The sequence below is a fragment of the Gambusia affinis genome, linkage group LG11 (assembly GCF_019740435.1).
Source record: "Gambusia affinis linkage group LG11, SWU_Gaff_1.0, whole genome shotgun sequence".
Taxonomy (NCBI): Eukaryota; Metazoa; Chordata; class Actinopteri; order Cyprinodontiformes; family Poeciliidae; genus Gambusia; species Gambusia affinis.
The window spans coordinates 234,771-811,486 of record NC_057878.1 but is presented as its reverse complement, the minus strand read 5'-3'; the positions used below and the strand labels follow the sequence as shown (position 1 = coordinate 811,486).

Below are 576,716 nucleotides of genomic sequence, written 5' to 3'. Positions count from 1 at the left end.
TCATTTGCTTGGGTTGACAGACCTAAAAACAAAGCATACAAATGTTGATGAGTGCAGTGTCCTCAAAGCTACACATTCAGTCTTCTGGGATCCAGGGCAGCCCTTCACGTGCCTGTAAGTGGATTTTCTGCAAGCTTCATTTTTGTGAGGGTTGTTTATTGGCAGCACTCACCGTCTCAGCAGTTCCAGCTGTGATAGATGAGCCAGGTGGCACACTCCATCCTCCAGTTGAGGAGGAAGAGAGGGAGAGAATTGCTGCTCCATCATTTCTCATGACCTTCCATGCCTGATTATGCTCCTGCGGATCCTGACCTGTTATTACTCTAATGAAGCAGCTTCGTCTGCATAACTGCACTTAATGATCACATTTCCTCATCAGTGTACAATGAAACACTGTATATTTTTCTATTTTTTGCATCAGCCAATCTCTTTGTTGTGTGACTATATGTGTGTGTTAACTAGCTGAGAGTGTGCGTAGAATCCCTGATGTGCTATCAGAAACGCTGGCAGCAGCTACAAGATGTGATTAAGATGAAGAGCTAGAGAGAGGCGTGTTGGATGTCAGAGTGGTTGGGTTTTTTGCAGAGTCCCCCTGTGCTGCTGGTTTGAAACTGGTATGTAGGATCAGATAACTGGCAGGAAAAGAGAATCTGTCAATCATCCACAGCCACAGATGACACTCCAGTCTGCAGGACTGCTATACTTTGGAGGCGAAGACAATTTAGAGAACAGGAATAATTCCCTGGTGTACTTTCTTTACACATTTCTTGAGGTATTGTAAATGTATTGATGGTACTATCATGATATTATCTATTTATACATTAGGCTTTACACCTGAACAAATCATGAATTACCATACTGTTAAAGCAAAAACATAAAATTGATCAAGTGGCAGCAGTTGAACAATAACAACAGAGGACTTTTTTTTTCTTCTAGTTTCCTGTAGTTTGTATTTTCACACACTTTTAAAAAAACAAAACCTTTTCTCTCTTTACTAAATTAAATCAGACTGAAAAAATCTTACATATCCCATATTTCATATTTTAGGACAATGGTCATGTCATATTTTATCCAACATTTATGTTATTGATGTGAGACGTGCCATAATTCTGCACCAGAAAAAGCCACATGCAATCAATCTGGATGTGACCCGTGGTTGAAAAATTATGATTATGAACTTATGAAAGATGTCTGTGTCAGTGAAGTTCATCCCAATCCCTCCACTCCTGGCTCTGACTACACATACAGACAGACTTCACTCCAGAATTTCCAGTCAGTGCTCCACAAAAGTTGGTCACTATTAATTGTGCTATCTTTTTACTAGCTTCATTTGTCTTATGATTTTGTGATGATACCATTGATAAACTTTACTCTTAATCCCTTATTCCTTCCATAAATAGTGTCCCACTGTGTGACATTATTAGTATGAACAATCACATACAAAAAAATTATTTCAGCCAAAGATTGGAATTGAGCATCAAAACCTGCTGTGTGAACATAGACTGAGTTAGGTTTAAACCATCTTGATTTCACACAGCGTTGAAGCTCTCAATTTATGTCTGAGCTTTAAGATGGTCCTTGAAAACGACCTTATAATTGTCCATTCTTCATCCAACCATCTATGTTGCTAAGCATAATCAACCAATCAGTCACGCAAATTTATCTGTTTTGCACATTTCAGCAGCAGGGCAGGTCAAAGTGTTTTAAATAATAAAAGCAGAAAATTACAGAATTATAAAGAAAACAGCATACAACTGATCTAACATTATATTTTCAAGAGTTTCATTAACAAAATTGTACACATCACATATATTGGTCAATATTCCATTTATTATGGTTCAAAAGCAATTCTAAAAAGGTACATTTTTAGTCTTGATTTAAAGGCACTCAGTTTTTCAGCTGTTTTGCAATTTTCTGGAAGTTTGTTACAGATTTGTTATTCATAGAAGCTGAGTGCTGCTTCTCCATGTTTGGTTCTAGTCTGAATGCAGAGCAGACCAGAACCAGAAGACCTAAATGGTTTGGAAGATTTATACAACACTAGCAGATCTTTAATGTATTGTGCTGTAGCTGTTCAGTGATTTATAAACCAACAACAGTATTTTAAAATCTATTCTCTGATCTCCAGGGAGCCAGTGGAAGGACACAAACACGGTGTTCTTTTTAATTTATTTTATTAAAGCATTTGGCCCCTCACAATGCCCATTCTTGTTATCACCAGTAACTTTAATCGAAACCGTGATCATGAACTGGCTTCTTTATCCAGAGAACAAATTGAGACTGGACTAATGATTAATGACAGGGTTTCATTTTCACATAACAGGCCTTGTCAATGCAAAGCAGTGAGCTGTCACCTGATTTTGTGAGAGAGTCACTATGAATCAAAAAATAATAATAAAAAGAACTAAAGTTAAAATGAAAATGGAGAATGTTTCTCAAGTTATAGACATGAACATTTTTAGACATACAATGGCTTGCAAAAGTATTCATACCCCTTTAATTTTTCCATAGTCTGTCACATTCACTCTTTAGTTGCTTTAGATCGACTACTGAAGTTTAGTTGTATTCTTTCATAAAACAACATTATTTATATGAAATTGCATTCATATTTTTTTTGTGTAAAAACATTGACAGAAGCTCTAAATTAACTAAAGAATGGGAAGTGTTCTGGCTTGATCTAGAAACTAAAGACTAGAAAAATGGGTGCATATTTGTATGTTTTTAACTAACATGTTGAACATGTCGAGAGGAAAAGAAAATGTTATTGAGCAACGATTCAGTACTAACAGAGTTTGCATAGCAGCCAACAAAACCCAGCTTCTATTTTAATATTCCGCTTCTCCGTGTCACTAATTTAATTTGCATATTAGGTAAATATCTAGCTTCCAACCTAAATATTTAGTTTGGAGCTAAACATATGTTAGAAAATTAAATATTTCTATGGGAACTCAATATTTATTTTGCAAACTAAATATTTACCTTCCTAAGTAAACATTTAATTTGGAAGTTACCGTAAGTATTTAGTCCATAAACTAAATATTTAGTTTGGATCTCAGACTTGTACATGAAGCTTTAATACAAAAGGCCATTTTTATTTTTTACACATTCTACTGTGCACTCATTTCAAGAGCCCTGTTAATATGACAGAAATATTTAGGTATACATTAATAAAACTGTTGAAAGTTTGATTTGACCACACTGAGTTTAGTGTAACTCAAGGGGGAATATTTGCGTGAAACATAAATACCTATATTATCTGTATTTCTTTAATATACGAGAAACTTTATCTGACAAATAAAAGGTTCTAAATCAGGGGTGCCCAAAGTGGCTCCTGGAGGGCCGGCATCCTGCATATTTTAGTTCTCTCCCTGGTTTAACACACTTGGATCAAATGACGGCTCATTAGAAGGCCTAAGAAGAACACTGACTTGCTGAAAAGGTTGTTGGTACCACCAGGGAGAGAACTAAAACGTTTAGGATGCCGGCCCTTGAGGACCGACTTTGGGCATCCCTTGTCTAAATTGTATGCTGCTGGATATCGCATTGGAATGAATGTTTTACTCCAGATATTCAAAGCATAACTGTTGTCTTTATCCAAGTTGTCTACAAAAAAGACAAGTTGTCTGTTGTCTTTATCCAAGTTTGATTTTCTTTCTACAGTGTAATCTCATTTCAAAATTAGTGTTTTCTGATGTGTTTTGGCTATTTATTTAACTCTCAGTCCAAACTTCAGAACCCTTTGACTTCTAGTGTAGCCTTTTGTCATTGCACATGTAATGGAATATTTCTGTGCCATTCTCCACTCAAATTCACCACTCTTTTTCCAGGTGGTAGATTGGGGGGAATGGTGGAAGCAAAGACTAGCTTTTAATGACCCATCAGGAGCCCCATTTCTTTCAGGGGCTCCTGAAAGAAATGTCAACCTAAAATCCTACTGGTGTCTCAGTTGTGATCTACATGTTTAAAGAAAAGCATTACATTCTGCAGTCTGGGAAATGTTCCAGTCCATATCAGGTAAATAAATCCTAAGAAAACATGGACATTTTCTTTGTCTTCAATGATAAGCATGACATGTTTGTGTAATAAATCAGTAACAGGCGGCCAGAGCTATCTGATTCAGCTTTGTTGATAGGCCGGATTTGGACACTGTGTTTGAAAAGGCCAATGATATAGCTGGTTTGTGCATGTGTCAGATGACAAAGATAATTGCAGTCACATCCTCTCAGAGGACATTGTCCTTGTGCTCACAGATAACAAAGGGATGCTTTCTTTGGCCTATTTGCCCCATTATAGCAATATGAGTTTCTGCAGTTCAGGAAGCTAGAAAGGTCTTACTTCTGCCATCCATGGGAGTAGATAAGAAAATAATCCACAATGAGTTATGGAAATGCTCCATTAGACAGATAAATAACAGTTAAACACCCTCAAGCAGTTTAAAGTCTTCAGTGGCTGGACATCTGTTCCTGATAAGAGACAGATACAGGATGTTAACATCCTGTCCTGTCATTTAAATGATATTAATTTAAATTAATGTCATTTAAATTCCTAATGAGATGTTATAGTTTGGAAAATCTAGCAAAAACAGACTTCTTATTCTTATTTTATTACTGAAAACCAGTAGATCTCATCACACATCCCAACTATGTGCGTAAAATATGCTGCTTCACATTTTCGTGCCGTGGCATACAGAGGATGCCATCGCTATTGCTCTGCACACCACACTGACACAGCAAAGGAGTTACGCGAGGCTGCTCATCCTGGACTGCCGCATGGCTTTTAACACCATCATTCTGAGCAGACAGTGAGGAAACTGGAGAACCTGGATCTTCCCCACAACATCTACTGCTGGAACATGGACTTGCTGATCCAACAGACACTAGGATCCCACCTATCCTCAGTTCTGAGCACAAGCACTGTCTCCTGCCCACAGTGTTCACCACACTATGCTCAGAGCTAGCTCGACAAAACCATTTCTTTACTCACTCAACTGACCACCTCCACTGAGTTTCAAGATGCTCCAGAGTGCCTTGGTGCATACGCAGCTTTGCATTCCAAATGGTAAATGAAGTCTGAATATGGCTGCTGGCTCATGGAAACCCATTCCATAAATATCTCTACACTCTCTATGATCTGTTATTGGCCACATGACATTTGGAAGTTTATATGAATTGTATCTGTAGAAAATTATAATGCTACTAATAATCAAATATGTAGTAGTAAATTTTCTCAACTAGACATATTGTATTAAAGCGTTGTAGATTAACCCAAAAGAAAAGGTTCTTTGTGGAGACACTTTCTATCAACATAACTTGAGTTAAACAGGCCACTTTTCAGGCTTCAAATTTTCTTGTGGTGCTTCAGCAGAACACTATATGCAGTACACTTTCAACCCTACTGCTGCATCACTGGCCCTCCATTGCTTTTTTTATCAACTCATGATAATAGCAGCAGTAAATTATCATTTTATTAGTAATTGCTACCCACAGCTGTTTCAAATATCAAATGAGAAAATAAGTGCTAAATTGAATTACAAATATAGTTAAGCATTTCATTAAATTAGCCCCTGTTTACTTTTCATGTTTCCTGGAATTCATTGTGAAATGTCATTCTATGTACTACATACTTCCAGTTCTACTTAGGTGATCCTCACAACTTAACTGCATGAATATCCTTCAGTGTTACTCTCTAATCTACATTTAGAAACTGATAGTGGAAGCAAATGAAGAAAAAATAAACATCTCTCTCAGCTGACCAAAGAGTAGTGTGACTGGTGGTGGACGAAGATTCACTGTGTAATGCTCATGGATGAGTAAGCTGAACAGAGGAAGCTGTCAGCTTCCGTTTTGTCGGCCATATTTACCATTTAATCCAGTGAAGGTACTCTGAGAGGTTATTAAGAACTCAGTGCAGTCATGTTCTTTCCTTGCTACTGTGAAACTTGCAATTACTAATCCAATTTAGCAGCAGAGGAGTCATGTTCTGTTTCTGTGTTAATCTGGTTACAGCAGCTGTTTGGTCTCCTGCTGACTATGGTGGGCTTACTTAACACAACTACCAGCAGAGTTCCCACTGGCGCAAGGGCATGGAGCGTCTCCTGATAAAGATTTTGTACTGAAAACATTCCCACTCACCACGTCTCAAAATTTCTGTGAATTAATTTAAGAGCTTTTGTCTGCTTTATCCAGAAAGGTATTAGAGCAAGAAGTAAAGTATAAAGCGTTGATTTTATACTTTACTTGAATTTAAAGAAAATGGGCCTGGAAGAGAAACAAAATCTTAAAACAGTACTTTGACAGAGCTTTCCTGTGTTTTGGATGTTTTAATGCCCTATCCTATTTTTTTTGTTTTTTACACTTTTTTCACATTGTAACCATAAAATAAGATGTACTTCCATGCATTGTTGTACAGAGGAATGAAAACACACGGTTTTGAGTATAACTGAATATAACTGACCACCTCCACTGAGATTCAAGATGCTCCAGAGTGCCTTGGTGCATATGCAGCTTTGCATTCCAAATCCCATGTATTCAATTAAAACAGTATTCTCTCACTAATCTTTAGAGATTTTGAAAGATTTTTCTGTTGACGCATCTATTTGTGATTACTACCTAATCTTTAGGTAATAGGTTAGTATCATATTGTTCTCCTAATAATTGCAATATTATTGGAAGGTGAACTGTTCATTCTAAACTGCATTGCCATGTGATCAGTCGCACAATTTATTTAAAAGATACATACTGTATACAATAGAGTATAAGTCAAAGAATCTGGGCATTTCTCATTGGAAAGAACTGAACAATTGTCACAAAAATGGAGTTAATGTATTAACTTAAGTTCGGGAGCAGGGCCACGCCCAAACCACACCTCTAATTATCCAGACGATCTATTTATATTCTGCTCACCCATTCATCCCAGTCTGTTACGTTTGGTCAACTGTCAGACACGTGACTCTTTATGTGATTACAAATCTTTAAATTCAACTCATCACGGAATGCAACGTGGCTATTCAGCTCTACCCTTCTGATTCAGACAATGACCTTCAATAGTCCATCTGCTGCCGAACATTCTCCTCTTCCAGTAATTACACAAGCTCCAAGAAAGAGCACAAATGCCTGTGCTCTTTCATCTTTGATACTCGAGCTCCATCTCGCACCTCATTAGCATCATTTCAACATCCGTCCAAGGTTCATTCTTCACCTCCAACAACATTCCAGTCCCATGGCCGTAGACTGCTAAGAGGCGTCAGAGATCAGGCTCGTTCTTCTTCCACCGCCTTCCGGAGGCACTCAGTCAAACAACACACATCCACTGCAGGCATCTCAAGTCATTGAAGCCTCAGGTTCCGGGTTGTCACTCACCTTCAAACACTCTCTACATGAGAGAGAAAAATCCCTTTCAGTCGCTCAGATAACGTCTGTTTCCTCCTCCAATATCTCCGGTGACGTCATTGCGATGCCGGCTCATAGACCTCCATCAGAGCGTCAGTCTCCTCCCGGGTCACCACGGACTTTGGGAGTCTCTCAGCCAAGCAACACCAACATATGCACATCTCAAGTTTCCTCCTCAGAAACTCAACACTCGACAGTCGCTTCTTCCTCCAGTGTCGTAATTTCCGCTCTTCTCTGTACCATCATTTAATTCCTATCCTCCCAGGCTTCACAAAGTATGAACATTTAAACTTGTTTTACTGTATTGTACCTTAGAAGGACAGTAGTACATCTTCAATTGTCTGAACAGTAGTGATTTACATCAGGTTTCACTTTATTTTAGAAAACCTGCTAGCCATCTCGCTTTCATTCTCTTCTCTTCACATACAGTATCTTTCAATATAAATAATCAAAGCTCACCCTTCTACGGTGGCCCTGAGTGCAAACTTCAAAAAATTCAAAAACACAATATTAACATGGCACAATTACAAATTGCAAAACCACAACAACATTAAGGAAGCACGATTACAAATTACAAAACTGCTACAACATTAACAAAACGCAAGCGGTATGTCCCAGTGAGAGACCAGAGAAATCGCTGATTGGACAATAGCCATGAATACCTATACACTGAGGCTTACTATGTCACTGCCATCTTGAAAGTGGCAGTAGAGAGAACGTGCTGCATGGACTAGTTTCAACCGTTTTACAGAAAAAGTGGTCACACTGCCTTTACCTTTCACAGGTAAGAATTAAAGATAATGATAATGTAAATTTACCAGCAGAATTTCTTGACTTTGTGGCCAGTACTGTGCAATTCCGTGGTGAACGAAATATCTCGACAACAGAGAAATATTTACTTTGTAACTAAATTGCCGCAGTTATACGGAAGAGTATGGAAGAGGATTAGGGCCACCAAAAAAAAAAAAAAAAGAATTTTGAGATTAAAGTCAGAAAATCAGAATTCTGACTTTAATCTGAGAATAAAGTCAGAAAGTCAGAAAGTCAGAATTCTGACTTTAATCTGAGAATAAAGTCAGAATTCTGACTTTAATCTGAGAATAAAATCAGAAAGTCAGAATTCTGAAAGTCAGAATGGTTTGTTTGATCTAGATGTCTCAGAAGGCCCAGTCACCGAAATGCTCCCAGCTTGACCAGCAGACTGAACACCTGCCTGTGCTCTGTGTTGCCAGTATAAATAAATTTGTATTGTAGTGTACACTTTTTTTCTTTCACTTTTTGTGTATATTGAAGTAGTGCTATTCTCAACAATGTACAAGTTACGGGTACCCTACAGACCTCTGCTTGACACATATAAATGTGTTTGTATCTTCCTCTCATAGGAAAAAGTCTTGGTCACCTGTCCACTTAAACTCAGAATATGTAGACCAAGTTAAAAAAAAAAAAGCACAATCTCCTTCATGCGATGTACTGCTTGCATTGCCATCAAAAGTCATGTCATTAATTACTTGATAGGTGTTTTAAGTAACAGTTGCTTACAATTATTGGCTATATGAACTATGCGATTTATATTGTTCCTCAGAGAAATCTTACATTTCTAATATTCCACCAAAAAGCAGCCAGCATCCCTTCTGATCAAGGCCAACTCATCACGCTCCTGCAAGGGCATGTTTTTCTTCTACAATTACTTTCTCATTCATCCCGAGCACTTTCAACTCTACATAAATGCACGTTCCTCTATAGGCTTGGTGGTTATTACAGAGGTAAATAGTGAAGCCAAAATGGCTGCATTTCTCTTGCACGTTTCAAACTTACCCCATCATTATTGCAGAAAAAACTTTGGGGACATAAATGGCGTAAGACGTCTACTCTTGTTTATTCAGACTCACTCTGGTCTCAGTCTAACTTCAGTTCCTGCTTTGAGCAGCTCATATTCCAGTAACTCAGAGCATCATTGACGTTCTGTCACTTTCTTCAAAAAATTTTGACTCTGCTCCAGATTCAGAAACTCATCCAAGTTCGCCTTCGCCTTCTTCTTCAGTAATATCCAACCTACTCCCCTTTATGCTTTTCAGATATCATCATTTAGTCATAACATTCAGATATTTTCTTCAGGGAAGTCAACTGATCAGTTTCCCTTCTCTCATCTATTTCATCTCAACATTTAAAATGTAAATGTTTAGTTTAAGAATTTATTCATTTTTTCAGTAGTTTGTTTGATCAAAGTTAATATCGTAAATGTTTTTGATGAGTACAAAAGTAATTCATTCAGAAGCATGTTTGTTTGCATATTCAATGGATAACCCAGACATATTTTTTTTTCCCTTTTTCTTTAGAAAATGATCTAATTGTAAGAACTAAATGAGAACCAACCTATTATTATTGAAAATTATATCAGTTACAAAATATTACTTAAACATGGTAAATCATTTAGATATTGAAAATGATTTAACATTATTTTTTGAGTATTGAGAAATGACCTTGTTCAAACCCCATACAGTCGTAGGCTTCAGCCCTTTCCCACACTGAATGTTGACTAGTAATGAAGAGGATCACAAGGGGGCATTCACTCTGACATTGGAGCTGGCAGCTTGCAGCAGAATTTAAATGTCCAGGGTATCTACACTATATTTATAGTACAAGAATGCCCATTTGTGAAGGTCATTAGTAGTGCAATGTCATGATTATGTTATAGCTGAGAATCATGGTTTTGCCCAAGGCACAAGCAACAATTAGTGACCTTGATAGAGAGGGTAACTGTGAAACCACGTTTAAATTGTTCTGCGGTTGGATTGGGTTATGCACTAAAACTTTCTATCTTCATTCTTCAGGTGGAGATGCAGTGAGGGTAACATATTCCAAAGAGTGGTCTGCATCATAGTACCATTTGCAGTAAACAAAGAGCTACAGGTGCTAATTAGACAGAAAAAAGGTTATTCAAGTATTCTCCTTGCCCTGCAATATATAGACTTTACAGACGAACCCCAACTTTTGTTAGAAGTATTGTAGTTTTTATGATAAGCTGTATAGCACACACACATTTCCACAAGGTGTTTGCTAATTGATGGGACAGCACGGCTTGAATCATTCCGTCCACGCAAAAGTGTCCAGTACAGACCAAAAGTTTGGGCACACCTTCTAACTGAATTCAATTAGAAGGTGTGTCCTAACTTTTGGTCTGTACTGTAACTCAGTTAAATTTGTGTGTGTTTTGATAATTTCTTTATTTAAATGATTAGATTTGAGAGTTCAATTTTCAATTTGTTTACCAATTGCTGACCAAAAAATTATCATGGTATATTTCTGAAATACCCTGACAATGATATCAGACATTTATTTATATATATATATATATATATATATATATATATATATATATATATATATATATATATATATATATATATATATATATATATACATTTCTTTTTACTTTCCTTTATGAAGTCACTACATTAAAAAAATTGCTTTTCCAGCAGTGAACAAAGTTTGTTTCATATTTTTCCTAAATGATTTTTTTTACTTGGGATGTGGAGTAATAAGCACCTTCAACTCTCACTTCCAGTGATTTCTTTAGACTAGGGTTTACAGTTCATGTTTAGGTTTTTCCCTCTTATCTATGGCAGAGGTCTTCAGCTCCACTCCTCTAGGGCTAGGTTCCTACAACTTTTAGATGTGCTCTGCTTCAACACATGTGAGTCAAATAATTAGGTCATTAGCTTTACATACTGAAGAGGTAAGTCATTTAAATCAAGTGACTATCTTGAGTGTTCTTTATTTATAAACACTTAGTAAAACGTGGCAAAAAAGATAATCACGGGGTGCTGTGGTGACGCAGGAGCAAAGCATGACCCACGTATTGAGGCCTTAGTCCTCTTGGCGGTAGTCACAGTTTCGATTGCTGGCCTGGCAGCATTTGCCACATGTCTTCCCCCTCTCTCATTACCCTGTTTTCCATCGAACTACGTTCAAAAAAAGGCCACTAAACCCAACAAAACCTTTAAAAAGACAAATAATCACATCAGGCTTTTATTGGTTTCTATCCAGTACATACTTTCTGGCAACTGTTGAGGAAAAATAATTATTTCTAGTGCTTTAAACAGTTAATTTTATGTCATGTGTAAAAGGTATCTTGAACAGTTTGATTTTAAACAAATTTCTTGGGATTTGAAACTAAAACTACTCTATCGGTAAGTATTCGGAGACGGGAGCCAGGTGCAGATCAAAGGAGATCCTTTAGGAGGTTCCTGCTGTGTTATCAGGGCTCGAGAAGCCATAAAATTAGCATCTACGGCAGGGCAGAAGCCTGTATGGTTCACAGAACATCAAAGGTCTTCCAGAACCACATCTGGCATGGTTTAAACTAAATACAACATAGAATGTTGAGATCATTAACATTTAATTTCTAAGACATTTTTCAAAGTATTAATAGCAAGTTTTTAACCAAAGTGTATTATCTAAGTTTAGAACGATCTAGTAAATGATGAATGTATTTGAAAATTGTATTATCTGTGACAATATCTCAATCAAATGAAAATTGTTTGAATGTTATGTTTTATAGGTTAGAAAAGGAATTGTACCTCATTTTGTACTGTTGATTTTATGTGACAAGGCAAGGATTTAAATCTTTGGAGAATGCTGAATGCAGCAGACCAGAACTAGGTTTGTGAAGGTAATCTTTCCTTAAACTAAATTACTTGATTTGGCTTTGTCCTGAGAATGCCTGTAAGGACAAGATAACGGGAGGCACTCCGAATTTCACAGGTATCTGTGAAGTCTTATTTTATGGTTTTATTTGTCCAGGTGCCCCCAGAGCCCAGGAAAATCAGGAGGCAGCTGCTTGCTCCTTTGTCTTACAGGAGACCAAAAGGGCCTTTGATCTTAGCTTGAAATTAGGGGAAGTTCTAAGTTTTATTGGCGTCCAAGGTAGCGTCTGATTGGTCATACAGAGCTACGCCTTAATGAATACATTAACAAGGAGAGAAACGCCTTCACTATAAGAGATCGAACACGATAATAATAATTTAGATAGCTGTACTATTCTGCCTTTTTGGCATCGGCTTTCTCCAAAGACATGTCTTTGCCTTTTCTTTCTCTGTCTTTGTCCCTTTGTCTTTTAATTCTTTTGTCTCAGGTAACGAATGTATGTCTCTGTAACTGCAGTTTTCTTGTTAATCCATGCGTTGCTTGCTATGAGATTAAACTTTGTAATTCTGTGACGTCATCACGCATCGTTGTTCCTTGCGGCCACACGCCGCCCGCCGGAAGAGCCCGGTATCCTGGACCATAAGGAAGAGAGCCAAGTTTTTTCCAAAATTAAGCTAACTTAGAAATTCTTCCTTTAATACAATATTTTTACAGTCATTTTTATGTAGTTCCATGCATGTGGGCTCATAACTTCAACAGTGACTGTATCAGGATGGATGGTCACAGCAGAGCCTTATTATCTGGGATGTATTTTTACTTTTCTGTTGTCTGCAAACTACGTCAGTCATCACATCTCTTGGAAGTAGGATGACATCAGATGTTTAACAGTGTGGAAAAATTTTGATTGCTGATCAAAAACTCCCTACCACACACTGTAATAAGTTAAGCTGAATGTTATCTCCCACGGAGGAAACTCCATTGCAAGAAGCTCAAGTCTTCGTCTGACTGTCAGAGCTGCGCTAATGGGAACACAAGCTTTCTTCCAGTAACAGAACTGCCCGGGAGTGTTGTGTATTTGCAGAAAATTGTATCTAAAGCCTTATCTGACATGCTTGATACTACAGTGCCATACTGTCAAAAACATTGACAGAACAGCACTCCCTTTTTAGATCTCTCATTTAAGCAGATGCCTGCACATTTTGACTTGCAGCAACATAACATACAATCAAGATCTCAAACATTTTGGCTTGAACTGAAATTCAGCAATGAAAATTGGATCAAAGTAGCAACAGCGGACAACATTAAAATATTCTTGAATGCAATACATTAATTGCTTTATAAGAAAAAATAATTTATTTTAAAAAATAGTTCTTTAGTAAAAAAAAAGGTTGAAATACTTTGTTGTACACTTTGTCTGTGTTCTAATTCCTACTAGTGTGTGTCCATTAACATTAACTTAATGTTGAACCTGTCCAGTAATGTTTCTGGGACACGTTTGATTTGAGCTAACCAGCGGTCCCCAAAGTCGGTCCTGGAGGGCCGGCATCCTGCATGTTTTAGTTCTCTCCCTGGTTTAACGCACCTGGATTCAGTGATGGCTCATCAGAGGCCTAAGAAGAACATTGACTTGCTGAAAAGGTTGTTACTGCAACCAGGGAGAGAACTAAAACATGCAGGATGCTGGCCCTCGAAGACTGACTTTGGGCACCCCTGAGCTAAACTGTTCAAATTTGCTGACATAGAGAAATTACAAACCATTATTATCTTGTTTAAAGCCAAAAGTAATTCAATTTCAATACTGGGAAGTATCAAAAGCTCTTTTTAAGAAATTAAGGACCTTTATAATTTAAGGGAAAAATATGAATTTGTTGTGGTTTTAGAAAGGCTTCTGGCCCACATACAGAACACTCTCAGGAGGCAGAATGAAAAATGAATAAGTTTTATTGAAGAAATAAACAGTTGTGAATGAGTGAATCTTCTGTGATTTTGACTGGAGGCCGGGGGGAACCAGGAACACTGGAAGCAGAGTAATGGAGAGGTCAGTGGGCTTCAGAGCAGGGACAATAATACTGGTGAAAATTCTAAGTCTTTCTGGTGATGAAGATGATGGTCGGCCAGGGGGAAAAATGAAGAGATCTGGGGCTTGGGCTTGAGTGGGGCTTAGTCCAGATGAGCAGGATGAATTCTTGAGAACTTGTGGAAGCTGCTGGATGGATGGTAGTGATGTTGAAGGGTGGACAGGTAGCGGCATGGGCTTGAGGAAGAGGAGCTTAATGGACATCAGTCATGAAGTAGGAATCAGGAAAAGGCAGCAGATCTAAGACTCAGGAGAATAAACCAGAATGTCGCTGGAAAAGGAACTCGGGTATCGCTGTGAGAACCAAGGTGGTAGATATAGCGTGGACCCTTTGCTGTTCGCCAAAAGATAGGGAGGCGGAAATGAGCTGGTTTGGAGGCGGTCAGTCCAAACCAGAGTTCACCTTGGATCTGAGGGGAGCGTTAGTGGACTGGGGCCCCAAGGGACAAGTCCAGCAAGAAGCACGTTTTAGAGCTGAAGATCCATCAGGGCACGGAGCTACTGATCTGGTCTGTGAAGGGGGCGTGTCAGGAGAAGCCCTGCCTCAATGCTTGTGTTATCTTGCTGAAAACCAGATGACTGGCAACAAACTATGCCTTGCATTGCATGGGTCATCTGACTGCTTCATTTTGTGTGTAGGCTTTTAAAATAAAAGTGTGATGAGACATGCTACTTCATCGGTTATTGTATTTGATCGAGCATCAGAGGAGTATTTGTCTTCAGCTGTGGCTAAAATAAATGGAAGAATGTTCATAATTCATGTGTATTAATGATGGCACTCATCAAAATGTAATGTGGGTTACCGGTTTTCTTAATTGTTGACTATGGTATATTTCATGACTTTATATTTGTGTGTTTTTATTATGTAAACCACTTTGAAACTGCATTGTTGCTGAAATGTGCTACACAAATTAACTTGATTGAAAAAAACCCAAGAAGAAAAAATCTGACCCCTGGAAATACTTTGAGATGATCGCTCACAATAAAATTCTTGAATAAAAATAAGTAACCCCTTCACCTCCAAAATTATCACCTTCTTGAAATTTCCACTATTTCTTTGTTCTGCAGAGATATATCAGTCTTGAACTGTAGAAACAGACTAAAGCTGTTGGAATAGTAACATTCTGGCCTGATGAGTAAAAATATAAGGGGTTAGATCAGAGAGCCACCTAGAAATCCAAGAAAAATAGAATTTTTGAAGAATTTTAGTTTTTCAGGAGGCAAATCAAAAATCAAAGAATACTCTCTGCCCCAACAAGCACTGCACTACACTTTTAGTGTATTCACTAAATCAGTCGATGACAAAAGAAAACAGCCACCGACGGTCAACATATACCACAATTGGCTACAAATTATTCTAATAACTAAAACAGATTAGTTAAATAGGAATTAATTGACTCTCCTGTTAGTAAACATGAGTTTGACAAAAACATTGACAATATTGCATTTACAAATTTTTTTAAGTATGTCTATGTGAGTGACAAGGCTGCCACAGTTTCAACAGCAGATGTCACTAACGAGAAATTAATGAATTACACAGTAATAAACCTCTGGGCAAAGCAATGGACTGGTAAACTTCATTGCTTCACAAGGCTTCATTTGGCCATCCCTACTAGATGGAGATCAGAGAGGTAAGCAATAATTCTACAAGAAACTGGAAACGCAGTGAAACCACTGTGTGGCTTGAAGTACAATTACAGGAGAACACTCAAGTGTCAAAGGACTGATGTCCAAATCCTCTTAAAGCCTGGAAGATGACAGAGATTGTCTGCAGGTGTGAGTAATAATTAGCAGGACCGCCATGTGGTAGAGAACATAAAAAGGTAGAAGGAGATGGAAACAGGGCTGCACAGTGGTGCAGTTGGTAGAGCTGTTGTCTTGCAGCAAGAAGGTCCTGGGTTCGATTCCTGGCCGGGGGTCTTTCTGCATGGAGTTTGCATGTTCTCCCTGTGCATGGTGGGTTCTCTCCGGGTTCTCCGGCTTCCTCCCACAGTCCAAAAACATGACTGTCAGGTTAATTGGGCTCTCTAAATTCTCCCTAGGTGTGAGAGTGTGTGTGTGTGAATGGTTGTGTGTCCTGAGACAGACTGGCGACCTGTCCAGGGTGTATCCCGCCTCTCGCCCGGAACGTTAGCTGGGGATAGGCACCAGCAACCCTCCTGACCCCATTAGGGAAAAAGGGTGTATAGACAATGGATGGATGGATGGAGATGGAAACTCCACACAAAAACCATGGCTCCCAACAGAATAGAAAAATTAAAATTTCAGAACCACAAGAAAAAGCTTTTGTATTTCAGCACGTGGGGTGAAGCTGTGAATGAGTTAAGGATGGAAATCAAACAATGTCCAAATGTCAAATACGACAAATAATGTATTTTGTTACTGCTATTATCAATGTTATTGTTCCTATTTAATGAAGTTGTCAAATATTTCTGTATTATAGTACATTCATTTAAAAAAAATTTTTTAACATGTTAAAAATTATGCTCGCTTATACAGGCATGCAATTATGAATGCACTTTAATAGTTACGGATATAAAACAATAAGACAAATTGTTAAAACCAAGTTAACATGAGTAATAATTTATCAGATGATGCCACAAGAGAAAGAGGGGAGAGTGTAAAATTATGTTCATACTTTTACATTTTGTTTTGTTTGCTTTTGTATTAAAAGTATTTTGTTTGTATGTAACTTTGTTTATTCTTTTTTATTACACTTCACTGAATAAAGTCAAAATTGTAAAAACTATAGATAAAAATTATTCCTGTACTGAAATTCTCAGGTGATATTGTTGTTTTAATAAGTGTCAACCTGTTCAAAAATCCAATCTCCCACTTTACTGCTACATAATGCTAATTATTCTCAGCACATAGTTCTCCATCAACCATAAAACATCCCCTCCTAGCTTCAGACTACTATAAGACCTTCATTGGGGATCCAAATTTTTTTTTTAAATATTCATTGCTTTTTTTTTTCTTAAGTGATTGCTTCCTTTCTCCAAGAATTTGAGTACATTATATGTGCAATATACTGACTTGTGGGAATGAAAAGGCTGACTGTAGGGGTTTCATCCGTTTCAATCATGGTAAATGGATTTTCTAAATGCCAAAGTAGCTGCTTTATAGATTTGGCTTCTCAGAGAGAAGAGCAAACTCATTTAGCTGGAATATAGCTGAGTGCCTCTATATAACTAAGTACTCACAAAGCAAACCAATGGGAAAGGTTGATTTCATCAAGTCATGTTGGGATGCTTCCATGATCAACCTCCAACAGATCACTTTTTTTTGCTAATATGGTTAGCAGGTGGGTCAAACAAGTCAGGGGGTGTAGCAATATTAAAAGATAACTTCAAAGGTAACGTCTTAAATGTTTTATCTGATAATAAGGGTAATTGAATCTTCATAGTGGTTGAATTTCATTCTTACATCTTTTTGCTGAGCAACACTTATAGGTATAATTCTGATTCTTTAAATATTTTCTTAAAGCAGCTGGAGAACACCATGTTTTTTCTTGATACTAAGTTTCTATCAGCAAGGCTTATTTTAAGGAGGAGATTTTAATATGTTTTTTTTCCACTCAACTGGATAGATATCCAGGCTGCACAGTGGCGCAGTTGGTAGAGCTGCTGCCTTGCAGCACGAAGGTCCTGGGTTCGATTCCCAGCCAGGGATCTTTCTGCAAGGAGTTTGCATGTTCTCCCTGTGCATGCGTGGTTCTCCGGCTTCCTCCCACAGTCCAAAAACATGACTGTCAGGTTAATTGGTCTCTCTAAATTCTCCCTAGGTGTGAGTGTGTGTGTGCATGGTTGTTTGTCTTGTATGTCTTTGTGTTGCCCTGCGACAGACTGGCGACGCCCGGGACGCAGCTGGAGATAGACACCAGCAACCCTCCTGACCCCATTTAGGGAAGAAGGGTGTAAAGAAAATGGATGGATGGATAGATATCCATCTAAACTTAGAAATGGACAGAACTATCTTATGGACTGATCTAAATGACTAAATTTGTTAGACATTTGGAGACATTGTCATCCTACTGACCTACAATACACCTGCAGTACCAAAAGCTTTTTAGCTTAATCTAGAATTGAGCTTATTTCAGAGGACATGAAGACTCAAGTAACAGAAGTAAAAAAAATGGCCTTGCAGTTTTAACTGATTACAAAATCATTCATTTAAAATCAAATCTTTCTACAAATGATAGTAGAAGAGTGTATAACGACTGGAAACTTAACAACTCATTATTAAATAATATAGAACTTACATCATTCGTTCAAAAACTAATCAAACAGTACTGGACAATCCCTCAAAATAATAACCTTGGAAAATATTGGGAATTACTGAAGTATGAAATTAGAAGACACGTAATCCAATTTAGCAAAAGAATAAACTGTGTAGAAAAATAAAAGCTAGAGCTATTAATCAGATCTATCTCAGACATTACTACTAACATGTTAGATTATGAAGTTGTAAAAACTACAGAAACATCAAGAAGACTTAGGATATATAATAAAAAGCATGTGGTGCTTTTATTCGGTCTAGATTAAAATGGATTGAGGAGGCTGAAAAAAATAGCAAATACTTTTTTTAACATGGGAAAAATAAACTTTGAAGTTTTTATCCACTAAACATAAAAAGGTATGTAATAGAAGATTTTTCAGTAGGTTCAAAATATGTGTCATTATTTTATAAAAATGATAACTGCATAGATAGCACAGATATACTCAGGGACGCTGCCAGGAATTTTGGGCCCTATGACAAAAAATCCAAATGCCCCCCCGACCTTCTGGTGCAGTTGCTGTAACCACATCTCTGGAATCTGACCCTTTAAAAAGCTACAAATAACTAACTTAAAGGCTTGCAACGGTATCATTTCCATTGGTCTAACATTGGTTCTAGCATAATTATGACTGCAAAAACTACAAAATAGTTCTAGTGATTAATATATGCAACAGTCTGCAGACTGCAGACATGACATGCACTGTATGTCATGTCATACAGTACATGACATGAGTCACTATTTGAAGCAAGTTTAAAAGCAAACAAAAAACCTGCCAAAGGTCAAATTTTACTTTTTTTATTGCGAAAATTCAAAACAAAAAGTTCTCTACATTTTCTTGAATGATAATACTTAAAGGTAGTAAATCACTGTTGCAGCAGTGTCCTGAGCTATCTCCTCTTGAGCTGGGTCAACGTCGAATCTTTTCCTTTTTGTTTCCTACTGCGTTCTTTGTTAAACTGAGGTACAGCATCTGTGTTCCAGTAAGTTCTGCCTCAGACAGGAGTAACTCCCATCCATCTCTCAGTGCCAGTGTCTCTTTTCTTAAGGCAATGATATTGACCACTTCTGTATCAAGAGAGATTTTTCCTGACTGTATAACCACATTCCTGCTGTCAATGCATTGCAGAACTTTCAGCCAGACAGTGAGTAGGACTATGGCATTTAATGTCATAAAGTAGTTTTTGAGACCACTAGCCTCTGCTCTGGCCTTGTTGGACTCTTGAACTCCAATGAGTGTAAAGAGCCACCTGTTTTGTCTTTGAAGATAGTCCAGCATTCTGGGCTGGCACTAAAAAATGAATACAGATGATTAATGCAGCCAAAAAATGTTGCAACTTCAGACCTTGTCTGTGACGCATTTACACCTACCAAATTTAAGGTGTGGGAGGCACAGGGTAAAAATGTAGCAAGATGATTTTTCTTTGATATCTGGGCTTGTACTCCCTTAACCCGACCTGACATGTTTGCCCCATTGTCATAGCCTTGTCCTCTGCAGTCTCCAATGTCTCCTCTGTCCCAAAGCAAATTTTCAATCATGTCTGCGTTCTCACTCCCTGTTTTTTTGTAAAAGGCCTTAAATTCTAAGAACCGTTCCATGATCTCTCAATCATCTGTTTCTTTGTTATACTGACATATCTGATGAGCACCACATTTTGCTCAGTGTGGGAAATGTCTGGTATGGCATCACAGATTACTTAAAAATAAATAGCAAATTCCCTTTCCTTCAAAATTGTTCTCAAAACTCTTCTGTTATATATATATCAATAAATTCATTCTGAATATTAGAGCTCTGGTAATGTGTCAACCTGGTTCCTTGCTTTTTACCCCTAATTTTTTGCAAATGCTCATGAAGAAGTGGATCGTAATGAGACAAAAGCTCAATTGTGCCTTAGAAATTTCCATTTTGAACATCATCTAGATCTTGGGTTTTACCCCTGAAAGGTAAATTCCTTGATGCCAAGTGAAGTGTTACATCCAGGATTCTCTTTAAGAGAGCTTTGTTTTTTTCTGTTTCTGCTTTAGCAACTGAGAGTCAATGACACTAATAGCCATTACAGATTGCTGCAAGTTCTTCCACTTAAAGTAGCTGTCTTTGTGTGCCCTATTTTTTTCATGTACAGGGAATTTATTGTACATTTGACACCACTTTACATCAGACATTTTATATCCATTTTGGCTGTTCAGTGCACAAAGAGAACATCTTTTTTGCAAATGAGAAAAAGCACACATGGGATGCAGTACAGAGCATTAATAGTTTTGCTATAAGTTACCCAATCTCTCTTCACCTTTTCCTTCCCGTTGGCTGCCTTACTGTACAACAAATACTCTGGAAATAGTTTCCCCTCAGAATCCTGTGGCAGTACACCATCTTCATCTGTGGTGGCCAGTGACCTCACAATAGCCTCTCTGTCCTTATCTGTCAAATCTGCTGGCCACAAACCTGGGTCAACATCCTTTACATGACTTTTTCTCTCTTCTTCCACCTTGCACTTCTCATCCCCAACATCACTGCTCATTTCTTTCCCTTCCTCCACTTCCACACTTGTACATCCTCCTACCTGAGTGGGCCCAGGCTCTGTAAGATGTATACAATTCATATGATTTACCAATAAATTACACCAATACTGTCGAACAGCAAATTGACCCAAATTACCTACAATTCTGTATCAGAACAAATTAATTCCATGCATGTTTGTATTGTTTGTGTGTGTCCGAATAATACATTGAAGTTATTGATAGGAATAACAAAATCTGTATGTCATTTTATAGCCATAATTGAATGTAAAAGAAAGCATCGTACTAGATTCTTTTAATATTGTTTGTAACTTACAGGCAATCTAAGAGAGTGTACTCACTGTTTCAACTGCCCAGTCTCAAGTCCAGACAGGAGGCTTTTGAGATAGATTTTTTTCTAATGACTGTTTTAATTTCTATCAGTAATACATATTTCAGTTTTGTTGTGTAATGGTAAAAAGAGCAAGAGAGAAAGAAACATCTCTCTGGAGATCTTAATCTTTTAGACTTTGGGGCTCAATTTTTCTAGTCCAAAGTGAACTGGGATGGGACCCATATTAACCATCTATTTGCTTATCAAAGTGACCTAATTTTTGTTCAAAATCACATCTAACGTGATATAGTTTACCAAGCAAAAGCATCAAATCAAGGTGGTATCGTGCTGGAAGCCCAACTGTAGGTTGCTGCACAATGATCAAAAATGACTGCACTGATTCTGTCATAAGAGATAAAAAGTAAACTAATAAAAAATGGAACGTGAATGAACAATTGCTCACCGTCTCACAGGGGCAGGGACGAGTTAGGATAGGATGAGGGGTTGCTGCTGACTCCGACTCACCTGTTTTTAGGTGTGATAAAAGGAACAGACAATGCAAATGTATTTTCATTTGCTGATTAAATGCTACTGAAATGCTGACTAATACTAGTGTGCTCAGGTAATATCAACCTTTTAGCTGAGCTAATAGTTTGATCATTATCTCTCTTGGAGAAAAAGTGGGTAACAGGTTGACATCCTTTCTTTTGTCTTTCTTCTCTTTCTTTTCTCTCTTTCCTTTTGTGAAAGCCTGACTTTACATTTTTTTCTAGGGAGCATGGTTGTTTCTGCCGTTGTTGCTGCTACTCACTGACCGCTATTAAACATCGTCATTTTATGTTAAAGCAGGAACAAACCATTTTGTGTCTGGGGGGGTTTGCTTATTAGATATGGACGTTTGCTTTTCATACAGGGAATGGTAAAAATTTACTGCAGCTCTGACTCAATTTAAGAAAAAAACGAACAAAAAAAAAAAACTGCGGATGTGAGAGGGCCGCTGTCATGAATTGGCCTTTAGAATTGTCATAACTTTTCCCTCAGGGGTGCTCCTGGATATATTAAATTCATTAGTGGAAGTGAACACAGTTAAAGAGGAATGTGGTGAAATATTTTTATTGAGGAGATAAAATGGGTCATCAGTAACCTTAAATCTAAAATGTCACCAGGCAATGATGGCTTGACATGAGAATTTTATCACAAATTCTCAGCTAAAATTTCAGAATTTCTTCTTACACTTTATAATGAATCCATTAACGATGAAGAACTACCCCATCAATGAAGCATGTCCTTATCACTCTGATCCCTAAACCAAATAAGGATAAATTAAAAATAGATAATTGGCATGGCATCACTGTATTAAAAAATTTCTATTTTAGCTAAAATAGGCATTCATTTTAGCTCCACCACCGCAACTCTGTTGTCTCCGGAATAAGCACCACCTCCAGCAGGAGCTCCGGCCACGTCTCCTGCACCTGCCACACCTCCAGTCACTGCTGCAGACATTACTCCTCTGGCCGCCGCTGCAGCCTATACCTGTGGCTCTCCGTTGCCCTCTCCCTGTGACTCCTAGTGGCTCCCTCTGGTCCCTCGTCAAACCCCAGTGATTCCTCGCCACCTCCTAGTGCCCCCAGTGACTCCTCGTCGCCCCTTAATGCCCCCAGTGACTCCTTGTTGCCCCCTAGTGCCCTCAGTGACTCGTCGCCCCCTCCTCTCAGAGCCCGCTCTAAGTCCTCTGCCGGCCCCCTGCTCCTCCTTCGATGCTCCCTGCACCAACGTCGCCCGCCAGACCTCCCATGAGTGGTCCGTCTCTTGCGCCGGCGAACAATGCCTATTTTCTTGTTTGGACCAACGTTAGTCTGTTTTTTCAACGGACTCTGGCCCTCTGTCCAGCAGCCCTCCGCCCACCCTGGTTGGGTTGTTTTTTGTTGTTTTGGACTTTGGATGGGAGGGGGGTACTATCGGGATTCTGGTTTCTGTGTGTTTATTTAAATCTGTGTTCTGTGGAGTCTTTGTGTTGTCCTGTCTATCCTTTGATTAATTACATCTGTTTATTCTTTCCCCTGATTGTCTTATCTGTGTTCTTTGTTCCTTGTCAGATCCTTGTCGAATCTGTCTGTCTAATCTGCCTTGCCGTCCAGATGTCTCATGTTTCTCCTATTGCTACCAGTATAGAGACTTAGCCTTCCGCTCTCCCTGTGCTGCCTGGATTTTGGACCTTTTGAAAGAGTGCTGGTTTATGGCTGATTCAATGCCTAAAATGTTTTTCAGTACCTAGACATCATATAATGATGGTTAAAAGCAAAAAATTATCTGAAGATCGAATCAAGTCTTTTTAACTTACTGAAAATATACTAATGGCACTTATTACATGTTTATTTCTAAACTTGCGAGGAGCACAGGGGGCATTATCTGAAAAAAGAAAGAACGGAATTTTACTTTGCAAAGCAGCCACAACCAGGAGGTGCTCATAACTGTCAGTCAGTAACTGTCCGGTACTGACTGAAGAGTCACCAGAAATTGAGGGCGGACAAATAAGACCAACAGAAGAAAAAAATCAAAGGTGTTTTGGATTGGCCCCAAGTCACAAAAACAATTACAAAGATTCCTTGGATTTGCTAACTTCTACCACCGTTTCATAAGCAACTACAGTAGAAAAGCATTACCTTAACCGCCCTAACCTCAACCAAGACAACTTTCCTTTGGACCCCTGAAGCCAGCACAGCTTTCAAACAGCTTAAGTCTCTTTTTGCCAATGCACCTGTACTCATCCAACCAGATCCTAGTAAACAGTTCATTGTAGAAGTATATGTATCAGATGCCGGAGTAGGAGCTGTGCTTTCACAAATCTCTGACCTAGATAATAAAACCCATCCCTGTGCCTTTTTCTCTCCGCCAGAATGCAACTATGACATTGGTGATCGAGAACTGCTTGCTACAAAGCTTGCCTTTGAGGAGTGGCGACATTGGTTGGAGGGTGCTGAACATCCCCTGCTGGTTTGGACAGATCACAAGAACATGTCCTATCTCTGAGCCATCAAAAGATTAAACCCCTGTCAGTCTTGTTTTTCTCCAGATTTATACTTTCCATTTCATATTGCCCCGAATCCAGAAACATTAAGACTGATGCCTTGTCTCGACTCCACTCACCTGATGATTCAGAGAAAACTCCAGCCACTATTCTACCCCCCAGCTGTACCGTCATTGCTGTGACCTTGGAAATTGAGGACCTCATCCATCAAGATCAACAATCCGAACCCGCTCCAGACTTATGTCCCATTAACAGGATCTACGTTCCCACCTATGTCCGAGCTCATCTTATCCATTGGATCCATTCATCTAAGTTCTCCGCTCACCCAGGTATCAGTTGCACCATTGCTCTTGTTAACTGCAGGTTTTGGTGGTCGTCAGTTCATAAAGATGTGAAAGAGTACATCCTAGCCTGTCCAATATGCACTAGAAACAAGTCTTCGCATCAACCTCCATCCGGCCTTCTACAGCCATTACCCATACCTACATGCTCTTAGTCCCATATCTCTATCGACTTTGTCACCGCCTTGCCCCCTTCTAAAGGTATGACCACCATTTTCACCATCTCTGACAGTTTTTCCAAATCCTGTCACTTAATCCCCCTCAGAAAACTTTGTACAGCTTTCTAAACTGCCCAACTACTCATCAAACACATCTACTGACTGCATGGAATCCCTTAGGAGATCTATTCTGCCCACAGACCACAACTCACCTCTCAGGTTTGGAGAAACTTCTGTCTAGCACTCAACACAAAAGTCAACTTAATTTCCGGATACCACCCACAGCAAATGGCCAAACTGAATGCAGGAATCAAGAACTAGAATCTACACTCTGATATTTAACTTCCACAAATCCCTCCAACTGGAATCAGTTCCTTCTGTGGGTTGAGTATGCTCACAACAGTCACATTTCTGCTGCAACTGGTTTCTCTCCGTCCAAAACCTCCTTAGGTTATCAGCCACCCCTGCTCTTCTCCAATGAAAGACACATCTCAGTCACCTCAGTCCAGCATCACATACACCACTGCAAGAACATTTGATTTGGAGAAGTACCATCACAGCTCTCAACAACACTGCTGTACCAAACGAGTGCCTCGCTGACTGTAAAAGAATCCCTGCTCCCACATACAGCCCTGGCCAAAAGGTTTGGTTATCCACCTGTGACATCCTACTAAAATCCATGTCAAATAAACTGTCTCCTAGATTTATTTATCACATGAGACTGAGTCTGTCATCAGTCCAACTGCAATCCAGCTACATTTTCCATCGTTTCTCCGGATCCATCCCACGTTTCATGTGTCGCAGATCAAACCAGTCCTGACCAGCAAGTTGTGCCCTCTTTCAGAGCCCCCTCCTTCCACCGGAGTCATTGATGGGCATCAAGCCTTTACTGTTCTCCAGGTCGTGGACTCCAGAAAGCGGGGTCGGGGTTGGCAGTACTTTGTTGACTGGGAGGGCTACGGCCCGGAGGCGCGCTCTTGGGTTCCCAGATTGTTTATTTAGGACTCTTCCCTCATTTTTGACTATTGTTCTTCTCTCCCTTCATGTTCTTCTAAGCCACCAGGTGGCAACCTTTCAGGGTATGAACTTTGTCCACACAAAGGATTTTAAGAGCATTATTGTTCTTGGTCCCTGTGTAGACTCTCCTTTAACAGACACCAGAAGCAGTTGGATGTAAACGTGTGAGTTCAAAGTAGATAAAGTTGGCTGGACTAGCCAGTGACATTGCTGATAGCAAAGTTGAATGAGATCAACTGTTTGGATGTCACTACACACACCATGTTTAGAGAAAAACATGGTGAGAACATCACACCCACAGTTCTGTCACAACAAAGTTGAACATGAGAACATCATGACGCTGGGCTGTTTTTTTTTCTGTAATTAACAGAATAAATGTAAGATTAATGTAAAAATATGTCTCGAAATTTTTCATAAAAAATCTGAAGATGAAAGAGAATCTTCTGCTAAGGCTCACAAAGGCTTTTCTGCCAAGTGTAAAACACATTTTAGTAAGAGGGTAGAATATTAATTTCCTGTGCCATTCTACCCAGTTACACAGAAATTGTTTTATGAACTAATTTGTTTTGATTATTTTCTTTGTGTTGTACAAGTGTTATAACCAACATCTGGTGTGAATGTCATATAAATAGTAAAAACTTTACTCAAAAAACTTTGATGTGATCAGTACTTATATTCTCTGTTGTAATTAGCAGATATAATGATGGCTTTAATAGTTCACATCTTCTCCAAGAATAACTGACAAAGTGTTTGTTTATATTTTCCCATTCCAGCATCCAAAGATACATTTACAGCACATTGTCAGTCTCAGCATTTTAATGAAGTCACAGGAAGATTTCCAATAACAATAGCACTTCCTATGTTTTTACTGTTTACTGTGGCTCCAGCCACTATTTGTGATTGAATGATACTTCCCCAAGCTGTATGCAAATAAATCTGTTGCCTACATCACAGTCAGCAACGGGCAACAAACAAGTCTACTGGGCCATTGATGTTCCTGTCTGTCTGGGTCACATTAACACCTGCAATCTGACAAACATGTCAACGGGCACCATGACAGGTGTGCGCAACCCACATTTGGAGGTCTTGAGTCCTCGACGCGGCCGTCGTGGGTTCGATTCCAGGACCCGGCGACATTTGCCGCATGTTTTCCCCCCCTCTCCTTTCCTGTCAGCCTACTGTCATATAAGGGACACTAGAGCCCACAAAAGACCCCCTGCAGGGGAGGGAAAAAAACAGGATAGGGATAACCATGAACGTACAGAATTATAATAATTTTATATTAAAGGTCGTTACAACTATTACAGCAATCAAATTCTTGGTTTTTTTTGTTTGTTTTTTTTGGGGGGGGTTTGGGAGGGGGAGGGTAAATATAGTGAAAAAGTTGCTGAGTTGGCAAACAGTGGGGCGACTGAGGTTTACTGTGCATGTGCAGATGTGACAAGGCGCAGGTCTGTCAGCACCCCTGAACTCCCAAAACTATGCCCCCAGGGGAAACACTGTCCTCATCTGACACATACAAAAAACCTCTAGAACTCAACATGTTAACAGAATAGAAATTAAGCTTACAGCGTTGTCTTTTACCGACATGAAAATACAGAAGGCAGTTGGGATACAGTATACTGGCTGATGTATTGGAACTATAACTATCACTTTAGAGAACAGTCCATCCAACTAAGTGAATATGAGCAGCACATTTTCAGGTGTTGTGTCAGGTACAGTAGAATGTTGTCTGACCTGTGGCCCAGCAGCGCTGAATGAAGTGGTTTGAGGGAATAGCTGCTGTCCAGGTGTTAAAGCAGTCATCAACATGCACATGGTGCTGAAAACAGCTCTCAGTAACAGGGATTTTGTATTAAAGTCCATCGAAACACAACACTGGTGTAAAGGCCGTTTCTTTTCATGCCATTTGCCTTTGCTTTTTTCTGTTTCTAAAAGCAACAATGATTTTCCATTTCTACATTTGTGTAGCAGAGAATAATAAATATAAGATTTTTTTTTTTCATTTTAGGATGAGTGGACAGACTGCTCCTCTATATAAAGACCTTTCAGAGAAAAAATATTTGTGTAAGCTATGGTTGAATGCTTTATGGACATGAATGGTGAGACGTTTCCATTTAGACCAAATGGGCCGATGAATCAAAGGGGGCGTTTAAGCTCACTATTTTCATCTCTCTGCTGTCGTATTGAGCAATGCTTCACTAGTGTTTTTTCTCTCTTTTGATTGGGAACACGCTCCCCTCATCTATCCCTCAGCATGAAACTACTCAATTCTGGATGAACATGTCGGGGTCTCAATTACACTTCTTAGTTTCATAAAGATAAATTTAGATTCTAAAGTTTGGGATACACTTTAACTAAATGTGTAGATAGGCTCTGCGGCACTAGAATAATTGCTTTGTGAAGAGGTCTCACTTGAAAAGAGCACACTGTAAAAAAAAAAAAAACTTTCTAATTCACCGTAAAATAATGGCAGCTGTGGTTGCTAGAACTTTACCGTCTTTATATGGTAAGATTCTGGCAACCAAAACTGCCAGTTTTTTACAATGTTTTCTAAAATATGGTGAATGTCTGGCAACCACAGCTGCTGTTATTTTACCATATTTCCCAGTATATAGTGATATACCATATTTCCTAAAATACAGTAAATACCTGCAACCGTGGTTTAACTGTAGTAAATACAGACATACTGCCTGAGACATTATGGTATAGTTTGGCAACCGTGACTAGCCATTCAGAACTGTACACTTCTTATGCAACATAATATAAAAACAAAACATATACCATAAACATTAGTCTAAAACATGGCAGGAATGTGTGATATATTGACATCTTCTTGTAACAAAAATCAACTTCACGGTAAATCACTGGCAGCTGTTACCAGAATTTTACCCAAAAAATGACTGTAAAACACATAAGGACATGTAATTTGTCAGCATTTCAATATGGAAAGGTATAAAGTAAATAAGTCCAAATTAAACAAAGTACAGACTATGAGTAATCCACTTAAAGAAACAATGTCTATTTAAAATTCAATTTAAAAAATTGTTTTCTGTCCAGTTTTCGGGACGGATAAAAAAGTTGATAAAAAAGATTCTTACTCTGGGTTGTGAGTAGGTATCCTCGAGTGATTTGAATACCTTGATTATTAAAATTCCTAAAGGAACATTTATCTGCCCCGAAGCTTTGTTGAGTTATATTTTATTATTTAATGCACAGTGTTCCAACCGGATTATTGCTTGCGCTACGCTCTCACTTCTGCCTGAGTTGTTGACAAAAGCTAAGTGTTAGCAGCATAACGTCCAGTTTTCAAGTTCAACCTGGGGGGATTTTATTGATTGATGATAATGTCCAGGTGTTTGTCGTTTTTCGTTAAACTAATAAGCATCTTTAAAATAATACGTGCAACGCTTGGAGTATGGCAGCTTTTCCCTCCCAGAGCTGGTGGCTGGTGTTCAGATCAGCGAGGAGCAATGAAGGTGTATTTATACAGGTAAGCGGATAGACTAAATACTGCAGGCGGCTACGCACTACTTGATTAGCTTTACAGACGAACCGGAAAATGTATTTCATATCATCCTGGTCTCAACAAATGGGGTTTTGGAGCGCATCGTGGCGACACATAGCTGGTAGATGTGTTTCTCTGTGTGATGAATGAAGGTGTCTAACATGGACACAAAAGGTATAAATGTCTGGGCAAAGTGAGAGTTAATCTATTAAATTTACTGTAGATGAATACATAAACAAAAAGCTGGAATATAGACATTTTTTATAAGCATATTTGTGAGCCTGCCTCTTTATTATTAAATTGAATATAATTTCAGATTTTTCTTCAGGTTAACTTAGAAAGTGAGCTATTATTGTTACAATTTAATTTTCTAAACTACAGAAAAGTTATTGTTAGGGAAGCTCAAATGTGAAAAATTGTACTGGTGTTAATACGCGATAGTACTACTGCTATGTTAGATTTAACAATGTTTTATTTTATCTTATTTTCTCCGATTACTCGATTAATCATAAGAATAATTGACAGATTACTCGATTACTAAAATATTTGTTTACAACAGTCCTAGTTGAGAGTAACAAGGTCTTCCCAGTCACAGGTTGAGCCTGAGACTCGTATGTTTTCAATCAGGTGTTAACCGCAACATTCTCTCTGCAGTTGGAAAACAGAAACAAAGCAAAAGTTAGAATGATGCACTCACTGTATGAATCATATAATCTCAGCATTTGTTTAAATGTTTGTTTCACCTTTGTTGACTTGCACACATGCATTGTAATCATTTCTGACTTAAAATTCAGAAGCTCTTAAACCTTTGCTGTCATCAGGTGTGATGGCTTCTGCAACCAGACAAAAAACACAAACAAAAAACATCAGATGAACACTTTTATTTCAGGAAATTTTATATCTTCATCTTTCCATTCTCCCTTTCAGGAAAAACATGTTTATCTTTACAAATTTTTACTTTTTTCAGGATAGATGACACAAGGCAAACTCAATGCAGAAAGATTCTGGTCTAATACCACTGTATTAGTTTTGGACAGTTAAAACTGTGAAAGGAGTTCACCTGTGACGCAGAAATGTGTTGTCCAAAACCAACAGAAAAAAATCCCAGAAAATTCAAGAACGAAGGGCTGATTATTTAAAAAATGAACAGCCCTTATTTGGTGTGTATATCGCCATCAATTGTTTAGATTTGAGATTTATATCTTGTTAAATGTCCATGTTCATGATGAGTCATTTATTCATTAAAACATGTTTACAACATCCTCAGATCTCCATGGGAGCCAAGTGGCACAATAATTTGAAGATTGCACAAGCAGTTCAATATGTTCTGATAAATGCACCCAAACTGAGAAAACTGTAAAATATTTAATATTTAAATCTCCTTTTCTTAAAACACTTTAACTGTCATGGACCCAGTGACTTTATTGACATTTTTTGGGGGTGACAGTCAAGAGTGTAAAGGAAAATATTAAATATTAGCTTTGATACCAAGCTGTATAATTCCAAGTATTACCAAAGTATTGAATCAAAAGCTAAAGTGTTCTTCACAGTTCTAATTTGCATGCATGAACATTTTACACTCAAAATAATTCAAATGAATTATTGAACCAAACTTGAAAAAGTTGCTTCTTCTATTAACAATATCTTTGAGCATACACAATCTAAAGTAGACCTGAAATTATATTTGAAGCATTTAAATACATCTATACAGTTGTTCCTACAAAAGCATTAGTGGAAGTGCTGTGTCTGGGAAAATTAGCATTAAATGTTCCATATAGCAAGAATGTCTAGCTGCAATGCATGTACATAAACAGCGTGGCTGAGAAATTACAGGGAAACATTTCTTTATCAGTTAGTTAAAGTCAGCTAACTTCAGTTAAAACTGTGAAAGGAGCTCACCTGTGATGCAGAAATGTGTTGTCTTTCTCCTCCTGAACACACAGAAACAGCAGAAACTTGATTTCAAAGACTGTCTCAATTCAGTAGCCGCATCTTGATAAGGACCAGGCCTACATGGCTCAACGCACCATGAGCTAACACCTGTTACTTAGCAGCCTAGTGCACAAGTACTGTGATGAGTTCAGGACACCACAGTATTCTGAGCCATGCTCAACTGCAGGATCAGAGTTAAAAAGAATCTTACTGCTGATGCTGTAGGATCAAGCAGAAATACAAACTTGATAATTCTTTGTTTACATGACAAATAACAGTAACTCTATTAACTGTAAACCATGTTGTTTTAAACATATAAACAAACTAAAAATGTCTCTAGATTATTCTCAACTATTAGCATAATATTTAAAACCAATTGTGTGATTTGTGAAACTTCGATAAATGTTGGTTTCACCATTTTTATGCTTTCAATAGCACTAGAACTGCTCTTTATTGAAGTGTCACAAATAAGATAAAGGTTTCACAAATCACACACTAGGCTTTAAATATTCTACTATTAGTCACAAATAATCTTGTCCAGGTTTGAAAAGTCTGGGTGTTTTAGATTTTTAGCTAGAGTAAATTAAAGATGCTTGCAGAAATGAAAAATTAGGTGGAATCCTGCCAATTCCCGAATTGGGGGCTGCATTTGGAAACCAACTTCATTTATATTCTTCCAAGCAGCAGGCATTATTAAAAAACAAAAGAAACCAAAATATCACACCAGCATTCTATTCCTTGTAAAAATTAATTTTGCTGTCTGGTTTACGGTTTTACATCGTAGATATAAACATCAGCAAAATATGTACTGTTAATTTTAGGTTAATTACCTGCTGGCAATATTACAATTTTTTTAATGATGTTTACAATTACTTAGATGTTTACAATATATTTCTGTGTTTTCTACATTTCATGACTGTCAAAATCTCTTGAAATATATATTTATTGAGTTATGGTAATTCCATGTAATTTCTATGGTAATATAATGTTTCGGATATTACGATCAGTAACTGTTGGTATTTTATAATCTTTTACCGCAAATTTACTGAGCTTTGTTAAAGTGCAGGAATAAGAAAAGCATGAATATAGAGCTGGCAAATGCCAGGAATCACTTTTAGTAGCTTCCTGAGCAGGAGCTCAATTGTTTCTAATCAAGGGTGGCCAATTAAATCTGAAGAAAGCAGCTGAACGGACGAATTCGAACAATAACTAAAGCTTTTGTTTAAATCAACCAGATTGGCTGTGATACTTTCCTGGATTGGCCATCTGCCAACATCTAAACGCTCTCCCTGTTCTATTAACTTTTGAATTTTCTTTAACAGAGAAAGTTCTCCTAAATCCACTCAGATGGTGAAGTGGTGTGTAGTTCATGCCTTAATGGTCCCAAGACCTTAGAATTTATTGACTGGTTCTCTTCTTACAAAAAAAAGAGTTGTATCTACACTGAAATGTACGTAGATGAGCTACATAGCCAGAAATACAGTCAGTGTTGACCAAGCTTTATTTTTTTATGAATTTCTTTATATTATTATTTCTAATTATCTAATAGTCATATTTTGGGTTGTTTATTTGGGTTTTGTTTGTTTCTGTGTTTGTTTTATTATTTATTATTGTATTTAGTTTATTTAGATGTACTATATTTTATTTTACCTTGGGTCCTTAGTTGTCTTAGTTTTATTACTATTCTTTATTATTTCTTATTTTGATTAGGTTAGTCTTGTTTCAGCTTTACTTCAGTTCAGTCCTTCTTGGTGTTTAGTTATCTTTATTTCCTACATCGGCACTTGTAGCTCACTTTTTGGGAACAAATCATTGTCCAGTCTGAAGCTGACATTTATCCAGCCAATGTAGGGAATGGGCTTGTCATTTTCAGCAAACACTGTGAATGTCTCATTGTCTAACAGTTCTGAAACAGATCCAACAACTGTGTGGGGAATGTGCTTTTGCCACCAGTTTTCATTTACAATACTGGACTGTGCCCCTGAATCCCACAAAACTTTGACTAGTTGATTGTTCATAAAACAGTTCATAGTACAGCAGTTTCCCACCAGGCTTACTAACCTTGACTTACATTGAGTTGGTAGATAACGAACTTCAATTAAAGCTGATAAGGCAGTAACTGGCATTTCACTGGAGAATGATGGTGGGCTGCACATCATGGAACAGTTGGCTGTGGACTACTGCTGGTCCCACCTCACTAGTCCTTCACCGTTTCCTGTCGACAGTCTCTGTGCTTGACATCCACACTAGTAGTGGCCCTCCCGCCCACATTTGAAACAATGCATGCAGTTTTCTCCTTTCCTTTCTTCCCTGCACTTCTTACAGCCTTGTTCTGGTGCCATGGTGCGGAGACTTGTTTCCATAGCAGCCAGAAACATTTCTTTGTGAAGTTCTTCTATAATCCACTGCATGTCTGATTTAGTTTCTTTATTTTTAACTGTTTTCACGGCCTCTGTAGTGGGGGATTCTTTGGGCTTTGGGTGGCTCTGAACTGGTGTCAGGGTTGTCTGGCATTCTGTTTGGAGCTCTTCTATCTTGGGAATCGTGACTGCAGTGGCCCTTTTTCGTTTCTCAAATCTTTCATTTTCTAGCTTTGAAGCGTTAACTTTTTCGATCAGTTCTTCATCTGATGGTCCTGTGGTTATGGTCCCGTTAATGAGGAGAGGCAGTAAGTGATACTTAATGGAGTCACTAAGCAGCCCAGTTTCAGTGGAGTGTAGGAACTTGCGCTGAATTGTGGCTCTGCTGTACAGTTAATCAGTCTCCTTATTTACTGTTTTTCATAACAGTTCCTCTTTGAGTTCAGTGGCATGAAATACTAAATTTAGGGCAGTTTAATAATGAAAGAAATGCAACCTACTTTCTGGGAGGAGTCACAGGCGTCTACAAAAGCTTGGACTGTAAACCTGCCAATACAAGGTTTTCAGATCGTTTTCGAAATTGACTCAGGGGCTGATACCAGTGTTATGCCATCAGAGACATTTGAAAAGCTTGCCTTTAAGCCAAAACTAAAAAACCCAACAAACAAACTAGAAAGCCCTGGAGGCAAACTGAATTGTATGAGTTATTTTATAGTCACCACAATGAGGAAAGGCAAAAGATTCAGATTTAAAGTCAATGTGATTAAAGGACCCCGATGCAGCCACCTCGTAAGTTGCAATGTTGTGGAGGAAATAAGAGCTTCAGCACAAATCAGTGACCTGCCCTGATAATATAGGAAGTAGGGCTGGGTGATATAGAAAGTTTTTTCCATTTACGATGGTTAAAATGACCAGAGTTTCCCCCAGTGTATTATAAGCCTCAGTAGCCTAGTATTATAGCCTATTAAAAGTCACCAGTCAGTGCGCACAGAGGAGAGAACCATTGCTTACTACCACACTGCCTAGTCAACCATGGGAGAGAATAGCCTCAGGCAGGCAGAACTATTTAGTTGTAGTTGACTACTTCTCTTGTTATATTGAGTTAACCCACTTCAAAAACATGTCACGTGAGACCACATTTGCTAACCTGCAAAACATTTGTGCAAGATGGGGCTGTCCAAATCATCTGGTTACCGATAATGGTCCACAATCCTCAGGAAGAATCTTTGAACAGTTTGTGAAGGACTATGACATTAAGTACATTACTACAAGTCTCCACTACCCACAGGCAAATGGTGAAACCGAGAGGGCTCTCCAGACAGCTAAAAGGATTTCTGGCCCTGAAGACTTACAGAGCCACTTCCATTCAAGCAGCTGCCGTAAGCCCAGCCTAACTTATGCTAGGGAGACAGATCAGAAACACGATACCGGTGTTGGAAATAAAGTTGCAGCTCTCATGGCCGGAGCCACAGCTCATCAGATCAACTGATGTGAAGACAAAAGAAAACTATGTGACTATAACAACAGATATGGTGCGGTGCCAAACCACTACCAAAACTCCAACCAGGATGGAGTGTTTCAGTGAAACTGAACAGTAAAAAGGGATGGACAGAAATAGCTACTGTCCTACAAAAGTGTGACCCTCATCGATCATACCTTGTTCAGACTGAGTTAGGAGTCTTGAGGAGGAACCGCCCACACCTGAGACCCATCCTTAGTAACCTACCTACTTTTGCAACAGATGGACTGCCGCAGGTTCAAAGTTAAAATGAGCCACACCCATCTCCTTCACCTGCAGAACCAGAGTGCGATCCTCCTGACCCGGTTAATCTTAGCTGACCTGTGACTCCAATTCGTCCAACTTTTAGTGGCATTGTTGTTAAATTATCTAAAAGATATGCTGATTACCTGCAACAGACTGGCGATCTGTACAGCGTGACCCCGCCTCTCGCCTGGATTGTTAGCTGGAGATAGGAACCAGCACCTCTCCCGACCCCACTAGGGACAAGGGTGTCCCTAGTGGGACACCAACTGAAGAGGATGTTCAGGTATTTTGACCTGTGCATTTATGGGCATGATTGTGAAGGTTGTTCTGAGAAGGACCTGTTGGGTTTGAGCTAAATATTTTATTTCAGCTAAGGCTAAGTAATAATAAAAAAACAAGGTGTTTTAAAGAAGAAAGACATTGTATGCTTTTGGAATCTCAAAAAAGAAAGGCCCACTGTTAATCTCTTACTTTGTCTTAAAAGACTCAAAGAAAGGGTGAAGTAATGTAATGGAAGTATTTTATGAGTAAGGTTATGTTGGAGTAGAACCGGAAAGTGACATACAAAATCCAGAGAGATTTTTAGTGCCAACAACACACACTGCACCTCAAATGTGTTGTTGTTATGTTTATGGCAAAGCGTTTTAGCATAATTTTGGTTTACATTCTGACTAGTTGAAATGATGTCAGCTTTACAATTGACTTGTATGAAGACTTCAATTCATGATATCTACAGTGAATTACTGACTATCTGAAATACACATTTCAGATCCCTACAATTAAATTATGTCTAAATTCAAGATATCTTGATTTTAGTTTTGACTAATTAAAGATATCTCTAATTACCCTATAAATCAAGATATCTTAAATGTATTTTTGGATAGGAGATATGTAGTATTGACTAGTGATAACTAAATTATAGTTATCTTAAAAGCAAATAATGACTAGACAACATTAAATTAAAGATATCTTGAATTGTAATTTTGACTAGTCAAAATTCCTTTTAAGAGATCTCTAAATAAATTAGATATTAGATATCTTGAATTACTCAGCTTTTCCATTTAAGATATCTTAAATTGACATTCTAACTAGTCAGAATGACATTACCAATATCGTGAAGTAGTATTCTGCCTAGTCAAAATGTCAGATTTATATAGCATTTTGAGAGACTTACATTGAGAGAAACTGGAACCACTTTGAGGTCTTGTTTAGGTCACTTAATTAGCTCTACATCCTTAAGAAAATAAAAAATAAATAATAAAGACTTTGTGCTATTCTGATTTAGTAAGGTAATTATATTAGTTGGGTTACCACCCCCACGGCACTAGAGGTGGTAGCAAGCCTGAAACGATGCAACTAAGAAGCAGATTTAGAAGTACACAAAAAGCTATAGAATTTGTTAAAAATTGTGAAGTAAATAAGAGATCAAAGAGAGTACAATTCCTTCTTAAAGGTGAAGATATATCACAGATATCAAAAGAAAATAAAACCGGGAGATCACAGATAACATAGGAAATAGTGTCACCTTCACTTCTGGAGTGCAATGGTCTCATTTCCAAATAAGGTATAAGACTGCCAGTGGTCCATCCCCGCCCCTTTTTGTTTGCTGCAGCGAGGTCCTTCTCAACATGGAAGGACCTGCAAAGAGCCCATAGCAGCTGCTCGTTATGTCTTCTCGCTTCCTCAGCAATGGTCAACTTCTTCTGCGGCCAGAGTGTCAACCACTGGTGCATATGACACTGAGCCCCCTCTGCTGGCAAAACTCATCATACAATATAATATAGTATGTTTAGTTAGGCTGGCGATCATTTGTAAATAAGTTAAGAGCTCAGTGAGAGATCTTTATAATTATGCTCCTTAGAAATTGGAATGTAATCAAGAGCAATGTTAATTAAGTTTAGTAAAGGTGAAGGAGCCAAAGGCTGTTGTTGTTTCAACTGGTGTGAAGTGGTGTGTCTCGGCAGTGATTAATCATGTGAGTCCTGGGGTTCCTCTGTAAACAGGGAGAAGGACACCTTGGGTTTGCGCTGATACAGGTACAGTGGAGGAAAAAGCTGCTCTGAGCAGGTGGGGAAAAAATAGCTTTGGGCCTGTTCCGCCCCATGGGGTTCTTTTTCAAAAGTGAGAGCCTGATTGGGTTCCAACTTCCTCACAGAAATGTCAAGCAGAGGGCATTTGAAGAATTAATTTAAACACAAGTGCAGGGTGTATCCTTAGGGACAAAGGTGATGTAATTACATGTTTTCCCATTTTTCATATGCAGACATCAGGTATCCCTCTTAGTAAGCTTTGAGAATGGCAAACTCTTAAATCTTCCTTCAACTTACAGTAACAACAAAATCTCTCCCCAGGGGAAAACGGAAGCAGGTAATTGTGTTGGGTTTTTTGTTATTTTTGTGTAAGTCTATGCTTAAGTATATCTCCAGCCAGGTGTGAACAGTGCTGTTTGTTTGTCCTATCTGTTAGGACAAATACCAGATACCCACTGCAAGGTGGAACTCTGCTATACAAACAAATCTGTTTTTTCTAAAACAGCAGAAATCTGATACCAGCGGGAGAGTACACAAGATAATATACTTGCAGAGCAGAAATATGGGAATATTGTTAGAAACAATGTTTTCCTGTATTTCTTAAATAAGCCTAGATACCCTTTTTCCTCTCCAAGAAACCATTCATATAAATACAACATATTTAGGTTTGAAATGTTTGTTGAAGAAAAGGTGTCAGAGGAAAAAGCTGATTTTTTTTATGCAAAGAGAAACACTTCTGAAAGACAACTGGCATTCATATTTTATCCTCCTGGATCAGAACCAGGATGCATACAGAGATTCAAATGTAAAAAGAAACCAGAGCTATAAAACAAGAGTTCCTGAAATATAATTTTAATAGTTCACACTACACAATTTTTTGTCCCAGGTTTTTCCTAACAACAATCTTAGAACGTTGGCTGTTCTAAGATTGTCGCTTGTGATTTTGTAACCGATCATCCTGTAATGTGTGGTGTGCTACGGTAGATCGTCTTGGCCGCTCCGATCTAAATGGGATTTAGATCGGAGTTTAGACCTGTCGCACGGGGTTTAGACCTGTCTCACCCTTTTGAATGTGACAGGTAGCCAATCAGAAAGCGTGGATTCTCCTCCATGATTGAATCCCAAACAGCTGACACGGCGCAACTCGAAGTCCAGCAGACATTGGAGATGATATGTAGAAACAACATGAATGTTTATTCAACATTTTGTGCAAAGAATATAGAAATGACAAGAGGAGGAGTTGGAGCGAAATTGCTACCACAGTTGATAAACCCGGTGACCTTTCAGCTCTTCTTTGTTAATGTGACATAAATAGGTTATAATGATATTCATTCAGTCAGGACTGACACTAGCCACATGCGTTGCAGGTAGATTGTTGTAAAGCATTGATTAATGCCTGGTTTTAAAATTAGTTAGCTGAACTTGTAGCCATTATTTTGCAGCCATCGTTGGACACCACATGGCATGATCAAACCTGATCGAACTGTTATACCTAGGATTCTGTCGACTAATGTGTGGTCTCTCACGTTTTGAAAATGGGCCGACAATCAGCCGACAACTCTTAAGATTGTGTATTGTACGCTGGGCATTACACTAAGGAGATGAGGAAGGGAGAGGTCAGTGAAGAGCACCGGACTTGAACCTTTTTTCATTCAGTGTCATCTACAGAAAGAGAAAAAGGCCGGAAGAAATGATAAAGCCGATAATTAAAATGAGGTTGATAGTTTTAATTTATCGTGCGATTAATTGATTTATCGTTTATCGCGACAGGCCTATTTCAGAGAGCTGGGTTGATTAGTTTGTCATTAAAGGAAATCTACTTAAGAAAGATGTTCCACATCATTAAGCAGGGCACACGTTTCAAGCAATATGGGAAAGAGAAAGGGTCTCTGCTGATGAAAATCATCAGATAGTGTAGTTACATATGACATGGTATGAAAACAATATATATTTAATGAAAACTGAAGCGTTAACCTACTGTGAAGAGATTTGTGGCTGATTCAGAAAAAAGATGGGTTTGTGCAGATAAAGGCATAATGAGTAAGGATTCTGTTAGACAAATTCATCGGATTAAGAGAGCAGCTGTTAAAATGCCTTTACAAAGCAGCAAACAGTTATTTGAAGCTGCTGGTGCCTCTGGAACCTGAAGGTGGAGGATCCTCCAGAGGCTTGCAGTGCATGAACCTACTATTGGGCCCCCAACTAGAGCTCACAAGCAGAAACGGTCGCAGTGGGCCCAGCTGTACATGAAGGATTAATTTTCAAACAGACTTGTTCACTGATGACTGCTGTGCAACCCTGGACGGTCCAGATGGACGCAGTAGTGGATTGGTGGTGGATGGCCACCACATCCCAACATGGCTGTGACATCAACAAGGAGGTGGTGGAGTCAATTTTTGGGCTGAAATCATGTGGAGAGAGAGAGTTGGTCGGGCCCTTCAGAGTCCCTGAAGGTGTGAAAATGACCTCACCAAAGTATATGGACTTTCTGACTGATCACTTTTTTCATGGTTCAGAAAGAAGAGCCGTACCTTCTGTAGCAAAATCATCTTCATGCATGACAATGAACCATCTCATACACCAAGGAATACCACTGTGTCATTGGCTGCTATGGGCATAAAAGGAGAGAAACTCATGGTGTGGTCACCATCCTCCTCTGACCTCAACCTTATTGAGAACCTTATTGAGAACCTTCTTCTGCTGGAGTTTCCTCAAGCAGAAGATCTGAGGGTGGAATGCAGTTCATATCAAAGCAGCAGCTCTGGGAAGGTATTCTGACATCCTGAAACAAAATTCAAGCAGAAACTATCCACAAACTCTGCCTCACCTGCCTCCCCTGAATGCACGTCACTGGTGTACATACACTTTTATTATGAATCCTACACAGTCTTTTGTAAATGAGAATTCAGGGCTGCTCAGATCAAAGCTGTATTTGTTATATGATGTTTGGTATTTCCTTGCAAGGTCCAAACTGAGACAAAATGAAGAAATTTTTTGTGAGAGCTGCAGTTTGCCTGTCCAAGTCCACCTGACTTTTCACTTTGACACCAGTGAAAATGCTCCCAAGCTATTTGGTCCTGTAGCCCTCAGGATGTTTTACCAATGCTGGTTGTCTTATTGCATGTAACCTCTGCAGTAACAGATTATTGCTAGAGGCCTTGCTTATACAGGTTAACAGTTCTGCCAGGTTCAAAAACAGAAAGACTTTTTGCTTTTACCATCAGGGGGTTGTGGCAGGCTTAGTGGCTGACAGAAAATGACATAAAAGACATACTTATGTATAGATTTGTACTTTTGGGGATATTGTATTGAAGATTTGATCATCTGATGCACAATATTTTAAAGTTAAAATTAAGTGTGCAATTACTTGCCTGTTTTATTTGTTTGATCCCTGGCTACTCTCTTTTTTGTGTTTTGAATCTCTAATACAACCTGGTTATGATCCACCAACATGTGAGTACTTCTGATTTTTTTGTCACTTTATCTCAAGTTATGCAGAGCTCACTGCTGTGATGAGCTAAGAACACTTGGGAACCTCCTAAAACATGTGGCCAGAGCTGTAAAAATCAATCCAGTGTGAAGTCTTCATCACCTGTCTGCAGGAGGCCACAGTGACCAAACTGCATCAGAACAGAGCTCCAGATGTAGACAAGAAAGAGGTGGGTGAAGGTCTGCCTGCCTCTCTCCAGCTTTGCAAGTGCAAATCTACTGGGAGTGTGACACATCGAAGCCATCAGCTCAACCAGGTGTAGCTGCTGCTCATCAGGATCAATAATTTGTTGACCTATGCAAATTATTTTAGTTGCATCGTGAACTACTGCTTCATTTGGGAGGAAAAACACAAGCCCTGGACTGGAAAAGTATATTACAACATCAGAAACTCTGAGAGAGTTTTTTCTTTTTTTCTCCTTAGTCATGAATTTTAGTAGGTTCTGCATACATTATCAATAGAGGCTGTGTTAATTACCTGTGTTGACTGAATTTGTGCTAAATCATACATGCTCTTACGTACATAGAAAGAGCAACATAGCACACCATACAGGGGTGGGGTTTCGGGGAGGGGGCAGGACAGCCCTGCCCGGGCCTAGATGGGAGGCGGGATTAAATGTGCATCACTTAATCCTGCAAGCGATCCAAGCCTCTATCACATCTCAGGAGAGCTACAGCAGGCGACACTCTCCTGAGTATATCTGGATGACGGAAATATAGGTTCCCCAGTCAGACCTGAGTAATGGTTGCTAAAACCTTTACAAGACCAATTGATTTAAGTTTTGTAGTTGGTGTAAAATGTACTACACAGCGGACTTTATTTTCACTCTTAAGTTTAACTTTATGACACAGACATTTATAAGTGGATCATTGTCACCAAGTGCATTTTGAGTAAAACTCATCATCAATATCATCATCAGACACTTAACAGATTGCAAACTAGGTTGAACATTTTTACAGATTAAGTTAATATGTGTGGTGCTTTATATAAGCATATAAGTGAAGTAGCAAAGTGAAAAGGAAAGAAAAACAGAGCTAAGAAGTAGTTTAAATATTCATTCAAGTACTATTATTATCTTAACATTGCGATGGTAGAAAATACCATTTCGACATGGATCAATTTTAAAATGATCCGTGTGGACTATGTTACTGTTTGATTGTGATACTGAAGACCGCTGTTCTAGTTTGACAGAAAGGCCTTAATGGACTACTTCATAGGTATTGTAATCAAGTCAAGCCATATTAGTTGTAACATACTTTGATGAATTGTAATTCAACTTAAAATAGTTAACAATGTAAATTGTCTTTGTTTTTGGCATATAATTAAACAAATTCAGTTTAAATCACACAGCACTTAAAACAAGTATATTTACATTAGAAACTTCAACTTTGTCTCTATCCTTCCTGTATTTAGATCAACCAGAGTGTTAGTGAGTTGCATATGGTATGCTAATGCAACTTATTACCATATGTCTGCTAGCTTGATGTTGATGTAAAATGCTATTCCTTGTAAGGTGCTGTACCTGCTGCGATGAACCTGGGAGTCCTGACTGATACATATTCTGTTCCCTTCAGATAAACAGTGTTTCGTCTCTTCCTGTCTCCTGGCCCTTTTTCACACACTGCAGATATGAATTATATGAGCAAAAAAAATTGAAAACAATTAACTAAACAGAACTGAATTATCATTTCGACTGACCATATTTGCAACCTGTTTCTGGTTCTTAGTCGCTCCTTGCTGGTTCCTCCCATCCCATTAGTTCCCTGTTTCATGCTGCTGGCTTTTTGTTCCTGGTTCTTGTATTTTTTGTTTCTGCTCTGCCTCCCTATATTCTCTGTGATTCTTTTTTCTCCTCCTATTTTTATTAAAACTCCAAAATCAACTCACCTTTTCCTGTTGCCTTTGGGTCCATCAACATAACGACAACACGACATCTTGAAACTGGTAAGTAGTCTCTGTCTAATGCTGATGCAGTAAAAATGCTTCCCCTCACCTCTAATTAATCTTTGTTTATATACATTTAAGCATTGTTTTGCAGTTTGAATGCACAGGCAGAGCTTCTTCATTCATCATTCACTTCTTACAAACACGTGTCTTTGTTTACTTTCAAAGCATGATTGATGCTGTCCCCTGATAATTTCTCCCATCTCCATGTAATTCCACCCTCTGCAGATGCACAAATAACTTTAACAGAACCCAGTACTGTGTATTATAGAACAAGCCTGCAAACTAAATGGTGTGTGCAGACTGTGGGAGCTTGGGACCATCAGAGGCCCTACAGCGCAATCTCATAAACATCCCTCTGTTTATTCCCTAAGTTGAGGGAGCTATTATCAAGCATGTGGCACACTGTCATCCTTATCCACACCAGAGATGAGCTTGTTTCTTTCCAGGTTGAAGCCATCCCCAAAGTCATATACTAAGAACCCGTGTGGCAGACCATCACTCTTCATCTGTAGCGACCCAGAGCCAGACAGGAGTTTGGAATGGGTGTCGCTGTTACCAGTTTTGTCAATCATGACAGCCTCTGCAGCTAATGCAGCACAGATGGTGTGCTGGTCCCTGTCCCCGTTTGTCACTGCAAAAGAAGAGTGACGGGGTTCTCTGCCCTGTGAGGCGACACTTTCAGCTTGTTAAAAACCCTGCTACGTTTCAACCTACTTTAAGTGGACTTTACTCTGGCAGTGCAAAACAACACTCAAAACTATAAGTACAAAGATAAAGAAGCTGCAACAAAGCATAACAGAAAAAGACAGATATTTGAAGTTGTTTTCTGATCCAGAATCCAACATTTACGTTTCCAGACTTTTTTTTTTTTCCGAGGTTGAAATAATGTCAGTCTTTAACAACTAAACTGCAAATTTGTGCCTTTTTTCTCGACATTTATCATTAAGCTTATCCAGTAGGCCTATATGTAGTTATTAAGCTACTTTATTTTTGCTGGGTTCTAGGTCAGTTTTTTTGTTGTTCAAGATTCAACAGTGGTGCAGAGAAGACTGGAGTATTTTTCCATAAATACATGGCTCTGAACTACATGGTTCTGGAAAAGTGAACCAGAACCACTTCTCTGGATCAAAAGAAAAAGAATCCACTGAACTGCTGCATTGTGATCTGACCGATCACTATAAATGACACATTGAATAAATATTTGACAGACATATTAAAAAGAACTTAGACTACAACACTGCTTTGTTAATTATTTTATAAAAGAAAGCACACAGATATTGTAATATTATGTAAACATAAATCTATAATATTCAAATCAGTAAATTCAACCACTTTTCTTTAAATTTTGTACATTCTTCTGTTGTTACACCTAGGCTCCCACAAATGCAAAGTCTTTTGATCAGGTCCAACTAGTGATGAGTATTGCTGTTACTATTATGGGTTCTGTTCAGTAGCTAGAATTGTTTTGTTCACTTGTTTTTTTGCAAAATAAAATTGGAAAGTTTGATGAAAATATTACACAAAATTAAGAAAAGGCATTTTGGAGTTGAAAGAACTGACTCTTCCTTGGAAGCCAAGCCAAAAGAGCCAGCTCTTTTAAAAGAGCCAGTTGGAAGGCAGCTGGAGATAGACACCAGCAAATGGATGGATGGATGGATGGATGGATGGATGGATGGATAAGTTCTCACTTCCAGCACAGTCTGGGCTTGATCTCCTAGGCTCATATTGTCTTCAGTCGATTTTTGACCTGGTCAATCTGAAAACAGATAGCCTATGCAGCCTGCCCATCACACATTTTGTCACAACCTTTTGTTCATTATAAACAGTTGAGAATGCAGTGTTTCAGCTGCAGCACAGAAACTAAAAGTGACATACAAATAGTTTTGCTTTGATGGTAATTTATTTTGAATTTAATACAGTGTTAAGATTCCACCTCAAACGTAAAACTCACAGCATGTCTATACAGTGATTTATACAATAATGTGTTTTACCTTGGAATTCAGTCAATTCACATTTTATAGATAAGTTTCTGTACTAATGTGGATACATACATTAGGGGGAGGGGTGGGTTGCACCAGATTGTTTGCAGTATAATATTGCTTTCCAAACCAAGCAGAGACTAGACAAAAAAATTATAATAAAGGCACCTACAGCGAGTTTGTCCTCCAAAAGTGCCACCCAACTATGATTTATCTGTGTCCTCATTTTGTGTGGATCACACACAGGGGAAGACACACAACGCTGTAAGGATTTCTTTTACCTGATCCAATTATCAGCCGTTGATATGAGGAATAGGACAGTAAGTGCATTGAGTAGCAAAGGTTCTTAAAAAATATATCCTATTTGATAACCCTTACAAAAAAATCCCTTGAAAATCACATGTCATCACATGTGATTTTCATGTGATAACATGTGATCACATAATCCACCAAAAACTCACATTTTCACATGTGATTTTTATGTGATCACATGTGGAAATGTGTGAATCACATGTGGAAATGTATGATTCACATGTGAATCACATGTGATTTTACCACGAAATGTTCCAAAATCACACGTATTCATGTGCTTTCACATGTGATTCACATCATTCAAATGTAAAAATTTGTGTGAACGACATGTGATCACATGTGAAAGTCACGTGATTTTCATGGGATTTTTTTGTAAGGGAAATAACAGTAGACGTGGTTATAATTTGTTATTCACTTGCTGTTCAACAAAGTGACCGTTTAAATTGTAATGCTAAGAGGTGGTGATGATGTTTTCTGTTGTTTGTTCCATTATGCTGAAGGTATAACCTGAAAATAAGAACAAATCCAGCTATTTCTTTTTCACTTGCAAGTATTGCTTTAAATTCTCAGGGACCCTAACATTTATCCCTAAGCTTTTAAAATAAAATATGGCTCAATCAAAACAAAGCTGACCAGCTGTGTTATAGAAGGCATTCTGTTGGATGAATTAAGACCTACATTAGTGTTTGATGCAGCGTCTTATGAGACTGAAACATCAGTGAAGCTGAACAATCATCACATAAAACATTCACAGCTGATGTAGGTTCTGCAGCTTAAGGATGAAACAAAACTATGCCTGCAGGTTTATTAGCAGAAATGTTCACACTTGAGAGACGCTTATTATAATAACGAGCCAAGCAGTGATGTGATTTACATCAGGAAGCAAGACACAGCAAAGCCTCTCACAACAGCACAGCAGCTGTTTAAGACACAGAGCAGAGCTAGGCTGCACTCTGCTTTAAGATGAAAGAGAACAAAGTGCCCAACAGGCAGCAGTGTTTTTGATTAATGAAAGAATTAAACTTCAGCAATCTGTGAAATAACTTATTCAGTTCATAAAATTACACATGTGAATTAGTGAAACGAAATTAAAGTGCTCCAGAAAATGAACAATTCTGCTGTGAAACCAACAAAGCACAAATGGACAGCGTTTTACGTTTTTAATGTTACAGCTCCATGGAAGAAACACATTCACATGTCTGGTGAAAATTAGTGCTTCAACAGACACAGTGAGAAAAACAAAGCACCTGATATAAACTCACTGTCAGAGCACTTCAGCACCCACAGAGAATAGACTGATTTGACTATAATTTGGAACAAAAGTACTGGTAGTCCAATGATGGGCTTGTCAGTAATTTGATTTGGAAGAAGCTAGTAAGTCTAGAATTAGCACCAGAGGGTACAAGCAGCATCACCAGTGGACATATGCCATTACTAGAACATTCAACAGTCAGCAGTGAAAGGGGATGAATTTGTACATTCATTGGACATTATGACCAACACTTTGTAACTTATTTAAAATAAATTTTATCTGTCTGCTTATGGTGATAAAATCATCCACATATTTGTTACTTTAAAGTGTCACTGCCATAATAAAACCACTTACATGTCTTAAAAAGATGGAAGACTGTGCTTTCATTCTGTGTACACAAATTTGTTTGAAATAATAAATAATTCCCATAGACTATTATAAATTCCAAGGTATTGCAGAGTGTTGCAGTACGTCTGTAGGGATTAGGTCAAATGCCAGTGCCATCTTGTGGCGTAATGATGGCAAGTCAAAATATAAACAGCTCAGGCAGAGAATGGGATGTTGTGATTCCAATGAAGAAAATAAAGTGGGTTTTTTTGTTTGCTTTTTTTCTTCAAAAATTTGTTCAGTGCTTTTTTGTGTTTTAAAAGAGGTACAGAGATAAGTAACTCACAAAAGTATAAAACACCAAGGAAAATCAACAACAATAACAAAAAAACAAACAATGAAACTTCAAGGTGACAAACAGAAGTAAATTGCAGTGAGACAATAAAATTTAAGTTTGTTTTCTCAGGGCTGAACCTCAGACTGTCCAATAATAGTCCAGTAGGGGTCAGGTGAAATGGTTGGATCGTACCAGAACTGAATCACTTACGTATATACATAAGTGATTCAGTTTTGAGTATTTTTCATACAATTGAGTACACTTGGAGTTGACATGAATTTAACAGACATATAGCCACTATAAAAATTACAAATATTTATACTTTTCAAAAATTGTAACGCTCAGAGCTGAGGACCCGAAATTTCAGTCAGACACAAAGTAAAAGAAACAAGCCTTTAATGAGGAATCAGGATATGGGACCGGCAACCCCCAGCAACAGGACATGAGCTTCTTCTTGAGGTGTAGTGGGAGGCAGAAACACAGTCTTGGTAGCTTGTGACAACAAGCAGTCCCTTGGGGTTGATTTTGGAGAGGGGTCAGGATAAAAGAGGCAGTAAAAGGCAACTTATCTGAGGAACAGGCAAAGATCAGTGGTCAGGGTACAGCAAAGGGTCCAGCAAGTGCAGGCAATTTCAGGTGGACAAATCCAGGGGCGAGGCAGAGGCTGAAGTCAAAAAGCAGAAACAGGGTCACATCCGGAAACCAGAATCCAGTAGAAAATCCGACAAGGGCTAGACAGGGCAGTAAACTCCGAGAGGCAAAAACGTGGTCAAGATCGTGGTCGGGTATAGAGGAAACGCTGGATATCTACTCACACGAGGGCTTTCAAAAATCTGGCACCGTCTGCCTGCTTGAGAGCCGAATATGACTGCTGGTGAACAGGAGGATGACATGAGCCTGATTGTGCAGCAGCATGCAGGTGAGCCAGATGAGCTGATTGGAGAGGTGAGGGCTCAGAAGAAAAACAAAGCAGGCAGATGGGCCAGAACACCCTGGACAGGTCGCCAGTCTGTCACAGGGCAACACAGAGACACACAAGACACACAACCATTCACACACATGGTGAATGTGTGTGAATGGTTGTGTGACATACAAGACACACAACCATTCACACACATGGGAGAATTTAGAGAGACCAATTAACCCAACAGTCATGTTTTTTGGACTGTGGGAGGAAGCCGGAGACCTCGGAGAGAACCCACGCATGCACAGGGAGAACATGCAAACTCCATGCAGAAAGACCCCTGGCCGGGAATCGAAACCGGGACCTTCTTGCTGCAAGACAACAGCTCTACCAACTGTGCCACTGTACAGCCTGTAACTGTACCAAACAATAAATTATGGATTCATGGTCCACTTTGCTTTTCAACTTCCAGTGGAAAAATTACTAAGATACATACTTTAGGATAAGGTTTCAGTTTAGTACCTATGATGTGTGAAATTTTATCTAAAACTTCTAAGAAATTTGAATCTCAATACCCTCCCAGAGGCATTGAATCAAAGTGCCTTTATCCCCACATTTAGAACATGTATCTGGAATATTAGAATAAAATGTATTTCGTAATGTTGGAGTAACATATGTTATCCAACATATGTTCTCATTAGATTAATTTAAATTAAATGTTAATAGACTGTGACTGGGCTTTCAGACAGGCCCTCCGCCATTCCTCTATTGATATATTGCAATTCAAATCTTGCCATTCTTTTGTTTTCTGAGAATGTTTGGGAACTGACTTTGATGATATTGTAAAAGCGGGATAATAGGCCTCTCTTCAAATGATAATTTATTGCCCAGTCTTCCAAAAAGGGAAAGTAAGTAGTGTTAGAGACTTTTGACCTAAAACATAACTTCCTATTTGAAGAGACTTTAAAAATATATTTAGTTGGAATGTCATTTTCATTTCAAATCATCATAGCTCATCAAAATGTTTTTATCAAATAAATCTGAGACTTTGCATAGACCTTTAGCATGCCATGTTGTAAAACCCATGTCTGTCCTACTTGGTTAAAATGTCATATTACCCCAAATGGGGGACAATTGGGATAATGTCGGTACTTCATTTTTGAATTTATGTACATCAAACCTTACTCAAATAGTATTTTTAACAAACAGGTTTAAAGTGTTTTTCAATAAATTTTTGTATTTCCTTTAATATAGGTATCTATGTGGGGATAAGGGCGTGGTATTCATATTTCCATCTGGCGTTTTGGAGGAAGAAGCTAGATGGAGTGATGAAGAAGTATTCCCTCACTCAGCTCCTGTAGGCCTAGCCAGCAGCAATTAGCAAACACCCGGTGGACTGTGTGTCTGCTGAGCTCAATATACTTCTTAGTGTAACTTTCAAGTCATTTCTTATAGGGTTTATTGTTAGGAAATGTTGTGATGGCTTCCTAAAGGCGGAGTTTCATAAAGAGCAGGAGTTTTTAGAGACAGAGGCCCAATTTCAAGGCATTAAATTCTGATGTCACATTTCTTTGAAGTTGTATTTGATATGTAGTATTTCTATAACAACTGAAGGTAAAATAATTTCTTGATTGCTATATAAAATGTCATCAGGTGCATGGAAAATAGATAATACATTTTTAAAGTTCATGAATTATTGTTAGCAGGGAGACATTCTGTGATAACCAGACATTAGACAGGCAAAAGTATCCCCTTCAACCTGAACAGTGGTGAGCTCCTGGATGATCCTCTCCCATGAGACCTGACTTGGTTATAGATTCGTTTGCACAGTAAAATGGTTGCTGATGGAGAGGCAAGATGTAAAGCATTAGGTCAATTTGAACCATAATTGTGAAGAAATTATGCTTCAAGACAAAGTAAGACACAAGGTAGTTTCCATTAAATGATTTTGTCACACAGCCTAAGGTGCATTACGGAGAACTAGAGTCACAAAAAAAAGTCAACATGACCTTTAGACAGAAATTTTGTATTTGATTTTGCCTTGTGTGAAGATCTTGAAAATGCTTGTGTATTTGCATTTTGTGAGGTGAAAACACAAAAGACCTTCCACCTAAACACAATTAGTTTTATCCACAAGGGTACAGGGGAATGTAAATGCAACACTCTCACACTGACACACACAATTCAAATCAATACTCATCCCCATGCAAACCTTTTCTGGACAAGATAGAGGACAGAGGCTGAGTTTTCTTTGTCATCTTGCACATTATGGACACAATTCTGAAGTATGTTGGATCTGTGCTTAAATCAGTCAATCCAGTAAAATAAGTCATGTTCTCAGTGTAAAACAGGATCATATTTATTTCCACTGAGATGTAATGAAACTGAGATAACATTGCAAGCGTTTCAGTGGGATGACTGACTGAAATGTAGAACACTGTAATTAATTTATCGCTGTTAATCATTCATGGGTTTACTGACACAAACAGACACAGCAAGGCAAAAGAAATAGAACTGAATAAATTAAGAAAAAAAAAAAGAAAAAAAAACACTTTGTCCTTCGGGGGAAGAAAACAGTGCATGCAGAATTTGTCCCATTATCTTCTGTATTTTACCCATAGGGGATTTGTAGACTGTTAGGTGCTTTGGTTTCCTGTCCCAACAACACCTGTGAATGAATTCAAACTATGCTTGTCCTGTTCTAAACAGGATTCAAAGAAGCAAATTTCTGTTCATCATGTTTGTTGAGTGAGGACATTTTTAAAATAATGTATAATGTCACCTACATGAAGTAATAAAAAAAGATAGAGCCATTAAATTTTCCAGAAATATCAACACTGTCCTACACAAGCTGCTTATTGCATAGATTTGTATAAAAATAAATAAATAAATAATAAGTACAGCATGACTACCTACAAATATATAAGCATTTAAGTCAAGTTTTAGATTAGATCATTTACACTGAAATAACTTAAACGTATATGGTGACATTTGTCATAGTCAAATGTCACCAAGGTTTTCAAATAGAATAGAATAGAATAGAAGTACTTCATTCATCCCAGCAGGGAAATTACTTTGCAGTTGCAGCATAGAGACAAGACACGGCAACAACTACCACAGAGTAGTAGTTGTAGATAAAATTTTTACCAAAATATCTAAAACAGTATTAATGGCCATTTTCAAATAATTTTGCTTTTGAATATTAGTTTTGTCAAATGATTAAATTTGACCAAAAATCTAATTATTTTATTTTTAAAATACTGCAATACAGTAAATTTAAGCCGTTCTCCAAAAAGGTCAACACAATCGTGATTTCCTTTAGGGTTATAGAGGTTATAGAGGTTTAAGTTATAGAGGAATGAAAAAGAACTGCTAGAATCCACAGTTTTTGTGCTGTAGGACAGTGTTATTAGCTTATAGGAGCCTTGTTGTCAAAGGTGTTATATTCATTCATAAAGATGATCCTTCAATCCATTTCTTAGACTCAGACCCTACTGCTTTACCCAACAAAATACAAAAAAAAAAAATTATTAAGAGAAAAGGATAGGCTATGTCTGCTCAGACTTCTCACCCTGACCTGTACTCGGCTCACTTTACGAGCGTTTCCACCGGCTTTTTTTCAAGGCTGGCCCTGCTTTTTAGGTCCCTGCGTCGGAGTAGTGCCAACCCCCTGCTTTCTTGAGTGATGCAAGCTCCGCTCCTGTTCACTGATTGGCTGTGGGTGTGTCAGACGGAGCAGTAAAGAGAGAGAATAAACGAAGGTGCAACATTTCAAACCTGCTGCAACATGGAAGTTATGGAAGATACTTTGTTCACAAGCTATGAACCAAGATGCCGGGCTTTCTTTGCATCGGATTTCAATATTCAGTGGCAGTTCGATGGAGCAGTGAGGAGGGAGTTGTTTTTGTCAATGTAGTGGAGAGAATGGAAAGCCTTGTTAGCCATTTAGGAACCTGATGCAGCCACATGGTGAACACCAACTCAGATGCACATAACGCTGCTGCTCTCCAGCCAGGTGAGCAGTTTGTAGATATATGTGTCTGTTTTTTATTGTATCTAAGGTTGCATTTTATTGCTCAAATACAACATGCGCATTTTCAGTTGCACATTTTTCATTTATAAATAATTGTCAATATTGTGCAGCATGTTGTCCTTCATTAGTTTTTTTTTGTTTTATCTTTGTATGAATCTACATGCTTTGATGTTTCTCATTTTGCTGTTGCAGCAGTTTCCCTTGTGAGATAATAAAACATGTTATATATGCTATTATTGTAAAATAGCTAGATATCAGTTCTCTAATTAAACAGTTATAAACTATTACTTGTAGAGAACATTAAAATGAACAATAAACCTGAAAAAAATGAGAGTGGTATTTTATCTATGGCTGTAAGTTTGCATTGGTCTAAAACAAAGTAATTTGTCTTTAATTTACTCAACCAGGGTTTCCCCGGCCCACCATGCTTTACAAGCCCCACCGAAAGGCTAAGCCTTTCTTATTTATGTTTTTAGGAAAATAATAATAAATAAAAAATAAATCGCTATTTCTTTTTTTTTTTTTTTTGTTCGACTGCAAGCGTCTCTGTTGCTGTGAGCGTTTCACTAGCTTATGTGCTCCCACTAGCTCAGGTTATAACAGGAAATAAGATTAGCTACCATAACTACGCGGAAAGTTGTACCATGCAGCATCATGATAGACAAGTAGAGAAATATGAACATCAAACAAACATTGCTGAAATGTGTAGACATCTATAAAGAGAGCTGTAAACCCTGTTACTATAACATTGTAGTCTGAACAAATCCCAAACACATTTATCAGCAGATAAATATTGTGAAATATTTCTGTCTGGTCTAAATTGTTATCTAAAACAAAATCTAACCACTTTTCATGAGTATCATGAATAACCTTTATATTACCCAACCAGAAATCTGTCATGAAGAGATTGAAGAGATTGAAAAGGAACAAAACACAATTGTTGTTTTATAAACTCATGTAGCTCTATGTTTTTCACCTCATCTCTTTTCTGGACAAAGCCACTTGAGGAAGTCATTCCTGCACAGTTTTCTATTCCATAGATGATGCTTGTTGGAGAGTCAGAGGTAGCAAGGAAACTTGATTCAAGAAAAATACCAAAATATCCTTAATATGTTTCTGAAAGAAATGCTACTTTTGTTGATGAATTGAGCATGCTGCTCAGCAACTACACAATTAAAATCAAACAAATAAAACATAGACATGGAAGGCACTTCAAAGAATCAAAAAACACATGCTTGACTGCAGATTAATTCATAATACTCTTTGTTTCTTATGTTCCACATACATTGATATCTGTACTGAACGAACATGTCAAGATTAAAAATAGGAACTAGGCCTGTCACGATAGCAAATCCAAACAGCTGACACAGTCCATGATATGTGAAAACAACATTAATGTTTCGAAAACATTTCACGCAAAGAATACAGAAATGACGAGGGGAGAAGTTGGAGCAAAATTGCAAGTTGATGAACCCAGTAACTTTTCAGCTGTTCTTCTTAACGTGACATAAATAGGTTATAATGATTTTCATTCAGTCAGGACGTTACATTGACACTAGAGCCACATGCATTCCAGGTATGGTTTTAAAATGAGATAACTGGACTTGTAGCCATTATTTTGTGCCCATTGTTGGACACCACACGGCACAATCGAACCCGATCGAACCGTTATACCTAGGATTTCTGTCGGCTAATGTGTGGTCTCTCAGGTTTTGAAAATGGGCCGACAATGGGCTGACAATTCTAAAATCGTGTAGTGTCTCTGGACATTACACTAAGGAAATGAGGAAGGGAGGGTCAGTGGAGAGCAGCGGAGTTGAGCCTTTTTTCATTTAGCATCATCAACAGAAAGAGAAAAAGGCTGGAAGAGACGATAATGCAGATAATTAAAATGACGTCGATAGTTTTAATTTATCGTACAATAAATTGATTTATCGTTCATCATTACAGGCCTAATAGGAACATTTTAGAGTATCTCAAAAGAACATAAAATGACTTATGCTTATAACTTAGAATGTCCCTGCCTATATCACCCTTAACTTTAACTCATTTTTAGGTTGATGTACAGAACCATTCTTCATCCTGTGTGTATTGACATCAAGTGAACTCTGTTTTTGTCTCCTCTGACGAGACTATTTCTCAGTATTTCCTTGGCTTGTACCAACATTCTGGAGAAAGACTTTAAGCTTCTACGTGCTTTTTCTTTAAACGGGGAGTTTTGTGCAATGAGTGTTCATAGAGGAAACCATAATTGCTATTTTCAGAACCCTTAGGAGATCTCAGAGTATTTTTGGTTTTTTAAACTCTTGATTATTCTTTTGTTTTCTGTCAGAATTATTTCCAAGGGCACCCGAATGTGGCTGGCTTATTGCAAAATGCTTTTTTCCACAACTATAACTCTAATGGTGCTCACTGGAAAACTCAGAAGTTTAGAAATGCAACTGTAGACATTGCTGATTGTATGTTGTGAAACTATGAGTTTTTTTACACACTATTTTCTTAAATGTTTTATACTTTCAGGAAATTAGTTCCCAAATAAAAAATATGGGGAAATAAATGTTTGAATGACAAAGGAAGTAGATTCCTTTATTTGTATGGATAATCTGTGTTGCCTGTCCTTCAAGTTTTGAAGAGGTGGAGTCAGAGAGGCAATAGAGCATCCCCTATGATTTTGAAAGGCAGCTCACGACAGGGATCTGACTGGCTGACCTGCCTGGCAGCTATGATAGATACACTGGGACTGCCTTGACCTCACTGGCTGACATTCACAAGCTCATTGTTGGCCTCTGGGTTACTGAGACTGCCGCAGGATTTGGTGTCCCACATGCATCAAATTTCTGAATTCAACTACTCTGTGTTTTAGAAACCTAAGAAAAAAGGTAAAGAGACTAAACATCCCTGTCCCAAATAGATAAACAAAGACAGTATTATCTGTTTCTAAAATGTAAAATAATAAATAAATATTTTGTAATTCATAATCAATTACAAATTTAATGATGGAACCTGACTTAATGTTGTGTTTTGAATGTTGATTCTATGTTGTGTTGTGTTTCTGTGTTTGATTTGATGTAAAGCACTTTGAAATGCCTTGCTGCTGAAATTTATCAAATTTGATTTGATTTAGTCATGTGTCAAATCATTTGACACATGAGTATCTGTCAAAAACCAATCTCTGATGTCTGGCTGAGACATCCATAATAATGTTCTTGTCAGGAGAAGGAATATTGGAGGTGAGCTTATTTACCAACTTGTGCTTCCAGAGGAATGGCGGCCTGACGTCCTCAACCAGCTGCATGACCAGATGGGCCATTTGGGTACAGAAAGGACTCTGGACCTCGTCAGATCATGGTTCCTCTGGCCACAAATGGCAAGTGATGTTTGTAGCAAACTCAAGAACTGTGAGAGATGCATTCGAAGAAAAGCACAATCTGAGAAAGCTGCACCACTTGTTAATATTAAAACGTCAAGACCTCTCGAACTTGTCTGCATGGACTTTCTCTCAATAGAACCAGACTGGAGCAACACCAAAAATGTACTAGTGGTAACAGATCATTTCACAAAATATGCTGTTGCAGTGCCAACCCCAAACCAAAGAGCCAAAACCGTAGCAAAAGTGCTATGGGAGAATTTCCTTGTCAATTATGGAATGCCAGAGCGACCAAGGGACTGATTTTGAATCTCATACAGTCAAAGAGCTCTGTCAGATCACAGGAATCCAAACTATTAGGACCACACCTTACCATCCCCATGGAACTCCTGTGGAGCGATTCAACCGAACACTCTTAAACATGTTGGGTACTGTTGGGATGCTTATCCAGGTTTGCACTTGCACTCACACACGCACAAGTAGGCCTGTCGCGATAAACAATTAATCGTACGATAAATTAAAACTATCGACGTCATTTTAATTATCAGCGTTATCGTCTCTTCCAGCCTTTTTCTCTTTCTGTTGATGACACTAAATGAAAAAAGGCTCAACTCCGGTGCTCTCCACACTACACGATCTTAGAGCTGTTGGCTGATTGTCGGCCCATTTTCAAAACCTGAGAGACCATACATTAGCCGACAGTAATCCTAGGTATAACGTTTCGATCAGGTTCGATCGTGCCGTGTGGTGTCCAACAGTGGGCACCAAATAATGGCTAAAAGTCCAGTTATCTCATTTTAAAACCAGGCATTAATCAATGCTTTACTACAATCTACCTGCAACGCATGTGGCTATAGTGTCAGCATAATGTCCTGACTAAATGAAAATCATTGTAACCTATTTATGTCACGTTAACAAAGAACAGCTGAAAGGTTACCGGGTTCATCAACTTGCAATTTTTCTCCAACTCCTCCCCTCATCATTTGTATATTCTTTGTACGAAATGTTTTATAACCATTAATGTTGTTTCCACATATCATCACCAATGTCCCCTGGACTTTGGGTTGCGCTCTGTCAGCTGTTTGGGATTCCCCTCGTAATTTCCCCTCAGAAAGCGCGGAGGAGAATCTGCACTTTCTGATTGGCTACCTGTCACATTCAACAGGCTGCATTAAAAGCTCCCAGTGGGGAAAATCCCTGATTTAGATCAGAGCGGCCACAACAATCTACCGTAACACACCACACACTACAGGATGAATGGTTACAAAATCACAAGCAACAATCTAAGATTGCGCTAAGGGGAAAATGTAGGTGTGAACTAGTGTGAACTATTGCATCAGGTAGTCGGATGTGCCCATCTTCTCTATTTAAATCTAATGATTACTGAAGGGCAATATGGTAAACGGACTTTATAATCTGCACTCTTTTGGTTGAATGCAGTATTTATTTACACTTTGGCTTCATGTTATTTCGTTTTTATTCAAGTACATTTTTGTTAATGGAGGCTGAGAATCAATTTTATTTTTATTTTTGGTTGTTTTGTTTATTTTGTTTATCAGTTCCAGTGTTAAGTGTTCTTTTTAAAATAAAGTGTATCAATCTTTGGCAGAAAATTGCATGCATTATTATGTCATTTCCATTAAATCAGTGTAAAAAGGTCTTCAAACAATACTATCGTCTATCGCAATAGTTTTTTGAGACAATTAATCGTTCAGCAAAATTTGCTATCGTGACAGGCCTACGCACAAGTTTTGACACACATAGCATGTTTCATTTTTAAACAAAGAGCTTTCTGTAAAAGTGAAACTTAAGCTGAGTTAAATTTAATTATTTTTTCTTTGTATTATGTTGTACATAATTGTTATTTTGATCAAATACTTAATGGATTTTCTGACCTTTTAGGTCAGGTTTTTTTTTTCCTGTTGGATCAGGTCCTCATCAGGATCTGAAGAATGGCGAGCTAAGGAAAAGAACTATGAACTTCATGATTTTGCAATCAATTTATTCAGAGTCAGATGTCTTGTCATGTTGCTGTAACTGTTGTTTTTATACAAATCACTTAATATATATGTTCACCAAAACTAAAAACACTTGCCTCCTGTTTTTTCCACACCTCACGCTCCTAAAAGCACACTCTTCTGATGCTGCTTTTGGAGCCGCAGTTACTACTGATGTTTTGTTTGGACTGTGCTTATTTCATGTTTGATAGTACACCAACCATTAAACTTTGTAAGGTTGGTGAAAAGTGTTTATTTTTGACTGTCCTGATGATTGTCTGCTGCCTCCTTTCCACCTCTGAACACATCAGAGTTGCATGCTTTCTTGAATGGTTTGTCCATTTGCCTAAACTAATGCTTAATCTAACTTAGAGCCAATTGACAAAACTTTTATTTGTTGGTTTTTAAGTGTACATGTTTATAATGGACAGTGATATTACTATAGATCAGGGGTTTTCAAAGTATGAAAGGGTGAGCCCCCCTCCAAGGAGCCCAATGCCTGCTGCGCCCCCCCCCCCCCCCCCGCGGAGGGGGGTGGAGTTGTAAAAACTCCGCCTTCAGCCCCCGCTCTGGCCAAAACCAGTGATGGCATAGTTACTTTGAAAAAGTAACTTTAATCGGACTACTGATTACTCCTTGAAAAAGTAACTTAGTTAGATTAGTGATTACTTGACTTGAGTAACTAAGTTACACTAAAGTAACTTTTAGTTACTTTCAGCAGCTGCTAACAACAACGCTCTGCCTCCTGTGAAAATCACATTGATCTTTGCTAATACTTAATTGGAAGTTATTTTATAATGATAACATTAACAATGTGTCTCCACTGATAAGGTTGAACTGAAGAGGAGATTGTACAAAAACCAGTACAAAAATAAAAGACATGAGTAATTTGTGTGGTCCACTGTTGTCTGGAAAACTCAAAGAAGGATTTTAAAGCCCCCCTGCCCCCAGCCTCCAGGTTCTGCGTTACGCCCCTGAGTTTGATGTCGCGCAGCGCAGAGCTCCTGCAGCTCCACAGCTCAGATGGCTGCGACACTTACCGTAATAATAATAATTATAACGGTGCTAACTTGCCATTATAACTATTGCCAACTACGGACACGTTTTTATTCGTGGCTGTTTTCACGTTATTAAGCTGTTCATATTGGTTTCGACATTTTAGTTTTCTGGGAGCGCAGCAGCTCGATGTCATTGAGAGGTAATAAATTAAGTTGACATTAACAAAGACACAGCGGGACGGATCATCCGGGAAATGATGGACAGGGAGAGACTGACTAAAACTAGCTTAATGACGGACAAATTCTGGGATTTATTGAGTCTCTGCTTATTTCCAAGCCCAAATGAGCAACTTCGTTCAAAACGAGGCCCAAAAAGGCGCAACCCGCTCATTAAAACTGTGACTTTTAAAGATGAAGCCCAAAAGCTTATAATAATCGGACTTGGCGACAGAAACTGAAAATAGTTCCAGTTTTCCACAACAAAATCGCATCTCCCTCCATTGTTTACATTTCTGTTGCATAGAGCGTCGGTCACTTTCGACAAGACGAGTAGAGAAATCTGATTAAAAACAAAAAGAAGATAGTAAGCAGTAACGCAAAATGATTTGATAAACTGTAGTCTGACTACTGGATTTGAAATAGCAGCGTTAGATTACTCGTTACGGAAAAAGTGGTCCGGCGTCAGTAACGCGTTACTGACATCACTGGCCAAAATATCCTCTAAGGTGGGAAACATTTCCACTGATCCCGCTCCCACGCACCCCACAGTACCAACTTTTCCTAAATCCACAGAGTTGATGGGTAATGCGTAAAGACGTTTCTCTCACATCAGTAGACAGCAAGCAGATAGCTTTTCCGGTTTACTTTTTCCCTCGCACCGCGCCTCCCCTAAAGTGCTCTGGCGCCCCCCAGGGGAGGCGCGCCTCACACTTTGAAAACCGCCGCTATAGATCATTCTATATGAATTTCATGCATTTTTCATTCCATATGTGAAGAATACAAAGCAGATTTTGATGTAAGAAAATCTAAATTAGGTAAAACTAATTAAAAGATGCAAAATTCCTCTTGAAGTAAACTTTCGTTCTCATTTTCCACAATTCATATGGAACTGTGAAATCATTTACATTTTTTTACCTTTAATAGTTTTAGTTTTATAATTTTATCTTTTTCACCATTTTAGTTGTATGTTACGAGCACAGTGAATTTGTTGAATGTGAGGTGGAATCTTATTAATAAAACTTGTACAGATGAGGGAAATTGTCTGTTCATTCTTGCTGTGCAGATAACATTAGTGCTAGAGTTATGCCTTTATCCAATATTCTAAAACCAAGTGGTGCCCAGACTTGCGAATTTTGATGGAAATGTCTTCTTTCACAAATAATTGCCTATTGCATCCCAAGACAGTCTATAGCTACAGATGAGGGTGGAACAAAAAATGGGATTAGGAGACAGAAAAGCTAACAAAAAAAAGAAAAACAGATGATTAATGGTTCATTTAAAAAAAATAAGAAGAAGAATTTTGGGGATGAAAAGGGGGTGGGGGTGAACCTGAAGGGAAAAAAGTGAGTGTAAATAAACATCCAGAGTTTCTAGTAAAAGAGCTGCCAGCACCATACAACCTGACACTGGACCTCCTGTCTTCAAATACAAGACCCCACCCAGCTACAGCTGGACCACAAAGGAGGAACAGTCAGCTGGTTCTCAACAACACCTATCAACAAAAATGTGGAGAGCAAATCCTACGTGTGCACATCTTCCCTGGGAAAGGGCGCTGTACTAGTGATGGTCTATCTGAAGCCAGGCTTCGAGGATTGTACCGAGTAATAAGGGGGTGTGTCCAATGAAGCCCCGCTTCGAGGCTTGTGTCGTCTTCCTGAAAACCACATGACCGGCAACAAACGAAGCCTCGCATTGCATGGGTCACGTGACTGCTTTGCTTTGCGTATCGGTTTTCAAAATAAAAGCGTGATGAGCCGCTGCTTGATCGCATCAGAGGAGTATTTGTCTTCAGCAGTGTCCGTAATAAAAGGAACCTTTTATAGTTCATGTGTTTCAATGATTTTGATGATGGCATTCATCAAAATGTAATGTTTGTTACCAGTTTTCTCAATGGTTGATTATGGCATATTTTGTGACTTTATATTTATGTGTTTTTATTATGTAAAGCGGCGGTTTTCAAAGTGTGAGGCGCGCCTCCCGTGGGGGGCGCCAGAGCACTTTAGGGGAGGCGCGGTGCGAGGGAAAAAATAAACCGGAAAAGATATCTGCTTGCTGTCTACTGATGTGAGAGAAACGTCTTTTACGCACACGATCAACTCTGTGGATTTAGGAGAAAGTTGGTACTGTGGGGTGCGCGTGTGGAGCGGGGATCAGTGGAAATGTTTCCCCCCTTAGAGGATGTTTTGGCCAGTGATGTCAGTAACGTTACTGACGTCGGACCACTTTTTTCAGTAACAAGTAATCTAACGCGTTGCTATTTCAAATCCAGTAGTCAGACTACAGTTACTTATCAAAATCATTTTTGTGTTACTGCGTTACTGTCTTCTTTTGTTATTTAATCGTATTTCCTCTACTCGTCTTGTCGAGTGACCGACGTCTCTATGCAACAGAAATGTAAACAATGGAGGGAGATGAGCATTTTGTCGGTGGAAAAACTGGAACTATTTTGAGTTTCTGTCGCCAAGTCCGATTATTATAAGCGGCTTTGGGCTTCATTTTTTTAAAGTCGCTTGAAAATTTAATGAGTTGCTGGTTGCGCCTTTTTGGGCTCGTTTTTGAACGTGAAGTTGCTCATTTGGGCTTAGAAATAAGCAGAGACTCATAATAAATCCCAGAATTTGTCCGTCATTAAGGGAGTCTTACTCAGTCTCTCCTTGTTCATCATTTCCAGGATGATCCGTCCCGCTGTGTCTTTGTTAATGTCAAGTTAATGTATTACCTCTGAATGACGTCGAGAGCGTTCGCTACAGCTCCAGAAAACTGCAAACATCGAGACCAATATGAACAAGAATAGCGTGAAAACAGCCACGAATGAACGTGTCCGTAGTTGCCAATAATTATAATGGCAAGTTAGCACCGTTATAATAATTAATATTACGGTAAGTGTCACAAATCTGTGCAACCATCTGAGCTGTGGAGCTTCAGGAGGAGCTCTGTACGCAGCGCTGACACCAAACGCAGGGCCGTAACAGAATCTGGAGGCTGGGGGGGGGCTTTAAAATCCTACTTAGAGTTTTCCGACAACAGTGGATCACACAAATTACTCACTTTTTTTGTACAATCTCCTCTTCAGTTCAACCTTATAAGTGGAGACACATTGTTGATGTTACCATTATAAAATAGCTGATAATTAAGTATTGGCAGGAGGCGGAGCGTTGTTGTTAGCAGCTGCTGAAAGTAACTAAAAGGTTACTTTTAATGTAACTTAGTTACTTGCAAGTCAAGTAGTCAGTAATCTAACTAAGTTACTTTTTCAAGGAGTAATCAGTAGTCCGATTATAGTTACTTTTTCAAAGGGGGGGGGGGGGGGCGGCAGGCATTGTGCTCCTTGGAGGGGGGCTCACCCTTTCATACTTTGAAAACCCCTGATGTAAAGCATTTTGACACTGCATTGGTGCTGAAATGTGCTACATAAATAAGCTTGATTGAAAAGGAGAAGAAAAAAGAAGAAAAAAATCTGACATCAGGGAATACTTAAGATGATAACTCACAAGATTCTTAAATAACAATAATTAAACCCTTCACCTCAAAAAATTCTCACCTTCTTGAAATTTCCACTATTTCTTTGTTCTGCAAAAATACATCAGTCTTGCATAGCAGAAACAGACTTAAAGCTGTTGGAAAAGTAAAATTCTGGCTTATGAGTAAAAATATAATGGATCAGATCAGAGAGCCAACAGAAATCCAAGAAAGAAACTTTTGAAGAATTTTACATTTTCAGGAGGCAAATCAAAACTCAAAGAAAACTGCCTGCCCCAACAAGCACTGCACTCCGAGAACACTAAACCAAATGTATATTGTCAAATCACTCAATGACAAAAGAAAACATCCACTGACCGTCAACATATACCAGGATTGGCTACAAATAATTTTAATAACTAAAAATGATTAGTTAAATAGGATTTAATTGACTCTCCTGTTACTAAACGTGAGTTTGACAAAATATTGATTTACTAATTGTTTTTAAATATGTCTGTCTGAGAAACTAGGCTGCCACAGCTTCAACAGCAGATGTCACTAGTGAGAAATGAATGAAGCATCGAGTAATGAACTTTTGGGCAAAGCAATGGGCCGGTAAGCTTCATTGCTTCATGAGGCTTCATTTGGCCATCACAACACTGTACACATCAAGCACCCATTTCCTGCATCACACAAAATGTCATCAAACCACCAAAACTCTGCAGCACCCAAGCTACCCTAGACCAGAGATCAGCTCTAAGCCCCCAGCTTTATACTCTGCTCATTAAGAGGCATAGTGGAACCAGCTGTGCCCGCTTAAGCTGCAGTAGCTAAGCAGCAACCTGAAATGGGGAAACATTCATGCAGTCACCACTGCATGTAACTCTGCCTTAAGCAGTTATTATAATAGTTCAAAGCCAAAACTTCAGCCTTACTAAAGCACCACAGAGGAGACGTATCACTTCATCTTTACTGCTAAGCACTTACTTTCTTCTTGAACCAGCTTTTATTTATTTGAATGCTTTGTGTTTTTAACTGTGTACCTGCTTTTCTACCAGTAATGTTCACTTGGACTTTTTTGGTCTTTGAGGTCAAAATATTTGTTATTTTTCACCTTCATTTAGTCATATGACTGCCTGTGGAACCGTACCAATCAATAAAATTTAGGCAGGAAGCAGCCCATACAAGCCCAGGAGTATGTGTCTGAGAACGTGTGAAGGTCTTATCCACATCTGTAGCCAGATTAATTCCCAGCCTGAGATAATATCAACTACCCTGTCATTCTGTTGCCTTCTCTAATTCTCACATTTTGGAAGTTACCCAATGCTTTATAATTTTGTGCTGCACATGTGGAAGAAATCTGAGCTAATTTCATAGGAATCAATTTAATACAGAATTTCATTGTTAATTAATGACTTATCTGGTACAATTACCATAACTTCACAGAAAGCCAACCTTTGAAGTATTTAAATACACAGAATATCCTTTAGTGTGTGTGTCAGTGGGTTAAATTTATTTTGATTCAAGATCTGATGTAAAAAAAAAAAAATGTGTGTCCCAGAGATTTGATTTGCTGATCCCAGAACATCTATAAAGTTGGTCCATCAGATCTACAGGGAGGGCTTCTGTTAGCATGGATGGACACCTTCCTAATGAAGTGTGAAAAGATCAGATTAGTTCACTGACATACTTCACTCACTCTCTTACATTCAATTATTCTATCCCTTGAATTAAATTATTACCTGCTTGTCCAGATAGATGTCTTTCTTAGAAGGAAAGGCGTGACTAGATGCTGATGCAGTCATCTCTTCCATTGTCTGCCAGGGATTCATCTTATGCCACAGGGGAAAAAGGACACCTTTGAATTCCTAAAAATTCAAGGAAAAAGCCATGCCATATGCTGGATCTTCAAAAACTCATTTTTATTCTATAGATTTGTATGTTGAACACTATCCTGCTCAGAAGAACTGAATTCCTTGTGAATGGGTAAATCTGTCTGATACATAATATTTTTAAAATTATTCTTGAATTATTTGGTTTTGCAAGACTGCTGCTTTATTTTCAACATACTCTCAGAAAGAGAAAAAACTCAAGCAGATAAAATCCAAGGTTTTTCTGAGTACTCCAGTTTCCTCCCACAGTTCAAAAAGCTGGTTGAGTGATCTCTCTAAATTCTCCTTAGGTATTTGTGTGTGTATGGTTGTTTGTCCTGTCTGTCTCTGTCTTGCCCTGCAAAGCACTAACGAGGGTGACCCTGCCTCTCGCCCGTTGACCGCTGTGATAGGCACCCACTAAGGATAAGCATGTAAAGGTAATGGATGGATGGAGGCGTGGCTTAGTTACAAATCACATTGTAATTTGTATGAAGGTGATAGAGTATTTCTCACCAAAGGCAATATAGCTTCAGATATGCATGAAGGTGACAGAGTATTTTTCACCAATGCATGTGATTCTTTGTAGAGGTGTAAATGTCTAATGAGAGATTCATTTCATCTAAGTGGTTTCCACCTGTAAAGAAAAATATATGTAAAATGTGAACAATATTGAATCTATGTTGAAGCCTGACATTGAAATGATATTGAAAGATGTCAGTGACCACTACTGAATCAATACTAGGGTTTCTACCATAACTAACACTATATCATTGTTGATTCAACCATCATCTGAATGTGGATATACATGCACGTCTCTGTTGATTTTATACTGAATCAAAGTTAAGGAATTCGTGTTGATTTATGTACATATTTTTGCTCTGACAGGTCTACATCATAACATACCATTAATAGTTTCTTCACTAGTGTGAGGAAACTATTACAGTGGTAGACGATGTGTATTAAAGTCATTCAAAATTATCTTACATTATCATACTTCCGAAAATGTGTGTACGCAAACTTAATGACAACATGGCATTAATATCAAATTTTATTTTGGAAAACAAGCATAGATCTGTAAACATATTCTCTTTGACTGTCAGAACAACAGTCTGTTGTCCATGGAAGAACAGCATCCATGAGATTAAGCCTTGTACTGTATGAACCAGGGAAACTGTATGTGTTGGGGTAACCCAAGTTTGACTCTGGTTGGTGTCACTTTGGTTCCTTGATGCCTTCCTCCCACTCTGGTGCATAACAAAGCAACTTCTTGACAATTTTGCTGCAGTCCTGGTCAGTCAGATTTAGGTCAAACTGACAGCAGCAGCTGAAAGATACAACAAAAAGAGTGAGGAAGGTGCTGGTTTGGGCAGGTTAGAAAGATAACATTTGAAAAGTTTTGAAACACATTGAAATATTAAATAATGTACTGTTATAGGTCTGAGAAAAAACACAGAAACAGTACGGTTCCAGTCCTACACTCAGTTAAATTAATAAGGACATGCTAATCAATATTTGTAAATATTTAGAATGTTAGTTGACATATATAATCACACATTTATTCATCAAGCTGCAGCATAGGAACAAAACAATGCAGTTATTTTTCAATAAACACAGGTAAGATAAAAGTAATATCGCCAAACTAACTGCCAAAGTGCTCAGAGTAGAATTAAATTCAGAAGTCAGTGGCAAGCAAGCCAGCAGCAAACAGGCTGTGTGGTTAGAACATACCACCAGTGTAAATGGGGGGAGCATTCTTCTGCTTCTAGATGTTTCTATGTCAACATTTTATGCACATTATGCACAAACATCTATCCATCCATTTTCTTCGGCTTATCCGGTGTCGATGTCGCGGGGTTTGCAGCTTAAAAGAGGAGCCCAAGACTTCCCTCTCCCCAGCCCCTTGTCCCCAGGCGTTCCCAGGCCAGCTGAGAAACATAGTCTCTCCAGCATGTCTTGGGTCTTCCCCAGGGCCTCCTCCAGATGGGACTTGTCCAGAACACCTCACCAGAGAGGCGTCAAGGAGGCATCCTGACCAGATGCTCCTCTCGATGTGAGAGAGCAGTGGCTCTACTCTGAGTCCCTCCAAGATGACTGAGTTTCTCACCCTATCTCTAAGGGACATCATATGGAGAAGACCCATTTCAGCCACTTGTATCCGGGATCTCGTTCTTTTGGTCATGACCCAAAGCTCATGACCATAGATGAGGGTAGGAACGTAGATCGATCAGTAAATCTTGCCACAAGAGAAAAAAAATGGGGGTTAATTTTAAGTCATATTTTCACCATGTTATTCATTCATGTATACATTGTAGAACAGTTTATGCGGCATCAATTTTAGATACTGGAGTCTTTAGAAACCTCAGTACCTAGCCTGGAACATGGAAGCATTCTGATAGTATTATTACTGACTTGTTACATTTTTAGTAAGTTTTTTGTAGATGCCCATATAATTTTTATACTTTCATTTTAAGTTATTTTGGTTTGAATTTTCTTTTGGATATAAGATTTAAGACATTTGATCTTCAATTTGGTTGCCAGGGATTGATTACTTTTTGATCTGCAAAATCCTCAGTAAATGTTTTTTATTCAGGAAATAATTTTTTCCTTGCATTTATTCCTTCCCATTTCTCTGCATTTCTTTCTAAGAGAAAGAAATGCAACCGGAAGTTGAAACCTTTCAACTTCCGGTTGTTAACTGAAGAGACTAGTTCCAGAGACAATAACTTGTAAGGTTGTGTAAATAATATAATATATATTGCATGAATATTTTCATCATCAAAGTTAATTTGATGCAAGACTGTGATCTAGTTGGGATCAGATGGGAAAGCTAGAGTATGTGCTGTTGTTTTGTTGGGCTCTAACACACTTGCCTCTTCCCTTTGGAAGAAAGTAATAAAAAGAGCCAAAACAACACATAAAAGAAAAATAATAAAAGAAATAAAGCATAAACATACATTTAGAATATTTTAAGTGAAGTCAATTTCTCCATCCCATCTATACATATCTAGATCCCTTTGTATGTTTTTATGACCATCTTTGTTGAAGTATTTATTTATTTAATATTAACTAAAGTGGCAGTCCATCACAATCCCTCTGTCATACATATTGCATACTGAGAGCAGTTGAAATAGTAAGAAGTTGGCATTTGGAAAAAAGATCTAAAATTGTGAAATGGAAAGTGAACAGTTAAAAGGCATGCTTTGCTTGCTCAAATTACACATACGTTTCAGAGAGTTGGATTGAATGTACTGATGAAAAATTCACAAACATGCAGCCTGTAGCTCCACTTGTGTCTGTCTGTTAATGCTGCAGCTTCTGGCTGGCTGCTGCTTCTCTTTGACTGAGAATGTCAACATGCACGGTTGAGCACAGAGGCATGCTACCAAGTGATGAATGAAACCTCTGCTCTTTGAAAGCATTAGATTTATTTTGGAATCAGACTTTTGAAAAGCTTTCAGCACAGCATTACTTTTTAAAGTTGAAAAAAATACTCTTCCCAACAAAGTACAGTACTACAAGCTTGTTTAGTTTTCCTTTTATGATTAAAGAAATCTCAGCAAATGATGGAAATGGTTGTGTATGTGTATGCCACAACATAATTGCATTTAATTATTCCAGTACACTAATGAAAAATGAGTCTATAGCTGAGTTCCTGACTGGAATCAAACAAAAATAAAAACTAAAACATATTTGACATATATTGCCAAGTATGTTCTAGTTCTGATATAGTTTTTCCTTCTGCACTGTAAGGAAAGCAGCAACATTTCTGCCATTTATCACTGCACTTCACTATCACTTTTTAAAAGGGACAAAACAATAGGGGATCTATGACTGAGCAGTAGAGGCCCTGGCACTGGACTTGAAGTGAAAAAGGAAAGATTTATCAAACTGAAGAATAACTTGGGGAGACAAAGATGTATTGAAACGTCTCCTCCGCACCAGGGCAGTGACGCAGCAATTTTTTAGTTGTGTAAGCACAAAGAATGAGTTCTACTTCTGCTGGATATGTATACTCCTCACTGTGCATGGCAGGGCGTCATCAAAAGAGATTCAAGAGGAATCTTTGAAAATAAATCTTTTGAGATTTTTGCACATATCACATGCATTTTTTTTCAGTAATTATTTGAATTATTGTTATGCATGATGTATTCACAACTAATTCTAACATTTGGCTTCAGTGCAGTACGCTGTGAACTCTTTGTTAGCAAGGCTGTAATACATGTGAAGAAAGATACAACCTGAGCCTCTCTCCCACTGCAGAGCAGAAATGGCTTGTTTTATTTCTGCAAAACAAACCTTTTTTTCTTATTTCTTTTGTATTTTAATCGACAAGGTGAACATCAAAAAAAATAAGCTAAACAGAATTATGCTGATAGTTAGTTCTGTTTTTTTGTACATCTGTAAAAATAAGTTGGTTGAGTCACAAGTAAGCTTGAAAGAAAACATTGATAGCATTGTAGACCAGTTGACTCTGTAGGCAAACTGGAGCATGTCCAGGACAGGGGCAGTGATGTGGGCTTGTGTTAAGTCAGTCATTTAACTGAGTAATATACCCAGTTTGGTCATTATGAAAGGAACCCATCATCAAATCAAATAATACAGGATATGACTATAGCTTGTACATTTATCACATTACAACCACAAACACAAATACATTTCACTGGAATTTATTGTGAAGGACCAACACAAAGTGGTATACAACTATGAAGCACATAGAAACTAATACATGATTCAAAACATTTTTTTAAAAACACTGAAATGAGCGGTGTGCAAAAGTGCTCAGCCCCCACTGTTCTGAGTGCAATCAGTTTCCTTCAGAAATTTTCTGATGTTTGCTAATGAGTAAACAAAGTTTTGCGCATTGGGGGGGGTGGTTGTGCTCCTGCAGGTCAGGTGCAGTGACAGTTTTGTGCTACCCTCTGATCTGTCTGACCTTTTTTTTTTTTTTGAAATCTGCTGGTGTGCGCGCGACCCGTCAGCTGTTCAGTTCGCGAAACCACAAAAAAAAAACTAATAAATTGGCGACCTGCCTGAACCGCGCACACTGTAAAAAGCTCAGGCGGGCTCTTAGAACTATGGGAGGTTCAAACTCCACTCATTAACTTTTAGCTTGCAGAAAAACGCCAACCCGTGAAATAGACAAAAGCAAACTGACCAATAAGATTTCGGCTTTGGCGACTCCTGGTCCCGACAACCTTTGCCGCATGTCTTCCCAGCTCTCCTCTTCCTCTTTCCTGTCTGCCTACTGTCACAAAAATACTAGCCACTAGCGCCGCAAAAACTCTTCAGAGAAAAAAATTTTAATAAATAAATAAATGAAAATTATCAACCTCATTTTAATTTATCGGATTTATTGTTTCTTCCTTTCTTTTTCTCTTTCTATTGATGACACTGGATGAAAAAAGGCTCAACTCTGGTGCTCTCCACTGACTCCTCCCTTTCTAGCGTAATGCCCATTTCACACTACACGATTTTGGATTTGTCGGCCGATTGTCGGACCACGCACTAGCCGACAGAAATCGGCAATAAAACGGGTTCAATCATGCTGTGCGATGTACAACAAAATAATGGCTACAAGTCCAGCTAACTAATTTTAAAACCAGCCATTAATCATTGTTTTAATACAGTCTACCTGCAATGCATATGGCTAGTGTCAGAATAAAGTCCTGACTGAATGAACATCATTATAATTTATTTATGTCAAGTTTACAATGAACAGCTGAAAAGTTACCAGGTTTATTCACTGCGGCAGCAATTTTGTTCCAACTCCTCTGATTGTCATTTCTGTGATATTCTTTGCACAAAATGTTGCATAAACATTAATGTTGTTTCCACATATCATCTCCAATGTCCACTGGACTTTGGGTTGTGCCGTGTCAGCTGTTTTGGATTCCCCTCTGTGCTTTCCCCTCAGAAAGCACGGATTCCTCTTAAATGTGGCTACCTATCACATTCAACAGGCTGCGTTCTCGCTCCCAGTTGAGGAAAACCCCACACACTGCAGTGATAAACTGGCCAAGACAATCCAACATGTTGAATATACTTGATTTAGATCGGAGCGGCCACGACGTTCTACCAACTGTATCCGATCAGTCAGAACACACCACTCACTACAGGGTGATCGGTTGAAATGATAGCAAGTCCAATCTTAAAACGTTGGACGTTCTAAGATTGTCGTAAGGGAAAAAAGTCGTGTAGTGTGAACTATTGTATCAGGTAGTCAGATATGTCCATCTTCTCTATCTAAATCTAGTAATTATTGGCAATATAGTATACAGACTTCATAATCTACTGATTATTCTCTTTTGGTTGAATGTAGTTTTTATTTCCACTTTGGTTTTATGTTGTTTATCAGTTCCAGTTCCTTTGAAAATAAAGTGCATTTATTTTTGGCAGGATATATCTTTCATAATTATGTCAGTGCCATTACATCAGTTTAAAATGGTCTTCAAGCAATCGCAATAATTTCTTAGACAATTAATCACTCAGGAAAATTTGTTATCGTGACAGGCCTACAAAGTTCAGCTGCTGTCTTTTTATAAATTCACATGAAGCCAACTACAGCGAATCCTGCTTCATGGTGCATAGTAATATGTCATTGCAGGCATGCTTGGAGAGACATCATTAGTGGAGCAATTTATGCCATCATAATGTTCTACTTAGTTGTTTGTATGAGTATTCACATTATCACATTTAGGGACTTTAGAAGAGCTGTTAATATAAGGCAAGCATAATTTTCTATAAAAGTACTATGTTGTGTACATTTCTAAGCATACCTACAGCTTATCAACAGTCACATGGTCTCCAAAGTAGGTTTTGATGCAGAAGACATACTGTTGCTACCAGAAGTTTGCAGCTCAAACCCAAAATTAGCTCCAAGGCTGAAAGGTGGAACATTCACAGACTTCCTTCTCATGCATAATAAACCAAAAAGCCTTACTGTATTTTAGCTTTACAGCAGTTTACCATATGAGCCCTCCTCTGTTAGCATAAATCTTAAAACATTTATAAATGTTCACAAAGTGGTTTTCACATTAGATTATGTGCACAACATAACTGTGCTGTGCAGCACGAGTAAAACTGTGAAGCCCAGTGAAACTTTTCCTCCACCATGATTATCTGCAGAGAACAAGTTCATGATCAACTAGTTGAATATTCTGTAGTGTGCTTTTACAGCATGATGCCCCATCAGTGAGGACTTACCTCTTACAGACGAGCAGCATTACAGTAATGGATCACTGTTTGATGTAAAAAGACTGACAACAGCTCTGACTTCAAATCAGTCATCTCATCTCTGCTGCAGAGTGTCAATGCAAACCACAATAAGCAGATTCTGAAGAGCCAGTGGCAAGTGTGTTCCTTCCATTGAGTTAACGATAATCAATGCCCCGCAAATCAACAAAAGAATCATTGAACAAGTGATTATCAGTCATCACTGAATGATAACATCTGGGACATCAGAGTACAGTATGTGTCCTTCACAGCAACGACTGCCATGTCAAATGACTCATTTCTAAATATCTTTAGGACAACATGTGTTAGGGGAATGTTAATGATGTTCTGTCGACTTATATTCACCGCTGTTAAATGGATGTCTGGGAACTGTTGTGTTTATCACTTTCAAATCACATACAGCAAAGTTTCAGTCAACTAGGGCTCTGTCCAGAAAAGGTTTTTTTCCTTGAAGAGTTTTTGCGGCGCTAGTGGCTCGTATTGTTTTGAGACAGTAGGCAGACAGAGTGAGGACATGCTACAAAGGTCACCAGGACCGGAAGTCGAACCAGCGACGTCCGCGTCAAGGACTAACACCTCCAAACGTGTAGTGTGCAAACCTACACACTACACGTTGTAGTGTGTAGGTTTGCACACTTGTGCCACCAAGGCACGCCCGAGAAACTAACTTAATAAGTTAGTTTAACTTAATAAGTAGTGTGAAGGTATCACTGTAACATAATATGTTACAGTGACATAATATGTAACATAATATGTTACAGTGATACCTTCACACTACTTATTAAGTTGATCCAACTCATGAAAATTAAGTTAGCTCAACAAACATGCTTCATGCTGAAACATGCTTTGTGATTTAATTACGTTAATTCAAAGACATTTTTTTACAGTTCTTAAATGCACTGTAACAGTGCAGTTCTTAAATGCCAATAGTGCCCTGCAGAGAAAAACAAATATCTATAGTTTAATGTGTAACTAAAACCACTTTGAAGTTTTCCCAGGGGCAAAACATCTGATCTTCCATAATCTCTCGTGATCCCCTGATCTCGCTAGACCCTCTTCGGAGGGAAATGAATCTGGCTAAATTGAATCACATTATCTAAACTTGAATCAACTTGAATTCAAGTTGAGACAAAAACGATTGTATCACGTTTGAAACATGAAATTTAGTTAAAAGTACATGATATTCTGATAACCCCCTAAGTTCATTTTTTACAGAGAATTGACATGATTCCGACTCCGTCCCCAAGCAGATGTGGAGCAATCTTCCGCCGATCATTCCAGGGCAATTGTCAGCAACTGACCAGTTGGCGGTCGCAATTAGTCAGAATGTCCACATCCCTTATCTAGATTTTCCTAAGATAGGTGTCTTCCTTCAGATCCAATAGACTGAACTCAGTACAGCTGGACTCCAGCATTAGCATTAGCTCAAAAGATGATCAGAAGAACCAGATAAATTTTGAGCTTCATGGCAAAAGCTATGAATAATTTCTTGGTTTACTATTTTTAATAAATTTGCAAATATAAAAAAAAATGTCCACATTTTCAAAATGGGGTATTTAAGTATTAGAAGTTTTGAGGAGAGGTTAATTTAATACTATTTAAAATCTGTCAGTGGCATACCAAAATGTGAAAAGTGAAGTGTTGTGAATATTTTCCAGACAAATGTCGATTGAACTTTCAGATTCAATCGACATTTGATCAATTTTCCTGATTTTTTTTTTTTTGTTTCATATGACTTATTACAAGAATTTTGTGTAATATTCATACAAAGTAGCAGCACATTTCATTTGGGTTTTTTCAAAAACCCCAGTAAAATTTTACTGTACTATATTCAGAGAACAATTTGGTAATTAAAAAAATTAAGAATTAAAAGCTCATCTCTTCATCTTCCTAGGAATATTCAATAGTGCAAAATGGAATGAGGCTACAATTAGCTGCGGCAAGAAGTGTGAGCTGTACCAGTTATGCTCTACAAGTGACTTTACATCTGAATGACCTCATTATGTTCTTGCCATTATCATCCTTAGAATATCCTGTAGGTTACTTTTTTAGCTTTTAACTGAAATTAAACCACACTACATAGATCACTGGTACATAATAGACTTTTTTGTATGTTGCTTTGCTAAACAAAATAGTTTACAACTGACACACATTAATGACCCTCAGTGAAGTTTGGTTCACTAGTTTGGATTATAAAATATAAATTCGATCTTGTTTTTTTTGCTCAGCATAATAACTCAAAGGTGTGTTGTCTCTGTCCCACAGCTTGTAAATTCTGTATCTACTTTATAGTTCCTCTGACACTGCTGCAAATTTGCAAGGAGATTGGACTTGTGAGAGCAGAGGGCTATCTTCCTCTGTCAGCTCTGTTTCCTATTTGTCCCACAGGAAGCCATTACTGTGAACTCACTCTAGTTATAGGGAGATTCCTGATATGAATGACGCTCCCTTTGATGGGAAGCACCATGAAATAAAGTTGGGGTGGTCTCTGAAGGTAAAGGCCTGGATTTAAAATCATTCTTTTTATCCCCTAAGGAGCCTACTGATTTACATTGTCTGCATAATTACTACATGGCTTCAAGGTACAGTAAGGTAACTCAGACATAAAGTAAGTGTTTAAACAAACAGCCAGAGAAAATCTAGGAATTCTGATGTTAGGCTGGATTGTGTAATAAATTGTACTCAGTTTGTGCAAACAACCCAGAATAACAGATCCAGCCAAGCAGTATAAACTGTCTCACACAACATCAGGCGGCCACCGGTGCCTAACAACTCCCTGTCTGTTCCCATCACTGGCATTCTCCAGTCTATTTTTCCAAGAAAAGTGGATGGAGACTCACTTTAGTTGTTCATGTGAACATAGATTGCCTTTACTGTGAAAACATTTGAGTTTGAGCTGTTACCAAATGAGAAACAGCAGGCTCAAATCGTGGCAGTGGCAGCTATTGCTGCACTTCCGGTGGCAGCTGCCATAAGCTGCCATGGCTGTCGTGACCTGCCAGTGGCCTGCCCCAACTTGGCTCAGGCTGCTGCAGGTGGCAGGTTGTGGCAACACCTACTAGCTTCTGTGACTTTTTTCTGTGACAAATGGCTTTTGTGTCAGACTGAATATGAATTATTTTATTTTGAACCCCAAAGAAATCCTGAAATATTTACATTCGTCACTGATTCGGTGACATATGCTGCAGCTTCTGTGTCAGACTGAATATGAATTACTTTATTTGGACAAAAAAAAAAAAAAAAAAAACACAGGTGACTCTGGCACAACCTGCTCTGGACCCCCCTATGGAAGATGGGGAAAACTTTTCTTTTGCGTTTCCTCACAAAAGTATTGAACTTTCCTCTTAATAAATGCTGTGTTCTGTTGTAAATGTGTGTCAAATTATGGTGGTAGAGGGCTGCACTGGGTTAAAATCGGGGAATCGCATTTGTCCAACACGTGTTTCAATCAACTCCAGGTCACATTTTTTGTTCAGTCAATTAACAGTTTATTCCATTCTAGATTGTCATGCTTCTAACTTTGTAAGAACTGAAACACAGACTGACCAGGCAAAACAATGCACAAGTGCCAATGATCAACAGCAGAACACGATCAACAGAAATTATGACCAACCCGCAAACCCACTTCCTCATACACACAAAGCCATACTTGGTAACAGTCACCATACCTGGTGACAGTCATGCCCACCTCAACACACCCACCACTGTGACATCAATAATTACCGTACTTATTTAATTCATATGGCTCTTACACTTCACATTCACAGCTTTCATTCCGTAACAATCGCCCTTTAGTCATTTCCCAATCAGAAGCTGCAATCAGAAGAAAACTTCAGCTTCATTCCAGATGGTCAGTTAAGAACTCCACCACATGTAGAGGATCATACTGACGTTTCCTTCTGTGCAGTCCCATTCTGTTTAGAATTCTGCTCAGAGTGCGCATACTATAACGTTCTGTTGTAATTCAATCATTTTTATCTCTGTGCATCACCAAGGTCTGTTTATCCGACCAGAACCTCAGTGTTATTACCTTGAGAAATAATAAGATTTGGCTAAGTATGAAAACAGGTTTTAATGCTGAAAAATGATTAAATGTTACAAGCCATGTAAGTCATACGAATGGAACAGACACCATCAAGTCCTAGGTATCACTTATCACACAACAGGGATGTGACCAAATGAGGCAAAGATTGTAGTGAGTTTAGCTTTTATTCTTTTCTTTTCCCCCGCCAGGGGGTCTTTTTGTGGGCTTTAGTGTGCCATATATGACAGTAGGCTGACAGGAAAGGGGGAAGGAGAGTGGGGAAGACATGCAGCAAATGTCAGCCAGGTCCGGGAATCGAACCCGCGACGGCCGCGTCGAGGACTCAAGGCCTCCAAATTTGGGTCGTGCTATCCCCTATGCCACCACAGCACACCCCAGTTTAGCTTTTATTCTTCTCCGCAATCTGTACCCTCCCTAAGGGGTAGTCTAATCAGTTTCAATCTGTGTATGTATGATTTGTGACAGTCGCACATAAACATGGTTATGTAAGCTGCAACGTGTGCGTGTAAGCAAATAAAAGAAATAGAAGAAACACAGAATCCATAAATGTTTGTATAATATAAATTTACTTTTATGCATTATCATGTTTGTACAATATAACTATCACTTTATAAAGTGATAGTGCTCTACTTTTTTATATAATTATGTTTATTAGGTATTTTTGAACATTTATACAAAAAGAGAAAAGGAAAGAACAATAACAGGACAAAACTGATATAGAAAATAAGACAAAATAAAAATTGGAGGCATGTACATAAATTGCAGCATCATATGAGAAACATAACCAATTTATACATAAACTTAAACATATACGTAATTCGGATTCATATTACTGGGTTTTAAATTTTGAAATTTTGACTTATTAAAAATCCATAGCTGGATCGAAGGGGCATCCCAACCTACCCATTTAAGCATTATTGAATTTCTGGCCAACATCAATAGGAATTGCACGGTCTCTTTGTGAGTATCCAGATGACTGGTTATGAACCCAAGGAGACACAGGACTGGATTAGGGAGGAGGGTTTGTCCTATAGCGGAGCTAATTTCTCGACATACTTCTCGCCAGAATGCCTCTATAATTTTACACTTCTATAAATAGTGAATTCAAGTCCCTGTGATTACTTTACATTTGGGACAATCTAAAGAACTTCCTAGTGTGTACTTGCTGGAGATATGTATGCATTATGTAAAATATTATATTGCATTTCTTTATAACAGTTACATACTGAGATTCTAGAAGGCAGAGTCAAAATATCTTCCCATGCTTCTGAATCTATTGTACTTTTCAGAGTTATGTTCCATGTTGATCTTAAATTCTCCATATTATCTTTCCTTAGGGCTTGTAATTCAGCATAGACTCTTGACACAAATCTCCCACGTTTATGACAATCAAGAATAGTTTTTTCAAGTAAATAATAATTCTTCCAACTTATCTTTAATATGAATAATGATAGGATTGATGTTTTCAGAGTACAGCTGGCTAGTTCTAGGTATAATGTGTATTCCTAGATATTTTAATCCTGTAGGAGCCCATCGAAATGGCTTGATGAAAGTTGGTTCTCCCTGGTCAATAGGGAATACGGAAGATTTCTGATTTTCCGTAATTTACCTTATACCCAGATAACTTACCAAATTTGTTGACACAGTCAGTTAGAGCCGGGATAGATTTCACAGGGTCTGTCAAAGTTAACAGTATATCATCAGCGTATAATAATATTTTATACACATTTTTTCCTATCAATATACCTTTAATATCATTGCTTTGTCTAATTGCAATTGCAAGTGGCTCTATAGCCAAGGAGAAAAGTAGCGGAGAAACAGGGCTTCCTTGCGCCGTCCCCCTACTCAGTTCAAAGGGTGCAGGTAAGAGGCCATTTGTCAAGACCGATACTGTGGGTTTTTTATAAAGAAGTTTTACCCAGTTTATAAAATTTTCTCCAAGTCCAAATCTTCTCAACGCTTCAAACATATACTTAAATTCGACACGATCGAAGGCCTTTTCAGCATCCATTGAAACAATGATGCCTGGTATTTGTGTCTGGTTAAGGTGTTGAATGATATTGATAAGTCGTCTAATATTATTTGATGACAGACGCTCCTTTATAAAGCTAGCTTGGTCTATATTGATTATGTTGGAGTCTACATTTTCCAATCTAGTGGCCAAAATCTTGGATAAAATCTTCATGTCTACACCAAGCAGGCTAATTGGTCAATATGACGAACATTATTCTGGGTCTTTATCTTTTTTTGGGATTACAATAATATTTGCCATATACGTGGTATCGAGTAGTTTTGATTTTTCAAGAGATGTATTAAAGACTCATTGTAATAATGAGTCTTTATTACAATGAAGACTCATTATGAATTTTTTAAGGTTTTAAAAAATTCAACAGGATATCCATCAGCACCTGGTCATTTACCAAATTGTAGTGAAGAAATGGCCTTTTCAATTTCTTGAGTTGTTATAGGTACTTCTAATATGTTTGCCTGTTCTGATGTCAATTGTGGTATATTTAATTTATCCAGCAGTTCATGTTCTAGTCCACCTTTTTTTTTACTTCGGAACAATGCAATTTTTCATAAAACAGTTTGAAGCATTCATTTATGTGTCTATTATCCATATGACGACGACCGTTTTTGTCCTGAATTGAGGATATAAAGTTCGTGCCAGGTGATTTGTTTACTAATCTTGTCAAATACTTATTTGGTTTATTACTGTGTTCGAAGAACTTTTGCTGCGTGAATAATATATCCTTTTCAGCTTTCTTTGTTATTATATCAGACAATGAGGCCCGGGCTGTTTTGAGTTCCCCTAGAATTTTTTCTGATTTGGATAAGATATATTCCTCTTCCAGTTTTTTAATTTTGTTTTCAATTTTATTCTGCTAATTGTTCTTTCCTCTTACGACTGGAATATGATATTATTATACCCTGCATATATGCCTTATAAGCATCCCATACCAATCTGGGGTCAGTAGTATTATTGTCATTGAATTCCAAAAAGAAGTCTGTCTGCTCTTCTAGCAATTTTGTAAAGTCTTCATTTAGCAGCAGCAATCTATCTAACCTCCATGAAGCTGTGTGATCCAGTGGTCTGGGCAGATGCATCACCAGCCTAACGGGAGCATGGTCAGAGAGGGAAATAGTTCCCATCTCTGTTTCTTCCACAAAATGAACCAAATGATTCGACATAAACAAATTATCTATGCGTGTCATCATTGAATGTGGCAACGAGTGAAAAGTGAAACTTTTTATAAAGGGGTTCAAATGCCTCCACGTCAACCCCTTCATATCCAGTTCCTCTAGAATATCTCACTGGTGCTTCCCCACCAGTGAGAAGCACCAGTGCAAGAACAGGCGTGCAGCATGTTGATGAAGAAGAAATCTTCCATCTTGTGGGGCCAACCTAACGCAAGTCATAAGGCCAGTCCTCCTGTTTAAAAAGAAGCCGAAGTATGTCGCCTAATACATACGAGGTATGTGTCTATTAACTTCACATTTTCTTTGAGAAAATAATATTGACTGTGTTCTCTTTCTTTATAATGTTGATTTTGAGCAATTCAAGCCAATGCTACCTTGCTGTAAGTTAATGTTTGCTGAAGTTATTAAACTCCATTACTGTAAGCTTAGCCCATAATCTTAATCATATTTTAAAGGCAGGCAAATAGGTGTTTTCCCTCCAACTTTAATCTAAAAAATTAAAAGCTAATATGTTAGTCAGAGTGATCCTTTATGTGCATTATTTAGCAACTTGTGACATGTGCTTGTGTTCTTTGCTTTGGCAACTTTAGCCACATGAAGACCCATTTTTGCCTAAGGACACATGGTAGGGAGTGGGGTAGACAAAGGTGGCTAATGAAGACATGCTACAGGTGTGGAGTGTGCTAATGAGGACCAGCCACGGGAGAAAGAAATCCCTGTTTGACCAGAAAGAAAGAAGCAGATAAAATATTCCCCAAGAAAATTAGGTAAGTCATTTTTGTGTTACTATTTTCTCCAGGTGAAGAGGAGTGTGAGAGGACAAGTAAGTGGAGAAGGGGGAGCAGAAATCAACATCCACCAGTTAACTTAACAAGTTACATTTTAGACAACTAATTGTTGTCAAACGTAAAACAGGTGTTTAATCTATTTATTTATTAATGAACTTCTTAAGCCATAAGCCAGAGTATCTGGTTGGAAATAATTTTCAATGCTCATTAAGTGAAAAGATACACTCATGTGCCTAAAACTATACATTAAATGGTGCATTCTGAATAACAGCAGGCTGTATGAATTTCTGCCAAACTAATAATTGATCAGAATAATTTTGTTCAGCTCCTGTCATTATGCTACTTGTAATAAGAAATAATTGCATTGCACTTATTTCTATAATACAGCTATAATTTCGGAGCATTTCCAGACACCTTTAAAGAGCTGCTTCCAGGAAATTAAAACAACAAGAAGATCTCCCTGTTTTCAAAGCATTACTGGAAGGCTATAACGAAGGAGATGGCTGACACAATCAAAGTAAAAAATGTTAGGACCGTTGAAAGAACCTGTTTTCTTAAGTTAAAGTTCTAAAATTCTGTTTTAGTTTTTCAATCAGTATTTCAGTTACAATACTGACCAGAAGTTAAACCCTCTGTTTAAAGACTTTGTTTTATTCCAATATACAAAGGGTCCGTTCCACAGTTATGATGGTAGTTATGAGTAGTCCCATGTTTTCCACTTCACGTGAGGTAAAATTTAACATTAATGACTGCTAATATAGCATTTGACACTGTAATTACAATTAATGACATTTTCATAATTGTTGCTACTTGTTTCACTTTATTTGAGGTAACAGTTACCATGGCAGCGCCCTATATGGCTGCAGCTGCTATGGCTCCTGGTAATAAAACCAATTTATTGCTTAAATCAATATTTTCTGCTACAGTAACTCAGAGAAACAGTGCCTGATCGCTGGATTTTAGTTGTAATAACTGAAGCTGTTTGCTGACTCTAGATAATGTAGAGCTGTGTGTCATCTGCATAGTTATGGTAGCTGATATTATTTCCTGTTATAACCTGAGCTAGTGGGAGCATATAAATATTGAATAAGAGGGGTCCTAGGATTGAACCTTGGGGTACCCCACATGTGACCTTTGACCTCTTTGATGAGAAGTTTCCAATTGAAACAAAGAAATCCCTGTTCTTTACGTAAGATTCAAACCAGTTAAATACTGGACCGGGAAGTCCGACCCAACTCTCCAGTCGATTCAGTAATATGTCATGGTCAACAGTGCCAAAAGCTGCACTGAGGTCCAACAGAACCAGCACTGTGGTTCTCCCACAGTCCGTATTTATATGGATGTCATTGAACACCTTTACGTGGGCAGTTTCTGTGCTGTGGTGAGCACGGAAACCAGACTGGAAGGAGTCAAAGCAGTTGGTCATTGTTAGGAAGCTATTTAATTGTTTATACACAACTTTTTCAATAACTTTGCTGATGAATGGGAGGTTGGAGATCAGCCTGTAATTCTGCAGTAGTGATTTGTCTAGATTGTTCTTTTTTATCAGTGGTTTGATTACTGCTGTTTTCAAATTCTGGGGGAAAACGCCTGATGAGAGTGATGAGTTTACTATTTGGATCAGATCAGTCGCAACTATAGGCAGGAGTTTCTTAAAGAAATGTGTGGGTAGGACATCCAGATAGCAGGAACTGGAGCTTAGTTGACTTACAAATTCCTCAAGGGTTTTATAATTACTGTATTTTCCGCACTATAAGGCGCACTGCATTATAAGGCACACCTTCAATGAATGGCCTATTTTAAAACTGTTTTTCTATATAAGGCGCACCACATTATAAGGCGTATAGAATAGACGCTACAGTAGAGGCTGGGGTTACATTATGCATCCATTAAATGGAGCTGCGCTAAAGGGAATGTCAACAAATCAGTCAGACAGGTCAGTCAAACTTTATTAATAGATTACAAACCAGCGTTCTGACAACTCCGTTCAGTCCCAAAATGAATAAACAGCTGTTTTATTATTTTCCCCGAGATAAAATCAGTGACGTGGTAACATGTAGTGCAACATTTATATCACATAGTGGAAGGGAACTTTTCCTCGATTCAATAGACATGTAAAAAACAGTCTGATACTGTTACGGTAAAATCAAACGTTAGTGCAATCACAATGTAGTAACACTCTAAATAGTGCAAAGCAATAACAATATATCAATAACTTAGCGTTGTTCAAACGTTAATGTCCATTTTCACAATATGACCAACTTTGTTCAGCTGTAAAAACACAAAATAAACATGTAAAGCTCACTTTATTAATTTATTCCTCATCCACGAATCCCTCAAATTCTTCTTCTTCAGTGTCCGAATTAAACAGTTGGGCGAATACGGCATCCAACATGTCCGGCTCCGTCTCGTTAAAGTCGTCATTAATCGAGTCAGTGTCGCTGCTGTAGTCCAGCAGTTCAGTGGCAATTCCTGCCTTCCTGAAAGCTTGGACCACAGTTGAGAATGATGTATCAGCCCAGGCATTTGCGATCCACTGGCAGATATTGGCATATGTCGTCGGCGCTGTCTCCCCATCTTGGTGAACATGTGTTTGCCTTCTGTCATCCACTGTTCCCACGCAGTTCGCAGTCTAGCTTTGAATGCCCTGTGACACTAATATCTAGCGGCTGGAGTTCTTCTTCTACAGGGTAAAATGAAGTCGGCGGCTGCTTACCGTAGTTGCAAGACCTGTTGTGGCTCAATATTGGTCCATATAAAAGGCACATCGTAAGGCGCACTGTCAGCTTTTGAGAAAATTGAAGGTTTTTAGGTGTGCCTTATAGTGCGGAAAATCCAGTTACGATGTCAAAAATGTAAAATATAACTATAAAAACTGTCACTTTAAAAATAACTCAGGCAAAGTTGTCAGTAAGGACAAGAGAGAGCAGGATAAGCTGTTCCTCCTTCTGCTGCCACAAGAACATTGATCATTTTTGCTGTCTACATCCTGCCCAGCACCAAGCAAGCAGTGCAGGATGTAGTTGCCGTCTACATCCTGCCCAGTGCCAACACCAACCAAGTACTGAGTACCCTTCACCATGCCATCAGTGACAGACAATCCATATACCCTCAGGGTGTTTTTATTGTTGCTGGAGATTTTAACCAGGCTAACATGAAGACTGTTTTTCCTAATTCCCATCAACATGTGGATTTTCCAACCAGAGAGGAAAACACGCTGGGTTTGGTCTACCAATATCAAGAAAGCTTGCAGAGCAATCCCTCAGCCCCATCTCGGCTCTCCAGATCATCTTTCGGTTATGCTCATTCCAGCATACCAACCCCTGCTCACCAGATAAAAGCCTGTGGTGAAGAATGTGAGAGTGTGGCCTGAGGGAGCTATGTCTCCACTGCAGGACTGTTTTGAGTACACAGACTGGAGCATATTCATAGAGGCCACTATGCACAACTAACACACGGACATGGAGGAGTATGCAGCATCTGTGACAAACTACAACTAATGGTGTATGGAGAAGGTTACAGCAACAAAGTCAGTAGTCACATGGGCCAACCAGAAACCTTGGATGACTAAGGATGTGTATTCTAGACTGAGGGAGCGTAATGCTGCTTTCAAATCTGGCGACATGGATGCACTTAGATCAGTAAGGGTCAATCTAAAACATACCATCAAGGCAGCAAAAAGTGCCTACAGTCAAAAGATCCAAGGTTTCTTTCATGATGCCAGTAATACCAGACAACTGTGGTAGGGCATTCAGTCTGTGACTGACTATAAAACCACATCTCCATCCTGCCAAGATGACATTAACTTCCATAACGAGCTCAACAGCTTCTTTGGAAGATTTGAAGCCTTAAATAAAAGTCCTGCAAGGAAAGCTACCCCTCATCCTGATGAACAGGTCCTCAGGCTCAAAACATCTGCTGTGCGAAAATCCCTGGGGAAGGTCAACATACAAAAGGCTGCAGGTCCTGAAAACATTCCAGCAAGGCTGATCAAAGAATGTGCAGACAAGTTAGCCCACGTGCTCACGGAAATCTTCAATACATCTCTGCACCAGACCATTGTCCCCTCATATTTTAAGTCAGCTATTATTATTCCAGTGCCCATGAAACCAACCAACTCACGTTTGAATGTCTTGCAACCCGTTGCATTAACATCTATCATCATGAAGTGCTTTGAGAGAATGGTTAAGGATCAGATCATTTCTATACTGCAGGGGTGGGCAACTCCAGGCCTCAAGGGCCAGTCTCCTGCAACCTTTAAATGCAGCTCTACTTCAACACACCTGAGTCAAATAATGAGGTAATTAGCAGGACTCTGGAGAACTTGACTGCACTTGGATTCAAATGTGTTGGACCAGGGAGAAATCTAAGAGTTGAAGGACATCGGCCCTCGAGGACCAGGATTTCCCACCCCTGCTATACTGCCTCCATCATTTGACTCATTCCAGTTTGCATACAAACCTAACCGCTTGACTGAAGATGCCATCTCCACTGTTCTTCATCTGAGCCTGGTACCTCTGGAGAAAAGAAACACCCATGTATGGAAGCTGTTTTTGGACTTCAGCTCAGCATTTAATTCAATCATTCCCCAGGATATGGTATGCAAACAGGTCTCCCCGGGCTTCAACACTCCACTGTACAACTGGCTGCTGGACATCAACCGAACTCAGTCTGTCTGTGTGGGTAATAACACCTCCAATGTCATTTCTTTGAACACTGGTTCCCCCCAGGGCTGTGTCTTGAGCCCCCAGCTGTCTACCCTGATGACTCATGACTGTCATCCCAGGTTTAACACAAACCACATTATGAAATATGCAGATGACTTCAGAAGGTCTCGACCGAACCACACTCCACTCTTCATTAATGACAGAGCAGTGGAGATAGTCAGCAGCACAAAGTTCCTGGGGGTTCACATTACAGACAACCTCAGCTGGACAACTCGCATCACTTCACTGGTACAAAGGCACAGCAGCGCCTGCACTTTCGGAGACAAATGAAAAGGGCTTACCTCCCACCTCCCACCCTCACCACCTTCCGCAGACAAACCATTGAGAGCCTGCTGACCAGCAGTATCTCCATCTGGTCTGGGAGCTGAAAGGCATCAGATTGGAAGTCTCTGCGAAGAGTGATGAAGACAGCAGAGAGGATCATCGGGACTCCACTCCCCCCAATCCATACCATTGTACACATACGCAGCTTAGCCAGAGCAATCTAGATCTGATTCCACCCATCCTCTCTATAGTCTGTTCATCCAGTTGGCATCTGGCAGGAGAGTCCGTAGCATCCGCTGCAGAACAGCCAGACTCAGAAATAGCTGTCTCCCACCGGCTATCAGACTGCTCAACAATCCCATCACTAAAAGTGTCATATGCATATTATAATATGCAGGAATACTGCATATGATAATACCAGACTTCTCATAAGCTGTTATCAAAAACAGTTTGCCAACAGTACACATTCAAGATTAAATATTTCATGCACAATAATTGCTTGTAAACATCTTCCAGACAGCAGATATATAGACTATTTACAGCTGTTGTCTTGTCCAACCATGGCATGTTTGACCAGTTCATCAATTAAACATGCACAACTTCTGTTCTCCAACTAGTGAGGACGCTGCACTCTGAACAGTGTGTTATTTATTATTCTGAAGAAGATGAAGGGAAGGGAAGTCTGAACAAATGAGGCTACACTGAAATGTAGATACATTGTTCAAAAGCTGACCTTTGGTAGTAGTCTGACTTAATGAGGCTAATAAAGCCCTCTGATATCCCCTTTGTCTCAGGCTGATCTCAGCCTGCTAATCACATCATCACTAAACATTTTCTCATTGTTTGACAATAAGGCTGATAGACGTACAGGCGATTTATCTTTGCTCTGACTGTCTAATGCTGTCAGCAGCTGGCAGCAGGTTTAATCGTCCTCTTATGGATGAAGCTACTGGTACATTATCCAACACTGCACATTTTGCAGAAAAGGAAATGTTATTAAAAAGCTGCAAAGCTGGTATATTGTGAAAATTGGAAATAGGAGCTCTCGGTTTCAATCTCTGAGGGATACATATCTCAGATTACAATGAGAAAGGTATATAATCAAAGCTAAAACTCCAATAACCTCCAAAACTCTGCAAGCCAGGAAGCTCATATATCATAGTGCAAAGAGAACCTGCACAGAGCACTGAAAGGTAAATGACCTGAGCACGCAGAACATAATTGCATTTTAACAAGAAACAATAACATCAAATCTTCCTTGAATGCAGCCAGACAATTTTGATATTTCTGTGTATGAATGGAGGTGTTTTTTCACTGGAACTGTTTTAGAGAATGTGAAAAACTTGAAATCCTTCATGGCTCAGAGAAAATGTATAAATAGCAGTTCTGTCTTACAAGAGTTAAAGGAAAAAGAGAAACTGCAAAATACACAGAGCAAACCTTGTTTTACTGTTCTTACAGAAATCAACTTTCAAACAAAATGATTAACCAGAAGACATTTGTACTCATGTTTTAGCACTGAAAAACTGGCACTGATAAATGTTTATCCATCCATCCATTTTCTAACACCCTTGTCCCCAGTGCAGTCGGAAGGGGTGCCGGTGCCTATCTCCAGCTAACGTTCCGGGTGAAAGGAACGTTAGCTGGTACACCCTGCGCAGGTCGCCAGTCTGTCACAGGGTAAATGTTTATATTTGGGTCAAATAAGATAAGGACACATAATTGTCCTTATCAGTTGCTACCCTTTGTTCAGCCTCTATGGTATTTATAGTGCTCGTGTTTCCTCTTTTGTTTCTGAAGACAACTGCTAAACATACTTTGGCCTATAATTTAAAAAAACACAGCATAATAAAAGTGCTGTCACAAATGACTTCCACCTGAGTTTTTTGTTATACCAAAATGTTTTAGAACAAACGTTTTACTATCAGTGATAACCTAGACCAGGTGTGGGCAATCCTGGCATCGAGGGCCAGTGTCCTGCAACTCTTGGATTCAAGTGTGTTGGACCAGGGAGACATCCATCCATCCATCCATTTTCTAAACACCCTTCGTCCCTAATGGGGTCGGGAGGGTTGCTGGTGCCTATCTCCAGCTGCGTCCTGGGCGAGAGGCGGGGTCACCCTGGACAGGTCGCCAGTCTGTCACAGGGCAACACAGAGACAAACAAGACAAACAACCATGCACACGCACACTCACACCTAGGGAGAATTAAGAGAGACCAAATAACCTGACAGTCATGTTTTTGGACTGTGGGAGGAAGCCGGAGAACCCGGAGAGGACCCACGCATGCACAGGGAGAACATGCAAACTCCATGCAGAAAGACCCTGGGCCGGGAATCGAACCCAGGACCTTCTTGCTGCAAGGCAACAGCTCTACCAACTGCACCACTGTGCAGCCCCAGGGAGACATCTAATAGCTGAATCACCTCCTAAGTGCAGACAATTTCTCCAGAGTCCTGCTAATGACCGTATTTGACTCAGGTGTGTTGAAGTAGAGCTGCATCTAAAAGTTGCATGAGACTGGCCCTCGAGGCCTGGAGTTGCCCACCCAAGACCTAGACAAATATAATAGGCTGTTTATAACTGAACCAAACTCATTTGTTAAAACATAATTTGATTGGAATATGCAAGTCTATTTACCACCTGATCTGTGGTCAACAAATTGACTACAGAAGAACTCATAAACAGCATGGAAGTAGGCTAGAAGATTTCAAAAAGCAACACATCATATGCTAATGTAAAAAAAACAACAGATGCAAAAGAAAATTATTGACATCCATCTGTCAGAAACAGGTTGAAAATCATTTCTGTGACTTTGGGTTTTCAGCAAACCTCCGTGGGTGCTTTACTTCACAAACGTTAAAAACAAATAAGAGACTGGGCAATACTGGAATCCATAGAAGAATTTCAAATCAACCATAAATGAACACAAACAACCATCAAACATTTCCTAGAAATCTTGTGAGAGACCAAATTTTTTAAAGAAAATATTGTTTGCTAATGAAGAAAAAACTTTTACAGCAATAATAAAGTCATAACAAAATTAGCAATTATAAGTTGAAATATTCTAGCATCAATGTGCAGTCCAGAATTTGTTTAGCGAAGCAGAGGGCGGCAGATATGCGGGTTGTCAAGTTTATTGTGCTGAGAAAGAGCAGTTTATCCATTTTGTCTGCCAGGGTGTGGACATTTGCCTGGATAAATGGGAGCAAATAGCACTGGCACTCCTCAAGCAGGTGTGCTCAAGCACACCTGACATTTACCACAGGGCTTCTTGTCCCCTCTGGTAAATTCCACACAGCTGCCACATTTCCATTCTGCAGAAAGCTGCCACATTTTCAGTGCAGTTTTATCTCAGAAAAACTCGTTGCACTGGTGAAAACCAGTGAAAGACTGCTCAGTTTACTACACGATTTCTTCCTGTGTGCTACAGGCCTGGTGGCCCACCGGCCTGGTGGCCCGCCATGTTTACTACCCCCATCGCCAGCCTAAGCCTTTCTTGTTATGCTTTGAGGAGAAAAAAAAAAAAAAAAAAAAAAATCTAAATTTTTTTCTTCCTTTCTATTTTTTTGTTTTAGCCGGATTGCAAGCGTCTCTGTTGTGTTTCACTACCGGAGCAGAGATATTCCTAAAAGATAAGTTTATAAAAGTTAGGTTTATAGTTTCTGCAATTAAAGCCGGACCAATCACACTGCTGGCACCTCTTTGCGTTGTCTCACGTGCTGCTGCTGCTTGATGAAGTTTGCCTCAGTGTGGATCCCGCGTGCCTCCTTTCACTCAAACTGGACACAGGCTGACCTGTATGGATATTTACATTAACCTAGGGTGACCAGACGTCCTCTTTATCCCGGACATGTCCTACTTTTCAGACCTAAAAAAATGTCCGGGGGGGATTTAAAAATCGTCCGGGATTTTGGTCAACTGCCTCAAAACACATTACACTGCTTACAGTGCATTGTGATTATATTGCCACTCCGTTCCACTACTCCATTCCAGGTTTCTTTGTGTGGCAAATTAGTCACCCCCTTCTCCCCAAATCCAATCACGTTGCATTATGTGTGCGAGTGTGTGTGGGAAAAGTAAAGATACCTGAGTTGACTTGTACACCGGCCACTAGACTAGTTAAACCTTAAGTGTGACAGGCGATAGCACATGTGTGTCCGCCGATTCTACGGCAAAAATGCCTAAACGAAAGTGTATGTTTACGGAGGAATTAAAGAAAAGATTCCCGTGCTTTCGCCAAGGTCGTGATCAGTGATGTCAGTAACGCGTTAATTTGTAACGCGTTACTGACGTCGGACCACTTTTTTCAGTAACGAGTAATATAACGCGTTGCTATTTCAAATCGAGTAGTCAGACTACAGTTACTTATCAAAATCACTTTGCGTTACTGCGTTACTATCTTCTTTTGTTTTTTAATCGTATTTCCTCTACTCGTCTTGTCGAGTGACCGACGTCTCTATGCGACAGAAATGTAAACAATGGAGGGAGATGCGCATTTTGTTGGTGGAAAAACTGGAACTATTTTGAGTTTCTGTCGCCAAGTCCGATTATTATAAACGGCTTTGGGCTTCCTTTTTTTTAAAAGTAGCTTGCAGATTTAACGAGTTGCTGGTTGCGCCTTTTTTGGCTCGTTTTTGAACGTGAAGTTGCTCATTTGGGTTTGGAAATAAGCAGAGACTCATAATAAATCCCAGAATTTGTCCGTCATTAAGGTAGTTTTACTCAGTCTCTCCTTGTCCATCATTTCCCGGATGATCCGTCCCGCTGTTTTTTTGTTAATGTCAAGTTAATGTATTACCTCTGTATGACGTCGAGCTTCGTGTTGCGCTCCAGAAAACTGCAAACATCGAGACTAATATGAACAGCATAATAAACGTGAAAACTGCCACGAATGAACGTGTCCGTAGTTGGCAATGATTATAATGGCAATTTAACGCTATTCTAATTATTAATATTAAGATAAGTGTCACAAATCTGTGCAGCCATCTGAGCTGTGGAGCTGCAGGAGGAGCTCTGTGCGCTATGACACCAAACGCAGGGCCGTAACACAGAATCTGAAGGTGGGGGGGTGAGGGGGGGGGCGGCGGCTTTACAATCCTTCTTAGAGTTTTCCAGACAACAGTGGACCACACAAATTACTCAGGTTTTTTATTTTTTTGTACTGTCTTTTCTACAATCTCCTCTTCAGTTCAACCTTATCAGTGGAGACACATTGTTGATGTTACCATTATAAAATAGCTGACAATTAAGAATTGGCAAAGCTCAATGTGATTTTCACAGGAGGCAGAGTGTTGTTGTTAGCAGCTGCTGAAAGTAACTAAAAAGTTACTTTTAGTGTAACTTAGTTACTTTCCAAATCAAGTAGTCAGTAATATAACTAAGTTACTTTTTCAAGGAGTAATCAGTAGTCCGATTAAAGTTACTTTTTCAAAGTAACTATGCCAACACTGGTCGTGATCCCTATGAGGTGGAGTGTTTGATGTGTAAGGTAGGCACTAATGTGTCTGTGGCAAATAAAGGTGCCAACGACCTGCAAGTGCACGTGAATTCAGCAAAGCACACGAAAGCAGCCAGGGGCGAAAGCTCTTCGGCTAAAGTCACAGATTTCTTTGTGACAAAGTCAGACAGTGCAGCCGTCATTGCAGCAGAAGGCAGCTTTGCTTTCCATACTGTTAAGCAGTACAAGGTCAGTAACGAGACACAATATTTTTATTTTTATTTTTTATTTTTTTGGGGGGGGGTGTACTTCATAACAATTCCTGGTACAAATTCCTGAACCATCATCTTGAAAAAAACAACTTTAAAAGGAATCTAGTTGATCATTGTGTGTACAGAAAACAAAATGACACCGTTATTGTGCTCATCTGGGTGGATGACTTGATCATTACTGCTAGCAGCATGGAGGTTTTGGACAGTTTCAAAGAAAGAATGAAATCAATGTTTAACATTTTTTAGGCATACATTTTGAACAAAAAGAAGATGAAATAAAAATAAGCCAAAAGAAGTACATCCTAAAAATATTGGAAAAATATGGAATGTTGGACTGCAAACCAAGATCCACCCCATGCGAACTAAGACTTGATCACAAAGAAAATCGTGTGTGCAATGAAACAAAAGAAATACTCATCTAGCCTTTAACTACCTTCATTCCAAGAGAGGGTAGTGAGCTGAAGCTGGAGCTGAAATAGAGGAATATCTCACACCAGAACATCTGAGTGCCATTGTGTCACAATGTTCTCAGGGTTGCCATGACGACTGAAAACAGATGGTTAGAATTGAATAACATCGTTTGCAGGGACAGTATATGGGAAAGCAACTTCAGGTCATTTACAATAACAATCAGTCAATGGCAAGGCAAATCTGTGAGAAAGAATAGCTCTGTCAAATGATCCTACAATGTAAAGTCCAAGTTTTTTTCAATGGCCCATCTGGCAGTGATACAGGCTGCAGAGGAGCAGGGCATGTTTGGGCAGTTTTATTATTTGACTGGCATATGACCCATGACTTTACTTGTTCCATTCTGAACTTGTGAGTCCATTTTTGGTCTCTCAAGCACCGTCTTGCGCGCACGATTACTTGATGACTTTCATGTGCAAGTGTAATCAGAGTATGTCTAACAGAAAGTGGTGCGACGAGTCTCAAACCACTCAGGATGTAGTTATCGTGAGTGGAGAGTTCATTTCTGATTTTGTAGTATGAAACAAGTGTATCACTGGCTGATTTAATGGAGGCAGGCCAGCCTTTTTCCATTTGTGCACACAGATCTGTTAGTTCAGCACAGGAGCAGCAAGCTGAATCAAAGTCAGTAACAGGAAGAGTAGACAGAGTAGCAGAAATCTGAGCCACCATTTCTGGATCCACGTCTGGTACAGGATCTGACATTGCAGGCAGAGGCATGCATGACAGGCAATCTGCTGTGTAGTTTTGAGAACCAAGTCAGTAAATGACATCATAATCAAAATACAGCAGGTGAGCTGACCATTGTGCAATGCGCAGTCCAGCTCGGTTCATTCGTTTTGTGCTCAGAAGTGTGGTCAGAGCTCGGTGGTCTGTTCGAAGGTTGAAGCATCGACCCCACAAATATGTTCTCCATTTCTCTGTAGCCCACACAAATGCAAGTGCTTCCCTCTCGACAGTAGAGTACATTTGTTTGGTTGCAGACATTGTGCAGAAAGAGGCTATCTGTTTTTGAGGACCAGTTTGTCTGAAGACTATAAATCCAAAAATATCACTTTTCTTTACAACGTAACACTGTGACTTAAATTCTTCACTGCACAACTTGCATAAAAGTACTTACTTTGATGTCAATATTCAGCAGGTGTCTTCATGTAGAAACGTATTCTCCACATCATCTTCCAGGTTCTACTATGGCTCCAACAGCCTTTTGCCTTTTAGTTCAGAGTTTTGTGTCATACGTCTGTTCATCCACCCTCCTCATAAGTCACAAATTCTGTGTTCCAGGTATACAGCAGTGGGCTTCATACACCTGCTGTCTCTTTTCAAGCATTATCTGTGGGGTTTGTTCCACGATAATAGTGATGGCTCAGTCCACGTTCAGACCATGCTGGGCCCAGTTCTTAAGGCCAGCCTGTGTAGAGCAGAGCTGCTGAAGAGCTGCAAGACAGCAGGAGGACAAATTGTTTCATCCTTTTTGTAGACTATTCGTTATCAGATTTAAAAGATGAAAGTGGTTTTCAATTAGGCCTGAAGATAAATGTGGAATTCCAGCAGTACCCAGCAGAGTTCTTCCACTATGTTTTCAAGATTTTTTTAAACATGCAGCCAAATAAATGGTGACCCTTACAAAAAAATCCCATGAAAACACATTGATTATATATCACATGTGAATCACATGTGATTTTACCACGAAACGTTCCAAAATCACACGTATTCATGTGCTTTCACATGTGATTCACATCATTCACATGTAAAATTTGTGTGAACCACATGTGATCACATGTGAAAGTCACATGTGATTTTCATGGGATTTTTTTGTAAGGGGAAAGAAAACAGCACTTATCAGATTCACTTAGGGTCAATTGTTTCTGCACTTCATTGGTATGTTTCAAAATTGACACCTTTGTTAAACATGGAAGAATTGATGCATGTAAAACAATTAAAAATAAAACAGAAAAAAGCTAAGCTTTTTTAATTTTAAATATTTTCATTATTTTTTCAAATTTTTATATTCTTCCAGATCAAAGTTATAACCTTCAACTTTAATGTCACAGCTTTTTCCAAAACAAAGCAGTCTCTTTGAACTGTATTTTCCAGGTAAATTTGTGACATGCCACTTGAAAAGTATAAATAAGTCACTTGAGCACAGAGAAAAAGAAGGGTGGTGGTGGATGGTATTTCCACCCCCATCCTTAGATGGGGGTGGAAATACGAACTAACAAACCTAATGTGTGTGGTTGTGTGGGGGAGTGGGCAGAGGGGGTGGACACGACCGATAGACCAGGGGACGAAAGTAAGAATAGGCGGAGCAATACAGGATATTTCCAGGACCTTTGTTTGTCACACTCAGAAACTCATCTACAAGCCATGTATCACCACGATGATTTCCGCCAGCCATTTGTTGAGACTGGGATGATATGAAATTTATTGTGGGGTTCGTCTGTAAAGCTACACTTACACTTTAACCATCAACTACTCAGCCGCCCGCCGTGTTCAGTCTATCCGCTCACCTGTATAAATACTCCTGCAGCGCTCTTCCTCAGGGAGAACTGACTGATGTTTAGGAGTTGCTCACCTGTAAATGTAACTGTTGTGTATTTTGGAACTATTCTACAAATTGAACAATGCGCAAAGTATGAGATAGCATAGTACTAAGGAGACACCATGCGGCAGCTGCGTAATTTATTTATTTAATGGTTCTACTGGTCTTTATGTGAAAGTGAAATGACAGGGTCTTGGGTCCTGTGTTCTACCGCCTGTGTCAGCTGGGTGTCCTGTCTGGTAGGACTCACAACTGTGTCTAAAGTTTTAACTGGCTGTTAAACAGAGGAAAAGGAGGCAACCGATTCTTTATACCACCCATTTTGCTCAAGGCAGTAATACTACAACTGTTAGGATCTTGAGTTGATTTGGAGTTTTGATTATTTCATTCTAGTTTGATTAGTCTGTTTGTTAGTCTCTTTGGTTAGATCAGTCTTGTTTCTGTTTTTCTTTAGTTCAGTCCTTCTTAGTGCTTCTAGTTATGTTTGTTTCTTATCTATAGTTATTTCCTGGGACTCTAGTTTAATTACGTTTCTTAGCTCTAGTTACTCTTTTAGTGTTAGATTAATTTTCTTGTCTCTTGTGTACTCTCCCTCACCTGCTGTGCCATTCTGTCTCTATCCTCAACCTTCAACCCTTTAGCTCATCAGCCCAGGTATTTTTTTCCGGCGTTCACCCGCACTGCTCACACTCCTTGCTGGTTCCCTCTGTTAAATCCCATTATATTTTGGTTACTTGCCAATTGATTTTCAACTTTCTTTTTGTTCTTGGTTCCTGTTTCTGTTCTGCTCTGGCTCCCTCTGCATTCCCTGTGATTTTTGTAAGTTTTTATTTATTTTTTTAAAAAAAGAACAATCAATATGGTCCATTCATATGACATCTCATGAGAAAACTACTGAAACAGATCCACACCATGATTCTACCACTGTGATGTTTGACGTTTGGTACAAAACCCTTTGGCGCCTAACATACTTCTTGTCATTGTGGTCAAATAGTTTAATCTTTTTCTGATCTGTCCATTTAACCTGAAAAAAACTAACCCCCATTTATATCTCAGTTTTCAGTGCTTCAAAAAATGATACCCTAAAAATTTCTAACGAATGAATAAAGTTCATGAATTGACTTTGAGGTCATTGCCATGAACAAACCAAATGGGTTTGTGAATGTGAAAGTGGTGATGGGACCGACATGGTGAGGCTGCCAGTCTCACTCTGTAATTGTATTTTACAAAGGGCAGGCTGTTTAGAAATGAAGGGCACAGGCCTCCTTGAAGCCCACAGAGCGGTCGACTCAAGCTGGCCTTCTCCCTCAGGGCTTCTCCTATAAACTGTGAAGGTGTCCCATATGCTGAGGGAAGCATTAGTACACCACAGTTATGACCTTACTTAAAACTGGAGCCGTCCTTGAAATCATGTGATTGTTCTACATTCTCCCTTACATTCTCTGTAAATCTGCACCTCATTTCTCGTACTGTCAATGTTGAAATATTTGTAACTGAACATTTGTTTATTCACTGTAATATCTATGCTGTAGCTGTAGAATAACATATTACTACATATGTCCTTCTTCTGTCAGACGGTAGATTTACCAGTAATAAAATAAAAAGAATGATCTGATTGACATCAAGGCAATCGACAGGTTTGAACATGAGTGACGAGAACCTTTTGACTGCAGTTTGGTTTGGAAATCTAATGGCTCAAAATTTCTGCAAATTCTGATAGTACATAAAGATATTTATATTATGAGATTATGTGAGCACGTGTTGCAGAAACAGATGGTCTCTTTCTGTAAATACTCTGTTAATAACTTGTTTTGTGGTTGTCAGATTGATTAACTTATTTCACAGAGAGCTTCCTGCAGCAAGAGGTTTATGTTAATGTAAATTATTTTTTCTGAATAATAAAATTTTTACATTTCTTGAAATTCTGGATGAAGAAGAGGAGTTTCGACTATCTTTCAGTTAAATTACTGAGTAACCTGAGGCTGTTGAAGCAAAAAGTTACAATTCAAAAGAATTGTAACAATCCCATCAAAATTGTGAGGCACTTGGGGTGTCATGTGGTACACTGGTTAGAGTGGGCACCCTGTACACAGAGGCTGCAGAGCTCAACACGGCCAACCCGAGTTCTATTCCTCAGTTCATCTGCTGCATATCTTCACCCATTTCTTTCTGCCCCCTTCCCATTAGATTATTGTGAATTAAAGGTCACTAGTGACAAAAAGAATGCTTAAAATAAATTGTAAAGTACTAAAACAACTTGTTTTAGTGCTTTGCAATTTGTAGTTCTGTGCCATCTACCAAGCCCTTACTATGACTGCAATGACTCACATGCTGGAAGATGACCAGTCATTTTATTTCAGTCATTACAGCCTTTATTCTTGATAACGGTGAAAAACAAGAAACTTTTCTTTGACCGTAAAGACAAGTCTCTTGTCAGATATCAAGCCAGATCTCCTCAAAGATGTGAGATCTGACTTGGAAAAAAATAACTTATGCACATTTCTGAGTCAGATATGAACATTCTAATTTGTTTCAATAGAATTGTTGCTATAAACTAAACTGATTTGACAGAGATTACAGAGAGGCAATGTACTCTGAGATGTTTAGAGCTAATAAAGTATTTTTAAAAGATTGTTATTCTTTTTTTAAGTCTGATATAGAGCCATGAAACACTCACTGTTATTTGCCTTTGACTGTATCAGGCAGCACAGTGCTGGGTGGATTACTGTTACCATCAGCCTATAGGACTTTTCAGCCATTTTTTTCAATTAACAGGTACATGCTGTATTGAAACCGTTCCTTCCAAGATTCTGTCATGACCCAAAGCTCATGACCATAGACGGGGGTAAGAACGTAGATCAGCTGGTAAACTGAGAGCTTTGCTTTTTGACTCAGCTCTCTCTTCATCACAACGGATCGGTACAGTGCCCGCTTCACGTAAACTCCTCCACTTGGGGCAGGACACTCCCCCGCTGCTCCCCCTGACCCGGAGAAGGCACTCTACTCTTTTCCATCTCAAGACCATGGCCTCGGATTTGGAGGCACTGATCCTCATCCCGGCCGCTTCACACTAGGCTGCGATCCTCTCCAGCGAGAGCTGCAGATCATGACCTGATGAAGCAAGATCATTCATAAAAAGCAGAGATGTGATCCTAAGACCACCAAAAACAAATCCCCTCAACACCTTGGCTGTGCCTAGAAATTCTGTCCATGAACGTAATGAACAGAACTGATGACAAAGGGCAGCCCTGGCAAAGTCCAACTCTCACTAGAAACAAGCCCGACTTACTGCCGGCGATGCAGACCAGACTCTGACACCGGTCATAAGGGGACCTGACAGCCCGTATGAAAGGGCCCAGTACCCCATACTCCCAGAGAAACCCCCACAGGGTTCCTCGAGAGACATGTTTGAACGCCTTCTCCAAGTCCACAAAACGCATGTAGACCGGTTGGGCGAACTCCCACATACCCTCAAGGACCCTGCTGAGGGTGTAGAGCTGGTCTTCCTGAATTTGAGGTTCAACTATCCGATGGACACTCCTCTCCTGGACCCCTGAATAGACCTTACCAGGGAGGATTAAGAGTGTGACCCCCCTATAAATGGAGCACACCTTCCGGTACCCCCTTTTTGAACAGGGGGACCACCATCCCAGTCTGCCATTCCAGAGGAACTGCCCCCGATGTCCTTGCAATATTGCAGTGTCATGTCAGCCAACACAACCCTACAACATCCAGAGCCTGATGGAACCCAAGATGAATCTCATCCACCCCCTTTTAATGAGCTCAGAGACCTTGTCCCCAGAGATTGGAGAGCCCGACCCAGAATCTCCAGGCTCATCTTCCTCAATGGAAGACATGTTGGTGGGATTGAGGAGGTCTTCAAAGTATTCTGCACACCGGCCCACAACGTCCCGAGTTGAGGTCAGAAACACATCATCCCCACTATAGAGTGTTAGTGCTGCACTGCCTCCCCCTCCTGAGATACCAGATGGTGGAGGAGGATCACCTCGAAGCCATGCAGACGTCTTTCTCCATGGCCTCTCCAAACTCCTCCCATGCCCGAAATTTTGCATTAGCAACCACCCGGCCCACGTGCCACTTCGCCAGCCTGTTCTTTTTGGGTTATATTTTTTCAGTTTGTTCATTTTTCTCTATTCGCTATGTTTATCTTGATTGTGACATAACTGCATTGCTGTGGAACTGCAAGGTCATGAACTTCTGACTACTGAGTTGTATGAATCCGCCATATGTTTTTTTCTCACAGCGATTTTGTAGTCCAAGTTTACTTATGCCAAAGGTAAAAGTAAATGAGGCAAAATGTTCAGTACCAGCATGTATAAAACCACAGGATTCCATACATCATCCCCCGCGATCAGAGCTTCTTCAAAGTTTCTGGTTTAATTCTATTTTTATCTGGAATGTTTCAGCAACCTCTGCCAGTATCAAAAGGGATTTTCCAAAAGACTTTGTCTGATTCAGGGTTAGTTTGTTCTTTCTCCTAATGCCAGAGACACAGCAAAGCAGTAAGCTCCAAAGCTTATTTTAAACATGAATCTTGTGTGTTAACAATGTCCTGGCCTTTGGTTTGATAGCTTTGTTTTACAATAATTGTCTTGGGGAACACATGATCCAAATCCATTCTTGACGTTCCCTTTAGCAAACTCCTTAATTATGTTGAAAGCTCTGTTTACTTCATTCATATTGTGGATTGCATTAATATTTTAATAAGTCTGAGGACTATAAGTAATAAGTGGGGGTTTACTGATTTAATCCACCACTGCAGGGTTTCCCCCCAATGTATTATTGATTCTATGTTGCATTGTGTTTCTGTGTTTGATTTGATGTAAAGCACTTTGAAATGCCTTGCTGCTGAAATGTGCCCGAGTTAAAAACAGGAGGAGTAACAGGACCTGTTAGAAAAATAGGGTTTTTTTATTTTAACCCAAAGATAATAAATGACAAGATAAACTGAGCTCATAAAAGAGGTCAAAGAAACAAAACTGAACTCTGGCAAAAAAAAAAAAAAAAATGTAAACAAACTGGCTGCACAAACAAACATAACTGACTTGACCTCCCAAAGAAATGACATAGGGGTTTAAGTACTGGCTGATCAGACCAATTAAGACAGAATAGGGGTAACTAAAAGGAAAACAATTACAAATAACACAAAATACAGTACAGTACAGCTAAGTTTGGCTAAACTAAAGACCTAAAAATTTAAATTAAAAATAGTAAACTTTAAATACTAATATTTACTTAAATTCAAAACTTATCTAAACAAAGAAACTACAAATTCCCCCTGCCATCAGAAACTAGTGGTGCAGTCCATTCAGCATTTAAGCCTGCTGAGCCCTGGGCCCCATCTTTTGTCTGGCAACTAGAAGGCAGGAAAGGACCAGCAAGAAAAACAGAGTCAATCTTAAGCAAACAAAATTTACTTTAAGTTGATATAAATACATATGCTAACTAAATGTGTTTGCTAACAAATAGAACAAAAGTATTCAAATCAACTAATAAATGTTTTTTATTGAATCTAAAGTGTTGTATTTGTATGAAAAATAAACTATGCATAAAAAGTTACCGACAGAGTGTGGCCATGGATTTGGCCATCACAGTGCTATACAAATAAAATTTTATTGACTGATTGATTATAAGCCTGGCAGCCCACCAGGCTTTACTTGCCCCCCTGCAAAGCTAAGCCTTCCTTGTTTTTGTTTCCATTGAAAAAAAATGCAAAAAAATCAAAAAGAATATTTGCTTTTTTTTTAACCCACGTTGAGCATTTCACTGGCAGAGCAGAGTCGTTCCTAAGAGATGGGTTTATGGTTGATTCATTAAACTGGCACAAAGCCGGAATGCACAAAAACCACAACATTGGTGGTGTCTGTGCTTTGGCTGCCTTGTGTACTGTTGCAGTCTGATCTCTGAAGTTTACGGCACGAATTACATTCACTTGTTTCACTAAAACGTGATTAGCCTAATATTTTATTTGTAGGTTAATTATGCTATTCTATTTCATGGATGTGATATTTGAAATTAACAATATCAACTTATTTTATATTGTTTATGGGCCAAAGCATTCTTTAATATAACTATGGTTTAATCCAGGTAGAAAGGGGTTTAGAATTTCTTGTCTAGAAACACCAATTGAAACTGAAATTCCTCCAGGATTCAAGTTTTTCTGTTCCAGTCTTCTGTTTGCTTATATTGTGGGATAAAAGGGTTCAGAGGGTATGACATTCTAGATAGTTCTACAGGAGAATAAGAAATCCCAGACCTTACATTTAGATTTGATTTTACTCATTCCCAAGGGAGAAAGTTGTTTTACATTTTTCTGTATTACACAGCACAACCCCCAGGACAAGTAGTACAAAAATAGTACAATCTTCTTTTCGATGTCATCAGTGACATGGGTAACCCTAATCAGGCCATGTGGAAGTCCTCTGTGGTTGACAATAATAAAACATTAGAGCCACATCCAGGAACAGCAGCTCTATTTCATGCCTGATATCCCACGTCTTGGAGAAAATCTACAGAGTGCCCTTCTCTGTGGAGAAGTGTTCATAATTCCTAAAGACAATGTGGGGAAAAAAATCCTCTCACATAACAAGGTTTCAGTTGTGCCTTTTAAGGTCTTACTGACCTTTTAGGATGAGATGCATTAAAAATAGCTTCCTCTCTATCCATTGCAAGCACCGGGCAGAAGCTGTTAAAATATCAGGAAGACTAATGCAACTTCTGAGTATTCAGCAAAGGATCTAAAAAGTGGTCTACATAGTAGTCTGTGTATTTCTAACTAGAGTGAAACTACCTCCTGTAGGAGCTTCTTAGCTCTGATCTTGTGTCCTTCTAACCTAAAGTACATTTATTAGATTGCACAACATAAAGTGACTGGTTACACATAGACTTCTACATTTTACCCCTCTGCAGCTGCCAGGATTTTCACGAGCATCTGGTTTTGTAACAGTTGCTACGCCAGTCTGTGTACATGCATCTTTGCACTCCACCAGAGTAAGAAGAAAACAAAAGAGTGCACAGACATCAAGAACTCAGCATGGAGAACGGATAATTCTCCACACCGCCCATTTCCAGTAAACACCATCTAAATCCAACTCACAACTCATACACACCTCCGAGTGTGTATGACGGGACGGGTGCACAAAACTGTCACACACACACACACACACAAACACGCACACATACAAACATAGTAGTCCGTGTATTTCTAACTAGAGTGAAGCCAACAAAACAATATTCTCTAGATACTCTGTCTACTGTTAGTCACCTCACTAAATGAAGAACAAACATGTTTTAACTGAATAAGAGCACAAAGACACACAGCTACAGTTTCTGTTAAAGAATTATTGTTTGAACACAAGCTTTGTCCTGATGTTATTTCTATCTACTGACATTTGAAGACCAAAAATATTGGAAATTATTAATACTGTACATACTTTATCCTGTTGTAATATCCATATACACTAGCATCTTCATTAATTTATTACATTTTATATGGAAAAATATTTGGAAAGTGGGGTTTTTTTGTCTTTAATTGTTGTTTTGCATGTTATTTGTATTTTTTACACCTTCATCTTGATACAAACGTCCATGTAACTATAGTTTTTACCTGTCTCAAATTTTTAAATATTAAAGCAGCTGTGGTCTTTACTGGAATAAAAACATGTTGAGATAGTGCTTATCTTACTTGAGTACAATTTTAGGTACTCTATTCATCTTCTTGTGGTTCATTCATACTTCATAGTATGAAGCCTTATTAGTTATTTCCTTGAGATCTATTTTCAAAGTTTATAGTGTTGTTCCTCTTCCTGAATATTTTTTCCTATCATGAGCTAGTAGCTCAGAGCTACTATGGTTTTACTTTTCTTCATGTCTTGTCATATGCTGTTCGTGTCCAGAATTAATTATTGCTCAAAGGGTCTTGCCATACTTGTATGTTCCATTATATTTAGTTTATTTCTTCTATTTTTTTTCTGTGCATTTTATTTAGTTTGTTTTTTTAGCTTTGAGGGGCCTATTAATTACAAAATTAATCATATAGTGTTTTTAAAATTGTTTTAGCAGTTAAAAAAAAACAAACAAAACATTTTAATCCTCCCAGACCAAAAAGCACACATCCATATTTGCCCTGAACACTTCCCTGGATCCACATAAAATAGTTTGTTCCTGCTTAGCGAGCTTGATGGTGATGGTGTTCAGCAGCAGTCAGAACAAGACAAGAATAACTGTGGCAGCTACTATGCTGCCAGGAAAGTAATAAAGTCAGTTTTTCAAAAAGAGAGAGAAAAAAAGACGAGTGTCAATTTATTATCATGTTTTTTTCCAAGTTTGCCTCCATTTCACTAACATTTAATGAATGAAGGAAATAATTTAACAACATATTTAACTTGTCCTACCTCTTACCACACTTAACAACAGGCGAGTCAGTCAACAGCAGCTTTAATCCTGATACTAGCATAATCTTTAACCCCTGTCCCAGTGATAAAGGTGAGCAATACTGTGTCCAATGACAAGCTAGTTAACATCATTACAAGGAGTCTATGTGGATTTTTTATATCTTTCCACTCTTTCTACAGGTACACAACAAAAACAATATATTTATTACTCACTGAAATTCAAACAATCTTTCTAAAATTTTCCATTAGCGTGCTTAGCAGTGAGTGAAGGAGGTTGTTTGACAGCGTCAAGACTGTCCTCCTGGTTTTGATTGGTTGTTTTTGGTCAGAATGATGCATTTCTTTAGAAAGCAGTAGCAGCTCAGGGAGGAAGTGGAGGAGATTGATCTTTTCATCTGTCTCATAGCAAACTGCCACAACATGGTGACAACTTTAACAAATCTGAAAAAAACATATTTTTTATTAAAGTTATATACTGCAGCTTGAACAAAATACAACAACATAGCATTTTTTGAGAAGTCTGACTTGTCTCATGTATATTTTGTGCAGGGCTGCACAGTGGTGCAGTTGGTAGAGCTGTTGCCTTGCAGCAAGAAGGTCCTGGGTTCGATTCCCGGCCGGGGATCTTTCTGCATGGAGTTTGCATGTTCTCCCTGTGCATGGTGGGTTCTCTCCGGGTTCTCCGGCTTCCTCCCACAGTCCAAAAACATGACTGTCAGGTTAATTGGTTTCTCTAAATTCTCCCTAGGTGTGAGTGTGTGTGTGAGTGTGTTGTTTGTCTAGTATGTCTTTGTGTTGCCCTGCGACAGACTGGCGACCTGTCCAGGGTGTACCCCGCCTCTCGCCCAGGACGCAGCTGGAGATAGGCACCAGCAACCCTCCCGACCCCATTTAGGGAAGAAGGGTGTAAAGAAAATGGATGGATGGATGGATATTTTGTGCATTGCCTGTGACTTCCTAGTGGGGAGAGACTTTTCAGTAAGCTAAAACTAATTTAAAAAAATGTAAGTAACCTATTTGTATGCTGTATGTGGACTGTTGCATGTAAAATTCACTGGCTGTGAATATTGTGCTAGTATCAGTATTGGACTATTGGACTATGTAGTTTGTTTTGAACATTTTAATAAAGAACTGATGTACTGCTTCAAATGTAATTCTTGTATTTTAAACATTAATTGCTTTAAACAAATGGCTACATCAACCAGGGCTGTCATCAAAAGTACCTGCATTTACAACTGTGCCAACTTTCATGATTTTCAAGGTAACAATAATTGTACATTTTTACTAAACCTGGCTAATTTAGCAGAACACTAGTGCACTATGCAGACATCTTATTAGATAGACCGGGATCACAAAGCTGGTATGCACACTGTAATATTTAGGAAAAAGTATTGGAAAAAGGTTGAGGTAATATTATAAAATTCCAAAATACTTTATCACAAAGGGAAATCAAATGATGTTGTAGATCATTAATTCAGATTTTTCAAAGAGTTATTGTAGATAATGATGGCTGTTGGCAGAAAAGATCTCTGGTGATTTGCTCAATCAGATTACAGTAAATCTGAAGAAACCTTTGACTGAAGACACTGCTTTCTGAGACAGTCTCATGAAGAGGATGCTCAGGGTTGTCTGTAACTTTCTTGATTTTATGAAGAATCCTTCTTCGCACCATGGACCTTACCACAGGGGCCGCTTTTCATTGGCTGATGCCCATTCTACGTGGTAGTGTGGCTACCAAGTGTGTGGCCGTCTCACAAACACACGCTTCCCGTTAGCTAAGTACAGCTTAATGGCAGTATTGATACAACTTCCACACCTTGAAGCCTGTCTGCTTCACAGTCTTACATTAGCTAAACAGATCAATATGCAATGTGTAAAGTATCTGACATACACTAAAGATTTTATTTTAGCAGAAAAAGGTTTGGATTACACTGTTACTTATGTTAGCCACTCTAGCATCAGTACAGTGTATCAGGCCTAGGCACACTCAAACATTTGCCAAAAAAACACAGAAATCACCCATCCATCCATCCATCCATCCATTTTCTATTCACCCTTGTCCCTAATGGGGTCGGGAGGGTTGCTGGTGCCTATCTCCAGCTGCGTTCCGGGCGAGAGGCAGGGTACATCCTGGACAGGTCACCAGTCTGTTGCAGCAGAAGTCACCCACTGATTTCAAATATAGCCTACAAAACGATGAATGCCCGACTTACCCAGCTTTGCAAGAACAATAGGCATCAGGGATCTTGTCCACCACTATATTGTTGAAGAGGTGTGTGGATCTGCCGTTTTCTTCAATGAGCGAAAGCATTTTGCTGTGACGTGCACAATGTTGGAGGCATCGCATGGCTTAAACACCTTGATCTCATCCAAAAAGATGATATGAACTTCTTAGTTCCTCTGTCCATTGTAGTAGCTGATATATTGTGAAAATCTGGTAGAAATGATGCATTAATCGAGTCAGAAATACACTGCAGAGAATCAGCTGAAGTGGAAGATGCCATGTTTACATAGAAACAACGCACCGCGAGGTTTTGATTGTGAGACTTGAGGCCATGTGGGGTTTTCTAGGTCGGTTGTGGGCAGACCTTGGTAAGGTCCATTGTCTCCAGAAGTCATCACAGTCATCTCCAGAACAGAACTAGCCTTCTTTATCAGGCCACAGCTCTATCCAAAATATACCAATATTTGGATAGAGCTGGTAATTGCATTAAGATCATCTTAATGCAATTCAAGTTTGTTGCAGCTGATGACTTCACAAAAGTAAACTACCAGCTAGATCAGTGGTCCTCAAACCCAGGTCAGGAGGGCTGGTGTCCTGCAGCTTTTAGATGTGTCTCTGCTTCAACACACCTGAGTCAAACAATGACGTTATCATGGAGAAAATGACTGCACCGAGAAAGTGATTCAGCTATTAGAGTTAGGTGTGTTTTACCAGGGACACATCTACAAGTCGCAGGATCCCAGCCCCCAAGGACTGGAGTTTAGAAACCTAGTGCTAGATGAGGAATTAAAAAAGAAAAAGCTACAGAAATAGTGCCCATATCATAAACTTAACATATTAAAAAAGCAAATCATTCTCCTGACTCAGCAGATGTCGGTAATGCCTGAGAATCAATGAGCTTCAGAAGTAATGAACTTTTAAGTGATTTTATTTCAGAAGAGAGTCTGAGTATAACTTGATGACATGTGACCTTACATAAGTCCAAACCAGAACTTCTGGAGCTGTGAGCCATCACCAAGTCCTGGTGAAAGTCTTGCAAGTTTGGTAGGGGCTGGAGAGTTTCAATTTCAACATTAAGATATGTGAATCTTGGCCACAATGTAGAAGTGCTCAACATAAGAAATTATTACAAGACTTATTTTAAGGTGTTACTTTGATGATGAGCTTTTTTTTCTTTTACAGGGATTTGTGGTCTCATCATGGGCATAATTAAAGCCTTGTATAAACAGTATATTCCATAAACAGTGAAAATACATTTCTTTTAGCAGTTTCTTTGACATCCACTTAAGCAAATCATATATTGATATATCTATTGATTGATTTGTTTGTTATCAAGGGACATGTTACACACAAAAAAGAAAAACTACAGCTTGTGAAAAGTTTAAGTGGGCTAGTAAAACATTTTCTCCACCAGCCACTTTGGCAGGTGGCAAAAATGTTTAATTTTCATCCCAGGATAGAATACATTCACTTTCAGCAAAAGAACGAAATGTATGCCTTTAAATACATACATTTACAAAAAAGAGAGCCTTATACCGGAAACATATGATAACACTCTTATTCACCCACGCATTTGTCATTATTACCTCTGATTCAGGCAAGACATAAAAACTATGTTGGAAGCTAAAAATGCTTCCAACATGAAGATAAAAAACATAGAAGTTGAGTTATTACTCTAAAAGCATTCCAAATAAAAGTGTATTAGTGTAAATCTAACGGGTAAGAAATTAGATCACCAGCACAACTAGAGGACAATGTGTGGTGAAGGCTGCATGAATACAGAGGGCTGAGCTGGCATTTAGAATTACAGAGACTCCACTTTGACAAAACACTTAACCCATTTAATCCCAAATTTTTCCCAGACATGAAAATATTAAAATCAGATGTCATTTATAGCCCTTTGAACTAATCAAGGGGATTGTGGAAAAATATATGAAAAAGCGTGTTTTATGATCAGTCACAATTATGACCGGTGGGATAATATGGTGCTCTTACTAAGATGAGTTAAAATTGCTTTTTCCAAATAGAAAAGCTCATAAAAGGTGAACATTGTTTCTTTATTTGAATATATCTTGTTACAGCATTACTTTAGTGCAACATTTGCTCTGTAAAGTACAGATTTGACTATCTGAATGTTCAAAACCAGGATAAATTTGAGTGCTTGAATGTTTATGTATAATTATATTGAACTCCAGTCAGTTGTAGTGTTATGTTATTCCATTAAAATAGATCATAAAGATAACATCGATAGTAGAGGCCTTCATTTATATTACTAAAATCTTGAACAATTGTCAGTTACACTGTCATACAGTAATGAACTTATAGTCCAGGGGTCATCAACTCCAGGGTTTGAGGACTGGGGTCATGCATCTTTCCCATCTGTCTCTACTTCAATACACCTGAATGAGGTGATATGCAGGACTCTGGAGAACTGGATTGCATACTGAGGAGGTGATCCATTTAATTCAGGTGTGTTGGACCAGGGACACACCTGAAAGCTGCAGGATACTGGCCCCCAAGGGCTGGAATCAAAGGCCAGTTGTATGGTTCCTTCTCACCATTTGGTGACTTTGGTATTCTTCAATTTTGGGTTATTTCATCCCCTCTTTACTTTCCATGATCTTTCTTGAAGCGCTCAATGTGCACTAAAGCCTTGAAATTCTCCCAAGCATCGGTGGTGCAACAGCAACATCTCTGGAAATGATCCTTGCATTGACTGACTGGTAAGTGTCTTGGTCACATCTTGAAGATAAATGTCCATTTGAGATCTATTTCCATGACCTACTGACCTTATGCCAAGCCTTTGCATAAGATAATAAGCCACAACCCATGTGAAGGTGAGTAATCTGTCATTACACATTTGTAAAATGATATCTAAGAGGTAAATGGCCTGAACCTTTACAGTATAGTTCTTTACCAAGTCCAAGTGACCTGAAAGTGCTTTTCACCACATTTACTCATTCACCCATTCACACACACACATTCACACATGGATAGCAGTAAGCTACTATATTGTAGCTACAGCATCCCTGGCACAGTTTGACAGAAGTAAGGCAGTTATACCTTGGCACCACCTGGTCCTCTGACTACCAGCGGCAGGCATGGCGGGTGAATTGTTCTCTTGATCAAGGTCACAACGACTGACAGACAAAGTGGGGGTTCCAGCAGGCAACCCACCAATTACAAGATAAACTCAAACAGTCACCCTATTTACAAGTACAATTTTGAGGTGGGCCACCACTTCTTGGACCTGATCATGACTCTGTACTTTGAGGGGTTTTGGGCATGAAGGTCTACACCTCTCATGTGCTCATCGATCTATTAGTCTATCAGTCACTGTGTAGTTCTTTCTCATCTTTGTTTCTACTAGGAAAATATTGTTGTCTTTCTAGTGGACCAGCTGTTTTTCATCTTGTGTCAGAACCTCATTTGGATCCTCTTGAGTTTGAAAGGGTACATCAAAGAGAAAGTTTTCCCTTCATCATAAACTTTGCGGGTACTAACAGAGTGCCACATGACTGGTGAAGGGAGAGATCATCCTCTTTTCCCATGAACTGATCATATGCATTCAAAATTGGGCATGGATTGTCCCTGTCTAAGCCACCACTACCAAAATCAGTAAGGATTCCAATTTTCTCATAACTACATTGTTGTATACTTTGTTTGGCCGTCACTAAGTCCAACAGATCAAGAACCACACTCAAAATTAATCTTAAAAAGGAAGAAATTTGGAATTGGAAGAATATGGAAGAATATGGTATGTATTTAAGCACACCTAGGTCAAATGTATTGTCCCACCAGTCACTATTGTGACCGTCAGCATGTTTACACATCCTGCTCACACACCAAACCAATTTTTGTAAATGCAAAGGTGAATATCATAACTAGACACTTTAAAGTTGATGTGCACCAAAAAACTTTGTTGTATGTTTATTTAAACCTCTTCTTTGGGAGATTTGTGGCAGTCTTCCTCTCGCCAAGGTGCACCCAAAATATAAACAGCTCTATTCATATGATAATTTATTCTAAACATGTAATACTGCATAAGTATTATCCAAACATTCTAAACTTTCACTATTTGCAGAACATTAACTGAAAATTTAATCAGTAAGCTTTTTGGTGTCCTTCAAAGTGAAATAAATTTCTTAGTCACTATTGTGACCGGTGGGTTCAAATGGGTTAATACAGACAAGATGGCAAAAGAGCAAAGGAAGGAAGTACCATATGACTCATGAAATTTAATATTCCTTAATTGACAACCACATTGGACTGTTTTAATAAGAGCATCACATACCCTCCAAAATAAAAACCGTCACATTTTCTCACAGCAGATACACATGGGATTAGTCTGGCCATTTAATATGAAGCTTAATGAAAATTTTCAAATAAAAGCCTCAGTGTACCTCTTAGGCTAGTGCACCACCTTAGGCATAAATAAAACAATTGTTAAAACAATTAACAATTGTTAAAATTGTAGATGTTTTGCAATTTTAACAAATATACAAAAAAAATATAAAAGTTACATTGTGCAGCTTTAAATAACTGACCTTCAAATCTATCTGTAACTTAACTATGTAACTAAACTTACAAAATGTATAAAATCAGAAGCATTTTACAAATATTGTAAAATATTTGTAAAATGCTTTCTGGGGTCTTTCTGCACAGAGTTTACATGTTCTCCCTGTGAATGCATGGGTTCTCTCCGGGTACTCCGGCTTCCACAGTCCAAAAACATGACTGTCAAGTTAATTGGTTTCTCTAAATTCTCCCTAGGTGTGAGTCTGTGTGTGTGTGTGTGTGTGCATGGTTGTTTGTCCTGTTTGTCTCTGTGTTTGTAGGGGAATATAAATATATTAATAGTTAAAAGTTATGTTATTTGGTTGGTTCGCACTAAAATATGTTTTAACCTAAAATAAATGTATTGAGTCAATTAGACTGGGTCAATCTGACCTAGAAGTCAGGAAGGAATTCAGATTTGGAGAGATGTGGAATAGCAATCACTAAAGAGAGGAAATACTTTTTATGGAGTTGCTATTTGCGTATGAAATCTGGCACCGTTAAAGGTCAATTTAACCTAAACTCTCTTTCCCTTGCTTGTGTGCGAAGCTCAAAGTTGGACGAATATGGCTTGGAAAGCAAACTGTTAGGATAAGATAAGAACAACACTTTGTGATTAATTGGCTTATTTGGCACTTTTGAAATGGAGCAGATGTGAGGTCAAGAGGTCTGAACATTTCCAAGGAATTTCCAATGCATATCCAGTGTGAGACGGAGCCAGATGAGCTATGCAAATGGAGGAGAGCAACGTCATTGGTCGAGGCTTCCCAATACACACCAGTAGACCTGGGACTCTATAAAAAACTGATGTCAGAAGTAGAAGTCAAGAGATTTTGGATTACTGTAACGATGTGTATGTGATGTTGTGTATACACAGATGTGCATTAAATTTCTTCTCATTCGACTATGAGCATTGGGAGTTCTGAATCTTCTATAAATCTTTATTTATATATTTTATGAGTGTAGACACCTGTAGATTCTCCCACATGTTGCCCTGTGACAGACTGGCAACCTTTCCAGGGTGACCCTGCCTCTCGCCCGGATCACTGGCTGGAGATAGGCACCGGCACCCCTCCTGACCCCACTAGGGACAAGGGGGTTAGAAAATGGATGGATGGATGGAAGGGGACTGGATGATGAATAATAATCAACATCATCATATTAATAACAATAACAATAAGAGGGTGAAGGTTAGAACCTCTATATAATGGCACAACTGATTTAAATGAGTGGTGACCAATAATAGATTGTGTTATGGAGACTGTTTGCCAGGACAGAAAGTGGAATGAAGGACTAAATGGAAAACTGTAGAGATTCATGTAAGAAGCAAAATGCATATGTTGTTGATGAAACATTTTTAGATGTTGTGATTTACAAAAGATGTCAGGATAGCCTTGTTAGTGACTGTTGGTAGTACACCTCTGAGTGGGCCTGTTCAGGAGAAAGTGCAGAGCTGCTTTTCTTCCCCTGGCTCTGACTGAGGTTGGGTTGGTTGTTTCCCTCACACCCAAGTTTTGCAAGCCCTGCAGACTCTCCCCAACTATTGCAAAATGGTGCAGAATTTAATGAAATTAGTTGCTTTAACACCCACAAGCTAAACAACCACTATTGAGTTCTGCTTATAATGTCAGAAGCCATTAATTTACTGCCAATTTTGTATTGAATGTGCTATCAGACACCTGGCAAGTGAAGGAGGGAAGATCAAATAAGCCATGTTAATAATGTTACATAAAAGAAGTTACTCTACAGTCCTGTTTGTTTTTGTTGTCAGACCAGAAATCTTAGAAATGAATGTGTTCTTCCACATTCTGTGGGGGCGTTTGCACCTGTGCCCGAGTATGATCTACAGAGCCTCTATTAGTGCACCATGATGCAGAACTGCTTTGAGTATTGTATAATTTTCTGCTTTCTGACAAGGAAGCTCATTGTCTGGTAACATTTGGCAACAATAAACAACAAGCATGGTATCAGCTTCACAGTCACATACACTCTTTTCATTCATTATGAGTAGAAGCAAAAGGGAGATAGTTATTCACATGAGTGATCTGCAATAATCTACATGTTGCATTTTGATACTCTTCCTTGTTTATTTATGCAAAGCATTTATGTGGTGTTTTAACTCAGCAGACTTCACAGATTAGGCGCCAATCAGAGAAGGTGGATAATTAACAGCCTTTTCATGGATGAACAACCTTTCTCTCTCAGATTTTTTTCTGGCACTTCAAAGAATTTTCAACCCAGGGGACTGGATTTCTACCAGCCAACTATTCAATCAGTTTGGAAAGCTGAGAAACAAAACTCTATAAAACCATTTTGTTCTATAATATTAGGAACATGCAAAATTCTCTGAACCTCATGAACATGGCAAAATAAATACTCACCAGAGGAGAATTCATTTTGCAAAAGCACAATGTTTAGTTCTGTGTTTATTTATAGTGTTTGATAACTGTCAATGTACAGGTTGAATTATATCCTCTGAGAAATTAGAATTAATATACAAATAAACAGGATGTTTTAAACAGTTTCAGGTACTGGTTCACACAGGAACATATAGATCACAACATTTCCTATGTGCAAACACTTATTAGTTTCAAGCATTTTTCAGTTTTTTGTCATGTTTGTGTGAAGATTTGTCTGTTTTTTGTTGGGGGTCAGAGGTATCAAAGAATTTCCATGGAACCTATATACATAAGTTGTTAGTTGGATTCAACTGCCCAACAAGTATCTTGCAATGCAGTTGACATGTTTGTTATCAGCTATGTCAGGTCATTAATTTATATGCAGTGGCACAGTTGGTGGCATGAAGGTCCTGGGATTTGATCTCTTGCGGGGATCTTTCTGTATAGAGTTTGCATGTTCTCTCCAAGTTTTACAGCTACCTCCAATAATCCTAAAACATGATGAATCTCTCTAAATTCACCTTAGGTGTAAGTGTGTGTGATTGTTTATCCTGTCTGTCTCTGTGCTGCCCTTCATTGGACTGGTGACCTACCCAGGTTGTACACGGCTTCTTGGACGATGACCCCTCGCAGCCCCACAATGCATGTTGGATAATGAATGGAATGGTTGACATTGCCAGTCAGGAGCTCAGTGTATTTGCCACTTGCATAAATTGAGTTTTAAAATTTCATTAATGATACTCCACAATTGATAACAGTATTATAGCAAGCTATTGTTTGTTAGGAACTGTTGGACCATGATAAATTCCACAACAAATACTGAAGCAACCTTCAGATTAGCTCATGAACAGAGTGCAAAAAGCTTCTCATAGTAAGGCAGCTCACATTACAAAGTACAATGTGAAGTATTGAATGCAGCAGTATTAACCACGCTTATAGTTTGGTGCAGAGTTGATCATATTTGGGGCTGTTTTTTGGAAGTTGGGCTAAGCCCATAAGTTCCAGGACGAAATTATTTTTTGCCATAAAGATATTTTTGTGTCTGCAGGAACAGCTTGGAGATAGCTCCTTTATTTTAATCCACACAGCAAGGTTTATCAAGGCATACATACAAGGATGATGCTGGAACAATGGTGGCCCCTCAATCGGAGGTGGCAAGTTCGAGCCCCGTTCTGCCCATCATTATTGCTGGATCCTCAAGCAACACTTTGACACTTCCCCCACCTTACCTACTGGTGGTTTTCAGAGGGCCCGGTGGCACTGCTGCATGGAGGACTCGCTCCTATCAAACCGCCTCAGGTGAAGTGCTATGAAGTGCAGTTATCCCGTCTGATAACTGCGCTTTGGAATGAGTTAAAGAAGAGAATGTGAGCCATGTTGTCTTTTCTAATGTCATGAATGAGAATCTGGAGAGATGATCAAAAATCCCCATTACAGTTTTTCAGTTGCTTCGGTGCATTTCTCACAATAGAATCGAAATTCGCAAAACTACTTGTTCAATCTTCAAATCATTGTGTTCCTAGAGCCTGTCAAAAAAACATTTTCTTATTTCTTTCAACAAGTTGCAAATGTATTGTTCATCATGTTAGCGGTTATGTACAAGTCTCTGCTATTTCCTATATTTTCGATTGATTCTGTCATGTTGACTAAAATGTACTATAATAGGTCTCTGTTGAATTGTCTCAATGTCCACAACATTTAAGTATGATTTCGTCATTTGAGTCGTAACATAAAAAATGCTTGAATAGATTGTCACAATATGTCCAGCATATTGCCATACTTTTACATCAGACTTTTTCTGTGCTGAATTGGTAAAGCGTTCCCAGATAAATCCTGAGTTGAGTTATCCAATATAGGTAAATAATAATAATTATTATTAAAATAATAATAATCTCAAAGGGCAAAAACAAGACAAGCAATTACAACAATTAAATAAATAAAAAAGACTGAAATAAATATCTAACAACAAAAACCAAAAATTTTGCTAAAAACAAATGTCAATGGATTGTGGTACCCTTAGAATGCCAGGGAAGGTAGTCTACTGACGTGGACCCACAGCAGAGAAGGCTCTATTCCTTATAGTCCTCAGTTTGGTTTTTGGGTATGTGGAGAAAGTTTGAGTAGAGTGAGAGAGTTGTGTTTTATAGATCTTTGAGATATTTGGGAGAATTTTCATGGATGTATTGTGTGTGAGGGAGGTTATCTTGAATTCCATTCTGGTGAAAATGGGAAGCCAGTGGAGAAAGTGGAGGACAGGTTATGGTTACATTTGCACATTCTCATCAGGATCTTGTTAGGAATCCAAAATGAAGTGTTTTGAAGTAGTCCATTCTGGAGGAGTCAAAGGCATGGACCAGTTTTTCAGCATCTAAAAGGGAGAGAACACGACAGATTTAGGAAATGTTTCATAGGTCGTACACGATAAAAAGAAATTAGTTGAACCAACTTATTTGAATTGCTTTAATTGGTAACAAGTAATTCATGTTGGGTTCTGCAGGGGAGTGGTTTCTCTACATTTACAGGGTGCCATAACTCAATTTGTTAAGTTGTTTTTTTAACTGGGGCTGCACAGTGGCACAGTTGGTAGAGCTGTTGCCTTGCAGCAAGAAAGTCCTGGGTTCGATTCCCAGCCCGGGGTCTTTCTCCATGGAGTTTGCATGTTCTCCCTGTGCATGTGTGGGTTCTCTCTGGGTTCTCCGGCTTCCTCCCACAGCCCAAAATGTGACTGTCAGGTTAATTGGTCTCTCTAAATTCTCCCTAGGTGTGAGTGTGTGTGTGAATGATTGTGTGTCCTGTATGTGTCTGTGTTGCCCTGTGACAGACTGGCGACCTGTCCAGGGTGTACTCTGCCTCTCGCCCGGAACATAGCTGGAGATAGGCACCAGCAACCCTCTAGAACCCTCTGAGGGACAAGGGTGAACAGAAAATGGATGGATGGATGGATGGATATTTTTTAACTGAATTCATTGTGTTTAATATGACAAATTTAAGTCAGTCTTACTCAAATCATTTAGTTTACATCCAATAAAGAAGTAAACTAATAAAGGATCTGTTGTTTACCAGGGTTTTTAAAGTCAGACAGTCTTTATTTGAGAGTGGTTAGAGTGTAATGAGGGTAATGACAGACATGAAAGACATCCAGCAAAGGTCAACAGTCTGTAATTGAACATGTGGCCACATCCAGGACTAAAGCAGAGGTCGTGTTATACTTTTTTGTTATCTGTCATAATTTTTTTAATCTATAATTTTAAAAAATGGGTCATGCTATTTTTACCGCTCAAATTATAATCATATTAACTTTGCCGCAATTTTATGAGGTTTAGTTAATATTCACTTAGATGCGTTCATCTGCTTTATGTGTGATGGGATCTACGTTTCAACTAACTTTTTCACTGGTGTGACAAAGCCACTGACTGTGGCCCAATAATTTATAATAAATTAAATTAAACGACTCCACTTAAATTACCAGCACTTCCCTTAGTGACTCACAAATTCCTCCTGGTCCACATTTGCAGAGAAATCTGCGCTAATTTATCAGGCAGTTGGATCTGTCTGATCCAAAAAGATCAACTGTGCGCGGTCCGGGCGTGCTCTTTCACGAGTACTCTTTTTGTTTGGTTTCGCTTCCTGTAACGGACTGACCTTAGACCTGCCGCATTCCTGAGCATTGTTTTTCTTCTGGGCGTGGGAGGGTAATGTCTTCCAGCTCCATTTGTTAAAACCGCAGGGTGAGTTAAGTTCAATTCTTCGCAACAGCGGAGACGCGTCCGCATTGGTTGTGCAGCGCTCTGTGCATATTGCGGTCTAATTAACTTCTGCACTTTTATTTATTTCTTCAAGAGAAACTGCTGACTCCTCTGTTTAGAATATAACTGGATTAACATAACATTGCATTCTCTTTAGTTTTCTCTGTTCTGTATGTACTGGAGACTAGAATTAAACGCATCATTTCGACCAAAGGCTAGGAATACGCTTCTGAACCAAATGCGCTCCAAAGTGTCCGGTCCATAATTCTTGAACACGCTGTCAGCTCCTGGCCAGAAAGACACATTTAGTTCAGAGCCCCGAGATGATATTCAGAATGGATTTTTTTATAGATTGATTTTAGTTGCCTCTGCGATGAACTCTTTGTGTAAAGTCTATAATGTCTGCCCATGAGCGCCAGTCAAGGGTATTAATTATAACCTGTGGGCTTCAAATGTTTCAGTCATCTAAAATAATAATAATAATAATAATAATAATAATAATAATAATAATAATAATAATAATAATAATAATAATAATAATAATAATAATAATAATAATAAATAAAATTGTCAAATACGGAAAATATTCCCTTAACGTGACCTCTGTACTAAGAGTTCCTTATGTGAGTTCTGCTCTGCTCTACACATGCGCCACCACAGCACTCTGGTGAGTGACAGCATTGAACTTAATTGTTTCAAAATCACTTTTGAGAGTGTACTCAAAAGTGTACTCTGAAAATACACTTTTTATAAAAGACTCTGAAAAGTGTATATGAAACCATAAAGTTCATTGTCATGTTATTTCCAAAAATCTGACGTCCTGACACGATGCTTCACAAAAGACATATTCTGTATGTACTGTGGTGTCACAGTTCACAAAATAAACATCAGCGAATATACTGTAGTAATAATTTGAACTGCAGCATGAAACCAGTTGTTCAGTGTTCCCTTTTTTAACTTTGAGCCCCTGCCCCTCCAAAGATCTCTGCTCGGCCCTGCTGTCAAAATACGTACATTTTTTATCGCTTTTATTTAGTTGATTTTACAGTAAAATTGTCACAAGGTGCTGAGAGGTGTGCTGCACAAACAGACAAGGGTCAAAACCAAGCTTCTGTCTCAAGAGGAAATTGGTTGTGAATTGACTTTATATAAATAAATTGTACTGAACTGAAGTAAAGAAATTAGTATTAATGACAGAAAAAGTTAAATTAGAGAAACAAAAACAAGCTTTAGTTTCCTTTATTATTCTACTGGTTTGATGTCATGCATACCATGACATCAAACATCATCAGGTTTAATATTTCAAGTATTACCATCAATAACCATTCTGTCTCAGGTAGGTTTCACTGACCCACAGTGAGAGTGAGGAAACGGAAGGACCCAGCAACAAGTAAAATGTTTGTGACATTTTTAATAGATGAAGAAGCAAGACAGATGCAGTAGAAATAAAGAAACATTGGATGTGAGACAGTGTTTTCCTTCTTTCTTTCTTAGTTTCTTTTTTTCTTCTTTTGATTTTTCTTTTTTTCTTTTTTAGAATTCAGAGGAAAAAATGTGTGGCTTTTGAGGCAATGACATGCATTGAAGGAAATTTTGAGCATGTGTTTCTCACAAAAGGAAGGATTGGGCCGGATGAGATTCTCTCTAACCACCACTTATTGGGTCAGTGGTGAACTGACTCCAACAGCTGAACAGTTGAACCAGAGCTCCTCCCAGTGGACAGGTTTGTGTACTGCAAGTCCTATAGACATGCTGCAACTCAGAAGACAAGGAGCTGCTTGAAAGACACATTTACCATAGAATATGCCAGTATTAGTATGTAAAACTGTTACTTTTTAAGGAATATGCATATGTGTACTCAGAGTACAATTCTGTTGTATTCAACACAAATCCCAATGTGTTGACCCAATGCAGATTTTTCTCAGACTGAGTGGATATCAGTAGGATCTGGAATCACAATGGGTTTCTTGCATGGTATCCACTTAGGCTTACAGCTGTATGAAAGATTTACAAAAATGTGTTTTTTCCATATTTGTTAAAACTGTTAACATGATGTGATAGTTTGGTATGAGGTAGATACTGTGTGAAAAAATCAAGCTCCTCCACCTCCAACACATCTAGGTTAATGGATCCAAATTTGTACACTGAATTTTCTTGCATCAGACCTGAAGAGGCATGTAGCAAGGGGCTTACATGCAATGTTCCTCTAATTTTTCATGTGTCTGGGTATACATACAAACTCCCTGAGTATACCTAGGGCCACTTTGAGCAACATCAGATGTGTGCACTGTGGCCACACACCAGTATTACACTTGCTATAAATCTGGGATCATAGCAAGTTGCATGGCTTATATCAGCAATTTCCATTAGTTTGCTTTTAATATAAGTGATTTGTCCCACTTGAAATGAAAAAACAAAAACATTGATGTTCATGAGATGCATAGTGTGTTTTATGTAAGAGTCCTGCTTTGGCAAGGAGGAGGGTCCTGGTCTGGAGGAAATGAGACATTACACTTTTCAAACACAACTTTTTGTTCACATTAAAACATTCACGTTTTGCACAATGAAACGTGCTGTAGCTTGTGATACAAAATAAATTCTTCAGTCTTCGTCTGTAAAATATTTAATTACAAATTTTTTTCATGTCTGTCCTTCTCACTACTCAGATTGATGGCGCAGTCTGCTTCTTGCGTTGACTTTTTGCGCATCAGCTGGTCCAAATGTGCCACTTCAAGACGATTTCTGGATGCTGTTTTGATACGATTCATTAAACTAAATCCTCTTCACAATCAGCAATAGATACTTGAAATGTAGCACAAATGTCCACGAGCTGTGAGATCTCCTTTAGCGCTTCACATTTAAGTGCTGCAGCTACCATATCCGAGAATGTGCTGATACTGGGTGATACAAGTCATGGCAGGCAGGAATGCTGGCAGTGAGATGTTAGAAAGCTTTTAAGCTGCATGTTGGCATCATATGCAGCACATTCCCAGTTCTACCACAAGGCAGAGGTTTGCCTCTGGAATCTGGTTTATTGACTGAACTCTGAACTAATGGAGATGTTTAAATGAGTAGTTTATTTCTACAAGTAGGAATCACGCTGTTGATTGCAAACTATGATCATAAATTGAAACTTGATGTAAAACAGTGATAAATTAGTAAAATAACTTTCAACTTTTATGCCTCTCAGCCCATTCATTTGTTGGAAGAGGACTTGCTGCTTGTTTGTGAAACAGACACCTCGCTGGTGTCAGAGAACCAGCTCTGTGTCACTGCTGTCCAATCCCTCCTTCCTCTCTGCAGCCAGCTTTCTTGCCTGCCTGATGGCCTGCACAGCAGCCACCACATTCTTTCTTTTGCTTCGCCTCTTAATTGGCACTTGAGACTCCTGTTCCATCACATTCTTGGTTTCACCCTGTCTCTCTCCACACCAGCTCCCAAAAATTACTCTGCACTGTTCTTTCCAGAACCTTCATTCTATCCAACCACCTGCACCTGTCCTTTCCCTCCCTCAGACTCCAGGATTTCCACACACTGAGTCAATACATTCTCGCTCCCAACTTGTTATATATGGACATTTGGTCGGTTCCCTTTGCTTCACGTGTTGATGTATCGAGTACCCTCTTCTCGTCAGTAATTGACGTTCAGCTTTTGCTCACTTGAATGCTATAGCTATAGAGGATGAGTCTATTCAAATTTTTGAAAGGCATAAAAAGTGCTACAATCCAAGCATAGTTGATGTATTTGTATGTTTTTAACAATATTGTTCATTTTACTTCAGCTTTAAAATATACTGAGGATTCTGAATGCATGGTGTTATTTTATCTTCATTTCTGTTCATTTTTAGTCAACAGATGCATGGCTACTTTAATATGGTAGAATTACATCAGCCTCACTGATGTCATCATAACATCCATCCATCCATCCATCCATCCATCCATCCATCCATCCATCCATCCATCCATCCATCCATCCATCCATCCATCCATCCATCCATCCATTTTCTGTTCACCCTTGTCCCTAATGGGGTCGGGAGGGTTGCTGGTGCCTATCTCCAGCTACGTTCCGGGCGAGAGGCGGTGTCACCCTGGACAGATCGCCAGTCTGTCGCAGGACAACACAGAGACAGACAGGACACACAACCATTCACACACACACTCATACCTAGGGAGAATTTAGAGAGACCAATTAACCTGACAGTCATGTTTTTGGACTGTGGGAGGAAGACGGAGAACCCGGAGAGAACCCACCATGCACAGGGAGAACATGGAAACCATCGTAACATCATGATTGTAAAAAATAAAAATAAAAAAAGTTCTACAAATTTGATGATTTACTGGGATTTTGCACCAACATAATAGACAAATAGAATTGTATGTACATTATAAAATGTAAAACATACAAATTCTATTTACACTGATACTTTTCTTCTTAACAAATGTTCAGAAATTTTTCAGGTATTTTTCACATTAACATTTATCTTCACTTTTTTACCTAAAGAATTTTTTCAGATGTAATCTTTAACTAATGTAGACACACATTTTGCTACTGTTGTTTCTGGCACTTCATATTTCTTAACATGAAGTTAAAAAAATGTAGAAGCCTAAATTCAGTTTTTTGTTCATTCAGACTTTAGGATAAGTTATGTTTATATTTCTTATTATAATTTGTTTATTTGGATAAAAATGATAACTAGTTAAATCTGTATTGCATAGTAATTTGTTGTATTTGACTACACTGAAGTCTTGTAAATTTGCATAACTAATTGGAGTTAAAGATTTGTAGGGTGTGGCTAGCCAGAAGCAGTTGGGCAGTTGGAGTGGAGCCACACAGTTTTTTGACCTCTCTCTACCTCTCTCACTCTTTCATTTTAGATTTTCTTGTTTCTTTATTTTTTGTGGAAGGAAAACCTTTGTACCGTTTTTTATTTCTGGAGTAAAAACCGTTCAACTATATTAAGAGGATCGAGTCTTTTTTTTGGTTGTTTTGTCGTCGTCATCAAGTGGACTAAAGAGAAAGACGAAGAGCGTCAAGCTTATGGCTTCATTATTTAGGAACCTACAAAAAACATGAGCGTCATGTTCATTTCTTTCAACAGGGTGTTTCTTACACAATTATCTATCCACCACAACAAATTATCTATCCCCCAATTTTCCTTCAACAAACTATAGGCTATTGTTTTATATGATAAATCATGTAACCATGGTAACAATAATCACCACACCAGTTGAGCAAAAGAACATCCCCAAAAGAAATGTCTAACCATCATCATCTCCACAGTTTGATCTACATTGAGTGCAATTTCTCTGTTACAAAGAAGCTCTTATAGGTAATCATTCATTTACTAATTGGATGCTAAGTCTTTATTAGAAAAATGCATATCATTGACATTTTTCTTGTTTTCACACAATAATAATAATAATAATAATAATAATAATAATAATAATAATAATAATAATAATAATAATAATAATAATAATAATAATAATAATAATAATAATAATAATAATAATAATGGGCTGCACAGTGGCGCAGTTGGTAGAGCTGTTGCCTTGCAGCAAGAAGGTCCTGGGTTCGATTCCCGGTCCGGGGTCTTTCTGCATGGAGTTTGCATGTTCTCCCTGTGCATGGTGGGTTCTCTCCGGGTTCTCCAGCTTCCTCCCACAGACCAAAAACATGACTGTCAGGTTAATTGGTCTCTCTAAATTCTCCCTAGGTGTGAGTGTGTGTGTGAATGGTTGTTTGTCTTGTGTGTCTCTGTGTTGCCCTGCGACAGACTGGCGACCTGTCCAGGGTGACCCCGCCTCTCGCCCAGAACGCAGCTGGAGATAGGCACCAGCAACCCTCCTGACCCCATTAGGGACAAAGGGTGTTTAGAAAATGGATGGATGGATGGATAATAATAATAATAATAATAATAATAATAATAATAATAATAATAATAATAATAATAATAATAATAATAATAATAATAATAATAATAATAATAAAATAAGGACAGATTCCAAAAAATCCACAAAGAAGATGGCGCTGATGCCTGTGGTAAATACTTTATTTATTTATTACAAATCTTACAATCATGCATACTAAATTATTCAAGTATCTTGATTAACTTGCAGTCAAAGATTATACTAAAAAATGAAAGAAAAACAAAGGGATTACAGAACGATATGGAGCCACAGGGGCGCTGCCAAGAATCTTGGGCCCCCTGACAAAAAATGTAATTGGGGCCCCCCACGCAGCTGCTGTTACAATTTTTGAGTCTATCTGACCTATCAAAAGTGTCACAATTTTAAAGGCTTGCAACTGTCTTGCTTTCTTTGGTCCTCTCCTGGCATAAATAGCACAATATTTACTGCTCATGAATTTAACATTCAACAGTCTGCATACAGTATGCAAGTAGGTTGCTTAAATGTTTTCTATTAGTTTTAGATTACTGAAATGTCTCTACCCATGAACAACAGTCATAGACAACATGCAAAATATACTTGAAGCAATCCAGACTTCTCAAAAAATGCAATGTAGTTGCATTTTATTCAAGCTGCAGTATATAACTTTAATAAAAAAATATGTTTTCTCCATATTTGTTAAAGCTGTCACCATGTCTTGACAGTTTGTTATCAGACAGATAATCTGTGAAAACAATCAATCTCTTTCACCTCCTCCCTGAGCTACTATTACTGGCTAAAGTAATGCAATGTTCTGACCAAAACAACCAATCAGAACCAGGAGGAGGGTCTTAGTGCTGTCAATCTACTTCATTCAGTCACTGCTAAATGTGCTAATGGTGGAGACAACTTCCAATTACAGAAAAATCGTTTATCTGCCTCTTTGGTAGCAATGATAACCAAACTAAGCATTTACAACAGGCTATGCTAGCTGCAGCATAGCACAGAGCGAGGGGAGAAAGGATGAGCAGCACATTAGATTGTGATTGACAGCACTAAAACTCTCCTGGCACTGATTGGTTGTTTCTAGCACGTTTAGAAAGCAGAGAAAATAGATTTTTCACAGATTATCTCTCATATCATACTGTCACAACATAATGACAGTTTTAACAAATATGTGAAAAAAGCCCAGATATTTTTTTATAAAAGTTACATACTGCAGCTTTAATTTCAGTCAGGAGAGGACAGGTTAGGAGGGATGTGGGTTAGAACTGCTGCTGACTGACTCATCTGTTGTTAAGTGGTAAACAGGTACAGGGACAAGTTAAATATATAAATATCTTGGTAATTTTTTTCCTTAATTCATTAGATGCTAGTGAAATGGAGGGAAACAGTAGTCTGTAGCTAAACTAACAATGCTAAATGGTTGATAATCTCAAACAGTCTACCCATCTCTCTTGGAGAAAAACTGGGTTATAAATTGACACTCTTGCCTTTTTATCTCTCTATTTATTTTATTTTTTATTTTTGTGAAGGTTGTGGTGAGAAAGAATATGTATAATTGTAAAACATGAGCCTGAAAGGAGACACTAAGACGAATGGTTAGAAGGACAGCACAGGAATTTAGTCTTAAAGGGATATTGAGAAATGAAGGAAGCATAGTGGATATTTACAGATTAAGGAAAGCATTATTTAGTTATCTTCAGAATACCAAATAAAAAAAATAGAATTTAATGGCTGAAAGTAGTGTTGCTTACACCCATGTACAGTAGGTGGCGGTGTGCACCTCAAAGTTGCTTGCCAACCGCCATAAAAAAGAAGAAGAAGAAGAAGAACGTCATCAGCGTAAGAGAGTTTTAAATGTAATGAGGTGTTTGGTGGGAAGTGAATGGGGTGCTGAGAGGAAGGCATTGAAATCAATATATACTGGGTTAATAAGGTCTGTATTTGATTATGGAAGTATTGTATTTGTATTTGGATCAGCATCAGAAACACTATTAAAAAATTTGATAGTATTCAGTATCAAGCCTTGAGGTTATGTACAGGAGCAGTTAGAACAACTCAACTTCAGCTTTGCTAATAGAAATGGGAGAGATGCCACTTAATCTCAGACGATTACAGTTAAAGACCAATTATTGGTGTAATTTAAAGGGCCATGATGGAAATCATCCATATCAAGAAATTTTAAAATCTAGTTGGGAAAAAGAAAAGAAGAAATTAAATTCTGTTGGATGGGAGATAGAAAATATTATAAAAGATTTTGGTTTATCTGATATAAACAGTCAAACAGTTCCTCTTTCGCCAGTTTACCCGTCTCTATTTCATAATAATGTTGTTGATTTAACTTTGTTGGAGAAAAGGAAAGGAGAAAACATTTCAGATCCATATTTGGTTCAATCATATTTAGATAATAAGTACTATGGATATGTCCAAGTTTTAACAGATGCGTCTAAAAACTCAAGTAGCAATAATGGGGTATCTTTCATTGTTCCAGAATTCAGAGTTAAAAAATGTAAAAGAATTACTGATGGAGTATCAGTTTATACCGGAGAGATGATGGGAATTATTTTAGCTTTAGGATGGATTGAGGAAGTCCGTCCATTAAGAAGCATAGTATGCTCTGATTCAAGTTCTTCATTATGTTCATTGAAAAATAATCACGCTATTAGTAGACCGGATCTTTTATTAGAAATTCAGTTAATAACTTATAGAATTCAAGCAATGGGTTTATTAGTTATATTTACATGGATACCGTCACATATAGGAATAAGAGGGAATGTGTTGGCTAATATGCAAAACAAGCTTCAAAATATAGTGATATTGATATATTAGTTCCATTTAGTAAAGAAGAAATCAAATCTATTATTAAACAAAAGGTTAAGGAAAGATGGCAGAGACAGTGGGAGGAAGATAGACCTGGTAGATGGCTGTACAGTATTCAAAGAAAAGTTGGTGCAATGAGGAGAACGGGACAAAATAGAAAAGAGGAAACAGTTATATCTAGGTTGCGTTTTGGACATACAAGGTTAAACAGTAATTTATTTAAAATAGGAAAACATCGAACTGGAAGTTGTGATTATTGTTGTCAAGAAGAGATGGTAAAACATTTTTTTTCGTTCTGTACCAAATATTCTGTTGAGAGAAGAAAATTAGTTAGTCGGTTACAAGAAAATAAATTACAGTTAAATTTACAAGATATTTTGGGAAAAAATTTCTACTTCTGAAGATATAAGTTATTTAATTAATTACCTTAAGAAAACAAAATTGATAGAAAAGATATGTTTTTTTGTTTTGTTTTGTTGTTGTTTTGAGGGGGTTGTATATAGTTACCGTCCTGATCCACACTCCAGTCCAGTAGATGGCGGTAATGCACATCTAAAAGTTGTTGCCAACCGCCATAAAAAAGAAGAAGAAGAAGAACGTCATCGACTCGCGCCGCAAGCGAAAACGTGTGAAGAGAGAGGAGTATCCACGTGAGATCGTGAGAGCATGGCAGCGGTTCAGGACCCGGAGGTCCAACTAGCCCAGAGGTTAGCCTCCAATGAGAAGGCCGTCCGGATCAAGGCGATGAAGAAACTACGGAAATACATCAGCGCCCGCTCACTGAGAACCGCAGGTAAGCTAACTAACCTGGACGCCTCCACTCCCGAGGCCCGTTCTCCATATGGACGGGCCCCGGGGGCTCTCATATGGAGGGAGCTAAAGACAGACAGGGGCCCCGTAGTCCCCACACGGTAATGATCAGATTTTAGCAACAATGATCATGACTTGGGCTCTTCCTGGTGATAAAACAAGTCTTAGCCTAGCTAATATGTGATTTTGCCCGGGTCCAGAGCACCAGAGCTACTATCCTGAAACTCTTAGCTGCTACTCCTCTCCAACCCACAGAACTAAATGAATGGCTTAGCAGGCCTCTGAAGAACTGAACTATAAAGAAATTCGACATTTTATTCAGGTGTGTTGGAACAGGGATGCATCTAAAAGTTGGAGGACAGAGTTGGGCACCTTGATTTACACTTGATAGGATTATCTCAGTAAAAGTCACAGATTTCGAAGAGCATCTGTTTATCTCAAAATTCATGTTGTGCTGTAGCTAGTATGGGTTAAGTGATGCTGTGTCTGCTTTTCAGGCGGATTCACAGGAGATGAACTCCTCAAGTTGTGGAAGGGCCTCTTCTATTGCCTGTGGATGCAGGACAAAGCTCTGTTACAGGTGTGCCTGTGTGTGTGTCGGGTTAATTTCCTAGTGACGTCCCTTCAGATTTCATCTTTAAACATATGAAGCTTATTTATTTTACAATATGCTGAAGAGTGTTTTCTTTCATTTTTATTCTGGGGTTAATCCACATAATTCTGCGACACAGCTTCATTGTCCTTCATAAACGGCAAAAGGACTGGACATTCTTACAGATGAATGTCTCCGCCTCAGGCATCTGGAAGTTCTACCCATGGATGAAGCATGGGTAGAACATGACATCATACCTGCCGTGATGTCACACAAGGCAGTGGTGTGTTTGAGGTGTTGCCTTAAAATTCATCTACAGTGGTCCCCCATTTAACACAAATGTCAATTAGGATATCAGAAGCTTACAAAACTATTACATCATAACCGAGAATTCTTTGATGGCTTAAAGGTGTAGTAATGTTGGTGTCTGCAAAGAGTGGACCTTGAAGACATTTTATTCAATGTCATTTTTCTGGCTCTTAGCACAAAGAAACAATTGATGTAAATCTAATTGATCTAAAAAAGAAACAGAAGAAGAAAAGGGTTTTCTGTATTTTCATGTTTATGTAAATATGTAGTTTAGTTTCAGCTTCATCTGACTGTCTGGTTGACAGGTTGATATCTAGATCACTTTGAGATCTGTATGAAACACTGAAATCCTGATTTTTCTCTGTTTGAATCAGTTTGTATGTAAATGATGAAGCGCTGCAAGTTATTACCAGTGATCCAATGGATTCGAACCACTATGTATCATCTGAGTCTAGTTAATACAATTGTTGTAGTGGTTTTAGTTCATTAGCTCATGGTTCTACTTGCTCCAGTCATATTTAGCTCATCTTCACTGTTGCTTCCTAAGGAGGAGTTGTCCAACCAGATCTCCACCCTCATCCACAACTTCCATGATCTGGATAAACGTGAGTTTCTGCTGCACCATTTCATAGTGATGACAGTTGAACCATATACCTGCTCTCTGGCTAACAGGTGATTTCCCTGCAGAGCTCATGTACCTGGAAGGCTTCTTGCAGACCCTGAAACGAGAGTGGACCGGGATTGACCGGCTGCGGATGGACAAGTACTACCAGGTTTGTTCTCTTTGCTATAGAACTGAGATCATTTACTGACCACTCACCCAAGTGGAAGCTTTTGGGTTTTGCTTTACCTCTGCTTTTGACACAGTTGATCATGTCATCTTGACATGAGTAGACTCAAAGACTGTGGATTTACTGGTGTTGTCTTACAATGGTTCGCATCCTACCTTTCAGACAGATCCTTCAGGGTCTACATTAATCAAATAATGTCTGACTCATCAGATCTGTCATATGATTTACCCCAGAGATTTGTTATTGGCCCAATCCTGGTTTTATTGTATATTACTTTTTCAGCCCAGACCAGGGGTCACCAACCTTTTTGAGACTGGGAACTACTTCATGGATACAGAGTAACACGAAGGGCTACTTGTTTGATAAAGACATAAATTTTCTTGGCTCAGCCTTTATAACAATAATACATATACGGTACACATATATGATTACGGTATATGCTGCCTGATCATATTAATGTTAGGGACTACTCACAATAGTTATCAGTAATGATTTACCATGGCGGATATATTTAATTGCTATTATGTGATCAGAAGTTCTAAGTTCACAGAGTTTTAAGTTTGATTACCTTTTGGAGCTCTTCTGTGTTGTTCTAAATTGCCCACAAGTGACTGAGAGTATGGATTGGTGCAGTAACTCTTGCAGCTGGACGGTTGTACGCACTTAGTACCTTGAAAATTTACTTTAAATATAAAAAGTAAAGAATAGTTATTGTATGTTTTATTTTCTAACCCTCTTTACTATTAGCAAAATTGCGGAGAAAAAAATATCTTTTGTGTCAAAAGATATTGTACACACAGCTGTATCAGTCTGGGAGGGGTAAGGTGGGGCACACCAAAGCCTAAATCTTATTTTTCAGTTTGCTTTTGTTTATTTTACATCTTGGCGTTTTTCTGTTAAAAATGAATGAGCAGAGGTTGAACCTCCTGTAGTTCTAAGATCCCGCTTGAGATTCTTACAGTGTGCGCGGTTCTGGCGGGTCGCCGGTTTATTAACTTTTTTTGTGGTTTTGCGAAGTGAAAAGCTGACGGGTAACGCGTTGGCTGTCACCAACAGATGTCAAAAGAAAAAGGTCTGACAGGTCGGGGGGTACCACAAAACTACCCCCCGCTCCTGACCTGCACCTGACCTGCAAGAGCACAACCACCTCTCCAACGTGCAAAAATCAGCACAAACCTAGATCACAGACAATGCTAAATACTAAAGACATGGAAGCGATGCCTACCCTGGTGGTTCACGGAAAGAGGAGGGTGTTGATCACATTCAGGTGGTGTCCGACGTCCAGACCCCGAGAATGTGAAGCAACAATATTTCTTAAATTCGACTAGATGAAATTGTTTAACCCACAGTCTTAGCGTGATGGTCAGGAAGAGCGGCAGATGTCAGCTGACAGGTAACCTATCAGCTCTCTAGTTTGAGAAACAAAGAAGTTCATAAACCGACGGCCAGCCAGAACCGCACATGGTAAAAAGCTCTGCCGGGATCCAAATGACCGCTTTTAGAACTACGAGAGGTTCATACTCCTGTCATTCATTTTTATCTTACAGTAAACGCGCCAAGCCGGCAAATAAATGAAAGTAAACTGAACAATAAGATATAGGCTCTGGGTGCTCACCCCCAGAGACTCACTCAGATGTGCGCTATATACAAGATGTTTTGGCACAAAAGATCTTTTTCTCTGCACAATTGTGTAGTAAAAAGGGTTAAATAATAAAAATTCCAGGAATTAAAAAAGTTTGTTTTTTTTAATTGAAGGAAAATCTCAAGCTATGGAGTGTATGTACAGCCGCAGATACTGCTGCCCTCTGATAATATCCTGCAGGCACCTGCGCATAGTTCTGAACTTTAACCGTAGGAAAGAGTTTTATACAAAAGGCATTTTATTTTAAACCTTTTTATAATTTCCTTTTCTTAAATTCTAAATATAAACAATTGCTATTTTTTCATTGTAAAAAGATTTAAATAAATAATATTTTAGGCAGTGCTCCGTGATGACAATGGCTATTTTTAGAACTTGGTCCGTGGGCAACACAGTGTTGGTAACCCCTGGCCCAGATTATAAGCCATTTTGATCATGTCTCTTGTCATTCCTGTGCTGCCAACTTAGTTATTCTGTTTTTTTTTACCCTCTGAGTTTTTTGATTTATGTCTGATACCTTGTTTGAGATTAAGAATTGGTTAAAAATAAAATGCTTATAAATGAACTGATCTCCAACAGAACAAACACTGATGGTGGCTGATCAAAAGATTCCTGAAATAAGAAAGCACACCAGTTTCCTAGGATCTTCCGTTCAGTCTGATATCTAGTTGTGATTTTTGACAGTTTCATGACTATCGATTATCGTTCCAAACTTAAAACTGTTTTGGTCATCTAAGAAATATTTCTAAACTCAGAACAATGGTGTCTAGATGTGAATTGGAAATTTTTGAAGCCTTGTATAGTCTTGGGTGGATTATTGTAACAGTGTTTTTACCTGTAGAATACAGTTTCAATGTATGATGCAAACTGTATAGATTTTTAACAGAGACACACAGGGAAGCTCATATAATTCCTGTATTAGCTGCTCTTCACTGTTTATCAGTGAATTTAACATTTCAATTTAAACTTCTTATTTGAACTTTTATGGCCCTCCAGTATGTCTCTGACGTTCTTAAACCTCAGCAGAGTGCTGAGGTCTGCTGATCAGACCCACATAAAAAATACTTGTGGGAATTGGCCCCGATCGTGGAGTTCTCTCTCATTATTTTTAAGTTGTCGATTCTATTGATTATTTTGAAATGCATCTATAAACACATTTATTGCTGCGTTTGTACAGACAGGCTTTTCATATAATTTGAGTTTTTATGTGCATTTCTTATATGTTTTAAAAGCACTTTCTGCTTTTTTTTTTATCTGTGAGAAATCCTATGCAAATAATTCTTTACTTTCTTCAGTGTGCCATAATAATCTAAGCTGTGTAGCCTTTTTCTAGCTATACTCTTGTCATAAAAATCTGAACTGAAGTGATATTTGGATCGGATTCCTTCATCACATCAAGCTTCAGTAAACTCATCTGTTGTTAATCCTTTTCTTTTTTATAATGCAGTTGAAAAGGACCTTAATTGTTTTGCCATGTTTGCCATTAGTTTGAACAATTAACTGTGACAAACTTACAGATGTTTATAACTCTCAAGTCTTTCTGTTAAAATATGGCCATAATCAGGATTCATCACTCCTCACACCACGTTTTGGGTATCTGCAACAGCTCCACTCTGTTTCATAAAACTTTTCATTTGTTCCACTTGGTGTCTATGGGCTTAAGTTTTCAAATACCTCTTGGTAAGAGACAGATGTTTAATGTTCCCTCTTTAGCTGGTTCGTTTTGTGTTCCGACAATCGTTTGACGTCCTGAGGAGGAGAAACTGGGAACGCAGGTAAGGATCTGGAAGAAAAACTTCAATTTCAGAACTCTAACAGTGTATAAAATAAATAACTGCTTTTTTCAGTGCGGTTGGGAAGTTTTTGGAGCTGCTGAAGTGTCATCTTCTGCAAAATGACAGTGAGACGCCCTCTGGATTGCTGTTACACATCTTGGATCTTTACATGACGGAACTGGCAGCTGTTGGTGCTGGAGAGGTACAGAACCACCACTGGTAACCATAGCAATTAAGGGATTTATAACCAAAAGCCAGAAGAACTTCAGATCCTCTGGTGGAGACAAGTTGCTGCTGTTTGTGTGAACAGTGTGTAGGTCATGGCGTGTTAGAAATTAACTTGGCTTTAATAAGTCAGAGGAAATGCTTTTAAGTAAACTACCACCACCAGTTACTGTACTCTCTGTTCAAAGTTGTTCTGGAGCTGATGAAATTCAACAAGTGACTTCAGGGTTTCCCCCAGAAAACTGCTAAGCCCAGGGGTTGGTCTGCTGAGGCGGCCCACCATGTTTTTGTATTAAAAGATGTTAAGTTGACAGGAAATATCAAAATATTACTGGGTAATTATATTTTATGGTAAAATGCTATTAATGCCCACAACTATAGTCTTATAAAAATACAATTGAAATTAATATCAGTTTTTACACTTCTGTTTAATCCACAGGTGTCACACTCCCGTTCTCAAGGGCTGGTGTCCTAGATGTGCCATAGGTACAAAACACTGGAATGAAATGGCTTAATTACCTCCTCCTTGTATAGAGAAGTTCTCCAGAGCCTTGCAAATGACCTAATTATTCTATTCAGGTGTGGTGCAGCAGAAATACATCTAAAAGTTGCAGGACACCAACCCTTCAGGACTGGAGTTTGACACCCCTGGTTTAATCCAAATTACGTCAGCTGCTCCAAGGGCCCCCCATAAATGCAAATATTTTAAAACCACAGATATTGGTTTTAATATCATTTAGCAAAATAAATTAAAATATTCTAAATTGTTTAACTTTTAAATCTAAGATTTTAAGGAGCTGGCAAGTTTGCTTTGTAAAAGTTCAAAGAACAATCTTCATAGTTAGATTGTTTTGTTACCATAGCTAAAGTTTCATACTGTGAGTTTATTTTTTGAGTTTGAGCTCAGTCAGTAAAGTGCAATTTTTACCGATTGCTTTTTAGGTTGGCCAATTAAACTAGGCCATTCTCCTATAATTTCCATGTTGAAATGCTGCAAATGGTGCTGATGTTCTTAGCAGGAAGAAATTCTGCTCAAAGCCTCACATGACCTTGGGCCGGCTCTGCATGATGAGTTAAATCCGCTGCACTGTGCATTTCTGCTGGATACAGAGGGACAGATGAGATTTTATTTATGTGAATTTAGTAGCTCTTCCATTTTGGGTCTATTGAGTTTTTAATAAGGGTCACTGAGACTCTTTTGGTTTCCCAAGCTTTATGGACAAGTTTTTCTGATCTCCAGGCTGACTAAGTAGACAAAGCATTTGATATGGTTTGATGCATCTTGTAACTGGAAAATAAAACAAACCAGTATGATTCCGTAACTACAAGGTGAGCGCAAAAGTTCCTCCACAGGCTGAACCACTTAACCACCAATGCACTGTCCAGCTGGGACCACATACATAAACTTTATTAGCGCAGACACAGAGCCAAGTGCTGGGAACGTGTTGAGATGTAAACACTGGACATAAATATTTGTTCACAAAGACAGATTATTCTCAACGTGCACCTCTGGAAGTGCGACAGGTTATATACGTGTGGTTCACATAAAGCTGCATAAAGCTAATGTGGTGGGTTTTAAACTTGATTCCTACCTTGATGAAAGATTCAGCAAAGAAAAATAAGTCCTCACATCACAGAGGGTTCATGTGAATATCCATACCAGTCAACCTGTGTCCAGTCTGAGTGAAAGGATGTGCGCGATCCACGCTGAGGTAAACCTCAGAGACCAAGCAGCACACAGAGGGCCTAGTGATGGAATGTGATTTATCGGTGCTTCGGCTTTGTAGCTTGTTAAATGCGTCAACTACACACCCATATTTTAGGAATGAAAAATGGGTTTATTCTGCTTTGCTATTGAAATGCTCAGCTCAACAGGGACGCTTGCAGTCCGGCTTACTAAAGGAAAAAATATTAAGTGATTTTTTAAATTATTATTATTATTATTAATTTTTTTCTGAAAATAAAAACAAGTAACTCTTAGCCTAGCCTGGGGGCAAGAAAATTATGGTGTTCCGCCAGGTTTGTAATACAATGGGGGAAACCCTGGACATTCAGTAATGTATTTAAAATTTGATCATGATCTTGAATGTAATAAAGATTTAGATTAGGATCATGAGAAATGATATTGGTCCTGGACTGGATGTGGCTTGCTAATCAGACTTTGCTTTTTTGCAGCTCACTGCTGATCAGAACCTGATTTTTATAGAACCGTTCTGCAGGAAAGCAGCCAAAACCAAGAAGTAAGTTTTCCTCTATGTTCTTAGGATGAAGAATTAAATCACAGTTGCTTGGCTTAGCATATTATTTGCACCCAGCCTGTTGCTGACAGATCCAGAAAGTAGCAACTTGCAGTTTGAATGTTGCCCAGCAAAGCTGAAAGCAGCTTCTGAGATTAGACCATATTCATAGCTGTTTTCAGTTTTCGTCCTCCTTTCCTGACAGCTTTTCTGTTTGTTGTTTCTCCAGCCATGCGCTTTTCAGTGCAATTTGCAAAAGCCTATTCAGCACCATCATTGAACAGGCTCCTTTTGCTGTGGAGGATCTTATGAAGGAGGTGAAAACAGCGCAGAAGTCTGATTCAGGGCAGGAATCTGAGGAAGATGATGAACAGAAGGAAGATAAGAGGAGAAATGCCATCGGTAAGAGCAGAGAGGGCAGGCTGATAAAAGGTACATCCTGACACAGCAGCACCCACCTCTAACCTCGACTGGTGTTTTACTAAAGTTCACTGTGGCACCTGGATTCTTTGCTTGTAGGGAGTCATTTAAAAACAGAAGAAGAAAGTGATGAGGATCTGCTTCACTTAGAGGACTCTGACTCTGAGCTGTCAGAAGAAGACTTTGGACCGGTTCTGCAGGTAAACATGGCTGTCTGTTTAAAGATCATTCCTTTTATTCTATGAATTTATGGATTGAAAGGCTGTTGAAGCAGTAATGCTAATAAATGCATTTTGAGGAACTGTTGGAATATGTGGGATAGCTGAGCTGAACTGATGTAATGGCCAGGACCATGCCAGCCGACATACAGTTCAGGGCTGACGGATCAGCTGTTGTTTTGTTCTGAAGACATGAAAGGCTTTAGGCAGATGGCTTGGATCCTGCATCACAATTATGTCACAAAGTTCTGATAACGTCTTTGCAGCAAACTGTGCAAAGCCTACTAGAACTGGGCATATTGATCTAAACATTGATACTATCTCTATCAAGGTGAGAATAGGTATTGGATCAATAGAAGTGGAATGAAATCAGTAATGTTGTTTACACTTTCTCTACTCAGTTTGTCCAGTAAACTCTATGACTAAATTCTAAGGGATACGGTGTTCAGAGAGTTCCAGCATTAAAAACGTTGAGGAAAGAGAAGGTCCCGACTCCTGACAAAGAGACAGAGGTCTTTGGCAGAGGCTTTTCAGCCTAAATCAGATGCTAGATGATCTTTATTAAAATTTTAATTTTATGTAATCCGAGATACTCTTTTAGCAATTTTCTATTCTGGCAGACTGAACGCAGCAAAAGAAAGAAAATAAATCTTACTTGAACTCAAAAATCTACACTTGTGTAAGGAAATTAATATAAAATAGGAAAAAGACTGAATACAATAACCCTTTTGTGTTAGCTGTTGAAGGTGAAATAGTAAACTCCTTAAGTGACATGCAGATTACACTAACTGGGACTGTGGGAGAGTAGAACTGGGAGATAAAACATAATATCACGATAGACACATGATCAAAATCAGTAAAATTTATAAATAGATTAATTGAAGCAATCTGCTGAATTTCCATAGCAACTTTTTAATATATTATGAATAATTAGTTAATCATACTATACTGTTCAACAACTAGGATCAATTAGAATGTATTTGATTGTAATTGATTGAATTTAAATTATTTTTTTGGAAAGTGACTTCAGATGACATTTGTTGTGAATTGCAGCCATGCAAATAAAATTAATTGAATATAAATTAAATTAATTAAATGCTGTCCATCCATTCATTCATCCACCCATCTATTCATTCATTCATTCATTCATCCATTTTCCGCTTCTCCAGAGTCGGTTTTGGGAATAGCAGCCTAATTAGGGAGGCACAGACTTCCCTTTCTCCAGCCACTTGGTCCAACTCACCAGGGAGGCATTCAGAAAGCATCCTAAGTAGATGCACGAGCCACCTCAACTGGCTCATTTCTCTCTAAAACTCATTACTGCCGTGTCTATCCATGATCTGTTTTTTTCGATCATAACCCAAAGTTCATCTCCATAGATGAGGGCTTCGAGAGCTTTGTCTTGTAACTCAGCTCTCTCATCACCATGGCAGACCAGTAAGGGCACTGCTTTTTGCAGATAAGGCCACCAAAACGGATTTCTCAATACATCATCTGCACCTAGAAATTCTGTCCATACAAGTAATGAACTGAATCAGTGACAAAGGGCAGTCTTGGCAAAGTCCAACTCTCACTGGAAATGATCATGACTGACCATTTTCCTCAACACAAGTTTTCCTCTCTTGCTCTCGGTGAAGGCAACGCTTTTTTTCCTCTGCTCCCTCTCTTCCCATGCCTGCCCTGCCTGCTCTATTTTTGCGCTGTCTTTTTCTATATTTTTGGAGCCTTTCTTTGCACATTCTCCAAATCTACTAATTATGCATCTGGTCAACCTGGTCAACAATTGATCAAATTTTCTCGACAAGAAGACTGTGCACAGGAGAGCCCTCTTGTCCTGCAGGGACACACCCGGTGGGATACACCCTGGATTTATTCATAACAGGATTTCTGCTGTTTGGAACTTGTGAATACCTGGCTTATCGACAAATTTGTGATGGTCTTCGCCGAACTAGCAGACACTCAGACTGTTGGTGCGGACAGAGAAGCAAGTTGGATGTGAGTTTAGCTGAGACTTGCAGCCCAGCCGAGCACTCCAAAACTCACTAACGGAATGCAATCGATCTTGGAGAAACTAATTTGGTCAATTGGGAACTGAGATGTATTGGAGAGACTTTAGGGAAGATTGAAATTTATAATCTACCTGACCTATACCTCTGTATCTGAATTGGCTTTCCCCGTGTTGCCTTGGAAGGGCTGCATATTTCCAATCTTCTTGTAGATATGTAAACATAACACTCCTTCCCATCTCACCCCCTCCTGTTATCCATGCAGCAACATTACTTGATAACATCTTGTCAAACTTCTGCCGAGAGACTGAGCAACATGCTTTCATGGCCCTGTGATGTCACAGCCTTCACTCATGTCTTTGTTTTGTCTGAATCTTGCCATGTGCCCTAATGTCTTTTCCTCTTTTTTTATTTCATTCTTTTAGAAACTGTGGAGTACTCACTTTTAACCCAGAAAAGGAATAAACTTAGAATCCAGAGACTCTAGTTTAGTAGTCACTTATAGCTAATCTTTTAGAAACTGTTGAGTACTTGCTATTTAGATGCAGAAAGACTCCTATTACTGCAACCCATAAAAGTAATTTGAACAAACTTAGGATCCAGATAAAATTCTAGTTTTAGATTTTATTATTACTTAGAATATGTGGAGCACTCATTACTTTTACAAATTTAGAGCCTACTTAGAAAGTCCAGAGAATATTTATACTCATCTAGCATCCCAGACGTCCTGATGATACTTACTTACTTTGGATCAACATTATTAGCTTTTTCTTCTTTTGCTCTTTCTTTTGGTTTGTTATTTTGTTTGTATTTTCTGTAAAGCACTTTGTATTGCCTTGTTGCTGAAAATGTCCTATATAAATAAAATTACCTTTGCTTTTACTGCTGGTAATGCGGATCAGACTCTGACACTGGTTGTACAGGGACCTAACAGCCTGTATCAAACGGCTCCCCGAGGGACACGGTCGAACGCCTTCTCCAAGTCCACAAAACATATGCAGACTGGTTGGGCGGACTCCCCTGTACAATACAATAGCATGCAGGATTTTGATTAATTCTCCTGTTATGTTGCAGGTGAAATTGACCTGTTTTAAAGTTAAAAGCATTTTTTTTTTATATATATAGTTGGAAGTATTTTTTTTCCATAAAACTTTCTCTTAATTTTGCCTATTTGTCTTAATAGGTGCACTCTACATATAAATTGAAAATGTATTTATTTTACAGATTTGCAACCCCTCCTGCATCTATGTTTTACATAGATACTGTTTGGTCAATTTGACCCAGTAGACAAGTTGAAGGGTAAAAAAGATTTTTTTTAAAAGTCCAATTCTATACGTTTCCTTCCAGCTGTGAACCATATTTCACCACACACATATGCACACATGTCCACACACACAAGCCCACTTTCTCACTATTCTCTTTACTTCACTACGAAACTGCGAGAAAGCAGATGTTCATTCAATTTTTGACAGTAACTTTTTCTGTTCCCATGGGCAAACGCCACCCACACTGAGTGGACACTCGGCAGAAGTGGAGGAAAACATAAATACTCCCTGCATGACTCATGTGACTTTATTTTAATCAGCGGGTCAATTTGACCCAGAACAGAATATGCATCTCAAGTTCAATTATAAACATCATCCATTAAAAAAAAAAAATCCAAATTTAATATGAAAGAATTTACAACAGATCAATTTCAAGGAAATTATTCTTTTTTTGTGTGTCTAGTTTTTTTCAGTGGACATAGAAAATGTAAATTCCATTTTTTATGTCCAAATGAGTAAGTTGACATCATTGATCGTTTGTCAGAAATAAAAAAAAAAGCATCATTGCACAAATATTAATTGAAATGGTTAGTATTGGAGTTAATAATCAGATACAATAATCTTTTGGAGGAATGCTTTGGTTCCTGACACTATTGCATGATTAAACACTCCATGGGTCAAATTGACCCATGGACATTATTGTTCTACCACAGAAATGAACACAACAGAAGGGTTAAATCAGTGCCTCACCAGCCATGAACCTCATTGCACGTCAATGATTCCCCCTGGTTCCCTCTCTAAGACACCAGATGGTGATCCAGAATTGTGTCAAAGCCATGTGGAAGTCACGTGGCCTCTCTGAACTTCTCCCACACCTATATTTTTCCCTCGGCAACCACGCAAGCTGCGGGCCATTTGGATTGCCAGTATCTGTCAGCTGCTTTTGAGGTCCCACAGGCCATAAAATTTTGATAGGACTCCTCCTTCAGCCTGACGGCATCCCTCACCAAAGGTGTCCACCAGCAGGTGTGAGGGTTGTTGCCACGACAGACACTGACAACTTTGCCCACAGCTCCAATGAACCGCCTTGACAATGGAAGTGCATAAGATGGTCCACTCAGACTCGGTGTCCCTCAGAAATGTAAACACTTATTGAATTTGTTGGGAGCAGCGATAGTTCTAGAGTCTAATGACTGCTAAAGGGATAATGTGTGATATGCTTCTTAGTGTACCTGCAGTCCTATTCCATTTTTGATACTGATAATAACTTGAAGTTCCCCTGCCTTTCTTGATTAAACTGGCCATAATCCAGGCTCAGCCCTCAGTGATGTGAACAAATGCCTTCTTTTATAGTTAATCTCGGTTTCTTAGTGGTTGCTGTGATGCATGGTTTATAATGTGTGTTTCAGTTTGACTATGCTGCTCTGGCAGACAAGTTGTTTGAGCTGGCGAGTCGCAGCAACACACCTGGACATAACCGACACAAACTCTACAGAATCGTCAAAGTGTGAGTAGAAGGGCATAATGCAACCATAGCAGGCAGTGTTCAGGTTTTGTCAGCTTGTTAAAAGCTATTTGTTCAAATAACACTGTTTGCTGATTCAAATTTGTTTTTTTCCATTCAGGCTGCGTGATCTTAGTGAAGGTAGGAGTCAGAGCATTGTTTGACACAAACATCCTGTTTGCATCAAACATCGTCTCACTCTTCACTTCCCTCTCAGGCATATTTCCACAGGATGAATATCCAGAGGAGGTTTCCACAGATGAAGATGATGATATGTTTGGGAGCAGGAAGAGGATGAAGCGACCAGCTCACAATGAGGATGCTAAGGAGAAAGGGATACCAGCAGGGAAGAAGACCAAAGCTGACGCAGGTTAGTTTCTCCTTTTATGATGACTCACATAATGATGTCTTTGTGTTTTGGTCCCTGATGTAAATCCAAATCATTGGAGATACTCATTCAAAGCCAAAATTACTTTAAATGCCATTAAATATAGCATATGCTTTAAATCTCAACCAAGTTTAATAAAACAAATAAATCTACACGTTACAGTGTAGTGTTGATGCATTCTCTTTAAGCTTACCTATTTCGAGATGTGCCGTGGTGGCGCAGGGGTTAAGCACAACCCATATAAGGAGGCCTTAGTCCATTGCAGGTTTGATTCCCTGCCTGGCGACCTTTGGCGCATGTCTTCTCCCTTCTCTCATTACCCACTTTCCTGTCAATTAACTATCAAATAAAGGCCACTAGAGCAAATAAAACCTTTTAAAAAAAAAAGCTTTCCTATTTCAGAAATTCCTGATTGCTGGGGTAGCCAGACTTTTCTATGGTAACCCATTGTAACTTTGCTCAGATTTTTGTGCCTAACATCAAGGACAATACCAGCAGCACTGAGCAGGGTACGGCACTGAAGTGATTTGATTGACAGCTGACCACATTCACTGATTGACTCATGATTTATGTCAATGAAACCACAAACATTAAAGGTCTGCTGTGGACCGCAGAGCTGCTGTCTATCAGAGAGCTGCTTGGTACAGAGGAGCAATTATGAGTTTAATCAGGAACAGCACAGGAACACTTTAAGTTATGGAGGAGAATGACCGTGATTAGCAGTGTGTAGCACTGTGACACGTTTCTTTCAGCTGGGCGGGGTGCGAGGCAGGTGGCTGGTGCAAACAAACTGACGGGTGTATGGTGGAAAATAGCCAAGGAGACATTCTACAATTCCCGGACCGAATCATTTGCATTCATTGCCATTGCGGAAGGATTACCTGAATTTGCTTTGCAGGCGAAATTGTCAAATAACAAAAATATGTACTTTCCGGGCTATAGAGCCACAGCTACAAATTTTTAGAAAAAATTAAAATAAAAAAAAAAACTGGAAACATGCATATGTAAGCCGCACCGGGCAATAAGGCGCATGGTTCAAAGCATGGGGAAAAAGTAGCGGCGTATAGGCCGAAAAATACGGTAATGTGGAAAGACATTTCCAGGGAAGGTGCTACATTAGCTGCCATGTCAAGATTAAAGTTACATCTTACATGCCCGATGTTACGAAGCTGTCCAGTGATGTCCGTAAACAGAAGACTCATTAAACACGTAAGAACACAATTCTGTCTTAGGCATATATATTTTGTAACACAGTGGTTGTTTTTATAAATTGATTAGTGATTTTTGTCAATATATATTTAGACTGTCACTTAGTGATATTATTGTGTTTAACATCCTCAGGTCTGAGTATGGCTGCATCGGTTATGTGTCAAAAGAGAAGAGTATGCTGCTATGTTTTACCCTTGCACTAACTGGCTTGACATTTGCACAGAAATCAAACTTAAACTGTATTAATTTAATTTTATATACTTTACCTTTTCAAAAGGCTGCTGTCATAAAATAACTGCAACCTGTTATTTTAGGTTGCAGTTACTTTCTGCAGTTATTATCTGGGCAACAAATGGATAAGGTTTGTTGCCCAGTCTAATATATCTTGAAAGGAAAAACAAAATGTCCGGCTTGATCGTTGTACAAATGAAGGGAAGAGGTGGCACATTAAGGACATTCCATTTTGTTCTTTTTTTCAATCACACACTTAACGTGATTATTTACAAAGCGATCGTTATGCAAATTGCATTTTGGAGCAGGTTTTCTGAGTTCCAAAAAAAAAAAATTTCTTGTTGAATCATCATAATAAAAATGACGTCACAAATCTGATTTCTATATTGCATTTATTTAATTTTATCAATGCAGCAAAACTTAGTACATTCATATTGTAACAGGAGGTAAACTTAAAGCATCGTTGTACAACAGAGTAGTCCAGGGTGCACAGCAGGGGGAAAAAAAAACCATTTAATCACGATGCTCATGAATGTATTCACTTAGTCATTTTGACAATAGGCTAAAATAGCTAATATAAATACATAAAGCCTTTGTTGCCTTCATTATAAGTTTTATATAAGGTTTTTAATTGTTTGCGGCTCCAGACAGATTTGTTTTTTGTTCTTTTTGTCCAATATGGCTCTTTCAACATTTTGGGTTGCCGACCCCTGGTATAGTGAAATAATCAGCATATTTGAGTCTTATGTTTGGACCAGCATTGAAAATCTATAAGACAAAATGAAGTATCTGGGTTTATTTGAGTCCATCAGAACCAGAACCTGGGGGTTCTCCATTGGTGAGTGTTACTGCAAAGATCAGCAGAGTTGATCTCAGCTGCTGCTGCTCACATTCCACCCACAATAGGGAGGACCACTCACACACACCCACGCCTACCTGGGGTAGAGTTGAACTGCACATTAACTGGTTAGGTTAACGTCAGATCAAGGAATCTTGAATTGGTAAATGAAAAAACAAGTAGCCCAAGTTTTAATTGCGATATTTAGATTGCAATGTTCTTCACTTCAGGACCTTCAGGCCATAAAACCATTCTGTTTCTGCTTCTTCAGGTATAAAACAGGAAACACTCGACAGGCAAAGTAGCAATATAGAACCTGTAGATGCACCTGTTAATAAAAAGAAGAAGAAAAAGAAGAAAACACAGAATCACAATTCCGACTCAAAATCTGCCGGATGTTTGGAAGATTTAGTAAAACAAAGTCCATATTCCACTTCAGAGGCTCTATTAGAAGCCCAGTCTCAGCCGCCCCCCCCCACCAATGACTCTGAACCCATGGTGACAGACAGAGAGCAGCAGCTGACCTCTGCTACAACAGACCTGTCCTCTGAAGCACCAGCTGTGCTCTCTGGGAACAAGAAGAAGAAGAAGAAAAGGAATATCCTGAAAACTGAGGCTGAGGGGTCTGCTTCAGCAGGGGAAGGTCGTGAAGCCTTGGTCAAGGTTACTGCTGCAGCTTTTGGCTGGAGCAACAAGCAGCCTGCATGGGACCTGCAGAGGAATAACATTACCATAGCAACAGAGGCCAAACAAACAGACTGTGATGAAGCACCAGGAGACGATCTAACGCCTAAACTCAAGACAACAGATGCTGCCTCTTTAGCAAAGAAGAAGAGTCAAAAGATGGAAGAGACCATCGCTGGGTCGCCACCAGCAGCAAACGGGAAGAACCGTCACAAAGGAAGGAAGGGGGCTGGCAGCCCTCAGATCACAGCTGGAAACATGCAACACATGCAGAAAAGCAGGAAGTGTGTGAAGCTGTCAGCTGACGACGGAGGTGCAGACCCAGAGCAGTCCGCAGGGGAAGCTGAGCTGATCAGATCTGCAGCTAACACCAGGAAGAGGAAGATCACTGTGGAGTTTGAGTTTGAGGCAGATGAGTTGGAAGGAACTGCTGCAGTAAACAGCATATCAGCAGCAAAGAACAAAACCAAGAAAAGCAAAGTGAACAATGTGAGTATGTAAGATCAGAAAGGATTCTTGATAAGACCAAAATCAGTTTTTGCTTACTCAAAACTTCTCTGCTAACAATAAAGAGCCAGGTCATCAGGTCAGCTATTCTGCAGTGTGTCCCTCAGAAATTTAACTCTTCCCTCCTAGGGGGTGATGATGTGGTGATTTATACACAGGGGGGAGAAGAAAAGTAGACATTTAAAGCTCACCAGAATACAAAAGCAGGTTTTCTATCCTCGTTGATCCTGACGGATCAACTATCTTATCAGATTTCTTCTCACTCTGTTTAGTTTTTTCTTATGTTGCTCAGCATCTGATAGGACAACAGTGTCCTCAGTCAGAACTGACTGATTTGGACCAGAGTAAATCTGCTAGAGCAGAAACGTCGTGAGAAGCTTCTGCTGGTGGAAAGAACTCCATGTTTTGCAGAAGATTCATCAAAGTCAGTGTCATAGAAAAAAAAAAAAACATCAGTCATTTTCTTTTCTTTTCCAGGTAGCCAGTGAGCCATCGACTCCCCAAAGCCTGAAAAAGACAAACAAAAAGAATATTTCAGGTTCTGATTTTATCATCTTTCAGAGAGAGGTTTCAGTTCCACCAGCGCTGTACTGTAAGACTAATGGCAGCCCGGGTACACCTGCTGCCAGTAAGAAGGTAAAGAAAAGCTGAGCGACTAATGAGACTGCAGCCTTGTGTTCACAGTGGAGGTTTTTTTTTTTTTCTTTTTGTCTACTTAGTGGAGTGTCTTAAGGATAGGGGTGCCACCAGGAATCTTAGCAAAAAATTTGTCAGATGACAAAAAATTAGATTGCCCCCCCTCCCCCTGCTGTTAACATTTTTTGAGGCTATTTAACCCATAAAAAGCATCACTATTTTAAAGGCTTTGCTTTCTTTGGTTCAATACTGAATTATATTCAATATTTACTGCTCATAAATTGTACATGCAAAAGTGTGCATACAGTATGCAAGTAGGTTGCTTAATTTTTTTCTATTAGTTTTTGCTTACTGAAAGGTTTCTCCCCTTAAGCAACAGTACAGGTAATGTGCAAAATATACATGAAGCAATCCAGACTTCTCCAAATACGCTATGTAGTTACATTTTATTCAAACTGCAGTATATAACTTTAATAAAAATATTTTCTCCGTATTTGTTAAAGTTGTCACCATGTCGTGACAGTTTATGAGACAGATAATCAATGATTATCAAACAATGATTCAGGATGAGCAGCCACATGAGATTGTGATTGACAGCACTAAAACCCACCTCCTAAGGACAGTCATTTAGTCACATGCATGGGATGAACAGATACTGAATGTGCTTATTCCACAGAGGCAGCTGACCCCCACATCAGAGTCAAAGAAAGTCACATTTGGTCTGAAGAATAATAAAACTGCTGGTAAGAAGCCACCTAACAACATAACCAGTGACAGTGAGTTACTGTTTGCAGGTGATGCATTAGGCAGCAAGTCAATATTTTATTCTGTTTTATTTTTTGAAGCATAAAAAAAGAGAAAAGGTAAGCGTTGGACTAGGCCAAGTATTGATGCCAGGATGACAGGTCAGGACATTTATTGCAGATGTTGTGAAAGTGTTACTTGGTTGCAGTGGTCATTATCTAAGTATTACTTGGTGGGCCAAGTAATACCAAAGCCCACCAAGTAATACTTAGATAATGACCACTAATGAGTTCCAGGGCTTATGTGGTAACACTGTCACTTGCTCAGTATGACAAATTTCTACAGTAGTCTGCACAGAAAGACAACTATAGGGTTGTCTTTCTGCAACTCTGCAGAAAGGCCTTACCAGATCAGAGTTATCTTTCTGATCTGGTAAGTGATCAGAGTGATAACCTTCCATTTGGACCAGAATGATCTGTGGTCATGAAGTATAATCTATGACTGGCTTGTATTGGTATAAATTGGATTTATTTGGGATGGGAATTTATCTGGAATATGAAAGTATTTGTCAGTTTACGTCCAGCACTTGTAAAGGTGATTAAATATTTAATATTTTACAGACTTTACAAATTAGAAAGAGATACGTGTGTTTTTACTACTTGTTTAGTAAATATGTCTGCTACATAGCAGACAGGCCTACATCGCGATAAACAATAAATCAATTAATCGAACAATAAATTAAAACTATCGACCTCATTTTAATTATCGGATTTTTTGTTTCTTCCGGCCTTTTTCTCTTTCTGTTAATCACACTGAATGAAAAAAAAGCCTCAACTCTGATGCTCTCCACTGACCCTCCCTTCCTAATTTCCTTAGTGTAATGCCCAGTGCACACTACACGATCTTAGAGCTGTCGGCCCATTTTCAAAACATGAGACCACACATTAGCCGACAGAAATCCTAGGTATAACGGCTCAATCGGGCGTGTGGTGTCCATCAATGGGCACAAAATAATGGCTAGGTCCAGTTAACTAATTTTAAAACCAGGCATTTCTCAATGCTTTGCTACAATCCACCTGCAACGCATGTGGCTAGTGTCAGTCCTGATTGAATGAATATCATTATAACCTATTTATGTCACATTAACGAAGAACAGCTGAAAAGATACAGGGTTTATCAACTGCTGTATCAATTTCGCTCCAACTCCTCCCCTCGTCATTTCTATATTCTTTGCACGAAATGTTGAATAAACATGTTTGGAATTCCCCTCTGCAATTTTCCCTCAGAAAGCACGGAAGGGAATCCGCCCTTTCTGATTGGCTACCTGACACATTCAACAGGCTGCGTTAACGCTCCCAGTCAATAAATCAGGGGTTGTCCTGACTTGTCATGCAGCCATGACAATTTCCCGTAACACACCACAAACTACAGGATGAACTGCCGGCACCAAGCATTCTTAGAGAACACTCAAAGTTCTAAGATTGTCGTAAGGAAAAAATCGGGGCAAAAAATCGAGTAGTGTGAACTATTGCATCAGGTAGTTGGATGTGCCCCTCGTCTCTATGTAAATCTAATGATTACTGAAGGGCAATATAGTATACAGACTTCATAATCTGCGCTCTTTTGGTTGAATGCAGTATTTATTTCCACTTTGGCTTTATGTTGTTTAGTTTTTATTCAAGTGCAGTTTATGTTAATGGAGACTGAGAATCCATTTTATTTTTGTTTTTGATTGTTTTGTTTATCAGTTTCAGTGTTAAGTGTTCTTTTGAACATAAAATGTATCTATCTTTGGCAGGAAATGACATGCATTATTACGTCATTTCCATTAAACCAGTGTAAAAAGGTTTTCAAACAATATTATCTTTTATTGCAATAATTTTAGAGACAATTAATCGCTCAGCAAAATTTTTATCATGACAGGCCTACTTCTATGCAATAGGCCAGTCCTAAATTCTCCATTACAAATTTTGTTTTGTACCCTGCTCAAAAAAATAAAGGGAACACCTAACTAAACAAAACACTATTATTCCAATTAGTGTGAATTAATGTCACCAGTTAGATCAGGGGTGGGCAATCCTGGTCCTGGAGGGCCGGTGTCCTGCAACTCTTAAATCTCTCCCTGGTCCAACACACCTGAATCCAACAGCTGAATCACCTCCCAAGTGCATTCAGGTTCTCCAGAGTTCTGCTAATGACCTCATTATTTGACTCAGGTGTGTTGAAGTAGAGATACATCTAAAAGTTGCAGGAGACCGGCCCTCGAGGCCTGGAGTTGCCCACCCCTGAGTTAGATAGTAACGCTTATTATGAATCAATTCACCTGTTGCTGTGCAAATGAAACATACAACAGGAGGAGATGAGGGGCAATTAGCAAGACAACCTCTATAAAAGAGTGATTCTGCAGGTGGTGACTACAGATAATTTTTCTGGTCCTTTCTTGTTAAACTTTTAGTTTACTACCACTGTAATGCACATTTGAATTATTTCAGTTTTGCATACGTGAATTTGATGTGTGTGGAGCCGCTCATATTGTTCTGTCTGCGCACACCCTCCTAAGTCCGGCCTTGGTTGGAAGTAATAGCTTTTACCTCTGTGATCGCTAGGTACTACCTTCTCTGTAACTGGAAATCTACTATAGCTCCATCCAGCACAAAGTGGATAAATCCTTTTTGAAAAGGAGAAAATTAGATATGCAAATCTGAAAGCTTGAACAAATTTTACACTAAATGGAAACTATTTGTAGAGTTTGTTCCTTCGGTGTACTGCCCCTGTATGCAACAACCCCCACTCCTTTTTTTCTGTTTAGTCGTATCTGCACACACTTGTGTGCCTCAAGCTCACAGTCTTTGCTTTCTTAATAGGACCTTCATCTGGATCTGAACTTTGTCCTGGGCCGAGTTCAGAGTTAACACTTTTTCTTTTCAAAACGTTCTCCAAAGCTGACACCGCTAGCTGTCTCATGCACCACCAATTCGCTTGTCTTGTAGTAAGAAACACAGAAACCCACTGGTATGCATGCTACCCACATTACTCTGTCCGTCTGTCTTATAGCAGACACTCAGCAATAGTAACTGACCAAGACTTATTAATTTCCAAATTTTTTAGAACTAATTAAGTGAAATTGGGTAATTTCACTTAATCTCTCATGGCACACTAGTATGCCACGGCACAGTGATTGAGAATCACTGCTATAATGTACCGGGATGCGATCCTCAGACACATTGTGCAGAGGTCCCTGGCTGGGTGCCTCTTGTGGCTGAAGTGTGTCAGCAGTTCTTGCATGATGAGGGCATTGATGACTGACCACCACTGTGGTGCCATTACATAGCACCACAGACTGTTCAGGAGCTAACTGATGCACTAATCCAGGTCTGGATAACATCCGCCATCTCATCAGGAGCATGCCCAGGCATTATCGGGAAGTTATACAGACACATGGAGGCCACACACAATACTGACCCTCATGTAGACTAGGGGTTGAACCAATTAGTCAACTAGTCGACTAGTCGACTCTAGGACGTCTCGCGAGTTTTTACATTTCATGTCGACTAGTCGCAGTCATGTGATTGCCGGTGGTGACAGCCTGTGCTGATCTGACAGCACAGTATACGTCACAAGACACAAGAAAAATAAGTTAATACATTAGTTTAAATGATATGTAGATGGATGCATATTTGTGGTTTTACAGTGTTTTTAAAAGGAGATGGAGTTGCAGCTGCAGTCAACTATTAAACACGAGCCGTCTAAATCTCGCCCCCTTCCCGCTAAGGATGTCACTTAGCCGGCTCGCAAGTGTCTTTGTCACGATCTAACTAATACATTATGATGTTATGTTGCTGATTAAATAAAGATCTGTGGTAATGCCATCTAAAAGATGTGCGTTTCCTTTTGAATGTTGGTTTCCCAGCAACTTATTATTTATCATAAACTATCCCGATGTTTTGTTGTTTCACTTGTTGCTGTTCTGTGTAAATGCCGTATTTTTCCGTGAAAACGGGTAATAAAGCCTGTAGTTACTCCAAAGCTTTGCGTCTTGCGTTGCTATGACGTCACAACGGCTAGTCAACTCGACATCGACTCGACTTTTATCATGTTGACGTTGACTAGAAAATATCTTAAATCGTTCAATCCGCTGAGTCAGCAGAGCTTCCTGTCGCGCATCGGGCGGAGGAGAAGCAGGTGGTTTCGTTGAATTCAGCTGTAACCAAACGGGATCCGTTCATAACAAGTTTGACTTGTGATGTTCCAAAAGCACCATGTAGTCAGTGTGATCATTTGACTCCTATAGTAACTATCCAGAGATCAGTGCAACAAACTTTTCCCCGCTGCTCATGAAGAATGATCTGTTTATTGCTCTTTTAATTCTACATAATAGACTTAGTAAAAGCAGGAGAAGGGGAGTGTGTGTGGGTGGGGGGGTCAATATTTGCCGTGAAAATAGCTAATAAAGCCTCCAAGTAGTTGTGAAGGGTTTTTGCGCTTACGTCACTATGACGTCACCGCGACTAGTCGACATCGACTCGACTATTATCATGATGTAGTCGACCTTAAAAAATATGTAGTCGTTCAACCCCTAATGTAGACTTGACATTGAATGAACCTGGCATGTTAATATCCTATCATATTGACTATAAATCCAACTCAGATTTCTATGGTGTAATAATTTTGATTTACATCGGTAATTATTTTTTAAAATTGATTCCGCCTTGTTAATGACGTTTTTCAATGAGAATATTTAAGAGCTAGGATGTTATTTTAGTCTTCCATTTAATTTTGTGAACCTTTTAAATTGCATGCAGTATGGCATCAAGTAAAAGTTGAGCTCATTGACATGTTCCTGCTTTGTCTGTAGATTAATTTTGCTGGGTAGTGGAAATCTTGTTTTCTAAGTTGAAATTGAACTGAAATGTGAAAGTTGCAGGAAGTTTTTCTTTTATGTTAGTTTTGTTTTTTGTCTTTTAGAGTTCAAGAAGACTGATCGCAGCTTGCTCCTCAGTCCAGAAGGTTTGTCTCGGGTGCCCTTTGACCCACAGCAAAAACCAAAGTTTGGGGTCCTAAAGTCTCCCCCTACCACAGAGTCCTCTGGCTTCAGGAAGATGTCGAAGAGCACTAAGAAGACCCCTAACTTCTCCAAGAAGATCGGTTCCAAATCTCTGCCAAACACACCTAAAAGACGACCTTCAGCAGCAGACTTTTTTTAATTTCCTGTAGAACTGTAGACACACATGGTCTTTGTGAACCCTTTGATACAATCTGTTTTGAATTTTGGGATCTATTTTTGTTTATTCTACCAAATTCTTGCATTTAACCTGGTTTGAGTGACTGTTTTAAATAAAGTTATTCATTCCTTTTTTTAATAGTTTTAGTAATTTGCCTGTGTAATAAATGTTTAAACATACAAATGAATCTCCTGGAACATTGGAATAAGACTTGGAGAGAATTAGACAGTTCAGTTGGTATTTATTCACATAAGCAACCCATTAATCTCTAAAACAGTCGAAACTAATCTTTCTTGGATCCTTACCACAAACCCTACTACAGCATAATCCTACTTTTACAAACCTTACAGAAGAAAACACAATGAAATACCCAAACAAAATCAAAAGACAGAAATCAACTGAACTGACAACAAATGAGCTAATGAAAACAACAAACAAAAGGAAACTATCTGAATATTAACCAACTTACCTAATTAAAAGTAAATAAACCCAATGACAAACACTTACCTCCCTAACTAAGAAAAGATCATATTTCACTTCTCTCTGAGATAAAGTGTTTTCGGTCACTAATATTAAAAACTTATGAAACTCAAAATTTTGACTTGGTTTCAGGTTCAAAAAACCAAATCTACTGATTCTCAACATTTCCACGTTGTACTAAACCAAATTATGCTGAAATTTGATTGTGGTGCTGAAATTTCACAAACTGTCCATTGATTGTGGTGCTGAAATTTCTGAAATTAAAAAAAGATTAAAACTCAAAATTTTGAACTGCTTCCAGCTTCAAACAACCAGATTTACTGTTTCTCAGCATTTCCAAGTTATATTAAGCAAATTATGCTGAAATTTGATTGTGGTGCTGAAATTTCACATAGGCTAATTTCCGTTTTTCACTTCTGTCGGTGAAATCTACCTAAATGTCCCATATGAAATGCGTCCAAATGTCCAATTATAAATCCTCCTAAATGTCCCACATAAAATGCGCCCTGTTACGACCCGTCTAGGCGTGGCCAGATCATAACATAAAGAATCCTACCTCTTCAGATCCCAAGCGGCCAAAAACACAAAGTTGAACATTTTGTAATTACATTTATTTAAAAGAGATTTATTTTTTCACTTGAAATGTTACAACAAGTGGAGCGTATGACTTCAGAATGAGCTAATGCCGAAAACAACAAACAAAAGGAAACTATCTGAATATTAACCAACTTACCTAATTAAAAGTAAATAAACCCAATGACAAACACTTACCTCCCTAACTAAGAAAAACATATTTTCACTTCTCTCGCTGAGATAAAGCGTTTTTGGTCACTAACAGTAAAAAAGCTTAAAACTCAAAATGTCGAAGTGGTTCCAGCTTCAAACAACCAGATTTACTGTTTCTCAGCATTTCCAAGTTATATTAAGCAAATTATGCTGAAATTTGTTTGTGGTGCTGAAATTTCACAAACTGTCCATTTTTGGCTTCTCTCGCTGAGATAAAGCGTTTTTGGCCACTAACAGTAAAAAAGCTTAAAACTCAAAATTTTGAACTGGTTCCACCTTCAAACAACCAGATCTATTGCTTCTTATTTAAGAAAATAATACTTAAGCTGCATTCATGAATTTCTGTATTTGGTCGTTATCTCTAAAATACGTTTACTTTTTATGTTGAATACCAGACCTCTTTTCCACAGTTTTTTCACTTAGTTCCACGACTGCAGTGGATTTTGTAGTCAATGTTAAAATCCAGCACAAAATCTGAAGCGATGGAGGAAATTTACGTCAATATGGAACCTTTTGAACAAACTGCATCTAATCACACGGGTAAGAATGAAGTTACAGAGAAATCTAGTATGTATGTTATTCAATTTTTTCTAATGTTAAGGTTTGGAGCAGCTCCAAAGAGAGGCTCGGCCTCGGTGTGGTCGTATGCTTGGGAATCCTGAATGTTTTAATTCTGGCTGAACTCATAGGCCTCAGTGTACACAGTGAGTCTTCTTCTAGTCATCTTACAGATGTAAAATGAGTAAATTTTATGTTTCTGTTTTTTTCTACTGATCAAATAGCGAGGGTATAAAAAAGAATAAAGCTTGGTGACTCAAAGTATTGCAGAGAGGTGAAACATTACACCATGTTACATGAGTTTGATTCATTTTCACCAATGGTTGCATCTTCAGCCGTTTAGGTTAGCATGTCTTTAATATCTCCTCTTTTTCAAACTATTTACCAAACAATTTATTTTTCAGTGTTACCTCAGTTTAAAATCTACAGGCATAACCAAAATCATGAAACTATTTTATAAGTCTTAGGTGAAAATATGATGCCACGTCTTCTTTTTGTAAACATGTTTGTCGATTTTTTTTTTCCCAGTTTATGACATGACAGCAGATTTTTCTGACATCTGCAACATGCTCACCGAACAGAACAGCAAGTTTCTCTCCATGAACTCTAACTTCACTGAAACGGCTCCACAAGCTGAAGACGCTTTATGGTTTGTCAAAACTTTAAAAAATTTGTATCTCTTTAAAAACTGAATTCTATTCTGAATTGTAGAGTATAAATAATACCTTTCCTTTTTGGTTTAAACGAGTATAATGTAAATGAACAACTTTTTTGAATTTATTAAGTGCTCTATCATTTTCGTGTGCTAAAGAACAACAATGTAAAGCAAACTAAACTTTGATTCTTTCCTCCTTACAGAACAGACAAACATCAGTTGTTCCTGTTAATCCAGGGGCTGCAGAAGAAGAGAAGAGCAGATCCAGTAGTGATGGATGATTAGGATTTGTGTTCACTGTGATATTATTCATCAATAATAATGTAGCTTATTAGTATGCTGTTACATAAAACCATAAAGATAAATTGTACACTTCCAACTGTTGTGACTTATAAAGCAACAATTTTACCGGTTGTACTCCGTGATTTTCTTTCTTGTTAAAACTCTGACACGACCAACAAACGTTGGAGGATGGTTTTGTGCGGAGGATCGGTTTAGCATGATGAGCTCTGATTGTGTCTTGATGTGACTTTTACTACGAGACTTTATGGAACTCCAGTTGTGTCCGGTAATAGCGGATTAAGCTCTAGCTTGGTAGAATTCTATTTCCAATTATTTACTATCATTTGTAATAAAGTAATGTCAACACCACAGATTCAGCTGTGAGGAGTTTGTTCTAGTCATCTTAAAGATGGCAAGAGTCAATGTCCTGTTGATTCTGAGTAACTGAATGATTAACCGAATGACATTTTATTCATTTCAGAGTTCAATCAGCGTTTGTAGTGATCCTAGTCTAAGAAAGAAAGAAACAAAGATAGAAAGCAGCAAATGTTCATGTTAGTTCCAGAGACTTCCCCTGAAAATATGGATCAAATCAGTCATTACAGGGTAAAAGTGATTTGAAGAGGGAGAAGCGTATAAACAAGTCAAGTCAATGACAAGTCAATGACATGATGCAATCTGCATTTTGAACTTTGATAACTTTTTTACTGACTTAAATAATACATTTAAATTGCTGCGTTGTTTGATAAGTAGAATAGAAGTGACTTTTTTGTAAATGGTCTTGAGATTACCTATTGTAAATTAACGTTTTATAAATCAACTGAATTGAATTAAGAAATTTGCTCGACTGACTGGACTGGAGAGAAATGATGAACAATGTTTTATGCTTTTGATGGAAAACTAAGAAATTAAAACAAAAATTTTCCAATTGCATTTTACTACATACCGTTGCCTGGTGTCTGAGCAGGTAAAAGGTCATCCCAAGCAATAAGAAGAAGCTGTTGTCAAAATCATGATCTTAAATTTTATTTACAAAGAGATAAGTCATAATATTCTGTACCACATAATTCACTGGTTAAAATGACTAAAAAGTCTTTGTTTTGGAAAAATGTTTCATGTTTTTGCAGTAGTTCAAATGTATGATTTCAACAGCAAGTGCTAAATCATATCCTGTTTTGTATTACTTAAAAAAAAAAGTTCAAGTGAACTTGTCCGGCCTTATTCTGTATTAAGGCCGGACAAACATGCACAAGCACAATTTGGCTTAGTGAGCAAAAAGTAACACAAAGTAAGTTCCTAATGGTCAAAAATTTTCTGTGAGAAAAAAAAAGGCTTTGGCTGTATCATAACTGGGTCTTTTTCACTGCCAGTAGTAGTGTGGCCCTCAGGAGATGGAATGGTCAGCAATGGGAGTATCCTCAGTGTCATGGGGTACTTGAACTCATGTTCAAGTACCCCATGATTGGCCAAGTTGTCCAAAGGCCAGCAGTAGGTTCTCCTATGGCAAACGGGCCCAAGGGAAGTGTTAAACATGGTAAGAGTTAAATATCTATTTTAAAGACCCAACAATAGAAGTCCAACATTGGCCATAGTAGGTAGATACTAACTAATATGTCATCAGGTGAAAGGTTGGAGGAATGCAGTAGAGTGGAAGCTAAAAGCAATTAATGATTAGGGTCATTAATCACTCCCGATCAAATTTTGACAGAAGGGTGTCTATTTAGTTTTTTAGCAGTAAATCTGGTTGTTTGAAACTGGAACCAAGTCAAAATTTTGAGTTTTAAGCTTTTTTACTGTTAGTGACCAAAAACGCTTTATCTCAGCGAGAGAAGCCAAAAATGGACAGTTTGTGAAATTTCAGCACCACAATCAAATTTCAGCATAATTTGCTTAATATAACTTGGAAATGCCGAGAAACAATAAATCTGGTTGTTTGAAGCTGGAACCACTTCGACATTTTGAGTTTTAAGCTTTTTTACTGTTAGTGACCAAAAACGCTTTATCTCAGCGAGAGAAGTGAAAATATGTTTTTCTTAGTTAGGGAGGTAAGTGTTTGTCCTTTGGTTTATTTACTTTTAATTAGGTAAGTTGGTTAATATTCAGATAGTTTCCTTTTGTTTGTTGTTTTCGGCATTAGCTCATTCTGAAGTCATACGCTCCACTTGTAACATTTCAAGTGAAAAAATAAATCTCTTTTAAATAAATGTAATTACAAAATGTTCAACTTTGTGTTTTTGGCCGCTTGGGATCTGAAGAGGTAGGATTCTTTATGTTATGATCTGGCCACGCCTAGACGGGTCGTAACAGGGCGCATTTTATGTGGGACATTTAGGAGGATTTATAATGGGACATTTGGACGCATTTCATATGGGACATTTGGACGCATTTCATATGGGACATTTGGACGCAATTTATATAAGACATTTGGACGCATTTTATATGGGACATTTAGGAGGATTTATGATGGGACATTTGGACGCATTTCATATGGGACATTTGGACGCATTTTATATGGGACATTTAGGAGGATTTATAATGGGACATTTGGGATAGAAGATTTGACTGAATCAAGACATTGCCCAGAAGTTCAGACTGGGAAGCTAATTGGCAAACTGCTAGTTAAGTATATGGAGCAGGAAAATAGGTTGTATTTACTTAAATTTATGTGAACCAATTGCCTCAAAAAATTCAATTACTGCAACATATAAAAGACAAGTGTAGTTACACTGTGTGATTTTGGCAAATATTCTTAAACTCATCCAAAATGTTATTCTCCGCAAAACTTCTTTTATTTTCTGCTTACAGCAGCAGCAGCAATATATTTTGCTACATAGATTAAAGACACACGGTCTCATTATTTGACATAGTTATGCTGCTCAAAACTTTTCCGTTTATTTGAGCAGAAATGGCGTAGTGTCTGGATGTGTTAAGATGTTAAACTTTTACCACCCAAAATCCTCACTACTTTCAAATAATTCACTTTTTATTTTATTTTATTTGTTGCATGGATTCAACTTAAATAGATTAACTTATAAAGCTTTTTGTTTTTTTTTTTTTTGTTTTTTTTTTTTAATATCCAAACGTTCCTGCCACTTGTTTAAGATGAGTACTAACAACAAGTTGATAATAATTAAACGATGTTCACTTGAACTTTTTTTTAAAGTGTAATGTTTTATTTTACAGTGAGGAAGGCCGGAGTCTAGCTTTAGCAGATGGCTGAAGGCGTCTGATCCACACTTCAAACTCAGTACCTGTTTGCTCTAAGGCAAAACTTTGGTAAGGTTAAATTTATTCGGCTACAGAAAGTCAGACGGTTCATTCCCAATGTGAGAAATCATTTTAGGTAGTCAAGTTTCTTGTTTGATCAGATCTTGTTAGTCATTTACATAGCATGATTACTAATTAACAGTTGATTATTTTGTGTCTATATGCAATGTAATCATTCAGTTCACAATTGAAGTTTTATTATGGGGATTCTGCAGATTAAATATTTCATAGTTTATTTCAATGATTCCTTTCATACAGTCTAAACTCCCTGAAAAGGAGAGATTACCTTTCAGAGAAATATAATTTTTATTGCTTTGTGTTTGATGATATTTTATTTAATCTGACTGATATGATCTTCATTAATGCATACTGATGCTTCACAGTGATCATTTATAAGCTTATCAATTACAAGAGGTGCACTGTCTGTTAGTGAACATTAGTGAACAGACGCATCATTAGGACCAAGGAACAAAAACTGTACATATTTTAACGGTAACAAAACAATTCACCATGTTGTGATCAACTCTTGGAGCACGGTTGTGTAGTGAGTATGTTTAATTTTTATTTTTAGGTAAAGTGTACCAATAGCAAACCTAGTAAATGTTATCATAAGTTGGACTAGCTGTCAGAAGATGTAAGCAAGTCTCCGTGAGAGGGAGTATTTAAGAAAAAACACAAATTGACTGATTGAATTATTGGTTGATAGCCTTCATATATTTAAATTTGTGCAACAAACACCAAAAGAAAAAAAACCTATATAAAACCTGAATGGCCATTCAGTTTGATAAATATTTACACATTCAATAAATCGATAGAAATCCAAGCGCACATATCAAAACATCAAATCTAAATAAATAATATGAATTGTATTAACTTTTGTAATACACACTGATGGTTTACATTGATCATTTATAAGCTTTAGTAATGGAAAATTCAACAACTACAGGTGTACTATATTTTAGTTAGCGGACGGACTCAAGTGCGTGAGATAATGGATGAAAGGAAAACATCATCCATTATCTTATACAGCATATAAGTCAGAGACAAAAGTAGTGGATCATTTTAAAGGTAAAAAAAAAAAAAAAAGAATTTTCCAAGTTGGAGCAACTCTTGGAGCGTGGTTGTGCAATGTAAAAAAAAATGTTTTCAATTTTGGGGAAAGCTTAAAGTTAAACATGAGTAGCCTCACCTCAGCCTGTGTAATTACTGTCACATATTCCTAAGAAATATATTTACAGATGGGGAACTTTTACTGACATGTATCACACTAGGAAATGTTACAGAAAAAAAATCTCTGAGTTTCAAATGTATTTAAACCAACATTTACTATTTTGGAGAACGCATGAAGCAGTGGGAAGATCAGTGTTCAGCAGCAGGAAAAAAAAGCAGAATGAAAGTAGCATCACAATGATGTGAGGACAAATTCTAGAAAGGAAGTGAAATTACAGGTTGTCTTCCACTTTAATTGCGGAAAGATAAAAGTTAAATTTGAGTAACCTCATGTTTACTATCAGTCACATATTCTTAAGAAGTACATGTACAAATGAGGAACATTTACTGAAATGTAACACACTAGCAAATGTTAAAGAAAAAAATCTATAAAAGTTTAAAATTTAAGTGATGAAGGAAATCACAAACTTATAATCAGCACTGACTAGTTGTGCTACCATTAATAATGCAGGAAAACAGTTAAACTTAAGGTTTTCTTTAGAGGTATGGGTTTACTGTTACGCAGGGACGCGAACGCACACACAGACACCCATATACACACACCCACACACGCATACACACACCACACGCACGCACAGCCATGGCCGGGGGCCGGGCTCACCCCCTGTCCGGCCTTATGCCCTCTCCTGTAGTGGATAATGTCCCACAACAGGTGAGGACTGCCCGTATTCTGTATTAAAGCAGGGCCCTCTCCCGCGCAAAATCCTGAGAGCTGAGAAATGCCAACTGTTTGAAAAATGCGTTTTTCTGAGACACAGAGTTTCCTTGTTCGCCATGTGTGTTGACCCAGAGGTCATCAGATACATGTTGATACATGCTGACGAGTGAGATTTGTCTGACAAGTGAGGACTGCCCGTATTCTGTATTAAGGCCGGACAAACATGCACAAGCACAATTTGGCTTAGTGAGCAAAACCTTAGATAATTGCAACATTCTATATAAATATACTATATTATTCTCGATTATCTAACACTTATTGTATTACTATTAAAACTCATAATGTTTATTCATTCTTTAATTGTATTATTTTTAAAACACATAGAGGTCAGATGGTGAGGGAATAACAGCTGTCGCAACAGGTGGCGTGGGGGATGGGAGGGTGTAATTTGACACCCGAAATTAAAAGCAATTAATGATTAGGGTCATTAATCACTCTCCGATCAAATTTTGACAGAAAGGTGTCTATTTGGTTTTTTACTGCTTCTCAGCATTTTTATGTTGTACCAAAGCAAATAAGTGAAAATTGAATGGATAAATATTATTGAGCTTGTTTGATACACACTATTGTTTGGCATAATTTTCTTCTCTGGGTATTTGACCACTGTTAGGTAACTTGCCAGTCCAGAGTTTAGTGATTGCCTACTTTAATTCTTCCAAAATCAGTTTTATAGTCTAGAATTTTTCTACAACAGGACATCTCAGTATGTTTAACTCATCTGACCAAAACATTGACCTCTGAAATGGAAACTAATTTTTTGGGCCTTTTATCAGTAAACAAAAAAAAAAAAAAATCAAGTCTAACTTTTAACGTTAACTGGAAAATTCTGGAACGTCCAGTTCACTGTCATATAATTATAAGGGATGCAGTAGAGTGGAAGTTTATCATTAAGAGCCTTGAATCCTGGAACTTGGTCAAACCTAGTTTAATAAAGCTCTTGGAAACCCCTTGACTGATACAGTATACTCAGGTTAGATGCTATTGGAGGCAAATGCCAGGAAAGGGCAGAGGACTGGGTGTGCCTCATCTTAATCGGGCTTTAGAGACATGGAATGTCACCTTACTGGCACAAGGTGATTAATGTGAGGCTCAACAATACTTAACTGGACATAATTAGACTAAATACTATGCATATCTTAGACATACATACATAAAGTGATGTATGTCTAAAGGCCATTTTTGAAACCAAAGACATTTGTCTTTGATTTACCAAAAATTGACTATGTAAAAATAAGTAAATAGATACAACTTAATTTTTAGGTTATATTTAGTCTATATTTAGTTCTATAGGAACAATGACTGAATGACTTGAAAAAGCTGCAAAATTAAAGTATTTAACAATAGACTATCTTAGGCTGGTGTTTAGTTTAGTGGGAGAAGGTTGTGGTTCCAGCTTCCTCCTCAGGGATGCCTACATGTGTCCCTGAGAAATTCCATTAAAACAAGCAAAGTGCTTTAATATAAGCTGTTTTAAAATAAAGTATTATTACGAAAACAATGCAAAAAATAGATGGAATTGGTGGACACTACATATTATTGTTAAAACTAGAAGTCCCCCGGCTCCTCCAACAGACTAAAAGCTTTCAACTCAGGATTATTTTGATGGTGACCAGTGGTTCCATTACGAATAAACGATTATTATTTTTTTCTTGTGCTTAATTTATTTTCAGAGCAATTCTTTCATGTTTCAGCTCTTTATTTCAGTTGCATTGGGACATTTAGTTGAGAAAGGGAAACAAATCCTCCACGTGCTGCTGAAAGTCAGGAGGGGTAATACTGTCAAGTTCCGTGTTTTTCTGTGTATTTATTTTGATACAACCAGGTGTGTCTCATTTCTTTGATTACCCTCTGTGTATTTAACCTCACCTGTGTCCTTTGTTTCTTGTTGGGTCCTAGTTGTTTGCACCAGTCATTGTTTCGTCTGCTGTCCATTTGTAAACCCTGTTGCCACCAGTGTTGAGCCCTTGCCTTCCGCTCAGCTGTGCTGCTAGGATTTTGGGCTTTGAATTGTGTTCTTTCATTATTAAAACCATCATTTCTCGCTTCAACCTGAGTCTACAGTGTTTGCCTCACCACCAACATCACAATTCATGACAAATACTCTGAGAAATTATCCATCCATCCATTCATTTTCTGACACTCATCCAATCAGAATAGAAGAGTGTCTATCTCCTGCAACACATGAGAGGCGAGGTTACCCTGGACAGTTCGCCAGTCCATCACAGGGCAATCTGAGTAGTTACATTAAACTAAGTTTATTCTTTGATTGACCTTACATTAGTTTAGTTCTAATGATTTGCATTCATATGAATATTTATTGTTTTGTGTATTACATTTGTGCAAATAATGCTTATTTCTTGTTTTCTTTTGATTGCCCCTTTACTGGGTATGAGTTGTGAAATTGCTCCAGGTAGAAAAGTCTGCCCATCTGTGTTTTGTGTTCCCTGATTACCTTCCCTGTGTATTTAGTCCCACGTGTGTCTCTTGTTCCCTTTCAGATCCTAGTCGTGTCTTTACAGTACCTCATCACCACTAACCGCAACTCATGACAGTTTATCTCATTTGGCTTATGTTTCCAATCTAATGGACAGGCAATTCTCACATTTTCAGGATTAACCAAATACAAAACACAGAAACTGATAGGATGGTTAGGCAATTTACATTGACATGTCAAAGAAAATTATAACTATTACTCATCACATTGACTTCAGTGTTGGAAACGCTCAACTTAGCATCATGTTTTTCCCCACGGTTTAAGATGCTAGAAGGCTTTATTGGGTGATGAGCTTTGTTCTCAGCTTGAGGCAATCTCATAGTGCTGTTGTGCATTGTTTGGACAACAGTGACACATACCCACACAAGCAGTCCATACACAGTGAGGGGGAAGCAGAACAATAAGAGCATGACCTATATATGACAGAGACACATAAACAAAGAGCAGCTTATCATCCCTCTGATTCACTGTAACAGCTGGAACAGCAACAGAGAGCTAATCTACCAGGGACAGAAGCTTTGAGATTAGTCTCATACACATACCAAGTCTCTGCCCAGATAGCAACCGATGGTAAATTAACATTTAATTGTGGTCGAAAAGGTTGATTTTTGGTTGAGGTCAATAATTAACGATGGATCAACCATCAAACAACCATGCTATTCTAGCTAAGTAACCAGTGTTGAAGAGATGTCATTGAATCAATGTGGTTTTGTGATTTAAATCTAATTGTCATGAGGCGTGGTGTGAGGCGGTGAGGTAAACGCAGCGGAACCCAGTTGTGTGGTGATGAGGAGTTTTAATGATAAAAAATAAACAGAAAAACAGTCCACAGACCTGGCAGCACTGCTGAGCGGAAGGCTAATGCTCAACACAGGTAGCAACAGGCAATTACGAGGACTCGACAATCACAGACGTACATTGACGTAAACGGACGTTACCTAGACGTAGGACCCGACCAAGACAGACACACACAGGCGACACTAAATACACAAGAGGAAATCAGGGAACGAGATACACCTGGGGACTAATCACGGGGAGACAGGACAACACAGAGACTCAGACACACAGGAAACTAGAAATAAACATACAGAAAAACACAGAACACGACACTAATGATTGAAATGCCAAAGTCTGATCAACAACTGATCAATGTTGAATCAACGTATGCTGTTTGTCGCAACCCTTGATTCTTTTCTGTACATTTTCTTATATATCCATAAACATTGCTGATTGTGTATAATGTGTTGACACTAAAACAAACACAAGTCACTACAAGGAGTGGAGCTGTCCAGCACCCCCATTTACACGAGTGGTATGTCCCAACCATACAGCCCCTTGCTGTTGGGTTGTTTGCAGCTTGCAAAAGAAGTTAATTCAATGTTGAATTATAATGAAAAAGGTTGAAATTATGATTAAGTTCACAATTGACGGTGGCTAAAACTTGTGTTCTTCAGTACACATGATTTCAATTGATGGCTGATTAACAGAATTTTGCTGAATTGCAATAGCTTGAATGGGGTGAGTTGAAGCAGAGGAACATCTAAACACAGACCAGGCAATGTTTTTTCAATCTTCTGCTGTCCAGTTTTGGTGAGCCTGTGTGAACTGTAGCCTCAGTTTCCTGTTCTTAGCTGGCAACTCCCTTACAAAAAAATTCCATGTGAATCACATGTGATTTTACCACGAAACGTTCCAAAATCACACATATTCACGTGCTTTCACATGTGATTCACATTATTCACATGCAAATTTGTGTGAACCACATGTGATCGCATGTGAAGGTCACATGTGATCCATATGTGATCACGTGATTTTCATGGGATTTTTTTGTAAGGGCTGGTGTGGTCTTCTGCTGCTGTAGCTCATCCACCTCAAGGTTTGATGTGTTGTGCGTTCAGAGATGCTCTTCTGCATATCTCTGTTGTAATGAGTGGTTAATGTTGCAGTTCTAACAGCTGAAACCAGTCTGGCCATTCTTATCTGACCTCTGGCATCATTTGCACCCACATTCTGGGCGCAAATGGATTTTTTCTCTTTTTGGGACCATTCTCTGTAAACCATAGAGATGGTTATTTGTGAAATTCCCAGTAGATCAGCAGTTTCTGAAATACTCAGACCAGCCCGGCTGGCACCAACCACCATGCCACGGTCAAAGTCTCTTAAATCACCTTTCTTCCTCATTCTGATGCTTAGTTTGAACTGCAGCAGATTGCCTTGGCCATGCCTACGTGCCAAAATGCATTGAGTTGCTGCCATGTGATTGACTGATCCAACATTTGTGTTCATAGGCAGTTGCACTGGTGCACCTAATAAAATGGCCAGTGCGTGTATATATGAAATCTTATTCATGTTTAATAGTAACATGAATATCATTTTATTCAAATGAGAACAAAAAGTAATTTAGACAGAAAGCTGTATCATCCAGATGGGTGCTGGCACAGTCTGAGCCCTGGCTGCCGCAATGCAGATCTATAAATTTAACCAACAGCCTGCAGTTTGCTTTGAAGCTCCTCTAAAGCTGGCTCTATTTTTTTTCTCCCACACACCAATTTATACTTAACTTTGAACAGTGTAACCTTTGATTCTCACCTGGGACAATCTGATTTATTTAAAAAAATCAGAGTCTGGTGAGAATCGTATTTATTATTTAAATAAATCATGGCCAGTTTTCCCTGTGGTAACTTTTCTGTCACCTTCTGCTTAAAACCCAAAAAGTCAGAAGGATCGTGAGGCCCCACTTTCACAGTCTGTATTCATACCAAAAATTAAGATCAAACGAGCTTTTGCCCTTCAGCTCCTTGTGAGTTTTATGACCTCCTTAAGGTGGTCCGACAGCTAACTACAGGCTCGCCTTCCAGCCTCACCGGGTAAGTGAAAAAACAATGAGTAGTGGTATTTCACCAGTAGTTCAGGTATTTCAACCTGAACTAAACTATATTTATTATTTAAATAAATCAGAGAAGTCACTAACCTGACCTCTTTGTTACCAATCACTGCCTGCCACATCACAATACATAAAGACAAACTGAATTATCCAAATTCCAGGCTTAAAATTGTTTAATATTAAAATATATTTACATTTTGGCTTCTTGGTACATAAACAACTTTGCTATATCCAAACAGTGTAGTTTCCTATTGGTTTGTTAGTAATTGAAAAGTGCAAAGTAGTAGATGTTGTCCTCAGTCCACCAATAAGAAGAAAGGGTACTTCATTGCTCCAAACAGTAAGACGAAAACAAGAACAGTTTGTGTGACACCCACAGTGTTCAACTGATACTATAGATGTCTGTGAGGAAACATAAACAGAGAAAAGTCACATGTGACACCGACTATCACCTGTGGATGGAAATAATCCAATATCTGAGTAAGTTAATGAAGTCCCAATGAGTCACAGCTTCTTCAGCGCTGAAGGGTTAGCCCAGATGTTTTATGTGAAATGCAGAAGTCATGTCTGTGTTCCAGATGCTGATAAAAATTGCTTTATAAAAAAAAATTTCCACAACAAATTGCAGTGAGCTTAAAGAAAAGTGATGAAATCCTCAAAGAGGGGGAAGTCTAACTACTAAACTGATAAAAATGTCCCTGTTATATTTTAAAGACCTTGTTTCCACAGATTTCTGTAATCCCTTAAATGAACTGAAACTGGTCATACACTCCTCATTGACAGAAGTGAGCTGTTCCATACTTTAAAGCTGCAGTATGTAACTTTTATTAAAAATAAATTGTGCATATTTCTTGAAACTGTCACTATGTTGTGACAGTATGGTATGATACAGATAATTTGTGAAATGTCATGATAACAAATTTTGCATTGTCTCAAAAATTATTGCAATAAACAATAATATGTTTTGAAGAACATTTTAAACTGATGTAATGGTAATGACATAACAATGCAAGCACATTCTGCCAAAAATAAATACACTTTATTTTCAAAGGAACACTTAACATCATGATAATTTTCTGGAAATTGAAAAAAAAAAGAAAAACATAGTTGATGCTTAAACACTATAGGCAGTCTTTTCCAAAACCCAAGAGTTACTTTAACTGTGCTAGGCCTTGATTTGGAATACTTAAAAAGAATGTTAGGTTTATGAGATCTTTGTTTTCCAACTCAGTGTTGGTTATATCTATACCCAAAAATTCTATAATCCTGTAACTACAGATGAAAACATTCTTATCTATAGTTTTTATTATTATTATTATTATTTGTTTTGTGAGGGGTGGAACCTATAAAATACTGTGTTTGCATAACATCCATTAATCACAAAAACAGGGGAGTATAATATTGTGTAAAACTAACCCAGTTTTATCATACATGCTACTAACAAAAAGATTTAGGACAAAGGTGGGAAAAATTGATACGAGGTATATTTTTTGGTTATCAACTGACTATGCTTAACCAGCTTGTGCCTAGACAACAACCTCAAACCACAACTTTACACTGTAAAAAATGAACTTAGGGAGTTATCAGATTAACAAAAGAATATCATGTACTTTTAACTAAATAATTTCATATTTCAAACAAAAACATGATACAATCATGTTGGATAAACAAAAAATTCAACAACTTCACGTTTATGAAATTTAATCATGTTGAGATAACATGATTCATTATAGTCAGACTGATATAGTGCTGAAGCCGAGTGAGATCACGGGATGTCACGCGAGACAATTGTTTTTATCTCATCTTGAATAACGTATTCAAGTTGAGATAACATGATTAAATTTAGTCAGATTCATTTCCCTCCAAAGAGGATCTATCGAGATCAGGGAATCACGAGAGATTATGAGACATAACTGTTTTGCACCTGGGAAAACTTCAGAGTGGTTTTAGTTACACATTAAACAATAGATATTTGTTTTTCTCTGCAGGGCACAATGGCATTTAAGAACTGCACTGGAACAGTTCTTAAATTTCTTTCAGCATGTAAGAACTTTTCTTAAAGACTTTTTTAAGAAAAGTCTTTGAATTACTATAATTAAATCATGGAAAGGATTTCCACACGATTAAATAGTTTTCTTTCAGCATGAAGCATGTTTGTTGAGCCAACTTAATTTTCATGAGTTAGATCAACTTAATAAGTGGTGTGAATGTATCACTGTAACATAAGTTGGTTTCTCTAAAGTGCTGTGGTGGCGCAGGGGTTTAGCACACTGCACATTAGGAGGCCTTAGTCCTCGACGCAGATGTTGCCAGTTTGACTCCCGATCCTGGCGACCTTTGCCATGTCCTCACCCTGTCTGCCTACTGTCTCAAAAAAATACGAGCCACTAGCGCCGCAAAAACTCTTCGGAGAAAAAAGGGGAAAAAAAGTTGGTTTCAACCGAATTGCCATTAATCTTAGTCAAGTAAATTATTTGGTCCAAAGCATTGCAAATTAGTTGGGCTGGCTCTTTTAAATTACATTGGGTCCAACTATAGTAAATGAGTTGAATCAACCTTAATAAATTATATTGAGCCAAAACATTTGCTCTAAATTGGAATAACCATAATATATTAAGTTCAGCCAAAACTTAATAGAATAACCGTAATGAAATAAGTTGAGCCAACTCATTTTATTTAAATTAGAAATAACCATAATATATTAAGTTCAGCCAACTCTTTGATTTAGAATCAACCATAGAATAACCATAATAACATAAGTTGAGCCAACACAATTGCTTTACATTGGAATAACCTTAATAAATTAAGTTGACCTAACACATTTGCTTTAAATAGGAGTAATAGAATTACATGGTGCTGAAGCAAAGTAGGGCTGCACAGTGGCGCAGTTGGTAGAGCTGTTGCCTTGCAGCAAGAAGGTCCTGGGTTCGATTCCCGGCCGGGAATCTTTCTGCATGGAGTTTGCATGTTCTCCCTGTGCATGGTGGGTTCTCTCCGGGTTCTCTGGCTTCCTCCCACAGTCCAAAAACATGACAGGTAATTGGTTTCTCTAAATTCTCCCTAGGTGTGAGTGTGTGTGTGCATGGTTGTTTGTCTTGTATGTCTTTGTGTTGCCCTGCGACAGACTGGGTGTACCCCGCCTCTCGCCCGGGACGCAGCTGGAGATAGGCACCAGCAACCCTCCCGACCCCATTTAGGGTGTAAAAGGGTGTAAAGAAAATGGATGGATGGATGGATGAAGCAAAGTAATCAGGTGCACTGTAAAATGTAATATTATATCTTACTCAAAAAGAAAAGTGACCTGAACTCATTCCAGCTTACTCTGTTGACTATACTAACTTAAACTTAGCAAAGACAACTTTCTACTGAGGCAAGTAATCAAACTCATCAGCAGCAAGTAACCCGAACTTGGAGTTATGAGTGAGCAAAACGCATCTGCATAACCAGCAGAAAACTCGCCATCATTCGGCAGCTCTCGTTGAACGCACATGCGCATTGGACACTGACGAGTGACGACGTGTTTGTAAGAAGCTCCAAACTGTCAACAATACGGCGGTTGCTGCAGCTAAGTTTTGTCACGGTAAGTCCCACTGTTTTTTAGCAAACTTATATTCGTTATCTCGGCCGTATAATTCATCCGTAAGTCCAGGTTTTGAGGTTAACTTTATGTGTAATGATTTAGCGATGCCTGGGACTAACGTTAGTCGAAAATATCATGTTTATTTAGTGGCAACAAGATGGAGCGGCAGAGCAAAAAAGCTGTCCGGGGCGCAAAACAAAAAAAGGAAAAGGGATAAGGATAAAGATGTTGACGGGTTAAAAAGCCGCTGTACTGTTATAGAAGGCTTATGATGAGTAGACTGCCATAGGTAGGGTTTCTGAAAAGGAGGACACTTCTTTTTTTGTTGGCAGGGGGTAGAACCGGTGTTCTGTCAGATAGGCATACATTGTCAGATCGTCATACGCTTAGCTCAGACATGTATACGTTGTCATTACCATATGATTTTATTTAATCAGCAACATAAAATCATGACGTAGATAAGGATTTTTTTCAAAAGTGAAACACTGGTTTTGCCCCAGTTTCAGTATGGGTAAAAATTGCGTTTTCATACATGCTATCCAAGTTAGCAGACATGCTATCCAACCCAAAAATATTAAGGAAGTGGGGGACGTGAATTTAAACAGGGCGTGTTTTAGGACGTGTTTTGTAGTTTACTGCAGCTGCAGCAGCATTAAATTTAATTTATTTAGTTACTTTTTATTGTGTCTCTTCTCGCGTATGACAAGCTGACGACTCCTCTCAATATGGCGGACCTCCTGCAGAATGCGCATGCGTGCGCATGCGCTCTTACCATATGTATGCTATTCTGACATGTATGGCTATCTGACAGAACACCCGGCAGACACACATGCGCTTTGTCATACAAAGAAACCTGGAATGGAGTAGTGGAACGGAGTGGCAATGTAATCACAATGCACTGTAAGCTATGTAATGTGTTTTGAGGCAGTTGACCAAAATCCCGGACGATTTTTAAATTCCCCCCGGACATTTTTTTAGGTCTGAAAAGTAGGACATGTCCGGGAAAAAGAGGACGTCTGGTCACCCTAGCCATAGGTGGGACAGCTGTAAACTGTAGGAGAAGCAGCCGTGATGAAGAAGTGTTACGGTGATATGGAATTGTGGTGTTGCTTCTACTGTTAGGACTGCGAAGACCCAGACGTGTCTCACACCCCCATTGGGATCCTGACCATCATTCCTGATGACAGGCAGGCCTCCACTGACTCACTGCACCTCCAGTCTTCAAGTACTGCCATCATTTTGGAAGGAAGTCTTGTCATGAATGATCTTGGGAATCTTCCACATGCCATGTGTTTGCTCTTTGGACTTATTTATTCTCTGAATTTGGAGTACCCTCAACAACTGAAGTACACCTTTGACTTCATCCAAAGGGTGCTTCTGTCACTTGGACATAAATCCCTAAAACCAAAAATACAATCACTCAAAAATCTTCTGATGCAATGAGTGAATGTGATGTGACATTATGGATCAACGTTGATACCTTTACCGTTATTGGAAAAGTGATTTTTATTTCTTGTTTGATTCTTTTTTTGTTGGAGAGAGCATCATTGCACTTGCAGACTACTAAATGGTTTTATGTTAATGAGGAGAAACATTACTTCACTTCACTACTTCACTATTTACTTTATCAATGTTATGATAAATGTTGGGCTCTAGTATTGAGAATTTAGTTTTTGTTTCACACCAGTCAACAAAGACATTTAAGCAGGGATTCTCAAAGTTTTAAAGACTGAGGGCCATTTGAAGGATTCAATATTACATTGAAGGCTACCCTAGAAAAAAAGTCGTGTCATTTTTTTCCCTAAAAAAGTCTGTGGAAAACTTTGTTTCCAGGTTATTGTGTATGTAACCACAATTGAGAACCTTGTATTTAAGGTAAACTTGTTTAATTATTAAACATTTTTTTCCATTCAAACTGTTGTCTGTTGGCTCTTCGTTCCAATAACTTAACACTTTTGGTTCATCTTACTTGAACATATCAAGGCAATTGGTTTCCTGATATTTTGCAAGTAATGTTAACTCTTAAACGTGTAAGCATAACTTATTTTTATGAGTACTGCTTAATTGACATAACTCACAATTTGAAGTAGTCATAATTGACACTTTATAGTCAACTTTACTAATGATTTTGAGTTAACGGCACTCAAGTTTACTGCCTTTTCTGAGTGGTCTAAACATAGTTATTTTTAGCAATAACACCTTAAAATGAATTAGCTACTTTACTTGGAGATTTTGAGGCAATCGGTTTCCTAACTTTTTTAAGTAAAGTGAACTTATTACATTTTACAGTGTGGAAAACCTTTCCATTACTTTTTTATGTTCATCCAAAGAGGTATTTTTTTCAGTGTAGCTAAAAAAAATTAACTTTCTTTGAACGTTAAAAAGCAAACTTAACAGGCCTCTCATGAGACAACGTAGTTGTTTAATCCCACAAATATAAACATTTCTAGTTTCAGTTGTTCTAAATAGTTTGGGATCTGTCTGACTAGCTGTTAGCCTTCCATCACTTACAATTTCCTCACTTTTAACCCACTCTTTGCAATATGACATCTGTCTACTAGAGGTGAGATAAAATTCAAAACAACCAAACTGTTCCTTTAAAGTTGCAGACAAGGCAGCAAATAAAACAGGCCAGCCCGTTTCTCTCACAAAGTTTCTGGATCATAGGTCTTTTTTTGGTTTAATGTTCTGTTGACAACCCTGCAACCTTCTGTGTGCAAAAGCATCACTCAGAAGGACTTAACAGGTTTAAATCGAAACACAGAATGGAAGAAAACAGAAATCAACCCGCATGGGTGCCGCAAATGGCAGGACCACGGATTTCTCACAGCAAGTCAGGCAGAAACAGTCCAGCTCCAGCCACTGTTACCGCTGCTTCTTCTTCTGCTTCAGAGACTTCCTCCTCTTCACGATCATCTCGTACAGCTTGTCCATGCCCTCGTGAAGCCCCTCTCCTATGATGGCGCACGCGGGTTGAACGTGGTACGTCGTGGAGGGCGCGAGCTCGTGCAGGGCCAGCTGCTTCTCGATGTCAGCCACTGGCAGGGACTTAGGCAGGTCCTGCTTGTTGGCGATGACCAGCAGTGGTGTGCCCTGGTTCTCCGCGAACTTGGTGACCTTATGCAGCTCGGTCTTAGCCTCTTCCAGCCGGTCCACGTCCACCGAATCCACCACGTAGATGATGCCATCTGTGCAACGGCTGTAGGACTTCCACAGGGGCCGCAGCTTCTCCTGTCCCCCCACGTCCCAAAAGTGACAGCTGATGCCCTTCGCTGTGCCGTTACTCAGCCTGATCTTCTCCGTGTTGAAACCGATTGTGGGGACGGTGTTGACGAATTCGTTGAATTTCAACCTATAAAGAACTGTGGTCTTACCGGCAGAGTCCAAACCCAGCATGACAATGTGAAGTGACTGGAAGGCAGATATGTTGGAGAAGCTGTTCCCCATTTTGATGTACCATCCACCCCCTCCCACGCCGAAGGATTGGATCCACCCTCCCCCAAAACTGGAAATGAAGGTTCCACAGCTCAGACTCGATAATTCCCGCAATGAGGCAGTAAATTCCGCAGGTCGGCAAACAGTGGGGGGATTGATGGGCTCTGCTTAGACCTTGGGAGCAGCACTGGAAAGGGAAGCGGTGTGCCTCCGCAGGACGCAACGCACCGTTTATAAGTATTCCCCTCACGCACTTGCATCCATTTGATGACGAGGACAATTCCACAGTTCAAACACTCCTTAAAAATGTCACAGCTTTGATAGACAAGCACAAAATAAATCTGTGATTCTCTAGAAGTCAAATAATATTTTCCAGAAGTGAGCCTTATTGAGCATGGGGAAAGCACGCAAATCCAGCGGTCCAATAGCAACAAAATTCCCAGCTGCCTCGTCCTTCGTCGGCTCCGTGTCAGACGACCCCTCCTCTCCTGTCAGTCGCTGCAGCCGTTCTGATGTGAGGCTGACAGAACATCAGAGACAGCCCTCTATACGCTCCACCCCTGCAGGACGGGACATGTGCCAATGAGGCAGCATGCGAGCGCCCTCACGAGCCTCTGCGGCGAGCCGTTTAAGGCACAGAACTCCCCAAACGTCTCACGTCTAAGTGTTTGCTAGAACCCGACTGCAGAAGTTAAAATTCTCCAGACAGCTTTAATTTATAGGATTTTCGCAGTTTAATTTTAAAAAATGCAAACTTAGCGGAAACATAAAAAAATGGATGGTCAAAATAAGCAGAGGTGCTACTAAGTACTAAAATACTACTTAAGTAGCATTTTAGTAAGTAGCATTTAAGTACTTAAGTAGCATTTTAGAAAAAAACATTTAGGAGTAGTTTTACTGCACCATAATTTTTACTTCTACTTGATTAATGTTATGACATATCGTTTCTGTTAGGCCTTGAGTTTCATCTTTGGCCATTCTGTCCACCATAAATATTTACAATATAATTCTCAAACACAGATATTTTTCATCCATCCATCCATCCATTATCTGTAGACACCCTTCTTCCCTAATGGGGTCGGGAGGGTTCACTGTAAAAAGTAATAAGTTCACTTTACTTAAAAAAAGTTAGGAAACCGATTGCCTCAAAATCTTCAAGTAAAGTAGCTAATTCATTTTAAGGTGTTATTGCTAAAAATAACTATGTTTAGACCACTCAGATAAAGGCAGTAAACCTGAGTGCCGTTAACTCAAAATCATTAATTGGGTTAACTGTAAAATATTCATTCAGACAACTCACGCAATGGCAGTAAACCTGAGTGCCGTTAACTCAAAATCATTAGTAAAGTTGACTATAAAATGTCAATTATGACTACTTCAAATTGTGAGTTATGTCAATTAAGCAGTACTCATAAAAATAAGTTATACTTACACGTTTAAGAGTTCACATTACTTGCAAAATATCAGGAAACCAATTGCCTTGATATGTTCAAGTAAGATGAACCAAAAGTGTTAAGTTATTGGAACGAAGAGCCAACAGACAACAGTTTGAATGGAAAAAAATGTTTAATAATTAAACAAGTTTACCTTAAATACAAGGTTCTCAATTGTGGTTACATACACAATAACCTGGAAACAAAGTTTTCCATAGACTTTTTTTAGGGAAAAAAATGACACGACTTTTTTTCTAGGGTAGCCTTCAATCTAATATTGAATCCTTCAAATGGCCCTCAGTCTTTAAAACTTTGAGAATCCCTGCTTAAATGTCTTTGTTGACTGGTGTGAAACAAAAACTCAATTCTCAATACTAGAGCCCAACATTTATCATAACATTGATAAAGTAAATAGTGAAGTAGTGAAGTGAAGTAATGTTTCTCCTCATTAACATAAAACCATTTAGTAGTCTGCAAATGCAATGATGCTCTCTCCAACAAAAAAAGAATCAAACAAGAAATAAAAATCACTTTTCCAATAAGGGTAAAGGTATCAACGTTGATCCATAATGTCACATCACATTCACTCATTGCATCAGAAGATTTTTGAGTGATTGTATTTTTGGTTTTAGGGATTTATGTCCAAGTGACAGAAGCACCCTTTGGATGAAGTCAAAGGTGTACTTCAGTTGTTGAGGGTACTCCAAATTCAGAGAATAAATAAGTCCAAAGAGCAAACACATGGCATGTGGAAGATTCCCAAGATCATTCATGACAAGACTTCCTTCCAAAATGATGGCAGTACTTGAAGACTGGAGGTGCAGTGAGTCAGTGGAGGCCTGCCTGTCCTCAGGAATGATGGTCAGGATCCCAATGGGGGTGTGAGACACGTCCACAATTCCAGTAACACTTCTTCATCACGGCTGCTTCTCCTACAGTTTACAGCTGTCCCTTTAGGGTGACCAGGCGTCCTCTTTTTCCCGGACATGTCCTACTTTTCAGACCTAAAAAATGTCCGGGGGGAATTTAAAAATCGTTAGGGATTTTGGTCAACTGCCTCAAAACACATTACATAGCTTACAGTGCATTGTGATTACATTGCCACTCCGTTCCACTACTCCATTCCAGATTTCTTTGTATGGCAAAGAAATCGGTAGCACATGTGTGTACATGTGCTACCGATTTCTTGTGCTACCGCTGATTCTACCCCCCCATCCCCCGTCTCCCCCATCTCCACCCCCCGTTGGCGCATGTGTGTCCGCCAATTCTACCCCCCCCCCCGCCAACAAAAAAAGAAGTGTCCTCCTTTTCAGAAACCCAAATCTGGTGACCCTACACTTCTTCATCATGGCTGCTTCTCCTACAGTTTACAGCTGTCCCACCTATGGCAGTCTACTCATCATAAGCCTTCTATGACAGTACAGCGGCTTTTTTAACCCGTCAACATCTTTATCCTTATCCCTTTTCCTTTTTTTGTTTTGCACCCCGGACAGCTTTTTTGCACTGCCGCTCCATCTTGTTGCCACTAAATAAACATGATATTTTCGACTAACGTTAGTCCCAGGCATCGCTAAATCATTACACATAAAGTTAACCTCAAAACCTGGACTTACGGATGAATTATACGGCCGAGATAACGAATATAAGTTTGCTAAAAAACAGTGGGACTTACCGTGACAAAACTTAGCTGCAGCAACCGTCATTGTTGACAGTTTGGCGCTTCTTTCAAACACGTCGTCACTCGTCAGTGTCCAATGCGCATGTGCGTTCAACGAGAGCTGCCGAATGATGCCGAGTTTTCTGCTGGTTATGCAGATGCGTTTTGCTCACTCATAACTCCAAGTTCGGGTTACTTGCTGCTGATGAGTTTGATTACTTGCCTCAGTAGAAAGTTGTCTTTGCTAAGTTTAAGTTAGTATAGTCAACAGAGTAAGCTGGAATGAGTTCAGGTCACTTTTCTTTTTGAGTACACTTTACTTTTACATTTTACAGTGTTGCTGGTGCCGGGCAAGAAGCGGCGGACAAACATGCGCGCCAACAGGGGGAGGTAACACTATGTAATGTGTTTTGAGGCAGTTCACCAAAATCCCGGACGATTTTGAAATTCCCCCCGGACATTTTTTTAGGTCTGAAAAGTAGGACATGTCCGGGAAAAAGAGGACGTCTGGTCACCCTACCACGAACTGATGCTGTTGTCATGGTTACCTAGAGACGGACACTACGCAGCCGCAGTGAGCTGCCATCAACCAGTGTCTTTTTAAAATGTTCACCCGATAAAACACCGTCCTCAGAAATAAAACCTCTGGCAGAAATACAGACGGTAGTGGGAAGACACGGGCTAAACATTCACAGTGAAGTTTAATAGGTGCATTAAAATAAATGTGTCGGTGACATTCAGTGGCACACAGTGGGTTTGATATCAGAAAGAATGGATCAGGAGAGGAACCGCAGAACCTAAAGACCTAATTTCCTGAGACCAAAAAATAATATAGATAGCAATTTAAAGAACAAATCATTCAAATAGATTAATAGTAAATAAATAAATATTATGAAGAGAACATTAAAAAAGTTTGTTAGGATTGTGTAGGAAAAATGTTTATCTTTTATAAATAGTGTTTAGTGGTCAATATTCTTTCACCATTTTATTAATGTGGGTTGCCAGTTTGGATCAGGCTTCCTATCAAGCTAGAAGAATGATAGAAAACATGCTAACAAAATGCCTCATACCTGCAGCTCATAGGTGGTTCTAGACACAGGCTAACAGAAGCGGCTCTTTGGCTCACTTGTACAAGTTTATGTCCAGACGGGGGCGCCGGTGAGATGTTCGTATCCACCTCAAAAATATGTAGTTTCACCCCTGCCTAGAGGAGCTAGCTTAAGTGTCTGGGGAGAGAGAAGTTTGGGCCTCTTTACTTAGGCTGCTACCCCCATGACCTGACTCCAGACAAGCTGAAGAAGATGGATGGATAGATATATTATATATCATATCAAGTAAAAGCAAAATCTAGCAAGGACTGGCTCCGAATTACAGGCTAATTTCAAAGTCATTATCTTTATCTCACTAAGATCACATGAGGTGACTTTACACTAGATGCACATGCAGAAATCGACTCACATTCCACAGCTGAAAGTAAAGAGTGGAGCAGAATTTCTTCAGACAGATGTCATAAACTGGTAGAAAAAAATGTCAAGCAAGTTATTTCAATCAAATCAAGTGTGTATGGCTTGAGTTATTTCCTTGCAATCAGAAAGTTGTGGATTTGATTCCTCTTGCCAAATGTCGATGTGCTCATCATCAGCAACATACTTAACACATATACTGACCTGACGACAAATTAACTTTTTTAAGTGTGACTGGGTGAATGTCACTCTAGTTTAAAGCTCTTTATGTGATATGTTACGCCTTCAAGGTCTAGGGGTCCAGGGGTGGTAACATAAAAATGTCCAGAGAAAAAGAGATTAAATATAAATGTGATTTATTACAAAAAAAGGAGGTTTCACAGAACCAAGACACAATAAATTCAACCCAAATAATATAGCAGAGAATAAAAAAAAAACCAAGGAGAACTAACAAACTAAGGGATATTAAGTGTAAATAAAATTACAAAGAGTCCAAACAAGTCAAGACAAAGTAAACTCAAACCAACCCAAAAGAAAGAACAAAAGGGAGCACCAAACTTCCCAAACACAAGCTTCAAGCAAAAACTAAATTGTTCAAAACTGCCCAAAGCAGTTACAAGTATCAGAGGTGGGGGAACAGCTTCACAAAACCTCTTCCTGCTAGCTGCCCCACGAGAGGAATGATTTTAGGAGCCTTTTATATGGTGCAGGTAGGCCTCATCAGTGTGTAATTGACTTTGCTGATCCATTGGAGTAGCAGCTCTCCTGCAGCCTCCAGGCAGCCAATCAGGAAGGTGTGCTCTCACAGCTGAACCTGCATAACAAAAAAGGAGCCTGCACATGACATGTCGGAAACTGGGGTTTTTGGCTCTTTGTGGGAATTTTCTGTTGTCTGCTGTTTCACTCATCATCCACTAGATGGTGGACTTACCTGGAGGGTGTGCCGGTTGTTTGATGCGGCACATTTGTGATCAATCTACCCTCGTCATCTAGGAGCAGGGCCGGCCCAAGGCACGAGCAAACTAAGCAGCCACTTAGAATCAACCTGGTACCAGCCCACATTCTCAGTGGAGAAAAACTCACCTGGTGTAAATTAAATTTTTAGCTAGTGGAGTTACCCTTAAGAGAAATTAATTCAATCATAGAATGTCATGAATATGTGTGTAGGGCTATACTGATGGCAGTTTTCTGGCCGATCCCTGGTTACCGATCTTTAAAGAGTCTGACCTGCCGATTTTGATTTTGGCCAATACCAATTTTTTTGTCTGAAATGTTGCTAAATGTTGTAAGAAAGTCACTGAGTTGGCAACAGTGGGGTGAATATTGTTAATTGTAAACGTTCAGACATGACCTGGTGGACCGGTCTGTCAGTCAAACCTCTCACTGCAGAGCAAAAGAGGACAGAGGCAGATTTTTTTTAACCTTTGCTGACGAAAATAAGATCAGTGGATAAGATGGGCTTCACATGTAAGTATCAGCTGATCACGAACCCCCAAGATTAACCCAGAATTCGACAGGCTGATAAAAGTATCATATTATTCATGCATAGGGTATAATGCAAACAGCACCATCAGAGCTGCAATAAGTTTATAGCAGGTGTGCGAATGATCTAATCGTCTAACTGTTGATTCCAGAAATCCACATTATTAGCAGAAATGGAGGGCCCCAAAACAAAATTTCGCTTTGGGTCCGAAGAAGAATGTCTAGCCCTGTGCATCTCTGCGCATCTACCATAAATGGAGCGAGAACTCCTTATATACATGATCCAGGTGAACACATGACATTAAGTGGCTCTCATATCCAGGACCTACTACTACCAAAATAATACTGGTTAATTTGTAAATAATAATGAAAATACACAGATTTTATTGTCATTCAATTGTACATTTAAAATCTATATATGGGGTGAAATTATTGGGATTCTGGGGTTTTGGTTTCTGTTGGATTTATTTCTACTTTTTTCAGTTATCCACCAGAGGGAGCCAGGAGACCGTCTCCAGTTGGAGGGCGTTGTCCCAGGTGCTGATCACTCACACCTGCGGATCATTGTCTCATCAGCCAGAGTTAAAAGGAAGCTGTTGCTAGTTCTTTGGTGTCTTACTGTTTGCCTTTCATTGTACTCCAAGCCTCTCTATGCTAGTTTCCAGTAGCTTTTTGTTTCTGCTACTCACTTTTGATTTCCTTGCAGGTTATCTCAGTGCTACCCCCAGCCAGCATGCATGAGTGGGCCCCACTTGGGTTTGTTGTGGGGTACATGGGTAATGAGTGGGCATGGGTTTTATCTGGGCAAACTGCATGAGACACATGTGGTTAACCTAACATGGGACCCATATGGGCTGGCCCATTTGGGCTAAATGTATGGGCCCTATTTAGCAGTGATGTGGGCTAACTGGGAATGGGACAGATGTGGGCTACGCTGTGTGGGGCCCATATGGTTTCTGTATCATGGGCCCCACATAGGAAGCCCATGTGGGCTGACCACATTGAACCCACATGACATAAACATGGGCTGACCGTACATGGGTTGGACCTGGGCATAGATATGTAGGCCCCAGTCCTATTTTATGTGGGCTAACTGGGAATGGGACAGAAATGGGCTACACTGTGTGGGGCCCACATAGTTTCAGTATTATGGGCCCCACATAGGAAGCCCATGTGGGCTTTCCACATCGAACCCACATGACATAAACATGGGCTGACCGTACAATGGGTTGGACCTGGGCATGGACATGTAGGCCCCAGTCCTATGTCAGTTAATGTGTACAAAACTTTGGAACATCTTAACTGGGAATGGGACAGAAATGGGCTACACTGTGTGGGGCCCACATAGTTTCAGTATTGATGGGCCCACATAGGAAGCCCATGTGGGCAGTTGATATGAAGTGTAGAAGCAATTGCATAAGCTTTTCTGTCTACAGAAGGAAAAGCTTTCCTTGGATGGTTACCTCGTCTTGGAAGTCACCAAGGTGTATTGTATTTGAACCTAAAACATGCTCACTATGTGATCTCTGTGTCTGGCTCATTTACTAACACCGACATGACACTACGCTTCCAAAAAGACCAGGATATTGCCATTAAAAAATAATGCTTCAATGCTTTATTTTTTAAAACAGTTCAGTATTGTTCTTACTACACTTTGAACACCTAACGGTTTTTCTTTTTATTATTTACACTAGAACAGTCCAGTCCAGTCTGGATGTGATTTTTGAGACATAATCTGTTTTAAATATGCACCATGTATATGTAATCTTCTGCTCACTCAAAATTAGGTTCAGATCTGGACTTTTCACCTTGCTTTTTTTAATGCAAAGGGTTTATTGCAGCTTTTTCACAACAGGATTTAATTCTTATTTGGAGAAATTGTTCAGATCAGACCATTGTGAAAAATATTGCAAAATGTTTAGAAAATAAATTTAAGCAAAACTCATTATCAAGTGAGAAAGACTAAAATTTTGAGCATCTGTTTCATATATCTGCAAACATTTTCCAAGTTGTCAGCATAAATAAAATGAAATAAAAACTTAACATTTCTATTAATGATTAATTTTATATATTTTAATCTGGTTGCAATGATCTTTTTAACCTTTTTATTGCTCTATTGCAGCGACGTCAAACTCCAGTCCTGAAGGGCAGGTGTCACTTCCACCTCTTCTTGTTTTTAACGGCGACAAAGAGTTCGTTAAACTGCTGGTGCAAAGTCAGCTTTAATGTCGATTTTTTGAACTTGTTCTTCTTACAATTTCATTTTGTCTCACTGACATAACACCACCGTCGAACTAAAATACAAAACAAATGTAAATGAGACGGTGTCAATAACGACAACAACGACACAAAAATCACACAAATACATACAAACATACCTCGCTGGCTGACCCTTTCCTTCGAGGTAGAAATGAAATAATTCAATAAATTCTTAACTTAAATGACCCTTACAGCCACTTGTGAAAGTTACGCTTTCAGACAGCGTCTTGCTTTTCTTTGGTTTCCTAGCAACATGCTGGATTCCACTAATTTAACCTTTCAAAATAAAAGTTGTAATAACAAAAAATATAAATAATACAAATAAAACATGTTAATCAAAATAATGGCAGTAAAACTCCCACCAAATCACTAACCTATGGTGATTTTACTTAAAACATATAATATTACAATTGGAATATATTTACATTTTAACATTTACTCTGCTTCCAGTAACAGCACAGTTTTATGAACTGGTCTATCAAGATACACTGGCTTGACAGTCCTTTTTCCATCCTTGTCCAAGGTCGAGTCACTTAGCAACAGCTTCACCTTCCTGATCCTTCCATCTGCACTTGGATATATCTCTGTTACTCTTGCCAGTTTCCACTTGTTCCTTGGAGAACTGTCCTCTTGAAGAATAACAATGTCGTTCAGCTTTGCATTCCTTTTGTTTCTTTGCCAGATTTGTCTCTGTTGAAGATTAAGAAGATATTCTTTCTTCCACCTTGTCCAGAATTCATTGGCTAAAAACTGAACTTGGCGCCATCTCTTTCTCAGGTACAAGTCGTGACTCACAAATTCACCAGGAGGAGGTAGAATAACACTGGACTTCATCATGAGAATATGATTTGGTGTAAGAGGCTCTGAACTTGGATCACTTAGGTTTTCTACTGTTAACGGCCTGCTATTTACAATAGCCATCACCTCATACAGAAATGTTCTGAGGGAAGAACTATCAAGTCTCTTAGAAGTTTTATCCAGAATAGCAGTTAAAATGCTTCTAATGGTTCTAATCAGTCTTTCCCAAACACCTGCCATGTGGCTTGAGGATGGGGTGTTCAGAACAAACTCGCATCCATATTGTTTCAACTGTTCTTTGTCACAGTCCTTCAGTGCATTCAAAAACTCTCCCTTAGCTCCAACAAAATTAGTCCCTTGGTCACACCTGATTTGTCTTACATGTCCACGAATAGAAATAAAACAACGCAATGCATTAATAAAGGCATCAGTAGTAAGGTCATCTAACATTTCAACATGTATTGCCCTGGAACACATACATGTAAACAAAAGACCATACTTTTTAAGTTCCTTTCTGCCTTCTTTTACATAAAAAGGTCCAAAACAGTCAACACCACAGTAAGAGAATGGGGGTGTTGTTTCCATTCTGTCCTCTGGTAGATCTGACATCTGTTGATCTTGGGTATGCCTCCTGTACTTTCTGCAGGTTGTGCACTTGTAGATGTGTGAAGCAACTGCACTGCTGCATCCTGTGATCCACAGTCCATTGGAACGCAGCTCGTTGACAGTAATTCCTCTTCCTTGATGCTGCACTTTTTCATGGAAGTGTTTAATCAGTAAAGATGACACATGACTTGATTTGGGGATAATGGCAGGATGTTTGATGTATGGGTGCAGGCTTGCTCTTGTTAAACGTCCTCCCACCCTGAGTACTCCTTGCTCATCAACAAATGGGTTTAAGCTATACAGCCTATGTGTTTTATCCTTGAGTTGGATATCCTTTCCTTGTGTTAAGTCCTTGATTTCTTTGCTGAAGGTGTTTTCTTGTGCAAGTTTTATTATGAACAGTTCTGCTTTTCGTCTGTCCTCTATACTTGTTTTTTCACCTTTGCTTTGTGTGTCTCCTTTAAAATCTCTCACAAATTTCCTTAGACGAGCAATAGCTTTAACAGCTCTTCTCCAGTCTGAAAATTTATTGAGACGATCAAGTATTGTTCTCCTTTCTTGTACTTCCGTTTTGAGCACATGTACTGTTTTTAGCTCTGGGTCATTAGAAATAACTTCAATAGCCTTGTCAGTTTCAATGGGTAGCTCACTTTGCCACAAAAACTCTGGTCCTTTAAACCAGTTAGATTTGAGTAGCTGTTGAACACTTAGTCCTCTTGACGCGTGGTCTGCAGGATTATTCTCAGATGGTACATGATGCCACTGTTGTGGGTCTGTCAGTGACTTTATCCTTTGAATCCTATTTGCCACAAACACATGAAATCTTTTGGCATCATTATTTATATATCCCAACACCACTTTGGAATCTGTCCAGAAATGTTCTTGAAGATTGCTGATCTCCAGTTCACTTTTTAGCATTACACTTGTTCTTGCTGCAACTACTGCAGCTGTTAACTCAAGTCTAGGGACAGTAGTGACTTTGGTTGGGGTAACACGTGCCTTCCCCATGACTAGTGCACAATGAACATCCCCTTTGGATGTGACTGTTCTTAAATAGCTACATTGTCCATAGCCTGTCATACTAGCGTCTGAAAAATGATGTAAATCACACTGAGTGATGTCTGTGTTTTCAGGTAGCATGCATCTTTGGATTCTCACCTTTGACAAGTTTTGAAGATCTAGGAGCCAGGATTCCCACTCTCTGTAGAGCTGATCAGAAAGAGGCTCGTCCCATCCGACTTTCTCTTGACATAACTGTTGCAGGATTTGTTTTCCTTTTAGGATGAAGGGTGCCACAAATCCCAGTGGATCATACACTGATGCTACTGTGCACAGGATCCCTCTTCTTGTCATTGGGTGCTCTTTGACTGTTATCCTGAATTGAAACTCATCGGAGGAAATGCACCACTGAACACCAAGTGCTCTTTCCATCAGTGGCTCTCCAAGTGCTAGATCCAAATCTTTAATACTGTCAGCACACTCTTCTCTGGGCAGCGACTTTAACACATTCTCACTGTTTGATACAAACTTGTGTAATCTTAGTTTACCTGTGTTACACAGCTCTCTTGCTTCTTTGACTAGTTTTATTGCTTCTGCTTCAGATGCAACACTTACAAATCCATCATCTACATAAAAGTTTCTTTGAATGAACTTCACTGTGTTTGGAGAGAATCTTCCCTGTCCTTGTGTAGCTAGATGCTTTAAACCAAAATTGGCACAACCAGGTGAAGAGGCTGCACCAAACAGGTGAACCTTCATGCGAAAGACTGAGAGGGGAGATCACCATGCTCCCACCATAGGAAGCGTAAATAATCCTGGTCTCGGGGTGTTACATGAAACTGGTGAAACATACGTTCCACGTCGCACATTACAGCCACTGAGCCCTTCCTGAACCTACAGAGTACTCCCACCAAAGTGTTTGTGAGGTCAGGCCCTGTAAGCAGGTGTTCATTTAGTGAAGTAGCTTGATATTGTGCAGAGCAGTCAAAAACTACACGGATCTTACCAGGCTTTTGAGGATGGTATACCCCATGGTGGGGAATATACCAGGCAGGGGAATTACAGAGTTCCTTCTCTGGTACTTTCTCTGCATCATCGTGTGCAATAATGTCCTCCATGAACTTTGTATAATCAGAGTAGTACTTTTGATCCCTTATGAATCTGCGTTTGAGACTGTTTAAGCGTTGCATTGCGCTTGACATGTTGTTGGGAAGATTTGGTCTGTCATTTTTGAAAGGCAGGGGCATTTCATAGTGTCCATCCTGCTTTTGTTTGATTCCTTCTTGCAGCTTTCTTATGAAGCAGACATCTTCTTGTGAAATGCTTGTTTCTTCCACTGCTCTCTCTGTAAAATCTGATTCAAGTGCTTTGATTACATCTGGACCAGTTACTTCTTTTATTTGTGTCTTGCAGATGTAATGAACTTTATTCTTTAGCTTTGTGGTTGACTCAGTCTCTGGTATTACTTGCTTTACAGTGATGCGATGACTTACTCCAATTACATCACTACCTGCATCACATGAATCACAGTAACTTATGATGCTCCAGCCCAAATCTGTTTTTTGGGCATAAGGCTGGTTTTCTTCACCACATATGACTTCTCTGGGCATTAAGGCTTGTGTGCAGTTGTATCCCAACAGAAGTCCTATATCACAGTCTAATGGTGGAGCAATATGTTCAATGAGATGCTCCAAATGTGGCCATGACCTTGCTGTATCTGGAGTAGGAATATGGCTACGATTGGCAGGTATGAAATCACGTGTAAGCAACTGGCACAGTGAGTTTCTTTTTGGAAAACAATCCTCTTATTTGCAGAGCTTCAAGTTTTGTACATGGTACAGTTGTTTTCTTGGATGACATCGTCGATAATTTGAGTTTAACTTGGGTTTTAGCTGTGTCCAGATTGTTTGCTACTTCATTGAGAATAAAGGACGAATCACTCTGTGTGTCCAGCAGAGCATAGGTAAGTATTTCTTTGCTTGGCTCATTTTGCGTGGATACATACACAGGTACTATTGCAGATGTCTGTGTGTTTCTACTTTCATGAGTCACTCTGTTAGATGTACTTTCGTTAACTGTGTCTTGTGACTGTGTTACCTGTTGCTGGGTTTCCTTCCATTCAGCTACTTCTTGTTCTTTAGGTTGCTCTTTCTTTATCTCGTGTCTTTGTCTTTCTTCATGCAGACATGTGGGATGTTGTTTTGAGCATGTGTTGCATGTCATCCGGTTGCTGCAGTTCTTGGAGAAATGACCACTATTTAAGCAGCCGAAACATAGTTTTTCACCTTGAATGAACTTGACTCTCTCAGGAACTGGTTTCTCAGTGAACTTACGACATTTGTGTAAGCTGTGTCCTGCTCTTTTACAAAACACACAAGAAATTGTGCTTCTTTCTGCAGAGTTAGTTGTGAAGATTTTTGCTGTATCTTGCTTCTTATGAATGGGTGTAAGTTGAGGTTTTGTCTTTGGTTTGTCAAAGTCACTTTGTCTTATAGCTTGATATGATGTAATGGGATTACATGCAATACTTGCCTCCATTGACAGGAATGTTACAAAGTAACTGAAACGTGGGAACTGTCTGTGCTCTAGCTGGTACTCTGTAGCCTTTCGGTTCCGTCTGTTGCTCAACCAGTCTGGCATTTTAGCAGCAAGTCTTTGATTCTCTATTCCATCATTAAGGACGTTCAGATTCTCATTGGTAATCATTGCAGATTGACAGCTTTGTAAGAAATCCACAAACTTTCTTAACTCTGCACCATCTTTACCTTGGAGCTTTGGCCATGTGTGCAACTTGTCCCTAAAGGCCTTAGCAATGACAAAAGGCTCTCCATAACGTTCATTGAGAATATTCCATGCTGCCATATAGGAATCTTCAGAGCCAATCAGAAAATAGCCATCTAAGGCTTCTTTAACACACCCACCTACATACTTCTGTAAGAAAAATATCTTTTCTGCAATGGGTATGTTCTTTCTCTCTATTAGAGTCTGAAAAGATGCCTTCCAATGTTTAAACTTAAGTGGATCCCCACTAAATACTGAGGGCTCTGGAATCGGTAGCCTATTAGCTGACATAGCTTCTGCCAAAACCCTTACAAGCTCACCTGTGCTCTCGTGAAACATTTAACTGTTGTGGTGGTTGTGTGGGTTGATTAGCAGTGTTCTTGAACTTAGTTACCTGTATGTTTGCAGGATTTGGAGTGATGCTTTCTTGCTTTACTGAAAAGTAATCTTCTTCATAAACTTGTAATTTTGCCTTTGCTGCATTGAGTCCTTTCAGATTTTCCAGTCTTTCAATTTCCCTTTTTAAGTCCTCAACTGACCTGTTCCTTGCAGCACTCTTGTTGTCTCTTTATCACAGCCGCCTTTTCCTTTTCTCTTTTTAACTTGCGTTCTGTTTCCTCTCTTTCCTCTTGATGGCGTTGTGACATCGCAGCAGCTTCCTGTTCTGCTGTTATGCGTTTGTCTTCTTCTTCTATGGTTTGCATTTTTTCTCTAAATTTCTCTTGTTCAGCCATTATCTTAAGCACAGCCTTTGTTGCTTCATACTCTGCTGCAGCTTCTTGTCTTTTGGCAGAAGAGCCATTAGAGTTAACTGTACTGGCTTTAAAATGACTATGAACTGAGACACTAGTTGAGCTAGAAGATGTAAATATAGAACTGGCATCAGGCCAAACAATCTCCTCATTTGTTCCCTCAACATGGCATTGGATGTTTTGCAAAACTACCTTAGTCACTGATATACATTTGTCTAACTTGGATCGCATATCATGAGGTGGTCCATCTATTGCTCTGTATTGATCATAAATGTCATTAAGAGCGGCTAGTTCTCTTTGCACAATGTCCATGTGTCCTTCAAGAATGTCAACTGGATCTCCTTTAATAACAGATTTTTTAGCAACTTTAATTAATGCTTTCCATCTGTCATAAGTACTTTCAAAGTGACGTTGCAGCCCCTTTAGTTTTTCTTTATGGAATTCTCTTCCTTTTCCTGTTAGCATGCGAGGTCTTTCACTTCTACGCAGCTCTTCTTGCCCAGGTAACACTAAAAAGGTTTCATCTACTTGATCTGCTTCGGCAGCTTGTTCTGCACCGGCAACTTCTATTCCTGTGTCATTTGTTTCTGACATTTTGTTTCACTTGAGACGTTACAGAATTCTTAACTGGTGAAATCTCCTTTTAACTTGACGTAAATCAACTCTGAGCTTTGTTACATTACTTCCCTTCTCGTTACCTTGTTGCGCTGTTGTTGTCAGGCTTCACACAGTTCCTTGTTGTTACTCCTTCCTTGTGTCACTTTCCAAACATGAACTTAAATGTCTGGTTTCTGGACGTCTTTATGAAGAAGCAACCGTTGAACGTGTGTCCGTTAACATTTGCAACCGTCGGATCTTCGGTGAAACGATGCGAGAATCATGTAGCTCCGAGTTCGACTGTCACTTCCACCTCTTCTTGTTTTTAACGGCGACAAAGAGTTCGTTAAACTGCTGGTGTATAGTCAGCTTTAATGTCGATTTTTTGAACTTGTTCTTCTTACAATTTCATTTTGTTCCACTGACATAACACCACCGTCGAACTAAAATACAAAACAAATGTAAATGAGACGGTGTCAATAACGACAACAACGACACAAAATCACACAAATACATACAAACATACCTCGCTGGCTGACCCTTTCCTTCGAGGTAGAAATGAAATAATTCAATAAATTCTTAACTTAAATGACCCTTACAGCCACTTGTGAAAGTTACGCTTTCAGACAGCGTCTTGCTTTTCTTTGGTTTCCTAGCAACATGCTGGATTCCACTAATTTAACCTTTCAAAATAAAAGTTGTAATAACAAAAAATATAAATAATACAAATAAAACATGTTAATCAAAATAATGGCAGTAAAAGGCAGGTGTACTGCAGCGTATAGATGTGCCTCTCCTGCGCCACACCTGAATAAAATAATTAGTTCATTAAGGCTCTGTAGAACTTATCTACACAAGGAGGAGGTCATTAAACCATTTCATTCCAGGGTTCTGTACATGTGGCACATCTATACGCTGCAGGACATGGAGGACAGGAGTTTGACACTTGTGCTCTTGGCACCTTTGCCAATAAAGATTGGTGAATTGAAGTAGGCATTTTACACATCCACTAAAGAAAATAGTTCCAAAGAACATTTGAATAAGGAGGATGACCGTATTTATTTATTTTTGTTTGAGCACGTTTTTGAGTGTTACATCGGTTTTACATTTGTTAAACCGATGTAACACTCAAAATTAATCTTGTGTTTCTTGGAAAACGTAAAATTAACTGCGGATGGATATGCGGTTTCACACTCCAACGTATTCTCCTCATCAGTCCGTTTGCGCGGAATCTGCAGGTTGACTGTCCTACGAAACAATCTGTAAGTTCTGTCTTTTTTACGTGTATTATATCAAATTTTAGGGAGATTTTAAATCGCCAGTTAAAGAAATGTGCTGGTCGTAACAGATCGGATGACCGGCGCACCCCAAAAGATTATTTATGGGTTTTTTTTTATCCTTTCTTGTGACAGTTTTTTCTGATATTGTTAAAACACAATAAATAATCTACCATCAATAAGATAAGAATATTTTGGTGCAGAGCGATTTCAAACTCCGTATTGTTTTGAGCCATAACATTTTCAAATAATGCCATGATTTGCTGAGCTACCATTGGTTCATTTGAGCGCTAACCCGGCAGAATAAATTCGGTTCACTAAAGAATCTAAGTTGCTAGCAGAATTTGTTTCAGTGTCTTGACACAATAAAAACACTTGCATGATTTAAAAAGAGTAACTATTGTGATTTCATTCTATGTACATGGGCTTTTAATAATCTTTCTCACAATCAGTTAAACCAGCATGCATGGGTGGGTCTCATGCATGCTGGCTTGGCTGGGACCCACCTATGCAAGGGTGCTTTTTTTATTTTAAATGAAACTGCATTGAACGTTTTGTTGTGGGCTAGATTAGTAGTGATTGGGCATGGATTTTGTGTGGGTGACTGCATGAGCCCCATATGTTTAACCTAAGATGGGAGCCATATTGTTGACCCATTTGGGCTAATTGTATGGGCCTTATTCAGCATTAATGTCCGGGCTAACTGGGAATGGGATAGATATGGGGCCCCTCGATGGACTGGCACGCGACCTGTCCAGGGGTGAACAGCCCGGAAAGTAGCCGGGGATAGGCACCAGCAACCCTCCTGACCCCATTAGGGACAAAGGGTGTATAGAAAATGGATGGATGGATGGATATGGGGCCCACTTGGTTTCAGTATATTGGGCCTAAAAGCTTTTTTGTAAATAAAATAAAGGCATATAAAGGCATTAATATTTTTAAATCATGTTTGTTTTATCATGTAAGTGACACTTTAAAGTGTTTTGTTTTCTCATAATTTGTTTCAGTCTGCAGCTGTTGTGTGTTGGTCTATAGACTAGTCTTCAGTGGCCAAGCCTGATTCAATGATTGAAAGATGAAGAATTTCTCTGATATTTTTGCAATATTTTGCTAGCACTTATGTGAAATATACTTATATTTAAGTGTAGCTCTTGTTCTTTTATGTGTACAATATTTTAGGATTTATTAGTAATATTTATTAGTGATTTTTCTAAACTACTCTTAAGATTAATACTACTGTCAGTCCTGTCACAGTACCAAATAAATGAGGATAATTGCATTAGTGAAACTGTTCAGTGTTTACAATATAAGGCTTCAGTGATTAATCTATACAAAGGCTGATTTGCCTTAAATATATATAGGCTTTTTGAAAAGCCCAAATGTTATTTTAACTGGACTAATAAATATTTTTCGAGACTTCAAGAGCATCAACCTGTGAAGATCGCTTTGACGATTTGAAAAAGGTAAATTAATACAAAAATTAAGCATAAGTGGGAAATAATAACAAACTGATTAATAAAAATAAAATGTATCATGTATTCTGATTTCAAAATGTTGTCTTATTATTGTCATTATACCTAAGGTTGCCATGGTTACAGAAATTGGAGGAGTGTCCAGCTGTGCGAGTCCTCATGCCCCATGAATTGGCGGTCCAGTTCAGCCTTTTTGGACGACATTGGAAACACAAGCTCCGTGACCCGCGTCTCTTTGAAGTTGTGTATGGTAAATATCAATTTTAATGGTCAGTAAATTCTTTTTCCACTTTTCTTTCTTAAACATATGTTAATTTATTTTGGTTGTTATATGCTTTTTGTTTGGTATTTTTAGTAATCTTTTAGGTTAAAAACTGAGACTTCAATTTTTGGTTTTATTTTCATAGTTTTCTTTCATTGTGTTGAGAACTTAAAAAGTTTTGTTACATGACAAAATTTGAAGGTAATATTGTTTGTTTTTCAAACAGTATTAACAAAATCTACAAAACCATAATAAAACCTTTCTTATGCCAGTAGTTGATTTATATAGATGGATATATTTAAAATTTACCATAAGAATATAGTTTTTGTACATCATAATAATGACTCAAGAGTGCTTTTGATTATGGCAGATCTCTGCAAGCATTTTTGCCCCATGAAGGGGGAGATGCAAATCTCATAAATTTTACACTGTACTAAAGTAAAATACTAATACAATTTCTACCTTTGCTTGTTATTTTAGGGACACTTAAAAGAAATGGATCCATCTACAGAATCACACAAAGATATGGAAAAGGCACTCTCAAAGTGGTTTACTGGAGCCTGTGACTGGTGGAAATAGGAAAGTTAGAACAACTAGGGAGGCTGTCCGTTCAAACTCAGGTGGGCAGATCTTTCAAGATGGACAGTTTCAATAATGTATGAGAGCTTTCTAAGTTTAAGCATGCATGTGACATGAAGGTTATTCTTAAAAATGTTTGACAAAACGGTATTGTGAAAGATCTATATAGCTCTGGGTATGTATATACGTATATATCTACAGTACAGACCAAAAGTTTGGACTCACAGTTGTGTCCAAACTTTTGGTCTGCACTGTATGTTATATAGATGGTATTTAGATTTATACATTAATATAGATCTTTACAGATATATGTAGGTGTCTTTATATGTGTGCAGCTATAGATATATGTTCATTAATCTATATTTATAGATCTGTTTATATGTTTGTTATAGTAAACTAGTTTCTGTTTTCAAAATGCCATGTGAATAATTGTTTTTTTATTTTATTTTTTTTAACAGCGCATTTTTTGTTGTGGCACCATTTGCTGAGTGTTAATGAAGTTCTAATAATTGCTGTAGTGAGGTAAAAAATAACTTCTGACAATATTTCAAATTACAAAATAAAACGCCTTGACCAAAATAAATTTTTCATCTCTTTTTTTTTCTATTGCAAGTTTTATGCTAACACATTTTAGGACCTTTGTTTTGTTGATCAAGATTGCATATCTAAGAATGTAATTCACTTCCAGGTTAGGTGAGAAAGACCCCATTGTTCCTACAAGGATAAGGCATCTGGGTCCCACTGAAAACCCAGTTAAAGCCCATTAAAATATACCTGGGCAAACCCATGTGGGGCCACCATGGAAACCTTGGACAAACCCACTTGTTACCCATATTCTAGCTCAGATCAGACCCAATTGGGACCTAGGTAAATATTCCTCAAGGCACCTTCGTGGGTCTCATGTAAGATAACCATCTGGGCCCCACTAAAGACCCAATCAGAGCCCATTAAAATCTACCTGGGCAAACCCATGTGGGGCCACCATGGAAACCGTGGACAAACCCACTTGTTACCCATATTCTAGCCCAGCTCAGACCCAATTGGGACCCACATAAATATACCTGAAAGCACCCAAGTGGGCCACAGGTGGGCCTCATGTAAGATAACCATCTGGGCCCCACTAAAGACCCAGTCGGAGCCCATTAAAATCTACCTGGGCAAACCCATGTGGGGCCACCATGGAACCCGTGGACAAACCCTTTTGGGACCCATATTGACAGCCCTCTTTTAACCCATATGGGGTCCACCTAGGTATGCTGGCTGGGACCCTCTGATACTCTTGATTCCTTCTGTTGACATCAAAGCTCAGTCAAGTATCCTAGTTCAAGTTCCACAACTCACCAGTTGTGGAAGTCACCACAACCATTTCCTGAAGGACTGTGTTGCTACCCGTCTGTCCTCCACTACAACCAGTCCTCAGCAGTCTCAGCCATGTCCTCAACTCTTCACAATTATTCACATTCACACCCAGGTTCTCAAAGTGTCTCTCTCACCAGTGTTATTTTCCCCATCTTCAGTGATCCTGTCAACCCAGATCCAATGATTACTGGACAAAAATGACCATTTTTGTACAATAAACTTAAACTGATTCTATCTCGTGAGTTTTGTTCTGCATGTAGGTCAGCAGACTAGCACTGAACATGACAGAAATTTTGCTGCAAGGCACCAATAGCAACAAAATTAAAGCTGCACACAGCCGTGTAAGGCCTGTGCCGTTCAGGACTGTTGTTGACCACAGGATCTCTGCCACCACTCCCCCACCATAATCAACGCTCTTGTGCCATTCCCGCACTTCTCCATTGAACGGTCCATTTGGCAGATCTTCCAAATAGCCTTCAATGAGAGCTCAGCAGTGTGTCTTAAAAGTCTGGCTGAAACCTGGCCTTCAAGAAAGGAGTTATCGTTACTTCCTGTTTTGTGGCGAATGACTTCCTTGTCATATGTGGTTATCAACTAATGGATAGAGTTTCAATCTTATGTCAAAAACAGGGTGAAGCAAGATGAATAATCCAATCGTCTGTAAGATAAATATTTATGAATAATTATTTGAGTGTCTATTAAATTCAGTGTACAGGTGGAAGCCTATGGTTTCGGTGCTCCCTCACCTTTATTTTTGTATTTGAGCTGCTGTTTGGCAGCTTGACCCAAAGCTTTATAAAATCAACACAAATGTGCATGTAGATGAATAGTTGAACCAATGTTGGTATAGCATTATGGTAGTTATGGTTGAAACCCTATCTGTCAGGTTCCATGTTTTTCTGTGTATTTATTTCTAGTTTCCTGTGTGTCTGAGTCTCTGTGTTGTCCTGTCTCCCCTTGAGTTAGTTGCCAGGTGTGTCTCGTTCCCTGATTACCCCTTGTGTATTTAGTGTCATCTGTTTGTCTGTGTCGTCGTCGGGTCCTACGTCTTGGTCACGTCTTGGTCACGTCTTAGTTTACCTCAACGTCCAGGTAACGTGTAGTTCCATCAAGTTCTGTGTGCCCAGTCCGTCAGTCGTCTCTTGTGTATCCGGTTGCTACCGGTGAAGAGCCCAGGTTTTCGCTCTGCCGTGCTGCCCGGAGTTTAGGACTTTGTTGGGACTGTGTTTTTTGCTTTATTTTCATCATTAAATATCATATTCTCACCACACCCTGGGTTTTCCGTTTGCTGCCTCACCACCTCACACCACGCCTTATGACACTATCGTTGATTCAACATGTGAGTCACCGACCACTGAGTATCATTTTAATATCAGTCTTCAATGTGGATTCAATGTTTCTATCTAACTATATTTCAATGTTAATTCATTGAAATATGAATTTTCCTATTTGGGGAACTACTCCAACATGCCACCCTGAGCAGCGCAATATGTAATGTATACATACTTGGATAAGTATGTATATAACATACAGTAGGCCCTACAGACCAAAAGTTTAGAAACAACTGTGTGTCCAAACGTTTGGTCTGTACTGTATATGTATATTAAAAGTGAGGGATTTAACTGAGAGAGAGCACTGCTTTGTACCAAAAATCTTAAAAGCAGCCGATGATCCAGTTTGAAACCCTCAGACGTTTTAAAATACTGTGTCCAAAGATTGTGACTAGTCTGTGTGAGAAGCTAGGACTAGATAGTAGAATAAACTCACTCTTAATTTTCTCTTTTTTTTTTCTGGTTGTTGTTTCCAGTTCACTTCCGGTGACGCTGACTGAAAACGTTCTCCAAAAATGCAAGCTTGTCAGAAAAATTACCACACCTTGTGCTTGATAACCTGGTAGGAAGGTGTGAGACGTCTGTCAGTATAAAATTGTTCTGTTTGTTCCTTTTGTTGCCCTTCAGCTCCCACATTGTTCATTAGTTGGAATAGATTTATATTATGTTTATTAAAGTTCGAGGTGTGTAAATGTGAAAAATTACCAAAATCATCCCTTTGACAAAATGGCTGACTCCCTGTAGATTTTACAGCATACCTCGAGACTTTCATGGATCTGCGTACATACCAAGTTTCCACTCTCTATGGTACACAGTTTGTCTTACCTCACAATAGGGACGCCGTAGAGCATCTTTGCCTTGTCCACTTGCAATTGCACTAAGTTATTTAATTACATGCCCGGGGACAATTTTGGGCAAGGTTTGGTGAGTTTTTGAATATGTTTTGGCCTCTAAATTTGCAATTTTGAGTGAAAAAAAAAAAAATAATAATAATAATAATAATAAGTTATTTGCTGCTTTTGCCTAAAAATACGTCAGGCCTTCAGGACTCTGGGGCTGACACCATATGGACCTGCAGCCTTGTTCTGGTTCAGTATCTCCAACTGCCTCTTCACCTGACTACTAGGTACAGAAAACAGGGAGGGTGTGTCGAAGGGAGAAACGCCATCTCCTGATTTGGTTGAAGACAAACTTGTGGAAACAGGAGTCTATGACTGAGGTGGAAGATGGGACATCTGTAATTTGATAGGAAATCTATGGATCACAGAAAGGTGGGACGTCTGTATGGTAGAGGGCAGGAGAGGATGATGATGATGAGTTTGTTCCTGAACTGAAACTGTTGAAGAATGTCTTCAGTTCATTTGCTCTGTCCAGAGTTCCATCTATCTGATCCTCCTTTTGCATGAATCTTCTTCATTGTTGACCACACATTTCTGACACATGTGGATTTATTCTCCAACTTTGTTTGCTTGTTTGCAAAATAAGGTACATCGTGTACAGCTGTGGCAGCAAGAGTTAATGACAGATGAGTTAATCTATTTTATGCAAATATGCATAAAGTAGACAAATTTTCCCTTTAGTGTGCTTCTGAAAAATGTTGTATTTTGAAATATTTATTTTAATACATTTGTTATTGAAAAAAATACACACTTTAAGAACAAAATATAAGAAATAAAGGGTCAGCAGTTGGTAACAAAGGCAACATTACCCAAAAGAAAAAAACATTCATGAAAGTATTCTGATTATAGCTAAGACATGTTTTTATGTAACATAAATTTTTTAACTTTCCAACACATGGCAACATTTTTTGGCTACCAGGTTTTTATATCACCTTCCATGTTTTTGAATGTCTAATTTTCACCAAAAACAATGTCTACTTGTAAAGGAGAGAAGAAAATGCAAACAGCTAGTTTACAAAATAATTGTTAGAGTGGATAGCAGGCTGAAGCATTGAATGTTTGCATCTATTTGTCAGGGGAACAGATGCAAAGATTCAAAGAAAGTATATCAATGGATAAAGAATGTTGCGACTGAATGTACAAGAATCTTGTACAATAATTATGAACAATACTAAACACTGTGCAGAACAGTGATTAAACTGAATCTTTGGATAAAGTCTTCTTGAGCGCCTCTGCTGAAGAAGACTTTATCTATCTTCTTGTTCATTTAAAACTGATCGTTTAACTTAGTGAAATTTGGTTTTAGTCACATCAAAGTCTCATTAAAAGCTAAAATTTAATCTGTCCTTTAAAAAAAAAATTAATTAATTTTGATTAAGGTGACTGACATAGTGACTCAGGAAACTCCACCAAAGTTTGCCCATAGCCAGCCAACCAAAAGTATGCTGAGAGCATCAAGATTACAAAAGAACAAAATCTAAAGCATTGCAGACCTTGCTTACCTCAGAGCTCCTGTGACCTTCAAGGTTTCTAAAAAAAGATGCCACAAACCTGTGCCATACATTTGCAAAAAAAAAGAACTAGCCAATAAACACTAAAAACAGTGGTGAAACCTTTTGTAATTTGTACATCCTGTATCATCTGGTCAAAATCTAACACAGAACTGCAGAAAGATAAATGTCACCCTTCCTTCATATCCTGGTCAAACTCTGGACTGAAATCTGATTGACCCATAAAATAGTTAGTTCATGCTCAAAAAACATCCTATAAAATAGTTGAATTAAATTAAACAAAAAAGCACATTATTAAAGTAAGTATTTGAATTCTCAAAATGGAGCTTCCTCAACCACCATACCAACTTCTTCAAACAAAGAGAAGTCATTAACTTACAAAGTTAATCTTAATCAAACAAAGACAGAAAACTGTAGAAGATGTTAAAAATAATTTCAGCGCACTTACAGTCACAAAAATAAACTATCTCAAAAACCTTGAGCCAAACAGGGTCAAACCAAGGTTTGACCCTGTTTAAGGGTCAAACCTTGTTGCAAATGATGGATGAATAAATCATTTATTAACCTTGATTTAATATCTTTTTGTTTTCAATGCCAACAAGACAGAGTGGTGCTGAATATCTGATGTCTGAAATAAGAAGGACCATGGCAGAAAAAGTTCATTATGGTTTCATGTACATATAAAATACAGAGTGAGAACATGGATCTAAAAAAAAGTCTTTTAGTTTGAAAAAGTGATCCTTCAGTTTAATACACAGTTCTTAATCAAAGGTTTTAAAGTGTGCAAAAAGACTGTGCTAAAAACTAGAGTAGAAAAATACTTACATGTGCAACATGTTATTCTCTGTAGTTCAAGTGAGCTCCATGTATGTCCTAGGGAGACCTTAGGAGAAGTCTGTTTGGGTTCCACCAGGCAATGAACAGAAAATACAGGCATTCAGGAACAGTCAGTTGAGTTTGAGCTGCACGCTCAAACTCAGAAAGCATTGTCATCCTGAGAAGCGGGGCTGAAGGCGGAGCTCCGCAGGATGTCCAGGCAGTTGACCAGGATTAGCGTGCCGGTAGGGTGCTTCCAGCGTTTGGTGATGGGGCTCTTCATCTTGTCCAGGCCCATGTGGAGCTCCTGGATCACGTCCCTATAGCTGTCGCCGATCTGAGCAGCCCACGTGACCAGGAAGTCATACGCTGGCTTCCACATGGCCTGTGGACATGAAATGCAAATATTGCACAATCTGTTTACTATGACTCCTGCTGGCAGTGACTAAGAAAGTTTTCATACCCATTGAACATTTCCACATTTTGTTCTGATTAAATCAAGTAAATCAATCAAGTTTGTAGAAGCATTACTGAAACTCTTTGACGTTACACATACAGTCAAATTCTGGCACATTTTCTGAATGGAGAATATTTGGAAACTTAATTAACAAGTTTTGGAAGATAATCTGGATTGAACTAGGCTGTATAAAACTTCATCCATATTTTAACAGACCTGCTTTCTTGTTCATGCCATTGTTCCCACAATATAATGCTGCCATTACCATGTTTCACCATGAGCACGAGGAAAAAAAGTTTGATTTTGGTCATATCTGACCTTTTTCCACAAGTTTGCTTTGGTCACTAAGTGGCTCGAGGAAAACTGAAAAGCGGACTTCTTTATGTTTTTCCTTTAACTGCAAAACATTAAAAACACATGAAATCTGTGCTATTATTTTATAATTATGCAATGAAATTATTAATTGCAATTATACTACATTATGTTCACTCTACCTGTCTTTCTATGTTATCATAAAAGATTACTTTCTTACATATTATATACTGTTCCTTTTCATTTTTACTGTACATTAAGCACAAATGCTTGAGTTAAGCAAACCATTATCAACAAAATCTTGGGGAATAAATCAGACTTTAAATCACTGAAATGCTAATGTCCTTTAATTGGCCAAACATTTATTAGCCAGTAAATAGACTAAATAGTGACACTAAAAAAAGACACTTGATGTGGTAATTGATGAGGTATAATACTTCAAAACTCTGTTGTGAGTGGGTTTGTCACAAACATTCAATAGAATACATCAAAATGTGTCTGTGAGCTGATTAATCCCTTTTGTTTTTAAACTGAATTGAATGTGAAAACATTAAATGGATACTTTAGCAATGACAACAGGTTCCAACAGGCCTACTTCGCTGTCCACTACGCCATGCTTGTCACGGTGCGGTGCCTCATAGGCGTCCATCTGCTGGCGGGAAACCTTGACCAGCTTCTCGGCTAGGTCCCTCCATCGTCCGGCCACCTCCACGGCGGTGGTCAGGAGGACAAAGTCCATGACGAGTCTGGCCACAAGACCCTGACAATCCATCTTCAGCAAAGCCTGCAAAGAAACAAACGATTTCAGACAAAAAAACTGAATCAAGTAGGTTTAATGGAAGTAAATTTAGTCATTTCTCATTGCTCATATCTTGTTCTTGAAAGGAGAAATATTTCACCTTTATCAAAATATAAAAACTCAAGTATTCCTTTCAAATATGCTTTTTCAGCTTCTCACAAATCCACACTTCTCAAAAGTGTCCCTCTTTCCTAAAAATACTTTCTCTGACCTCAACACAGATGGGTCTCAATGATAGAGATGCAGTCACACAATCATTATACTTCATCTCAACTCAACAGAGCAAAGGTGACTTTAATGTTCTAATTTGGGCCTTGACTGAATGTGTAGGAATGTCTGGAATGACAGAATATTAAGAGACAGGATGAGGGAGGTGGGAATGAAAAGGGGTGAGTGAGGAACGTAAACTCCATGCTCCAAAAGTTTTACTCATTGTTGAGATGAGACAAGACCAGAGAATGAGATAGTGTCAGCTGTGAGCCAGTTGGGTAATAATTTCTGCTCTGCAGGAATGCCAAGCTAAGAGAAAGCAAAAGGAAGAGCAGTTCAGACAAAAGTCTATCAGTTTTACTAGTAGAATACTGTGGAGTCAAAGATTGCTTGGTTGCCTCTGGATCTATGAACATTGATGGGGAAGAAGAACTTTGCTTTGTTACTGGATAACTGAAAAGGAAAATTCTGCCAAAAGTAAAGTGAACACTTCCTGCTCCAACATTAAGGTTTTAGCACAGACCCTCTTGACAAATCTAAAAACAAATAATCTGGAGACTGAGACAGTGCTCATTCCTGTTTGCAAAACAGCTCAAGCTCAGGCAGAATTGCATGAAGCATATGTGAACATAAATGTTCAATGTCTGCAGGTTTTCTTCCAGGATTTTCCTTCATTTTTAGCTAAATTCCCAACAACTATGACCACCTTTCCTGTCCTTTTACATATTGATTTTTCTTTCATTTCTTTTTCACTCAACAGAGTTTACGGATCTGGGACCTCCAATATTCAACACAATTGACTCTAAACAATTAACAGGGGTTTTTTTCTTCTTCTCTGAAATAAATGGTGTACACAAAAATCCTCCAGGAAAGTTAAGCTCTAATATATTGACAGATACTTGTATAACTTCTTTTGTAAACAGGGACGTCATGGCAGTCATCTTAAAAGGATTAAAAATCCACCACTACTGATAATAAGTGATAAATGAAGTGAACTACCATTAAGCTTTTGGAAAAGCCTTACCTCTAATTTATTTAAAAAGTAGGTAAGCTTCAGATCAGGAACCATAGCACTAATAATAAAAAAGAAATGCTACCACTTTTTTCAAGAATATGCAGTTAGAAGCCTGAAGCTTGAATGCAGAACAATTAAGTAAAGGATTCTAGCTTCTAGAATATGTTACGTCCACAAAGGGCTCAACATATTTGAAGACAAGAAGACAAAAATGAGGATTCAAACGTATTTTTATTTTCACAACTCTCTGGAGCTTTTCTTTTAGACGAGCTTCTTTTGAGTTCCTGTAAAGCAAGAGTGAATTAAATCCTCAGTTTCCCCGTGTCCCAAAAATAAAAGAAAACAAAAATCCCAAAGTATCAACAGAAAGTTGGACCTGATGAGCCGATCAAAAAGAACAAAACGATACAGCAGGGGGCCAACCGTATACAGGGCCGCCGAAGCCCCTGCTAGTACCGGACTACAAGAAAAAAAGAACTACTGAAAAAGGAAAAATCAAAAATAGGACAACCGGTCCCACCAGGTCAAAATCACAGCGAAAAAACATCAACCAAACAAACGGCTAACAAAAAACTACCGGGAGGCAGGCTGGAGACGTGCGCACCGCGTCAGAACGCATCGTCGGTGGTTGTTGGGAGTGGGCGTCGCCTTTTACCTGGCGCAACCCAGACTATTTATAGGCGGTCCAACAGCGTCACAAATTAACGCACCAAATTACAAGAAAGAATTATCCAAACTCCAAAGTATATTAAACAACAAAGCATCATACAACTAAAGTCAATACAAAATGATCCATGAGAAAAAATAGAAATAAATACAATGTGCCGAAAGCACATAACACATATTTCTTACTTTTGTGCACCTGATTTCTCCATCTCTCTATTGTCTTCTGCTTATCTTAAATGAAATCTGAAAGGCAAAAAGGCCAGGAGAGAACCTCAAACATTCTTGGCAGGAAGGAATGTTGGATTGGGATATCTTAGGACATTCCAATGCGTTCCAAGGCCAAAAGAGAAACAGAGAGCCTCCAAAGAATTCTGGGTTTTCCTGGGGTCTCCTCCCATTGCAACATGCCTGGAAAACCTCCAAAAGCAGGTGCCCATGGAGTAACCTGATTAGATGCCTGGACTAGCTTAACTGACTCTTTTGAAGGGTAGTATCAGCAGGACCAATTGAGGTACAGCACTGAAACTATTTGATTGACAGCTGACAGAATTCAATGATTGGCTTGTTTATTTATGTTACTGACTCAGCCCTTGATGTGGATGTCACAGGTTCTGGTCCTGGCCCGGTGACCTTTATCTCACTTCTCCCTCTTTCATTACCTACTTTCCTGTCTAATCACTCTCAAATAATAGCTGCTTGAGCTCAAAAATCTTTTTTTAAAAAAAGACAGTAACTGAGTCTGGACTCTAAAACTTAATACCCCCAAAACTTTTTTTAAAAATTTATTTATTTAAAATAAAAGCACAAAGCCATTTTATTTTGTGCTTCTAACAAAAATAAAATGGGAAAAATAAGTTGGGAAATAAATAAATGAAAAAACATAAGTTCAAGCCAATCCTTACTAGTTCAAATTTAATATGGCATTCATGGCCATGACTGATGTAAAAAAGGGGAGTTTCAGTTGAATGAATCACTACAATTTTACCGCACTGCTGATTACTTCTGCACTGAAAAAAATACCTCTTTGGATGAACATAAAAAAATCATGGAAAGGTTTTCCACCTGATTACTTTGCTTTATTTCAGCACCATGTAATTCTGTTACTCCTATTTAAAGCAAATGTGTTAGGTCAACTTAATATATTATGGTTATTTCTAATTTAAATAAAATGAGTTGCCTCAGCTTATGTTATTATGGTTATTCTATTAAGTGTCGGACCAACTTAATTTATTATGGTTATTCCAATTTAAAACAAATGTGTTGGCTCAATTTATTAAGGTTGATTCAACTCATTTACTATAGTTGGACCCAATGTAATTTACAAGAGCCAGCCCAATTAATTTGCAATGCTTTGAACCAAATAATTTACTTTAAGATTACTGCAAAGTTAGTTGAAACCAACTGTTTATTTCCAATTTTTGTCTTCAAAGAGTTTTTGCGGCGCTAGTGGCTCGTATTTTTTTGAGACAGTAGGCAGAGGGCAAAGGTCACTGGGAGTCGAACCAGCAAAGTCCGCGTCGAGGACTAAGGCGCGGACTTATTTGTGTTTACAAATGTGGGTCGTGATAACCTCCTACGCCACCACAGCACACCCGAGAAACCAACTTATGTTACAGTGATACCTTCACACTACTTAATTAATTTGATCCAACTCATGAAAATTAAGTTGGCTCAACAAACCTGCTTCATGCTGAAAAAAAGCTATTTAATTAATTGGAAATCTTTTCCATGATTTAATTACATTAATGCAAAGATTTTTTTAAGTTACATCACTTTAAGTGTTTTAAGACAGGACTGGGGGAACGGGTAGAAAGAACACTCAACAATTAGAAAAGGTACAACAGAACTGTATTTTCAAAACCCAGCCACCTTACTGTATTTTCATGTTGTAGTTTTTACAGCATTTAAGAACTGCACTGGCATTTAAGTGCAGTTCTTAAATGCCAATAGTGCCCCGCATGGGAAAACAAATATCTATAGTTTAATGTGTGACTAAAACCGCTTTGAGGTTTTCCCAGGCGCAAAACGGTGATGTCGCATGATCTTCCAAAACCTCGCATGATCCCCTGATCTCACTAGACCCTCATACACTGTAAAAAATTAACTTAGGTTGAACTCAGATTAACAAAAGAATATCGTACTTTTAACTAAATAATTTCATGTTTCAAAATAAATGTGATACAATCATGTTGGATAAACAAGAAATTTGACAACTTCACATTTATTAAATTTAATCATGTTGAGATAACACGATTCATTATAGTCAGACTGATCTTGTGCTGAAGCCGAGTGAGATCACGGGATGTCACGCGAGTCTATCGTTTTTATCTGAACTTGAATAACGTATTCAAGTTCAGATAACGTGATTCAATTTAGTCAGAATCATTTCCCTCCGAAGAGGATCTAGCGAGATCAGGGGATCACAAGAGATTATAAGTGTGTAAAAAGTGTGGCCTGGCTTAAATTAAAAAAATTGATGTCCATTTGTTGCATCTGAAATATTTGATTTCACAGAATCTAAATAAAGTGGTTTGGTACAACATGACTATTTAATTTTGACTCAAACCATATTACTTTACTTGACCCAATATTAATTCTTCACCTTTATCCAAGTTAAATTATTTGCATTTCAGTTTTGGAACCAAACTAAAATATTGAAATTGAACCAATCAAATATATATACATTGCACCAAACTAATATTCAGGCATTAACACCAGTTAATTCATTGGCACTATGAAAGTCTTTTTTTTTATATTTCATAAACTTGGTTTCAAAAACAATTTGCATCACTCACATCACACTTAACACACTCCAGCAACAGTTTTTTTCAAAGTCATTTATTCCTCAAGTAAAAAAGGACAAAAAAAGTTGCATGTTCAGACAAACAAATATAAACATGTCATTGTTGCTCTATATCAGAGCAATGAAATAAAGACAATATGGCTTATCAAGCAAAATTAAACAGATGGAAAGCATCCACTGTTGTTGTACTGTTCAAACACATCTGAACTTGAAGGAATGTTGCATCTCTAAACATCATCAAAGAACTAAAATTCCAATAAAAGCACTCCATGAAAGTGACCCCATGAGCCTGTATAACAAAGTGCTGTGAGGTGGTCTACCTCTTAAATAGAAGCCAGTGGCAACTACATGCACACATTAAGCACACACAAATATACACTACTGTGCAGTTTTGAGTTCACCACTGAGTTTGCGAATCTTGGAAATCATCTTGTTGGAACCAAGCTCCATCAGGATCTTCTGAAGGGCCTCAAAGGTGAACCTGAAACCCTGTGGATACTCCATGTTAAGAGCATAGCAAAGTCCAAAGAGCATTGCCACTCCGGATCTTTCTGGGAGACCTGAGGCAAAATATACGAAATATGCAACTGAACAACTGCAGTCTGGCACACCTCATTAATCACTATATACTGTATAATGGCATAGGTGGTCTCCTGTGATGAATAAAGTTGAATCATCATTGTGACAGAAAATATCTGGACATACCATGTATTCCTTTATAAGGTCCTCAACATGTTCTCCCAGGTAGATGATGAGAGCTTTGAGGATACACTCCCTTCTGAAATTTGCATCAGCCCCCTTTAGGGACAATCAAAATGGTTATTATGCGATGTGTAGACTAGTCTAGCAACTTAATTCCCAGTTCAACTTAATTTTACAGTGTGCGCCTGGTCAATATTGAATCCATGGCAGACTAATTGAAAGCAGTGAAAATGTAAAGCCATTCTAGTACATCTGCCAGAGGCCACTGGTAGTCCCTCTTTAAATATGAAGACAGACTGGATGGCTCCTGTTTGGGTTCCGATAGTCTCAAAGTATCTTTGGTGCAGTGACAGGTGCACAAATTATTTTCTATTTCGCTACTACACATTAATGTACTCATAGGTGGCACATGTTTTTCTGTTTTAAATGGTTGATAGTGAATATGGTGCAAAACAACTTGGCACACAATAACAGTGCCATGTACATCAATTGCACATCATCTGCACATCCTCTTCATGTAGAAGGATTGAGGGCTGTCGTTAGTGGCTAATTATATACTGCACATCATACCTGGTCAAGAAACTCAAGGATCATGGCAGTTTTTGCTTTAGTGATCCCTCCTTTCTTTCTGAAGATCTTCAGCAGCTGCGCGGAGTGCTTGTCCAGGTGCACCATAAATCTGGTCAGGAGGGGAACTGCAGTAACCCGCAGAAACTCTGCAAAAACCTGCACACAAGAAAACATTGTGAAATACACTTAAAATTACCATTAACAAACTGAGACTTTACAATCATAGTGGTATAAACACACTAGACTAAGTAACTGCTAACATGGCTTTACATGGGTTAAGCTAGTCAAGTTCACCGTGTAGCCGAGCTAACCGTGGTGGAAGCTATTGATTGGTAACGAATTATGCCTACCTTGATTAATTCCAGCTACAACTGAACAATGTATACATAGTTATATTTCTCGTGAAATACGTGCAAGTTCAGAAATTACACCACATTTAACCCGGCGAATAAAGAAAGCGTTTACTGGGATACCCACATTTAGGCGGGACCTTCAGCTTGCTAACCAGGTGACATTAACTCAGTCTTTTGCATTAATACAATTGTAGGCTTGTTAAGACACGTTTACATCAGCTTAGTTTAGTACTTACCGCAGGTTTGTTCTTTGATGACGTGCTAGGATGTTAATCATTCTTTCTTCCCCATGCCGAAACGTACGGAGCCCCCTAGGGGACATGGGGAATTTTTTTTCTTTTGCGTTACCTCGCAATACTTTTGCGTTACCTTGCAAAACTGTACTGATCAGTTATGTGGCATAATTGAATACTGTAAGTCTTTCTTACGGTGGCCGCCGTACTTTCTGATTTAATATAAGGTTATGTAAGGTTTTTCCATGAATGTTAATATCTCGTTGTGAAATATCTGAAGTTTTATATCTTTCTTTAGAATACAAAGGCACCACAAACCTATGATATAAACAGAAACCTTCCGTAAGTAGGAAAGAAATATAAATACTGTACATCCAAACTGTATTTCTGAGTTATTATAAATGGTTTAAAGAGCTGCTTTTATGTTCAGTTCCATCTCAACCCTAACAGACATAAACATGCAGTAAATAAATCGATTTTCAATCAATTTTTTGCACCAAAGACTTAATAATAATAAACACGTTTTCACTTAGGCTCTGTAAGAGCCATATGAAATGAAATGAAATGAAATTTATTCGAACATGATACAAATATAAAGATAAAATAGTGCACAGTAACAAGAAGTGCATAAGAAAGAAGAGAAAATACAGATTTTTTGTTTCAGTTAACATATCATGCTCAAAATGGGGTAGGAAGAAGTGAGAACTTATAAACTCCTACCCCTAACCACTTGAGACTTTAGAGTCCTACTGTCATTAAAAAAAATCAAAATCAAAGTAGCAGTCAGAAGTAACAGTTACTAATATTTACCTATACATTTTCCCATTTTATGCTGGTTTATCTTTCTAAACCCTGACACCAAGTTGTTATCTTCAATACACACCTTATTGCTTTCTGTCCCCATGTGTGTATCTATTGAAAATGACCTCTTTGTACTTTCTTTTGAATTGTGTTAAACTATTGCTTTGTTTTAAATCTTCATGTAACTTATTCCATAACTTTCCACCTTTAATTGAAATACAGAAGCTTTTTCTTGTTGTTCTAAAATTGCGGATCTTGAAGTTTGAGTGACCCCTTAAGTTATACCCCCCTTCTCTTTCAGAAAACGTGCTCTGTATGTGCTCAGGTAACAACTTTTTAGATACCTTGAACATAAATTGAGCCATTTTAAATTCTACAAGCTCGTCAAATTTGAGAATTCTGGATATTATGAAGAGCGGGTTTGTATGCTCATAATAACCGACATTATGGATGATTCTAATGGCTCGTTTCTGTAGGACGGTTACCGGATGTAAAGAGCTCTTGTAATTAACTCCCCACACTTCACAGCAATATGATAGATATGGTAAAATCAGAGAGTTATATAGAATATAAAGTGATTTAGCATTCAATACATGTCTAGCTCTAGCCAATATGGATATACTTCTACTGAGTTTACTCTGTAAATGTTGAATATGAGGTTTCCAACTGATTTTGTCATCTATTATTAAACCGAGGAACTTATTAGCAAAAACCCTTTCTAGAGTTCCGTCCTCTATTTGAACTTGGATTTCAGTATTTTATAACAGTTCCCAAAGACCATGAATTTCGTCTTGTCCAAATTTAGGGATAATTTGTTATGGTCAAACCATATCTTTAACTTACTAATCTCTGAAGTGACTGTTGAGAGAAGATGCTCTAAATTGTCTCCTGAGGCTAGAATATTTGTGTCATCAGCGAATAAGATAAATTTGAATACATTGGACACTTTACTGATATCATTTATATAAAGATTAAATAAAACTGGTCCCAATACTGATCCTTGTGGTACTCCACAGACAGTCTCCTGCCAATCAGATTCCACATCTCCCAATTTCACAAATTGTTTCCGGCTCTTTAAATAACTCCTCATCCAGTCAGAAACTACTCCCCTAATTCCATAGCGTTCTAATTTTTTAAGTAGGATTTCATGATTTATTGTATCAAAAGCTTTCTTTAAATCTATAAATATCCCTACTGCCAGTTTCTTACTATCTGTTGCGTTGGTTATTTCTTCTATTAAGTCAGTTACGGCCAGCGATGTTGACCGGTTTGCTCTGAATCCATATTGACTGCTGATAAGTAGCGAATGTTTTTCTATGAATTGTTCCAGTCTTTTCTTAAAGAGTTTTTCCAGGATTTTAGAAAATTGTGGGAGAAGAGAAACAGGCCTGTAGTTAGTGAAGAGGTGTTTGTTGCCAGTTTTATACATTGGTTTGACCTTCGCTATTTTCATTTTGTTGGGAAATGATCCTGTTTGAAATGATAAATTGCAAATATAAGTTAGTGGTTTAGAGATTCCTTTAATTACTATTTTAATAGTTTTCATGTCCAGATCATCACAGTCAGTGGAAGTCTTATTTTTACAGGTATTCACAATGTTTATGATTTCTTCTTCTAGTACAGGGTTGAGATATAAGGAGCTGGGATTATTCTCAATTAGATATTGCTGAGTTGCAGTTTTTGTATTTTTTCTGCTAATTGAGGTCCTATATTAACAAAAAATCTATTGAATTTATTGACGACACTTTTCAAATCAGTAATATTCTGTTCATTATCTATAAAATAGTCTGGATATTTGTTATTGTTAGCTTTTCTAATAACTCTATTTAAAATATTCCATGTTTCCTTAATGTTGTTTTTATTCCTATCCAGTAATTTATGATAATAGTCCTTTTTACATGTTTTTATAATATTAGTTAACTTATTTTTATATTTCTTATATTTGTTTTCTGATTCAGACGTTCTATGTTTTAGAAATTCTCTATAAAGTTTGTTTTTCTTTTTACATGCCTTTTGTATTCCTTTTGTGATCCACTGTTCATTTTTTTGCTTGCTTTTCCTGTTATATTGTTTGATTGGGCAGTGCTTGTTATATAATATTTTAAATATTTTTAGAAATTCTTCATATGCTGAATTCACATCATTCATTTTATATATTAATCTCCAATCATAGGCCAACAACTCAGCTTCTAGAGCTTTTAGTGTCTCTTCAGACGTAACCCGTCTGTAATGCGTCTCTATTTTTTGATCGTCTGTTTTGCACTTACAGTCGTAGACTATGAACACTGGTAAGTGATCGGTTATGTCGTTCATTAATATTCCACTAGTTAAATTATTTTCCAGCACATTTGTAAAAATATTATCAATTAAGGTAGCGCAGTGCGATGTAATGCGACTGGGCCTGGTGATTTTAGGATACAGGCTTAAACTGAACATGGTGTTAATAAATTCTTCAGTCATTCTATGTTTATTTGGATTGAGAAGGTCAATATTGAAATCCCCACAGAAAAATATTATTTTTTGATTAATTGTTATAAATTTTTCTTCTATCCAGTTGTTGAATACTTCAATGTTTGATCCAGGGGCTCTATAAATGCAACTCACTAAGACATTTTTCCTTTTTTCCACGAGTATTTCTATAGTCACACATTCAAACATGTTGTCCATCACAGTTGACATTGTTTCGATCAACTTATAATTAATCTTCTTGTCAACATATAAAGCTACTCCCCCTCCATTTTTGTTTTCTCTGTTCTTACAAACCATTTCATAACCATTGATTTCAAAGTCTATGCCTTTATCACTATTGAGCCAAGTTTCTGATAAGGCAATAACATTGAATGTCTGTGAAAGTTGTTGGAGGTATTGTTTGATGCTGTCAAAATTTGCATAAAGGCTTCTGCTATTAAAGTGAATTATTGACAGCTTTTGTTCCATTTTAATGCTGTTGTTGAACTGATCATCGCTGTAATAGTGACAACTATCATTGCTGACATTATAGAAGTTGTTATGAATGAAATAAGGAATTATTGATATGATAGGAGCACGCGACTTTGACACTTAGGTGGTGGGTGTGCCGATGTGGGAGTGACGTCATCAAGTATGAATGGTACGGAGCCCCCTAGGGGACATGGGGAATTTTTTTTTTTTGCGTTACCTCGCAAAACTTTTGCGTTCCCTCGCAAAACTGTATTGATCAGTTATGTGGCATAGTTGAATACTGTAAGACTTTCTTACGGTGGCCCCCGTACTTTCTGATTTAATATAAGGTTATGTAAGGTTTTTCCATGAATGTTAATATCTCGTTGTGAAATATCTGAAGTTTTATATCTTTCTTTAGAATACAAAGGCACCACAAACCTAAGATATAAACAGAAACCTTCCGTAAAGAAATATAAATACTGTACATCAAAACTATATTTCTGAGTTATTATCACGGCGTAATAAGTCATCTGACAGTTTTGATTGTGTCTCTGTTGTGTTGGTTGCCTGAATGGTTTAAAGAGCTGCTTTTATGTTCAGTTCCATCTCAACCTTAACAGACATAAAAATGCAGTGAATGAATCGATTTTCAATCAGTTTTTTGCACCAAAGACTTCATAATAATAAACATGTTTTCACTTATGAATGAAATAAGTAATTATTGATATGATAGGAGCACGCGACTTTGACACTTAGGTGGTGGGTGTGCCGATGTGGGAGTGACGTCATCAAGTATGAATGGGAAGGTTACTGGCCTGCTGGTTTGTGTGTATGAGGAAACGGTGAGCGGGTTGGTCAGTCCTTGCAAAGTTTGGAGCATAATAATCAAAATGAAATAAACGATAAATGTGACAGAACAAAGAAGTGGTTTGGAGCTAATTGATACACGGACAGATGAGATTCCCCGAGTTAACCCAATACGGCCCTTTACCATAATTAGTTTGTCGTGTTTTTAATAATAAAACGTGTTTATTATTATGAAGTCTTTGGTGCAAAAAACTGATTGAAAATCGATTCATTCACTGCATTTTTATGTCTGTTAAGGTTGAGATGGAACTGAACATAAAAGCAGCTCTTTAAACCATTTAGCCAACCAACACAACAGAGACACAATCAAAACTGTCAGATGACTTATTACACCGCGATAATAACTCAGAAATATAGTTTGGATGTACAGTATTTATATTTCTTTCCTACTTACGGAAGGTTTCTGTTTATATCATAGGTTTGTGGTGCATTTATATTCTAAAGAAAGATATAAAACTTCAGATATTTCACAACGAGATATTAACATTCATGGAAAAACCTTACATAACCTTATATTAAATCAGAAAGTACGGCGGCCACCGTAAGAAAGACTTACAGTATTCAACTATGCCGCATAACTGATCAGTTTAGCGAGGGAACGCAAAAGTTTTGCGAGGTAACGCAAAAGAAAAAAAATTCCCCATGTCCCCTAGGGGGCTCCGTAGAAACGGACGAAGCTCTCCAAGCACTTCTCCCCAACTTCTTCTCAGGTGACTCAGATTGAAAATTTGACATCTTTTCCTTTCAGTATGTTTTGAGAGGAACCAAAATATTTGCTTTCTTTCCGTCAGAAGTGTTATGAGACATCACTGTTTTGCACCTGGGAAAACTTCAAAGCAGTTTTAGTTACACATTAAACTATAGATATTTGTTTTTCTCTGCAGGGCACTATTGGTATTTAAGAACTGCACTGTAACAGTTCTTAAATTTCTTTCAGCATTTAAGAACTGTCAAAAAAAAGTATTTTTAAAAAAAAAGACTTTTTTTAAGAAAAGTCTTTGAATTACCATAATTAAATCATGGAAAGGATTTCCACACAATTAAATAGTTTTCTTTCAGCATGAAGCATGTTTGTTGAGCCAACTTAATTTTCATGAGTTGGATCAACTTAATAAGTGGTGTGAATGTATCACTGTAACATAAGTTGGTTTCTCTAAAGTGCTGTGGTGGCGCAGGGGTTTAGCACACTGCACATTAGGAGGCCTTAGTCCTCAACGCAGATGTTGCCAGTTTGACTCCCGATCCTGGCGACCTTTGCCATGTCCTCACCCTGTCTGCCTACTGTCTCAAAAAAATACGAGCCACTAGCGCCGCAAAAACTCTTCGGAGAAAAAAGGGGAAAAAAAGTTGGTTTCAACTTCACAACTTGACTTCACACCTTAAATGCACAATATCAGTGTAGATTTTGAGCAACTTGCTAAAACTGTTTTAATTATGTAACATTAAAACATGCTTGGCTGCAACTGTATCAATGGCAGCTCTCCTTCTCTTCAGTGTCAGCTCCGTTCTCCTGCTACTGATCACCGCATCAGTTCAACGTTACACGTTGCTGTGATTCATTTGTCTGGTGTCTTATTTTAAAGTATTTTATGTTTTATTGAGGATTTGTGTATATATGTGTTTACAGTGCTGTGATCATGTCAAAGCAGCAACTTAAATTAAAACGTGTTTTATTTTCCATCTGGATGCTGCCCGCTTCCATGAAATGACAACGGAATATCACTCTTATAAACATGTAATTACTAAAGTCACAACCCTCACTGTATATCACCCAGAAAAATGAACCCATTTAAATCATTTAAAAAAATCCTTCCATGGCTGATGCCATGATAGAGAACGTTCAATTTATAGAGTTAACATCGGTGCCGTCAGTGATCCTATAACGTTAGCAGTACTTTTGAATTTCAATCATCAGAATACCGGGATAGTTTCCGTTGTTTTAAAAGGTTTACGTCAGTCTGCTTTTCTCCATCTATACTCTTCCCGATCGCTCTGCACCGCAGGTAAAAAAAAAAAAAAAAAAAAAAAAAAAAAAAAAAAACGACGCGCACGTTGTGCAAAACTCTGAAACAAGAAAAGCGGGACATAGAAATGAGCAAGGTACGAACTGTGAATCAGGATCAGAGAATCCAGCGGTGAACAGGGAAAAATCAAGAGCTTATAGTGGCAGATCAACGAACTCATAATGATGAGGCGGCGCAGCAGGTGAATGGCATCAGGAGTAAAAATTACTGGTGGTGAGCATCAATAAAAAACGATATAATAAAACTAGCAACAGGAAAGAAACTAAAGACGACATAACAATAAACCAAGAGAGGATAATACTAATCAAAGAAAACTAAATGGAAATGAATGAAGAACAAAATGCAAGAACTAAGAAACTGAAGTAAATACAGAGGAGTAAACTTATATGGCAAGACCTTTTGAGCAATAATCAATATGCAAAGACTGTATGGCAAGAACAAACAGACATTGTTTTCAGATAAAAGTCCAAATAATATTGTTGAAGTGTCAATTGTTTGTTGAGACGCTTCAGTTGGTAGCAAAAACAAATATAGCTATCTCACAGATGACAGCAATAATAAGGAGGTTATCGTTTATTTATGTTTTTAATTAGATTTAATATATTTATTTCTTCAATATTATTTTTCATGTCAGTGGTAATGTCATGAGGCTGATGACTCCATGACACTTTCAATTTGACTCATTAGGATTTGATTAAGAACCAGTTCTGTTCTTTGTCATTTCTGTCCAAAAAAACTATTAATTTATAAATCAATAAACAGATCTATTGAAAATATCATCCATATTTCTAACCCATAATTGTATGGCATTAAAAGGATCTGGCATTTTTGTTTTTCCACTGAAAGCACTGGTTTGCACAGTAAATGCCATGTGGGTGAAATTTTATGGATGATACTCTGATGTCCCGTTTTAATGTTGCAGCACACAGTTCTTTGCAAATAGTTCAAAGTTTAAATTGGCATTGTTGTACATCTTTTATCTGGTCATTTTGTGAAAGATTTAACAACTAAAATCGCACAAAACAAGAATATTTTTTCCACCCTGATTGGCTGCTATTAGGCCTACTAATTTTAAGTTGAATGTCTATTCATTACATTTTTCATAGATACCTAAAAAATATTTTTATTCCCATGGCTTTTTTGTTCTCTCGGAAATTATTTTTGATGATAAATACAGAAACAACCATAAAAATTAAAACATCAACAATAGTGATAGTAATACTAATAATAAAATAATACTCAGTGCAAATTAGCCTAAAAATTCTTTGATGGGGCGGTGAGAGACCTGGATAATGGATAGGGGTCACTGGCCCAAAAAAAGGTTGAGAAACACTGCTCTAGTAGATATATTGTACAGAATGGTGGGTTTGCAAGGCAGTGTTTGTAGTCTAATTCCTTTTAATATCATGACAAATGACATATTTGATCAAATAGGTAGTACCGGTAGTATAGGGGAATCTTTATATGCAGATGATGGGGTTCTTTAGGTGCAGAGATATAATCTTGAGTACCTACAGAAAAAGATGTAGGAAGCAATTATGAAAGTGGAAGATTGGGTAGACAAATGGGGCTTCAGAATGTCTGTCGCATAGACCCAAGTCCTCTGTTTTTATAGAAACAGATTTGTAATAAAGACATTTCTTTGAATCTTTACAATAAAAAGCTTGAACAAGTGAGATGCCATAGTTGATGAAAAACTTGCTTGGACACGGCATATAGAATTTGCATAAAATAAATGCAAAAGAGTTAATTTGCTAAGACGTCTGTCTGGTCTGGTCAAAAATCTTTTCACAGATTTGTCCCATAACAAATATGTAAAACTATATTCTTTATAAAAGTCACATACTGCAGCATTATACATAACTATTGAAATAATTATCAACTACACTGTAAAAGGAAATTTGTTGAACCAATTTAATTGAATTGCTTCAGTTGGTAGCAAGTCATTCAATTACGTTTACTCAACTTAATTCATTAAGTTTAACAAACGCAAGCTATGTCTATTCAATTCAATTTATTATGATCATCTAAGTCAATTCATTAAGTTCATCCAACTCAATTTATTACGTTTTTTTTTTTGTTTTTTTTTTACGGAATTCATTAAGTGTGTTTAAAATGACAAATTTAAGTCAGTCTTACTCAAATAAATAAGGAAACAAATAATCTCCTTTTTACCAGGATTTTTTGGCTGAGGCAACCTTAGTTTGAGAGTATTTAGACAGGACAGTGGGTAATGACAGAGAGGAAAGACATGCAGCAAAGGTCATCAGGCTGGAATCAAACTCAGGACACCCATGTTGAGGACTAAGGTCTCCTTATGTGGGTTGTGCTCTACGCTTGGGCCACCACAGCACCCTGCACTGTAAAAAATAAACTTAGGGGGTTATCAGATTTACAAAAGAATATAATGTACTTTTAACTAAATAATTTCATGTTTCAAACAAAAAAGTGATACAATCATGCTGGATAAACAAAAAATTCGACAACTTCACGTTTATGAAATTTAATCATGTTGAGATAACATGATTCATTATAGTCAGAGTGATATAGTGCCGAAGCCGAGTGAGATCACGGGATGTCACGCGAGTCCTGGCGACCTTTGCCATGTCCTCACCCTGTCTGCCTACTGTCTCGAAAAAATATGAGCCACTAGCGCCGCAAAAACTCTTTGGAGAAAAGGAAAACAAGGTTGGTTTCAACTAAATTGCCATTAATCTTAGTCAAGTAAATTATTTGGTCCAAAGCATTGCAAGTTAGTTGGGCTGGCTCTTTTAAATTACATTGGGTCCAACTATAGTAAATGAGTTGAATCAACCTAAATAAATTGAGCCAACACATTTGGTTTAAATTGCAATAACCGTAATAAATTAAGTTGGGCCGACACTTAATAGAATAACCATAATAACATAAGCTGAGGCAACTCATTTTATTTAAATTAGAAAAAAAAACCATAATATATTAAGTTGACCTAACACATTTGCTTTAAATAGGAGTAACAGAATTACATGGTACTGAAATAAAGCAAAGTAATCAGGTGGAAAACCTTTCCATGATTTTTTTATGTTCATCCAAAGAGGTATTTTTTCAATGTGGTGAGTCATTACATCAGACGTCGGACACAAACGTGGCATTGAATTTAATTGTTTCAAATACACTTTTGAGAGTGCACTCTGACAAGAGTATTGGAAACAATTAAGTTCAATGCTGTTTCTATGACATAAGCTTGACCAGGGACAGACGCTGTACATGCTGTGGTGGCATGGTGGTAGAGCATAACTCACATACGAAGACCTTAGTCCTTGACACACTTGCTGAATTAAATTCTAAAAACTTAGTAAACTGAGTTGGATAAACTTAATGAATTGGATGATCATAATAAAATGTGTTTGTTAGACATAGGTTACTGTCATTGGACTCAATTTTTTCAAGGAAAGTCAAAGTAAAAAGTTCCTTTAAGTTAATTTAATTTAGTTAACTCAAAAAAACAAGTTGTCATCAAAAAACCAAATGAATTAAGAGAAATTAATGTAAATAACTTCACAGTCAAAAACACCTTTGACTGAACTACAGTCAAAAACACCTTCTAGAGTGTCATTTTCTAATGGATTAATTGTTGACTGGAGTATAAAATCTAAAAAAGACTGAAAGCAGTGGTGATTTCTGATATGGGCAACCGCCCAGGGTGGCATGAGCACCACCTGCTGGCTCAGATTCCCCGAGATCTGGTGCCAGTACTCAATTGAGGGTACTGGCTCCAGGGTGAATAGCCTACCACACATAGTTCATGCATACAATTGTATTAAATATGAGGCTACAGGTTACACTTTTTTTTCTTCTGTATGGCTACTAAGTTCAGTGTACTTTGGCTGGAATATCATCTCTGAATACAAAATGTGTAGAACTTTAACAACTGCTTGTGTGAAGAATGGTTCAAAATCACTCTTGTCTTTTCCTCCATACGGAAGGAATCTTGAATTGTCAATACCAACTGATAGTTTTGTAAAAAGTATTAAATAAATACCAATAAGCATGTTCAATAGTTTCTCTTGTTATTTGACATTGTCACATACATTAATTTCTAACATTGTTTTGGTTTCTTTCTTTGTATCGATTAGTTGGGTTGTTACACCTGGTGGAAATTTCATGTTAATAGTATCTTTAGAAATATTTTTACTATAAAAATGTTTTATGTATTCAATATTTATTTTACCTGCTGTAAATGTCATTAAAGTAAATTAGCATGTTTAACTTTATCAAATTTTACACCCGTTTTGACTGGGTTGTTTATCTAACTGATCAAATGTTAAGCTCTGTTTGCACACAGCACTGATGCTCCATTTTTCCCAACAGACATAGCGGTTCAGACACTGCAACACAAAAGCGGCTCCTTAGTGCAGTCATGCTGCTTTTGATCTGTTTCTCTTTTCTCTACAAATATACCATCAGTGATAAAACACTAACGGGCAAACTATGAGAGTCTATTCTCACTGTTAGAGATTCTCATTCATTTTCAGGTAGAAGATAATTCCATGCAACAGTACTTAAATCTGCACCTATTTATACTGCAGCCCACACACTGAAGCTCACTTTAATTTTCTTCTTATTGTATCTTTTCCAGAAAACAGATAAGTTTTCAGAAGAAACAAAAAGATTTTGTGATTTTAAAATGGATGGATTGCTGCATGTCAGAAAAAAGCCTTTCATAGACAGTATATTTTCTTCAACTATTTTTTATTATGTTCTCTTCCGTACCACAGCTTCTCTGTCCATAAATGGGTATAACTAGTGTTTACAACTTTGGGTAAATTACAGTGTTCCTGTTCTGTGTAACTTCAACTGTAGTACAAATCTAACTTCTGTCAGAGACTCTCTCTTATACACTGACTGTGAAACATTGTAAAATTGTGACAAACGCTCTCCTGATGGTTTTAAAGTTTTAGATTGGAATACACTAAATAAAATAAACAAAACATGCCAAGTTTTCAGCAAACAGTAGTCATATGCCATTGAAACTATTTTTCTCTTTATAAATGCATTTTATTTTCATTAAATGATTATTTAGATGATTCAAAGAAAAGGAATAAAGTAAAACAAAATATTCTGTTGGTTGAAAAGAAAAAAGGGAACAATTTTGAAACTGCATGCCATCCCTTACAAAAAATCCCATGAAAATCACATGTGATCACATGTGAATCACGTGATTTTACCACGAAACGTTCCAAAATTACACGTATTCATGTGCTTTCACATGTGATTCACATCATTCACATGTAAAAATTTGTGTGAACCACATGTGATCACATGTGACATTCACATGTGATTTTCATGGGATTTTTTTGTAAGGGATGACAGGTGAAAACTAAGAGCATTACAGAAGCATAGATGAACAGATTCAAACATGGTGGCATTACAGTGCTGATTTGTGGTTGCTTTGCTGTGCCAGGACATGAACCACTGGTCATTATTTGCACCATGAATTTTGGTGCAAATAATGGGGTGGGGTTAGGGGTTTTAGCCCAGGATCAGGAAGGAGGTTCCAAAGCACAAGGTCGACCCCTGAATGGCTAAGAAAAAAACAAAATGAACATTTTGGAGTGGTCTCGTCAAGTTCTTGACAACTGCTTGTCAACTCAAATCTGACTGAGATTTGAGTTAACTTGATTTGAGCTACCTTAAAACAGGCAATTCATATTCAAACTCTTTCTAATGTGATTTGATTAAAACTATTCTGTAGAAAAGGGTGGACCAAGATTCATCCACAGTGATGTCAAGAACTTCTTTGCACTAATCCCAGATGCTTGATGTCAGTTGTTGCTGCTTAGCAGCTAAGAGTGGGAAAAACAATTATTGGCTCTAGGGGTTTACTACTTTTCCACATATAGATGGGTTTTAAAATTTAATAAATACAATTATTGGTCTGTAATTGTAAAATTGAAATGCGTGTTTACTCAGGCTGTCTTTGATGATCAAATTTGTTGGGTTTGACAAAAAAGCAAAAACAGGAGAAAACTGCAAGTGAGGAATGCTTTTGCACTAGTCTTTGTCCTCTCGGCTATTGAGAAATAATTGCTTCCTGAAGATGTGGACTGTGTTGAAGTTTAAAATTTTTCATCAGAGATGTATGTAGAGCACCAGTGCGATGTTATGAAAGCACCGCAGACGGGAAATGGCCTGCATTGTAAAGAACTATCCTCCACTGCGAATAGAGAAGTGCAGAGCCAAACAAGGCAGCTGTTAATATTAGCTCAATATTTGGAAGCGTCGCAAACACAGGACCAACCTACAAGACGTATGAAAGCCTGCAGATACCAGCTCTTACTATCTCTTTAATATTTAAAAGTATCAGGACATAAAGCTATTTCTTTCAGCCTTATGAGAGGCTGAAAGAAATAGCCTTTCAGCCTTTCAAATCAACCTGGGACTTGTTAACCCCCGCCCCCCAGGTTGATTTACTGTATATGTCTATATAAGATCAACTGGATTTATCAGATCAGCATATTATATGCAAACTGCACACTGTGAAACTCCAGCAACAGACATTGGTAGGGAGAACAAAGCACTCTGTTGTTTTCCACAGCTCCTCGGGCCCCTATTACACCTTGGTGCCAACACACTCCCAGCAGAATTAGTAGAACTGGATCACTGTCTGAACTTGAGGCCTTGAGCAGCTGCAAAGAGATTAGAAACCTGAGGAAAGGATGTTGTTTGAGCAAAATCTCCCAAACATATGGCTGTTTAATTGGACCCACGAAGGAATAAAGGGTATCCAATTGAGACCTAATGCTTAAAACAAGAGCAAGCAATTAGTGTTCTTTATTTTTGTACTAAACAACTGCATCAGAGGAACATGCCAAAGCTGTAACTTACAGTCAGGAGTTCTTTCTGGAAGGACTTCCTCTCTTTGCTTTCTGCATTGTTGCAATCTTCCTTTAGCCTCTCCAGGACCGACGCCACCCTCTCTGGCTCACTGTCTAGCTCTGTACGGCAGAAATGCGTCAGGGGCAGGTTGATGTATCCAAGAGCATCTGCAAAAACTCGCCAGTTGCCAATGTTCTCCATCAGTATAGTTCTTACTGAGGCATAGATGTATGTGAGGAACTTGCAGGGCTTCAGAATTTGCTCCAGTAATAATGAGGTTGTAAGTTCAGGCCCGCTGATATTAGTGGGCTTTATCTTGCCAACTATCAGAACATTCTTAGCATGAACAAGCCCTATTTTGCCCTGATAATACCCAATGTACCACTCTTTTGTCCACAACTGGCCCTTCAGCTTGATCATCTCCTCACTCAGAAGGGCTACAAAGTCTCCTTTTTTGTATTCAAGCAAGTACTGGTTTTTCATTTGCCTGATTACAGTTTTGATTAATTTACCAAACTTTAGGTTAGTTATTTTCCTGTCCTGGAAAACAGGGTATTTGGCTGCAACAGCAAGAGGAGACAAAACTATTTTCCCTAACTCCTTCTTCTTCAGGAATCGCCGCTGCACTGATGTCTTTGGCCCTGCTTTAAGTGGCGGTGTTGGTGTTTGGACACAAAACTGAGCAAGGATACAATCTTGGTCATCTTTGACTTGGATTCTTAGAGTGAAATCTGAAACATCTTCAGCATTCCGAGTGGAAATCATGTAGATCAGCCTGCTGACTTTGCCTAATCTAACCTGGAAGCCCCTGACCACTCTGGCCTGCTCACTGGCTTTTACCTCATAGTTAGCCATGTTGGAGTAAACCTCAACATGGAGGTCTTGAGGTTTCGACAAGACAAATTGATGTTTGCCCCAAAGCTGCAGGGCAACTGGTGGTGCAGAGTGTGCCTGTTTACCCACCTCGCTCACCAACAGGGTCTTTGGAGCACATTCATGGCCAAACATGGCCACCACAGTTTTGAAGGATGGGTGGATATGTTTTGGACCATAAACTCCTAAGGTAATCTTTTTAACAACATACTCCCAGACTGTGGTTTCAGGTAGTACAGACAGGGCCTGGGTAACCACACATACATACATGCATGGCTCAAGGTTATCCAGGCTCACCTGAACCGTGTCCCCATAGATGTAGGCCTGAGGGATGGGGGTATATGGCCCCTCTTTACAATCACTCCTCATACATAAGACTGCTGTCGTCTGTCTGTTTTCCATTTTTACAACAACAGACACTTTCATCTCCAGGGTGATGGTGGTTTTGGTCTCCATGTTGCTGAGTTTGATCTCTACCACAGGGCTGACAGTGGTACAGCGATCACTGTTTAGTTCAAGTGGTGAGTCGAGCAGAGCTTTGATTGACATTTGTTGTGTGTCCCCTGCTGCCACATGGCCCTCAGGTACAAGGATGCTAATGCTGGTGTCTGGAAGCTGCACTGCTCCTCCTGAGCTGTCCAGGCGACAGACAATGTTGGTTTCTACTGGCTGTGTTTGACCCCAGCCTGGGCTCTGACCCAGTGAATCCAGGTCATGGCAGGACCTGGCCAACTTGCGATGGGTGAGCCATGCTGCACGGAAGTCCTCCCTGGTCTGGAACTGCTCAGGTGCAGGCGCTGTGAGACCTCTGAAGAAACTGTTGGAGGCTTGTGGTATTTCTGCCTGAGCCTGAAGGCTGGACAGTTCAGACAGGCTGTAGGAACGCTTGCTTCTAAGAAACGGGTTGTCTCTTTGAAATGTTTGCCCCACAACTACAGTGGGACTAAGAGTGTTCAAACTAAAGACGTAGCTGGAAAAACCATTGTCTCCAGTGTTTCTGGTAGAATTAGGGCCAGAAGAAGAGACTGTATCAAACAGAAGAAGGTCAACTGATTTCTCTTTTATTGTCTGATCAAAGGAACTCTGAGAACCCCTGTTTAGAAAAGGATTTGTAGAGGTATGGGTTGTTGCAAAAGGATTTCCATTTTGAAAAGTGGTCGGTTTTAGAATTTTTCCTGTCCACTCTCCTAACAGGTCCATTTCTTTAGCTCCCTCCTCGTTACAGTCTGATATTGTGTCTATCATTCCGCTGTCGCTGAAGGACGAATCTCTGAAGTTGATGGGTTCCACATAGGCTGCGGGGATGTAACCCATCTCTGTATTGTTGTGAGCATACCACCACTCTCCCCCAGATGAGTCAAGAACATAGAGGAGGTCGCCCTTAGAGAACTTGAGAGTGGTGAAGCTGGATGGGCAGTAGTCCTTTATGGCAACAACTTCCCTGGCAGTGCCAAAAGAAGCAGTAGTATCCAGTCGTAAGGCACTAGGAGAAGGCACTAAAAAAGACAGCAAAAAAAGATTGGTTTTCTCTTCCCGTGCTGTTGTGATGTATACAATCAGTGAATAAAACAGTAAGTTGTTTCACATACAAAGGGTTTAAAAAGTATTCATACCCCTTGAACTTTCAGATTTCTTTTTCACATTGCAACCACAAACTTCAGTGCATTTAGTGCAAGACCAATGTTCTTTGAGCGCAACATGCTTTTTATGTTCAGCTCCCAAGAGTAAGTACTTTGTAGACCCAACTTGTACTGCAGTTACAGCTGCAAGTTATTTGGAGTACATCTCTACCAGTTTTGAACATTGAAAGTGAAATGTTTGGGCATTCTTACTCATGCTTATCTAATTACACAGAGAGCACCCGTAAACATCTATTCTTATCAAGGATTCTCATTTGGATTTACAACCTTAATTGAAATCTATATTCAGTTAAGTTCACTACAGAGACAAGATATGTATTCGTCAAATGGATATATTTTTTGCTGTTTTTTATTTATTTATTTGTTTACTTTTTTGCTAAATATTCACTCATTTGGAATTTGATGTCTGCAACATGTCCCAAAAAAGGTGACAGGAACAACTAAGTCATTTAAATACCATGCCTACTAGAGTGGATGCTAACAGTTATATTGACAGATTCTCCAAACTGAGTTGTTGAGTTTTGAGCTGCTATTGGCCTCCTGAGTGATTAATGCCCCGTTTCCGGTCACTTAGTATAGATGCAAAAAAATGAGAATAAAAAGCTTTATTTGACGAAAATAGATCATCTTGTCTTGATAGGTTTTTAGGTACACCATGCCTTGGACTGAGTAAACAGAATAAGCTTGGATATTGTTTAATAACCTTACTCTGCTTTTACTATCTCTTCACATTTCAAACCAAAGCTGTGTTTCTTGGTCTTCATGATGCTGTTTGGTCACTCGTGTTCTCTAGCAAACCTCTGAGACTGGAAACCGAACAGTTGTATGCATACTGAGATTAGATTTCACATGGTTGGTCTAGATTTACAAATTAAGTAATTTCTGAAGGCAGTTGGTTGCACTGAATTGTGCACAGCGTAATCAAAGTAAAGAGGACTGAACATATTTGCTTACTTTTACTTTAAAAATACTTTTAGATTTTTATTTGTACAAAACATGCTCCTCTTAGTTATGTATGAGATAAAATCCCTTTGAAGTTTTTTGTTGTGAATTTACAAAATGTAAACAGTTTTATATTGGGTTTTGGGTTGGGATTTCTGCTTTTCTTAGTTCATCGGTTATGTCATTTTTGTTTCAACCTTGTTCTTTCTAATTTCATTACATGATGATACTTATTTCTGTTAGATCGGTCTCATTTTTGTGTTCCTGAAGCCCTGGTCTTTGTCCAGCTCTCAACCTCCTGGTACTTAATCCTCTCATTCTCTTCCACTACTTCTCAGATCTTCACATCTGCTCGTGTTAGCCCCTTGTGCTTTCTTGTGTTAGACTTGTGTCTCCTGGCTGGAACTGTTTTGGATTTATTTTTTGTCTTCACTCTGGTTTGTGCATTTTTGTAGTTTTCAGTATTTTTTAAAGTCTTTTTTCATTATATCATCAAACTAAGCTTCTGCCTCCACCTCTCTGTGATTGTGTCCAACACTACACCAACCTACATTTTAGTTAGTATGAATGTCTTTACTAGGCAATGTACACCTAAACTATATTTGAACAGTTGCAAGATCAATGTCCTTAGTGTTTATTATCAATGTAGAATTAATTCTTACTTAAATGGATTTTTAGAACATATTCGCATATTTAATGTTTTTAACAACATAATTTGTTCTAAAATACACAAATTGTTCCAATCTGTAGTTCAATTAAAAGAAGTTCAACAATGAAAACACAGTCTTATGATGTGGAAGGCTGACCTTTGACATCTGTCAGACTAGCCTCTGACACTCCCTCACTGAGATCAACGAGTGTCCCCTCCGATTTGCAGCGAGGAAGAGAAGTATTGCTGGCTCTGATCCGATGAGCGGCCATGATGAGGCCCTTCACCGAGCACAATGCAGTGACTTCGACAACTCTGGGGTACTTTTTATCTCCAGGTAATAATGGATGTCAGCAGCTGTCCAGGCTCTCTGAAAAACACAGAGTTCAAAATAATAGCAATTTACATTATCAGTGAGTGTTTAGTTTGAAAGTAAGTACTGATGTTTGAATTATTTTGCAGAGCATTTTAACCCACTTTGAAAATTGTCAGCTAATTCTGTGCGTCGTGTTCAGTAGGGAGCATGTGTACAGAACTGGGATATAAACAAGTAAACAGATTTAAAAATTTATGCCAGTTTTGAACATATTAGGAATTACTTAATATGTAATCCTTGAAATGGTGTTGGTATAAACATAATCATAACTCCTGTTAATTCCCGTGGATCCTGCAAGGCTCTAGAGGATCTCCAGCTCTTTCTTTCGTATATCTTGTGACACCAACTACCAAAAATCACTTTATTCCACTGAAGAAAAAGAGAACTATGTGCTCATGGAGTCACATTACTGTTGAGAGATATTTCCTCCGCTGTGAATAAAACACATGCCCCATGCAGAAGAAGTGATGAGAGTAAAGCAAACAGGAGTTCAGTATTTACTTCCCCTTTTTAACGTGTTTCAACTTACAAAATAGGAATTCATGCGTTGTAAGTTCCCTTTAATTTTTGTTGGTATTTAGCTCTCTACCCATTATCTGAAAATGAGTAACTAAGCTTTTTGTCATCCAATCTCTTTGGTAGAAAGAGAGACAGACATGACAAAAAAAACAACAACACACAAGCAATATTTTTGCCCTAATTTTCCAAGGATTAAACCGTGGGGTACACTACATGTGACTTCTGTTCACTTCGATGATAAGTTATTTATTGAAACAAAGAAATCCCTGTTCTTTATATAAGATTTGCACCAGTTGGGGATTGGACCGGAGAACCATACACAATTCTCCAGTCCATTCAGTAATATGCCATCATCAACAGTATCAAAAGCTGCATTGAGGTCCAACAGAACCAGCACTGTGGTTTTTCCACAGTCTGTATTTAGATGGATGTCACTGAAAGTCTAAAGTTTCAGTTATTAATTCCATTGCCCCAATTAAAATGAAGGTTGTGTCTGGTAAGAAGAAATTTCCATGGAGAAATGCACAAACAGTTAGATCTGCAAGACAACTCTGCCGTAGGGCAGAACGAAAATGGCGTAAAACTCAACTTCACGTTCATTATGACATCTATAAAGAAAAACTACGTTACTATCATTTAACACTCAAACATGCAAGACAGGCTTTCTTTGCAGATGTCATAAACAAAAACATTAACAATGCTCCAACTTTATTAGCAACAGTTGACAGGCTCACAAACCCTCCTATCACGTTACCACCTGAATTTCAGTCTATTGCTGCCTGCAAGCAGTTTTCCAGTTTCTTTTCAGAGAAAATTTAAAAATATCAGAGGATTAATCTGCACATCCACTATAAAGTCAGAACCAACCCTGTGCCCAAACAAAACAAACACAGGAAAAATGACCCAATTTTAACCACTTAATTATAAAATCCTAGAGGAAATTATAAGTCAACTCAGCTCCAGTTCCTGCTGTCTGGATGTTCTACCCTCACATTTCTTTAAGAAAGTTCTGCCTGTTGTTGCTACTGATCTGATCCAAATAGTAAATTCATCGCTCTCATCAGGCGTTTTCCCCCAGGCTTTGAAAACAGCAGTAATCAAACCACTGATAAAAAAGAACAATCTAGACAAATCACTACTGCAGAATTACAGGCCGATCTCTGACCTCTGACCTCCCATTCATCAGTAAAGTTATTGAAAAAGCTGTTTAAACAGTTAAATAGCTTCCTAACGATAACCAACTGCTTTGACTCCTTCCAGTCTGGTTTCCAATCTCACCACAGCACAGAGACTGGCCTAGTCAAAGTGTTCAATGACATCAATATAAATACGGACTGTGGGAGAACCACAGTGCTGGTTCTGTTGGATCTCAGTGTCGACCACAACATTTTACTGAATGGACTGGAGAGTTGAGTCGGACTCTCCGGTCCAGTGCTTAACTGGTTTGAATCTTACATAAAGAACAGGGATTTCTTTGTTTCAGTTGGAAACTTCTCATCAAAGAGGTCAAAGGTCACATGTGGGGTACCCCAAGGTTCAATCCTAGGACCCCTCTTATTCAATATTTATATGCTCCCACTGGCTCAAGTTATAACAGGAAATAATATTAGCAGATGACACACAGCTCTACATTATGATGTCACCAGGAGACTCAGAACCCATCCAATCACCTAACAGATGCTTTGAACAGATAAATGTGTCGATGTGCCAAAATGTTCTCCAGCTGAACAAAAACAAAACTGAAGTTATTATTTTTGGACCTAAAGAGGAACGATCTAGAGTCTTAGATCTAGAGTCAGTGCACAGTTTCAGTTATTACAACTAAAAACCAGCGATCAGCCCGACACTTGGGAGTAGTGATGGACTCTGACCTGAAACTCCAGAACCACATAAAGACAGTTACAAAGTCGGCCTTCTATCACCTGAAGAACATTTCCAGGATTAAAGGACTAATGTCTCAGCCAGATCTAGAGAAACTCATCCATGCCTTTATCTTCAGTCGTATTGATTATTGCAACAGCGTCTTCACAGGTCTGTCCAACAAATCAATCAAACAGCTGCAGCTGATCCAGAATGCTGCTGCTCAAGTTCTGACTAAAACCAGGAAGATAGAGCACATAACACCAGTTTTAAAGTCCCTCCACTGGCTCCCTGTAGCTCAAAGAATAGACTTTAAAATACTGTTGTTAGTTTATAAATCACTGAATGGTTTAGCACCACAATACATTAAAGATCTGCTGCTGTTGTATCAACCTTCTAGACCTCTCAAGTTCTCCGGTTCTGGTCTGCTCTGCATCTCCAGAACCAGAACCAAACAAGGAGAAGCAGCATTCAGCATCTATGCAACATAAATTTGCAACAAAATCCAGAAAACTGTAAAACAGCTGAAACACTGATTGTATTGTATTTCAAAACATAATCAATTACATATTTAATGACGGAATCTGACTTAATGTTGTGTTTTGATTGTAGATTCTATATTGCAATTATGTTTTTGTGTTTGTTATGATGTAAAGCACTTTGAAATGCTTTGCTGCTGAAAAGTGCTATAGAAATAAAATTTGATTGATTGATTTTTTTGATTTTGTGCTGCTTGAAACAGTCCAAGAGCAAAAAAAGAACACCCATCTGTTTATTGGTAAAAAGTAAGTGTTCTGCTGGTGTCTGTAAAACAACCAGTAATAAGAATCTCTCACTTTCTTCCAATCTAACAAAATTGGTGTCAAACATTTGTGCTACGATTGTGCTGGTTTGTGCAGCAAAGCTTTTCGTTTGTCTTGCTTTGGTTATTGATATTAAGGAAAGTTCCAAGGTCAACCAGCCCCCCATAAAACCCATATCTAACAAAATTGGTGTCAAATGTTTGTGCTACATTTGTGCTGATTTGTGGAGAATGTTTTTGGGGTTTTTTTTGTGCCATTAGGAAAGTTCAATATATATGGCATATGGTAGAAACGGTAGAAATTTGGCATGCTATAAAGCTAACTGCAGTAATGCTTGTTGATGACGTAACCAGCTGTAATTAATACAGAGCAAGAGCGAAGCAGCATGGCTAAGAGTTTGTTAAAAATGTAGGTTCAAAGAAAGTAAATAATTTTGACCTGGTTTGGGTATAACCTCTCTCAGTCTTAGCGCGACTATCAGAAGTATGGAAGTAAATATGTGTCATCAGGATTTGAATAAAAAATGCCTCTGAAATTTGAATTTGGAGCATGCTTTTTGGAGCATGTTGTCAGCTGCATTGCTTGGCATTGCTACTATTCAAGCACAACCTTCGTTTTAAGGGGGTAAAACAAATTGCTTGTATCTCCTCTCTTCCACACACTTTGTAGATTACAGTTTTCTGCTCTCCCGCTGTCTTAAGAGACAGGGTCATTTAAAAACCCCACAAGTTTATTTTGCTCTGTGCACTGTGTACTTTTAAGAATTTTCATTACTTAAAAAATTCACACTCTTATTTCAAAGTGATCTAATTTTAAATATACATTTTTTTTTATTTGTTTAAAAAATTAAACTTTTCGAAATTCAAATGCAATATTTTCAGTGTCCTCCATTTCAACTTGCTCTAATTCGCTGTCTCAAATTCAGTGTCTAAAAATTTGCAGTAGAAATGGCAGTTACTTCAGGTCACAGACATTAGCAATGGATGTCACCACCACCGAGGCTGGCGACCATGGAGGCGAACACAAATCCAACGGTGAATTTAATGCTTTCATATTTCTGTAGCATATTTTATTTTGCGCATAAAGTTTGATACATTATCTTAAAGCTTGATTTAAAACACAGGTTGGACACTCCTTGGGCTGCCACCTTATTGTGGTGGAGGGGTTTGAGTGCCTTAATGATCCTAGGAGCTGTGCTGTCTGTGTTGGGATCTGCAGAGGAGTGGTTTTTCTATATTTGAATGGTGGCAGGCTGACGGGATCCAGCTGGTGCTCATCAACACCAATCAGAGAAGGCCTTAAATAGGAGCGGCTTTCCTGAAGCTGACACCAGATGATTTTGCTTCAACAGTGGTACACGCCGGCTCTCTGTGCTGCAGTTACTGTGTTTACTTGTTCTGATTCCTCTGTCATCTATTCCCTCCTCAGAGAACCAGCTCTGATGACTCCCTGGTGCTCAGACTACCTGAATTACCTGATCCTCACTGCTCCACTAGGCCTTGCTCCTGGATACCTGCTGCCTGTCCACCCTCAGCCCCGTGCTGAAACTCCTCCACCTGAAAAACCCACTCTGGTAACCCATGTTCCCACCTCTGCTCATCCAAACCCTCAGACCGTAAGCCATCACCAGGTTACACAATCATTCCCCTCATTTGCTTCTTTGTTTAACCGCTCACCTTTCCTCAGTTCCTCCTCTGCTGCAGATCAACGCCTCTCCATTCTCTCCCCATTGCACTCAACTATTCAATAAATCTGTTAAACTGCTTTTGGCGTCCGTCGTTGTTGCTTGCCTGCGAGTCCTGGCAACCTCATCATGACAGTCTGGGTCTTCATGCCCTTAGTAGGAAGACAGGTCCTAGGTGGGGGACCAGACAAAGTGCAGCCCGAAGACCCCGATGATGAAAAACAACATTGGAGTTTGTGTTCCCTCGCCCGGACGCAGGTTACTGGGGCCCCACTCTGGAGCCAGGTCTGGAGGGGGGGCACGATGGCGAGCGCCTGGTGGCCGGGCTCCATAGGCCATGGGCTCAGCCCGAAGAGGAAATATGGGCCCTCTTCGGGCCCATGGGCCCACCACCCGTGAGAGGGGCCAAAGGGGTCGGGTGCATTGTGTGATGGGTGGCGGCCGAGGGAGGGGGCCCTGTCAGTCTGATCCTTGGTTGCAGAAGCTAGCTCTTGGGACGTGGAATCTCTGCTTTTTGCGGATGATGTGGTCCTTTTGGCTTCATCAGGTCGTGATCTGCAGCTCTCGCTGGAGCGGTTTGCAGCCAAGTGTGAAGCGGCAGGGATGGGGATTGATGTCTCCAAAGCCGAGGCCATGGTGTTGAGCCGGAAAAGGGTAGAGTGCCTTCTCCGGGTCAGGGGGGGTGTCCTGCCCCAAGTGGAGGAGTTAAAGTATCTTGAAATCTTGTTCACGAATGAGGGGAGATTGACAGGCGGATTGGTGCAGCGTCTGCCATCAAGCAGGCGCTGTACCGGTCCGTCGTAGTGAAGAGAGAGCCGAGCCAAAAAGTGAAGCTCTCGATTTACCGGTTGATCTACGTTTCCACCTTCACCTATGGTTGTGAGCTTTGGGTCTTGACCGAAAGAACAAGATCGCCGATACAAGCGGCCGAAATGGGTTTTCTCCGTAGGTTGTCCGGGCTCTCCCCTAGAGATAGGGTGAGAAGCTCAGTCATCCAGGAGAGACTCAGAGTAGAGACACTGCTCCTTCACAATGAGAGGAGCCAGTTGAGGTGGCTCGGGCATCTGATCAGGATGCTTCCCTGGTGAGCTGTCCTAGGCTGGCCTGGGAACACTTTGGGATTCCTCCGGAGGAGCTGGAAGAAGTGGCTGGGGAGAGGGAAGTCTGGGCCTCCCTTCTAAAGCTGCTACCCCCCAACCCGACCCCAGATAAGCAGAAGAAGATGGATGGATGGATGGAGGAAGGGCCGTTGTTAATGTTACACCATGTAGTGCTGGCATATTACTTCTTGCTACCTCCTAGCACCCCCATAATCCCCTCCCTGCTGTCCCACACCCAATTTCCCCCATTTTATTTAAAAAAGAAATGTCACTTGGGCCAAGTCTAGAATCTTTAAAGAGAACTGATGGGTGGTGACGTTCTGGGTTGTTTGTATGTTGTCTTAGGTGAGAATGAGACAGGTAGTCTTGGCAACGTCGTAATTTTCTTGAAAGAAACCCCAATGTGGTCACTGGTAACTCGGCGACCTGATGCTGTACTGCTGCTTTTTTTTTCCAAGGGCGGAAGCGTCCCTGTGTCCATAGGTAAATTTAAATAACTGGAATTATGGTGTTGCATCTGTTATTATTTTAATGAAATGCCTTTTATATAACACATTTTCTTTGTAAACTTCTGTTAAACACAACGCAATTAGTTTTTCTACTAAACTTAGGTGGTACTTCAGCGTATCACTTGGCCAGAAACAGATGACGGAAGTGATGAAGATGACGACTGCTCAAAGCAAACCAAATGCCACATTTCAGGATATCTGAAACAGTTCATTGCAAATGGTAATGTTACCAGTGTCTGATTGTAGATTTTGGGATAACTTTTCAATGAAGCATCCCTGGAGGAGAATTGTTTTCTTAGTTGCTTGCAGTGGTACCTCACAATTCAGTTTTAATCTTAGCTCAAAATTCAAACAGTTGAATTACATGCATGTTTGTGTGTTCTCTCTGTGTAGTCTACCTCTATCCCAACATGTGGCTCCAGAACTGATGTGGATTTTAATAAAAAGTAAAACTGTCTTGAATATTTCCAGTTACTTTAGTCTTACAAACATACTACGTTATCCATATGTTGCGGATGTTTGTTAAATTAGATTTGAAAATGTGATGGTGGCTTTGTTCTCTTCCAAAGCCACACCACCTGAACTGAAAGACATGATGAAATTCTGGACCGGATGGGAAAATCTGCAGGCACATCTGTCTGTGGAGATTGTTCATGGAAACTACCCAACAGCTGCCACATGCAATGAAAGGCTAAGAATTCCTTGTCTCCACAGGAATTACAAATCTTTTTGTAATAACTTTTTAGCATGCATTTCCTCTACACAAACTGACTCTAGCTTGCTTTGAATGATTGACCTGTTAAAAGCATTTAAGCTGTAGCAATTCTTTGTTTGTGAAGCAGCTTTATTAAAATTAAAATGTAGAATCCATTAAATTTTCTGATTTTGTCAGATTACAAGTTTGATATATGTAATCTTAAGTATTACTCATTAGAGTGAAAACATTGTTGTGTTACTCTAATTCCTCTATTTTTGTCAAATTCAAAACTAGAGGAACTAGAGTTCACAGTAGGTATTTCATTTCTCTGAGTCAGTACGGTCTGTACAGCAGGTGTAAATAGGAAACTGAAATAGTTTTTTATGCAAAATTTTATCGAATGTACTTAGATGAGTTCATATATGCTTGAAGTATTAGAAAATAAATTACATAAGACAAACTAAAATTTTCCTCATTCTTATAATGCAAGAAATTTAAAGTCCTACAACAATGTACAAATGTACCTATAGATTCCTTTTGAGTATAAAAAAAAATCAAATTACAAATTTAGAACATTTTAGTTCTTGTCAACATGTCTACTATAAAAACACTAAAATTCACCTTTGTGGTAACATGATCAGCATTTTGCTTTACATTTCATAAATGCTAAATTTTGAAACTAGTACGGAAGCGTATTGCTATGACGCAGGGAAAAAAAATTCGAGCGCTATCACGTGACACGTATCTTGTTTAAAAGTGATAGTCATCTTGTTAAAACTTGATACGGTTTAACAAGATATATATAAAAATATAACGTATACATATATGTATAATATATACATAAACGTGATAATTTTATGTCCAGGAAGTGGCGGTATTATGCTAGATTAGTACAGTGGCTAACAGGAATTGGTCAAGTTTCCCTTCATGTTTGGTCTAAAACACATATGTCAGAGTCAAGGCCCGCGGGCCACATCCGGCCCGCGAGAAGATTTTCTACGGCCCCTGGGATGATATTAGAACCGGCCCGCAGCAAGCCGGCCCCCCGTCTGAAAAAAATGCGCGTTGCACCCCCCCCCCCCCCCCCCCGGCAACGGCTAGCTGAATAACGGCAACGGCTGTTCATAACCAAGCAACCGAAATCAACAAAAGCCAACATAGTGGCAAAAGACAAAACTAGATCCTGTTAAGCATTCTTCAAAATAAAAGACTTCCGCTCTTCAAAATAAATCATGCTTTGAATTTAATTATTTTTCGCGTCACCTTTTTGTAATTATGTGCAATCAAGTTAAAATCGGTGAATAATAATAATCATGTAAATTGTGCTTAACATATGACTTAACATAGGGTGACCAGATTTGGGTTTGTGAAAAGTAGGACACTTCTTTTCTTGTCCGCGGTAGGGGGCGGAGGGTAGAATCGGCGGACAAACATGCGCCAACGGGGGGGCGCATGTTTGTCTGAAAAGTAGAACATGTCCGGGAAAAAGAGGACGTCTGGTCACCCTACATAACATATAATTGTATATAAGTAACTAATCATAATCGTGATGTGTATCACACTTCATGTGCAAAATAAAATATGCTACAGAAATATGAAAGCATTAAACTCACCGTTGGAATTGCGGTCGCCTCCATGGTCGCCAGCCTCGGTGATGCTGGTATTTCTTCAATATGACGGTTGTGTCACGTGATTAGCTGGGTGTTGGAATCTGACATCCATTGCTAATGTCTGTGACTTGAAGTAACCTTGCCATTTTTACAACAAATTTTAAGCAAGTTTAATTGGAGGACACTCAAAATGTTGCATTTGAATTTTGAAAAGTTGAATTTTTTTATATGCTGAATTTAACACTGAAAAAGTAAGCACTAATATACAACATTCAAATTTTAGAGGCATTTTTTATTCAAATCCTGATGGCACATATTTACTTCCATACAGAAGTGGCAGATGTCACATTTGCCACCCTCGGGACAATGGGAAAGAGCGCATTCAGGATTGGTCACCACTGCTGGGACGCGCAAAGTTTAAAGCAAGGGGTAAAATGTCACGGTCGGACAGCAGGGAAGTGCTGTGGGGAGGGGTGACGATCTGTACAAAACCACACCATAAACGTATTTTAAAAATTCTTAAAAGTACAAAGAGTAAAAAAACTTGTGGGGTTTTTAAATGACCCTGTCTCTTAAGACAGCGGGAGAGCAGAAAACTGTAATCTACAAAGTGTGTGGAAGAGAGGAGATACAAGCAATTTGTTTTACCCCCTTAAAAAAAAAGGTTGTGCTTGAATAGTAGCAATGCCAAGCAATGCAGCTGACAACATTATTATATATGCAGCTGATAACAGTTATTGTGTTTCTATGTAGAGATAAATGTTCATTTATTTATTTAAGTTTGATTTAACGAGGTAGTCACCAGCTCCCTTAAATTCAGATTTTTTTAGGAAGACCTGTCAATGATGGGCAGCAACATAAAACAAAACAGTTAAACATTACGTAGAAATAACATCCACAAAAACAAGTATTAAGCAAGATTTAAGAAAAATACAAATATATACATTCCACTCAGTATGTATGACATTTTATTTGTTAAGTTTTATACAAATTATGTCTTGCTATATATTGTTACCACCATCCATCACAATATATATTGTGATATGAATTTTGTGCCATTTTGCACATCTCTAGCCACTATTATTTTAAAGATATTAATATATGTTTCCAGAGGTTACCAAAGGTCAACCAGCACAACCCCCCGCCCCACCTTCCTCAAATCAGACAAAATTGATGACAATCAATTCAGCTACATTTGTGCTGGTTTGTGCACCAACCATTTTTCTTTGTGCAGCTATCATTTTAAAGAAGATAATAAAAATGTTTCCAGAGGTTTCCAGAGGTCTTTTGTTGAACAGAACAGGTTGTAGGTTGTAGTAGAATCCTTGGGCAGATGATTCCCAGGGAATCATCTGCCTCTGTATCATTAGTGTCTATGTCAAAATATATTTTGCTTGACAGATGAAAAATGGTAAATGGACTGAGCTTACTGGTGAAAACTATTTGATAACTAGAAACCATGAAGCCATAGCAGTATTCAGCAATAATATCCCAATTTGGCATTCTTCTGAGAACCATACAGTCCTGCAGAAATTAATTGTGCACAGCCTAAATTTTAGAAAAGAGTGGCAATAAGAAAGCAATAGCTGGAAAAAGGCCTTAAATAATCCAATTTGCTACAAACTTTCTGTTGTTATATCACGAGATCCCAGTCAAAAAAACAGATGTGTGTGACTATAACAAGAGAAAATGTGAAAAAGTTCAAAAGGTTTGTATATTTTTGCAAGGCACTATCTGGAAAGTTAACTCAGGAAGCTGCTTTATCACTGTTACACTGTTAATTCCATCCAAATGTTCGGCACACTTGTAGGAAAGTGATGGGGGATGTACAGGGTAAGGAGAGGTCAAATGTAAACTCTGGGTGGTCTCCAGGAGTAGATATCCAGACTTTAGCCTGACCACCCTGCTCAGCTTAAAGTCCCAAAACAATGCAATGCAAAACAATAGTGGGTGGGGTCCCTGTAAACTGGAGAAAGCACAACAGGAAAACTCTCTGAGGTAAATCACCATGTATTGCCTGGTAATATGTTGCTGGGAAAGGCCATAATAAAGCTCAGTGTGCTTCCCTGCTGAAGGCATTCCAGGACCTCTCCCTCCTGACTTCTCTAATAACATTCCTGCTCAGTCTAATCACTCAGCTGTCACCACAAACTTTCATAAACCACGGAATTTACAATTAGCACAGTTTAATGTCAGACCACAGGTTTGTGGCCAGAAGACTGGCACTGACATCCTTCAAAATTGCAGCACGCAAAATATGTGTTTTACATATTTTTTAAAACTGTCACTATGTTATGTCAGTATAATGATATTGTAATCTGTGAAAAAAATCGAGCTCCTTCATCTGCTTTCTGAGCTAATGTTGCCATCACATTTGTTTTGTATTATTTCATATATTGTATTCTTCTGGTTGTCCTAGTATCTCATAGGATCCATCCATTTTGAACTGCAAAGGATAAAAGATTCTTTGGGCAGATGCATCCCGTGGGTAGATATGCTTCCTTACTGACATAGTTTGGTGTGTGTCTGTTTCAAACAGTTTCTGTATCAGTCACGTGACATTCTTATCAAATCAAATCAAATCAAACTTTCTTTGTATAGCACATTTCAGCAGCAAGGCATTTCAAAGTGCTTCTTATAGCAAAACGCGAACTGACACAGGGTGAGCTCACAGATGCATCATTGTTGCCGGAGCCTTTACTACTAAGACCCTCTCCCTGGCTCTGATTGGTTGCTTCTAGTTAGCCTGGGAGCATGCAGAGGAGCTTAATCTTGTCACAGATTATTGATCTCATACTATACTGTCATGACATTGTGACGGTTTTAACAAATATGTAAAAAAATATTTTTTATCAAAGTTACATGCAGCTTTAAAAGCATGACAGACATTGGACGACTGTCGGCAAGCTTTAACAGGATTGTGATGTTCTTCATGGCACAAATCCTCGGTTTAATATGGAACCAAAATCCACTCAGGCTTCAATTGAGGCAACTTGGATAGCCATTCCAAAACTGCATATCCAAATTCAATGAAAATGATCCACTTAGAGAGCGCAGAAAGAAAAAAACCGCTCAGCTCATGGCTTCACTTTTCTAGCAGCAATGTCTCATCAACAGCAGAATGTTTAATAGAGGCATCTTTTGAGATTTCATGGATTTTAGCACAGGCAAAAAAAACAAAACTTTTCTCAGACAGAAATAGTAAAAGAAAAATGCTTTATGGCTTCAGCAGAAATATTGTTCAAAGACTTTACCAACAAGTATGCAACTCTCAAGCAAATAAAGGTTTACAATTATCTAATTAATCAATAATGAGGAGATGGAAGACATTGGAAAGGACATGAGAAACTAACTACTGACAGATATGCAAGGAGCTCCATGTTTCTCTTAGCAGTGGATGAAAGCAAAGATGTGACTGATGTCACTCAGCTGTGTGTTTGGGTGAGGTTTCCAAAAAGTGACTCTTTTTTTGAAGAATTATTGTGCTTATCACAACTCCACAGCCAAGGACATTATGACTGCACTTTTGGTATTTTTTTAAGAAAATCATCTCATTTGGTCCAAACTTAAAGGTGCTAGTACTAATGGTGCCCCAAGCATGAGAAGAAAAGAGAAGGACTTGTTAGACTTGTGAAAAAAAAGATGAAATACTAAATTTCATCCGTTTTTATTGCATCATCTATCAAGACTCCCTTATATCAAAGATCAAAAACAACACATTTCAGAATGTGATGCAAACTGCTGTGCAGGTGAAAGTTATTTTGTTTCCAGGCCACTAAACCACAGACAATTCAAACAATTGATTGAAGACTATGCCAGCAATCTAGTGATGCACAGTGAAGCAAGATGGCTGTCCCATGGAGAAACAGGGTGATTTCTCAGCATTCCTGAAATTTGCACTCTTTTTACCAAAGACCCACAATAGATCATACAACTGCACCAGGCCTTCCTCTGATGCAGATTGTATTGCCAGGTTGGCCCAAATAGCTTTCCACTTTGATCTGCATCCTTCGAGGATGTCTTCAGCTGGCACTCACTGACAGTGTCTGTAATCAGAACTGTGACTATAATAATAATAATAATAATAATAATAATAATAATAATAATAATAATAATAATAATAATAATAATAATAACCAGAGTGCGAGCGTTCTGTTTATCTGTGCCACCCTTAAAGCCGTCCTACCTTATGGTAATGCGCACATCGATGCTACGTCACATGCTGCTTACTCAGCAGATTTCTTAGAAATACGTCCTACCTGTGGAAGTTTCGTTTCATATTCATCGCAGATTACGGTAAGCTTTATTTAATTTATTCATACCTGGCATTCATTAAGCTGCTGTATTACTTCATGTTTTTAGTTTACATGACAGGCAGCTTGTAAATATGTTTATAAATGGCTATAGTTTGACTTCTGCAATGTCATTACTGTAAATAAGATATTATTTGGCAGATAATCAGGACTAAATACCTTGTTTTGTGGGTTTTGTTGTCCCGATACTTTAAAACATTTTAGTTTAACACTCTTTATTACTAAATCTTGCTAAATAGATATTGGTAGCGATACTATATGAGATTGAAGCTGTGTAATAGCCGTGTAATATAAGGGTGCATGCATCATATCCTATCATTTCAGGTGCACAGTGACCTGAGTAGTTCAGTGAACACATTGTGGCTGCGCTGCATTTTATCAAGTCTGTTATACAATGGATTAATGTGCAAAAAAGAGTTGCATGATCTGTATTTGTCTTTAATTTAATTCCAATAAAAACCTGTTTCCCCTGTTTGATACTTTTAATCTTACAAATGCCTCTGTATTTAAAATATTTTTTGACAGGTAGGATATTCTACTAAAAGGATTAGTGCATACATATACAGCTTTTCATTTGAAATGGGTAGAATATTCAGATGAAGGAAGTGATCTTCTTGTGGTTTCGTCATGGATATAAATTGTTCCAATGCTAAGCTAAGCATATCTCCTAAGCTTCCGCTTCAGTCCCGTCACTCAAATAATGTTATCCAATTTTTTAACATTAACACAACCCGCTATAGTTTTCTATTTGTAAACATGATGGTAGGAGTTTTGGACGCGTAGCACTGACAGATAGATTTAGCTATCTATAGGTGCTACGGTAGGAAAATCTCACGAGGTAGCACAGATTATCAGAACATCAGCAGCCTGTCCCAGTGATGGCTCTGGGCAGGCTATCCACAGGCAGAGCGCAGGAAGACTCGGAGACCACACAGAGGAGAGAGCTACTGGGGAGTGACAAAGAGCCATGGAGAGCACTGGTAGGTGATGACAAAGAGCGACTAGGTGACAACAAGTCAATGGGAGACAACGACGAAGAGCCACTGGGAGGGGGAGGATTGGAGGAGCCACTGGGAGGCAACGAGGAGCCACTGGAGAACCCACTTACTGGGGCGGGCCATGCTACTAGCCTGTTGGCTGGATGCAGGCTTGGCAATCCCTTTCTGATTGGCTGTCACGACAGCCAACCAGCAGGATTCCCCTCCTGCTTTCTGAAGGAAAATTACAGAGGGGAATCCCAAACAGCTGACACTGCACAACCCGAAGTTCAGCTGCCATTGAAGATGACATGTGGAAACAACATTAATGTTAATTCAACATTTTGTGAGAGGAATATCCATAGATCCAAGGTCTTATGAGGCCTTGATCATAATTTGATTTAGGGGCCCCTCTTGCTACTAAGGACATCAGCATCACTAATAGGATTTCAACATAGACCTTGTTTAATTGGCCAACCTTAAAAGCAATCAGTGATAATTGTAGTTTACTGAGATGTATTTGTGAACAAACAGAAATGAAACTCAAAGATTAATGTAATAGCATCAGACTGTAGCTGTGGTAACAAAACAATCATACTATGAAGATCGTTCTTTGAACCTTTACATGGTAAGCTTGCTAGATCCTTCAAATCTTAAATTTAAATGTTAAATAATTTAAAATCCTTTAATTTATCTATGCTGAAACCATTAAATCAAATGTAACAGTATTGCTATGCTGAATAAACAAATGTTAAATTTCTATAACTGTGGTCTGTGTTAAAATGTTAGAATTTATAGGGACCCTGAAGGCCTGGGGGTCCTTATGCAGTCGCTTAGCTCACTTGTGCCTTGGGCTGCTTCTAAATGTGATCAGCTTACATCATGTTGTTAGATCCACTAATGACGACTTAATTTGGAATTTAAAAGAAGTGCAAACAATTGATAATTATTTTACTGGTAATAGTACTTTTTTTGTTCATTTTTAAGATTCTATAGTTGTGGGTTTAAGTATTGTCAGGATTGTCTTCCAGTAACATAATTACTCAGTAATATTTTTACATTTCTTATCAACTTAAAATCTTTTAATACAAAACACTTGGGCCATAGGTGGACCCTCTAGGCACGCCAACCACAGGCTGAGCAAGGCTAACCCTGCAGATTCACATGAAGGCATAAAGCAGAAAGAGTTTTCTTTAGTGTTATGGAGCACAAAGTAGAGAGGTGTGCCCCATCCCCACCTTTTACTTCCCACTGGCAGTCAACTGGCTAATTGAAGGTTGCGACACTTTTCTGAAGTAAACTACAAAAACAAAATTCCAGCATTAAAAACCCTGACAATCATGATATGGAAATTGAAGATGCACCACCCCATCACTTTTATAAAACATAACACTGATTTGGAACTACACTTGCCAAGCTATAGGAGACAGGTCTGTTTTCTAATTAAGGTAAATGGACTAATTAACCAGCTAATATGAGTTTTTTTGTACACCCAGTTACTGCATAAAGAGCAAGATGGCAAAGAGATATAATATTCTGCACAACAATTAAATTCAGTGTTTATATTTTATGATTAAGACCGTATGTAAAAAAATATATATATTAAAACAGTCATGGTACGCTAAAGACAACCGTAGAACAATGTATTACTTTTGCAGTGACAGGAATAATTGTTTTATTCGAGTATCGCCCTCCAGATGTAGAGTATGTAATTCTGAAGAAATGAAGAGTGGAGACAAAAAAGGCCATTGATGTTTGCTTCTAACGTAGTGCTAAAAAAGTTTTCACTTCCAATGTATATTAAAGTATATTTTGGGGATTTAAAATATATTATTTACTGGTTTCAGCAATTGGCGCTTAGTTGTAGTCCTTAATCCCTGTTAAAACCAGGGGTCCACTTTAATTGTCATTTTCTTTTACTCTTCAATCCACTTCAGGTACTGCCCACACTTGCAAAGGGATGGGTTGCTTAATTTTTTGTAAAACTCACCCCAGTTAGGTGGCATAATAGAAACATTCAAAATGTCAGAACTAATTGGACAATAACTACCGGTAATCATTTGCAGTTGCTCAGAGTTGTAGACGTATGGGAAGTATTGATGCACTGTTTCCTAAAATCTTTCACTATATAACGCAATTTTTCTCCTTGTGTTTGAGTCTCATTTTTAAAATGTGACTTTCAGATAACTGATGTCCATTACATTACCTAACCCTCACAGATCACATAAGTTGCAAATGGATTACTTTAGAATTTGTGTTTAAACATTTGTCTACGTGCCACATTTTTGGACAACAGATGAGTTTCAACTGTTAAATAATATAAAAAAAGCTTGTAAACAAACTTTGTTATAGGAATCCTCGTCTATTACAATGTCCCATTGAGTGCAGCTACAAAAGGGGAAAAAAGTCTTGCCATTTTCTTTTTTTCAGTCCTGTGGAGTTCAGTGCATGTGTTCCTGCTACTGCTTTATCTTTGTTTATGCCATTATCTAGTCTTTTGACACGCACCTCCCTCCCAACCTGCACTTCTTGACTCTGATTTAGGTGAAAGTGTTTGTTTTCTTGTAAAAAGGGAGTACATATCAGGAAAGAGAAGTGAAGCAATAACTTTATGCAGTTTTCTGGTTTCTTTAATGACATTTTAAACTAATTTGCATTATCGAAACACAACTGGCTTGATGGAAATTATGTTGGGACCAATTTGGATCATTTCGATTAGATCATTAGATTAGATTATCAACTGAACATGGCAGCACCACTGAACCTGATTCTTAATTTGAATCAGTTCAAATTAAGATAATTTTATTTTTTTCTCATCAATGATCCCATTTATGCTAAGCTAGTGCTTTGTAAATTGTTTTATGTGCATGGAATCAGGCTTTATATTGAATCATAAAATGACATGTTTTACCAACTTCTGAGCATATCAATAAATTAAGACTAGTTAGTGCTGTGTGCCACTCATTACATTTTTTTTCCATGACATTTCTCCTCAAATCAGTATGGCCCCTTCCTGCCTCTACTCTATGCTCAGTTTGAACTGCTGCATACTTAAACAAAGGGAACATCTTCAGAGAAAATGGTAGTGGATAACAGGAATCAACCCTCAGAAGTAGAACAGCCCAGTGCATAGCCCACAGGAATAAAAGCCTCTCCATGACCAAATAACTGGCTCCATATTAGTGCTGAGAGCAGGCCGGGTCTCTGCTTAAAGACAAGTCTTCCTTCAGAGACTGTGGAGGAAATGCCTTTGTGATGAGAGACTGCTAGACCTCTGCTGACTCTCCCTGCCTGCTTGATTTCTTTCAAAGCACCACCCCTAACATATTGTCCTTGCCTGCTCAGTCACAGAGTTTAGATGAAGTCTACAAACGCAAAATAGGTGTTGTATATGAGCCTAAACAACACAACTAGTTAACCCTAATTATAAGTCTGAGCCCAATGTGAAGCCCACATATTATTTTAATTTTAATTTTACTGATTCCTTTTTTGAAACCATCATTTAAGTAAGCGCTGTAACTTCTCCCATTTTTAGGTTTTGCTTAAAGTCTTCCAGGTCCATCGTGTCACTTGTTGTGACAGTGTGCTTGATAGTGTTCTATGTTTGCTGCTGCTTCAGCAGAACAGGGCTACATGTGCATGCAGTGGATTATACTTGTTACAGTCTGATTAACTTCTGCACCCTACTTCATCAACAGATCATCAACAGGTTAAGTTATCAACTCCTCTATTTGCCAACAAGTAGATTAGCACAACAAAATTTTAAATTGCACAGTCTTGTTTGGTTTTCTCTATTCTGTATGTTTTGTAGGATTGTTAAACGTAACACAGAAGTCCGAAAGTACGAGGTCGCGGATAGAAGTGGCTGAAATGGGTTTTCTACGTAGGGTGTCTTGACTCTCCCTTAGAGATAGGGTGAGAAGCTCGGCCATCTGGGAGGGACTCAGAGTAGAGCTGCTACTCCTTCACGTCGAGAGGAGGGACTATGTTTCTCGGTTGGCCCGGGAACGCCTTGGGATTCCCCTGGAGGAGCTGGATAAGTGGCTGGGGAGGGGGAAGTTGGGCCTCGGATAAGCGGAAGAAAATGGATGGATGGGTGGATGGATGGATAGATGGATGGATGGATGGAAGGAAGTCAGAGTCTGACCTGGATTCGACCATCAAACAAATACTGATCAAACAGACTATTAATTTGATCTGCACACTAGTAAGAGACTATGGATCTGGTGAAAGACACAAAGCATCTGTTGCTGAGTCAACACTGATGAGGCCTCATGTGTCCAGAGACAAAGAGGAATCCAGAATTGTGTGTCCAAAAAAAGTTGCACCACAGAATGCAAACAAACGTCTCAGTGAAAACCTTTCTGTAAACCTACAGAAACTAGCAAGCAATTTGAAAAAATTAAAAGAATACGCATACGTGCACAAGATCCTGAAAGAAAAGCAGATCCAGGGTTTCCCCCAGTGTATTATAGGCCTGGCGGCCTGAAATGCTTTACTAGCCCCTCTCCCAGGCTAAGCCTTTCTCGTTTATGTTTTCAGAAAAATAATAAAGAAAAAATAAAAAAAAGGGTTTTTTTTGTTGCTTTTTTTTTAAAGCCGGATTGCAAGAGTCTCTGTTGCTATGAGCATTTTACTGGAGGAGCAGATTTATTCCTAAAAGATAAGTTTATGCACCAATCACACTGCTGGTTCCTTGCGTTGCCTCGCACTGAAGTTGGATGTCTTAAGTTTACCTCAGCGCGGATTGCGAGCGCCTCGTTTCACTCAAACTGGACACAGGCTGACTTGTATGAATATTTATATCAACACCCTGTGAGGAATTATGTTTCTTTCCAGAGTTCCTGATCAAGGTAGGAGTTTAAATCCCACCACGTTAGCTCTGGTTGCGCAGCTTGTAGTCACGCTTTCAGAGATGAGTGTTGAGGAGCAGTGAGAATGATTTATCTTTGTGAACAAAGAATTATATGCAGACTTTACAGGTCAACACGCTGCTCAGCGCCTGGCTCTGTGTGTGCTGATATAGTGTATGTGTTCCCGATCGGCCGGAGCGTTAGTGGTTAACGAACCAGCGCTGACCTTATTATGCAGGTTCAGCCCGGTGAGGACCTTCCGCACTCGCCTCACAGTGACGCATCACACTAATTTTAGATTATTTTAGCATTATTTTTCTGGTTACATGAAGCAATAAACCATATCAAATGTCCAAGTAGCCAGAGTTAATGTGCGTGGCTGAGCAGAGATTTGAGAAACTCTTCTCATTAACTCAACCACCAAAATAGTTTCTGTGTCCCCTTGTTTAAAACTCAACAGATATGAAATGGAGGAGCTACTAAAGCCACATTAGCAGCATTGAATGAAATCTCCGTTAGTTGCGCATCTCTGTGGAAGTGCAGCAGATTTAAGTCATCATGCAGCGCCGGTCCAAGGCTGTATGAGGCCCTGAGATCTCTTTTCAGACTTTTTTTCCAGCTCGTCAGAGGGTGAAATATGCCAATGAAATGATTTATCCACTCTGTTATTAATAATTAAGACTTGCATTTAATTTATGGTACATAATAAGTAAATAAGCAAGGTTTCTCACGATAAGGGCCTCCTTCCCTAACTGATGAAGAAGCTACCGTTGGCAGTGAAGCAGAGTCCACACTGAGACCCTCACCTTGGAAATTAGGAGTTCAGTTTGAGTATGTTTGTTCTTCATGTTGACTTTTTCATATGTTCGGTGTTACAAGCGTGAGTGGGGAGCCCATTAATCTGTGTGTTATAACTAAGGAATATAATTTAGATAATATAATATTTTTATATTATTTTATTATTTCATTTTATATTAATACAATATTTTTTATAAAAGTTACACACTGCAGTTTTAAGCACTGAGTACATCGCAGAGGTAACTAAATCATCAAATGTATATTGCCGTAAGAATATCATCTCTGAATTTGTCTTGATGCATCTTGCTATCCGGAAGCTGATCTAGAGAGATTTGCAGAGCAGGACAAAGATGTGAGACTGTACTTCAGGACACAGCAGGTGAATTGTTCATAATTTCAAATTATGAGCAGTGAATTAAAGTCAAATTATATTTCTATTAACATCTGCTATTTAGCTGCATTTTTATGAGGTTTCGTTAATATTCACCTAGTTGAACCATGATCCCAGATCCCATCACACATAAAGCAGATATATGCTTCTGAATTTTTCTCTGTAGTGAAAGAAACCGCAGACTGTGATCCATATAACTTATAATGAATGAAATTGAACAACTCCACTTAAATTACCAGCACTTCACCACCTGGGGTCTGAATGCACAGCTTCACAAATTCCTCCTGGTCGCATCTGCAGCGAAATCTGAGCTGGTTCATCAGTCAAATGGATCCATCTGATCCAAACTGATCATTTGAACTCTGTGAGTTTTTTACTCTGTGCGCGGTCCGGACGTGCACTTTTACAAGGATCTTTCTTTACGTGGTTTCACTTCTCCAAAACAGACAGATGTTACGTTTGTTTACCATCTGGCCTCCAGGCGACCAGCACCAGCCCACAGCCAATACCTGCATCTCACGTCTCTACATGCCACTCTTTTCTTCTAAACAGGTCCTGGTAGCAATTAAAACCAAGAATTTTGGTTTTGTGTAGAGGTTTGACTGAAAACTGGAATAAAAAAAAAGGGGGGGGGGGATTGTTCTGTAATATATACCTAGTTCCATTTTTGTAGATTCCTCAAAAATGGAATCTACAAGATTCTGCAAAAGGAGCAGCGCTCCTCAGAACGCCTTTCTCCTGGCTGCGTGAGGGTAATGTGCACCCAGAAGGCGCCATTTGTTAAAACCGCAGGATGAGTTAAGTTCAATTCTTCCACGTTAGTTGTGCAACTCACTGCACCTTTATTTATTTCCTCAAGATAAACTGCCGGCTCCTCTGTTTGGACTATGAATGGGTTAACACTACGTTGCATTCTCTTTAGTTTTCTCCGGTCTGTAATGGAGACTTGAATTGAAGACGCCTTTTCAACCAAAGGTTTGGAATGTGCTTCCTAAATTCCATTCCAAAGCATCAGAAAAACACCTTTAGTTCAGAGTCCATTAGATGATTTTCAGAAAGGATTTTTTATTAACTGATTATAGTTACCTCTGCGATTAACATTTTGCGTAAAGTCTATAATGTCTGCCCAGGTGCACCAGTCAGGGTTGTTAATTATAACTTATCAAATGACGGACGGGCTTCAAATTTTCCGGTTGTTTAAAAAAGTAACCGGTCAAATGCGGAAAATATTCTGTTAATCTGACCTTTGCTAGGGAGACTGCATGTATTCATCTGCATGATGTGTGACGGCACAATATGGATTCTCTGTTCAGCGTGTTGAATTATAATTAAACAGTAAAAAGTTAAATGAAACAAAAATAGCCTGGAATTTATTTTATCCTGTCAGTCAAAATGATGAACAAAAAATGTTTAGTTAAGTCCAATGTAAAAAAAAAATACTTACATCATTGATTGGGCTATATTTGTTGTAAAATGATGCTATATAAATAAACTCAAATTGAACTGAATAGAACACAGGACAAAAAAGAAATCTTTGGCTTCTGAAAAGAGTGTACAAAGTAAGATTTTAGTTGCATATTTTTATAATGGTCTTTCACTTTCTGACCATATTCTTAACCTACTGCACAAATGACTTTAGTTAAACACATAACTATTATCCTCTGAGTAATTTAAATTTGAAGAAGATGGCAAGTAACTATGTTAATAATTAGAGCTGTATAATTATATTGATTCAACAATATTTAGCGATTTTTATTTTTTTTCCCACCCTCGGAAAGTATCAATTTTTCATCCGCGAGTATCGATACATTCAACCATAAGGGTCCATAGGCTTATACCATCTTTTTAACATGTCTGGTTTTTGATGGCGTAGCAGCATGACTCTGCCTCCCCCAGTCTCACTTTCAATTTGTGCTTCAAGTGCACATTATAAACTACACACCAGATTTTAAATTGTGTTAATAGGCCAAGTAAAACCAGAGTTATGTGGCGGCGCTGCGCAGCTGCAAGGAGTCAATCACTATGGGGGGAAGCCGAGCCACTCCCCCAGTGGGTAGTAGTAAACAGCTTACATCCACGGCTATCTCCAGGAACCAGATTAGAAAAGTCTTTTCCCAATACTTCAAAAGGGTTTTTTACTCCAAAAAGCAGGTGCAGTATGCCCAAAAGAAAAACATAAGTGTAATCATTTGCATATTGAGAGTCTACAGAGGCTGATAATTTCCCCACTCAGCTCTTGGATCATTGTTGAAACTTTGAGTTTCATGTCAAATCTACATAAATTACATAACAGAAACTAATTTTCTCATTGCATCTTTGATTCATTTTGTCCTCATTTCCACCATCAAAATACTGTTTATTTATGTCATTTGATGTGTAAATAGGCTGCTGTAGACTGTTAGACTCAGTCCAATCACCAACTACACAATTGTAGCTGGTGCTTTTAATTAGTTTTCAGTTAATTAAATCCAAGTCTATGGAATACAAAATGTCACTGAATTCACTCGGTCCTGAAATCTTTCAGAAAATCATAAAAGTGTATCAAATCATACTGTATTGTATTGTTCGCCAAATATTGTGATACATATTGTATCATAATCAGAATATTGTATTGTATCGTGACATTATCGCATCGCTACAACCCTATTAATAATATTCTATTCTAACTTCCATTTTTGTCTGTATCAGTGGGAGTAGTTGACAAAGCAAAAAGATAGACTTTTTTCTTCAAGTCATACTCCAGCCTTTGAAAGAGAATGATACTGATGTAACAATATTACCCCATTTAAGACATGAAAGTTTGTTTTTACTTGTATTTGCTCTATCAGTTTGTTTAAATGTAAAAATGCTGCTCCAAAAGTTACCAACAGCAATGTGTCATCATGCGATGCAGGAATAAAGTGGATCCAACCAACATACAAAACCATGTTTCACTGAAAACGCAAAACCATGTTTCAAACTCTTAAATAACCAAAGACCAGATGACATAGCAACAGTAATCTTTCGTATTTGTATAGGAGTAAAAACAAGATACAATCAGCTTAATGAACAGTACGCGAAACAAAGGAAACTCACTACAGTCATACTAAGTGTCATGATGTAGGTTGTTGAAAGATGGACCCAAATGCAGAGAAGCAGAGGCATAAGTTGAGTTTGATAACTTAATGAAATGATATTAGAGGATCCAAGGTAGCAGCAAAACATGAAAAGTACTTCAAACCAGGAATCTCGGGGGGAGGAAAAGGTTCCCAGAGTAGACTGAGGGAAAGTGGACAAGAGGATCTGATGAGGAATGGAAGCAGAAGAGACGCCTAAATACTGCGAGGTAGAGAGCTAGACAAAACCAGGGCTGATGAGCTTAACTGACAGCAGGTGAGAGAGGTAAGCAAGAGCCAGACTGAGGAGCAGGGAGAAAATGGCACAGAGAAACTACAAGGATCTACAGGGGAACACAAAAGATGGATTGAGTTAACATAAGTGATCTAGGAATAATTCTAATACTAAGACATACTAAGATAGAGACAATAAGATAACTAGAAAGCGAAAAGAATATGAGGGGGAAACTATGTGGAAACCAAAAATAGAAATAAGGCTGATCTAAAGATAAGAATAAGGAACACAGAGCTAGAGTAACTAGAAAGACTAAACAAAGAAATAACCTAACTAGAATCATTAACGAAAGATGGACATAGATTCAGGCAAAAAGACTAACTGAACCTAAGGTGACAAAATGAAAATAAACAAACTAGAAACACTATGGGAGGAGCTTGAAGGACTTGAGGAATAATCTAATTAGGATTACTAAAGGAAGATGGGCATGGATGAAGACATAACAAAACTAAAGATAAAGTTGTGAGACAGGAAAACTAGACATACTATGAGGGAGCTGAAATAAAAAAAAAATGACTAGAAGGACTAAAGAAACAACTTAGCTAAAATCAATAAATAAAGTCAGGGTTTCCCCCAGAAAATTTGCTAAGCCCGATGGTTGGGGCGCCGAGGCTGTGTTCCGTGATTTTGTATTAAAAGATGTTAAGTAGACAGGAAATGTAAAAATATTACTGGGTAATATTTACATGTAAAGGGAAAACATCACTAGTGAAATGATATTTAAACCCACAACTATAGAATCTTAAAAACAACAAATCAAAAAAATACAATTAAAATGAATATCCATTATTTGCACTTCTGTTTAATCCATATTAAATCAGTGGCTCCATTAGATCCCCCAGGGATTTAGGGGCCCAATAAATGCTAATATTTTACCAAAGACCACAGATAAATAAATGCAACATTTGTTTATAGAGATTATCAAAGCTGCTAAATTTTATTTAATGGTTTACATAAACATTAAAGCATACATAAGTTTAAAAGATTATAAATTGTTTAACATTAAATGTAAGATTTTAAGCTGGCGAGTTTACTTGGTAAAAGTTCAAACAACAATATTCATAGGTAGACTGTTTTGTTACCACAGCTACAATCTGATGCTCTGAGTTTAATTTTTGAATTTGTTCACAAATACAAATTAGTAAACTGCAATTATCACTGATTGCTTTTAGGTTGGCCAATTAAACTACTCCCCCTCTCCCAGATTTCACTAAATCTAACCCAGAAGTTCTTAGAGATGCTGATGTTTTTAGCAGGAAGAGGGGCCCCTAAGTCAAATTCTGCTCAAGGCCTCATACAGCCTTCAGCCAGCCCTGCATGATGAGTTAAATCCGCTGCACTGCACAAAGAGATGTGTAACAAACGAGAGATTTAATGTAATGCTGCTAAAGTGGCTTTAGTAGCTCTTCCATTTCGTGTCTATTGAGTTTTTAATAAGAGTCACAGAAACTGTTTTGGTTGCTCGCATTTTAATGGACAAGTTTTTCAGATCTCCGTGCTGACTAAGCAGACAAAGCATTTGGTGTGGTTGATGCTTTGCGTAACCGGAAAATAATAATAGAAATAATAAAATGATATAAGACCAGCGTGATGTGTGTCTATGAGGAGAGTGCGAAAGCTCCTCACCGGGCTGAACCTGCACGATGAGTGGTTAGTACCTGTTCGTTAAACAATAATGCTCCGGCCAACTGAGACCACATAAATAAACTTTACACAGAAGACAGAGCCACACGCTGCACAGCAGCGTGTTGAGATGAACAATTGCAGCTGTACAATTGTTTCTTCATGCGGAGTTTTCCAAAGAGAAACAATTCCTCACAAGGGGTTGATGTAAATATCCATGCAGGTCAGACTGAGTCCAGTTTGAGTGAATGGAGGCGTGCGCGATCCGCACTGAGGTAAACGTCAGAAATAAGCAGCAGCAGCGCAGGAGGCAACGCAGAGAGACGCAGACCAGCTGTGTGATTGGTCCTCGCGCAGCCGGCTTTAAATGCATAAACTACAAACTTATCTTCTATAAACCTATCTTTTTGGAATAAATTTGCTCCACCAGTGAAATGTTCAGAGCAACAGAGAAGCTTGCAATTTGATTAAAAAAAATAAATGAAAAATTAAGTGATTGTTTTGGGTAACATTGTATTTTACAGGTTAACATCTGACTGTGCTATATAAACACAATGAGGTGAAAACATCTGTGAAAAAGAGAGGAATGTGGAGAATGAAAATCCCCAAATGAGTTCTTAGGAATAGAAGAATTCAGAAATCAAAATATTCTGGTGATGAAAAAGAGAATATTAGAGAACAAGTTCAACTGGCACTTTGAAATTTGTTGGGCTGCTTTTAGTTTTGTCAGTCTTGCCATGAATACAAAGACAATAGCAATGAAGTTACCCAAAAATAGGTATAATCCTGGTGCTTACTATACCTCAGCCCCACAAAGACTGAGGTATGATATAGCATATAAGAGCTGAGGAATAGTAGGCTGGGGCACAGAAAGGCTGAGGTATAGTAAAAAATACTCAGTAGTAGGAACTACTGCCCTGTCTCTGTTCCAAAACCTCTGATTCAAATAATTACATGACCTTCTCTGCATGCCATCAAGTGCTGCAGAAAGTCTGTTAATTACCTACTTATTCAAGTTAGGTGTTACACATGTGAAACACCTAAAACATGCATTCTGGATCCTGCCTAGGGTTTCTATTGTCAAAACCTGTTTCACCTTTCCTGGGTTGTGGTCTGTGTTCTAAGTGAGACTCCACACAGTCATGAAGCATCATGCATTAATCTTCTATTGTGTTACTGTGTCAGTACAATGTTCCTATTTGTGCTTAATGCAAAAAGCATTTTATTCTTTTGCCTGTTTCACCAGCTTAGACCAAAACAATCAAGATATTTCTTTAGTACTCCTTTGTTTTATCTTTTTGGTGAGGGTGTACCAAGAACTCTGCACATTCCATATAACCAATCCTGGAGCCAGAGGGTTACATGCTAAAAATACACTCAAAGGCCACTTTACTAGGTACACCTATCCAACTGCTCATTAACGCAGATGTTGAATCAGTCAATCACATGGCAGCAACTCAATGCATTTTGGCACGTAGGCATGGCCAAGACAATCTGCTGCAGTTCAAACTAAGCATCAGAATGAGGAAGAAAGGTGATTTAAGAGACTTTGACCGTGGCATGGTGGTTGGTGCCAGATGGGCAGATTTGAGTGTTTCAGAAACTGCTAATCTACTGGGATTATCACACACAACCATCTCTAGGGATTACAAGAATGGTCCGAGAAAAAGAAAATATCCAGTAAGCAGTAGTTCTGTGGGCGCAAATGCCTTGTTGATACCAGAGTTCAGAGGAGAATGGCCAGACTGGTTGGAGCTGATGGAACGGGAACAGTAACTCAAATAACCACTCGTTACAACCGAGATATGCAGAAGAGCATCTTGAATGCACAATACTTCGAACTTTGAGGTGGATGGGCTACATATGGGCTACATAAGTTACTTCCATCCTACAGCAGCAGAAGACCACACCGGGTGCCACTCCTGTCAGCTAAGAACAGGAAACCGAAGCTACAGTTCGCATCCATCTTGCCTTGTATCAACGGTTCAGGCTGGTGGTGGTGGTGCAATGATGTGGGGAATATTTTCCTGGCATACTTTGGGTCCATTAGTACCGATTTAGCATCTTGTCAATGCCATAGCCTACTTGAGTATTGATGTTGACCATGTCCACCCCTTTATGACCACAGTGTAAGATCTTCTGATGGATACTTCCAGCAGAATAACACACTATGTCATAATGTGCAAATCATCTCAGATTGGTTTCTTGAACATAACAATGAGTTCATTGTATTCGAATGGCCTCCACAGTCACCAGATCTCAATAGGGAGATTCACTTCATGGATGTGATGCCATCTTGTCAATATGAACCCGAGTCTCTGAGGAACATTCCCAGTACCTTGTTGAATCTATGCAATGAAGGATTAAGGCATTTCTAAAGGCAAAAGGGGACCAACCCGGTACAAGCAAGGTGTACCTAATAAAGTGGCCGGTGAGTGTAAATCCACACCACTAACGGTGAGATTTAAATCAAACCAATGTTTCTGACAGCAGGTAACAACACCAGCAGTTAACACTCAGCTGATGTGTAGAGCATGAAGGAGTACTAGTGGGTGGAATGGGAAAGGCCGAGCTCCATGATGACTTACTCTTCTTATGAATGAACTTGCTTCATTCCTTGACGAGTAAAGCAAAATCAGGCGATGATGGGCTGTGTGTGACAGCCACTAGCTGCCTTTCTGATGCCCTCACTGTCATGACTCACATGGTAATCAGCTGGAACCAGAAGGGCTCAACAACATCAGGACACGCACATTCACGCCATGAGGGAAGGGGGACGTTTTATCTGGAATCACATGTGCACTTCCACACAAAGACTTCTATTCAAGGCTAGCTAAAACACAAGATTGGGCTTTTCGATGAGAGAAGGGTGATAAGATGTCCTTTTTCTGGACAAACAGATTCTCACAAGCCTGCAGATGTAGCTCAGTCTTGGTAGAGACATACACTGATCAAATTGACAATGCAATCAATGGAGGGAATGTTATTGAAGACCTCAGTGAGTGGTTACTGGACTCAGACATAACAACCAAAGCAAGCAACACATGTGCAGATCACGAACACATTAAATATAATCTTCACAATAACTGAGCTTAATCACTGTAGTTGATAGTAAAAGAAGGTGATTTCTTTCATTTATTCCTTGACAGGTTTGTGCATTAGGATATTTTGCTAGAATTTAATGAGGTCATCCATATTTTAACTATTGTAGCTTTATCAACTAACTGAACTGAAACACATTTACTGCTCAAATCTTCTTATTCGAGGACAAAAGAAATATTATAATTATACAGAAAACAATTCCCAACAAACAAAGGAATTCCTCCTATTTGAGTAAAACCAAACCCCCCAAACCCCACAGTCTTACTAATAAAAATCTGCAAAGTGTGGTTTGCATTTTACTTTGACACCCCTAATCAAAATCCAGTGCAGCCTTCAGAAGTCACCCAATGAGAAAAGCTATACTTTGAAACATAGTGGTGGTGGCACCATCATGATGTGGGGATGTTTCACTTCAGCTGGGACAGGGAAGTTTGTTAAAGTTGACGGGATGATGGGTTCAGCTAAACTCAGGGCAGTCCAGAAGAAAATATATGTTAGAAGCTGCTTATGACTTGAACTGGTATTCAAGTCATAAGGTTGAACAGCTTCTAGCAGACAGTGCTACTAAGCATACACCCAGAGACACACTGGAACGGTTTAGATTATTTTCTGAGTTAGAATAGTCCTGTTAAAGACCTGATCTGCAGCCTATTCACAGTCTGGGGTTCTAATTGAGCTGCGGCTGTTTCACAGAGAAAAATAGACACATTTCCAGTCTATTATTGTGTAAAGCTGATTGAAACATACTCTTAAACACCTGCAACTGCAACGGGTTTTGGCTCTACTTCTGACTGGGAAAGTGAGGTAAGTACATATATGAGTGACACACTTATTGGATTTTCCTTTCTATACAAGAAATGTATTTAGTTTTCATCATTACTCTTTGTGTTGCTCTTTCATAATATCCCTAACCCTAACCGTAACCCTATATATGTTAAAGTTTGTATGATTAAAGTCATAGCGTTTAGAGTTATGAAACAAACAGAAGTTACCAACAGTAACTTGCTGGTTTTGCCAAGTTGTTTTTATTTTAAAATAAATGAAAAAAATACTTATTGTGCTGTAATCAATATGCTCAAATAGTAATCTCCCGGAAAAAACGTCGCAACTCTCTGCACAAACACAAGAGGCTGCTCAACATAAGGGTGTGCCATACTGTCTCGTTTACGGTATAGCAGTGGATTTTATATTATGAAATGATGATGTAATGTGCAGCGCGGGGCACTATCTAGTCCACACTCCTTACCAGGTGGGAAAATGTTTTGTATTCACAAAGGTGAGTCTCTCTGCAATTCATTTGTGCACCTCTAGTATTAATGAAGAAACAAATAACTTTTTCTTAGAGCAACTCGCATTTTAATGTAATGAAGCATTTTGTTCGCCAAGCAAAAAATAAACTGAATTGCATTATTTTTGCATAGGTGACATTATAGAATGTAAAACAAAAATAACTTCAGGAGATTTCACATGTTGAACTAAAAGGATTTAGTTCTACGTCCTTGTAGGAACAAGGACGTAGAAGATGATCAGGGGCTTTTTGAGCCAAAATGAGTGTGGGTTGTGGATGTTGTAGATGTTGCAACGAATAATGGAGATGAGGATGATGATGATGATGATGATGATGATGATGATGATGATGATGATGATGATGATGATGATGATGATGATGATGATGATGCTTACGTTGAATCACTTAAAATTGGTCTTGGGCTTCTCTGGATGCTATGGCAACCTTGTACCCCTCGACACCTCCCACTTGAGCTAAAGACAGACCATTAGTATACAGAGAGACCATCAGGTTGTGACACCCCTACTTATGTTTATTACAGCTTACCGGAGCCTAAGATGCTTTAGAAGCGCATTTGAAATTAAGGATGGATTAAAAGTATGAGATTAAGAATCGTTGCTTTCGAGCAAAACTGTAGTTTTACACGGCTACGATCTAGAGAGGCTAGAGCGGTTCCACTCAGAGACAGACGAGAAAAAGGAGCCACGTAGAGCTTTTGTGTAAAAGTATGAGTACAATGAGGATTTAAAAAGATTGGAATCCAATAGATGTCGGTTCACTCCCGTTTCCTCCCTACTCGTGCTTCCTTTACCACAGTGAAAAGTTACAGTCGCTCCCAGGTGACAGTAACATTCTGCTCTCCGTGACAAAAAAGCCTCTCCAACAAACATGGAGGAAAATGAGAAATTAAAGAAGCTGAAATCTTACCTGCCTGAGAGGAGTCCTTGGTTTTATTTCTCATAAAATAAAACCAAGACGAAAAGCGTAAACAGCCGAGCAGCCGCAATTCTCGAACTCCCTCCTGGTGGTTGTGCAGGATGCGTGTGTCTCTCTGTGTGTACTGCTTCACCCCCGGAGGCTTCAAGAGGAAAGCTGCCGAGCTTCGTCTGATGTCACCGGGGCAGGGAGTGGCTTCACTGGCACTAATTTCCATAAAGACATGATGTCACGCTGTCACTTCTTTAAGTAATTCCCTCTAGACAGTTACGCGAATAATTATATAATTATATATTAGTTCTAATATATATATATATATATATATATATATATATATATATATATATATATATATATATAGTTGTTAATATATAATTATACTTTAAAAAATACATAACCCAAACTGTTCATTTTTATCACAGTTGGCCAGGGGTTCTTAATCTTTTTGACTATTGGCCCTAACTTTTTGAGTCTAAAAAGTTGCCCGTTTTTACAATACTGCTCCGTTCCATTTGAAGTACGAATAGGGAAATTCTGAACCCTGAACCAGAAAATTCAATCGTAACATTCCCCCGAATTCAGACAATCTCACTGTGAAAGTCGGGGAATTTTTCAAACTCCGACTTTGAGATCCAATAAGGCAGCTCCGTGAATAATAGCTGTTGTGGAAACATGTTAATATTGCGAGAAACACTTAGAAGAGTGTCTGGAATCAATGTTACATGTAGCACCTGCAACTCTAATATGAACAAATTAAAAGAGATGTTGGTGTGCATGTGGAAAGTGATCGCTTTATGAACAATGGCTAATTAGGGATTTCCATTTTAGAACCTCGACTTCTCTGACTATGCTAACTGGAACTCGGACATGACGTCATTCCCAGCTTCAAGTTCCAACTTCCATTAGCAGTCTAATGGTTTACCTAATTGGTCTCTATCTGGTTTGATTTATATTCAATGTCTGAATGGATTAATGTACAATTTATATGTTTAATAAGCATTTCTTTATCATATGTAAACATGCACATACAAAATTCTGAATAGGCAAAAGATTCATGGAACAAACCTAACTTCCACAAGACTGAAATTAATTGCTCAAAACGTGAAAAAATGGGAAATTAGATGAATAAAATTATTTTCTCATAAATTCAATTAATTGAAATAAGTTTAAAATGAAATGTTTTTTTACAAAAATAAATAAATACAGGGTAGAACTGTGCTATTTTATCTAATGGGGTAGGTGACCATTTTTGTCTTCATTTTAAATACTACTTCATAACCTTCAAATCCTTGTGGCAGGCTAATTCTTCTCCTTTTTAGATATTGTTAAACAGCTCATGAACACTTTATTGTTACCAGTGGTGGAAACTGTACTGTAACCGAATGTCTCAATTATGATAGTTATACCTGTGGTTTCTATAATTGATAACCTCTGTCAGTCCACCGATACAACATTGGAGTTTCCACGGTGTGTAGAACTGCACTTAGCTTTTTATTCTTATGTACATTCGTATGTAAAACTCCACTGAACTTCATTGAGAGATTATGTGATAAACACGTGTGGTGAATTGGAATGAAAACTCTACATTGCTGAAAACCATCTGTATGGATTTTCACCCACCATTGCCTAACCCATATTGAAATGTTTTTGGAGAACAAGAAAAGAAAAATTTTAAGCAATTTTTTTAAACAATACAAAATTGAAATTTTGTATTGATGATGTAACAGAAAGTTCAACCAGATGTGTGAACAAGTTTTCAAATAAAGTAAGATGACACTGATTGTATAGCAAACATAAAAGTGACTTAGGCAGAATTTGCCTTGACTTAGGCAATTATGCTCTTACATATAAACACAACAATAACCTAATCAACTTGTTTTACTCTCCTAAACATAACCAATTTTTGTTATATCCTTCACATTATGGTGTACTTGCTGTATGTGCAATTAAAATTAGAAGTTAGCGTGGGATCTCAAGTATTTAAAGATTTCAATGATTTGTGAGCGCTTCTGGTCCTTAATGCTTCCAAATAGAGGGTAATGATATTACCCACTATCTGCTAAGTCAATACAATGCAGAAACAACTTCTGCTGTAATAACATGTTCTTCAATTTAAACCATTTTTGTAACTGGTGGTAAGTTTAAGGTCAGTGTCCTACTAAACAACTGTTCCAATCATTCTTACAGTATTTTCCTTTCTTGGCATCATTTGTCTTCCCAGCAGTTCTCATCACTATGCAGCCACCAGAATGTACTACAGTGTGGATGTCAAAGCTCCACCTGAGCTGTGGATCTTTGCAGCTTCTCAAAAATTACCTCTTGGCTGCTCCTCTGATTAATGCTCAATGAGATGCTCAAAACTTTCAATATTGTTTTATAATCTTCCATGTTCTGAACATCTCCATAGATTTTTTCTACCTGACCTGTTTGTTGTTGTTGTTGTTTGGTCTTCATGAAGCAGTTTTTGTTTTTAACCAATGGTCTAAAATCTGAGCCTACACAAAACGGTTGGATTTATACTAAAAAAGAACTAGACAGGTGATTCATGAAAGCAGTTTCATTTAATGATCTCATTTTATGAAGCTGAATACAAATGTGCATAAAAAGTAAATGCACAATTTTTGCATGGTACAGCTTGTGCAAGTGTTTATTGCTTAGTTATGTCCAAAATTATTCAAACCCTTAATCGATTGTGTTTTGAAGTCATTTTAATTCAGCTAAGATTGTTTTCGAAGGAATTGACTGGGGTCTCCCAAAAGATAGTAGGACATGTAAAAAGGATTTTTTTTTTTTTAAATATATGTTCTTCTTTAACTGAATTAATTGTCTTCCGTCTTCACTCTGTTATTGTATTGTCCCATATCCTGTTCAACAAGCCATAAAACAACTGGTAAATGATCACAGACATCACTTAATAGTCCACTTATTATGTTGTTTTCAATCAGGTTTGTAAATATGTTTATTAATGTAGCATTGTGAGTAGTAATTCTACTAGGTCTAGTAATTTTATAATACAAACTCAAGCTGTGCATTACATAAATAAACTCATTTTTTGGTTTGAGATTATTTGGATTAAGTAAATTGATATTAAAATCCCCACAAATACTACCCTTTGAGTTAAAGCTGCATTCCTCAAATCACTCCTTAAAGGTAATTGAACCCTTGTGTTCTATAAATACAACTTATAATCACGTTCTTTATCTTTTCCATATAAAGTTCTACTGTTATACTGTATGCACTGCTACCAAATATATCATTCATCACTCATCATTTTTTCCACCATCCTATACTCTAAATTCTTGTCCACATATGACTATCCCTCCACCAACCTTCCCTTCTCCATTTAAATAGTTAAACTCATATCCATCTAGAACAAAGTCAGCTTCCTTTTTGGTACATGTCCACATTTCAAAGATGGCAATAACACTAAATGTTTGATTGATCTGGCCCAGATAATACTTGATTTTGTTGAAGTTTGGGTTCGGGTTAAAATGTCATTTTGTACTAATCCTCCGAATAATAGTGGCAGTTGTTGATGATGTCATAGTAGAAATTGTTGCCCAGATCAATTTCATCCTCACTTTCCCAACATTTGTACTCTGTCTTAAGTGATTTCAATTCTATTTTATCATAATTCACCATCATAAAAGACTATCAATGCTGCTGATGAATAATTATTAGTGCTAAATGTCCTTCAGATAGTAAAGAGTTTATACTGTATTTCACCTCCAGTAGGGCTAGTAATCAATTAAATCTCTCCAGCTCCTTAATGTCTCTGACAACTAGTACCTTTGCCTTCTCCGGTGATCCATTCAGCTTGAGGAAGATCTTGCAACTGGAGGTCCATGTAACCTGGATCTTTCCTTGTTTTTTCAGGAATCAAGCTTTCCTGGCAATGTCCATTTTGTCCCGGTTCCGACCAAAAGGAACAAGGACAAAAAGGAACAAGGACAAAAAGGAACAAGGACAAAAAGGACCAGCGGTTCATGAAACATTTGAACCTCTCAACTTCTTCCCTTACATTAACAAGTCCATTTTAAGCTTATTGATGATTAACCTCATAGTGATAGCTGGTATGCTGATGCCATTCCTCTTAGGGCAGTGGATGACAGGCTTCTACGGTGTTTCTGTCAACCTCTATTCCTCTGGCTAGGAGAAAAGAAGCCACCTGTTGCTCGGTGGAATTCCATAAATTAGCATCTGTGGTCCAGTATAACTCCGCTGCAACCGCCCAAGTGTACAAGCGAGGTTTAACACACAGACCGGTGATGAGTACGTTATACTTCCGCATGAACAGCTCCCATTCCAACACCATGTTATCCAGGGGTGTTATCCGCTTGTCCTTTTGGCCTTCTGGAATTTCAAAGATCTAACCTCTTCGAACAAGTCCAAGATCGTTTTCTGCTGGGGCCGGACAGCAGAAATTTCCTCTGACAGGAAGTCCAGTAATTTTTCAATGTCATCCAAATCCTGCATGGACTGAGTCTTTTTTGGTGCCATCATGAACGTATCTAGAACAAATTCTAGATCATTTGACTAGAACGTCCGGTTTGTTTGGGGAGGTGTGAATGCTAAGCTTATTCTGGTCCACCTAAAACCTTGTTGACCTGTTCCAATGAATATGTGAACTTTTAATTTTTAGAGTGTTGCATCATTATAGAATTGAGGTTTGACATAGGATTTTTTAAAATAAAATATGCTTTATTATTCCCAGAGTAAAATTAAATGTAATTAAATGCACCGAACACACAATAATGATTCAACAGAATCTATGTGGCTCATACTGGCAAACAGGTTTCTTTCAATGACTATACCAAACAGAAAAAAAGACATAATTTTGTTTCATTTTAAATAGTAAAAATAAACCACTGAATAAAACTGGTAAGGCGCACACATTCAAAGTACAAAACCTGAATGATTCTCTTTACTCTCCACTTAAGTAGAAGGCTGAGTCAAAACTTCATCAGGTTTCTTCTTTGACTTCTTGTTGCATTTTGTTTTCTGAGTTTTTGTCCTCTTCAGCTGATGCTCTTCAATCCGCTGCTGCTTTTTCTTCAGATACACTGACACGTTGTCAAAGCTCACTTTATACAGGTGCTCAAAGTGGTTTGTGACACTTGTGAAATCTGTCATGAAAAATAGAGCATGAGTAGGTGAAATACAATTTTACAGGATAAGCTAAACCCCAGTGTCATTGCAGCTATTTCCACAAATGACTTGAAAAGTCTGATCATGATTCATGCAAGCTTGGCTTTTTAAGAGTAGTTTTTCCAACCCTGCTCCTCAAGGCAACCTGCACTGCATATTTTATCTATTTTCCTGCTTCAGAACATATAATTTAAATTGATGGCTGATTAATGAGCTTTTGCTGAATTGCAATCACCTCAAACAGGTGTGTAGAGCAGGGAAACATTGAGGCAGTGAGCCGTAAGGACCAGGCTTTGGAAACAAACTAAAGCTGCTCTAAAACTAAAGCCAGTAGCAATTCTCTGTCTAACCAGTTAATGTGTGGTTCGGTTCTATCCCAGCTAGTGAACTTTTCCATTATTCTCTGTTCCTCACTATTGTTGGTGGGATGTGAGCAGCAGCAGCAGCAGCAGCAGCAGCAGCTGAGCTCAACTCTCAGCTGATGTTTGCAGCAACACTCAGCAATGGAGAAACCTCCAGGTTCTGGTTCTGATGGACTCAAATAAACCCAGACATTTAATTTTGTCTTATAGAAACTAAATGCTGGCTGAAACATAATGATAAAGACCGCTGATTATTTTGCTATACACATAATCATAATCTGGTACTTTATTTTTTATTTTTTCAAATGTGCAACCTTTTAGATTCAGGTAGTGCAGTCAAAAGATGTAAACAAACATCCACACCTGAACTTTAAAAAAAATAAAATTAGAAGGAAAAATAAAATTCACATCACAAGCTAATACTATTTAGTTCAGGTGTTTCCCACTGTCTCCACTAAACTCCAGCTCTGACAGAAAGCTAACAACAACTGAACCGTTTTTCTTTTTATTACTGTCAGTTCTTCAGAGAGATGAGCTGCTAGCTGCACTGCTAAATCACAGTCATTCTGTGATTAAACTTAAAGTGTTCCAGGTGCTGATTGTGATTAAACTCATAATTACGCTCCTCTATACTGAACAGCTCTCTGATAGCAGACAAAATCTGAAAACAGTCAGGCAGAGCAACGCTGGATCTGCTAATGGAAAATGAATTTGGCGAGACGGACCAATTAGAGGCGCTCTAGTGGAAAAGCATCTCAATATATCACACAGGACACAGTTGGTAATGAGGAGCTACAAAGATTTTAAACCTTTTCTTTAAGCAACACCTGTAATCATACAAAAAATAAAGATTCAAATTTAGTCATTTGCAGGTTGATATGGAAAATTTTATACAGTGTCATCACTCTCTTTTATATTAACTGAATAGTCTTGTCGTAAAATTTATCATTTACTCTCAAACAGACATTACTCTACAGCTATAGAACAGCTGGTGATGGATCCTTGATGCCCGGGTCTAATCTTTAGGCCTTTTAGCACTGCAAGACCCCGGCCTGCCAAAGGCACTGAGGCAGGCCAGGAAGGCAGGCAGGCTCCTTCTGCACCCGCTTATCAGCAAAGAAAAAAAAATTATCTCAGCTTTACACTGACTAACTAAATTAACTAAGGCTGCATTCACACTGGAGGCTGTAGTGACCCAATTTCAATTCTTTTGACATAATGCGGTCTGTATCTGATCTTTTCATGACCGTCTGAACAAAACAGGTCAGATTCTTTTCAAATACAACCTAGGCCATTTCCATATCCGATACGTATCCGATTCAAATGCGATCTAACATTCAGGTCGCATTCATCCGAAATGAACATCACTGATACTCGACAAATGTCACTATTCTGCATTCTGATACGGGCAAGCAGGATGAAAAACAACAACCAGATGGATTATAATGAGGATTAAATTGTTAATATACTACTCCGGTCGGAAAACAACTTCAAATATGTAAGCTATGCTCCACCATTAGCACCATGTTTACTTCTGCAAACCCTGAGCTCTTATCCTTTTATGGTGGTTGGCAGAACACTGAGAAAGCTGACGCTATTGCACCCTCTATTGCGCATGCAGGACACTTTCAGGTTGTTTGCCCGTTCAGACTACAGAACACATACAAGTAGCATATGTGTGGCAGTGTGAATGGCCCTGGCAAAAGAGTCAGATTTGACAAAAAATTGGAATTGGGTCACTTCAGGCTGCAGTGTGAACACAGCCTAAATCATCTATGTATCACCTCTGACCTAGACTCACGCTTGGTGCACCTGAACCATCTTGCATAAATTCCCCCGCTTAGAACAAAGCAAGATAAGAAAAACCCTTCGTTCAGCCATATTCATTGGCCCCTTTTAATAATCTCTATTGGAGAATTGCTCCCTGATACCAAAACTTTGTCTGAAGTGGCGCTTATACCATAAGTCCAGTCTGCAGTGTAGCAGTCAGATCAACATTAAAACCAAGAAATCTGATTAAGCATCAACGGATGTACATTCAGATTCATGCAGACCAGAAAGTTGTAAAACTACATATGCTCAAACACAGAAACCAGGTTTGAACCCAGGTGGGCCTGGCCTGGCCCTGCAATGCAAAAGGGGCTTTTGTTTAACTTCCCCAACCAAGAACGTATTAGACTCAAAACTGTACTCTTTAACATCAAACAAACTATTCTCTTTTTTTAGCAAAGGCAAATGACATGACCATCTGTGCTGATTTCTACAATATCCTTGGTTTATAGCAATCCACAATTTCACACATACAATGACAACTTGCTGTCACAAGAGCTATAACCAGAACCAGACATCCAGAATCACTAAAGGCAGAATTGGCAGACTCTGTATGTTTATTTTAACCTCCCAGGGTGTTAATACATTTCTTTCTTCTTCTTGCCCACGCTACTATTAAAGTGTTTTTTTCATGACATCTACACTTAAGGAGAGTGGACTTACTGTCAGTTGTGGTCCATTGCGTTCTGAGGATATCAGTTACTCTTCTGAGGTCGTCGTTCTCAGTGTCGCACTAGAAGAAGAACAAATTTGTAAGCTGCCTCTTTTGAAATAGGTGGCATTACCAACATTTATAGTTTTCTAAACGGGTGAAATGGAAAATAATATTTTTTAGCTTAGTTATATATACTACAATAACTGTACTCAGGAGTGGAAATTAGCACCCACCACTGGCCAAATGCGAGTAAAAGTATGAAATGGTGTGTAAATTGGAGCAAACGGAATTTCTGTCATCCGAGAAACAATAGATGTGAATCAGTGGAGATATGTTTCCTCCAAGGAAAATCCTGTAGACGACGCATCCAGAGGCACGAGAGCCGAGGGGTTCCTCAAATGTAGGAGATGGACAAATGGACCAGAATTTCTCCACAGGATAGAAGAGGAATGGCCTAAGCTGAATATGGATCACCATGCAAATCCTACAGATGACCCAGAGGTCAAAAAGGACCCAACAGTGAGTGTTATTGTAAAAGAATTACAAAATGCTACAAGCTCTCTGATTCATTACCTTTCATCTTGGACAAAGCTTAAAACCTCTGTTGCCTGTTTTTTAAAGCTGAAAAACATCCCAGTGTTGCTGCAACAGATAAGGAAAGAGCTTGCTACTGCAAACCTGAATAAAAATGATCCAGAAATTCAAAAGAAAGAATTGGAAAAGCGGATGGAAGGATTCAAGAGCACTCTGAAGAAAGAAAATCAGACTCCTGAAGACTTGGCCAAGGCAGAACAAGCCATTATTCAGTTTGCTGTTAGACTGGGGTTGTTAAATCTGATTATGCAAATGAGTGTGCAGGTGCCTGCTTTTGATTGGTGCCTGTAGGACAACGGGGGACGACCGATTGGTGGCTTCCTGGAAAAGCTGCCGACATGGACTTCCTGGGGGATCCCTCCTCTGCTCATCTCAACCGGCCACACTGTTTGTTTTGTTTGTTAAACATCTTGGTTTGGAGTTTGTAGGAGTTAGCTGCCGTTTATGTTACCTTAGTTCTTTCCTGTTTTTTTTAGTCAGGGAGGTAAGTTTTTGTTATTTGTTTATTTATTTTCAGCTAGGTAAGATGATTATTAAGCAAGTCCTTTGTACAAACTTGACCCAGTATTGGATGCTGGGGTCCTTAGAATGGGTGGCAGGTTGAATAAAATAGCCATGCCGAAGCAAAGCATCCTGCAATTTTGATGAAGGATATGTGTCTAGACTGATTTGACACCATATTCATTAACAGTTGGGACATGAAGGAAGACCTCATATGCTGTCAAGACTAAGACAAAAGCACTGGATAAGAAATGCAAATTCAGCTGCCAGAAAAACTCATCTCTCGCTGTATTTGCAGACGTAACAGATGAAAGTTTGTTGAGCAAAAGATGGCATATCTGCTAAAAGAAAAAGTCCTGCTAGCCACTGCTCCCTTCACAAATGTTGGAGTGAGTTACTTTGGTCCTGCAAGTGTTAAAAGAAGTCAAAGTCTCCTTTTTATTTGTCCCACTAACTGTGCAGTACATCTGGAAACTGCCTATACCCTCCATACAGATTGTTGTATAAATGCAGTCCAGAGGTCCATCTGTAGCAGGGGTCACCAACATGGTGCCCGCGGGCACCCGGTTGCCGGAGGGGACCTTGTCAGTCGCCCGCAGAGCAAGTTCTAAAAATAGCACAACTCACTACTGAGCTGCGTCTAAAATTTTATTTGATTTAGTTGTTATTCTTTTTTTCTTTTGTATTTATATATATTTTAAAATGACTATCTTGAAATATGTTCATTATAATTTTTCTTTTAATTAAGCTTTGGAGAACTCTAGTTCAAAGATCTAGTTTGATCTTTGATCTAGATTAGCTCTTTGAACTAATGTGTGTGTCTTATTTGCGGGGCGACGGCGAAGCGGCACAACGTGGAGAGACACTTTACTACGTCTCATAAAAGCTACAACGCTAATTACCCACCGGGAAGCGCATTACGGACAGAAAAGGCCCATGAGCGAAAAGCAGCTTTGGGTAAGCAACAGTCTTTTTTCACAAGACCAACAAAGAAGTCACAAGAAGTAACAGAAGCCTCTTTTAGAGCTACACATTTTCTGATAAAGAAGAAGGCATTTTCAGATGGAGAAGTTCTCAAAGAAGCAATGATTATTATTGCCAACACTGTACTCGAAGATGAGAAAAATGGAACCGATCTGATCTCCACTCTCTCTGACATACAACTGGGGGCATCTACGATGGCTAGAGAAGTGTCAGTTATGTCTGGTAACTTGGCTGATCAGCTGGACCAGGATCTGGCGAGGTGCAGGTGGTTTAGCATCCAGTGCGCCGAGTCCGTGGACAGCAGCAGTACAGCGCAGCTATTGATTTTTGTCCGGATGGTCTTCAAAGATTTTTCCACCAGAGAGGAACTGCTTACGTTAATCCCCTTCAAGACAACCAGAAGGGGAGCTGACATTTATAAAACGGTGTAGGAGTTTTCTGTACAGAGAAAGGTACCGATGGAAAAGCTGGTAGCGTTGACTACAGACGGGGCATACATACAGCCGACATACAGATTTCATCGCTCACTGTCAAAGTGACTCAGACTTTCCAAAATTTCTGTATTATCACTGCATGATTCACCAGCAGGCATTATGCGCAAAAGTGATCGGCTTTGAGCATGTGATGACTCCCATTGTAAAAATCATAAATAGCATCCGATCCAAAGCAAAAGAGCACAGAACTTTCAAGGTGCTATTGGAGGAGATGTCAGCTGAATATGGTGATTTGCTGCTACACATCAAAATCAGATGGCTCAGCAGGGGGCGAGTTTTACTTAGTTTTTTGTCACTTTTGGATGAAATCCAAGAGTTCATGCAGTCCAGAGGTGAAGATGTCTCACTGCTGGAGGACACAGAGTGGATACTTGACCTGGCATTTTTGACAGACATTACTGGGAAACTGAATCACTTGAACTGTGAGCTGCAAGACAAAGACAAGACTGTTGTTGATATGATAAGTGCTTTAAATTCATTTAAAGCCAAGATGAACATTTTCACATGTCATTTATAGAGAAAAAACGTGATGCACTTTCCCTCTGTGCAGTCGGTGCTGACAGACAACACTTCTGCATCTGAGACATTTGAAATAGTTGCAGAAAAGTACTGGGAAGTCATAAACAGACTTGGGCAGGAGTTTGAGGATAGGTTTTGTGGCCTTGATCAGCTTGATATGTGTGTCATTTATTTCCAATCCTTTCATGAATGTGAACACAACATGCTTTTCTGAGCAACTTAGTGCAATGTTCAGCTTGGATGCTGGACATGTGGAGATTGAAATCATAACATTGCAAAATGACCTCCACCTCAAAGCCCACAAAGCTGCACCAAACTTTTGGTGCCTTGTTGACACAGAGAAGTACAGGGGTGTTTGCACAGCAGCTATGAAGGTTGCCAGCCTGTTTGGTTCAACCTATCTCTGTGAATCAGCATTTCCTGACATGAACTTTGTTAAGAACAAACACAGAACATGCCTCACTGACGCACATCTGAAAGACTCACTCACGGTTGCAGTGTAAAGTTACACACCAGATTACAGTACACTGGTGAACAACATGCAATGTCAGTCTTCCCACTAACAAGGACCAGATGTCAGTGGCAACATGGCAGAGCCAGAGCAAATATAAAGTAAAATATTTAAGAATTTTGTTCAACTTACCATGTGTTCATGACATGCGTGTTGATGTATGTAATTTTGTTAAAAATGCAGCAGATTCAGTAACTAGTTCAAAATGTAACAAGATTTATTTAAAGATATGTATTCATGAAATATGTCATTTGAAATATTTGATTGTCCTTTAACATTACATCATTTATAACTTTTTGAAACATAGTGCAACATGGTACATGGTTTGTTAAAAGGATTTGTTATTGGATTATGAAAATGGGAAATTTTTCTACAAAATATAGTGATGTAAGTGATCATCTGAAAATGTATTGATTACTGTGATCAATAAAGTTTTGAATATTAATATTTGTTTCCCACTTTGTCATTGCCGATGATTGTGAGAAATCATTAACGTGATGCATCTTCATATTATAGATGATTATCATGATTCATTAATAATGTATAACTAAGAGGCAAACTAAGCAAATTTGTTATTTCACAAGAGTTTATCCAACTGGCAGCCCTTTGTATGACTCCGTACCCATGAAGTAGCTCCCAGTCTCAAAACGGTTGGTGACCCCTGATCTGTAGAAAAGGCCCAGTTTCCACTATTAGATCTGATTATGCCACAAATTTTGTTGCTGCAAATCGAGAGTTGAAAGAGAATTTGGTTGAACTGAGCCATGCTAAAATTCAAAATGCTTTTGTCCAGGACAGAATCAAATGGAACTTTAACATCCCAGCAGCCTCTCACCAAGGTGGACTTTGGGAGCATCTGATTCGTTCCATAAGAAGTATTTTAGTCTCAGTTCTTAAAGAACATGTTTTGGATGATAAAGGTCTTCAAACAGTCTTTTGTGAAGTCGAAGCCATATTAAACAACAGACCCATTACCAAAGTTTCAGATGACTCAAATGATTGTGAGGTACTCACACCCAAACTTTTGTTGTTGCTGAAAAACAAACCAGTTTTGCCACCAGCATTGTTCAACCAAAAGAATCTTTATGTCAGAAAAAGGTGGAAACAAGTGCAATACATGGAAGAACTTTTCTGGAAAAGATGGCTTTCTGAGTACATACCTCTGATGCAGGAAAGACAAAAATGGGCGTAAAGGACTAACAAATGTCTCATTCCTGGAGATATTGTCTTAATTACAGACTCTACGGCTCCAAGAGGATCATGGACGTACCTTTGAACTTTTCAACCTTTTGACCCCTTTTCAGGCTTCAAACATGAATATCTAAAATTTGAATTATTTTGTGATGAATCAACAAGTGTGACACAATTGTGAGGTGGAACAAAATTTATTGGATATTGTAAACTTTTTTAACACAAAAAAAACTGCAAAGTATAGCGTGCAATATTATTCAGCTCCCTTGCATTGCTACTCTTTAGCGCCACCTTTTGCTGCGATTACAGCTGCAAGTCCCTTGCTTTTGTCTCTATCAGTTTTGCACATGGAGAGACTGAAATATTTGCCGATTCTTCCCTGCAGAACATCCAGTGAGGTTGGATGGAGAGCGCTCATGAACAACAGTTTTCAGCTCTTTCCACAGATTCTCCATTGGATTCAGGTTTGGACTTTGACATGGCCATTGTAAAACTTGGATATGTTTATTTGTAAACCACTCCATTGTAGATTTTGCTTTATGTTTGGGATCATTGTCTTGTTGGAAGATAAATCTCTGTCCCAGTCTCAGGTCTTTTGCAGACTCCAACAGATTTTCTTCCAGAATAGTTCTGTATTTGGCTCCAGCCATCTTCCCAACAATTTTAACCGTCTTTTCTGTCCCTGCTGAATAAAAGCAAGCCCAAGCCATGATGCTGCCACCACCATGTTTGACAGTGGGGATGATGTGTTGAGGGTGATGAGCTGTATTGCTTTTGCGCCAAACATATAGTTTTGCATTGTGGCCAAAAAGTTTGATTTGGTTTCATCTGACCAGAGCTCCTTCCTCCATGTTTAGTGTCTCCCAGGTGGCTTGTGGCAAACTTTAAATGAGACCTTTTATGGTTCTCTTTGAGAAATGTCTTTCTTCTTGCCACTCTTCCATAAAGGCCAGGGGACTTGATTACACACAGGTGGATTCTATTAATTATCATCAGTCATTTAGGACAACATTGGCTCATTCAGAGATCCTCACTGAACTTCTGGAGTGAGTTTGCTGCACTATTGTCTCCCACTTGTTGTTGATTCTTCACAAAATAAAACATTTTTTTAGATCTTTATCTTTGAAGCCTGAAAAGGGGCCAAAGGTTGAAAAGTTCAAGTGGGCCGAATACTTTTGCATAGTATTAATTTAGTCAAAGTGGCCCAATGAGAGTGGAACTAAAACAGGAGAATAATGAAAAATGACTAATCAGTAATGTAGTAACACCCAGAGCTAGAAAAATCTGGATCAACTGTTGTTTTCAAATAGTTTGAGCCTTTTACTCAATTGAGTCAGGAAAAATGACTGACTGTCCAGCTCCCCTTAGTCAAAGTGACCCAAAAAGAGCGGATCCAAACACCGTTATCAGTAATTAAAGCTTAAATGCAAGAATTTCCACTTGCCTTGTTTTCTTTCAAAAAAATTAACAGAACACCACTCAAGGTAAAGCATCCTTTCCCAACGATGCAACAACTCTGACTGGACAAAACAAGAAATAAATACCAATCCTTTGACTGGTTTACAACCTCACTTAATTAACTGCTATTACAACAATACAAAAAATAAAAATAAATAATCAGAAGAAGAATAGATGTTAAAAATAAGATTATTAATTTGTATCTAGATGTGTGCAAATTTGAGTCCAACCATACCTCCCAGGAGTTTTTTCTGAATATGTGGATTTGGAGTGGAACGTCGCTGGAGTCCAATAGCACCCAAAGCTGTCCTTTCATGTCAAAGCCTATGTCCATGGGACGGTGGAAAAGGTGAAGTTTACTGTGAAGCCTCAGTTTCTCATCACTGGCTTGCTCCAAGGTGAAAATGTAAACGTTCATCAGTCTGAGAACATATACCAAAAGTAAAAAGCATAAAAGACTCTTACTAAATGGGCAATATGTGCTTTTGCAAGAAACACTACATGCCTTAAACTCTGTCATAGTTGTCTGTCTTGGTCTCTACAAACATGTTCTAAAAACAAAGATTTGTAATGTGACATTTGAAGCTGCAGGTCAGTGGTAGCAACTAATCAACCCTGTGACTTCTGCTTTGAAAGCCCTGTCCACTTTCATACAACCCTAACCACAGGCTTAGAAGTTTAAAATTCCCATCAGTGGGTTGAATAAAAGGATGCAAGCAGTGTTCAGACAGTCCTAACGGTGCTTTAGGAACAGTGTGGTAGGGGTTCTTTGCTTGTGTCCCTGGTGGGACACTTTTTGCAAGATATGGAACTTCTAGTTTATATTCTGGAACTTCCAGAATTGGTTTTGTAATGTTGAAAAAAACTTTTTTCAGCTTCTGGTGTACAAGACTGTGAAGGAATGTAAAGAAATTTTGATGTGGATTTCACACAATGTAACAAAAATAATGTCATTTTGGGTACAATTGAATAGTGATGAATATGACAAATAGTAAATTTTGTATTTGAATTCAGCTAGTTTACAGCGTAAATCTGAGCCCTTTCAAGGAGTGGAGGTAACCCAGAGCTCATTAATTTACCAGGCTATGTTTTGCTATTCACACACTATTATTGATTTTGGACAATAAGCTGCAGATTTGAAAGAAACACTTGGTTACTTATCACCACCACAACAAGATCCATAACTTTGACTGTAAATGCTACAAGAAAAAAGAATTTTCCATTTTGGTTACTGTCATGTCAGCTGCAAACTTCCTCCAGAATTTCTATAAAACATGCGACAATTCTTTATGAGAAGAAAAGGGGCAGTACATAAGAATAAAGAAATCTTTAACTCACATGCATACAGGCCTTACTTTGGAGATGACTATATTTGCCATAAAAATATGGTTGAATAACAAAATACACCAGAACCGCATTTTTGTGTCTCCTAGGGTGCGTTCATGAACTTTTATTATTTGTGGAGCATGATTAGAATTCATAGTGAACAACAGTTTTGTTGTTCACTGGTTTACAAAATATAGTGGATTGAATAGGCTTGTCCATCCTATGCTTATGTCTACACCACTGCATCCTGCACCAGAACTGCCCAGAACTACTGCAGCTTGGCTGAGTAGGATATGACAGTGATAGACAGCTTTTAAACATGTTAACAGTTAGGTTTAGTGTAAGGGCATTCCTGTAGAAATGAATGAAATATGAGTTAAAGTCAATGCAAAGTCCCTATGAAGATGGAAAGACTCACTTGTGTGTGCATGTGTGAGGAGAAAACAGATTTCCAGGGACTTTGCACTCACCCGTCACACAACACAGCTACATCACGGCCACCTGGGGAACTGCAGATACGAAACACAGCTGTGTTCTGGAAAATAAAGACAGATTTAATATTATATATCCATCCATCCATCCATCCATTTTCTGAACACCCTTCGTCCCTAATGGGGTCGGGAGGGTTGCTGGTGCCTATCTCCAGCTGCATCCCGGGCGAGAGGCGGGGTCACCCTGGACAGGTCGGCAGTCTGTCGCAGGCGATTATATATGCTTAGTGGATATGGTTTTAATATTGCATCACATAGAGGGAGAAGCAGGATGAGTAACCCAACAATCTTCAGTATTTTCTCTGAGTGGGGATTGCTTAGTGATGTCATTAATGTGCTCCCTGATGATGCCCAAAAAATCTGGTGCAGCTTGATTGATGTATCATGGAGATATACTATTCCAATAACTTAGGGGGTGCACTGATCTCAAAATTCCAAAATAATCCTATTGGCATCTTTAGAGGTTAACAAAAATGACTTATATCCAGTTTGGTACAAATTGGATGATGCATGTGTGATTTAAAATCAGCGTTATACAAATGGCAAGGGATTGGAATTCGCCATTCAGCCACACCCATATGGTTTAGCCTCCAGCCAGTGTTGAGGAAGGATTTAGTTCTACGTTGTTCTGTCATTAAATACATGTCCAAATCTTTACGAATCATAGAGTAAAAGGAAGAGAACTGGCAAGAAAACAGGTGACTTCCTGTTCAAAAGAGGCAAGGCCAACGTGATGCCAACAAGTAACCATCTGAAAGTCATCAGTGGATGACTCTCAGTAATGGGTTTTATCCCGTTACTGAGATAAAAGTAATGAGACCATTACTTTTATCTCAGTAATGAGATAAAAGGTGTGATAAAACTGTGACCTTGTGTGTGGAAGTTATTGGCATTTACATGGTGAATTGGCAGATTTTGAGACTTGGCCACGCCCATATGCTTTCATATCAATCAATCAATCAATCAAACTTTATTTGTATAGCACATTTCAGCAGCAAGGCATTTCAAAGTGCTTTACATCAAATCAAATACAAAAACACAATGCAAAATAGAGTCAACAATCAAAACACAACATCAAGTCAGATTCTGTCAATAAATTTGCAATTGATTATGTTTCAAATAAAACTCTAAACAAGTGGGTTTTTAGTTGAGATTTAAAGGAAGTCAGTGTTTCAGCTGTTTTACAGTTTTCTGGAAGTTTGTTCCAGATTTGTGGTGCATAGATGCTAAATGCTGCTTCTCCTTGTTTGGTTCTGGTTCTGGGAATGCAGAGCAGAACCAGAACCAGAACCTGAGAGTTCTGGAAGGTTGATACAACAGCAGATCTTTAATGTATTGTGGTGCTAAACCATTCAGTGATTTATAAACTAACAACAGTATTTTAAAGTCTGTTCTTTGAGCTACAGGGAGCCAGAGGAGGGACTTTAAAACTGGTGTTATGTGCTCTATCTTCCTGGTTTTAGTCAGAACTCCAGCAGCAGCATTCTGGATCAGCTGCAGCTGTTTGATTGATTTGTTGGACAGACCTGTGAAGACGCCGTTACAATAATCAATACGACTGAAGATAATTGCATGGATGAGTTTCTCTAGATCTGGCTGAGACATTAGTCCTTTAATCCTGGAAATGTTCTTCAGGTGATAGAAGAATATATACAAAAAAGATTTTGATAACTATTGACCTTGAATGCCTCAAGACTGTGCTGAGTGATTCTGAAATCTACATCTTATAATTTGTAGGAGGAGTTTGCTCAGATACAACATACAAAAAATACAGAATAACTGTTTTGACAAAAAATGGCCGACTTCCTGTTGGGTTTGGGCCATGACTCCAAGAGACTTTTTTTAGGTCCTGTCAAGATACATGTGTACTGAATTTTATGATTGTTGGTCAAAGAATGGCCTGGGCCTGGGTTTTTTTTTTGTTTGTTTTTGTTGTTTTTTTAAAAAAAAAAAAAAAGAGTTTTAGGGGGCCGCTATGGATAAATTGGGCCATGCCCACCAAATATTGGATTGGATTCTTGTTGGGGTGTGGATTAGGATCAATCATATGCCCTTTTTCCACTGGTTCTACTTCGGTAGTCCCGCTCTACTCTGGCCGGCCTCACTCCACTCTACTTCAGAGTGAACAAATTTCCACTGACCCGGCTAGATCTGCAGCAGGCTGACACCTGCTGGCGGTAGGGGGTATCATTTCTTTGATAGACAGCTTTGTTTTTCTCAAATGGAGCAAATATTTCAGTCATATTTAGCTCTCTAACTCTTATGTTAATGAGAAGAGTTTGAAACAGGAAGGGCTGATTGCTACAACCAGCCAAGAGCTCAGAGTGTGGGAGCTGAGAGCAGAGAGACAGAGCAGATAGAAAGACAGAAAATTATACCTTTATTTCTTACCATCTCAAACATAGAGCCTTTAAGTTTTTGTAAAGGTGTAGCAGATATTAGATCAGTGACACTGAGCCAAACTCATATCTAAACATTTAAATTTTAGTTTGACTTCTATGGGTCTCAATAGTTTGTTTACTGAGAAAAACCACACGTTTAATGTCTACTAGTCGTTTTTGGTCTTGCAGCTTGAACACATTAAACACTTTTTAAACCTCATTTTATGTTACATTCCACTGTAACTTTATTGACACCGCCCCACCCAACATTGCTCTTTAAAATTTTTCCTGTTGGATTCAGGTTTTACAATTTTTCCTGTTGGTCCCCAAAAGTGAAATGGGATTTCCTCCCTTGGCAACTAGAAAAATAACTCAAAACTGCTCATTCTTTTTTCTCGCTCTGTCGGCTTTATGTTGCACACAGACTCGTTGCCCTAGCAATTGACAACAACCCCACTTTAAGTATCAGGCTAGAACAGAACGTAGAACAGAACATTCAGTTCATTACAGTTTTATGTTTTTAGGCTTGATATGTATTTTGCGATTATTAATAAATGGTATCTGTGGTAGTCTAGCTACCTCTGGTATTATTAGCCCAGCTAATACAGCGGTAGTTGATCAGCTAATTTAAACACCTGCTTTACTGAGATGATCTGTCAGTTTGTCTGTAGGTTGCATTTTTTATTTTTAAGCTGAACCAAAAACACACCTTATTCCACAGCACAACTATATTGCAAGTTTGTCAAAGCCAAGCAAGCCTCCCTATCAATCTTTTTTTTTCTTAATTAAAACTTTTTTCTGACTTTGTTATCTAGTCATAGTGTAGACAATTCAAGTACCGCATCCCTTTTTCTTTCATATACAGAGCTTACATTTAAGTCTAGCAGGGAAATTGGATGGGATCCTGCTGCATATCATGAAACATATCATGTATCATGATATAGCAAAAATATATCAGGATGTTAGATTTTCCTCATATCGCCCAGCCCTAGATAAAAGTAGCGGAATTTAATGTGAAAGACCAACAAAAAGTGGTACACAATTGTGAAGCAGAAAGAAAATTATAAATGATTCAAAAAAAATTTAAAAATAAACTAAAAGACAGAATGCAGAGATTTAAAATATTAGACGATTATTTAACTATTATTTAGCAAATAAAAATGTACCTATTCTTTGTATCTTAAAAAATATTAATAAATTATAATCTATTGTATTTGATTTAAAATATTTAACAAGCAAAAGTTTTTTGTTTTTTTTTGAGACAATATTTGATCATCTTACATTTCCTTTGGTAGTATCAGAGCATAGCTTGTCTTCAAGCTGTCCAAGGTTCCAGCTTTGCAGTTTGCGACCAGACTCAAACTCCCACAGCTTCACTGTTCCATCCTGACAAATATATGATTTGACAGACTCATTATTACAGCTCTGTATGGGAAAAAATCAGCATTAAATCCATAGTCTCAGATTTTTATAGGTTTAAAAAAAAAAAAAAAAAACACAATTGAAAGAATCCAAAACAAGTGAGGAATGCATTTTACACCCTAAATTTTTATAACTCCTACAACTCTCATTTGAAAGTGCGTGTCTATAAAACCAAATTTAGTATCAGTGTTGCAAATAAGAGATTACCTAAGTGCATAGCCTAACAAAGGGAAACGCACACACATGCATACCCCTGATCCGGACAGCAGCCAGTGTGGATGTCCTTTTGGGATCTCTAGCGTGCTGACAAACCTGACAGAAAGAACGGTACAACTTTATTTGATTAACACAGCACCTCCTCTCACCACCAAAGAGCAAACATGTCAAATTTAATCAGATTTACAGAGTTAAGTTTTGCTTTGCTTCCATTCATGTCCAAGCTCAAACAACATAACATTCATTGAATTATTTACAGTTCAAAAGTTGTTGTAAATCTGATGCAAAGTAGCAATTATTGTGGGCTTTTATAAAATAGATGCTAACAACACAATTAAAACAATGAAGTTCAAGCAGGGAGTGTAGCGTCCTGCCTCCAGACACCCTGTTCTGTGCTTTGTTACTATGCGACCTAAAGCTAGTTGTTTTTCTGATACAAAAGAAGAAGAGAAAGCTGACCTATTTTTTCCAGCCTGATTGGGATTTTCAAGAAAATACGCAGTGGGAGGAAAGCTGCGATTGTGTCGAGGTGTACAGCTGACTCTGCCTTGCAGCGGGAGGAAAGCAGGTGGCTCAGACAGTTCAGGTGAGCTAACGATGATTTTTGTATTAAACTACTGTAACACTATGATATGAGGTAAATCTGTGTTACCATAGTATACCAATTGAAAAGGAAAAATAAATCATCTTACACTACTATAAACTTGTAATACAGTGCCAAATATACATACGCTAATTTTAACCAGTGTTACAAATAACAGCTATTGTGGCGCTAAGTTATTTGCTTGTGACACCAGCCAGCAGAATTGCCTGACTCGTTGAACTTGCGAAGGTGAACACCAGGATGGAGGAGATGGAGGGACGTATTGAGAAGGCAGCAGAAAGGATCCTAAACCCGGAGGAGGTCATCACAGCTATGCTAAAGCTACACGCTAAGCTGGAGGACAAATTGTTGGATCTTGAGAGTCAATCCAGATGTGAGAACATAAGGATGTATGAGGTACAGAGGGATCCGAGAAGGAATCGACAATGATCTCATTTGTTGAAACCTTATTCCATCGAGGTCTTGAGTTAAATGGGGACACCCCTGAACTCCAAATTGAAAGAGCTCATTGGTCAGTGGGGCCGCAGCTGCCAGCTGACGTGCCACCATGCTCCATCATGTCCCAAATTATTATGCAAGTGATATTTTCTCAGATTTTCTTAATTGGTCAATGCAAATGATGGTCAGTATAAATTTAGTCATGAACTATTACAGTATAAATCAAATTTTACTGAACAAAGCTCCCCATTAGAGCAGTATGTTTTTCAAAAATAAAAAACTCAAAATGCAGTGTTCCAAATTATTAAGCACAGCAGATTTTCTAAACATTTTATGGATTATAAAGAGCTGCAAATGGTGATTCTATGTATGCATTAAGTGGTCACATGTATTAAAATCAAAATCTATTTCAATCAAAAACATCTTAACAGACCAACTTACATGTTAACATACAACCCCTTCTTTGATATCACAGCAAAATTATTGCATCCATTGAACTTGTGAGTTTGTGGAAAGTTTCTGCTTGAATTTCTCTGCAGGATGTCAGAAAACCTTCCCAGAGCTGTTTTGATATGAACTGCATTCCACCCTCACATCTTCTGCTTGAGGAAACTCCAAAGGTTCTCAGTAGGGTTGAGGTCAGAGGTCAGACGAGGATGGTGACCACACCATGAGTTTCTCCCCTTTATGCCCAAAGCAGCCAATGACACAGTTGTATTCCTTGTAGCATACATGGTGCATTGTCACGCATGAAGATGATTTTTCTACTGAAGGTATGGCTCTTCTTTTTGAACCATGAAAGAAAGTGATCAAAAAAAGAAAAGTCCATAAACTTTGCTGAGGTCATTTTCACACCTTCATGGACTCTGAAGGCGACTTGGTCAGTGACTTGGTCCACTGAGACTGTTTCTGCTTGTGAGGACTGGTTAGGGGTGGCCGAATAGTAGGTTCATGCACCGCAAGCATCTGGAGCAAGGGTGCTCAATACGTCTATCACGATCGACCGGTCAATCTCGGGAAGGTTTTGAGTCGATGTCGGCAGTAGGTGACAAACTGAACGCCGCCAGAACTTCCTCTTCTGAGGCGCTTATCAAAAATATTCACTAAGATCCTAAACGTTTGTAGCTTCATTAAGGAATGGTAATTTTTTTTAAAAAGTCAACAAAATGTGTTCAAAATAATATTCTCAGTAATTATTGTTTCAACAAGGTGTTGCGCAATTCAGTGCGTTTCAGTTCCATTAACAAAAAAAAGGCTACTCAAAGACCGACGAGCTAATCTAAACTCCTGCTCAGCTAGTCAATCAACCATCGCTGTGTTCAGGGAAGCGCTTATTAATAATCGAGAAATACATATCAAGCCTGGAAACTTGATATGGTAACGGACTGAATGTTATGTTTTTAATGTAATCTTTGCTCGTCTTGCGAGGTGCAGGCGGTTGCCACAGAAACAGGCGTGCTTAAACTACAAAGAAAGAGAGAGAGTAAAAAGGTCGGAGTGGTTTTGAGTTGATCACCTGTTGCTTGTTATTTTACCTTTGTTTTCCTTCGCTGTGGTTCATTACAGCCGCTGTAGTTTCTAAACGTTGGACTAATTACCTCGTTCATTTGTGAGTTTACGTCATTCAAAACAAACGTCAAATAGAACAAATATATTTCATAACATTTTAACAAACAAATGGCTTCTACTGCGATAATTATGTGAAATCCCAACTTCAGAAGATTTGCCTTTACCTTTATAGAGCTCTTTGGTTCCTCTCAACAGTCTGTAGCTTCTCATATTGAGGTCATCAAACCAAAGTTCAGATCTACCATAACTGACTTTGCAACCAGTTTGTGACTGAGAAACCAGTAACCTCCTCCCAGTGTCAGAATCTCACTGAGGAAGAAACTCCATTAGGTTTTCTATCGCTTTATTATTTCTACTATAACGGATGTATATTCGCATGTAACATAAGTCAATATAGTTTAATTTACAATTACAACTAGAGGCACTGATATTAAGTTTAGATGCAGAGACAGCATTTGATTCGGTAGGGTGGTCTTCTTTATATAAAGTGCTTTCAAAATTTGGATTTCATACAACTATAATTGACACATTTAAATCGCTATATACTAAGCCAATGACCAGAATTAAAATTAATTGAGATTTGACCGATTCATTCACTTTGGAAAGAGGAACAAGACAGGGGTGTTGTCACCACTCCTCTTTGCCTTGTTTATTGAGCCCATGGGTCAACTGATCAGGCAGAGGTCAGATATGAAAGGGGTTACAATGATTTCTGATTGGCTACCTGTCACATTCAACAGGCTGCATTAACGCTCCCAGTCAGGGAAAACCCCTGATTTAGATCGGAGCGCCACAACAATCTACCGTAACAAACCACACACTACAGGATGATCGGTTAAGAAATCACAAGCGACAATCTTAGAACGATCAAAGTTCTAAGATTGTCTTAAGGGGAAAATGTAGGAGTGAACTAACATGTAGTGTGAACTATTGCATCAGGTAGTCGATGTTCCATCTTCTCTATTTAAATCTAATAATTACTGAAGGACAATATGGTTTACAGTCTTCATAATCTGAACTCTTTTGGTTGAATCCAGTATTTATTTACACTTTGGTGATTTTATACAAGTACGTTTTTGTTAATAGAGACTGAGGATCCATTTTATTTTTGCTTTTGGTTGTTTTGTTTATCAGTTCCAGTGTTAAATGTTCTTTTGAAAATAAAGTGTATCTATCTTTGGCACGAAATTACATGCAGTATTAAGTTATTTCCATTAAATCAGTGTAAAAATGTCTTCAAACAATATTATTGTCTATTGCAATAGTTTTTTGAGACAATTAATCGCTCACAAAATTTGCTATCGTGACAGGCCTAATCCTCATGTACGACCTTAAATGAGTAAAGCTGTAATTAATGAATGTGATGAAAATCTGTCTTTCTAAATTAAAAAGAAATCCACCTACACAACTGTGAATCTTATATGAAATTACAAAGTCAAATAGTTTTGTTAGTTATCATAGTGAGTACAGCTAGTTATATTTTTTTTTTATGTATGTATACTCACTGGTGATGCCCTAAGCAGTAAGACTGGATATTATAAGGGGACCTGCGATGGCTCACTCTGATCTTCTCATCACGGTCAGCTGTAATGATGTATTTGTCATCTGCAGATATGGTCTAAAAGACAGGGAATAGAGCAGTTAGTCACAACCCCCTATGTTTAACCCATTCAAACTTAACCACCAACACTAAAGGTAAAACTGACAAGAGCAGATAAAAATCAACTGGCCGAGGCAAGTTTCAACCTTGATAGCAACCCAAAAGAAAGTTATCATCAAATTTAATTCTGTTTTTATTTAGCATACCAATTTGCTTGAGGCTGACATTTTTAAAGGCTTAATGTTTCTGGGGAGGACCAGATGCAAGTTAAACTTTGGAAACCCAAAAAAAATAATAATAATAATTCTATTTAATGGTAATGTTTATGAAACTCCACTCAAAATGTACATAATTTAATTCACTTTCATTCTGATGTAGTTATAACATTCATACAAATAGTAAAGAGAGAACCAAGTTTTGTTACTTTGTTTCACAATATTGGTTCTGTAATACTTAGCTCAAAGTAAATCAAAAATAGTCTGTTTTGTTAAAAAAAATTAATAAAACAAAACATATAAAATATACTGCTCTATCAATCTGTAATACATACTAAATTACGGTAGTATGGTTCCATACTAATTTATACAGTTTCTTTTAAAGATATGAAAATCAGTAGCTATGGTACAAAAACAAATAAATAACAATCCCATATTGTACAATTATTGTAGACGTAGAAATAAGTCAGCATTAAAATTTTTCATGATAAGCTACCTAATTGTTTTGTCACCACCAAAAAACAATTAATTAAACACAACTATTCATGCAAGATGGGAGATAGGTGGACATATTTAGAGAATGGTTGAAAGTTAAGCACTTATCTTAATCCCTCATCATCCATACTCCTTACCACAGCAAGCAACATGGAAAGGTGACCCATCTTCAGCTCACCGTCCTTCTCTGGTTCAACCACAGAAAAGGAGTAAACATCTCCAGACTTGTCAGCCACCAGCAGTTCATCTTCAGCCTGGCTAAACGCTAGTGACGTGCACCTCCTAATCACCCACCTGTGGGTGATTCAAACACATTCAAATTTAAAAATACTTTAATGATCCCAAAGGGCTGGGGACAGACAGTGCATTGCAAGAAGGGGGAGGAGGTCTGACTGTAAGCTAGCCCCCACACCCCCCCAGATATGCCATTTTATTTATAGAATTATACGTAATTTGTTGAGGGGATCCGTTTTGGTGGCCTTAGGATTGCATCTCTGCTTTTTGTGGATAATGTGGTCCTTTTGGCTTCATCAGGTCGTGATCCATCGGCTTAGATGGTGATCAGTGCCTCCAAATCCAAGGCCATGGTTTTGAGCCGGAAAGGTGTAGAGTGCCTTCTCCGGGTCAGGGGGGGTGTCCTGCCCCAAGCGGAGGAGACCAAGTATCTCGGGATCTTGTTCACGAATGAGGGAAGAAGGGAGCGGGAGATCAACAGGCGGATTGGTGCAGCGTCTGCCGTCAAGCGGGCGCTGTACGGGTCCGACGTGGTGAAGAGAGAGCTGAGCCAAAAATCAAAGCTCTCGATTTACCAGTTGATCTACATTCCCACTCTCATCTATGGTCATGAGCTTTGGGTCATGACCGAAAGAATGAGATCGCGGATACAAGCAGCCGAAATGGTTTTTCTCTGTAGGGTGTCTGGGTTAGGGTTAGGGTGAGAAGCTCAGTCATCCGGGAGGGACTCAGAGTAGAGCCGCTGCTCCTTCACGTCGAGAGGAGCCAGTTGAGGTGGCTTGGGCATCTGGTCAGGATGCCTCCTGAACGCCTCCCTGGTGAGGTGTTCCGGGCACGTCCCACTGGGAGGAGGCCCTGGGGAAGACCCAGGACACGCTGGAGGGACTATGTCTCTCAGCTGGCCTAGGAACACCTTGGGATTCCTCCGGAGGAGCTGGTGGAAGTGGCTGGGGAGAGGGAAGTCTGGACCTCCCTTCTGAAGCTGCTACCCCCGCGACCCGACCCCGGATAAGCAGAAAAGATGGATGGATAATTTCCACTATCAGTAATGTGTCTATCAGAGGATTCCGCTGGTCATTACCTTTCATTAGAGCCTCATTGATGACAGTATGTTGAAGCACTGAGGAGTTACAGTCATTTGAAATTTGAACATCATGTGTTGTCCAATTGCACCATTTGGAGATGAAGACTGCAAATGGAACACTTGGACAACACCTGTACATCCTCAAAAATAAACATGTGCAAAATGACATTTCTTTTTTCGGCTATTTTGATCAATCTTGAAATCCACAACCACAATACTTTATTCTACAGATTTATTGTATTTTCCACTCCATACATTCAACACTCAATGTGTATTTACAAGAAATAAAAATAAAAAATCTAGGTGAAGCAAAATTAAAAAAATGTTTTTGTTACACATATAATAGCTACAAATACTTAAAGTATTTTTGACTGCTTAAATAGAAAATTTATCTTGTCATCTTCATAAAGAGACCAAGCTTTTGCATGTACTCCAAATTGTTCAAGAACAGCTGCTGATTTAATTTGGATTTACCTTTTCAGCTGTTTTTAGAGATTTTGGGGGCGAGAGCTAAGGGGTCAATGTGAATTTATTAAAACAGTCCCAACAGGTTTATAGTCATTAATGACTAAAGGGAGAGTGTTCTTTGGTACCAGAACCAGGAAAGATGTCTTCCACAACAACGGAAGTGGGATTGAAGAAATATTGCAGAATCCAACAGGGCTGCTCTGCAACCACAGGGCTTCAGGACTCTGGGGCTGACACCATCTGGACTTGCAGCCGTGTTCCAGTTGATTGTCCAAAGTGAGTCTCTCCAGCTGCCTCTTCAACTGACTTCTGAGACAAAGGCAGAAGGAGCTGAGGAGGCTGAGGAAAAGGGAGCAGTAGCATCTCCTGATTTGGTTGAAGACCATCTTTTGGAAATAATCACTCAGAAGAGCTTGGATCAGAATTCTACAGGAAATCCTTTGTTAATTTAGCTCCATTCTAACCTGATGTTTTCACTGAGGGCATCTGTAAAAGGACTCCTACCTCCTGTTTTACATGAGAGGGTAATTACTTTATAACAGAAATACCTTCTCCTCTCCTCTCCTCCTAGAAGTCTCTCATCCAATCTCTTTCTTAAACAACAATTGCAAAATTTTACACTACCATTAATGAATACCAATCTGCTTTCATGAAAAACCGTCACATTTCTAATAATCTTGGGATAATTTTAGAAATTCTAGATTATTCTGAACTTTTACAAGGCAATACCTTAGTTTTGTTTTTAGACTTGAGTGTGAATGTGAAGCCAGAGCTGGACAGAAACACACACAAAAAAACACAGTTTCAAGAGGAGAATTTTGGAGCATATTTTCTGATTGGGACTTTGATTGAGCCCGGAGAAATGTATCACTTTACTGCTACCATTGGTTGTTTATTTAAGAAACAACAACATAACACTAGCAGCCAACTTGCCAAACCAGGAGGTCACCACAACACCGAGTAGGAATTTAAATGTTCTCGGTCAACAGCCTGCTGAATAAGCCTCGTCAATACGCAATGAATAACAACGCCAGGATGATTTTTGGAAAAAAAATAAATAAAAATTGAGACTCACTTTGGACAATCAAATAAAAAAAGTCCCTTGACTTCCTATTGGAAGAAGTCTCAGATCTGAAAGTACAGCAGAAACATATCTAGGGACTGATTGATGAGGTGAAGATGCTTTGCTTGCAGAATGCAGAGCAGAGAAGGAAAAGCAGTTTAGCTACCTTGAAAGTCCGGTAGTGGACCTTGAACAGTATAAAATATACCACATTGGACAGTACATGTCCAATGTGGTGACATTGTCCAATGTCACCACTGGACTTTCCATTAATCCCCGGTCGTATGCAAAAGCACTGAATGCATGAAATGAAGGGGAACAACAGGTGGCAGTATTTATTAAGACAAAAGGCATTGAGCTGGATTATAATCATGTGAAAGCACGCCATCTGATACCCAGAAGTAACAGAAAGGATAAGCCAGTTAACATATTGACATTCACCAACACAAGATTGCTCTCCTAAAACAAGATGAGACGCTCAAAAGTACAGATGTTTATATGAATGAACATCTGACAAAGACCAATGCCGACATTGCAAAGAAAGCACGTTGTCTGAGAAGAATGAAGAAAATCCAAAGCACATAGACTAGAAACTGTAGAATATTTATTAAGCTTAATGGATGACCAGAAGAGGCCAAAGTATTGACGGTGAAATGCATCATAAAATTGGAAAAGTTGGAATGACTATCCTCATACAGTGACATGGCAGGACCGGACTTTGAACTGGTTAGAGGTACTATCGCAGTATAATGTTCAGTGATGGGGCTCAGCTAAGCAACAACAAATACATAACACAATGTATTGAGGAAAATGAACAACTGGAACTGAGTGCAGCACATTACATATCGAACAGGGTATTGATCCACGCAATATATATTTATTTTTACAAAAAGTTTGTCATTGTTATTAGTAATTCTACAAAGTAACCCTAACCCTAGCTAAGGACAAAATATTGAGGATATTGACATGACTTGTCAATGTCATGTCAATATCAATAATTCACTTGACGTTTACATGTCTCTCATTCTACTTGATGGAGCTTGAGAAGTAAAGCAAAGAAGAATGGGCCAAACAAAGACAGGTATGCTAAGCTTGTGGCATCACATTCAAAAACACTTGAGGCTGCAATTGCTGCCAAAAATGAATCAACAAAGTATCAAGCAAAGGCTGTGAAAACGTATGTAAAAGTGGTTTTTTTTATTTTATTTTTTATAAATTTGCAAAAGTATAAAAAAAATTTCCACATTGTCAAATTGAGGTGTTTGTATTTAGAATTGTGAGGAAAGAGATTAATTCAATACAATTTGGAACAGGGCTATATATAGCAAAATGTGGAAACAGTGAAGTGCTGTGAATACTTTGTGCATTCACTGAATACTTATGCTTATTCTCACTGAGCAGTTTCGCTGGTGTTGTACAGCTGAAACATGAAGGGAGGGCTATGATTAAATTCAAAGTTGAGTAGCAGTTAAATGAGCAAATTTTGAAATCTTTTTTACAGAAGTCACTCTTCTGATGCTCAAAGATGGAAAAAGCTTGGCGTAGTGAATGGCTGGAAGCTGGACAGAAGAATCAAATAAGCAGCTGCAGTGAATACTGCTTACAGAGGAGTAGATCATGACTGCCTACAGACCTAACTAACACAGAAACATATAATGTTTACCTGATGCTAATGCAGTGCCATGAAGGCTCACACTGAAACAGGATCAGTCGTTTGGTGTCATCAGTTATCGCCATCAATTTGCCAGATGAAGACACTGCAAAAGCAAGGACCGTGTCACTTCCTGTGTCCTCTGATGCATCACTAAAGACAGAAAAGACAAGGCTATAAAATTAGCACCACCTTTGATATTAGTACTAAAGGTTATCCAATGCACTCTCTTTACCTGCTATTTACATCCTTTGCTATTTTTATCCTCTTTTCAGCACAGCTGCAGTCAAACACAAACGGTTCTCTGTAAAATGGCACAGAAATGTTAATGTATTACATTTGAATCATTGCTGTGATAGTGACACTTGAAATGATGATCACTTAAAAGAATTGGCAACAGAAAACAGTACAGTTTAGCACCCGCTCCATGATTTCTTCTATCCACATTGGAAAACTTCAGGCAGAAATAAATATTTTAGCCTTAGATTGTTGGTGTGATAAATTAAATCAAACCTCCCTGTTAAAAGGAAGCTATTTTTCACCACTATAACTATGTGCTTGCTGAGGTTTGATGTGAAGGTCAACACAAGCACAACAGTCAAACCCTTCCTGCTCACCTGGCAGTTCCCAAACATAACTGGACAAAGGAAGAGTACAAAGATATAATCTGTGTATATCACAACTGTGACAAACTGTGTGGTGGAGTGGAGACTCATGAATGATATACTGTAGATTGAACACTGTGAGCTGCTGTAACGTACGCTTACCAGAAAATAAGTTTCCTACCATCTCAATCGCAACAAATCTATAAAACAGTGATTAATATTTCAGCAGAAGAAGTTGGAGCTATCATCAAGGGCATCCAGAACTGGAAAGCACCAGGGCCAGACAAGCTTCAAAACATCTGGATCAAGAAATTCATAGCTGCATGCCACCAACTTGGTGTTCATATAATCTAATGCTCCTGTTAAGGAAATTTAAGACGAGGTCCTCCAGATCCCTGCCAAACTTCTGTTTTCTTAGTAGATTCATATTTCAGTACTTTAGAAAGCGGAACACAGTTTAATTTTGACTTATCCTGAAAGACAAGAATCACAACGTGCCTTAAGTTACTGTTTCACTTGCCACTTTTTCTATGAAGAATATTTTTTAGTTCATGCTGATCTCAGTTTGTGTCTAAATTTGAGATTGTAACAAAACATAAAGCTTATAGGGGAAAAAGCATGATCAGTATCTCCACAGTTTGGCAAAAGCCAGCTAGTCAACAACTCTGGGAATTGTTAGAATTGGCTTATTTGAGATCACCTATTTCAAACTTGTATTCGTCATTCACATTGATTCTGATGCTATCCATATGCCAGATGGCTTATGTGAGAAAATCTTGCAACATTTAAGGAATTTATTTTCATAATTTAACAGAGAAACAGTGCATAACACAAAATTTCAAGGGAAAAATAATAGATGATCAAATTAACTGGAGAGCTAACATTAAATACATCTGTAATAAAATATCAAGAAGTATTTCAAATATGGTCAAAGCAAGATATTATCTGAATAGTAAGTCACTACGCATCTTAGATTGTTCAATGATTCAGTCATATCTAAATTTTTGTGCAGAAGTTTAGGGCAATACATATAAATCAACATTACAACTACTAACAGTATTGCAAAAAAGAGCAGTCAGAGTAATACACAATGCTAGTTTTCTTACACACACAAAAACCTTTATTTGTTAAGTCTATTTTATAAAAATTGCAGGAAATTGTGAAATAACAATGTCTTGCCGTACAGGACATTGGTATTAGTACTATCTATAATACAGATTTTGTACTATATGTATAAAATCTGTAACAATCTGTTACCAAAACATCTTCAGGAAATGTTTTTTGAAAAGAAATGTGGGTGCAACTTAAGGGGAACACTGAATTTCAAAAATATGTAGCATCTGAACAACTATGAAAAGATTTTGCATCATTGTAACTGGGGTCAAACAATGGAACTAAAACAATGTCCATCCATAATCAAGAAGGGAATTAACATAAATATGAATTTTTTTTCTTCGTTTCTTCTGTTACCTATACCACTATTTGCAGCTTATTATTGTTATCATTCATTTATTTTTTCTCCCTGTTTTTTTTACATTTCACTTATTGTTGTGTAACACAGATTAATAATAATTTATAGGTGTACTATTATTATCTTGTTATGAGTTAGTTTGCAACCACTTTGTCTATGTCAAATAATTTATTTGTTGGCTCTTTAGCCCAGTATATTCAACAGGCACATGAATATTATAAAATAGTTTTAATTAAAAAGCTTTGGTAATTACTGAATCAGTAAGTAATATATTCCATTAAATTGAAATAAATAAATGTTCACTTATTCCTACCCCTTTTCAAACAAAAAAGTAGTGGTAAAGAAAATAGTTTTTTCTTGGTTATGTATGCACATGTTTACTCTGTCTTATTGACTGTTTTTCTTTTCTTGTTTTTAAAACCCTTCCTGAAATAAATAAATCAAATCAAATTTTGGTTTTTAATATAGTCGTCTTGCAGCTGAGAACAGATCACTGTAGTTCTTCAAGGTATTCTACTATCAGTAAGTCTGAAGCAACTTGCTACAAGCACTAAAACAACACACACACACACACACACACCCCTCATCATATTCCACCGACTTGACTTGTGAATAGGAGTCTGGTAAAGATAGAGTTCTGGGCAGATGGCTTCCTTTAAGAAGTTATGCACTAATTCCGATATAACAGTTGAGACCTTTATTTTTGAGCGCCAAAAAGATTACTAATATTTCCTATAAATCATTAAAACGGAAATCCTTATATTAACTCTATTTTCTAATTTTCAAACAACACAAATATAACAGTTGAGATTCATTGTCATGGGATATGCCAAAAGACTTCGAAAAATCTCCTCCAATGCCCATCAAAACACTGAAACCACCTAGCAAGGTAATTGTGTTCCACAATTAGGAAAGAAAAAACTCAACCGTGGAACCCATTAACAAGCTGACAAACAAGATGGATGACTTTAGTGTGCAGCTACATGACAACATGATAAAGGTGTCCAACATTTCTTGAAATGGAAATTGAATGTAGCTGATATAAAAGACTGTGAAACTAAACTATCCGGCCTGGAAAAAGATGTTTCTGCGCTCATCAAAGAAAATGCAGAGATTATTAAAATTGATAGAACTAGGACTCTATAAACATTGCTAGAATATGAAAATCCTGGGCTTGCCAATTGGTCTCTTAACAGAGATTCAGCAGCTGAGATTCATCCTGTTAGTCAGTTGATATGAACAAAAATATTCATGTGTGCTCTTAAACACATGTTCAGCACATGTGTTTAAGAGCACAAGTCTGGGTTTGGTGGTTGCCAGGAGAATAATACTTGTCTTTACAAGTATTTAGTAAAGTATTGTCTTTACACTTGTGCCAAATGTAAAGTTTGGTGGACTGAATGCTTCAGCATGCCAAGACATTTTGGACAATTCCATGCTCCCAACTTTGTGGGAACTCTTTGGAGCTGGACCCTTCCTCTTCTGACAAGACTTTGCACCAATGAACAAAACAAGGTTCATAAACACATGGATGGCAGAGTCTGGTGTGGATGAACTTGACTGACCGGCACAGTGTCCTGACCTCAACCCAACAGAACACCTTTGGGATGAATTAGAGTAGAGACTAAGAGCCAGACCTTCTTGTCCAATACCAGTATGTGATCTCACAAACGTGCTTCTGGAAGAATGGGCAAAAATCCCGATAAACACACTCTTAAACCTTGTGGACATCCTTCCTAGAAGAGCTAAAGCTATTCTAGCTGCAAAGGGTGGACCAACATTCTATTCAACATTTGATCCCTGAAATTGATGACAATTATTGTCGTGATCTGCTCCTTGACAGCTAGTTTTTTCCCTTTGTTTCTGTGTGATTTTCATTAATCACCATCAGATGTTTTCAGTTTGTCGATTATTTCCCGCCTGTATTTAAGTTATCTGTGTGGCCCTTATCGGGGTTGATTATTTGTTGGTGCTTTGTGAACCTCGGTGATGCCAAGCACATTTCGATGCACAGCTGCTTACTACCTGTTTTGGCGTATTAAAACGCCTTTATCTGCTCATGCTGGTATTTCTTCCTTGCCTGCAAACTGCTACATGACAATTAAAAGCAGATATGTGAGGTAGACATTACCAGAAGAATTGGATAAAGCATTAGGTGCTATATCCAAAGGCAAAGCACCAGGCTGCGATGGCTTGACTAGTGACTTTTATAAACATTTTTGGATTTATATACCCTTGTGTTTGGAATGTTTACACAAATATTGGCAATGACTGTCTAACACAAATTATGCCCACTCTATAAAACAAGGTATTATCACAACTCTTCATGATAATTTAAGACCTATAACACTATAAAAAAAAAAAAAAAAAAAAAAAAAAAAAAACGTTTTATATTTTTAGACTATTTTTGATATAATAGAACATACATTTATGTTCAAAGTTTTAGATTTATTTGAGCTTGGGAATAAATTTATTAATGTAATTACAACATTTTACAAAAAAATTTAAGGTATAAAACAAGGATGTGCAACCTCTCCTTTCTGTTTTAGCTCCTTTCTATTTATTGTGAATTAAAAATGCTCAGTTTGGTAAATTATCTGTGCTAGGTCAGGGGTTTTCATCAGCTGTTAAACTCATGACAGCTGATGACACAACCAACTTCCTAAACAATCTGAATGAAATTCCAAAACTTTTCTAATTAATTGAAACATTTTCAAAAGCTTAAATTAAATTTCAACAAATGTGAAATTTTGCCTCTAAAAGACTGTCCTGTATTTACCACTTCTAATATTCCTGTAAAATTCAACGTCAAATATCTGGGTGTGCATATAAATAAAGATAAGTCTTAATATTTGGGAGAAACTTTAAACATGTAAAACTCATAGAATAGATAGATGCATTTATCCATTAATTTATCTTAATTATCCGGTCAGTTTCCCAATAGTATGAAAATTGCTAAAGTTATTCCACTGTATAAATCTGGAGATAAACAACACTTAGCAAATTACCATTCTGTTTATCTTATTCCACAATTTTCAAAATCCTGGAATAGCTATTCAACAGCACTAGATAATTTTATTGAAAAAAAAACTACTTGTGAATAGTCAATCTAATTCAGGGGTGTTCAAAGTGGGTAACAAGGATGTGCAACCTCTCCTTTCTGTTTTAGCTCCTTTCTATTTATTGTGAATTAAAAATGATCAAATGATGGATCATTAGAGGCCCAAGAAGAACACTGACTTGCTGAAATGGTTGTTACTACCAACAGGGAAAAAACTAAAACATGCAGGATACCGCCCCTCAAGGACAGACTTTGGGCACCCCTGCACTACCTGAATTTGAGGATGTCATTAACTTTATTAATGAAAAGAGATCTCAAAAAAGCATTTGGTACTATAAATCATGAGATTTTAATCAGTAAATTGGAACAGTTTGGGATCAGATGGATTGCACTAAATTGAGTGAAAAGTTACTTAAAAACCAGGAAACAATTAGTGAAGATGGGAGAATGTCAGTCTGAATGTTTGGTCATTGTGTGTGGTGTTTCTCAAGGATCAGTGTTGGATCCGAAATTGTACATATTGTACATAACTCAGAATTCATTAAAATTAAAAGCTGGGTTGATACGAATTTGATATGAATACTAAATTTCACCAAGACAAAACTCATGATAATCTCTAACAATTAGGAATGTGGTTATTGATGTGACTTCAACATTAAAAAAACTGCTTATAAAAAGTTCCTTCGTTTCTTTTTTTTTATTTACCTATTTTTGATTATTAGATTACTTATTAGATTACTTTTTTGCCGCTTTTCGAATGTTTGGAAGCAGCCTGTGCTAGCCTTTTAAGGTTTGATTACATCGGTTATCAATGCCATATTTGTTGAACAGATGTTAACAATAACATAAGAAGAGGCTGCCCTGCCCACGATGTATGGTCAATTAAATGGTGCGTGCGTAAATCCAGCCTATTGTCTGAGGTTTGCGTGCCCAAGAAGATATTTGTAATGTACATTGATTACTTTACCCTTCCTGTGGTACATTGCATGAAGGAGTCCAGCGCTGCACATTTTTATATTTGGTCAAGAATAAATTAGACCGCTTGCTGTGGAAACTGATAATGATTCCAGCTCCTTTCCTTGGGCTTTCCAATAAAAAGAACTGGGAGATAGAAAAAGCTAATAGAACAAAAAGTTGAAAAATAAATTAAATCAATTCCAACCTGGGCTCTTTGGTATGGATCGCTATGAGTTTGTTGCTGCGGGTTGACAGAAACCATTCCCCACAGAAACCCAAACAAGCCATCGTTCACGGTACCGAACTGAACGCTCTTGGTTCTTGTTTTACATGTGGAGAATGTGGGGATGACCTCCACAGGAAGTACATCACAGTTATTTGCAATGTCATGTCCGCTTAGGGCTTGTCAAAAACACAACCCCCGCCTCTTCACACTACACAAAACGCCCTCTTGTGCTGCGGAGGCCAGGGGAAGAGTTTTTCAAATACGCACGGCCGTTAAAAGCATGGTTAAAAGATTTTGAGTGGAAAATAAAAGATACATAGTGGAGCAGGGAGGAATAATCTGTAGGGGGCGTAGTCTGTAGTGTTTCCTATAGACATAATACAGAGTGTTTTCTAGTTGGCTGCTGCTGCACTAGTCCCTTCTGGAGCAGAGTGAGGGCTTTAAGGGGCGTGGTGTGTTTTGTTACATAAAGGAGCGCTGACCGAGCTGCGTTGATTTAGTGGAACAAACTGTTCACATTCCTCGCCTTTCTTCACAAGGTAAAGATAAAAAGACTGCATTTTACCTCTACCGTCGTGGAAGCATTGTGGTATTTCTCTTCTTACCAGTTTAATTGTAGGTAAAGTGCAGGTTTGATAATGGCATGAAGATTAATTTGTTATTGTGTCACTATATTTTCAAATAAATGTTGATGTTTGTTTTTTAGTGCAGGTTGTTAAAAACATGTGGACCTCCCTGTTAAGGATCGGACACCTGCGATGTGTCAATAAGGTAATTCTTCCTCCTGACTTTTAAAAACTCACGTTGCATGCTATGTGGCTGCTGAAAAAACAGGGCTTTTACATAGCACCCAGGATTTACAAGTTGCTTATGTGGCTACATTCTAAAACTACAAACCAATGTCTGTGTGCCTATGCAAGCAAATCTATTGTGCTTTGCTTCAAAAACACATATAGGAAATAATGTAGTTTGTTGATGGTTATTAGGCCTGCATCGATATGAAATGGATAATTCTTTCTTTTTGACAACACTGTTTTGCACAAAAAATTTTACATTTCCATCCTACATATATACTAACAAAGGTATGTAGTAATTTCTCACATTTACACAGTACCTTTTTTATGTACCTTTAGGAGTATCCTAGTGAAACTTTGGTATATTTCAAATATACTTACATTTGTTTAAGTATATTTTAAGTATACTAAGTATTAAGTGTACTACCTATAAATATATATGAAGTATACTTAAAGTATACTTGTATCAATTTTGACATTATAACTTTAAACATACTTAAATATAATTGTACCAAAATAAACCTTTAAGAAATATATTAAACAAAAGTACACTTTAAGTGAACAAAATATGTATTTTCCCAAGTGTAAATATACCCTTGCTCAAATGTAGATTTAAAAGATATTTTAAATATCTTTAAAATATTTTTTTAAGATATTTTGTGTATATTTTAAAATATATGCTCAAAATAGAATCTTTTAAAATTCACTTAACGCTTACTTTATATTATTAATTTCACTATGTTTTAAATTACATCTCAGTGTATTCTTTAGGCCAATAAAGTATGCCTTTTCAGGTATCTTAATAATCTTTTACTATTTTTTGTTAAAATGGAAAAGAATAAAAAAATTAAAGTCCTTATAGTGGAACTTGATGTAATGTTGTTTAACAAAGTAAATAATATTTCCATACCTCAAAATATCAAACATTGACAGTTTAGTGACAGAGGTGCTACAACAAAAACAATACTTGTCCTTAACACTAAATGTAAGGTGGAAATTTTCGGTATATCTCTCCGAATATAATCTGTTGTTTTCAGTTTTTTAACTAAAACACAGAAGCTGTCTTTACCCAATCCATTTTCGGATGTGTGATGTAAGATCTGTTCATACTCCAGACCAGATGGTGGCGGTATTGCACACTTTCAGGTTTTTTGAAAAGCGCCATAAAAAGAAGAAAAGCCATGAAGCCGTATATCAGACGCTGTTCAAATTTGGCATTTTTACTCGCATAATATTGCCTTAAAAGTAGAGAGGTCCTTGATGTTTTGGTAAATTCAAGCTGGTGACGTCCTACTCCGAGTTAGACGACAACACAACTGGACAATAACCGGATGGAAGTGAAATGTGTGTCACCAAAGGACCCCGAAGGGACGAAGACTGCTAACGTGTTGCTAACTGGTGGTAAGTTTGCTTCAGAATGCTAATGATCTTTGATTAATTATAAATATATAAACAAACTTATGTTGATTTCAAATAATTATTTTATCAATTTTATTGTGACTTTTATGATTATTACTGTAAATAACCCCAACTTATTTGTTGTATGCCCCTTTTTTGCGCTTATTGCCTTTTTGTTAGTTGACTTGTTTTTTTAATTAATGCTTTTATATGATGATTTATATCATTTATATTGTAATGACGCCAACACCGCAGATGTAGTCCTGCCAACCAGGGTTTATTAGAAAACTGCATCTGCTTTTTCTGAGGCTGCAGCTCACGCCTCCAACAAAATGGCACGCTCCCCGATAGCTTCACTGCTAACACGCCTCTAAACTCTCCCCACTTCCGGTCCTGGAACTCCCGCTCCACCGATCCCCCGCCCACATGACAGACCTATCACATGTGAGTGGGAGCCAGCAGAGTCAGACAGGGGAAGCCATAACACTATAACAAAATGGGTCACAATGCAACTTTTAACAAATACAAATAACTAAATGGACCCCAGCAGAACTACAACACAGAATCGTTACAATATATATGATGAGAGAACTTCCGTTGTTTATGTTGTGCATCGGCTGCTTGGCAACAGAAAGACCAGAAGATAAGTTGCAATAGTGTTATAATTGTATCTTATTAGCGGACCCCTTGGTAGAGGCACAAGGTACGTTTCTTTTATAAATAGGATATTTCTAATATTGATCAAATGGGATTGTGTACCTCCGGGAGAAAAATTTCGCCCTCGGCATTAGGAACGATGTATGGAAAAACAAATTCACAAGGAACGGACGAAACAGTTAATGAAATGTTACTGAGATGAACGGAACGGCTTGGTGTACCCACGAAAAAAATGCTCTTATTTCAAACGGATGAACAAAATAAAAGAGAGAAGAAACGGCTAACCATTTATGAACATTGGAAAGGCCAGGGCAGATTTTACAGAGAAGAACTAAAACGTAGGCTGCACAGTGGTGTAGGTGGTAGAGCTGTTGCCTTGCAGCAAGAAGGTCCTGGGTTGGATTCCCGGCCCGGGGTCTGTCTGCATGGAGTTTGCATGTTCTCCCTGTGAATGGTGGGTTCTCTCCGGGTTCTCCGGCTTCCTCCCACAGTCCAAAAATATGACTGTTAGGTTAATTGGTTTCTCTAAATTCTCCCTAGGTGTGTGTGTGAGTGGTTGTGTGTCCTGTCTGTCTTTGTGTTGCCCTGCGACAGACTGGCGACCTGTCCAGAACGTAGCTGGAGAGGCAGCAGCAACCCTCCCGACCCCACTAAGGGACAAGGGTGAACAGAAAATGGATGGATGGATCTAAAACGTAATTTATTGGATTTACAGCTAGCAGAAAAGGCTGATAATATTGAAAAGACTGTCAACGACATGACAAAAATCTACAACAAGCTGTGAGAGCGTAAAGCACCTGCCCAATTCATAAGGCGCAAAATGGATTCATGTGAATCAGTGACAAAGGACATTATGAAAATTATTTCTGAGTGTTTAGCAGCAATAGATGAGTTTGATACAGATAGAAAAAGGCCGTGTCTCCATCAGCTCTTAACCTATGAACATGCCAAGTCCATATTTGGTACTGCATCACAGTCAAGTCACCATACTGAAACAAGCAAAGACAAAAGAATTGATGCGGCAATGAACTACCTGCAATGGATGTTCAGAATAAAATCCCTGAAGGGGAAATCAATCAAAGGAAAAAGATAAGAGAAATGGAGGAGAAACACAGGAGGGAACTGGATGAACAGAGGTCTGAACTAGAGCGCTTACGAGCAGAAAAGGAAAGGGAAGCTGCACATGCAAAGTTAGAGATTTATGACAAGGAATTAAAAGTTGACATGGAAAATCAGTTGATGATACAGAACAATAGGACTGTTATCAACCAGAGCTTTGCACAACCAGCTCCAGTGGGTTCTACAGGTCCATATCAACCACTCTGGCAACATTGTGCATCAGTTCCTGCAAGCAATCTTCTACAACAATCACACCCTCAAGTTGCTGCTCCATTGCTTCTCACAGACATATCCCAGATGGCTAAAGCTATCAAAGACAGCACAGCTGTAAGCAGAATCCCAGTGCCTATGCCCATGGTGTTGAGTAGAGATCCAATCACCTACATTGAATGGATGGCTTCATTCGTCTCACTGGTGGACTGCAAAAGTAGTATATCTCCTGATAAACTACATCTACTAAAAAGGTACATCACTGGTCCTGCTCTTAAATGTCTTGAGGACATATTTTATCGCAGTGATGAAGATGCATACAGAGATTTAATGAAGAGGCTTGACTAGCGCTACGGTCAGCCTTTCATTGTTCAGAAGGCATTTAGAGACAAACTGTCAAAATGGCCAAGAATTCATTCAAAAGATGCAGAAGGTTTACGAGCAATTTCTGATTTTCTCAAAACTTGTCTCCAAGCAACACCATAGGTAAAGAGCTTGGAGATTTTAAGTGACTGTGAAACCCCACCTCTCATCTGATGACTGCTGGAGATATTAACTGCAGAGCCGCAGCAGTACGGACCTAGAGCCGTTTGCCAGTGGCATGCTATATATCGAAATAGTGTTCTAAAAACAAGTTATTGAACTTAACCCAGTGAAGTCAAAACTATTCCTGCAGACATGAATTTCTTCGATCATGTAAGACTTACATGTCCAAAGTCCGGCCCGGGGGCCAATCACGGCCCGCGGTCATATTTCATACGGCCCGCAGCTTCGGTCTTCTAATGTATTATTTATGGCCCACGTGCACTGTCAAACAGAATGAATAAATCATAAAACTTGAAACTGTAATTCCTCCTTTCACCAAATGGTGGCAGCACCACTTTAATACTATTGTCTCTGCATCCGTGTGCCGAACCCCTCTCGCTCATTTCTGCCATGGCCACTGCAAAGAAAACGAGGAAATTTGACAGTGAGGGCCGCCGCTTTCAAGAGAGATGGGAATTACAGTACTTCTTCACTGAAAATCAAGGCAATTGTGCTTGTCTAATTTGTAATGAGACGGTTGCGTTGTTGAAGGTTTTCAACGTAAAGAGACACTACCAGACTAAACATGCTAACACATACGACAAGCTAACAGGGAGTGACTGTGCTGAAAAAGTGAAGCGGCTCAAAGCTGCACTGGCATCACAACAGCGATTCTTCACGCGGGCCTGTGAGTCAAAAGAAAATACCACCAGAGCAAGCTACGAAGTGGCCATGTTAATAGCTAAACATGGCGAACCTTTTACTGAAGGTACGTTTATCAAAGACTGTGTTATGAAAATGGTGGAGAACATTTGCCCTGAGAAGAAGCAAGAATTTGCGAATGTTTGCCTGGCACGTAACAGTGTAGCACGGAGAGTTGAGGAGATCTCGTCAGATATTCAGAGACAACGGGGGGACAGGGGAGAGGCTTTTGATTATTTCTCATTAGCCTGCGATGAAAGCACAGACGCATCTGACACTGCACAGTTACTGATTTTTTTAAGAGGAGTTGACAACGATATGAACATAACAGAGGAGCTCCTGGACCTCCAAAGCATGAAAGGCCAAACCAGAGGATCGGATTTATTCGTTTCTGTTTGTGAAGCTGTTGGTAATATGAAACTACTATGGAGTAAAGTTTCTGGGATCATTACCGATGGTGCGCCTGCCATGGCTGGTGAGCGAAGTGGGTTGTCCACACTGATCTGCAATAAAGTCAGCGAAGAAGGAGGTAACGCCATTAAACTTCGCTGTATAATTCACCAGCAGGTTCTCTGCGCCAAACATCTCAAATTTGATCATGTTATGAAATCAGTGGTAAAGGCGATCAATTCTATTCGCTCTAAAGCGCTATACCGCTGACAGTTTCAGCAGTTCTTGCTTGACATTCAGGCTGCATATGGAGACGTAATATATCACAACGATGTGAGGTGGCTAAGTCGGGGGTCCGCACTGCAGCGATTTTTCGCTCTCAAAAAGGAAATTGGACAGTTTTTGAGTGAAAAGGGGCATCCGATGGAAGAACTGTCCGATCCTGTATGGCTGGCAGATTTGGCTTTTTTGGTTGACATAACTAAGCATCTGAATGCGCTGAATGTTAATCTTCAAGGACGAGATGCAGTAGTGAGCCAGCTATATGCTCACATCAAGGCCTTTGTAACCAAGCTGCAACTTTTCCAAAGACACTTGTCCCAGACAGAGCTCTGCACCACGCACTTCCCGGCTTTGAAAGAGGTCACTGACAGTTTCCCACAGGACAACATCTGTGCGCAAATGAAGAGTTATGCAACAGCTATCGCATCTCTTTCTGTGGAATTTAACAACCGCTTTCGGGATTTTGCAGTTATTGAAAAGGACATGCTGCTTTTCTCTTCTCCGTTCTCCGTGGACCCTGATGATGCTCCTCCACAGCTGCAGCTGGAGCTCATTGAGTGTGACGATGAATGGCGCGGCAAACACCAGCAGCTTTCTCTTGTTGACTTTTACTGCAAGCTGGATAAAGACAGGTTTCCAGAAATGCCAACATTTGCTAAGAAAATGTTGAGCTTATTCGGCTCCACATATTTGTGTGAGAAGACATTCTCTGTCATGAACTTAAACAAGAACCGATTGAGGTCAAAACTAAGTGACTCCCACTTGCGTGACATTTTACGCATTTCAACCACTGCTATCAAACCAGACCTGACCTCTTTACTGGAATCCAGATCTCAGTATCATCCTTCTCATTAGTGTCAGCAAGTTACTTGTTTCTTGATCAATCTGAAATTGAGTATTTTGAATGGTAACATCTGTGATTATTAACAGTGAAAAGCCAAAAGAACATTTATGCACTTGGATTTATGGCTCTTATTTTTATTAAACTCTTGAGTAAGATTTGGTTATTACTGTTGATGTTATGAACTTGTAGATGTGACACAAACTATTACTTTCTGAAAGATATTGTAAATGACAAGAGCAAAATTCACTTGTTTTAAGGTTTAATAATAACAGACAACTTTGCATTATTTATAACTCCTGTTTAAAATGTTCATGAGGCAAAGATATTTTTAAAACATGTAAATTGAAGGTCTTTCATGCAGTTTGTTCGTTATCTGACTCTCCAGATATGAATGAAAGGCAGAATTTGTGTTTTAGAGTTGTTCTCATCTGCCTGAGTGGCTTATATTTGGTTATTTTGTCATTTGAAAAATAAAGATAAATGTGACAATGAAAGTTGTTTTATAACAGTGTGTATTTGCATGAAACTTTTGTAGTTAAAAAATGTTCGAACAAGCTATTGGCCCCCAGGCATCTTCACTTTATCAAATCTGGCCCTCTTTGCAAAAGGTTTGGACACCCCTGATGTAAGTAGTCCTGGCGTTGTTATTGCAAGACGATACACAATTGACAGTTAATAAGGGACTAATACCATGTGTGATGGCCAAATCCATACAAACACACTCTGTCGGTAACTCTTTTAATGCACAATTTAGTTTTTCATACAAACACAACAACACTTTAGTTTCAATAAAAACATTTATTAGTTGATTTGGATACATTTGTTCTATTTGTTAGCGTGCACATTTGGTTAACATAGGTATTTATATCAACTTAAAGTTAATTTTGTTTGCTTAAGATTAACTCTGTTTGTTTTCCTACCAGTACTTACCTGCCTTGGAGTTGCCAGACAAAGGATGGGGCCCAGGGCTCAGCAGGCTTAAATGCTGATTGGACTGAACCACTAGTTCCTGCCGGCAGGAGGAATCTGTAGTTTCCTTTGTTTAGATAAGTTTTGTATTTAAGGAAATATTAATATTTGAAGTTTAAGATTTTTGATTTTCATTTTTAGGTCTTTAGTTTAGTCAAACTTAGCTGTACTGTTATTTGTTTTGTGTTATTTGTAATTGTATTCTGTTTAGTTACCCCTGTTGTGTCTTAATTGGTCTGATCAGCCAATATTTAAACCGCCGTGTGTCAATTCTTTGTTAGGTCAGGTTAGTTATGAGTTTGTTTACATTTTTTGCCTGAGTTCAGTTTTGTTTCTTTGACCTCTTTTATGAGCTCAGTTTATCTTGTCCTTTATAATCTTTGTGTTAAAATAAAAAACCCTATTTTTCTAATATATTCTGTGACTCCTCCTGTTTTTAACTCAGCACATCATACCTTGGTAGTTTTTGTTTTTTGTTAAATAATTTAATTTCTGTACGCAAAGTAAACCAGCCATCTAAAATAAAAACTATGAGGTTTGGAAAAGCTGTACTGAAGAATCACAGATTTTTTTTAATTATTATTATTTTTTGACAAAAAAAAATTAATTTCATAGGTCTACTCATTTTGACCTCAACTGTAGGTTAATTAGGCTGAGGTTTTAATGTCTTTTCCCTGTTATAGGATGGTATTATGTAAAATCAACTTTTTGAGCTTTATATCATGTTATTATTCCATGATCAAAACCAAAACTAATTTTGCTTTGATTTAAACAAGTTGAAGTATGTAGAAAAACATTCCTGAAGTTTTGAAACCATTTGCAATTGCAGTCAACTCTACCATTTGTCTTGTTTTTGTGTTGTGCTCCCAGTGCTTGCAGACTCAGAGTTGGAATATACTGAGCAGACCACCTCCAGCTTTGACTTTCAGCACAAAATCATCAGGATCCAAAACTTCATCAAAAAAACCCAGCAAAGGTAAGTTTTAGAAACAAATTCTGCTGTTGGGTTAGGGTAGAATCAATTAATTTTAACCCTAACCTTTACCCTACTTTTCTTTTTTTTTTCTTTTTTAAATGAAGTTTGAACTGTGGCACAAAAATCAGTGATATAATAATTTTCATTGAGTGGTATAGAAATCCTACAATTGGACCAGATAAAAAAAAATAATTAAGAGGGGTGAACTGAAACCCAATTTCTTTGCAGTTTGATCAGGTTCAATGTTATTTTGGAAACCTTGATCCTCGTGACCCCACAGAAAATGGGGCCCATAAACTCCCTGAGCTTTTGGGCTCCCCTTGAGTTTAACAATCACAATTAGACTGTTTACCAAATGACTCCATACTTTTGTTGAATAGCTTTTGTTATACTGGTAGATACAAAGAACTTTTCACCTTCTATTATCTTTATGTTCGTGTTATTGAAAGTTACCAGGTCATTGCAAGCCCTGAAATATCCTGTTTAAATTGTTTCTCATAAAAGATAAAGATTATTCAAGTAATTGGCTCTGATGGGTTGTTTCTGGCCTGTTCCACTAGGAGGTGGCAGAAGAGCTTGATTTATTTATTTACTTTTCTTTACAGATTCTGTCTCATATTTTACTGTCAGGACATAGTGACAGTTTTAACTACGTAAAAAACATAGATTAAAAAATTACCTAGTGCAACTTTAAAGGCAATATTTTATGCATAGTTCTATTGTCTGTATTGCAAATGGCACTTTCATTTCAGTTTACTGCAACAGAAATGCAGTAAACGATCAATCGACATTTTGTGGATACTAATACTTCAGTCAATCAGCTTTTGATAAGCATGTAAATAGTAGTGAGCCTCAGAAAGTCCTTCAAGGAGTTGATCATAAAAACAGAACCAGAGACCCAGTCCATTCGACTAATGGAAAGACAAACTCTGAAGAACAGCTTCAAGCACTGAGTGATCTTTTCCTTTGTCCCATACATTCAGACGAGGAGGATGTTTTACTTCTGGAGGCTTGACATTAACTTTGTGTATCGTTGTTGAGAAGGAGGAAGCTGTTTCATCCAGTGCATTGCACATACAATAACTTTTGAAAGAAAAACTGGAAGCAGTTAAATTATGGTTAAAAAAATAAAATAAAAATCAAGTAAACTTGGAAACTACATTCACTCAATCATCACTCGCATCACACGGGGTAATGGCAAAAGCTACTGGTGCCCAGAGTTGGTACTGGAGGGCCGGCATCCTATACGTTTTAGTTCTCTCCCTGGTGATAACAACCTTTTCAGAAAATCAATGTTATTCTTAGGCCCTTAATGAGCCATTATTGGATCCAGGTGTGTTATACCAGGGAGAGAACTAAAGCATGCAGGATGCCGGCCCTCCAGGACCCACTTTGAGCACCACTGAGCTACTGGATAGTAGCAACAGCCCCATGATTACAGGATGAATTCCTATCACCATTGCCACTGACGCATGGAACATAGTGATTGAACTTCTGGAAATGGCTTGGTTTGACTATTGAATGTACTGTAATAAAAGAATAAACAAAGTTATATACAAACCAAATAGATTTAAAACAAAAGCAAACAAAAAACAGTAGTAAAGTATATTTACACCTTCAAAGGAATGGGTAGAAGTACACCCACCCCTCTTACTCTTAACTTGGTTTTAATAGTTTTTCTTATTATTTTCTATATTCATATTAGTACAGTGCATTCATAATTGCATGCCTGTATAAGCAAGCATAATTTTTAAAATGTTCAAAGAAATATTACTAAATAAGTATACTATAATACAGTAATATTTGACCATTTCATTAATTAGTAACAAAAGTTATTTCTCATATTGACCATTTTTTAAAATGTTGTTTTTAAACAGTTTGATGTTTGGACATTGCTTGATTTCGATGTTTATGTCATTCTACAGCTTCACCCCACATACTGAAATACAAATATCATAATTTCAGCTCTGTTTACTTGCCATCCTTCTAATTCCTCATTATCCTCACCTGCACTGTCCTGCTCCCTATTTAAACAGCTGCTCATCACCTACTCGGGGTGAGATCGTCTGATGCCTCTGTCACAGCTTTCAAGCCCTGTTTTATGTTTCTGGTTTTTGACCCTGCCTGTCTGCATCTGCCTCGTCCTTACTGGAATTTAAGAAGATTTTCTGACTTACCATTACTGAACCTTGCCTGCCTCTGACCCTGTCTCTAGTGTATTGGATTTTGCATTTTCCTTGCCTTAATCTAGGATACTTTGCCTGATCCTCCGTAAACACCTGAGGCCCTCTAGCTCTCCCATCCTCTGCTCACCAAACCCTCCCAAGGCTGGACTCTTGACTGCTCCAGACCTCACATTTCTATCAAATTTCTTTTTGTTTTTCTCTGGTTTTTCATCCAGTCACAACACTCATCTCTGTTTTTGTGTTCTAGACCAACCAGTGCAACCACAACTACTGAGACCTCTTCAAAACCATCACTTCGTTTCTAATAAAACATAATCGTATTGCTATGTGTTGGATTCTGGCAGATTTACTTAAGCATTACAACAAAAACTTCTTGTGGTTTTGAATCTTAAATTTTTACATTCACATTTTCCCTTAAATTATAAAGTTCTTCCTTGTTTAAAAAGAGCTTTTAAATGTTTCCCAGTAATTAAATATTTTTGACTTTAAACAAGATAACAACGGCCTGTAATTTCATTGTCAGTAAATTTTAACAGTTTAGATGTATGAATATTGCGTTTGTATGATCCAAATAACCAACCTTATTGATTACTCTTATTACTCATTTTTGTAATATTGATTGTAGTGAAGTTCTGTAGTTGTTGCCCCATTACTCTGCACAATAACTCAAATGAGGCAAGACTAGGGAACAGTAAAGAGTATGGAGTGCTGTTTCCTCCAGGACACTTTAGGCTTTATTTAAAATAAACAGAGTTGTAGACAGTTTAATTTGTGTGCATATATAATTTGAGGTTTCATGTTATTTTATCATTAACAATGACCCCAACAAATCTATATTCACTTACTCGTTCAATTTTTACACCATATGTGTTTATATTGATTTCTTTATTTGACTTAGTATTCCCAAATAGCATGATTTCAGTTCATTCAAGTACACATCTCTACCTTTCTTTTGATCTTTTGACCTTGTTTCAATAGTTCAAGCTTGTGTTTTCTACTCCCAAATTGCATCATTATGGCTGGTTTGTCCGTCTTGCTTCTTTGTGGCAGCGGTTGGCAGGCTTCAATTTGGTGTCAATCCAGTGTAATTCCTTCTGAGATCAGGAAAGCTTTTACTTTGTTGCTCAAGAGATTCACCAGCTTGCTTATTTGGTACCTCTTTATCCATTATTGTCACTGCCAGTGCATAAGAATGTGGTCTGATTTTTTAATCCAGTTACTATGATGTCATTCAGTCTGAACTGCCTCTACTCCAGTGGCCAATGTATGCACCTCCACAACAAATTGCTTTCAGGGATCTGGCTGAAGGAGGACTGGTGGCAGGGCCAACCCAAGCCTCCAGGGGGCCCTAAGCAAAATTTGCTAACAATGTGGACTGGCTAAATTAATATACTATAATACGGTATATTCAATTAGCAGTGTGATCATTAGATCAATCTGACTTGATATTGTTTTTATTGTTGATTCTATGTTGCATTGTATTTTTGTGTTTGATTTGATGTAAAGCACTTTGAAATGCCTTGCTGCTAAAATGTGCTATACAAATAAACTTTGATTTGATTTGATTTATTAATTTAATTTATTTATTAACTGGTGGCAAAGCTTAAATAGCAAGCCAGAGAGTTGGGGAGTAGGGGACTACTGTGCTGCTTTCAGGGATTAGAGAGTCCCCACCTCTAATGAGCCTTGTCTTTAGGTTGTACAGGGCAGCTAGATATTCTGTGTCCAGATTTACCACAATAGAGGCAGTCACCATCTTGAAGACATCTCTGTATCTGTGATGGTCAGGGGCCACTAGTTGCATAGGTTCATCACCAGGGTGCTCTGGAGCCTGTGACTGAGATAGCGGAATGACAGGGGTGGCTTCGGGGGCCTTCTGGAGCTGCTGACATAATTTGGATTAAACGGAAGTTAAAGTAATTGATATTCATCTTAGTTGCATTTTTTTTATTTTTTTATTTATTGGTTTTAGGACTCTATAGTTGTGGGTTTAAATACCATTTCACTGGCAATGTATTGACATTCCAGTAATATTTTACATTTCCTGTCAACTTCACATCTTTTAATACAAAAGCATTGTGGACTGGCATAGCTCCCCAATCACTGGGTTTAGCAAGTTTTCTAGAGGAAACCCTGAAATGAGACCACTAAACTAAACCTCATGGTCATTCCACCAAATATTGATTTCTGTATTCTTCTTGAGTTAAAACATTAGCATTAGTTTTTAAATCAATATGAATTTGTTTTCTTTGCATTATTTGAATTTTGAAAGCACTGCATCTTCTTTGTTACTTTGACCATCTCTCATCTGCTACAAATGAATGCAAATTTTTTTGTTTGAGGTAATTAAGACGTTTCATTCCAGTGTTTTGTACCTGTGGCAAATCTAAAAACTGCAGGACAGTGGCCCTTCAGGACTGGAGTTTGACACCTGTGCACTATAGCAAACAAAACACTATAACTTTCACATGCAAAGGTCAAATTGCACCAAACCTGGCGTGAGACATTGATGTTGAATGCCCAACAATACAATGTGGTCATCTGCTGACAACATTAAAGCCTTATCCACTCAGAATAGGAAGCTACTTTTTTCTTTTTGAAAGTTCTGACCACCTTAACCTAATCAAGATTATCTTGTATCATAAGATACAGCAGGTTGGTCTTACTTGCTTTAAACACAGAGTTTGCAATAATTAGTTCCTAATTAGCTGCTTTAAACTGTTAACTGCATAACAGTTCAATTTTTGAAAAAGTAACTATTATTACTTACTTTTTAAAACTAACTTCCCTCAACTGTTTGATACCTCCACCTCAGCAGGTTCTGGTACTAGCTTGAAGAAATGTCTTAATCCTGGTAAAGACTGACATTTTTCTTTAGTAATGGTGATAATAATAATAATTAATAATTTGTATATTAACACTTATTATGATAAGTGTTATTATTATGTTAGTGATCATTGTGTCACAGTTCATATTATTTGTTTTTCCTTGATCTGTTTGTGTGGTTTCCACTGAGCATTTTTTTATGTTGACCAGTGCACAAATTCATTCATACATCCTGTACGACTAAAAGGGCTATGTTTTCTTTAAACCTTTCAGTTTCCCATATGCTTGTATAATATTTTTTACATTCCATACTTGTGTTAGACATTTTGATGACCAATCATGCAATTTCTGCTTGAACATAAAAATAATGTATTTTGTTTGCTCAACGTCCCTCATTCTAGACAAAAACAAGCCTAAAACATACTTCGACATAGAAAAACTTGTTCAACACAAGCCATGCAACTTCCCTAAGAAAGAAGTTTCTCCAACTGCCTCTGCAGTAACTGAAGCTGCACAGGAAGCCATGGCTTCTGTAGCAACAAAGCGCACGTCCCCTGTTGCTTCAGCTGGAACTATTGCAACCACTTATGACATTACAACTCAACCAGTGACAACATCCTTTGTTAAAAAAGTACCTTCCAAAATAACAACTGCTGAATCTATTGTTGAAGTTTTCCCTGATGACTATCCAGGAGAAGATGCTCTAATTTTAGAGGCCTCCAAAGTGGCTGCTGAGCCTGCAGTTGATGTGCCACAAGTCCCTATGCATTCTGCTCCTGCCTCTGTAGAATCGGCTCCTGATCCATTTGTGAATGTTGTGCTGGTAGATGGGGCCCTGAACCTCATTCAAGAAGCTGTGCCAAATAAGGTATTCATGGAGCCTGTGGAAGAAATACCTCCCCCAGAAGGGTCACTAAAGTCTGTGGTGGAAGGGGCTCAATCGGAGGCGTTACTGGAGCCTTTGACAGAGGAGGTGTCACTGGAGCCTGTGTTGGAAGTGGCTGACGCAGATGCGTCATGTAAGTCTTTAGCAGAAGCAACCCCTGAAGAGCTGTCACTAGAGCCTGTGGTGGAAGTGGCTCCTATGGAGGTCTCACTGGAGCTTGTGGTGAAGGTGGCTCCCGAGGAGGCGTCACTTGAGCCTGTGGTGGAAGCAGCTCCCACAGAGTCATCTCCAAAACTTGCAACAGAAGTGACACTGACAACTGTGTCAGATGGGGTCCCTGAAACTCTAACTGCAGACCTGCCAGCATCCCTGGAACCTGTGGCAAAAGCAGTCCCTGAGCCTGTAGCAGAAGCAACTCCTTCAGAACTGGACCATGCAGAGTCCATGCCAGAGCCTGAAGCAGAGGTGGTGCTGGAGCCTGTGGCAGAAATTACTGAATCTACAGATGTAGTTCCTGGCTCTGAGGATCTTGTGGACCCTGCCTTGGTCCTTTCCAAGGCTGCTGAAGAAGAGCTGCAGATGGAATCCCCTGCTGAAGCAGTTGGACCATCACAGGGTACACACTACAACTTCCCCCTCCTCTACAATCCTTCTGTTTTCTTCTGTGGAACCTGTATTTCTACAGAAAAATGCTATATGACCAGGCAGCTTTTTCTTCTTAGCCTCTCAGAGAATGTGTCCTAATGGTCTTTCTAAGTGTTACTTGGTGAATTCCCGCAACAAGTAACTATTGCTTTTAGTTCTGCCCCTTCTCATATCTTATCCTGTTGTGTGCCCTATTTCACCCAAATCTTTTTCTATGCTGCTTTTCATTTATCTTCACTGGGGAATATCACTCCCAACATGTTGCAAAATGTAATTGCTGTTACCCAGATTAACAACTGACATGTGCTTATTCCATTTATACATTTAGCCAAGTGATTTCTAAATGGTTTATAGAAATCACTTCTATATAGTTTATGAAAGCGATTTAATGAGATGACTGACAGAAGTGCAAATAAATGCTTTACTGCTGGAACTATGTGTGAGGCAGTCATGATGGATTTGGATATAAGTGAAACTTTAGTCTTTTCAAGTCAAATCCCAAAATTGGATACTCTGGAAATTGATTTAACCAATCTGAAGTCAGACCCATCTGAGTTCAAATGAAATGCAGCACTTTGTTGTCACATGTTTTCAACAGTTGGGAGTTGTTGTGATGGATGGGTTTGCTCTAATGAAGTGTAAATTTTATGTTACTAATTTCTGTACCCTTAGAAAATGTGTTACTTTTGTTTGTGCTTCTAAATTTAGATTATTCCATTAGCCCTTTAACTGTCACCCCAAATACTGTCACATGGAGGTCAATGGGTCAATTGGGGAACCGGCAGTTAAAGGGTTAAAATATTATTAAAATATTTTTATATTCCTAAAAGATAAGCAAGTATTTATATTTATATAAAAACTTTGATATAAAGATTCATAGTCTTTATACACAGGATCTGCATTAACGGTTTAAACTACTTAAGACATTTGACACATTATACAGAGTTGGCATGCAAGCATCTCAAGCTGCTTGACAGGAGTTAATCTGTTTTTATGATGTGGTATAATAATTACTGGACATAATCACATGTATGATGGTGTCTTTAACTCCATCTCGATAAGTAGTCTCCCTTTAGTTTTGGCAATAGCAATGAAGGAAATGAACAAAACCATTCAGTCCGCGTTAACTGTGCTAACAAAAATTTAATTAACATCAACAGTCAGGTTACTTGGGTTGGCCAAGGTAATTTTCAGTTAAGTTTTATTTATTTTAAAAAATCTTTATTTGTGTTAGTGAACAACATTTACGATAAACTTCATTGGATGCATTAAATATATTACAGACGGACGTTAATAATTGGGTAAAGTTTCAAACTTCAACAGTCCATGCCTCCTGGATGCAATCGTTTCTTCATAGCCTGGAGTCCAGACCCTCTGTATGTAGCAATGTGTAGTACAAAGGGCTGCTTTTTACAAGGCTTGGCTGCAAAAAAATGTGCAGCACCATATTTTACGCACAAATTTGGATATATACATATTAATGTGGCATAAACTTTGCTCAAGTCTACGAAACTGCCCCTTTAATTCCTAAGTAAGAAAAGAAAGTACCCTTTCTCCATGTTCTCTACCTCTGAAAATGTGGAGATCCATTGGCAACTGCTTTTCAAAAATTCTATTCAGATTTAGCAATATTTGTCACCTATCTGTACAATTAAAATCAATGCTAATGTAAGTTGAAGTCTTCCATGATCTGCAGCCTATATCAAAGGAGCCCAAGTCCAATCCTCAAGAGATTTAATCTTGCAGCTTTTAAATTTGCCCCTTCTCCAACACCTGACTCAAATGAACTACTCATTAGCAGGTGTCTGAAGGCCTGAATGACTGCTGATGAATTAGGGGTGGGTAAAATAATTGAAGAATCGATGCATCGCAATAATTTCACGCAAAGTTCATAATCGATTAGGGGGCTCCTCAGAATCGATTCACCTTTTGACACGTTGGGGGCGCTGCGAGTTTGGTTACTGTGCTGAGCACCTGAGCGCATAACAACAGCCATGGCGAGCAGCTGTAGAAAGCTAACTCCGTCAACTTTTAAGTCAGATGTTTGGGCTCATTTTGGTTTCCCGTCTAAATCTGGAACTCAAGAAGTCGACAAAAGCAAGGTGGTATGTAAGCTGTGCCAGAGAGAATTAAAGTACTGCAGTAACACGACAAACCTGCGCAACCACTTAACCAGATACCACGCAGATGCGCTACAAAAACCCGAAGCACAACCTGTTGACTCCAAACAGACAAATCATTCATCTTTAAACTTCCACCAAGCTCTGCCCGCGCACAAAAAAATCACAAAGTCTGTAGCCGAGTTTATTTGCAAGGACCTACGACTGTACAGTGTTATTGAAAACAAGGGTTTTAAGAATATGCTAAAGATACTCGAACCACGATGATGATCAGTGTGGATCAGCTGCTTTTTTTTTTAACAAGAATCTCCACGTTCCGACTTAGTCTGTAACCAGAAATGAAGAACTGTACTATTACAGTACAGTTCTTCATTTCTGGCTACAGTACTATAGTTCAGTTCAAGATATGTTCAAAAATTAGAGGTTAATCACTACATGTTCAAAAGCTAAGAATGTTTACAAGCACTAAACATTTTCAGTGCAATTCAGTTGAATACAACCCTATGATTTGTTTTTAAATCTGCACTAATATGCACAGATGTTATTGAAATTAATTTTTATTTATATTAGACTTTGAGATAAGCTATGCCTAATTTTATTTTACATGCACTTTATTTTTTAGTGTTTATTAAGAACAGTTTTTTACTTTAAGCACATTGCAGAAAGAAGTTTGTTTCTTTGCTCAGAAATATGATGTTACAGAAGTTTGTATGAAAATAAATATTTTAAAAATGCCAACATTATCTTAAATCATTTGTGTCTTCACAACTTTAAATCAATATCAAATCGAATCGCAACAGCAATATTCGAAATCGAATCGAATCGTGAGGTTCCTAACAATACCTAGCCCTATGATGAATACATTAAGTCATTTTATTCAAGTGTTTTGGAGAAGGGATGCATCTAAAACTTACAAGAAGGTAGTTCTCTGGGACATAAGTTGGGCCTGTAGACATCTGTTTTTAAGCAGTCTTCTAAAGTCTCTCTTCTTCAGCTAGCTACCATCTAATCTTCAAATAAGCTGTATAATGCATAATGGATTCAGTAAATCAAAATGCATGATCAAGTATTAGATCCAGCAAAAACAGTTTTGTAGTCGTTTATCTAAAATCTTCTGTGAGTAACATTTAAATTGTTGTCTTTTTGTGACACTCAGCTCATATGGACCCAGTGCAGAAGCTGTTCTTGGACTCTATACGCGAATATTCAACAAATTCCCAGTACGCATCAACACATCCATGTTATGATACTCTTTTGTGCAAAAGATCTAATGAGGTGCTGACTAATTGTTGTTCACCTGTTCTACAACAGGGCAGCTGGTGGTCTGGTTGATGCTGGCTCACAGTATGAAAAGGTTTTGGAAGAGGAGATAGCAAAGCTACAGAGACTATATGGTGGTGGAGACCTAACCAGTTTTCCTAATTTCAAATTTACAGGTAACTTAACAGTTGGGTATTTGGTATTTAGTTATATGTACAGATGGAAAGTTTTTGACTATCTCAGTAAAAATATGTGAAAGTCCTTTAAATAAATTTGTCATTTATTGCAGTAGTATAATCTCACACTAAAGACTCATTTTGAAAAACACAATATATTATCAGGTACATTGGTGCAGTGGAGAAAGAAGCCCCATTTATGAAAAAACATTCCAGAATCAGCCTGTGGTGCCAGGGTTGCCACCTTTCAGGAACTAAAATATGGGACACCCACCACAGCCCGTGTCACCCTACTCTCATGGGGTGGGAAGATCACTGCAGTGATAGACAATATTTTATGGCAATTTTTGTTCTGTGAATCACTCTTTTTTTTTCTTTTAACAATCATTTATACGTACATGGGGGGTTGCGCGCGTTATAAGGATCGACATTGATGCTGTTCTTTCTTACGACAGGGGATGGGGGGTGCGCGTGTTATAAGGATCGAGACCGACGCCGTTATTTCTTACTCATTCTGCTGCATGTTGGCCCGCAAGACGTAACTGACAGCATCCGGTTCTGGATTTTCAAAATAAAAGCTCCTCCATAGAACGGACATATTTAATTATTTCTTGCGCGGCCCGGTACCAATTGGTCCGCGGCCCGGTGGTTGGGGACCACTGGGTTAGAGTACCCCAGAATTGTACTCCAATCAGAGTAACATACCTGCAACACATTTTTACTTGGGTAGATTTACTTAAGCTTTAATTGAGTAGGTGTAAAAGCATTTGGTAAAAGTTAACTCAAGTAACTGATCATAAAACCTAATTTAATATTCAAAATGTGTTCACAGACAGCCAGAAATATAAAAGTTATGTGAACATTCTGGTATTTTAAAAAGTATTAATGAAATATTTGTACTAAAAAGGAGTTTGGTTTGGAGGCTGTTTAGATTAAATTTAAAGTTTAGTTTAGTTTACATTTATCATGGAGGTCAGGGTAGTCAGTGTTTTTTCATGAAGAACACTTATAAAAGAATGAAACAGAAACAGCAATATATTTCATTATTGTGATGGTCACATTGTACTCTTCACCCTCTATCTGTTCCCCATTGGAACAATTATATTGTTCTTATGATTCTTCCACCCAAATAAATTGGCTTTTTGGAAGTGTTGACATATTCAAAAACTCACCAAACTTGGCTTACGCATCAAGTCTGCGTAAAAATTATGTTTTTTTTAAGGTCGTCGCAAAATTTGCACAAGAAACGGTTCAACAGCTCTGAACTCTTTACTCTGAACAGTCTCTGTCTGACCCCTTTGACTTAATTAACATGAAACTGTGCCCAGAGACAGAAGACGTGTTGTTGTAAGATGTTTTACACTGACTGGTTTCGGTGGAGCAGGTTGGCGTGGCGAAGTTACCTGTGCCGTCGTTGCCATACATTTGGCTTTAAATTCCAGGGATTTGAGCCGAGCTGCACCAAACTCACTGGGATTGATCCTTATCCATCCCGTTACAGAAATCCACAACAATCTTTGCCGTGCGTGGCCTAATTTCTTTACAGCACTCCTCAAATATTTTAAATGATCAGCCCCAAGCCATGCTTTAACCCATAATTGTAAACTTGGTACACATCTGTATCTTGTTAGGTCCAACAAAAATAGCTTCTTGGAGCTATGTTCCAAACCCAACAGGAAGTCGGCCATTTTGGATCAAAGCTGCCACTTCGTCCTTTTTATTGACGCCGCATCTGATTGAACTCGTCCTACCGCTTTTAAGATACAGAGTTCAGAATCACTCAGCACAGTCTTGAGTGATTGAAGGTCAAAATTTATCAAAGAATTTTTTTGTATGTCAAAGCATGTGGGCGTGGCTTAGTTTCAAAATCTGACTATTCACCATGAAACATCAAGGTGCAATAACTTCCACATACAAGGTCATAGCTGGATCAGACATTCTCTGTCTCATTACAGACCGGCCCTCATTACATTTACATGGTCTACTGATGACATCATCTTAGCCTGCTCACCTTGAACAGGAAGTCACCTGTATTTTTTGCTGGATGTCTTATTATTATTATGTCTTTCATCCTGTTCCAAGTGGAAATGACATGATGATAAATTCTGTCAACACCCGCTGCTGACTGAACCGTGTGGGCGTGGCCAAATGGCAAATTTCTATTCCTCGCCCTTAGCAAACAGTTGTCTCTAAATCAGGGGTCGGCAACCCAACATGTTGAAAGAGCCATTTTGGACAAAAAAACACAAAAACCGAATCTGTCTGGAGCCACAAAAAATTAAAAACCTTATATAAGGTTTATAATAAAGGCAAAACAAGCTTTAATTGTTTATATTAGCTTTTGTAGCCTATTATCAAAACGACTAATGAGCATTCGTGATTAAATGTTTATTTTCCGTGCTGTGCGTCCTGGAACCACGTGTCTCTGTTGTACAATGATGCTTTAAGTTTACCTTCCGTTACAATATGAATGCATTACATTTTGTTGCATTGATAAAATTATAAAAATGCAATACAGAAATCAGATTTTTGATGTAATTTTTATTATGAAGATTCAACAGGGAAAGATATTTTTCCTTTTGGAACTCATAATATCTGCTCCCAAATGCAGTTTACATAACAATGATTGTTCTTCGTAAATAATCAAGTGTGTGATCGAGAAAACAACAAAACGGAACGTGCATAACGTGTCCTTTATCTAGGCAACAAACGAAGAGCAATAAAACGCAACCTGCAGTTATAAAATAAAACAGCAACAGCCTTTTGAAAAGATAAAGTATATAAAATTGAATTAATACAGTTTAAGTTTGATTTCTGTGTAAACGCCAAGCAAGTCAGTGCAATGGTAAAACATGGCAGCTTCCTCTTCTCTTTTGACACATAACTATCCTCAGACCTGAGCAACAATAACACAATTATATCGTTAAGTGTCATTCTAAATATATACTGACAAAAATCACTAATCACTTTATAAAAACAATAACTTTGTTACTAAATATATATGCCTATGGCAGAATTGTGTTCTTACGTGTTTAATTTGACTTCTGTTTACAAACATCACTGGACAACTTCTCAACATCGAGCATTTAAGATGTAACTTTAATCTTGACGTGGCAGCTAATGTAGCGCCTTCCCTGGAAACGTCTTTCAACATGACCGTATTTTTCAGACTATAAGCCGCTACTTTGTCCCCACGGTTTGAACCATGCGGCTTGTAGCCCGGTGCGACTTATGTATTTACGTTTCCAGTTATTTAAAAAAAAAATTGTAGGTGAGGTTTCTAGTAAGGTGCGCTCTATAGTCCGGAAAGTACGGTACTCTCTTTATTTGACAACTTCTCGCTACAGAGCAAACATTCAGGTAATCCTTCTGCATTGGCAATGAATGCAAATGATTCGGTCCAAGAATTGTAGAATTTCTCCTCAGCTATTTTTCTTTTCCCCTTTGCTCTCCATAACCACCACACAGCTGTTGGTTTGTTTACAACAGTCACCTGCCTCGCACCCCGCCCAGCTGAAAGAAACGTGTCACAGGCTATGATGCAAATCTTTGTTGACGAAAATGTTGAAATTTAATATTTATTCTACACATTTTTTTTAGCATTGGAAAACGTTAAGAATGATTGTGTCACGTTTGTCCTCCTACAGAAACCATATTAAAACAAAAAATATATTTCCCACCTCTATCTTTTAAAATTTCAAACATATTTGAAAAAGCTCTAGAGAGCCAGTAGGGCTGCGCTAAAGAGCCGAATGTGGCTATCTATGTCGACCCCTGCTCTAAATCATAGATGCATCATCCGATTTGCACCAGACTTATGATTAATTTTTGTATACCCCTAAAGATTTAACAGCATTAAATTGTAATTTGAGTCCACTAGGTTAACAGCTGGGTTAATCCAGCTATATTTCCTCACTAAATCAGCTGATCTGCCCCAGATTTTCTGTGCATCATCAGGGAGCACTGCCGAATGCAGCAATGCATATTGCCTAGCAGACAGGTACAGGAACTGAGCAAGAGTGTCGACAGTGGTGAGCAGGTGGCGTTTCTGGACCCCCTGCAGTCACAATAAGGTCAGAGAGGCGCTGAGCTGAGAGGGCCGTTAGAGGCCGCTTTCAGCCTTAATTATTATTACACTTAGCGTTGATATGTATGTGATAGGCATGTCTATTGGACATTTATAGAAATACAGAACAAATCACAACCCATATTAGTTCAGTACGGGACACAACATTTAGCAGCCAAATACGGGACGATTCTGTATTTTACAAGATGGGAAACAACCCATTGTGGCACATTTATTGGGACTGCTGTTATTCATACTTTTTGCAACCCTCTTATACCAACCAGAGAACACTTAAACTTATATGACATTTCAGCAATTTGGAGCATGCAGAGAAATCTTTGATATTTTTCCCTTTGCAGAATCTCGCTAGGTCTTAGAAGTAAGTCCTTGGTGTGTTCTTCACTCTTAAACTCAGATAGCCATGAAAGAAGGTTGAGGTCCCTTTTACATTTTGGATCACTGACCTGCTGCAAAACCCAGTGATGACCCATTTTCATTTTCCCCTAGAAAACTTGATAAGCCCAGTGGTAGAGACGCTAGGGCAGTCCACCAGCAGCCCACTGTTATAATTTGACAGAAAATTTGAAAGATATTACATGGTAGTTATGTTATTGCAAGACAATATTGCTAATACGTAGACATGAATTAAAGACTTAAAAGGGATAAACACAAAAAGATACAATTAAAATAAAATCAAGTATGTGCACTCTGGTCAAATCCTAATGAAGTAACCAGTCAGGGGGTCTTAAAACAAACTATAGTCACATTTTAAAGAAATGTCACCTTAAATGGAAAATTATAAGTGTATCTATGTTTATATATTCTTAGAGTGCACAATTCTTTTTTTTTTTCCACCTTCACACATTTATGGTTGGATTTTCAGATTATACTACTGTAACTAGATGGCTGTAGTTTAAATATTTTGAAATTTATATTTCTGCATCTATTGTTGAAGATAAGTTAATTTTAAAAAATATGTTGGCATTAAATAATTTCAGTAACAGAGCTGTCTTTTTTGTTTTAGAACCCCAGTGGGATGAAGTTTCCCAGAAGTGAACCATCAGCACTTCTACTTAACATTTACAACTTTGTGCACAGGAACATGAATTTGTGTGATTGTCAAGCAAATGATCCTCTACCTGTTGCTTATATGTGAAGATAAAACATTGGATTTGTAGAAACTGTAGATTTTGTGCCTGCAGAAGATAAGGTTTTACATTATTGCCATGACATTTGACAAAGTGATATTAGAGATGCAAATTAGGTTGTCTGAATCTAAATCAATAAATAATCTGACTTCTGTTGTCTCCCCTTTTCATTCCTCTCAAGAATTTTCAACTGTATGTATCAAAGAGATGTTCATTTAAAAATAATATGGAACTCAAATAAGTTGTCTGATTTTTTTTTTTTTGTTTGTTTCTATCTTTCCCCATCCTCAAAGACCAAAACATGAGGAACTTCATATAATACAAAACAGATGTTATCTTATGGACATTAGTGCAGTTTGGCTGCTAAAAGCAAGCATAATTATTGCAATAATTATAGAATAATTACAAACATAAAACTAGGGGTTCACTCTTTCCAGAGTGAGAGAGAGACCATTTGGTACTATATCTATATCAGTTACATAAATCATGAGTGTTCATTTTTTAACACTTTGAGAATTCTCTTAGTAGTTCAATTTAAATGTCCAGCAGAGAAGGAAGAGGGCAGCCAATGATCCTCTACGTTGCCATTACTGTCCTATGGAGCCTCACCCTGTCTGTAACAGCAGAGCTGCTATATCGTACTGTGATGCTGTATGTCAGCACACTCTATGGATGAGTGGTAGAAAGTCAACAGCAGCTTGAAGAATATCATGTTGCGCTTATTCTAAATAATGTGATTGATAACTAAGACCTCAGGTAAAACCTTAAGTTCTCAAGTGACTCCTGAGAACCATAGATTGAAATTAAATGGTAATCTGACAGGTTTATTACAATAAAACCAGATAAAAACATACATCAGATAACGATTTCAATGATGAACTAAACAATTATCCAAATAAAATAGAGCTCTTTTGAAAAAATATGTTAAAAGTAAAACTAAAGAAATATGAAATAAAAAATACCAAGGGAATACATTTCTTCCAATTCCTTATTTCTTTGAGTTCTTGTTATAACAAAACTTTTTTCTTGTTCTCTTTTTTTTCCCTTATTGTTCACTGTTACTTGTGTGATTTGTTTTTTTAAAAAATAGGGCTATTGGGGAAGAAAAATATATACCTAACATTTAAATTACATAAAACCTGTATTTTCTTCTTAATTATTCTTGTGTTAGTTAGGCAGTAATCTCATGCTCACAAAAGGGTTTGGCTTCCAGCCGCTGACTTTACATTCATTAAACTGATCTAGTAGAGTAGATCTACAGAAGGCAGGACTTCTGGCAAGATGGTGATGTGGGCACAAATTATTCTGACATTCATCGGTGCCTCCCTCCACTTGTTATAAAAACCAAAAACAAAAGATCAAACTTTTAGGAAATCATAATTATAATAATTACAACATACTAAAAATAAATGTTTATAAAGCATGTTATATACGTGCTGATGGGTCCCATTTGTCAGATTAAAAATACCTTTTGAAAATAGAAGTAAATTATACTTACCTTTAAGCAGGGACAGCTAGTATAAGTGGACTAGTAGGAGTAGGCCCTCCCTGACATTTACAATAAAGTTGTTTAAAATAAACAACTTAAAAATAACAACCTAAAAGTAAACAAGTTTTAGAAATAATGTATCACATTTTGTTAAATTTACCACAAACCTGGCATCAAACCGCCTGGGGAAAATCCCGGGGTCTTTCTGAAGGGCTAACTTCTTTTTGTTGTTGTTTATTGTATATACAATGTATAGAATGGAATAGAATACAATAAAATACAATGTATACAATGGGGGAAAACTAAAAAAGAAAAAAGATGCCAGAAGTTACAAGGAATAAAAACAATAGAAAGTATAATAAAAGGAGCACTAATGGAGATAAAACAGTGTTTCAGGGAACACAGTTAAAGAATTTTAGGGCTTCAAGAGTCGTTACAGCTTTGGAATTGGTAGAGGTCTGTATAGTTACTGCATAGTGTTATAATTCAGATCAAATATTGGCTTTTTTGCCAGAAAATGTGCATGTATGAATATGAAATTTAACTAGAAAAAGTATGAGATTGAATATAATCAATGTAGCAGTTGTGAAAAGGATCAACACTGAAATCAGGATCTGCGTTGGTTTATTCCTAGAAAACAGTGTGGGACACACTCAGTCAGATCCCTGCGGCCCAACAAACACATTTTGGAGGGAAAACTTCAGACAAACTATAAGTGTAACAATTTAATTTTAACCAAACTCAAAGTTTTTTTAAAACACTTAGACATTTATCGTCAAGGTGCTCTGGTTCCCCAGCACCTGACGCAGACCTTGTTTGGCCGGGCGACGTCTGAGCCGGCATGTTTCCTTGCTTCTTTGTCTCTCATGTTATGAGGTAGGCTGTAGCTTGAAGGATCTTGCCTAAGGACCCAGACAGGATATATATATATATATATATATATATATATTCTCCCTACCTGTCTCAAACTAAATAACCACAATCCAAACTATCAAAACTCTATCCACTCTCTCAACTGACCGCAACTCGCCTACAACAACCCACATTTTGAATGAATGAATGTTGTGTCATCAGTAACTTGACTAATACAAATTTTTCTATCAGCAACTGAGATACCACTGATATTGTTTTCCAAAATAAATGTTGCAAAAGGTTGGGCTGCGATCAGGAATAAATACGGGGAAACGGGGCAGCCCTGTCTCACTCCTCTGGGTACTGGAAATCTGGGACAGGTGCCATGCTTCAGTTTAATACAGCAGTTACCTTTCTTGTTAAGAGTCTGAATAGATTTTATAAAATATTGCCCAAAGCCAAATTTTTCTAAGGCCCGATACATAAAACCATGCTCTAGAGCAGGGTGGGCAATTCTGGTCCTGCAGGGCCGGTGTCCTGCAACTCGTAGCAGTGACGTGCGGTCAGGGGAGGCAGGTGAGGCAGTGCCTCACCAGCCATCATGGAAAGAAAGAAAATATATCATCATAAAGTAATTTAAATTGTTATATTCATCCGGTGGTTTGTACTAAAAAATATTTATTTTTCATGTAGCTTCACCAATTTCGATTTTTATTTGTTCAAAATCGCTGAATTTTCTTATTTTCCCATTCAAATGCTTGGAAGCGATGCCGGTGAGGCAGCAGCGAGCTCTGCCTCACCTTGGATTGCGCAACCCCTGGCTCTGCGCTGGCTGCTAAGCGGAGAGAGCATGTTGCTGTACGGCGTCAATAAAATGGTTTAAACTAATTTAATATGTGAACTTATTTCCAATAATTTAGTTTATGTATATAATGTACAGTGCTTTTTGTCACCAACTGTGTTTGTGTAACGTGTTTCGTGTAATGAGCGATTATAAACGGCAGAGAACAGGTTCGAGGTGAGGCAGGCAGTTCTCTTGCCTCATGGCAGGGGGCGCTCAAGATCCCAGACGTTCGTCTTGTTCACTCCTCAACTGCCGAGTAAGTGACAGCGATAGACAGTAATAACATTTATTTTGTTTTGTTTTTTTAAGGAAATGTGTGTTTTGTGAGCTACAGTTTGTATGTGTAAGGATGCAGAAGTGAAACATAACCTGTAAACTGCTGTCAATCTATGCATCTATTTGCAAATCTGATTCTGATGACGTCAGTGCCTCACCAGCTATGAACCTCACCGCACGTCACTGACTCGTAGATGTCTCCCTGGTCCAACACACTTGAGTCCAACAGCTGAATCACCTCCCAAGTGCAGTCAAATTTTCCAGGGTCCTGCTAATGACCTAATTATTTGACTCAGGTGTATTGAAGTAGAGATAATCTGAAAGTTGCAGGACACCAGCCCTTGAGGCCTGGAGTTCCCACCCCTGCTCTGGAGAGTCAAAAGCCTTATAGATGTCTAAAAACAAAATAAAGCTGATATCATGTATTAATGGATCCAACACAAGCCTTAAGTTGTTTGTGATGTGTCTGTGGGACATGAAGCCTGATTGAGATTCATCAATAATAGAGCTGAGGGTTTGTTTAATTCTTCTGGGCAAAATAACAACAAAAACTTTATAGTCGTTGTTTAGTAAACAAATAGGTCTCCAGGGTGCGTCACTAAACAAGAATACCACAAAGTTTTTATTATTTACTATTAATTATTGGCAACGTAAAAGATAAATTATCTTCTAAAACACCATATTTTTTCCATTTTCTTCAAGATGTAAAGCTAATTAAGTGACATAAACAATACCTTTATACATTATAAATACTATCTATATATCTCCGTCAATTATAAGAGGAACAAAAGAAATAAGACATGAAAAACAACATGATCAACTATAATAAAACACCACTTACAATGTATACATAAGAGGTTTAATTCAGCAAAAGTCAATAACAAACAATTGTTACTGCCTTATTTCAATTAGGTTGACAGATAAATAACCAGGGTTGTTAACCTGATGCAAGCAATAATTCACATTTTTACTGTGCCATGTATATTATTCTGAGACTTTTTGTCGGTAGAATCTTATATATGGGGAAAAAAAATATGGTTAAACTATTTAGTCTTCCAAGGTGGAAATTTTTCTTAGACTCTAAAACAATAAAATAAAACTCATTCATATAATGACAATATCAACAATTTGTGCATCGAGTAAAACACTTTGCATGCTATTGGTAAATGTTATTAATTAGTTCAGCTAAGAATAATGATTGCACTGTCAATAAATCACTTCTAATAAATGTTCTATAGTTACCAGCAGAACACAATAATGACTTCATGAGCTCAAACTATTACCTACTATTTTACCTGCCATTAAAATTATTCTTAAAATATTGTTTTTTTAGTCTGTAGCTCATGTATCCAAACCAGCCGAAAAGATGAAAAGTTAAAACTCTTTAACAGGTAAAACTTGAGCTGAATTAAAACTCAAGTTAAAATGTAAAGTTTTAACATTTTAACTTGATGTTAAAACTTAACATCAAGTTAAGTTTGATGTTAACTTAACTTGATGTTAAGTTAACATCAAGTTAACATCAACAGGTGCACTACCTGTAGTTAAGTAACTCCAAGATCACTGGGTTTTCTTAAAATATAATCTCTGAAAATAGTCCTTAAAAATATAGCCAGTGTTTTCAGCAAAATTGAGCTGACTGTCCAGGAATGAAAGAATTAGCCACAGTTTCAACAGGAGTGAAACTGAAACCACTTTCAGATCTTGTTTATGTAATTTAATTAGCTCTACTTCCTAAAGGAAATGAAAGGGTATGGTGTTTTGTGAGGGACTTTATCTTTTACGGTTCCAGTAATGCCAGAATTAATAATAAATACATTGTGGTATTCTGATTTAGTAATATAATTACATTAGTTGTGCTACCACCCCCACGCCACTATGGGCAGTATCAGGCCCGAAAAGATGAAGACTAAGAAGCAGATTTAGAAGTACACAAAAAGCTACGGAATTTGTTAAAAACTGTGAGCTGCGCTGTAGTAAATAAAAGAGAGAAGTTCGAGTACAAGCTGAGAGTGAAACTCCTTCCTAAAGATGAAGCTATATCACAGACTTCAAAAGAAAATAAAAACGGGAGACTGCAGATATATAAATAAATAGCGCCCCCTTCACTTCCGGAGTGCAATGGTTCCATTTCCAAATAAGGTATGTGACTGACAGCGGTCTGTCCCCGCCCCTTTTTGTTTGCTGTAAGGAGGTCCTTCTCGGTGTACTTGCTTCGTGCAGCTGCTTCTTCGTGGAACCATTGTATTAACCACAGACGTTGAGGCCAGTCGGAACAAAACAGTTGGAACACAAAATGGCTGCCTGGTTGCTGCGTTCAAGTCGACTTGGTGCACTCAAGGTAATATTTAGTTATCTGATAGATAAGCTTTTATACTGTATTCTGTGGTGATGTTAGATAATTCACGACATCATACAAGTATTTTTAAAAAAGCGCATGCTTGGAAACTGATGTGACATGATTGGTGGTAGCGTTCCTAATGACCCTCAAAGTTGCAAAAAAAAAAAAAAAAAATGGAAAAGGAAATTGACAATATTTTTTTTTGAAAGCTAAGATAAACACGTCTTTAAACTACTTATGTGTATTTTAATTTAGAACACAGAGTTATTGAGAAGTACGTGGGTGTTATGACTCCTATAACAAAGCAGAAAAAATCGCATCTTAATACGCAGACTAGGGCAGGACGACTTAGGATTTAGCGATATTTTTTGTACTATTGTGATAGTGATTAAAGTGAAAGCTATTTATAACTACTTTTAAGTAACTTTGGGTATGGCTGTGTCCGCATGACCTCAATCACAGTTGCACAAGTTGTTATAGACATCTAGAAAATAGACTTCAGGGATTTTGTTTGTTTTCCTGGCCAAGCAACCAATAAAAATCTAATAATCTTTTTGAGTACAACAATCCCATGAAGAAATTTTAAAGGTGACGACCTCAATAATCAAATTTCCACAACATCTAGTAAGATCTTCATTGCTTTAGTTTGCAGAGCTTAGCAGACACAGACCATAAACTCTAGCAAAAGAAAAACAGTACAGAAGTTACAAAAATCACCAAATCTTATTGAATTAACTTTCTCTAAAACTGTGGCCGAGTGAACTTTTTGAATGTAATAAATTTGCAAGAAGACAGTGAGACAAAGTTTCATATCACATGGAAAGCCCTTTTGTGGGTTGATCCTTTTGTTTTTTTGTGTAGAAAACATTTCCACTCAAGATTTACACACAACAAAACTGTTGAATACTGAACTGAAATACTGTTTTACAGTACATTTTTTTAATTAAGGGGGAGACCTGTTTATTTTCAGGTATTTTCACAGCTGTCAATAAGAAAGAACTACAGATGACTACATGTCTTCTGTAACTCTGTGATGTCAGTACACCAACATTCATTAATTTAAAAGCAGATGCCACCTCTGAGCTGCAGTATGCCCCTGTGTTGTGCTCACTGAACCAGGTTTTAGTGAAGCAGAGGGCAGAAAATCCTTGATAGTCGAAGTTTTTAAAACTTGAGAAGCAACAGTTTGTCCACTTTGTTAGGGTGGACATAAAACAGGCAAAGGGCAAAGGTTATGGACTCCTTGTTTCTGAAGCTTCACAAGCACATCTTAGTGAGCAGCTGCGGTGGGGTAGGGTTTGGAGTTATTTTTTAGTGCAAGTATCCACATACTGTAATAGCATAGAGCATAATAAAAATACATGAAGTACTGAAGCTGTCATCATCTCCACCATCTTGGTATTGTTCAGATTATAAAAAAAATATAGCTTTCAATTTTAATTTATTTTTTAACTTTTACTCTATTTACAATCAGTTGTTGTTTTGTTCAGATACAAGATGGGATTATTCTCACCCCAAGCTACAGAGCATTCTACTGAATACTCAGCTTCCTATCCATATCATACACCCAACACTACAAAGTAATACTTCTGATGGCAGGAGTCTGTTTTCTACCTGGAAGTTTGAGATGCATAAAGAATAAAAAATATTGGTGGAAATTTAGTCCCATGTGGTGTGCTGCTGACTCCCTGTTAAACACATAACCCTTCGTCTCACAAATTGTGCTCTGTGTGTCATGTAGTCATTGATCAAGGCAATTATTGAGGCCTCTACCTGTGTCTCATGGAGTTTCTAACAAACCTGTCTGAATTGTATTAAATGCAATTCCTCCTAATTTGAGTCAACTGAGCTGGCTGGAACTTTGTATAATGTTTTTGGCTGAAAAACACTAATACTTAAATTTGTTTGTATAGTATTTGTTTCCAAAACTGTCCTTTCCTTCTTTTTTTTTTGTTTTTTTTTTTTTTTGTTTCTCCAGTTCGACAGCTGGGGCACTCTGAGATGTTACCCCCCTGCTTTGTTCTGCAGTGAAGCTAAAGAGCCAGTTAAACCAGTGAAAAATACAAAGGATCCAGACAAGAGTAAGGCCAATTACATGTGCTGATATTATGTTTTAGATGTATCACTCTAATCTTCTTTTTGCTTATGTGTTCACCAGGAAAAATAAGTAGGGCACACGTCAATGTTTTTCTCTGTAAAAAAAATAAAGAAAAATCTGTAATGAGACTAAGTGTTGGAAGTGACCCAAGTAATTCACACTCAGAGAAAAGCTGTCTATGGAACATAATGGTGGTTTCATATTGTTATTTTGACAAATTCCCTTCAAATTGTGTTCACTTTGACTTTCAAATTTTTGTATAGATGTTAAGTAGTTGTGAATTAGCGTTGCATAAATAAACTCAATTGAGTTTAAATTAAATTACATTAAGTTGGGGAATGAACTGGCCAATTATAGTATCATAATTTCCTTCATCTGAATGTTTCTGAGACTTTCCTTGTCTGTTTTTAGGATCATTTAATTAAATAGAACTCTTCCTAGAAGCACCTAGTCATGACTGATTTATGGTGAATAGGTTTTTTCAACTTTTCTCTCAATCAGTCTTATTTGTATAGCACATTTCAGAAACCATGGAGTTCAAAGTGCTTTCCATCACAAAAAATACAAAGTCATAATAAACAGTACAGTCTTGACGTGAAGGAGCAGCGGCTCTACTCTGAGTCCCTCCCGGATGACTGAGCTTCTCACCCTATCTCTAAGGGAGAGCCCAGCCACCCTACAGAGAAAACCCATTTCGGCCGCTTGTATCCGCGATTTCGTTCTTTCGGTCATGATCCAAAGCTCATGACCATAGATGAGGGTGGGAATGTAGATCCACCGGTAAATCGAGAGCTTCACTTTTTGGCTCAGCTCTCTCTTCACCACAACGGACCAGTATAGTGTCCGCTTGACGGCAGACGCTGCACCAATCCGCCTGTCGATCTCTCGTTCCCTTCTTCCCTCATTCGTGAACAAGATCCCGAGATACTTGAACTCCTCCACTTGGGGCAGGACACCCCCCATGACCGGGAGAAGGCACTCTACCCTTTTTTTTTTCTTTTTTTTTATTGATTTTCAGAATTTCATGTGAACAAAATTACAAAACCAAGCAAACAAAAACATCCATCCATTCATTATCACACACCCTTGTCCCTATATGGGTTGGGTGGGGTGCTGGTGCCTATCTCCAGTGGTCAACGGGCGAGAGGCGGGGTCACCCTGGACAGGTCGCCTGTCCATCGCAGACAAAACAAAAATAACCCATTTGTTTACCATAGATGGATTTATCCCATCTCCTGTATTATCACATGACCTGCTTTCATCTGAGTATAATTGCAAGACCAAAAAAATGAATAAACGTGCCCCTATGTCTTAGCATTGATGAGAGAGATCTGAAGCATCAGGGAACATTCTACCAAACTTGTACAATAAGTTCAGTAGAAGAATTTTAAAGTTCTGTTCATGTATAGAAATCGAGGTGCATTAGGGGAAAACTCCATTGCAGAGCTCTCCCCAATCTGCTGGATCGAATGTCTGCTGTAGTTCTTATATTGTTATTTTGCCAAGGGTTGTGTAGTTTTTTTATGAATTTTTTTTTTTAATTTAAGAACAACTTGACGAAAATGAGTTTCATCTGTTTACAAAGAGTAATACAATCTTTTACATTTTTCTGGATATTAATCCAGACAGCACCCCCCTTCATGTGATTATTAACTATTTGATATCCAGTATTTTCTTTTTTAATTTTTTGCTAGTTACGGTGTTACATTTTCCAGGTGGTGTTTTTTACTGTGTGCGATCCTCGATTCCAAATCACTTCAGAAAGAAATGGGATATGTTCGACCCATCTGCTCCTTTTGTCCTTTATGGTTTAGTTGTTCTCTTCTAAAAGCGTCCAGTTTCTTCTTATATCCCTCTTGTGTTTTATTCAGTGGATACTCCTTGTCTGTCCTTCCCGACTTGGCCCAAATCGCACTCTTGATCCTGTCAACCCAAGTTATATAGAGTTGAATGATGATGACTTTGAAGCCTCAACTCACCATGTCTTTTATTGCTACAGACGTGTAGTTGCAGACACGTGTGTTGTTCAATCAATCGATCAGTCAATCAATCAATCAATCAATCAATCAATCAATCAATCAATCAATCAATCACTTTATTGTGGTAAGTTGTCCACATTAAACACAAGAAACAACAAAAGAAAAAAGAAAAGAACAACAATAGACAAACCCACAGTTTACCAAAAAAGGAACAGGCCGAAGCAAAGCTTATTCTTGCCTACCCTATTTTTTTACCTTACAACCTACCAGGATTTCTTCAAATTCAGATTCAAGTACATAGTACATATATAGATCTACATAACAGCATAAGATTTTATCATTTTACATTTTAAAGCTCTTTTAAAGTTCATCAAGAAAGGACATAACTTAAATTCATCATTCAATTCATTCCACAGTTTCACACCAATAACTGAAACACATCTAGACTTTATCTGACTTTTCTCTTTTGCACATTCAAATATAAACAAACATCACAAATTATATTTATTTTCTCTTAACTTAAATAATTTCTGAATACCAGAAGGAAGACTTTTATTCAATGCTTTAAACATTATTTCCAGTATTTTTGTATAAACAATATCTTTAAATTTTAATATTTTACTTTGAATAAAGAGTTTATCAGTTGGTTCACGGTATCCCACCTTATTTAAAGCCCTTATAGCTTTTTTTTTTCAACTTAACTAGTATATCAATAGTTGTTTTACTTGCATTTCCCCAGATTTCTGAGCAATAAGACAAATAAGGCATAACCAAAGAGGAATATATAACATGCAAGCCTTTAACATTTATTAAGTCTTTTATTTTAAACAGTATTCCAATAGTTTTTGCAACTTTATTTCTAATGTATCCTATGTGAGGCTTCCAACTAAGTTTATTATCTATGATAATCCCTAAAAATTTTGCCTCATAAACTCTTTCGATTTCAACTCCATTTATGCATAACTTTACATTATTATAATTCCGATTACCAGAGAAAACGTAAAATACGAACAACTTGACTGGGAATGGGGTCTGGAATTTGATCTTTGTTTCTCTGAGGACCGGCTTCACTTCAAGGTGTACATGTCAATGTTTTAACAGCATGTCTGAGGCACAGGCATTGTCTATTACGCTTTCCCCTGCCACCTTAAAGTCTTTCTTTTGCTAGGCCCGTTTTAGTACCGTATTTTTCGGACTATAAGGCGCATATAAAATCCCTATATTTGGAAAAAAAAAATTGGCAATGCGCCTTATATTCTGGTGCGCCTTATGTATGAACAGTGTACTGTATGTTTTATTACGACTTTGGTAAGCGACAAAGCCACTCCCCTTGATTGTCGAAATTAATCGCTTCTGGTCAGAAACCTGGTGGAGTCAGCTTCCTATGCTGTCTAGACAGACTTGTTTTGGGGTGGCAAACCACTTTTCCTGATACGTAAGGTGCTTCTGATTACAAGGGGGATCTGGGCTTGCTTGATGCCGCTATCGCCCAACTGTTAAATTCCAACACCAAAGACGAGGAATTTGATGGATTTGTAGAAGATGAATGACTGAAAAAGTCTGTAATATTGACAGTTAAGGTTAATGATTTGAATAAAGTCTGACTTATCCGACCATTTTGATTGCTTTATGCGCCTTATAATCTGGTGCGTCTTATACATGAAAATAGATCCGTTCACTGATACTGCGTCTTATAATCCAGTGCGCCTTATAGTTCGAAAAATACGGTACTTCATCTTTGTCTATAAATATGGTAAACTTGACTATTACTGAATGTGGGGGAGCATCAGGTGGAGGTCTGGATCCCAGAGAGCGGTGAGCTCTTTCAATACCCAGGTCAAATAATGTCGGAATATCTAGTTTGTCTCGGAGTAGTATCTCCATGAAGGTTGATATAGAGGAAGAACTGTCCTCGGAGCCTTTTATAATGCCATGAAGCCCTATGTTTTCCAGTCTCGATCTCCCCTCGAGTTCAATTAGCGTACTTAGCATCATAGTTGTCTCTTCAATCTGCTAGATCCTTCCAAAATACGTCCTGTCTTCCGTTTGTTTTGTTTTTTTCTTCCTCTTTTGGGTCTTGGAAGCCCTCTGCATTTTCACAATCTGGTTCTCTCAGTTCTTGGAGAATAGTTTGTAAATTAGCTGTCTCGTCAGCTATGTCATTAGCCGCCAATATTGCTTCCAAGTCCGAGAGGCTAGACGTGCATTCTTCGTTCATTTCTTCTTCTCGTAAAATCGACTGTAGAGACAGTAGATCTTATTTTTATTTGGACTTAGGCATTGTGAATCACTCATTAGTGTATTTTATACCCTGCATAGAAGAAGATTTTTAGAATTTGTCAAGGAGCTACTCGGTTAAACTTTCACCATCTTGTTTGCTCATCCAGAGGTCCCGAGTTTTACAGTTTTAAACATTGTTTTAATTGATTACAGCTTATAATTAATTCCTATATCACAATATTGAGAAAACTTGTGATAATGATGTTGTGTATCATTAAGCCACATTTTCCTTAGTTTTCTGTATTTCTTTATCATTTTTCTGTTATGTTATGTCTAAGTAACTATAATCTGTCACTTTATATTTAAATAAATTTTAATTGTCTGTATGTATATAGATTAATTTTAAATAGGCTACGCATAACTTGCATCATTGTTGTTTTAAATCTGAGATCTATCATTTTAATTAGTATTTTGCATAGAAATGCATTCCTTACTTTTTAGTGAATCATAGTGCTTTTTTGCCTTTACTTTTTAGTCCATGTGTTTTGGAGAACATTATACATACCATATTTTTAGCACTGTAAGTTTTAGCAAGAAATAAGATAAATATGTATTCCGTGGTCTTTCTGTGGTGAATTTCCAGTAATGTTCGTATGCAAAGTGTGAGATCAAGTTTTGGAAATAATTTTTTAGAAAAATCTTTTTGTTTAGTAACCTTTGCTAGCATTTACCTATTTGTGTACAATTTATTATTTTCCTCAGCAGGTGAAGATGAGAGGGCAGCTATATGGACTTTCAAGACTGTTGTGGCCTTTCCAGTTAAATTATCGGATCCTGGAGTTTTGCCTCCCTTCCTTGGTGTAACTAAAGAGCCAGTCCTCTTCACTGCCACATCAGAAAAAACTGCAGCATCTGTTACTGCTTCCACTAAATCTGCTGGAGAAAAATCATCGCCTGTCACTGCTTCATCTGATCTGTATCAAAGCCAAAAAGATTATTCTCAGATACTTGCTCATGATACTTTACCGGTATTTGTACCAGCAGAAGAAGCTTCAGTTGAGGCACTTTGTAAAGGCTCAGTACCGGGAGACATTCCTTCCCTTGCTGTGACCATAGAAAATGTTGTAAAACCAACTATGGTTTCTTCTAAGCTTGGGAATTCAGCAGCTGAAGAACTGTCTTCCTCATCATCCAGTGACTCTGATACAGACTCGGACTCAGAGTGCATTCCTGAAGATGAGAATTTAGAGGTAGAAACTGAAACCAGAAGCTTTTCTTTCGAATTGCAACAACCACGTCATCAAGAACAGAGAGAAATTAAAGAGTTTATAGTTAGTGGAGTGACTAAGGGCCGTCCTAATGCAGAGGAAGCAACAGATCAATCTGTAGTACAGGCCTCCAGAGATAATTCGCAAGACTCAGTCTTTGATATCCTTACTGCTACAAAGAGCGCAGCTGAGCTTACCAGTTCAGATTTTTCAACCCATACTGCTCCGACTGATACCCTGTGTGAAGCTCCAGTTTTACATGCGGAACAACATGAAGCTCCAGAAAAAGCCCAGTCAAATTCTCTTTTAAAAGCACTAGATGTGCTTACAGAATTTGAAGATGGCTTAGGAGATGCTGGTAAAGAATCACTGGAAAAAGCTTCTACTATTGGGCCTGTAGAGTCGAAAACTGTCTCTGTTGAAGTAACGGCTGATCATCCAGCTGAAGTTGGCACCTCTGTTGAGCTGGAGGACTCTGCCCAGGTGCTAGTAGACGCTACTGGAGAGGAGCTGCCTGCCGAAACCACTGCTGAGGGTACACTACACTACACCGCCTTGCCCCTCACTCAAAACTTTTAACTCTCTAGATACGCTTTATATTTCTTCCTGTCCCTAAGAATAAGGTCTTTTAGCAGGTTCCCTCATATTTTCTTTCACTCATATTATTGTTAAACTTTGATGATTTTAACATCTAACCTTCAAACTTATTCCTGGCATCCAGCTAATTTGAGGGAACAATTTGAGGGAAACATGTGAGAATGTTTTTCCTTGACTTTATGATTCATTCCTTCTCCTGGTTTGATTTAATTATATATGTAAAGTGGATACAGAAAGTATTCAGGCTTCTTTAAATGTTTCACTTTTTGATCGCAGCCATTTGCTAAAATCAAAAAAGTTCATATTATTTCTCTTGAATGTACACTCGGCACAACATCTGAAATTTTCAGAAAACTGAAATACAGAATTTTTTGCAAATTCATTAAAAATCAAAAACTGAAATATCACATGGTCATAAGTATTCAGACTCTTTGGTGTGACAGGTCACAGCAAAGTGCCATGTAGCCTGAATACTTTTTGTACCCACTCTGCACAGAAAGTACACAATGTATACACTCTTGCTGCCAAAAGCATTTGCTCACCCATCCAAATGATCAGAATCAGGTGTTCCAATCACTTCCATGGCCACAGGTGTATAATATGAAGAACCTAGGCAAGCAGACTATTTTTACAAACATTTGTGAAAGAATGGCCCTCTATCAAGAGGTCAGTGAATTCCAGTGTGGAACTGTGACTGGATGGCACCAGTGCAACAAATCCAGTCGTGAAATTTCCTCTCTCTTAAATGTTCCACAGTCAACTGTATTATAAGAAAATGGAAGTGTTTGGGAATGACAGCAACTCAGCCACAAAGTAGTAGGACACATAAACTGACGGACATGCTGAAGAGCATAAAGCCAAGAGGTTGGCAACGTTCTGCAGAGTCAATCACTACAGACCTCCAAACTTCACGTGGCCTTTAGATTAGCTCAAGAACAGTGTGCAGAGAGCTTCATGGAATGGGTTTCCATGGTGAAGCAGCTGCATCCAGGCCGTACATCACCTAGTGCAATACAAAGCCTTGGATGCAGTCGTGTACAGCACACCACCACTGGACTCTAGAGCAGTGGAGATTTTCTGACTGATGAATCGTGCTTCTCCATCTGGCAATCTGATGGCCAAGTCTGGGTTTGGCAGTTGCCAGGAGAATGGTACTTGTCTGACTGCATTGTACCAAATGTAAAGTTTGGTGGAAGGTTGTTTTTCTGGGCCTGGCCCCTTTGTGCCAATGAAAGAAACTCTGAATGCTTCAGCATGCCAAGACATTTTGGACAATTCCATGCTCCCAACTTTGTGGGAACTCTTTGGAGCTGGACCCTTCCTCTTCTGACAAGACTTTGCACCAATGAACAAAACAAGGTTCATAAACACATGGATGGCAGAGTCTGGTGTGGATGAACTTGACTGACCGGCACAGTGTCCTGACCTCAACCCAACAGAACACCTTTGGGATGAATTAGAGTAGAGACTAAGAGCCAGACCTTCTTGTCCAATACCAGTATGTGATCTCACAAACGTGCTTCTGGAAGAATGGGCAAAAATTTCCACGAATGCACTCCTAAACCTTGTGGACAGTCTTCCCAGAAGAGCTAAAGCTATTCTAGCTGCAAAGGGTGGACCAACGTCATATTGAACCCTGTGGATTAGGAATGGGATGTCACTTTAGGTCATATGTGAGTAAAGGCATGTGAGCAAATACTTTTGGCAATATAGTGTGTGTATATTGCCAAAAGTGATCACTAGCTGCGATTCCATTGAATAAATGCACGCAATGGAAACTGTTTTGGGACTAGGGTGAGCAGTGACGTGCGGTGAGGTTCATAGCTGGTGAGGCACTGACGTCATCAGAATCAGATTTGCAAATAGATGCATAGATTGACAGCAGTTTACAGGTTATGTTTCACTTCTGCATCCTTACACATACAGACTGTAGCTCACAAAACACAAATTTCCTTAAAAAACAAAACAAAATAAATGTCGAAAGTCGGGATAAGCGAGAGGAAAAAAATCACTATCTCTATTATAATCTATCGCTGCACTTGACTTGCTTCCCGAATCGTTTAGCCTAGCTCGCTGTCACTTACTCGGCAGTTGAGGAGTGAACAAGACGAACGTCTGGAATCTTGAGCGCCCCCTGCCATGAGGCAAGAGAACTCTGTTCTCTGCCGCTTATAATCGCTCATTACACGAAACACGTTAACACAAACACAGTTGGTGACAAAAAGCACTGTACATTATATACATAAGCTAAATTATTGGAAATAAGTTCACATATTAAATTTGTTTAAACCATTTTATTGACGCCGTACAGCAACATGCTCTCTCCGCTTAGCAGCCAGCGCAGAGCCAGGGGTTGCGCAATCCAAGGTGAGGCAGAGCTCGCTGCTGCCTCACCAGTATCGCTTCCAAGCATTTGAATGGGAAAATAAGAAAATTCAGCGATTTTGAACAAATAAAAATCGAAATTGGTGAAGCTACATGAAAAATAAATATTTTTTAGTACAAACCACCGGATGAATATAACAATTTAAATTACTTTATGATTATATATTTTCTTTCTTTCCATGATGGCTGGTGAGGCACTGCCTCACCTGCCTCCCCTGACCGCACGTCACTGAGGGTGAGGTGTTTTTTTTATTTTTTTGGCTGTATCATAGTTTGTTTGTTTTTTTTTCTCAAAAGTGCAAACCTCAAGGAAGATGAGAAAATTAGTTGGAGGATGATGGCACAGCATGTTTTTAGATGACTTATTGCATAAACAAACTTATTCAAGTGTGATTTTAATTGTGTTTTGTGCACATTTGTAATGGAGACACAGCTTTTGTCCATGCTTGCTTTTGAATCATTAGAGCTTACTTTTTCAGACTGATATTCCAGGTTGGGTACTATTATTCTGATCTTCATCATGTTTCTGAATGTCAGATTTATTTATATTTTGGAGGGAAGATTTGCTTGTTTTTAGATGTAGATATTCCTCTTTTGGCTCTTTTACATTGTTTAAATGTGTCAGTAAGGGCTTATTAAATCTGAAATAATATAAACTGAAATACTATATCCACTGCTTAGTTTGAATGAACCATGTAATATTGGTAACGTTAATATTGGTGCACATGCTGGTGGTGAGATGGTTTGACTCTGTTAATTTATTTTATGAAGTAAGGTTACTGGTGTTCCTAAAATTGCTTAAGGTCTGACACTTCATCAAGCAGCCAAATTTTCTTGCTTCCTGGGTGATTATACCTGGATATTATTTCTTTCTTAACTTTTTGGTCTGTCCTTTATCTGGCAATAATGGATTGGAGTGTTTATAACTAATAATGTCAGTTGCTCTTAAATTTTGTCCCCTTAGGTTGTGAGCTTGTTTACAGTTTTCCAGTAACATTTAAATGTATACGAGTAAATATGTGCTTCTTAAAGTATTACACTGATTTTTAGTTGTTGTTTTTTCCCCTTTTCTTCAAGTCCTAATGAATTTTGTCAGTGGAAGTTCTCTGTATTGGTTAAATCTATTTTACTTTTACACGCTTCTATTTAATATGCCATGAACATGAACATTCATGTATTTCCCACAAGTGTGTCTTCACACAAGCCTTGTTATTGTGGGAAATGAGACACTATAAACTTCCTTACCAGAGTGTGTGAATATGTAACTCCAGCCTCAAAAAAATCCTCGTAGTCCATTTCTTGATAGATTCCTGCTTATTGGTGTATGCCTGCCAACAGTTTGCTTTTAGGGGAAAAGAAAAAAATGCTTCCAGGTAATTAACCTGGTTTGTGTTTCATGTGTGAAATGCAGGAAGATGCATCTCCATCATGAGGTTCTCTTTTTCTTCTGCAGAGTCAGCAGCAGTACCTCCAGAGCCTGAGAAATCTTTTGACAACAGCACTTACAAAAACTACCAGCACCACAGCTACACCAGCTACACATTTGCAGACCTGGATGTAGAGATGGCCAAGTATCGTCTCCCTCAGCCCTCATCCGGCAAACTGTCACCCAGACACTAGGGAGTAGGTGGTGTGCACAGCAGTGGTGTGCACAGTGGTGGTGGCAATGTTGTAAAATCGGTTGTTAAAATGTGATATGATTAAAGAAGTGTAAGAAATTAAGTGTTTTTGTCTGATGCAGTGGCTGCTTTGTTTAGTGCCATGTAAAAGGAGAATTAGCTCATGATACCCTGCTGGTATTTCTACCAGCTGAAGAAGCTTCACTTGAGGCATGTGGTAATTAAAATGTGATTTTATTTTTCTAATTTTTATCAAACATTTTTAGGCTACTTCTAAGGGTTCGTGAAAATAGAGCAGAATGAGCACATGGTGTATGTATTTCTATTGTAATGGTTATTGTTTAGAAACTACAGTTTCCCTGATTCTATGAGCTAACCTACGTATGTTAACTGAAATGTAAATGTTGAAACCAGAGAAACCCTTATTCAAATAAGCAAAAAATATAAGAAGATCTACCAAGGACTCCAAGTGTCAGAACGTCATTTCTCCGCCCGCCTCATACATATACATGAGCATAGCGCAACAACGTACCCTTGCGTGATGACGCAACACGACAACTGCGGGTCCCGATTGCTGCAACCGCTTGTCAGTGTGACGAAGATTGGCACTCAGGTAAGCTGTCACTCAAAATCCCTCTTTTTCCGTTCCCTATCAATCAAACAATCTAGGCCGCACGCTAAAATGCCCCGGGGCAAAGAGCGTGAACCTGGGCAAGACAGCCGAGACTATTTTTTGAATTGAAGTCGGAGCGATAAAGCTACTGTGATAACATCTATCTATCTATATGTATCTATTTCTTTATTTTTATATAAATATGTATATAAGGGAGGGGGTCAAGAAAAATCTCGGCGTTTTAGGGGCAGAGGAGGATTGTGCTGGAGGGCCAGAGTTGTAGATTAGGCCCGGTAGTGTTGGCGCAGAGGGGAGGGGAGAAAGGACAAGGAGAAGGCAGCTGTCCCTGCATGATTGATTGACTGATGGGAAGGATTTGAGCTCAAAGCAAGCTACTGCTAATGTGCTGCTAACGTTTTCCTTGTTCTAATCTATTTTGAGTAAAAAGCTAACAAGCACTTAATGTTCTTTTCGACCAAAGCCAAAATGAAATGTTTCATATCCCTTGGTCTTACTTCATTTCAATCTGCAGCGGTCTTATTTTCCGTAGCCGCTTAGTAACGTCAGTTTTATTTTGCGATGCATTTCTACACTTATTTAATGATTAGATCTACTTCAATGTGTTAATATGGTACTGTCGACGATTGTTGGATATTGCCTTTCAAGACTAGCAACTAGCTCACTATATTTAGCATTAGCTGGATCCGAATGTTTTGCATCAGACTTACATCACAAGCTAACGCTAACGTGGTGCTATCGTAACGGCACAGCTAATAAAGCGAGTTAATTCAAACTTGCAGCTTATAATTTTAAATATGTGCATCCATGTTTGAAAATAATGTGTTAAAATTGTCCCAAATAATTGTATGTGTGCAAAATGTCTGTCGCTAACATCGGGTAAAGGCTAATTCATGGTGGGTGTGTTAATACGGCTGCACGCCAACGCTAACTACATAACTATGTTATTAATTGAATTATTAAAGGTGTACTGAAATAAAGTGATGGATGCTGTGCCTCGACGCTGTCTCACTTTCTTTTTTCGTTATAACGACCCTTCCACGTTCCGTTTAGTTCTTGAAATCAGGAGATTTTATTTAACTTTTAGCTGTCGATACAGTTAATACTTTATCGCAGCAGTGTTAAAGGTTTTTGTATATGGAAAATATATTTTATTACTTGGTTTTAGTCTTTTTCCAGATATGTAACCAGCCTTTTAGGTTGAATTTCAAGAATTTTGTCTTGAATGCATCAATGGTTTAACTGGACTTGTGTATTGTGTAGGTTGGCCATCTGTCCCTGGTTTCTATAATGCCCCAGTGCTGCCAGTGAACGTGATGGCAGCCCAGGCGGTTTCTATAGACAAATACCCAAAGGGGGAACAGCAGGTGGGTGCAAGACAGACCTGAGTATGAATACATGTGTGTAAAAACTGTTTCTGACAGAATCTCTGTTAACATTGAAACCAACTTGCAATGTTCTAAACATTAATTTTATAAGGTAGCTCCACAGAATTTGGATATGTGTGGACACCAACGTAACCAGGAGCAGAGTTGCACAGTTGTGTAAGAAATTTAAACAAAGCACAGTTAATATTTTTTCCCCTGTTTTGTAAACATGTATGTTGTCAGCTCTTGGTAGCACAATAAACATCAATTTAATTCAGAAGTGGGAAAAAGTGTTTAAAAAGTGTCAAAAAAAACCAAAAAAAAAACCACAGCAACATTCAAAAAGCTGCAGTCTTCATTTGCCTCAGTTAAGGTCAGAGGTCATGCCAACACCATATGAAAGAGACTGGGCAAAAATGGCCTGCATGACAAAGTTTTAAGATGAAAACCTTTGCTGAGTAAGAAGAATATTGAGGCTCTTTTCAATTTTTCAAGAACACATGTTGGGCCGAAGAGCGCTACCCTAACCTCAACATGGCTACCTGTGTCCAAGTTCTGTCCTTGGTTCTTTTGCTGCATGTCTTCCCCCATTCTCTATGCTGTTTTCCTGTTAGATTACAGTCAAATAAAGACTACTAATGGCAAAAAAAAGGAATACATCTAATTCCTAAGGTCGGAAAGATGAGCCAAAGTTTAACTCTTTTGAATGTGTGTGCCTGCCATGACAGCTAGCATAAAAGTAACACTGCATTTCAGAAAGATAACGTTACACCAACAGAAAATGCAGTGGTGTTAGAGTGATGATCTGCTGCTGTTTGGCTGCTTCAGGACCTGGAAGATTTGCTGTGATAACTGGAACCATGAATTCTGCTGTCTACCATAAAATCATGAAGAACATTGTTTTATGACCTTATAATAAAACAAACTTGGGTTCTGCAGCAATGATCCAAAACACAACAGCAAGTCCACCTCTGAATGGCCAAAGAAAAACAAATTGAAGACTTTGCAGAGGCCCAGTCAAAGTCCTGATCTTAATCCTGAGATGCTTTGACCTTTAAAATGGCCATTCTTGTTTGAAAACTATCCAATGTTGCTAAATTACAGCAATTCTGCAAAGATGAGTGCCTTGCAAAACTATTCAATCTCTTTGCTATTTTTATAAAAAAAAACTTTAAGCTATTTCAGATTTTTTGTGATTGCCATTAAAATGTGCATAATTGTAGAGTGTTAAAAAGTTTGAAAACATTTTACAAACACAAATGTTTACTAGACAGTGTGCATTTCCTATGAAAATGCAAGTGTGAATGCTCAGTGCTGAATGCTTTTGGTGAAAATGGCAAAAGCATTTGAAGCCAACTGCTGAAGACTTGCAGGAAGGTAAAAAATAGTCGATGCAGTGTGAAAAACCCAAGTAAAAGACAAAATTAGCTAAGAAGCTAAAACTGATTTTGGCTAGGTCATTAGCATCTAGCCAAAATTAACTAGATCCTAATGGTAGCATCTAGGATACCAGTAACATGCTGGGTTATAGTAATGTATTCCATGCAATGTAAAAAAAAAAAAAAAAAATCCTCATGTAAAACCTAAAATTTGAAAATGACAGAAACATTCCCCGATTTCTTTTGATAAAAACAGTGGGTGAATGAAGTCCATACATTTTATAGTTCCTTACCTTTCATTTGTTTGGAGACATCGTTTAGCACGGTGACTATAAAAAATATGCTACATGCAGTACGAAAAAAGCAATGTCAAAAGCACCAATTATTCCCAGGTGTTAAACAGCATAAAAGCTGTTTAACTGCCTAACTTCAAAATGGCCACTGCTTTGTGTCCTTCACTACAGCTCTGGAACTGGATGATTGATTGCCATCAATAGGCAGGATTTAAAACATCCACTCTGAAACACAAGATTTTATATTGTAATTCTCAATTCTGCCACAGGATGGGGTGGTTTCCCCCATGGGGTAAAAATTTTATAACAAACTGAATATTATAAAAAGTGTGAAGGTTATGAATACCAAGAGATATAGCCGGCATTAGGAGATCAAGCTGAATAGTATAAAAGTTGAATGATGAAAATAGCACAACGTACGCAGGAGAAGAAGCGCGGGGAAATTTACGGAGCAACCAGAAGAGTGGAACTCAATAGTGTGAATGCTGTAGGCATTCACACAAAATATATAAAAAGAGCAAAGAGCAGCCCACTGACTTTGTAGAACCACTCTTAGCTACAGTCTTGACTGGTTTTCAAGTATTTTGATTTAATTTCAGTTATTTTTGTAGAAGATGAATAAGATCACCTCAGATTGGATGTAGAGCATCTGTAAACATACATTTCTTAAATCTTGTTTAAAAACATTCTCTTTTGGTCTCAACAATTTTAGTGGAAGAGCAGGTTTTGTGTTTGAGGTAGTTCTGCTGAATGGTGAATCTCACATAAAATCTCACACTGAAGAGTGAGACTGTCTGGGGAAAACAGGTGAAAAGTTTCAAGTTTATGAATATTTTTGCACATAACTATCCCAAGAGTTCATGTTACAATTTCTGATTTATTTGACTTAAAACAGGGACAATATACCTTAGCGGAGATGACCTGTGTCAGTTTATACCCTGTAGTCCCTGGGCCAGCAGATACAATAACACCCTGAAGTAGAATCTTAGTATTGCGTTTCATCATCCAGTTACTTTTGACTTGCACATGAGTTCAGTCTGTATTCTGTGCTTGTCTCAGGTTTTCTGTTCTTTTGATTTGCTCTCATTTTGCTTAATTATTGCAGATTCAAAGTGTGGTAAAGGTAGACTGTGACTCTGAGTCTAAATTTGAAGGGACATTGGTTGAAGTGTCCAACCCGATACCCACTGAACCACAGACACCCATGGATGCTGACAAAGCATCTATATATCGGTAATAAAACCTTGTTTCTATGTATTTTGTGAAAATATTGCCTCTCAGGCATCCTCCATATAATTTATTTCTACCTGTCCTTGTTATTCTCAGAGTAAATATCACTGTGCCATTTATGAAATACTGTAATTTTGATAATATGATATTTTTTCATACATGAAACCCAATAACAAGTGCTAAAAAACAAAGTGTAGTTTAGCATTGTAACTGTTGGTCAATTTTCCACAGACATCCCCTGTTTCCCTTGTTGGCCCTGCTTTTTGAGAAGTGTGAGCAGTCCACACTAAGCTCTGAATGCATCACATCAGCTAGCTTTGATGTGGACATTGAGAACTTTGTACGCTGTCAGGAAAAAGAGGGGAAGCCCTTCTTCAGTGAAGACCCTGAACTTGATAACTTGGTGAGTTTCATAGTTAAATTTTTTTTTTTTGATAATTTTGCAGAGAAATAAAATGCAGAGCTCTGCTGCCTTTTTATATTGTCAGTAAAATTTCACAATAGGCTTGTAAACTAAGAGCTCACAGTAATAAAGATTACATTTGTTTATTCCATTGTTATCTATATGTGTGTGTGTGTGTGTGTGTTTGTGTGTGAGGTAGCCGTTGTTTGAATAAACTCTGAGTTTATTCATTTTTTGACACAATGAGGACGTGTCACTGTAAAGGTTTTACTGTAAAGGTACCAAGTTATCTTTGTGTCATTTGCAAACGTGTGACTCTGCCAACTTTCTTTTTAGCAGAGTGGCTTGTGTCTCAGCCTTTTAGGTCTCCTGCCTTTACACAACACCTGGCAAGTGTTGTGTATAGTTATTCTAATTTTCTTTTATGCTGTTATCTTTGTTAAAAGTGATTGTATGAACAGTGTCCGATGAATAAAGTCTGGTTGAAGGTTTGATTGATTACCCCTTCTTTGTTTTTATATTTTCAATGTTAAGATGGTGAAAGCTATTCAAGTGCTACGGATCCATTTGCTGGAGCTGGAGAAGGTGAGTGACCTATGTAAGGACTTTTGCAGCCGCTACATCGCCTGCCTCAAGACTAAGATGAATAGTGAGACTCTTCTGAGTGGAGATCCAGGAAGCCCGTACTCCCCATTGCAAGGCCAGGCACAGAACTTCTCACCCACCAAGACTCAGGTGTGCAGTGTAGGTGCCCAAGCACCAATTTAGGGTTGCAACCACTACAGCTCCACAACTTTCTTGTGTAAATCTTAGCAAAGCCTATGCTTTAAAACCAACCATCTGAGTGGGAAATATTTTGTGTGTGAATGATTTAATTTCCAGACTCCAAGCTCCATCTCAGGCACCCTCAGCCCCCAGGGTCAAATTGTGGTGCCAGCTTCAGCCCTGCAACAAGGGAATGTTACTGTTACAGCTGTTAACCCCACTCAAGTAGTTACAGGTAAGACATTTTCTAGCTTAGTAACTAGTTAGTTTGTTCTTTGCTTGTGGAATAAAACAATAAAACAACTCCAGAAGTGAAATGTGCAGGTGAGGCACATTTTATTTTCTCTAAAGCTTCCCAGAAAAGCATAACTGCAGCTACTACTACCAGCACGGATGTAGCACTGATCTTTCTTCAGTGAACTCTTGCAGCACTACACTCCAGCCAGAGCCTTGAGATCAACAGACCAGCCTGAAGCCAAGTAAAGACCAGAAGGGACAGAATCTTCTTTGGGGATCAGTTTCCTTCTGTCTTTTAAGCTTTCTCAGCCAGTCGGTCAGTTTAAGTCCAGACTGAAAACACATCTTTTCTCACTGGGCTTCAACATTGATTAAAAAAGGGGAAAAAAAAAAAATTGTGGATATCAGTACTTTACTGTTTCCATTTTCTAGGGGGTTAGGGGGAATTGGTGCAGCTGAAATTAAGTATGTCTTGGTTTTTATTCATATTAGTTTTTGGTATTTTCTGCCAATTTTATAATTGTCTTATTATTTTTGCCAATATTATTAATATTATTTCCTGTTTTATGATATCTACCTGTGATGTCATGATTGTTCTGAAGCACTTTGGTCAGCTGAGATTGTTGTAAATGTGCTATATAAATAATTGAATAGCAGCATTTGTTGCTACCCAACTCTGAAGTCTTACATAATGAAGAATTTTATTTCGACAAAGTTGTTACCATGGAGGGAAAAACAACTAAGAAAGACAAGAAAAATAAAAGAAGTAGGGCATGAAATCACAGGTGAAAAGAGAAACCATGATGACAAATATGGAAAAAGATTCAAACAAATTGCAAGTCTTCAACTAATTGAAGACTGTGACAAGATTTTTAGATAATCGCAAAATATTTGTAAATTTCTGTCGTGAAGCAAGTCTTAACTTTTATTTAGAATGGTCTTAAAAAGTCTTAAATCTGAGTTGGTAAAACCTGCAGGAACCCTATAAATTTATAAAAGCAGATAAATCCAGGAACTACCTGGTGCATATTCATTCATTCAGACTCAGTGCTGAGTAAATTTTATCAACCAAGTGAAGCACAGCTGTTTTCACTGACTTGTCAGCAGCACCAAGCAGCAAAACATGTGACCCTGAGTGGATATGTGTGTATGCTTCTTTCAGGAAGTACAGTTTACCAGCCAGTAACAGTCGTCACTCCTCAGGGCCAGGTGGTGACTCAGGCCCTGTCTCCTGGGACAATACGTGTCCAAAACAATCAGGTACTGCTTCTCTGTTTTATCACTGTGAAGTAGCTCTGCATTTCTAAGTCACGTCTTCTGGTGGTGAGCTGCACTGTGGCTCACCACCAGAAAACCGACTTCTGTATTAATACTCTTTATTGGCGTTAGAGGCAGATGTAAGGTGTTCAGCAGTATGTTTGTATTTTTAGCGCTACCAGAGTGGCTCCCTGGACCTTTTTCAAAAATGTTTGAAAATGGAAACAGATGGGGGTGGGAAATATATTTTTTGTCTTAATATGGTTTCTGCAGGAGGACAAACGTGACAAACATTCTTAACGTTTTCCAATGCTATTAAAATGTGTAGAATAAATATTAAATTTCAACATTTCTGGTAACGAACATTTGCGTCTTAGCATGCAACGCACGTTTTCTTTTCAGCTGGGCGGGGCGCGAGGCAGGTGGGTGTTTAAACAAACTGACGGGTGTGTGGTGGTGAGCCATGGAGAGCAAAGAGGAAAAGAGAAAAATAGCTGAGGAGAGATTCTATAATTCTTGGACCGAATCATTTGCATTCATTGCCAATGTGGAAGAATTACCTGAATGTTTGCTCGAGAAGTTGTCAAATAACTAAAAGAGTAATGTGGAAAGACATTTCAGGGGAGAAGTGCTTTAAATATCATTTTAAAACTGAATTTATAAAACTTGTGTGCTGTGTAGATCATCTGTGTTCTTTCATGACATGGCAAGATTTATTTGTCAAATAGTGACTTGACAGCTGCGTTGTCAGTTCATCTTTAAAACTAGTTCTAAATACTAAAGTTTAAAAAAATGTCATGATGGCATTCATAGTTTATGCTTGGTATTTATTTTACTTTTTGTGCTTTCTGTACTCTCATTAACTGATTTTTTAAAATAGACAAATTCAAATAACACCAGATTAACAGATCATCATTGTGTGACTGATAAGCTGAAAATCTTATAGCTTATGCAGCAGCACAAGAGCAAATCTATTCCTGAATGTGTAAAAATGGCCTCCAGAAACAAATGTTGGACTTGAATCTGTTGAAGGTGATAGTGCATATACCTTAAGCCAACCTTTTATATAAACCTTCCTGTGGAATTCAATTAAAATGTACATTTATTACATCCTTTGCACAGATGTAACAAATTTGCTGACAGAGTATGTCAGATTGTTTTGAATAATTTTCCCTAATAAATTAAATTATCCCTATAAACTAGCACAAAAAACATGAAACTATGAAAAAAAATTAGTTTTGTGTTCTAAAGCATTTGTGACAAAAGTTGAACACAGAGGGTGCAGAAAATAACTGACCATGTGTTCTTAGCTTCAGCTACAGTTTCACCAGGACTTGAACCTCTTTAATCACGAGGACAACTCAACAAAAAATAAACGAGGCGTTCTACCCAAACACGCCACCAACGTCATGCGCTCTTGGCTCTTCCAGCATATTGGGGTAAGAAGATATTAATGACACCATATGAATGGGGCATACCGTAACATTTACTTATGAATTTTCTATCCTTCTCTCATACAGCATCCTTATCCAACTGAAGATGAGAAGAAACAGATTGCCGGTCAAACAAATCTGACACTTCTACAAGTCAATAACTGGTTAGTTTTTCTTTGAGTTATTTATTTTCACAGAATGAATTTTTATTTTGTCAGAATATCAATGAGGTTAGCATTTCTTGTTTATAACAAGTCCTATGAACAAAACACGTTCCAGAAAATCACAGCAGTCACCCATGTAGTGATTTATTTTAAAATTAAAGTACAGCAGGATTTGGAAGAAAGGGGAAAAAAATATGATTTTTATTGTGTTATGAAATATGACAAGCGATTAGGATCCTGTAAAATTACTTTGCATTACTAGAGTATTAAAGCTACAGTATGTAACTGGAAAAAAAAGGTTTTTTACATATTTGTTAAAACTGACATCATGTGGAGAAAGATAATCTGTGAAAAAAATGGCTCCCCTTCCTGAGCTACTGTGCGAACTGCAGAAAGGAGAAATGGCCCATACTTGTTAGTGTTTTATCAAGTCCAGAAGACCTCAAAGCTCTTCACTCTACACTCGGTCATTCACACACTGTGAGCTACTGGATTGTAGCCATACCTGCCCTGGGGCAGTCTGACAGGTAAAGCTGCTACGCAGTGGCACCACTTCTGACCTCAAGGCAGGTGAAGTGTCTTGACAGAGACAGACAAAGCAGGGATCGAACAGGCAGCCCTCTGATTGTGTGATGAACTCCTTCCATCCCCCAATGCACGGCTCCCAATCAGAGCCAAGCGGACATGTCTTAGGGCTGTCAATTAGTTTGTGTACATGCTGCTAAATGTGATGATGGCAGAGAAATAACTTAGAATCAGAATTCCTTTTAAAGTCATTGTGCAAGGATAAAGCACAACAAAATTAAAAAAAAACAGCAACTTTCGAAGAAACACAAAACAACCGGGATGTTAAGAATAAGTAAAAAAATAGACAAATGAATGAATGAATTAATAAAGATCGGGTTTTAGATGGATTAGCTGTGTTCAGTGCAACAACAATCTCAGAGAGAAACTGTTTTTAGTATTTTTGTCCTTGTCTTTATTGCCTTGAAGCGCCTCCTTAGGTCAGAAGTTTGAAGAGGTGGTGGTCTCTTCAAACTCTGGAGCGTTAGGGGTCATTGATGATGCTGCGGGCTCTCTGGAGGCAGCAGAAACTGTAGATTTCCTGTGGAGATGGAAAATGTCAGCCAATCATTGTCTGGGCGGTGTTTATGACCCTCTGGAGCTGCCTCCTCTCTACCACCATGCCATGGCTCAACACGACTCCACAAAACAGCGATAGAAGGACACCAAGAGCTCAGTTCTCAGATTGTTCTCCCTGAGAATCCTCAGAAAATATAGTCTCTGCTGTGCCTACTTCAGGACTGACGTGGATTTAGCGTTCCAAGTCACGTTTTAACTGATGTAGGTTCCCTGGAACTTAAAATTTGGCACCATCTCCACCCTCTTTCCATTTCTAATGATGGGCTGAACGCCTGGTTTACACCTTCTAAAGTCGACAACCAGTTCCTTCGACTTGGAGTTGTTCAAACAGCTTTCCGGGTGTTCCCTGCCCTCAGGGTTCTCCATTGATGGTGATGGTCTGTCTATGGAGGGATGTCGGCTGCAGTCGTGGCTCTGCTGGTGATTCAGCCTTAAAACGGATCAAGAAATAATTGAGTTCCTCTGCCAGTGAAGCGTCCCCAGAGATTTTGGTGGTGTTGCTGGATCTGAAATTAGTGATGTGCTGGACCCTTTACCACACGTACTGGCTGTTGTTGCTGCTGAATCCCTCCTCCAGCCTCTGCTTGCAGTTCCACTTGGCCTCTCAGACGCCTCTATTCAGAGAGGCTCGGGAGCAGCTGTACAAATCCTTGTGTCTGGATCTGAAAGCTCTATTTCTCTCCCTCAGCAGTTTCTTATCCTCTTTCTTCATCCAGTGCTTCAGGTTGGGAAACACCCTGATGTGCCTGTCCACTGTGATAGTGTTAACACAGTGCTGGATGAGTACTGCTGAAGTGAACACCTCCAGGTCCTGGTGCCAGAAAATGTCCCAGTCTGTGGTTGCTGCATTTGCTGAATGACACCATTAGGCCAAGATTTCACAGTCTTTATTTTGGGGGTGCTGTCTTTTTCATTGGTTTGTATGCCAGAATAAGAAGCAGTGATATGTAAACAGAGGAGCCCAAATGGGGGAGCTGACTGGTCATGTATCCGTGCTTGATGTTGGAGAAGGCTTTGTCCTGCGTCTTAGCTCCTCCAGTGGCACATTTGTTGTGTTGATGGAATTTAGGGAGAACTACTTTCAGATAAACTTGGTTAAAATCACCTGCAACCACATGCACTGCCTCTGGGTGGTTGTTATGTTACCAACTGTGTTGTAGCAGAGAAAGAAGAAGGATGTGACCTGCCACACACAAGAATAATTGACTTCACTGAGGCCCTGCTTTTGACTCTGATTGGTTGTTTCTGACTGAACTATGTATTTCTGTAGTGAGCACTGAGAGAAGGCAGAGGAGCATGATTTTTTTCACAGATTATCTGTCTTATACCACACTGTCATGACATAGTGGCAGTTTTAAAAAATCTGTAAAAACCATCTATTTTTTTAATAAAAGCTACATAATTAAATATTTCTGCCTGTCTGAGGGTTTGTCCTCTGCTGCCTTGAGCAAACCTCAGTTGTTGAAGTGTGAGCCTGTCTTGTCGAGATTCAAAGCTTTTCAAAGACATTCAACTGACTTAGTTGACATAAATGGTCAGCACTAGTGTTTTAGTGAAGAAAAAAAGCAGCCCACCATGACTTTACAAACCAACTATTTAAAGTGCTGCAAGTGCTACTTGGTTTGAATGAACTACATCAATTGTTATAATTCCTGTACTGCTCTTTGGCCTTTTGGATTTGGGGAATGTTTTGTTCTAATACATTTTACACCTATTTGCTTGTTTACCCCCAAAAATCATCTATGGCAAATCGGTACTTTATGGCAGATAGGTACTTTTGCTACCCATCTACCTGAAATATGTAAAAGTCTATACAAAATCCAACTTGAAAAAGACCCAAGAACATCTGGTGTTTCTAGGTTCATAAATGCACGGAGACGGATCTTGCAGCCGATGTTGGATGCTAGCTCTTCTGAGACCACCAAAACCAAGAAGAAAACGCCACAAAATCGGCCACTGCAGCGTTTCTGGCCTGACTCTATTGCTGCTGGGGGAGGAACCCATCAGCAGGTTACCATGCCTGATGGTAAGTAGCAACCTATTAGGACAAATAAATTGCACATTTCAAATTTCAGGAAAAAGGTTGCTTTACATTAGCCACAGGTAAAAGACTATATTATTTTAACTATAGCATTTTATTTACAAAATACAAATCATGGCCAGTAGTGGCCATGAGGATGCTACCCTCCAAGGAGCTTCATCTTGGACAGTAACATAGCTATTAGCTGAGCAGATAAGCTCTGAGCCAAGTCGCAAGACTATAGGAATAAAAGAGGGCACATACAATTAGTCACAGCAAAATTTCAGCCAATAGGATGGAGAAACACTAAAAGACAGAGTCAAGTCTATCATCTATGGAAGGAGAACAGGTTGATGGTGGCAGTATCTCGACCAATGCCCCAAGGAGTCACAGTTCCTATGAAGAGGTAGAACTGACAGAGATCCTAAAGTTAAAACATGAAGGGAGGTTCATTTCATTTTATGTTATTCCCTCATCAAAATTATATGTGTGTTGTGGGCGATATCAAATGTTTTTTGCCTTTACTTGTTAGCCATGCAGATGATGCACGTGATGGAGCATTGTCATGTGTAAAAATCATTGTCCTTTTGAAAGATGCACACTCTTTCCCTCTTCAGCTCTTTATGCACACCTTGATACTGAGAGCTGATGTCTTCAGGTCACAACATTTACAAAGACACACATTCCCTGCTATTTTTAAATCCATTAAGCAGTAGCGTCTGTACAGCTTATAGCAAGAAAATATTCCTAAACTTTATAATACAGTGTACATTTAATGCAGGGGTCTCAAACTCCAGTCCTCGAGGGCCGCAGTCCTGCAACTTTTAGATGTGCCTCTGCTGCACCTCTGCTGCAGGTGCAGCTGGAGTTCTCCAGTTCTCCAGTTCTCCAGTTCTCCCGCTCTGGAGAACTGATCTACACATTGGGGCGTGCTCCGGTGGCGTAGAGGTTAGTGCGCCCCATGTTTGGAGTCCTTCAGTGCTCGACGCGGCCGTCGCGGGTTCGATTCCCGGACCCGACGACATTTGCCGCATGTCTTCCCCCCTCTCCTTCCCCCTTTCTGTCAGCCTACTGTGAAAAAAAGGGACACCAGAGCCCACAAAAAGGACCCCCTGGTGGGAAAAAAAAAAAAAAGAACTGATCTACACAAGGTGGAGGTAATTAAGTCATTTCATTTCAGTGTTTTGTACCTGCAGCACATCTAAAGACTGCAGGACAGCGGCCCTCCAGGACTGGAGTTTGAGACCCCTGATCTAATGTATATGTATACAGCAAGGATAACATAAACCAACCAAACTATAATCTTTATCAATAAGGAAAATTTTAAGCGTAATCTTAGAAGTAGATGGGGTTGTTTGCCTCCACTAAACTCTAGGAGCCCCCCTATCCACCATTCAGGCCCCTTCTTGCCCCCCATCAAAGAAAATGTAGGCTACTTGCACTGAATATTATTTTATGATTAATATTTGTATCATTATTGTTGCTGTCTTGACTTGTATTGTTGTTTTTGTATTTATCATCAAAAATCCTTAAAAGAGAAACACATTACTGAATTATTAGTTTAAAAGAACAAAAAAGCCATGTGAATAAAAATTATTTTTAAAGGTGTCTAAGAAAAATGCAATGAAAGGACATTCAACTTAAAATTGGTTGGCCTATCAGCAGCCAATCAGAGTGAAAAAAAAATCTTGTTCTGTGCCATTTTCTATTACTAAAACTTTCCAAAAAGGCCTTGCTCTACAACATTGAAACATGAATCGAACTGCAACTATATCAGTCAGAACTCTTATTCTCTTCAGTGTTTCTGTCAGTTTCTGGTGGTGCAGTGCTGTGCTGCCTTCAGGAGAATGGGACATATCCATAGAATTTCACCCACATGGCATTTACTGTGCAAACCAGAGCTTTCAGTGGAAAAACAAAAGTTGCAATATGCTTTTAATGCCATAAAATATGGGACAGAACCATGGATGACTGCGACAGACTGGCGACCTGTCCAGGGTGTACCCCGCCTCTCGCCCGGGACGCAGCTGGAGATAGGCACCAGCAACCCTCCCGACCCCATTTAGGGAAGAAAGGTGTAAAGAAAATGGATGGATGGACCATGGATGATATTTTCAATAGACCTTTCTATTGACTTATAGATTGTACAGAAATAGCAAAGAATGAAGCTGGTTCTTAGTCAAATCCAAGTGAGTCAAATTGAAAGTGTCATTTAGTCACTTAACAACATCATGACATTAACACTGACATAAAAAATAATATTGAAGAAATAAATATATAAAATAAAATCTAATTAAAAACATAAAAAAGTAATAAGTTCCTTACTGTTTTGGTCTGTAAAATATATTTCTTCTTAGTACTAGATATGGTTCCAACAAACCCATGCCACAATATTATTTTATCTTTACCTGAAAATAGAGTAAGACCGTATCAGCTATTGCTCAATACCAGTTTATTCCTCTGTATTTAGTTTAGTTTCTTAGTTAATTCTTACATTTTGTTCTTTGTGTATTTAACCCCCTACAGCAGGGGTGTCAAACTCCAGGCCTCGAGGGCCACAGTCCTGCAGTTTTTAGATGTGTCACAGGTACAAAACACTGGAATGAAATGGCTTAATTACCTCCACCTTGTGTAGATCAGTTCTCCAGAGCCTTAATTATTCTATTCAGGTGGTGCAGCAGAGGCACATCTAAAAGTTGCAGGACAGCGGCCCTCAAGGACTGGAGTTTGACACCCCTGCCCTACGGCAAGTTGCTGTCGGGGAGCCTATCGATGGGAAAAGACAGACTGACGTAAACTTGTCACAACAATGGAAAAAAATCCTGGTAAACTGATAAGTGAGATTTAAAAGTGCTGGTACTACCATTCCATACAGGTGTGTTAACACCGCTGACTCCTGTAACCGGTGTTAACTCTACAAAATGAACGCTTTATATTTTGGTATCACCCGTGGAAGGATTCAGTTCTTTTTTCTCAGAAATACAATGAAGGTTTCATGATTTTAGTAATTACACGTTTATAATATTACACGTTTCTGTTGCCCTTCCATGTAACATCCAGACGAACATTAAAACCCTTTTCCTGTTTTAATTTAAAAGTCGTGTCAATGTTGGTGCTTTGACACAACTACATCACTGCCAAAACATATGTATAAAAACAAGGAAATTGAAAATCTTTTTTCGGCCACTCAGACATTTCACCAGCCACTGTTTTTTTTTCTTTTGATTACAAACCCCACAAGCAAATTATAGAAAATGTATGATTTATTCTTAACTCTATGAATACCAATTTATTTAAGTTTTCCATACAGATGTACATATACAGAATAATTTAACATAAAGCATGGACACCTTAACAGGGTTGTAGTGCAATGAGTTAATTTGAAGTAATTACTAATGGCAAAGTTTAACTACACAACCCTAACATAGTTTCCATCCCTGATAAAAACTCAGTAGGACATAAAATATCTAAAAACCTTTGACCTGAAAAGTGAATGACAGCAAGGCTGTTAGCCGGTGTAACGCTGAAAAGATTGTGCTGTGAAGCTAAGAGTAGCAGGAGTGTGGAGCTGGCCAAGAAGCTGACAGAAATACTGAAGAGAAGAAGATCTACCATCGATACAGTTGCAGTCAAGCAAGATTTAATGCTGCACCCTACAGTTTTAGCAAGTTGCTCAAAGTCTCAACAGGTATTGTTGTGCATATAAAGTGTAAAGTTTACCTTCGAGCAAATGCCCCCCAAAGGAATCACAATGCCCCCTGCCATCCTCTGACTGCCCCCATTGAGAAGGCTGAGAATTCTAGCAGGGTTGGACTTAGGAGTGTGTGGGCCCTATACGATAATTAACCACTGTCTCCTATTGCTCTGCCATGAGAGCAGGATAATGGACAGTCCCACCCTCCAGGTCAACTCTCCATTTGCACGGTTAAACAGTCACCCCAACTTAGTGACCTTTTCGCTATATTTTGCACACACAAAAAATAAAAACAGCACGTCAGGATTTTTAAGATTGGTGATCGGCCAGAAAATTGCAGCCTGCTTTCTTTTTGATCTGTCTGCAGAACAGTTGATTACTGTAATCAATGTAAAGACCATGGAATTCCTGATTAATATCAATATTTTCTAATTATTATTTTTCTAAATATTCTAATTTTATGACCAGTACCTGTATGTCTTGCCCTTTAATACATATGTAAATTAGTATAAACACCTGGAATGCTGCCACCACTTATCCAAATGATCATGTCCCTGCCTGTTCCAGTATGAATAGTTTTAATAGTAATATATTTTATTTAAAAGTCGCCTCTCTGGGCACACAAGATCACCTCACAAAAAATAAAAATAATAAATTATGCAGAAAAAAAACCAGATAGAAAATAGTGTTTTTCCTTATGAATGTTCTGTCAATATGTAAACATATTAAAAACATGCTTAGCACTTCTTTAGGAGCTGTTAAACACATTTTGTTCATATTAACGGTCATAACTCAATTGCTCCACATACTAATTTGTTATTAAAATAAAGTAAGGTGCCCTGATTGCTGTTTTCTGGCTGATCACCAATATTTAAAAAATCTGACTGATTTCGGCCTTTAGAGATTTGCCTCTGTATGAAATATTCCAAAAATGTTGTACAGTTTTCAACAGTAGGCTGACTATTGTTAACCACAGCCCTCTCTATTTGTCTTGTGATGTTAGAAAAAATTGGTTTCACATATTACAAGTATTGACCAACTGTCGATGGTCCAAAATGAAAGAAATCAACCTGATCAACCTGCGTACCTCAGAAAATGACCTCTGACCCAAAGTTTTCGTCCCTAGGGGAAATACTATGGAGGAGTCGTGTGTTGTACCAGCCAAACATGACTCTACATTTATTATACATGTTTGTGTTTAAGTTGCACAAATGCATGGATGACTGTCTGGATCTGTCAGTGTCGGCTACAGTGGTAACGGCTCCTTCTAAGTTTGTTCCCAGTTGAATTTGAAGGCTAATGGACCTTACCAAGCTCCGCCCACAACCAACCCACATGACTGCAGGTCTCACAAACAAAGCCTCGCGGCGCATTGTTTCTATGTAAACATGACTCCATTAGTGCATCATTTCTACTGAATTGAATTAAAGATTTAGCTACTACTCTTTGACACGACTACATCAAAGAGTAGTCGTGCTCTGTCCTCTAGCTGGACAGAGGAACTAACAAGTTCATGTCATCATCTGACCTCTGCAAACCTGAGGCCAGCAGGTGTCAGTCAGTTATGGTAGATCTGAACTTTGACCTCAATATAAGAAGCTACAGACTGATAAGAGGAACCAAAGAGCTCTGGAAAGGTAAAGGCAAATCTTCTGAAGTTGGGATATAATTAATTTAATTTCACATAATTATCGCGGTAGAAGCCATTTGTTTGTTAAAATTTTATGAAATCTATTTGTTCTATTTGATGTTTGTTATGAATGACGTATAATCATAAACAAACAGGGTAATTAGTCCAACGTTTAGAAACTACAGCGGCTGTAATGAGCCACAGCAAAGGTAAACAAAGGTAAAATAACCCAAACAGGTGATCAACTCAAAACCACTCCTACCTTTTTATTCTCTCTCTCTCTCTCTTTGTAGTTTAAGCACGCCTGTTTCCGTGGCAACCGCCTGCACCCCGCAAGACGAGCAAAGATTACATTAAAAACATAACATTCAGTCCGTTACCATATCAAGTTTCCAGGCTTGATATTTATTTCTCCATTATTAATCGTTGCTTCCCTGAACACAGCGATGGTTGATTGACCAGCTGTACTTGGTGCAAGAGTGGCTAACACGAGTAACAGTTTATTCCAAAGCCTTTTCTGCTAAAATAAAATCTTTAGTGTATGTCAGATACAGTACACATTGAATATTGATCAGTTTAGCTAACGTTAGACTGTGTAGCAGACAGGCTTCAAAGTGTAGAAGTTGTATCATTATGCTGTACTTAGCTAATGGGAAGCGTGTTTGTGAGACGGCCATCCACGTGACCACGTAAAATGGGCATCAGCCAATGAAAAGCGACCCCTGTGGTAAGGTCCATAAGTCACATATCACCAATATGTCCCTGCAGATCAATATGTTCTCTAAACACACACTCCCTTCGAATCCTACCGTTGGCAATGTTCTCCAGCTGAGCCAAAGCTGACATTTTTCCACAATTACACATACCCCTTTACAGCTACTCATATACATGTGTGATTATTTACACCTTACCCTCAGTAAGAGTAATTACACCTTTACTACCCTGATCCTTAAGTCAAGCTAACATGCATGTTTTCAATTCAGCAAAACTCAGCCATCAGTTAAAATCAAGTGTGCTGAATTAGGGAAAGGCCAAGAATTTGCAGAGCAGTGTGCCTTGAGGACCAGTGTTGGAAAAACATCTGATGAGACGTTGGCATTTCATTCATTAGATTTCAACCACAAAACAACATTGATACAATGATGTCTTTTCAACATTGGTTACTTGGCTAGAATTGGATGATTGTTTGATGGTTGATCCGCCATTAATTGTCGACCTCAACCAAAAATCAATCATTCATTTCAACTTTGAATTAACATCGCGTGCTATATGGGGTCTGTCCGTTTCGGGAAAGTGAAACGACAAAAAAAAAAAAATCTTGTAAAAATGCACGCTGAACCGTGCGCAGAGTAAAAAGCTTGCAGAGTTCAATTAATCAGTTTGGATCAGACAGATCCAACAGACTGATGAAATAGCACAGATGTGAACCAGGAGGAATTTGTGAGGCACTGTGCATCCAGACCCCAGTCCATCACAGGGCAACACAGAGACAGACAGGACAAACAACAATGCACATACGTAGGCCTGTCACGATAGCAAATTTTGCTGAGCAATTAATTGTCTCAAAAATTATTGCGATAAACAATAATATTGTTTAAAGACCTTTGTACACTGATTTAATGGAAATGACATAATAATGAATGCAATTTCCTGCCAAAAATAGATACACTTTATTTTTAAAAGAACATTTAACACTAGAACTGATAAAATAAACAAAACAAAAACTAATATAAAATGGATTCTCAGTCTCCATTAACAAAAATGTACTTGAATAAAAACATCAAAGTGTAAATAAATACTGCATTCAACCAAAAGAGTTCAGGTTATAAAGTCTATAAACCATATTGTCCTTCAGTAATTATTAGATTTAAATAGAGAAGATGGAACATCGACTACCTGATGCAATAGTTCACACTACATGTTAGTTCACTCCTACATTTTCCCCTTAAGACAATCAGAACTGTGATTGTTCTAAGATTGTTGCTTGTGATCATCCTGTAGTGTGTGGTGTGTTACGGTAGATTGTTCTGGCGCTCCGATCTAAATCGGGTTTTCCCTACTGGGAGCTTAACGCAGCCTGTTGAATGTGACAGGTAGCCAATCAGAAATCACGGATTCTCCTCCTGCTTTCAGAGGGGAAATTACAGAGGGGAATCCCAAACAGCTGACACGGTGCAACCCGAAGTCCAGTGGACATTGGAGATGATATGTGGAAACAACATTAATGTTTATAAAACATTTTGTGCAAAGAATATAGAAATGATGAGGGGAGGAGTTGGAGCCAAATTGCTACACAGTTGATGAACCCGGTAACTTTTCAGCTGTTCTTTGTTAACGTGACATAAACAGATTATAATGATTTTCATTCAGTCAGGACGTTACACTGACACTAGAGCCACATGCACTGCAGGTAGATTGTAGTAAAGCATTGATTAATGTCTGGTGTTAAGATTAGTTCACTGGACTTGTAGCCATTATTTTCTGCCCATTGTTGGACAACAGGCAGGATCGAACCGTTGTACCTAGGATTTCTGTCGGCTAATGTGTGATCTCTCAGGTTTTGAAAATGGGCCGACAATCGGCCGACAGCTCTAAGATGGTGTAGTGTGAACTGGACATTACACTGAGGAAATGAGGAAGGGAGGGTCAGTGGAGAGCAGCGGAGTTGAACCTTTTTTCATTCAGTGTCATCAACAGAAAGAGAAAAAGGCCGGAAGAGACGATAATGCAGATAATTAAAATGACGTCGATAGTTTTAATTTATCGTGCAATTAATTGATTTATCGTTTATCGCGACAGGCCTACATATACTGTTACATCTAAAGAGAATTTAGACAGACCAATCAACCTCACATTCATGTTTTTGGACTGTGGAAGGAACCCACACATGCACAGGGAGAAGATGCAAACTCCATGCAGAAAGACCCTAGGCTGGGTATTGAACCCAGGACCTTCTTGTTGCAAGGCAACAGTGCTACCAACTGCTTAATTGTTTAAATTTAAACAAGAAAAGATTAAAATCATTAAAAATGTTTGGTTTACTAAAGTATTTAATTCATTCCTGAGCAAATGGGTTTGATTGATTAAAGTCTTCAAACATACCAGTTTTATTTTAACTGTAATGGCTTATTCGAGATTTGGAGAGTATTATATTTGAAAATGAATATTTTACTTATATTTATTTCTGGTAGAAATGTGCAATATATGTTTGAACAATTTAGAATCAAACTAACAGATTTCTTTTTTACTATGAACAGCCTTTACTATAAAAGGTGAAGAATAATACAAAAATCAAGAGTAACATGACTGAAAAACAAACTTCTGCTCCGTTGTTTTTTTTCTTTGCTGCTCTCTGCTTCATGGTGTCACGGTTGCTAGGCAACATGAGTTACACCGAGGTGGGGGCGGGGACAGTTGGTGAAGGCTAAACCTGTCTGAATTCACAGATTTTCTCTTCCGGTCGTTGTTAATTCACTGCCTTGGAAGGACCCGATCAATCCTTCAAGGGATGCAGACTTTGAATTTGGACACAGCTAACACAGCTTCCTTCAGATGTAGACATAGAAACAGTAATGCTTCTCTGCAGGTACAATGGTGACAATGAACATGGAGAGTCTGCAGAGCCTGACCTCCGATGGAGCCACACTGGCAGTGCAGCAGGTAATGCTTGCAGGCCACAGCGAAGATGAGTCGGGTGATAGTGGCGAAGATGATGACGATGCAGACATGACCGTTCTGGGGCTAGACAACAGCGACTCATTGCAGTAAAAGCTGACACACTGACCTACACATACTCAGAAGGCATGTGTAACACAGACACATAGGGTTTACACCGAGCACAAAAGCACAGAACGTCCATGGACAGTACTGTGCTCTTCCAGCTGACCTCAAGTCTGCGCTGCGTGTGTGTACCTTCAGAAGTTTCACTTCAGAAACTGTTTTTTAACAAGTTTATTTGTGTAGGCGAGTGCACTTTTTTGTATATTTAAGCTGAAAAGATGAAATCAAGCAGAAAATATGTGTTGAAAACACAAGAAACAAGTTTGTATGCTCCGTTATTAATAGACTTTCTTGTTTTTTTTTATTATTTTGCTTTTTGATCTCTTTTTTGGATGCCAACACATAAGTTGTATATGTAATGGTTTGTCTTCATTCTTTGCATGCTTGTGTTTTGAGTAGATGTACGCATTCTTCAGACTTGCTCTCCAGTACTCATGTGAGCAGAGTGGGAGAGGAAAAAAAATAGATATGCTTATTTTTCTATACAAACATGACGTTAGTGTTTCTGTTTTTCATTTTTGTGTTCTGTTTTGTAAGGAATGTTTATGTACAGATTCCTAATAGCAGACCTGTTTTTCAGGGTTCCTTAAAGTTTTCTAAAAAAATTTAATAGTGATGAACATTGCTATTTAAATTGATTTTTAAACTCAAAAGACCATGTAATAAGGCCTTATTATATTTTCCTTTCATAGACCTCTTGCCAAGAAGCACAAACAATGTTGACCCTTTGGGAAATTTATGAAAAGACACTAAACTGCAGAACAAAGTTGTAAAAAGATAGACTTTGTGTGTTGCAGCCAGATATATATCTGAAGAAATAATCATGCAAAGTCAATTGGTTGTTGTGCTCATGTTTTTTTTTTTAATCCAACTCCAGTTTTCCCATATTGTGTATACTATGCATTACGTATTTGAATCATTTCACAGTTGTACCCTTGGCATGACCATGTCAATTGCACAATCAAGAACACTATGCTAACTACACAATCACAGGGTGAGAGACTGAAATCTGTGGAAAGACACACTCCACAGCAGATCACACCAACTAGCAGCAGAGGATGTTTTGGATGCATTCAGCTTTTATTTCTTTGTGATGAATCTACTGCATAGATTAAGGAAATTCAGTTAAAGAAGAACTGGTAGGAAAATACCTTCATCTGGTTTTCTGTCACTGTTATAGTGAAGTAATCAAAATGTCTTCATTAAGCTGCTGTTACGTTACAAATTGGGGTGGCAGTTGTCTAAATCATGGTAAGCCTGTGCTAAACAATAGTTAAGTGATCTAGTTTTTATCGGTCTTGTTAGACACTTGGCCCATGTGACCGCACACAGCTGTTCTTCATTTGGGTTTGTTCACCATGATCTTGTCTGTTTTTCCTTAGAGCTTTCTATTTTGGAATAAAGAATGCCCAATTCTCTCCTGTTTGTCTTATTCATATGTTCACCTTTAAGTAGATATTTCTGTCCCACTTCAAAGATTTTTAAAGTTGTTTGATATGAATCTCTTTGAAGCAAGGATGTTGGTCAAATCTTAATTTTCCGTTATATGTTGTAATTGGCAGACTTCAGTCCTCTTCTCTCTGAAAGAAAAATGGAAAGTGTTTATTATGACCCATGCATAGCCAGATTAAACATGTTTCACATTGCCACAAATTTTTATAGTGTGGTGTGTTCGTCTGCAGCATTGAAGCAGTTGGTTTCAGTTGGGTTGTTTTTTGTTTTGTTTTTGAGAATATGGAAAAAATTTGTTCTCATTTCATATTGTTTTGGGGTTTTAAGGTCTAAACATTTTATTTTTACCTAAACATCCAGTACTGTAAAGTTTGAACAGGAATGCATAAATGAGCAAATTGTATCACAAATACATTTCTGGCAAATTAGTAAAAATTGATAAGTTGGTTGTTTCCTGGTCTTGCTGTAGCTTTTTATGACTGATGGAATATTCTAAGCTTGCTTTTTGCAGGAATTAATTCTAATTAACAAAGGCTTGAAAACATCAGTCTATGAGTAATTATTCTTTGTGTTTGACTAATTTGAGTTCCTGAAATGACTGAATTTACAAAAATATTCTACAGGCACATCTTTACTGGATGTACCTGTAACCTTTACGAATCAAAACTTTATAAAGGTTAAAGGTCACAGAGGAAAAGCAAGCAACCCAGATACGGAGGCCTCGGTCATCGATGTGGCTGTCACAGGTTCGAGTCTCGGCCTGTTAGCTGTTGCCACATGTCTTCACCCTCTCATAACCCAATTTCTTGTCACTTTGCTGTCAAAGGCCAGTATAAGCAATTTTCATCAGTTTTAGTTGTGATTTGGCATTAACATAAAGATGTGTTGGGGGCGTAGGTGGAGAAATCTATTTTCTGTTTATTTTCCAGAGTCAAGCAATTATTGTTGTGGGGGAATTGTCATTTCTTCATACTTTGTTGAAGGATGGAAACATCACATTCTAATCTAAGGTCTCGTTAAACATTTTGGCTTTGCATACTAGTCACTGTTTTCTCATGAGAAAGAAGTTCAGTTTTAGAACAATTTTCAATTGTTCAGCATGAATTGTAATTTCCAAACATCACTTACATTCAGCAGGACCTGCTGCTAATTACAGAGTAGTAAATTGGTTAGTAACACAAAAAGAACATAAGGGAACAGTTCACTTTTAACAAAAACGTGAAAATGTTTGTGTGTCATACCTAACTATTTTCAAAGTTTTATGAAATGTAGTTGTTGGGCTTATATGGTAAAATCATTTGAATGGTATGAGAGAGTTTCCAAGGTTTGGATTAACTCAGAAATCCTTCCTTATGTATGTCAGTCCTAGCTAAATCAGGTTTAGACTTCTAATAAACACCTAAAACTAATTATAGTCTTCAAGAACATTCACTTTCAATAAACTTGAGTATTTTTTAAGAAAAAAAAATCTTAAGTGCTGCTAAACAGATCAATGAGCTTTCAATACAGCTTCTCTAAACATCCTAATTTTAATTTTGAATGCTTACGTTAATCTCTTCACATAGAAACCAAATTCTTTCACAAAAAACAAATACTATCAGAGTCACAATTATTAGCCCCCTTAAGAAATGAATTGTTTGTTTAGCCAAAGCATAAACTGTGCTTGTGAAATCATGTGATTCAATACGTAATGCTCACAATTTGTCTTCCATCAAGTTAAAACTGAACTAGCCTTAATTTCTCAGAACAAGATTAGCCTGAGAAGTTTCATTAGAAAGTTCATTTTCTGACCATTTTAAGGCAAACTTAATGCACAAATCAGAACGTGATTCTGTCCCTTGTCAATGCAAATTAATATTGTATATTCAGTCCAAAATGATGGCCACCATCAGAAAAGGTGGCCTAGGTGTCACACTAGGAATATCTCATGATGAAGGACTCGAAACATTTGCCACGTTATTGTTGCAAAACATTTTGATGGCATTGGATAATAGAAGGATTTATAAACTTCTGAATGTTCTAAGTTGGGACTGTTGGGGTCATAATGGATGGAAACAAGATTGTTCAACATAATAGTTTAAGGGAAGGATACAAAACGTTTCCTCGGAGATTTAACCTCTCAGTTCCCACTGTGAGGAACGGAGTAAGGAAATGGAAGACCACAGAGATAGTTCTTGTTAACCCCAGAAGTGGGCTTAAGTTCTGGGCTTAACGGCATTTATGTCAAAAAATATTTTTTATAAACACTACATACTACAGCTTTAAGGTGCAAATTCAAGACTAATCCTTAAACAGACTGAATTGTCTTACATACTCACTTCCATCTGTAGGCGGATCCAGCTGAGTGCCTTTGTAACCCTAGTGTAAACTCCTGGTTTGTTCCTCTCAGCACAGCCAATCCCCCAACTAGTTACCCCAACAAGCTTCCACACGGATGACTCTTCACATGCAAGTGGGCCTCCACTGTCCCCCTGTGAAAATGTACATGCAAAAATAGATGTAAACCTCTTATTCAAACAATACTCTGCTATTGCTACTACTTCACTTACTGATACTCCTAGTATGAATTAATAGAGCTCTCTCACAGCAATGAAAATTGATCTTACAAAGAAAGCAATGCACAAATCATACTCGTTAATCTTTTTACATGTTCTGTGTGTATATTTTTTTTTTAGGTTTTATTGGCCTTTATTTGAAAGTAGTCAGACAGAAAAGTAGGCAATGAGAAAGGGGGAAGACATGCAGGAAAAGTCCTGAGGACGAGACTCGAACCTGTGACAGCCACCTCCAGGAGTAAGTTCTCCATACATGGGTTGTGCTTTACCCTGGCACTACCACAGAACCCTTCTGTTTGATTGACAAGTCAAACTACTTATGCTTTATTTCCATTTGAGGGCCAGTTTCCCCTGCTTGTTCTCTTATGCCAATAAGGGTGAAGTACTTACTACTTTAGACCAAGATTTAGCTTTATACTTTTAATATTGGAGCAAGAACTAGAAAAACTCCAGTTAGTTTACAAATCTAGAACAAACATGGAAAGTACCATCTACTTAACAACCCAGAACAAGAAAGCATGGAGAACCAACTTTGAACTCAACATTGTACAAATCTAGAACTCAACCCAGAACAACCGCAAGCAGCATTTAGCTTTATATTGACTAATAGAATCAAACATGGAGAACCAACATTTACTTTTATCAAAACAATAATCCAGAGAAACCCCTACTAGTTCATAAATTATGGACTACTTATTTCAAGTATATGGGGAACCAAGTATGCAGTTATATACTTTTACCTTTTTGTCTTTCTTTTGGTTTGCTTTTGTTTTGTTTTGTTTGTATTTCCTTCTCATTCTTGTAAAGCACTTTGAACTGTCTTATTGCTGAAAATGTGCTACATAAATAAAATTGTCTTACCTTACCTAAAGTCGATGGCAGAACGCTGCTGATGGAGTCTCTCAGAATACAATAATTTAGCTTTCCTAATCTCCTTGCTAAGCCTCCTTGTATTTTGCTTCCTTGTAGCTGTCTCCCTCCCTATTCCTGAATGCTGTCTTTTTTCTCCAGCCACAGCTGCCTGAGTTTACCTGTGAACCAAGACTTATTATTATTATTATATACCCCAATGCATTTTTCTATCCTCACAGAAATTGATATATGAAACCACAGCATCAGTAAACTCGTCCAGATTTGTCTGTAGCCACTCTGAATGTGTGGAATCCAGACAAGTTTGTAGCTCCTCCATAGCCATGCTAATCCAATTATTTGACACCCCCATTGCAGGTTTGACAAGCTTCAGCCTCTGCCTGTAAGCAGGGATCAGATAAATCATTACATAGTCTGAAAGTCTGAGAGGCTCCATCCACAGGAGTGTGAGCTGGTGAAATTAGAGTCAAACCAAACACAAAATATGCTTTGGGGTCTTTATTCCCACACTACTCCACAAACGTGAACCAGTGTTAAATACAACTTGGAGTGCATAGAATAAAGTTTAAAACAAAAATAAAACATGAGCATAAACAACTGCAGCGGTCTCCATAAACAGCCTCAGTTAGCTCAAAAGAGACAGGTAAAACCAACTGTTCATTGCTATAGTCCATCCATTTTCTTAGGGTTGGGAGGGGTCCTGGTGTCTATCTCCAGGGCAACACAGAGACAAACAGGGTGGTTGTGTGTGCTGGAAATAGGCACACACACCAATAGGTACATAACCATGCACACACACACACGCACACACACAAAGCAGAATTTAGAGAGACCAATTAACCTATCGTAATAGTTGTGTTTTTGGACAGGAAGCCACACATGTGCAGGGAGAACTTGCAAACACCATGCAGAAAGACCCCGGGCTGGGAATCAAACCCATGACCAGTAGGTAGCCTACCTACTGCGCCACTGTGCAGCCCATTGCTATCGTGAAATGGTTAAATCTAGAATGTCACACCTGGCAAGCATGCCGGAAACCATTCTTCTCCACAGATTCCTTAAGCTTGAAACTCCCTTCAGTCGAGCTAGTGAGACACATATTCAAAGTAGCGTTGTTCCGGCTGCCTTTAAATTCCTGAAGCCTGCTCTAGTGGTGGTAAATTATAATGACTTAATATCACTTCTATGCTACTTGGCTACAGTAGCATAACAGTGGCTCAGTGTTCCCTGCTCTGGTCTAACATTGTCTGTATTAAGAATTCCTGTTATAATCCCTGATTCAGATTACCCTGGTCAGTTTTCCTGACCAGAGAGTCAGGAAAAGTCCACTCCACTCAAAATCTGAACCGCAAATGCGCGTGGAGTCTCGTGTGCATCTGCGTCTGGTGGGATGTAAACAGTGGGCAGAATAAATGAACTGAACTCGTGTGGAGAGTAAAATGGAGTAAAATTTATAAATAGTTGATAAATAGGTATTCCAGAGCAAGTGAATGGTGTTAGACGATCACAGTCACGTCGCTACACCAGCCATTGTCGATGCAGAAACATCCACCTCCTCCTTTGGTCTTGCTGGAGAACTCTGAGTCATGGTCTGCTGAAATTCCTTCCAGTGTAGAGCACTGTCTGGAATCTGACCACAAAGCCAAGTCTCCCTGAAGCATAGTGCACAAGAGGAAGAAAAGTTTCTGTTCCTACTCATCAGCAGGGCCAGTCCATCCACTTTCTTGCTGAGTTAGCATTTGCTAAGAGAGGAAAATCCTAGGTAAAAGTATGTGTTGTCCACGTCTCCGATGCCGAACGAGATCCTCTCTCTCGATCCTCTTTTGCGGTGACGCACTCTTTTAGTCAAGAGATATGCTAAATCTGCTGCAAATGCTACAAAGATTTGTAATAAATACATAGAAATATTATGTCTAATAGCTCTTCATGGTATTTAGACATAAAAACAAACAAGGCAGAGAGCACCAAAACACAGAAGTAGCCATTTGTGGCATCATGGAAATAGAAGCAATAAGGAAGTGCATAAGAAGAAGGCAATATGTTTTTTGTAATGCTGCTGTTTTTCATGTTAAATGGAAACAAGCCGTACCTGACAGGAGTCAATTCCTCCTTCCAGATATCCTGCACATATCATCCAAGAAGAGATTAAGCCTTTGTAAACATCTGCCTGGTTGCAGGTCTTGGTAGAGATGAGCGGTATCATAGCTGAGTGTAGAACAACACTGGACTCCCCTAGCAGCATTAGTTAAAAAATGAAAAGAAAATATTTAGAGAGAATTTTATCATAACATTCAAATTTAACATTATGTAGGAGTCTGGATTGACAAACTACACAGACTTACCGTCTTCTTCTGTGGCTCCCCAACCAGATATCCAGCACATTGTACCTTCTGTAATCTCCTTTCCATAGTTAGGCAAACAAATGGGTTGCACAAGACCTATGGAAAACATGTATATCTCAGAGAATTTGACAATATTTACTGGATGTTTATCTGACATGTTTGGATTACATGCACACCAGCAAAATCTATTCCATTCAGTTCAGTTTATCTATATAGCATTACTTCTCAACAGATGTAGTTTCAAGGTAAAAAACCACAATGTAATACACTCAATCAACACGGAAAATAAAACAACAGTTCTTATACATAGATTTTTATGATGTTTACTAAAATCAGTCAGAACACACCAACATTTCATTTTATTGTTTAAACAGAAATAAGATTTAATAGAAGGATATGATCAAGAAAAAAGCTCAACCACTATTGTTAAAAGGCTAACTAGCAAGGATCAAGAAAACAAAGTGTATTTGCTTTTCAATCAAGAAAATGTCATTACAGACCTTGGATGTCCAGAACAACAGAGATCCTATTGAGCAAGTATCACAGGAAAAATATTTAGGAATAATTCTGGATGCTCAGTTAAATTTTAGGAGCCATGTTGATAAAATTAGCAAAACTGTTAGATCAAATATAAACTGTTCTAAAATGATTAGAAATTGTTTAACACTTCACTGTGCATGTCATTACAGACCTTGGATGTCCAGAACAACAGAGATCCTATTGAGCAAGTATCACAGGAAAAATATTTAGGAATAATTCTGGATGCTCAGTTAAATTTTAGGAGCCATGTTGATAAAATTAGCAAAACTGTTAGATCAAATATAAACTGTTCTAAAATGATTAGAAATTGTTTAACACTTCACTGTGCAGAGATGTTCTTGAACTCAATGATCCTCACATTTTTCCTATGGAGCTACTGTCTGGTCTCAGACTAGTCATACAATACTCAAACCATTAGCAACTCTCTATGATCGGGCTTCAAAGGTTTTATATCAAAAGTCAATCAGATTCCATCATTGTCACATTTTGGTTAAATTTGGAATTTTGGACTTTCTTAATTTTATAAAGCATAATCTTTTAAATTTTATTTTTAAGTGTGAAAATCAATATGTACCTACACCATTAAGCGATTGAATACAGAGACTGCAGGGAAATAGTGACATATCCACAGACTGGTGTATATTTGGATGTCTGCTCTCTACTGCTCCTCCTCCTCTGCAGGGTGTGAAGAGCAGCTGTGGCTTCCAGGTGTCATGTATTTCCCTCATCAAGGAGCAGTACCGGTACTTAGAGGAGTGGATTCCCAGAGACAGATGCCAGATAGTATACTAAATAAATTAAATTTAATGCTGCTGCAGCTGCAGTAACTACAAAACCGCCTGTTTAAATCTTTGATCTCCTCCTTCCTTAATATGTTTGGGTTGGATAACATGTCTGCTAACTTGGAAAACGCAAATTTTACCCACACTGAAACTGGGGCAAAACCAGTGTTTCACTTTTGAAAAAATCCTTATCACGTCATGATTCTATGTTGCTGATTAAATAAAATCATATGGTGTCCTCCAGCTGAGGAACCTGAAAAGCCAAACTGGTCACAACTCACCCAGTCCACCAGCAAGTAGCCAACCACCGGGGCTGTGGCTATCTGACAGAACACCCCTCCTTGTTTGCCTCCCATTCCTCTGCACAATCGATTATCCTGTCACGCCCACTAATCATCTCCCTGTCTTCCTGTAAGAGTCCGGTCTGGATTTGATGCTGTTCCCCCACTGAAAAGATTATTAAAAAACTTTTGTTCAAATACAACTCTTAATCATGGTATCCCTGTTGTCCTTAGTTGTTGCTCGCACCTGAGTCATCCAGGATCAGGACAAAACCATCTAGACACCATGACTGTGGCACAATTACGGGCAGCACTCTCTGAACAGGGAATCCTCTTGGAATCCTCTCACGACACTGCAATTGGCGCCATTTCCCAGCAACAGGCCTCAATCATCTAACCGTATTTCAGATCAGCTATGGCAGATGGAGGTTGCGCCCCAGCCTCCACCGGTTCCCACACCAGTGCCTTCCAACACTTCCGTTCTCCTTGCTGGGAGAGATGTCACTTCGCCCACTCCGAAACCGTTCACTGGAGAGTTGGGTAAGTGCAGAAGGTCTTGTCATGTTGGTGTCTAACTTCTTTACGCACATGCCGAACGACCACCGGAGAGACAGAAATCAGTAAAATGATATTTATTGCAAACAAAAGAGTAAGCGGGTTCTGGAACGGGCTCACTGCGACGTCTGTTGCAGATGCCAGATAGTATACCCGTCTGGCATCTGTGGAAACGACAGAGGAGATGATGAGTGTGAGGGGAGTCGGAAAGCGGGATTGTGAGTGTGACCTATGTGGATCTGGTGGCTTCTCTTAGTGTGGCAATGAATGACAGGAGCTCAAGCTGGCATCAGTTGTTTTCTTTAATTCTCCATCTGTATTTCACACATGGGCATCGAGGTAAGTCAGTCTCTAGCATAAAACAAGCTCCTCGACAGTGATCATCGTGGCTCTGAGGATTACCCATAATACAGTAATCAAAATAAAATCATTGAAAATTACAGTGATCGCATAGTGGATTTAGTTTACACTAAAGGAACAATCAGCAAGTGTCCTTTTTAAAGAAAGTAAAGCAATTAACTAAAATGCTCTGAAAAAACGAAGGAGTGGTCCGACAGCCAGCTGAAAATATGTGGCTCAGACGGAGGAGATGACGGTGGGGCTCGGGCAATCAGTGGGTATAATCCACAGCGTCACGAAAAAAAGGAATCTAAGAAAACAGAATGGAATGTTCTCGGGTACTCCACAAGGAAACACATGTAGACAGGAAAACAGCGAAGGATTACTGCGAGTAAATCTAAAGAAAGCACAAGAGGGCTTGGTGTGCCATTACTGGCATAACACTCAGGCGGTGAAGTGCTGGCAGTCTGCTCCTTAAGAATCCTGAAGATGATGAGCTGATGCAACACAGGTGTGCTGCAGCAAGGGACACGCCTCACCATGCCTCTGGCGCCCTCTAGTGGGTAAAACAGTGAAGCAGCAGGCAAAAAGAGAACCCACAAAAAACGACCAAAACCCCAGAACCTAACAGGTTTTTACTCCAATGCATACTTATCTTTAGTTGCTCCCCTCGATCCTTACCTGATGACCCAAGTAAAATTTCCTACGTCATTGGACATTTAAGGGACAAGGCTTTGAGATGGGCAGAAGCTTTTTTTGATGAAGCAGCTATTCACAGTTTTTCTTATACCGAGTTCCTCATTAAATGCCGCTCATTAAATTTGCAAGCGACTTAAAAAAAAAAAAAAGCCCAAAGCCGCTTATAATAATCGGACTTGTCGACAGAAACTCAAAATAGTTCCAGTTTTTCCACCAACAAAATGCGCATCTCCCTCCATTGTTTACATTTCTGTCGCATAGAGACGTCGGTCACTCAACAAGACGAGTAGAGGAAATACGATTAAATAACAAAAGAAGATAGTAACGAAGTAACGCAAAAATGATTTTCATAAGTAACTGTAGTCTGACTACTGGATTTGAAATAGCAATGCGTTAGATTACTCGTTACTGAAAAAAGTGGTCCGATGTCAGTGTTACAAATGAACACGTTACTGACATCACTGCTGGCGGCAGACTCAGGGTGGAATCAACCAGCACTGAAGGGGGCGTTGCACCATTCACTTAATGAAAAGATTGAGGATGAACTGGCCTGTAGCCTCTTCTTTGTTGAAAAAAAAGATAAGACACTTCTACCATGTATTGATTATAGGGGTCTTAACCAAATCACAGTAAAGAACAAGTACTCTCTTTCTCTTATTTCATCAGCTTTTGAACCAGTTCAGAAGGCATCCATCTTTTCTAAGCTAGACCTAATGCTTACCATCTTGTTTGAATCAGAAAGGGTGATGAATGGAAGACAGTCTTTAAAACCCATATAGGTCATTTTCAGTATCTAGTGATACTGGGCCTGGTGAATGACATCTTGAGAGACTTCCTCAAAACCTATGTCTTTGTGTACTTAGATAATATTCTAATCTTCTCAGAAGATTTAGAACAACATTGGATCCATGTTTGAAAAGTTAGGACTTTTCAAACATGGATCCAATGTTGGAAAATCACCTTTATGTAAAGGCTGAAAAATGTGAATCTCATGTTCCTTCCATAACTTTCTTAGGTTTTGTTTTTGAGGGTGGACAGGTGAAGACAGATCCAGAAAAGGTTCGAGCAATCCTGGATTGGCCGGTTCTAGATTCTAGGAAGGAAGTGTTTTATGGGGTTTGGAAACTTCTACCGGAGGTTTATCAGAAACTTCAGTTTCATTGCCTCTCCACTCACTGCTCTCACCTCCACTAAAAAGACATTCTTTTGGACCCCTGATCATTCACTGATCTGAAACAGAGGTTAGCCATAGCTCCTACTCTCATTCATCCAGAGCCGGACTCAGTTCATTCTGGACTCTCAGTTCGTTCAGTTCGTTGCCTTGGGGGTTGGAGTGGATTTCTCCCAAAGATGGCCGGAAGACAACAAGCTCCATCCTTATGCCTTCTTCAAACATTTCACCCCTCCTGGGGCGTGCTGTGATGGCATAGGGGATAGCGCGACCCACATTTGCAGGCCTTGAGTCCTCGACGCGGCCATCAAGGACTCAAGCACTTGTCGAGGTTCGATTCCCGAACCCGGCGGCATTTGCCCCATATCTTCCCCTCTCTCCTTCCCCATTTCTTGTCAGCCTACTTTCAAATAAGTAATGACCCCCTGGAGGGGTTAAAAAAAAAAAAAAAAAACATTTCACCCCTACTGAGAGAAATTATAATGTTGGTGACAAGGAGCTTCTGGCTGTTAAATTGTCTCTTGAAGATTGGAGGCATTGGTTAAAGGGCACAGATACACATGTGATAATCTGGACAAACCATAAAAACCTGTCCTAACTTCACTCAACCCCTGTTGTACCCTGTTTTTCTCTAGGTTCATTCTCAACATCACTTACCATCCAGGAACGCGTAACAACAAACCTGATGGACTTTCATAACAGTTTTCTCCTGACAATTCAGAAGAAACTCGTGAACTTGTCCTTTCACCCTCTTGCCACCAGACAGTTATTTGATAATTGTCACTACGTCTGGGCAGTCGCTACTTCTGGTGGCCCTCCCTCAATAAGGACACCATGGATTTGGTCTCCGTCTGCACAGTCTGTGCCAGAGGAAAGAGTTCCCATTGTCCTCCTGCAGGCTTTCTTTAATCCCTTCCTGTCCTGAGTCGACCCTGGTCCCACATTTCACTCGACTTTGTCTAAAAACAAAACAGTGATCCTTACCATCATAGACAGGTTCTCTAAAGCTTGTCATCTCGTTGCTCTCAACAGTCTCCACTCAGCATCTGCAACAGCCAGACTCCTGTTCTTCCATGTCTTCAGACTCCATGGAATTCCCACTGAGATTCTTTCTGACCGGGGGCCTCAATTTATATCTCAGGTTTTGAAAACATTTTCCCCTTTTGAGTCCTCTCTAGGTTTTCAGCTATCCCTCCTACCCTCCTCATTTCCAGACTCCACCACTCCCACGGTATCATAACAAATAGCAGATCTGCTAGAGCGGCTTTAGATGGAAATTGTAAGGTCCCTTTTCAAAGAACCTCTTTTGCTCAAAGTGCTTTGTCCGTGAGAGGATCTGTAGTTTGAAACTCATTTCCTCCTGATTTAAAGTCCGTAACCAGTTTTAGTACGTTCAAAAAACAAACAAAACTCTGGTTATGTCAAAAACCGAACTGTATCCATTTTTGATGTTTTATGTTTCACGATTTGTTTGTAGATGTTGTCAGCATTATCTTGTGCTATTTTAATTGGTCATCACTTAAATTTTTTAGAGGTACTTTTTTAAAGCCCATCAAGTGCTGTGAATTAGCTGTTGCTATTGCATTATGATGCAAACATAGGACTGCTGTTATGTTCAGTTTGTCTGTGTCGATGTGTGTCTGCCCCCATCAAACAAATTTAAAATAAAATGAATAAATCACAGGCTCACTGTTACACTGTGAAAACTGATACACTGGCTAATGCTAAACATGAGACTGATACATGTCTAATCTTGGATTAAACACAGAATCCCGAGAAAGACAATAAGTCTTCACTTATTGTAACTAGCGGGGAAAATTGAAGGAAGAAATTAGGATTTTTATTGACTGTTTATCCTCCCATTAGGTGAGCTGAGTTAAATATTATTACTGTTTACTGAAGGTTTGTGAAACATTTGGATGCTATTGGTTTGATAAATATTTTTTGACATTCTGTGATTGTACTGAATTATTTTCTACACATTTATTTTGGTTGATGATTAAATTTGTTTAGTTTGTTAATAAAAATTCCCTGGATTTATTTTCTCAAGTTATCTACTGTTTTTCTAGTCCTACGTAGAAAGTTTCCCTGAAGTAGGATCTTACTCACCTTTGTGAGTAAGATCCTACTTGTAGAACAGGTGTGCCTGTTCTACAGGCACACCGAGTAGAACAAAACAAACATTTTGAGAGAGAGCAGAAAAGAATTTGTAAGTGAGTGGAGAGGATTATACTAGTGGAGAGTTAATCCATGCAAAGAAAAGTTTTGTGTGCGAGGAAAAAATCTGAGTGTTAGCACAAAGACTTGAGCAGCCACAGAGAATATTTGAAAGAGAGGACAATTTTTGAGTTATTACAAGTTTTGAAAACAAAGAAATGAAATTCCTCTTGCAAACTGAAAATGTGTGCTCTTTACTTATGGCAGTAAAAATCCCCCATACTGATGTCTTGGTATTTTACCCACAGCTTTCTTTAAGAAAATATTGCCTGTCATAGAGTTTGATTTGATTAAAATGAAACTCTTCTGTCTTACTTTCCCTCCCAGCCTCCATACCTTAAGACAACAATTATCAAATAATTGTTTGATAATTGGATAAGTTGCTTTTGAAAAATTACAGGTTAATCTTAAATTCATGCTACAAGCATGTTCAGAAGGAGGGACTGTTGCAAAGTTAAGGATCCAATGCAATCAGTTCACTGTCCCATATGCTTGTCCAGGAGGAGTCTTTGCTGCAAATCAGTGACTCAGAGCAATCTGCTGGGTTTCCTTAGATAGAAAACCTTTTCATTTACCAATTTTAATAATAAATTGAATGTAACTGCATTGTTTGATAAGTAGAAGAAAGTGAACTGATTTGAACCTGAACTGCCATGAATAAATTTGAAAAAAGCATGAGTTCATAAGCATAAGAAAATTTAGTCTAAGTAATAGCAAGGAAAACATTACCAGTACCATCAAAAACAAGCGGCTCCTGTAGCCTCATCAGTGCAATGTCGTAATCCAGTCCTTTATGCCAGTAGTGAGGATGGTGTATAATTCTCTTTACAGCCAGAGAATGGGCACCATGGATCAGCTGTTCTGTCAGCCCCACATGAATCGTCCACAGGGAAGAGTTTTCAAATCTGGCCACAGACAAGAAGACAAACAAGACATTAGATTCAAATTCTAATTCAAATTCAAAAATACTTTATTAGGAAATTAAATGTAACTCATTAATTCTTCAAAGAGTTATTGTAGATTGTGAAGGCTGTCGGCAGGAAAGATTTCTTGTAGCGGTCTCTACTACAGATATTGATATTGATTTTCTTAGTTGTGTCTCTACTTTTGATGCTACTCTGTTTCTATTTATTTTTATATTTGTTTCAGAAAATCTTTATGCACTTAAAATGAGCCTTTCATGTTCATCTGATGTTTGGTAATTTAATACAGATACTTGGGCAGATGCCTCCCAACTTGTACAAGGTACAAGTTCAGCTTCACCTTCACTTTCAAAACTTACCTGGGTGAAAGGATGAATGAGAATAAGTTTAATCAATCGATCGATCAAACCTTTTCATTTAGACACATATATGGTCCTTAATAAACAAAGACAGAACAACAAAAAGACAATAAAACAATTTAATCTATTACCATATAAACTAAGTTTCCAGTGATTACACAAACTAAAGAACTTAACTGAGATTTGAACAAGATTTGGTCAAAATGTGAATGATGCTGTTTACAAAATTGGTTAACCTACACATACATCTATCTGTACATAATGTTTCAAACCACAGCAGCACAAGTTAGTACAATGGCATATGTGTACTAACTTGTTAGTGCAATTGTCACCTCTAAATGTGCTGTTGATGTCACCACCACGTTACCCAAACCAGAAACCTTAGTTGTATGCTGAGGTGAAAGCTCTGCTGAAAGCTAGGGACTCTGCATTCCGGACAGGCCAGACATTAGCACTCTGAGAAGAAAGAAAGAACTGGCTGCAGGCATTGTGAGGGCCAAAGCCTCATGCACCCAGAAAATTCAAGGTGATTTCACCCCCAGGGCATGTGGAAGGGCATCAAGTGTAGGCCTGTCACGATAACAAATTTTGCTGAGTGATTGTCTCAAAAATTTTTGCGATAAATGATAATATTGTTTTAAGATCTTTTTACACTAATTTAATGGAAATGACGTAATAATGCGATTTCCTGCCAAAGATAGATACACTTTATTTTCAAAAGAATATTTAACACTGATATATTACACTGATTATATTTTTATACTTATATTTTTATATCAGTATAAAAAATATACTGATGTATTTATCAGTATAAACAAAATAAACAAAACAAACAAAAATGAAATGGATTCTCATTCTCCACTAACAAACTATGTACTTGAATAAAAACTAAAGTGGAAATAAATACTGCATTCAACCAAAAGAGTGCAGATTATGAAGTATGTACACTGCCTGGCCAAAATAAAAGTCGCCACCTGGATTTAACTAAGCAAATAGGTACAAGCCTCCTATTGTATAAGTACTGCATAGGCGATTATCTTTCAGCTGGCAACAAGTTATTTAACCCCAGCTGATGCAATGAGTAACTCCTCATTTCTTAAACAACCATGGCAAAAGACACATCCTGTGGTCGTGGAAAAGACATTAGTCTGTTTGAGAAGGGTCAAATCATTGGCCTGCATCAAGCAGAGAAAACATCTAAGGAGATTGCAGAAACTACTAGAATTGAGTTAAGAACTGCCCAACGCATCATTAAAAAGTGGAAGGATGGTGGGAAACCATCGTCTTCCAGGAGGAAATGTGGTCGGAAAAAAAATCCTGAATGATCGTGATCGGCGATTACTTAAACGTTTGGTCAAATCAAATCAAAGAAAAACAACAGCAGAAATCAGGAGTATGTTTAATTGTGAACGCAAAAGCATTTCCACACGCACAATGCGAAGGGAACTCAAGGGGTTGGGATTGAACAGCTGTGTAGCCGTAAGAAAACCTCTAATCAGTAAGGCTAACCAGAAAAAAAGGCTTCAGTTTGCTAGGGAGCATAAAGATTGGACTCTGGAGGAATGGAAGAGGGTCATGTGGTCTGATGAGTCCAGATTTACCCTGTTCCAGAGTGATGGGCGCATCAGGGTAAGAAGAGAGGCTGGTGAAGTGATGCACCCATCATGCCTAGTGCCTACTGTACAAGCCTGTGGGGGCAGTGCTATGATCTGGGGTTGCTGCAGTTGGTCAGGTCTAGGTTCGGCAACATTGTCTGCCCAAAGAATGAGGTCAGCTGAGTACCTGAATATACTGAATGACCAGGTTATTCCATCAATGGATTTTGTCTTCCCAAATGGAACAGACATATTCCAAGATGACAATGCCAGGATTCATTGGGCTCAAATTGTGAAAGAGTGGTTCAGGGAGCATGAGACATCTTTTTCACACATGGACTGGCCACCACCGAGTCCAGACATTAACCCCATTGAGAATCTTTGGGATGTGCTGGAGAAGGCTTTGCGCAGAGGTCAGACTCTCCCATCAACAATACAAGATCTTGGTGAAAGATTAATGCAGCACTGGATGGAAATAAATCTTGTGACACTGCAGAAGCTTATTGAAACAATGCCACAGCGAATGCGGGCTGTAATCAAAGCTAAAGGCGGTCCAACAAAATATTAGAGAGTGTGAACATTTTTTGGTGGCGACTTTTTTTTTGGCCAGGCAGTGTATATTATATTGCCCTTCAGTAATTATTAGGTTTAAATAGAGAAGATGGGCACATTGACTACCTGATGCAGTAGTTCACACTACATGATTTTTTTGCCCCGTTTTTCCCCTTACGAGAATCTTAGAACATTGGGCTTTCTAAGATTGTCGCTTGCGATTTTGTAACTCCAAAATCATGTAGTGTGAACTGGGCATTACACTAAGGAAATGAGGAAGGGAGGTGTCAGTGGAGAGCACCAGAGTTGAGCCCTTTTTCATTCAGTGTCATCAAAAGAAAGAGAAAAAGGCCAGAAGTAATGATTAAGCTGATAATTAAAATGAGGTAGATAATTTAACTTATTATGCGATTAATTGATGTACTGTTTATTGTGACAGGCCTAATCAAGAGCATCACTAACCACAACATCAGGGGTGCACAATGTCCCAGGGACCCCTCACTGCCAGATGCATTCAACAAGTTCTGCGCGTGCTTTGAGGATCCTAACACCTCCCTCAGCACCAGACTAATACCACCACCTGGTGACACGCCTCTGTGTGTGACCACAACAGATGTGACGAAGTCCCTCCAGGAAATTAAACCCAGTAAGGCTGCAGGCCTTGACAACATCCCAAGACGAGTACTGAGGGACTGTGCACATCAGTTGTTTGAGGTGTTGTCGGACATCTTCAACACCTCACTGTCATCTGGGCCCACCTGCTTAAAGACAGCCACTATTTTCCCTGTCCCCAAGGGCTCCACAGTGATGAGCCTGAATGAAGTACTTTGAGAGGCTAGTCATGAACCACATCAAGGACTCCATCGACGTTGCTGTGGACACCCATCAGTACGCCTACAGGAGGAAACGATCCACTGCTGATGCAATTTCATCTGTGATCCACACAGCCCTTGGACAAACATCTCAGCATTGTGGTAGTGCCAGCAATTACGGAAAACAACAGCACCCTCTTTTGGAGCATTTATGCACTGCTTTACATCTACCCCTTCTTTATTTGATGGCGTCTCTGCCATAAACCAAACAGAACATAAAAAGAATTAACTGAGAGAACCCTTAACAGTCGTAACATCAGCAATAAATCGTATTGCTCAAATTTATCTTGTATGCTATGTATGTTTGTGTGTTGTTGAGTGTTTTATGTGTGTCTGTGAACTCTTTTTGCCTTTTCCCTCTGCCACAGCCTCCATCCTCTTTCTATCTTCTGCTGCTCATCTTCTGTTTTTGTGACCTGTGCTCCATATGACAGCTTTTTGGGTGGACATCTGGTCCTGGGTGGGTTTTTTCTTGGTATTCCCCTGCTCTGCAGTGATTCTGGACTGCCATGGGGTTTATTTTCTCCTGCGGTATCCTCTTCCACTTGGCTGGCTTGTTTGTCTTTTTGGTTAATTTCTCCAAGCTGCAGAGAGGGCCCAGTTTCCTCCACGCTGACTGCATCTGCATTCTGGTGCAGGTCTGCCTGTAAACCTGTCTCATTCAGATCTAGATCTGATTCCTCCTCCTCAGCTATAGGCTTGCCCACCTCTTCTACCAGGATAAACATGCACTGAGTGAGAAGGTTTCTGTGAACCACTCTTTCTGGGCCACCATCCTCTGGTTGTACCACATACACAGGTGGCTGTTTCTTCACCACAATATATGGACGTGGCTCCCACTTGTCTCCAAGCTTCTGCCGTCCTTCCACATGACATATTTTGACCAGCACCCGGTCCCCTGGGCTGAACACTTGATCCTTTGCTTTTTGATCATAGTACTTCTTTTGTTGTTCCTTGGCAATCCTAGAACTGTGATTAGCCTGTGCATAAGCCTCCAGCAGGCAGTCATGGAGTGTCTGCACATAGTCACTGTAGCCCACTTGGCTATTAGAGGTTGAGGTCCCAAACACCAGATCCACTGGAAGTCTGGGATGTCTCCCAAACATTAAATAGTATGGAGTGTAACCAGTTGAGTCATGTCTCGTACAGTTGTAAGCATGGGTCATGGCATCCACATATTCATGCCACCTGGGCTTTAGGTGAGGTGATATTCATTAGGGTCTGATTGAACTTTTCAGTGGTCCCATTGCCCAGTGGGTGATATGGAGTGGTGTGAGTCTTAGTGATGCCAGTGATCTTGCATAGTTCTTTTACAATTTGTTGAAGAAAATAATTATTTTTAGTGCTTAATACAGCTAATCTTACCCCAGGTGTAAAGGTTATAATGAACAGTCTGATTTTGAACAAATTTCTTAATTTTGTGTCAAAGATTTACAACTAAACTATCCAACAGGATAACTATCAGAGGTCAGGAACTACATCAAAAAGATTCTTTAGGAGTGTTATCAGGGCCCAGGAAGCCATGGAATTAGCATCTAGTGCAGGGCAGAAGCCGATTGGGTTCACAGAACATCAAAGGTTTTCCAGAACCACATCTGACATGGTTTAAACTAAAATACAACATAGAATGTTGAGATCATTAACATTTAATTTCTAAGACATTTTCTAAGTATTAATAGCAAGTTTTTAACCAAAGTGTATTATCTAAGTTTAGAATGGTGAATGCTGAATGTATTTGAAAATTGTACTGTCTATGATAATTTCTGAATCAAATGGAAATTGTTTCAATGAAAATGTGTTGTTTAGTATTAGAAAATTGTTCAGGATTTATGTAATAAGGCAAAGATTCAAATCTTTGGAGATGCTCAGTGCAAAATAATTTTTCCTTAAACTAAATTACTTGATTTGGCCGGGAGGCACTCCGAACTTCACAGGTATCTGTGAAGTCTTGTTGTATGCTTTTATTTGCCCAAATGGCCCGAGAGGACGGAAGACCAGGACGCAGCTGCCCCTGCTCCTTTGTCCTCTCGGAAACCAAATGGCCTTTGATCTTTTGCGTAAATTAGGGAGGCTCTAAGTTTTTATGAGTCTCCAAGGTAACTTCTAATTGGTCATACAGAGCTACGCCTTAATGAATACATTAACAAGGAGAGAAACGCCTTCACTACAAGAGATCGAACACGATAATAATAATTCAGATTGCTGCTCATATTCTGCCTTTTTCGGCAACAGCTTTCTCCAAAGACATGTCTTTGCCTTTTCTTTCTCTGTCTTTGTCTTTATTCTTTGTCTGTCTCGGAATGAGTCTGTATCTTGGTTGCTTTGCAGCTGTTGTTGTTACTTCATTGTGGTTTTCTATTGGATTAAACGCTGTAATTCTGTGACGTCATCACACATTGTTGTCTCCTGATTGGCACACGCTCCTCGCTGGAAGAACCCGGGAAATAGGAAGAAATAGAGAGAGCCAAGCTTTTTCCAAATTAAGCTAACTTAGTAACTTTCTTCCTTAACAAATTGCACTCTCAAAATTGTGTCCTTGATCTGCAAGGAGCTTTGCTGGAAAATCGAACCGGCAGAAGAAATTCTTCCACAGAACCTTGGCTACAGTGTGTGCTTTTTGGTCTTTGGTGAAGTAGGCTTGAGCATAACGAGAAAAGTGATCTGTTACAATAAGTACATTTTCAATGCCTCCCTTTGACTTTTCCAGGCAGAGAAAGTCTACACACACAAGCTCCATGGGGGGACTGCTGTAAATGCTGACAAGAGGAGCTCCAACACTGCTTGTGGGGGTCTTCCTAAGACAACATCTCTCACACTGCCTGGCGTCCATGATTTGACTTCCAGGGACATATTTGGCCAGTAGAATCACTCTCTTATCAGCTGTAGAGTTCTGGCAAAGGCCTAAGTGACCTGAATCATCATGCAGAGAAGTTTTAGCCACCACCTGCAGCTTCTCTGGCAAGATGAGCTGCTCAATGCGTCCTCTTTGCCCATCTGTGATGCATCTGTATAGGATGCCATTTCTGACCACCAAGCTCCTCCACTCTTTCATGAGAAGGCTCCCATGTCTTCCCAGGCCAATCCTCACACTTCGAGGTGGTTTTTTGTTATTATTTTTGAAACACAGAACTTGCCCAATAATTGAATCATCTTTCTGTTCTGCACGGATTTGTTGAATCGTCATTGCTGGAAATGCATCTGTGCCCACATCCAAATACAGCTGATTCACTGTTGGGAAATCACAGCTATCTGGCACTTTTGAAACTGCAGTGTTGTCGAATGTATGCTGGGGCCCTGGAGGCCTTGATTCAGAGACCCTGACATGCTGAGGGCATGACTGTAAGATCTGTGTGACTTCTTGGTTGGACATGCGTGAAAGAACATCAGCATTTGCATTGTTCTGTCCCCTTCTGTACTGAATGTCAAACTCAAAAGACGATAGCTGGGACACCCATCTCTACCCCGTGGCGTCAAGCTTGGCTGTTGTCATCACATATTTGAGGGCGTTATTATCAGTCAAGACAGAGAAACAATGTCCATAAAGATAGTCGAAGAACTTGTCTGTGACCGCCCACTTTAGGGCCAGAAATTCCAGTTTGTGTGCCAGATATCTGGTTTCAGGTGGGCTTAAGCCTCTGCTGGCATAAGCTATGACCCTCTCAACCCCATTCTGAACTTAAGCCAACACAGCACCCAGTCCCTCCCCAGAAGCATCAGTCTGCAGCACGAAAGGTAGGTTGTAGTCTGGGTAGCCTAGTATTGGTGCAGTCACCAGTCTATCCTTTAAACACTGAAATGCCTCTCTGCACTCATCAGTCCACAGATAAGGTCGACCAGAATCAGTGTGTTTATGTGCTTTTCTCTTTTTCTTTCTGGGATCGCCAGAGGTGAGCCGGTACAAGGGAGCAGCCAGCGTGGAGTAACCTTTCACATAGCGTCTGTAGTACCCTGCAAATCCCAAAAACTGCAGGACCTCTTTACGACTAGTGGGTGTTTTCAGTTCTTAACCTTGCTGATCTTCTCTGGATCTGTCTTGATTTCCTCCGCAGACACAATGTCTGCACCTCCTTCTTCACCAACTGACACTTTGAGGGTTTTAACTTCAAACCATGTTCTTTCAGTCAACCAAAAACCAGCTGGAGGCATTCCAGATGCTCCTCAAATGTTTTGAAAAATATTATTAGGTCATCAAGATAAATGAGCAGGTGAGAGAAATTCAGGTCCCCAAAGCAGCATGTCACGAGCCTCTGAAAAGTGGTTGGGCCATTTACCAGTTACCCTTAGTGACGATCGCCACAGGTGATGCATATGGGCTTTTGCTCGGCCGGATAACTCTTGCAGCTTCCATCTCTGTCAGGTGGTTCCTCATCTCTTGCCACTGAGAAGGGGGATCTTACGATATGGAAGTCGAAATGGCTTTGAGTCTACCAGAGGAATCTCATGCTGCACGGTCTTTGTATGGCCGTAATCCATAGAATTCTGGGAGAAGACATCCCTATTTTGCTACACTAGGTTCCTGAGGAGAGCACGCTGGTCTTCATTTTCCACTGCTGCCCCAACCAGATCTACCTCAAAACTTGTCACCACTTGACCCAGGCTCAGACACAGCTCTTTTTCATTTCACTTTGATGTTTGTCTCCTTTTATGTCAGAGGATTCAATCACTTTGTCCACCAAGAAAGCTGTGGCAAGCTGAGTGTTGGGCTCCATAGTGATGTTTTTCCGGGACACATTCATAACTCTGACTGGAGCATATCCCCTCTCTACATCTGTGAGAACTTTAGCCACTTGTAGGTCTTGGGGGAGCTGGTGTGGAGAAGGGCTTTCAATCAGTGCTGTATAGATTTTTTTCTGAGGGCCTGCCTTAATCCTACATTTCACATCCACCTCTTTACCACTAGGGATACAGATAGCCCGACCAGTAAAGACAGCGGGGCCAACCATGCCGTGCATCTGATGATCTTCTGTGTTTTCAACCTCCATCACAGCAGAATGACATTCTGGATGGCTCTCTTTTATCCTGTGGAGGAACTCGACACCATAAACTGCTTGTAGGTGATTTTTAGATGCACGGATGACATTGGTTCCAATGAGCAGAGGTACTGAGGAGTGATATTCAGAATCAGGGACAACAAATGTGGGGACAGTCATACAGTCCTCCCCAAACACCTTAAGTTTGATCTGCAAGACACCATAATAAGGCACGTTTGTAGCACCTTCTATAGGCTCTAACAGCCTTGAGTATCACCATATTCTGCCCTCAGTTTGTTAAATGCCTTTTCGGGGGTCTGGTCACTGGGTAGGAGGTTAAGAACCAGCTTTCTGGCCTCTCCACTGAGGTGTCGAACCACTGTGGAGAAGCGGAGATGTACAGGGAGGTCAATGGCATCCAACAGGTATTGCATGTCACGGATCCAGTCTTCCACCAGCATTTTACTGTCTGCATTACCAGTAAAGACTTGCACATTCTTTACTTGGTGAGTCTGCAGGAAACCACCATATATTGCTTGGGGGAAGCGTGGACTGACTGTAGTCCTCCCAGAGCCCTCTAACTGAGGGTCAAGATGGTAGGCATTTGAGGCCATAGCAGCAGGTGGGGGCCGAGAAATGTATGAGGCAGCTCCTGAACGGTCATATGTGTTAAACCCCAATGCATGCAGCTGCATGTGCTGTGGTACACCGGCCTGCTCGGGACCAATGTGGTAAGGGACACCATATGAGGCAAACTGGGAACTAATTAAAGCTGGACTGGGGGCCCCGGTGTTTGCAGCGGGTATATTTTGTGTTTGTGCTTACCCCTGTGTGCAACCCTGATAAATAGGTGCAACAGATTGAGAGGGCTGGAATGTGGGTCTGGGCTGGGGGCGAGGGGTGGAATGTAGGTGGTCCGGGTAGGTGTGGGTGCTACGTCCCAAAAGCTGCCCTGTCTGGTTATTAACCCCTGGAGGTTGTGTGTTGGGCCAGCCTCGACAAAATGGCGGTGGAAAAGTTTGGAAAACAAGCTGAGTCAAGCGGGTGGAAAAGAGGCATTTGAAATTGAGCTGAGCCGAGGCAAGTAAAAACGGTGGAAAAGGGGCAATTGTTTTTTTGCTGGGCAGCACTCTTTCAATGAAAGGACAGTGTAGTTACTTCATCCATCCATTTTCTAACACCCTTGTCCCTAGTGGGGTTGGGAGGTGTGCTGGTGTCTATCTCCAGCTACGTTCCAGGTGAGAGGCGGGGTCACCCTGGACAGGTCGCCAGTCTGTCACAGGGTAAAACGAGTCAGACAGGACACACAACCATGCACACACACACTCACACCTAGGGAGAATTTAGAGAGACCAATTAACCTGTATAGTTACTTTATTTTATTTATTTTCATTGTATGTATTTAAAGAAAGACTTTACAAACTGAGGTTACAAATATACACTGTGCCAAGTATGGTTCAGAATTGTGTCAGATGAACAGCTCTTAAAGTTAATGTTTTTGACTAAGTTTGATTCATTTCAGTCCAGCTTGGTAGCAAACTGCTATCTGAAGATGAGTAAATTCTATTCATTGCTTACAGGCACCAGACATGCAGAGTCCTGCTGTTAGCTTTTCTAATCTTGAGTGTTCAGTGAGACCTTTTTCCCAATAATCAGCCTTGAAAGAATTCAGGGAGAGATTTGATTGTCTGACTTACCCAAACACACAATGGGCTGCAGTAAGGATCCAGCTTGACGTTATGATGGAGCCTCCACAAATATGTTCCATCTGGAAGTGGAGACTGACCTGCCAGGGAAACTGACCTGGTTTGGAGATATTACCCCCCACAACTCGAGTGTTGTACAGAGGCCTAGAACCACACACTGAGAAAAAATACAGGACAACAACTATCAAATGATCAATTTAAAAGTCAAATATATTTTGTTAATGATCTACAATCAAATTATTGCAAAACCATTTGAGTACATGGGCCCCATAATAAATTCACAGAGCAAAATATTAACATAGTAAAGCATCCTAATAGAAACATTACCATTCTAATGAATGTCAAAGTAAAGATAAAATTGATGAAAAATACATTTCAACTCACCATTTTTGATATATTATGAATTTTTTTGTTATCTGCATAACTAATTTACTAGGCTCTCATGGAAGCTAATGTACAATATGACATGTTTTCTCTAGATGTACATTTAATCAGTATACTGTACTTGATAAATGATGGTTTGTTTATTGTTCTCAGCTGACAATAAAGTGGAACTTCTATTAAAATTAAATTTGAATTGTATAAAGTTTGTAAAGACATATTCCTAATCCATTCTGTTAATGGTGTTGACACCATCAGAATCAGATTTGCTGACCTACACATAGACTGCCTTAAGTGACTCAATTCCGATTTTTAGTCAAATTGGATTTTTTTTGCAGCGGTTGTTCACACTTTCAAGCATATGCGACTTGTATATGCTCTGCTGTCTGAATGGGTAAACGACCTGAAAGTGTCCTGTATGCACAGTAGAGGGCGCAATAGAGTCAGCTTTCTCAGTGTTCTGCCAACCACCATAAAAGGAAGAAGTGCTCAGTGTTTGCAGAAGTGAACATGGTGCTAATCTAATGGTGGAGCATAATTTACACAGTTAAAGTTGTTGTCTGACCGGAGTAATATATTAACAATTTAATCCTCATTGTCTGTCACAGATGTAGTTTTTTTTCTGGCTTGCACCTATCAGGATGCAGAATAGTGGCTTTTTTTCGAGTATCAGTGATGTTTTGGTCGGATGAATGCAACCTGGACATTACATCGCATATGAATCGGATACGTATTGAGTGCCCTAGTGGCCGCATTCGAAAAGAATCCGACCTGTGTTGCTCAGACTGTCATGAAAACATCAGATACAGGTTGCATTATGTCAAAAAAAAAAAAAAAAATCGAATTGTGTCACGTCAGGCTTCAGTGTGAACACTGCCATATTAGCTTGGCTGCAGCTTTTGGTGTCTCTCTAGAGACTCACTTTTTTCACTTTTTAAAAAAAAATGATAAACTAGTCAATCAATGCTTAAAGATACAGTAGCTTTAAAAAATGTTTTTTTTACATAGCAGTTAAAATTATGATGATCTGCTGCTTGTGCATTGAATGTCCATTTCTCCACCATAAGCCGTCTTTAAAGGCGTTTCAGAGAATATGGCAGTACATCCAACCAGCCTCACAACCGCGGACCACATGTAACCACACCAGCCCAGGACCTCCACATCCTGCAGTTTCACCTCCAAGATCGTCTGAGACCAGCCACTCAGACAGCTGCTGAAACAATTGGTTTGCATAACCAAAGAATTTCGGCACAAACTGTCAGAAACCGTCTCAGGGAAGCTCAACTGCATGCTCGTCATCCTCATCGGGGTCTTAACCTGACTCCAGATCATCGTCATAACAGACTTGAGTGGGCAAATGCTCACATTCGATGGCGTCTGGCACGTTGGAGAGGTGTTCTCTTCACCGATGAATCTCGGTTTACATTGTTCAGGGTGGATGGCAGACAGCGTGTGTGGCGTCGTGTGGGTGAGCGCTTTGCTGATGCCAATGTTGTGGATAGAGTGGCCCGTGGTGGTGGTGGGGTTATGGTATGGGCAGGCATCTGTTATGAATGAAGAACACAGGTGCATTTTATTGATGGCATTTTGAATGCACAGAGATACCGTGATGAGATCCTGAGCCCCATTGTTGTGCCATACATCCATGAACATCACCTCATGTTGCAAGGATCTGTACACAGTTCTTGGAAGCTGAAAATGTCCCAGTTCTTGCATGGCCAGCATACTCACCAGACATGTCACCCATTGAGCATGTTTGGGATGTGCTTGACCAGCGTATAGGAATGCATGTACCAGTTCCCACTAATATTCAGCAACTTTGCACAGCCATTGAAGAGGAGTGGACCAACATTCCATGGGTCACAATTGACAATCTGATAAACTCTATGCGAAGAAGATGTGTTGCACTGCATGAGGAAAATGGTGGTCACACCAGCTACTGACTGGTTCTGAGTCCCCAGATCCCCAATAAAGCAAAAAACTGCACATTTCAGAGTGGCCTTTTATTGTGGGCGGTATAAGGTACACCTGTACACTAATCATGATGTCAGATCAGCATCTTGATGTGGCACACCTGTGAGGTAGGATGGATTATCTCAGCAAAGCAGAAGTGCTCACTATCAAACATTTAGACAGATTTGTGGACAACATTGGAAAGAAATGGTAATATTGTTTATCTGGAATGAATTTTAGATCTTTGAGTCCATCTCATGAAAAATGGGAGCAAAAACAAAAGTGTAGAGTTTATATTTTTGTTGAGTGTAGAAATGATGAGGGGAGGAGTTGGAGCGATGCAGTTGATGAACCTGGTAACTTTTCAGCTGTTCTTCGTTAATGTGAGATAAATAGGTTCTAATGATTTTCATTCAGTCAGGATGTTACGCTGACACTAGAGCCACATGCATTGTAGGTAGATTGTAGTAAAGCACTGAGAAATGCCTGGTTTTAAAATGAGTTAATTGGACTTGTAGCCATTATTTTGTGCCCATTGTTGGACAATTCGGCATGATCGAACCCGAACCGTTATACCTAGAATTTCTGTCGGCTAATGTTCGGTCTCTCAGGTTTTGAAAATGGGCCGACAATTGGCCGACAGCTCTAAGATGGTGTAGTGTGCACTGGGCATTACTGATGTTGTAGGGTGTGGTCACACCAGTGTGGTCACACCGGTAGGTCAGGAATGGGGGATCCACATGGGTCGGGAATCCAGCCTGGGGAGGATGGTTGAATGGATAGTGGGGGCTTTGGGGCCTCAGGGGACAAACAGACGACAGGGACAAAATCCACCAAACAGAGGCTGAGTTATTGAACCGATCCAGGGTCATGCATGGGAGGGTCTCAGGCAATAAAAATCCAGTAATCAGAAGACTGAAGGTAGGGTCAGAGGTGGGCAGGGTTCAACAACAGGAGGTCAGAACTCTTCCTACAGCAGAAGGACTCGGCAAAAATCTGTGGTCAAAAAACAGGCAGGATCAGAAAACCAGAAAACTCTTTAGAACATGAAAAAAAGGCTTGAAAGCTTTGACTGGGCAACAGACGATCTCCCACTGAGCTGGTGATGAGCAGCTGTTTAAATAGGGAGCAGCACAGTGCAGGTGAGGGTAATGAGTAATCAGCACAGTCAAGGTAGAGCTGAAGGGATGAAATCATGACATCACCTCCTCCTCAAGGAGCGGCTCTGGATGCCCCACTGGGCTGGTCCGGATGCTGGCAATGGAAGTTGCGGATGAGGCCCTTATCCAGGATCAAGTGAGAAGGTATCAAGGACCTCTCCTCCACACCATAACCCTTCCAGTATACAAGGTATTGGATGGCACAGCCAAAACATCGGGAACATAGCAAGCATCTCACAGTAATGGCAGGAACTCCATCAATGAGTCGGGGGGTGTGGGTCTGGATGGAGGGCAAAACCTGGACATCACAGGTTTGGCCTTGGAGACATGGAAGGTGGGGTCTACATGCAATGAAGAAGGCAGATTGAAAAGCACAGCTACTGGGTTAATAACCTTGGCAATAGGAAATGGGCCCACAAAACGAGGTGCCAACTTACGATTCTCTACCTTGATGGGTAGATTCTTAGTGGATAACCACACCATTTGACCCACCAGGTATTGGACTCAACCTCCTGATTCATCCTCTCTTGACCCACCAGGTATCTTGGGGCTTGGGATCTGTCATGGGGCTTGGGATCATAATGGCAATCTGTGGTAATTGGCATTATGAGCATAAACAGCAGAGGTCTTTCAGAGAGTCACTCTGGCCTTTCTCCAGACTCTGAGACAATGACGTGCTGATAAATGGGCAGCAGGAACCTAAGTAGCCCCTTCCTGAACAGAGAGAATTTGCGGCTGATAGCCATAAACAACATGAAATGGAGACAGACCTTGATGAATCCATTGATGGCATACTCTACCCAAGGTAAGTTCTGGGACCAGTAACTGGGGACATCCATGCAACGGATGCAAAAATTGGACTCAAACTTCTGATTCATCCTCTCTGTCTGGTCATCCATCTGAGGGTGAAAACCTAAAGAGAGACTGATGTCAATGTCGAGAAAGGTGCAAAATTCACCCCAAAAACAGAAAAGGAATTGCGGTCCTCTATCAGACATGATGTTGCAGGGACTGCTATGAAGTCTGAACACTTTTCAGGCCATCACTTCAGCGAGTTCAGGTGCTGAAGGCAACTTGCGTAGAGGAATGAGGTGGGTCATCTTAGAGAATTTGTCAACCACAGTGAGGAGCACCATGTTACTTTGAGAGAGAGGTAAGCCTGTGACAAAATCTATTGAGATGTGGGACCACTGTCGATGTGGAATTGGCAGAGGCCTCAGTAGACCAGCTGGGGGGCATCTAGAGGGTTTTACTCTGGAACAGGTGGCACATGCTAACACAAACTCTCGTGTGTCCTTTCTGAGTGTGGGTCACCAGAATCCTAACTGAACCACTGCTAGACTCTTTGTTATACCTGGGTGACAGAAATGTTTAGAGCCATGACAGAACTGAAGGACCTTAGACACCATTTCTTCAGGAAGAAGGCTGATGACGGCTAGAAAGGGCATCTGGTTTGACGTTCTTGCTGCCAGGTTGATAGGCCAGGGTGAAGTTAAATCTGCTAAAGGATAGTGCCCATCTAGCGTGGCGTGGGTTCAGTCTTTTGGCAGACTTGAGGTATTTCAAGGTCTTATGTTCTGTCCACACAGTAAAAGTATGTGTGGACCCCTCCAGCCAGTGCCTCCATTCCTCTAATGCTAGTTTAATAGCCAACAGTTCTCTGTTTCCAACATCATAGTTTCTCTCGGAGGTAGAGAGCCGGCAAGAAAAAAAAAGGCACAACAGTGTAATCTGGCATAACCTGCAAACCGTTGAGACAGAACTTTGGTGACCCCAGTTTCTGAGGCATCTACCCACACCACAAAAGGGTTATACAGATCTGGAGAGCGCAGAATGGGAGCTGAGGTGAAGAGACGTTTTAGCTTACCAAAGGGCAAAACGGCTGGTGCATTGGTGATCCCAAAGGGCATGACCAGGTATTCATAATGCCCTAAAGGGGTGTTGAAAGCTGTCTTCCATTCGTTTCCTTCTCTTATGTGGACCAGATGGTAGCCATTACACCGATCCAGTTTAGTGAACACAGTACTACCTTGAAGAAGCTCAAAAGCAGAATTCGTGGGAGGCAGAGGGTACCTGTTCTTAACTGTAACCTCATTAAGGCCTCGATAATCAATGCATGTTCTAAGAGACCCATCCTTCTTGCCTACAAAGAAGAATCCTGAACCTGCTGGGGAAGAACACTTTCTGATTAGTCCTGCCTTGATGGCGTCAGATATGTCTTCCTCCATAGCCTCTCTTTCAGGACCAGAAATTGAATACAATCTGCCCCTAGGTGGGGTGGTTCCAGGGCAAATGTCAATGATACAGTCATACAGTACTCTCTATGGGGAGGCAGAGAAGTGGCTTTCGATTTATTAAATACCTCATGCAAATCATGATAAACCTTAGGGACCCTAGACAAATCTGGGTAATCATTGTTGATCTCACAGGGAGCTGTCATGATAGGGGCTTCCCTCAAACAAGAAGTGGAGGAAGACGGTCCCCAAGTGAACTAATTAATGACTGGACTGTGTTTGATGAGCCACGGGCATCCCAGAATCACCAGAATTTCTGGAGACCTGGTTAGCAGAATTGTGATCCTGTTGTGGTGGTTTAGGGTACCCTTCTCACAGGTGATGATCCCATGGTAAGAGGGACCCACATATCCTCTTCAGGCTGTGCCCGACTGCGCTCCATGGGTTAAAACCCGGACACCAGGTGCTTGCCAACGTGTTCCATCTCCAGGCTTGGCTCCAGAGTGGGGTCTTGGTGACCTGTATTTGACAGAGGGAACACTGTTTCCAATGGTTTTGCTTGTCATAAGGGGTCTTCAGGCTGCACTGTGTCTGGGTCCTCACCTTTGACCTGTCTACCCTGGGTGACCCTACCAGGGGCATGAAGCCCCAGACAGCATAGCTCCTTGGATCACTGGGACACTCTAATCATCCCAGCCTTCTTTATCAGCAGGGGATCAGAGAGGTGGTCTGATAAGTTGAGTCTGACATTTTTTTCTCTAATGACAGCAAGGAAAGGATGATCGGGATTGTGCTAATTTTTGATTGCTGCAAAAATTATTACACAGATCACAATTGTGCTTTTGCAACATAATAAACAAAGCTTATTGAATCGACTCCTGATTACAGCTAAATCCTTTGCAGTCTCCTGCTGCTCCTCTACCCGGAGTAGGACACTGTGCTGGCTCCGGATAGCAGTTCTGTCTTTGCCGGATGATCTGACATGTGACTGCCATTCTCTGTCCCACATTGAGAGGTGAGTTAAGGCTTCCCAGATGGAGAATAAATTAAGCTAGGTGCCCAAATAGTTAATCAAACTTAGTAGTTTTAATTAGGATTGTGTGAAATAAAGGAATTTGTCAATAGAGAATTTTAGGTAATCAGTATGCTCAAGTATGAAGACCCAACCCTCCTCGGACAGTCTGCATGTTACGCGCACAGTCCACCAGAATATGTGGGGGCCTTACGAAGGGAGGCCCAGACTTCCCTCTCCTCAGCCACTTGTTCCAGCTCCTCCAGGGGAATCCCAAAGCGCTCCAAGTCCAGCCGAAAAACATAGTCCCTCCACCATGTTTTCCCTGGGGCCTCCTCCCAGCGGGACGTGCTCCGAACACCTCACCAGGGAGGCATCCAAGAGGGATCCTGACCAAAAGCCTGAGTCACCTCAACTGGCTCCTTTCGTTGTGAAGGAGGAGCGGCTCTACTCTAAGTCTGAGCTTCTCACCCTGTCTCTAAGGGAGAGCCCAGACACCCTATGAAGAAAACCCATTTTGGCCGCTTGGATCCTTTTGGTCATGACCCAAAGCTCATGACCATAGATGAGGGTAGTAACGTAGATCGACTGGTAAATTAACAGCTTTGCTTTTTGACTCAGCTCTCTCTTCATCACAATGGACCAGTACAGTGCTCGCTTCACTGCAGACGCTGCACCAATCCGCCTGCCGATCTCCCGCTCCCTTCTTCCCCCATTCGCGAACAACATCCTGAGATACTTAAACTCCTCCACGTGGGGCAGGACACCCCCCCAACCTGAAGAAGGCACTCTACCCTTTTTCCGCTCAAGATCATGGTCTCGGATTTGGAGGCACTGATTCTCATTCCGGCCTCACACTTGGCTGCGAACTGCTCCAGCGAAAGCTATAGATCACAACCTGATGAAGCCAACAGAACCACATAATCCGCAAAAAGCAGAGATACGAGCCTGAGGCCACCAAAACAGACCCCTCAACACCTTGGCTGCATCTAGAAATTCTGTCCATGAAAGTAATAAACAGAATCGGTGACAAAGGGCAGCCCTGGTGGAGTCCAACTCTCACCGGAAATGAGCCCAACTTCCTTCCTGTAATGCGGACCACACTCTGACACCATTCATACAGCCCTTATCAAAGGGCCCGGTACCCCATACTCCCAGAGAACCCCCCACAGGTCTCTCTGAGGGACAAGATCACCTTCTCCAAGTCTACAAAAAACAGACTGTTTGGGTGAACTCCCATGCACCCCCCAAGACAGTGCTGACGGTGTAGAGCTGGTCCTGGGCTCCACAAACAGGAGGAAAACTACACTGCTCTTCCTGAATCCAAGGTTTGACTATCCGATGGACCCTGGTCTCCAGGACCCCTGAATAGAGTGTGACCACCCTGTAATTGGAGCACACCATCCGGTCCCCCTTTTTGAACAGGGGGACCTCCACCCCAGTCTGCCCCCAATGTCCATGCAATATTGTAGAGTCATGTCAGCCAACACAACCCTACAACATACAGCGCCTTCAGGAACTCTGGACGAATCTGATACATCCCTGCCACCGAGGAGTTTTTTAACCACCTTGGCGACCTCGTCCCCAGACATTGTAGAGCCTGGCCCAGAGTCCCCAGGCTCAGCTTTCTCAATGGAAGGCATATTGGTGGGTTTGACGAGGTCTTTGAAGTATTCTGCCCACCAGGTCACAACATCCCAAGTTGAGGTCATCAGCACACCATCACCACTATGAACAGTGTTGGTGCTGTACTGCTTCCCCCTCCTGAGATGCCGGATGGTGTACCAGTCTTTCTCCATGGCCTCTCTGAACTCCCATGGCCGAGTTTTTGCCTCAGCAACCACCCGAGCCACATGCCGCCTTACCTGTTGGTACGCATCAGCTGCTTTTTTAGTCCCAGAGGCCAAAAGGGCCCAATAGGATTCCTTCTTCAACCTGACAGCGTCCCTCACTGAAGGTGTCCACCATCTTTCACCAAAGGTGTTCGAGTGTTTCCGCTACAACAGGCACTGACAAAGTTCAAAGTTCTGCCGGAGATGGGAGTTAAAGCTCCATCTCACATGGGATTCCGCCAGACATTCACAGTAGACCCTCACAACACGTTTGTCCTGTCAGGTCTGACCATCATCCTCCCCCACCACTGGAGCAAACTCACACCAGGTAGTGGTCAGTCGACAACTCTGCACCTCTCTTCAAGACATACAGCCACAGATCCAATGAAACGATGACAAAGGTAATCATTGAACTGTGGCCTAGGGTGTCCTGGTGCCAAGTGAACATATGGACACCCTTATGCCTGAACATGGTGTTCGTTATGGACAGTCCATGATGAGCACAGAAGTCCAACAACAGAACACCACTCGAGTTGAGATCGGGGGGGCCGTTCCCCCCAACCACGCCCCTCCAGGTGTCACTGTCATCACCCACGTGAGCGTTGAAGTCCCCCAGCAGAACAAGGGAGTCCCCAGGAAGGGCACTCTCCAGTATCCCCTCCAAGGACTCCAAGAAGGATGGGTAAGCTGAACTGTCATTCAGCCCGTAAGCACAAACAACAGTCAGAACTCATCCCCCCAGCTATAAGAGAGACACTGTGATTCCTCCTATAGCCTCTAGTGTACATGTCCTAGCAATGTAGCAGCAATGCCTCTTGACAAGAGAAAAGGACTGACAGTTTCTGTTGAAGGAAAAAGGTCATGTTTAACTGTGTAGACAAAAATAGACAAACACTAATGCTCCGTCAGTTTATGTGTCCTACTACTTCGTGGCTGAGTTGCTGTCATTCCCAAACACTTCCATTTTCTTATAATACAGTTGACTGTGGAACATTTAAGAGAGAGGAAATTTCACGACTGGATTTGTTGCACTGGTGCCATCCAGTCACAGTTCCACACTGGAATTCACTGACCTGTTGATAGAGGGCCATTCTTTCACAAATGTTTGTAAAAACAGTCTGCTTGCCTAGGTTCTTCATATTATACACCTGTGACCATGGAAGCGATTGGAACACCTGATTCCAATAGTTTGGATGGGTGAGCAAATACTTTTGGCATCATACGGCCAAATTATTTTCAGTCTTGTTTTTGTCCAGGCCTGTTTCATTAGCTTATCTTTTTAAAAGTTATTTTACTGAACCTCAATTTAAAAACCATGTCTGATCTTTATTTGCTCATTTTCAGTTAACTTTTATGTGTTTTTATTTTTGTCAGTTTCAAATTATTTCAGTGACCATTGTGGGCTTTTCATTCTGTAACAGAGGGGTACCATCAATTTTGGACATGCGCATGTGAATTATGATTCCACCCAGAAAAATATCAGTTAAAATATACGATTAAAAGCCTAAATTAATATGACATTCATGCCCACGATGAGTGCAAGTCCTGGTCATAACCTCTACTTCTAAAGCTTTACATTAAATACTGTTAGTAAAAAAATGAAGTAAGATTGAATGTGTTCTCTCACCAATACATTTCAGAGTGGTCACCTTGCCTGAGGTGCACTGGTTCTTACTGCAAAGACACAGTCAGGGTCATATAACATACAAATGCATAGAAACAAGTTCCATCAATTATTAGGTAGATCCAGAGCAGAATTTATTAAACACATTATGTCTCTGTTGATGATTTTAAAATAATCTGTTATTCTTTTGAGGTTCTGTCAGCTCCAGAGATCTTTTTTTAATCTTTTGTCAGACAGGAAAGTGGGATAAAACTATTTGTCTTTTACAAACTTCATCTACATCAGTGTTTCTCATCTTTTTTTGGGCCAGCGCCCCCTATCCACCATTCAGGCCCCTTCTTGCCCCCCATCAAAGAAAATGTAGGCTACTTGCACTGAATATTATTTTATGATTAATATTTCTATCATTATTGTTGCTGTATTGACTTGTATTGTTGTTTTTGTATTTATCATCAAAAATCCTTAAAAGAGAAACACATTACTGAATTATTAGTTTAAAAGAACAAAAAAGCCATGTGAATAAAAATTATTTTTAAAGGTGTCTAAGAAAAATGCAATGAAAGGACATTCAACTTAAAATTGGTTGGCCTATCAGCAGCCAATCAGAGTGAAAAAAAAATCTTGTTCTGTGCCATTTTCTATTACTAAAACTTTCCAAAAAGGCCTTGCTCTGCAACATTGAAACATGAATCGAACTGCAACTATATCAGTCAGAACTCTTATTCTCTTCAGTGTTTCTGTCAGTTTCTGGTGGTGCAGCGCTGTGCTGCCTTCAGGAGAATGGGACATATCCATAGAATTTCACCCACATGGCATTTACTGTGCAAACCAGAGCTTTCAGTGGAAAAACAAAAGTTGCAATATGCTTTTAATGCCATAAAATATGGGACAGAACCATGGATGACTGTGACAGACTGGCGACCTGTCCAGGGTGTACCCCGCCTCTCGCCCGGGACGCAGCTGGAGATAGGCACCAGCAACCCTCCCGACCCCATTTAGGGAAGAAAGGTGTAAAGAAAATGGATGGATGGACCATGGATGATATTTTCAATAGACCTTTCTATTGACTTATAGATTGTACAGAAATAGCAAAGAATGAAGCTGGTTCTTAGTCAAATCCAAGTGAGTCAAATTGAAAGTGTCATTTAGTCACTTAACAACATCATGACATTAACACTGACATAAAAATTAATATTGAAGAAATAAATATATAAAATAAAATCTAATTAAAAACATAAAAAAGTAATAAGTTCCTTACTGTTTTGGTCTGTAAAATATATTTCTTCTTAGTACTAGATATGGTTCCAACAAACCCATGCCACAATATTATTTTATCTTTACCTGAAAATAGAGTAAGACCGTATCAGCTATTGCTCAATACCAGTTTATTCCTCTGTATTTAGTTTAGTTTCTTAGTTAATTCTTTTATCCTTCTAGTTATTTCTTATTTCCGCCTCCCTGCTGTGTTTCTAGTAATGTTTATTTCTTAATTTCATCACCCTAGGTTCAGTTATTCTTCCATGTCCAAGAGTATGTATATCTTCCTTTAGTAATTCTACTTAAGTCCTTCTAGCTTCCCCCTTAGTGTTACTAATTCTTATTTTGTCTTTTTAGGTTTGGTTAGTCTTTCTTTCGTAATTCTAGTTAAATTATTTCTTTGAACCCTTAGTTCTTAGTTGTTGTTAGATCAGCCTTGTTTCAATTTAGGTTCGGTTATGGTTTCCCTCATATTTTTTTCTCCTAGTTCATCAGGTTTTCTTTACTCTTAGTGTCTTTTGTATTATTAGTTTTTTTCAGTTCCCTGTCTCCTTCCTTTTGTTTAGATCTCCTTAGTTTTCCTGTGCCACATTCTCCCCGCCCCTCAGCCAGCTCTTGTGCCAATTACTCACACCTGCAATCACTCCTCTCATCTCGCTAGGCCATTGTTCCATTTACTACCTTCCAGTATTTAAGCTTCTCTATCCCAGTCACAACTTCCCAGTCTGTCTCGTCACCCTGATTGTCACTACCCACACTTTCCTTCCTGGATTAGGGTTTTTGTAGAATTCACCAAGATAGGAATCAAGCTTAAACCACCGCATTTGCTCTACTTGTGCAGCCCAATGTGAAACGCAAATGTTCACATTGAGCTCTGCTCAGTGTTCACAGGTGCACATTTAGAGGTGTGCATTGAGAATGTTTCTTTTTTAACAAAGCATTATTTGCAGCATGTGTGTTTACATCTCAACATGCTGACTGTCGATAAAGTCTGAATTCCTGGTTAGCTGGTGCATTATTGCCCGATGGTTCAGCCCGTGGAGGAGCTTTTGCGTTCGCCTCGTGACTAGCGCAGCTTGTTTATTTTTATGTCGGTTTATTTTTTGCAGCAACATGATGCATATCAAATGCTTTGTCTACTTAAACTCAGGTAGAGTTGCTGCGCGGAGCTCAAAACGGCTTTTCTCATGAAGCTTGGGGAACCAAAGCAGTCTCTGTGTCGCTTATTAAAAACTCAATAGACACAAAATGAAAGAACTACTAAAGCCACATAAATTGAATCTCCCTTTTGTCCCTCTACATCCAGCAGCAGAGATGCGCTGTGCTGCAGGTCTAGCTCATTATGCAGGGCTGGTCAAATGTTAAATGAGGCCTTGAGCAGAATTTGATTTAGGAGCCCCTCTTGATGCAAACATCAGCACCACTAACCCATTCCCTAACCAATTTCACCATGGATTTAATGAAATCTGGAAGAGGGGACATGGTTTAATTGACTGAGTAGTCAAATGTAATTGCTGTTTAATAAGATGCATTAATGAGCAGCTAAAACTCAAAGAGCATCAGATTGTTGCACTCAGTAACAAAACAATCTAACTATGAAGATCATTCTTTTAACTTTTACCAAGTAAACTTGCCAGTTCCTTAAAATCTTAAATTTAAATGTTTATTTATAATCTTTTAATGTATCTATGCTGAAAAAATTAAATCAAATGTAACAGCATTGTTATTCTCTTAATTCATTTATGCCTTTAGATCGTGGTTTTAGATTCTCCAGCAGTTGACTTAATTTGATTTAACAGAAGTGCAAAAAATGTATATTTATCTTAATGGTATTTTTTATTTGTTGTTTGTAGAACTAAAATTGTGGGTTTAAGTATTGTCAGCAATGTCTTCCAGTAACATAATTACCCAGTAATATTTTACATTTCCTGTCAACTTAACATCTTTTAATACAAAACTTTCAGGGTTTCCTCCTGAAAGTTTTCAGGAGGAAACCCTGCATGAAGTAAATTCTACTCTTGATATGTGACACAATTCAAATTCAAATATACTTTATTAATCCCAAAGGGACATTAGATAATGCATAATGTAATCACCCATCAAATGTTTGTCTTTTCATTGTAATTTGATGAATCAATAATGAAAATGTTATCAATGAACAACAAAACTGTAAAGCTAATTTGTAATTTGATTGTGTTGTTTTCATATATTCTTGTGTTTTTCATAAAAATACCCTCGACTTTGGACTTTGAGATGCAGTTTTAAGGGTTGAAGCAGAAATGCATACTGGAAGGGACAAATCTTATGTGATATTAAGAAGCTTGTAAATGGCTGTTATGTTTAAAGTTAATGTTTTATGTTATTTCAAGATTACATGTCCAATATAGATTTTGTTGGTTCAAGGTCATCAAATCTGTTTAAAATTTTATTATAAGAAGGTTTGAGACTAACTGGATCCAAGCAAACAGTTACTAACAAAAACTTCCCAGATCCTGACTATTAATGATTTTAAATACCAACAAAAGCAGTCTAAAATCTACTTTAAAATGTACAGATACCAAATATAGATACCTTACAATTAGTGTGACATAAACTTTCTTGTTATTGTAAGCATTCTTATAGAGTTTCGACTGATCTCTTTGTATAAAGAACATATAGAGGAGCACCACTACAATCTATTATAAAAATTACAAAAGCGTGAAAAGTTCTCTGCATAGGATTAGGAGAAAAGAAATTGATCATCTGGGCTGACAGTTTAATAAGCAAATTGAAAAAAGATGATAATTATAAAGAAATTTACTTGAATGCTTTTAAATCTGTTATAGAAAGGATTTATTCTATCCAGATTTATAAAGGACTTATTCTGTCTTGTAGAATTGTCCTCCAGCTGTGATATGAAAACTAGCTGGACCAAAAGCTGTTTTCATCATCACCCCTGGAATCTCTTGTTGTTAGTTTACTGGAATTCATTTGAATTAATTATTTTTAAATATTTAAAATTTCCAGTAAAAATATATATTTTGATTAGCAAAATAAATAATCTGCAAAAATGCCATTTTGGGGAACCTCGTTAAAGAAATAATGTATGCCTTCAAATACATTATTGATAGTTCCAAGACAGAAGTTTTATTTTTGAGACTGATACAAATTTTACATTCATAAATGTAATTGAAAAGCCTGATCAGATGCTACAATCACATCCTTTAGTTCTATTTATTCTCTATATGTAGCTTGGAATGTTCTGTAAATATTAAGCAGATACCTCATCAGTTTGGCCCCTTTGCTAGTTTTTTGCTGGTTGTATTCATAGAGAGACAGGCTCAGTGAAACTGCTGTAGGTCAACAAGAATCCTCAGGCTTATTCTGCATAAACTTCCCTCACCTGTGATGATGAAAAGTTGCATACCTGAAAGTTGCAGCATTCTGAAGCTTAATGACCTCTGACTGGTTATAGTTGATGGAAATTAGGTTGGTTTGAAGGTCCTGCTCGATGGAGGTCAGAGAGATGAAGGAGGACTCCACATAACTAGTAACACATTTTCAAACAGTTAGAAAAATATAGGTATGCACAAGGAACTATTTGTTTTACTGTAAAACGACATAGCTTCCAAAGGTTGTTTTTTATGCTTTGCTAAGTCTTGATATTGAAGTCATTCATAAGATAAGATAAGATTTATTTGTCATTGTTTACTCTTATTGCTCAGAGTAAACATCTGTTCACTATGCTGCACATTAAATAGTATTTGAATCATAGGTAGGTTACTACAGCATAAATTGGGTCCTCCTCAAGTACCAAATACCCCTTCAAAAATAATCTTCAGTAGACTATGCTGGCAGCATGTTGGAGTAGCTCTAATTTTTTCTGTTTTTCAAATATTCATTCCTGCTTTTTTGTAGGAAAGTAGCTTTTCTGGATGGCTACTTTTTCTTGTTTTGTATTCTGTGTGGTTAGACTGATTTTTGGCAATATTTTTGTATTTTTGCTATTTTGTTATGATGCGTAACCATAACAACCGGGTGGTTTACAACAGGGAGCAGCTGATCAACATCAGAAAAGCTGAAATAAACCCACAAATGAAGCCAGAAATCCCAGAGGAGTTGAAAGGAGGTGTTGTGGATGCAGAGCTGGAGCAAAAAGGAGAGAGAGGAGGAGGAAGTTCAAACCATCTCTACAACCTCACGTCGTAATGGGCATCGTGACATTGTTGGCTAACAAGATGGATGAACTTCAAGCCCTGACAAGGACTCAGCAAGGTAACGAATGCAGCATAATGTGTGTTACTGAGACATGGCTGCAGGATTGTATCCCTGACTCCAACATGTCTCTGTCAGGCTTCCTGACTATTCAAGCAGACAGATTTAAAGAGCAGCAGGAACAGAAAAGGAGACAGATTAACAGTTCTGTGAACAACGGATGGTGTCACCCAGGGCATGTTACTGTGAAGTGTCATCTCTGCAGTCCAGACATTGAACTCTTGGCAGTAAGTTTCCGTCTATACCAAGAGGGTTCACCAGTGTTATTTTGGCAGCTGTTTACATTCTACCCTTAGCTGTGGCCAATGTTGTACATGCCATTACCATTCACGCCTTGTAAACCGTGCAGAATGTCCATGCTTTCTGGGTTGTGTTTCTCTTCTGCTACATTTTCAATGTGCCCCACAAAGCACCTTTTCTACACTTACACACTCAGGTCATGTGACAGCTATAATAGTAGCAATAGCAACAAAACAATATGGTCATATTTAAATTTTAACCACTTTGTGAGATATGAATGAAATAAATGTTATAATAAAATTAACCCTTTCTCCAGCAGTTACAGTGCATACTAATGAGACACCACCACTCAGTACCTTTAAGAGTGGTATATTGCTCTTTGAGAACTATATTAAATATTCAACTTGTTGGTCTTGTGTTTAATCGTTTATTGATTCTAATGTCTTTGTTCATGTGAAGTCATCTTAAGTAACTGGAATAAACTATTTTCTGTCTTCACTGTGTGTGGAGCTAAACTCTTTAACAGAACAACAGGCTAAAGCTTCAGATTAAAATATTAACCTAATGGTAAGAAGAAATAGAGAAATACATTTCAGAATTAGCAATTAATATTAATAAAGAAGAAAGTAAGAAAACCTTGAGTATCCCAGTTGCTTGCAGGCAGAGATCCCTAGCTGGTAGTTCCAGTCCTCAGAGCACACTGTCCTCCATTCTCCTCTCTTTTGAACCTGCAGAACTGAGCTCCTGCCACTTAGACGTACTAATGAATAGACAGATCACAAACAGAACAGTTAGTAAAATGTTATCTATATATTTGTTTAGACAAATCTCAATTTTAACTTAACCTTCCTGCATTAGGGCAACGCTCAGGAGGAGCACAGAAGATTTCACAGTTGGACAGGCGGGAAAGAAAGGGTGGTCTCATCAGACCGTCAAATTCCAAAACCACACAAAAAACCCTGCCGGATCACACACAGAGGAAAAAAGTAACCCTAACCTACCTTGACCCATGATTTAACAGCTTTTTGGTCTGACATTGTTTGTCTTTATTGAGGTGCATACAGAGAGCAGATAACTCTCTGGAGTATCTGACTTTTGCTCCTCTCTTCCTTTGCCTGTACAACAGGCTATCTCTTGTGGGATGGTTGTCATTCTCACAGAGTGGAAGTCTGCCTCACCTCCCTCTTTTAAGTACTGGGTGAATTACATGGTTTCCTGTTTACATCTTGAAAAACAATGCTACACTCTCAGTGATAATGTTCCCAGAGATGTTAGGACTTTTTGAAACATATGAGCAGAACTCAATTCTGCTCAATAGTGACAGCCTTACTCCTGTTTGGTAGCCCTGTCCTCTCACTGCTTACCAGTCAGTGCACATGTGGGTTGGTATACTTTACCTTCATACTTTCATACTCATGACAGATTGAGGCAGAGCTGAAGTGTACAAGACTTTTTTGCCACCATTTCTCTCCCCCTAAACATCAGTGGATCTGTGTCAGGACTCTGCCTAAGGCTGATAAACTTTCCATCACGTATCAGAGACTGTTGGCTTTATGTCTATAAACACACACTTCTTATAGAGGAATTTTTCTGCCATAATCCAAGAGCACAAATTTTCAGTCTGAAAAAAGGATTTCCTGTCTTTTGTTCTCTCAGCTTTTAATACTCTTGCTTACATTTTCATTTTGAAAGCAGGACTTTGTGTCTTTCTTCTCAAAACTTGTGATGCTTGTCCTCAAAACATTTCGTCGTACTCAAACTTAGTCTCTACTAACTTACAAAACATGGAACTGCCTTTTGTCACAGTCGCCTGGCAACCTCTCAGCCAATAGAATGAAAGTGTTGTACTGAGTGCGTTGTTTCCTTCTAGCAGGTGTGCCTGTGTGGGTACATTCACCTGCACTACCCACTGTGTAGGGAGAAACAACGACGTCAGCTTTCTGCTTCGTAGTACATGGTTACTGCTATTCTTTCAACCCGGGTTAAAAGAATAGCAGTCAGAGAAATATTGTAGCACCTCTCCATACTACAGTATCGCTCTGACTTTGCCAGCTTGACCATTGTTATCAAGATCCCACGTCTAAACCTCCACTTCTATGTAGTTAGCTTCTTCAATTCCTCCTTTTCCTACAAAATGAATCTTCATATTATCTCTATTGTGTTCATTGTGTATATTTTTATAATTTATTGTAAATAAATTGCCTTCTTATTTCATTCTTCATTTTCATGATTATTCTGCATGAGGGACAGGAAAATGTTTGCAAAGAATGAATGTTCAGTATGAGGGAATTCTGATTCAATACCATCTAATACTCCACGGTTGGATTTTATTAAACTAAATTTAGAGTAAGTATGTGCATCTATGATCTATGCAGTTCACAAATGGATGGGATCATGAAGAAGGAACAAATGAGATATGTGAATATTAACTCAACATTTAAAGACATTAGCTAACATGTCAAACCTTGAGTGCTAATAGCTATATTAGAATGTTGTAAAAAGCTACAAAGTTTGATTGAGGTCATACAGATAAAATCAGTTATACAAAATACATAAACAAATTATGTAAACTTTTAACTGTGGAGAAAGTTGAAAAAAACAACATCTAATAAATAGTCTCATTAATTGGCTTCAAAATTTGGAAGCCATGCTAGTAATCCTTGTTTACCTAAAATAGAAAATGTTTGGTCTGATTTTACACCAGACAGTGAAGGAAATAAAATACAGAGTGTAAATCTGGTTTCAGCTGCAGAGACATGAAATGTGTCTTAATATCAGTGCATCTCACCACAACCAAGCTCATCTTCATGGTTTTCACAATCCATTGTTCCATCACACCGAGCCATAGTACTGACACACTGGGATGAAGAACCGCAGCGAAACCTTCCCACACAGCTAAGACCCACTGTAGATGAAGAGAAGATAAATGTGTGCAGTGTAGTTTGTTAAATTTGACAATAATGGGTTATCATTTATTTTGCTCATCCTCAACATATCCAAGTATTTGTTCAAAATATATGACACACAAGAAGTTATAAGACAATGATTATATGCATATACTCACTGACAAAACACATATAACAGTACATTTGCAGCCAAGTGAAGTAATACTACACATTAAAAAGGGTTAGATGTTATTGTGTTTTAGGCTGATTATCTGTCCCAGAAAGTGTTTGTAGAGCTAATATTGTGACCACTAGATCTCAGAGGATCTGTTGGTACAATGCCCCTCTAAGAGTAGCCTCAGAACAGAGCATGGAAGGACATTTATGACACATAAGCATGTCAAACACTGCAAACAAAGATGCCTATTTATGGGCTGGCCCATAAATGTGCCCACCAGGTATTGCTGTCATAATTTGACCAAAAGGATATAATAAAATCGTCTTTATTGCCCGTGGTGACCCATTGGTTGATTGTCAGTAGGCTAATTCAATTAAATCTTTCAACTTTATTTTACAACCCCAATTCCCCAAAATGAAGATGGGACATTGTGGGAAACATACATTATATCACAAAAGTGAGTACATCCCTCAAATTTCTGCATATATTTAAGTATAATGAACAAAATATAAACGCCCCATGTCAGATATTGTTCTCACGTGGAGTTAACAGCTGTAAATGAGCATTTACTAACATTTTATTGTATAAAAGTAGTATTTCTTTTGATTTGTGTATAATTTTTAATCCAACTTCCTGTCAGTGAGCATTACTCAGTGAGTTGGTTTTTTTAGTGCATGGGTGAGACATGTCCAGTGGGTGATCAGACAAAATGAGCAACAACTGGACAATTAAAGGCCACCCCAAAATGTAACATTTTGTCACAAGTCGTAATGCCTCAGGTGTTGCAAGTTATGCAGGAGCATACCATTGGCATGTTGAGTGCAGGGACGTCCACCAGAGCAGTAGCTGGATGGCTCAATGTCCATTTTTGGACCATAGGCCATTTAAGAGTTTGTTTCCAACAGACTGGCATTACTGCAAATCGACCCACTTCAGCACAAGATCGCCACATCTGGCTCATCCATCTGGAGACTTGTCTAAGATCAGCCACACACACAGCTGATGAGACTAGTGGTCTGCACAACAGACGCATCACACCTCAGACTTCCGTAACCACCACGAGAAGCCAACTTGGTCAAAACAAAATTCCTCAGCCCAACCTCTATCATGTTCAAAGGACTGTCAATCTGCCTCAAATGGCAGACTGACATGATTTTATGTTGTCAAATTTTGTTTTATTTCAATCAATCAATTTGATCCATAAAGCACCCTTCATGTTGGAGCCAGCTTGCTGGAAACACATAACAAAAGGTATTTCTGACCTGGATTAGAGTTGTGAAGTAAACTGAAACTCTCAGTTTTGCTCCCATCTCTGTAAGAGGGCTGGTGGACATTACAAGAGATGTACTTTTATGTTTTCTTCACTTCCCTGGACTAACCAGGGGAGTCATTGCTCATATTCTTTGCTGAATTTCTTAATAAAACAATAATCAAAATGCATTTTGATTCATTCTTGATTGATTCAGTGTTTCATCTTAGGTAAGACTTATTTATTTTCATAACACTCCTATCATGTTCAAAGGACTATCAATTCACTACAAATAGCCATACCCCGATGTTATCAATGCCGATATGATCAGTAATAACTGAAAATATATTTTGAGTTTCTATATATGTTGCATAACCCAAACTCTCATATTTGACATGTTTATATTTTTGTTCAGTGTATATCTTTTCATGGGATAACACAGACAAAATGACATTTGATACAATGAAAGGTAATCTGTGTGCAGCTTATACAACAGTGTAAATTAATTCTTCCCTCAAAATAACTCTATATACACTTTGGTTGCTAAACCACCAGCAACAAAAGTGAGTTTCCTCCGGTTTCTCCAGCTTCCTCTCACAGTCGAAAAACATGACCATTAGGTTGATTGATCTTTCTAAATTTTCCTTGGTGTGTGGGTGCATAATGTGCCACTTATTTTCAGTTAAATTCAAATTTAAAGCATACTTTGTTGATCCTAAATGGAAATTAAATATTGTTGTAACTCAAGTTAACAAAAAAACAGTTATTGTAGATAGTGATGGCTATTGGAAGAAAGGATCTGATGGAAATGGGGTTTGATCCGACTTTGTTTCTCCTGAAATCTACAATCATCTCCTGTGAAGTGTATTGAGTGATATACACTTATTGTATATAAGTGTATATACTACTTATCAATCAATATACACTTATCAATACACTCAATAAGTGTATTGAGTGGTATACAAACTTGACATTTTATTTATATAATAAGTAATTTCCACTATCAGTAATGTGTCTATCAGGTGATTCCTCTGGTCATTATCTTTCATTAGAGCCTCATTGATGACTGCATGTTGAAGCACTGAGGAGTTACAGTCATTTGAAGCTTGTATATCAGACGTTGTCCAAGTGTTCCATTTGCAGTCTCCAAATGGAACACTTGGACAACACCTGTACATCCTCAAAAATAAACACGTGCAAAATGACATTTCTTTTTGTGCTCTTTTGATCAATCTTGAAATCCACGAGCAGAATACTTTATTCTACAGATTTATTATTATTATTATTATTCTAGATTTATTTTCCACTCCATACATTCAACACTCAATGTGTATTTACAAGAAATAAAAATGAAAAATCTGGGTAAAGCAAAATTTTTCAATTTCTTTTTGTGTTACAAACATAATAGCTACAATCTACTTATAGTTAAACTATTCTTGACTGAAAAAATAGAAAATTTAAATTGTCATCTTCATAAAGAGACCAAGCTTTTGCATGTACTCCAGATTGTTCAAGAACAGCTGCTGATTTAATTTGGATTTACCTTTTCAGCTGTTTTTAGAGATTTTGATAGTTAAGGGGTTAAATGGCCAACATAAAAAGCAATAAATTATAATTGCAGTTTACTAGTTTGTTGTGAACAAATTGAGCTCAGTGTCATAGATTAACCTCACAGCATCAGATTGTTGCTATGGTAACAAAACAATCCAACTATGAATATTGTTCTTTGAACTTTTAAAAAGTAAATTTGCCAGGTCCTTAAAATCTTACATTTAAATGTTAAACAATTTAAAATCTTTTAATTTATGCTAAAACCATTAAATCAAATTGAGCAGCATTGATAATCTCAAACAAATGTTACATTTGTATATCTGTTGTCTGTGTTAAAATATTAGCATTTATGGGGCCCCGGAGGAACTGGGAGGCCTTATGGACCCACTGACTTAATTTGGATTAAATAGAAGTGCAAATAATTAATATTCATTTTAACTGTATTTTTTGATTTGTTGTTTTAAGACTAGTTGTGGGTTTAAATATCATTTCACTGGCGATGTTTTCCCTTAACATTTAATTACCCAGTAATATTTTTGTTATTACTGTCTAACTAACATCTTGTAAACCAAAAACATGGTGGACCGTCTCAGCGCCCCCAACCACCAGGCTCAGCAGGTCTTCTAGGGGAATCCCTGCTGTTTTACATGATTCTCTAACTATTGATGGAACACAGTACATTTCAGGTGTAGAGCAACAAGGGCATTCACAAGTGATTCAATTCTTTTGAACAGCTCTTTACTGTGAGTGGTAGGACTCAAGTGTCAGAGCTGTTCTTTGTTTTCATGACTTATCTTTAAATACAGCATGTCAACAGCTTTTATTTTTATTTAATTTAAAATGTTTTAATTGGGGAATAAGTTAAATAGATAGCAATGGATGGATAATTTTAATATTTATTGAAGCAGAAGGGGATTTTTTTTTCTAACAAAACAGCTCCAGGCTATTTTTCTTTTATTATATTTGTAAATTACAAATAGCCCTAAAATGCTATTAATGAGTAGATTGTTCATGATTTTATTATGGTCAGTCATATTTACAAAACAGCACCACTCTTCTCATCAGTATAAACAAAGAAGACAACAATAAGTTGTAATATTTTCATTTCAGGTTGTATATATTAATATGTGTTCAGTGAGGCAATTTCTAGTTGGCATCATGAGGTGTTTGTTGGTGGACCCAAAATGGATACGTGAATCATATTGACTGTCATTAATAGAACTGAAACCATAGAAATATCACAGTGAATGCAGGAAGTCAGAGAGGATGAAAGGAGGGCGACTAGTAAAGAATGGCTGAAACTGGCTTCAGGTGTGAGGGGAGACAGAAAGAGAGAGAGAGTGCTGAGGGGGCGAGGGAGATCACATGGAGGACTATGAAATATGAATCTAACACTCAAGCATAACTAAACAGGAAACATAATTAAACTAGAGTAATTAAGAATAACCAGACACAAGAAATAAACTAGAATCATTCAGAAAGGACTGAACAAAAGAAAAATAGGAACACGACTGATCTAATTAAAAAAAGGAGACTATGAAACACAGAATAATGAACAAACCACAAAACAACCCAGGTCTGTGGTCTGTGAGTGTTTGTTAAATGGGTTAAGTGGTCCTCAGCCAGAAAAAGTTTGACACAACAACTAAATTTTTCTGTTTTGTTATCAGTAATGTACCAAGAGTGCATTGTGGCTGGCAAGTTGTTTTGCCATATAAATAATGGCAATCCACATTTATTCACTGGAAGTACATCATCGCAGTTTTTTCTATTTTGCTCAAATAATCCCAAAAGGAGAATGTCTGTTCATGTGTATCTGACCTCAATCTGAGATGCCCTTGGGTTTTGCAGCAGGACAATATTTCCAAACACCAGCAATTCCACCTATGAATAACTAAAGAAAAATAAAATGAAGACTTTGGACTGGTCAACCCAAAGTCCTGACATGAATCCTAGCTATAGAGATTAAAGACACTTCATTCTCAAAAAGCCTTAGAACTAGAACTAGAACAATTTTGCCTAGATGAGTGGGCCACAATCCCTCCACAGCACTGAAGGTCTCATTGCAAACACTTGATTGCTGTTGCCTAACCTGTTATTTCCTCCTTTAATAAACACCATCATTTAAAAAGTGCATTTTGTGTTTACTTGTGCTGTCTTTGACTAATATAATTGGTTTGATGTACCAAAACACTGAAGTGTGACAAACCTGTAAAAAAAGGAAATCAAGAAGGAGTCAAACAGTTGTTCACAACACTGTAATGAGCTGATGACCCTCGAACAGAAAAAAAAATACCTTCTGTACCACAACTGTGCATCAGAATCTTGTGGTTGTCTCAGTCACTGCCAGCTCCACAGAGGTAACACAAAGCTGAGCTCCTTACCTCCAAGGCCAATCCCGAGAACAAGAACTATCATCAAGACGAGGCTTGAAGCAATCAGCAGTTCAAATCGATGAGGAATGAGTCTGTTTTTCCATCCCTTATCCAAGTCATTGTCTGCTAATAAAAATAAAAAACACAGAATAACGTTTTGAATATTTAGCTAATTTTTTCTATAAATAAATACTTTCTGCCAGTATTTGTACTTTTGGATGATCAGAATATGTTTTTCATATTCACAAAGGTTGACATCAAAATGGATTGTGCCTACTATTGTTCTCATGAGGATATGTTGTTCTGAGAACCTTTTTGATGGTAGAGTCATATTGTTTGTCTGTTAAAAATTAAAACACTCTGAATAATTGTCTTGTACAAAAGTACAAAATTGGCTGTCCCCAAGACCAGTGAAGGCTGTGTTCACACTGCAGCCTGAAGTGACCCAATTCCGATTTTTTTGCGGTAATGCAACTTGTATCTGATCTTTCATTGACAGTCTGAACTGATTTTCTCCTAATGCAACAGAGGCCACTTGGACATCCGATACGTATCCAATACAAATGTGACCTAATGTCCAGGTTGCATTCATCTGACCGGAATGTCATTGTTACTCGACAAATGTCACTATTCTGCACCCTGATATGTCCAAGCGGAAAGAAAAACAACAACTATGGTAGACAATAACACAAATTAACTTGTAAATATGCTGGCTCCAGTCAGACAACAATTTCAAAATCGCAAGATATGCTCCACCTTTAGCATCCATGTTTATTTCCGCAAACATTGAGCACTGCTTCTTGTTTATGACGGTTGGGAAAACACTCAGCACGCTCTCTATGTGTGATGTTATTTCGCCCTCTACTGCGCATGCGGGACATTTTCAGGTTGTTTACAGTTCGCAATGGAGATCACATACAAGTCACATAATGTGATGTGTGAATGGCCATGGGAAAAATTTTGATTTGAAAAAAAAATCGAAATTAGGTCATTGTAACCTGCAGAGTGATCGTAGCCTAAGTCTTCTTAAAATAGTGTCTTTGAGAACAGTTCTTAAAAATATGGTGAGTGTTTTCAGCAAAGTTGAGCTGACTGTTCAGGAATGACCCAAAGTATTTAAAATTTCACAGTTTCAATAGGTTGGTGATCAAGTGAAATTGAACCCTCTTTCAGGTCTTGTTTAGGTCATTTAATCAGCTCTACATCCTTAAGAAAAAAAAATGTATGGTGTTTTATTAGAGGATTTATCTTATACAGTGCGAGTAATGCTGAAATTAATAATAAATAATAAAGACTTTGTAATATTCTGATTTAGTGATACATTAATGATAGTTGTGTTACCACCCCACGACACTAGAGGCAGTACTACACTCAAGAAGATGCAACTAAGGAGCAGAATTAGAAAAACATAGAAAGCTATAGAACTTGTTAAGAACTGTGAGCTGCGCTGAAGTAAAAAAAGAGAGAAGTTCAAGTACATGTTGAGAGTGGAACTCCTTCCTAAAGGTGAAGATATCACAGATTTCAAAAGAAAATAAAAACAGGAAACCACGGATAATATAGGAAATAGCGCCCCCTTCATTTCTGGAGTGGAAGCTTCCCATTTTCAAATATGGTATTGGTTTGCCATGTGGTCTGGCCTCGCCCCTTACTGTTACCTGCAGCGAGATGTATTTGCTCTACTTGGCTAAACCAAAATAGCAGAAGATGCCTCAGCACTGTGGGATATTTTTGTTCAAATTAACATGAGAGCTCAGAGGATAACTTCTCACAAGTAAGACAAACATATTGTTTAACTTTTGTGAATAGAATTGTCAGGATCTGTTCCTTTTCTGTGTTTATTTTGAGTTTCTGTGTCTCTGTGTTGTCCTGTCTCCTCTTGATTGTTCTGTGTTCTTTGTTCCTGGTCGGGTCCTCGTCGTGTCTGTCTAGTCTGTCTGTTGTCACCAGTGTGAGCATTTGCCCTGCGCTCCTTTGTGTTGCTGGTCTTTTGGATTTTGATTTTTCATTAAACCATCTTATTCATCTCTACCTGGGTCTGATGCCTCTGCCTCACCACCAAATCATGACAAGAATATTACTATACTCTGTTTATGTCCACCAGCGAAATGCCAGTTAATATTAGCCATAGTGCATGTGGTAATACCGGGGTCCAGCCCAGCTATGAAGAACCAAGATTTTGAACATCTTAAAAAATTTGAATTATTCCTTAACACTGATTACAATTATCTGACACAAAGTGCAGCTGGTTCATTATGGAGGCAGGTAAATCAGTGTTTAGATTTAAGAGCAGGTCAGACCCCATGCTGATTATTCTGGAAGAGGTATATCCCTAAACACTGTGGTCTTGGAAGGTTGGTTCCAAGACCACAGTAATTTTTCCTTTTGATTTTTGAAGGTAAATTCCTTTAAGAATGAGTGACACATTAACAGTGCATTTGACTGGTTTCACTTATCAGAATGTCCACCAATCCATCCATCTATCAACTTCTGCTTATCCGGGGTCGGAGTAGAAGCCTCAGAAGGGAGGCCCAGACTTCTCTCTCCCCACCCACTTGGGCCAACTGCTACAAGGGAATCCTGGCCACGTCACACTGGCTGCAGACCACTCCAGCTGTAGATCACAACCTGGTGGAGCCAATAGGACCACATCATCTGTTAAAAGCAGAGTTGCGATCCTAATGTGGCAATATGCCCTGTAGGCTCAGAACGCACCACACAAATGCCTGAATCTAATTGGTTGCGGTGATGGCTGTCGGTATATAAAGGGCCCTCCTTCACCTGGTTGACATCATGTTGCTTTTTTTTACGGTTCAGTCCTCGCTGTTTGCTGGCGCTGCACACTAGGTAAGGCAGGCATCTCTCTCTATTGAGCTTATTTCTATTTTCTGTGTAACAACCGCATACAAATGCACGATCGAATGGTGCAGTTAAATACGCTCTAGTCAATCGATCCTCCTCGTGGTAAGAAGCCTCCCACACTTGATGTTTGTAAGCTTAGAATTAGCTAAGCTTCTGTTTTATATCCAGGCTGCCTGTATAGGCTGTCTGATTTCCCTTTCTGTCAGAGGCACTACATATAGAGCTCAGTGGTTTTGATACATGTTGCTGTTTGTCCTTGGCCAGCTGTTTGCCTGTTGTCCTGTTTGTCCCCGACTGGCAGTCCAACTGTCGTTTTCGTTATCTGTTGTCGGCTGCCTACCTATCGTCCTGTTTGCTGGCCTCATGCCCACCGCCCTGGTCAGCGTAAAGCTGGCACCTGTCACTCATCCAGTGTTGCTGATTTGGGCTGGTTTGTGACCAGGTCGGACCGATTCTTCTAGTGCCGCTGTGGGTGGCGTCTGCTGCGGCGTGGCGGTTCGTCCCAGGACGGATCCTTAATTTGAACTGTTGCTGCTTGATTATTTGTCATGAACTGAATTGTATAATTGTGAATTTGTAGCGGATACAACATATATATTTCACACTTGAATGTATACTTTTATTGTTAAGGGGAGAAGGTGAGGTTAGAAGACACCAATGGTTGTACTTCATTCTATTTTTGTTTTGAATTGGAAGACATTGACAATAAATCAAGACTCAAATTACTTTTTCGCCTTTTTCTGCTGACTTCCACATTGGTGACCCTGAACATCTGCGAACATCTGAACATGTTCTTTAATGAGACCTCACCAGATGCTACCACTGCTTTTCCACCAGCTGTGGTTTCGAACCCAGTTTCTTGCCTGGCGGCCGTTACTCCAACCGCCACTTCTGCTTTTGCTGCTGTTATCAAGCTTCCAGAGTTCTGGCAACACGATCCAGAACCATGGCTCCAGCATGTGGAAGCCCAGTTCAATCTCCGTGGGATAACCACAGATGAGCCCAAGTACTTCCATGTAGTTGCTGCGTTGGATTCCGTCTCCACCCGCCGTCTGATGGGTCTGCTGAGGAACCCACCAACTGTTAACAAGTCCAGCGCGCTCCAGGAGAAACTGCTTCGGCTCTACCAATCGCTTGCTCTCTCTGAATGGTTTGGGGGATCGCAAGCCCTCCGAGCTGATGAAGAACATGCTGGCATTACTTGGCTCAGCAGATGTTTCCTTCCTTTTTACACATCTGTTTCTGCTCCAGCTTCCTCCACCTGTTCACACCGCGCTGGCCAGCTCCCCGCTGATCCAGACAAAAGATTATTGCTCCATGGCTGAAGAAGCAGACTGGATTTTGTTGGCTTCCAGACACTAGAGTATGAATGCACTTCTGCCAGGTGTGACTAAAGGAGAATCTGAGCCTGTCGATGTCGTGGCTGCTGTGATGGAGCGACAGATGGACGACGTTCTCTGCTTCTACCATTGCCTCTTCGGAGTGAAGGCGAAGCGCTGCATTCCTCTGTGTTCGTTTGTGTGTCAGGGAAACAACAGAGCCAGCGCTTGGCAGCTCGGACAAGCTGCTTTTCATCATGAATGAGGTATCTGGACGGCGTTTCCTAGTGGACTCGGGTACACGGCGGGGCGTCGTACCAGTTTTGGTGGTGGACGTTTTGTGTGAAAGTAACGGACCACTGCTGGACACGGCTAACCGCACCCCAATTTACACTTTTGGATTGAGTTGGTGACTGTGTATTTCAACGTACATCAGTTTCACAGGGACTTTGTAATAGTTTCTGTGTCTTTACCAATTTTGGGTGCAGATTTTTTGTGTGTTTTTAGATTATTAGTAGATGTTGCTAATAGCTGCTTAATAGATGCTGTGTCTTTTGATATATACTCCTGTAAACTTGGCGGTCCCGGCCATTGACCCCTCGCCAACATTTTTTCCACAAGTGATCAGTATCAGGTCTGTCTTTGCATTGCAGCACACAGTTCAAGTGATTCAGTTTCCCAGTAATGTCTGTCAAAAATGCCAGGTCAAGTATCCACTCTGTGTTCTCCAGCAGTGAGACATCTTCACCTCTGGACTGCATGAACTCTTGGATTTCATCCAAAAGTGACAAAAAACTAAGTAAAACTCGCCCCCTGCTGAGCCATCTGATTTTGGTGTGTAGCAGCAAATCACCATATTCAGCTGACATCTCCTCCAATAGCACCTTGAAAGTTCTGTGCTCTTTTGCTTTGGATCGGATGCTATTTATGATTTTTACAATGGGAGTCATCACATGCTCAAAGCCGATCACTTTTGCGCATAATGCCTGCTGGTGAATCATGCAGTGATAATACAGAAATTTTGGAAAGTCTGAGTCACTTTGACAGTGAGCGATGAAATCTGTATGTCGGCTGTATGTATGCCCCGTCTGTAGTCAACGCTACCAGCTTTTCCATCGGTACCTTTCTCTGTACAGAAAACTCCTACACCGTTTTATAAATGTCAGCTCCCCTTGTGGTTGTCTTTAACCCTCTGGGGACCAGGTACATACATTTCCTTGTGGTATCATTTTTTTCAGGACAATCTGAAACTTATGAATTTATACTTAGTTTTAACTTTTGGACATACTGTGGCTGTATTTTGGACCTTGAGTCACAGAAAAACTAAATCCGATTTGGAAAAATTTAAAATTTTTTCACTGTGGAAATGTCAAATATTCACAACAAATGGTTTTTATAATTTAGAATTACAATATATACTGTAAATTTCTTAAACTGATGTAAAAATATTGCAAACAACACAGTTTTACAACATTATTAGCATGAAAATGAAGGCAATTCTTCATTCGTTTGTATGCAATTTTTGAAAAAACGTCATAGGTCAAAACAAGATGATAAAAAATGTGTAATTGTTTGGGGGAACAAGATTAAAAAAGGTCTTTTGGACTGTAGAAAAAACCTTGGCTCCCAGAGTAAGGTGGCTGTAAGCTGTTTACTACTAACTGCTGGGGGAGTGGCTCTGCCTCACCCCGTAGTGATAAACTCCTTGCAGATGCGCAGCGCTGCCATTCCTCTGCTTGGATCTGAGTAGCTGACTCTCAAACTGCCAGGATCTCATCTTACTCTCGGTCTCTGATACCGAGAGTATCAGAGACCATTAGCAACTGGTCTAAAATCAGTTGCTAATGAGAATGATTGATCCACCATCGTCATCATGGCAACCCTCACTGTGCCCAGACTCCGGCTGCGGAGTCATTGTTCACATGATTCTTTATATACAGAACAGAAACCACTAAGCTAAAAACAAATTACGAAGTTGATGCCACCTGTTGGAAAAAATATTATCCAAGTTCATTTAAATTGTTAGTTTATAAAATATTATTATTATTTTGTGTTTTTCTCTTTGGCCCCTTTTTTTTATGGTACGTTCTTTGGATGTTTGCTTGAAGATTAGAAACACTACACACTCTTCTTGTTTTATCAATGTTTGCTTGGAGATTAAAAATGCTTACTCACTCTTCTGGCATTCATATGAGCTTGACTTCCAATGTTTCACTTCCTGCTAAAAAAGCCCCCTGGTGGTTGAAGAAAAATCCACAGAAAAGCCACATCATGCTATAAGCTGCACGGTTCAAAGCGTGGGCTTATAGTCTGAAAAACACGGTACATAAAAAGTGCTGAAATCGCCCTTTATTGAAGTTTCACAAATCAAATAAAGGGTTCACAGATCTCACTTGGTTTTAAATATTCTGCTATTAGAGCAGAATGATCTCATCAGGTTTGAAGAGTCTCTGTGTTGTGTTTTTTTTAACTGGAGTTGAAAGATACAAAAGGTAGTAAAATATTAGGTGGAATCACCCTTTAGCCATTTCCCAAATCAAAAGCCGCAATCGGAAACTAATTTCAGCCTAATATCGTCATCTAGGACATCTCTAGACCATAGGAAACGTAAATCGTTCTTTATGCCTCTCTTTTACACTCCACCACCACTACTGGATTTCCAGAAACTGTATAAACACACATTTCCACCCAAAAACAAACGTTTTTCAGGATCTCAAGAAACTAAATTGGGATCTCGAGCAGATCTCTATATGTAAGATATATCACTCACTTGTACTATTTTTTCAGTTTTAATCTAAGTCAAATTTTACAGAAATTGGAAAAGAAATAAGGGTGTTACAATCATTTTTGGGAGAGTCATGCTTATCCTACATCAGAACAGTATGGTTTTGTGGACATCACTCAAAGCATAGTAATGGCGCAACAAACAAGTTAAGTCCTTTGCCAAACTGCCATGGTTAACATGAAGTGTGCTCATATTGAAAACATCAAAATATCTCACCATGAACAAAAGGCTGAACTTTTGTGACTGGCATGGTTGGACTGGGTGCAGCTTGAGAATAAAGCTCTTCTGGGTTGCCTGGATCTTTCTCTGGTCTAAAATCTGCAATAAAGCTGCCAAGGGGACTGATAATAAGAGTGTTGGGGGTTTCTACCGTGGGGAAATCTTCCTCCGTAACTGAAACCACTTCGATCTTGGAGCTATCTGAATCTCCAACTATCTTCGTCTGCAATTCCTAAAAGAAAGATATGTAAAGTTAACAGTTTATTTACACATCCAACTGATCCACATACAGTTAAACCAAAATCATTTTATGGCCATGACAGATTTAGAAATAAGATGATTTTCATTCAGCCATATTTTTCATATGTTTTTCATATATTTCAAATAGGAAATATGAGACCAGCATCTCTCAAAAGATAATAAAAACACTGCATCAATAAAAAGATGAGTATTTTCTTTGCATAAATTTTACTCTTAAGTGTCATGTTGAAAAACATTTGTACACTTCTCAATGATCAATGGAAACATTCTTATTGGCATTATAGCGATCAAACCCTTCCTACAATAATTGGTATTCCTTCACTATTTGATTTGTTATCTTCATGCTGCTCGAAAACAGTCGGAGTGCATTGGCCCAGGTCAAGGCTATGAAGCCACTGATTCTGATTCTCTTTTTAACTAATGTCCACTCACTAGATGATAAAGTGGATATTTTACATCTGGGGCTGAGTGTTTCTACAGAGATCCAGAACTGTGTCATTTTTTGCCTAACGGGAACCTGGAATAATAACAACATGTCGGACTCAGCTTTCAGAGAGGACCGCGACTAACAAAAAACAAGAGGAAGAGGACTCGGTATGCACATCACCTTCGAACTGTGGATTGGTAAAGAGCTGCTGCTCTGAGGCAACTTATGACAGTGAAATGTTGGCCATGCTATCTGCCTCGAGAATTTACTGCAGTGTTCGTCACCATTGTTTACATTTCACCAGGTGCCAACGCTAACAAAGCATCAAAGAAGATGTATGACACCATTAGCTCATTGCAAATAAAAGACCTGAGGTGTTTTAAGTGGTTATTGTGAGGGACTTTAATTATGTGAACCTGACCAACACTCTCCTAGTTTTTACCAACATGTCAACTTTCCCACATGGGGAGAAAACACTATGCTAACATCCATGTTGTGTACAGAGCTCTTCCTCGCCCCCATCTTGGCCTCTCCAGCCACATCTCCATTCTACTGGTGCCAGCATATCGTCTGCCGATGAGAACAAAGAAGAAGACAGTTACTGTGTGGCCCAGAGATGTTTGTGTGCTCCAGGACTGTTTTCAATGCACAGCTTGGCAGGTGGACCTGGAGGAACACACCTCCTCTGTTCTGGGCTTCATCTCTAAATGTGCTGTTGATGTCACCACCACGAGAACAGTAACCTGTTACCCAAACCAGAAACCTTAGTTGTATGCTGACGTGAGAGCTCTGCTGAAAGCTAGGGACGCTGCATTCAGGAAAAGGGAAGCATCAAAGCGACATATGCCTGTCGATCGTTCAAGAGTTTATCTATCTGCACAACTGTTACTTGGAAACACAGTGGGGGCAGAACAGTCAGTACTCCGAGAGGTAAGGAAAGAACTGACTGCAGGCATTCTGAGGGTCAAAGCCACATATGCCAGGAAAATTTAAGGTCACTTCACCACCAACGACCCCCAGTGCACATGGAAGGCCCTGAAGTGCATCACAAACTACAGCATCAGAAACATATCATCAAGGACTCCATCAACGTCACTGTGGATACACATCTGAGTGCCTACAGGAGGAACCACTGATGCCATATCATCTGTGGTCCACACAGCCCTCACCCACCCGGAGAGCAGAAATTCTTACATCCATCTGCTCTTCTGGATTCCTCCTTGGGTTTCAACACCAAGTGGTTGAAGACCAGGAGCACCTGGTCTGTTGCTGACCCTGGTGCACCAGACAATGGTGAAGCTCTACTCTCTTGGACTGAGTCCCACACTGGGGAATTGAATTCTGGACTTCCTGTGAAAGAAGAGTACACTGTAAATCCAAACATGCACCTCCTGCAGTTTACTCGAAGGTTGTGTCACAGGTCCAGCCTTTTCTTGTTGGGTACCCAGGGGACAGTAGAGAGCAACATAGATGTTTTGGGGGAAGAAGAAGAGTGAGGGAAGTGACCAGTTGGTATTGAGAGCTGGGGGTGAAAGCTTATGGAAGCCAGCTGTATTTGTTTACCCTGCCAGAATAGGAATAAAGTACTTAAAGTATTCATATGCCTCCTCCTAGGTTTTGCCCCGCCAGCAGAGCAGAGCAGAAATGGGCTTGTTACTAGCAAATGAGCCGAGAGTTGTTCTGGATTTAGGGAAGGTAACAACTGTGAGGATCATGTTCTTTGATTTCTCCAGCTTGATCTGCTTTGTCAGAAGACAAAGATAGAAGCCTCAACAATAGCCTGGATCTATAACTACCTGACAAACAGACCACAGTTTTTGAGGCTGAAGGACTGTGTGTCTAACCAGGTGGTCAGCAACACAGGAGCACCATAAGGGACTGTACTCTCACCATTCTTTTCACTGTGTACACTTCAGACTTCCAGCATAAGTCTGACTTCTGTCATCTACAGAAATACTCAGATTACTCTGCTGTTGTCAGGTTTAACAGAGATGGACAAGAGGCTGAGTTCAGAGATCTAGTTTACCAATTTGTGGTATGGTGAGGGAACAATCATCTCATCTTGAATGTAAACCAAACAAAGGAGATGATTAGATTTTAGGAGAACAAGATTAGATCAAGTCCTGTTTCCATCATGGTAGAAGAAGTGGAGGTGGTTGAGGAATATAAATATGTCAGTCTTCATCTGGGCTTGAGGTGCATCAGTGAAGGTGTCTTAAGAAGGAACAGAGTAGACTAGAGGAAGTTAGGATCCTTCAGCAACATGCTGCAAATCTTCTGTAAGTCTGTCGTTGAAAGTGTTATCTCTTCTGTTTTCATCTGTTGGGGCAGCAGCATCAGAGCCAGGGACCTAAAATGGCTCAACATCATCACTCCCACAGAAAGATGGGAGTGATCATTTTTGCAATGGTTATTTTATAATAACCATGGGTACATAAAACAGCATCATTACAATGTCATTTCAGTCTCTGCTGAATGAGTCTCTTGTAGAAAAACACGTTTTTTTACAGAAAAGAAAAATTGCTTGACTTTCTATCTAGTTTTTTTATGTAATGTAATATAATTTTACATTACATGCTGGAAGGAACAGCTTTATTTTGCATAAATGAAGAGTAGATGCACAACAATACTAGTTTAGCCTTTGAGCAACTTGCTAAAACTGTTTTAATTATGTAACATTAAATCTTACTTGGCTGCAACTGTATCAATGGCAGCTCTCCTTCTCTTCAGTGTTTCTGTTACTGATCACCACATCAGTTCAGCGTTACGCCGGCTAATGACGTTCCTGTGATTCACTTGTCTGGTGTCTGATTTTCAAATATTTTATGTTTTATTGAGGGTTTTTGTACATATGTTTGGGCAGTGTTGTAGTCCTGTCAAAGCAGCAACTTATATTAAAAAGTGTTTTATTGTCTGTGGATGCTGCCCGCTTCCATGGAAGGACAACATAATATCACTCTTATGTAGGTAAAATAACGATATACTCACTGTGTGAAACTAGATGCCTATATGCATTGAGTTTCTGCCATCTGATAGCCTAACCTATCAGATGAGTGCAAATAAGCAGTTAGGTGTTACTAACAAGGGTGGCAGGTGGTGAATATTGAAACTTTTATTTTATGAAGTGCAGTCTACTTTTTATCTTCATTTGCTCTAACTTTCTCATGCATATTTTCTTAAAATATTATCCAGGAAACAAAAATTTACACAAATAAAGTTAGAAATACAAAATGCACATGAAAATTACTTCAGAATAACCAAATGCACCATTTGGTTACATAAATTCTAAAACAAATACTTGCACAAACATTTAATTTGATCAGTTTTCAGCCCTTACTGTTGTTGTACTTGATGTATCAGTGGTGTTAGCAGCAGTATCTGTGAAGAGACATGGGGTAGAGGGTCAGTGTAGGGGTAAAAGATAATGAAAAATAAGAATCAGAGGAACTATCAGCAAAGAGAAATATACTATAAAGTAATTCTATGAAATTGTAGCTTACAAATTAAACATACCTGTTTCTGCAATACTCATCATGTCATTGTCCACATGCAATTCACTTTTATCTGAAAAGAATTCCAACCACACCGTACTTTCAATGACAATGTGTTCCCATTTTTATTTTTAATTTCCTTTGCAACCCGTCTTCTGTCGTGTCTCCCGTTAGAAAGAGACACCTGAGTGGTTTGGTTCTCAGGTGTGTGGCTCAGGTTGCAGAATCCCTCCCACTTGTTGCATTGGATTACAAATGGCCATGTTCCAGACATCTAGACTCTAGATGTCTGGAACAACTTAGTGCCTCTAGATTCTAGAGGATGAATCTGTTGGTTATTTGCAAGTACTTATAATTTACCTTTTATAATTCTGTACACTGAGGAAAGGGTGCCTCAACTACTCAAGGAGGTTTAAGGTTCAAACATTTTTCACATAGGGACAGGTAGGTTTGAAATTTTTCACCCTTAATAATAAATACTTTCTTTTATAAAAAGCATTTTGTGTTTACTTGTGTTGTTTTTCCTGGAGTAACTTCACGTTCAAAAACGAGCCCAGAAAGGCGCAACATGCCGCTTATTAAATTTGCAAACGACTTTTAAAAAATGAAGCCCAAATATTAATAATAATCGGACTTGTCGACAGAAACTCAAAATAGTTCCAGTTTTTCCACCAACAAAATGCTCATCTCCCTCCATTGTTTACATTTCTGTTGCATAGAGACGTCGGTCACTCGACAAGACGAGTAGAGGAAATACGATTAAATAACAAAAGAAGATAGTAACGCAGTAACGCAAAAATGATTTTTATAAGTAACTGTAGTCTGACTACTGGATTGGAAATAGCAACGCGTTAGATTACTCGTTACGGAAAAAAGTGGTCCGACGTCAGTAACGCGTTACAAATTAACGCGTTACTGACATCATAATATATCAAATATGATTTAAAACAAATTTTACTTTGTAATTTAATATCTTGAAATTGGGCTTCTGTCTTTTTAAAATCTCATGCTCTTCCTGAACTCAGGAAGTCATTATGTCATGGCTCCTTTATTTACCCTTTAAAAATGTTTTTATCACACAAGTAGCTCGTACAACGGGCTTACCAGATGTGCAGTTCCACCAGATGTGGAGTCACATCTGGTGACTCCACATCTGGTCAGTCACCAGATGTGGAGTCAGCAGCCACTTCAATTAGTGGCTGCTGACTAATTGAAGGAGCTGAGTGGGGAGTTGTTGTGAAGGGCTGCTCTGTCAGATGGAAGGTCTGAAGTGAGGAAGCTTGGAAACTGCAGCTTAGAGGAGGAACTTGAAGGAGGGGCTAGGTCCAACCATGCCTTTGGCACAGCTGAATGGTTGCCAAATTAAAGGATTTTTCAAGCTTGCATGAAAGAAACACTCCAGTCGGGCTGGGCAATGTATCGAGTATACTCGATGTATCACAAGTTTTTTACTTTACGATGGTTAAAATGGCCCTATTGCAACCATCAAGTATAAGTTATCATTAAAATAGTAATCTTTTGCCATCTAATTTACTGCGAGTATGGTTTATCTGACACCCTACAAATGCATCACTAATCCCTACCCTTCCCAACCTGAAAATGTTCTAAAAATCACACAGAAAAAACAACCAACATGGTGGAAAGTTTGAAGCAAGTGCGTGAATGAGATGTGTAACTGAAAAGGAATCAGATGAGCTCGTCTAGTTCCACAGAAAAACAGTGCTGGATCAATAATTTGCCAGTGGTTTGGATTTTATATGGAGGATGTCGAACAAAATGAGGTAATTTGCGAAACATGTTATATAACTGGGGCTGCACAGTGGAGCACAGGACCCTCCTGACCCGATTAGGGACAAGGGTGATCAGAAAATGGATGGATGGATGGATGGATGGTTATATAATTGCTGCCACAAAAGGTTGTACCACAAATTGTTGGGTTTCAGACATGTGACCTGGATGACATGAAATTCCGATGGAGGGCCAGAAGGGGATTTCTCTGGTCCAAAACAAGCAAAATTGATCACACGCCAATACCCTAGATAAGGATAGGATTTTCTCTTTTTTCCTTTCTCTGTGTCTCTCTCTCTCTTTCTCTCTGTATATATATATATATATATATTCTCTCTATCTCTCTATCCCTCTATCTCTCTCTCTCTCTGAGTGAATGGTGGAGTGAGTGGAGGTGGAGACGGGAGTGTTGGACTGAGTGGTTTGTTGAGTCTTTCTACCTTTTGTTTTTTCCTACAAGGTGTTTTTTTTTGTGACACTTTTTTCTTTACTCTGTTACTTGATCTTAAGTGGAGTTTTGGTTGCTTCAAACTGGTCCGGTAGCTTTTTGCTGCCGGTTTGGTTTGGCGTTTTTTGGCATCATGCCTGTTGTGGAGGGCGGTGCAGGTTTTGAAAAGTTGACCCACCGACATGCTGTCAAATTCATACCAGCAGTGAACTGTTGAGTAGAGGAGGCAGTCTGAGCTGTTGGAGGAGCGGTAGGTTATGATAGTGTGAAATCTGCTTCCTGTATGAATGGTGCAATCGTGATATTTCTAGATGATACATCTAAAGTGAGTGAGTTGGTTGAGAGGGGCGTTGTCATTCATGACACTTTCACGCCGGTTCTCCCGCTGGTTACTCCAGCTAAAAAGATTATAATTTCAAATGCACCCCCGTTTATTAAGAACGATCTGCTTGTGAAAGAATTATCACGCTATGGACAGTTAGTTTCACCCATACAGATGGTTTCTTTAGGATGCAAATCTGTGCTTCTTAAACATGTCGTATGTCATAGAAGGCAGGTTTTTATGATCCTTAAAGACACAGCTAAAGAGCTTAACCTGTCCTTCAATTTCAAACTAGATGGTTTTAATTATATGGTTTTTGCCTCATCAGAGAACATGAAATGTTTTGGTTGTGGAGCGGAAGGTCATATAATTCGATCATGCCCAGAAAAACTTAAGGGTGCACAGTTGGTGGAGGCTGGCGATGGGGATGGTGCCGCCAAAGCGGGCCGCAACGCCGCCGACGCGGGCCACAGCGCCGCCAAGGCGGACGTCGCTGAGGCGAGCCGCGGCACTGCTGAAGTGGGTCACACAGCCATTGGTGGTTTCACGGTAGTCAGTGAAGGTCTTGCTGTTGTTGGATCTGGGGTTCCTGTTTTTCCGTCTGTTGGAATTGCAGAGAAACAACCTGAAGTTCGATCCTCTCTTAATTGTGATCGTTCTGATGAACTTGATATCACTGTTTGTGAGATGAACCATGATCAATCTGTGAGGTTTTGATGCAGATTTGGGGGATAAAAGGACTGATGAAGTTTTTTGCGACAGCTTTTGTGAGGATGACAGCATGCTTGATGAGGATTTTTTGAAACTGTCCCAGAAAAGGAAGAGTTTTGGACCTGCTAACAGCAGCACTAAAACTCTTAGAGCTAAGAGAGCCAACAGAGCAGAGAGCAGTTTGGAGTCTGACGGTGGTCTGTCGTTGATCCACGAGCAGCAGAGTCTGGATCCTCCTGCTGAAATTAAGAAGTTTTTACAAAAAACTAAAGGACTCAGGCTGATTAAGGTGGAAGAATATTTTCCAGATTTAAAACGGTTTGTTGAATCCTAATATAACAATTTAAATTACTTTATGATTATATATTTTCTTTCTTTCCATGATGGCTGGTGAGGCACTGCCTCACCTGCCTCCCCTGACCGCACGTCACTGTCGTATACTGAGTGTTTATTGGCATTTTAATACAGCTCTTTTACACGATAAAGCTTTTAGGACAGCCTTTGAATATTTCTGGGTCAGTCATAAACAATCTAAATCAGATTTTTCTTGTGTCCAACAGTGGTGGGATTTTGGTAAATGTCAAATTAAACAGTTGTGTCAACAGTTCACTCGCAATGTCACTAGAGATATAACCAGATCTATGAGGGACTTGGAGACTCAGATAGTAGAGCTGCAGGGTTTGGCAGCATCTACAGGAAATCGAGGGTTTTTAAATTCCCTCCAATCTAACAAGGTCGTTCTGGCCAACCTGTTGGGCACAGCAGCCAAAGGAGCCTTGGTCAGATCACGCTTCCTAAGTGTAACGGAGATGGACTCCCCGTCTCAGTTTTTCTTTGGACTTGAAAAAAAGAATGGACAAAGAAAGATTGTTCTCTCCCTGAAGTCTGACTGTGGATCTACAGTCTCAGGTTCCTCTGAGATCAGGAAGTTTGCTGTCAATTTCTATAAAGACCTTTTTAAGAGTGAACATTTGGAGAATCAGGATGTGAGAGATGGTTTCTACGAAGGACTTCCTCAGGTGGATGCTGAAGCCAATCATAAATTGGAGGCTCAGCTCATTCTGCATGAACTGCATGCTGCCTTGATGAGCCTAAAGAGTGGTAGATCCCCTGGCCTGGACGGTCTTCCTGTTGATTTTTACAAGTCATTCTGGTCTGTGATCAGCGAGGACTTGTTGGAGGTGATCGTGAATAGTCTGCAGAGAGGTTGGCTGCCTCTGAGCTGCAGACGGGCAGTCGTCACTCTACTCCCAAAGAAAGGAGACTTACAGGATCTAAGGAACTGGCGACCAGTCTCTTTGCTCTGCACGGACTACAAAATATTTTCTAAGGTTCTGGCTACCAGACTTAGAGAAGTGATGTCTTCAGTCATTCACGGGGACTAGACCTACTGTGTGCCTGGCAGGTTGATAAGTGACAATGTCACTTTAATCAGAGACGTTTTGGAAATCTCCAACTCATTGGACATAGAAATTGATCTGATTTCAATAGATCAGGAAAAAGCTTTTGACCGGATTGAACACCAATTTTTGTGGCAAACTTTGACTGCTTTTGGTTTCACCCCTGGTTTCATAGCTATGGTCCAGGTTTTATATCGTGACATTACGAGTGTGCTTAAAATTAATGGTGGTTTGAGTGCTCCTGTCAATGTTTTAAGAGGAGTGAGGCAAGGGTGTCCTTTGTCAGGGATGCTTTATTCTTTAGCAATTGAACCTTTGCTTCATAAGCTGAGGAAAGATTTATGTGGTGTTTCTATTCCTGGGTGTAATGTGTGTTTAAAGTTGTCAGCTTATGCTGATGATGTAATGGTTTTTGTAGACACACAGGAAGATATTGATGTTTTAGTAAACTCTGTCTTTTGTTTTGGCTGTATCTCTTCTGCAAAAGTAAATTGGAGAAAGAGTGAGGCTATAACAGGGGTGGCGAACAAGTTAGACACAAAGAGCCGAAATCTTTAACTGTGAAAGTCCAAGAGCCACACCACGCGCTGACCTGCCAAGACAGACACACACACACGCGCACACAAACACACATAATTAAAACCATATATTTTTCTAATAACACACTCCTCTTCTTACAACATAACCCTCAAGTGTCCACCCTCAACACACACATCAAATGCAGCTTAGCCAGAGGTAATACAGCAACTACCCTGGAGGTCAGACACCCCCCTCTCCACACACACACAGGCACTGCTCTCTCTATCCCTCGCTCTGACACACGCAACTAATGAACACACTTCAGATACATAGATAGGGCCTGTATAATGTAAATTGATCAATATTGAAATATTCACACAGGCATGTTTAGTCAGATGGTATTTTTTTCAAACTATATCAGAGTCACAGAGTTTCACATCACAGTTTCTTACCTTGCTGGAGGTGATGGGGTGATAATCTCAGTGGGATTTCTGGCATCTCTTGTTTCTAGTAATCCTCTGCAAATCAGGTTGGTATTCAGTTGTAGCCACTCGGAGCAGTTCCTTTACGTGAATGTCAGTCAGAACGGACCGATGCTTGGACTTCACGTGTTTCAAGGTAGAAAACAGGGATTCGCAGACATATGTTGAGGAGAACATCGACAGCAGTTTGAGGGCGGCTCTTTTTACACACGGGTATTTTTCAGTTGGCACAACTCTCCAAAACGCAACAGGGCCTTCTTTCAAAAGAGATTTCAGTCTGTCATCCTCGCGTAGCTCAATCATCTCCAGTTCACTCGCTGCCTCATCAGTGACAAGCGGGGATTTGAGGCAGTCTGCCTCTGCATTAAAAGGGTCGATGAGAAGAGCGATCTGTGGTCTTTTCTGCTGCAGGTCCTCAAAACGCGAAGTAATGCTCCCGTGCAGTTGCGCAAGCATTTTCACGTACTGACCCATATTCATTTTAATGCCAGCCTTCTGCTGGGCGCTGCGCAATGAAGGAAAATGGGACAGATTGCCATTTTGAATGTGCACTTTGAACAGCTTCACCTTGTTAACAAAGGAGAATACACTTTGTGTCAGATCAGGAAGAGTTTTTCATTTCCCCTGCAGGTCCAGGTTTAGTTTGTCCAAGTGTGAAAGCATGTCCACTAAGAAAGCCAAATCCATAAGCCATTTGGGGTCTGAGAGCTGAGGGTAACTTTTGTTCTTTTCTGCCATAAACAATTTTACTGGTTCCAAAAGCTCCAAAAAGCGTGAAACCACTTTACCTCTTGAGAGCCATCTTACAGCGCAGTGCAGTGGCAAGTCACCTGGCAAGTCTCCGTCTAGGTCAGCAATGAGATTTTTGAACTGTCGGTGAGTAAGGGCATGCGTGCGGATGTAGTTCACAATCTCCATCATAGGTTTCATGACGTGGTCTAAATTCAGTGTTTTAGACACGAGTTGCTCCCGGTGGATGATGCAGTGAAAATTCCAAAAATCGGGGAAGAGGTCATCACCCTTACAAAGGCCCACAAGGCCGTTCACAGAACCAATCATCGATGGCGCTCCATCCGTGGCTATTGCGGTGAGTTTTTCTAAAGACATATTCGCTGTTTTGAATACTTCCATCATTGCTTCTTTTACGTCAGTGCCGCGAGTTCTGTCTTTTAATGGGACAATATCGAGAAGCTCTTCTTTCACCACGCAGTCCTCAGAAATCATTCGTACAAATATTGCCAACTGTGGCTTGTCCTGTATGTCGCATGACTCGTCTAATGCTACACTAAAATAAGCACATGCGTTCAGGTCTGCATGTAGATCAGATTCAAGCGCATTATTTATGTCTGATATTCTGGTTTCAACTGTGTCATGACATCTGGAGATCAGTGATGGAATCTTTGAGTTGTTTGTTATCTGGAGCCAAAATGTCAATTAAATCTACAAAACACTGTTTTAAAAACTCGCCTTCGTTGTATGTTTTTTTAGCACGGGCAATATTCCATGCCACTTTATAGGATGCAAGTGTCACAGCTTCTCCACGCTTGGTCAATTGCTGAAACACTTGAGACTGTCTTTTTACCTGGCTTTTCAATGTGCTCAATTTTTGCTTCTGTAGTTCAGTACCTTTGGGGAAATCCTTGTCAATATTAGCATGGAGTGTGCTAAAATGACGCTGAAGGTTTGAAGCCTTGTAATGTGATATCGTGGTATCGCATAATAAACAGAGCGATTTGCCATTCCGTTCAATAAAAAAGTAAGCATCTTCCCATTCTTCCAGAAATGTCCTGTGTTCATCGTCATATTTTCGTTTAGCTTTGCATTTTGCCATTTTTACAAAGAAGGTAAATCTGCGGTCTGCATGCATATAAAATGTTTACCTATATTTCCCGGCATGAGACGTAATCCGCGCATATGATTGGCGGTCACTTACGTCTCTTACGTCTTACGTCTCATAAAAAATACCCAATCTGTCAAATTAATTTATTAATTTTAAAATATTATTATTTGTTTTTAATAACCCCTGGTGGATTTAAGTGTGTTTAAGATATAAAAAAAAAAGAAGAAAAGAAACATGAAAGAGGAAAGAGCCACAGTATATAGAAAATATGGTAACAGGCAAAGAGCCGCATTCTTATTGGTCGAGAGCTGCGTGTTCGCCACCCCTGGGCTATAACTACTGGAAGTAGGTTGGGGGATCAACTCAGTCTGCCTGGAGGCTTGGTGTGGAAAAAAGGAGGGCTCAAGTATTTGGGTGTGTTTTTGGGAAACGACACGTTTGTGGGGAAAAATTGGGAAAATGTTTTGGATAATGTTAAGGGTCGACTTTTGAAGTGGAAATGGATTTTACCTAAAATGTCATAGAGGACGAGTTCTTGTCATCAACAATCTAGTTTCTTCCGCCTTGTGGCACTGGTTGATGTGTGTTGATCCTCCAGTTTCTCTTTTATCGAGTGTTCAAAGGTTTATGGTGGATTTGTTTTGGGACAAACTTCACTGGATTCCTCAAAGTGTTCTCTTTCTGCCGAGAGAAGAAGGTGGACAAGGCCTGGTCCACCTGGCCAGCAGAGGTGCTGCTTTTTGTGTTCAGTTTATTCAGAGACTGCTCACGGGACCCGTGGATCTGGTGTGGAGGGAAATATCCTGCTGCGTTCTTCGAAGAGTCGGCGGCTTGGGTCTGGATTTGCCTCTCTTTCTGATGGATTCTGGCAAACTGATCTCTTCTCTTCTTCCAAGTTTTTATAAGAGTGTTTTTTCTGTGTGGACTTTGCTGAGGAAGGAGAGGCAGCAGCAGGCTGAGTCTCTGCACTGGCTGCTCCAGGAACCGATTCTGTTTGGGCGTTTGTTGGATTGTCCTGTTTGGGGAGCAACAACCTGGTCCAGACTGCTCCACACTGCGAACGTCTATTGCCTGGAGAGGGTGGTGGAGCTGGCTGGACCTCGGCTGGATGATCCTGTTAAACTCTGATTGTTTGGGAATAAAATCTATTCGATCTGTTGGTCAGCTTTTGAACCATTGGAAACATAAGTTAAGTGAACCTGAATGTTCTCTTTTGACTGATTATCATGAAGGTACCATGTTACCAAATCACCTGGACCCATTTCCATCCTTCAGACTGTTTCCTGGGATAAAGAACTGCTCTAGTCCTTTTTTAGACTCTGTGGACAGTAAAGGAATCTCCCTAGAAGGAGCTTCTGGGAAAATGTTCCATAGGATGATTGTAAAAACTCTGAATAAACCAAACTATATGGACGCAGCGACACAGTGTGGAGGACTCATTTTTCTTTACCACCTGGAATTAAGCCTGAATGGAAATCTTTGTATAAGCCTCCTCTAGTGAAAAAACATGCAGATCTACAGTGGAGGATTCTTCATGGCATTGTAGCTGTAAACTCTTTTGTTTCTGTTATTAATTCTGCTGTGGAAGCAAAATGTCCATTTTGTGAACAGAGAGAAACAGTGTTTCATTGTTTTTCTGATTGTGTTCGCCTATCGGCTCTTTTTGTGCTTTTAGGAAATATTTACAACAGATTTGGAGAAATTTTCACAAAATTTGGATTTATTTGTGGTTTTAAATTCACACGCCAGGGAAGGAGTAAATGTAAATTGATACATTTTTTATTAGGACAGGCTGAAATGGCCGTGTATATAAGTAGAAGGAGGAAGGTAGTGGAGGACTTGAATATTGGTTTCTTTATTTGTTAATCTGGTAAAGTCTAGGTTATTGCTTGAATTTAATTTTTACAGATCAGTTTCAGATTTAGATACTTTCTGTCACATTTGGAGTTATGGGGAAGTAATTTGTAACGTGGTAGGAGGAGAACTCATTTTTGGAAGGGTGTTTAAGTAATTTATTTTGTGATGTATGTATTTTTTTTGTTTGTTTTTTTGTCACGTAGTTTGTGATACTATGTCGATTATTTATTGAAAATAAATGATCCATTTCAAAAATTAAAAAAAATCTCTCTCTGTCTCTATTTTTCTTCTCTCTTTCTCTCTATATATCTATTTTTTATTTTTCTGTTTCTCTCTATCTCTAGATCTATATATCTCTTTCTCTCTCTCTCTTTGCCTCTGTCTTTTTTTCTCTCCCTCTTTCTGTATCTGTGTGTCTCTCTCTCTCTCTCTCTCTTTTTTTCTGTCTCTCTCTCCATATGTATATATATTTTTTGATATATTTGTCTCTGAGTCTCTTTCTTTCTCTCTGTATCTGTTCCCCCCCACCCTCTCTCTCTCTCTCTCTCTCTTTCTACCTTTTCTCTCTCTCCCTTGGGTACGACCAGAGGAGGAGGAGTTGTGGGCGACGTGCAGCGGCCTGTGCTTTCCTATGACTTCCTAGTGAAACTTCCCTATTGGGTGGGGGAAGTTGTAGTGTTTATATATATATATATATATATATATATTCTCCCTACCTGTTTCAAACTAAATAACCACGATTCAAACTATCAAAACTCTATCCACTCTCTCAACTGACCGCAACTCGCCTACAACAACCCACATTTTGAATGGAGCCTGTGGGGTTTCTAAAGCTGTCAAACCCCGCGCCAAAATCTGAGCCGCTTCCCGAAGCAGTCACGTGGTACAGCCGGGCAGCGAGGCTTCTGACGTCATCTTTTCGGCTCCTCCCCTAAATGAAGCAAGCTTCGATACGCGCTTTACGGAAACGCCCCCTCCATTACTCGACACGCCTCGAAGCCTCGGCACATCACGTAACAACACCACCCGAGTCCCACTTCCATCCCCTCAATTGGATCTCAAGCCGAACCCGGATCTGCCAATTAGCAGTCAGACCGTTCCTCCGCACCTGAACCTACCTGTCCGTCCTCCACCGCAGCCTCCTTGTTATTACACGGAACCTCCTCGATCGAGCCGAACTCTGGAACCCAATTCACCGTCCAGGACCAGTAAATAAGGAGACGCGTTCCCGTATAGCTGTGTTGCTCACATTTCCTACCGCCTTGAACTCATCTATCTGTTGTCCTTCAGCGCGCCAGCGACTCCGTAATCCTGCCCCTGGAGAAACCTTAATCCATCTGCTTGCTCATCTATATTCAATAAACATTGTTGTACTGATTCCGTTCCTCCTGTGGTGTTCTGCATGTGGGTTAAGAAATTAGATCCAAAGATGACAGTTGTGAAACCTGGAGAGATGTAATTCAGATTCATTTAGTGCTCTACAATGGGGAAAAATAACTCAAAACCACTTATTCTTCTTTCTCGTTCTCTGTGTCGCTTTACGCTACGTTGCCATAGCAACTGACAACAAGACAACTTTATGTATCAAGATTCAGCACCAAAAACACTCAAACATTATCCCACATAGAGCAGAACATTCAGCTACAGTTTTGGGTTTTTAGGCTTGATGTATATTTTGATATTATTAATAAGTGATTGCTGTGGTAGGTTAGTCACCGCTGCTATTATTGGCCAATCTAGTTGATTAGCTAATTTAAACACCTGCTCTATTAATGTCAATTTTTGTGTAGGTCGCCATTTTTATTTTTAAGCTGAACCAAAAATCACCTTATTCCACAGCACATCCAAGTTAAGTTAAATTTGTCAAAGTCAAGCAAGTAACTAACCAACTTTCTTCTCCCTCGCTATTTTTTTCTTAATTAAGACTTTTTTCTGACCTTGTTATCTAGTCATAGTGTAGACAATTCATAGCAAAAATACTGCGTCCCTTTTTATTTAATATGCCTAACAGAGAAATGAGGGCGGGAACGTGCGTGGGTGACATCCTGATGCAAAGAGTCTATAGTTTAAAATAACATTGAAGCTCATCTAAGAATATCGTGAAATGTATCATGATCAGTGATGTCAGTAAGGTTTACTTATAGTAACGGGTTACTGACGTCAGACCACTTTTTTCAGTAATTGGTGGCTCGGGCATCTGGTCAGGATGCCTCCTGGACGCCTCCCTGGTGAGGTGTTCCGGGCACGTCCCACCGGGAGGAGGCCCTGGGGAAGACCCAGGACACGCTGTAGGGACTATGTCTCTTGGCTGGCCTGGGAACGCCTTGGGATTCCTCCAGAGGAGCTGGTGGAAGTGGCTGGGGAGAGGGAAGTCTGGGCCTCCCTTCTGAAGCTGCTACCCCCGCGACCCGACCCCGGATAAGCAGAAGAAGATGGATGGATGGATGGATTTTTCAAATCCAGTAGTCAGACTACATTTACTTATCAAATCCCTTTGCGTGAAATAACTTTGCGTTACTGCGTTACTATTTTCTTTTATAATATAATTAGATTTCCTCTATGTTACTTGGGGAGTGACTGACGTTTCTGTGTGTCATTATCAGCAGAGACAGAAATGTCAACAATGGAGGGAGGAGGGAGATGTGCATTTTGTTGCTTGAAAAACAGGAACTATTTTGAGTTTTGCTCGTCAAGTTTGATTATTATAAGCGGCTTTGGGCTTTTTCTTTTTTTTTCTTTTAAGTCGCTGGCAAATTTAATGAGTAGCGGGTTGCGGCTTTTTGGGCTTGTTTTTGAACGTGAATTTGGTTCTTTGGGCTTGGAAATAGGCAGAGACTCAATAAATCCCAGAATGGGTTTGACATCCAGTTAGTTTTAGTCAGGTCTTCCAGGTCCGTAATTTCCCGGATGATCCGTCCCGCTGTGTCTTTGTTAATGTCAAGCTAATATATTACCTGTGAATATATTCATGTTGCGCTCCAGAAAACTGCAAACATCAAGACATATATGAGCATCCATTTTCTGTTCACCCTTGTCCCTAATGGGGTCAGGAGGGTTGCTGGTTCCAGCTTTGTTCCGGGCGAGAGGCGGGGTCACCCTGGACAGGTCGCCAGTCTGTCGCAGGGCAATACAGAGACACACAGGACACACAACCATTCACACACACTCACACCTAGGGAGAATTTAGAGAGACCAATTAACCTGACAGTCATGTTTTTGGACTGTGGGAGGAAGCCGGAGAACCCGGAGAGAACCCACCATGCACAGGGAGAACATGCAAACTCCATGCAGAAAGACCCCCGGCCAGGAATCGAACCCAGGACCTTCTTGCTGCAAGACAACAGCTCTACCAACTGCAACCCCCACATGAACAGCACAATAAACGTGAAAACAGCCACGAATGAACGAGTCCATAAAGTTGTGCAACTAAATGGCATTATAATTATTAATATTAAGATAAGTGTCACAAATCTGTGCAGCAGCCATCTGAGTTGGTTACTGTTGTAACCATTAAAATAAGTTATAATCGCATTTTATAATTTGTATTTGTGAACAAACAGATTAACTCACAGCATCAGAGTGTAGCTATGGTAACAAAAGAATCTAACTATGAATATTGTTCTTTGAACTTTTATAAAGTAAACTTGCCAGCTCCTTAAAAACTTACATATAAATGTTAAACAATTTCAAATCTTTTAATTTATGAATACTGACACCATTGAATCAAATTTAGCAGCATTGGTAGTGTCAATAAACAAATGTTACATTTATGTATCAGTGGTTTGTGTTAAATTATTAGCATTTATGGCCCCTGGGGGCCATGATGGAGCTGCTGACTTAATTTGGATTAAACAAAAATGCAAATAATGCATATTCATTTAACTGTATTCTTTGATTTGTTATTTTTAAGACTAGTTGTGGGTTTGAAAATCATTTCACTGGCGATGTTTTCCCGTAACATATCTAGTTATATTTTCACATTCCTTGTCTACGTAACATCTTTTAATACAAAAACACGGTGGACCACCGGTGGACCGCCTCTGTGCCCCGATCACCGGGCTTAGCAAGTTTTCTAGGGGAAACCCTGCAAGCTGTACCTCAGAAACAAACATAACAGGAGGGTTAAATTAAACAAGGGGACCTTTTATATTCAAAATTAGTCCTGTAACGTTGATGTGACATTTGTCCATTTCTTCCATTTGTCCTGGCATTGCTCTTCCTGTGTCCTCAGTCTGTGTATTTAAAATCTCCATCTCAAATAGACAGTCTGTAACTCTGGATCGGTTTTGAATCTTTTGATAGCATTATCTCCCTCCACCTATGAAGCTCCTCATAGATATTTACCCTCATCTCTTTTCGGGTTCTGTCTAATTCTCTCTTTTTAGCTTAGGCTACCTTGTTTTGCGGTTCTTCTTTTGTTTACCTGTCTTGGTTTTTGGACCAAGTACTACTCCAGAAATTAGACGTTTCCCTGAAAGGTTGGTTTGTTTCTCCACCATTAGCACAACAACAACAACAACAGCAGCAGCAGCAGCAGCAGCAGCAGCAGCACACTTTTAGTCTCCGCAAGAACAGCTGGTGCGCGGGTCCACAGCCGTAATGACAGAGCAAAGAGACGCCTCCTAGCTCTGATTGGCTGATTTGGTACAGGAGCTGTGTATTTTTCTAAATGCTATTAGGGGAACAGGGAAGATGCAGAGAGCCTTGATTTTTTTTCTCATATTCTATTTTCAGGGTATAGTGAATTTTTTTAACAGATATGAAAACAACAAAGTTACATACTGCAGGATGAAATCCTTTCACGTTCGTCCCAAAAGCCTATTAGGACAATGTTAAAACTATTGAGTTTTTAACATATTTGCATAAAAGCGTCTTACTATTTCAGTAGCACGTGCTGCTGATTTTGATGATCTAAATAAAACAACAATAATAATAATCTATTTTATTTATAAGCACCTGACAAGATTTTCAGGGTCTTTTTACATTAATAAAATAAAAACAACATATCATGAACAAAGGTTAAAAAGTGCTAGAAAGACATATAAAATACAAACAAGTGTTTATGTTGTGACATGTGTGATGGTGAAGTGAGATATGCTAATCGGAACAGATGAGTTTTGTGAAGAGATTTGAAAATGTTCAGGGATGATGTCATTCAGAGTTCCAGTTCTTTTTACAGTTGGTCAGTAGAACCGAGCCCCATAGTGGACGGTTGGGCTTGTGGCGTACAGAGAAGTGAGACAAAAGAAGAATGAAGGGTGTGAGACGGTGTTTAAATGTGAAAGAGACGAGTAACATAAGGATGGCATTGAATGTTAACAAAAAGATTTAAAATTCATTGCAGAAGTGGATGGGGAGTCAGTGGAGTTGCTTGAGAGGAGGGTGGTGTGTAGAATATAGCTTATTTAATAATCCAGGGACGCTATTCAATAACAAGTATCAACTTTGTCATATGTTCAGGAGCATGGGACATCTAATGGACAGACATCATATTCTCCTTGGTAAGAAATGAGCACAGGACTGATTTGGGCCCACACTGCTGCCCCTCCTCAGCTGTCCTCTGTGGGAAATTGCCAGGTAGTTGCCCGGGTGGGACAGAGAAGAGTAGGTGGTGTAGTGATTTTCTTCTACGCTTTCCTTGAACAGACAGTTGTCAGAAAACTGCTCCTAGACAAAATGAATAAATAAAGTAATTTTCTGTTATTTGACTTCATTTCAATGTATAAATATTAGAGTTCCTTTAGGAGGTAACATATTTTTACACTAAAATTGGCCTTTTCATTTAGCTTATCTAAAGTTGTGCACATCCTTTATTCACTGAAAATGATGTAAAATGATAAAAACAATTTTGTTGTTCTTGTTCTTGTTCAAGCACAACAAAGACTGAAGGGGAGGAGTTCCTATTTACCACCATTGCTCACATTGTTATTGCCAGATCAGAAAAGGTAAGCAGCATCTTTACCACTGCATCCATTACCCAGGATATAGATTCTGTATATGGCCATACAAATAGTCATTAACAAGGATATTCACATTGCATATCCTCATAACAGGGAATTTATTATATATAAATATTTACAAAAGGAAGTTTAAACATATGTTAATATGTTTGTGTGCAGTAGAGTATGTACCTCTCCATATGTCAGTCCTTGCCCACTCATACACAGGTACAAGCCACTCTTCAGCCCTCTGATTCCTACCACTCCACGCCTCACAGCAAACATCTTCAGCCAACCTGGAGGAGATGCAGACAGACTGAATGTTCATGTGTAAACTGACACTGTTCAAGAACATGTTTCCCTCTCTAACCTCTGACCGAACAAAGACTTCAAATTAATTGTGCAGTAAAATCTCGTTTGAAGTGCATCCAAAGTGTGGTAATCAATGATGAGACCTTTTTTTATTATTTATACCTTAAAAAACAGAAATATGCACACTTTTCTTCATTCTCTCCCATTCCTATGTTCTAAACAAATATAGAATCATCAGTTTCCAACCAATTACTCAATCTTGTTTAAACAATTTCTGAAGGATTTTAAGATTTCAATGCTGGTCAGATTCTAATATGCTTTAAATCTAACTTCAAGTGTTCAAAGCCCCATACTACAGATTCCAATGTCATACTTTATCAAACTCAATATAAAAGTTTGTAAAAACTAAATATATCAAAAATGCTTGATACACCCAGGTGGAAAAAAAAAATTTTTATTATTTATACCTTAAAAAACTGAAATATGCACACTTTTCTTCATTCTCTCCCATTCCTATGTTCTAAACAAATATAGAATCATCAGTTTCCAACCAATTACTCAATCTTGTTTAAACAATTTCTGAAGGATTTTAAGATTTCAATGCTGGTCAGATTCTAATATGCTTTAAATCTAACTTCAAGTGTTCAAAGCCCCATACTACAGATTCCAATGTCATACTTTATCAAACTCAATATAAAAGTTTGTAAAAAACTAAATATATCAAAAAATGCTTGATACACCCAGGTGGAAAAAAAATACATTAAAGTATATTTTAGATCTGCAGTTTTTTTCTGAAATACATTTTTGTAAGTTGTAGGTTCAATTCAAGCTTCCTCCTGCCACATGTCGGTGTACCTCTGGGCAAGGCACTTAACCCTAAATGACCTACTGATCTGTGTATCGGTGTATAAATGTGTGAGTGTTTGTGAGTGCTATTCTAATGTGACTCTAGTGTAAAGCGTTTGAGTGGTCAAAATGATTGGAAAAGCGCTACGTATCTGTCCATTTAGTACATTATCAAGTACTTATTAAGACTATATTAAAAATGTAAAATAAATACTTTTTTTTTTTTTTGAAAAATGCTTACACGGTAATATTCCTTTTTAAAAATGTATTTTAGTATATTTTCTTAAAATATATTTAAGTTAAATGTGCTGCTAACGTGTTACAAGCTGGTGGTAGTTTGCTTAAAAATGCTAATTATCTATGCTTGATTAGTACAAATACAAACAAACATATTTGTTTCAGAAATAGGTATTTTATCAATTTTATTGTGATTATTATGATTATTGTTATTACATCAATCATTCAACTTCATGTTATAGCTGTATGGAAGCTCTGTGTGTTGTGGCTTAATATACTTTTCTTCATAAACTGAACTTACTTTTAATTAATCTCATGCTGATGATAGCTGGCCCTTTAGCCTCTGATGAACTCTGAGGCCTTTTTCAATAAGATTTGTAGCTCTTAGAAGCTCAAATACAGTTAATTTGAGATTCTCATGGAATGCCACAATGGGTAGATACTCTGGATCATTTTCGGCCAGTTTCACTAGTTGAACTGACCTCTGTAATCAAACATCTGCAGCCATTAAATTACCACAGGTAGTCTTCCTACCCATTTGATAAGAGACATTTTTGTCTTTACATCTTAATGGTGAAAAATGCCTCATTGCTGTCAGGTTGCGTCCCATCAATTCTCAATATACACACACACGCTATGGGTGTGCTGTGACCTGTGATGTCAGTAACGCGTTAGTTTGTAACGCGTAAGGTTCTTGAAAAGTTCATTTTTATTCAGCTCACATCCTTAATAGATAACACGAGGTTTTTAAAGGTGCTCATAGTACTGAAACAGTTTTACTTCGAGTGTATGATGACCGTATTTTAACAACTGACTCAGGCAGTATTGCTGATTTATTACTTTTAGGAATAAGGGCTGCGTTTGATACTATAGATCATGAAATTCTCTTATTTAGAAAAGGAAGAAATTCAACAAATTATTCATATATTTGCCTTATCCCTGTACCTCTTACCACACTTAACAACAGACGGGCCAGTCAGCAGCAGCTCTGACCCTGATCCCATCATAACCTTTAACCCTTGTCCCAGTGAAAAAGGTGAGCAACACTGTAGTCAGTGACAAGCTAGTCAGCATCATTCCAGGGAGTCTCTATGGATCTTTCCTCTTTTTACAATTACACAACAAAAACAATTTATTTATTACTCAGAAATTCAAACAATCTTTATAAAATCTTCCATTAGCACACTTAGCAGTGAGTGAATGAGGTTGATTGACAGCGCTAAGACTGTCCTCCTGGTTCTGATTGGTTGGTTTTGGTCAGAACGGTGCAGTAGGAGCTCAGGGAGGAAGTGGAGGAGATTGATCTCTTCACAGATTATCTGTCTCATAACAAACTGTCACGACATGGTGCTAGCTTTAACAAATGTGGAAAAAACATTTTTTTATTAGTTCTATTCTGCAGCTTGAACAAAATGCAACAACATGGAAATCCCACCCAATTCAGGAAGAATGGGTCTAAGTGGTTCCAGAACAGAATCTCCTCCTCAGGGTGAATTGTTTGACAATATGATAATGAAATATTGAAAAGAAAAGCAGGGGAAACAAAAAAAAGAATAAAAATGGTGAACATAAATCTTAAATCCTTTGTGGATAAATTACAGGCCTTAACATGTTTAAAAAAATTGTTTTCTTTGTTTTTGTGTATTTGAATAAACAGAATTATTTTATTTCTTAAAAGGATCAATCAATCAATTTTATTTATAATAGACCCTTTCTTACTGAAAGCAGCTCAAAGAGCTGTACAACCAATCAACCCTCAGGTTTCTCTGACAAACCGTTCCACAAACGGAGCCATAATACTGGATGGATAGTAAATGACTAAAACTATATGATCAGGCAAAAGGTTAAGATAAGATTCATAAATACATATGTATAGAAAAACCAAGGAAAACAACAAAAGAAGCCCTAATCAATTTCTATTTGCTTCTTCTCTTTCTCTCTGTCTGAGCCTCACTGCATCTGACCTCTGACCTCTGACCTCAACTCCTCTAACCTGTCCTCCCATGGACCAGATGCTGTCCCTCCTACAAAACCAGCTGATGAAAGAGACCGAGAGAATCTGGAGGATCAAGAAGATGAAGAAGACAAAGAAGACCTCCATCACCTCCAGGCACCAGAGAACTGATGGAACATTTTCATTCAGGAGACAACTGTTGGTCTTCTGTTGGACATTTAAACTGAAAACTCTGTGACAGAGCTTTAACAATGTCCGCTGGTCTGCTGTCCAGTATCAGCGTACAGAAAGAAAAGCTAAACAAAGCTTCAGAGCTTTGAGAGAAGAAGACTCTGAACTGTTTGATGCTTGTTTCATCTGTGAACAACTTGGACATTGACTGACGGACGATCTGGACAACCCAAAGATCCAACGCCAGAACCAGTTGGACTGTCAGGAAGCCGGAGGAGAGAGACGGGGAGGATTTTAGACGCCGACAAGAGGAGGGGGAGAGGAGCCAAAAGAGACATTTAAGATAAGTTATAAACACACAGCTATAACACATACACACACACGCACACACACACTCCCCCCCCACACACACTGCCACTGCAACGAAGACTGCTTGCTACTAACCCTGTTCACATATAGAAATTCTTTAGTGAGAAAAGAATGACTTAAAGAACAATGACTGTAAACTCTGAGTCCTGAACAGAAGAACCAACAGTAAAGATCCTTTAAGGGTCCATGAGCCTTAGATTGAGAAACTGCAAAAAGAAAATATGTCGGCAATTTTCAGTGACCCTGATATCAGACAGAATGGGTCAGGAGAGGAACAGCGCAGAACCTAAAGAACCTAAAGACCCTAAAGAACCTAAAGACCCTAAAGAACCAGACATCAGCGTTTCTTCATTCCTCAATCATCTCCTGAGACCGAAAATAGAAATGGCAATTTAAAGAGAAAATTATACTAATAGAGAATTAAATAAACATTTAATGCCGATGACATGTTTGCATACACCTCAGAACGTATGTTGTTGTGCCCTTGGTCACATCAAAGTTCTTTGATGGTTGTAAAATAGCTGTGATGTTTGATTCTGGAGAGGAAAAGGTAGAAAATTGTTTATAGGTGTCTTTTAGCCCAAAACTATGTGTAAAACAACATCTACTTAAAAAATTATAATGCTATGGAATTAGGGGAGTAGTTTCTGACTGGATGAGGAGTTATTTAAAGAGCGGAAACAATTTGTGAAATTGGGAGATGTGGAAGGCTGATCAGTCTGGCTGATTCACAGGGGGGCGAAGGTTGGGACACCTGGATGGAGGTCATCAGAAACCAGGCGAGTCTCAACCTCTCAGAAGGAGAAGTAACTATATATATATATACATATATATATATATATATATATATATATTTGTGTGTGTGTAAATAGTCCCTCATTTTGACTGAACTCACAGTATGGAGTAGGTCTATGGACTCCTCCCACTGAGCCATTGGGCAAGATCTGAAGGTGGTAGCCAATTCCAGCCCGGCAGTAGAGAAGAAGTTGCTTGGCCACTTCGTTGACTGGGCTGGAGCTCGATCCTTTATTGAAGAGAAATCATTGGCAATTTTCCCAAAGTATATTTTTTAAGATACGCACAGAACACTCACAGGACACATTGACAGATACCATAACATTTTATTTCACACATAATTAGCTGGTGACTTCTTTAGGGTGTACCAGGAGAAGGTATCTGGACCCTGCATGGATAAATGTGGTGAGAAACATGGAAGTTTCCCCTCCATTTTAACAGCAGTTTGTGTCTTCAACAGGCCGGCCTGCAGAACAGGGACTGTTCCGGCACCATTCCTATTCCCCCTCTACACTGCAGACCTCTCCATCAACTGGCCATGCTGTCATCTTCAGTACTGTGAGGACTCTCATCGCAGGCACCTCAATGGCACTGGTGAACATCCAGGGAGTGGACATTGAGATGGTGAACTCTTATAGGTGCCTGGGTGCTCACCTGAATAATAAACTGGACTGGACTCACAACACTGCACTTCATAAGGAGGATCAGAGCAGATTCTACTGTTCAGCTCTTGTTCTCATGTATTCCAGTAACTCCAGTGCAGGTCAGCTGAATTTCCTAAGCTTCATTTGCTGCTGAAGTCGTCCTGTTCTGTTCCAGCAGCTACAATAATCTTATCTATCTGACTGCCATTATAGTTGAACTTCAAGCTAAAACAAAAACAAGTTTAGACCATTTGACCTAAATTGGATATCAGACTAAATTTGACTTTGTAGATGAATCTTATGATCATCAAGTAATGTTAATGAGCTTCTCAAAAATAGTAAATTTGATTAAATGATCACATTCTGTCATCATTTGGCAGTTTTGTTTATTTTAATGATTAAGTTGTATTTATTGCCTGAATGTTTTGTTTGCAAAATAGAAAGCAGCATATGACTAAGAATTGAATGCTTAGTCAAATGTACATCAGGATTTTTTGAAGATGGTGTGAGTCACATAACTTCAGGTCATTAGGTAAAACTTTCTTTTTGCAAAAGCCCCAACATATTAAAAAAACTGTTTTATGATCATTTGTAACTTCTGAAGAGGAGAGCAAACAATTTCTAGGAAGAAGAAACTGATGCAGAGTGACAGATTGGAAACCTAATAAGAGGAACAGTTAACATGCCGATAAAAGCCCTGGCAACGGTCACTTCTAAGAAATAGAAGCAAGCGCTGCTAAAGATAATAGATGCAAAACTTTATGGACTGGCAACTAGTTTTCTAAGCTTGTAGAAAACCAGAAAAATACAGGTTTCAAATAAGCCTGTATTTTAAACCACAATATGCATAAGCCATCAAGAATATGAAAATAAGAAACTGAAAAATAATTTTACACCTCAGATGAAAAAAGATTAGATACCAATACCAGGAGAAGCTGATTCATGAAAGAGAATTATTATTAATCTCTAGCCATACTGACAAGCTATATTAATAAAACAACTGATCTCCAAATTAAACTGCTGGAATTGAAAAAAACCTTTTAATTCCAGCAAAAAACTTTAGGATTTTGCTTACCTTTTCCTTTCAGCCTGGATGCCCCAACGTGGAGCTTCCAGAGGCCCCGCAGGCGGGAACTTTGCTCTTCAGCCTCTTGTAACTTCTTTGCTCCCACTAGCTGACCATATACTGGTAACATCAAAAGCAACAGAAGGCCAGACAGGACTGAGGTAACTGTCATGGTGTAAAACATCAGGCGTCTGACAGAGGACCACACAGTGGTATCTCACAAGCACTCATGTCCTCTGGGAACAGCACCGAGTCTGAATACAGAGTCCTGACTGTACATATGGAACCCCGAATAATGTCCTGTAGTCTTTTCCTCCGTCCATCAATGCTTATTTCTACTCTACTGCACTTGCTGACAGGGACACACCCAAGAGACAACATGGTCATTATCAGGTCTATATCAGAAAGTCTGCTAGCAGCACATTTAAAACATGATTACTGAAGAGAGCACCGTGTTGTTCTTTAGGACAAAGAGATCAGCAAGTGTCAGATAGCTCAAGAGGTCCAGACTGCAGATTACTGCAGGAAGTGGACTGGAGAGAAAGATGGAAACTGTGTGTTTAGTACCACAATCAGTGAGATGATAAAGCAAACTGTGCTGATATACAGCAAGTAGAACTGAGGAAGACAAATACCATCACATGAAAAGAAGCAAAAATTTGAGGAAAAGTTGGAGCATGGATACTTTTTATACTATGGACTTAAACTAATAGTAAGAATGTTGTGTTTCTTTAGTTATTACATGAACAATTAGACATAACCTGACTGCACTGCTCTACTTAAAAACTAGTTTCATTGGGCTGCAGTGAAAGCAGCTCAGAAGCCTCACACTGCCTAAAAGGAGGAGTCACTTTTTTGTGACAGTAGAAAAACTATTTTATCTAAAGCAAAATCAGAATGGTAAAAGAATTTCAGACCTCTGAAATACAGGAGAAAATTTGAAGGAGGGCATACCAGACACAATCAAGTAAAGTTTATTCACAAAAGGGATTTTCAGACATAAAATCACAAAGCACTCTACAATAAAAACAAATTGAACTTAAATTATAGAAAGAATAAAACAAGTATAAGATGTGAAAGCCTGGGAAAATAAAAAGGGCTTCAATGTTTTTACTAATCTTCAATGTTTAAGCAGCCTCGTTTTGCCCAGTCAGCAAAACGAGGCTGCAAGGGAAAACTACACAACTTTGATGGTGTTTGTGGATTTCAAAAAGAGCTCAAGTTCAAACTAACAGGCTGAATTCCACAGACTTTTGGACCATGGTTGAAATACTGAGCACCACACATTTAACAAATGGACTTTGAGACAAGACAATCTGTTGAATTTAAGAATGTTACTAAGTTATAAACAACTTAATATAGACTAAAATACAAGAAATATATTGAAGGGCCTTTCTTAGATCATATAAAATGTGCATATTGAACATAACACCAATGGAACTTTTGTCTGAATATATTGATCAAAATTGTAACATATATCTGCCCATACAACAATGCATTGTAAAGTTGCAAAGGAAGATGTCTTCTACTTCCTGTTGTGTCTCAGTCTCTGTTTCTCATTGGCTGTTGGCAACGCAGCTTTGAACTTGGGACAGAAAATGTCTGGATGTGGTGATAGTTGGTGTAAGGGAAAAGGGCTGCAGAGAACAGGACTAAACGTAGACGGGTGATCTGCTATAGTGACCCCTGAAGGGAAAAGCTGAAGCAGAAGAATATGTTACATCAATGTCAGAATCTTTCCATGTTTATTTAGAATTTTTGTCCATTACTGACCTGGTGGAGACTGAAGTTCTGGTTGTACACATTCACAACTCATCAGCTGTTTATTTTATAGACTTATCATTGATCACTTTTACTCTTGAGTTTCAAGTTTTCCAATATTTTATTGTCAACATAAAATATTTTATCAACAGCTAGTTACAATGATGTAATTGTATTGCAACAATGGCTACAGGATCTGAGGCCCTAAAGCAGGAACAGACATGCATCAAAGATTTTTTGTTGACTTTGGGAAAGCATTCAGTATCAGGAATAGTGTTTAGTTCAGTCTTGTTATAATACACCAATAGCTCGGGCTAAACAGATATCAGAAATCATGTTGGTCATTTGTAATCATTATGTTATAAAGGCCTCGATCCCATCAAAACGTTCTAAAGCCAAAAGACACGTTTATGGTCAAATCTGCTGCGATGGGCACCATGAAGAAACTGGGTTTCTGGCCTGTGAAGCAGAACTAAAATAACCATGTTCTGTGATCTCACACACTTCAATCAATGTATATTAAAGCTCCAGGCTAGCTTCAGAAAACACAGAGCCAGCAGGTAGAACAAAGCTAGGAAGCTCCTTTTGCTCTCAGTTTGGACAGCAGCATCTCATTTTTGCGGCACTCCTGGTGATAGAAAACAAATAGATTATGTCATACTCTATACTTTATAAAACTTTGCACACCTGGAACTTTGATCAGCCAAAATTTCACTTTTTCCTTTTGAAGGAGTACTTTGAGTAAATGCTTTAATTTAAAAGGAATGATTGAGATTTTTCCTCTATTCAGTTATTTATTCTTCTGTACAACAAGAAAAGCTTTTTGGATGCTGTAATGTGGGGAATCAATACATAAATATTCCAGTTTTGCAGTCTGCAAATGCATCAGTAAGAAGCATGTTCTTTGGTACACTTTGTTGTGAATCGAGTAAACAACAGAGCGTGTTCGGCAAATTCCTCAACCTGACCCCTATCTTGTTCAAACGACAGTCAATCCACTACAAATGGCCATACTACGATGTTATCAATGCCACTATGAAGATATTGGCATATGCCAATATGCCAATATTGAGGTGACATAAGCATGGAGGGGAAACCCAAACAGCCGACACCATAACGACAAATTAATGGGACCCTGAGCTTGTTTCTCTGCGATGAGACGGTCCCATCTGGGAGACAATGACACCCAAACGTGTTGCTTATGCAGAGTGCTTGGTCTCTACGTGGTGAAGCAGCTTGAAGGCTTCATTGCCTCATCAGTGAGCCAGTCGCTGCATATTATTTAGAGCGGGCTTGGAATGTGGGAGTCACCTACTGGTCCAGGATAAATCCATTCTCCTGTCTCTTCTCTGGGCCTTTTCCCTTCGCAAAGAAACTTTCCAAAGACATCTGATCTGTTTCTTACTCATTTTGCTGCTTGGGGACTCGATGGATTCAAAAGTTACTTAAAATAAGACTTTCTTACCTCTTTAAAATCTTTAACAGTCTTGAAGTAGAGCCTCTGCTTATCAAGCAGCTCCAGGTATTCATCATTCAACTGATCTCTTCTCATTTTGTTTTCTTGTTTCTTCTTCTCCATCTGAAAAGACAGACAGGTAGGAGAAGCCTCTGTTAGAGATGCAGGCCAATAGATGGAGGTGATGTCTTACAACACCAATGATCCAGTTGCAGCAACATCTGTACCTTGATGCGACTCTGTTTGATCCCCTCCACTATCTGCTCCATCTGTCTGAGGAACTGATCCCTGGCAGCTGCAGACGACATGGCTCTGGAAGACAGCAGGGCCGTTTAAAACTCACTTACAGAATAAGACCAGAAACATCAACAACTAGGAATGATGGAAAACAGAAGCTGCACTCTCCTTTACATCTAAACTGTATATTACCATTTATTTTTTAACAAGATATTTTTTTACTTACTGTTGAAAGTTGTCATGAATTGAATTCAGTAGATTTACCTAAACGAGATTATAATTCTTCAGTGATGTTTTCAACATGTTTACCAAATCACTGTTACAGGCTAAATTCAATTTGAGATTGAAGTTTGGTGCCTCAGACTGCTGTCATTCCCCTACCTCCTTCTCAAGGTAGACCTTCTTATCATCTAAGGTGTTATAGAGAGTGAAGAACTGCTTGGTCTCTTTGTGGGTAGCAGAAACTGGAAGACAAGATCAATAAACACTTTACAGAGGCAGGTCCACATGAAGAAATTCGATAACACCGTCTGTAACTATATCAGATATAGAAGAGGAATCCACCTTGGCTGTAAAGTTCAATAAATCTCTTCTGGTACTGGGTCAGCTCCGCCCGGCTAGGCACCTCATCGATCTTTCTCTGCAAGATTGCGATCTCACGGTTCCTGCGAGCCTGAGGACAGTAAGAGCAGTCCTGTGGCAGTTGGTTGACAGAAAATATGTTTACAATTGTGTCTAAAGCTCAATTAAAGCTTAGTTGGGACAATGGTAACGAAGCTGGTTCGATCCCTGCTCCTGTGGATGAAGTGTCCTTAGCAAGACCCTTCATCCACTTCGTCTGCTGGTGGGTCAGAAGGGCCGGTCAGCACATGGCAGCCTAGTAGACTGCAGCTGTGGCTACTATCCAGTAGCTTACCACCATAAGAGTGTGTGTGTGAATAACTAACTTTGGGTCTCCTGGGTGTTCTTCAATTACAAGCCATTTACCAAAGCCTTGACCTGTCACCAAAAGTAGACTGTACTTCCACAAATCAGGCTTAAGGTCAGAAGTCCTGTTAACTTTTTGACATAATGCTGTCATCAACTAATCGTTCTCTCTCCCCTATTCATTTTTGGAGTTTTATGTCTTTTTTAATTATCATTTAATTGCTCTTGTCCAACTAGATGCTCTGTAATTGTTGTTCATGGGGGTTTCAATGTTCAATGTATGTATATATCTAAAACTGCAAAAATTACAAAAAGAGTTTTGAAAAAATAACCCTACATCAGTTGATCTGTTTCTCCTTGTGCATTCTGCTCTGTCTTCTGGCTCCACTCCCCCACCAGCAGCAGGGGGCGCTCTACTAGCTGCAGTCTGCAGAGAACAGCTCCTCTCTGTGCTGCCTCAGCAGGGCGCCAGTCTCTTCTATTTTAACATACTATTAGCAGTGAATGTGATGTCATTTCAGTCTGATGCTTTAATGGTTTTTGTTTTGATGATTCCTCCAGAGTCCTTTTCTGCTTGGACTACAATTAGACAGTGATTGAGTCTGTGATTGGGTTTTAATGGTTTTCACCTAGCTCAATGAGAATTTTTCCTTTGGGGACGACAATAAAGTGCTACTGGTGGTGAGAAGGCTGCACTGCTTAGAGAGAGAACATTAGAGCAGTGGTTACCATGAGCAGGCGGACTTTTTGCAGCTTCTCTTTATCTGAATTGTACTGTTGGTCAATTAGCTGCCTCCTCTCCTGGGAAAAGAAAAGGTCCCATTTAACACTCTGGATTGACATGGTTTTTGGAAATAAACATTCTAATTAATATAACACTACATATATTAGTGCAGCTGGACATGCACCTGCTCCTCCTCTGTGTCCTGTCCTGATGCTGACTTCAGCTCTTCAATGTTCTGCTGTAGACGGACCATCTCTTCCTGTATATAAAGCAAAGTTTATTAAATAAAATCAAAACATACTAAAGACCATTTTAAGATTGAGGGGAAAGGAATCCCATCAAGACTGCTGGTTTATGTGCTCACTCTGCAGTGTGTCCGAAACTGCTGCTCTTGTTGCTTCAGGTTCTCATTCATCGTCACCAAAGTCCTGAGCTTCTCCATCAGACTGCCGACAAAAATTAGATTACTTCTGCCACTAGTCAAGGCTCCTGTGTTCCAAAGCTCATGTTCCGTTAAAAATCTGACCACTGCTGCCAGTGATCAACTTAATGATGAGGTAACTGTATAGTTCAGCTATACAGTATAAAACAATGAAACAATAAAAATAAGATGCTCACCCACTGTCTGCTTGCTCCTCCATCTCTTCTAGTGTCTTCATCTCAGTCTCCAGTTTTATTGAGTGTTCTGTAGCCTTGGAACAGACATAGGACAACATTTAGGTTTGGATTTTCAAAATTGGTGTTGGAAAAAAACCCAACAATCTACCAATCTTTGACTGGGTACTTTAAGGGAGGTTAAAATGGCTGGTTAGTACATTTGAACATAACCCAAAAGCTCATGCTGATCGTTGAGGCCCCATGGGACAAAACTTACATGTCTACATATACTGTCAAACAAACACAACCATAATACAACAAACCGCTCTCAAACACCATCAAACTCTCACATGTATGATAAACTCTCATATATATAGATATGAGAATATATATATCTTGCTATTAGATATATATCTTGCTATTTAAAGAGGAAATCTTACACACTGTACAGAATCTTTTCAAGATTCCTTTATTTAGCAAAAAAGTGTTTACCAGAGATCAATTTTGGGGCCCCATCTTAATTCTTTTATATTTCCATTCAACATATGGACTGCCCAAAACAATGTCACTGGCAGGCACTTGTTTTTTCCTCTTATTTAAATACAAGTGGCTTGTGAAGGTTACTGTAAAACACCCTAATTAACTTGTCTGCTCTCATTTGGTAGTGAAATGGAAGCAGTTTTTTTTTCTGTTAGTGAGAACCTGGTTGTCCAAGAAAATTGTTATGAATCTTTCAAACTGAGGACTAGAATGCAAGTGTTGAAGAAATTTAAGAGGTGCTTCTTACTGAGGAGTAGCTTGGCCAAAATATACCAGCAAAAAACGACAAGCAGCATTTAATTTTCACTGAGATTTTGTTTCTGTTCAAATGAAACACTGTCAACTTTAATTTGAAATTATGGTCCATTTTCGACCATGACACTGAACATGGCTGCATCCTGTATAAAACACAGCTGCAGTAATACAGATTGTTCCACAATGAGTTAGTTGCTGTTGGAAACCAATTGTTACAAAATAAATAAAGACATCTATCTGTAGTTACCCTGGGCACTTACAGCAATAATCAGTTATCACCATTAATACACAGACAATATAAATGGATAAAAAATGTCCAGGAGTAGTTACCTCCAGCAGATTCCTCTTTGCTACTTCATTGAGGGCTTTCACCTCTGCATGCTTTACTTGTAGCTGTCAGGACAGAAAACATGTGAGTTCAGATTCTTATGCAGACTGCTCTCTGCATCAGAGGAAAGACGAATGTAGTCTGTGGCCAAGGATAAAGTTGTTGGGAGAAAGAAAAAAAAAAAAGAGAGAGAGACTGTAGAACTTATAAATCAGCATAAATACTTAAATACCGCACAGAGTTTGCAACTGATTCTGTGAACCCAGTTGAATAAAACTTCTAATAAAACTTCTACCTAATAGAGCAAATTTTCAAATGATGCAGTCAAACCCAAATAAATAAAGTTGTGTAGCCCAGAGGTTAGAGCGGCATCAACCCGGGGTCAACCCGGGGTCAACCCGACCGTCCCGACTTCCACTGCTGTTCTTGGTTCCTTCACTGCATGACTTTCCCTTCCTGTCAAATTACTGTTAGATAAAGACCATTAATTGTTTTCTGTTTTTTGAAGGTGCCAGGCTCTAGTTTACAGTGAAGCAAAGACTCAGCAGAAAGATGCTGTCAACCTGTGTTCTTTGTGAGCCGGTTGCAATAATTTCTCTGAAGCATCTACATCAGAGCAAAAAAGACAGTTTCCATTTGAAATGCCAGGAAGTGCAGCACTGACCTCCTTCAACTGCTCGGCTTTTTGTTGGATCTGTTTGTCCAGTGAGGCGACGGCCCGGCGGTGCTGCTGCACTGGACCGTAGCGTTCTGACCGCTCCTCTGAAGAACGTTTCAACTGCTGCAAGGTGACACACAGAAAGACAAAATATGAACACAAAGCCCAACTCCATAATCATAAAATATGGCCATGTTCTACATTGTTACTTCTTATTCCATAGAGCTGGTGATCTTCCAGAACAGAAACAGAGCTGGCTGTGTGCAACAGCAGTATAAAGCTTTGCTGACCTTTCCAGCGTACTCCGAGGCAATCAGTTTGATCTCCTCTGATTGGAGTCCAACTATCTGACCCACAGCACTCGCAGTCAGCTTCCCCTGAACCAAAACAAACACAAAGCACAGCAATTCATCCAAGTAACAATTTCAAACTGACTTGATGAAAGATTTGATCGGCTTAACTTTTCTAGCTGCAGCAGAATCCACATCCTCTTTGGTTGTGGAGGATATTGTGATATTAGATAATAAGAATTTAAATGTTTAAACTGAATATTTAGCACAGAAGCATAAGCCAGTTTTTGCAAGGCACTTCAGTTTTCAAACTAAATTAAATGTTTCGAGAAAGACAAAATATCCAGAGTTGTAACTAGTGAAATCTCAGCCTGAATACTCCCTCATGTTTCTTCAAGGTTTCTGGTTTTACGTACAGAAAATATCAAGGAAAAATCATTTTGCTGTTAGAACATTGTGATATTTTTCTTTGCCATATCACCCACCATTACAAAAAATATGTTTGTGTGATTTACTTTTGTGGATTAAAGGTGCACCACCGGTCATTGCCAAACAAATGGCATTTCTAAGCATTTAATGGAAGTAATGTGTTAGTTGAAGGGCAGTCGCCTTAACCACAGCCTTCTCTCAGCCAAGGAAACATCCCTGAGACACAGCTGTTGTCCTGATGGACTGTCTCTGTGCATAGATCTCCAGTGGCTCCTATCACAAGATGATTAAGGTGGGATCTTCTCTACCAACACCTCCAGAGTTTGTGGTGTTTCAGGAACATCAAGATAATCCTTCAGGACACATCAGGGCAGGTACTGTTTCAGATCTACAAAGACTAAACATCTTAAAAGTACATCTTTTAAACAGTGCATGTGAAACCGAGTAGAAAGTGAAATAACTCAGAAACAGTTCCCCTCAGCCATCACCATGCTGAATGCCATCACAATCTGACCTCGCTTATTTTGACATCTATAAGCCAATAAAATCTTAAGTCAACTTCTACCAGGAGACAATCGGATGTGATGACATGGAGTGACTGGAGAGCAGCTACAGGCGATTTTTTGTATCAGCCATTCTCTGTTTTTTATCTAGAGAACAGCAGCCAAAGTTTATTGTATGAATTTTTATAATGACACAGACCAATTTAATTAATCAACTGTCTAAAAGTCTATCAATAACTCCATAAACAACTCAAAGATTATATAGATTAATTAGATAAAAACTAAGATTTTAACATCTTTATTTCTCCTAATTATGATTTTCTACTAATGGCTAATAAAAACTCAACATCACATAAGACCAATAAAAAACAAATGTGGGATATTGAAAAGTATTTTTGATATCTGCTTAAATGGTGTTATTTTCAAAAGGTTTTCTAGAGTGCATTCAAACCAACCCTGTTCAGTCCGCTTTAATCTTTAATCAAACTCTAGTTCATCTGCCTCCACAGTCCAGTTCCATTGGTTAGATGTGATTAAGCAATCAAACTCTGATGTGGACCAACAAAAGCAAAGTCTGGTTACACCTAAAAACCTGGTTTGGGTTCGGATAGAATTAGAATCTATTGTTCGTCAACTCCAAATCAGTGCAAACAATGTAGGAAATGTATACAATATATATATGGTAATATTTACACTATTAAATCTCTTAAAGATAGAAATACACATATAATCACTATATAATTAGTGCATGCGAGCATTCAGGGTGTTAATGGCTTTTGGGAAGAAGCTGTTTTTGTTCTGATCCACCTGTAGCTCTTCTCTGAGGGCAGCAGGTCCAACAGGTTGAAGACAGGCTGAGAGTTTTTTTGTTTTTTTTCCTTCCATTGGGTCTTTTGTGGGCTCTAGTGTCCCTTATATGACAGCAGGCTGACAGGAAAGGAGGAAGGAGACATGCGGCAACTGTCGGTCGGGTCTGGGAATCGAACCCGCGACGGTCACGTCGAGGACTCAAGGCCTCCAAATGTGGGTTGCGCTATCCACTACACCATCACAGCATACCCCAACAGGGTGAGAGTTGACTTGGTGATGGCTTTAGCTTTACTGAGGCAGCAAGAGGAGTACATTTCCACCAGAGAAGGAAGAGGACAGCCAATGATCCTCTAAGCTGCCTTTCAGGACCTCTGCAGCACCACCACAGGTGAGGAGGAGAACAGATTGCTTAAAGGGTTTGGATAGTTTGACACTGCAGTGTGAAAGTAAACCACAGTAGCTGAAAATGAAACAAAGGTTGCAACTTTGGTCCCCAATCGAACAGGGATTTGTGGCAAAAATGACCCCAAAACAAGTTCTGCATCTGAGTTATGAAACTGTGTGTATATTTTCCAATCCCAATTTACCAACAAGTGTTGGTAAATTTGGCAATTACATTATAGCAATTCTATTAACAAATCTTTAGCCAAGTCAGAGACTTCTGTGAATACTTGTTTTTAAAGCTAATCTTTTGGGTTTCTTAAATAGAGCTCCTGGAACTTCAGGGCTAAACTGAAGAAAAATGATTAACCAAAAATAGAACATAAATAGATAAGCAGTAATTCTATTTCTAGTATTGCTGTTGACATTGTTGACAAATCCTGCCACAGGCAAGTGTGGAATCAGTCTATATGAATTTCAAATGACTTGTCAATGATACAGAGGGACAGCTGTACTTGGATTAAGTGATCACCTCCTCTGCTGCCTGCAGCTTGTCTTCTTCCAACACTTCTGTAATGCTGGCAGGCATCGCCTGAGGCCCACTGACTCGCCCCTCATCTTCCTACAAATAGAAAAGAAAATGCACTGATAAGGCAAAAAATTCAAAACAAAAACTATTATACGACTATGAACATGTAAATGTTCCTTCTATATTATCTATATGGCACAAACTAATTACCTGCATAAGATTTAGGCACACAATATTTCAATTGATAAAAAAAAACAAAACCATTGAGTGACTCAACTCAAGCCACACAAGCTTTTAACATTGAGGACTTGAGCACAACCCACATGAAGAGGCCTTGGTCCTCAATGCAGCCATCGTAGGTTCAAATCCTGACCTGGTGACCTTTGCCACACGTCTTTCCTCTCTCTCACTACCCTATGTTCCTGTTCTAGCACTTTCAAATAAAAGTCAATAGAGCCATTACTGATGCAACAACACATTGATTTAACTTTTCTGTGTTGACTGAAGAAAAAAAGAAACAGATGAGCTCCACAATATCCTACAGCAGAAGCTGAACAACTCCAAATCTATTTGACCTGCTATTAGCAAAGGATTAGGCTTGCTGTCATTTCTGAATTGAAAAAGGTAAAAAGTCTCGCATACAGGACTCAAATACAGGACTCCACATGTTTAGGCTGAGTTCTGTTCCAAATGCACGTACTTTAGTTCTTCCATAATAAAGCCCATGTGTTTTTCTGCTCAGTTTTTTTAGGGCTGCTGCTAAATAATGTTTTAGTAATAAAATACTCTATCGATTTCTCCAGTGATTGAGTAATCTGACTAAAAAAGGCAAAAAGGCAGTTAAACTGATTTTGAAATTGGTAAGTCCTGATGAAATCAGCAACTACAAGCCAATAAGTCTCATCCTAGTCTTGTCAAAAGTGCTGGAGAAGATTATTTTAGAACAGCTGGTATCGTAGAAAATAATCTTTTCAACCTGAGTTTGGCTTCAGATACAATCATTTGACAGAAACTGCTATACATCAGCTGCTTGAACAGGTTAAACAGTCACTTGACAGGAGACAGACCGTTGGTGCAATCTTCCTTGGCCTAAAAAAGGCCTTTGATATGGTGAACCACAATTTATTGATCTCAAAAACTCTCATTTAATTTTTCTGAATGATCATTGTCTTGGTTTCAGTCATATTTGAAAGATTCTGAACAATGTGTTGTCATTAATAATAGTAAATTTCATTTTTGAAGAATTGAAAGAGGAATTCCACAAAGAACCATCTTAGGTCCACAAAGTGTATTTGCTTTTCAATAAAGAAAACATCAAAACAATGGAGATCCTATTGAACAAGTATCACAAGAAAAATATTTAGGAATAATTCTGGATGCTCAGTTATAAAATCCATGCCATGTTGATAAAATCAGCAAAACAGATAGATCAAATATAAACTGTTTCAAAATTCCTAGAAATTGTCCAACACTTCACTATGCAGAGATATCCTTTAACTCAATGATCCTCTCACATCTGTCTTACAGAGCTACTGTCTGGTCACACACTAGCAAAACTATACTCAAGTCTGTAGAAAGTCTCTATAATAGAGCCTAAATGTTTTATATAAAAAAACCAATCAGATTCCATCACTTTCAAATTTTTGCTAATTTGGCATTCTTTTGAGTTTTAACCTTTTAAAGTTGATTTTTAAATGTCTAAACAGACTTGCACCTAAACCATTAACCCATTGTATATAGAAATTGCAGGGCAGCAGTAAATCTACCAGAGTGGCATTAAATAGCAATTGTGCTCAAAGTGCTCTGTCTGAGAGGATCTGCAGTTTGGAACTCACTTCCTGTCAATTTAAAGTCTGTAACGAGCTTTAGTGTGTTCAAAAAACAAACAAAACTCTGGTATGTCAAAAACAGAACTGAATCCATACTTAATGATTTTATGTTTCATTGTTTTATATGCATGATTGTGCATATTTTTTTATCATCATGTTGCATTATTTTAAATGGTTATTTCACTTTCTACTCTGTTTCACATGCACTGTTTAAAAGTACATCTTTTAAATAGTAAAAGATGTTTACTGTTAGCACTTCTGCTAACTTGCAGGAGTGCCGTAAATTAGCTTTCGCTATAAGTGCTATAATGCAAACAAGGGAGCGCTGTTCTGTTCAGTTTGTCTGTCTCTATCAAATAAGCTTACGTAAAAATTCTTCCAAGGGAGCGGACCATGGCGTTCCGATCCTCAGTTGCAGAAGCTAGCTCTTGGGACGTGGAATGTCACCTCTCTGGTGGGGAAGGAGCCGGAGCTAGTGTGTGAGGTCGAGAGGTTCTGGCTAGAAATAGTCAGTCTCACCTCGACGCATGGCTCTGGTTCTGGAACCAGTCTCCTTGAGAGGGGCTGGACATACTTCCACTCTGGAGTTGCCCAAGGTGAGAGGCATCAGGCAGGAATAGGCATACTTGTTGCTCCCCATCTCGGCGCCTGTACGTTGGGGTTTACCCCGGTGAACGAGAGGGTAGCCTCCCTCCGCCAATGGGTGGGGGGACGGGTCCTGACTGTCGTTTGTGCTTACGGGCCGAACGACAGCTCAGATTACCCACCCTTTTTGAAGTCCCTAGAGGGGGTACTGGAGAGTGCTCCACCTGGGGACTCCCTTGTTCTGCTGGGGGACTTCAACACTCGCGTGGGCAATGACAGTGAGGCCTGGAGGGATGTGGTTGGGAGGAACAGCCCCCCCCAATGTGAACTCGAGTGGTGTTCTGTTGTTGGACTTCTGTGCTCATCATGGATTGTCCATAACGAACACCATGTTCAAGCATAAGGGTGTCCATATGTGCACTTGGCACCAGGACACCCTAGGCCGCAGTTCGATTATCGACTTTGTCATCGTTTCATCGGATCTGCGGCCGTATGTCTTGGACACTGGGGTGAAGAGAGGTGCGGAGCTGTCCACTGACCACTACCTGGTGGTGAGTTGGCTCCGCTGGTGGGGGAGGATGCCGGTCAGACCTGGCAGGCCCAAACGTGTTGTGAGGGTCTGATGGGAACATCTGGCGGAATCCCCTGTGAGACGGAGCTTTAACTCCAATCTCTGGCAGAACTTCGAACACGTCCCGGGGGAGGAAGGGGACATGGAGTCTGAGTGGACCGTGTTCCGTGCCTCCATTGTTGAGGCAGCTCATCTGAGCTGTGGCCACAAGGTTGTCGGTGCCTGTCGTGGCAGCAACCCTCCGTTGGTGGACACCTTCAGTTAGGGAAGCCGTCAGGCTGAAGAAGGAGTCCTATCAGGCCTTTTTAGCCTGTGGGACTCCGGAAGCAACTGATGGGTACCGGCGGATGAAGTGGCATGTGGCTTGGGTGGTTGCTGAGGCAAAAACTCGGGCTTGGGAGGAGTTTGGAGAGGCCATGGAGAAAGACTTCCATGGAGAAAGACTTTGAGGCGATTTTGGGCCACAATCCAGCGTCTCGGGCGGGGGCAGTACACCACGAACACTGTCTACAGTGGGGATGGTGTGCTGCTGACCTCAACTCGGGATGTTGTGGGCCGGTGGGCAGAATACTTCGAAGACCTCCTCAATCCCACCAACATGCCTTCTATTGTGGAAGCTGAGCCTGGGGACTCTGGGTCCAATCTCTGGGGTCGAGGTCGCCGAGGTGGTCAAAAAGCTCCTCGATGGCAGGGCCCCGGGGGTGGATGAGATCTGCCCGGAGTTCCTCAAGGCTCTGGATGTTGTAGGGTTGTGTTGGCTAATGCGACTCTTCGATATTGCATGGACATCAGGGGCAGTTCCCCTGGATTGGCAGACTAGGGTGGTGGCCCCCCTGTTCAAAAAGGGGGACCAGAGGGTGTGCTCCATTTATAAGGGGGTTCACACTCTTAAGCCTCCCTGGCAAGGTCTATTCGGGGGTCCTGGACAGTGATGTCAGTAACGCGTTAATTTGTAACGTGTTACTGACGTCCGACCACTTTTTTCAGTAACGAGTAATCTAACGCGTTGCTATTTCAAATGCAGTAGTCAGACTACAGTTACTTATCAAAATCACTGTGCGTTACTATCTTCTTTTGTTATTTAATGGTATTTCCTCTACTCGTCTTGTCGAGTGACCGACGTCTCTATGCAACAGAAATGTAAACAATGGAGGGAGATGCGCATTTTGTTGGTGGAAAAACTGGAACTATTTTGAGTTTCTGTCGCCAAGTCCGATTATTATAAGCGGCTTTGGGCTTCATTTTTTTAAAGTCGCTTGAAAATTTAATGAGTGGCGGGTTGCGCCTTTTTGGGCTCGTTTTTGAACGTGAAGTTGCTCATTTGGGCTTGGAAATAAGCAGAGACTCATAATAAATCCCAGAATTTGTCCGTCATTAAGCTAGTTTTAGTCAGTCTCTCTCTCTGTCCATCATTTCCAGGATGATCCGTCCCGCTGTGTCTTTGTCAATGTCAAGTTAATATATTACCTCTGAATGACGTCGAACTTCGCGTTGCGCTCCAGAAAACTGCAAACATTGAGACCAATATGAACAGCGCAATAAACGTGAAAACAGCCACGAATGAACGTGTCCGTAGTTGCCAATAATTATAATGGCAACTTAACGCCACTATAATTATTAATATTAAGATAAGTGTCACAAATCTGTGCAGCCATCTCAGTGGTGGAGCTGCAGGAGGAGATCTGTGCGCTGCGACATCAAACTCAGGGCCGTAACACAGAACCTGGAGGGGAGGGGGGCTTTAAAATCCTACTTAGAGTTTTCCAGACAACAGTGGACCACACAAATTACTCACGTTTTTTATTTTTTGTACAATCTCCTCTTCAGTTCAACCTTATCAGTGGAGACACATTGTTGATCTAATCATTATAAAATAGCTGACAATTAAGTATTGGCAAAGCTCAATGTGATTTTCACAGGAGGCTGAGCGTTGTTGTTAGCAGCTGCTGAAAGTAACTAAAAAGTTACTTTTAATATAACTTAGTTACTTTCCAAATCAAGTAGTCAGTAATATAACTAAGTTACTTTTTCAAGGAGTAATCAATAGTCCGATTAAAGTTACTTTTTCAAAGTAACTATGCCAACACTGGTCCTGGAGAGGAGGGTCCGTCGGCTAGTTGAACCTCGGATTCAGGAAGAGCAGTGTGATTTTTTTTTTTCTGGTCGTGGAACACTGGACCAGCTCTACACCCTCAGCAGGGTCCTGGAGGGTGCATGGGAGTTCGCCCAACCAGTCTACATGTGTTTTGTGGACTTGGAGAAGGCGTTCGACCGTGTCCTTCAGGGAGCCCTGTGGCGGGTTCTCCGGGGTACCGGGCTCCTTGATACGGGCTGTCAGGTCCCTGTATGACCGGTGTCAGAGTCTGGTCCACATCGCCGGAAGTAAGTCGTGCTCATTTCCGGTGAGAGTTGGATTCCGCCAGGGCTGCCCTTTGTCACCGATTCTGTTCATTACTTTTATGAACAGAGTTTCTAGGCGCAGCCAGGGTGTTGAGGGGATCTGTTTTGGTGGCCTTAGGATCAAATCTCTGCTTTTTACGGATGATGTGGTCCTTTTGGCTTCATCGGGACATGATCTGCAGCTCTCGCTGGACCTCTGTGCTCATCATGGATTGTCCATAACGAACACCATGTTCAAGCATAAGAGTGTTATGCTTCACACTCGGCATCCCAAGCTTGGCACACTATTGCCAAGCTTGTTCATTTCAGAAAAGGTTCTTTTTAACATTTAAAATCCACAAACTGAAGCTTATATGTTGTAGTCGAAGCTTCACTGCAGGAAGTTTTCATCTTTTAGGTGGAGATGTATTTATTTATGAAGCGGCTGGGATGGCGATCAGTGCCTCCATATCCGAGGCCATGGTCTTGAGCTGGAAAAGGGTAGAGTGCCTTCTCCGGGTCAGGGGGGGTGTCCTGCCCCAAGTGGAGGAGTTCAAGTATCTCGGGATCTTGTTCACGAATGGGGGAAGAAGGGAGCGGGAGATGGACAGGCGGATTGGTGCAGCGTCTGCCGTCAAGCGGACACTATACCGGTCCGTCGTGGTGAAGAGAGAGCTGAGCCAAAAACCAAAGCTCTCGATTTACCGGTGGATCTACATTCCCACTCTCATCTATGGTCATGAGCTTTGGGTCATGACCGAAAGAATGAGATCGCGGATACAAGCTGCCGAAATGGGTTTTCTCCGTAGGGTGGCTGGGATCTCCCTTAGAGATAGGGTGAGAAGCTCAGTCACCCCCCGGACTACTCTGAGTCCGGGGGGGACTCAAAGTAGAGCCGCTGCTCCTTCATGTCGAGAGGGGCCAGTTGAGATGGCTTGGGCATCTGGTCAGGATGCCTCCTGGACGCCTCCCTGGTGAGGTGTTCCGGGCACGTCCCACTGGGGAAGACCCAGGACACGCTGGTGGGACCATGTCTCTCGGCTGGCCTGGGAACGCCTTGGGATTCCTCTGGAGGAGCTGGAAGAAGTGGCTGGGGAGAGGGAAGTCTGGACCTCCCTTCTGAAGCTGCTACCCCCGCGACCCGACCCCGGATAAGCAGAAGAAGATGGATGGATGAAAAATTCCTCTAACTAGAACCTTACTGCTCACATGAAAGGGTTTTATTTAACATTATGTAAACCCTGTAATGTTCTGTTTATTAAGCCAACAAGCAACATGAACCTCATCCTTACCTTGTTTTGTTTACACTGCTTATTTAGTCCATATCTCCTGGTGACAAAACAAAGAAATACACTTAGTCAAGGTTTACAATGTCAAACCCTGATGTTAAAACAAAACCTCACAAGAACAGGTACAAATCAACACTGAGGCCAAACTATTCACATCTATGTTAGAGTCCATGCTTAAACATGGACAACTTCTCACACACTTCTCCACAACCGTCATCAGAAGCATGCAGAGGATGCTCACACAGTTCCAGTACTCACAGCATAGCTTCACACATTCTATGTTCAGAGATGGACGGATGAAGGAAGAATTTGACCAGAAAAAGAGAATGTACATATTCAAGATGGTTAAAAAACTGCACAGTTATGTATACATTAAAAGAATTAGACAACATGCTACATTAGATCGTGGTCGAAGTGTCAGGAATGTTGCATTTTTAATTCCACCACATGACCAAATACAACAATAGAACCCAGTTTTTTAAGGCTTTTTTGGATTTAATGGTCTTTATTTGATACTGAATGGAGGTAAATCATTATTATTAATCTTACTTTTTATATATTGCTTTCAACACTTTAAGAACTCACTGTGTGAACCTTTATATCTGTTGCTACTGTTACAAGTGAATTGCAGGACAACTATTTCTCTATTTCTATTATCAGATTCTCTATAGTATTTCAATTAGGGGTGGGCATGAAAAAAAAAAAAGTATGTTCCCAAGGGAGAGCATGACCAAAAATAATTCAGAACCATCACATTAAGATAAGGCTGTGTTCAAATTGATAGATTCATTTGTCTGAACCACGACTCTCTATGGATAAGCTGGTACAGTAAGCAAAAAGATGGCTTAACAAAACTACAGTTGTAAGCTATGAGCATCATATCTAACCAGCTGAGCGGCCAGAGCAGGTAGCCTGACAAATACTGAGCCAAGATGAGCTTCTCTGAAGAGTAAAATTCTTCACAACAAGCATAAATGTTTGCATTGAACAATTTATTAAAATAAAAATTACTTTTTAAATAACTTATTTCTGTAATATTCAAGTAATAGTTACACTTTTAACAATGGTAGGAATAAATGATGCTTTTCTGTGTAAAATAAAATACAAAGATAATGTTATATAGTTGTTTTGACTTTTTGTAAAATTGAAAGAAACCATGGTATTTTTCTTTCTGGTCATGAACTCCTAGTTCCATGCCAGAATGTTTCAACAAAGATTTAAGCAATTTATCTGCAATTTTGGAGAAAGAAGCTAGATGGAGTGATGAAGAAGAGGGAGCTGGTTCTACTGAAGGACTGCAACTCTCTTTACAAGAGCCATGTAGTCCAGGAAGCAACGATGACGCCAACATTTCTGGGAAGGAAGGGTTGGACAAATATTCCCTCTCCCTTTTTAGTATTGTGGTTAAAGATGCAGCATGTAACTTTTATATAAATTTTGCTATACATATTTATTGAAACTGTCAACTGTAATGTTGTGATAACATGTAATGTCTGTGGGGGTGTCTGTCTTCTCCCAGTCCTAACTAGAAACAACCAATCAGAGGCAGGGGGCGGGTCTTTGTGTTGTCAAACACCCCTTTGTGTGGGCTGCTCACACAAATACAGCTGCAGTGCAGCTAATACAGCCTGTCATCAATGCTCAGGCTAGTTAGCATAGCCAACAATCACAGCGGTTGAACACTTTTCCTGGAACATGATAAGTTGTTTCTCTGCCATTAGGGTAACAACCCTAAGACTCTCCTCCTGGCTCTGATTGGTTGTTTTTGGTTGGGATGACTTGGCTGTATTTCTTAGTGTCAGTAAAAATCCACTACTGACACTCATCAGATGGAAAAAGCAGCTGGAGGAGATCAATTTATTCACAGAATAAAGTTTTTTAATAAAGGTTACATACCTTCAATCATGGATTTTGTTTTTTTCATATTTTTAACCCTTTTGGAACATTTGTGTAACAGTCTGCAGTGAAATAATTGTAACAAAATAAAGAAGATGGAGTGGGAAACCATCTGTTCTCTGTACTTGTTTTGTCCACTAATCTTGAAGACTTTTTTCTTTTTGGAAGGAGAACACACAGACCTTGTACTTCCAGCAAAGACTAACTAATCCATTCATGTGTTTTACCTATAAAAAGTGGGCTGCATGTTTTGTATTTTAATAGAATGCTATGACTCAACAGCACTTTCAACAGCTTGGCCACATGGTGGCCTGGCACAACTACCTGGAGGGAAATATTACCTGCCATACTCCAGCAGAGTAAAATGGATCCTGGACTCCTCATCCAGGAGGAGTTCTGCATCTTTCTGTCTTCTGTACTTTCTCTCAGGTTTGTACACTTCCTGAAAAACACCAGAGCTCATTCACATGCCATCAGTCTGTTACCTACAACCAAATAATCTGCTCATAGTTTGAAACCATGAGACATCAGGCATTTCATTTAGTGTCAATCATATTGCAGCTGCTCACCAATACATCCAGAACGGCCTTCACAGCGTTGTCTTTCCTCTTGAGAAGTTCTTGATCCTAGACCAGAGTTTTACAATACGAGAAATAAATAGATAAAAGGACATATATAAAATGGAAAGTGAAATTAGAATATTTTTCAACAGTCTGTTTTTCTAGGGTACAATAGATACTCAATCTCAACTTTAATAGTGAGAAATTACAATTCTAGAATTACCCTGCTGAGGCTGGCAGCATGTTGGAGTAGCTCTAATTTTTTCTGTTTTTCAAATATTCATTCCTGCTTTTTTGTAGGAAAGTAGCTTTTCTGGATGGCTACTTTTTCTTGTTTTGTATTCTGTGTGGTTAGACTGATTTTTGGCAATATTTTTGTATTTTTGCTATTTTGTTATGATGTGTAACCATAACAACCAGGTGGTTTACAACAGGGAGCAGCTGATCAACATCAGAAAAGCTGAAATAAACCCACAAATGAAGCCAGAAATCCCAGAGGAGTTGAAAGGAGGTGTTGTGGATGCAGAGCTGGAGCAAAAAGGAGAGAGAGGAGGAGGAAGTTCAAACCATCTCTACAACCTCACGTCGTAATGGGCATCGTGACATTGTTGGCTAACAAGATGGATGAACTTCAAGCCCTGACAAGGACTCAGCAAGGTAACGAATGCAGCATAATGTGTGTTACTGAGACATGGCTGCAGGATTGTATCCCTGACTCCAACATGTCTCTGTCAGGCTTCCTGACTATTCAAGCAGACAGATTTAAAGAGCAGCAGGAACAGAAAAGGAGACAGATTAACAGTTCTGTGAACAACGGATGGTGTCACCCAGGGCATGTTACTGTGAAGTGTCATCTCTGCAGTCCAGACATTGAACTCTTGGCAGTAAGTTTCCGTCTATACCAAGAGGGTTCACCAGTGTTATTTTGGCAGCTGTTTACATTCTACCCTTAGCTGTTACTAATAATGCATGCAATGTCATCAGTTCTGTTGTTGCTAGGATACAGACACAACACCCAATGCATTTGTGGCAATATCTGGTGATTTTAATAATGCCTCACCCTCTTCAACACTGCCAACATTTGTCGAGATTTTGGATTTGCTTTATGCTAATGTCAAGGATGCAAATGTCTCCAAACCAAGACCTCCTCTGGGGAAATCAGATCAAAATATTGTTTTTCTCTGCTCTGAATACAAACCTCTGGTGAAGAGGGTACCTTTTAGAAAGATGGCTGTTAGGAAATGGTCACAGGAAGGAGAATAGGCCCTCCAGGTTTGTTTTGAAGAAACTGTTTGGGGTACTCTCTGCCAGCCGCGTGGAGGTAACATCAGTTAGCCACACACATGACTGAGTGTGTGGCTGACTGTATAGATTTCTGTGTGTGCTATATAGATGTTCCCCACCAGAACAGTGAGATGCCTCCCAAATAATAAACCCTGGATCACATGTGACCTAAAAGAATGGTTAAAACCCCTTAGCTCTCGCCCCCAAAATCTCCAAAAACAGCTGAAAAGGTAAATCCAAATTAAATCAGCAGCTGTTCTTGAACAATTTGGAGTACATGCAAAAGCTTGGTCTCTTTATGAAGATGACAAGATAAATTTTCTATTTAAGCAGTCAAAAATACTTTAAGTATTTGTAGCTATTATATGTGTAACAAAAACATTTTTTAAATTTTGCTTCACCTAGATTTTTTATTTTTATTTCTTGTAAATACACATTGAGTGTTGAATGTATGGAGTGGAAAATACAATAAATCTGTAGAATAAAGTATTGTGGTTGTGGATTTCAAGATTGATCAAAATAGCCGAAAAAAGAAATGTCATTTTGCACATGTTTATTTTTGAGGATGTACAGGTGTTGTCCAAGTGTTCCATTTGCAGTCTTCATCTCCAAATGGTGCAATTGGACAACACATGATGTTCAAATTTCAAATGACTGTAACTCCTCAGTGCTTCAACATACTGTCATCAATGAGGCTCTAATGAAAGGTAATGACCAGCGGAATCCTCTGATAGACACATTACTGATAGTGGAAATTACTTATAATTCTATAAATAAAATAGCATATCTGGGGACAGAAGGGGTTAGCATACAGTCAGACCTCCTCCCCTTTCTTGCAATACTTTCTTGGAGAACCACCCAAGAGAACATCCTCACCGTCCTGCCACAGAAGGCTCTCTCTCAATTCCTTTTCTCTCTCCAGCACGAGTCTAACTTTTTTTTTCCTCCAGGGGTTTTTTGTGGGCTCTAGTGTCCCTTATATGACAGCAGGCTGACAGGAAAGGGGGAAGGAGAGGGGGGAAGACATGCGGCAAATGTCGGTCGGGTCCGGGAATTGAACCCGCGACGGCCACGTCGAGGACTCAAGGCCTCCAAATGTGGGTTGAGCTATCCCCTACACCACCACAGCACACCCCGATGAGTCTGACTTCTTGTCAGGTGAATCAGAGATGGACAAGAAATGAGTACAGAGATCTGGTGGACCGCTTTGTGGTATGGTGAGGGAATAATCACTTCATCTTGAATGTAAACCAAACAAAGGAGATGATTATAGATTTCAGGAGAAACAGGATTAAATCAAACCCCATTTCCATCATGGGAGAAGAAGTGGAGGTGGTTGAGGAATACAAATATGTCAGTGTTCATCTGGACAACAGACTGAACTAGAGATACAACAGTGAAGCATCTAAAAGAAGGAACACAGCAGACTGTACTTCTTCAGGAAGCTAAGATCCTTCAGCAAGATGCTGCAGATCTTCTACAAGTGTGTTGAGAGCGTCATCTCTTCTGCTGTCATGTCTTGGGGCAGCAGCATCTGAGCCAGAGACCTAAAAAGGTTCTACCGTCTGATAAAGAAGGCTGGTTCTGTTCTAAGGCTGACTATGGAACCAACCCTGACCATTCTCTTCATGAGACTATCTTCAGTCAGAGGCTTCTTCAAATTTGCTCTATTACAGACCACTACAGCTCTTTCCAGCAAATGGCCATCATTATCTACAATTACTATTTGTAGATAACTCTTTGGATTAATATGAGTAACAACAACATTTAATTTTCTTTTGGGATCAATAAAGTATTTGTGAACTGAACTGAATTTGAATACAGTATAGGCCACTTTATGGTTATAATTTGGGAACACTTTGCTAGAGAAGTAGGGGCACTTCTATGCTCCACCGGCTGCATCCTGAAAGGACTCACTTTGCTTCACTTTTTCTATATTTAATATTAGTCTGTGGAGGTTCCTCCATCTTTTCTCCAGTGTTAGTATTTATCTAAATGTTATTATGTCTTTATATAATATATGTAGAATTTCACTTTTTTGCAGTTGTTATTGCATTAGGTTGTTTACTATTATGGGTGCATACATTTTGTAAACACCTTATGTTCATTTGGATCCTTAACTATTTTGTTTTGCTGAGTTTAAAGAACTGGCTTTGGGAGAGGACTAGTTGAAAGTTAAACTAGGAAGTGGAACAAACCATCAGGCTGCTGGAAGCAGGGGACTTGATGATGAAGAATCTGTCTCTCTCTACTAATAGCATAACTGCTAAAACATTTTGGTGTTAGGTTGCTTTGTTGTTACAGTTGTTTTGTAGTCAAAATGTGTTGGTTTGAATTAGTTGTTTATGTTTATGCACTGTTTGTCTACTCTCCCATCCCTCCCTGTTCGTGTAGGCTAGTCTTTGTGTAGAAATTCCTTGTGTGAGGTCAGCTTTGGTTTGTTATCCTGAGTTAGGTATGCCTTAGTTGATGATTTCTTTTGGGCCCATTTTGTGATATTTTTGAGATTTGCTGTTGAAAGACTTTTGTTAAAAAAAAAAAATATATATATATATATATATATATATATATATACATATATATATATATATATATATATATATATATATATATATATATATATATATATATATATATATATATATATATATATATATATATATATATATATATATATATGCCTTTGTCCTTGTGCCTTACTGGTTGGACCGTAACACAGCCTCTTTCCAAATTGTACTAAAATCAAGATTTTTTTCTAAATAAAATTCTACACACAAATACCCTGGTGTGACAATGTAGAAAAAAGTTTGAGATTTTTGCAAATTTAAAATGAAAAACCAGCTGCTGTTGCCATGAAGCTCAAAACAAAATTTTTCAGATGCAATATAGACAATGGCATAAGTTTGTTATTGTTCTTACTAAGAGAACCAGTTATATAGAATATCGGCACTTTGCAGATTAATGACAGAGAAACTCCACACAGTTAGAAAATATTGCTACTGACAAATGAGAGTTTGTTGCAGAACCCACCATGACAATCTGCAAATTGCACAATCTAAGAATTCTGCATCTGTTCTAGATATGTGCTTATACCTCAGGGAAGGAATGGCTTTTCTGGAACTGAGAAATGGAATAGGCTCTCACATAATCCCCCATCTCTTCTCTCGTCTCTATGGCTCGCTTCACCAACCACTGAAACAACAACAAATGTAAGCAATACAATGCAATACAAGAACAAACCAAGTGCTATGGAGAGTGGAGAGCATGAAAATACAACAAGTAATAATGAACCTAGTTTATGAACTAATTAATGAGACATTCATTTTTTAAAACAGGAAATAACAAGTGAAGTAATTTATTAAAGATATAATTAAGACCCTTATGATGGACAATAACTGTGGATTTGGTGTTCCCTCGCCCATATGCAGATCACCGGGACCCCACCTTGGAGCCAGGCCTGGAGGAGGGGCACATTGGCGAGTGCCTGTTAGCCGGGCTGGGCTCAGTCAAAAGAGGAGACATGGGTCCCCCCCTCTCATGGGTTCACCACCTGTGAGAGGGGCCACAGGGGTCGAGTGCAGTGTGGGATTGGGATGGGTGGTGGCCGAGGGAGGGGGTCCTGGCGATCTGATACTCGTTGCAGAAGCTAGCTCTTGGGAAGTTTAATGTCACCTTGCTGGTGGGGAAGGAGCAGGAGCTAGTGTGTGAGGTCAAGAGGTTCCGGCTAGAAATAATCGGTTTCACCTCGACGCATGGCTCTGGTTCTAGAACCAGTCTCCTTGAGAGGGGCTGGACATACTTCCACTCTGGAGTTGCCCATGCCCACTCTGGTGAGAAGCGCTGAGCAGGAGAGAGCATACTGGTTGACCCTCATCTCGCCGCCTGTACGTTGAGGTTTTCCCCGGTGAACGATAGGGTAGCTTCCCTCCTCTTATGGGTGGGGGGACGGGTTCTGATTGTTGGTGTTTCCTCGCCAAACGGCAGTTCAGATTACCCATCCTTCTTGGGAGTCCTTGGAGAGGGTACTGGAGAGTGCCCCTCCTGGGGACTCCCTTGCTCTGCTGGGGGACTTCAACGCTCACGCGGGCAATGACAGTGAGACCTGGAGGGGCGTGGTTGGAAGGACCGGCCCCCCCGATCTGAACTCGAGTGGTGTTCTGTTGTCGGACTTCTGTGCTCGTCATGGATTGTCCATAACGAACACCATGTTCAGGCATAAGGGTGTCCATATGTGCACTTGGCACCAGGACACCCTAGTTCGATGATTGACTTTATTGTTGTTGTCTGGGTTGGGCTCTCCAATCTCTGGGGACGAGGTCGCTGAGGTGGTTAAAAAGCTCCTTGGTGGCAGGGAGCTACGGGTGGATAAGATCCGCCCGGAGTTCCTTCAGGCTCTGGATGTTGTGTTGGCTGATGCAACTCTACAATATCACATGGACATCGGGGGCAGTTCTCCTGGATTGTCAGACTGGAATGGTGGTCCCCCTGTTTAAAAAGGGGGACCGGAGGGTGTGCTCCAATTACAGGGGGGGTCACACTCTTAAGCCTCACTGGCTAGGTCTATTCGGGGTTTCTGGAGAGGAGGGTCCGTCGGATAGTCAAACCTCAGATTCAGGAAGAGCAGTGTCGTGGAACCCTGGACCAGCTCTACACCCTCAGCAGGGTCCTGGAGGGTGCAACCAGTCTACATGTTTTTTGTGGACTTGGAGAAGGCGTTCGACCGTGTCCTTTGGGGTACCAGGTCCTTATATACAGACTGTCAGGTCCCACTATGACCGGTGTCAGAGTCTGGTCCACATTGCCGGCAGTAAGTCGTGCTCATTTCCGGTGACGGTTGGACTCCGCCAGGGCTGCCCTTTGTCACCGATTCTGTTCATTGCTTTTATGAACAGAGTTTCTAGGCGCAGCCAAGGTGTTGAGGGGATCCGTTTTGGTGGCCTTAGGACTGCATCTCTGCTTTTTGCGGAAGATGTGGTCCTATTGGCTTCATCAGGTCGTGATCTACAACTTTCGCTGGAGCGGTTCACAGCCGAGTGTGAAGCAGCCAGGATGAGGATCAGTGCCTCCAAATCCAAGTCGATGGTCTTGAGCCGGAAAAGGGTAGAGTGCCTTCTCCAGGCCGGGGGGGCTGGAGATCGACAGACAGATTGGCGCAGCATCGGGAGTGAAGTGGGCACTGTACCGTTCCGTCGTGGTGAAGAGAGAGCCGAGTCAAAAAGTGAAGCTCTCGATTTACAGATCGATCTATGTTCCTACCCTCATCTATGTATTTGTGTTGAAACGCATCATGAATTAGTTTAAACTTCCAACTTCACCCATCAAATTTAGTGGATAGTCCCGCTGAATTTTATGGATGAAGTGAACAGACATTTGATTGGCTGCTTCAAACAAAAAGTCAAGACAACATCTTCTGAATTTGCTACGACTCAACTCTACATCTTCTTTGGAAAGTGCAGAAATAACATCATTAAATTGTTGCAATTTATTTACCACAAACTGGGTGGTTTGATCTGAAATATTTCTGATAAGTTTAAGTTGGTGTCAGTAAGTGGGCGGGGCTGACATTGATCCTGTCTGAAGTCTGTGGCAGCTTCCTCCACACAGTGTGATATTATTGTGAATATTTCTTTGGTTTATGTTAATAAAATTAAGAAATCATTGAGTGATTTTGTACACAACTGGAAACCTGACTTCTTGTAAGTATGTGGAAGAAGCAGAGCAGCAATCAACAGCAAGAATGGAAATAGTCCATTTCTAGAAACATTCAATAATCTGGGTCCAAAGAAAGCCAGGGCAATTCACATGCAAACAAAACGTGACTTAAAAAAAAAAAAATTAGGTAACTTCAAAACTTGAAGTCACCTGAGCTGTCATCGCTTAAAATAAGTGTTGGTAAGTTAATGTATAGAGAAGTTAATGAGTCATAGCAGATAATGTATGAATCTCATCCAGTGAACCGCTGACGTACCAGACTTCTTTTAAATTAAACTAAGTGGTGCAACCTGAACATGCCCTCATACCGTCTGTCATGAGAAACTTATGTGGCTTGGAACACAGTCCAGCTTATGTAGTTCTAATGTTTTCTAATAAGCAAAGTACTCATATTAAGTAAGTGATGACTGAATTATAGTAACAACTATCATAGTTTTGTTGTTTTAAAATGCGTAATGGAAATATGCATCTTACTTGTATCACTGGGAAAATGTGAATAAAATCCAAGCCTTGGATTTGATGGGGTTCCAGGCGATGAGGACATTTCATCTTTGGTAAAACAGAAACAATTTTCTCTGTCAGGGCTCTAAAGAAACAGGCAAAAAAAAAAATATAGAACTTACATCAACAATAACTAAACATTTCTCCTGTTAGCACTGTGTTACACAATTATAGCTTCTGAAATTGTAAACAAAGAGATACTTATTTTGTAGGTCTTTTGATACTTTAGTTACACAAAAGTGAAAAGAATGGACTTTACATTTAAAACTGCTAACAGTTTTAAATATCTAAGAGAATCTGACACAAAATAAAAGCTTTTAGATAAACAACCAAAACAAATAATGCAATATCTGTCACTGTGCAAAGATTGCAATTATGCAGAAAGAACATAAATCTGAAAATATGGATATCAGTTAAAAGCAGTCTCTTCAGGCAAAATGACAAAAATGTAGAGCAACAGGTAAAATAGCCTTTTGAATCCAGAAATGTTACGCTGGGCCTCACACTACAATGTAAACAAAATGATTTCAGAAGGGCCCTTTATTTGTCCAGAGTGTGCATGTCTCTTGAGTTAAATAAAAATGCTTATGTTAAATGCCTCACTAAGTCTGGCGTGTTTCCAGGAAAGGCTAGAAGCCAGTTATGAGCTTGGCGTGTCACCAAAACAAAAACACAGACAAGAGACCCGCTTTAGTAAACACTATGGCATCTGTCCTGACAGAGGTCACTACAATGTCCCTTCAATAAATGCTTTTGCAGCATGCAAGTACGGTGTCCTACAGGTTTCAAAAAAGTCCTGCCTGACATTTGCAAGTTTAGCAGAAATGGCTCAGAACATTTCTTGAACACTGCCATCATATTACTTACATTTTCTGTCCAATAGTGGAATTTTCCTGGAAGAGTAGATCCACATCTATGTCAAAGTTACATGTGGTTATGCACCAGGTCATTCCACCAACAACCTGTGGGAAAGCAAAGGAAGGACAATCTAAGAGAGATGGAATAATAAAGACTTCTGCAAGACACAGAGTGATGGGAGGGATTCATTACAATTAGATTTTATTTCATAACTACAACAGCTTTAGTGGACAATTATACAGCCACAATACAATCATCAATAACATGGTCAGACCAAGTAAAGTAGTGAAAGTCTAGTTGAAATTTCTTTCAATCCAAGGAGCAGACTAATTACCATAAAATTGGAGCAGATGTCCTGAAATTATCTTCTGGAGTAAACAATGGTTACCTCCACAGAAACGTGTGCAGTTCTTAACACTGCATTACAATGGATGCCACACCTTGTTTGTTTAGCAGCAACCACAGCCTCCCAGACACTGTCCAGAAATGTGTACTGTTTTCCTTCACCTAAATGTCCTGTTTAAGAAGGGCTCTCAAGTTCTCAATGAGGTTTAGGTTTTGTGAGGAAGGGGGACACTTTGTTATTATTTCATCTTTAAAGCCTTTACTGGCTAGTCACATAGTGAAGTACTTTGATGCATGTGATGGAGCATTGTCCAGCATAAAAATCATGTTCTTGAAAGATGCAGACTTTTTCTGTACCACAGCTTGAAGAAAGTGTCTACTAAAACTTGGCAGTAGATGAAGGTCCAACATATTCACCTCCACCTTGCTGGTGTCTGATGTGAAGTGGAGCCCTGTGCCCATTATTGATCCAGCCACACAGGCCCATCTATCTGGTCTGTCAAGAGTCACTCATCAGCCCATACAGCTTTTGAAAAAAACGTCTTCAGATATGTCTTGGCCCAGTCTTGATGTTTCAACTTATTGGTCTTGTTCAGCGGTGCTCGGGTTTCAGCCTTCCTTTCCTTGGCCATGTCTCTGAGCTCTGAACATCTTCTACTTCTGGGAACTCCAGGTAGGTTTCAGTTCTGGAATATGACAGCACTGGGAGATAATGGGTTCCTGGTAGCTTCACATTTGATTCTTCTCAAATCTTTTGTAATTAATTTACATCTTTTTTTTCTCTCAATACATTTCTTGCGACCCTGTTGACTAGTATTTGCAGCAAAACGTTTGATGGTTCTATGATCACGCCCCAATATCTGAGCAATTTCAAAAATGCTACATCCCTCTGAAAGACTTCTTCAATTTTGGACTCTTCAGAGTCTCTTAAATTTCTTTTTTGACACATTTTAAGAGGAAAAGAAGCTGCCTAATAATTATGCACAACTTGGTGTTGATCTCGATCAGCCTCACCCTCCCTCAATAAACAAATACATATCAAATACATATTAAATAAACATTTGAGTATATACAGCTTGGAGTTGGAAAATATACATAAAAATGATGCTATGGTCAAAACAAAAACTTGTCTAATAATTGTACACATAGTATAGTTTACTGGTGTACAAGAAAATCTTTTTAAAAAGATATAAAAAAGGCTTCTTAACCTGGTGGAGGAGAGGCAAGTAAAGCCTGATGGCTTTAAAACAGGCTTAAAACACACTGGGGGAAACCCTGGGAGAACACTGCTCAAAAAAACGCAAGAAGTAATAACCATCTAAAATCAGACAGTATGATGCAACATTTATGCTAAACTAATGTAACAATTATTACATAGTGAATAAAAGTTATAAAAGAAACATACCAAGTTGATGTTTTATATAGGCCTGTCACGATAGCAAATTTTGCTGAGCGATTAATTGTCTCAAAAATTATTGCGATAAACGATAATATTGTTTGAAGACCTCATCCTGTAGTGTGTGGTGTGTTACGGTAGATTGTTCTGGCGCTCCGATCTAAATCGGGTTTTCCCCACTGGGAGCTTAACGCAGCCTGTTGAATGTGACAGGTAGCCAATCAGAAAGCGCGGATTCTCCTCCTGCTTTCAGAGGGGAAATTACGAGGGGAATCCCAAACAGCTGACAAGAGGCAACCCAAAGTCCAGCGGACATTGGAGATGATATGTGGAAACAACATTAATGTTTATAAAACATTTTGTGCAAAGAATATAGAAATGATGAGGGGAGGAGTTGGAGCCAAATTGCTACACAGTTGATGAATCTGGTAACTTTTCAGCTGTTCTTTGTTAACGTGACATAAACAGATTATAATGATTTTCATTCAGTCAGGACGTTACACTGACACTAGAGCCACATGCACTGCAGGTAGATTGTAGTAAAGCATTGATTAATTACTGGTTTTAAAATGAGTTCACTGGACTTGTAACCATTATTTTCTGCCCATTGTTGGACAACAGGCAGGATCGAACCGTTGTACCTAGGATTTCTGTCGGCTAATGTGTGATCTCTCAGGTTTTGATGTTGTAGTGTGAACTGGACATTACACTGAGGAAATGAGGAAGGGAGGGTCAGTGGAGAGCAGCGGAGTTTAACCTTTTTTCATTCAGTGTCATCAACAGAAAGAGAAAAAGGCTTGAAGAGACGATAATGCAGATAATTAAAATGACGTCGATAGTTTTAATTTATCATTTATGGCGACAGGCCTAGTTTTATACATATTTGTAGAATTGTCTGTGGATTCCCAAAGCAGTCCCTGCACAGAAAATAACTCTGTTTGTGGGGGACATGCCATGAAAAGATTAGGGAACCCCTGGTCTGGATTATTCTGCAATGATTCAATAATATCTAAAACCAAATTCTTTTAGCTCCAAAACTAGAACACTTCAACCACGGACTAGATAGATTATTGGTGGTCAGTACTACATGAAGCTCGTTTTGAAAAAATGCAAGTTAAAAACAATATTTTGCAACAAGTAAATTAAATCCAATGTTAGGTATATGTAAGCTAAATGTGAGCATGAGATATATATCTCGTCAGCCCTTAGATATTTTTCTAGATCCGCCCCTGCTGGGGGTGATTAGATGAAGCACCTTATCAAATGGGGACAGGCCTTTGATGCGGGCCCGGAAGTAACCCGCAGCCAGCAGCAGCTCCAGGATTTCTGCCAGCTTCACGGTTTGTTCCTCGTCTTCTCTGCTCTCCACCTGAATAACACAAGTAGCTACAATCAGACAGCTGTGTGTTAATGTAGATTAGCCCCAATTTTATCCTCATCCAGTTTTCATTCGGTCTGTTCTGTAGTTTAAGTTGAACTAGATGGAACCTGTCTGCCCGGACGGGTTCTTAACTCTACCTGGATCAGCTGGCCTTCCTGGTCGTACTCTGCTCCAACCTTCGATCCTGTTCTCACTCTGAGGAAGACAGACGCAGCCGCCGCCATGATGAATGAAATGCGATGCTAAGTCACATGACTACGTCACATGATAGAAATATTGGATGATCTTCTTCTTGTCCGGTTGACATGCAACGTTTTGGTAAACTACCGCCACCAACTGGAATGAGGTGATGATTTGATCCTCACTGTTCTTAGGACAGAGAAATGTCAGTTTGTCTGGAGTAATACTGGAATACTATGACATTGTGTTAAAACAATACTCTGTCCTTGGTGAAATATTTTTCACATTTCCTCTAAAGTGTACTTATTTTTCATAAGCATTGTTGTCTGTAAACTTTTAATATACTGACAATTTGTGCAATTCTATGGTAATATATTGGCAATGTACTCTTGATAAATGTGAATATATTGAATGTGCAATAGAATTTTTTTCAATAGAAGCTAATGCCATTCTTGCTAACAGCTCTCACCCTTTAAATGCTGTTTCAACATCTACCTTCTGGCTCAGATATGGAAAGTTACAGGTACAAACACTCCTTTGTTCCTACAGCAATTTCTCTTTATAACGCAGGAGAAGGAGTGGGGCTCGCATTGTTGGTGCTGTTCCATGTATCACTGATGTTTGTAGCAACTGTCAGTCGACAATGATATACACTGCTGTACCTTTCCCCTTATGTAATGATTTATCTTTGATGTCTTTTTTGGTATGTTTTATTGTTAGTTTGTTTTTGGTCTTTTAGTTTTTATACTTGCAGTAACATTAATTGAGCATTTGGGACATGAAGAAATCTGAATCACCTGGAAAATGTGTTGTAATTCTTTCTTCTGCATACTGGAATGTTTGCAGTACTGTAATAGATAGTGAAGCATGTTGTAATGTACATCAACAGCTGCAGCAGCTTTATTAAAGACACAAATAGGTCCATAGAAAAATAATACTAATAATTTAAAAAACAATCACATAAAAAGATAATAATCACATGTACAAGTCACTGATTTACAGAAAGGCTAAACTGACAGTGATTCCACATTCTGGACTTAAACCTGACTGAGCTTTGTGAAATATCTTAGTATCTAGATGATGTTGTTTGTAGAAACACGTAACCTCCACATAAACCTGTACAGAAGGTTTCATAAGACAGCATGAAAAGTGGAGACACCAACAAATAACAGACTAGCACTAGTCCGTCTCACCATCCTCATTCTGTCACAATATACCACTTGGAGTTTCTGTAAAATGCTTTGTTTATACTGTCTACATAAGTGAACAGCACACAGAGGAGTGCAGATTGCTTTGCAGGGGTCTGAAACTCCAGGCCTCGAGGGCCACAGTCCTGCAGTTTTTAGATGTGCCACGGGTACAAAACACTGGAATGACATGGCTTAATTACCTCCACCTTGTGTAGATCAGTTCTCCAGAGCTGGAGAACTGGAGAACTCCACCTGCAGCAGAGAGGCCGCAGCAGAGAGGCTGCAGGACTGTGGCCCTCGAGGACTGGAGTTTGAGACCCCTGCTTTAAAGAGAGCCACTTTCACTGAGACAGAACACATCCTGAACTTGCGTACCAGCTTGTGCATACATTAAACGACATTGTCTGTTAATGTCCATATCATCAGTCAGATCATCAGTTATTTAATCCCCCAGGCATCTGACAGCAGTACACACTTTAAGAACAACACCAGATAAGAAAAAGTCAGGAAGCATCAACTTCTGATCCTCCTTGGTTCTAATAATCATAATGTTACTTTTCAATGCATTGCACATAATGTCATACTCCTGACCACATTGTCACCAGGTCCTCAATAATTGTTGAAGACCAGCACTACAAGGACTAAAAATAACTAAATCATCAGCATACATGACATGGTTAATTATGGTCCCACCAACAACACACCCTGCCCCACAGTGTTGCAGCCACTTTGATAAATCATCCATATATACATTAAAAAGAGGAGGAGACAAAATACTTCCCAGTCTAACCCTGTTCCTTATTTTAAAAGGTGCTGATGGAACCGGATCCTTTCTGCGTTGTGCAGGTTTTATTAAGTGATCAGGCCGCAACATAGTTTGTCTTTAAAAAAATGATTTCTCAAATTTATTCTGACGAGAACAACATATAGAAAACAACCGTGTTACAGGCTGCCCGCTCCAAGTCCTACACAAGGACAACATGACAAAAGGGGAGGGCCTAAGGGCACAAACAATTTAAAGACAATACCACAGAAGAAGAAATCAAAAGGAGGGGCTTCCGCTCTTAAAGTAACAAGGTTAAAACAATGTTTCAGTCAGGTGAGAAACAATACAAATAATCAACAAAAAGACATTTTGTGTAATTATAACAAAAGAAAAATACAACCAGGTTACACTGACACACAATTACCCCATCTTATGTACATTAACTGATGCGTGTACCAAAAGGACAAAATTCTAACAATAGATCTGGGAACCCCTCTGTTCTGTAGCTTGTAAAATAACTTTCATAATTACCCTGATCAAAAACCTTAGAGGCATCAATATGACATAAAAATTGTAGAGTTGCACCTATTATACAAATCTAAAATCTCTTTCAAAGCAAAGACACACATATCTGTACCATGCTGCATTTTAAAACCAAACTTGTTATCTGAAGTAAGTAGAAAATGTTCAATCTTACTCAATATAATCCTCTCCAGAACCTTGGATAGTACACTGGCTAAAGCTATGGGCCGATAATTATTCCTGTTATTTATTTTGCCAACTTTATCCTTTATTGTAGGCACTAATATAACAGCTAAAAGTGAATCAAGTACAATGCCATGGACTAAAAACCCAGCAAAAACAGAACAAGCAAGGGAAGAAAAAGTTTTCTGCTTGAACATTTGAAGTGCTCTGCAGACACCTCATCCATATCACAGGCCTTATTATTCTTTAGGATCATGACTGTCTTATAAGTTTCTTAAACTGAAACTTTCACGTCTTCATCATGTGTAATACTGTCTGCCATAAACGGGGAGCTTTTAACACAGTTAAATAGTTCATAATAATACTTCTGCCACCTTTGACTAATTTCCTTTGCTCCATTTACACCATCAATATTTTTTGGTAGACCCCTTTTATAATTATTCATATTCTTTATTTCCTTCAGAAATCATGTGTGCAGTTGTTTTGCATTTTTCTTGCAAGCAAATTAGACTTCATTGTATCCTCAATTGTTTTAATAAAACGTAGGGCATATTTAAAATTTGCATTTGCCCGTTTTTTTATACTCAAATAGAAGACCATGCTTCTGCCTGCCTGCCTCAAGCCCAGCCTTAAAGGCCAGTCTGGCCTCAGCATGAAGCTCCTTCACCACACAAGTAACTTGGAAATGACAAAAGTAGAAAAAAATGTTTACTGACAAACCGATGAAAGTCAGACACTGCTTCTAAATTGTGGCTCAATTAAAATGATGGCAGCTAAAACTTATTAGCATGTTTGTGTCTGTGACCAAAGAGCTGATGCACCTTTGGTCTCATTTCTCCCAGAACCTGTCTGGTAAATTCAGCCTCACTTTTTTATGATTTGCTTTCCTCCTTGATCATTTCACATCAAGTCCACCTTGACCTTGAAGTTCACCTTTACTTTCTGGACTTGGTTGTTCTGAACTTTTAGTAACCATTCATATCATAATTCTCTTGAATTTGTCCATTTTCTTCCTGCAGCCACAGCCAGAGAGATCGACTCCAGTCCTGTGGACCTTAAGTTTCAGAATAATCTGTACAACTGTAGCCATCTTGGTCTGTCATTTTATTATTCTGTTGAACCTCAATTAAAAACAATGTCAGATTTTTATTGGTTAATTTTCAGTAAATTTTTATTTATTACTTTTGTCAGTTTCAGGTTGTTTCAGAGCCACTGTGGCATTTTCAGTCATTAACAGAAGAAACTAACAACTTTTTCCACCTGTTAATGTTGTGGATGAATGGACACATAAGTGTCCATAAATACATGAGGAGTGTGTGTAAAGTTATGTTGCTGATATGTAAGGACACTGTGTGTGTTTGAGATGAGTGACCTCTGGTCAGGAAGTCCATCAACATGAGCTCATCTCTGGTTCTGCAAACCGTCCTCAGTCTGAAGAACCATCAGCCACATGATCATAGAGATCTGGATAGAATAAGAGCAGAAAAGATTATGTGAAAAACTGAAAAACACCACAGGTGATAGTAAAGAGAAACACTTAAAATACAGCATATAAGACACAATTAAATTATATGTTTATATTTCATCTTTCTCTTCAGCTTTGTCAGTTTTTCTGTTGTCCTCATTTACTCAGTTTATGATAATATTTTGCTCCTGTCTCATCTTTTATCAGTCTGCCAGTATTCTAAAACAGAGACATAAAATCATCTCAATCTCCCCCCAAAACATTAGAATGTACATACAGTATAACATAATGAAAATGTACAACTTAAGAAATAAAATTTGATTTGTTCTCTTTTAGAGTTTGGTTATTTTGAGATGAGGAGCTGGATTCTTCCTATTAAATTCTTAGTGAAGGTAATTTTATTTATATGGCACATTTTTAGCAACAAGGCAATACAAAGTGCTTTACATAAATTAAAAGGAAATACAAACAAATTAAACCAAAGGAAAGAGCAAAAGAAGAAACAAATCTAATAATGTTGATTCAAAGTAAATAAACTAGATACTCCTATTCAGGGTTGCTAGATAAGTAAATACTTCACAGTTTCTATGTAATAATAAAAACTAGATGTTCCTGTTCTGGGAGATTTTTTTCTGGATTCTAAGTCCGTTGTAATTCCTTTTCTGAGTTGCAATAATAGGAGTCTCTGCATAATAATCTAAAAATAATCTAATATTGGTCTAAATAGTGAGTACTCTACACTCACTATATTTATTCTAAAATATTAGCTACAGAGTTACTAATAAACTGGATTCCAAGTTTGTTCTCTAATTCCCCTTCTGGGTCAAAAGTGACTACTCCAGTTTCTAATACAATAAAATAAAAAGTGGAAAGGACACATTAGGGCAAATGGCCACACTCAGACAAAACAAAGACCTGAGTGAAGGAGGTGACATCATAGGACCATGAAACCAGGTCTCAGCCTCCGGGCAGAAGTCCGAGTATAAATATCAACCTTTCTTCATTCGCTGATGAAACCTCAAAAATGCCACATTTAGCAAAAAAAATATATATATATTTGGACTAAACGAACAGAAGAGATTATCTTTCCATCGTCATCAGTTTCAGTTCATTCTCTTCATTCAGTTTTCCTGTCACTGTCACTTTATACAATTACATGTATAAAGTCATATCTAGCTTTGAAAATACAAAACATCTTTCTTTTCAATGTGGTTGTTTTTACCATCCTGTTACTATTTCTCCCACTCTGGCTAATTCTGTTCATTGTGCTCTCGTCTCGTTGTTTGTTACTAAAAGCTTAGTTTTATTAGTTTGCCGTGAACCCAATCTTTATGACGACAAAGATTAGTTCAAACAAAACACGCTGATTCACACATACCGTATCAGGTCAGCTCCCCTTCGAAGCTGGTCGAAACTCCAGCTCTTTTCTGGCAGCGCGCGCTGCTCTTCTTGATTTTTATTGGCGTTTGGCTCTAGCGCGAGCAGCTACCGTAACTTGCTGTTGTTGCGCGCAACACGTTCACTCGCGCGTTCTACTCCCTGTCATATGGAGCCTCCGGCTACCGTAATAACGATCTATAGGAAACGCTTTTTTTTCATTCATAAAACGCTAAAATTGGGGACTTTTCGGGGTCGACTTCAGCCAGGGACAAGTCACCTGAAATCGGGAACGTCTGGTCACCCTAGCATACTGTGATCACAGTACTACTGTTTAAAATCAACCCATCCATCCATCCATCCGTCCATCTATCGGAAGATAACTGGCCATATGGCGCCTCCCAGAGGGCAGCAGCTCACACAAGCGGGAAAGGCTGCATCGCTTATTTGAACAGAGAAGGAAATGTGACTTGCACTGTTATTTCTAAGTTAGTCAATATATCTTAACATGTATGCCAAGTATTTATTAAAGGCTTTGCTCTTCCCATAGCCCATTTCGTTTTCTGCAGTAGCGGTGAAAGAGTGCGCCTTTGAAATCTGATCACAAAGAAGTTTTCTACAAACAGTTGAATGATTGCGACAGAATTTTATCTCAAAGAAATGATTTCTACATCACCCACCTGATGATGTGGCCTGTAGGTTCGAGAAGTTCCTTCGTGGAAAGAGACTTTAGAAAACCCAAGGAAGGAACGTTTACAAAGAGACGGAAACATTTTTGCGACACTTTTGCTCTTGTTACGATCAGGCGTTGCGACAGCGGTTGTTTTTGGGGCACACGTGAGATTGAGCTAAGTGTGGTCTTTAGCATGGCGAAAGTCTCCAAGAAAACAAGTAATAAAAAGAAGTTAATGGTGAGCTGCGGTGATCCTGTCATCAGCGAGGGGGATCAACAGCCGCTGTATGAAGACGAAGAAGAAGAACAAGGCGGTATGGATAGAGCAGAGGAGGAAACCATGAGCAGCGAGGAGGACGACGGAGAGGATGAACGAAAACGGCAAAAATTGCTGGAGGCGATCAGGTCTCTGGGTGGGAAGAGGAAGAAGGCGCTGGGGGAGAGGTCTGAGGCGGCCGGACAAATGTCCGAGTTCTCCGTGAATCCTGACGCTGGTCCCGGTAAGGTCCAGCTGTCGGATCTGATCGGGAGCTTAGAAAAGACCCCCGCTGTCCCAGCTAAAAGTAAAAAGCAGTTGAAGAATCTGCAGCGCTCTAAGAAAACTGTTGATTCTCCTCTGAGCAAACAAGACACTGAGAGGATCCAGAGGGACATGGCTTTCCAGAAGGCGGCCTCAGAGGTGAGCCGCTGGGACGGCGTTATCAGCCAGAACCAGAGGGCCGAACAGCTGCTGTTCCCTCTGAACCGGGACCCGGCCGGCCCCAAACCTGTAGAGAGACTGGTGGTGGGCTGGAAGGCTCGGACTCCACTGGAGCAGGAGATCTTTGCTCTGTTGTCTGCCAACAAGCAGCCCCTTACTGACCCCATTCTGACCCCTGCTGAGGAGGCGTCAGTAAAGGCCATGAGCCTGGAGGAGGCTAAGATCCGCCGTGCTGAGCTGCAAAAAGCCCGGGCCCTGCAGTCCTACTATGAGGCCAAGGCTCGGAGAGAGAGAAAAATTAAAAGCAAGAAGTATCACAAAGTGCAGAACAAGACCAAGCGGAAGGAATTCCTGAAGCACTTTGAAGAGATGGTTAAGATGGATCCAGCAGTTGCCTTGCAGGAGCTGAATAAGATGGAGCTGGCCAGGATGCAGGAGAGGATGTCCTTAAAACACCAGAACAGCAGCAAGTGGGCCAAGTCAAAGGCCATCATGGCCAAATATGACGAAGAGGCTCGCAAAGCTATGCAGCAGCAGCTGGAGATGAACAAAGAGCTCACTCAAAGGCTGATTACTCCACTCAACCATGATGATGATGATGATGATCAGGAGGATGAGGAGGGGGGGGCAGCAGATGAGGCTGATATGTTTCCAGACTTTGTGAACGATGCAGTGGATGGTCGAGATGCATCAAATCCGTGGATGAAAGGTAAGCTGTCTGCAGAACCAGCACAGCAGCAGCTGAGTGACACGCTGACTGAGGCAGCACAGGCAGTGTGTGAGGAAGAGGAGTGTTGGGCTGGGGAAACAGAAGAGGAAGCCCTCCTCGGAGAGTTTAACAGCAGGAGGAAACTGCTTCAAGCTCAGGAGTCTGACGCAGCAGGAGTTGTTTTACCAGAGGAGGAGACAGAGGACAGAGCTGCAGCGGTCGAGTCGGAGGCTTCTGACAGTGATGACAGCTGTCTGTTGGAGTCCCCAAGCATCTCTGGAGGAAGAGAAAATGTCCTGAAAGAGACAAAGGCAACTGGCTGCTCTGAGCGGTCAGCTCCGCTGGAGGAGAGGCTGATGAGGATCAGGACTGTGGAAGACTTGGAGCTTCTCCCTCATGAGCCATCAGATGAACCCAGTCAGCCTCCTTCTACAAAAGCCCCTCCCTCTGAAGAGAAGCACCTAGGCAAAAGGAAAAAGAAAGGAATAGAGTTGAAAGAAGTTCTCACTAAAGAGACAAAGCTTATCAAAGTTCCATTTACTCCAACTGTCACAGACTCTGAAGATCCAGAAGCTAAGATGGACCAAAGAGGACTGATAAAGGAAGCTTTTGCTGGAGATGATGTAATCTCAGACTTTCTTAAAGATAAAAGAAGGAAGGAGGATGAAGGGAAGTCAAAGGAGATAGACCTCACCCTGCCTGGCTGGGGAGACTGGGGGGGTGTGGGTCTAAAGCCACCAAAAAGAAAGCGCAGAAGGTTTAGGGTTAAGAGTGCCCCTCCTCCACCAAGGAAAGACCAGCATCTTCCCAGTGTCATCATCTCTGAGAAGAGGAACGCCTCTGTCAGCCTCCACCAGGTTCACTCCCTGCCATTCCCCTTTGAGAACCATGCTCAGTTCGAGAGCTGTGTCCGTTCACCACTTGGCCGCGCCTGGAACACGGAGCGAACTGTGAAAAAGGTCACCAAACCCAGAGTGGTCACCCAGCTGGGGGCCATCATTCATCCCATGACTGAGGAAGAACTGCTGAAGAACAACAAGAAGGTGGTTGCTAGAGAAAGTATCTAGATGAAGTCCATGCAGAGCAGAAAGTGGGAGCAATTTTCACTAGAACAATTTTGGACTGGTTAATATGATCATGTATGTCAAAGAAAAGATGACATTGTTCTTAAAATGCTGAGAATGGGACTGATTTGAAATATGCTTTATCTTTTCTGTTCAGTCACATGTAGATCAACTGAGTATGAAACAGATTAAATAAATGTCATTTCAATGCCTTGTGTCTGTGAACAGACAGTGGAATGTAGTTTGCTTTATACAGATCATCATGTTGGTGTGTGCTGCTCCTTTTCCATAATTATCTTATTGTTGGATAAATTGTGGGAAAGTGTGTGCTTAGTGTAAAAGATGGGAGGATCTAATGAGGCATTGTGACACTGGTGAAGCTGTATTAATAAAATATGTAATATGGTCAATTCTTTGGTGTGTTTCCTGTAATCTATATATATATATATCCTTTGTAGAAAGGTAAAACCAGCAATAATATTAGATAAACATTTAATATAACTACCATGGCAGAAAACATATATATTAACAAAATAGCAAAAAGACCAAGAAGGATAATCAAATAAATCTGTATCTAGGGATCAGAAATGTGGATCTGCTGGATTGTAATCTGTTGAAGCTGAGTTCTGTCTGTAAACTTTATTCATGAGGGCTTGATCAAAGCTTTAATTTCAATGCAAAAAATTGCAGTAATTCTTCAATATACACTGATTTTATTATAAAAATGTTTAATGTGAATAATCTATGGCCTGGGCTTTATTTGGAACAGCCAGAAAATACCACAGTGCAAAGATAAAATTTTAATTGGTGCTAATTGGAATTCAAATTTTACAAATGCTGTGTGTAATACAGCCTGTTGTTAGAACACACATCCTGATGAGTCTCATTTCTCATGTTAAAAATACCTGGAGAAAATAAAAGTTAAGCAGATGTTTAACAAACTTTTAATGAAACCCATGTTTCTCTCTTTAAAAATAGTACTTTGTGGTTTGATGTAATATAATGTTAAATATGTTTTCATAGAAAGATATTAAACATCAATCTTTGACTGTGTAATGTGATCACTTAGTGATGGACTGACTGAAATAAATGAAATTTCTAATAATATTCTAGTTCACTGAATAAGTCTGTAGATACTGCAGAAAATGAAGCATGGCCATTAAATTTAACCACACTATTGCTAAACATAAAGCCAGTAACACTAAAGAGTAATATGTTTGTGATTAAATTTGTCTTTTAAATATTTCAGTGGTGATTATGTAGTCTGGTAGTTGTTGGGAAGAAAGTCCTTTGAAACGGCTCTGCAGTAACTTCATGCTAAAGGAGTTTTCCAGCACAGTTACAATACTGCATTGGGTGAGAAACATTGTAGCAACAATTTGTTGCATTCAAATATAAACTCTGAACTATCTTTAGGCCCAGTTAGTCTTACCCATTGCAGATTTAAATTTAACATTTTAATAAGGGGACCTAAGGGGACAAACTTCTTAATTAAATCAAGAAGTTAGTTTCCGATAATAAAAAGATGTTGCATGATTAATATTAATATTTAGCTGTTTTTATCTGTTTGAACTTATATTAACAATGACATCTAAACCCTTCTAATAGTTGCTGACCACCGTCTTTACATGTTTCCATGAGAAATTTTATTACGGTATTTTGGGTGGTTAGCTCCAAGTCTTTGAGGTTAGAATGGTTCCCTGCCATCATCATAATCTAATTAAGAATAATTTTGGGCTTAACTAAAAGTTCCTATGAAAAGGAAGGAGGGTTGCTGTCGAAGTGTCTAAAAGCAGCATTTTGTGATTTGGTGTCAAACTTTCTTCTTTTCTCCTGCTCACAGCTATTTTTCAGAATACACAGGAGTGTTGAAAAGAAAAGCCATTACACTTGATAGACACTCTATTAAGGTGGACAGGATGTAATAATAGACTATTCATCTGTTCAGGTACTGATTGTCAACCTGAATGCTCAAGAGACAATAGAGAATTCCATTGAAAATCATGACATTCTCCACATTACTCTCTGCTGAACCACTTCTTCAGACCAATTACTAAACCTTTGTATAGCTTTGTGGTATAAAATGAGAACTAGCCTTCAGAGCTTCACTGACACCAACAACATAAGATACATTCGAGCAGATGAAAGCTGTGATCAAGCTGGGTTTTCATTGCTCCATGCAGGTGACAACAGGGAGGCTCCACGTGGGGAAATGGGAGAACATCTGTTCCCAGCTTTTCCCTCCAAATTGTATGTCCTTAAAGTCAGACTTCTAAAAATCTCTTGTTTGTCCAAAAGCCTCTTTTAGCATTGAAAATAAAATTTTTTGGATGTAAATAAAAATTTAGGTCCCTGAAAGATGTAGTGATGGCCCTGCGTCACTATGTCTTTCAACATCACAGCACAACCAGCTCATCAGATAGAAAATAACATTAAAACAACAAAGCTTGTGTATAAAAGAAAAGTCTCACTTAAAATAGGCCTTGTGTCTGGCACATTTTTGCTTAAAACGTGTTTGTTCTTCACTCACTAAACTTAGTGACACAGTGGGTAGAGCAGGGGTCCCCAAAGTGGGTCCTGGAGGGCCGGCATCCTGCGTGTTTTAATTCGCTCCCTGGTTTAACACACCTGGATCAAATGATGGCTCGTTAACGGCCTAAGAAGAACACTGACATGCTGAGAAGGTTGTTACTACCACCAGGGAGAGAACTAAAACATGCTGCTCAACCTGTTTACTTGTTGTCTCGCCTGCAACTTTCTCCATATTTTCCTCCAACTTATCAGGCTCCGAGTGCTCCATTCCCTCCATGCTCACTCCAGAGGCTTGTCCTGTCATATCCTTTGTGTTCTCCATTAACTCTTCTGCTGTGCGTGGCTCAATCTCCTCTGCAGTGTTCATGTCTACTGAGAGGAACATACATTGTGTCAGAAGGTTCTGGTGGACCACCCTCTCAGCACCACTGTTTTCTGTTCACACCAAATACAAAGATATGTTGGATTGCTTTTTCGCCACAATGTAAGGTTGCGACTCCCACTTATCCCCTAATTTTTGCTGTCCTTCCTCATGACAGACTTTGACTAAGACTCTGACCCTTTGCCTTCTGGTTCTAGTGTTTTTCTGCTGACTTTTGGCCTGCTTGGTTGTATGCCTGTGACAGACAGTCATAAAGTCTCTGAACATATGCACTGTATTCTCCTGGTTCATTAGCAGTCTGGAGCCCTAAGATGAGGTCAACTGGAAGTCTAGGATGTCTGCCGAACATCAGAAAATATGACATATACCCAGTAGAGTTGTGGCATGAACAGTTAAATGCATGTGTCATTGCATGTAAGTACTCGTGCCACCGAGGTTTCAGATGTGGCTCTATTGTCCCAAGCATATTCATGAGTGTCCTGTTGAACTGCTCAGTGATGCCTTTGCCTTGTGGGTGGTAGGGGGTTGTGTGGGTTTTAGTGATGCCTATACATTTGCACAGCTCCTTCACTACAGCACTTTCAAAGTTGCGCACCTGGTCAGTGTGCAACTTGGCAGGAAGCCCAAACCGGCAGAAGAAGTTTCTCCACAACACCCTGGCCTCTGTGTTGGCCTCTTGATCTTCAGTGTGATATGCCTGTGCAAAGCGTGAGAAATGTTCTGTGACCACAAGAAGATTCTTGTAAATAGAACATACAAGAATCTAGAATATTTGTAGATACTACTGATGTTGTTTTTGTTCAAAAGTGTGTAGTTCTTGTTACATTGAGCAACTTTTTTGGGAAAAAAGTACTTATATGAGTAGTTTTACTGCACAGTACCCTTTTCTTTTTACTTGAGTAATATTATCATTTTGCCACTCCCACTCCCCCCTCCAAAAAAAATAAGTCGATGCTCCCCCTGTTAAACTCATCTGGAACAGGAGCTGTATATATATATATAAATTCCTTTCTCACCCACCGCGGGTGGTGATTCTTCTTCCTCTTAGCTCGGGTCCTCTACCAGAGGCCTGGGAGCTTGAGGGTTCTGCGCAGTATCTTGGCTGTGCCTAGGACTGCACATTTCTGGACTGAGATGTCTGATGTTGTTCCTGGGATCTGTTGTAGCCACTGTTCCAGTTTGGGGGTGAGTGCCCCGAGGGTCCCGATGACCACAGGCACCACTGTGGTCTTCACCTTCCAGGCCCTCTCCAGTTCCTCCCTTAGGCCCTGGTATTTCTCTAGTTTTTCATGCTCCTTTTTCCTGATGTTGCAGTCACTTGGTATTGCCACATCCACCACAACGGCTTTCCTCTGTTGTTTATCCACCACGACTATGTCTGGTTGGTTCGCCCTCACCATTTTGTCTGTCTGGATCTGGAAGTCCCACAGGATCTTAGCTCGGTCATTCTCCACTACCTTCGGGGGTGTTTCCCACTTTGATCTTGGGGGTTCCAGTCCATATTCTGCACAGATGTTTCTGTACACTATGCCTGCCACTTGGTTGTGTCGTTCCATGTATTCTTTCCCTGCCAGTATCTTGCACCCTGCTGTTATGTGTTGGACTGTCTCAGGGGCCTCCTTGCACAACCTACACCTTGTTGGTGTAGGTTGGGTCTTGTCTGGTGTGGTAGATCTGGGCCTCAATTGCTCTGGTGTTTAGGGCCTGTTCCTGGGCGGCCATGATGAGGGCCTCTGTGCTGTCCTTTAGTCCAGCTTTTTCCAGCCATTGGTAGGATTTTCTGATATATATATATATATATATGTATGAATTAAATCCCTATGTTACCGAGTGAAAGCTTCTTCAATCAAGATGGAGGCTCGGATGTCTTTTGCTGTTTAGTTTTTATTGAGGAGAAAACAGCGAATACTGATAACGGCAACAGCTCTTCGTTACCTAGCAACCAAATTCAACAGAAGCAAGACAGTGACAAAAGACAGAAGCAGATTCTGTTAAGCATTCTTCAAAATAAAAAGACTTTCTCTATCCAAATAAATTATGCCTTGCACTTAAATATGTTTCACTTCACCTTTTGTAATTATATCCATCCATCCATTTTCTGTTCACCTTGTCCCTAATGGGGTCAGGAGGGTTGCTGGTTCCTCTCCAGCATGTCCATACACAGGGAGAACATGCAAACTCCATGCAGAAAGACTCTGGGACGGGAATCGAACCCAGGACCTTCTTGTTGCAAGGCAACAGTGCTACCAACTGCGCCACTGTGCAGCCATAATTATATACAATCATGTTAAATTCAATTAATAATAATCATGATGTAAATTATGCTTAACAATCAGCCCCTTATCATACAAATTATATTTAACAACAACTAAGTGTAAAGAAGTCACACCACCCTATGAACCACACTCCATACCAGTAGATAATGCTACTACATCTTTTATCGACCACCAAAACAAAATCAACAGGAAAAAGAAGAACACCCTACCCTTTTTGAGTTTTTGTAGTTTGATTTTTTTGGCCCTATGTACATACAAGTTTTTTTTCCCATCACAAAGGAGGCCAAGTATATCCACCATGCCTAGATCTCTTGCTGCTCCACTCCCATGTAAAATTTTTAATATCCGTCAGTAGGTGTCATTACAAAATAGATATTTTTCTCTGTTACTCAACCTAATAAAGTCTAATGTTGTGCAAAGTAGAATTCAACAGCCAGCACGGGCTCCCTGTCTTTCTTATAGCCACTCTATGTTATGTTATATCCAGAGATGGAGAGAAACTGTAATGCCCACATTACCTCTGCCTTCTTTTCCTCACACTCCAGATAAGATTCAAGGACGCAGATTGATCTTTTGGCTGTCTTGGATGTGTGTGTGTGTGGGTGTGTGTGTGTGTGTGTGTGTGTGTGTTGATATGTGAGAAGAATGAAAGAGCCCATTTTCTTGTGTAATCCCAGGCCTGAGTCCATTTCCACCCTGACAGGAGGAAGATTAACTTGGTTAGGCGCAGAGCTACTCAAGCACACCAAATTAAATTAATGGAACAAATTTCCCCCATAATTAAGATGAAAATACGTGTCAGTTGTAACCTTGCCGAACACTAATTATGTACAAATGATTTATCATCTGTTTCATTCTGAAAAGCAATGGGCTCAACTCTCTGATAGTCCTTGCTGGCTGTTCAGAGATTGCTCCTGATTAACAGTGACAGATTCGACTGCAGAGAAGCTGCATGTCACTGGTTGACGAATCAGCAGTAGCCTGAGCTCCCTCTCTCATCCCTCCCATTAACCTGTACTGTGTGTGCAGATGAGCAGATCTGGGCCTGACCTCTCCGTCTTGTATCTTTCTTTGGGATGGAAATAAAAAGGAGGGATAAGAAGGAATTGAATTTGGGGTGGGGATGGGAAAAAGGGGATTTCACCTATCCTCCCATCTTCTGTATCTTTCATCCATCGCTTGTCATTGCAGGGTCGCCGAGGTGGGAGGGCTTAGGGGCTGTCTCATGCATTTACACACTCACACCAAAAGGTAATTTAGAGAATAATCAAACTAGCAGAACTGTGGGATCCAAAGAAACCCATGCATGTTCAGGGAGAAAATGCAAACCCTATGCAGATAACGCCAGACTGGGATATGAACCCAGGATCTGCTTGCAAGGCAACTGAGCCACCATGTCAGTCTCAGCTGTTTGGTATTCAGAGGCTTATTAAACAGGGCAGACAACTTCCAGCTGAACCTGGTACAATTTCCTTCCATCCATCCAACCATCCATTTTCTAACACCCTTATCCCTGGGAGGGTCGCAAGGGGTGTCAGTGTCTATCTCCAGCGGTCAACTGGCGAGAGGTGGGGTCATTCTGGACAGGTCACCAGTCCATTGCAGAGCCCTAGTTCAGTCTGAGTCCATATAATTCATCTAACAAAATTCAGGGCATTTAATTTTTCAGTATAAATTAAATTCACAAGAGTTCATCTGTTAATATAAACATCTTTGTTTGATGGATAATTTCTTTAAAAGGGGATGAGCCATCCCCTTTTAAAGAAATTATTGTATTATTAATTACTATTAATTATTGTATTAGCATGAGACCAGCAGATGGTGCTCTAGGGCTAGGCTACATGCTTTATGAATTACTGTGGTTAATTACAAATTAGCTGCTGACACACTTTTTCATTTCATGTCTGGAAGAATGGATTTATTGGAGGGTGCAGCAGCTTTGATTTGCATCAGAATCGTAGCCTCTTGTGTAGTGGTAGACACATTCACCAGTCTGTAATCATTGTTGTGCAGACTTACTCACAAGGGATATACCCTCTTTCTTCATGATCATTATGTATGCCACACACACATGCTGCCATAGGTTTCCTGCTGGCAGCGACGGTTCATTTACATTTTCCTCTCCTAGTCCCAAACAGTTGTGCAGTGATATTGATTTTGTTTTAGACGCCTAGAACTTCCCCCTACATCAAAAGGAACAGAGGTTTTGCATTCTTTATTTTCCTGTATGATTCCTCTTCTGAACTAGAATGGTAGTTTACTTTTTTGGTTTCAAAATGTCATTAAACCCACATGCGAACTCATCAGGCATCATTTGCCTTTCCGTTGTAACTTGGGTCTATTAATCAGACACCTGCGATGCCACAGTGTGCTTCCTGTGTGTTCCATTGTTGTGATGAATCAGTATGCTGGCACTGGGGAGCTACCTGCACTCTTTATCTTACATCTCTGTTCTGCCTTCAGTGAGCTTGTTGGTACAAACTTGACTATTCCCCAAGCTGCTAAAGAGACAAGGCGGCAGTGAAGAGGATGCATGTTATGCATAGGTGCATAACGGACAGAATGTCACACAATCGAGTGCAGCATTTGTACAGCAGTTTGTATGATGCAAAATAGAACTATGTTTAAAACAATCTGTTTTTTTATTTGAAATGAGTTCCTAAACAATAAAAAATGCTTTTAACTCTAGTCCTTAATGTAATCTCTCCTAAACTTAAAAAATGTCACTTTCAAGGCTTCAAAATTCTAAACAGTTTGAGAAATGTAGTGGAACAAATGAGATGCAGTCATTTTCTTCAGTTGCTCCCATTTCATGTTTCTGCCTTCAGTGCTCTTACTGAAGGATCTCTTCACCATCAGAACTGTCTGGGGATTAGCAGACAGAGGATACAGGGAGGAGTCTGGTGTTATTATAGACCTCAGAGGTTATGAGGCCTATTATTTTAGAGTGGTCCACTGAAGATTACATTTTCAGCCAAGACCTGACTCCACCCCTCTATCATCATCCACATTCAATCCACACCCCATCTTTCACATTTACACTGACAGAGGTGACAATGGCTGATAATGAAGAGACCCCCAGGGATCAGCCAGGGAAGTGATGATATATTGTATCCCTGCCTATATCAGAACCCTGAAAGATGCCATTTACTACTAATTGAAAAACCTGCATGATCCCCATCACCGTCCTCTCCCCTTTACAGGGCTTCCATGATCCTCCTTATTACTGGGGTTAAGTGACTGTCCCATGAGACTGTTGATGGAAGGATAACCAAAACAGGTTTTAGACAGGCAAGAAAACTAAGAGTTCCGTTTGAATAAGCATACTTTGCAGCCAAGGGCAGATGGACACACACTTTTAATATTTGAATGTACATGATGAATCAGGCTGAGCAACAATTCTAGTCAAATATCCATTTATCCAATGTCTTCCTCAATACAATATTCACTAACATCAGGGCTGGCCCCAAACTAAGCTGTTGTAGAGTGGACGCTTCTTGAATCATGACGGAGGCTCAGGTGTCTTTGGTGAAAATTTCTGTTCAGTTTTTATTGAGCAGAAAATGGCAACAGCTGGGGGGTAGTGGGGGTGGAGGGTAGTGGGGGTGGGGGGTAGTGGGGGACCGCGACACGTTGGACCTGGTCCTGCAAAAAACAGGACATTTCCTCACTTTCTAAAAATATCACGGGACGCCCGGGACAGGACGTGAAATTCGGACATGTCCTGGGAAATACGGACGTTTGGTCACCCTATTAAATGTAATGTAATGTTATAGCAGTAAAAACCGAATTTATGGTAAAATTGCCTGCCATAGAGCGACCTCCTTCTCGTCTGCTTTGCATAACGTAGTTGCGTCATGGATGTCGAGGCTGACCAGCCGGAAGTAGTCTGAGTGAAGAGCGAAGAAGAAATCTTAAAAACTGGTGGTCTCGACCTTTTTGTTTGTTTTTGTAAGGACGTGAGTCTTTATAAAATTCCTAACAATGTGCTGCGGCGGTGAGAGATCTTCCGGTGCAGGATAAGGTAAGAGCTAAGTTTGATTTAATCCAGTTTGCTATGACTGGTGATGTTAAAATGCCTCCAGTAGCTAGGTGAACTATATTTAGCCAATTTCTTTCAGCATTAACTGGCTTATTATCACAACACATGTGACATTGTGTTCTTAGTGGTTTTATTTTATTTATTTATTTATTTATTTATTTATTTCAAAAAGGCCATGTTCCTGTCTGACACACACCGAGCAGGACTTGGCCGTGTCAAAACTTCCCCGCCTCTTAGCTTTTGTTTGCTCACAGGCGACCCATCTCACCTGGTAGCGTCGGACTTCTATAACAAAGGTTGTAACTATTTGTGTTGCGAGGAGGCGGGGGCTCCCCGTGTGTGGAGGGGCGGGGGGGCTGATGCACCCACATTTACTGAAAGGCCTTTTCCATTTTTTAGTGCTAATAAGGCCAAAACCTAAATGTGAATGCCATGCAGTCTTATTCAATAAATTGTGATTTACGTTCTGATCAGCCTTGTTAGATTAATATTACCTTTCAAAAATAACCTTTTAGCAGGTATTAAACATACTACAAAATATAAATATGTTAAAATGGAAGTATTATAATTAATATATCAGAAACCGCCAGAGCATGTCACATCTGTGTCTGAGCTGGTCAAGAATTTCAGAGGGACTTTTTTGGGACGATAGGCAGTTGGTTTTTAGAGTGAGCATCAATATATTCAATTCAAATTCAAAATACTTTATTAATCTCAAAGGGAAATTAAATAATAAATATACTACATACAACATATATATTGTATAACAGTATATTACTGGATTCCAATGCAGGATCAGCAGCAATCTTTCACACAAAATGACAGATTAGCCCCATATTGCTAATCCATTTTTTAAAAACATGTGGCTTAAATTAAGCATGCGAACGTTCATACGTAGTTTATTGATGTATAAACTATTTATTATCCATCCATCCATCCATCCATTTTCTGTTCACCCTTGTCCCTAGTGGGGTCGGGAGGGTTTCTGGTGACTATCTCCAGCTGCGTTCTGGGTGAGAGGCGGGGTCACCCTGGACAGGTCGCCAGTCTGTCGCAGAACTATTTATTATCTCTGGATGCAAATATATAAACAACTTAGTTTCTGTCAGTTCTATCAAGATGCAATAGAGGACTGAGTGAATTTGTTTTATAATGGCCAATAATTTAATTGTAGCTAAATGCTGCTGTAGGTGCCATGGTTTAAAATTGAACAAACTCTGGCCCCTGTGCTTTGTAAAATATTCCAATCTATTTGATGATTGCTTTGAATATCACCAAATGATGGGACGTAAAAACCAAGGAGGAGAACAACTTAAAACCAGTTGTACTGTTTTTCTTTCCCATTCTGTCATTCTAATATCACATGCAGACCCGTTCCCAGGACAACACGGACAACAGCCGATGAAGCAACTTCAAAATAGGAGTTATGAGTTTTTCTGTTTGAGTTTCTCAAAAGTCTCGAAGCACAGTTGTGGTCTTTCTAAAACTTATTGAAACAAATAGACCATTAAAGTAGTCCAGCTGCAGGGACATGTGTATAATCAGTCTCAGGTTTAGTTATTGATACCACTGATAAGAGGTTTGAGATATATCAAATGAAAACTAGTGTGTACTGTTTCAAACACAATCCAGTTAAAAAGCTACATCAATCATTGATTTTCCTCTAACTAAGTCCTCAGTTGGGCAGCAGTCCCCTTTTCAAAGTTTTGAAATACCAACCATTCTCTGTTTGTGAATATAAGTTGTTTTTTGTAAAGCCTTGGCTCCACAAAGTATGCTTAAAATGTTGGGAGGCAGCCCAACTGGGAAATAACGAAAAGATTTACAACTTAAGAATCAAGACCCCCAAACAACAAACAGTTCTCAACTGACCTGAGAGATAGAATCATGGCCCGAATGAACACCAGGCAACCCCGACGCCAATTACAATGGCAAATGAAGTACCATCAGAAAGTCTCATTGAAGATGTGAGTGCAGAATGAGAACAATCCCTACCAACACCATAACGGAAACCAATGAGCTGATGTACAACTCGGCATCAATGATCCTTGAGATCCTAGGCTATAAGAGCTACCATGAGAGCCATGAGATTCAATACCTGTCATGGAAAAGACGGTTAGAGGCTAAAATCAAGGTAACAAGGAGGGAAGTGAGCCAATTGTCAGAGCTCCAAAGAGGTGTGATGAAATGACCAGTACCCAAGAAGTACAGCCAGATGCCCATGCCTGAAGCACTCGAAACTGCCAAATAAAGGCTTGAAGCCTTGGGCAGCCGCCTAAAGAGACACACGAGAGAGAATGAAGCCAGGAGGATTAACCGGCTCTTTTCCACCCAACCAGCTAAAGTGTACTCTCAATGGCAGGGTAAAAGCAACAAAGCAGACCCACCGAGGCTGGAGACTGAACAAGACTGGAAAAGGAGGCGTCCCACAACAGAAATGCACAGTGGCTAATCTCTCTACAAGATGACCACAGCAACCTCCCTAAGCAAGCCCTGGTAACTATCACAACATGGAAGCTCATGTCTGGCATCATAGCGGCTAAGATAAGCGAGCACATGGATAAATACATGAGCACGGCACAGAAGGGCCTCGACATAAATAGCAGAGGAGCCAAACCCCAACTCCTTGTAGACCACACAGTCGTCCGAGACTACAAAACCCGACACACCAACCTGTGCAGGGCTTGGATTGATTACCAGAAAGCCTATGACTCAATGCCACGCACTTGGATCATTGAATGCTTAGAGATGTACAACATCAACAGGACTCTAGGACCCTTCATTGCAAACTCGATGGGGATGTGGAAAACCACCCTTGAAGCCAACTGCAAACCACTTGCACAAGTGTCCATCAAATGTGGCATAGACCAGGAGAGGCTCTGTCCTTACTGCTGTTCTGCGTAAGTCTGAACACCCTGAGCCAAAGGCAGAGGACTAGTGAGTTTAAGAGCCACTGTACAGGATGAAACATCCAAGATCCATAAATATATCAAGGACAAAGCCTCAACAGACGATGTGCTCAGCGAATGCCTCAGACAATGGGGGACAGAGGATAAGGTTCTGGAGGTACCATCTGTCTTTTTACTGAAAACCTAGATGACTGAAGTTGTCAGTTTGGTGCAATGGTGGTCTCAACCAGCTTTTTTTTTTTTTTTGGACAATTTATTTTATATATTTTTTTCTTTTACAGTGACTTCACTACAAGTAAAAAACCAAGCTATTTAAATGTTCCTTAGAATTTAAAGTTTATCAATATTTGGGAATGTGTTCTTGTATTATTATGGCATTATCATTATATTGATTGAAGTAACAATAATGTCCTTATTGTCCTTATCCAGCAAAGTACATTTGTTTGTGGTAGATGTGATTTTGCCATCCAGAAGCCTTTATTTAAATGCATTTTTGAAAGGATTCTGCTTTCATATTACTGGATGAAAAATATTTCCAGTGGCTAATTTTTGATAATTACTGTTGTTTATTGGTCTAAAATAATAAGTTCTAGCATTTGTATTAAATGGCTTAAAATATTTACCTGTGATTCTGAGATGAACAGTTCCTCTATTCTCAAATGAGAAAATAAATACTTTCAGAAACATTAAAGAAGAGCATTTTGGATCACACTTTATGTTTTGTTACCATATAGTGACATATAGTTTGCTCAATCATTTATTTGTCAAAATAAAGAGCAAATAAAAAGCTCTTTATTTTAGCTGTCTGAAATAATCTGTTCCCCATGGGAGCTAATTAATATACCAGAACCGTGGATGTTACATCTAGTGAAATTTGAGACTTTGGCTGTTTCTTTCTCATTGATTCCTTATATAAAAGCTTTAAGAAAAATATCAATCATATTTATTAACATTTAATAAATATAAACAAACAAGCACACCACAGCCAACCCACAAAACTAAAGAGAACATACAAAGGACCCAAATCTTTCTTCTGCTGGTGGGCTTCCCACACATGCCTGATGAAGCCTTCTCAGGTACATTGGATGTTAAAGCACATAAGTATTTATAGATCATGTTTATCATATAAAAACATAAAAAAGCATGATTTTTTTTTATTTTTTATTTAAAGATATTGGCTTGGTCTGACTGCTGAAATATAGTTTAAAGGAACACCAATAATAATCACTCAAACCTTCACCATCTGCAATGATAAGAAATGTTCTGGTCCAAAATGAACTAAAGGTTCACAGTATGGCCTTCTAGGTGAGTTGATCCATAAAAAAATGACAGAATGATCAGCAATGAATAAAATGTTTAATTTATTTTGTTTATTTTTGAAGAAATCTAAAGTGGCCCTGTTTTTTTCTCAAAAAATGTCATCTGTTTGGGGGAAAAAACGAACATGATCTCTGACAAAACCAGTGCTTTCATTTGCACATTCTTCAATGGCCTCAGTCAAGCAAATATCTTAATAAATGACTTGTTAAGATATTTAACAAGTCATTTGTTGGGTCACAACTGCTGTCAACACAACAGTTGTGACCCAAGAGAGACACAACAGTGAAGTTCAGGAGATCCTTGTTGCCAGACTGGTAAATTGCTGATAGCAAAACTCAAAATGTGGTATAAGGAAGTGAAGTTAATGCATGGACATTCAAATGTTGCAGCTATTAATGCTAAGACAGAAAATAAAGTTGTCAATAGTTTTATGTCAAACAATTGTCAAAAGTGTTTTGTGACAATGGGTCGGATTCTTTTTCTGTGCAGCCAGACGAGGCATCTGGACTCAGTCATGGTGGAGAAAGATACTTCCTGTTCTGAATGTGTGCAACATTGACTACAATGAGCAACAGTGCATTGACCAGTGACCAGCGGTCAGAGAGACAGCACAATAGCCGGGGACCCTATGTGTCATTTATCACCAACAGGTTTGCTTTTCACTGTCTTACCTTGATTATGGGTGACATTTTCTGGCATAATTTGAGAGCACACCTTTTCAGTCTGAAAGCAGGACTTCATGTCTTTCTTCTCAAAACTTGTAATGGTTGCACTCCAAACTTCTGCTCTCTTTCAAATATTCACTTTGCTTTCTCAAACTTTTCTCCTTGTTCTCAAAACTTGTCTCTGCTCAGATCAAATCTCCGCTTGCAAACCTTTCTGCTCACTTGCCAAACATTTTCTACTCGCGTTTGGAACAGAAAAGTACCATCACCTGGCGACCTCTTTGCCTGTAGAATGTAAGTGTTATACTAGGTGCGTATTTTTCCTTCTAGTGGATGTGCCAGGGCTCCCGCCCCCCCAATTCCCCTCACCCCCACCTGATGGTGAGTCAAAATTTGAATTAGCAAGGGTTGCCATGGCGACTGGTGCGCATTGCTCGATAGAGTTGCTGAGCTTTAAATATGTGATTTATTTGCAATGTGGAGACAGAGTGAAATGGGTCTGCTCTGACTATTTGGGGAAGGTTTGGGGTTGAGTGGATGACTGTCAGACTGGCTGCAGTGCTGAGGAAGCAGGAGAAGCTAATTTTTCCAAATTTGTCATGGGCGGGGTTTAACTTTCAGAAATTAGTTACACTTTTAAGAGGGTTCTTTTAAAAGACAAAGAATGGCTGTTGATTTTTATTAGTTTTATGGGTTTTCTGTTAATATCTCTCTATCTAGAGAGATACATAGCCACACAGGCACACCCACAAGAAGGAAACGCACCCACTAAAACATTCTATTGGCTGAGAGGTTGCCAGTCGACGGTACTTTTCTGTTCCAAGCGCGAGTAGAAAATGTTTGGCAAGTGGAGTTTGATCCGAGCAGACAAGTTTTGAGAGCATGGAGAAAAGTTTGAGAAACCACACTGAATATTTGAAAGAGAGCGGACATTTGGAGTGCAAACATTACAATTTTTGAGAAGAAAGACATGAATTCCGGCTATCAAAATGACCATGTGTGCGTTCGAATTATGGCAGAAAAAAAGTTCCCCCATAAATGATTGTCATTTGTGTAATGACATGTCAGTTCCTGTTATATAAATACACGTTTAGCACTCGCACTCCAAAGGTAAACATCTAGTTGTGTCATATTTTCTGAGAAAAGCATGCAGTGTGACTGACTGATTATTGAGTATTTATCGTGTTTTGCTAAGCTATTAGTGTTTCTCCTGCTTTCTACTTTGTTGCTTAACTTCTCCAGAACAGAGCTGTAACAAAAGCAATGTCAGCAAGAGGTTTTTATGCAAACAGAGTAAAAAAAAATTAGATGGGATAATTTAAAATATCTTAGTAAAAATAATGAAGCAGGGAGCGTAAACTAGAATGATCCAGATCAAGGTGGTCTGGTTGTCATAAATGTGTACAGGTGGATTTTCATGATTGAAATCAGCATTTTGCTCAAATCAGTTTGTATCAGGTTAGTCATATTTCTGAAAGAGAAGGATGATTTATTATTTTTCTTGCATCGTGCGACATGTTGAAGTCATTTTTTAAATTTCTGGTTTTATGATATCTCAGTCTTTCTTGTTTATCAAGATGTTTTGTTTTTTTTAGCAGTAAAGACAGGCTTACTTGGCTTTTCATGTCATGATATTTACGAGGATGAGGTTTGTCTTGACAAGCTGGTTGTCCTGCTATGAACCTTTTACATTCATCAACATCAAAAATAACCCTACGTCAGTTCATCTGTTTCTTCTTGTGCATTCTGCTCTGTCTTCTCAAACCTCCAGCCAGTCGAGACAGATGGCCGCGTGTACTCAGCCAGGTTCTGGTTCTGCTGGAGGATTCTTTCTGTTAAAGGAGAGTTTTTTTCCCTCCACTGTCACTGCATGCATGCTTGGTATGAGGGATTGCTGTAAAGTTAACGACACAGCACAAGGTTGCAAACTCGTCCAAGTGGAGTGAATGACTTGAAGCAATAGAATAAAATATACTATATTATACAATATGCTGTGTTACCTTTTTAATCTACTTTGAATAATTAATTTAGCATACTGCACTGTCAAATTAGGATCAATTGGAATGTATGTGACTGAATTTAAAAGATTTTTTTGTGACATTTGTTGTGTACCAAGTCTTCTTACCTATTTCTTTTTGTGTTTTTGACTTTCAGAACCACCAACCTTTTAATCCGAGGGGGAATGCTGTTCTTTGTGGGAGTCTTCCTGGCTCTTGTGTTAAACCTTCTTCAGGTGCAGAGAAATGTGACACTTTTCCCTCCAGATGTCATCAGTAGTATCTTCTCATCAGTCTGGTGGGTGCCACCCAGCTGTGGCATTGCCTCAGGTGTGTAAAAGTGGGTAAATATGTTATAAGCACAACCACAACATTATTAGATTGTAACTACCTCTTCAGGTGTGCATCATCTAAACTCACTAATAATTTTGGCATGCATTCAGGATTGTGGAATAGGAAATAACCCCAAATTAGTGTGTTTATTTCTCTGTATTTGCTTATTACTGAAGGAACAGTAATAAGCAAATACAGAGAAGCTTGTGCACAAAAATGCCTGACCTTTATAAATCCTGTCTGAATTGAAGCAGAACTTCATCATCACTGTTACTTGATTTCTGCTTTGTTTCCAGCATTCTGTGTTGTTTTGTCCTCCACAGCCATGATTGGAGTGCTGTATCCCTGCATCGACAGAAGACTTGGTGAACCTCACAAGTTCAAGCGGGAGTGGTCTAGTGTGATGCGATGTGTGGCTGTATTTGTTGGTATCAACCATGCCAGTGCTGTATCCTTTTGTCTATTGTTTACTGTGTAAAATATACAAAGTATTAGTATCAGTGTACAAAGCTTATCAGTACAGGAAAGATGGGAATAAATACACAGACAAATCAGAATGTATGAAAACCTCACACTCAACTTGAAGCAACGTGGATTCTGTGGCCTCCTGCTCTCCCTCCAGCCCCAGGGAGGATGCACTTCTCCAGGCCGGGGGAGCGATCAGGAGCCACCCGGAGACAGGAACCAGTGTCTCTGGGTCTGGCGGCTGAACGGGAGCACCTATAGAGGCTCAGTCTCCCTCAGGATGTGGTGCTCACCATTCAGGGCGCACCAGCTGCTTTTACCACAGTGTTAAATGCATCGAAATGGTCAGCCTTTCGACGCTAGTGTGCGGGAGAGGGCGTGGAGCTCATTTTATGTCCTTTACTGCTTGCTGTCATTTCTCCAGCAGCTGATGGACAGAAATTTAGCTTTCAGCACCATTAAAACTTATGCTGCAGCTATGTCTGAGAGGTGTGTGCAGAAGCAAATCTGTGTCACACCCACTTGATCCTCCATGGGATTTGACCCTGGTCCTGCGCTCTGGTTGAAGCTCCATTCGAGCGTTTAGCTCAGGCTCCTCTTGAGATCCGGTTCTTTAGAACTGCTCTGCGGTTGGCCCTTACATTTGCAAAGAGAGTGAGCGATTTATCTGCTCTCTCTGTTGCTTCCTCTTGCTTCAGAATACGAGTCGACGGCAGCTCAGCTGTGCTGCGTTCTGACCCTGCTTTTACTCTTAAAAGCATCACAAGCGTGTTCAGATTAAGAGTGATATCTTTGGAGGGTTTTTACCCTCCTCATAACTCTGAGGAAGAAGCTGCATGTCATCTTCTCTGCCCCCTGCCCGCGCTCTCCTGTTATGTGGTGAGCACGTCTGCACTGCGACGTTCTCAACGTCTGTTCGTGCATTACAGAGGTAACTCAGTGGGGTGTCCTCTGTCCACCCAGGGTCTTTCTCACTGGTTGTGTGAGGCCATCTCACAGGCTTACACTTCTTCTGGACTGGATCCTCCAGAGAATCTGAGACCTCACTCTACCAGAGGGATTTCATCCTCCTCAGCTCTGCATGGAGGAATGTCTGTGGAGGACATTTGCACAGCAGCTTCCTGGTCATCTCTGTGCTCATTTATTTGGTTTTACCTGTGTGACGTTTCCACGTTCTATATGACCCATTCTGTTCTCAGAGTTCTGACAGAATAATTATTTTTGTTACATGTTATTTTTTTTCCTGGAGAGTTCTACGTTTATTTACAAAGCATTTGAGAAACAGCGTCTCAAATGGACAACATGGTTGTTACCTGTTCTGTTCATTGTTACACTGTTACAGTTCCTTCGTTGTTCCTTCGTTGTTCCTGTTCACAGCAGCAGGTCTGTTTATCTCAACCTTTCTAACCAGAGGCTATTCTTCTCTGTAGTCTTCTGCTGTATGGGAGGCCTGGAGAGTGTAATTACGGACTCTAGGCTCAGACTGTTTTTTTTATATGTGATCAGATGCTTCCTGGTGGTGGTCTGGATGGATCCAGTGAGGCATAGACTACATCCTGCTTCGCCTTTTACCCACTAGTGATAGTCTTGAAGGGTGAAGTCTATACAAAATAGAACCTTGGTTACGTATTGTTACCCCAGATTCTATGAGTATAGGCACAGCCCTTTAAGCTGTGGGCCTCACTGGTTCCTGAATAGCTGAAGAAAAATGCTGTTAGGGAGCCGTTTGTCCAGTCTGACTGTTATTTATACAGACCGGGGAGGGGCCCTCCCAGGTGGGGGTGGACTAAGCTTTTTTTAGTGCTGCGCTGCACGTGAGGGATAAACCCACTAGCAATAGCCTTAAAGGGTGAAGCCAATACTCATAGAATCTGGGGTTACAATACATAATCAATGTTTATTTTCATGCCACACTACCTCTAGTTCCTGTTTTAGTTTTCATTTTAAGTTCTGCAAAATCTTCCTCCTCCAAAGATTCACTTTACTACATCAGTTGTGCAAGTTGCATAAAAATGTTTGTTCTCATTATAATTCAGTAAACCAGTTTACACTTCAGACATTTAAATAGAAGCCAGCACCTCCCTACAGTAAATGCATCTTGTGGTCCTATTTTCATTGAAGGAACACAGTTAGATGAACCTTTGTTCATCTTAACCATCTTATTACATGGCAGGCAAAAACCTGGATCCTTCCAGGAACTATACAGCACCAATGTGTGAATTTATCTTAAGGTCTGTTTATTTCTTTGACTCCTTTGGTCAGAAAGTAGACTTCGCAAACAATGTCCAATTGTCTCTGACCCTAGCAGCACTCTCCATTGGTCTGTGGTGGACGTTCGACCGCTCCCGCAGTGGTTTTGGTTTGGGAATCAGCATTGCCTTACTGGCCACACTTACCACTCAGATCCTGGTTTACAATGGAGTGTTTCAGTAAGCTGCTTCACTGTACATTTTTAGTTATTTTTACTCTAACTGAAAATCACTATTCTTTCTATTTTCCCATTTAGTTGTTCAGTGGTAAATACAGTTTAAAGCTAACTGTTATATGCCTATTCTCTGCCTAGGTATACTAATCCAGATTTCCTCTACATTCGCTCTTGGCTTCCCTGCATCTTCTTTGCTGGTGTTATTACAATGGGAAACATTGGTCGACAGCTTGCTTTGGTAAGAAATGGCAAAAGTATTTTTATTTGACGCATAATTGCACCTTTGAAGGAAAATCCTTGTTTTCAAAAAGTTTATCCAAATAAAAATCTGAATACTGTTGTATATATTTGCCCTTTGTAAGTCAGTTCTTGGCTGCAGTTGCATCAGCTGGACTTTCAGGTGGTTTCTCTGCCAGCTTTGCTTCAGTTCCTCTGGAACTGGCCAAACGGTGTCCATAGTTATCCATTAGATTTGTGTGAATACAACTTAAGAGGTCTACATGGAAAAACAACCATCAAAGCCTTGGATTTTAATCATTGCTTTTTTTATTTAACTAAATGTACCACATCTTTGTTTAGCTGATGGTTTTTGTTGTGTATTATTACAAATCCAGTGCAGTGTTTTGGCGTATTGACTCACATTGACTGCTCATTAAGATTCATCACACAGAAAAATCATAGAGCAAAGTTGAGTCAAACAACTGCAGATATTTTCTATTTGCATCTGGAGATTGGCACAACATGAAGAGTTATAGAAAGTAAACTTTACAGTTCAGTCTTGCTTGAATGATAAATATTTCTGTTTGTAGGCCTGTCACGATAAACAATAAATCAATTAATTGCACAATAAATTAAAACTATCGACGTCATTTTAATTATCTGCATTATCGTCTCTTCAAGCCTTTTTCTCTTTCTGTTGATGACACTGAATGAAAAAAGGTTCAACTCCGCTGCTCTCCACTGACCCTCCCTTCCTCATTTCCTCAGTGTAATGTCCAGTTCACACTACAACATCAAAACCTGAGAGATCACACATTAGCCGACAGAAATCCTAGGTACAACGGTTCCATCCTGCCTGTTGTCCAACAATGGGCAGAAAATAATGGCTACAAGTCCAGTGAACTCATTTTAACACCAGACATTAATCAATGCTTTACTACAATCTACCTGCAGTGCATGTGGCTCTAGTGTCAGCGTAACTAGTGTCAGCGTAACGTCCTGACTGAATGAAAATCATTATAATCTGTTTATGTCACGTTAACAAAGAACAGCTGAAAAGTTACCGGGTTCATCAACTGTGTAACAATTTGGCTCCAACTCCTCCCCTCATCATTTCTATATTCTTTGCACAAAATGTTTTATAAACATTAATGTTGTTTCCACATATCATCTCCAATGTCCGCTGGACTTTGGGTTGCACCGTGTCAGCTGTTTGGGATTCCCCTCTGTAATTTCCCCTCTGAAAGCAGGAGGAGAATCCGCGCTTTCTGATTGGCTACCTGTCACATTCAACAGGCTGCATTAACGCTCCCAGTAGGGAAAACCCCTGATTTAGATCGGAGCGCCAGAACAATCTACCGTAACACACCACACACTACAGGATGATCACAAGCAACAATCTTAGAACAATCACAGTTCTGATTGTCTTAAGGGGAAAATGTAGGTGTGAACTAACGTGTAGTGTGAACTATTGCATCAGGTAGTCGATGTTCCATCTTCTCTATTTAAATCTAATGATTACTGAAGGACAATATGGTTTACAGACTTCATAATCTGCACTCTTTTGGTTGAATGCAGTATTTATTTACACTTTGATGTTTTTATTCAAGTACATTTTTGTTAATGGAGACTGAGAATCCATTTTATATTAGTTTTTGTTTTGTTTATTTTATCAGTTCTAGTGTTAAATGTTCTTTTAAAAATAAAGTGTATTTATCTTTGGCAGGAAATCACCTTATTACGTCATTTCCATTAAATTAGTGTAAAAAGGTCTTCAAACAATATTATTGTTTATCGCAATAATTTTTGAGACAATTAATCGCTCAGCAAACTTTATCGTGACAGGCCTAGCTGTTTGTCTTACTCTCAGGCACTTCTGAGAGATTCTTAAGAGGATTCTTGTTGCTTTGACTGAAAAAGCAAATTTAATTCTTTTCACATTTGGAAAAGCCAAAAGGAGTTTGAACCTTCAATAACTTCTACTCCTCTGTTATTTCCAGTATGAATACAAGTTCCTGCAAGAGAAGACCCATCTGGACTGAGATTTCTGTCTCATCAAAAATCTGAGATGACATGTATTCAACATATACCAGTTAGGAAATGTTAAACAACCCATGAACTCTTGACTGGCTGTGTTCTGCAGATGAAGATAGTATTTTTGATTTGCTCTCTCCAGGTCTCTTTAAAACATTTCTGCTTCCTGGGAGGAAGTGGATCATAACAAGACTTTATTTTTCCTTCTCTGTGGTGCAGTCTGTGAATCTTACCAGAAGGGGATTATCTGCAGAACAATTCCTTTTTCACATCACAAACTTTGGCTGCATTGTGCCAAAACAAAATGGGTCCCTTTTTCTTTATCCTTTATGTATCAGTAACAACCTTTGCAGTCTGTTTAAAATAAATCCTCAAACACATGAACGTATGTCTTATTCATTTCTGTATGGGGTTAGTGCCAGTCACTACAGGCCCATACAGCCTATACTATATACAATGAAACATGCTAAAGTTTATGGATTTTGCTGGATAGAGAAAAATTAAAGACCCTGTTATGTAAAATACACTTTTTTGAGCTTAACATCGTGTTAAAATGTTATTCCCTCATCAAACACATACTTGGAGTGTTATGGAGGAAATTTTCTGCAGTAATGCAAGAGCAGACATTTTAATTTTGAAAGCAGGACTTTATGCCTTTGTTCTCAAAACTTGTAACGTTTGTATTCAAAACTTCCCTTAGTGGTCACACTTAGTTTCTGCTCGGACTCTGCTCGTTAATGAAACATGGAACTGTCTTTTGGCACAGTCGCCTAGCAACATCTCAGTCATTACAATGACAGTGTTGTGCTTGGGTGCGTTTGTATTGAATGTAGCAGAAGCCTCAGCACTGCTGAATATTTTTGTTCATATCAACTGACTATTGACGTGAGATCTCGGGGGATAATGTTTCACAAGTAAGATGTATATATCGCCGTTTATATTTTGTGAATAGAATATTATTATACTGTAGTTATGTCCATGGGCAAGATGCCAGCCAATATTGGCTATAGTGGTGGGTGTGATACCGGGGTTCAGCCCCTGCTATGAAGGCTAACTGAGATTTTGTGAAATTAATCCCTAACATTGATTTAGAGTATGCGACACAAGGTGGCAAAGACTGTTTATATGTAATTCTTTCACTCTGTCAAAGTAAGATAACTCTTATTTTTTTGTTTTGAATGTTTCATAAAGACACGATGTGAGGAAGAAGTGGGAAATGTTTTTAAGGAGAGACGGATTCACTGCACAGGATGAATCTCAGCTGATGAATCTCAGCTACAACTCCTTGGCTGGAAAACATGAATAAAACCTATATAGATATTATGCATTCACACATGTGCATATAAATATGTGTAGTTTGAGCTTAGGAAAGTGTCAGGAATCAAATATCTCTAATATGAGGCTTGTCTGATTAGTGGCTGCTATTATTGCAAGTCATGTAGCAATGAACTTAATGGATCCAACAAACTACAGCACTTATGAAACTAAACTACACCATATAGTTCCTCAGACCCAGGGACTTGTTGACATCACAAGTTATATATTTATTATTTCCAACCACCATCATTGGATACACATTTTGTACACATCAATATAATTCTAATTGCTAATCGCATGACTGCCTAAAATCTGCATATGAGTTTATTTTAAATAAAAAATATAAATACATCAGCTAGTATAACTAAAAACCATCAAAGAAACTGACTTACAGAAATATAGTTATCCAAATACACCTGGCCCTTAAAAGCAACACTTCTTTCCCTACCTGGCCATCTCTGACTGGACACCTGCTGGTCTCTCCATCCTCATGTTCTGATCTTCTCAAGGTGGAGGAATTGCTCTGTTCAGCAATACCCACAAGTGCTGTCCTGCTTCAGCTGCTCTCTGCTGGTCGTTCTGGAATAGGGAATTAGGAGAACACCAACTTCATTTCATAACATAACATAACATAACACAGCAAAAGGCATATTACATATAATTACAAAAAAACTAAATACAAGAGACACAGACACACCAATTAAGACTGAAAAAAGGCAGAAATTAGGTGAATATTCTCCTTTGGCCTGTGATCTACCACCTTGGTTTTTCATTTTGCATCTGGAAGGAAATATATATTTAAGAGTTACATTGTCTCCCCTCATCCACAGCACTGATTATGTGCTTGGTAAATAAATAATCTGTATGGTCACTTGTCAATTTTTCCTCCAAATACATTTGGTATTTTGCAACTCGACAAAAGAGTGACGATTAATAAATTCAACATAAGGACAGGTGAATATTACACAAGGCTAGTATATTCACTTTACCTAATGCTAACATTAGCTAGCATGATATGATAACAGGGACTGCAGCAGACAAGACTGTCAACATAAGTTGTGTAAGATTTCTTCTTTGAAACAGGGTGGACATGTTAGTAGCTGTTAATTTTATGACAATTACTTACCATTCACATTCTGTGTCCTGTCACTGAAGCGAAGCAGCAAGCCCTTCAGTTTGGGACAGAGTTCTGAGGTGGGGGGGAGTCAGACTCTTCCCTTGAGTCAGTGCTAACCAATAGGAACACATCTTACATCGTGAAACAAATTTAACGACAAAGAATCTCAAGCAAAAATCGTTGAGTTCAAACAAAACTAACAATTTCAACCAAAAACTTCACCTCAAGGGACATGGGGAATTTTTTTTTCTTTTGCATTCCCTTGCAATCAGTTCATGCAGCATACAGCGTGTTCCACATTATTATGCAAGTGATATTTTCTCAGATTTTCTTAATTGGTCAATGCAAATGATGGTCAGTATAAATTTAGTCATGAACTATTACAGTATAAATCAAATTTTACTGAACAAAGCTCCCCATTAGAGCAGTATGTTTTTCAAAAATAAAAAACTCAAAATGCAGTGTTCCAAATTATTAAGCACAGCAGATTTTCTAAACATTTTATGGATTATAAAGAGCTGCAAATGGTGATTCTATGTATGCATTAAGTGGTCACATGTATTAAAATCAAAATCTATTTCAATCAAAAACATCTTAACAGACCAACTTACATGTTAACATACAACCCCTTCTTTGATATCACAGCAAAATTATTGCATCCATTGAACTTGTGAGTTTGTGGAAAGTTTCTGCTTGAATTTCTCTGCAGGATGTCAGAAAACCTTCCCAGAGCTGTTTTGATATGAACTGCATTCCACCCTCACATCTTCTGCTTGAGGAAACTCCAAAGGTTCTCAGTAGGGTTGAGGTCAGAGGTCAGACGAGGATGGTGACCACACCATGAGTTTCTCCCCTTTATGCCCAAAGCAGCCAATGACACAGTTGTATTCCTTGTAGCATACATGGTGCATTGTCATGCATGAAGATGATTTTTCTACTGAAGGTATGGCTCTTCTTTTTGAACCATGAAAGAAAGTGATCAAAAAAAGAAAAGTCCATAAACTTTGCTGAGGTCATTTTCACACCTTCATGGACTCTGAAGGGGCCGACCAGCTCTCTCTCTCTCTCTCCCCCCATGATGTCGGCCTACAGCATGACTCCACCACCTCCTTGCCGAAGTCACAGCCGTGTTGGAACGTAGTGGCCATCCACCACTAATCCACTACTGCGTCCATCTGGACCATCCAGGGTTGCACAGCAGTCATCAGTCAACAAGTCTGTTTGAAAATGAATCTTCATGTACAGCTGGGCCCACTGCTTGTGAGCTCTGGTTAGGGGCCCAATAGTAGGTTGATGCACAAGCATCTGGAGCAAAGGTGCTCAAAGTGGGTCCTGGAGGGCCGCTAACCTGCATGTTCTAGTTCTGTCCCTGGTGGCACCAACAACCTTCTCAGCATGTTAATGTTCTTCTTGGGCCTCTAACAAGCCATCATTTGATCCAGGTGCGTTAAACTAAACTAAAACATGCAGGATGCCGGCCCTCCAGGACTGACTTTGGACACCCCTGCTCGGAGGATCATCCACCTTGAGGTTCCAGAGGTACCAACAGCTTCACATAAACGGTTTGCTGCTTTGTAAAGGCATTTTAACAGCTGCTCACTTAATCCCATGAATTTATCTAACAGAAACTTTCCTGATTATGCCTTTATCTGTACAAACCATCTTTGTTCTGAATCAGCCACAAATCTCTTCCCAGTACAATAACACTTCAGTTTTTGTTAAATATCTAATGTTTTCATACCTTGTCATCTGGTGATTTTCGTCAGAGAGATCCTTTCTCTTTCCCATATTGCTTGAAACCTGTGGCCTGCTTAATAATGTGGAACATCCTTCTTAAGTAGATTTCCTTTAATTGAGCACAGCAGACAAACTGATCAACTCTCTCAACTAATCAAATCAACCAGCTCTCTGAAATTAATGATAGTGATTCAAAGAGCCCTGACACACAATACCATCTATAAATTTAATAGCGCAACAAAAAATGTAATCTTTATGACATATATAATTTGGAACATGTTGTAATTGAATACTGTAAGCCTTTCTTACGATGGCCGCCGTACTTTCTGCTTTAATACAAGATTATGTAAGGTTTTTTCATTGAATGTTAATATCTACTTGTGAAATATCTGATGTTTTATATATTTTTCTTAAGTAAAGAAAGGCACAAAAAACCTATGATATAAACAGAAACTTTCCATAAGTAGGAAAGAAATAAAAATACATCCAAACTATTTGGACTATTTATGAGTTATTATTGTGTGGTAATCAGTCATCTGACAGTTTTGATTGTGTCTCTGTTGTGTTTGTGGTCTGAATGGTTTAAAGGGTCGTTTTCATGTTCGGTTCCATCTCTACCTTTACAAACATGAACATGCAGTGAATAAATCGAGTTTGAATCAGTTTTTTTGCACCAAAGACTTAATAATAATAAAAAACATGTTTTATTATTATAAAACACGGCAAACTAATGATGGTAGAGAGCCGCATTGGGTTAACTCTGGAATCTCATCTGTCCGTGTATCAATCAACTCCAAACCTCTTTGTTCTGTCACATTTATCGATTTATTCCATTTTGATTATCATGCACCAAACTTTACAAGGACTGACCGCCCTGCTCACCGCTTCCTCATACACACAAAGCCAGCAGGCCAGTCACCTTCCCTTTCATACCTGGTGACGTCACGCCCACATCGACACGCCCACATCGTCACGCCCACATCGACACGCCCACATCGTCACGCCCACATCGACACGCCCACATCGACACGCCCACATCAACACGCCCACATCAACACGCCCACATCGACACGCCCACATCAACACGCCCACCACCCAGGTGTCAAAGTCGCGTGGTTCTGTCATCAATAATTACTTATTTCATTCATATGGCTCTCACAAAACCTCCGTGAAAACCTGTTTATTATTATTAAATGTTTGCTGCAAAACACTGATTGAATCTCGATTTATTCACTGCATATTTATGTGAATGTTGAGATGGGACTACATGAAAACAGCCCTTTAAACCATTCAGACTACAAGCACAGTAGAGACACAATCAAAACGGTCAGATGACTGATTACCCCACAATAATAACTAATAGTAATTAAGGAGATTGGGCTTTTTCTGTTGTTGCTCCTATTCTAAGGAACAATTTACCTTTCCAAATTAGATCTGCCCACAGCCTGGATCATTTTAAATCACTTCTCAAAACTCATTTTTATTCTTTGGGATTTATTTGAAGTAGTGTTTTGATACTTTGTTTTTATCAATTTGTGTTATTGTCATTCTTGTACAGCACTATGATGCAGTTTTACACTTGGTGCAGTTTTACACCTGTTTTTAAAGTGCTATGTAAATAAATCTGACATTGATAAATAGTTTAGATGTATTTTTGTTTCTTTCCTACTTATGGAAGGTTTCTGTTTATATCATAGGTTTGTTGTGCCTTTCTATACTAAAGAAAAAGATATAAAATATCAGATATTTCACAAAGAAATATTAACATTTATGGAAAAACCTTACATAAACTTGTATTACAGCAGAAAATACAACGGCCCCGTAACACAGAATACATTAAGCCACTTAGGTGCCCCGTCTTAGTTGTTTTCTGGTTAATTTATATTTTATTTACTTTATGGTACCTCTGTTTGTTTATTTTATTATTATTATTATTATTATTATTATTTTTAGTTTCCTACCCTTTATCCACGTACTTATGGAACTAATTGCTAGGTTTTGTTTGTGTGCCTTGTTTTATTTTTGGTTCTTGTTTTGTCATTTATTGGTTTGTGCTTATTCTCAAAAGTACTGCTTCAAGTATGACTTGAATGTCTATGTATGTTGCTCATTGTTTTGTAAAAATCGGTAATAATAATAAAAAAAAACATTACAAAATAAAATGGAAAAAAAAGAAAGGCTTGCAGGATTCAATTATGCTGCATGAACTGATCAGTATTATTGCGAGAGAACGCAAAAGAAAATTTTTCCCCTTATCCCCTCAAGGGCTTCATGTTCATCTTCTACTTCAGCATATAGTGTAATTTTTAACAAATATGAACATAAAAATGTTCCATACTGCACCTTTAAAGATGCATGTTTGAGTGCCCTTGCACTACAGTACATCGTAAAGAGACTTGTCATGGAAAAAATTCTATTTCCAAGCACTGTTCAGGTGAAATCACTCAGTCAGGTTTATTCATATATTGTGCAGAATACAGAGAGCTTGTAGGACAATCAGTAATGAAGCAGGTCTGGATGAAAGCCCAAATAGTTCTTTTGGTGAGAGTTCATAAACTTTTCATATGACATGACTAGCAGATGTGACCTTATAGTAATTTTTCCATGACATTTCCCCCCTTTTGATTATAAATAAAAATGAAAATATTTAATATTAATCAACACATTTCCCTCCTCAGTCATAACACAACACTATCCTGGAAGACGTAGCAAAAGGAACATATACACAAGATACAAAAAACCTACCGGCAGTAACCCTGTCTACTCCATAACAATGTTTTCACTGTGTTGGGTAGGAAAACTTATCCTGCAACCCCTCGTTGCCAGGGAGGCGGCCCGGTATATGTTCTGTCCAGGAAAAGTGAGGAGGTACCATATTAATGATTGAAGACATAAAAATCCAAGAAACAATAAAATAAAAACGTAATACAAAACTAATTAAGGAGGAGAAAAATAACATTAAGACATTTATAAAGAAAAACAAACAACAAATATTAGAAATAACCTACACAAATATCTGTAATTGGAACAATGAATAAAGAACGTCCTTGTTTTTCTTCTTTCTCTCTCAGGATCTTTTTTAAAATATTTATTTCAGTCTTCACTCCCCACTTCAGCCACTCGCCAGTGGACCAGCAATAGTTCTTTGGTTGGGGAGCCTTTTGACGTACAAAAGCAACCAATGTTTGTTGTTATTTTCCATCTTTTCCATATTCCCTCGTTCCGTTTCTTTCCTCTTCTTGAATGTTGGGTGTCAGAGGTTACTAGCACTTAACACCAATCTGTTGTTGTTCCAGATTTAGAGTTGTGATGTAGAGTCATATTACAGACAGGTAGTCCTTCACAGTGGTTGGTGTGGATTCAGGTTGTTCCTTCCTGGACTTCAGCAGGTGTGTTGGTCACTAGATACACCTGGAAAAGCCTCTGGAACGACCTCTGCCAGCATTTGGCCCCGTCAGCCGGTCTGATGGCTGCAGCACTTTGGCAGGAAATGGCAGGAAGGTTTTCACTGTCTGAGGCTCGACAAAGCATAGTGGACAAGTTTTAGCAATAAGACAACATAATAAGAATCTTGGAATCAGTGAGAATAATAACATACAAGCAACTAGTTTCATGCTTCAGTTAAGTGCTACTAGCACAGATGTTTTAGCAGGAAAATGTTTGAACATGGAGCCAAACATAGGTGATTTATGCAAAAAGCAAATCAATAGCATGGTCACATGATGCAGAACCATCAACAAAATGCATCAAGTTTGGTTTAGTCAGAAGATTTCAGTTAGTGAAGATCAAGGTAGAAATGTAGGATCATAGCAACCAATTGATCAAGTTCTTTGCTGAAGCGCTTCATTAATTATTTAATTTTAATTTTTAATTTTTCTTTTCATAACTAGTAGTTCCAGGACAACAAAATCCTTTTAACCTCTAAGTTCAAATTTATCACAGCTGTATTTTATAGAAACTTTCCTTTGTTCAATTTAAACGCAACCAAAGATTATATGGTATACCAAAACATTATAAACACTGCAGTAACAAGGATCTGTAATTCTTAACACAAAAGGAAAAAACTTTTTTTGTAATATTTTATGTAACTCAGCATAGAATTTCAAAAAAGAAACGAAAGTCAAGGGACACGGGTATTTTATATAGGACCACTTTGTAATTCTCATTGATAACATTTTATTTACTGTCTGTGTCTGCAACAGTTCAGCTTTTAAATGATTTATTTATTTTAAAACTTTTCTTTCAGAACCATAGTTTTGCTTAAAATGTTCTCCAACATCTTATTTGTTATATTTCAATGGCATAATTTTGTTAATTCATTACAGAACTAAAGTGATTGCAGTTTCTCTTCACAGTTTCTCAATCTATGGCTCATCAATCAATCAATCAATCAATCAATCAATCAATCAATCAATCAATCAATCAATCAATCAATCAATCAATCAATCAATCAATCAATCAATCAATCAATCAATCAATCAATCAATCAATCAATCAATCAATCAATCAATCAATCAATCAATCAATCAAACTTTATTTGTATAGCACATTTCAGCATCAAGGCATTTCAAAGTGCTTTACATCAAATCAAACACAAAAATACAATGCAACATAGAATCAACAATAAAAACACAACATAGTCAGATTCCATCATTAAATTCTTAATTGATTACGTTTCAAATAAAACTCTAAACAAGTGGGTTTTTAGTTGAGATTTAAAGGAAGTCAGTGTTTCAGCTGTTTTACAGTTTTCTGGAAGTTTGTTCCAGATTTGTGGTGCATAGATGCTAAATGCTGCTTCTCCTCGTTTGGTTCTGGTTCTGGGGACGCAGAGCAGAGCCAGAAGACCTGAGAGTTCTGGAAGGTTGATACAACAGCAGATCTTTAATGTATTGTGGTGATGAGCCATTCAGTGATTTATAAACTAACAACAGTATTTTAAAGTCTATTCTTTGAGCTACAGGGAGCCAGTGGAGAGACTTTAAAACTGATATTTAGTGCTCTATCTTCCTGGTTTTAGTCAGAACTTGAGCAGCAGCATTCTGGATCAGCTGCAGCTGTTTGATTGATTTGTTGGACAGACCTGTGAAGACGCTGTTGCAATAATCAATACGACTGAAGATAAACACATGGATGAGTTTCTCTAGATCTGCCTGAGACATTAGTCCTTTAATCCTGGAAATGTTCTTCAGGTGATAGAAGGCCGACTTTGTGACTGTCTTTATGTGGCTCTGAAGGTTCAGGTCAGAGTCCATCACTACTCCCACGTGTCGGGCTGATCGCTGATTTTTAGTTATAATAACTGAAACTGTGCACTGACTCTAGATCTACAACTCTAGATCTATAACTCTAGATCGTTCCTCTTTAGGTCCAAAAATAATAACTTCAGTTTTGTTTTTGTTCAGCTGGAGAAAGTTTTGGCACATCCAAACATTTATCTGTTCAAAGCATCTGTTAGGTGATTGGATGGGTTCTGAGTCTCCTGGTAACATCATAATGTAGAGCTGTGTGTCATCTGCTAATATTATTTCCTGTTATAACCTGAGCTAGTGAAAGGATATAGATATTGAATAAGAGGGGTCCTAGGATTGAACCTTGGGGTACCCCACATGTGACCTTTGACCTCTTTGATGAGAAGTTTCCAACTGAAACAAAGAAATCCCTGTTCTTTATGTAAGATTCAAACCAGTTAAGCACTGGACCGGAGAGTCCGACTCAACTCTCCAGTCCATTCAGTAAAATGTTGTGGTCAACACTGAGGTCCAACAGAACCAGCACTGTGGTTCTCCCACAGTCCGTATTTATATTGATGTCATTGAACACTTTGACTAGGCCAGTCTCTGTGCTGTGGTGAGATTGGAAACCAGACTGGAAGGAGTCAAAGCAGTTGGTTATCGTTAGGAAGCTATTTAACTGTTTAAACAGCTTTTTCAATAACTTTACTGATGAATGGGAGGTCAGAGGTCAGAGGTCGGCCTGTAATTCTGCAGTAGTGATTTGTCTAGATTGTTCTTTTTATCAGTGGTTTGATTACAAAGCCTGGGGGAAAACGCCTGATGAGAGTGATGAGTTACTATTTGGATCAGATCAGTAGCAACAACAGGCAGAACTTTCTTAAAGAAATGTGAGGGTAGGACATCCAGACAGCAGGAACTGGAGCTTAATTGACTTATAATTTCCTCTAGGATTTTATAATTAAGTGGTTAAAATTGGGTCATTTTTCCTGTATTTGTTTTGTTTGGGCACAGTGTTGGTTCTGACTTTATAGTGGATGTGCAGATTAATCCTCTGATATTTTTAAATTTTCTCTGAAAAGAAACTGGAAAACTGGTTGCAGGCAGCAATAGACTAAAATTCAGGTGGTAACGTGATAGGAGGATTTGTGAGCCTGTCAACTGTTGCTAATAAAGCTGGAGCATTGTTAATGTTTTTGTTTATGACATCTGCAAAGAAAGCCTGTCTTGCATGTTTGAGTGTTAAATGATAGTAACGTAGTTTTTATTTATAGATGTCATAATGAATGTGAAGTTGAGTTTTACGCCATTTCGTTGTCTTGCAGATCGAACTGTTTGTGCATTTCTCCATGGAGATTTCTTCTTACCAGACACAACCTTCATTTTAATTGGGGCAATGGAATCAATGATATCTGAAACTTTAGACTGAAAATCATCTACATCATTACAGCTTAAGGGTGAGGAAGAAGAGTAGATTTGATGAAATGTTTCTGCTGTGTTTTCAGTGAGAGAACGTTTTGTGATTGTTGCTGTTTGTCCAAGTGGGTTAAAAGATAAACAACTTTCAAAGATAACAGGAAGTGATGCGACAGGGCGACATCAGTTACAGAGACATTGGAAATATTCACACCCTGACTGATAACCAGGTCCAGTGTGTGTCCTTGAGTGTGTTGCTTGTTTGACATGTTGTGTTAGACCAAAAGTCTCTAAGATATTAGAGCTTTTTAGCACCTCTGTCTTGGAGGTTGTCAACATGAACGTTAAAATCACCAACAACTATTAAGCATTCATAATTAATACATATGAGAGATAGAAGTTCATTCAACTCAGTAAAGAAATTTTCCACATATGTTGGAGTTTTGTATAAATTTAGTGTTAAAGTCCGTTTGAGGCCTTTAATCTCAATTCCAAGATACTCAAAAGAAGTAAAGTGACCCAAAGAAATTTTACTACTATTTACTGTATTCTTAAATATTGAAGCCACGCCTCCTCCTTTTTTATGTTTTCTATTCTCACTTAAGAAATTGTAGTTAGGAGGTGCAGATTCAATTAGTACAATCGGTTCATTATTGTCATTCAACCATGTTTCTGTTAGAAACATAACATCGATATTATGTTCAGTGATGAAATCATTGATTAATAGAGATTTAGCACAGAGAGATCTGGTATTTAAAGAGTTTATGTTTTAGTGATTTGGAGGCCAAACGGGTCCTTTATGGGTCACGGACCCGTAAAGGACCTTTAATACAGGTTCTTCTGTTCAGAACTCAGAGATAACAGGGGCACAAAACTCTATTGAAGTCATTCTTTTCTCACTCATTTCTAAATGTGTACATGGTTAGTAGCAAGCAGTCTTCGTTGCAGTGGCATTGTGTGTGTTATAGCTGTGTGTGTGTGTATAACTTATCTTAAATGTCTTTTTTCGCTCCTTTTCCACTCTTGCTGTTGGCGTCGCTGCAGCGAAATCCTCCCCCATCTCTGTCCTCCGGCTTCCTGTCTGTCCAACTGGTTCTCGTGTTGGATCTTTGGGTTGTCCAGATGGTCCCTCAGTCAATGTCAAAAAGGCATCAAACAGTTCAGTCTTCTTCTCTCACAGCTCAGGAGCATGTTTATCTTTTCCTTCTCCACACTGATTCAGACCAGTGGAGGATTTTAAAGCTCAGTTGCTCTCAGTTTTCAGTCTGAATGTCCAGCAGGAGACCTGACAGTCGTCCCCTGAATGTGATGGAGGTTTTCTTTGTCTTCTTCATCTTCTTGATTCTCTCGGTCACTTTCATCAGTTGGTTTTGTAGAAGGGACAGCATCCGGTCCATGGGAGGACAGGTTTGAGGAGTTGAGGTCAGAAGTCAGATGCACTGCAGCGAAGCTCAGACAGAGAGAAAGAGAAGCAAGTAGAAGTTGATTAGGGCTTTTTTTGTTGCTTTCCTTGTTTTTTTCTATACATACAGTTTGTATTTATGAATCATATTTTAACCTTTTGCATGGTCATATAGTTTTAGTCATTTAATCTCCATCCAGTATGCCTCTAGTAAGAAAGGGTCCCTTATAAATAAGTTTATTGATTGATACTTTTAAGAAATAAAATCATTTTTGTTCAAAGAGAGAATAAAAACAAACAAAACAAATTTTGTTTTAAATATTAAGACCAGTAATTTATCCACTAAATATTTATGTTCAGCATTTTATTCTTTATTGTTTTTCTCTGCTTCTAATTCACTTTGCAGGGAAAATTCCACATTTAAAATCATTCCACATTCATTCACACCAAGCACACTCTGTTTTTATATTTCATTATCAAATAGTCAAACAATTCACCCTGAGGAGGAGATTGCGTCCTGGAACCACGTAGACCCATTCTTCCTGAATTGGGTGGGATTTCCTCTTTAGACTGCAAACGTCTTCGCAGAATCCAACAAATCAGCTTTGTGGTCACTCTGCCTCTTACTCCTTTAAGAGTGGCCTTTATTTCCGATAAAGGTCTTTAGGATTCTCTAAAGGTTTAGTTCCCCTAATTTAAAACCAAAACTCAAGAAAAGACCTGCCTTATTCACCAATAAGGGCTTTAACTAGGACCTTCAGCCTAGAAATCAGTGGTTCCCTTTATTTTTCCCTCGGTCTGAAAACCGGCTGTCGAGGGGACATTCACCCCCCACTTACGTTTTTATTATTTTTGTTTATTTTAATTTTTTAATAATTTTTTTTTATTTTTTATTTGATTTTCCCTTTATTATTTTTTCCGTGGGACTTTAACCCAACGTTTTTTCTTAACACCGTTAATCTCTATTCCCCAGGGTGAAAGGTTTATCGGATCCTTCACTATTTTAGATTTAATAATTTAGAATTTGTAAAATTAATTTGTTATCCTGAGTGAGTATCCCACCTGATAACAGTGGTTTTGAGTTCGTTGATCCCAGCGCTGGATCCATGGAGCCGACCAACAGCCCTCTTCTCTCTTAAATCCTAATCCAGGTTTGAGGCTGGAGTTTAGTCCAGGTTGCACACTTAATGCTGTTGGTCGACGTCCTCGGATGTCCAGTCGAGGGATCCGGGTCACGACACCAAATTGTTGTGGAAAAAATCTATTTCCAATCACTGTTCAGGTGAAATCACTCAGTCAGGTTTATTCATATATTGTGCAGAATACAGAGAGATTGTAGGACAATCAGTAATGAAGCAGGTCTGGATGAAAAGCTCGCTAAGCTCTGCCAGGCAGAGACAACACATGAGTTTTATACCAAAGATAAAGAATTAAAACAAAGGGAGAGACAGTCTGGTTCTGATGCAGCTGTAGAAAACAACTTCCAACCTTCTACATGAAACCCAAATATTTCTTTTGGTGAGAGTTCATAAACTTTTCATATGACATGACTAGCAGATGTGACCTTATTGTAATTTTTTCATGACAGACTGAATAAAAGTGCTTAAGAAATTCTACAAACATTTCATAGTCCTGTGTTTTCTATTCATGATTACTTGAAAAAATTTTAAACTGTATTTAATAGAACTGAAAATTTAACAGGCCATTGTGAAGTGAAATGAAATACAAAAAAACAAAAAAAATCAGCTACTTTAGGCACCAAACTTTGAACACATCTATCCCATTTAAGAGTGGCTTTTCATAATTTCTAATTCCCATTGAAGTTTAAGACTTTCTTTAGACCTTTTTTTTACAGCTTCTTATGGCAACGTAAAGCTCTTATCAAAAACAAACTGGCAAGGCTAGGTATCTATATTTTGATTGAAAAAGTGATTCTAGAATGTGAGACTTCTGCTGGTGATGTTGCTAAAGAAGCAAACTCCATTATTACCTCTATTACTTCTCTCTCTCACAAAGCTGGAAGTAGGGAGACATGGGGGAAAGCAGGCTGATTGTGATTGATGGTTTCCCATTAGGAAATCTGTTATCGCTCCAGCTGGGGGGAACGACTACTGAGTTGTAACACAACATATTACCAGAGTGTCTCTCCAAAGCCTCAGCGGAGAGCCACTGAAATAAAATATAGACCCTCTCTCCAAGATCCTCATTTAAAGCTCAGCTTTAATCTTGTCATTGTTATTTGGTGTGCATTCCAATTCAATAGTCACATGATTCATATTAAACATAACATATGCAAAAGATAAGTTTGTCTTGCTCTGATTGTGGAAAGATTCATCGTAGTTTGGGTCAAATTTTCCATTCTGATACATGTCAGAATGATTGATTGGATCCAGAAAAAACTGTCCTGCATTACCACAACAAATGACCTGACCCTTGCTAGGAGACCGTGGCCAGTAAAAAAGATCAGTACTTAACCATTAAAATCAATCAAAAGAGAGGTTGGACATAGGCTGTCAGAGGTGAGACCCTCCAGCCACATGGACATTAAACCTGACAACTGCAGTGCAAGAGTAATCAATATCTGGTGGTACACGGATCATTTGTGGTAATCTGTTAAGCAGTGACAAATGTCTTCTGGAGTAGCGTTTTATGTTGTGACGCAATTTAACAAGGTTTTATTTCAGCTTAGACGGTCATCTTAGACTTTAGGTAAACTAAAGTTGAACCATTATAGTTTCTAGCTGAGCTCAGGCTCATTCTATCTAACTGTAGTTGCTGATATGTTGTTTTCTGCTCAGCAACATAATTACTGCTGAGCATGATAATTTATGTGGCTAAAACAAACATTACATTTACATCAACTTCTAAGTAACATGGAATATCTAATATTAAAATTATTTGAAGGCACAGAATCAGCCCAGTACCAGCCCACATTCTTAGGTGAGGATGATCCATCTGGTATAAATTACATTTTTAGCTATTAGAATTATACGTAAAAGAAGTTAATTTAATCAAAGTATGTCATGAATATGTGTGTATGTATTACATCTTAAATAGGGATGCACCGATTGGTGAGAAATCTGGAAAATCTAACTCTAACCCTAACCCCATAAATCCATTCTGATTTTGCCTGATACCAATTTTTTTTGTCTGAAATATCACTAAATATAGTAAGAAAGTCACTGAGTTGTGAACAGTGGAGGGACTATTGTTAACTGCAACCGTGCAGATGTGATCTGGTGAGACGATCTATCAGTCAAACCTCTGAGTAGGGAAATTTCTGTGGATCAAGAGTGAGAGGCAAATAAAACCATAGATTTTCACTAAAATTAAAGGTGACCTACTATGCTTCCTTTAACAGGTTACAATAAGTTTATAGGGTATACCAACAATGCACAAATTCACTCTTGCATTATAATAATTTTAGGTTTGTTTGGATTTGTTAGGGTTATTGGGTCAAACAGCTACAGAGAGGAACAAACTACAATTGACTAGGAACACCCTACTGCTGTATTATTGTCATCCACTTAGTAGTAGTCTTTCCCCTAAAGTATTATTTTCACAAGAGATCCACCATCTTCATCAAGGTCTAGGGCACATCTAGTCTTTCCTTGAAAACCTTGTCTAATCAGTTCCTCTCGGTAATTTAATCTGCATCTCTGGCAGACATTTTAGAAGCCATCTGATGTCACCACTGAGTCAACAAAATCTTAGAGATCCATGATTAATTGTAACAATAGACTTTATTAGAGAAATGTTTCTTTTATATGTAAAAACAATACAGTAATAACACTGTAGATTGTTTTGTTCTTATGAATTGTAATAAAATATTGTCAAGTGAAGTGAAGTCAAAGTTATTTATATAGCACGTTTACAACAGCCTCAGCTGACCAGTGCTTCACAACAAACATCACAGGTAGTTAAATGAAAAAATGGATATAAAATTAAGTTTAGTAAAACTAATAAGACAAGTATAAAATTGCCGAAATGCTAAAAGCTAATAGCATGAATAAAAACCAAACATTTTTTTAATTTAGCTGCAACAATTATCTTTTGTCCTTTACTTTTTCTCTTTAACTGATCTGAAGGCCAGGGAGAATAGATGGGTTTTCAGGCTGGACTTAAACTGACCTGCTGACTGAGAAAGCTTAACAGACAGTGGAAGACTGTTCCACAGTCCGAGTGCCGCCACAGAGAAGGCTCTGCCCCCTCTAGTTTTTAGCCTAGCTTTAGGGACAGACAATCAAAGCTGGTTAGTTGACTTTAGGGCTCTGGGTGGAGTGTAGGGCTGCAAGAGCTCACTGAATTAAGAAGGGCCCATGGAGTTTAAACACTAAAAGCAACAGGGAGCCAGTGAAGGGAGCGCAAAACCGGAGTAATACATTCAAGCCTCCTTGTTTTGGTCAGCAGACAGGCTGCAGCATTTTGTACGCTCTGCAGTCGCTGCAGGGAGCTCTGGTCCAACCCTAAGTACAACGAGTTACAATAATCTAAACGTGATGTAATGAATGCATGGATAGTCCTCTCAAAGACGGCAGAGGAAGATTTTATCTTAGCAAGGGTCCTCAGTTGAAAGAAACTGGCTTTGATAACAGTGCTAATATACTTATCAAATTTAAACAAAGGATCAACAATCACACCCAGATCTTTCACAAATGGATGACAAAAGGAAGACAGGGGACCACCTTTTGCTTGGACACTGTCATGTCCAAGCAGAGAACTGCATTGACCAAGCACTAAAATCTGTTTTTCTTTCCTTATTTAGGTTCAGAAAATTTGCTCTTAACCATGCCTGTACATCCTGAAGACAATACTGTAACACATGTTCAGCAGACTGGCTGTCATTTGTAGTTACAGGTACATAGATTTGAATGTCGCCTGCAAAACAATGAAAAGAGACTTTGTGCTTTTTAAAAATACAACCCAGATGCAGCAAATACAAAGCAAAAAGAACAGGTACTAAAATCGACTCCTGGGGAACTCCATACTTAGAGGAGAAAATGAGGAGGAATGCTGTGGAGTTAAAATAGTCTCAAATATCTGTGCATGTGTAAAAATATTTGTGTGTGTGTAATACTGGATTTGTAACTCGTGTGTAACATTGTGTGTAACTTTGGATAGTTGTTTCTGTGAAACATGATTTGTAAACCGTAAAAAGAAAATAAACCTTCTCCTATGCCTACAAATGTTGAAAAAGTACATATCCGGTTATGATGCATGAGTAATTTTAAGACCCATTTCACGCTTCCAGAGCTCCCAGATTTGTGTGTAGATGGTGCGTTTACATGCTAGTAGAAAGCTGGGTCATCTGACTTTTGCTAAGTCTAGTGTTTTTATCCTCTAAACGTTTCTCACTGTGCTTCAGCTGAAGTGGCAAATACGTCAGTTTGGTGGAAAACGGTCAATCTCACCACTTCCTTATAATATTCCAAAATTATTTATAGATATATTGTGCATTTTTGAGCAGTACAGGAGACCGTTAAAAGCTGTTTGCCGAATATTAAAGGACTGAACGATATACCATGTTCTGTGTGTAATGATAATTCTCACATTGCACGTACACACTGCCGCCAGAATAATCTGTGCTTCTTCTGTCATCTTCCTGGCCATTCAGGTCGAAACTGCCGTCAGAAGGCAGCAGCAGGGAAACTGAAAGATCTGCGTGGAGGGGAGGACAGCGCAGATCGTCTTAGTGACACTCCCACCTTGGATTTTTCTGATGATGGCTGTGAGACACTGTACATTAATTACAGCAGCAAAGTTTCACCACAAAAGACATTGATAGTGCAGGCCCCTCAGAGACTTTCAAAAACTGACAGCTTGTTTTACACAGATGTGACTGTTGGAGGAAAGCATTCTCTCAAAGCCTTGGTTGATAGTGGATCAATGGCATGCACCATAAGTGAGGAGGCTGAAGCAAAACTTTCAAACTGTCTCACAGACCTGGATAAGAAACCAGCTGCTGATTTTGTCATTGTTGGATGTGGAGGTCATGTCATCACACCTTCTGCATTGTATGAACTCACTCTAAGAGTGTTTGACTTTAATGTCATAATCCCTGTTTTAGTAGTTCCAGGCCAAACTGATGAAATGATATTGGGCAGTAATACTATCAGATGGCTGATTTCACAAATGAAAAACTCCTTTGATGAGACAACTAACTGTTCCTCTCAGAAAGGCAATCACAAAGACAATTTGCCCTGTTTAATGTCTCTGCTGTCAGACTCGATATCCTGTGACCCAGGCATGAAACCCATCAAAGTGGGCACAAAAGGTCTGTTACTCTCCAGCCCCTCACTGAACATTGAGTTTGGGCCAAACTGCCTACATCTGGTGTTTCTTTAGTTGGATGTTAAGTCATTATTGAACCAACCCAGTCCAAGTGCAGACCCAGACAAATCCTAGTGGGGAGAGTTGGGGCGTCATTGTATGGTGACGGGTGTGTTCCTGTCAAGATTGTAAATCTAACTGACCTCTCACTCTGAGAAGAAATGCAATGGTTGCCGATGTGTCCAGTTGTGTTTCTGTACATGACTTTGCCAAACCTGAGTGTATCCAATCCAACACACAGTACACCAAAGACCCTGAAAAGACACCAGTAACTGACAAGGACATGTCTCATATTCTGAGTGACATTGGACTCCAGGACTTGGACCTCACATCTTGTGAAGTCTCCCTTGAGTGGAAAAATAAGTTATTGCAAATCATTGAGCAGTATGAATACATCTTTTCTCGGCATAAAATGGACGGTGGGGATGCTACAGATTTTGTGCACAGAATACGACTTGTGGATGACAAGCCCTTTAGACTACCATACAGGGGTGTTCCGCCCTGCCATTATGAAAAACTGCGTACTGCTCTGAGTGAAATGGAAGAGTTAGGAATTATTCGTAAATCACAAAGCGAATACTCCTCTCCTCTGGTTCTGGTTGTTAAGCCTAATGAAGATCTCTGCATCTGCAATGATTTCAAATGGCTGAATGCCCAAACCGTTAAATATGCGCCTCCATTGCCTCATCAAACAGATGCCCTCGCTGCACTTGGTGGGAATGTATTCTTTTCCACCATGGACCTGACTTCAGGGTTCTATAATGTGAGGCTACACGAGGATGACAAAAGGTTTACTGCCTTTTCATCTCCATTTGGCCTGCATGAGTACAATAGGATGCCGCAAGGCTTGACCAATAGCCCTGCAACTTTCATGCGGATGATGATGTCTATTTTGGGGACCAAAATTTCACTAGTTTGCTATGTTATTTGGATGACCTGAAGATCTTTGCCCCATCTGAACAGGTTGTGCTTGATCGGCTCCAGATGGTTTTCTCTCATCTGGCTGCAAATAACTAAAAACAGTCTCCAAAAAAGTGTCACTTCCTTCGTAGGTCAGTGAAACTTTTGGGTCATGTGATAAGTGAGGACAGTGACAAACACTGATCCTAGTAAGGTTCAGGCTATCAGTGAAGTACAGGAAACTGATCTCATGGAGCCTGATGGTGAGACACCATGTGCCAGAAAAATTAGATCCTTTCTTGGGATGGTTCTTTATTATCATCACTTTATTGGGAAGTGCTCTGTCAAGGCCAAATCGCTCTTTAGCCTTGTAGCTGAGCCTGGAGCGACAAACAAAAACGGGCAAGGCAACAAGCCCAAATTCAAAAAGGGTCAGGTTAAACTGTCCCCATCTGACTGGACTGACAAGTGCCAGGAAGCATTTAAAACTTTGAAAAACGATTTGATAAGTAGTGTTACCTTGGCTCATCCGGATTTCAATGCTCCATTCATCCTTGTGGTTGATGCCTCTTTATGGCATTGGAGCCGTTTTGTCACAGCTTCCTCCTGATGGAAGTGTGGCTAGACCAGTGACTTTTGCCAGTAGGACTCTCTCACGCTCGCAGCTAAACTATCCAGCACATCGCTTGGAATTTCTTCCTGAGACCCTGCATCCTCATATGAGGACATTACATTTTTGCTGTTCTGCACCATGACACTTAATTTGTAAGAATTTTGACCAATTGCCCTCATCTGGGGGCCCTGCCTGCACCACCTAGTGGTCTCATAATGAAATTACACTCATTTGAAAAAAAACAACATGGTGGGGATCACAGCGAATGTCTTCTACAGCAGCTCCCGACAGAAACATGGACAAGGTAAAAATCCTAATCAAATTTTATGATTGAAACTAGTTTATTTATGCACAATAATGTCTGTAGCTTCACGTGGCATGCTTATTTGATATATTTGAGTAATATTAGCAAGCTACAACGTCTGTAAACATGACGCACTTCTTTAAGGACATCAGGTCTACCTTCAGTGCAAAAACGTAAAATTTTTCCAAGAGCATTTGTGTTTATTTCTAGTCAAAATGTCTAATTTCTAGTCAAAATAAGTCTTATTACACTTAAAATAAGACTCATCCTGTAAAAAGTAACTTGTTTTTAGACAATCACCATTTGTTTCAAGCGAACTTTCACTAAAAAATAAGTAGAATAATTTGCCAGTGGAGCAAGTTTTTATTTCCTATTACAAGGAAATAGATTGTGCATTTTTATCATTACAGGGGGAATGTCCTTTTTGAGAGCTGAACGATTGCTAAATGCAATCGCAAATGACTCTGAGATTGAAGATTTGTCAGATGGTAAAGAGGATGATCCTGCTGTGGGTGAAATCGCTCCATGTGAAGCAACTGTGGAGCAACCTGATGATTCTGATTCAGATTATCAACCTGATGCTGCTGACATAAGTGAAGATACTGACAGTGATGTGAGTGAGCCACAACATAAACAACAGCATCTTGAGAATGATGGTGAGACATAACCTAATTCCCATGTTTTTGCTCCGTAGCACTTTATTTCATTCAGTTGAGTATATTGCAAATAAAATGTATTGTATTTTTATTATCAGAACCTGACCAGGATGTGCAAGGTCACAGGGCAGGACCAAGAAATGGAAATAGAGAGTACTGGAAGTCTGCTCCATTCAACCCTGTCTTAGTCCCATTTCAAGGAGCTGATGAACAACAAGACGAGAGAGCAGATATGTTGCCGGTGCAGTACATGGAACAGTACGTTGACATAGAGCTGATGAAAGTCCTTGCCGACTATACAAATTCTATGTCATTAGCTAAAAGTGGGAGATCTCTCAACACATCGGTTGAAGAGATGTACCACTTTTTTGGAGCATCCATCTTGATGTCCTTACCCACAAATCCGCATGTTCTGGTCCACTAATCTGAGAGTCCCTGCCATTAGTGACACAATGAGACACGACCGATTCTTCAAGCTGAGGAGCCATCTGAAGGTGGTAATTGATGATGACATTCCTGAAGACAGGAAAACAGACAAATTCTGGAAGGTGAAGCCTTTCATAAATCGCATATTCAAAGGCTGCCATGCTCAGGCCCGACCAGAATCCGTCTCACTAAGGAGCCAGAGAATACCTGCCAGCGGTGGTCCAAGAAGGACAAATGCTACTTAACCATCAGACGACCAAATATTGTACAGGAGTACAATGCAAAGATAGGTGGGGTAGACTTATCAGACAGAATGATGAGCTACTACAGGATGAGTGTGCGAACAAAGAAGTGGACGATTCGCATGCTTATGCACTTCATGGATCTTGCTCTGGCCAACAGCTGGCTGCTGTATCGCAGAGATCATCAAGAACACGGTACCCCAAGAAAGGCTATCATGACGTTCCTCGCGTTCCGCATGGATGTGGCTCAGGTGTTCCTCAACAAGTGTGATGTCACGCATTCAGAGGAAGAGAGTGCATGCTGTCCACAACCTGGCCAAAGATCCCTGGTCACTCCAATCCCCCACATCTCAGCGCGCACAGCTTCTGCTGCTCATCTGCCGGAAGTTGCTGATCTCAAGAACCCGATGTGTTGCAGACAACAAGGCTGCCCTGGGAAATCCCGTGTACGCTGTCTGACATGCAATGTCTTCCTTTGCCTGCAAAGTCAGCGCAACTGCTATGAAGACTTTCACGGAGGCCAGTAGGACTACTTGAATACTTGAATGTTTGTTTGAGTTTGCTATGACACGTTCATAATGATGCTCATAAACGTTGCACTTTTCCATGCAAAGCCTTTCGCATAGGCAAGCAGGAATACTTGAATTAATGACTGAGTTCGCTATGACATGTTCATAATGAAGTTCATAAAGTTTGCACTTTTCCATGCAAAAGCTGCACACTTTTATCTGCGCTTTTATGTTTGTTGACAGCATAAAATAAAGTTTTGTACTTTGTTAACCAATGGTGTCTTCATTGTGAAAGTCTGGACAGAAAGCAGCGTAAATGTACATACTGTGAAACACAGATGTAAATAATAACAATGATTGAATGGTCTTATCGTCACACAGATAGTCCCAATGTCCTCACCTGAGGACATTGGGTTTTGAGATAACCACTTATTGTAGAAAGCTAAAATTTCATTTTTAGGCTAATTGGGTCCTTATGATCCCAAATGACAAGGAAAAAATGTATATGCAAAAACAGACCCATTGTCCTCATATGAGGGCATTGGTTTTGACATAGTTCAAGAGCACATAGAAAGCTAAAATTTAATTTCAACTAAAATTAGGTCATACTAATCCCAAATAGTAAGGAGACATAAAAAATGCACATCAAACAAAAGCCCGGGTCTCAGGAGGTTAAATGGGCAATATGCGACAAGTTTAGCCACTGGCTAACAGTGCATCATTTCACAGTCTGGACGGACAACAACCCATTAACATACACACTAACCAAGCCAAGATTAGGTGCGTGTGAACAACGGTGCGTTTCCAGGCTCACTGCCTATAGTTTTGATCTGAACTATGTTCTGTTAAGAAAAATGATTATTTCTAATGCTTTAAACAGTTAATTTTATGTCATGTGTAAAAGGTATCTTGAGCATTCTATGTTGTATAAATTTCTTAGTTTTAAACAGATATTCTGTGAAGAATTTACAGGAAATTATCCACCAGAGTAAATGTCAAAGGTCAGGAACTAGATGCAGATCAAAGGAGATCTTTTAGGATTGTTATCAGGGCTCAGGAAGCCACGAAATTAGCATCTATTGCAGGGCAGAAGCCTGTATGGTTCACAGAACATCAAAGGTTTTTTAGAACCACATCTGGCAGGGTTTAAACTAAAATGCAACATAGAATGTTGAGATCACTAACAGTTTTCTAAGTATTAATAGCAAGTTTATAATTAAAGTGCATTATCTAAGTTTAGAATGGTGAATGCTGAATGTATTTGAAAATTGTACTGTCTATGATAATATCTGAACCAAATGGAAATTGTTTCAATGAAAATGTGTTGTTTAGTATTAGAAAACTGTTCAGGATGTATGTGATAAGGCAAAGATTCAAATCTTTGGAGAGGCTCAATGCAAAACTAGGTTTGTGAAGATAATCTTTCCTCAAACTAAATTACTTAATTTGGCCGGGAGGCACTCCGAATTTCACAGGTATCTGTTAGAGCCAGAAGACTAGGATGCAGCTGCTTGCTCCATTGTTCTTCTAGAGACCAAATGGCCTTTGATCTCTGGCGTGAAATTAAGGGAAGGTCTAAGTTCCTCTGAGTGTCCAGGGGAGCTCCTGGTTGGTCGAACCAGGGGTACGCCTTAATGAATACATTAACAAGGAGAGAAACGCCTCCACTATAAAGAGATTGAACACGATAATAATGATTTAGATCGCTGTTATTTCCTGCCGTTTTGGCCTCAGCCTTCTCCAAAGACATGTCTTTGCTTTTTCTTTCTCTGTCTCTGTCTTTGTTTTAATTCTTGTGTCTCAGGTAATGAATGTATGTCTCTGTAACTCTGCAGTTTTCTTGTTAACTCATAGCTTCTTGTTGTGAGATTAAACGCTGTAACTCTGTGACGTCATCACGCATGTTGCTCCTGATTGGCACACACTCCTCGCTGGAAGAACCCGGGAAATAGGAAGAAATAGAGAGCCAAGCTTTTTCCAAATTAAGCTAACTTAGTACTATTTCTTTCTTCAACAGTTCCTGGTAGCAAAAATGTTGTCACTGATGCCTTGAGTAGAGAACCATTTATTCAGTCATGCATGAGCCATCGCATTGTAACTGAACCACATACCGCACTACTTAACCAGGTGAACGGTATGTTGGACAAAATGGTCCAAGATGCATTTCATTGTAAGAACAACTGTCAGCTGGTTGTTGAGTGCACAGATGACAATGCCGAGGTGCCCTCACCGACTCCCCAGACATTAACGTCACAAGATGTGTCAGCTGTTCTTGAGGCACATGAGTCTGGAGGTTTCAGTCAGATGAGAGCCACTGATCCAGCTGTCTTGCAACTCAGTGACATTGATCAATCTGCCTTGATGCCAAAGAGTGAACTTGCTCATTTACAAGGTCAGGATGTGTTGGGCAGACTTTTCTATTATATGAAGCGTCACAGGAGACCCACCAGATGTGAATGAGCAAGTGAGTCACCTAGTGTTCTAAATCTGCTGAGACATTGGCCTAAGCTTGTCATTAAAGAAGGCCTGATGTACAGAGTTAAGAAAGACAAACAAATGAACATGACAACTTAACAGTTTATTGTCCCAGACTCTTTAAAAGCCAAAGTCCTCCAAGGGGTGCATGATTCAGCACGTCATCAGGGCCAGGCCCGCACACTCTCTCTCGCCAGACAGAGATTCTTTTGGATTGGGATGGAACGTGACATCATTAACCATGTGAAGTGCTGTTTTCGATGTGTAGTTGGTAAAACTCCAGTACCTAGTGGCAGAGCTCCCCTTGAAGGTATTCATACCTCTGAGCCGATGGAACTGGTCTGTATTGACCTTTGGACAGTTGAGCTCTTGGATAAGCGCTCTGTGGATGTCCTAGTTGTAACAGACCACTTTTCCAAGATGGCACATGCGTTTCCATGCAAAAATCATTCAGCCAAACAAGTTGCTCCTCGTCTGTGGGATGACTTCTTTTGGATATATGGTTTTCCTAAACGCATTCATTCAGATCAAGGAGCTAATTTCAAAAGTCTTCTCATCAAAGAACTGCTGGACATGGCTGGCATACAAAAATCTCACACCACACCGTAACACCCGATGGGGAAGGGCATTGTTGAACGTTACAACTTTCTCACTGCTGCTGCCGTTTCTGATGATGCGGACCATTCTCTTTGCCCTTCCACCGCAGGAAGTGGACTCTATGACCCTGTTGTGCCTGATGAAGTACAGGACAATGAAACTAAAACTGTGAACTGGCTTTTGCAGATGGAGGACAATACTTGTGTGGATGAAGTTGTAAATCACCCTGACTGTGCTTCTGACATTCCAGTCTGTGGTTCTTCAGTGGACATTGTGTTTCCTGTCTCAAGTGATGTGACCAAGGATTTGCCTGAACCTGATCTCCCTGAATCTGTTGCACTGTCAAACTCTCCTGAACCAGGTTCCAACCGTACAACTCCAGTTGTCCACTCTGACCTCATTCAGCATGATCTTTCAGCTGAACATAGTTCTGACATGAAACTGGACTTGCCCATAACTGATGTTGTTTGCACTCAGCCATCTAGGCTATGCACTAGATCGGGTAGGCCTGTTAAGACTCCAGCCAGACTTATATGTGAAATGAATGGGGTATTATGGGTAATACTCAGAGCCATGAGGATCACTGTCGAGGTAACGTGTCTCTGCAATGTGATATCCATCCATCCATCCATCCATTTTATGTTCACCCTTGTCCCTAATGGGGTCATGAGAGTTGCTGGTTCCTCTCCAGCTACGTTCCGGGTGAGAGGCGGGGTCACCCTGGACAGGTCACCAGTCTGTCGCAGTGCAATCTGATAAAGAAATATTATTTATGAAATATGTTTATGGTTTTCGTTTTTGCATATTATTGAAATATGTTTTATCTAGGTAACACTGTTCTGCTATTATATCATTTTTGCTGCGATTTACAAATGTTTAGTTCGTGAGAAAGTGTGGTGGGAATTTCCCACATGTTAACATGGCTCCTCCTTGCAGGACCTTGTTTTATGTTAGAGACTGACTTACCTCGATGCCCATGTGTGAAATGCAGGTATGTTTTACTAAACCTCTTCTAGCAGATGGTTAATATAAGGCTGAGTTTTATTTTAACAGTTTTTTATGAAGATACGGTTCATTTATGTTTTGCATTGTTCCAAGATGCAAGTTTATATAAACTAAAATATAAAAATGGCATCCAGTAAATAAAATGGCAGCATTTTATTTTATTTTTCAGAGCATTTTAGTTAATTGCTTTACTTTCTTTAAAAAGGACATTTGCTGGTTGTTCCTTTAGTGTAAACTAAATCCACTATGCAATCACTGTAATTTTCAATGATTTTATTTTGTTTACTGTATTATGGGTAATCCTCAGAGCCACGAGGATCACTGACAAGGAGCTTGTTTTATGCTAGAGACTGACTTTGCCTCAATACCCATGTGTGAAATGCAAATGGAGAATTAAAAAAAACAACTGATGCCAGCTTGAGCTCCTGTCATTCATTGCCACAATAAGAGAAGCCACCAGATCCACATAGGCCACAAAAAGCATGTTTGATTTGTCACAGTTTAAAGAAAAAAGGTCTGACAAAAACCTAGATTTTGCAACTTTCACAGCTCTCTGATAATTAGCAAGTCCATCTCTAAGTATTTGCAAAGAAACCTAAAGATAATTTTTTCCTCCACCTGCGCTCAGCGTGTCTGCACTCATGTCAGAAGTCACATGTTCGTCCATTTGACCAGGGTGATACCATTGTCTTTGTACCCAGCCTAAATGGGGCAGCTGAGTCCAAAACCTCTGTACAAGTTTTCTTAAAATTAGAGATGAATTCGTCTGAGTTGAGGTTTTGAGAATTAGAATTATATGATTTGCTGAACTTGCTAAATAATAAAGAGGCTGTCAGAGAGTTTATTATGTAAACCCGCATGCTGAGGTGCAGAGTCTGATCACACTGTGGGAGAGTGTAACAGAGAACAACACAACAAAATGATCAGAAAAATGTGTTTCACAGATCTCAATCACATGAGAGTTAAGACCAAAAGACAACATTTGCAGGACACTTGACTTGGAGTCGGGAGTCCGATTAAGAGTCAGTAAAGTTTAAAAACTCTTTGGCTAGTGGTTTGGACTTACAAAAGGCATGAATATTGAAGTCCCTGAAAATCAGAAAGTGATCATATCTCAGCAATAGATTTGTCACAAAGTCTGTAAAATCCTGAATAAAATCTTTATTACACTTAGGCGGTCAATACACCAGAGCGCACAGGACTGGGCTGTCCAGGTTGATCAGAAAAGTCTGTAGCTCAAAGCTGGACAAAGAATCTGCCAGTATCTGCCAACAGGTATATTTGGATTTATATACTGTTGCTAACCCCCTGCCCCTGCTGCAAGGCAAGTTTATATAGAGCCGGGGTCTCAAACTCCAGTTCTGCAACTTTTAGATGTGCCTCTGCTGCAGCACCTGAATAGAATAATTAGGCTCTGGAGAACTGATCTACACAAGGAGGAGGTCATTAAGCCATTTCATTCCAGTATTTTGTACTTGTGGCTCATCTAAAAACTGCAGGACTGTTGCCCTCCAGGGCTGGAGTTTGAGACCCCTGATATAGAGGCATTTGGGAGGTAGAAGTTCTGAGAAATCCGTTGGTTCCTTGGGTTGCAGTCCTCTGGTAGGCCTTGGCATTCACCAGAGCGCCTCCATGTTTTTTTGCATCTTCTGTCCCATTTCTTTTACCTACTGACAGATAAGCTCCACAGGTCAGCTGGCATGGAAATCAGATGTGGCGGAAGCCTGAAAGTTGGATCCTCAAAGTTTTTGTTTAAAGATGTCTCAAGACATTGATTCAGACCAATAAGTGTCTGATGGTCATACACTTTCAGTCCACAAATATCTTAGCACAAAATATAAAACAAAAATAAAGAAACTGGGCAAGGTGGGCAGACAACTGCTGATACACCCTGGTGCCATCTTGCCACACCCCCAATCATTGTCACACAAACATTGCCATGCTGTTCACTGCAAGGTATTCTGGAAAAGTGATGTCTTTTGGTCCAATTGCAGTGGCACCATCCAGCCATAACAGCAATGAGTAACATTATCAAGCCTTTTCAAACTGAACCAGAGTATGTTGAACTTGATGGGAACATAGAAATCACAAGAGGTAATGAAGATCAGGAGGACCAAACAAAGGAAGAGGACAGAGTTGGATGTAGGAGCTGGTGTTTTGTTGCTGCTACCACCTTCAGCTTCATAACTGAAACAATGAATGAGACATATCAGTGGTCAAACTGTGTGATCTGGTAAGTAGTTCTATAACTCTGTGTCCAGTAACAGCTGTTTAGGGACCAGTCTTGGTCCGGTTGGATCAGTTGTTCTATATTCAGTACCAGCAGTAGTAGTAATTAGTTCCATTAGAATTTCAAATAGCTGTTCGTCTGATGTTTCTCCCAGCATTTGTAGCCCTGTGTGCGGTACAGTAACAGATGGCAGACAGTCCGGTTTTGGTCTGGGCTTAAACCCAACTAAAGCCACAAGTTGCTGCTGCTTGTGGCAACCGCAGAGATATATCTGGCCAGCAACGCCACACTCTTGCCACTGCCGACGCTCTCGCCACCACCAACGCTCTTGCGCACTTCCCGCAGCCTTCCGCCAGGTGACACACACCAATGTCTTAGGCAGCACTCCCTGACGATGCACAAGTACAGTCAAACTGAATTGCAAATTCAAGCTATTGGGCTCTTTAGAGACTAACAAAGGTCAATCCTAGCAAGCATGTATGATTTACAGCAGTCTTTCTTAAACTGTGGTCCTTGGACCATTAGTGGTCTGAGGGCACCCCCTAGTGGACAGAAAAGAAATCCAGGACTACTTATAGCGACTGGATTCCTTCGAACGATTAGTTGTAGGAATTGTTCTAGTCAGTCAGATCTGCACTATGCTCTGTAATGAATGATGATCTGCTTTCAGGTAAAAAGGTACTGTCAATTTTAGTTAATTTTGTAAATAACTCAAAATTCTGAAGTAGGCCTCTTACATCTGTTGTGGCCAGTCAAGTTTTTGACAACTTGTTAAATGGGTTAACTGGTCCTCAGTCTGAAAAGGTTTGAGAAACACTGATTTAGAGACGTATACAAATTGTGAGGGATTAGAATTTGCTATTCATTCATGCTCACATACTCCCAACAACAGCCAGCGTTGAAAGAAGGATTTATCATCATGTTATTCTAATTCATTAAACACAGTTTGATATCTGCATTAAATAGAAATTAAGAGGAAGAAAAAAGATTTCAATGAGATGAGCTCTGGTCTCACCTCAACACATGGCTCTCAGGAACCAGTCTCCTTGAGAAGGGCTGGACATACTTCCACTCTAGAGTTGCCCAAGGTGAGAGGCGTGAGGCAGGAGAGGGCATACTAGTTGCTCCCCATCTCGGCACCTGTATGTTGGGGTTTACCCCGGTGAACGAGAGGGTAGCCTCCCTCCGCCTACGGGTGGGGGGACGGGTCCTGACTGTGGTTTGTGCTTACGGGCCGAACGACAGCTCAGATTACCCACCCTTTTTGGAGTCCCTAGAGGGGGTACTGGAGAGTGCTTCACCTGGGGACTCCCTTGTTCTGCTGGGGGATTTCAATGCTCATGTGGGCAATGACAGTGAGGCCTGGAGGGACGTGGTTGGGAGGAACGGCCCCCCCATCTGAACTCGAGTGGTGTTCTGTTGTTGGACTTCTGTGCTCATCATGAATTGTCCATAACGAGACCATGTTCAAGCATAAGGGTGTCCATATGTGCACTTGGCACCAAGACACCCTAGGCCGCAGTTCGATGATCGACTTTGTCATCGTTTCATCGGATCTGCGGCCGTATGTCTTACACACTCGGGTGAAGAGAGGTGCGGAGCTGTCCACTGACCACTACCTGGTGGTGAGTTGGCTCCGCTGGTGGGGGAGGATGTCGGTCAGACCTGGCAGACCCAAACGTGTTGTGAGGGTCTGCTGGGAACGTCTGGCGGAATCCCCTGTGAGACGGAGCTTTAACTCCCATCTCTGACAGAACTTCGAACATGTCCCGGCGGAGGTGGGGGACATGGAGTCTGAGTGGACCGTGTTCCGTGCCTCCATTGTCAAGGTGGCTCATCTGAGCTGTGGCCACAAGGTTGTTGGTGCCTGTAGTGGCGGCAACCCTCGAACCCGTTGGTGAACACCTTTGGTGAGGGAAGCCGTCAGGCTGAAGAAGGAGTCCTATCGGGCCTTTTTGGCCTGTGGGACTCCGGAAGCAGCCGATGGGTACAGGGGGGCGAAGCGGCATGCGGCTCCGGTGGTTACTGAGGCAAAAACTCGGGCATGGGAGGAGTTTGGAGAGGCCATGGAGAAAGACTTCTGTACGGCTTCGTGGCAATTCTGGTCCACCATACGGCGTCTCAGGGGGGGAAAGCAGTACAGCACCAATACTGTTTACAGTGGGGAGGGTGTGCTGCTGACCTCAACTTGGGATGTTGTGGGCTGGTGGGCATGGGAGTTCGCCCAACCAGTCTACATGTGTTTTGTGGACTTGGAAAAGGCGTTCGACCGTGTCCCTCGGGGAGACTCCTGAACTCCTCCCTGGTGAGGTGTTCCGGGCATGTTCCACCGGGAGGAGGCCCCTGGGGAAGACCCAGGACACGCTGGAGGGACTATGTTTCTTGGCTGGCCTGGGAACGCCTTAGGATTCCTCCGGAGGAGCTGAAAAAAGTGGCTGGGGAGAGGGAAGTCTGGGCCTCCCTTCTGAAGCTGCTACCCCCAGGACCTGACCCCAGATAAGCGGAAGATGGATGGATGGATGGATGGATGGATGGATGGATGGATGGATGGATGGATGGAGCTCTGGTCTGTGATGATACAAATGAAGTCTGATACAGCCGAGGGCTTATATGAGGAAGTTATTCCATCTTGATGTTTCAAGCTAAAGTATACTTTGAACCAAAATGGCCGACTTTCTGTTGGGTTTGGACCATGGCTCCAAGAGACTTTTTTGTAGGTCCTGACAAGATACACATTTACCAAGTTTCATAATTCTGGGATAAAGCATGGCTTGGGGCTGATTTTTTAAAATATTCTAGGGGGCGTGGTTCCACGCCCACCACATGTTGGAACAGACTCCTGTTGCAGGGTTGGACAGGGATTGATATCAGTTCATTTAGTGCAGTTGAGATCTTATGTAGGGAAGTTATTCCACCTTGATGTTTCATGGTGAATGGCCAGATTTGAGGCTTGGCCATACCTTCATGCTTTGACCTACGAAAATTCCTTTGATAACTTTTGACCCTCAAAGCCTCAAGACTGTGCTGACTGAGTTTGAAGCCTGAATCTCGAAAGCTCTACAACAAGTTTGCTCATATCCAACGTCAATAAAATAGACAATATGGCAGCTTTCATTCAAAATAGCGGACTTCCTGTTTGGTTTGGACTATGGCTCCAAGAGACTTTTTTGTAGGTCGTGACATGATACAAGTGTACCAAGATTCATAATTGTGAGATAAATCATGGCTTGGAGCTGATTTTTAAAAATATTCTAGGGGGCACTGTGGAAGCATTAGGTCACGCACACCAATTATTGGACTGCACTCCTGTCAGGGGGTGGACAAGGATCGATCTCAGTTTGGTGCAGCTGGGCTGTGTAATCTAGAGCCAAACATATGGCAGCGGCATGAACTATGATGTTGCCGTGCCACCATGGCCATGCCCACACCCACGCTCAAGCCCTCCACTGTAAAGCAAGTGAGACCAACAAGTTATCTGTAGAGCAGTTTGGCCATGCCCACTTGTGATTCCACCGGAATCTGAACATTTTCCTCGGGGGACAATTTTGGGCCAAGTTTGGTGAGTTTTTGAATATGCTAAAGACTCCAAAAGTCCACGCGAACTGGGCAATGATACATGGGCAATGACAGTGAGACCTGGAGGGGTGTGGTTGGGAGGAAGGCCCTCCTTGATCTGAACTCGATCCCCCGGTCGAGTTCAGATCACTGTTCTGAACAGTGAACAGTGTTCGAGTTCACTGTTCCCTCACGGGGGTTGCGTTCCGGTGGTATGTTGTTGGTCTTCTGTGCTTGTCATGGATTGTCCATAACAAACACAATGTTCAGGCATAAGTGTGTCCATATGTGAACTTGGCACCAGGACACCCTAGGCCTCAGTTTGATGATCGACTTTGTCATTGTTTTGTCGGATTTGCGACCACATGTCTTGGACACTCGGGTGAAGAGAGGAGCAGAGCTGTCCACTGCCCACTACCTGGTGGTGAGTTGGTTCTGGTGGTGGGGGAGGATGATGGTCAGACCTGACACGCCCAAACATGTTGGGAATGTCTGACAGACTCTCCTGAGTCTTTAACTCCTATCTCTGGCAGAATTTTGATCACATTCCAGGGGAGGTGGTGGAGATTGAGTCTGAATGGACAATGTTCTGTGCCTCCATTGTCAAGGCAGCTTATCAGAGCTGCGGCCTCAAGGTTGTCGGTGCCTGTCGCTGTGGAAACACTTGAACCCGTTGGTGGACACCTTTAGTGAGGGATGCCTTTTTGGCCTGCAAGACCCCAGAAGCAGTTTTTTTGGGTACTGGCAATCAAAACACCATGAGGCTTAGGTGGTTGCTGGGGACTAACTCAGGTGTGGGAGGAGTTTGGAGAGGCCATGGAGAAAGACATTCACAAGGCTTCAAGGCGGTTCTGGTCCACCATCCGGCATCTCAGGTCAGGGAAGCAGTACAGCATCAACACTGTTTATAGTGAGGATGGTGTGCTGTTGACCTACACTCGGGATGTTGTGGACAGGTGAGCAGAATACTTCGAAGACCTCCTCAGTCCCATCAACATGCCATCCATTGAGGCAGCTGAGTCTGGGGACTCTGGGTTGGACTCTCCAATCTCTGAAGACTCTCCAAACTCGGATGAAGTTGCCGAGGTGGTTAAAGAGCTCTTTGGTTGCAAGGCTACAGGGTTGATGAGATTCTCCTGGAGTCCCTTAAGACTCTGGTTGTTGTAGATTTGTGTTGGTTGATGCGGCTCTGCAATACTGCATGGATATTAGGGGCAGTTCCACTGGATTGGCAGACTGTGGTCCTCCTATTCAAAAAGGGGGTAAGAAGGGTGTGCTCCAGTTAAAGAGGGGTCACACTCTTAAGCCTCCCTGGCAAGGTCTCCTGGAGAGGAGGGTCCATCACATAGTTCAGGGGTCAGCAACCCAACATGTTGAAAGAGCCATTTTGGACCAAAAAAAACAAACAAAAAAATCTGTCTGGAGCCGCAAAAAATTTAAAGCCTTAAATGAGGCTTATAATGAAGGCAAAATAGTCTTTAAGTGTTTGTATTAGCAATGTTAGCCTATTATCAAAATGTATACATAATTACCATTCATGATTAAATGTTTATTTTCCCTGCTGTGCTTCCTGGACGGAATGACGCACCACTCTAACTCTGTTTTACAATGGTGCTTTAAGTTTACCTTCTGTTACAATATTAATGTATTATGTTTCGTTGCATTGATAAAATTAAAAATGCAATTTTATGAAGATCGACAGGGAAGGGGTAATGTTTCTTTCCTTTTGGAACTCGGAAAATCCGCTCCAAAATGCAGTTTGCATAACGACGATCGCTCTTTGTAAATAATCACTGTTAAATATGTGATCGAAAAAACAACAAATCGGAACGTGCATAACGTGCCCCTTATCTGGGCAACAAACAGACTGCAATAAAACACAACCTGCAGTTATAAAATAAAACAAAAGCCTATTGAAAAAGTAAAGTACAGTGAACCCTCGTTTTTCGCAGGCGTTGCGTTCCGAAAAGAACCCTTGATCGGCGAAATCCATGAAGCAGTTACCTTTATTTTCTTACAATTATTATACAGCATAATTAAATACTCTACAGTGAACCAAAAAACAAAACATGTTTTCAGGCCCAAGCATTTTTAAAACTAATATAACACTGTCTTACAAATAACTACAGTAAAATAATCATTTTAATGATCAATACAAAGTACAGTAGGACAAATTGTGGCTTGCACTTTCCACCGTACCCCACCCAGCTGAAAGAAACATGCCACAGGCTATGACGCAAATAATCATTGACAGAAATGTTGAAATTTAATATTTATTCTATATATCTTTATAGCATGATTTATAACATATGGAGTGATTGTGTCATGTTTGTCCTTCAACAGAAACCATATTAAAGCAAAAAATACATTTCCCACATCCCATCTTTTTCCATTTTCAAACATTTTTGAAAAAGCTCCAGACAGCCACTAGAGCAGTGCTAAAGATCCGTGGGTTGCTGACCCCTGACATAGTTGAACCTCAGATTCAGAAAATGCAGTGTGGTTGTCATGGAACACTGGACCAGCTCTACACCCTCAGCAGGGTCCTGGAGGGTGTGAGGGAGTTCACCCAACCGGTCTATGTGTGTATTGAGGTCTTGGAGGAGGCATTCGATCATGTCCCCTGTCAAGAAAATCTGAGATCATCCCACTTCCCCATGCTGGAGATTTTAGTTTAACAGTAACAATAAATAAAGTTATCTTTAAAATTAATCACTCAAGTGACATCTAAACCCAACAGTAGACTTAAAAGTCAATAAAATGAATGTGGTTGTGTGTGTTGTTTCTGATTAAACAGATTATCTCTTATAGATCTTGTACAGGGTAAGACCCAGGTCTTAGAGATTTTCCGGACCTGTTAGACAGAGAACTGGTCAGTAGTCAGCCCGAGGAGTTGTGAGGAGAGGGCGAGGCTGGCTATTGCGTAATAACAAACACCCCCCAAACGCAGGGCCGTAACACACAATCTGGAGCCTCGGGGGGCATGTTCTAAAATCCTATTTATAGTTTTCCAGACAATAATGGAATACACAAAAACACGCAAAAATAACTAGTTTTTTTTTTAGTATTATAACCATTAAACACTCTCCTACACAGCTCAACCTTATAAGTGGAGACACATTGTTGATGTTACTGTTGATGTTACCGTTAAGAAATAATTTGCAATTAAGTATTGGCAAAGCTCAATCTAAGATGGCAGAAAGTTGTTGTCAGCAACTGCCGACAGTAACTAAAAAAGTTACTTTTATTGTAACTTAGTTACTTTCCAAATCAAGTAATCAGTAGTCTAAGTAACTTTTTCAAGGTGTAATCAGTAATCCAATTGTAGTTACTTTTTTAAAGTAACTATGCTATCACTGGTGTCTGGCCTCTCCCTTTGAGATAGGTTGAGAAGCTCGGTCATCCAGGAGGGACTCAGAGTAGAGCCTCTGCTCCTTCACAAGACTTTGGCTGGCTAGGGCTACTCTGTTTTTTGATGAGGGAAGATCTCCAGTTTCTTTTTAAAGTCTGTTTGGCTGTGAACACAACAGTTTGACCTCAGTCACATGAAATAAGTCTAGATTTTGCTATAATTGTCACCCAGTTCTCCAGTGACGCCTCTCGGTCGTTTCTGGCCCAGCAGGTCTGGCAGACATTGCGATGGTAGACTCAGGAATGGAGAGGAGGAAGTTTGGGAGGTGGCATCTATTGAAGTCGAGAACCCACAATAGTAGAGTCTTTGGCGGTGGAATATTGGGCCTTGCAGGCCCCCAGGCTTTGAACATGTCATGTTGACACCTTCATGTTCTCCGCTGCTTTGATTGGTTTCATTCTTTTTTGTGTGTGTTTGATTTGACGTAAAGCACTTTGAAATGCCTTGCTGCTGAAATGTGCTATACAAATAAAATTTGATTGATTGATTCTTTACCCTAAAGTGTTCAGGGCCATTAAAAAGAAACAGAGCTTCCAGCAAATAAGAAGTAAAAGGGGAATAGTTTTATCATTTATACTCTGTTAGGCACAACATTGAGACAGTATATTCTTTATATGACATCCCTTTTCAGAGGCTGGGAAACTCAAAGCTACCTAGGAATGGTGCAGAATGAAGTCAAAAATGATTGATCCTGCTGGCAGATTCAAGTTCACAGTAATGTCAATAAACATTTCTCTTCTTATTATTGATAAGGATATAAATCATGTTTGACATAACATCTTGTCATAAAATGATTTTTTTTCTTTTTGCAAAGTTTATTCTGACTCAAAATCAAACTTATTGATTGAGTAAAAATCCTTTTTAAATTCAAATCTGCCAGGAATGTGAAAAGTTTTGAGCTTAACTGTATGTATGGGGATGGTGGTAGTGGTGGTTTCTGATATAAACGATGAGGGCAACCGCCCAGAGGTTCCACCTCAAACAGAACCTTCAACCAGAAGGTTTTGAATTTCAACTGTGACTAATGTCCCATCTCACCCTCCCCTTCCCCCACCTTCCACTAACCTAGGTCCTCCTCTGTATGGTGGTGAATGACTCCAATCTAATTTTTCCTGCAGTGTGTGAAAGCCTCTCAACCTTGCCTCCTGACCCTCATTCTGTGAGAGAAGATAATTGCTTGTCAGGAATAAATAGAGAGATTAATGAATTCATTAGTGCAGGGAAGTTTACCTTTTCAGAACAGCACTTACAGCTGTGACACATCACGCCTATTGTTTTACTAGCTATTTAGCCTTGAACAATAATATTCACATAACAAATTGCCTCCTGCACTCATGTAAAGCACCCAGAAACTGTCCTTATCTTTGAATTTAGCACTAATCCAGACAAAAGCTTTTTAAGTCGAGCTCCTTCATCATAATTACTTTTGTGAGATCTTGTGCCTGTTTGAGGTAGAACAAGACAAGGCACATTAATCTACATTAGCAGTAAATACTCAACCACTTGATGTATGCAAATGTTACTATTGCAGCAGAACTTGAGCAGCTTTTATTGCAAATATGTAATAATGCATAAAGACTGTAGAGAACGTCTTGTTTGTTTCAAAATTTCTTGCAGCTACACCACTGTCATCACCAGGTGGTGCAGCATCAGAGCCACTTGCTAAGCTGCTAATACCCACTTTATGAGAATCACCTAGAATTATAACTAAGCTGCATATCCCTCATTGGAGTTAATTCAGGTTTACCAGTAGTAAAATGACAAGTAAATGGAAAAATACAAATACCTAAAGACTGTACAGTAAGGCAATATTTACAACTTAAGGAAAAATACTATAGTTATTAAAAATGGTTTAAGAATGTACAAAATTCCCATATATGTTTGTGCATAAACTGCAGTCTACAAGAAATTGAAAAACTGCAAATGACAACAGGGATGCAAACGTGTTTGATTTCAATGAGACCAGTGATGATAATAAATCCTACAACTGTTGGGATAAAGGACCTGTGACAACACTCAGTGCAACTAGAATACAGTTGGAGCTCGTCAGTTCTGCCAAGTTATGTATGGCATACAAATTATGTATGCCATACATAACTTAGCAGTTATGTATGGCATGGGGGATGGTTAGAGTTGACATGATTGCACTCTGACAGCTAACGGAGGAACATCTTATCTTGCTGTCGCTATCATCCTTACTGATAACTTTGCCTTTGAGTTATTTTTAAAGTCACAATTTTTACAGTTATATTCACATTATGGACAACTTAACTGGATTAGTTCAAACCTACGGACTGTGGGATTTTCTTACTTTTATTAGGCCTGAGCAGTGAAGCGCTGCAAAGGCCTATTGAAATTGTAGTGTGTCTTTTTCTTATGCTTCCATCAAATTAATTGGCATTTTGGGGCTTTAAAATATTCAAAACCTCACCAACCTTGGCAGTTACGTCAAGTCTGCATGAAAATTATGTAATTTAAGGACATCACAAAAATCGCAAAAGGAACGGCTCAACAGCGCTACCTGGCATCTTTCAAGAAACCCTCCACAATGACCTTAGTTTATCGTAGAGACATGAAATTTGGTTCCCTTGCAGAGCTCCTCAAGATGCACAGAAAATTCAGTTAATGTCATAGTGCAAGTCAAACAGGAAGTTGGCCATTGTGGATTGAAAATCTGATTTTGACCCCATTTTGGCCGTTTACAGTCTTCGCATTTGATTGAACTCCTCCTAGGGATTTTGATCGATCGGCTTCACACTTGGTCAGATTGTTCAAATGTCATAGCCAATTAAAAGTTATCAAAATTGTGAGTTTTCGTGCATGCTGAAGGGGCTTTACCAGGGGTCAAAGTTTGCCTACTTGCCATGAAACGGAAAACTGTTATATCTCCTACACAAAAACTCACTGAGGCACCTACCTTCCGTGATTGATCATCATTGGGGCCCTACAATACCCAATGGTCAAATAATGACATCACTTAAGCCACGCCAGATGAACAGGAAGTGTCATTTTACTGTGAACGGTCTCTATCTGACCCCTTTGACTTAATCAACATTAAACTGTGTTCAGACACAGAAAACATGTTGGTGTGACTGGGTGTCCAACACCAATGGATTTTGGTGGAGCAGGTTAGCGTGGCGAAGTAACCTGTAACGCCATTGCCATAAGTTTGACTCTAAATGCCACAGTTTTGAGCCGAGCTGCACCAAATTCCTTGGGATCGATCCTTATCCATCCCAGACAGGAATCCACAACAATATTTGCTGTGCGTGGCCTAATTTCTCTACAGCGCCTCCTAGAATATTTTAAATGATCAGCCCCAAGCCATGATTTAACCCAGAATTATAAAACTTGGTACACATCTGAATCTTGTCAAGACCAACAAAACAAAAAGTCTCTTGGAGCTATGCTCCCAACACGAATCGGCCATTTTATTGACGTCGTATCGGATCGAACTCATCCTAAAGCTTTTTACGTACAGACTTCAGAATCACTCAGCACAGTTTTGAGGCATAGTAGTTCAAAAGTTATCCTACAATTTTTTATACATCAAAGGCGGGAGGAGGTAGACCGTCTGGTTGAGTGGTGTGACAAAAACAACCTGCAGCTGAACTCGGAGAAGACCAAGGAGCTTATCGTGGACTTCAGGAGGAACGCTGACCTACATCCACCCATCCACATTAAGGGGACAGTGGTGGAGCATGTGGACACCTTTAAGTTCCTGGGAGTCCACATCTCCGAGGACCTGACCTGGACGACCAGTTACTCCAAACTCATCAAGAAGGCGCATCAGCGCCTCTTCTTCACGAGGACCCTGAGCAAGAACCACCTGTCCTCAGAGATCCTCACAAACTTCTTACGCTGCACCATTGGGAGCATCCTCACCAACTGTATTACAGCTTGGTATGGGAACTGCTCTGTCTCCGACTGGAAGGCGCTGCAGAGGGTGGTGAAAACTGCCCAGTATAGCGCCGGGGCACCGCTCCCTGCCATCAAGGACATCTACAGGAAGCAGTGTTTGAAAAGGGCCGGGAAAATCACAAAGGACTTCACTCACCCAGCAGCACACACACTCTTTTCCCTCCTGCCCTCTGGGAGGTGTTACAGAAGCCTACGGACCACAACAACCAGGCACCGGAACAGCTTCTTTCCCACAGCTGTCACGCTTTTGAACGCCTGCTGACATAAAACATAAACTGTAAGGACTGTACTCCCCTATCCTCTCATACAACAAAAACACATGGACTATCCTCACACACACACGCACCATGGACTGTTTTCCTCACACACATATGGAGCTTAGGCGAAAATTCAGACTGGGAGACATCACACAGCTGATCCACTCACCACACCCCCGCCGCAGCCAACCAGGATCGGTGTGCTGCGCCGCTCCAGCCAATCGCTGTCCACGGATCACTTTAAAAGGACAAGCTACTACTACATCAGCTGTGCCTTTTGGGAGTCCCTAGAGGGGGTACTGAAGAGTGCTCCACCTGGGGACTCCCTTGTTCTGCTGGGGAACTTCAACGCTCACGTGGGCAATAACAGTGAGGTCTGGAGGGGCGTGGTTGGGAGGAACGGCCCCCCGATCTGAACTCAAGTGGTGTTTTGTTGTTGGACTTCTGTGCTCGTCATGGATTGTCCATAACGAACACCATGTTCAAGCATAAAGGTGTCCATATGTGCACTTGGCACCAGGACACCCTAGGCCGCAGTTCAATAATCAGCTTTGTCATCGGATCTGCGGCCGTATGTCTTGGACACTTGGGTGAATAGAGGTGCGGAGCTGTCCGCTGACCACTACCTGGTGGTGAGTTGGCTCCGCTGGTGGGGGACATGGAGTCTGAATGGACCGTGTTTCATGCCTCCATTGTCGAGGCCTCAAACCCGTTGGTGGACACCTTCGGTGAGGGAAGCCGTCAGGCTTAAGAAGAAGTCCTATCGGGCCTTTTTGGCCTGTGGGACTCCGGAAGCAGCCGATGGGTACCGGCAGGCGAAGCGGCATGCGGCTCAGGTGGTTGCTGAGGCAAAAACTCATTTACTGTTTACTGGTGTGCTGTTGACCTCAACTCGGGATGTTGTGGGCCGGTGGGCAGAATACTTTGAAGACCTCCTCAATCCCACCAACAAGCCTTCTATTGTGGAAGCTGAGTCTCAGGACTCTGGGTTGGGCTCTCCAATCTCTGGGGTCGAAATCGCCCAGGTGGTCAAAAAGCTCCTCGGTGGAAGGGTCCCGGGGGTGGATGAGATCCGCCAGGAGTTCCTTAAGGCTCTGGATGTTGTAGGGTTGTGTTGGCTAACGCGACTCTTCAAAATCGCATAGACATCGGGGGCAGTTCCCCTTGATTGGCAGACTGGGGTGGTGGTCCCCTTGTTTAAAAAGGGGGATCTGAGGGTGTGCTCTAATTACAGGGGGTCACACTCTTAAGCCTCCCTGGCAAGGTCTATTCGGGGGTTCTGGAGAGGAGGGTCTGTATGGATTGTCGAACCTCGCATTCAGGAAGAGCAGTGTGGTTTTCGTCCTGGTCGTGGAACACTGGACCAGCTCTACACCCTCAGCAGGGTCCTGGAGGGTGCATGGGAGTTCGCCCAACTAGTCTACATGTGTTGTTTGGACTTGGAGAAGGCCTTCGACAGTGTCCCTCAGGGAGCCCTGTGGGGGGTTCTTCGGGATTATGGGGTACCGGGCTCCTTGATACGGGCTGTCAGGTCCCTATATGACCGGTGGTCCTCATTGCCAGCAGTGAGTTGGGCTCGTTTCCGGTGAGAGTTGGACTCCGCCAGGGCTGCCCTTTGTCACCGATTCTGTTCATTACTTTTATGGACGGAATTTCTAGGCGCAGCCAAAGTGTTGAGGGGATCCGTTTTGGTGGCCTTAGGATCGCATCTCTGCTTTTTGCAGATGATGTGGTCCTTTTGGATTCATCAGGACGTGATCTGCAGCTCTCGCTGGAGCAGTTCACAGGAAGTTACTGCAGGAAGTTTTCATCTTTTAGGTGGAGATGTACTTATGAAGCGGCTGGGATGGCGATCAGTGCCTCCAAATCTGAGGCAATGGTCTTGAGCCGGAAAAGGGTAGCGTGCCTTCTCCGGGTCAGGGGGGGTGTCCTGCCCCAAGTGGAGGAGTTCAAGTATCTCAGGATCTTGTTCATGGATGGGGGAAGAAGGGAGCGGGAGATCGACAGGCGGATTGGTGCAGTGTCTGCCGTCAAGCGGGCGCTGTACCCGTCCGTTGTGGTGAAGAGAGAGCTGAGCCAAAAAGCAAAGCTCTCGATTTACCGGTTGATCTACGTTCCTACCTTTATCTATGGTCATGAGCTTTGGGTCATGACCAAAAGAACGAAATCCCGGATACAAGCGGCAGAAATGGGTTTTCTCCGTAGGGTGTCTGGGCTCTCCCTTAGAGATAGGGTGAGAAGCTCAGTCATCCGGGGGGGGGGGACTCAGAGTAGAGCTGCTGCTCCTTCATGTCGAGAGGGGCCAGTTGAGGTGGCCTGGGCATCTGGTCAGGATGCCTCCTGGACACCTCCCTGGTGAGGTGTTCCGGGCACGTCCCACCGGGAGGAGGCCCCGGGGAAGACCCAGGACACGCACATGTCTCTCGGTTGGCCTGTGAATGCCTTGGGATTCCTTCGGAGGAGCTGGAAGAAGTGGCTGGGGAGAGGGAAGTCTGGGCCTCCCTTCTGAAGCTGCTACCCCTGCGATCTGACCCCAGATAAGCGGAAGAAGATGGATGGATGGATGGGTTATTATTTATCTTCTCATATTTAGAAAGAAGACTGATATTTATTCGGACCAATTTTAGTGTGAAATTTAGTTTTATTATATAATATATAATATATATTATATATATATAGCCCGACTTCCTGTCGGGCTATATATTATATTAGAAAAACTATTGACAGATTACCTAGACACTGAGCAATACAATTTCTGACCGTGTAAGGTGTGTATGTTTTGGAAAAGGAAAAGGAGGAATTGTAAAACTGATGTATCGTCATTTTTGTATTTGCATTTTTCGCTATTTTTTGCAGATAAAGAATTTTTTGTTAAACTTCATGGTTTGCACGCATCTTTTACTTCTAGTGTCTAAGGAATGACACAGATATTGGCTCTGTTGCCATAAAAATCACATTTCTGCAGCTACTGGTTTCTCTCCTGTTTGTTACTATGCAATAGCCAGCCCCGCCCTCTCCTCACAACTCCTCGGGCTGACTACTGACCAGTTCTCTGTCTAACAGGTCCGGAAAATCTCTAAGACCTGGGTCTTACCCTCAACATGATCTATAAGAGATGATCTGTTTAAACTGGTGGCGAAAGAGACTCGTCTAGCTCTAACTACCTCCTATCCAGAAGTTATGACCCTTCTCAGTTAAGAAACAATCAGCCGAGTAGCCGTCACGGCTGCCTAGCTTCAATAACCACTTCTGTTAACGGTAGCTCTCTTTCTAAAATATAACATGCACTTAGAACCGGCTAGATATTATTTAGTGACTAGGATATAAGTCCCAGGATCATTATTTACACTCACCAAAGGAAAGTCCGAAGCCACCGCATTACTAGAATCATGTATACTGGTTTTACTATAAATAGAAGAACTTTGATTCAAATGACTCAATTAATTTCAATGTCCACAACCTAATCAGAATTTTAAAATATGCGTATTTATTAAGCAAGCTTTAGCAGGGAAAATGACAGGCATACAGAATTTACTTGAGGTTACCATACAAAGAAAATCAATAAAATTTAGATCAATTTAACCTTTCTCTAAAAACTTCCCTACACTGTCATCTATCTATCAAATAAGGCTTTGGGGTGCGGCACAACTCATACCCATTGGTGGAAATGGATCTGGGCAACAGAAGTCCTTGTAGTCCTTGGTCAGAGTCTTTATCCGTAAACATAAATCCTCCTCGGTGTTGAAGCAAAGTGAACTGTCCGTTACATCCAATCGCACAGCTCTTTATCACTCCTGTGATCTTTTGTTCAATTCCCCAAGTCTGTTGCGATGTGTTTTGAGATCGCTGGGTCGAGTGCAGAGTGTGGAAATCCAATGAGGAACCAAGGCAGTGGGTCGGTGGATCTTCGTCCTCTGTCCGGCGTGAGGTCCTCGATGTTTCTTGCTTCCCTTGGTTCCAGGGCGTAGTCCTCTGCTGGTCTTCTTGCCGCTCTTGTGTCGAGTCTCAACGTCGGGGACGAAGAACATCGTATCACCTCGGTCTCATGGTTTTATACTTTTCTCCCTATCTATGGGAGTGTACCTGTTGAAGGTTGTGCAATAACGTTCCTATGACATTTGTAACTTGGGTCACAATGACCCGATTGCGAGATAATGTGCTTGTGACACTTGTGACTGTGGAAACTTTCTAAGATGTGCAGCTGCCTGCTGCTGCTGCACACCTACCCCACCCTTACATCCTGACCACATCCTGTCAGCCCGAGAGCTGCTAAAGTCGCACTCACACCCAACCTCTGATTCTATACTAAATTTATAATGTTATGATAACCGTAATTTATTAGTTGTTCTTAGTGTAATCTTAATGTGAGTTATTACAAATGTTTTCTGTAAAGAAACCAAGAATAATCCATGATTCTTATTATTTAATATCAAAGTTACAGTTACTTGTTTTACTTGTAAGAGTACCCACTAATGTAAGTGTAAGTGTAAGTATTATTACAAGTAAACCAATATTAATATAAGTATTTTACTTTCAATCTTATCCAATTACTCACATTGTTTAGATTTCTTTCTTTAAAACTTTCATGCTAAGTAATAGTGATGGGTATTTTTCCTATATACCTAAATAAAAGAACTACAGACACGTAATATGAATTTTATGAAAAAGCTTTAGCAAAAGGAGAAGTCTCCGAAACAGCTTCTCCAAGCTGCTTACAAAGAGAGTTCTGATTTCCTTTTACGCGAGCTCCTGTTTTATTGTCAAAGAAAAACAGTCAAAACAGTCAAAGGGGCAGAGGTCGTAAAAAGAACAGAGGTTGTAAACGTGTAGCCTAATCAACATGTAACCTAATCAACTAGAAAACTACTCAACTGCTCACATGAAGATAAACAGACATCCTGACCTCCACGTCAGAAAATACACATAAGGAAAGAGAACACTTTAATTAGACTGAATTTCACCTAAAGTAAAAACAAAATGATAATTCCGAAAATTCTCTAACATTCCCCCCTTTTTATCATTTTACGACATGTATAAACTTTATGCAAAAGCATAGAAAAGAAAAAAGAAAAAGAAGGAAAAGAAAATAATAAATGCAAGATTTTTTTTTTCTAACCTAAACAGAAAATACAATGAATAAATGAAATATAAAGTAATAAATGAAAAATAAAAGAAACAGCAAAAATCAAATGCAGTTTTTCTTTCATCCAAAACACCACTTGTTTTCACATTTTCGGTGTAGGAGTCATTCAGCAAATGAAATCATCTGTTTATTGATTACAGAAATTCATCATTTTTCAGAAAATCGTCTGAAACTTGGAACAAGTCATCTTCAGTCGACTCATAAGATGCCTTTGTCAGTTGATAATTGATAACAGTTGTGTCAATTGTTTTGGACACCATTTTACGTAGGCAAGGAAAAATGCAACCCGTAAAAAGACAGAACAAAACTAACACAACTAGAACAGGCGTCATGAGTTTTAACAGCAAGGTCCACCATGGTCCAGAAGTAAGCCATGAAAACAAATCGAAAGAGGGTGAACCGCTTGTTCCACTCTCCACATACTGTTTTAAATCTTCCAGCTCGTATAGAGCATCAGAAATAGTTCCTCCAGTTCCAGTTTCGTCAGGCACATAAGTACAGCACGTTGGGCTTATGCGTGATGTTGAAACTCCTCTCCTGAAGCAGGTTGTCACAGTCTGGGTTGTCCTTCCAGACTTTGCAGTGTGGAGTCGTCTCTTGACCCCTGCATGCTGTACAGGTGATGAAATCCTGTGTCGGTTCGCAGTAGGTGTAAACTCTGTTACACAAATTCCAGGGCACCGTCCCTAGAACAACATGTCCATTATTATAAACACAGTTCCCTAGAGATCCTGGTTTAGCTCCTGCTAACGAAATGATCTCTGGTATTTTCCATACAGTTTGTTGAGATGACGAAAAAGGAAGTACATCATCTGCAAGTGAACAATTTAAAGATTGAAAAAGGCTTTGCACAGCCTCTCCCATCCGGAGGTCAACTGAATAGTCCTCCTCACGTGGTCTGTCTCCTCTTAGGGGTGGGATACGCCGTGGTCTGGTGCTTAGAACGTAGAGACACATCTGTTTGTCGTCAGTAATGTTACCTGGTCGTAGACCTGAGTTATGTATGGAAACCGCATCTGCACACGTAGCAGTTCAAAGCATGTCCCTCATAAGCGGTTCTATTCATCAGCTTCCACCACAGATTCGTACTGTAGTCATGCGGATGAAGCTCAGGCTCGTTTCCTTCTCCAAACATCAAACATATAGCAGTCACAATACAGTAGAAAATCCATCTGGCATATGGAGTTTCCATTACTGCTCAGAATACAGGGATGTCAGGACCCCCAGCCTAGCAGAGTGAGGATCTGTTGAATTCTTCTGCTGACCTTGAGAGAACTGTCCTAAACGACAGAACCCTTTGTAAATCAGACTTCCCGTCCACTCTGATTTAGGGGTCTAACACTCACTGTAACTAACACTGACTGAGATTAATCCATGTGGGACATTCAGCAATCTTAACAGCTGTTGGTGTGGTCATCAGCACCTGGAACGGTCCTTCCCACCGTGGACTCGCCCAGTTCTTTCGTTTGATGACCTTTATGTAGACCCAATCACCTTGCTCGATTGGAGTGGCCTCCTGTACAGGAAGAGAATCAGAAGGCAGTAAATTTGCACTGACACTTCCTTCAGTTTAAAGGTCCTAATCATATAGTCTGCTAATGTCTGTTGTTCGTCAGCTTTTGTAAGTCTGGAGCAAATAGAGGCAATCTATAAGCTCTCCCATGAATTATTTCAAACGGTGTTAAACCATCAGCTGTCGGGTGATCCTCATATAAAGCTTCACCAAATCTAAGCATTCTGGCCAGGCTCGCCAGTATCTGCCATGCATTTTCGTAATCTGCTTTTACAGTTCCATTGGCTCGCGTTCCACCAGCCCAGCTCTCTGTGGGTGGTAGGCACAGTGATTCTTTAATGTCATTCCCAAGTGTGTAGCCATATTTTGTATCACTTGGTTTACAAAATGTGGTCCATTGTCACTATAAACAGTTTGTGGAATGCCATGTGTTGGAATAATAGTTTTACAAATAGCCTTAGCTACTGTTAAAGCATCTGCATGCTTTGCTGGAACTATTTCCACCCATTTAGAAAAAGCGTCAATCATCACCAGACAATATTTGTATGGCCCACTTTGTGAAAGTTCAATAAAATCCATATGCATAGTTTGAAATGGATAAGATGGTTTCGGGAACCTGCCTCGTTTTGGCCTTATGTTTCCCTGAGAATTATATTTCACACAAACTGGACATGCAGTACAAAAATTTTTTAAGTATGAATTTAAACCATATGTTGTGAAATGCTGTTGTATTATGGTTTCCATCCCCCCTGTTGACACATGGCAGCGCCCGTGTGTCACAATTGCTGCCGCTTTAAATAAAGATTTAGGAAGGACTGGTTTCTTATTGACTTCAAAAATGTTCTCATCATTAATTTTCGCACCCTTAGTTATCCACATCCTTTTTTCAACTTTCGGTGCGTTATCCTGCATGTCTTTTATCACTGCTTTGTCTATCATTTGTTGTTCTCCTTCAGTCTGTGCTGAGAAAGTTCAGAATATGTTCATGTGTCACTCAAATGCATGAACTTGAGCTGTGCCTGTAACAACTTCACAAAGTGATTGTTTCCAGACGTCACAGCTGGGGCTGTAGCTCCAGCCATCTTCACTTTCTTTGTAATCAGTGGCTTCAGAAGCCATTTTGGTTCTGTTACCCACATCTGCCCATGTAATATTATGTGGTTTAAAAAGCGAGATGTGTGGGTTTGCAGGCAACTTATACAGCTCTGTTTGACTTGTCGGAAGGAGCACAGTCACAGCTGCATAAGACCTACGGTCTGTGAACATTTCAGTCACAGCAAGTGTCACAGGATTTGTTTCTATAAACTTTTGCACATAATCATCCTGTGGATCATTTAGGATGTTCATTGTTACATGCAACTGATTGTAGTTCATTTCTGTTTCAGGTAAGTCCAGTTGTCCTCGAGCTTCTCTGAGAAGCTTTCCTGGAACATGAGGATTGTCAACTGGCTTTAGATCATATGAACAGTAGATTTTTTCATCTTTTTGAACTGTATACAGATCAGAATGTTTTAGTCTGACAGCTCTCATGCCATCTTGTACAGGGACTACTGCTATCCCTAATTTTGTCATTAGGTCTCTACCTAACAGATTTATTGGACATTGAAACGACATCACAACAGAAGCTTTTACTTTAATTCCTGTTTCAGGATCTTTAAAAGATGTATTTTTTGACATATGTTCTCTATGTATTTGTCCATTGGCAGATTTCACCCAAATGGACTCATTTGTAGGGTTTATCCCTTCTATTTTAGTTTTTAGAACTGTTTTACATGCACCAGTGTCGCATAGAAATTCAACTTTTTCCCCACAAACAATCAGCGTAATGTAGGGTTTTTCTTTTAATGCATTTAACATATCCCAAGCTGCACATATATCCACCATTTCATCAATTTTATCTGGTGGTATGTTTTGTTTGGGTGTGGCAGTGTCTAGTCATGCTGAAGAGTTAGGCTTTTGTTTTTTCTCCCATCTGCCACCCCTTCGATGATTTATTTTGTTTTCTGGGCAATGTCTTGCCCAGTGGCCAGGATGGACAATGCCAACATCCATCTGGATGTTGTAGTTTTAATGAGGGGTATAACCCGGAGTGGTTTCTCATAGTGACCTCCTCTGCCGCTATTTCTCTCTCGGCCTCTTGAGGAGCCACGGAACAAGACAGAGGTATCTACTTCTCCAAAATCCTCCAGATGAAAAACATCTGGTCCTGTTTTTGGTTTTTTTACTACTTTTTCTGCATGACGTGCCCACGTCATCAGCTGTGGGACTGAGGCAACATCATATTCAACCAAGTGTTTTAATCCAGCCTCAATTTCAGGGCGGAAACTAGACATTAAAAGCGTTTTTTAATTGTTGTTGATATACGCTTTCTGGTCCTTCATCATAAGTGATCCCACTGTGAACTTTGAACTCCTTCTCAAATCGTGAGTGAAAGTCGTCCACATCTTCTCCAGTTTTTTGTTTAATTCCTGACAGATGACTATAATTTGCCCTTTTACGAAAATTTGTTCTAACTCTCTCACACAACGGATCCCATTGTGCTTTAAAATCATCAGAGAGAGCGGGGTTCGCTCCTTGAGGGTATGGGATTGGAATTAATATATTATTATTAATTACTTTCCCTGTATAACTTCCCCTCACTTTTGCCCAATCCTTTCCTAATGAGGACATGGCTGCTTCTCCTGCTTCCACTCCATTTAATCTATATGAATGGATTAATCCCGTCATGTCTTCTATCCATTTATCGGGATCTTCTGATACAGGAGTTATTCCTTCTACCGCCTTTCTGGCCTCTTTCAAGGTCCAGGGTCTGAAAACATAAATGTGTGGCTGGCCATCTCTAGGATTTGGGTTTGGGACCTGGATCATTGGATATTGTTCCGTCCCTTCAAGGCTGTAATGAAACTTTTGGCTTCCTGTTCTGCCTCAGGTTATATGAATGTCCCTGATCGCTGGGACCTGCACCTTCCTCCTCATATAACGGTGGTGGGGAGACAGGCAGGGTTGGGTAAAGTTTAGTTGGAGTATGAACTGACAGTGGATCTGTAGTTAGATCAGCTGGTGGGGATTTTGCAGGAATGAGAGTTGGAGAAACTGAGGGCAGTGTGGCTCGCGCAAGGGAGGGGCCTGCACTGCAGCTAATATGGGCTCATTATCTTCTGGTTTTACAAACAAAGTATTTGTCGAGGCTGTTGATACTGAGACAGAAGCAGACAGAGCTGCTGCAGCGGTCGGGGAGGAGCAGTCGGCCGTCACCTGCTCTCTCTGTCCCGAAGTATTCCGTCTGGTTAACACCATTTCATTTTCTTCTGACCTTACAAATAAGTTATTTGATTCTACAAGCTTTTTATCTTTAACCTTTTTAATTTGTTCTTTACGGTCTATGGCTGCTTTTAACCATAGTTTAGCACATCTTAGTTCATCCTCCTTTTTAGCCTTTTTCATCCCCTTTTTTCTTGCTACACTACTCTCCAAAATTCCAACAATTGTTTGCCATTTTTCAATTTTCAGCTTCCCATCTATTTTATATTTATTTTTCCATTTTTTTATGTATACAATGCTACCAGGAAATCTGGACAGCATGTATTTCTCATCTCCGTTGAGACCCTCAGCGAGTGAGGAATTACAAGAATTTTTGTTTCCCATTATTTAAATCACTTGCAATTTTAGCTTGAAAATTTTTGGTATTTTGTGCTTCCTCAGAGAAAGTGCTGTAAATCAGCGCTCAGTGCCTCCTGAAAAACAGGCTTCTACTTGGAGCCTAGCTTCCAAGCGGTTTTTCACTTTGGATCCTAATTCCGAAGGCAGAGAGTTTTACTCCCATAGAGAGAAACACCATTCACTCCTTCATACACACACACATCAACAAAGCAGCAGACAAAAACGCCAATATCAACACAGCAATAACAAAACAGTATTACAAACTTCCTATCTACGCGAGGACTTACTCTTAAGGAATGTCCTGTAAATAAGGAGGCTCTAAAAGCCTTACCTTTTGCCTTTAGTTGAAACTAACCCTACTTCTTTAGTCAAAATGATATTTGACAAGGACTCAAACCTTTCTTTAGTCAAGCTGGTATTTGACAAGGACTCAAACCTTCATTTAGTCAAACTAATGTTGACAAGGACTCAAACCTTCATTTAGTCAAACTAAAAGTTGACAAGGACTCAAACCTTCATTTAGTCAAATTAAAATTTGACAAGGACTCAAACCTTCATTTAGTCAAACTAAAATTTGACAAGGACTCAAACCTTCATTTAGTCAAACTAAAATTTGACAAGGACTCAAACCTTCATTTAGTCAAACTAAAATTTGACAAGGACTCAAACCTTTATAACTTCTTTTGCTTTTTAAAATTCACTTACGTTTCTGTAGTTGTCTGGTTGTCCAGTCGGATCTCGTCTCCGCCGCTGACAGACAAAGTCGGACATGCCGCTGGCCCAGCTAAGAATTTGCTTCCTGGGTCCTTCTTTCCAGGTCCAGTTGACTTCTGGTCGCACGGATTCAGCGCCTTCCTCTGCCTGGCAGCGGGGAGGAGAGATCCCGGTTTCGCACACCAAAAAATGATGGGTATTTTTCCTATATACCTAAATAAAAGAACTACAGACACGTAATATGAATTTTATGAAAAGCTTTAGCAAAAGGAGAAGTTCTCAAACAGCTTCTCCAAGCTGCTTACAAAGAGAGTTCTGATTTACTTTTACGCGAGCTCCTGTTTTATTGTCAAAGAAAAACAGTCAAAACAGTCAAAGGGGCAGAGGTCGTAAAAAGAACAGAGGTTGTAAACGTGTAGCCTAATCAACATGTAACCTAATCAACTAGAAAACTACTCAACTGCTCACATGAAGGTAAACAGACATCCTGACCTCCACGTCAGAAAATACACATAAGGAAAGAGAACACTTTAATTAGACTGAATTTCACCTAAAGTAAAAACAAAATGATAATTCCGAAAATTCTCTAACAAATAGTCTGAACTATTTTTATAAATCTGCAGGCTGGAAACTTACTTCCTCTTTTTCCAGGAAACCTGCTCTTCCTGTTTTATGACTTTCTCTGTCTTGACTATGATTTCTTATGATTAAATAGAAAAAAGTAGAATTAAAGCAAAGTTTGCAGAAGACAGAACAACACACACAACCAGATTGATTTTATTGACATTTAAGTCTAATGTGGGATCTAGATTTTACTTGAGTAATTAATTTTAATTAATTTTAATTAAATCTAGATCTAGGATCTAGATTTTACTTGAGTAATTAATTTTAAAGATAACTTTATTTATTGTTACTGTTAAACTAAAATCTCCAGCATGGGGAAGTGGGATGATCTTGGATTTTCTTGACACTCCATTTGAAGTATCCCTAGGTTACCAGCCACCACTACTCTCCTCTGAGGAAGATAACATTTCAGTAACATCTGTCCAACATCACATCCGCTGGTGCAAGAACATCTGGAAGACCACTATTGAGACACTCAATAACCCCTCCGTCCAGAACAAATGTCTAGCCAACCGGAAAAGGATCCCTTCTCCCACACACACTCCTGGCCAGAAGGTTTGGTTATCCTCTCATGATAAAGTCCATGTCCAAGAAACTATCCCCCAGGTTCATCGGTCCATTTGAAATAGAATCCATCCTCAGCCCTTTGGCAGTCTGTCTCCGACTTACAGCCTCCCTGCACATCCATCCCACTTTCCACGTTTCTCAGATCAAACCTGTCCAGACCAGCACGCTTTGCTCTTCTTCCAAGCCCCCTCCTCCCACCCGAGACGTGGATGGACATCCAGCTTACACAGTCACCCGGATTGTGGACTCCCGTCGGCAAGGTCACGGCTGGCAGTACCTCATCGACTGGGAGGGCTACCGTCCAGAGGACCGCTCATGGGTCCCTGGTTCTTTTATTCTTGACCCTTCTCTTATTGAGGACAATCGTTCTGCACTCCCTTCTTGTTCGTCTTGGCCGCCAGGTGACAACCATTGAGGGGGCTGGGGTACTATGGGGAACCGGGGTTTTTGGTCTTCTTTGAAGGTTTTGTTTATTCCTGTTCCCCTGCTGCTTCATCCTTCATCCACCAGATGGTGACAGAGGCTGCTCCCCTGGAGGGGCATGCCTTTGGTTCAGCGCACCTGTGTTTAATCATCCCATTATCCTGGAGTTAAGAGGAGCAGACTGCCAGCACTTCATTGCCTGAGTATTTGCCAGGAATGGTACTCTGAGCCCCCCCCCTGAGGTTATAAGTTACATTATGACCCTTATTGGTATGTATAGAGTGTAATGGGATTCCTCCGTCTGACTGCTGACTCCCACTCACATGTGATAGGCTCGTCATGTGGGCAGGGGGTTGGTGGAGCGGCAAGACCAGGACCAGAAGAGGATGAGAGTTCAGTGTTGTATTAGCAGTGAAGCCATCAGTTGAGTGTTTGTTAGAGGCGTTAGCTGCAGCCTCAGGAATAGCAGATTGTACTCATTTGAATAAACCTTTTCAACGTGGAACTACATCTGCAGTGTTGGCGTCATTACAACATCAAGTCGCAACAAACAGAGCCTCCATGCTATTATAACATGAAGTGGAATGATTGTTATAATAATAATAATAATAATAAAAGTCACAATAAAATTGATAAAATAATTATTTGAAATCAACATAAGTTTGTTTATATATTTATAATTAATCAAAGATCATTAGCATTTTGAAGCAAACTTACCACCAGTTAGCAACACGTTAGCAGTCTTCGTCCCTTCGGGGTCCTTTGGTGACACACATTTCACTTCCATCCGGTTATTGTCCAGTTGTGTTGTTGTCTAACTCGGAGTAGGACGTCACCAGCTTGAATTTACCAAAACATCAAGGACCTCTCTACTTTTAAGGCAATATTATGCGAGTAAAAATGCCAAATTTGAACAGCGTCTGATATACGGCTTCATGGCTTTTCTTCTTTTTATGGTGCTTTTCAAAAAACCTGAAAGTGTGCAATACCGCCACCATCTGGTCTGGAGTATGAACAGATCTTACATCACACATCCGAAAATGGATTGGGTAAAGACAGCTCCTGTGTTTTAGTTAAAAAACTGAAAACAACAGATTATATTCGGAGAGATATACCGAAAATTTCCACCTTACATTTAGTGTTAAGGACAAGTATTGTTTTTGTTGTAGCACCTCTGTCACTAAACTGTCAATGTTTGATATTTTGAGGTATGGAAATATTATTTACTTTGTTAAACAACATTACATCAATTTCCACTATAAGGACTTTTATTTTCTGTGACAGACTGGTGACCTGTCCAGGGTGAACCCTGCCTCTCGCCCAGAACACAGCTGGAGAGGCACCAGCAACCGTCCCGACCCCATTAGGGACAAGGGTGACCAGAAAATGGATGGATGGACTTTTATTTTTTTTATTCTTTTCCATTTTAACAAAAATAGTAAAAGATTATTAAGATACCTAAAAAGGCATACTTTATCGACCTAAAGTATACACTGAGATGTAATTTAAAACTAAAATTTCAGTATATTTAATAGTTTACTTTTATAGTAAGCTTTAAGTAAATTTTAAAAAATTCTATTTTGAGCATATTTTTTAAAATATACACAAAATATCTTTACAAGCATATTGTTCCATTGGTACACTTGAGCAAATACACATTTTGTTCACTTAAAGTATACTTATGAAATAAAAAAGATTAAAAAGAGTAAAATTAACAAACTACTATATTTGCAAATACATAGTTTGTCATAATTTTGTGTTAATCATGATGTTTATCAAAAATGATTTCAACAAAAAAGAAAAAGAAAAAAGAACGTGGCACCATGGAAAATATAAGAAACAGTTCCCCCCTCCGGAGTGCAATGATGCCATTTCCAAATATGGTATGAGACAGGCAGTTTCTGTCCCCGCCCCTTTCTGCTTGCTGCAGGAAGGAGAAGCACCACTCTGGAACTGAAGGGGGCGCTATTTCCTACATTATCTACCTTTTTTGTCTTTTGAAATCTTCACTTCACTTCACTTTTGAGAAGTGTGGAATTAGTCACAGCACGGTCCTCAGTTCTGGACTGTGGACATGCTGTCTGGTTTCAGAGAACCGCTATAGAGTATAGAGGAGCAATTATAAGTGTAACCAGGAGCCGTGCAGGAACACTTGTTAAGTGATGGAGCAGAATGATGGAGCTACTAGCAGCTCGTCTCTCTGAAGAACTGGACAGCAATGGAGAAGAGAGAAGTGGTCCAGCTGTGGTCAGCTTTCTGTCAGAGCTGCAGTTTAGTGCCAACAGTGTGAAACACTTGAACTAAGAAATATCTGCTTGTGATGTGAATTTTATTTTTCCTTTGGATTTAAAATTTATAATAATAATAATAATAATAATAATAATAATAATAATAATAATAATAATAATAATAATAATAAGTCAGCTAATTATTTCAGCTGATTAGTTAAATAATCAGCTGATTATTTCACTAATCAGCTGATCTGCGTCTTTATCATCATGTTTTGACCAGCATTTAGTTTCTATAAGACAAAATTAAATGTCTGGGTTTATTTGAGTCCATCAGAACCAGAACCTGGAGGTTTCTCCATTGCTGAGTGTTGCTACAAACATCAGCAGAGAGTTGAGCTCAGCTGCTGCTGCTGCTCACATCCCACCAACAATAGTGAGGAACAGAGAATAATGGAAAAGTTCACTAGCTGGGATAGAACCGAACCACACATTAACTGGTTAGAGAGAGAATTGCCAGTGGGAAAGCAGCTATTGATTGCACGCATCATAAGGGGTCTTTGGACTGCACTCTTTTCTGATCCTTCACCTGGGATCTACCTACCTCAGGTGACCCTAAGGGCCTAGCATCATTGGGATCATCAAATTCCTCCACCACTGTGAGACAGCAGCTCAGGGAGTGGATGAAAGGCAATAATGAAACATGTGTAAGAGAGGACTCTGTTGTTTCACTTTATTTATTTATTTTTGCTAAATTAGTTTTAAAAGACAAATTTCCAACCACTTTGCACTGAAGCCTTTATCCACTCAAGAAGCATTTATAGATAAGACGGGAATTGCTGAAACAAAATTCCACACTAATTATGTCAGCGTGAAACCTGAGATCTGATTCTAGAAAGAGATTTAATTATGTCAAACGTGCTTATTCCTGCTCCCCAGACTAGATAAGCAAGCTTGTGGGAATATTTACTGCCACGTTAGCAGAGTACTGGGTGATGGTGGGTAATAGTGAAAATATGTGTTCATGTGTGATAAGGAACCTCTTATTCCCAATCTTCACACACCTGTCAGGCATACAGCTTGTTATCTTGGCTCTGAGGACCCTGGATATTGTTTTCAAGAGCAATCACTCAGAGACACATGTAAAAAAAAAACACACACACACACACACACACACACGCACACACACGCACACACACACACACACACACAAAATCACCCAATAAAGCATGTCAACATTTTTAATTTTATACAGCAAATATCTTATGAGTAGTGGACAGAAAGCTGTTGCTTATCCCAACCAGGAGTCACGTGAACAGAATATTTTCCATATTTGACTATTATTATTTTTAATTGATGAAAAAATCTGAAGCTCCTCCGTCATTTAGACTGATTACAATTCACTCCCCTGGCTAGGGGTGCAACTACATATTTTTGAGGTGGATGCGAACATCTCACCAGCGCCCCCGTCTGGACATAACTTGTACAAGTTAGCCTGTGTCTAGATTCTAGAACCTCCTATGAGCTGCAGGTATGAGGCTTTTTGTTAGCATGTTTTCTATCATTCTTCTAGCTTGATAGGAAGTCTATCAAGCTAATGTGGGTTATTAATGTGGGTATTTAATTAATTTGGGTTATTTAACCACATTAATTAATGTGGGTTGCCAAGCTGGCAACCCACATTAATAAAATGGTGAAAGAATATTGACCACTAAACACTATTTATAAAAGATATCAACATTTTTCCTACACAATCCTAACAAACTTTTTTAATGTTCTCTTCATAATATTTATTTATTTACTATTAATCTATTTGAATGATTTGTTCTTTAAATTGCTATCTATATTATTTTTTGGTCTCAGGAAATTAGGTCTTTAGGTTCTGCGGTTCCTCTCCTGATCCATTCTTTCTGATATCAAACCCACTGTGTGCCACTGAATGTCACCGACACATTTATTTTAATGCCCCTATTAAACTTCACTGTGAATGTTTAGCCCGTGTCTTCCCACTACCGTCTGTATTTCTGCCAGAGGTTTTATTTCTGAGGACGGTGTTTTATCGGGTGAACATTTTAAAAAGACACTGGTTGATGGCAGCTCACTGCGGCTGCGTAGTGTCCATCTCTAGGTAACCATGACAACAGCATCAGTTCGTGTGGGGTCCTATTAAGATCCCGCAAAGACAATTTAGCTGACCCTAATATTTTCCGTGTTTAAAGCTTTTCTTCGTCTCTCCAACATCTTTATCCTTCCCCCTCTTCCGTTTTTTGTTTTGTGCCCGAGAGTTTTTTCTGCGCCCCATCTTTAAGCACCCTATTTTTAGCTCCCTGTTGTCTAGGCATTCGGACAAATTTAAAAGACAAAAAAAACGCGCCCCAGCGCGTTCTCGAAGGGACGCTGCCCAAGCTACATGTATGGGAGGGCAGAGCGGCTGGCAGAGAGGGGAGCGCCTAATCAGTGCTTTTCCTCTGTTATTGATCATTTCATACACAAACAGCTGTTAAGTACATAAAATGCTGATTAGAAAAAGAAATTTTCCACATCGTTTTTGCGCCCCCTCTAGTGCAGCGCCCCTACGCGTTGCATACACTGCGTAGCCACCTTTTGCGTCTATTCTTTGACCTACAGGGAGCCAGTGGAGGGACTTTAAAACTGGTCTTATGTGCTCTATCTTTCTGGTTTTAGTGAGAACATGAGCAGCAGCATTCTGGATCAGCTGCAGCTGTTTGATTGATTTGTTGGACAAACCTGTGAAGATGCTGTTGCAATAATCAATGTGACTGAAGATGAACGCGTGGATGAGTTTCTCTAGATCTGGCTGAGACATTAGTCCATTAAAAGTGGCGCGTCAATCTTATAGTACATTAAGAACAGAAAAAACTAAAGAGAACCCTACATTGTCTTAATCTATTCATTGTTTAAATGGAGGAGTAGAGTGCTTACCTTGTTAAAAAAGAAAGTAATGAGTTAATTAGACAGTCAGTCGCACAAGTGACTGCGCACATGGCTCCGCCTTGCTCTGCTCCAGCTGCAGAGATAAAATCTTTTCAGTCAATCAGATTTGCACTTATCCTGCATTAAGCTGTCGTGGAAAAAATCTATTTCCAATCACTGTTCAGGTGAAATCACTCAGTCAGGTTTATTCATATATTGTGCAGAATACAGAGAGCTTGTAGGACAATCAGTAATGAAGCAGGTCTGGATGAAAAGCTCGCTAAGCTCTGCCAGGCAGAGAAACACATGAGTTTTATACCAACGATAAAGAATTAAAACAAAGGGAGAGACAGTCTGGTTCTGATGCAGCTGTGGAAAAACAACTTCCAACCTTCTACATGAAACCCAAATATTTCTTTTGGTGAGAGTTCATAAACTTTTCATATGACATGACTAGCAGATGTGACCTTATTGTAATTTTTCCATGACAAAGCGAAAAACAAAATGGAGCTGGAAGTTGGTAAATGAAACCTGGGAGAAGTTATTCAAATGGAGCTCTAAAAGCCAAAGCAGTAAAATTAAAATGACATGTAGGGTTTGCTCCAACCTCCAATCTCTAATTAAAGTCAATTAGTCTGGTTGGATCGGGCTCAGACATAATGTCAATGTAATCAGTCCATAGACATTATGGTTGGGTTTGATTTTTTAGGTCCGATCTAAATATTAACGCAGATTCTGAAGATTTGAAAGGTTAGTTTCTACACTTTCAGAAGATGTAAACAACTCGAAACAGGCTGAGTTCAGGCTTTTATATTTACCAAACAGCACCAGCCTTCTCACTAGAATGAACAAGGAAGACAACAATAAACAACATTTGGAGTAAGGTGGTCCACAAGTACTTATTAAGTGATCCTTAGCCTGAAAAGGTTTGAGAAACACAGGGAGCTGGTTCCAATGAAGGCCTGCAACCTATTTTTTGAGACAAAAATAAGGCTGCAGTCATCGTCAGGAAGCGACGATGACTGCAGCGTTTCTGGGTAGAAAGGATCCGACGATGAAGATCTAGACATCTGTCTCCTCCAAATCACTGAATAATGATAAACAGATCTATTTATAATACAATTATTTATCTCTAGTTCTGATTTTATTCAAATTATCCAGTTTTGTTTTTCAAATAAACAGGTCAAGTCCTGCCTGTGCTCCAACATATTTTCAATTATAGTATGTTTATCAGTTTATTGATAGGCAATAAAAATATTGCATTAGGAGTTATAATTATTTATTCATCAATGTTTACATATTATTTCTTGTAATATAAAGTAATTTGTTGATTTAAGAATGCATAATCAAAATACGTTTGATTATGTACCACATATATCTAAGTATAATTAGTTTTACTGCTCCATAAGAAACTGTGTGCCACAATATTATCTAATTAATTTCAAATGACTTACATTACATTTCTGCTGTTTATCTGTTGTTTTAAACAAATATTTCACTGTCCTCATTTAGGCTGACCAGTGTTATCCTGCTGATGATAACCACCAGTAGTTATTCTTCTACCCAGTTTTAAATTCAGTACTGACTGCAGTACAGAACAACTACTAAAGAAAACTGCTTATGGTGTAGAACGGCGGTTTTCAAAGTGTGAGGCGCGCCTCCCCTGGGGGGCGCCAGAGCACTTTAGGGGAGGCGCGGTGCGAGGGAAAAAGTAAACCGGAAAAGCTATCTGCTTGCTGTCTACTGATGTGAGAGAAACGTCTTTTACGCACACGATCAACTCTGTGGATTTAGGAAAAAGTTGGTACTGTGGGGTGCGCGTGTGGAGCGGGGATCAGTGGAAATGTTTCCCACCTTAGAGGATGTTTTGGCCAGTGATGTCAGTAATGTTACTGACGTCGGACCACTTTTTTCCGTAACGAGTAATCTAACGCGTTGCTATTTCAAATCCAGTAGTCAGACTACAATTACTTATCCAAATCATTTTTGCGTTACTATCTTCTTTTGTTATTTAATCTATTTCCTCTACTCGTCTTGTCGAGTGACCGACGTCTCTATGCAACAGAAATGTTAAAAATGGGGGGAGATGCGCATTTTGTTGGTGGAAAAACTGGAACTATTTTGAGTTTCTGTCGCCAAGTCCGATTATTATAAGCGGCTTTGGGCTTCATCTTTGAAAAGTCGCAAATTTAATGAGTGGCGGGTTGCGCCTTTTTGGGCTCGTTTTTGAACGTGAAGTTACTCATTTGGGCTTGGAAATAAGCAGAGACTCATAATAAATCCCAGAATTTGTCCGTCATTAAGGTAGTTTTAGTCAGTCTCTCCGTCTTCATCATTTCCCGGATGATCCGTCCCGCTGTGTCTTTGTTAATGTCAACTTAATTAGCTTCGCGTTGCGCTCCAGAAAACTGCAAACATCGAGACCAATATGAACAGCGCAATAAACGTGAAAACAGCCACGAATAAACGTGTCCGTAGTTGGCAATAGTTATAATGGCAAGTTAGCACCGTTATAATTATTAATATTACGGTAAGTGTCACAAATCTGTGCAGCCATGTGAGCTGTGGAGCTGCAGGAGGAGCTCTGTGCGCTGCGACATCAAACTCAGGGGCGTAACACAGAATCTGGAGGCTGGGGGTAGGGGGGCTTTAAAATCCTTCTTAAGAGTTTTCCAGACAACAGTGGACCACACAAATTACTCATGTTTTTTATTTTTTGTACAATCTCCTCTTCAGTTCAACCTTATCAGTGGAGACACATTGTTGATGTTACCATTATAAAATAGCTGACAATTAAGTATTGGCAAAGCTCAATGTAATTTTCACAGGAGGCAGAGCGTTGTTGTTAGCAGCTGCTGAAAGTAACTAAAAAGTTAATTTTAGTGTAACTTAGTTACTTTCCAAGTCAAGTAGTCAGTAATATAACTAAGTTACTTTTTCAAGGAGTAATCAATAGTCCGATTAAAGTTACTTTTTCAAAGTAACTATGCCATCACTGGTTTTGGCCAGAGCGGGGCTGAAGGTGGAGTTTTTACAACTCCGGGGGGGTCGCAGCAGACATTGTGCTCCTTGGAGGGGGGCTCACCCTTTCATACTTTGAAAACCCCTGGTGTAGAAAAACAGACTTTCAAAGCTGCTGTATGTAACTTCTATAAAGAATATGTTTTTTAAAATATTTGTTAAAATTGTAACAGTTTCAATGTAGTAACATTGAAACTGTAATATGTAATAACAAAGGGAGAGACAGTCTGGTTCTGATGCAGCTGTGGAAAACAACTTCCAACCTTCTACATGAAACCCAAATAGTAATAATATGTAATATGTAATAATATGTAATAACATATGTAATAACATACTGTCGTAACAGTGTCTTATGACAGTATGTTATGAGATTTATTTATTTATTCATGAGCATGTCTTCCATGTCCAAATGTTTTACCTTTTGATATTTTTGCAGTTTTTTTTAATCATGTTAAAAATGTGAGTGGGGTTTGTACTGGTACCAGAAACAGAAACAGATGGAGCACTAACACTCATCTGAATGTGAAAGGCTTCTTTAGTCAGTGTATCTCCAATCTGTCCCATTTGGTGCTGTGACCTCTGTGAGGCATACTAGGGTCAGTGGTTCATCTCAGCATAATACCCTCCACCACCTCTGTTGTCAGTCAGAGCTAGTCTCATTTCCCTCCTAACCACAAGGGCACCAGCGTTCTTAACAATAATCTAATTAGGTATTAATGAGCCCTGTAGGGTTGGATGTAATGGGCTTTTTATGGTCATGTTGTTGGGGACTGTGGCGATGGAGAATGAAAGGTCGGCTGCAGTAAATGAGACAAAATACATTTATCTAAATAAAGATGTGCTTTAAATAGACATGTCTATAATGTCTGTCTAAAGAGTGATAAGGATGGAAGATTACTGTCATTAATGATCACAACATTCAAAATGAAAATAATCTGCAATAAGATTCATTTTCATACTCTGGTTCTTTTTATTTTATCTGTGCCACTTTTAGAGATGGCAACTGCAACAGATATTTGAAAAGCAAGTAAGACCACGTGATATTGTTTAAAAAGAGAATTTTAAAGGTCCTGGAGGAAACCCAAAGGAAGACCCAGGACACGCTGGGTATGTATCTCTGCTGTCCTGGGAACGCCTTGAGATTCCCTGGAGGAGCTGGAAGAAGGAGCTGAGTGGAGGGAAGTCTGGGCCTCCTTAGTTAGGCTGCTACCCCTGTGACTTGATCGGGATAAGTGGAAGGAGATGGGTGGGTGGATTGATAGTTTAAAGGTCCACTATTATGCAAAATTCACTTTTTGTATGTGTTTCTAAAACAGTCTAGAAACAGAAACAGTCCAAGAGCAAAATAAATAAACAATAATAATAATTTAAAAAAAAAACACCCAGCCATTTTTGGGAAATAAAGAAGTTCTGCTGGTGTCTGCAAAACAATCTATTTCAAAAACCCATAAATTGTTGCATCACCATTTTTTAACCTAGCAACTCCAACTCCAGCCCCTCCCCTGATACCCAAGTGCAGCTCCACTTTCTTCATTACCAGTTACAGCTGCAATGGCTGCTGGCACAAAAAAAGAATTATATATATATATATATATATATATATAAAGTCCTTAAAAATAATTCTTAACATAAAGGGAGTTTGCCATAAGGCTGAATGAAAAGTTCTAAGCTTCATAGACTCTCTTAAGGAATCAATCAGCTCTTGAAATCAGATCCTTAAAAAAACCTTATCAAATTTAAAACTCTACATAAAATTCTAAAACTGTATTTGATTAAAAATATTGTTATGTCATCTCCCTCTTCTACAAGTGCTTTTATTATCACAGACTGCAGTCTCTGTGGTCATGTTTCACCTCAGTGTCATCATGAAACCTTCCATCACTGCTGGGTCAAATAAAAAGGTATTTAGTCAACTTGATGTCCTCCTCAGATCTTTTTTCATAACTTCTCATCTTTACTTTGTTTTATTTATGATTAACATCTGGTTTTAGGTTCTGCTTTCTGTATTATCAAACAGCAGCTTAACGACAACAAAAGACAAAACAGTTTGTAACAGTTTTTATACAATGTGTGCAAAACTATTAGGCAAGTTTTAGTTTTGGTCCTATAATCATTTTTATGCATATTGGCCTGTTTCTGGAGAGCAGGAAGAAGGCTCTGGGAACTCACTGGGAGCAGTGGTGCTGGAACCAGGGTGGGAGGGGGGCATTGCCCCAAACTCTGACAATCTGTGGCTGATATCTCTCCATCTCTATATGCAGACAGAGACACGGACAAAACCGACAGCATTGAGATCTGGGACAAATCTGTAAACACTCCAGATGGGTGCATTAGAAGTCCACAATGATCATAACTCCAGGGAACACAGGTGAGTGGCGAGCAGAGACACAGGTAGCACAAGACTATGACCAGGACAAGGATCTGGTGGGAAGCAGGTGACACAGGTGGGATTAAATACACAAGGGACTAATTAGAGGAACAGGAGACTGCTGGGATCAATCAGGGGTAGGACAGGACAACACAGGGACTAAAAACCCACATCAGACACACTGCCATGAAGAAAATGCCACTCTCGTTTTCTTCAGGTTTATTTTTCATTTTGGTGTCCTGTATGATAAATAGTTCATAACTGTTTAATTTGTGAACTGATATTTAGCAATTTTAGAAGAATAGAATATCATATAATGGAAATTTGTTTTATTGTCTCACAACAGGGAAAAATCCAGTGCAACAACAGCAAAATGACAATCGAAGCATGTCGATTCACACAGAGATAAAACATAAAAAACTAATTCAGGGTGACGTACTGTACAATAAAGAGAAAGCTGCAGCAAAAAGAATGTAGAGTAATTATAAACAGCTTGTGAATCACATGTTCACACATTTCCACATGTGATTTATATATTTTCACAGTACACAAGTACTTTGTGATTCACATGTGATTTCACCACAAAACGTTCCAAAATCACACATATACATGTGCTTTAGCATATGATTCATATTTTTATTTTATTTTATTTTTTTCTTCCGAAGAGTTTTTGCGGCACTAGTGGACCGTATATTTTTTCGACAGTAGGCAGACAGGACAGAGGGCAGGACATGCAGCAAAGGTTGCTGGGACCGGGAGTCGAACCCGCGACGTCCGCGTCGAGGACTAAGTCCTCCAAACTTGCTGGAGCCCTGTGCTGGTGGCGCAGGGGGTTAACATGCTCCATGATTCACATCTGACACACATCATTCACATAAAAAAAAAAGTTGTGTGAACCACATGTGTGGTTTTCATGTGGTCACATGTGACTTTCATATGTTATCACATGTGAAAGTTATGTGATTTTCACGGGATTTTTTTTGTATGTATATATATAAAATCACACTTAGTTGTCTTTATTAAGTGTGATAAAAGATATATTTTATAAAATATATATATTTCATATATGTACATATATGATTATGATATCATAGATATAATAAAATATCTATGATGTTGTAATTATTGTGAAGCACTTTGGTCAGTTAGGATTATTATAAATGCAAGTTTATTAAGTTTATTATAAATAAACTTTAGTATACTTTTCAAGTCGGTTTGTGTATTTTGTTCGGTCATCCTGTTTTTATTTTAACTTTATGTTTGTTTGTTTTTTTGCATAAAATAGGTCATGTTTGTGTTGCTGTCTGCCTTAGGAGAACTGACCAAAATTATCTTTTGTGCCAACTCTTTCATATTAACATCGATTTTTATTTCTGACATGTTGTTTAATATGCATTGTCCAATTTTTAAAAATCATTTCAATGTAAAAGATAATTGAATTACATTACAGACGGATGTCAGTGTTTACTTGTATTCCATTGTTGACATATAACATTTCAAAAATCTGAATATATATGTTGTACATTTATTAAATATATCTTAACTGTATAACTATAATAACACAGTCAAGTACTTAAAAATATCGAGAAATGTAAGATGGGTATGACAGGCAATCTAATGATATTGATAAGTGACAAAAAATATGGTGCACATGTGAGAATTATGTGATCTCAAGATGCAAAGAACATTGAACACGTGACCAAAATACTTGACCACATGGGAAATGTGACCAACATGTAATCACATGCTTGCACATGTGAAAACATAATAATTTTCGTGGATTATGTGAACCACATGTGGAAAATGGGAACCACATGTGATTTTGGTGGGATTTTTTTAATGTATTACCATTAAACCTCACTGTTCATCAGTAAATCCTTCACCTTCTTTTTGGAACCTATACCATTCTTATTGTCCTCTGAACAAACTTTTGAGTTGGCCAGGAATTATTGTTTCCTTAAAACATTTTGTAAAGTAAACTTATTATGTCTGCTTAAGATTTGGATCAATAAAATGAAATGCTCATACGTCACATTGCATCAATGAAAAGCCTTTAACAGTGCTGCATATCATTGAAGCATCACCAAGGTCAAGCTCTTGTTTTGATTTGGATCACTGAATATGACAACTCAAACTCCTCCCAAAGTTCTCAAAGCACTTCCTTTCCCACCCTTCAAAGAATGGGGAGCTTGATACAAAGTTTAAGTTATGCCGGGGATGGATATTTCAGCAAGACAATGATCCAAAACACCGCTCCAAATCTACTCAGGCATTCATGCAGAGGAACAATTGCAATGTTCTGGATGGCCATCCCAGTCCAGACCTGAATATCATTGAACATCTGGGATAATTTGAAGCGGGCTGTCCATGCTCGAAACCATCACACTTAACTCAACTGGAATTGTTTTGTAAAGAGGAATGGTCAAAATACCTTCATACAGGATCAAAGAACTTATTAAAAGCTACAGGAAGTTACTACAGGCTGTTATTTTGCAAAAGGCTGATCTAATAAATATTAATGTCACTTTTCTGTTGAGGTGCCCATATTTTTGCACCTGTCAAATTTTCTGTTAATGCATACTGTACATTTTCTGTTAGTCCAATAAACCTCATTTCAATACTGAAATATTACTGTGTCCATTAGATATATCAAACTGAAGTAGCTTTTGCAAACACCCAAATATTTATACATAAAAACGATTAAGATTAATAGGGGTGCCCAAACTTTTTCATATGACTGTATGTTGCCGCTTTCTCAGGTAGGTTACAAACAGTTATGTCATGATGCCCCAGCCGGCATACCTAGGTGGGCCCCATAAGGGAAAAAAGAGGGCAGACATTTTGGTCCCAAAATGGTTTGTCACCATTTTCCATAGTGGCCCATATATTTTTTTTATGTAAGCAGAGACAAATCACATAAGACTACATGTCAGAATTTTCTGACATACAGTTGGTGTTATTCAGACTCTCTGTCTTTATATTCCTGCCTGATCCGTCCTGCTGTGTGCTTAAATTTTAATGTAATATCTGGTGTGAAGGATGTCAATATTCGTGTTGCCCTCCAGAAAAACGCAAACATCAACACTAATATTAACTGCTCTATAACATTTTAAACAACCAGGAATGTACATGTCCTTACAGTTGCAAAACTAAATGCAAATCTAACAGTAAGATAATTCTCACTAGTCTGTGCAGCCATCTGAGTGGTGGAGCAGTGGAAGGAGCGCTTAGACACCAAACACTCAACCTGGATGCTGGTGTGAGGGGTCTCCTAAAAAAGTAGTCAATCATCCAACTGCAGATGATACATTATGGTGCTGCTGGCATTCTTACTAAAACCAGGAAGGTAAATCAAATCATCCAGTTTGTAAGTCCCTACACAGGCTACAAATAGTCCATATTGTAAGTTTTGAAATCTGTCTGAAATATCACAGAAACACTGACATAGCTCTTAATGAATTTTTAATACAGAGTAGTGCCCTTCAAAATAATGTAATTCTTGGATAACAGTCAAATATTTCTCAAATATCAACATCACAAAATTTTTGTCCACTACGTTTTAGTTATTTCATTGTTGTGCTCAAATTTAAAGATATTATGTAAAGCAGATTATGCAGCATCTCAAGATTAAGAGTTAAATTCAAACTGTAAATAAAGTTTAGTCATTAACAATGTCATACTGAACAAGAACATTAATAAATGTGAAAAAGACTACAAAGCTGTAATGAGTAAAATTAAAATGCCCTTGATTATATATAGCTTGACTTAAAAAACAGATATGTCTCAACAATATCAAAAACAATAAACTGAGATGTTAGAACAAAAAGCTTATATGAAAATCATCAATGAACTTTTTATACTGGAATATGTGCTCTTCACATAGAACAGTAAGTGGCCATAAATCATGAAGATGATTCACAATCTATGCTGTTCTCTCCTTCTCAACATTGTCGCCATCATCTGCTTCATCCTCTCCATCGTCAATGCTTTCATCATAGTCTATGTAATATAGATCTGGAGACATAAGTGCTTGAGAATAAGAGTTAAACTCTGGTAGGTGATGATTTGGAGGAGGCACTAACTTCGATAAACCTCTTGAACATGTTCATTGCACTGTACATTTTCTTTTCTAACATGATAATGTTTTGATGAAGTACAGCTTTTGAACCAGGATCTGCAGTATCATTTATAGCTGAACTTAAATGTCCATGTTGTTGATGAAGGTGAAGAATGACAGTGTTCATCTCTCTTAAGTAGAAGCTTTTCTTCAGTTGCTCTAGTCTTCAAATGCAGGGCTTCTATTGCTCGACTTTTTAGGTTCTTTGGAACAACACCATGATCTTCAATCTTTAAAATAAGAGAACAATTGCAAGTGGAACCTTGTTAAATGTAGTAGCAACATAAAGTGAATAACAGCATGTAGAAAGTTGAATAAAACCTTTAGATCAATTCTACTCACTTCTTCATCAAACAATGTGTACAGCTGGGAGGAGGCATCACACAATTCTCAAAATTCTAAATGTGATGGAAAGATGCCAGTTTGTGGAGGCCACTGCAGATTATTGTACTCTGTAACAATCTTCTTCAGTTTCCTGTTACAGGCATTCACTTGCTTGGACAGCCTTATAACAACTCCCTGTCCATCTGTAAAGAAAGAAGAAATATAAATACTAGTAAAAATAATACAATCAACACAATATGAAAACATGATACAATAGTCATTTATGGAAGTATGTTAAACATAATAAAAGGTTGACATCTGAAATAGTGTTTATCTCAATTTGGATGTTGTGAACACAAGTAGTGGCAGCCAATTCTACACAAGATATTCAACATGACACTAAAGTTCGTGATAAGGAAATCTCAGTTTGTAGGTCAAAATCTATTACTGCCAATAATTGAATGATATTTTAATTGTACTCTTAAAAAAGTTATCCTCAGAATATAAAGACTGATAGTTCTTACAGTGACTCAATATCTGCCGTAATGTATAAGATCATTGAATGTCCATTAGAAAATGGATGTATTACAATACTCACTTATCTGTGCCTATTTACAACGGGCATTGGTGAAAGACAGGATACACCCAAGAAACATATTCATACACCAAAGATAAATAACCATACACATCAAAAGCACATACCCATGACAAAGGACAAGTTGGAATAAACCAGTCACTTCTTACACTGCATAAAGACGCTTAAGTACCTAGAGTGAACATATGCATGGTGCAGGGATAACATAAAGATTAAATTTAGGTTTACCACAAGACCTTTGAGCTTCAATTTTGCTAATGACCATACAGTCAAGAGAAGAAGTAGTGTTACCATTACATCTTCTTTTCAGGTTGAGAAGAGTGGCCCTCTCCCTTGCTTCATTTTGTGCTCGTCAGATCAGCTGACCTCTAAGTTCCTGGTCAACATCTCTCAGTGTTCTCTGGAAAATGCCATCCGAAGGGAGCCACCTTCGTTTTACACCATGGTGTCTCTCAATTATTCAAGATCCCTGTCCAGCCTAACCACAACAACAACAAGAAAACAACGCACAGTTTCTTTACTTGAGGCGAGAACTGTTGTTCAAATATAGAAGAGTACAAATTTCTGTCACTTACTGTGATTCATCTTCAATGAGTGACTCCTGTGTATGTGATCCGGATCTAAAAATGAAAACAAAGACTTTATATTGGCATAGCTTGTATAATTAGCATGAACAATAACTATAAAGTCACAGAAAATGCAAACGTTTTACAAAGACTTAAATAAATAAACAATGCTTAGCCTGGTGGGGCAACAAATAAAGAATGATGGCCTCAGGGTTTATAATACACTGTGGGAAACGATGAAATGTAATGAACTGTATGACAGAATCCTAACATTAAATCAATATACTGATATAAACTAGTATACTGAAAAGTATACGGTTTTTTAAGATATATGAAACAAAATTTTAGCACATTGTTATTAAAGGTATGAAGGACAGCTATTGAACCTGACTGGCTTTTAAAAGGCTACTTTAGCGAGCTAAAGTAGCCTTTTAAAAGCCAGTCAGATTTTAAAAGCCAGTCAGATTTTTTTGCTACCAAGTAGGGTTAAAAACGTGTCTAAATCTGTACAAACACATGCTGTGCCACATACTCGCTAACATTAACTCATAGAACTACCGTCAGCAGATTTATAAATGTAGACTTTCGGTTTTTTTACTACATTTTTATTTGACAGATTCAGGGGCTACTCACCAGCTCCGACCGTGGAAAGTGTCGCGTCGAATGACGTAAGCTTCTTCTTCTTCTCTAATGTTTTGTCGGGTGCAATCCGTAATTTATTATTATTACTACTAATACAAATATTAAACATTTTCATATGGTACAAACACAGATTTTCATATAATCATATGAGCAAATCCATCCGTATTTTTATTTTTAACTTTTTTAATTAAAAATAAAATTATAAGATAACTTCTTCTTATCATTATTGATAAGATTGCAAGCAACTACAGGTGTACATACAGCCACCTAGTGGAAGGCTATGAGGTTGGACAACTCATAACACATAACTCTAGAATATACCTTATATATATATATATATATATATATATATATATATATATATATATATATATATATATATATATATATATATATATCACTGATAATCGCCATTCTATGGGATGATAACATCCGAAGCGGGTGCTAAAATCGCGGCTTCAGAGAACCGGAGGATCTTTTAAAACAGAAGTAAAATTAACTAAATTGTTAAGAACCTACAAATACATCAGCTATGCACGAATTGTGTTATCTTATTTGTTCCTAGATCGTCGGTTCTGGACGCTTAGGGAGCGGTACAGCATTCAAAGAGAGAACCCTTCTCGTCAATTATTGACGCGAAGGGGGTACCCGACGCGTCAACATGTGACGCTAAGGGAACCTGCCCATGCGTCAATATATGACGAGTCGGGAGTGAGACTGTGTTGGACAATTTCATGCTCTGCAAAGCTTCAACATCTCTGACAGCGGCGAGTTCCACGGTGTGAGTTCACCTCTTTACCAAGAATCCCGCAGTTCCACTCAGCAGGACCGATGATCCGAGACCCCACGCTAAGAGCCACATAAAGGGACAGCAGCAATTTGATTGACTATTCACTTTCATCCGCTGGGGTCAATGAGATCAATGTGGGAATATTTGATGGGGTATAAAAGAGTTTATTTTGAAAGGTGTAGCCTGAGATCGTTCCCTCTGCCTCCTGTCTCTCTTCTCTATCAGTACCAGTTCCACTGATCCGAACCTCCACTTCAACTAATACACAAAATAGTTTAAAGAAAGAACCGTCGCTTATCTTGTAACATAAAGTGTATAAACAAAATACTAAGAATATTTAATTACAAACCGTATAAACATGACATTTTCTACATTTTTTATTTAATTTGTATTTATTTTATTTTATTTTATTTTAATTTCTTACGAAGAACATTTACGGAACATTTTACCGTTTTTATCGAGACTCTTGCTGGTCAACAAAAACTGAAATGTCTCGTAGCAACACATCTCAGGACTAATCACGTTCTTTTAGCTTATTCATTCAGCAGTCCATCGTTGCATTTAGACTTGGAAGAAATTTGTTGGGCTAATCAGAATTTACGTTTTTTCATTTACCAACAATCCCAAGTGTGTGGCGAAGAGCAGCAGTACTAGCAGCAGTACTAGCAGCAGTACTAGCAGCAGTACTAGCAGCAGTGGTCGTATTATTGTCCTGGTTTGGGCAGAACCTGAAGTTGAATATACAACCTTGATGAAAACTATCGTTCAGCTTTCCGTTGAAAATCTTTGGTATCTTTTGTTTCCTCTATCGGTGACAGTTCAGACAAGTCGGTGAAGAGGAGGAGCCGCTGGTTTCACTCTGCAGCCAACACTTGGACCCTCCCCTCCCACCGACCCGGGACGCGGTGTTCGGGTCCAGCTCAGCTCTCAGTCGCTGTCCTCTTTGTCCTGCTGTGTGGTTGTGGTTGAATGGTTGTAGAGTCCTTGGGCCATCAGCTGCAGCGCCAACCCGTTCTTAAAGCCACTGGCTTTTTTTATCTTGGCCCTTTTGTTCTGAAACCAGATTTTGATCTGAGACTCGTTGAGGTTCAGCTCCCGGGCCAAAGACAGCCGCCGCTGCTCCGTGATGTAGCGGCTCACCTGGAACTCGGTCTTCAGCCTCTGGAGCTGCTCTGCTGTGAAAGCCGTGCGCGGCCGCTTGTCTTCTTTGCATCTTTTACATTTTTTCAATTTCCGCGTCCTTGGGCCTGCAGTAAGAGCAAGTGACAGCAAAACGAAAATATGAATATACAGCGCATGCAAATCATATCAGAATCAAAGAAAAATACCTTTTAGCACCTTCTGCGTTCAATACGGTTTTCACTTTCAGCATTGGACACACCTCTGAACTGATCCCCTTCAGAACTGAACCGAACCGAACCGAACCGCATTAGAAACCCGAAGCGGATCTGAGCAAAAACTATAGAGGCCTTGGACTAAACATGGTTCTGTCCCCAGACGTCTCGAGTTCAAAGGTCACCCCTAAGATGTTGAAACAAAACAAACTCATTCGTTTCTTTAAATGTTATAAAACAAGTTTAAATAGATGCCGCTCATTCTATAATGAATCTCTAATAATAATAATAATAATAATAATAATAATAATTATTATTATTATTATTATTATTATTATTATTATTATTATTATTATTATTATTATTATTATTTTATTGAATTTAGTGATTCATCTCAAATGTGTATCTAAGACCGGCGTCATAAAAAAACCAACTCATTTAGATTTTTATTGTTGCAAAACGGAGGATAGAAATAAATCAACTGAGTCATTTCTACCCGTTTTAATATTTAAACTTCAGCTTTCAGCAGCACTACGCGTTTTTCTTTTTGCTTTATTTTAGTAGTTGCTGCTCGTTTTCACTCTGCATTCTGATAGCAAGACTGAAGGAACGACATCAAGAAAAGCAGGCAGAGTCAGAAACAGCATCGACACCCGAGTCACGAACCCTCTGCATGTATACACGGCATGGCATTAATTATTATTATTATTTTTATTATTATTATTATTATTATTATTATTATTATTATTAATAATATATTACTATTATTATTATTAATAATAATAATAATAATAATAATAATAATAATAATAAATTTAAGGGTCAAATTAGGTGAAGTTCAGTTAATAAATTTGACTGAACATGATCATTAATGCATTCCATTGGAAGTTGTTGAAAACTGATTTATTCAGTTTGTGTCTCTTCCTATCGAATAAATTTGATAAAATATAATGAAAATCAGATGACATTAGACACATTCCGCTGACAAACGGATCTTTTAAAACACAATATTACACTGTGACAAAAAACAAACAGAAGATTGAGGTTTGATGAAAAGCTGCTTTAAAGAACATTTACTGCAATTACAGTGTTCCTTTGTGGTTTGTTCTTCGTCTTAATGTATTTTATTTTTATTTAAATCTCTTCCAGATTCTAATTGAGGAGTAATTTCATCCTTCCATTTTCTGGTCACCCTTGTCCCTTAGTGGGGTCGGGAGGGTTTGAGGAGTAATTTTAGAGTATAAATAAGCAAAAATAGCTTATTTTAGAATATAATACAAAATATATTTTTGTTTTATGGACATAAAGCTAAAATAAAATGTAACTGTGTGAAGCGGGCTTATTGTAAAGTTGGATCTTTCAGTGAAAATGTATATAAAAAAAATCTAATGTATTTTTTGGAAAGTGTATGTGAATGCATATCTTTTGTTTTTATTGAAATTAAATATCTTTAATCGATATCCTGTTGTAACATATTTTACATCAATGAACTCGTTCGGCTTGAATCTGTTTGTGAATCCATCGTCTTACCAGAAGAAGGCCTGTCCGAGTACCGGGTACAGTAGACCCAAGCGGGCCAGAGCAGGGCCTGGCCCTCCGGTGTGGGGGTCCCGGTCCCGGTCACGGTCCCGGTCCCGGTCCCGTTCATCACCACCAGTGAGGAGGCAGAGTGTTCCTCGTCCTTCTCCTCGTATTTGAATCCTTCGCTGGTCTCGTCAGAGTCCGCGGTGGCTGTCACTTTCTCGCTGCTGCACTTTGTGCTACTGACGGCAGAAACGGTGCTGTCGCTGCTGCAGCTGGAGTCCAGGCCCGGTGTCCTGGAAAACGGTCTACCAAGAACCGGGTGAAGCCGCTCCCGACCAGACCTCTGGACCTTCGGACTCAGACTGAATTCCTTCTTGCATCCGAAATCCGGCCGTAAAATGTTGTCAATGAAGAAGTTTGTTGTTGTGTTGTTCTGTGGACCGGCCTGCAGAGGGGAACCGCTTTCTCCCTCGCTGCTGTCCGGGCTGTTTAGATCACGCTGTTCTTCCATCAATGCCTCTGAAAATAGTGTGTTCTTCCTACACTTATAAAAATACATCTGTGCCCAAATATGTCAACAGAGAGAATTACAACATAATATTTATATTTTTGTTCAAAGACATGGTGAAAACGTGGATATTTAACCTGCCTAAAAGACGTCCAGCGCGCGTCAGTGACCCATTAGAAGATTGGCTGTACTTGCTATCACGAACAGCTCTGGCACACTGACCGATTTTCACCACTCTTTTCTTAAGTCTGCACGGCAAATCTCCACACTCACCATCCGCCAGTGAATCTCCAACATCCAGAACGGCCAATCACTGCTCGTGACACTCTCAAACCCAGAATGACGATGTCCAATTAGGCCAAGCGTCTCTGATCCAAAAGTAGAAGAGAACAGCATCAAGCACCTCCTTCAGATCAGAGGGAGGCATTGCAGAGCAACAGAACAACAGAACAACAGAGCAACAGAGCAAAAGCTCTCCTACCAAGCTGTTTCCTATCAAACATAACTTGTCCTCCTCAGTGAGTCGGTCTGCTGCTACCTCTCCTCCCCATCAGGAAAACTAGAAGGCCGCATTTTCAGGTCGAAATTTGCTCAGCGCTTTGACCCCTTCAAAGTTCTGTGTGAAAGCAGAATTCCTGGACCAAACCAACACCTGAATGCACCTTTTGTCCTGTTTTATCTATTTCCCTGTTTCAGATTTCTGTTTTAGTGTTTTTGATGATAATTGTTTCATAATTTAAAATCAACTTGTTAAAAGGAAATAAATTACATTTTTTTCTTACTTTTTAAAATCACGTTATGACCTTTGTTTTCCTTCAAAGAACTGTAGAATATTTGTTGGTTCTATGAATCTAAACAAAAAGACTGGATAAATAAAATGATGATAATTTTTCACTGATAAATGAAATGATGGCCATGAGGAATAAAAGTATAAGAAATGAATGCAGTTTCACCTGGAGTTTAAACTAATGCTGCTGTTTGGTCTTCATGCCAAGTCGCATATTCAGAGACGGTCCTGAGGGCCACATGCCATGGATGGGCAACTTGTTCTCCCACCATTTTCAGGGCACGACTGAGGCAAAACACAGAACATGTGTCCAAGAAATAATTGCTTATCTACAGGCTGATGAAACATTCACTATCAGAGGACATTTTCCTCCGTTATGTCCAACACTGTGCTGGGATTTACGGCGCTCCTTTTGCTAGAACGCCAAAGAAGAAACATGCAGTAAGATTTAGGTAGATTCTGTTGGTGTGTTTCTGAACTTTTTCATCGGCATTTGGTAAAATAATATATTTAGTCCTGTTTCATAATTTATTTTCTATCAAAAACTGGAATTACAAGAAAGCTTTAAAAAAAAAACAACTGAAATATTTAAATACTGAAAATTATATTCATCAGTATCAGAAAGTTTGAGAAGCTTAACTCACCTCTGTAGCCACACGCTGTAGCAGAGATTCAAACTACAGTAACCATGAGAATAAAGCTGTAAAAGAGAGACCCCTGCTGGCTAAATGAGAGGAGTGCATTTTTATGGCTGTCAGTTTTTTTTCTAATTAGCCTAAACAGTAACAAGACAAGTAAATGTTCATTGTTATTAATTTTTATATAATTTTTCACTGATCTGAAAGAACTTCTCAAATTATGCAATTTCTTAAAAAAGGATTGAAATCATTTTTACACAATTTTTTTATGATATACTTTCATTGTTCTTTATTTCTAATTGCTTTTCTCTCCCTATGATTCCAGGAAAAATCAGAGGAAAAAAATTAGCAATCATGAAAGCATGATTACCACACAGATGGGATTCATAAATCATGAACAGAGCAAGAGGACAATAAGCTAAAAATGAAGCTGACTGGAAAAACCTCACTGTGTCTTTTACTGAGAAGAATGAGCTTCTGCTACAGATCAGTACTGCTTTGATTTGCTGGTTTTAGTTTGATTTATCTTTTTTTTTTCAATATGAACAATACTTACCTAAACTTGGAGGCATTCACACTTGACAAATGAACTTCTCTTTCTGGTAGGACTGAGGAAAACTGGGCCAAGATAGCAGAACCTCCCAAAGAATGAAACTGTTGACTCTAGTTTCTCATTTCTACCCTTTCTTTCATTCCTCTTCTTTTAACTTAAGACAAAGGTCAAAATTATGGTTTAGGTTTTTAATAAGCAATCAAAAGGCTCCTGAGAATTAAATACACCTTTAAATCTACAAATGTGGCATAATTTAATGGCTTTACTTAACAAATTAGGCTTGATTTATCTAATTTAAGACACAAATAACTGGACAAGATTTTATTTCTTCTGATCTTTCCTAATGAGTTAAATTTCCAATGTTTATTTTCTGTCAAAAAATAGAAACCATGCATTTCCTTAGTACATCTTTTTGAAACAAATGGGAGGTTTAAGAATTCACCAATAAAATTAAATGCACTTTATTGATGAATCGAGGCTGACTAGACGTACTACAGGATGAATGAAGCTTGGTGAGGACATATTCACACTTCAATCTGGAGACACTCAGAGGAAAACAGCGATTAAAAAGTTTTATTGACATAAATGAATTAAAGTTCTTTGCCCTGGTGAGAAATAAAAATAATAAATACGTTAAATCTTAACATACTTGAGCATACTTTAAGTCAGACTAATCATGAGAAAACTTCAAGTTCACTTAGGATTAGTTAACATTTTGGAACAACTAATTGGGCTTAGTGTCCTTTAATAGTATTTAAATTGTATAAAGCACAATTTAAAGGGTAATAAGTGTACTTCAACAAACTCTTTTGGACAATTTAAGTTAAACTTAGTGTACTTTAAGTGTATTGCTTTTTATGTAATATAAACGTGCATGATTAGTATATTTTGAGTGTCCTATTTTTGTTATTGAATTACATTTAGAATGTATTTTAAGTACATCAGCATTACATATTTATATATTAGTAATGTGATTACAGTATACTACAATTACACTTTTGGTTTATTATAATTGCTAATGTAGTACACTTTTTAGTTACATATTTTATAATTCTACTTTGCCACTTTGTACTACATACTTCATACACACTGCAGCACTGCAAACACATCAGGATCAATTAACACACTTTAAAGGTTAAACTAATTACGTTGTGCTTTCAGTATATTACCATATTGGTAACACTTTGTTTGTCGGGGTGTGCATAGGTCTGACATAACACTGTCATCTAACTTTTAAAGCAAATTCTCATTAAAAGTGTCATTATTTACCTAATGACACTTCATGACACGTGTTGGTATGTTCCTAACAGGTGTTATGTTTATGACAGTATCATGTCAGTCTTATGCACACCCTGTCAAATAAAGTCTTACCCACATTTTTTGAGAATACATTGCCAATATACTATCACAGAATTACAAAAAAAATTTTGCACAATAAAACAATAGGTTCACTTTAGAGGAAATGTGAAAAATATTTCACCAAGGACAGAGTATTGTTTTAACACAATGTCATAGTATTCCAGTATTACTCCAGACAAACTGACATTTCTCTGTCCTAAGAACAGTTAGCAACACGTTAGCAGTCTTCATCCCTTTGGGGTCCTTTGGTGACACACATTTCACTTCCATCCGGTTATTGTCCAGTTGTGTTGTCGTCTAACTCGGAGTAGGACGTCACCAGCTTGAATTTACCAAAACATCAAGGACCTCTCTACTTTTAAGGCAATATTATGCGAGTAAAAATGCCAAATTTGAACAGTATTTCTTGCTTTATCAGGTTGTTGCTACACGTAATAGACCAGGTTTTCTTGCAGGTCTTTCAGTAATGTGTTTTTGTTTGAAGATGAATCACTCACACCAGAGCCTTTTTATCTGGAAAAATTTTAAAGTATATTTTACAAAAAAATTTGCTTTTAGAAAGTGTACCAAAAATATATTTTTAAAAAGAATACAAAAGTTTCTAAAAGTGTATTACATGTTTAATATAGTCTTAGTAAGTATATTTATTTGATAACATACTAAAAAAATATTTTAGAAAAATACAGTATATTTAAAATATACTTAATGTAGGAGCTATTTCTTTATTTTCAGTTAAATCTGAGTTTAAATCTTGTTTACTTGCTTATTTTCTGGTTGATTTAGAATTAGAATTTTTGTTTAAGTTTAGTTATTTAGAATAAGCCTTTTGGCTAGCAGTTCACTTCAGTAGTTAATTCATTTCAGTTTGGGACGTGGATGTTCCACAGTATAAATAGGGAGGTTTTAGGCAGCTCATCAATGGCAAAAAAGGTGGAATGAAGATAAGAAAGGAAGAAGATTATATGAAGTACAAAATTCAGTATTTATTAGAAATATTAATGAGAAAACGGAAGAGAAGAAATAATAATGATTAGATTAAGAGTAGGTCATACCTATTTAAATGACATTTTATATTTAATAGGAAGGAAAAATAATGATAAATGCGAAAGATGTGGAGAGAAAGAAAATGTAGAACATGTATCGATGAACTGTAAGACATCTGAACCTGAAAGGGAAAATTTGAGAAGAATAGTTGGAAGGACAGGTCAGGAATGGAGTCTTAAAGGAATATTGGGAAACGAAGGAAACATAGTGGATATTTACAGCTTAAGGAAAGCATTATTTATTTATCTTCAGAATACAAAATTAAAAAATAGATTTTCAAAAGTGTAAAGTAATGTTGCTACACACTTGTGTACAGTAGGTGGCGGTATGCACCTTAAAGTTGCTTGCGATCCGCCATAATAGAAAAGAAGAAGCTCATTATGGACATGGGTGGCCACATGGCTTTTTACCAGTCTGCAGTACGTCTACAGTCAGTCTGTAGTCAGTCTGTAGTCGGTCTGCAGTCGGTCTACAGTGACTCTGTAGTCAGTCTGTAGTCAGTCTACAGTGAATCTGTAGTCAGTCTGTAGTCAGTCTACAGTGAATCTGTAGTCAGTCTGTAGTCAGTCTACAGTGAATCTGTAGTCAGTCTGTAGTCAGTCTACAGTGAATCTGTAGTCAGTCTACAGTGACTCTGTAGTCAGTCTGTAGTCAGTCTACAGTGAATCTGTAGTCAGTCTGTAGTCAGTCTACAGTCAGTCTGCAGTCGGTCTACAGTGACTCTGTAGTCAGTCTGTAGTCAGTCTACAGTGAATCTGTAGTCAGTCTGTAGTCAGTCTACAGTGAATCTAGTCAGTCTGTAGTCGGTCTACAGTGACTCTGTAGTCAGTCTGTAGTCAGTCTACAGTCAGTCTGCAGTCGGTCTACAGTGACTCTGTAGTCAGTCTGTAGTCAGTCTGCAGTCAGTCTGTAGTCAGTCTGCAGTCAGTCTGCAATCGGTCTGTAGTCTGTCTGTAGTCAATCTGTAGTACGTCTAGAGTCAGTCTACAGTGAATCTGTAGTCAGTCTGTAGTCAGTCTACAGTGACTCTGTAGTCAGTCTGTAGTCAGTCTACAGTGAATCTGTAGTCAGTCTGTAGTCAGTCTACAGTGAATCTGTAGTCAGTCTGTAGTCAGTCTACAGTGAATCTGTAGTCAGTCTGTAGTCGGTCTACAGTGACTCTGTAGTCAGTCTGTAGTCAGTCTACAGTGAATCTGTAGTCAGTCTGTAGTCAGTCTACAGTGAGTCTGTAGTCAGTCTACAGTGAATCTGTAGTCAGTCTGTAGTCAGTCTACAGTCAGTCTGCAGTCGGTCTACAGTGACTCTGTAGTCAGTCTGTAGTCAGTCTACAGTGAATCTGTAGTCAGTCTGTAGTCAGTCTACAGTGAATCTAGTCAGTCTGTAGTCGGTCTACAGTGACTCTGTAGTCAGTCTGTAGTCAGTCTACAGTCAGTCTGCAGTCGGTCTACAGTGACTCTGTAGTCAGTCTGTAGTCAGTCTGCAGTCAGTCTGTAGTCAGTCTGCAGCCAGTCTGCAATCGGTCTGTAGTCTGTCTGTAGTCAATCTGTAGTACGTCTAGAGTCAGTCTGCAGTCAGTCTGTAGCCTGTCTGTAGTCAGTCTGCAGTAAGTCTGCAGTCAATCTGTAGTCAGTCTGTAGCCTGTCTGTAGTCAGTCTGTAGTGAGTCTACAGTCAGTCTACTGTGACTCTGTAGTCAGTCTGTAGTCAGTCTGTAGTCAGTCTGCAGTCAGTCTGTAGTCAGTCTGCAGTCAGTCTGCAATCGGTCTGTAGTCTGTCTGTAGTCAATCTGTAGTACGTCTAGAGTCAGTCTGCAGTCAGTCTGTAGTCAGTCTACAGTCAGTCTGTAGTCAGTCTGCAGTAAGTCTGCAGTCAATCTGCAGTCAATCTGTAGTCAGTCTGTAGTCAGTCTACAGTCAGTCTGTAGTCAGTCTGCAGTAAGTCTGCAGTCAGTCTACAGTCAGTCTGTAGTCAGTCTCCAGTAAGTCTGCAGTCAATCTGCAATCTGTAGTCTGTCTGTAGTCAGTCTGCAGTCAATCTGTAGTCTTTCTGTAGTCAGTCTGCAGTAAGTCTGCAGTCAATCTGCAGTCAGTCTGTAGTCTGTCTGTAGTCAGTCTGCAGTCAGTCTGCAGTCAGTCTGTAGTCAGTCTACATTCAGTCTGTAGTCAGTCTGCAGTAAGTCTGCAGTCAATCTGCAGTCAATCTGTAGTCAGTCTGTAGTCAGTCTACAGTCAGTCTGTAGTCAGTCTGCAGTAAGTCTGCAGTCAGTCTACAGTCAGTCTGTAGTCAGTCTCCAGTAAGTCTGCAGTCAATCTGCAATCTGTAGTCTGTCTGTAGTCAGTCTGCAGTCAATCTGTAGTCTTTCTGTAGTCAGTCTGCAGTAAGTCTGCAGTCAATCTGCAGTCAGTCTGTAGTCTGTCTGTAGTCAGTCTGCAGTCAGTCTGCAGTCAGTCTGTAGTCTGTAGTCTGTCTGTAGTCTGTCTGTAGTCAGTCTGCAGTAAGTCTGCAGTCAATCTGTAGTCAGTGAGTGAACAGGAGATACTATCACGTCATCAGACAGTAATCAAAGCAGGAGTAGCAGCAGAATCCTGGGAAGCCTGTATCTTGTTTCCTGAATATGAAATAAAGCAACAAAAAATTGCATTTTTGACTTTTGGTATTTTTGGAATTGTATAAACCAGAAACCTGCGATGCATCAAATGACTATTTGAGTTGAATTCACTTTTTGCTTTGATCATCTTGTAGTTTTAAGTTCTTTGATTTTTGGATTTTGAGTTTTTGGACAATTAGTCACTACACTTAATCAAACTCCAGTCCTGGAGGCCCACTGTCCTGCAACCTTTAGATGTGCCTCTGCTCCACCACCTGAATAGAATAATGGGGTCATTCAGGCTCTGGACAACTGATCTACACAAGGAGGTCATTAAGTCATTTCATTCCAGTGTTTTTTAGCTGTGGTACATCTAAAAACTGCAGGACAGGGGCCCAGTTTGAGACCTGTAACTTAAATATACAATTTTTTCACTAGGGTGATCGTATAAGGGGCGGAGCTACAAGTACAGCAGAGCAATGAGCAGCAGAGGAGAGTCAAAGGGAGGAAGGGTGGGACAGTGGAAGGGCCATCTCTCCACTTTTCTTCCCCTTTTTCTGCTCAGTTTTCATTCTTATGGAGCCACTTTAAGAATTTGTGTTACCTCAGCAAAGGTTTTACGCAAAAACCTCGCAAAACTTTTGCGTCCCCTTGCAATAATGTAGTGATCAGTTCATGCAGCATAATTAAATGCTGTAAGCCTTTGTCACGGTGGCCATCCTACTTTCTGCCATACGGTTTTTCCATGTATGTTTCTATCTTGTTTGAGAGATATCTGAAGTCTTATATCTTGTTCTTTAGGATAGAAATGCACCACAAACCATATGTGCAAAATGCAAAAACAAATCAAGCCAGACATGGACTTTCCATCTCTTTCGGCCCTTCTAGATAGACCGAAAGTTTGGACACACCTTCTAATTGAATTCAATTACCCTAAACCTGTACTGTACCTCTAAATTACATCTACTCTGAGCCCAGGAGAAACACTGAAGAAAATAAGCATTTTATATTAAAAAGTATGAATTTATTATTAACATAAAAGTATTCAGATTTCTAATTTATTGCAGCACATCACTACTTTTTTCTGTAACATGAACTATAGTAACTATTGTAGTCACTGACTGATGGTTGAAAGGTCAGTAGGAAAATCCCTTTAGCTTCTCCATTATTTCCATAACTAGATTTTATGTGTCATGAACTAAAGATTAAAAAACAGTCAGCACAAGAAGTGAAAGTGGACACTGCTAAAGTTTTATCACAAGCAAAAAAGTGCTTGTGATAAAACACTTTTTGCATTCTTTAAAGTATTTAAACTTCTACCATAAATTATGAAAGTAAAAAAAAGAGAAAAAACTATTTCAGATTACTTTACTGGGGAGGTCAACGAACTGGATCATATTATGTCTACAAATATTACCCAGAAAGAGTGTGATCCTAGAGCACCGCTGTGTGAGATACTGTAAAAACGTTTTATGTACCTTAAAGATCATTACCATTTTAGGATCATTCTTTTTAAATGTCTCAGTCTCCTTTAGTAAACTGGAATTTGCAGTTTGATCTGAACTACTGTTTCTATTTTAGAATATGCTGAAAAACTGAGTTTTACTTTTACTTTTTTTTGTGTGTGTGTTAATATTTTTATAAGGAGAAAGAGCGACATTACAAACATATTTTAAACTATAAATGACAAGGTATGCCATATCGAACAAACATATATATGGATAGTAAAATAGTAAAATAGTAAAAGGCATACAATTTAGCTCCTATGGTTTTTTTTTTTTTTTCCATACAAAACTGAACAGGATACAATGTATACAAACTTAATAAAGAAATAAAAAAGAAGGGGGAAAAGAAATAAAATAAAGTAAAATAAATAAATAAATAAATAAATAAATAAATAGAATAAAAAGAAGTAAATAAACAAAATTAAAATTAAGGGTGGGTGTGGGGCAAGGTGCATCACCTAATCTGGGAGAGGGGACTGAAGAGAATGAAAGAATGTCATGAAAGGGCGCCATAAGTTATAGAATTTAGCAGAGTTGCCTTTCAATGAATATCTTATCTTTTCCAATTTTAGAAAAGACATGGTGTCTTTAAGCCACTGGCCGCTAGAAGGTGGAACTGTTAACTTCCAATAAAAAAGAAGACGCCGCCTTGCCAGTAAGGAAGTAAATGCTAAAATATCCAACTGGTTAGAAGTGAACTGTTTGTAGTCACCTGGAAGCCCAAATATAGCAACATGGGGAGAAGGTTTGATGACTACTGAGAGTATTTTAGACATTGTATCAAAGTAGATTAGCCAAAAACTATGGAGTGATGGACAGGAATAAAACATTAGATAAATTACAGGAAGGAGCATGACATTTGACACAATTGTCAGAAACCGAGGAAAAGAAATGAGACAGACGAGTTTTGGAGAGGTGAACCCTAAAGAGAACTTTAAACTGTATGAGAGAAAGTCGAGCACAGATTGAACTTGTGTGAATTTTCTTAAGAGCATTATTCCACCAGTCCTCTCCCAAATTTAGACCCAGTTCGAGCTCCCAGGCCGCCTTGACCTTGGTAATGGACGAAGAATCAAAAGACAGAATTTCATTGTAAACTTTAGATATATATGACCTCTGAAGAGGATCCCAGCTCAAAAACATCTCCCAGTGCAAGTTCAGTGGCCTGGAAGGAAAATTGGGAAATAAAGCTTTGGCGCAATGTCTAACTTGAAAGTACCGGAATAGATGAGATGAAGGGAGTTGAAATTCTGATGAGAGGTCTGTGAAGCTGCGAAAGATACCATCCTTGTAAAAATTGTTAAAACATGTCAGCCCTTTATTATTCCACAATGAAAAGGTTGAATCAGTGAGTGCTGGTTGAAACAAGTGATTCTTCATTAAAGGGGCAAGTGTAGATGCAGAGTGAAATTTGAAGTGCTTTCTAAACTGGCACCAAATTTTTAAAACAGATCGAACTACTGGATTATTTATAAAACCAGAGGGATTGGATGTAATAGGGGAAGTAAGAAGAGCAATTAGTGAGGATGGGGAGCACGATTGGGCCTCCAAGTTGCACCATGGCAGGTCCACAGATCGAAACCAAAATGAAATTTTATGGATGTGAGCTGCCCAATAATACAGCTGGAAATTTGGAAGCGACAATCCGCCATCAAATTTGCATCTGTGAAGTGTGGATTTGCGGATTCTAGGTTGTTTTCCACGCCATAGAAAGCCAGTAATAACTTGATCAAGCATCTTAAAAAAATGCTTTGGGAGAAAGAGTGGGAGACAATTGAACAAAAAAAGGAATTTTGGTAAAACATTCATTTTAATTGCATTGATTCTACCTATAAGTGAGAGTGGTAAACTATTCCATCTTTGGAGGTCCAATTTGATTTTAGAAATTAAAGGCAGAAAATTAGCAGTGAAAAGAGAGCTTAATGATCTTGTTACATTGATGCCCAGATACTTGAAGCCAGAAAAGCTCAACTTAAACGGAATGTCCGAGTGTGAAAGCTTTAAAGCAAGAGCATTGATAGGATAGCATTCACTTTTAGCGATATTTACTCTGTAACCAGAAAAAGATCCAAATCTCTGAAAAGCAGACAGGATTGACGGTATGGAAAGAGTGGGATTTGAGACATAAAGCAATAAATCGTCAGCATAAAGCGATAGTTTGAATTCTGTGCCTAATCGGGAAATTCCAGTAAAAGTATTGGAGGACCTAAGAAAGATTGACAAAGGCTCGATAGCCAGTGCAAACAGTAGGGGAGATAACGGGCATCCCTGTCTAGTGCCGCGGAAAAGTTTAAAAAAACTGGATTGAATGCCATTGGAGGAGACACTAGCATGAGGAGAAATATAAAAGAGATGTATCCAAGAAATGAATGCATCACCCAGTCCAAACTTTCTTAAAACTGCAAATAAGTAATCCCATTCAACTCTGTCAAACGCTTTCTCAGCGTCAACAGAGATCACGACCTCAGGAATGTCAGTGGTGGTCTTAGAGTAAATAATATTCAAGAGTGTACGGATATTGAAAAATAATTGCCTCCCCTTAACAAATCCAGTTTGCTCATGTGAGACAATAGTAGGTACTACACTTTCTAGGCGACGTGCCAAAACTTTAGCAAGAATCTTAGCATCAACATTTATTAAGGAGAGAGGTCTGTATGAGCTACAAAGATTTGGATCCTTATCTTTCTTCAGGAGGAGACTAATCGAGGCTTGAGTTAAAGTATTGGGGAGACTGCCCTGATGAAATGACTCCTTATATACCGCATGTAATATTGGGGATAGCTTGTCCTGGAATTTTTTAAAAAATTCAACAGGAAATCCATCTGGACCGGGAGCTTTGTTGCTTTGCATGCTTTTCATGGCAGCCACAATCTCCTCTATGGTTAAAGGCGAATCAAGTTCCTTAGCAAAGTTTTACTTTTACTAAAAGGCTAAATGAAAAACCAAAACCCAAAAAGTAATAAATACCTTCCCTCAATCCCCACAAAAGTAAAAGTGGATGTTGATCTAAAGGTGTGTGTATGTGTGTATGTGTGGGTGTGTGTGTGGGTGTGTGTGTGGGTGTGTGTGTGTGTGTGTGCGTGTGCGCGTGTGTGTGTGTGTGTGTGTGTGTGTGTGTGTGTTTGTGTGCGTGCGTGCGTGCGTGTGTGTGTGTGTGTTTGAAACATTTTAAACTCCTTCTGATTGAAATAGTGACTGGGCTTCATTTTTATTTTTTAGAAACAACAGCAAAACAAAAAGAATAAAAGAAAGGACAGACAGACAAGCTCATCATAACAGACAAGGTGTGTAAGGTTGAGTCTACAAGGCTGCAAATGTATGATCAGATGTAAATGGAATAGTTCTTTGTTGGTCAGGAAAGCAAGACTAGAGGTTATTGCAGGACATCTAGTTTACTGGTGTTCTTCCTCCTTCTTGAAGACATATGACAGAGAAAATGGAATTTGTTCCATGCTACAAATTTTTCAGATCATTTTTTTCCATTTGCTGATTAGTGGAGGTTCTGAAATCTTTTTCAGATTTCACTTTCCAAAGCACAAGATTTTGGAAGACGTCATTGTGCCACACTGTGCAACTTCTGCATTCTGATTTAAAAGAAAACAAGTCATGCTCGAACATTTTGTACTTTTGAAAAATCAAATTGGTACATCAGCATTTTCTTCCCTGTTTTATTAAAAAGAAAAAACAAAAATCAAGGCAGATACCAATGAGTCGATGGAAAAAACCACTGCATTTTAAATAGAATTAAAAGTATTTAATACAACATTCT

General features: G+C 39.2%; 14 protein-coding genes and 4 long non-coding RNA genes across 39 annotated transcripts; 9 read left to right on the top strand and 9 right to left on the bottom strand.

The window, feature by feature from the left end:
* Nucleotides 1–123,449: 123,449 nt before the first annotated feature.
* Nucleotides 123,450–147,271, top strand: rrp1 (ribosomal RNA processing 1). Of its 4 annotated transcripts, XM_044132436.1 has the most exons (17): nt 123,450–123,676; nt 124,191–124,273; nt 125,142–125,199; nt 125,282–125,367; nt 128,738–128,799; nt 128,872–129,001; nt 131,200–131,264; nt 131,491–131,693; nt 131,781–131,881; nt 136,580–136,677; nt 136,796–136,815; nt 136,892–137,044; nt 139,612–140,513; nt 141,009–141,167; nt 141,844–141,910; nt 146,877–146,918; nt 146,991–147,271. In XM_044132436.1, the coding sequence occupies exons 1-17, from the start codon at nt 123,550–123,552 to the stop codon at nt 147,113–147,115; spliced, it is 2,481 nt and encodes an 826-aa protein (XP_043988371.1). In that variant the 5' UTR covers nt 123,450–123,549; the 3' UTR covers nt 147,116–147,271. The 4 variants fall into 4 exon arrangements, with proteins under 4 accessions (XP_043988371.1, XP_043988370.1, XP_043988369.1 ...); XM_044132435.1 differs by having other exon boundaries at nt 131,491–131,663; nt 146,877–147,271; XM_044132434.1 differs by having other exon boundaries at nt 146,877–147,271.
* Nucleotides 147,272–148,595: 1,324 nt separating this feature from the next.
* On the top strand, nt 148,596–150,020 carry LOC122840198. Its single transcript, XR_006372183.1, has 3 exons — nt 148,596–149,103; nt 149,486–149,606; nt 149,816–150,020. It is a non-coding gene; the product is annotated as an uncharacterized LOC122840198 (long non-coding RNA).
* Nucleotides 150,021–166,734: 16,714 nt separating this feature from the next.
* Nucleotides 166,735–168,140, bottom strand: arl4cb (ADP-ribosylation factor-like 4Cb). Its single transcript, XM_044132433.1, has one exon. The coding sequence runs from the start codon at nt 167,512–167,514 to the stop codon at nt 166,933–166,935; it is 582 nt and encodes a 193-aa protein (XP_043988368.1). The 5' UTR covers nt 167,515–168,140; the 3' UTR covers nt 166,735–166,932.
* A 6,808-nt stretch (nt 168,141–174,948) lies between these two features.
* On the bottom strand, nt 174,949–178,951 carry LOC122840196. Its single transcript, XM_044132432.1, has 2 exons — nt 175,916–178,951; nt 174,949–175,831 (listed from the first exon to the last, which is right to left on the bottom strand). Exon 1 carries the CDS (start codon nt 178,629–178,631, stop codon nt 176,232–176,234), a length of 2,400 nt encoding a protein of 799 aa, XP_043988367.1. The 5' UTR covers nt 178,632–178,951; the 3' UTR covers nt 174,949–175,831; nt 175,916–176,231.
* A 6,099-nt stretch (nt 178,952–185,050) lies between these two features.
* Nucleotides 185,051–186,843, top strand: LOC122840195. The gene is made up of 3 exons (XR_006372182.1): nt 185,051–185,069; nt 185,189–185,328; nt 185,821–186,843. It is a non-coding gene; the product is annotated as an uncharacterized LOC122840195 (long non-coding RNA).
* Nucleotides 186,844–190,147: 3,304 nt separating this feature from the next.
* On the bottom strand, nt 190,148–248,537 carry LOC122840194 (SH3 domain-binding protein 4). Of its 4 annotated transcripts, XM_044132429.1 has the most exons (6): nt 248,352–248,526; nt 247,820–247,897; nt 217,689–217,901; nt 213,437–215,796; nt 193,200–193,388; nt 190,148–192,220 (listed from the first exon to the last, which is right to left on the bottom strand). In XM_044132429.1, the coding sequence occupies exons 3-6, from the start codon at nt 217,801–217,803 to the stop codon at nt 191,996–191,998; spliced, it is 2,889 nt and encodes a 962-aa protein (XP_043988364.1). In that variant the 5' UTR covers nt 217,804–217,901; nt 247,820–247,897; nt 248,352–248,526; the 3' UTR covers nt 190,148–191,995. The 4 variants fall into 4 exon arrangements, with proteins under 4 accessions (XP_043988364.1, XP_043988362.1, XP_043988363.1 ...); XM_044132427.1 differs by lacking the exon at nt 247,820–247,897; XM_044132428.1 differs by lacking the exons at nt 247,820–247,897; nt 248,352–248,526 and adding an exon at nt 226,693–226,731.
* A 4,503-nt stretch (nt 248,538–253,040) lies between these two features.
* On the bottom strand, nt 253,041–288,722 carry wdr4 (WD repeat domain 4). 2 transcript variants are annotated; one of them, XM_044131188.1, is made up of 11 exons: nt 288,537–288,722; nt 278,100–278,168; nt 277,877–278,017; nt 273,502–273,658; nt 272,560–272,672; nt 268,479–268,539; nt 268,087–268,191; nt 264,404–264,468; nt 262,843–263,029; nt 256,364–256,433; nt 253,041–253,486 (listed from the first exon to the last, which is right to left on the bottom strand). In XM_044131188.1, the coding sequence occupies exons 1-11, from the start codon at nt 288,653–288,655 to the stop codon at nt 253,296–253,298; spliced, it is 1,278 nt and encodes a 425-aa protein (XP_043987123.1). In that variant the 5' UTR covers nt 288,656–288,722; the 3' UTR covers nt 253,041–253,295. The 2 variants fall into 2 exon arrangements, with proteins under 2 accessions (XP_043987123.1, XP_043987124.1); XM_044131189.1 differs by lacking the exon at nt 288,537–288,722 and adding an exon at nt 284,164–284,408.
* Nucleotides 284,526–308,515, top strand: si:ch211-140m22.7 (uncharacterized protein LOC570370 homolog). Of its 4 annotated transcripts, none has more exons than XM_044131186.1 (7): nt 284,526–284,799; nt 284,891–284,955; nt 292,945–293,050; nt 298,464–299,564; nt 302,870–302,933; nt 303,025–303,149; nt 308,240–308,515. In XM_044131186.1, the coding sequence occupies exons 2-7, from the start codon at nt 284,908–284,910 to the stop codon at nt 308,269–308,271; spliced, it is 1,476 nt and encodes a 491-aa protein (XP_043987121.1). In that variant the 5' UTR covers nt 284,526–284,799; nt 284,891–284,907; the 3' UTR covers nt 308,272–308,515. The 4 variants fall into 4 exon arrangements, with proteins under 4 accessions (XP_043987121.1, XP_043987120.1, XP_043987119.1 ...); XM_044131185.1 differs by having other exon boundaries at nt 284,526–284,803; XM_044131184.1 differs by having other exon boundaries at nt 284,557–284,723.
* A 5,426-nt stretch (nt 308,516–313,941) lies between these two features.
* Nucleotides 313,942–326,434, top strand: ndufv3 (NADH:ubiquinone oxidoreductase subunit V3). 3 transcript variants are annotated; one of them, XM_044131928.1, is made up of 4 exons: nt 313,942–314,165; nt 316,144–316,246; nt 321,225–322,265; nt 326,166–326,434. In XM_044131928.1, the coding sequence occupies exons 1-4, from the start codon at nt 314,121–314,123 to the stop codon at nt 326,330–326,332; spliced, it is 1,356 nt and encodes a 451-aa protein (XP_043987863.1). In that variant the 5' UTR covers nt 313,942–314,120; the 3' UTR covers nt 326,333–326,434. The 3 variants fall into 3 exon arrangements, with proteins under 3 accessions (XP_043987863.1, XP_043987864.1, XP_043987865.1); XM_044131929.1 differs by having other exon boundaries at nt 313,943–314,165; nt 321,228–322,265; XM_044131930.1 differs by lacking the exon at nt 321,225–322,265 and having other exon boundaries at nt 314,000–314,165.
* Nucleotides 326,435–326,632: 198 nt separating this feature from the next.
* Nucleotides 326,633–349,175, top strand: pknox1.1 (pbx/knotted 1 homeobox 1.1). Its single transcript, XM_044131931.1, has 11 exons — nt 326,633–326,944; nt 328,226–328,329; nt 331,107–331,234; nt 331,463–331,634; nt 332,169–332,369; nt 332,517–332,634; nt 333,799–333,896; nt 335,204–335,332; nt 335,414–335,490; nt 338,493–338,659; nt 347,564–349,175. Exons 2-11 carry the CDS (start codon nt 328,279–328,281, stop codon nt 347,743–347,745), a joined length of 1,323 nt encoding a protein of 440 aa, XP_043987866.1. The 5' UTR covers nt 326,633–326,944; nt 328,226–328,278; the 3' UTR covers nt 347,746–349,175.
* Nucleotides 349,176–349,209: 34 nt separating this feature from the next.
* On the bottom strand, nt 349,210–415,099 carry tmprss3a (transmembrane serine protease 3a). The gene is made up of 14 exons (XM_044131927.1): nt 413,727–415,099; nt 407,933–407,973; nt 403,905–404,139; nt 396,732–396,848; nt 391,273–391,389; nt 389,121–389,244; nt 387,397–387,516; nt 382,737–382,783; nt 372,529–372,694; nt 362,296–362,465; nt 354,977–355,072; nt 354,724–354,866; nt 351,528–351,680; nt 349,210–349,337 (listed from the first exon to the last, which is right to left on the bottom strand). The coding sequence occupies exons 1-14, from the start codon at nt 413,770–413,772 to the stop codon at nt 349,323–349,325; spliced, it is 1,590 nt and encodes a 529-aa protein (XP_043987862.1). The 5' UTR covers nt 413,773–415,099; the 3' UTR covers nt 349,210–349,322.
* A 7,526-nt stretch (nt 415,100–422,625) lies between these two features.
* Nucleotides 422,626–431,504, bottom strand: fgf9 (fibroblast growth factor 9). The gene is given in 4 exon segments (XM_044131937.1): nt 422,626–423,120; nt 423,585–423,688; nt 428,177–428,305; nt 429,796–431,504. Coding segments are annotated over 4 exon segments (684 nt in total). The 5' UTR covers nt 430,067–431,504; the 3' UTR covers nt 422,626–422,940.
* A 145-nt stretch (nt 431,505–431,649) lies between these two features.
* On the bottom strand, nt 431,650–467,287 carry ccdc93 (coiled-coil domain containing 93). Of its 5 annotated transcripts, none has more exons than XM_044131925.1 (25): nt 467,161–467,287; nt 465,011–465,102; nt 460,935–460,992; nt 460,672–460,785; nt 457,685–457,779; nt 456,791–456,902; nt 453,698–453,796; nt 449,330–449,386; nt 449,102–449,202; nt 447,123–447,140; nt 446,868–446,904; nt 440,215–440,304; nt 437,560–437,646; nt 437,276–437,392; nt 436,614–436,676; nt 435,510–435,583; nt 435,256–435,337; nt 435,076–435,150; nt 434,897–434,968; nt 433,805–433,913; nt 433,622–433,704; nt 433,467–433,504; nt 433,231–433,315; nt 433,013–433,126; nt 431,650–432,175 (listed from the first exon to the last, which is right to left on the bottom strand). In XM_044131925.1, exons 5-25 carry the CDS (start codon nt 457,765–457,767, stop codon nt 432,119–432,121), a joined length of 1,653 nt encoding a protein of 550 aa, XP_043987860.1. In that variant the 5' UTR covers nt 457,768–457,779; nt 460,672–460,785; nt 460,935–460,992; nt 465,011–465,102; nt 467,161–467,287; the 3' UTR covers nt 431,650–432,118. The 5 variants fall into 5 exon arrangements, with proteins under 5 accessions (XP_043987860.1, XP_043987861.1, XP_043987855.1 ...); XM_044131926.1 differs by lacking the exon at nt 467,161–467,287 and adding an exon at nt 466,482–466,547; XM_044131920.1 differs by lacking the exons at nt 465,011–465,102; nt 467,161–467,287 and having other exon boundaries at nt 460,935–461,133.
* On the top strand, nt 449,744–491,609 carry insig2 (insulin induced gene 2). Of its 4 annotated transcripts, XM_044131932.1 has the most exons (8): nt 449,744–449,977; nt 450,056–450,204; nt 483,577–483,737; nt 485,907–486,079; nt 486,406–486,530; nt 488,810–488,976; nt 489,111–489,210; nt 491,192–491,609. In XM_044131932.1, the coding sequence occupies exons 3-8, from the start codon at nt 483,631–483,633 to the stop codon at nt 491,231–491,233; spliced, it is 714 nt and encodes a 237-aa protein (XP_043987867.1). In that variant the 5' UTR covers nt 449,744–449,977; nt 450,056–450,204; nt 483,577–483,630; the 3' UTR covers nt 491,234–491,609. The 4 variants fall into 4 exon arrangements, with proteins under 4 accessions (XP_043987867.1, XP_043987868.1, XP_043987870.1 ...); XM_044131933.1 differs by lacking the exons at nt 449,744–449,977; nt 450,056–450,204 and adding an exon at nt 478,655–478,840; XM_044131935.1 differs by lacking the exons at nt 449,744–449,977; nt 450,056–450,204 and adding an exon at nt 485,524–485,633 and having other exon boundaries at nt 483,599–483,737.
* si:dkey-251i10.3 (uncharacterized protein LOC553498 homolog) lies at nt 466,889–470,036 on the top strand. The gene has a single exon (XM_044131919.1). The coding sequence runs from the start codon at nt 467,164–467,166 to the stop codon at nt 469,627–469,629; it is 2,466 nt and encodes an 821-aa protein (XP_043987854.1). The 5' UTR covers nt 466,889–467,163; the 3' UTR covers nt 469,630–470,036.
* Nucleotides 491,610–504,904: 13,295 nt separating the features above from the next.
* On the top strand, nt 504,905–517,914 carry LOC122839903. Its single transcript, XR_006372139.1, has 3 exons — nt 504,905–511,595; nt 512,006–512,251; nt 512,350–517,914. It is a non-coding gene; the product is annotated as an uncharacterized LOC122839903 (long non-coding RNA).
* Nucleotides 517,915–557,513: 39,599 nt separating this feature from the next.
* Nucleotides 557,514–559,589, bottom strand: LOC122839902. 3 transcript variants are annotated; one of them, XR_006372138.1, is made up of 4 exons: nt 559,403–559,465; nt 559,219–559,283; nt 558,535–558,719; nt 558,319–558,422 (listed from the first exon to the last, which is right to left on the bottom strand). It is a non-coding gene; the product is annotated as an uncharacterized LOC122839902 (long non-coding RNA). The 3 variants fall into 3 exon arrangements; XR_006372137.1 differs by lacking the exon at nt 559,219–559,283 and having other exon boundaries at nt 557,514–558,422; nt 559,403–559,589; XR_006372136.1 differs by having other exon boundaries at nt 559,219–559,464.
* Nucleotides 559,590–561,300: 1,711 nt separating this feature from the next.
* On the bottom strand, nt 561,301–564,887 carry LOC122839901 (homeobox protein engrailed-1-like). The gene is made up of 4 exons (XM_044131918.1): nt 564,749–564,887; nt 563,974–564,526; nt 561,559–562,356; nt 561,301–561,367 (listed from the first exon to the last, which is right to left on the bottom strand). The coding sequence occupies exons 1-3, from the start codon at nt 564,869–564,871 to the stop codon at nt 562,037–562,039; spliced, it is 996 nt and encodes a 331-aa protein (XP_043987853.1). The 5' UTR covers nt 564,872–564,887; the 3' UTR covers nt 561,301–561,367; nt 561,559–562,036.
* Between the last annotated feature and the right edge of the window lie 11,829 nt (nt 564,888–576,716).

Excerpts from the sequence above, each read along its gene's own strand:
- rrp1 (XM_044132434.1), top strand. The coding sequence starts at position 123,550 with ATGGCAGCGGTTCAGGACCCGGAGGTCCAACTAGCCCAGAGGTTAGCC. Across the intron at positions 137,045-139,611 it reads GAAGACCAAAGCTGACGCAG|GTATAAAACAGGAAACACTC; the intron begins GTTAGTTTCTCC and ends CTGCTTCTTCAG. Across the intron at positions 140,514-141,008 it reads AGAAAAGCAAAGTGAACAAT|GTAGCCAGTGAGCCATCGAC; the intron begins GTGAGTATGTAA and ends TTTCTTTTCCAG.
- arl4cb (XM_044132433.1), bottom strand. The coding sequence starts at position 167,514 with ATGGGGAACAGCTTCTCCAACATATCTGCCTTCCAGTCACTTCACATT.
- LOC122840196 (XM_044132432.1), bottom strand. The coding sequence starts at position 178,631 with ATGGAAAGAGCACTTGGTGTTCAGTGGTGCATTTCCTCCGATGAGTTT.
- LOC122840194 (XM_044132429.1), bottom strand. The coding sequence starts at position 217,803 with ATGGCCGCTCATCGGATCAGAGCCAGCAATACTTCTCTTCCTCGCTGC. Across the intron at positions 215,797-217,688 it reads TAGTCTGACAGATGTCAAAG|TGCCTTCTCCTAGTGCCTTA; the intron begins GTCAGCCTTCCA and ends TGTCTTTTTTAG. Across the intron at positions 192,221-193,199 it reads ATGGCGTAGTGGACAGCGAA|GCCATGTGGAAGCCAGCGTA; the intron begins GTAGGCCTGTTG and ends TCATGTCCACAG.
- si:ch211-140m22.7 (XM_044131186.1), top strand. The coding sequence starts at position 284,908 with ATGTGGACCTCCCTGTTAAGGATCGGACACCTGCGATGTGTCAATAAG. Across the intron at positions 299,565-302,869 it reads AGCAGTTGGACCATCACAGG|CTCATATGGACCCAGTGCAG; the intron begins GTACACACTACA and ends TGTGACACTCAG. Across the intron at positions 303,150-308,239 it reads TCCTAATTTCAAATTTACAG|AACCCCAGTGGGATGAAGTT; the intron begins GTAACTTAACAG and ends TTTTTGTTTTAG.
- wdr4 (XM_044131188.1), bottom strand. The coding sequence starts at position 288,655 with ATGTCCTCAAGACATTTAAGAGCAGGACCAGTGATGTACCTTTTTAGT. Across the intron at positions 278,018-278,099 it reads GCAAAGGATGTAAATAGCAG|TGATGCATCAGAGGACACAG; the intron begins GTAAAGAGAGTG and ends TTCTGTCTTTAG. Across the intron at positions 273,659-277,876 it reads TGGCACTGCATTAGCATCAG|GTGGGTGATTAGGAGGTGCA; the intron begins GTAAACATTATA and ends AATCACCCACAG.
- ndufv3 (XM_044131928.1), top strand. The coding sequence starts at position 314,121 with ATGGCTGCCTGGTTGCTGCGTTCAAGTCGACTTGGTGCACTCAAG. Across the intron at positions 316,247-321,224 it reads TACAAAGGATCCAGACAAGA|CAGGTGAAGATGAGAGGGCA; the intron begins GTAAGGCCAATT and ends TATTTTCCTCAG. Across the intron at positions 322,266-326,165 it reads TGCCGAAACCACTGCTGAGG|AGTCAGCAGCAGTACCTCCA; the intron begins GTACACTACACT and ends TTTCTTCTGCAG.
- pknox1.1 (XM_044131931.1), top strand. The coding sequence starts at position 328,279 with ATGGCAGCCCAGGCGGTTTCTATAGACAAATACCCAAAGGGGGAACAG. Across the intron at positions 328,330-331,106 it reads ACCCAAAGGGGGAACAGCAG|ATTCAAAGTGTGGTAAAGGT; the intron begins GTGGGTGCAAGA and ends TAATTATTGCAG. Across the intron at positions 335,333-335,413 it reads GGCTCTTCCAGCATATTGGG|CATCCTTATCCAACTGAAGA; the intron begins GTAAGAAGATAT and ends TCTCTCATACAG.
- tmprss3a (XM_044131927.1), bottom strand. The coding sequence starts at position 413,772 with ATGCCAGAAATCCCACTGAGATTATCACCCCATCACCTCCAGCAAG. Across the intron at positions 396,849-403,904 it reads AGTTCAGCCTTTTGTTCATG|CAGACAATGACTTGGATAAG; the intron begins GTGAGATATTTT and ends TATTTTTATTAG. Across the intron at positions 389,245-391,272 it reads TGAAGATGAGCTTGGTTGTG|TACGTCTAAGTGGCAGGAGC; the intron begins GTGAGATGCACT and ends TCTATTCATTAG.
- ccdc93 (XM_044131920.1), bottom strand. The coding sequence starts at position 461,021 with ATGGCGGCGGCTGCGTCTGTCTTCCTCAGAGTGAGAACAGGATCGAAG. Across the intron at positions 449,203-449,329 it reads AGGCCGTTCTGGATGTATTG|GAAGTGTACAAACCTGAGAG; the intron begins GTGAGCAGCTGC and ends GGTGTTTTTCAG. Across the intron at positions 432,176-433,012 it reads CTGTTAAAGATTTTAAAGAG|GAGTGCCGCAAAAATGAGAT; the intron begins GTAAGAAAGTCT and ends TTCTATCACCAG.
- si:dkey-251i10.3 (XM_044131919.1), top strand. The coding sequence starts at position 467,164 with ATGATGTGGCCTGTAGGTTCGAGAAGTTCCTTCGTGGAAAGAGACTTT.
- insig2 (XM_044131932.1), top strand. The coding sequence starts at position 483,631 with ATGTGTGCAACATTGACTACAATGAGCAACAGTGCATTGACCAGTGAC. Across the intron at positions 483,738-485,906 it reads GTGTCATTTATCACCAACAG|AACCACCAACCTTTTAATCC; the intron begins GTTTGCTTTTCA and ends TTTGACTTTCAG. Across the intron at positions 486,531-488,809 it reads GTATCAACCATGCCAGTGCT|AAAGTAGACTTCGCAAACAA; the intron begins GTATCCTTTTGT and ends TCCTTTGGTCAG.
- LOC122839901 (XM_044131918.1), bottom strand. The coding sequence starts at position 564,871 with ATGCTGTTCTCTTCTACTTTTGGATCAGAGACGCTTGGCCTAATTGGA. Across the intron at positions 564,527-564,748 it reads TGGAGATTCACTGGCGGATG|ATGTATTTTTATAAGTGTAG; the intron begins GTGAGTGTGGAG and ends ATTTGGGCACAG. Across the intron at positions 562,357-563,973 it reads CTCGGACAGGCCTTCTTCTG|GCCCAAGGACGCGGAAATTG; the intron begins GTAAGACGATGG and ends CTCTTACTGCAG.